This window comes from Taudactylus pleione, unplaced genomic scaffold, assembly GCF_031769625.1.
Source record: "Taudactylus pleione unplaced genomic scaffold, aTauple2 ptg000556l, whole genome shotgun sequence".
Lineage (NCBI taxonomy): Eukaryota > Metazoa > Chordata > Amphibia > Anura > Myobatrachidae > Taudactylus > Taudactylus pleione.
Genome location: NW_028284958.1, coordinates 21589728 through 22017535, shown reverse-complemented (window position 1 = coordinate 22017535; position 427808 = coordinate 21589728). Strand labels below are relative to the sequence as shown.

Sequence of the window (427808 nt, the reverse complement as noted above, 5' to 3'; positions counted from 1 at the left end):
ATTGAATTTTTCAAACAAAATTTATAAGATTAGGGAGTTCATTAACTGCAAAACAGATTATGTAATCTATCTGCTGCAGTGTGGTTGTGGACTCCCTTATATAGGCAGAACTACTAGGAATCTTAAACTGAGATTTGGAGAACACAGAAGAAATATAATAAATAAAGTGATGACACATAGTGTCTCTAGACACTTTGCATTACATCATAACAGTAGTGTAGAAAGTCTTATTATTACTGGGGTAGAACATATAAAACAGACATGTAGGGGAGGAGACAGATACAAAAAACTTTGCACACACGAAGTATATTGGATACATGAGTTCAATAGTTTATTCCCTGGAGGTCTAAATGAGACTTTAGATCTCAATGAGGTGCTTTGAATATACATGAGGATCAATTCTCAAATAAGAAAATGTGTGTATGTATATGTATATATACATGTATATGTGTAGGTGTTATATGTGTGTATATGTGTATATATGTGTATATGCATATGTGTGTGGGTTGTTTCCCTTTCCCCTCCAACCTTTTCAGCATCCCCTCATGAGTACTCAGGTTCCTTTGATTTGCCCCTCCCCCCCTTTTTTACCTCAGGTACGCTTGCGCGGTCACACACGTACATATAAAGATTTGTGCGGTTGTGGGTGCGCGTGTGTATGTAGGCGTGTGGGTGCAGATGCGTAGACACACACTTGGTATTGGATGTGGTTGTGCTCATTGCTTGTGCACACTCACATGCCTATATGCCTAGTTTTATATATGTACCACAGCATGCAGATATGGGTAGTGCTCGGGTGTATGCTTTTATATACATCATGATATAAGTGAGTGTCTTGGCTGACTTGTGTGACCTAAGGTGCCGGGATTTTGGCTAGGGACATTTACACTTACATGATATAGTATCATTTCATCTATGCTTGAATTAGTTGGTTTGCATTTGCTTATGGAGCAGTTTGCAGTTTTAACTATATCAAATCTGTGTACATTAGAAATATGTTGGAGACCTAGAGATGTTTTTATGTAGTTTGATATGCATCTGACCCAATAATACTGTATATGATGGAATAATAACAACAAAAACTTCTTATAAGATAGTACAGATTATTTGAGTCCATAGTTGCATTCACAATATTATTAAATAATTAATGAATGCAATTCATATAAGCCATCCTTCTTGTTTTTACATAATTCTTTCTTTTTCATATGTATAACTTTATATGCATGTTTTGTAAATATTTATATTTGTATATTGATTAAAAAAAATTCTTATATTTACTGATCTACTTATACACATATATTTTAATTTTGTTTTATATTATTTATTATATATATTTTTTATTATCTATATTTTTTATGACAATGACAATTTTTGTATTCTTAGTATATTGTATATTATATGCAAGAACGAGTATTAAATTAAATCAGTAGGTATGATGGAAAACTGTTTTAAATAGTTTTGCATAGAGACATCTCACTGCAATAGTTATAGCTATGTCAGTATCATCACTCAGTTGATTAATTAAATTATATGCAGGTGTCTGTAATTTGAATTTGGTATATAAAGGGTGAATGGACATCACTCTAGACACACCCCCTCTGAGGAAATCCCGATGGGAAGAAACGCGTCAGGGCTTTACATCAACGGCTACAACTACCATCTATGTGAGAGATTATATCATCTGTCGATCCTAACTTGTTTGGACACACAGTAACATTTCCAGCCTTGAGACAGCAGCGGGACAGCAGCATCCTCCCTTGAGCACGTCGGTGCTAGCTGCATCAGCTCCCTCCGATACAACATTGGAAGGGTAGCGCTTGCCGCACAATACAGACTGAGGCAGAGCCTGGAGAGCACACGCCGTCACGAGGTAAACGGAGTCCGGAATCCGCTACCAATCATCCATAGCTCATATAAGGTACTTTTCAGTCTGCGGTGGTATTTATCCCCAGACCCGCATCACGGTGAGGCATGAGCCGGATAAAGTGAGAGGCTTATGCTGGAAGGCTATTAGAATTTGATATCCCTAAATCCCCATTAGATACGGGACATTTGCACCCGAAAGGGTTTTCTGGTCTCAATTTGATCACCAAATAGGGGCTTATTGCAAAAACAGGATCAAACAGGTGAAATACGATGAACTATTGAGTCTAGAAAAAGAGACATTACATTTGGAATTTCTCTCACATACGATTAATGAACTAAAAGCAATTTGGGGTTAATATTATTGTTCCCCAAAAATCAGCAGACTGCTGCTTATTGATATAATGTGATTTGGTGTTTTTATAAATTGCGATTGTTTATCACAAGTGTCATTTTGTATATAATTGTTGTGTATGTGTTACATTGGCCAATGAGGTGTATATATTTATAGAATGTATATTAAATAATTTAATGGTTATTATTATATATTCATTTGAAGGTGTCTCACAGCGCTGTTATCTCCTTTTGTTTTCTCTATATATGGGTGGGAGGGCCCGAGGACAATTCCATCTTGAAATACCTTTAATTTCTGCCACTGCTGTGTGGCAATGTTTCATAGTTGTGCTTTAAACTGTGGTGTCTGTGCCACTGCGCCGCTGTTCTGACGCTTGGTAACCAACCAGTCAGCTCACTGCAACCTTTGGCCAATAATGGTGAAAACTATCATTTAAGCTGTGAGGTGGTCTAAATTGACTGTAATGTCATTGTCTGTCTGTCTGTCTATCTATCTAACATTATTTTCATATATAACATTTAGGTTAAAATAAACATACCTTACATTGTAAGATGTCATATCAGCAGATACAATTGATAACTGACATTTCTCTACAACATGGTGATCATTCTACCAAAGCTGAGTGACATCACAAAGGCTGTTTATGATGCATTTAGGTCACATGGTCGGCATACTGAAGTGAAAAATCACATTCTCCATGAATTTTGCCATTGCTATCTATCTATCTATCTATCTATCTATCTATCTATCTATCTATCTATCTATCTATTGATCATTTAATCATCTAGATCTACAAGGGCCTGTAGTTCCTCCTCAGTATTGAAGGGTGAGGGAATACTTTCCACAGGCAGATCCTTCATTTCCACTGTGTCCATGGTTGTATCAGTTTTTTGTTTGTTTGAGAAAAATTTCTTCAGCAATAGCTTTCGTCCAAAAAGACGTAGATCTTTTTCCCATGTAAATCTATTAAATGCCATGTTGGGAGAAAAGGATAATCCTTTACTGAGAATTCCAAATACACTGTAGTGAGGTGCCTGCAGGATAGATTGATGACTTTGAGGTTGGGTGTGTCCCCTAGTTCTTCTTGCGGGTTCTGGATGACTGTCTTTGGGGTATAGGAGAGTCCCATATTCTTGCCTCTCTTCCCCTTCTTGTTACTTCTCCTCGTCCTCCTCCTCTTGGGCGGTGTCCTCTTGCACTCCTGCTTTCTTCTAAAAAAGTGAGTGTGGTTCTTCTTGGTGGTGACAGAAGATCTTCTGTGCCTGAGGATTCTGTTTCGGAGGAACTGTAGCCCGAGGGCTGTTTCTGTTCTCTATTAGTGGTGTGTGATTTCCACTTGAAGATATTGCCCTGGGAGAAATCTTTTTTGTCCCTGATAAATTTATTGCGTTTTCTCTCTATGAGAGTTTCCTCATAGATGTGTAGTTATATTCACCATTACAACAATTTTTTTATTATGAATTCCTGACGATTAATCACATGATATACTGTCTAAGGCTTCATATTACTTATACATTTTTATTACTTTTCATTAATTTTTACTCATATTATTATTAGGGATGTGCAGGCTCGGATTGGTTCGAGTTTGCACGTTGAGTTCGGATTTTTCCCTCCAAAAAAACGGAACTCAGAAAGAGGCAAAACGTCATCTTACATGGACGAACATCATCATTCCTGGACAAAAGTCCAGGAATGATGATGTTCGTCCATGTAAGATGACGTTTTGCCTCCTTCTGAGTTCCGTTTTTTTGGAGGGAAAAATCCGAACTCAACGTGCAAACTCGAACCTATCCGAGCCTGCACATCCCTAATTATTATTACCATATATATCTATATGCTGCTCCAGAGATACACTAATGTATTTATTTATTTAGTTTTAATAACTATTCTGTAGTTGTTCAATGTAGATAAACTCCCGATTAGTTGGTCACTAAACTTAGTGACTGATTCTCTCCCAGCATTTTCTATTTGGCCAATTGGGAGAGTTTTTACTATGTCCAATCACTGGGTGTCTTTCTAATATACAGAAGGCACTGGCCCCCTGATTGGTAGATCCACTGGTTAAAGATCAGCTGTGTATGACTACCGGCATCTGACTGAGGAAGCAGCTGTGAAACGCGCGTTCTAGAGCCGGGCATTCCCGCTGTGTACAGGCGGGACTGCGTACAGCACCACACGCGTGGACTCCCCACATGGCAGATTTTGCTCACCTTATGCCGGCTCTATTTGGAGCAAGAAGGTACCTTTCTGTCTCTCTTTCTAGACGCACATAGTGACCGGTTTACCTGTGAGAGTAAACAGCTCTGCAACAACCATTGGGCAGACAGAGCGCTACTCACCATGTACATGTCATAGTGCTGCCCTAACTATCTTTCTTCCTATCACTGTATACGAATCTGTGCTTCTCACTACGCACCAGTACCATAGTGGCATGTGATTGGCAGCAGCACCATTTTCAATTTTATACTGTGTTATTTATCTACCTTTATTTTTATTTTCATATTTTTAATTTATTTTTATCTGGGCACTCTCATTAGAGTTCAGTCGGAATAGGCTCCAGCACTATTTACACCAGGCCCCTTTTCCTGACCGGGCCTGATAGCAGATGCTCATTATACTCATTCTCACCGTTGGGTGAGCTTAACTGCACGCTCACATGTCATGATACATGTCATGATACCCTAAAGATATGGGATGTTAGGCTCCCAACTCATTTTAATATCACTCTCCTTACTAGGACCATATCCCTCCAAGCATTAGCTAATTTGTTTCCCAATCTCCATATGTCTTACTGGATGCAATTAGGTATTCAGTCCCTAGCAGATCTTCTTTCCCCGTCCTCTATTTTACCATTTTCTGATTTATGTGCTAAATTTAAATTGGGCCCATCAGCTTGGTTCTATTACCTTCAACTTCATAATTGGATAGCTCAATTTAATACCGGCCCCTCCTTGCTCCAAACACCACCAGACCAAATTCTAAATAGACTATCTAGATCCTCTTCCCATGGGGCCATTTCCTTTTGGTACTTACTGTTGTCTCCTGCCGACCAGACAACCAAATCAGCTTCGATGGTAGCCCCCTCTGCGAGAATTAGCCCTCTGAACCCGTCTTCCACTTGAAATCTAAATGAACCTCCCTCGGGAGATTCAGATGTCTATTCTGTCTATTTGCTATATTTTGTAATATAATAATTGTTAGATCTTTATGGATGTCCTGTTCATACCTTATAATTTTCATTGTTATTGTGTTTTCTTTTACCCCCTATGCCCCTTTCTCTTATTTCTGTACCCCATTTTTTCTATTTTATTTTCAATAAAAATTTATTGATGGGAAAAAAAAGAAGAAGCTTACACAATACAGTCAGTAGGCATAGTAACAGTTATAGTTGATAACTAACAGTTCTATAGCAAGGCCTATTAAGCCTATTAAGGTTATAAATCACACACTATCTGCATTTCACCATTTTCTATTTATCTATCTATCTATCTATCTTTTAATTTAAAATAAGCTTACACTATACAGTCAGTAGGCATGTTAACAGCTATAGTTGATAACTAACAGTTCTATAGCAAGGCCTATTAAGCCTATTAAGGTTATAAATTACATACTATCTGCATTTCACCTTTTTCTATCTATCTATCTATCTATCTATCTATCTATCTAGCATTATTTTCATATACAGGTTGAGTCTCCCATATCCAAATATTCCGAAATACGGATTTTTTTTGGCATGACTGAGCTAATGATACCTTTGATTTTTATTGTATAACATTTAGGTTAAAATAAGCATACCTTACATTGTCATATCAGCAGATACAATTGATAACTGACATTTCTCTACAACATGGTGATCATTCTATCAAAGCTGAGTGACATCACAAAGGCTGTTTATGATGCATTTAGGTCACATGGTCGGCATACTGAAGTGAAAAATCACATTCTCCATGAATTTTGCCATTGCTATCTATCTATCTATCTATCTATCTATCTATCTATCTATCTATTGATCATTTAATTTAAAATAAGCTGACACTATACAGTCAGTAGGCATATTAACAGCTATAGTTGATAACTAACAGTTCTATAGCAAGGCACATGATGAGCCTATTAAGGTTAAAAATAACATAAAATCGGCATTTCACTCTTGTCTATCTCTATCTATCTATCTATCTATCTATCTATCTATCTAACATTATTTGCATATATAACATTTAGGATAAAATAAGCATACCTTACATTGTAAGATGTCATATTAGCAGATACAGGCCCTCATACAGAGCCAGACGCTCTGAGCAGAGCGCTCGCTCTGAATGAGGGCCGTCCTCCATAAAAATGGAGTGTCCTCCTGGACGCTCGTATAGCTTTGGGTCAACACCCACAGCCTATACAAGCGTGCAGGTTGATGGCCGCGATGGTCTTGACCATCGCGACCATCGCCACTGCTAGCCGGAGCCTGCGGTTGAGTTTCTCAACCGCAAGGCCCAGAGTGATTTTAGCTTTATCAGAGCCAAAATCACTCCCACTGACATCACTAGTGATGTCAGTGGGCCGGCTTCAGACGGTAGGCGTTCCCTTGGGAACGCCCCCGTCTGGGAGACACGCCCCCGGCACGCCCATCAATCAACATCGACAGCACGCCCCCTTTGATCAGACACAACGAGCGAAGGAAAGTCCTTCGCTCGTCGCGTCTCGCGCATGCGCACGACGGAGCTCCCTCCGTCGTGCGCATGCTCAGTGCACACCATCGACCCACTTGCGAGCGGACAGCCGCTCGCGAGTGGGTCTGAATCAGGCCCACAGTTTTTAACTCTGACAGTTCTCTACAACATGGTGATCATTCTACCAAAGCTGAGTGACATCACAAAGGCTGTTTATGATGAATTTAGGTCACATGGTCAGCATACTGAGGTGAAAAATCACATTCTCCATGTTTTTGTCATTGCTATCTATCTATCTATCTATCTATCTATCTATCTATCTATCTATCTATCTATCTATCTATCTTTTAATTTAAAATAAGCTTACACTATACAGTCAGTAGGCATGTTAACAGCTATAGTTGATAACTAACAGTTCTATATCAAGGCCTATTAAGCCTATTAAGGTTATAAATTACATAAAATCGGCATTTCACTCTTGTCTATCTATCTATCTATCTATCTATCTATCATTATTTGCATATATAACATTTAGGATAAAATAAGCATACCTAACAACTTTTTAAGATGTCATATTAGCAGATACAGTTGATAACTCTGACAGTTCTCTACAACATGGTGATCATTCTACCAAAGCTGAGTGAGATCACAAAGGATGTTTATGATGCATTTAGGTCACATGGTCAGCATACTGAGTTGAAAAATCACATTCTCCATGTTTTTGCCATATCTATCTATCTATCTATCTATCTATCTATCTATCTTTTAATTTAAAATAACTTACACTATACAGTCAGTAGGCATATTAACAGCTATAGTTGATAACTAACAGTTCTATAGCAAGGCCTATTAAGCCTATTAAGGTTTTAAATTACATTCTATCTGCATTTCACCTTTTTCTATCTATCTATCTATCTATCTATCTCTCGCTGCAACTTCAGTGTGTGTGGGTGCCCGCATTCTCCACCATATTGTGACACAGTCCGATTAGGGGTCCCTCTCCTGGGTAGAGGTCTCCTTCCTTACACACACACAGCAGCTGGGAAACAGTACGCCAGTCTGGATTCGAGAACAAGCTGGTCGGCGCCAGTCTTTTGTACAACGTCAGAAATAACATAAAGAAAACACAAACATAAATCCTAGCCCTGTCGGGGCTGTAACTTCACAAGGGGTTCCCTCACTACCAGAACCTGGCAGGGCCTAATGCCCTCACCAGCAACAAAGGCACAGCACAACACTCATGGATAGGTTTTCAAGTGTCTCTGAGCAAACTCCCTGTCTGCTCTCCCAGGTGAGACACTCAGCCCTAAACACACTAGGCTTATATTGGCCACTCTCAGGTGGGAATCCTAACAAGCCTGTTACCAGGCTGCGAGAACCAAAACCTGGAGTGGCCGTGGGTGGAGCCCTCCCTCTCCTCTCACCCACAACCCCCAGGTCCCAAACCGGCTTTTCAAAAAGCCGAGACTCAAGCCTGCTACACTGCAGACTTTCTCCTGGGGGTTTTAAAACACATAAGACAGGAATCTGGGACAAATGTACCTGCCACAGACCACTTTACCAGTGATCCTATCACATATCCCCCCCCCTTTGTTTCGACCTGTGGGGCGGAACAACTGAAGCCCCCAAACAATGAACGCGTGACAACGCGTCTGCATTGGCCAGCTGGCTTCCTGGCCTGTGTTCCACTGAAAATGTAAAAGTTTGTAACGCCAAGAACCATCTCGTAATTCTCGCATTACTGTCCTTATTTTCGGACATCCACTTCAAAGGGGCATGGTCAGTGATCAATTTAAACTTTCTACCGACCAAGTAGTACCTGAGAGCCTCTAACGCCCACTTTATGGCCAACGCCTCCTTCTCCATTGTGGCATAGTTTCTCTCATGTATATTCAACTTTCTGCTTAGATAGAAAATAGGGTGTTCCTTACCCTCCTTGTTCTGGGACAGGACCGCTCCTATACCTACTTCTGATGCATCGGTTTGTACTATGAATTCTCTGTCAAAATTAGGAGTCATCAGGACTGGTTGGGAACACAACGCTACTTTCAACTCCTGAAAAGCTTTTTCTGCCTCAGGACTCCATTCCACCATGACTTTTTGTTTGCCTTTGGTCAGGTCAGTCAGTGGGACTGCCATGGCGGCAAAGTTGGGTATAAACCTCCTGTAGTACCCCGTAATTCCCAAGAAGGCTCTCACCTGCTTCTTATTCAGAGGACGTGGCCAGTTTTGTATGGCATCAACCTTATTGAGCTGAGGCTTTATCAGGCCTCTGCCAATGGTGTATCCCAGATATTTTACTTCCTCCATGCCTAGACAACACTTTTTTGGGTTGGCTGTCAAACCTGCCTTATAGATGAAGTCCAACACTGCTTGTACCCTGGGTAAGTGAGACTGCCAATCAGGACTATGAACGACCACGTCATCCAGATAAGCAGCCGCATACCGTCTATGGGGCCTTAGAATCCTGTCCATCATTCTTTGGAAGGTAGCAGGTGCCCCATGTAGCCTGAAGGGCAACATCTTGTACTGAAACAAGCCCTCTGGCGCTGAAAAAGCTGTCTTTTGTTTGGCGCTCTCGGTTAACGGTACTTGCCAATACCCTTTGGTTAGGTCAAGAGTGGTTAAATACCTTGCCGTCCCTAGTCTCTCAATCAGTTCATCCACTCTTGGCATCAGGTAGGCATCGAATTTTGAAACACTGTTCAACTTTCGGAAGTCATTGCAGAAACGCACACTCCCATCGGGCTTTGGAATCAACACAATGGGACTTGACCATTCACTATGTGATTCTTCAATAACCCCTAACTCTAGCATATTTTTAATTTCTTTCGACACCGACTCTCTTTGTGCTTCTGGTAACCTATAGGGCTTTAGATTAACTTTAACCCCTGGGTCAGTGATTATGTCGTGTTTAATGACCGAGGTTTTCCCAGGTACGTCAGAGAACAGCACCCTATTTCTGATCAGAAACTCCTTGACCTCTTGTTGTTGAATTGCCGACAGAGCTTTTGCCACTGTCACTTCGGGAACTAAGGGCCCTGGATTTACTGGAGGGGCTCGGACGACCGACAGTACCGTTCTATCTTTCCAGGGCTTTAACAGATTTATATAGTATATCTGTTCCGGCTTTCTTTTCCCCGGCTGGTAAACTTTGTAATTGACCTGTCTCACTCTTTCTAAGATTTCAAAGGGCCCTTGCCATTTAGCCAAAAGTTTATTTTCCACAGTGGGAACCAACACTAACACTCTGTCCCCAGGAGCAAAGTTGCGTAACCGAGCATTGCGGTTGTATACCCTCTGCTGTGCCTGTTGAGCCTGTTCCAGATGCTCTCTCACTATCGGCACTACCGCAGCAATTCTCTCCTGCATTTGAGAAACATACTCAATCACCGTTTTGTAAGGACTAGACTGCCCCTCCCAGGTCTCTTTGGCAATGTCTAGTAACCCCCTTGGGTGTCTCCCATACAACAAGTCGAAGGGTGAAAACCCGTTGGAGGACTGGGGAACCTCTCTTATGGCCAACAATAAATACGGCAATAAGTAATCCCAATCCCTACCATCCTTGTCGACCACTTTCCTAATCATGTGTTTTAACGTCTTGTTAAACCTCTCGACCAGCCCATCAGTTTGGGGGTGATAAACCGAAGTTCTTAACTGTTCAATTTTGAACAGGCGGCATAACTCTTTCATGACATTTGACATAAACGGTGTACCCTGGTCAGTTAGTATCTCCTTAGGTATACCCAGCCTGCTAAAGACATGAACTAGCTCTCTGGCAATGGTCTTGGTTGACGTATTGCGCAACGGGATCGCTTCCGGGTATCTGGTAGTGTAATCCATTATGACCAGAATATACTGGTGTCCCCTGGCAGACTTCATTAAGGGTCCAACCAAATCCATCGCTATTCTTTCAAACGGCACCTCTATCATAGGCAATGGAACTAGTGGACCCTTAAAATGTGGCCTGGGAGCATAATACTGACACTCAGGGAAGGATGCGCAAAAGTCAGATACCTCTTTATGAAGCCCGGGCCAGAAAAACCTCTGCATTATTCGCTCAGTGGTTTTCTCTACCCCTAGATGGCCTGCCGTTATATGACCATGGGCCAGATCCAACACTGTTCTTCTGTAGGCTTTGGGAACTATTAGTTGTTCCACAACATCTTCCCCCTTCTTAGTCACCTGATATAACAAATCCTGACACATTGCCATGTGGGGATAGGACAAAGGACTATCAGGGTCTACGGGTTTACCATCAACTACTTTTACATTCTCCCTGGCTTTTACCAAAGTAGGGTCATTCAACTGCTCCACGGCAAAGACCTCTCTTCTGACCTCTAAATCAGGCAGACGATCAACTGGCCCAACAACACTTCCCACCTCAATGGGAGGCACATCAGTTGGCGGGCCACCGTCACGCTCCGCATTCTCTAGTTTGCCAATCAAAGTAGAAAAAGGGAATAACTCTGCCTCAGAAGAAATTCCCTCCTCCACTACATCAACAACCTTCTCAAATGGATCGGGGTTGTTCACTTCTGGAACAAAACTGCTTTCCCACAACTTCCAGAAGTGTGCAAAGTCTCTCCCCAATATTACATCGTACATCAGACCATGCACCAAACCCACAGAAACTATAGCAGAGCCACATGGTGTCTCGATGTTCACCTCGGCAGTAACATAATATCGAGTATCCCCATGTATGCAGGTCACACCAGCAGTTTTCCCCTTACGCCTCAAGGGGTTCACCAGCTCAGCTTTTATAAGTGTCACCAAACTACCAGAGTCTAACAGTGCCTCTACTCGGTTGCCATCTACAGTGAGTACACACATGTGCTTATCAGTCTCAGCCTGCCGGTCAGCCATACAGGCTGTCTGTGCAAAGAAAGACCCCCTGCGGTAGACATGAGCAGTAACACATTGCATAGGTTCAGTTGTAAGTGAACAATTAGCGGCAATATGGCCGAAGCCACCACAACGGAAACACTGAGTCATATTAATGTCTAGTCGTTTACGGGGCAAGAACCTTCCTGGCCTGGCAGGCCTGTCTCCAGGTTCTACACCCTCAGTCTTAGGTACATTCCACCGCCCAGCACCCTTCTCTCCTGGAACAGTCTTACCAGTGTCTGTGGGAGTTCGCCGGTGCGCCATCGGGGCTCGGTGGGGCATACTCCTCAGCTCCTCAGCCGCCACGTACCTCTCCACCAGCTCAACCAACTGGTCCGCGGTCTTAGGGTCTGTATGGCTCACCCACTTGCGCAGAGTCGCAGGTAACGATCGCAGGTACCGGTCCATCACGACCCTTTCCACGATCTGTGGTCCCGTCAGCGTCTCGGGCTGTAGCCATTTTGAGGACAGATGGACGAGGTCATGCATCTGCGAACGTGGAGGCTTGTCCATATGGAACTCCCAGCGGTGGACCCGTTGGGCACGAACAAAGGTGGTGACTCCCAAGCGAGTTAGGATCTCCTGTTTTAGTTTTTTATAGTCCTTGGCATCAGCCAGGCATAAGTCGAAATAGGCCTTTTGTGGCTCCCCAGACAAAAAAGGTGCCACCAGACTTGCCCACTGCTCCTTGGGCCAACTCTCCCTTTCGGCCGTTCTTTCAAATGCGGTGAGATAGGCCTCCACATCATCGCCCGAAGTCATCTTTTGGAGGAAGTGACTGGCTCGTACGGAGTGAGTGGTGGGAGGACCCGTATTAACATCTCTGGGCCGGGCGACCAGGTGCTGCACCACCTCTTTTATGGCCTGGCTGTTTTCCGCTAAGGCCTGGCGGGTTTCCTCGATGGCAACCTGTTGTTGCCTCTGGGCTGTCTCTAAGGCCAACAGTTGCACCCTGGTGGATTCCTGCAGAGCCCTGGTAGATTCCTGCTGAGCTGCTGTAGCTTGGAGCAAGGCCTTAATAATGTCCTCCATTTTGTCCAGGGGTGTAGGTTGGAAGCTGAACCTTGCCTCTCTGAGCATTGGCTGACGCCTCCTCTATGGGACTCCAAGGACATAGCGTTATTTCCACACTCACAAATTGGGTGTCTGTCCCTTTAATTTTTAAATGGAAAGTTTTCCTCTCGCTGCAACTTCAGTGTGTGTGGGTGCCCGCATTCTCCACCATATTGTGACACAGTCTGATTAGGGGTCCCTCTCCTGGGTAGAGGTCTCCTTCCTTACACACACACAGCAGCTGGGAAACAGTACGCCAGTCTGGATTCGAGTACAAGCTGGTCGGCGCCAGTCTTTTGTACAACGTCAGAAATAACATAAAGAAAACACAAACATAAATCCTAGCCCTGTCGGGGCTCTAACTTCACAAGTGGTTCCCTCACTACCAGAACGTGGCAGGGCCTAATGCCCTCACCAGCAACAAAGGCACAGCACAACACTCACGGATAGGTTTTCAAGTGTCTCTGAGCAAACTCCCTGTCTGCTCTCCCAGGTGAGACACTCAGCCCTAAATACACTAGGCTTATATTGGCCACTCTCAGGTGGGAACCCTAACAAGCCTGTTACCAGGCTGCGAGAACCAAAACCTGGAGTGGCCGTGGGTGGAGCCCTCCCTCTCCTCTCAACCACAACCCCCAGGTCCCAAACCGGCTTTTCAAAAAGCCGAGACTCAAGCCTGCTACACTGCAGACTTTCTCCTGACGGTTTTAAAACACATAAGACAGGAATCTGGGACAAATGTACCTGCCACAGACCACTTTACCAGTGATCCTATCACACTATCTATCTATCTTTTAATTTAAAATATGCTAATTTTCATATACAGGTTGAGTCTCCCATATCCAAATATTCCAAAATACGGATTTTTTTTGGCATGACTGAGATAATGAAACCTTTGATTTTTGATGTATAACATTTAGGTTAAAATAAGCATACCTTACATTGTCATATCAGCAGATACAATTGATAACTGACATTTCTCTACAACATGGTGATCATTCTATCAAAGCTGAGTGACATCACAAAGGCTGTTTATGATGCATTTAGGTCACATGGTCGGCATACTGAAGTGAAAAATCACATTCTCCATGAATTTTGCCATTGCTATCTATCTATCTATCTATCTATTGATCATTTAATTTAAAATAAGCTTACACTATACAGTCAGTAGGCATATTAACAGCTATAGTTGATAACTAACAGTTCTATAGCAAGGCACATGATGAGCCTATTAAGGTTAAAAATAACATAAAATCGGCATTTCACTCTTGTCTATCTATCTATCTATCTATCTATCTATCTATCTATCTATCTATCTATCTAACATTATTTGCATATATAACATTTAGGATAAAATAAGCATACCTTACATTGTAAGATGTCATATTAGTATTACAGTTTTAAACTCTGACAGTTCTCTACAACATGGTGATCATTCTACCAAAGCTGAGTGACATCACAAAGGCTGTTTATGATGCATTTAGGTCACATGGTCAGCATACTGAGGTGAAAAATCACATTCTCCATGTTTTTGTCATTGCTATCTATCTATCTATCTATCTATCTATCTATCTATCTTTTAATTTAAAATAAGCTAATTTTCATATACAGGTTCAGTATCCCATATCCAAATATTCCAAAATACGGATTTTTTTTGTCATGACTGAGATAATGAAACCTTTGATTTTTGATGTATAACATTTAGGTTAAAATAAACATACCTTACATTGTCATATCAGCAGATACAATTGATAACTGACATTTCTCTACAACATGGTGATCATTCTATCAAAGCTGAGTGACATCACAAAGGCTGTTTATGATGCATTTAGGTCACATGGTCGGCATACTGAAGTGAAAAATCACATTCTCCATGAATTTTGCCATTGCTATCTATCTATCTATCTATCTATCTATCTATCTATGTATTTATCTATCTATTGATCATTTAATTTAAAATAAGCTTACACTATACAGTGAGTAGGCATATTAACAGCTATAGTTGATAACTAACAGTTCTATAGCAAGGCACATGATGAGCCTATTAAGGTTAAAAATAACATAAAATCGGCATTTCACTCTTGTCTATCTATCTATCTATCTATCTATCTATCTATCTATCTATCTATCTATCTATCTATCAATCTATCTATCTATCTATCTATCTAACATTATTTGCATATATAACATTTAGGAGAAAATAAGCATACCTAACATTGTAAGATGTCATATTAGCAGATACTGTTTTTAACTCTGACATTTCTCTACAACATGGTGATCATTCTACCAAAGTTGAGTGACATCACAAAAGCTGTTTATGGTGCATTTAGGTCACATGGTCAGCATACTGAGGTGAAAAATCACATTCTCCATGTTTTTGCCATATCTATCTATCTATCTATCTATCTATCTATCTATCTATCTATCTATCTATCTTTTAGTTTAAAATAAGCTTACAGTCAGTAGGCATATTAACAGCTATAGTTGATAACTAACAGTTCTATAGCAAGGCCTATTAAGCCTATTAAGGTTATAAATTACATACTATCTGCATTTCACCTTTTTCTATCCATCTATCTATCTATCTATCTATCTATCTATCTATCTATCTATCTATCTAGCATTATTTTCATATACAGGTTGAGTCTCCCATATCCAAATATTCCGAAATACAGATTTTTTTTGGCATGACTGAGATAATGAAACCTTTGATTTTTATTGTATAACATTTAGGTTAAAATAAGCATACCTTACATTGTCATATCAGCAGATACAATTGATAACTGACATTTCTCTACAACATGGTGATCATTCTATCAAAGCTGAGTGACATCACAAAGGCTGTTTATGATGCATTTAGGTCACATGGTCAGCATACTGAAGTGAAAAATCACATTCTCCATGAATTTTGCCATTGCTATCTATCTATCTATCTATCTATCTATCTATCTATCTATCTATTGATCATTTAATTTAAAAAAGCTTACACTACACAGTCAGTAGGCATATTAACAGCTATAGTTGATAACTAACAGTTCTATAGCAAGGCACATGATGAGCCTATTAAGGTTAAAAATAACATAAAATCGGCATTTCACTCTTGTCTATCTATCTATCTATCTATCTATCTATCTATCTATCTATCTATCATTATTTGCATATATAACATTTAGGATAAAATAAGCATACCTAACAGTGGCGTAACTATGGAGGGTGCAGGGGGTGCGGTTGCTATGGGGCCCGGCGGCTTAAGGGGCCCGCCGGCCCAGCGATCGCACCCCCTGCACCCTCCATATGCCGGGCGCCCGCAGAGACTGTGTTACCAGCGGACGCCCGGCCCCTACTCAGACCCCCGGCGGCAGCCGGAGGACGGAGCTCACGCCGTCTTCCGGGTCCCGCAGTGCACTATGGGAGTGACGTCATGACGTCACTCCCATAGTGCCGAGGAGCGGGCGACGGGGCGGACGGCGGCTTCACAGGAGCGGGGATAAAGGTAAGTGTTTTTTTTTGTTTGTGTGTGTGCGCGCGCGGGGGGAGGGGAGGCAGCTACTGGGATCTCACTACTGGGGGCAGCTACTGGGATCTCACTACTGGGGGCAGCTACAGGGGGCTCATTACTGGGGGCAGCTACAGGGGGTCACTACTGAGGGCAGCTACTGGGATCTCACTACTGGGGGCAGCTACTGGGATCTCACTACTGGGGGCAGCTACTGGGATCTCACTACTGGGGGCAGCTACAGGGGGCTCACTACTCGGGGCAGCTACAGGGGGTCCCTACTGAGGGCAGCTACTGGGATCTCACTACTGGGGGCAGCTACTGGGATCTCACTACTGGGGGCAGCTACAGGGGGTCACTACTGGGGGCAGCTACTGGGATCTCACTACTGGGGGCAGGTACTGGGATCTCACTACTGGGGGCAGCTACAGGGGGCTCACTACTGGGGGCAGCTACAGGGGGTCACTACTGAGGGCAGCTACTGGGATCTCACTACTGAGGGCAGCTACTGGGATCTCACTACTGGGGGCAGCTACAGGGGGCTCACTACTGGGGGCAGCTACAGGGGGCTCACTACTGGGGGCAGCTACAGGGGGTCACTACTGGGGGCAGCTATTGGGATCTCACTACTGGCGGCAGCTACTGGGATCTCACTACTGGGGGCAGCTACAGGGGGCTCACTACTGGGGGCAGCTACAGGGGGTCACTACTGGGGGCAGCTACTGGGATCTCACTACTGGGGGCAGCTACAGGGGGCTCATGACTGGGGGCAGCTACAGGGGGCTCACTACTGGGGGCTTTACAGGGGGCTCACTACTGGGAGCAGCTACATGGGGCTCACTACTGGGGGCAATTACAAGGGGCTCACTACTGGGGGCATTACAGGGGGCTCACTACTGGGAGCAGCTACAAGGGGCTCACTACTGGGGGCAATTACAAGGGGTTCACTACTGGGGGCAATTACAAGCGGTTCACTACTGGGAGCACTACAGGAGGCTCATAACTGGGGGCAACTACAGGGGGCTCACTACTGGGGGCACTGCGTAACTGGTACCATTTCAGTGGGCATTGCATAAGGGGCACCATTACAGTGGACATTTAATGTTTTAGGGGAACTACTGTGGTTATTGTGTAAGACCTAAGTTAGGGGGGCCCCTTAAAAATGTTGCTATGGGGCCCAATAAGTTCTAGTTACGCCCCTGATACCTAACATTGTAAGATGTCATAATAGCAGATACAGTTGATAACTCTGACAGTTCTCTACAACATGGTGATCATTCTACCAAAGCTGAGTGACATCACAAAGGCTGTTTATGATGCATTTAGGTCACATGGTCAGCATACTGAGGTGAAAAATCACATTCTCCATGTTTTTGCCATTGCTATCTATCTATCTATCTATCTATCTATCTATCTATCTTTTAATTTAAAATAAGCTTACACTATACAGTCAGTAGGCATATTAACAGCTTAAGCTGATAACTAACAGTTCTATAGCAAGGCCTATTAAGCCTATTAAGGTTATAAATTACATGCTATCTGCAATTCACCTTTTTCTATCTATCTATCTATCTATCTATCTATCTAACATTATTTGCATATATAACATTTAGGATAAAATAAGCATACCTTACATTGTCAGATGTCATATTAGCAGATACAGTTTTTAAATCTGACAGTTCTCTACAACATTGTGATCATTCTACCAAAGCTGAGTGACATCACAAAGGATGTTTATGATGCATTTAGGTCACATGGTCGGCATACTGAGGTGAAAAATCACATTCTCCATGTTTTTGTCATTGCTATCTATCTATCTATCTATCTATCTATCTATCTATCTATCTATCTATCTTTTAATTGAAAATAAGCTAATTTTCATAAAGAGGTTGAGTATCCCATATCCAAATATTCCAAAATACGGATTTTTTTTGGCATGACTGAGCTAATTAAACCTTTGATTTTTGATGTATAACATTTAGGTTAAAATAAGCATACCTTACATTGTCATATCAGCAGATACAATTGATAACTGACATTTCTCTACAACATGGTGATCATTCTATCAAAGTTGAGTGACATCACAAAGGCTGTTTATGATGCATTTAGGTCACATGGTCTGCATACTGAAGTGAAAATTCACATTCTCCATGAATTTTGACATTGCTATCTATCTATCTATTTATTGATCATTTAATTTAAAATAAGCTTACACTATACAGTCAGTAGGCATATTAACAGCTATAGTTGATAACTAACAGTTCTATAGCAAGGCACATGATGAGCCTATTAAGGTTAAAAATAACATAAAATCGGCATTTCACTCTTGTCTATGTATCTATCTGTCTATCTATCTATCTAACATTATTTGCATATATAACATTTAGGATAAAATAAGCATACCTTACATTGTAAGATGTCATATTAGCAGATACAGTTTTTAACTCTGACATTTCTCTACAACATGGTGATCATTCTACCAAAGCTGAGTGACATCACAAAGGCTGTTTATGATTCATTTAGGTCACATGGTCAGCATACTGAGGTGAAAAATCACATTCTCCATGTTTTTGCCATATCTATCTATCTATCTATCTATCTATCTATCTATCTATCTATCTATCTATCTTTTAATTTAAAAAAAGCATACAGTCAGTAGGCATATTAACAGCTATAGTTGATAACTAACAGTTCTATAGCAAGGCCTATTAAGCCTATTAAGGTTATAAATTACATACTATCTGCATTTCACCTTTTTCTATCCATCTATCTATCTATCTATCTATCTATCTAGCATTATTTTCATATACAGGTTGAGTCTCCCATATCCAAATATTCCGAAATACGGATTTTTTTTGGCATGACTGAGATAATGAAACTTTGATTTTTATTGTATAACATTTAGGTTAAAATAAGCATACCTTACATTGTCATATCAGCAGATACAATTGATAACTGACATTTCTCTACAACATGGTGATCATTCTATCAAAGCTGAGTGACATCACAAAGGCTGTTTATGATGCATTTAGGTCACATGGTCGGCATACTGAAGTGAAAAATCACATTCTCCATGAATTTTGCCATTGCTATCTATCTACCTATCTATCTATCTATCTATCTATCTATCTATCTATCTATCTATCTATCTCTCTATTGATCATTTAATTTAAAATAAGCTTACACTACACAGTCAGTAGGCATATTAACATCTATAGTTGATAACTAACAGTTCTATAGTAAGGCACAGGATGAGCCTATTAAAGTTAAAAATAACATAAAATCGGCATTTCACTCTTGTCTATCTATCTATCTATCATTATTTGCATATATAACATTTAGGATAAAATAAGCATACCTAACATTGTAAGATGTCATATTAGCAGATACAGTTGATAACTCTGACAGTTCTCTACAACATGGTGATCATTCTACCAAAGCTGAGTGACATCACAAAGGCTGTTTATGATGCATTTAGGTCACATGGTCAGCATACTGAGGTGAAAAATCACATTCTCCATGTTTTTGCCATTGCTATCTATCTATCTGTCTATCTATCTATCTATCTATCTATCTATCTATCTATCTATCTATCTATCTATCTATCTATCTTTTAATTTAAAATAAGCTTACACTATACAGTCAGTAGGCATATTAACAGCTATAGCTGATAACTAACAGTTCTATAGCAAGGCCTATTAAGCCTATTAAGGTTATAAATTACATGCTATCTGCATTTCACCTTTTTCTATCTATCTATCTATCTATCTATCTATCTATCTAGCATTATTTTCATATACAGGTTGATTCTCCCATATCCAAATATTCCGAAATACGGATTTTTTTTGGCATGACTGAGCTAATGAAACCTTTGATTTTTATTGTATAACATTTAGGTTAAAATAAGCATACCTTACATTGTCATATAAGCAGATACAATTGATAACTGACATTTCTCTACAACATGGTGATCATTCTACCAAAGCTGAGTGACATCACAAAGGCTGTTTATGATACATTTAGGTCACATGGTCAGCATACTGAAGTGAAAAATCACATTCTCCATGAATTTTGCCATTGCTATCTATCTATCTATCTATCTATCTATCTATTGATCATTTAATTTAAAATAAGCTGACACTATACAGTCAGTAGGCATATTAACAGCTATAGTTGATAACTAACAGTTCTATAGCAAGGCACATGATGAGCCTATTAAGGTTAAAAATAACATAAAATCGGCATTTCACTCTTGTCTATCTATCTATCTATCTATCTATCTATCTATCTATCTATCTATCTATCTATCTGTCTATCTATCTATCTAACATTATTTGCATATATAACATTTAGGATAAAATAAGCATACCTTACATTGTAAGATGTCATATTAGCAGATACAGTTTTTAACTCTGACATTTCTCTACAACATGGTGATCATTCTACCAAAGCTGAGTGACATCACAAAGGCTGTTTATGATGCATTTAGGTCACATGGTCAGCATACTGAGGTGAAAAATCACATTCTCCATGTTTTTGCCATATCTATCTATCTATCTATCTATCTATCTATCTATCTATCTATCTATCTATCTATCTTTTAATTTAAAATAAGCTTACAGTCAGTAGGCATATTAACAGCTATAGTTGATAACTAACAGTTCTATAGCAAGGCCTATTAAGCCTATTAAGGTTATAAATTACATACTATCTGCATTTCACCTTTTTCTATCCATCTATCTATCTATCTATCTATCTATCTATCTATCTAGCATTATTTTCATATACAGCTTGTGTCTCCCATATCCAAATATTCCGAAATACTGATTTTTTTTGGCATGACTGAGATAATGAAACCTTTGATTTTTATTGTATAACATTTAGGTTAAAATAAGCATAGCTTACATTGTCATATCAGCAGATACAATTGATAACTGACATTTCTCTACAACATGGTGATCATTCTACCAAAGCTGAGTGACATCACAAAGGCTGTTTATGATGCATTTAGGTCACATGGTCAGCATACTGAGGTGAAAAATCACATTCTCCCTGTTTTTGTCATTGCTATTTATCTATCTATCTATCTATCTATCTATCTTTTAATTGAAAATAAGCTAATTTTCATAAAGAGGTTGAGTATCCCATATCCAAATATTCCAAAATACGGATTTTTTTTGGCATGACTGAGCTAATTAAACCTTTGATTTTTGATGTATAACATTTAGGTTAAAATAAGCATACCTTACATTGTCATATCAGCAGATACAATTGATAACTGACATTTCTCTACAACATGGTGATCATTCTATCAAAGTTGAGTGACATCACAAAGGCTGTTTATGATGCATTTAGGTCACATGGTCTGCATACTGAAGTGAAAAATCACATTCTCCATGAATTTTGACATTGCTATCTATTTATCTATTTATTGATCATTTAATTTAAAATAAGCTTACACTATACAGTCAGTAGGCATATTAACAGCTATAGTTGATAACTAACAGTTCTATAGCAAGGCACATGATGAGCCTATTAAGGTTAAAAATAACATAAAATCGGCATTTCACTCTTGTCTATGTATCTATCTGTCTATCTATCTAACATTATTTGCATATATAACATTTAGGATAAAATAAGCATACCTTACATTGTAAGATGTCATATTAGCAGATACAGTTTTTAACTCTGACATTTCTCTACAACATGGTGATCATTCTACCAAAGCTGAGTGACATCACAAAGGCTGTTTATGATTCATTTAGGTCACATGGTCAGCATACTGAGGTGAAAAATCACATTCTCCATGTTTTTGCCATATCTATCTATCTATCTATCTATCTATCTATCTATCTATCTATCTATCTATCTATCTATCTATCTTTTAATTTAAATAAAGCTTACAGTCAGTAGGCATATTAACAGCTATAGTTGATAACTAACAGTTCTATAGCAAGGCCTATTAAGCCTATTAAGGTTATAAATTACATACTATCTGCATTTCACTTTTTTCTATCCATCTATCTATCTATCTATCTATCTAGCATTATTTTCATATACAGGTTGAGTCTCCCATATCCAAATATTCCGAAATACGGATTTTTTTTGGCATGACTGAGATAATGAAACCTTTGATTTTTATTGTATAACATTTAGGTTAAAATAAGCATACCTTACATTGTCATATCAGCAGATACAATTGATAACTGACAGTTCTCTACAACATGGTGATCATTCTATCAAAGCTGAGTGACATCACAAAGGCTGTTTATGATGCATTTAGGTCACATGTTCGGCATACTGAAGTGAAAAATCACATTCTCCATGAATTTTGCCATTGCTATCTATCTACCTATCTATCTATCTATCTATCTATCTATCTATCTATCTATCTATTGATCATTTAATTTAAAATAAGCTTACACTACACAGTCAGTAGGCATATTAACATCTATAGTTGATAACTAACAGTTCTATAGCAAGGCACAGGATGAGCCTATTAAGGTTAAAAATAACATAAAATCGGCATTTCACTCTTGTCTATCTATCTATCTATCTATCTATCTATCTATCTATCTATCATTATTTGCATATATAACATTTAGGATAAAATAAGCATACCTAACATTGTAAGATGTCATATTAGCAGATACAGTTGATAACTCTGACAGTTCTCTACAACATGGTGATCATTCTACCAAAGCTGAGTGACATCACAAAGGCTGTTTATGATGCATTTAGGTAACATGGTCAGCATACTGAGGTGAAAAATCACATTCTCCATGTTTTTGCCATTGCTATCTATCTGTCTATCTATCTATCTATCTATCTATCTATCTATCTATCTATCTATCTATCTTTTAATTTAAAATAAGCTTACACTATACAGTCAGTAGGCATATTAACAGCTATAGCTGATAACTAACAGTTCTATAGCAAGGCCTATTAAGCCTATTAAGGTTATAAATTACATGCTATCTGCATTTCACCTTTTTCTATCTATCTATCTATCTATCTATCTATCTATCTATCTATCTATCTAGCATTATTTTCATATACAGGTTGAGTCTCCCATATCCAAATATTCCGAAATACGGATTTTTTTTGGCATGACTGAGCTAATGAAACCTTTGATTTTTATTGTATAACATTTAGGTTAAAATAAGCATACCTTACATTGTCATATCAGCAGATACAATTGATAACTGACATTTCTCTACAACATGGTGATCATTCTATCAAAGCTGAGTGACATCACAAAGGCTGTTTATGATGCATTTAGGTCACATGGTCAGCATACTGAAGTGAAAAATCACATTCTCCATGAATTTTGCCATTGCTATCTATCTATCTATCTATCTATCTATTGATCATTTAATTTAAAATAAGCTGACACTATACAGTCAGTAGGCATATTAATAGCTATAGTTGATAACTAACAGTTCTATAGCAAGGCACATGATGAGCCTATTAAGGTTAAAAATAACATAAAATCGGCATTTCACTCTTGTCTATCTATCTGTCTATCTATCTATCTATCTATCTATCTATCTATCTATCTATCTATCTATCTATCTATCTATCTATCTATCTATCTATCTATCTAACATTATTTGCATATATAACATTTAGGATAAAAGAAGCATACCTTACATTGTCAGATGTCATATTAACAGATACAGTTTTTAAATCTGACAGTTCTCTACAACATGGTGATCATTCTACCAAAGCTGAGTGACATCACAAAGGCTGTTTATGATGCATTTAGGTCACATGGTCAGCATACTGAGGTGAAAAATCACATTCTCCATGTTTTTGTCATTGCTATTTATCTATCTATCTATCTATCTATCTATCTATCTATCTTTTAATTGAAAATAAGCTAATTTTCATAAAGAGGTTGAGTATCCCATATCCAAATATTCCAAAATACGGATTTTTTTTGGCATGACTGAGCTAATGAAACCTTTGATTTTTGATGTATAACATTTAGGTTAAAATAAGCATACCTTACATTGTCATATCAGCAGATACAATTGATAACTGACATTTCTCTACAACATGGTGATCATTCTATCAAAGTTGAGTGACATCACAAAGGCTGTTTATGATGCATTTAGGTCACATGGTCTGCATACTGAAGTGAAAAATCACATTCTCCATGAATTTTGCCATTGCTATCTATCTATTTATTGATCATTTAATTTAAAATAAGCTTACACTATACAGTCAGTAGGCATATTAACAGCTATAGTTGATAACTAACAGTTCTATAGCAAGGCACATGATGAGCCTATTAAGGTTAAAAATAACATAAAATCGGCATTTCACTCTTGTCTATCTATCTATCTATCTATCTATCTATCTATCTATCTATCTATCTGTCTATCTATCTATCTAACATTATTTGCATATATAACATTTAGGATAAAATAAGCATACCTTACATTGTAAGATGTCATATTAGCAGATACAGTTTTTAACTCTTACATTTCTCTACAACATGGTGATCATTCTACCAAAGCTGAGTGACATCACAAAGGCTGTTTATGATGCATTTAGGTCACATGGTCAGCATACTGAGGTGAAAAATCACATTCTCCATGTTTTTGCCATATCTATCTATCTATCTATCTATCTATCTATCTATCTTTTAATTTAAAATAAGCTTACACTATACAGTCAGTAGGCATATTAACAGCTATAGCTGATAACTAACAGTTCTATAGCAAGGCCTATTAAGCCTATTAAGGTTATAAATTACATGCTACCTGCATTTCACCTTTTTCTATCTATCTATCTATCTATCTATCTATCTATCTATCTATCTATCTAGCATTATTTTCATATACAGCTTGAGTCTCCCATATCCAAATATTCCGAAATACGGATTTTTTTTGGCATGACTGAGATAATGAAACCTTTGATTTTTATTGTATAACATTTAGGTTAAAATAAGCATACCTTACATTGTCATATCAGCAGATACAATTGATAACTGACATTTCTCTACAACATGGTGATCATTCTATCAAAGCTGAGTGACATCACAAAGGCTGTTTATGATGCATTTAGGTCACATGGTCGGCAAACTGAAGTGAAAAATCACATTCTCCATGAATTTTGCCATTGCTATCTATCTATCTATCTATCTATCTATCTATCTATCTATCTACCTATCTATCTATCTATCTATCTATCTATTGATCATTTAATTTAAAATAAGCTTACACTACACAGTCAGTAGGCATATTAACATCTATAGTTGATAACTAACAGTTCTATAGCAAGGCACATGATGAGCCTATTAAGGTTAAAAATAACATAAAATCGGCATTTCACTCTTGTCTATCTATCTATCTATCTATCTATCTATCTATCTATCTATCATTATTTGCATATATAACATTTAGGATAAAATAAGCATACCTAACATTGTAAGATGTCATATTAGCAGATACAGTTGATAACTCTGACAGTTCTCTACAACATGGTGATCATTCTACCAAAGCTGAGTGACATCACAAAGGCTGTTTATGATGCATTTAGGTCACATGGTCAGCATACTGAGGTGAAAAATCACATTCTCCATGTTTTTGCCATTGCTATCTATCTATCTATCTATCTATCTATCTATCTTTTAATTTAAAATAAGCTTACACTATACAGTCAGTAGGCATATTAACAGCTATAGCTGATAACTAACAGTTCTATAGCAAGGCCTATTAAGCCTATTAAGGTTATAAATTACATGCTACCTGCATTTCACCTTTTTCTATCTATCTATCTATCTATCTATCTATCTATCTAGCATTATTTTCATATACAGGTTGAGTCTACCATATCCAAATATTCCGAAATACGGATTTTTTTTGGCATGACTGAGCGAATGAAACCTTTGATTTTTATTGTATAACATTTAGGTTAAAATACACATACCTTACATTGTCATATCAGCAGATACAATTGATAACTGACATTTCTCTACAACATGGTGATCATTCTATCAAAGCTGAGTGACATCACAAAGGCTGTTTATGATGCATTTAGGTCACATGGTCGGCATACTGAAGTGAAAAATCACATTCTCCATGAATTTTGCCATTGCTATCTATCTATCTATCTATTGATCATTTAATTTAAAATAAGCTGACACTATACAGTCAGTAGGCATATTAACAGCTATAGTTGATAACTAACAGTTCTATAGCAAGGCACATGATGAGCCTATTAAGGTTAAAAATAACATAAAATCGGCATTTCACTCTTGTCTATCTATCTATCTATCTATCTATCTATCTATCTATCTATCTATCTATCGATCTATCTATGTATCTATCTATCTATCTATCTATCTATCTATCTATCTATCTAATATTATTTGCATATATAACATTTAGGATAAAATAAGCATACCATACATTGTCAGATGTCATATTAGCAGATACAGTTTTTAAATCTGACAGTTCTCTACAACGTGGTGATCATTCTACCAAAGCTGAGTGACATCACAAAGGCTGTTTATGATGCATTTAGGACACATGGTCAGCATACTGAGGTGAAAAATCACATTCTCCATGTTTTTGTCATTGCTATTTATCTATCTATCTTTTAATTTAAAATAAGCTAATTTTCATAAAGAGGTTGAGTATCCCATATCCAAATATTCCAAAATACGGATTTTTTTTGGCTTGACTGAGATAATGAAACCTTTGATTTTTAATGTATAACATTTAGGTTAAAATAAGCATACCTTACAATGTCATATCAGCAGATACAATTGATAACTGACATTTCTCTACAACATGGTGATCATTCTATCAAAGCTGAGTGACATCACAAAGGCTGTTTATGATGCATTTAGGTCACATGGTCGGCATACTGAAGTGAAAAATCACATTCTCCATTATTTTTGCCATTGCTATCTATCTATCTATCTATCTATCTATCTATCTATCTATCTATCTATCTATTGATCATTTAATTTAAAATAAGCTTACACTATACAGTCAGTAGGCATATTAACAGCTATAGTTGATAACTAACATAACAGTTCTATAGCAAGGCACATGATGAGCCTATTAAGGTTAAAAATAACATAAAATCGGCATTTCACTCTTGTCTATTTATCTATCTATCTATCTATCTATCTATCTATCTATCTATCTATCTATCTATCTAACATTATTTGCATATATAACATTTAGGATAAAATAAGCATACCTTACATTGTAAGATGTCATATTAGTATTACAGTTTTAAACTCTGACAGTTCTCTACAACATGGTGATCATTCTACCAAAGCTGAGTGACATCACAAAGGCTGTTTATGATGCATTTAGGTCACATGGTCAGTATACTGAGGTGAAAAATCACATTCTCCATGTTTTTGTCATTGCTATCTATCTATCTATCTATCTATCTATCTTTTAATTTAAAATAAGCTAATTTTCATAAAGAGGTTGAGTCTCCCATATCCAAATATTCCAAAATACAGATTTTTTTTGTCATGACTAAGATAATGAAACCTTTGATTTTTGATGTATAACATTTAGGTTAAAATAAGCATATCTTACATTGTCATATCAGCAGATACAATTGATAACTGACATTTCTCTACAACATGGTGATCATTCTATCAAAGCTGAGTGAGATCACAAAGGCTGTTTATGATGCATTTAGGTCACATGGTCAGCATACTGAGGTGAAAAATCACATTCTCCATATTTTTGCCATATCTATCTATCTATCTATCTATCTATCTATCTATCTATCTATCTTTTAATTTAAAAAAAGCTTACAGTCAGTAGGCATATTAACAGCTATAGTTGATAACTAACAGTTCTATAGCAAGGCCTATTAAGCCTATTAAGGTTATAAATTACATACTATCTGCATTTCACCTTTTTCTATCCATCTATCTATCTATCTATCTATCTATCTATCTATCTATCTATCTATCTATCTAGCATTATTTTCATATACAGGTTGAGTCTCCCATATCCAAATATTCCGAAATACAGATTTTTTTTGGCATGACTGAGATAATGAAACCTTTGATTTTTATTGTATAACATTAAGGTTAAAATAAGCATACCTTACATTGTCATATCAGCAGATACAATTGATAACTGACAGTTCTCTACAACATGGTGATCATTCTATCAAAGTTGAGTGACATCACAAAGGCTGTTTATGATGCATTTAGGTCACATGGTCAGCATACTGAGGTGAAAAATCACATTCTCCATGTTTTTGCCATTGCTATCTATCTATCTATCTATCTATCTATCTATCTATCTATCTATCTATCTATCTATCTATCTTTTCATTTAAAATAAGCTTACACTATACAGTCAGTAGGCACATTAACAGCTATAGCTGATAACTAACAGTTCTAAAGCAAGGCCTATTAAGCCTATTAAGGTTATAAATTACATGCTATCTGCATTTCACCTTTTTCTATATATCTATCTATCTATCTATCTAGCATTATTTTCATATACAGGTTGAGTCTCCCATATCCAAATATTCCGAAATACGGATTTTTTTTGGCATGACTGAGCTAATGAAACCTTTGATTTTTATTGTATAACATTTAGGTTAAAATAAGCATACCTTACATTGTCATATCAGCAGATACAATTGATAACTGATATTTCTCTACAACATGGTGATCATCCTATCAAAGCTGAGTGACATCACAAAGGCTGTTTATGATGCATTTAGGTCACATGGTCAGCATACTGAAGTGAAAAATCACATTCTCCATGAATTTTGCCATTGCTATCTATCTATCTATCTATCTATCTATCTATCTATCTATCTATTGATCATTTAATTTAAAATAAGCTGACACTATACAGTCAGTAGGCATATTAACAGCTATAGTTGATAACTAACAGTTCTATAGCAAGGCACATGATGAGCCTATTAAGGTTAAAAATAACATAAAATCGGCATTTCACTCTTGTCTATGTATCTATCTGTCTATCTATCTATCTAACATTATTTGCATATATAACATTTAGGATAAAATAAGCATACCTTACATTGTAAGATGTCATATTAGCAGATACAGTTTTTAACTCTGACATTTCTCTACAACATGGTGATCATTCTACCAAAGCTGAGTGACATCACAAAGGCTGTTTATGATGCAATTAGGTCACATGGTCAGCATACTGAGGTGAAAAATCACATTCTCCATGTTTTTGCCATTGCTATCTATCTATCTATCTATCTATCTTTTAATTTAAAATAAGCTTACACTATACAGTCAGTAGGCATATTAACAGCTATAGTTGATAACTAACACTTCTATAGCAAGGCACATGATGAGCCTATTAAGGTTAAACACAACATAAAATCGTCATTTCACTCTTGTCTATTTATCTATCTATCTATCTATCTATCTATCTATCTATCTATCTATCTATCTATCTAACATTATTTGCATATATAACATTTAGGATAAAATAAGCATACCTAACATTGTAAGATGTCATATTAGCAGATACAGTTTTTAAGTCTGACAGTTCTCTACAACATGGTGATCATTCTACCAAAGCTGAGTGACATCACAAAGGCTGTTTATGATGCATTTAGGTCACATGGTCAGCATACTGAAGTGAAAAATCACATTCTCCATGAATTTTGCCATTGCTATCTATCTATCTATCTATCTATCTATCTATCTATCTATATATCTATTGATCATTTAATTTAAAATAAGCTGACACTATACAGTCAGTAGGCATATTAACAGCTATAGTTGATAACTAACAGTTCTATAGCAAGGCACATGATGAGCCTATTAAGGTTAAAAATAACATAAAATCGGCATTTCACTCTTGTCTATGTATCTATCTGTCTATCTATCTAACATTATTTGCATATATAACATTTAGGATAAAATAAGCATACCTTACATTGTAAGATGTCATATTAGCAGATACAGTTTTTAACTCTGACATTTCTCTACAACATGGTGATCATTCTACCAAAGCTGAGTGACATCACAAAGGCTGTTTATGATTCATTTAGGTCACATGGTCAGCATACTGAGGTGAAAAATCACATTCTCCATGTTTTTGCCATATCTATCTAATCTATCTATCTATCTATCTATCTATCTATCTATCTATCTATCTATCTTTTAATTTAAAAAAAGCTTACAGTCAGTAGGCATATTAACAGCTATAGTTGATAACTAACAGTTCTATAGCAAGGCCTATTAAGCCTATTAAGGTTATAAATTACATACTATCTGCATTTCACCTTTTTCTATCCATCTATCTATCTATCTATCTATCTATCTATCTATCTAGCTAGCATTATTTTCATATACAGGTTGAGTCTCCCATATCCAAATATTCCGAAATACGGATTATTTTTGGCATGACTGAGATAATGAAACCTTTGATTTTTATTGAATAACATTTAGGATAAAATAAGCATACCTTACATTGTCAGATGTCATATTAGCAGATACAGTTTTTAAATCTGACAGTTCTCTACAACATGGTGATCATTCTACCAAAGCTGAGTGACATCACAAAGGCTGTTTATGATGCATTTAGGTCACATGGTCGGCATACTGAGGTGAAAAATCACATTCTCCATGTTTTTGTCATTGCTATTTATCTATCTATCTATCTATCTTTTAATTGAAAATAAGCTAATTTTCATAAAGAGGTTGAGTATCCCATATCCAAATATTCCAAAATACGGATTTTTTTTGGCATGACTGAGCTAATGAAACTTTTGATTTTTGATGTATAACATTTAGGTTAAAATAAGCATACCTTACATTGTCATATCAGCAGATACAATTGATAACTGACATTTCTCTACAACATGGTGATCATTCTATCAAAGTTGAGTGACATCACAAAGGCTGTTTATGATGCATTTAGGTCACATGGTCTGCATACTGAAGTGAAAAATCACATTCTCCATGAATTTTGCCATTGCTATCTATCTATCTATTTATTGATCATTTAATTTAAAATAAGCTTACACTATACAGTCAGTAGGCATATTAACAGCTATAGTTGATAACTAACAGTTCTATAGCAAGGCACATGATGAGCCTATTAAGGTTAAAAATAACATAAAATCGGCATTTCACTCTTGTCTATCTATCTATCTATGTATCTATCTATGTATCTATCTATCTATCTATCTATCTAATATTATTTGCATATATAACATTTAGGATAAAATAAGCATACCATACATTGTCAGATGTCATATTAGCAGATACAGTTTTTAAATCTGACAGTTCTCTACAACATGGTGATCATTCTACCAAAGCTGAGTGACATCACAAAGGCTGTTTATGATGCATTTAGGACACATGGTCAGCATACTGAGGTGAAAAATCACATTCTCCATGTTTTTGTCATTGCTATTTATCTATCTATCTTTTAATTTAAAATAAGCTAATTTTCATAAAGAGGTTGAGTATCCCATATCCAAATATTCCAAAATACGGATTTTTTTTGGCATGACTGAGATAATGAAACCTTTGATTTTTAATGTATAACATTTAGGTTAAAATAAGCATACCTTACATTGTCATATCAGCAGATACAATTGATAACTGACATTTCTCTACAACATGGTGATCATTCTATCAAAGCTGAGTGACATCACAAAGGCTGTTCATGATGCATTTTGGTCACATGGTCGGCATACTGAAGTGAAAAATCACATTCTCCATTAATTTTGCCATTGCTATCTATCTATCTATCTATCTATCTATCTATCTATCTATCTATCTATCTATCTATCTATCTATTGATCATTTAATTTAAAATAAGCTTACACTATACAGTCAGTAGGCATATTAACAGCTATAGTTGATAACTAACATAACAGTTCTATAGCAAGGCACATGATGAGCCTATTAAGGTTAAAAATAACATAAAATCGGCATTTCACTCTTGTCTATCTATCTATCTATCTATCTATCTATCTATCTAACATTATTTGCATATATAACATTTAAGATAAAATAAGCATACCTTACATTGTAAGATGTCATATTAGTATTACAGTTTTAAACTCTGACAGTTCTCTACAACATGGTGATCATTCTACCAAAGCTGAGTGACATCACAAAGGCTGTTTATGATGCATTTAGGTCACATGGTCAGCATACTGAGGTGAAAAATCACATTCTCCATGTTTTTGTCATTGCTATCTATCTATCTATCTATCTATCTATCTATCTATCTATCTATCTATCTGTTAATTTAAAATAAGCTAATTTTCATATACAGGTTGAGTATCCCATATCCAAATATTCCAAAATACAGATTTTTTTTGGCATGACTGAGATAATGAAACCTTTGATTTTTATTGAATAACATTTAGGATAAAATAAGCATACCTTACATTGTCATATCAGCAGATACAATTGATAACTGACATTTCTCTACAACATGGTGATCATTCTATCAAAGCTGAGTGAGATCACAAAGGCTGTTTATGATGCATTTAGGTCACATGGTCGGCATACTGAAGTGAAAAATCACATTCTCCATGAATTTTGCCATTGCTATCTATCTATCTATTTATTGATAATTTCATTTAAAATAAGCTTACACTATACAGTCAGTAGGCATATTAACAGCTATAGTTGATAACTAACAGTTCTATAGCAAGGCACATGATGAGCCTATTAAGGTTAAAAATAACATAAAATCGGCATTTCACTCTTGTCTATCTATCTATCTATCTATCTATCTATCTATCTATCTATCTGTCTATCTATCTATCTAACATTATTTGCATATATAACATTTAGGATAAAATAAGCATACCTTACATTGTAAGATGTCATATTAGCAGATACAGTTTTTAACTCTGACATTTCTCTACAACATGGTGATCATTCTACCAAAGCTGAGTGACATCACAAAGGCTGTTTATGATTCATTTAGGTCACATGGTCAGCATACTGAGGTGAAAAATCACATTCTCCATGTTTTTGCCATATCTATCTATCTATCTATCTATCTATCTATTTATCTATCTATCTTTTAATTTAAAAAAAGCTTACAGTCAGTAGGCACATTAACAGCTATAGTTGATAACTAACAGTTCTATAGCAAGGCCTATTAAGCCTATTAAGGTTATAAATTACATACTATCTGCATTTCACCTTTTTCTATCCATCTATTTATCTATCTATCTATCTATCTATCTATCTATCTATCTAGCATTATTTTCATATACAGGTTGAGTCTCCCATATCCAAATATTCCGAAATACGGATTATTTTTGGCATGACTGAGATAATGAAACCTTTGATTTTTATTGAATAACATTTAGGATAAAATAAGCATACCTTACATTGTCATATCAGCAGATACAATTGATAACTGACATTTCTCTACAACATGGTGATCATTCTATCAAAGCTGAGTGAGATCACAAAGGCTGTTTATGATGCATTTAGGTCACATGGTCGGCATACTGAAGTGAAAAATCACATTCTCCATGAATTTTGCCATTGCTATCTATCTATCTATCTATCTATTGATCATTTAATTTAAAATAAGCTTACACTATACAGTCAGTAGGCATATTAACAGCTATAGTTGATAACTAACAGTTCTATAGCAAGGCACATGATGAGCCTATTAACGTTAAAAATAACATAAAATCGGCATTTCACTCTTGTCTATCTATCTATCTATCTATCTATCTATCTATCTATCTATCTGTCTATCTGTCTATCTATCTATCTAACATTATTTGCATATATAACATTTAGGATAAAATAAGCATACCTTACATTGTAAGATGTCATATTAGCAGATACAGTTTTTAACTCTGACATTTCTCTACAACATGGTGATCATTCTACCAAAGCTGAGTGACATCACAAAGGCTGTTTATGATTCATTTAGGTCACATGGTCAGCATACTGAGGTGAAAAATCACATTCTCCATGTTTTTGCCATATCTATCTATCTATCTATCTATCTATTTATCTATCTATCTTTTAATTTAAAAAAAGCTTACAGTCAGTAGGCACATTAACAGCTATAGTTGATAACTAACAGTTCTATAGCAAGGCCTATTAAGCCTATTAAGGTTATAAATTACATACTATCTGCATTTCACCTTTTTCTATCCATCTATTTATCTATCTATCTATCTATCTATCTATCTATCTATCTATCTATCTAGCATTATTTTCATATACAGGTTGAGTCTCCCATATCCAAATATTCCGAAATACGGATTATTTTTGGCATGACTGAGATAATGAAACCTTTGATTTTTATTGAATAACATTTAGGATAAAATAAGCATACCTTACATTGTCATATCAGCAGATACAATTGATAACTGACATTTCTCTACAACATGGTGATCATTCTATCAAAGCTGAGTGACATCACAAAGGCTGTTTATGATGCATTTAGGTCACATGGTCGGCATACTGAAGTGAAAAATCACATTCTCCATGAATTTTGCCATTGCTATCTATCTATCTATCTATCTATCTATCTATCTATCTATCTATCTATCTATCATGGTCTGCATACTGAAGTGAAAAATCACATTCTCCATGAATTTTGCCATTGCTATCTATCTATCTATTTATTGATCATTTAATTTAAAATAAGCTTACACTATACAGTCAGTAGGCATATTAACAGCTATAGTTGATAACTAACAGTTCTATAGCAAGGCACATGATGAGCCTATTAAGGTTAAAAATAACATAAAATCGGCATTTCACTCTTGTCTATCTATCTATCTATCTATCTATCTATCTATCTATCTATCTATCTATCTGTCTATCTATCTATCTATCTAACATTATTTGCATATATAACATTTAGGATAAAATAAGCATACCTTACATTGTAAGATGTCATATTAGCAGATACAGTTTTTAACTCTGATATTTCTCTACAACATGGTGATGATTCTACCAAAGCTGAGTGACATCACAAAGGCTGTTTATGATTCATTTAGGTCACATGGTCAGCATACTGAGGTGAAAAATCACATTCTCCATGTTTTTGCCATATCTATCTATCTATCTATCTATCTATCTATCTATCTATCTATCTATCTTTTAATTTAAAAAAAGCTTACAGTCAGTAGGCACATTAACAGCTATAGTTGATAACTAACAGTTCTATAGCAAGGCCTATTAAGCCTATTAAGGTTATAAATTACATACTATCTGCATTTCACCTTTTTCTATCCATCTATTTATCTATCTATCTATCTATCTATCTATCTATCTATCTATCTAGCATTATTTTCATATACAGGTTGAGTCTCCCATATCCAAATATTCCGAAATACGGATTATTTTTGGCATGACTGAGATAATGAAACCTTTGATTTTTATTGAATAACATTTAGGATAAAATAAGCATACCTTACATTGTCATATCAGCAGATACAATTGATAACTGACATTTCTCTACAACATGGTGATCATTCTATCAAAGCTGAGTGACATCACAAAGGCTGTTTATGATGCATTTAGGTCACATGGTCGGCATACTGAAGTGAAAAATCACATTCTCCATGAATTTTGCCATTGCTATCTATCTATCTATCTATCTATCTATCTATCTATTGATCATTTAATTTAAAATAAGCTGACACTATACAGTCAGTAGGCATATTAACAGCTATAGTTGATAACTAACAGTTCTATAGCAAGGCACATGATGAGCCTATTAAGGTTAAAAATAACATAAAATCGTCATTTCACTCTTGTCTATCTATCTATCTATCTATCTATCTATCTATCTATCTATCTATCTATCTATCTAACATTATTTGCATATATAACATTTAGGATAAAATAAGCATACCTTACATTGTAAGATGTCATATTAGCAGATACAGTTTTTAACTCTGACATTTCTCTACAACATGGTGATCATTCTACCAAAGCTGAGTGACATCACAAAGGCTGTTTATGATGCATTTAGGTCACATGGTCAGCATACTGAGGTGAAAAATCACATTCTCCATGTTTTTGCCATATCTATCTATCTATCTATCTATCTATCTATCTATCTATCTTTTAATTTAAAATAAGCTTATAGTCAGTAGGCATATTAACAGCTATAGTTGATAACTAACAGTTCTTTAGCAAGGCCTATGAAGCCTATTAAGGTTATAAATTACATACTATCTGCATTTCACCTTTTTCTATCCATCTATCTATCTATCTATCTATCTATCTATCTATCTAGCATTATTTTCATATACAGGTTGAGTCTCCCATATCCAAATATTCCAAAATACGGATTTTTTTTGGCATGACTGAGCTGATGAAACCTTTGATTTTTGATGTATAACATTTAGGTTAAAATAAGCATACCTTACATTGTCATATCAGCAGATACAATTGATAACTGACATTTCTCTACAACATGGTGATCATTCTATCAAAGCTGAGTGACATCACAAAGGCTGTTTATGATGCATTTAGGTCACATGGTCAGCATACTGAAGTGAAAAATCACATTCTCCATGAATTTTGCCATTGCTATCTATCTATCTATCTATCTATCTATCTATCTATCTATCTATCTATCTATCTATTGATCATTTAATTTAAAATAAGCTTACACTACACAGTCTGTAGGCATATTAACAGCTATAGTTGATAACTAACAGTTCTATAGCAAGGCACATGATGAGCCTATTAAGGTTAAAAATAACATAAAATCGTCATTTCACTCTTGTCTATCTCTATCTATCTATCTATCTATCTATCTATCTATCTAACATTATTTGCATAACATTTAGGATAAATAAGCATACCTTACATTGTAAGATGTCATATTAGCAGATACAGTTTTTAACTCTGACAGTTCTCTACAACATGGTGATCATTCTACCAAAGCTGAGTGACATCACAAACGCTGTTTATGATGCATTTAGGTGACATGGTCAGCATACTGAGGTGAAAAATCACATTCTCCATGTTTTTGTCATTGCTATCTATCTATCTATCTATCTATCTATCTATCTAGCATTATTTTCATATACAGGTTGAGTCTCCCATATCCAAATATTCCAAAATACGGATTTTTTTTGGCATGACTGAGATAATGAAACCTTTGATTTTTGATGTATAACATTTAGGTTAAAATAAGCATACCTTACATTGTCATATCAGCAGATACAATTGATAACTGACATTTCTCTACAACATGGTGATCATTCTATCAAAGCTGAGTGACATCACAAAGGCTGTTTATGATGCATTTAGGTCACATGGTCAGCATACTGAAGTGAAAAATCACATTCTCCATGAATTTTGCCATTGCTATCTATCTATCTATCTATCTATCTATCTATCTATTGATCATTTAATTTAAAATAAGCTTACACTATACAGTCAGTAGGCATATTAACAGCTATAGTTGATAACTAACAGTTCTATAGCAAGGCACATGATGAGCCTATTAACGTTAAAAATAACATAAAATCGGCATTTCACTCTTGTCTATCTATCTATCTATCTATCTATCTATCTATCATTATTTGCATATATAACATTTAGGATAAAATAAGCATACCTAACATTGAAAGATGTCATATTAGCAGATACAGTTGATAACTCTGACAGTTCTCTACAACATGGTGATCATTCTACCAAAGCTGAGTGACATCACAAAGGCTGTTTATGATGCATTTAGGTCACATGGTCAGCATACTGAGGTGAAAAATCACATTCTCCATGTTTTTGCCATATCTATCTATCTATCTATCTATCTATCTATCTATCTATCTATCTATCTATCTATCTTTTAATTTAAAAAAAGCTTACAGTCAGTAGGCATATTAACAGCTATAGTTGATAACTAACAGTTCTATAGCAAGGCCTATTAAGCCTATTAAGGTTATAAATTACATACTATCTGCATTTCACCTTTTTCTATCCATCTATCTATCTATCTATCTATCTATCTATCTATCTAGCATTATTTTCATATACAGGTTGAGTCTCCCATATCCAAATATTCCGAAATACAGATTTTTTTTGGCATGACTGAGATAATGAAACCTTTGATTTTTATTGTATAACATTAAGGTTAAAATAAGCATACCTTACATTGTCATATCAGCAGATACAATTGATAACTGACAGTTCTCTACAACATGGTGATCATTCTATCAAAGTTGAGTGACATCACAAAGGCTGTTTATGATGCATTTAGGTCACATGGTCAGCATACTGAGGTGAAAAATCACATTCTCCATGTTTTTGCCATTGCTATCTATCTATCTATCTATCTATCTATCTATCTATCTATCTATCTATCTATCTATCTTTTCATTTAAAATAAGCTTACACTATACAGTCAGTTGCCACATTAACAGCTATAGCTGATAACTAACAGTTCTAAAGCAAGGCCTATTAAGCCTATTAAGGTTATAAATTACATGCTATCTGCATTTCACCTTTTTCTATATATCTATCTATCTATCTATCTATCTATCTATCTAGCATTATTTTCATATACAGGTTGAGTCTCCCATATCCAAATATTCCGAAATACGGATTTTTTTTGGCATGACTGAGCTAATGAAACCTTTGATTTTTATTGTATAACATTTAGGTTAAAATAAGCATACCTTACATTGTCATATCAGCAGATACAATTGATAACTGATATTTCTCTACAACATGGTGATCATCCTATCAAAGCTGAGTGACATCACAAAGGCTGTTTATGATGCATTTAGGTCACATGGTCAGCATACTGAAGTGAAAAATCACATTCTCCATGAATTTTGCCATTGCTATCTATCTATCTATCTATCTATCTATCTATCTATCTATCTATTGATCATTTAATTTAAAATAAGCTGACACTATACAGTCAGTAGGCATATTAACAGCTATAGTTGATAACTAACAGTTCTATAGCAAGGCACATGATGAGCCTATTAAGGTTAAAAATAACATAAAATCGGCATTTCACTCTTGTCTATGTATCTATCTGTCTATCTATCTATCTAACATTATTTGCATATATAACATTTAGGATAAAATAAGCATACCTTACATTGTAAGATGTCATATTAGCAGATACAGTTTTTAACTCTGACATTTCTCTACAACATGGTGATCATTCTACCAAAGCTGAGTGACATCACAAAGGCTGTTTATGATGCAATTAGGTCACATGGTCAGCATACTGAGGTGAAAAATCACATTCTCCATGTTTTTGCCATTGCTATCTATCTATCTATCTATCTATCTATCTATCTATCTATCTATCTATCTATCTTTTAATTTAAAATAAGCTTACACTATACAGTCAGTAGGCATATTAACAGCTATAGTTGATAACTAACACTTCTATAGCAAGGCACATGATGAGCCTATTAAGGTTAAACACAACATAAAATCGTCATTTCACTCTTGTCTATTTATCTATCTATCTATCTATCTATCTATCTATCTATCTAACATTATTTGCATATATAACATTTAGGATAAAATAAGCATACCTAACATTGTAAGATGTCATATTAGCAGATACAGTTTTTAAGTCTGACAGTTCTCTACAACATGGTGATCATTCTACCAAAGCTGAGTGACATCACAAAGGCTGTTTATGATGCATTTAGGTCACATGGTCAGCATACTGAAGTGAAAAATCACATTCTCCATGAATTTTGCCATTGCTATCTATCTATCTATCTATCTATCTATCTATCTATCTATCTATCTATTGATCATTTAATTTAAAATAAGCTGACACTATACAGTCAGTAGGCATATTAACAGCTATAGTTGATAACTAACAGTTCTATAGCAAGGCACATGATGAGCCTATTAAGGTTAAAAATAACATAAAATCGGCATTTCACTCTTGTCTATCTATCTATCTATCTATCTATCTATCTATCTATCTATCTATCATTATTTGCATATATAACATTTAGGATAAAATAAGCATACCTAACATTGTAAGATGTCATATTAGCAGATACAGTTGATAACTCTGACAGTTCTCTACAACATGGTGATCATTCTACCAAAGCTGAGTGACATCACAAAGGCTGTTTATGATGCATTTAGGTCACATGGTCAGCATACTGAGGTGAAAAATCACATTCTCCATGTTTTTGCCATATCTATCTATCTATCTATCTATCTATCTATCTATCTATCTATCTATCTTTTAATTTAAAATAAGCTTACAGTCAGTAGGCATATTAACAGCTATAGTTGATAACTAACAGTTCTATAGCAAGGCCTATAAAGCCTATTAAGGTTATAAATTACATACTATCTGCATTTCACCTTTTTCTATCCATCTATCTATCTATCTATCTATCTATCTATCTATCTATCTATCTATCTAGCATTATTTTCATATACAGGTTGAGTCTCCCATATCCAAATATTCCAAAATACGGATTTTTTTTGGCATGACTGAGCTGATGAAACCTTTGATTTTTGATGTATAACATTTAGGTTAAAATAAGCATACCTTACATTGTCATATCAGCAGATACAATTGATAACTGACATTTCTCTACAACATGGTGATCATTCTATCAAAGCTGAGTGACATCACAAAGGCTGTTTATGATGCATTTAGGTCACATGGTCAGCATACTGAAGTGAAAAATCACATTCTCCATGAATTTTGCCATTGCTATCTATCTATCTATCTATCTATCTATCTATCTATCTATCTATCTATCTATCTATCTATTGATCATTTAATTTAAAATAAGCTTACACTACACAGTCTGTAGGCATATTAACAGCTATAGTTGATAACTAACAGTTCTATAGCAAGGCACATGATGAGCCTATTAAGGTTAAAAATAACATAAAATCGTCATTTCACTCTTGTCTATCTCTATCTATCTATCTATCTATCTATCTATCTATCTATCTATCTATCTATCTATCTATCTATCTATCTAACATTATTTGCATAACATTTAGGATAAATAAGCATACCTTACATTGTAAGATGTCATATTAGCAGATACAGTTTTTAACTCTGACAGTTCTCTACAACATGGTGATCATTCTACCAAAGCTGAGTGACATCACAAAGGCTGTTTATGATGCATTTAGGTCACATGGTCAGCATACTGAGGTGAAAAATCACATTCTCCATGTTTTTGCCATTGCTATCTATCTATCTATCTATCTATCTATCTATCTATCTATCTATCTATCTATCTATCTATCTAGCATTATTTTCATATACAGGTTGAGTCTCCCATATCCAAATATTCCAAAATACGGATTTTTTTTGGCATGACTGAGATAATGAAACCTTTGATTTTTGATGTATAACATTTAGGTTAAAATAAGCATACCTTACATTGTCATATCAGCAGATACAATTGATAACTGACATTTCTCTACAACATGGTGATCATTCTATCAAAGCTGAGTGACATCACAAAGGCTGTTTATGATGCATTTAGGTCACATGGTCAGCATACTGAAGTGAAAAATCACATTCTCCATGAATTTTGCCATTGCTATCTATCTATCTATCTATCTATCTATCTATCTATCTATTGATCATTTAATTTAAAATAAGCTTACACTATACAGTCAGTAGGCATATTAACAGCTATAGTTGATAACTAACAGTTCTATAGCAAGGCACATGATGAGCCTATTAACGTTAAAAATAACATAAAATCGGCATTTCACTCTTGTCTATCTATCTATCTATCTATCTATCTATCTATCTATCTATCTATCTGTCTATCTATCTATCTAACATTATTTGCATATATAACATTTAGGATAAAATAAGCATACCTTACATTGTAAGATGTCATATTAGCAGATACAGTTTTTAACTCTGACATTTCTCTACAACATGGTGATCATTCTACCAAAGCTGAGTGACATCACAAAGGCTGTTTATGATTCATTTAGGTCACATGGTCAGCATACTGAGGTGAAAAATCACATTCTCCATGTTTTTGCCATATCTATCTATCTATCTATCTATCTATCTATCTATCTATTTATCTATCTATCTTTTAATTTAAAAAAAGCTTACAGTCAGTAGGCACATTAACAGCTATAGTTGATAACTAACAGTTCTATAGCAAGGCCTATTAAGCCTATTAAGGTTATAAATTACATACTATCTGCATTTCACCTTTTTCTATCCATCTATTTATCTATCTATCTATCTATCTATCTATCTATCTATCTATCTATCTAGCATTATTTTCATATACAGGTTGAGTCTCCCATATCCAAATATTCCGAAATACGGATTATTTTTGGCATGACTGAGATAATGAAACCTTTGATTTTTATTGAATAACATTTAGGATAAAATAAGCATACCTTACATTGTCATATCAGCAGATACAATTGATAACTGACATTTCTCTACAACATGGTGATCATTCTATCAAAGCTGAGTGACATCACAAAGGCTGTTTATGATGCATTTAGGTCACATGGTCAGCATACTGAAGTGAAAAATCACATTCTCCATGATTTTTACCATTGCTATCTATCTATCTATCTATTGATCATTTAATTTAAAATAAGCTTACACTATACAGTCAGTAGGCATATTAACAGCTATAGTTGATAACTAACAGTTCTATAGCAAGGCACATGATGAGCCTATTAACGTTAAAAATAACATAAAATCGGCATTTCACTCTTGTCTATCTATCTATCTATCTATCTATCTATCTATCTGTCTATCTATCTATCTAACATTATTTGCATATATAACATTTAGGATAAAATAAGCATACCTTACATTGTAAGATGTCATATTAGCAGATACAGTTTTTAACTCTGACATTTCTCTACAACATGGTGATCATTCTACCAAAGCTGAGTGACATCACAAAGGCTGTTTATGATTCATTTAGGTCACATGGTCAGCATACTGAGGTGAAAAATCACATTCTCCATGTTTTTGCCATATCTATCTATCTATCTATCTATCTATCTATCTATCTATTTATCTATCTATCTTTTAATTTAAAAAAAGCTTACAGTCAGTAGGCACATTAACAGCTATAGTTGATAACTAACAGTTCTATAGCAAGGCCTATTAAGCCTATTAAGGTTATAAATTACATACTATCTGCATTTCACCTTTTTCTATCCATCTATTTATCTATCTATCTATCTATCTATCTATCTATCTATCTAGCATTATTTTCATATACAGGTTGAGTCTCCCATATCCAAATATTCCGAAATACGGATTATTTTTGGCATGACTGAGATAATGAAACCTTTGATTTTTATTGAATAACATTTAGGATAAAATAAGCATACCTTACATTGTCATATCAGCAGATACAATTGATAACTGACATTTCTCTACAACATGGTGATCATTCTATCAAAGCTGAGTGACATCACAAAGGCTGTTTATGATGCATTTAGGTCACATGGTCGGCATACTGAAGTGAAAAATCACATTCTCCATGAATTTTGCCATTGCTATCTATCTATCTATCTATCTATCTATCTATCTATCTATCTATCATGGTCTGCATACTGAAGTGAAAAATCACATTCTCCATGAATTTTGCCATTGCTATCTATCTATCTATTTATTGATCATTTAATTTAAAATAAGCTTACACTATACAGTCAGTAGGCATATTAACAGCTATAGTTGATAAGTAACAGTTCTATAGCAAGGCACATGATGAGCCTATTAAGGTTAAAAATAACATAAAATCGGCATTTCACTCTTGTCTATCTATCTATCTATCTATCTATCTATCTATCTATCTATCTATCTATCTGTCTATCTATCTATCTAACATTATTTGCATATATAACATTTAGGATAAAATAAGCATACCTTACATTGTAAGATGTCATATTAGCAGATACAGTTTTTAACTCTGATATTTCTCTACAACATGGTGATCATTCTACCAAAGCTGAGTGACATCACAAAGGCTGTTTATGATTCATTTAGGTCACATGGTCAGCATACTGAGGTGAAAAATCACATTCTCCATGTTTTTGCCATATCTATCTATCTATCTATCTATCTATCTATCTATCTATCTATCTTTTAATTTAAAAAAAGCTTACAGTCAGTAGGCACATTAACAGCTATAGTTGATAACTAACAGTTCTATAGCAAGGCCTATTAAGCCTATTAAGGTTATAAATTACATACTATCTGCATTTCACCTTTTTCTATCCATCTATTTATCTATCTATCTATCTATCTATCTATCTATCTATCTAGCATTATTTTCATATACAGGTTGAGTCTCCCATATCCAAATATTCTGAAATACGGATTATTTTTGGCATGACTGAGATAATGAAACCTTTGATTTTTATTGAATAACATTTAGGATAAAATAAGCATACCTTACATTGTCATATCAGCAGATACAATTGATAACTGACATTTCTCTACAACATGGTGATCATTCTATCAAAGCTGAGTGACATCACAAAGGCTGTTTATGATGCATTTAGGTCACATGGTCGGCATACTGAAGTGAAAAATCACATTCTCCATGAATTTTGCCATTGCTATCTATCTATCTATCTATCTATCTATCTATCTATCTATCTATCTATCTAGCATTATTTTCATATACAGGTTGAGTCTCCCATATCCAAATATTCCGAAATACGGATTTTTTTTGGCATGACTGAGCTAATGAAACCTTTGATTTTTATTGTATAACATTTAGGTTAAAATAAGCATACCTTACATTGTCATATCAGCAGATACAATTGATAACTGACATTTCTCTACAACATGGTGATCATTCTATCAAAGCTGAGTGACATCACAAAGGCTGTTTATGATGCATTTAGGTCACATGGTCGGCATACTGAAGTGAAAAATCACATTCTCCATGAATTTTGCCATTGCTATCTATCTATCTATCTATCTATCTATCTATCTATTGATCATTTAATTTAAAATAAGCTGACACTATACAGTCAGTAGGCATATTAACAGCTATAGTTGATAACTAACAGTTCTATAGCAAGGCACATGATGAGCCTATTAAGGTTAAAAATAACATAAAATCGGCATTTCACTCTTGTCTATCTATCTATCTATCTATCTATCTATCTATCTATCTATCTATCTATCTATCTATCTATCTAACATTATTTGCATATATAACATTTAGGATAAAATAAGCATACCTTACATTGTAAGATGTCATATTAGCAGATACAGTTTTTAACTCTGACATTTCTCTACAACATGGTGATCATTCTACCAAAGCTGAGTGACATCACAAAGGCTGTTTATGATGCATTTAGGTCACATGGTCAGCATACTGAGGTGAAAAATCACATTCTCCATGTTTTTGCCATATCTATCTATCTATCTATCTATCTATCTATCTATCTATCTTTTAATTTAAAATAAGCTTATAGTCAGTAGGCATATTAACAGCTATAGTTGATAACTAACAGTTCTTTAGCAAGGCCTATGAAGCCTATTAAGGTTATAAATTACATACTATCTGCATTTCACCTTTTTCTATCCATCTATCTATCTATCTATCTATCTATCTATCATTATTTTCATATACAGGTTGAGTCTCCCATATCCAAATATTCCAAAATACGGATTTTTTTTGGCATGACTGAGCTAATGAAACCTTTGATTTTTGATGTATAACATTTAGGTTAAAATAAGCATACCTTACATTGTCATATCAGCAGATACAATTGATAACTGACATTTCTCTACAACATGGTGATCATTCTATCAAAGCTGAGTGACATCACAAAGGCTGTTTATGATGCATTTAGGTCACATGGTCAGCATACTGAAGTGAAAAATCACATTCTCCATGAATTTTGCCATTGCTATCTATCTATCTATCTATCTATCTATCTATTGATCATTTAATTTAAAATAAGCTTACACTACACAGTCAGTAGGCATATTAACAGCTATAGTTGATAACTAACAGTTCTATAGCAAGGCACATGATGAACCTATTAAGGTTAAAAATAACATAAAATCGTCATTTCACTCTTGGCTATCTCTATCTGTCTATCTATCTATCTATCTATCTATCTATCTATCTATCTATCTAACATTATTTGCATAACATTTAGGATAAAATAAGCATACCTTACATTGTAAGATGTCATATTAGCAGATACAGTTTTTAACTCTGACAGTTCTCTACAACATGGTGATCATTCTACCAAAGCTTAGTGACATCACAAACGCTGTTTATGATGCATTTAGGTGACATGGTCAGCATACTGAGGTGAAAAATCACATTCTCCATGTTTTTGTCATTGCTATCTATCTATCTATCTATCTATCTATCTATCTATCTATCTAGCATTATTTTCATATACAGGTTGAGTCTCCCATATCCAAATATTCCAAAATACGGATTTTTTTTGGCATGACTGAGATAATGAAACCTTTGATTTTTGATGTATAACATTTAGGTTAAAATAAGCATACCTTACATTGCCATATCAGCAGATACAATTGATAACTGACATTTCTCTACAACATGGTGATCATTCTATCAAAGCTGATTGACATCACAAAGGCTGTTTATGATGCATTTAGGTCACATGGTCAGCATACTGAAGTGAAAAATCACATTCTCCATGAATTTTGCCATTGCTATCTATCTATCTATCTATCTATCTATCTATTGATCATTTAATTTAAAATAAGCTTACACTACACAGTCAGTAGGCATATTAACAGCTATAGTTGATAACTAACAGTTCTATAGCAAGGCACATGATGAGCCTATTAAGGTTAAAAATAACATAAAATCGGCATTTCACTCTTGTCTATCTATCTATCTATCTATCTATCTATCTATCTATCTATCATTATTTGCATATATAACATTTAGGATAAAATAAGCATACCTAACATTGTAAGATGTCATATTAGCAGATACAGTTGATAACTCTGACAGTTCTCTACAACATGGTGATCATTCTACCAAAGCTGAGTGACATCACAAAGGCTGTTTATGATGCATTTAGGTCACATGGTCAGCATACTGAGGTGAAAAATCACATTCTCCATGTTTTTGCCATATCTATCTATCTATCTATCTATCTATCTATCTATCTATCTATCTATCTTTTAATTTAAAATAAGCTTACAGTCAGTAGGCATATTAACAGCTATAGTTGATAACTAACAGTTCTATAGCAAGGCCTATAAAGCCTATTAAGGTTATAAATTACATACTATCTGCATTTCACCTTTTTCTATCCATCTATCTATCTATCTATCTATCTATCTATCTATCTAGCATTATTTTCATATACAGGTTGAGTCTCCCATATCCAAATATTCCAAAATACGGATTTTTTTTGGCATGACTGAGCTGATGAAACCTTTGATTTTTGATGTATAACATTTAGGTTAAAATAAGCATACCTTACATTGTCATATCAGCAGATACAATTGATAACTGACATTTCTCTACAACATGGTGATCATTCTATCAAAGCTGAGTGACATCACAAAGGCTGTTTATGATGCATTTAGGTCACATGGTCAGCATACTGAAGTGAAAAATCACATTCTCCATGAATTTTGCCATTGCTATCTATCTATCTATCTATCTATCTATCTATCTATCTATCTATCTATCTATTGATCATTTAATTTAAAATAAGCTTACACTACACAGTCTGTAGGCATATTAACAGCTATAGTTGATAACTAACAGTTCTATAGCAAGGCACATGATGAGCCTATTAAGGTTAAAAATAACATAAAATCGTCATTTCACTCTTGTCTATCTCTATCTATCTATCTATCTATCTATTTATCTATCTATCTATCTATCTATCTATCTAACATTATTTGCATAACATTTAGGATAAATAAGCATACCTTACATTGTAAGATGTCATATTAGCAGATACAGTTTTTAACTCTGACAGTTCTCTACAACATGGTGATCATTCTACCAAAGCTGAGTGACATCACAAACGCTGTTTATGATGCATTTAGGTGACATGGTCAGCATACTGAGGTGAAAAATCACATTCTCCATGTTTTTGTCATTGCTATCTATCTATCTATCTATCTATCTATCTATCTATCTATCTATCTATCTAGCATTATTTTCATATACAGGTTGAGTCTCCCATATCCAAATATTCCAAAATACGGATTTTTTTTGGCATGACTGAGATAATGAAACCTTTGATTTTTGATGTATAACATTTAGGTTAAAATAAGCATACCTTACATTGTCATATCAGCAGATACAATTGATAACTGACATTTCTCTACAACATGGTGATCATTCTATCAAAGCTGAGTGACATCACAAAGGCTGTTTATGATGCATTTAGGTCACATGGTCAGCATACTGAAGTGAAAAATCACATTCTCCATGAATTTTGCCATTGCTATCTATCTATCTATCTATCTATCTATCTATCTATCTATCTATCTATCTATTGATCATTTAATTTAAAATAAGCTTACACTATACAGTCAGTAGGCATATTAACAGCTATAGTTGATAACTAACAGTTCTATAGCAAGGCACATGATGAGCCTATTAACGTTAAAAATAACATAAAATCGGCATTTCACTCTTGTCTATCTATCTATCTATCTATCTATCTATCTATCTATCATTATTTGCATATATAACATTTAGGATAAAATAAGCATACCTAACATTGAAAGATGTCATATTAGCAGATACAGTTGATAACTCTGACAGTTCTCTACAACATGGTGATCATTCTACCAAAGCTGAGTGACATCACAAAGGCTGTTTATGATGCATTTAGGTCACATGGTCAGCATACTGAGGTGAAAAATCACATTCTCCATGTTTTTGCCATATCTATCTATCTATCTATCTATCTATCTATCTATCTATCTATCTATCTATCTATCTATCTTTTAATTTAAAATAAGCTTACAGTCAGTAGGCATATTAACAGCTATAGTTGATAACTAACAGTTCTATAGCAAGGCCTATAAAGCCTATTAAGGTTATAAATTACATACTATCTGCATTTCACCTTTTTCTATCCATCTATCTATCTATCTATCTATCTATCTATCTATCTATCTATCTATCTATCTAGCATTATTTTCATATACAGGTTGAGTCTCCCATATCCAAATATTCCAAAATACGGATTTTTTTTGGCATGACTGAGCTGATGAAACCTTTGATTTTTGATGTATAACATTTATGTTAAAATAAGCATACCTTACATTGTCATATCAGCAGATACAATTGATAACTGACATTTCTCTACAACATGGTGATCATTCTATCAAAGCTGAGTGACATCACAAAGGCTGTTTATGATGCATTTAGGTCACATGGTCAGCATACTGAAGTGAAAAATCACATTCTCCATGAATTTTGCCATTGCTATCTATCTATCTATCTATCTATCTATCTATCTATCTATCTATCTATCTATTGATCATTTAATTTAAAATAAGCTTACACTACACAGTCTGTAGGCATATTAACAGCTATAGTTGATAACTAACAGTTCTATAGCAAGGCACATGATGAGCCTATTAAGGTTAAAAATAACATAAAATCGTCATTTCACTCTTGTCTATCTCTATCTATCTATCTATCTATCTATCTATCTATCTATCTATCTATCTATCTAACATTATTTGCATAACATTTAGGATAAAATAAGCATACCTTACATTGTAAGATGTCATATTAGCAGATACAGTTTTTAACTCTGACAGTTCTCTACAACATGGTGATCATTCTACCAAAGCTGAGTGACATCACAAACGCTGTTTATGATGCATTTAGGTGACATGGTCAGCATACTGAGGTGAAAAATCACATTCTCCATGTTTTTGTCATTGCTATCTATCTATCTATCTATCTATCTATCTATCTATCTATCTATCTAGCATTATTTTCATATACAGGTTGAGTCTCCCATATCCAAATATTCCAAAATACGGATTTTTTTTGGCATGACTGAGATAATGAAACCTTTGATTTTTGATGTATAACATTTAGGTTAAAATAAGCATACCTTACATTGTCATATCAGCAGATACAATTGATAACTGACATTTCTCTACAACATGGTGATCATTCTATCAAAGCTGAGTGACATCACAAAGGCTGTTTATGATGCATTTAGGTCACATGGTCGGCATACTGAAGTGAAAAATCACATTCTCCATGAATTTTGCCATTGCTATCTATCTATCTATCTATCTATCTATCTATCTATCTATCTATCTATCTATCTAGCATTATTTTCATATACAGGTTGAGTCTCCCATATCCAAATATTCCGAAATACCGATTTTTTTTGGCATGACTGAGCTAATGAAACCTTTGATTTTTATTGTATAACATTTAGGTTAAAATAAGCATACCTTACATTGTCATATCAGCAGATACAATTGATAACTGACATTTCTCTACAACATGGTGATCATTCTATCAAAGCTGAGTGACATCACAAAGGCTGTTTATGATGCATTTAGGTCACATGGTCGGCATACTGAAGTGAAAAATCACATTCTCCATGAATTTTGCCATTGCTATCTATCTATCTATCTATCTATCTATCTATTGATCATTTAATTTAAAATAAGCTGACACTATACAGTCAGTAGGCATATTAACAGCTATAGTTGATAACTAACAGTTCTATAGCAAGGCACATGATGAGCCTATTAAGGTTAAAAATAACATAAAATCGGCATTTCACTCTTGTCTATCTATCTATCTATCTATCTATCTATCTATCTATCTATCTATCTATCTATCTATCTAACATTATTTGCATATATAACATTTAGGATAAAATAAGCATACCTTACATTGTAAGATGTCATATTAGCAGATACAGTTTTTAACTCTGACATTTCTCTACAACATGGTGATCATTCTACCAAAGCTGAGTGACATCACAAAGGCTGTTATGATGCATTTAGGTCACATGGTCAGCATACTGAGGTGAAAAATCACATTCTCCATGTTTTTGCCATATCTATCTATCTATCTATCTATCTATCTATCTATCTATCTATCTATCTATCTATCTATCTTTTAATTTAAAATAAGCTTATAGTCAGTAGGCATATTAACAGCTATAGTTGATAACTAACAGTTCTTTAGCAAGGCCTATAAAGCCTATTAAGGTTATAAATTACATACTATCTGCATTTCACCTTTTTCTATCCATCTATCTATCTATCTATCTATCTATCTATCATTATTTTCATATACAGGTTGAGTCTCCCATATCCAAATATTCCAAAATACGGATTTTTTTTGGCATGACTGAGCTAATGAAACCTTTGATTTTTGATGTATAACATTTAGGTTAAAATAAGCATACCTTACATTGTCATATCAGCAGATACAATTGATAACTGACATTTCTCTACAACATGGTGATCATTCTATCAAAGCTGAGTGACATCACAAAGGCTGTTTATGATGCATTTAGGTCACATGGTCAGCATACTGAAGTGAAAAATCACATTCTCCATGAATTTTGCCATTGCTATCTATCTATCTATCTATCTATCTATCTATCTATTGATCATTTAATTTAAAATAAGCTTACACTACACAGTCAGTAGGCATATTAACAGCTATAGTTGATAACTAACAGTTCTATAGCAAGGCACATGATGAGCCTATTAAGGTTAAAAATAACATAAAATCGTCATTTCACTCTTGTCTATCTCTATCTATCTATCTATCTATCTATCTATCTATCTATCTATCTATCTATCTATCTATCTAACATTATTTGCATAACATTTAGGATAAAATAAGCATACCTTACATTGTAAGATGTCATATTAGCAGATACAGTTTTTAACTCTGACAGTTCTCTACAACATGGTGATCATTCTACCAAAGCTGAGTGACATCACAAACGCTGTTTATGATGCATTTAGGTGACATGGTCAGCATACTGAGGTGAAAAATCACATTCTCCATGTTTTTGTCATTGCTATCTATCTATCTATCTATCTATCTATCTATCTATCTATCTATCTATCTATCTAGCATTATTTTCATATACAGGTTGAGTCTCCCATATCCAAATATTCCAAAATACGGATTTTTTTTGGCATGACTGAGATAATGAAACCTTTGATTTTTGATGTATAACATTTAGGTTAAAATAAGCATACCTTACATTGTCATATCAGCAGATACAATTGATAACTGACATTTCTCTACAACATGGTGATCATTCTATCAAAGCTGATTGACATCACAAAGGCTGTTTATGATGCATTTAGGTCACATGGTCAGCATACTGAAGTGAAAAATCACATTCTCCATGAATTTTGCCATTGCTATCTATCTATCTATCTATCTATCTATCTATCTATTGATCATTTAATTTAAAATAAGCTTACACTACACAGTCAGTAGGCATATTAACAGCTATAGTTGATAACTAACAGTTCTATAGCAAGGCACATGATGAGCCTATTAAGGTTAAAAATAACATAAAATCGGCATTTCACTCTTGTCTATCTATCTATCTATCTATCTATCTATCTATCTATCTATCTATCTATCATTATTTGCATATATAACATTTAGGATAAAATAAGCATACCTAACATTGTAAGATGTCATATTAGCAGATACAGTTGATAACTCTGACAGTTCTCTACAACATGGTGATCATTCTACCAAAGCTGAGTGACATCACAAAGGCTGTTTATGATGCATTTAGGTCACATGGTCAGCATACTGAGGTGAAAAATCACATTCTCCATGTTTTTGCCATATCTATCTATCTATCTATCTATCTATCTATCTATCTATCTTTTAATTTAAAATAAGCTTACAGTCAGTAGGCATATTAACAGCTATAGTTGATAACTAACAGTTCTATAGCAAGGCCTATAAAGCCTATTAAGGTTATAAATTACATACTATCTGCATTTCACCTTTTTCTATCCATCTATCTATCTATCTATCTATCTATCTAGCATTATTTTCATATACAGGTTGAGTCTCCCATATCCAAATATTCCAAAATACGGATTTTTTTTGGCATGACTGAGCTGATGAAACCTTTGATTTTTGATGTATAACATTTAGGTTAAAATAAGCATACCTTACATTGTCATATCAGCAGATACAATTGATAACTGACATTTCTCTACAACATGGTGATCATTCTATCAAAGCTGAGTGACATCACAAAGGCTGTTTATGATGCATTTAGGTCACATGGTCAGCATACTGAAGTGAAAAATCACATTCTCCATGAATTTTGCCATTGCTATCTATCTATCTATCTATCTATCTATTGATCATTTAATTTAAAATAAGCTTACACTACACAGTCTGTAGGCATATTAACAGCTATAGTTGATAACTAACAGTTCTATAGCAAGGCACATGATGAGCCTATTAAGGTTAAAAATAACATAAAATCGTCATTTCACTCTTGTCTATCTCTATCTATCTATCTATCTATCTATCTATCTATCTAACATTATTTGCATAACATTTAGGATAAATAAGCATACCTTACATTGTAAGATGTCATATTAGCAGATACAGTTTTTAACTCTGACAGTTCTCTACAACATGGTGATCATTCTATCAAAGCTGAGTGACATCACAAAGGCTGTTTATGATGCATTTAGGTCACATGGTCAGCATACTGAAGTGAAAAATCACATTCTCCATGAATTTTGCCATTGCTATCTATCTATCTATCTATCTATCTATCTATCTATCTATCTATCTATCTATCTATCTATCTATTGATCATTTAATTTAAAATAAGCTTACACTATACAGTCAGTAGGCATATTAACAGCTATAGTTGATAACTAACAGTTCTATAGCAAGGCACATGATGAGCCTATTAACGTTAAAAATAACATAAAATCGGCATTTCACTCTTGTCTATCTATCTATCTATCTATCTATCTATCTATCTATCTATCTATCTATCATTATTTGCATATATAACATTTAGGATAAAATAAGCATACCTAACATTGAAAGATGTCATATTAGCAGATACAGTTGATAACTCTGACAGTTCTCTACAACATGGTGATCATTCTACCAAAGCTGAGTGACATCACAAAGGCTGTTTATGATGCATTTAGGTCACATGGTCAGCATACTGAGGTGAAAAATCACATTCTCCATGTTTTTGCCATATCTATCTATCTATCTATCTATCTATCTATCTATCTATCTATCTATCTTTTAATTTAAAATAAGCTTACAGTCAGTAGGCATATTAACAGCTATAGTTGATAACTAACAGTTCTATAGCAAGGCCTATAAAGCCTATTAAGGTTATAAATTACATACTATCTGCATTTCACCTTTTTCTATCCATCTATCTATCTATCTATCTATCTATCTATCTATCTATCTAGCATTATTTTCATATACAGGTTGAGTCTCCCATATCCAAATATTCCAAAATACGGATTTTTTTTGGCATGACTGAGCTGATGAAACCTTTGATTTTTGATGTATAACATTTATGTTAAAATAAGCATACCTTACATTGTCATATCAGCAGATACAATTGATAACTGACATTTCTCTACAACATGGTGATCATTCTATCAAAGCTGAGTGACATCACAAAGGCTGTTTATGATGCATTTAGGTCACATGGTCAGCATACTGAAGTGAAAAATCACATTCTCCATGAATTTTGCCATTGCTATCTATCTATCTATCTATCTATCTATCTATCTATCTATCTATCTATTGATCATTTAATTTAAAATAAGCTTACACTACACAGTCTGTAGGCATATTAACAGCTATAGTTGATAACTAACAGTTCTATAGCAAGGCACATGATGAGCCTATTAAGGTTAAAAATAACATAAAATCGTCATTTCACTCTTGTCTATCTCTATCTATCTATCTATCTATCTATCTATCTATCTATCTATCTATCTATCTATCTAACATTATTTGCATAACATTTAGGATAAAATAAGCATACCTTACATTGTAAGATGTCATATTAGCAGATACAGTTTTTAACTCTGACAGTTCTCTACAACATGGTGATCATTCTACCAAAGCTGAGTGACATCACAAACGCTGTTTATGATGCATTTAGGTGACATGGTCAGCATACTGAGGTGAAAAATCACATTCTCCATGTTTTTGTCATTGCTATCTATCTATCTATCTATCTATCTATCTCTCTATCTATCTATCTATCTATCTATCTAGCATTATTTTCATATACAGGTTGAGTCTCCCATATCCAAATATTCCAAAATACGGATTTTTTTTGGCATGACTGAGATAATGAAACCTTTGATTTTTGATGTATAACATTTAGGTTAAAATAAGCATACCTTACATTGTCATATCAGCAGATACAATTGATAACTGACATTTCTCTACAACATGGTGATCATTCTATCAAAGCTGAGTGACATCACAAAGGCTGTTTATGATGCATTTAGGTCACATGGTCGGCATACTGAAGTGAAAAATCACATTCTCCATGAATTTTGCCATTGCTATCTATCTATCTATCTATCTATCTATCTATCTATCTATCTATCTATCTATCTATCTATCTATCTATCTATCTATCTAGCATTATTTTCATATACAGGTTGAGTCTCCCATATCCAAATATTCCGAAATACGGATTTTTTTTGGCATGACTGAGCTAATGAAACCTTTGATTTTTATTGTATAACATTTAGGTTAAAATAAGCATACCTTACATTGTCATATCAGCAGATACAATTGATAACTGACATTTCTCTACAACATGGTGATCATTCTATCAAAGCTGAGTGACATCACAAAGGCTGTTTATGATGCATTTAGGTCACATGGTCGGCATACTGAAGTGAAAAATCACGTTCTCCATGAATTTTGCCATTGCTATCTATCTATCTATCTATCTATCTATCTATCTATCTATCTATCTATCTATTGATCATTTAATTTAAAATAAGCTGACACTATACAGTCAGTAGGCATATTAACAGCTATAGTTGATAACTAACAGTTCTATAGCAAGGCACATGATGAGCCTATTAAGGTTAAAAATAACATAAAATCGGCATTTCACTCTTGTCTATCTATCTATCTATCTATCTATCTATCTATCTATCTATCTATCTATCTATCTATCTATCTATCTATCTAACATTATTTGCATATATAACATTTAGGATAAAATAAGCATACCTTACATTGTAAGATGTCATATTAGCAGATACAGTTTTTAACTCTGACATTTCTCTACAACATGGTGATCATTCTACCAAAGCTGAGTGACATCACAAAGGCTGTTTATGATGCATTTAGGTCACATGGTCAGCATACTGAGGTGAAAAATCACATTCTCCATGTTTTTGCCATATCTATCTATCTATCTATCTATCTATCTATCTATCTATCTTTTAATTTAAAATAAGCTTATAGTCAGTAGGCATATTAACAGCTATAGTTGATAACTAACAGTTCTTTAGCAAGGCCTATAAAGCCTATTAAGGTTATAAATTACATACTATCTGCATTTCACCTTTTTCTATCCATCTATCTATCTATCTATCTATCTATCATTATTTTCATATACAGGTTGAGTCTCCCATATCCAAATATTCCAAAATACGGATTTTTTTTGGCATGACTGAGCTAATGAAACCTTTGATTTTTGATGTATAACATTTAGGTTAAAATAAGCATACCTTACATTGTCATATCAGCAGATACAATTGATAACTGACATTTCTCTACAACATGGTGATCATTCTATCAAAGCTGAGTGACATCACAAAGGCTGTTTATGATGCATTTAGGTCACATGGTCAGCATACTGAAGTGAAAAATCACATTCTCCATGAATTTTGCCATTGCTATCTATCTATCTATCTATCTATCTATCTATCTATTGATCATTTAATTTAAAATAAGCTTACACTACACAGTCAGTAGGCATATTAACAGCTATAGTTGATAACTAACAGTTCTATAGCAAGGCACATGATGAGCCTATTAAGGTTAAAAATAACATAAAATCGTCATTTCACTCTTGTCTATATCTATCTATCTATCTATCTATCTATCTATCTATCTATCTATCTATCTAACATTATTTGCATAACATTTAGGATAAAATAAGCATACCTTACATTGTAAGATGTCATATTAGCAGATACAGTTTTTAACTCTGACAGTTCTCTACAACATGGTGATCATTCTACCAAAGCTGAGTGACATCACAAACGCTGTTTATGATGCATTTAGGTGACATGGTCAGCATACTGAGGTGAAAAATCACATTCTCCATGTTTTTGTCATTGCTATCTATCTATCTATCTATCTATCTATCTATCTATCTATCTATCTATCTAGCATTATTTTCATATACAGGTTGAGTCTCCCATATCCAAATATTCCAAAATACGGATTTTTTTTGGCATGACTGAGATAATGAAACCTTTGATTTTTGATGTATAACATTTAGGTTAAAATAAGCATACCTTACATTGTCATATCAGCAGATACAATTGATAACTGACATTTCTCTACAACATGGTGATCATTCTATCAAAGCTGATTGACATCACAAAGGCTGTTTATGATGCATTTAGGTCACATGGTCAGCATACTGAAGTGAAAAATCACATTCTCCATGAATTTTGCCATTGCTATCTATCTATCTATCTATCTATCTATCTATCTATCTATCTATCTATTGATCATTTAATTTAAAATAAGCTTACACTACACAGTCAGTAGGCATATTAACAGCTATAGTTGATAACTAACAGTTCTATAGCAAGGCACATGATGAGCCTATTAAGGTTAAAAATAACATAAAATCGGCATTTCACTCTTGTCTATCTATCTATCTATCTATCTATCTATCTATCTATCTATCTATCTATCTATCTATCATTATTTGCATATATAACATTTAGGATAAAATAAGCATACCTAACATTGTAAGATGTCATATTAGCAGATACAGTTGATAACTCTGACAGTTCTCTACAACATGGTGATCATTCTACCAAAGCTGAGTGACATCACAAAGGCTGTTTATGATGCATTTAGGTCACATGGTCAGCATACTGAGGTGAAAAATCACATTCTCCATGTTTTTGCCATATCTATCTATCTATCTATCTATCTATCTATCTATCTATCTATCTATCTATCTTTTAATTTAAAATAAGCTTACAGTCAGTAGGCATATTAACAGCTATAGTTGATAACTAACAGTTCTATAGCAAGGCCTATAAAGCCTATTAAGGTTATAAATTACATACTATCTGCATTTCACCTTTTTCTATCCATCTATCTATCTATCTATCTATCTATCTATCTATCTATCTAGCATTATTTTCATATACAGGTTGAGTCTCCCATATCCAAATATTCCAAAATACGGATTTTTTTTGGCATGACTGAGCTGATGAAACCTTTGATTTTTGATGTATAACATTTAGGTTAAAATAAGCATACCTTACATTGTCATATCAGCAGATACAATTGATAACTGACATTTCTCTACAACATGGTGATCATTCTATCAAAGCTGAGTGACATCACAAAGGCTGTTTATGATGCATTTAGGTCACATGGTCAGCATACTGAAGTGAAAAATCACATTCTCCATGAATTTTGCCATTGCTATCTATCTATCTATCTATCTATCTATCTATCTATCTATCTATCTATCTATCTATCTATTGATCATTTAATTTAAAATAAGCTTACACTACACAGTCTGTAGGCATATTAACAGCTATAGTTGATAACTAACAGTTCTATAGCAAGGCACATGATGAGCCTATTAAGGTTAAAATTTAAATAACATAAAATCGTCATTTCACTCTTGTCTATCTCTATCTATCTATCTATCTATCTATCTATCTATCTATCTATCTATCTATCTATCTAACATTATTTGCATAACATTTAGGATAAATAAGCATACCTTACATTGTAAGATGTCATATTAGCAGATACAGTTTTTAACTCTGACAGTTCTCTACAACATGGTGATCATTCTACCAAAGCTGAGTGACATCACAAACGCTGTTTATGATGCATTTAGGTGACATGGTCAGCATACTGAGGTGAAAAATCACATTCTCCATGTTTTTGTCATTGCTATCTATCTATCTATCTATCTATCTATCTATCTATCTATCTATCTAGCATTATTTTCATATACAGGTTGAGTCTCCCATATCCAAATATTCCAAAATACGGATTTTTTTTGGCATGACTGAGATAATGAAACCTTTGATTTTTGATGTATAACATTTAGGTTAAAATAAGCATACCTTACATTGTCATATCAGCAGATACAATTGATAACTGACATTTCTCTACAACATGGTGATCATTCTATCAAAGCTGAGTGACATCACAAAGGCTGTTTATGATGCATTTAGGTCACATGGTCAGCATACTGAAGTGAAAAATCACATTCTCCATGAATTTTGCCATTGCTATCTATCTATCTATCTATCTATCTATCTATCTATCTATCTATCTATTGATCATTTAATTTAAAATAAGCTTACACTATACAGTCAGTAGGCATATTAACAGCTATAGTTGATAACTAACAGTTCTATAGCAAGGCACATGATGAGCCTATTAACGTTAAAAATAACATAAAATCGGCATTTCACTCTTGTCTATCTATCTATCTATCTATCTATCTATCTATCTATCTATCTATCATTATTTGCATATATAACATTTAGGATAAAATAAGCATACCTAACATTGAAAGATGTCATATTAGCAGATACAGTTGATAACTCTGACAGTTCTCTACAACATGGTGATCATTCTACCAAAGCTGAGTGACATCACAAAGGCTGTTTATGATGCATTTAGGTAACATGGTCAGCATACTGAGGTGAAAAATCACATTCTCCATGTTTTTGCCATATCTATCTATCTATCTATCTATCTATCTATCTATCTATCTATCTATCTATCTATCTATCTTTTAATTTAAAATAAGCTTACAGTCAGTAGGCATATTAACAGCTATAGTTGATAACTCTGACAGTTCTATAGCAAGGCCTATAAAGCCTATTAAGGTTATAAATTACATACTATCTGCATTTCACCTTTTTCTATCCATCTATCTATCTATCTATCTATCTATCTATCTATCTATCTATCTATCTAGCATTATTTTCATATACAGGTTGAGTCTCCCATATCCAAATATTCCAAAATACGGATTTTTTTTGGCATGACTGAGCTGATGAAACCTTTGATTTTTGATGTATAACATTTAGGTTAAAATAAGCATACCTTACATTGTCATATCAGCAGATACAATTGATAACTGACATTTCTCTACAACATGGTGATCATTCTATCAAAGCTGAGTGACATCACAAAGGCTGTTTATGATGCATTTAGGTCACATGGTCAGCATACTGAAGTGAAAAATCACATTCTCCATGAATTTTACCATTGCTATCTATCTATCTATCTATCTATCTATCTATCTATCTATCTATCTATCTATTGATCATTTAATTTAAAATAAGCTTACACTACACAGTCTGTAGGCATATTAACAGCTATAGTTGATAACTAACAGTTCTATAGCAAGGCACATGATGAGCCTATTAAGGTTAAAAATAACATAAAATCGTCATTTCACTCTTGTCTATCTCTATCTATCTATCTATCTATCTATCTATCTATCTATCTATCTATCTATCTATCTATCTAACATTATTTGCATAACATTTAGGATAAAATAAGCATACCTTACATTGTAAGATGTCATATTAGCAGATACAGTTTTTAACTCTGACAGTTCTCTACAACATGGTGATCATTCTACCAAAGCTGAGTGACATCACAAACGCTGTTTATGATGCATTTAGGTGACATGGTCAGCATACTGAGGTGAAAAATCACATTCTCCATGTTTTTGTCATTGCTATCTATCTATCTATCTATCTATCTATCTATCTATCTATCTATCTATCTAGCATTATTTTCATATACAGGTTGAGTCTCCCATATCCAAATATTCCAAAATACGGATTTTTTTTGGCATGACTGAGATAATGAAACCTTTGATTTTTGATGTATAACATTTAGGTTAAAATAAGCATACCTTACATTGTCATATCAGCAGATACAATTGATAACTGACATTTCTCTACAACATGGTGATCATTCTATCAAAGCTGAGTGACATCACAAAGGCTGTTTATGATGCATTTAGGTCACATGGTCAGCATACTGAAGTGAAAAATCACATTCTCCTTGAATTTTGCCATTGCTATCTATCTATCTATCTATCTATCTATCTATCTATCTATCTATCTATTGATCATTTAATTTAAAATAAGCTTACACTACACAGTCAGTAGGCATATTAACAGCTAGAGTTGATAACTAACAGTTCTATAGCAAGGCACATGATGAGCCTATTAAGGTTAAAAATAACATAAAATCGGCATTTCACTCTTGTCTATCTATCTATCTATCTATCTATCTATCTATCTATCTATCTATCTATCTATCTATCTATCTATCTATCTATCTATCTATCTAACATTATTTGCATAACATTTAGGATAAAATAAGCATACCTTACATTGTAAGATGTCATATTAGCAGATACAGTTTTTAACTCTGACAGTTCTCTACAACATGGTGATCATTCTACCAAAGCTGAGTGACATCACAAACGCTGTTTATGATGCATTTAGGTGACATGGTCAGCATACTGAGGTGAAAAATCACATTCTCCATGTTTTTGTCATTGCTATCTATCTATCTATCTATCTATCTATCTATCTATCTATCTATCTATCTAGCATTATTTTCATATACAGGTTGAGTCTCCCATATCCAAATATTCCAAAATACGGATTTTTTTTGGCATGACTGAGATAATGAAACCTTTGATTTTTGATGTATAACATTTAGGTTAAAATAAGCATACCTTACATTGTCATATCAGCAGATACAATTGATAACTGACATTTCTCTACAACATGGTGATCATTCTATCAAAGCTGATTGACATCACAAAGGCTGTTTATGATGCATTTAGGTCACATGGTCAGCATACTGAAGTGAAAAATCACATTCTCCATGAATTTTGCCATTGCTATCTATCTATCTATCTATCTATCTATCTATCTATCTATCTATCTATCTATTGATCATTTAATTTAAAATAAGCTTACACTACACAGTCAGTAGGCATATTAACAGCTATAGTTGATAACTAACAGTTCTATAGCAAGGCACATGATGAGCCTATTAAGGTTAAAAATAACATAAAATCGGCATTTCACTCTTGTCTATCTATCTATCTATCTATCTATCTATCTATCTATCTATCTATCTATCTATCTATCTATCATTATTTGCATATATAACATTTAGGATAAAATAAGCATACCTAACATTGTAAGATGTCATATTAGCAGATACAGTTGATAACTCTGACAGTTCTCTACAACATGGTGATCATTCTACCAAAGCTGAGTGACATCACAAAGGCTGTTTATGATGCATTTAGGTCACATGGTCAGCATACTGAGGTGAAAAATCACATTCTCCATGTTTTTGCCATATCTATCTATCTATCTATCTATCTATCTATCTATCTATCTATCTATCTATCTATCTTTTAATTTAAAATAAGCTTACAGTCAGTAGGCATATTAACAGCTATAGTTGATAACTAACAGTTCTATAGCAAGGCCTATAAAGCCTATTAAGGTTATAAATTACATACTATCTGCATTTCACCTTTTTCTATCCATCTATCTATCTATCTATCTATCTATCTATCTATCTAGCATTATTTTCATATACAGGTTGAGTCTCCCATATCCAAATATTCCAAAATACGGATTTTTTTTGGCATGACTGAGCTGATGAAACCTTTGATTTTTGATGTATAACATTTAGGTTAAAATAAGCATACCTTACATTGTCATATCAGCAGATACAATTGATAACTGACATTTCTCTACAACATGGTGATCATTCTATCAAAGCTGAGTGACATCACAAAGGCTGTTTATGATGCATTTAGGTCACATGGTCAGCATACTGAAGTGAAAAATCACATTCTCCATGAATTTTGCCATTGCTATCTATCTATCTATCTATCTATCTATCTATCTATCTATCTATCTATCTATCTATCTATCTATTGATCATTTAATTTAAAATAAGCTTACACTACACAGTCTGTAGGCATATTAACAGCTATAGTTGATAACTAACAGTTCTATAGCAAGGCACATGATGAGCCTATTAAGGTTAAAAATAACATAAAATCGTCATTTCACTCTTGTCTATCTCTATCTATCTATCTATCTATCTATCTAACATTATTTGCATAACATTTAGGATAAATAAGCATACCTTACATTGTAAGATGTCATATTAGCAGATACAGTTTTTAACTCTGACAGTTCTCTACAACATGGTGATCATTCTACCAAAGCTGAGTGACATCACAAACGCTGTTTATGATGCATTTAGGTGACATGGTCAGCATACTGAGGTGAAAAATCACATTCTCCATGTTTTTGTCATTGCTATCTATCTATCTATCTATCTATCTATCTATCTATCTATCTATCTATCTATCTAGCATTATTTTCATATACAGGTTGAGTCTCCCATATCCAAATATTCCAAAATACGGATTTTTTTTGGCATGACTGAGATAATGAAACCTTTGATTTTTGATGTATAACATTTAGGTTAAAATAAGCATACCTTACATTGTCATATCAGCAGATACAATTGATAACTGACATTTCTCTACAACATGGTGATCATTCTATCAAAGCTGAGTGACATCACAAAGGCTGTTTATGATGCATTTAGGTCACATGGTCAGCATACTGAAGTGAAAAATCACATTCTCCATGAATTTTGCCATTGCTATCTATCTATCTATCTATCTATCTATCTATCTATCTATCTATCTATCTATCTATTGATCATTTAATTTAAAATAAGCTTACACTATACAGTCAGTAGGCATATTAACAGCTATAGTTGATAACTAACAGTTCTATAGCAAGGCACATGATGAGCCTATTAACGTTAAAAATAACATAAAATCGGCATTTCACTCTTGTCTATCTATCTATCTATCTATCTATCTATCTATCTATCTATCTATCATTATTTGCATATATAACATTTAGGATAAAATAAGCATACCTAACATTGAAAGATGTCATATTAGCAGATACAGTTGATAACTCTGACAGTTCTCTACAACATGGTGATCATTCTACCAAAGCTGAGTGACATCACAAAGGCTGTTTATGATGCATTTAGGTCACATGGTCAGCATACTGAGGTGAAAAATCACATTCTCCATGTTTTTGCCATATCTATCTATCTATCTATCTATCTATCTATCTATCTATCTATCTATCTATCTTTTAATTTAAAATAAGCTTACAGTCAGTAGGCATATTAACAGCTATAGTTGATAACTAACAGTTCTACAGCAAGGCCTATAAAGCCTATTAAGGTTATAAATTACATACTATCTGCATTTCACCTTTTTCTATCCATCTATCTATCTATCTATCTATCTATCTATCTATCTATCTAGCATTATTTTCATATACAGGTTGAGTCTCCCATATCCAAATATTCCAAAATACGGATTTTTTTTGGCATGACTGAGCTGATGAAACCTTTGATTTTTGATGTATAACATTTAGGTTAAAATAAGCATACCTTACATTGTCATATCAGCAGATACAATTGATAACTGACATTTCTCTACAACATGGTGATCATTCTATCAAAGCTGAGTGACATCACAAAGGCTGTTTATGATGCATTTAGGTCACATGGTCAGCATACTGAAGTGAAAAATCACATTCTCCATGAATTTTACCATTGCTATCTATCTATCTATCTATCTATCTATCTATCTATCTATCTATCTATTGATCATTTAATTTAAAATAAGCTTACACTACACAGTCTGTAGGCATATTAACAGCTATAGTTGATAACTAACAGTTCTATAGCAAGGCACATGATGAGCCTATTAAGGTTAAAAATAACATAAAATCGTCATTTCACTCTTGTCTATCTCTATCTATCTATCTATCTATCTATCTATCTATCTATCTATCTATCTATCTATCTAACATTATTTGCATAACATTTAGGATAAAATAAGCATACCTTACATTGTAAGATGTCATATTAGCAGATACAGTTTTTAACTCTGACAGTTCTCTACAACATGGTGATCATTCTACCAAAGCTGAGTGACATCACAAACGCTGTTTATGATGCATTTAGGTGACATGGTCAGCATACTGAGGTGAAAAATCACATTCTCCATGTTTTTGTCATTGCTATTTATCTATCTATCTATCTATCTATCTATCTATCTATCTATCTAGCATTATTTTCATATACAGGTTGAGTCTCCCATATCCAAATATTCCAAAATACGGATTTTTTTTGGCATGACTGAGATAATGAAACCTTTGATTTTTGATGTATAACATTTAGGTTAAAATAAGCATACCTTACATTGTCATATCAGCAGATACAATTGATAACTGACATTTCTCTACAACATGGTGATCATTCTATCAAAGCTGAGTGACATCACAAAGGCTGTTTATGATGCATTTAGGTCACATGGTCAGCATACTGAAGTGAAAAATCACATTCTCCTTGAATTTTGCCATTGCTATCTATCTATCTATCTATCTATCTATCTATCTATCTATCTATCTATCTATCTATTGATCATTTAATTTAAAATAAGCTTACACTACACAGTCAGTAGGCATATTAACAGCTATAGTTGATAACTAACAGTTCTATAGCAAGGCACATGATGAGCCTATTAAGGTTAAAAATAACATAAAATCGGCATTTCACTCTTGTCTATCTATCTATCTATCTATCTATCTATCTATCTATCTATCTATCATTATTTGCATATATAACATTTAGGATAAAATAAGCATACCTAACATTGTAAGATGTCATATTAGCAGATACAGTTGATAACTCTGACAGTTCTCTACAACATGGTGATCATTCTACCAAAGCTGAGTGACATCACAAAGGCTGTTTATGATGCATTTAGGTCACATGATCAGCATACTGAGGTGAAAAATCACATTCTCCATGTTTTTGCCATTGCTATCTATCTATCTATCTATCTATCTATCTATCTATCTATCTATCTATCTATCTTTTAATTTAAAATAAGCTTACACTATACAGTCAGTAGGTATATTAACAGCTATAGTTGATAACTAACAGTTCTATAGCAAGGCACATGATGAGCCTATTAAGGTTAAAAATAGGGATGTGCGCCGGACCATTTTTGCCAGATTTGGATTTGGTTCTAATTCGTCGTCCGGCTTTGGATTTGGATTTGCCAAACTGCGGTGACTGGCTTTGGATTTGGATTTGGATTTTTTGCCAAAATTGGCAAAAAAAGCTAAAATTACATAAATTGGGCTTTTTTTTCTTCCTAGAGTGTTATTTACCTCAATAACATTAATTTCCAGTCATTTACAGTCAATTTAGACCACCTCACAGCTTAAATTATTGTTTTCACCATTATTGGCCAAAGGTTGCAGTGAGCTGACTGGTGACCAAGCGTCAGAGCAGCAGCGCAGTGGCACAGACACCACAGTTTAAAGCACATCTATGAAACTATGCCACACAGCAGTGGCAGAAATGAAAGGTTGTGCTAGATGGAATTGTCCTTGGGCCCTCCCACCCACCCTTTATGTTGGATCTTAAAAAGGACATGCACACTTTTAACAAACGAAGCATTTCGGCGACAGGTACTGCCACTTTGTGGCTGAAGTGCTTGGTTTGTTTGGGCCCCCACAAAAAAATCTTCCAATCTACTAAAGGCAACAGGTCTACAGTGGCATGATGTCACCATCATTGCCATCCTCACCCTCATCAGTGTGTACATCATCCGATTCCTTACACAATATCAGTTCATCCCCGCTGGAATCTACCATTACAGAAGTATCTGTACTGTGACGTGATTGGTGGGAAAGGTTTTCCTCGTGAAATTTCCAGTTCATTTTAATGAACATCATTTTTTCTACATTTTGTGGAAGTAGCCTCCTTCGTCGTTCACTCACAAGGTTCCCGGCTGTACTGAAAACTCTCTCCGAGTACACACTGGAGGGTGGGCAGCTTAAATAATGCAAAGCCAGTTTATACAAGGGTCTCCAAATTGCCTTTTTTTTCTTCCAATATTCGAAGGGACTCTGTGACATGTCTACGTGTACGGTGTCCTGAAAATAATCCTCCACCATTCTTTGGATGGTAATCGTATTAGATGGAGTTGCGGTAGAGGTGTCACTGGTGTTGGGCAAATCTTTTAGACCCGACCAGATGTCAAAATGTTGACTTGACTTATCTGCATCACCACTGGGTCTTTTGGAAAAGGTGCATTTTTTTCTGGCTGCTGCTGGAGAAACCGAAGGAGGAGACGTCATCGTAGTGCCATGTGTCACTTCAGCTGCCAACTTGCTCACCAGGAGCGCTTTGGTTCTTTTAAGATCTGGGTCAGTTGTAAAGAAAGACACAGCATATGACTTGAACCTAGGATCAAGAATGGTTGCTAAAATATAATGATCAGATTTCAAGATCTTGGCCACCCGTGGATCCTGGCGAAGCGAACAAAGGACTTGATCTATCAGTCCAGCATACTTTGCGGAATCACTTTGTTTAATATCATCCTTAAATTTCTCCAGCTGCTTTTCCAAAAGCGAAATCAGGGGAATCACCTTACTCAAGCTAGCAGTGTCAGCACTCACTTCACAAGTGGCAACTTCAAATGGTTTGAGCACCTTGCACAAGACAGAAAGTACTCTCCACTGTGCTGGGGTAAGGTACATTTCCCCTCCTCTCCCAATGTCATGGCTTGTCGTATAGCTATGGATGGCTTTTAGCTGCTCCTCCATCCGCTGAAGCATATACAGGGTTGAGTTCCACCTCGTTACCACTTCTTGCTTCTGTTGATGGCAGGGCAAATTAAACTGCTCTTGCAGGTGCTGCAATCTCCTGCACGCTGTTGCTGAATGCCGAAAATGTCCCGAAATTTTTCGGGCCACAGACAGCATCTCCTGCACGCCCCTGTCGTTTTTTAAAAAACCCTGCACCACTAAGTTTATTGTGTGAGCAAAACAGGGGATGTGTTGGAATTCACCCAGCTGTAATGCTTTCACTATATTTGTAGCATTGTCAGAAATCACAAATCCTGAGGAGAGTCCAAGTGGGGTAAGCCATGTTTCTATGACATCTCTTAGTTTTTCTAAGAGGTTGTCAGTGGTATGCCTCTTATTGAATCCGGTGATGCACAGAGTTGCCTGCCTCTGAATGAGCTGGTGTTGTTTGTTAGATACTGCTGCTGCTGAAGGCGATTCACCCACCCAGTGGGCCGTCACAGTCATGTAATCTTTAGTTTGTCCACTACCGCTTGTCCACATATCTGTGGTTAAGTGGACAGTGGGTACAATAGCATTTTGCAGACCAATAATTAGGTTCTGTTTAACGTCCTGGTACAGCCGAGGAATGGCTTTTCGGGTAAAATGAAACCGAGATGGAATTTGGTACCGGGGACACATGACCTCAACTAGCTGTGTAAATCCCACTGCATTAATTGAGGATATTGGACGCAGATATATTAGCATAGCTGTCATGGCGTCAGTGATCCGCTGTGCGACAGGGTGAGAGCTGTCATACTTGCTTCCCCTTGCAAGAGATTCTTTAACAGTCAATTGTTTTTTTGGTATACTACTAGTAGTCTTCTTGGTCCACTTCTGGGATGAAGATCCACCAGCAGCAGCAGCAGCAGGCCTAGCGCTCAAAGATTCAGTTTCTTCTGAGGTGTCCTGGAAATTGGGGGAGTCACCGTGACTTAGCACTAACAAATTGGATGTTGTACTACCACTGATCATTCCTGAGGATATTGAGGAGGAAGGTGTTGTCGGCGGAGATTGCAGGTGCTGGGATTTAGTAGAGAGTAGGCATCTAGCTAATGCTGGACTGCTTGTTGCTATTTTTTTTGCAGTAGTTTCTGTTATCAAACACCTGTCATGAGCTCGTTGCAGATGACGTAATAGCGTAGAGGTTCCTAGATGTTTAACGTCCCTACCTCTACTAACTGTGGTCTCACAGAGGCTACAAATGGCTTGACAAACGTTGTCAGGGTTTGGGTAAAAGTAATTCCACACAAAAGATGTGGATTTGTTGGTTCTATGCTCAGGCATGGCAATGGCCTTCTTATCTTGGCCAAGAGCTGCTTCCACTGGTGCCTGACTTATACAAATAATATCCTCATCCTCAACATCCTCATTAGTGCCAGCGTCAGCTGCACATATATTCCTCTCATCCTCTTGCAATTCCACGGTGGCATCCTCAATTTCTATGTCCTCGGCAATACTGCTCATCCCCACAACTACAGATGGAAAAGAAACTGTGGAGGGCGGCTTCTCTGAAAGGTCAGGCTTACACATAGAAATGCCACTTGTGGACCCACTTAGACTCTCCTCAGGGATTTCTAACATTTGTGTTTCAAAAAACACAGTTTGTTCGACTGCCTTATTGGTTTTAAATTTTTTTACACTTCTATAGTCTGATTGAAAAGGTCTTTTATCATCACGAGAGGCACAAGATGCCTCACTGACAGCTGCAGAACCACCACTCAGAAATAAAGGGCAAAGCCTGAGTCTTTCCTTGCCGCTACGTGTGGTGAATGGTATGTTGCCAATTTTCTGTTTCTCTGCAATAGTAGTAGTCTTTAGAGGTTTTTTTTTTGTCTTTACCCCTGTAAAATCTACATTTTTTGATTTCAGGTTCCCTAAGGTTTGAAAGCCTCTACGCCCTTGAGCATCAGCTTTAGATAAAAGTGATGGACTTCCAGCCGCTGCAATGCTAGCATTTACATGTTGTTTCTGCTCTCCTCTCAGTTCATTCTCGTGATCCATATTACTTTATCACTATGAAGTGGAGTCACAGAGCTTGTATACACACAGTGGGCTATGCCCTTTCACGGAGCTTGTATAATAGACACAGTGGGCTATGCCCTGTCACGGAGCTTGTATAATACTCAGTGGGCTTATGCCCTGTCACGGAGCTTGTATAATACACTCAGTGGGCTATGCCCTGTCACGAAGCTTGTATAATAGACACAGTGGGCTATGCCCTGTCACGGAGCTTGTATAATACACTCAGTGGGCTATGCCCTGTCACAGAGCTTGTATAATAGACACAGTGGGCTATGCCCTGTCACGGAGCTTGTATAAAACTCAGTGGGCTTATGCCCTGTCACGGAGCTTGTATAATAGACTCAGTGGGCTATGCCCTGTCACGGAGCTTGTATAATAGACACAGTGGGCTATGCCCTGTCACGGAGCTTGTATAATACACTCAGTGGGCTATGCCCTGTCACGGAGCTTGTATAATAGACACAGTGGGCTATGCCCTGTCACGGAGCTTGTATAATACTCAGTGGGCTTATGCCCTGTCACGGAGCTTGTATAATAGACTCAGTGGGCTATGCCCTGTCACGGAGCTTGTATAATAGACACAGTGGGCTTATGCCCTGTCACAGAGCTTGTATAATAGACACAGTGGGCTTATGCCCTGTCACTGAGCTTGTATAATACTCAGTGGGCTTATGCCCTGTCACGGAGCTTGTATAATACACTCAGTGGGCTATGCCCTGTCACGAAGCTTGTATAATAGACACAGTGGGCTATGCCCTGTCACGGAGCTTGTATAATACACTCAGTGGGCTATGCCCTGTCACGGATCGTGTATAATAGACACAGTAGGCTATGCCCTGTCACGGAGCTTGTATAATACTCAGTGGGCTTATGCCCTGTCACGGAGCTTGTATAATAGACACAGTGGGCTATGCCCTGTCACAGAGCTTGTATAATACACTCAGTGGGCTATGCCCTGTCACGAAGCTTGTATAATACTCAGTGGGCTTATGCCCTGTCACGGAGCTTGTATAATAGACTCAGTGGGCTATGCCCTGTCACGGAGCTTGTATAATAGACACAGTGGGCTTATGCCCTGTCACAGAGCTTGTATAATAGACACAGTGGGCTTATGCCCTGTCACGGAGCTTGTATATTACTCAGTGGGCTTATGCCCTGTCACGGAGCTTGTATAATAGACACAGTGGGCTATGCCCTGTCACGGAGCTTGTATAATACACTCAGTGGGCTATGCCCTGTCACGGAGCTTGTATAATACTCAGTGGGCTTATGCCCTGTCACGTAGCTTGTATAATAGACACAGTGGGCTATGCCCTGTCACGGAGCTTGTATAATACACTCAGTGGGCTATGCCCTGTCACGAAGCTTGTATAATACTCAGTGGGCTTAAGCCCTGTCACGGAGCTTGTATAATAGACTCAGTGGGCAATGCCCTGTCACGGAGCTTGTATAATAGACACAGTGGGCTTATGCCCTGTCACAGAGCTTGTATAATACACTCAGTGGGCTATGCCCTGTCACGGAGCTTGTATAATACTCAGTGGGCTTATGCCCTGTCACGTAGCTTGTATAATAGACACAGTGGGCTATGCCCTGTCACGGAGCTTGTATAATACACTCAGTGGGCTATGCCCTGTCACGAAGCTTGTATAATACTCAGTGGGCTTAAGCCCTGTCACGGAGCTTGTATAATAGACTCAGTGGGCAATGCCCTGTCACGGAGCTTGTATAATAGACACAGTGGGCTTATGCCCTGTCACAGAGCTTGTATAATAGACACAGTGGGCTTATGCCCTGTCACGGAGCTTGTATAATACTCAGTGGGCTTATGCCCTGTCACGGAGCTTGTATAATAGACTCAGTGGGCTAAGCCCTGTCACGGAGCTTGTATAATAGACACAGTAGGCTATGCCCTGTCACGGAGCTTGTATAATACTCAGTGGGCTTATGCCCTGTCACGGAGCTTGTATAATAGACACAGTGGGCTATGCCCTGTCACGGAGCTTGTATAATACACTCAGTGGGCTATGCCCTGTCACGTAGCTTGTATAATACTCAGTGGGCTTATGCCCTGTCACGGAGCTTGTATAATAGACACAGTGGGCTATGCCCTGTCACGGAGCTTGTATAATACACTCAGTGGGCTATGCCCTGTCACGAAGCTTGTATAATACTCAGTGGGCTTATGCCCTGTCACGGAGCTTGTATAATAGACTCAGTGGGCTATGCCCTGTCACAGAGCTTGTATAATAGACACAGTGGGCTTATGCCCTGTCACAGAGCTTGTATAATAGACACAGTGGGCTTATGCCCTGTCACAGAGCTTGTATAATACTCAGTGGGCTTATGCCCTGTCACGGAGCTTGTATAATACACTCAGTGGGCTATGCCCTGTCACGGAGCTTGTATAATAGACACAGTAGGCTATGCCCTGTTACGGAGCTTATATAATACTCAGTGGGCTTATGCCCTGTCACGGAGCTTGTATAATACTCAGTGGGCTTATGCCCTGTCACGGAGCTTGTATAATACACTCAGTGGGCTATGCCCTGTCACGGAGCTTGTATAATAGACACAGTAGGCTATGCCCTGTCACGGAGCTTGTATAATACTCAGTGGGCTTATGCCCTGTCACGGAGCTTGTATAATAGACACAGTGGGCTATGCCCTGTCACGGAGCTTGTATAATACACTCAGTGGGCTATGCCCTGTCACGGAGCTTGTATAATAGACCCAGTGGGCTATGCCCTGTCACGGAGCTTGTATAATACTCAGTGGGCTTATGCCCTGTCACGGAGCTTGTATAATACACTCAGTGGGCTTATGCCCTGTCACGGAGCTTGTATAATAGACACAGTGGGCTATGTCCTGTCACAGAGCTTGTACAAAACACTCAGTGGGCTATGCCCTGTCACGGAGCTTGTATAATACACTCAGTGGGCTATGCCCTGTCAGTTGTCATGGAGCTTGTATAATACAGTGAGTAGTAGAGTACACATACACACAGTGGGCTTATTATGCCCAGTCACGGAGCACACACAAGGGCTTATGCCCAGTAAAGTCACAGAGCACTGCCTACTCTAATCTATCTAACACTAGAACAGACAGCGCACTAGCTAACTACCTAACTACGCGTCACGCGAGAAATGGTGCCGACTGCCGGGCGCCGCACATTTTTATAGAGGCCGAACGTCACTCGGCTCTCGCGAGAATCCGACGCTGGACGGGTGACGTTCGGCCTCGAGGTGGAATCCGAGTCAGGCGGGAACACCCGAACTTGCGTTCGGGTGGACTCGGATTCCACCTGTTCGGAGCGGTTCGGATTCCTCAGAATCCGAAACGCTCATCACTAGTTAAAAATAACATAAAATCGGCATTTCACTCTTGTCTATCTATCTATCTATCTATCTATCTATCTATCTATCTATCTATCTATCTATCTATCCATCTATCTATCTAACATTATTTGCATATATAACATTTAGGATAAAATAAGCATACCTTACATTGTCATATTAGCAGATACAGTTTTTAAATCTGACAGTTCTCTACAACATGGTGTTCATTCTATCAAAGCTGAGTGACATCACAAAGGCTGTTTATGATACATTTAGGTCACATGGTCAGCATACTGAAGTGAAAAATCACATTCTCCATGAATTTTGCCATTGCTATCTATCTATCTATCTATCTATCTATCTATCTATCTATCTATCTATTGATCATTTAATTTAAAATAAGCTTACACTATACAGTCAGTAGGCATATTAACAGTTATAGTTGATAACTGACAGTTCTATAGCAAGGCACATGATAAGCCTATTAAGGTCGTAAATCACATACTATCTGCATTTCACCATTTTCTATCTATCTATGTATCTAAGTATCTATCTATCTATCTATCTATCTATCTATCTATCTATCTATCTATCTATCTATCTATCGATTGATCTATCTATCTACAAAATGGAGATAAAAGTGATTGAACACTGATAGCAAAAAGATCAATTAGATTGTATTGACGTCAGTACTTTGTAGGCCCACCACATGCAGTGGTTACTGCCGACACCCTTCTTGGCAAACTTTCCACAATTTCCTGGACACCAGTAGACGGTATGTTTTGCCAGTCTGCCTTAAGTACAGAGACCAACTGTGACAATGAAGAAGGTCAAGTTGGCGTAGAATGCACCCGATGCTGCAATTCATCCCAGAGGTTCTCAATGGGGTTAAGATCTGGACTCTGAGCTGGCCAGTCCATCCGGGTTACCAAATTATCTGAAAAGCAATTCAGCGTAGCCCTGGAAACATGACAGGTGGCAGTGTCATCCTGATAAAACTATTTGTTGTTTCCATAGAACTGCAAGTGCATGGGCCTTCCTGCAAAGTATTCTTGTCGAAACCGCCACCTTAGGGTCCATTTGGAACTTGTGTGCAATGGTATGCATTTTGCTTGCACAGAGGTGTCCAATCACTTTCATCTACATAGTCTATCTATCTATCTATCTATCTATCTATCTATCTATCTATCTATCTATCTATCTATCTATCTATCTTTTAATTTAAAATAAGCTTACACTATACAGTCAGTAGCCATATAAACAGTTATAGTTGATAACCAGGGCCAGATTATAGGCAGGGCGACAGGGGCGGTCGTCTTGGGGCCCCCACACACTGTCCCCTGCCTCCGGCCACTACTTCTATTGAAAACCGGAGTACAGCATTTAGCTGTCTCCGATGCGGTACTCCTCGGCAGCTCAACTGTTTCCTTTCAGCAGCCGCCGAGGAGCTTCATTACAGTCACAGTCTCGTGAGATTAGGATGCAAAATCTCGCGAGATTGTGCCTGATCGGACCAGAGCCCAAGCAAGCAAGGAAGCTGCTACCCAGGGGCTAGGCTGCCTGCAGTGTGTGACAGCGTGAGGCAGAGCTGCTGAGTGGGACTCCAAGGTGTCATGTTACACTGCCTCTGCCATGGAGCAGAAGAGGAGAGAGCCTTTGTACAAGTAGGTAATTGTGTGTGTGTGTATACTGTATGCATGTAGGTAATTGTGTGTGTATACTGTATACTGTACGCATGTAGGTAATTGTGTGTGTGTGTGTGTGTGTGTGTACACTGTATCATGCTTGCCGACATTTGGCTGAGCTGTCGGGCTTACAGGGCTGGGGGCGTGACGCGGCCAAAGGGGGCGGGGCCCGGCACATGATGCAGCGTTGGAGGCGGAGCATGACAGCTCGATCGCGTCATCGTGGCTCCGCCCCCTCTTCACAATGCCTTGATTAATGGCATTGTGCAGCAGGGGCGGAGCCACGATGACGCGATTCAGTGCGAATCGCGTCACCGGCCCCACTGCTGCCGGGGTTTGTACCTAAAAGTGCAGGGAGGGTGCAGGCACATCGCCGCGGGCCGGGAGGATTGCCTGCCTTCCCGGGAGGTCGGGAGCGGCACCCGATTTTCGGGAGGCTACCGACCAAATCGGGAGGGTAGGCAAGTATGTACTGTATGCATGTAGGTAATTGTGTGTATGTGTGTATACTTGTAGGTAATTGTGTGTGTGTATACTGTCTGCATGTAGGTAATTGTGTGTGTGTGTATACTGTATGCATGTAGGTAAGTGTGTGTGTGTATACTGTATGCATGTAGGTAATTGTGTGTGTGTGTGTGTATACTGTCTGCATGTAGGTAATTGTGTGTGTATACTGTCTGCATGTAGGTAATTGTGTGTGTGTATACTGTATGCATGTAGGTAATTGTGTGTATACTGTATGCATGTAGGTAATTGTGTGTGTGTGTGTGTGTGTGTGTGTGTGTGTGTGTGTATACTGTCTGCATGTAGGTAATTGTGTGTGTGTGTGTATACTTATGCATGCAGGTAATTGTGTGTGTGTATACTGTATGCATGTAGGTAATTGTGTGTGTGTACTGTTTACTGTATGCATGTAGGTAATTGTGTGTGTATACTGTATGCATGTAGGTAATTGTGTGTGTGTATACTGTATGCATGTAGGTAATTGTGTGTGTGTATATTGTATTCATGTAGGTAATTGTGTGCGTGTGTGTATACTGTATACATGTAGGTAATTGTGTGTGTGTGTGTGTGTGTATACTGTATGCATGTAGGTAATTGTGTGTGTGTATACTGTATGCAAGTACTGTGTATATATATATATATATATATATATGTATATATAAATAAAATATATATGTATAAATAAAATATATGACTTATAGCAAACTATTGCTGTGCTTTCATTTGTTGGTTGTGGAGTGTTGCTGAGTGCCGTCCTTTGCGCGCGCGCGTGTGTGTGTATATATATATATATATGTGTGTATGTGTGTTTGTGTGTATATATATATATATATATACATATACACACACAAACACACATACACAGTACATTATGCTTATGCTTTTTGTTAACATCCGCAAAATATCGCTTCGATAAGTTTGTTGCCCAAGTTTGTTGCCCAGGGGCCCCCACAGACCTTGATCCGGCCATGTTGATAACTAACAGTTCTATAGCAATGCACATGATGAGCCTATTAAGGTTATAAATCACATACTATCTGCATTTCACCATTGTCTGTCTGTCTGTCTGTCTGTCTCTGTCTGTCTATCTATCTATCTATCTATCTATCTATCTATCTATCTATCTATCTATCTATCTATCTATCTATCTATCATTATTTTCATATATAACATTTAGGTTAAAATAAACATACCTTACATTGTAAGATGTCATATTAGCAGAAACTGTTGATAACTGACAGTTCTCTACAACATGGTGATCATTCTACCAAAGCTGAGTGACATCACAAAGGCTGTTTATGATGCATTTAGGTCACATTGTCAGCGTACTAAGGTGAAAAATCACATTCTCCATGAATTTTGCCATTGCTATCTATCTATCTATCTATCTATCTATCTATCTATCTACCTATCTAAAATTGGCCCTCATTCAGAGCCGTACGCTCTGAGCAGAGCGCACGCTCTGAATGAGGGCCGCCCTCCATAATTCTGGAGCGTCCTCCTGGACGCTCGTATAGCTGTGGGTCACCACCCACAGCCTATACGAGCGTGCAGTTTGATGGCCGCGATGGTTGTGACCATCGCGACCATCGAAACTGCGAGCTGGAGCCTGCGGTTGAGGTTTTCAACCGCAAGGCCCGGAGTGATTTTGGCTCTATCAGAGCCAAAATCACTCCCACTGACATCACTAGTGATGTCAGTGGGCCGGCTTCTGACGGTAGGCGTTCCCTTGGGAACGCCCCCGTCAGGGAGGCACGCCCCCGGCACGCCCACCAAAGGGGGCATGCTGTCAATCAACATCAACAGCACGCCCCCTTTGATCAGACACAACGAGCGAAGGACTTTCCTTCGCTCGTCGCGTCTGGCGCATGCGCACGACGGAGCTCCCTCCGTCGTGCGCATGCTCAGTGCAGACCATCGACCCACTTGCGAGCGGACAGCCGCTTGCGAGTGGGTCTGAATCAGGGCCATTATTTTCATATACAGGTTGAGTTTCCCATATCTAAATATTCCGAAATACTGAATTTTTTTGGCATGACTGAGATAATGAAACCTTTGATTGTTGATGAACATTTAGGTTAAAATAAGCATATCTTACATTGGGCTCTATTTACTGCAATCCGCATTTGTAATGCAGATTGTAGTGTGATATTACCGACTGAATTCGCATTGCGAATTCAGGCAATATCACAGGGATTTACTACAAATCCCTTGCAGGGACACAGCTTGCGAGAAAGCTCTGTTCCTGCGAATCCCTTCCGGAGCCGTATCACAGTGTTTTTGCAAAAAATACTGTGTCAAGTGCCCGGCGCATACGCCGACCGGCCGCTGCTGCTACCCCCGCCCCTGTCATCAAGCCCCGCCCCCATTGCTAAGCTCCGCCCCCAAGATCGCGCCCCCCCCGCGACCCCCCCTCTGTTAACTACACTTACCTGCAGTTATCGGCCCTCCGGTGATGTCCTCTGTCGCTCCGGTCAGCTGACATCCCATACTGCACTGGTACCCTGACCGGGCCCCAGTGCAGCATGGGAGACCAGCTGACCGGAGGGAGGACATCACCGGAGCCCAGAACTCCGGTCCCTGGACCCAGGTAAGTTTGTTTTTTTTTACTTTTTTTTTTAACTTTTTTATACAGTGAATCAGCATGTGGTCTGTTTAGACAACACAGCTGATTACTGGGACCAGGCTCTGCTCTGCACGTTAGAGTGGAGCAGGAGTCCAGTAACTGGGGGAGACCCTGGATAACGCCACCTCCATACTGCATGAATGGGATATGGTTGAAGTGAAAGCCAGTGCCCTCTAACAGCCTGGTCCGTCTAGGAGTGCTGTAGAAGGCATAACATTGCGTTTGTGCATACAGTTATGACCGCAATAGTGAGTGGTGGGTCAGCCCTCTTAGAGGGGCAACTAATTCACAGAAAAAAATGCAACATGAAGCAACATGGCAAAACCTAATTGTAACATTAAGCATCGAAAAGCAGAAATGACAAACTGAAGGGACCGCAGCCACCAATTAAAGCAACATGGAAATATCAATGGGACGCCTGCAGACAACCACTGTAGGGGCCGACCTGGACCAACCCCACCAGGCCCCCAACATTATGAAGGACCTGGAGAGGCGGGCCTGTCATATAACGCAGAGAAAAAACAATCAGCTAAAGTACACCTCAACACAGCAAGCGAGCGCCCCTGCGAATACAGATCCCAAAGAAAAGCCAGCATGACTCGCTGCAAGCTCTTACGTGCCTGAGCCACCAAAAATCCAGAAGCGCTCCCATTCCAGCCAACCCACTTGATAACAGTGCAAAGTTCTGGGGGCAATGTCCCTCAAAGCTAATTCCTCCATGCCAGCCTGATGATCTGCCAAACAGAAGGAGGACACGGGTCACCGGACAGATCGGCCTGAGGGGTAATTCCCTAAAAGCCGAAACCAGTGGAATCGCAACAATGCATCCGCAATCCCAATCTGTACATTCCGCACATACCTGGCAACAAAATGGACATTAAGCAGCAGGCAACACAGAACAGGTGAACAATCGGAAGAGAGGACGAACTCTGATGGGGAATCGCATGCACTACACCCAGGCTGTTGCACCAAAATTATACTAGCGTTTCTAAAACGGAGCTCCTAGAGTTCTAAAGCAACCACAATGGGGAACATCTCAAGCAACAGTATGTTCTTAGTGAACCCCTACGCAGCCCACTTCAACGGTCAAGGTGCAGCGCAACGCGAACCGTTGAGGTAAGCTCCAAAGCCAGTTGCACCAGCAGCGTCAGTAAGAAATTGCAGCCGAGTGTCACTGCAGAATGGGGCAAGCCAAATACTCACGCCGTTAAACTGGGAAAGGAACACATTCCAGATAAACGTACAATAATAATGGGGGCGGAGGACGCCTACAATAGGCCTGGACTGATGCAGGAATGTGCCGAAATGCTTAGAAAAGGCGCACGATACAGAACAGCCCATAGGCAAGCATTTGTCTATGTATAAACTGTCCGGCAGACGAAAGCCCATGAATCAAAAAAGATTCCGGGGCAGGGGCAATTGGTGGAAGGCCGATACAACATCAATCCTAGCCAACAAGGATCCAAACATTTGAACTTGGTCCAAAGGCTGGTCGACTGATACTGTACACGACACAATTCCTGTGGAATAGCGCCATCATCCAAGGAACCCTATGTGTAAGACAGATGCTGAATGAGCCTAAATTTTTCTGATTCTTTCTTGGGGACCATGCCCACAGGGGAAAGAACCAGTTCCACCAAAGGAGGAGTATGAAAAAGACCTGCCATCCTACCCAGCTCCACCTCCTTCATGACAGTCGCAAGCAGTACAGTCGCCAGTTCAAATGGCAGCACAGACGGTGCAATTGCCAGCATCACCGGAGCACAGCACCGAGGCCGCGGGTTCGATTCCCACCACAGCCCTAACTGTGCAGAGCTGCACATTCCCCCCATGCCCGCGTGGGCTTTCTCCTGGTACTCCGGTTTCCTCCCACACTCCAGAAATATACTTGTAGGTTAATTGGCTCCCAGCAAAATTAACCCTAGTATGTATCCTTTGTATCCTGTCACGAAGCCACCGCTGCAGCCCTCTAAGCACAGCCGTGTTATTGCAGTGCACTACTCCACCCATTGATGACACAGGTGAAACTAAACTATCAACTCTAGAGGAGCAAGACCGTCTGGACTGACGCAGAGAATGACGTCGGCAGTGATGTGAGCGTTTTCTGCCGCTATCACCCAAGCTATTGGCGTCAGAGGTAGAAGACGAGGAACACGCCTGCTTGTTACCCTTATGAGCCGGCAAAATGGACTCAACATCAGCTGAAACGTGACTTTCCACAGCAGTCTCGTCCAAATGGCCATCGGAGGGTCACCTGTGGTAAGAGCAGCAACACCAGCAGACAGAGGAGCTGCGAAAGACACAACAGGCGTGAGTTTAGCATGAACAGGGGAAGGGGGGGGACAGGGGCCTGGACACCCAGCACCGTATAGAAGCCGGACCATCAATGGGCATAGCTGAACCTACACCCTTATCCGATGCAGTCGCTGCAGCCTGCCTAGAAAGAGAAGACCTAAATCTGCTACCTGCACCCTCGTCTATCTGGGACAGAGGGGTGCCTGTCAGCAGTCCGTGGAGCCCTCTCACCTATGGTCATAGGAACAACCCATGACAGACTTGCAGCACAGCCTCTAACATTAGGGGGCACTAATGGGGCAGTCTGGGTCACTGGGGAGGCCTGCACACAGCACCTAGGGTGAGCAGATGCGCCCCCTCCATTATCAAAATGTCGGGAGCAACTTGTGGCAAAGCCACACCCCTTCTGTAGACCGTGATCGCGGGCGCGTGACCGCCCGCAGCCCAACCCTTCAGTAGAGTGCTCAGCGGTTTTCATATATAACATTTAGGTTACAATAAGCATACCTTAGATTGTTTGATGTCATATTAGCAGATACAGTTGATAACTGACATTTCTCTACAACATGGTGATCATTCTACCAAAGCTGAGTGACATCACAAAGGCTGTTTTTGAATCAGGGAAGTCACATGGTCAGCGTACTGTGGTGAAAAATAATGTTCTCTATGCATTTTTCAATTGTTTCCTTTTTATCTATCTATCTATCTATCTATCTATCTATCTATCATTTAGGTTAAAATTAGGGATGTGCAGGCTCGGTTCTACTCGGTTCCGTTCGGTTCTTTTTACCGGATCTTATTGGGTTTCAGCTGTCACGAGTTTTGGATAGCCAATAAGATTCGGTAAAAAGAACCGAACGGAACCGAGTAGAACCGAGCCTGCACATCCCTAGTTAAAATAAGCTTACACTATACCAGTGTTGGCTAACCTTGACACTCCAGCTGGTGATCATTGTACCAAAGTTGAGTGACATCACAAAGGCTGTTTATGATGTAGACAAGTCACATGGTCAGCATACTAAGAAAATTCATATTCTCCATGCATTTTGCCCTTGCTTTCCTTTTATTATCTATCTAACTTTTCTGAAAAGCAATCTAGCGTAGCCCTGGAAACATGACAGGTGGCATTGTCATTCTGATAAAAACATTTGTTTTTTTTCATAGCACTGCAAGTGCATGGGCCTTCCTACGAAGTGTTCTTGTCGAAATCGCCACATTAGGGTCAATTTGGAACTTGTGTGCAATGGTATTTTGCTTGCACGGGGATGTCCAATCACTTTTGTCTACATTGTCTGTCTGTCTATCTATCTATCTATCTATCTATCTATCTATCTATCTATCTATCTATCTATCTATCTATCTATCTATCTATCTATCTAACATTTTGGTTAGTAGGCGTATAAGGCATCAATAACTTTATTGCAATTAATAAACAATATAGCAACTTACAAACTATTTTTTTACTTGTTTTTGTTGAAGATATGACCCTGAACTTTTACTGAATTTGGGAGGCAAAGAAGGATGCTACAAACACTCAGCTCCAGCTCTATGATTATTAACCAATATTAGAGAGTGGCCAATGTAAGCTGAGCTGTGAAGACTCACAACCCCTATAATCCAGCATAGTATGAGCGTGTCTGCAGAGACAGACGCCCAAAGTACTCCTGCAGAGGTAGGCCATACTAGTGACCCCTCAAAGGGTATGTGCTCCACAACGGTTTCTTACACCTTACGTGACCACTGGTTATTAGTACCTTTTCACCCTACATTAAAATGTAATCATAGTGTTAGTATCAACACAAATACAAGAATGAAAAGGAAAAAGAGAAGGGAAGGGGGGAGGGACATACACTGGGGCTGATTCAGCTATGCGCTCGCAAGCGGGTCGATGTTTGCCCCCTGCGCATGTGCCGCCTCCGCCAGGTTCCATGAACCGCAGCCTGCCACCCAAACCAAAACACTAAACCGAATCCAAAAAAACAAAACACTTCACCCAAAAACGCAGCTATCCCTAACTCCGACAAATGCACCTCATCAGCGTGAAAAAAAATTCGCATTTTTCAATCGTAAAAGTGGGTGCCACACAACCAAACCACCACACCCAGAAAATGCAACCGGGTCGATGGTGGCCCAGAGCCGGCTCCGTCGTGCGCAAGCGCGAGACCTGGATAGCGACGGGCAAGCCGTCGCTCCGGGTCTCGTACCAAAGGGGGCGTGCTATCGATGTCGAATGACAGCACGCCCCCTTTGGTGGGCGGGCCGGGGGGGTGGCTGCCCAGACGGAGGCGTTCCCATGAGAACGCCTACCGTCTGGGGGCAGCCCCACTGACATCACAAGTGATGTCAGTGGGAGAGCTTTCAGCTCTGTTTGAGCCGAAAGCTCTCTGGAGCTTACGGCAACGAGGCCCTACCACAAGGGTCTCGTCGCAAGCCCGATGGTCGCGATGGTCTTGACCATCGCGACCATCTTCCTGGCCGCTCGCTATAGCTGTGGGTGGTCACCCACAGCTATGCGAGCGGCCAGCAGGCCGTTCTAAAAAAAAAAAAAGACCGGCCCTGATTCAGAGCAAGCGCTCTGTCAGAGCGACCGTCTCTAAATCAGGCCCTTGAACCGATAACTATATTAAAGTATATTCATATAAATTCTTTAGGAGGTTGTTAATATAATAACCACACTCTTTACATTAGCGGGGAGATGTATCAAGCCTTGGGGGTAGATGTACTAAAGCTTCTAGAAATTAGAAGTGGTGGTGTTGCCCATAGCAACCAATCACATTCTGTCTTTCATTTTCTAGGATGCAATAGAGAAACGATAGGTACAATCTAATTGAACAACTGTGTAACGCAGGAAACATCTCTGATATCTCCTGGTTACAAGTCTGCTCCGATAATTTCCGCAGTCCCCATACTTTAGAATGGGGATGTAGAAATGATGTAATTCATCAAGTTCTGGAAAAGTATTTTTTTCGGAACTTGATGGTGTTACTGTACGCCATTCTGATGTGCTGCGGGGAGGAAGCAGACACCAGGGGAGAGGATGCGCTGTGGGAAGGGAGCAGACACTGGGAGAGAGGATGCGTTGTGGGGAGGGAGCAGAAATCAGGGGAGAGAATGCGGGGAGGGAGACACCGGGGGACAGGATTCGCAGCAGGGAGGGAGCAGACACCGAGGCATTTCAAGCCTAGAGCCAGCTCAGCTTGACAGCGGGCAATGGTGGGACTGGGATGGCGTCTCTGCTTTTGCTGTCCAACCGTGATCGGAGCTCTCAGCTCAGCACTGATCAGCAGCTCAAACAGCCAGCAGCAGCGGGAGCGGGGAGCAGAGGCAGTGGCGGTCGCGAGCAGTAACAAAATTACAAAAATGGCCACTGGAGGAGGGCTGCTGGGCATGCCCAACCTCCGCAGCTCCTCCTCCTAGGGGCCTTTGTGGAGTTCAGCAAGCTGGGCCTGTATGCAGGGAGACACACAGGGAGATGGGGGTGCCAATGCTCTTGCTGGCACAGGGCACTAAAATGTCTAGTTACGGCTCTGTGGATGAGGATTGCAATGGACAGGGGATGATGGATCTTGCTGTGATCAGTACTGCTGGTTGATGGGTGCTGTGCTGGGCGAGGGGTGCTAGGTCAGAGACAGAACTAGCGATGGTGCTAAGGGGCACCACTCAAAATAAAACTGGTAAGGGCCAGCTCTGGATGCGGGGAAGGCGCAGACGCTGGGGGAGAGAGGATGTGGGGAGGTAGCAGACAACGGGGGAGAGAATGCGCTGCAGGGAGGAAGCGGACAATGGGGTAGAGAATGCGCTGCAGGGAGGGAGCAGATACTGGGGGAGAGAATGCACTGCAGGGAGGGAGCAGACACCGGGGGAAAGGATGCAGGGAGGGAGCAGACACTGGGGGAAAGGATGCGGGGAGGGAGGAGACACCGGAGGGGAGAGGATGCAGGGAGGGAGCAGACACCGGGGGAGACGATGCAGGGAGTCAGGGCAGGGGTGTTTTAAGAAAGGAGGGGGCCCGTGTGCAGACTCCGTGTGCGGGGCCCCTCCTCTCTCCAGCGGTGCGACAGGGTCTCCGGGAACATATCGCCCGCGCTGGTTTCCCGGAGACAGCAGTACTGCGCATGCACTATTCACCTTGCTGCACTACAGACAGGTAAGTATAAGACTAATGGGTGCAGGGTGTGCAGTCTGGGCCCCCTGGACCCAGAGGCCCATGTGCCCTACACACCCAGCTCCCATTATAGATACGACCCCGAGTCAGGAGAAATATCTTGCACTTGCGAAAAGCTGTCTCCACAAAAAGAGCAGCTTTTCGGAAGTGATAATTTAGTACAGGAGGCATGATGAATGACTCTGAAATTTGCTCTGAACTCGATGCGAGTTCAAAACAATTAATAACATAAACACAATTTTTTCTCATGATGAATAGGCCCCTTAGTACAGTGGTTCTCATACTTGGTGCTCAGGACCACTGCTTTAGCCAATCTACCCTTTGGAGAAAGATAAAGTGGAGACGTTGCCCAAAGTAAGCAATCATATACTGCGCTAGGTAAATGGCAGAAGTTGAATGTTTGCTTCTGGCAACTTTTCTGCTTTATCTCTCTCAGAGGCTCGGGATGCATGACGCATTACAATTTGCATGCGATGCATCCTGCCACTCATTGCATGCATGAAAAATGAGAACAACTCTCTCGGTAGGAAAACAACATATGAGTTACTGTGAGACCTATTTTTTGGGGAGTAAATGGATAGAAAGTCAGGACAGTGGGGAAGATGAAGGGAAAGGAGACGGCGTGGCTAGAACTGAAGAAAAAGAGAAAGGAGGGGGGAGAGGGGGAGAGAAGTAAAAAAAATTTGAAAGTTTTGAAAGGAGAAAGGAGGGGAAAGTTAAGGCAATGGGAAACTAGCACTGAAGGACAACCAGGGGCCCCATATCTTCTCAAAAGAGTTGGAGGAGTGTTTGAGAATACTGGTCATGTATTCCGTACGATGGACCAGCCAAACCCTATTAATAATTGAATGGAGGGTGGGGGGAGAGGGCTGCTTCCAGTCAGCTGACAAGTGGCCGCTGAGAGACAATTTATTTTGATGGTATGCGGCCTCAGGGATGGCCAGGGGTAACAGAAAATATTTAGGAAGGGATCGAAAGATGAAGAATTGAAGTAATCAAATTCCTAATATCCATCCACAAACCAGTTAGCTTTGGACAATTCCACCAAGTGTGGATAAACCTGCCCTCCAACACGCACCCACCAAGTACCATCTGTAGAGGATTTTGTATACATTCTATTTTATACTTATACAGATTGAGCTAGAAGCAGCCCTCTCTTTAATCTCAGCCCAATCCTCAGGGTCTATGGACTCGCCCAGGTCCTGCTCCCAAGCCAATTTGTGAGGCTAAAGAAAGCTCAGAGTATAATGTCTGAGACTGATGTAGACAGAGCAATTCAACATGTGTCAGGGGGCGGAGAGCAAGACGGTGTTTAACTGCGCCATGACAGTTTCGTATCTGTAGGTATTGAAAAAAGTTTTTAGAGGGGATATGCAATATAGATTGAATGTCAGAATACCACCTTTTAGCCAAGGGGAGAATATTCAGGCGACCGTGCCAAGGGGAAAATCCTAAATCCTTTAAACAGGGGAATGATTGGGATAGGAGGTGGAGAAAGGCCGAATGTTCAGACAGCTGAGTCCCATAGCGACAAGTTATGGGAGACAATGAGGTGGTCTCGGGAGCCAGAGGAAAGAAGCAGGAAAAAGCAGCCCCTGGGCCTAAGCATTAGGATGAACCCAGACTGTAGAAGAACCTGGGCTATTCCATAAGATGCATTGAACAAGCTGCATAGAGAGGTAATAATGTTTACAATTAGAAATACCCAGACCACCCCCCCCTCCCCGGGGTCGGTCTTTGGGGAAATTGGAGGCGCACCCGAGGTCATTTACCTGCCCACATACATTGTGAGGTATGGAATTGAAGAAATGGAGAGGAGCCTAGGGAGTATTTTCATTTTAATGGTATTAATTCGGCCTATCCAGGATATAAAGTGGTGGGACCATGAAGCAAGGTCTGACTTAATATGGGAGAGTAGTCTAATATGGGAAGTTAGTCTGAAAGGGCTGGTGGTAACGTCTGGTTATGAAAACATCCAGATACTTAATCTTCTGGAGACACCAATTAAATGGAAAAAGACGTTCCAATGGGGCTTTGTCATCTTGTGAAATATAAAAATCAAGGACTTCTGTCTTATCTGGATTAATCTTGTATCCAGAAAAGTGACCATAAAGTTCAAGTTCAGTCAGGGTGGGTGGGAGTGAGGTAAGCGGATCTGTGATGAACAATAATAGGTCATCCGCATATAAGGCCAGTTTATGTTCCGTGGATACAACACAAACCCCAGATATCTCTGATTTAGCCTGAATTCAACCAGCCATAGGTTCTATAATGATGGCGAAAATAAGTGGCGAGAGCGGGCATTACTGATGCGTACCATTAGAGATTCTAAATGGGTCAACAGTTTTGTATTCTGAATACAAAACATACCCAGCAATTTTCAAGTTATGGCCTTTGGGCAGAAGTTAAACATAATTAGTAAGGAGCCAGTCTAAAACTAGGTACACACTAAACAATTATTGGACTGATTTGCCAATATTTGGGCGTTCCGTCTGATTTATTGCATAGTGTGTAGGCAAAGCATGAGTGTTTCAATCTGCCGATATTCCTATGTATTCCCATGACTATGTCATCCTCCTTGTTGGGGCAGACAAATGCAAAATCAATGTGGTGTGGCAGAAAATCGGTAACTTCTAATAAAAATTTGCATCATGTGTAGCATAGATATTGGGGCTTTCAATTTGCTGAAAAATTGCCCTGTTTGTCGGCCTGATTAAAAAAAATCGGACAGTGTGTACCTAGCTTAAGATATCAGGTATACTACTTAGGGAAATATACACATTTGGCAGTAATGATAGGAGAAATAGGGCTCTATTTATTAACATTATTTTTACTAAAATAAAGTGAAAATGGGTGTTTTCACACCCTTTTCACATTATTTTAGTATCACCTAAAGTTACTACAGGGCAATTGGAGCAGAATTCATAAAATTCTACTCCAACCCCTAAGTATCACTTATTTTTAGTAAGCAGATCGCATTTCCCATGATTGTAATGGGAAATGTGATCTGGCCAAAGTTACTAAAAATAAATTGTGAAAAAAACATTGGGGAAAGCCCTGTGAGAATAACTCCACCTGGAGGTGGCGTTATCAAGGGTCTCCCCAGGCTACCGGACTCCTGCTTTGCTCTGACGGGGAGAGCAGAGCCCGGAGCCGGCCCCAGTGATCAGCTGTGTGGTCTAAACAGACCACACGCTGATACACTGCAAACCTGACAGGGTCCCAGTGCAGTATGGGATGTCAGCTGACCGGAGGACATGGAGGACATCACTGGAGCCCGTGTCATGCAGGTAAGTGTAATTAAGGGAGAGGGGCTCGTGGGGGGGAGGGTCTGCGATTGTGGGGGCGGGGCTTGGTAACGGGGCGGGGCACTTGTCATGGTATTTTTTGGCGAAAATACCGACACTAGTGTGCAGAGGGGATTCGTAGGGACAGAGCTTTCTCGCAAGCTCTGTCCCTGCAAGGGATTTGTAGTACATCCCTGTGATATTGCCTGAATTCGCAATGCGAATTCAGTCGGTAATATCACACTACAATCTGCATTACAAATGCGGATTGTAGTAAATAGAGCCCATAGTAAACAAAAATAATCTATATATTACTTCTATAAGGTTTTTTACTGTAAGACCTGTTTTGAGAGAATGTCTGACAGTAAAAATATGGTTGCAGTATCAAAATAATGGTCTTACCATGCAGATGTGCCAGTCGATGAGAAAAATTAGATTGGGACAATGGTTCGGGCGTTCGTGGCGGAGCGGCAAAGTTCCTATGTAAATATTGCTTCCATGACGTAGGTGCCCACTAAGAAGGGATTTTTTGAAATTCGACTCCTAAGGGGGTGAAAGGGGATAAAATGTTTCCTCCCCCTGTGCAATGTGCTGCCTGACTGTCTCATCGTGGCTGCAGCACAGGTCATATTCAAACACTTATGGAGCGTACACACGGTCAGATTTGTCAGACTTGTCAGATTTGTCAGATGAATGACTGAACGATTAAACGATTTGAAAGTTTTGAACGATTTGAACGATTTGAACGATTGAACGATTTTTGACTGCATTAAAATGAATGGAATCGTCCAAGTCTGACTGCAAACCCATCAGATGTCAGATATCGTTATCTGACAAACGGGAACGCGCATCGTTGATCGTCCGTCGTTCAGGCATGTCAGATATGAACGATTTTCCTTCAGATATGAACGACTGAACGATTTTTAAATCGTTATCGTCCATATCTGAAGGAAAAATCTGATCGTGTGTATGCACCATAACTGTCATCCCAACTGCTGCCAAACATCACTGGCAGTTGGTGTGGCTCCACTATTTGAATAGTGAGGGAAGGGTTGGGGGTAAAGATATTGATAGCAGGGTTAGGGGATAAGGGTACAGTATTGGGTGCAGGATTAGGGGGATAAGGACACCGTATTGAGTCCAGGGATAGGGGTATAAGATCACAGTATTGGGTGCAGGGTTAGGGGGGTAAGTATATAGTAGTGGGTTCATGGTTAGGGTGTAAGTGTACAGTATGGAGTGTAGTGTTATCACAGAGGTAAGAGAGGAAAATGTGTTACTACACAGGTGAGGGAGGGGAATGTCAAATGTGTTACTACAGGGTGAAGGAAGGGAATGTGTTACAACACAGGCGAGGGAGGGGAATTTGTTACTCCAGACGTGGGCAATGTGTTATTACTGGTGTGAGGGAGGCAGTGGCGGAACTAGCGGCGGTGCAGCTGGTGGCTTGCTCCGGGGCCCACTGTGGTGCAGGGGCCCATAGCTGCCGCTGCACCCGCCGCTAGTGTCCCCCAGGCCCCACAGGTGTAGTGCAGCACTACACAGTAACAAACACACAGCCACCAATTGCTGTTTGTTATAGCAGCCATTGAGAGTGAGACAGACTTTCATTGGCTGCTGCGTCCACGGAGGGGGCCGGCTCCCCCTGCAGCGGGTGATGGGAGAGACGCCATGACGTCTCTCCCATAGTGATGAAGAGCAGGTAGGGAGGACTGGACCGGTCGCGGCAGGAGCGGGGATTCAGGTAAATTGTGGGGTTTTTTTTGTGTGTGTAAGGGGGCATGGGAACTGACAATGGTACAGCATAGGGGGGGACGCTACTAGGGGCACTGTATAAGGGGGCGCTACTGGGGGCACTCTATGGGGGGTGGCCACTACTGTTGGCACTGTATAAGGGGGACTACTACTGGGGGCAATGCATAGGGGGACTACTACTGTGGGCAATGCATAGGGGGGATTACTACTGGGTGCAATGCATAGGGGGGACTACTACTGGAGGCAATGCATAGGTGGGACTATTACTGAGGGCAATGCATAGGGGGGACTACTACTGTGGGCAATGCATAGGGGGGTCTACTACTGGGGCCAGTGCATAGGGGGGACTACTACTTGAGGCAATGCATAGGTGGGACTACTACTGGGGGCAGGGCATAGGGGGATTACTATTGGGGGCACTGCATAGGGGTGACTACTACTGGGGGAAAAGCATATGGGGGACTACTACTGGGGGCACTGCATAGGGGGGGACTACTACTGGGGAAAATGCATAGGGGGCACTACTACTGGGGGCACTGCGTCGGGGGATACCACTTCTGGGTGCACTGTATAAGGGGCACTACATACAGGGAAAACTACTGGGGGGCACTGTATATGGAGCACTACTGGGGGCACTGCATAGGAGGTCCCAAAAGCATATTCTTGCACCTGGGCCCACCACTCTCTAGTTCCGCCACTGGAGGGAGGGGTTGCTTTTCTACACAGGCGAGGGAGTGGAATGTCAAATGTGTTATAACACGGGTGAGGGACGGAATTGTGTTACTACAGAGGTGAGTGAGGATAATGTTTTAATACAGACGTGAGGGAGTGGAATGTGTTAGCAGCACACAAGTGAGGGAAGTTGATGTCTTACTACAGCAGTGATGCAGTAGATGAAGGATAAATGTGTTACTGGAGAATTGAGATGGAAATGCAAACAATAAATATCTAAGGTCTACTTGGGTGAAAATGGATATATCTGCTAGTACTTTAATAAAAAGAAAAATAACTGGACTTTATATGACATGAAATACTCTGTAAAATAATCAAGGCACATTCCAACTAAACAACCGCACAAGGGCGCCACCCTATGTGGGCATGCTGATTCCCCACTGCCGATTACTCTCTGCCTGCTTACTGCTGTTAGCTGCTGCCATCTGCTGATTCCATGCTGCCTGCTGCTGATTCCAGACTCAGACCCATTACAAACAGCAGGTGGTGTGAGAAGTCATATGCAGTCCCTGCCCGTGCATAGTGTTAGTAAGTTATCCACCACTACACTACTGCGACACACACTAACGCAGCGGCAGGACGCAGTCACATGGTGCTGACTCCAGCTGGCGGTGCAGGATCTGCGGGTAAAGAGCGAATCGTGGGGGGAACTGCAGCAAGAACCACTTTGTCTTGGCTTGAAGGTGATTGAGTCTGGGGCTGAAATTTAAATTATTTTGAGCAGGTGAGGTGAGTGAAGACAGGTGATGGAATAAATATTATTGAGCAAGTTGAAGTCAGTGTCAGTCAGCAGTCAGTATGGTGGTGGTGTGATGGATAGGGATCACTCGGGCTGAGGGGGACTGAGCAGCACTGAAGTCTGTGTGCAGAGGTGCTGAGTGTGGAGGGGTCTGCCGCTGAAGGAGGGAGCGGCTGGCTGGAGTACAGTGAGCATTTGCTCCAAAGTATTATACATTATATATATATATTAGAGATGTGGTCGGCTACAGAACACAGTGACAGAATCACTGGATGTCTTAGTGCATTCAGGCCAAATACGATCCATAAATTCCCAGACAGATTCCGGACAGATGAGTCCTTTGCTTGTAAGAAGACAGATAGCAGCACAGCACCCCTGCGCAGCTACGCCAATGACAGTGACAGCCAGGTGTGGCTGACACGCACACAACAAAAATTGTTTATTATTTTGGGCAGCAGCCCCTCAACAGACAGGAGCACAGCACCCCTGCACACCTATGTGTCAGCCAGGTGTGGCTGACACGCACACAAAAAACTTTGACAAAAAAAAAAAAAGACAATATATTTTATTTTTTTTATGCTCCAGAATTTGGGCCTAGAGCAGCGATTGATCACGACTGGAGTCGGGCAGCACTAGGTTGCAACTTGCGTTACTGGCTGGATCTTGTGCGGTTAAGCCTAACGCACACACACACAGAAATATATTACATTAAAAGACACTTTTTTTTTTTAACAATATATATATATATTTTTTTTTTTTCCAGATGGACGCAGCACCAGCCCAGATGTATTCTGCACCAGCCCAAATGGACACAGCAGACAGCAGAGCACCAGCCCAGAATGGATGAGCACTGCAGCACCCCAGGATACAGCAGACAGCAGAGCACTCAGCAGCACCAGCCCGGAATGGATCAGCAGTGCACCAGCCCAGGACACAGCACCACTCTCCCAGCCCTACACCCCCCCACCCTCCCTGTGCAGTCTCCACAGCCGGAGTGAAATGGCGCCTGCCGCATGGTCCCTATATACTACATTGATCATAGAGACATAAGCTCGCGTTCTGACTCTATGGTTTTGCCTCGGTTTCGAGATCCGAGTCAGGATGGAAACTTCGAGCCTATATATACACACTAGCGAGTGCGACCCACGCCGGCTTCGCATGGGAGGAATTTTGAAATTACCACGATAGTTTTTTTTAACCGAGGTCTTATTAGATTGCTTTGTACATGGAATTAGTTGTTTCCCTCCTGACGTCAACACAAAAAGATTTAGATTTGCAAAAAGGGCCACGGAAAGTTGTCCATGAGAAAAACAGTCTACAATTAGGACAACTCCAGCCATGTTAGGTGTCTGTCCCTATGCTTTATTTATTGTCATGTCAAAGCAGACTCTTACCAGGAATTGGAATTGTTTGAAATTAAAGAATCGTATTTCACCTAAATGAAAGAGGAATGGTAAAAAAAAAAAAGGAAAAACTTAAATTTTGTATCGGTAAACAGATCTTACATCAATTTTTCTGGAGAAACCAGATAATATGTATCAATCGCTACATGGTATAAAATAAAATCCATCGTTGTGATATATCTTTAATGGTTTAGGCAGCATAATCCAAGAAAGCGCTCAGGCACTCATCATTGCTTGGCTCCATTTTGTCATACATTCGGGGAGTACATGCCGGTGTTTTGTTTGGGCTAATTCCGGGAACCACTGGAAGGATTTTGATGCAGTTTTCACTATTCTATAGAGCATTTGTTGAGGAAGATTTAGGTGTATGAAACATTGTAATTATTAACTTGCACAAGCTATCCTTTACGCTTGTAAATCCTTCGGGTTAATAGAAAAGCTGGGTACACACGTAAAGATTTTCTGTCCAACCATCCAACTAGTTGATTGGTTGGAATGAAAATCTGGTAACGTATGGGAGTAACTGATGATCAGAAATTTGCTCCTAAATGCCAGAAAACAGATGAAAATGAACATTTAAAAGTTTTTTAGATGTTTGATCTAAACAATTTGTTCAAACAACAGTTTTTGTCCATTTTCCGGCGTTTGGGAGCAAATTGCTGATTGTCATTTGCTTTCATACCTTACCAGATTTTCATTCCAACCAATCACCTAGTTGGATGGTTGGACAGAAAATCTTTACGTGTGTATGCAGCTAAAGAGTTTAATTTTTCCAGCTCTGTACATAGTTTCTTTACTTGCTGAGGCTCTTTCTGCTTCCCTTTATTCACTACAGCCACGTGGCAGCGTCTCCGGTTGCCACAGCAACCGCTAACGACACTAGGCTGACGTCACCGTGCCCGCGACTCCCGGCTTCCAGACGCCCCCCGCCCTCTGGTACCGGTGGTTTTGTCTTCTCTGCGGTGTTATAAGGTAACAACCCCACAGTGTGTTATCTTTCTACTTCCTTTTGGAATTTATGGGTCTATAGATTCCATACATCTGCTCTGTCCTGATGACGGGGTCCAACACGGCCCGGAAACGTTGACGACATTGTGCGAGGATTACGATGCATCTATAATTATTATATTCTATATATAAAATTATTGGCTGATTTAAAAAAACTCCTGTAGTGCCGTGCTTCTTGCTGGACATTGGTGCAGCGAGGTGTATTTATATCAATTTAGCAGTAGCACATATGTGGGTGCATATATAGAGTTATATGAGTGCCAGATTTTTTGAAATCAGATTTTTTTAAAGTCAAGACACAAATGTCTTGACTGACTCATCAAGGCCCAGCCCAAACCCTTGGACCTAGAAACATGTAATTCGGGAGTCTGTGGCTTCCATGACATACAGTAGGCACCCACTTTTCAAAATTCGTCTCCTCAGAGGGTGAAAAGGGCTAAAATGTTTCCTTCCCCTATACATTGCAATGACGAATCATGGATTCTTCATTATGATCTGGAATCTAAACAACAGTCCAGTGTATGGAAACATTTCCGCTTTTCCAAGTTTAACACAAAATTCAATCACACATCTCTGACGTAATCTCACAGACACGTCTTCCTCATCCGCCAGAGCCGGCCCTAGGCATGGGCATTCTAAGCAAATGCCTAGAGACGACTGGGGCATTCCAGGGCTCTGACACTGCCCCGCACCCCCTCTGCGACGCTGCCCCCCTTCACGCCGCTGTCTTCCTCTCCCCCTCCCCTCCCGTTGCTGCCACGATCGGAGCTCAGCTCAGCTACGATCGGGCAGTACAGCAGTCAGCCGGTCAGGTGACGCACTGACTGCCTGTGAGCCAGGTCACAATGAGCTTCTGCACAGAAGCTCATTCTGGCTATTGGCTACAGTAGGAAACAAGATGGCTGCGGGAGGGCATGCCTCGCATGCCCAGCCGCGGTCACTCCTCCCATGGGCCTTTACGGAGCAGAGCCGTGAGTGATCTCATGGCTCTGCTTCCAGATAAGTCGCCTGCCCGCCGCCCGCCACTGCAGTGCCCAACGCCCAGCCCTTGGACCAGGCGTCAGAGCAACAGCATTAGCTGCATCGAAAAGTAGGTAGGCACTGTGGGCAGAGAGAGGGGCAGAGCAGCTGTGTCATGTGTATATATCTATATATATTTTATAGATATATATACATAATATCTATAATATACTGTATATATATATATATGTCAAATGCAGAAGAGTGGCCGTGGACTTCAAGGAACTAACCACAGCACAAGGCTTAATGTTGGTAATATTATGCATTGTGCTGTGGTCATCTCCTTGAAGCCCATGGAGTGCTGTGCTTATGTAAGGGGGTCAGCTTTGGTTTCTGGATGTGCATCTATATATATATATATATATATATATATATATAAATGTGTGTGTGTGTGTATATATATATATATATTATATATATATATTATATATACAGCATATATATATATGTGTGTCAGGTACCACAGGTGTTTAGAACCAATGGCTCCCTCAAATATATATATATATATATATATATATATATATATATATATGTGTGTGTCAGGTACCACAGGTGTTTAGAACCAATGGCTCCCTCAAATATATATATCTATATATATATATATAAATATAATATATATATTTACATATACGACATAGGCGGCACTCCTCACATTTCACATAAATAAATGCTTGTATCAATGTTTCAGATGCTTTTTATTGCACCTTTCGTATCTATCTATCTATCTATCTATCTATCTATCTATCTATATCTATATATGCCACTGTGATATTTTTGGCGTCCACATATAAACACTTAGGCCCCCATTTATCAACGACGGTAATCACCAGCGCAATTTTTCGTTTAGTATCACTGTGATACAAACTAAAAATATACTGGTGTTTACCAATACTTAACCCTCCAGCGATGTCCCGTGAACTCCTCCTCCGCTGGGCTGCTGGCTAACGCTGCCAGTTTCAGAGTTCTGGTGTTATGCACATGTGCGATGCTCCGTCTGCGCATGTGCATAACATGGGGACCCGGCAGTGCCCAAAAGGCTTCGCCGAAGCCGTAAAGGCACCACTGGGTCTCATTGCAGGCAATGGGGAGCGCATTACACTCGCCGTCTAAAAGATAGCAAGAGCGATGCTTGACAAACAGTGCTAATCTTTGATTACCGCTGTTTGTTAAATCCAGAAAAGAAGGCATAATTCCTTTAACGATCGCTTCGTTGCTAAATGGGAGCCTTAGATTGGTGGTGGGATTATCTGCTAGGGGGCACCACTTAAAATTTTGCCTAGGGCACCAAATTGGCTAGGGCCGGCTCTGTCATCCGCCATGATGAAACATATGAAGATCTTCCACTCACTGTGACCAAACAAAGATGGCAGTCCAACCGAAGGTTCAGACACATCGATGTATGAGCGTCACAATAACCAGCATAGCGTTGCCACATCTACCTATGGGACAGAAAAACAGAGGCAGTCTCATTACTTTTCAATCAGCCCTCGTACATTTTTTTGTGGTCAAACTTTCTATGGATCCCCAATTTCCCGGAATCGGTATGAAATACCGCCGGCCGCATGGCCAGCGGTTCGATTCCCGGCAACACCTGGCCGACAAAAGCAGAGTTCCCGGCAGCAGAAGCCTGACAGCGCTGGAAATCCCGATCGTCCCTAAGGTAAGTATAAACTAACCTAACCCCCTAACCCTCCTTAGGGGTGCCTAACCCTAACCTCCCCCCTTCCCCGCTGCCTAAACCTAAGTCCCACGGGGGGGGTGCCTAACCCTAAGTCCCCCCGGGGGTGCCTAACCCTAACCCTCCCTCCCCCCTAGCCTAGCCCTAACTATCCCGGGGGGGTGCCTAACCCTAAGTCCCCCCCGGGTGCCCTAAACCTAACCCACCCCCCCGCGGCTGTCTGCTCGCGGCGCCCGGCATCCCTTTGATCGGGATGCCGGGCGCCGGCCTCCCGGTGCCGGGGAAATGTCAGGCGTCTACATGTAGACACCCGGCATTTCACCCTCGCCGGGATATGACAGTCGGGAAGCCAGCTGTCGGTATTAAGGCAGCCGGTTTCCCGATTGTATACCCAATTTCCCTTATATAAATCAAATGTTGTCAGCTTATTCCCCAGATGCTCATTAAGTGATATGCTTGGGTGTTGTTTTGTCTTAAATACAACTTTGCAGATTTGAAGTATTAATCCTAAAATTAAAAAGGCACTATATTAACAACCATAACTAAATGAAGCAAGTTATCTTTTGTTAAATAATTTTATGCTTAGTTTTACTTGCCCCCATCGAAAATTATGTCACTATCAGATGCTCCACTGCCATGCTAGCTAAAGTCGGTCATACACGGTGTGATATGCACCGTGCGATGCGTCGGGGGTTCCGACGTCCGACACATCGGGCGGTCCCCACACACGGTGCCATCGGGTGGCCGACCGCCCGATATCCCGGCTCACCCCTTCCCCACCCGCATATCGCTGCATGGGATCGCTCATCACATCCCTTGATCGACTAAACCTGTAGTAAGATTTGGCTGGGGAGTGATGTACGACCCCACGGGTGTGCGCTCTGTCCGATATGATGCCCATACACGGTGCAATATAGCAGCCATATCGTACCAATTTGTCATATCGGCTGATTTATCGCACCGTGTATGGGCCGCTTTAGTCAATGACCACATTATTCTGGGCATACTTAGTGGGGTAATTATCAAAACTGTGAGAGAGATAAAATTGTGAAAGACAAAGTACTAACCAATCAGCTCCCAATTTCCATTTTGCAGGCTGTGTTTATAAAATGATAGTTAGGAGCTGATTTATTGGTAATTACATTTTTACAATTTTATTTCTCTCCCAGCTTTGATAAATACCCCCTTAGGGTCAGATTCTGATGTACACAATGTTGATATACACAGTGGAGTGTTTTTATTTGCTTTTGGTCGTGTTTGAGCCTGCAGCTGCAATCCCGTACGCAGTTGCAATGGCTCTGGCGTCTTACTTCCGACAGCCATGCTACGCAATGGAGAGCTACTCGATAATCGACTGATTTGTAACCGATGCAGCATGTTTGTATGCAGCCACTGGGATTTGCAAAGCCGTCAGTGGGCATCTCAATACTAACCAAGGCAACGGGGACATTTGCATATTTTCACACAGCAGTTGTATACAAATCCGCAGCTGCAACAGCATTAGCATACATCTCTGACTCAGGACCTTAGAACACACAATTCTGTGACCGCAGCAATAGGTCTGTTGAATTGCAAAACAATTTAAAATCCTAGCAGAATACACACAGAGTTCAGTAGCTAGCATCATTTTAACTCATTCTTATACCAAGACAATTTGTCCTGCTACTTTGCAAAGATTCAGATGTAGTAAAATGATATAAAACATGGGGTGGGTGGTGATTACAGTATACTATAGTAATCCCACTTGAACTTCTCTAAATTTGCATCAAAGGAATAAAAGTTTTGAAAATCACATCTATCCCATAAAATTACTTCTGCATCTACTGTAAATAGCCATAACATATATAATGCTGTCAGGGTTTGGGGGGATTTTTTTATTTTAAAATAAGGAATATATAAAATGATTTTGCTCCCTGGGTGGCACCCTGGAGAACAGTAGCAAGAAAACACTCTCTGGAAACAGACGAATGAACATATGTTTCCTATGGGGGGATTTAGTTAGGAAATACCGACAATACCGACATCCGAATCCTGGCAAGGGACTTAAGATAGTCGTCGAAGTACCGACGCCTATCTTAATCCAGACGCCGGAACGCCGAAGGACGCCAGGCCGAACAAGGCAAGTCCGGGTCGCTCTTAACGTTAGCCTCGTGGGGCGGGGTTTAGGTTTAGGGAGCGTAGCAGGGTTAGGGTTAGGTTTTGGGGTGGAGGTTAGCGTTAGGCACCCCTAGGGGGGAGCTTTGGGTTAGGCACCCCCCCGGGAGGGTTAGGTTTAGGGTGCGTTAAGGGGAGGTTAGGGTTAGGCACTAAGGGGGGAGGTTAGGGTTAGGCACCACTAAGGGAGGGTTAAGGTTAGGGGGGGAGAGGGGTACGGATAGGGTACTCACCTGCCCTGTCGGTATCTTCCCCCTTCGGGCTGCCGGCATCGGGATATGAACCGCCGGGACTTCATACCAATTCCTCCTATGGATATATCTTACCACTGGTCCCTTTAAGACTCCAGTCTCATTAGTCTCATTTGACAACGCAATGGTGTCAAGCCTGTTAAACACAACTGATGTTTGAACATACTTGCCTAGGAACACTAGAAGAGAAAGAACAATGTGTTGTCATATAAATACTAAAATCAAGACGAGCAATCAAATATTGCAAATGAGCAGGATGCTACAGTCTTTGCAGTCTTCCTAAAAGGCATGTAATAAGGAGGTAGATAGATGGTACCTTGATGCAACACTGTGGAAGTAGTATTTGTCACTTGTGTACGATGAGAGCAGCAAGGACAGGTAACAGTGTCCTGAGCACCAGGAGGTGGCAGCACTGAGCCACAGTCTGCGCAGAATTTAGACACTGAGGAGAAACACAAGAGAGAAAAAGCCTCCATACTGAGACATTAATATCAGAACACACACATTCGTCATATATATCCGACTCACACATTCTCCAGAACCCTCTCCTCCGGAACCCTCCCCGGCAGTGGCGGCCATGCATGTGCAGCAGCCCCGGCAGCTCTCCGGGCGCATCGCAGGGACAGGCTCCTTTTGTATATATTTTGTGAAAAATAAACCTATGTGGAGCGGCAACCAATGGTGTATCTAAAATGGGTGCAGGGTGTGCAGTGCACACAGGTCCCTGGGTCCAAGGGGGCCCACAACACACACCCTGCACCCATATATAGTTTTACTTACCTCTCTGCAGTCTCCAGGGTGCTGTTCTGCAGCAAAAGTCATAGGGAAAATGGCGGAGGCCATTTTCCCGGTAACATGCGCATGGTTAGTAAAGATGTCCTCGGGAATAAGGTGCAGGCGCCATTTTCCTGGGGACCAGTAAACGCGCAGTAGATAATAATAATTGGAGTGACATTTTCTCATTTAGAGGCTAATGCAGAGTGAAAGACCAGTTTGAGTAGCGTAATATAGGTTAATTTGATCGATGCATGTACAGAAAACTGCCTCCATGCATGTGCAGATTAGCACTTATTAACACTTGTAAATAGAGATGCATGATGGGGATGTTCCAACGTAGTTCTCGTTCAGTACTTGAAAACAGATGCAGACTGGCACTGAGACGCATATACACTGGCACTGAGACGCATATTATACACCTGTAAAGGCTATAACATTTGCTGGTGCTAGAGACCTGGTTCAAATATAGAATGATGATGATGGTCACCAGCAATAGTACACTGCTTGTGATTGGCTGCTTGTTAATGCACTGCTGATGCTGACAGATACTATAGCTGCTTGTTAATGCACTGCTGATGCTGACAGATACTATCTTCATGTGCTCATTCATATATATATACTTATTGACTTTTGGAATCTTCCCATGATGAAGTAATTTGCAGCAAATTGTGTCATCAAGCCCCTGCCATGTCCACTTCACTAGGGAAGTAGTGGTATTCCAGATGGTTCCACTCTTTCCTGAGGGTCATATAGAACTCCCAACATTTTGGGAGTATCCCTGACTTTCCTGGAGAGTATTCAAGTAGAGAGGTTTTTGTAATTTTGTTATTATTATTATTATTATTATCCTTTATTTATATGGTGCCACAAGTATTCCACAGCGCCTTACATAGTACATAAACAAATAAGTGAACAAGAAACCAGAGACTTGCAGTACAATACAATGCAGAACAATGACACGGTTTGTACACATTGCTGCATTCATGATCATAACACTCAGAATAAACAGCAGGGCATCAGCAACCAAGTGTGAGGTGCCCTTGTGGGGAGTAAGGAGTAGATGAAAGTATAAGTAAGAAGAAGCACATTAGGGAAGAGGGCCCTGCTCGAGAGCGCTTACATTCTAAAGGGAGGGGCAGACAAAGAGGCCTGACACAGATGGGGTAGACAGTGAGAAAGCAGCATGTAGTAGCAGGTTAAGATGAGAGCTGGAAGGCCATGATGAAGTAGGGGGTCTTGAGAGCCTGTTTGCAGATTTGTAGAGAGGTAGAGAGTATACATGCCTACCCTCCCGGTTTTTGCGGGAGGCTCACGAATTTTCGAGTAACCCCCCGCACCGCCGGAATGGTAGGCATCTCTCCTTCCTAGTGAAGTGGGTAGAATTAGGAGAATTTCTGCGGCGATCGCGGGTGTCCGTGCAGGGGGCAGGGCTTAATAACGTGATTCACGTTATTAGGCTACATCCCCTATTTAAATTTAAGCCAATCGTGGGCATTTTACCATGAGGGGGCAGGGCTTAATGACGTGCTTTGTCAGGCCCCGCCCCCATCACCACCCACCTGCCTCTCCTCCCAGGGATTCTCCCGGGGAAGAGACAGCAAAGGTAGGGAACTATGGTAGAGAGTCTGATAGGGAGAAAGAGAGAGTTCCAGAGGTAGGGAGCAGCACAGGCAAAATCTAGGAGGCGGGAGTGGAGGGTAGAAATTGGTTGGCAAGAGAGACAGCATGCACTTGTTGAGCAAAGTGGGCAGGTGGGAGTGTGAAGGGAGATGAAGTCATAGATGTAAATTAGAGAGGATTGGGTGAGGGATTTGTAAGTGAGTATAAAGCCGCGTATCCACTTGCCGACATCATAATCGCTCATTAATCGTGCATAAATCAGGCAGTATAATGTCGGTAATGACCAGTGATGCATGCTACCTCTGGTCATTTCCAACATCAATCATCGTCTGATCATGACGATCAATCTGCCAATAACGATAGATTGGCCATGTTCAGGGATGAGGGAGGGTGCCTACACTGAACGACATATCATTCAGTGTAGACACTTCAAGGGATGAAGAACGACTGTACGATTACAATGCTGTAATCATACTGTCGTTATCCCATCGGCAAGTGGATACGCACCTTCAATTGGGTTCTGAAGGGGAGCCAGTGTAGGGCTTGAAGGAGAGGAGAGGCAGATGTATAATGTTTGGAGAGGAAGATGAGCCGAGCAGTAGCATTGAGGACAGATTGGAGTGGAGAGAGGTGGGAGTCAGAGAGGCCAGAGAGGAGGAGGTTACAGCAGTCCAATCTGGAGAAGACCAGTTAATGGATGAGGGTTTTAGTAGCATCCAGAGTGAGAAAGGGTCTGATCCTGGAAATATTTTTGAGATGGAAACGGCAGGACTGCGAGAGTTGCTGAATGTATGGTTTGAAGGAGGGGGAGGAGTCCAGAATAACTCCAAGATGGCGCACTTTGGGAATAGAGGAGATAGTTGTGCCGTCAATTGATAATTAAATTGTAGGAAGTGAGGTTATGTAGGAGGGTGGGAAGATGATTAGCTCAGTCTTAGATATGTTAAATTTAAGAATGCGCTGGGACATCTAGGAAGAGATAGCAGAGAGACACTTGGAGATACGAATGAGAGAGGGAGAGGTCAGGGGAGGAAAGGTAGATTTGAGTATCATCAACATGGAGATGATATTGGTGGTCAAAAAAGTTGATGAGTTCACTTAAAGAGAAATTCAAGAACAGAATGTTGGGGAATGCAGGTGCATGGAACAGCCAATGAGAAAGTTTTCTAAAATCCCAGGTCTAAAAATCTGGGTTGGATGCATTCACACTAGAGGCTACCTGGGTTGCACCCGGGAAAAACCCTGGTATAAAGCAGGGTCATAGACCCGGGACTTCGACCCGGGTCGTTTCTGTTCACACATAGCAAAAACCTGGGTTGATGCTCGTTCATGACCAAAAACCCAGTTTTTTTGCTGTATGTCTGAAAGGGGTATAACTGATGTTTTTGCTTTGCATTCTAAAATCAAGTCCTAATAACATCATGAGTGCAGCACCTGTATTTTGCTTTTACCAGTGACTGGACTCCATTATGAGATGAATTCCCCAGTCCTAAACCATGTGTTACATGTCATGTGACTTGCCATGTCTGCAATAGTTACCTGTAATACCCCTTTCAGACATAAACCCCGGCTTTAACCCAGCTCGGACCCTGGACAGGGTCTTGCGTCTAACAGTGGACGCTTCGAGATGATGTAATCTCCAAGCACTGCTGTGCCCACCAATCAAGTCCTTTTTAAGCATGAACCAGGTCATGCCTTTCAGACATAAGCCGGAGCACTGACATGGGTTGAAAGTCCCTGGTTGATTGCAGGGTCGCGAACCCAGGACTGTCAACCTGGGTCAGATCCTTTCAGACATAAGCAGGACCGAGGTCGCCGTGCCCTGGGTTTTTGCTTATGTCTGAAAAGGGCTAGATTTACTAAGGGACTGCTAATGTAAGCCACTGATTCTCGGTATATTGATCCCAGAACTTACTACAGCAAAAATATTAAATGCAAGACATGCCTGGTTATTATTGACATATTAAATTTTGGGATCAAAATCACTGCTTAGTAAATATATCCCCAAGTCAGTGTGTCTCAAAGCCAGTCCCTCTGGAACTCTGTCAATGCATATTTTTTTTATATAATTAGGCTTGCCATATCATCCCTTTGGGATTTGGGACACATGTGAATTACACAGGTTCTGTGGCTGATTAAACCCAGGTGAATTGGAGACTTGAAGTTAGCCAGCTACATATGTGTCCCAAATTAAAAGTATGATATGGCAAGCTATCTAAATCACAGGTGTGTTAATAATACCCCTTTTACACCAGAGCTAAAACCCGGATTTTTGAAGGGTTAACCCGGGCAGCTCCCTGGTGTAAGAGGGGAGAGAGTTGGATCGCCGGGTCGAGTGACCCGGCAATCCAACCCAGGTAACTAGCAGGGTTTAACATGGGCGTAGCCCGTGAAACCCTGCTGTGAGAACAGCGCACTTCGGGTCACGATGACCTGGAGTGTGCTGCTAGCCGGCCGATTGGTCCGGCTTCAGTGGCGCTTGGAGATTATGTCATCTCCAAGCGACCACTTTCACTCCGCAAAAGCCGGGTCTGTGCAGACCCGACTGCGGTGTGAGCGGCGCTGACTCGGGAATATCCCGAGTCGGCGCTGGCAAAATTCCGGGTCTGATCCGGATAGGAACTTTGTTCCAACTCTGGGTCAGACCCGGAATTTAGGTGGAAAAGGGGTATTATACTCCTTTCACACTACATGCAATAACCCAGGTAATTGCATGTGAGCATTGAGCAAACCAGGTTACTATGCAGTGTGATGGGCCTGGTTGAAATAAGCCTGGTCACGAGAAGGGTTGAATATGTGTTCAACCTGGCTCATGGTGCAGTGTGAACTGGTTACCCAGGTCGATGCGACCTGGGTCCCATTCACTGCATAGGAATATCTAATCTCCAAGTGCCTGCTCAGCACGTGATGGCGGTGTCGTCATTGACCTGGCATTAGTGGCGGGTTGGGCCGCCAGTCTGAAAGGGGTCTCAGCCGGGTCGCACCCGGGATGGACCTGTGAACAAAATCCCGGGTGCGACCTGGCATTCCAATGTGAAAGGGTTATCATTGACTCACACATTTTAAAAGATCAACAGGTGGTACTATTTGATTTAATTTAATTTGTAAATATTGAGGAAACCTTGAAAACATGAACTGTTTGGATTCCATAAGGACAGGATTTGAGAATCACTAAATTATCTTCAAGCTGTTGGTGGTTGTCATGTACATACTGTATTGTGAAGTGGTTCCGGCGCTTCCTGTGATCTAATGAAAATCTTTTCTTTTTGGTATTTTTCTCTAAAAAACATACGAAAAAAAAGAGAAAATATATAGTATAAAACCGTAACAATGTTTTATAAATCGTGAAAGGTTGATCTAAACTCACCCTTTAGAAGTAAGTTGTAGACGCTGAACCTAATTTTCACCGTAGTCCTGCGGTGATTGCAGAATGCAACGTTGGCCTTTAAGGTGAAGACTTCAATTCCTCCCACACGTAGTGTTGTAAATGGGGAAATAAATACAACAAGCCTTCATGGTACCACCTGATACCCCTGGAGGAGACACCACCTGATGTGAGGTGGGGAGCCCTCCTGATACTACTGATGGAGAGGAAAACCACCTGATGTGGAGGCTTTGAGGACTGACTTTGAGTTAAGATACTGTAAGACTGCCACTGTGGTAGGACTACAAATCACAAAATGATGGAAGTGGTAGCTGATGGTCTGACACAGAGCTCTCCAGTAGTGTATGGTTATGGTAGCTTCTCAGGTGCTGGGAAGAGGTGCCATGTATTGAGCGGCTGTGACGATACACTCCGGGTACATATTTACAGCCCTAAGTGGGGTGAATATATTGTGGAAGATGGAGGAGGTGTCCCTTCAGTGCTGGCGCCTGGAGCCAGGAGCCTCCATTGTCTCCCATAGTTCTGCCCCTGCTGGGAAGGGGTGTGATCATATAACTTTCCAGAGTAGCAATCAGTAAAACATTTGAACATGAGTGTGTACTATAAGAAGAGTTGTTAGTTCTGTTTTAGGGATACTAACAAATTCTGTCTGGATTGATTTACGCAATTAATAAGGATATAATCCTATAACTGTTTTACTACATTTAGAATAAAAGGTAACATGATGTGACTTTTATAGGCCAATCAAACTTCATGACATAAGGGTGTCCCAGTTTTCTATGTAAAAAAATTTTGCTTATTAAATATTAACCGCATAATCCTCAATATCAAGGTAAATCACGTGAAAATACGGATTTCCTAGATCCATAGAAATGGAGGTAAATGTGTCCTTTTCTAGTTTTTGAGTCTTCAACTCATTAATATTTTCTCTATGCAATTCAGTTTTAAGATGTTCCAGCTCCGTGTTATTTATGAGTATTATCAGGTTACACACTATGCTATATGGGGAGCTGCATTAGAAACTGGATTTTTTTTGGACTTCCGGTTCCGGCTTGGGCATGAGCGGACGCTGATTAGAGCGGCTCCGTATCCCCCCGACAGTCATCGCTATCAAGGCTATTCTTTAGCCTCACTGCAGCCGCGTATCGCCCTCCCCTACATCAGGTGCATCGCTGGGCACACGGAAGGGGGTCTATCATGCCACCCGCGCCGGGGAAAACACAAAAGCAACGCACAGACCGCCGCACGCTGGACGCTTACATGGCGCCGGCTGCTGTGGGCAACCCCTCTGCACTCCCAGGCTCTGGCGCTCCCCCGAACGGAGATCCTAGGGAGACAGAGCATACTAATGATCCCTCCACACAATCAATGGAGAGTCGCGACTATTCACCAGAGCAAACCTCCCTTTCACAAATCTCGAATGGCGCTGAGCGCCATGCTGCTGGTGACACTACTGTTCCCTATAATGCTCTGCTTCAGGCTGTGAGAGAAGCGATGGGCCCTTTGCTGCAAGCCCAGACTGCTGCCATCAAAGAAGAGATATCTCAGTTAACCCACAGAGTTCTTCAGACTGAACAGAGGCTGGGAGAGTTTTTTCACGATGTGGCTAACCTTAAAAAATCAGTGGGAGAAATGGAGAAGTCACGCCACCATCTCTGGAACAAAATGGATGATCTTGAAAACAGGTCGAGGAGGAATAATCTCCGTATAGTAGGCCTTCCGGAATCAGTTAAAGGACCTGGGTTGTACGATTTTGTTTCTAACACTCTCCCATCATTACTAAACATTCAAGATGCGTGTCAGGGATTAATCATAGAACGCGCACACAGAATAGGCCCCCAGCGCACAGATGAAGTGATGCGCCCACGTGTGGTCATATTCAGATGCCTTAATTACCTTCACAAGGAAGCCATATGGTCGGCATATCGGAAGCAGAGAAACCTGACCTGGGAAGTCAATAAGCTATTTATTTTCCAGGATTACTCTCCTGACTTATCAAGAGCGCAGAAGAATTTCTCTCCATTGTGTTCCAGATTGGCAAAAGACGGCAGGAAATTCGCCCTTATTTATCCAGCTCGCCTTCGCCTGTTTGATGGGTCGTCGTTTAAAGACTTTACGTCTGTGTCTGAGGCATAAGTCTTCTTGCAAGGAAAGAACAAAGAAAGAAGATCCTCCTCTCAGGATGATGGAGAATGACATTTTACACAGTCTTAATTTGATTCCCCTATTAAAGTGACTCCAGGAAAGCCTGGCTGTGGAATCTTGTTCTGGGTCCCCAGGGGCAGGTTGTATGGATTTACATAACTGTTTTTGACACGTGATTTGATTTACAATGTTATTTCCTTGATGCTACACTTTGGGCAATGGGATGGGAGGGTTCGTATGTGTTCTATAGTTTACTACTGCTCGAGCCTCATTCTGTTTAAGTTTGGCCCATGCTGTTGATGTTTTCCTATTTGGGCGAGGCAGGGGTGCTTCATTTGATATCTTTATTATGTCGCTGTCGGGTCCGGTTAGGAGCTTGAACGTCTATATTATGTTCAGATATAATCTTATCTCAATTTTAGGAGGTCTATGTCGCAGCTGGGGCTACTTCGCACCAGCTCCGACATCCCAAGATGTGATATTGCTATTTCTGCATAGTTTTGCTGTTTTCTTCATTATTTGGAATTCTATTTTTTGTTCCCCCTGTTTGTCTCTTTCCCTTTCCTCTTGTTCATCCCTAATTTTTTATGTTTATTTTGAAGCAAAGGAGAAAATATGTCATATTTTACTTTCTAAGGACCTATGGGCTCGGAGTGTAGGATAGGTTCCTGGAATGTTGGAGGCTTTAAGTCACCCCAGAAAAGGAAAAAATACTTCTTTATCTAAATAAATTGAAAGTCGACCTGGTCTTTATACAAGAATCCCATTAGGTTCCCTCGGAGATAGAAAAATTAAACACACTAAAGTGGAAGGTACTAGCCTCAGCTCCCTATAACTCCAAAGCTAGGGGGGTACTTATTCTTGTCAAACAACATTTGCAGATTCAATTAATATCCACGAAAAGTGATCCAGAGGGCAGGTTTCTTCTTTGTGAGATCCTGCTAGCTGGGAAAAAATATGTTCTTTGTAACGTTTATGCTCCAAATGCTTACTTGAAGTCTTTCATACAACAACTTACAGCCCTGCTTAGCCCTTTTCAGGGGGACTCCATGTTGGTGTGTGGAGACTTCAACTTGATTTCTTCGGGGGGTCTGGACTCTCTGGGTACTACTGGAAGAATACGCAAACCGCCAAAATTTGGGGTGCCCTCGTTTGCTTCTAGTCTCAATTTGATGGATGTGTGGAGAGTGTTCCATCCTTTAGAGAAATCTTACTCCTGCCTATCAGCGGCACACGGATCTCTCTCGAGGATCGACTATCTTCTGGCTTCAACCACTTTACTTCCCCAAATATTACAAACAGAAATGGAGTCGATTGCTATTTCAGATCACGCCCTGATATGGTTTGATATGAATTCAAATTGCGTTCAAGGTAGGAATTTTGTCTGGAAATTCCCATCATATCTAGCCCAATCCTTGAAGTTTAGAGAGAAATTGGAAGTGGCATGGGAAGACTATAAAAATAATAACTCAAAACATAGCGACACAGACCCATCTTTATTTTGGCAAGCTTCTAAATCAGTACTTAAAGGCTTTATCATTTCTTACTCTATTTCGCACAAAAAACAAATAGCCAAAGAATTTTTAGAGGCCCAAAAGTCCCTTACTAATGCTTATCAAATATACTCTTCTGCTCCTTCCCCTCAGCTTAAAAACGACTATTTGAGGGCTAGAACTCATTTTGAAGGCACTCTTGCCAAAATGGAAAGTAGATACTCCTTTAAAAAAAATTATAGATTCCATAGATTTGGGAACAAGTCAGGCAGGTTATTGACTAACCTACTTAATGGCAGTAGACCCCTCTCGCTGATCCACCCTCTCCGACTCCCCAATGGGTCTCTTACCTCGGGTGGGACTGAGGTGGTGGAGCTGATGAGGGCATTTTACGAAAAATTATATTCTGACACTTCGGTTTTTAACTCCCCGGATGAGGCCAATACATTTTGGGAGGGTCTCCCTATCCCACAGGTTTCCCCGACCTCTGTTGACCTTCTGACAGCCTCTATAACTGAATTGGAAGTGGAGAAAACTATCCAAGCTATGAAAAAAGGTAAAGCTCCGGGGCCTGATGGCTTATCGGCAGATTTTTATCACATTCTAAATAAAAGGATTTGCCCAGCTCTTACAAGAGTGTTTAACCATATTCTACATTTTGATCTTATGCCTACCCATTTTAATTCAGCTATTCTCAAAATACTACCAAAGCCAGATCGTGACCTAAGCGACACAGGCTCCTATAGACCCATATCGCTTTTAAACTTAGATTACAAAATCCTAACTAAGATAATCGCAGAGCGTTTGAAACAGATCCTGCCATTAGTGATTCACGAGGACCAAACTGGTTTCATAGCTGGCAGACACTCGGTGGTCAACATTCGCAGAGTTTTGTCAACTATTATGGCTGCAAATACCTCGAAGGATCTATTGGATAAGGCAATACTATCGCTGGACGCCGAGAAGGCCTTCGATATGGTCCTGTGGCCTCATCTATATGAAACTTTGAGGAGATTTGGTTTTGGAGACAAATTCATAGGAATACTTAAAACACTTTACACCAATCCTTGCTCTCAAATTGCTTTGGGTGGGTATGTGTCAAATCAGTTGCAGATTAAAAGAGGGACCCGTCAGGGTTGTCCACTCTCGCCATTGTTGTTCGCAGTTGCTCTTGAGCCACTCGCAATTGCATTGCGTAACTCTCCCTTGTTTAGAGGTGTATTGGTAGGTAACATTGACCTGAGGGTTGCCCTTTTCGCAGACGATATGCTGCTTTTTCTGTCCTCTCCGTCCATAACTCTTCCCATAATTATGTCCATAATTTCAGATTTTGGCATATTTTCAGGGTACAAAATAAATGTTTCCAAGTCAGAACTATTAGTTATCTCAGGGGACATGCATTCCATTTCGCAAGACCCCTCGCTCACTCAATTTAAAATAGCGTCGACTCATATTAAATATTTAGGAATACAGATTCCGGCAACACTTTCTAAATTATACTCTCTTAACTACTCTCCTATCATTCAAACAATAAGCAACATGTTAGATAGATGGATGTTATAGCCTCTCTCGTTATTGGGAAGGGTAGCTTTGGTGAAAACTGTTATTTTCCCAAAGCTCTCTTATGTTCTCCAGCTGCTTCCAATTAGGTTAACTAGACTAGACACTGCACTTCTCTCAAAATTGTTTAGCAGATTTATATGGTCCAATAAGAAGCCTAGGATAGCGTCTTATAAATTACGATCCTTGAGAACACAGGGCGGGCTAAACTTCCCGGATTTGACTCATTTTACTAACACTATTCATTTTAGGTATATTCTAGATTGGCTACTCAACCGTAGTATCTATACATCTTTCCCCATAGACTGTGCCCTTTTGTCTCCTTACTCTCCGGGAGCCTTGTTACATTCCTCCAGGAAAAGTATTCCCCTGAATATTCTACAAAATATAATGTTTCATGACACTTATTTGGCTTGGTGGGCGATTAATAAAGTCCTCAAACGAAACCCTAGACATTCAAATTATATCCCTTTTTGGGGAAACCCACAATTTAAACCAGCCATGGAAAATACGACCTTCCTTCGTCTGAGGAGTAAGGGAATACGTTCCACAGCGGATGTGTTTGACCCTGGGGGCAGTTTACTCACATTTTCGGACCTGAGAAGCAGGTTTGATATTCCTCAGTCCTATTTCTTTAGCTTTCTCCATATCAGACACTTCGTACAATCAATACCTCCCCCCTTTGAGGTCCTGGCAGGTCCAGACATCCTGATGACACTGATCAAGCTTGCGACCAAAAAGGCCTATAAGATTAGTAGTTTGTATAAAGAATTGATTACCGCTCTGTCTCCTAAAATATGGAGTAAATCGGTAAAAGCATGGAGCTCGGACCTGGCTGTTGTTGAATCTGAGAATGTTTTTCTTATTAAGCTTGACAACACATTAAAGATTTTAAATTCCTCCTCATTACAGGAAGTACATATTAAGGTTATTAACAGAGCATATATTGCTCCTCATCAGCGTTCATTTATGATCCCCTCCGAGTCTGGAGTCTGTAAGAAATGTTCTCATGCCAGAGCAACATTTATACACTGTTTCTGGGAATGCGGGGTGATAAAGAAATTTTGGAATAAGATTATCTCATATTTCAATGGATTATTTGGAGTAAAACTTACCCCTGATCCGGTAGCACTTTTATTTGTCAACTTTACCTCCTGGACCTCTGCGTCAGGTATTACAAGTTTGATCCCAATTCTCACTATTGCAGTAACAGTGGCAAAGAAGGTGATTTTAAGACATTGGATTTCTGGATCCAAACCTTCTGTCTCCGAGGTGAAACAAAATCTACTCCAATTAATGTATTTCGATCGCTACTCCTCTATTCCAGAAGTGGAGACTGGGATTCGCCGTTTCTATCGTAGATGGGGAGTTTTTGTAGATACACTAGACCCAGAAACACAAACTGATGTGTTTAAAGTTTTTGAAAACACTGAATGGTTCCTGCTTCGACGGCTGGACCTGAATGCTCCAACAGCTCCAAACTAAGAAACCCATGAAACCTGACTAGACTTGTTTTGAATATGATCAAAATCTCCCTTCCATGTTTTTGATTTTGTTCGTTCTCCTTACCCTCCCCTTCTCTCCCTTGTTGATGTCTCCCCTATACTTTATACTTCAATATATTTGTTTGTGATCTGCATGTTGGATTGTGATTGTATATGTAATACAAACAGCTGATTATTGTATTTGGATCTAACTAAGAAACGAATGCACAAGCTTATTTTTCTAACATGTATATCTGATATACCTGATATATGTTATTTCTATTTGAAAATCCAATAAACATATGTTGAAAAAAAAAAAAAAAAAAAAGAAACTGGATTTTTTGACTTGCAGTTTTATTAAAGCATACATTACATACAAATATCTTATATATAAAATTCATTGGTCTATTTGTCTGGTTATGCATTCAGACACCCCTACACCGATTGGGATGAAACCAACGCGAAGTGGTCCAGTTGGATCCTGGCCAGGTTTTGGGGGAGTTAGGGTCCCCGTTAGACCTCCCGTTGGTGTACGCTGGGCAGAACTTTGACCCGGGGAGCCTGTTCTGGGCCTTCCACTGGATGTATGTGGATGGCACCATATAATAAAACTTAATAACTTGAAGACACACCCCTGCACCAATTGGGATGAAACCAACGCAAGGTTGTCCAGTTGGATCCTGGCCAGGTTTTAAGGGGTTAGGGTACAGCTTCCCAGGTCAAGGCAGAACTTGACCTGGTGAGCCTGTTCTGAGCCTACCACTGGATGGATTTGGACGAAAACTTCCTAGAGTGGTAACATTGAATCCCAGAAAACATACTTGGGGGTTGAGGTCCTGGTCAGACCTCCTGTTGGTGTATGCTGGGCAGAACTTTGACCCGGGGAGCCTGTCTTGGCCTTCCATTGGATGGATTTGGATGAAAACTTTACAGAGGGGTGACAATTGGTCTGGTATACCTAATGGAGTGGTTGGGGACCCAGTAGGACCTCGCGGCGGAGTGTGCCGGGCAGAACTTTGACCCAGGTAGCCTGTTCTGGGCCTTCCACTGGATGGATTTGGACGATAACATAATAAAACCTAATAACTTGAAGATTTAAATGCTGGGTACTTCAGCTAGTTACATATAAAGAACACACACATTAGTTGCACAATATAGATATCATTAAAAGATAGGATCAGTGCAGAGATTGAAAAGTTTTTTCCCCTAATACATTTTATTAAGGGCATTAAGCAACATACAGGGTATAGCCACAGTTAGCCAAATAAGTTATTACGCTCCTACGTAGAGGAGCAAAAATGCAAACAGATAAAATTTGTTGTAACAGTACCAAATCTCTATCTATCTATCTATCTATCTATCTATATAAAATACAGCATTGGTCAAGGAAGGTTTAGGTGTAGGAACCATTCATCTGTGACAAAAAAGAGCCGAGCAGTGATGATTTTACTGAAGCAGGTTACAGAAAAAACTGTTGTGCTGTGTGAGTGACTGCTGCTGCAGGGCCGAGGGCTGCACTCTGATTGGCTCTCTGAAACAGTGAGAGCCAATCAAAGTTTGAAGGGGGCAGTGTTACATATAGGGCAGAAAGAGAGCAAGAGACAGCCTCCAACGAACCCATGAATGCCCTGATGCAGACACAATAGTCAGGAAGGAGGCAGGGGAGGCATACCTATCAGGAATTAAAAAAACAAACAACCATCAGAACACCATCAAATTATTTTAATTCAATGGTGGCAAACATCGGACCACCACCATCAAATGGTGAAAACACTACCATCGGAACGAAAACCTTGATGGATAGTAACCATTGGATTCCATTGTCCATCCCTACGTTGAACCTGCAGACTGACTCTGACCACCACTCCTCCAACGTGAAGGGCTCCCTCTCCAGCATGAAGTTCCCGCTCAGTCAAACACCCACAGTGAACAGGAGGCATTTCCCAAGGAAGTTAGCGCTGTGCTCAGACAGGGGCACCATGGCGAGGAAGCTCAAGAGGAAGACCAGGAAATACAGGGTACATTGCGCAAAGAGGACATTGCTCATCATCATATTCGCCAACCAGTGAGGAGTGCACATGGAGGCTGCAGAAATATGCACAGGTGCACCTGCTGATAATGCTTACGGTGGCTGCAATACAAATCTTTCGTCCATGATCCCCCTGCCTTTCCAGCACATCCCAGTGGATGGAGCCAGCTGCAGGGCAGCAGCAGAGGGATTGAAGTGACACTGGTGAGTTGCAGGGGGCAGGAGCGAGAAGCAGGGGGTTGTGGTGAAATGTAGAAGCCTGTGGTGACATGGTGTAGGCTGTTATGAGATGCAAGGGGATGTGGCAAGATGAAATTGCTTCCGTGCAAAGCCAGAGCAGATCGCTAGTCATGCATAAAAGAGACCAAAAGTGCCAAGAAAAAAGAGTGACACTACTCTCACGGCTATGCAAAAACTGATTGTCCAGGTAAGACCAAGATTCCTATAGGTTTTGAAAATTATAAAGGAACAGACAGGAGCTCCATTTCATAGATGTACCAGATTTTCTGATAAAGAGCATTCATAGATTGAGGGGGGGGGGGGGTTTGTGGATTCCTGGCCAGAAGACAGATGGCTGCACTCAAAACATGACGGGCAAGCTTATAGCATGTTTGGGGATATCTGGGAGGGGGAGAGGTGGAAAAAGTACTTGAAGTGGAATGGGATAGGTGACTCGGTAGAGAAATGAGAGCATGTACTTCAGACCAGACCCTCTGCACGACTGGGCATTCCCACCAAATATGACTAAAGGAGCAGGTCATCTGGCAGTTTCTCCAGCAGAAGAGGGTTGAAGAGGGATAAATTCTTTGCAGTCTGACAGGTACTAGGTGTAAAAAAGGAGACAAGGACAGGCGCTACCAAGGACGCTCTGAGAAAATGTGTACAATAAGGGAAATCACAATTAATCACTTATTTACTGCCGTCTAAAACAGGGTAGTCACCCAAAGAGTAAACCATGTAAACTATAGTGAAACGGCGCAAAGTGACTAATACTTTATTAGATAATAATAAATGATAATAATATAAAAGATCACTTACGGGTCTGGGATGTAAACTGATGAAGGAACTGTGTGAATATTCCAAAAAGGATTACCATTTAATGGTAAATCTAAAAAAAAAAGCAGGTAAAAATTGCACACATATAGATGATTCATATACATGAAATTACTTTTTAAAATCAATGAAAATTTGCAATATAAAACAGCGGTATTAAACCACATATATATGTGGATAAGAATGTTCTCCAGGATAATATAGTATAAATATATACTCCTCTACTATTTCTAGGACATGTCTCAAAAAAAGTCACATATGGGGCCTTATTCAGACCCGCTCGCGAGCGCTTTGCGCTCGCAAGCGGGTCAATGGTGGGCCAATGCGCACGCAACGCACGTGCGCAAGCCCCGTGGCGAGTGAGAAATCTGTCGTTGTCGATCAACAGCTCGCTCCATTTTGTAGGCGGGAAGGGGGGGTGGCTGTACAAACGGAGGCGTTCCCGAAGGAACGCCAGCCGTTTGTTGGTGGCCCTACTGACATCACTCGTAATGTCAGTAGAGGACTTCCTGCTCTATTAGAGCAGGAAGCCCACTTGGCATTGCGAGTGCTGAGACCCTACCACAAGGGTCTCCTTGCAATGCAGATGGTCGCAATAATCATGACCATCGACAGGCCGCTCACACAAGCTGTGGGAGGTCACCCACAGCTGTGCGAGTGGCCTGGAGGCAGGAATTTAAATAAAAAGGGACGCCCTGATTCAGAGCGAGCGCACGCAAATAGCATGCACCTCTGAATCAGGTCCATGGTCCGCAGGTATAATTACCGGTTTTAGTCACTCCGAAATGAGGAATGAAAGTTGTCACATGAGGGTGTTTAATATTCTGCAGCCTGTGCAGTCCCTTTAGAATGACAGATTATATCCCATTGTTCCCTGGGAACAGCTGAGCTGGACTTGGATTGTTCTGGTCTTTTTTAGAAGTAGATTGCAGTTTCCAATAGTGGCAAATAGAGATAGGAGGAGATTCCAGTGGTGATCAGCGCTAGTGAGGATAGGTAGGTAGGTTGACGCGTTTCTCTGTCTACAGACAGCTTTTTCAAAGGCAGACTGTAATCTGTGCATGTAGAGTCTTAAAGGTCTTGGAGGGAACACGGATAGGAAGAGCTTGAAATAAATAAAGAAGTCACCCCTACAAAACGGGGCTGCAACAATCGGATATGGGCATAAACCATCTTCCTGGGGCTGCATAAACTATCAGGTTTACATACATATCTGAATTAGGTCCAATGTTGGAAATCCTCAGAAGAGAAGAACAAATAGATCAAGCAAATGGTCAGGGCAGGCCGCTAAGGAGCAAAACGTTAAACCAACAAAATTTAGTGCTGGCAGCAAGAGAGATTAAGGGGTAAATGTACTAAGATTCGTGTTGGTCACGATTTGTCCCGTTTTTCAACTCAGATAGGATCGATCAAAAACTGACTTTTTTTCACTTTAAAAATCTGGAATTTAGCAAGTTCCCGGTTTTGACAGGATCATTTTGTTTGATGGTGTACAGTATTTGATCGATCCTGTCTGTGTTGAAGCCCCAAGTTCCCTGCCTGACTTTCTCTCCAGAACAAGCAGCCTGCACATATCAGTGAAATATGTGCAGGCTGCTAGTGTTTTTTTTTTTATATGTTAAGGGTTAATTTTTAGGAAAAATTTGATGTAGGGTCCCCCCAAAAAGCCTAACCAGCCCTGGACTGGTCAACCAGTCCTGGTTCCGAAAATTATGGGGGGACAAAACTTGTAGGGTTCCACCGTAATTTAGGAACCAGCACCTGGCTGCAGGGCCAGAGCTGGTTTTAAATATAGGGGGAAAAAATGCGTAGTGGTCCCTTTATATTTAAAACCAGCACTGGACCCAAACCGAACGGGGTGTAATGCCACAGCCAGGAGACCCTATTACCGGATCTCCATGACCAAAGCATTCTCACCCCAAGCCATTTAGGCCATGCCAGGGATCTCAGGGGAGGTGGGGACCCCCCAAAAAAGGGTCCCCCCCCCTCCCAAAACCCCAGGCTTGGTCTGAAGCCTGGGGCTCTTCTCCACACCCCTGGAGCAGTGGGTACGGGGGTAATAAAGTGTTAAATAGTATTAAACTATTGTATTTTTCAGTGAAACTACAGGTGCCAGCATGCCTGCCCTTTTGCACTTGTGGAACTACAAGTGCCAGCAGGCGGCCGGCACCCGTGCCGCCACTGTAAAATAAATAGTTAAAAAAAGGCAGAACACACACCGTATATAGTATACCTTTATTACACACCTACCTCACTCACACATACCTACTGCCAGATGTTCACGTCCACTTGTCCCATGTGGAATCCAATGGGTGTAGCTGAAATAAAGATCCTATACTCACCTCCATCCTCGCGCTGCTCTTTGTAGCATCCATGGGTCTTGGCAAAATAACAAACCAAAAAAAACGATTCCATACGGACAAGTATTGCTATGTGTGTTATCACACACAGCAATACTTCGCGAATGACAGCTGACGGGCCGCCTCGGGAATTCCCACGGGCTGCCAGCCAATCAGAGGCTGCTTTACATGTAGCGGCCGCTCTTTGGCTGGTTACACGTGGGTCCCAGCCAATGAGCAGCTGCTACATGTAAAGTGGCCTCTGATTGGCTGGCTTTTTCATTGTAAATATCCAAATGCAGCAGGAGGTGTAAGACATCCCCTGCTGCATTTGCGATCCCAGCACTGCGACCAAGGTCACAGGCTGGGATCACCATCGCGACCATCGGCGCCGGGCCGACGGCCAGCTGAGTAAGCCTCAGCTTATTGAGGCTGGCCAGCTTGCGAGGCCAGGAAACTGCGACGCAGTACCTGGCCCTGCCACTCCCGGAAAACAGGGCGTACTCGCCACCGTTTCCGGAAAACGAGGCCGACCCCACACCACCCCTTAAATGCCTCTGCCTGTCAATCTCACAGAAGAAGTTACTGTACGTGCGATTTGTGCTGGCAATTTCAGCTGCCTCATTCCACCACTTAATTCACCTAATAACAGGGAATGTAACTACTATTGCTAATCAATATTCAAGATGAGGTTTTTTTGCATTTCTGGATATACTGTTAAGTTACGATGCAGCTGTAGAGTGCTGGGAGGGGGTGTCATCATATAACTCTCCTACATAGCAATCAGTAAGACATTTGAACATGGGTGTGTACTATAAGAAGAATTGTTAGTTCTGTTTTAGGGATACTATACTGAAGGATAGAATATAGTAGAACAAGCCTTTAACTCCAACAAATTATGTCCTGATTGATTGAAGCAATTAGTAAGGATAGAATCCTCCAACTGTTTTGCTACATTTAGAATAAAATGCAACATGATGTGACTTTTATAGGCCAATCAAACTTCATGACATAAGGGTTTCCCAGTTTTCTATGTAAAAAAATATGCTTATAAAATATTAACCGCATAATCCTCAATATCAAGGTAAATCACGTGAAAATATGCATTTTCCTAGTTTCCATAGAAATGGAGGTAAATGTGTCCTTTTGTAGCTTTTGACTCTTCAACTCATTAATATTATCTCTCTGCAATTCAGATTTAAGACGTTCCAGCTCCGTGTTATTTATGAGTATTACCAGGTTACACACTATGCTATATGGGGAGCTGCATTAGAAACTGGATTTTTTTTGACATGCAGTTTTATTAAAGCATACATTACATACAAATATCTAATATATAAAAATAATTGGTCTGTTTGTCGGTCCGGTTATGCACATATTGTCCGCAGGTATAATTACCGGTTTTAGTCAGTCCGAAATGAGGGGTGAAAGTTGTCACATGAGGGTGTATAATACTCTGCAGCCTGTGTAGTTCCTTTAGATTAGAATGACAGATTATATCCCATTGTTCCCTGGGAACAGCTGAGCTGGACTTGGATTGTTCTGGTCTTTTCTAGAAGTAGATTGCAGTTTCCAATAGTGACAAATAGTGATAGGAGGAGATTCCAGTGGTGATCAGCGCTGGTGAGGATAGGTAGGTAGCTGACACGTTTCCCTATCTACAGACAGCTTTTACAAAGGCAGACTGTAATCTGTGCATGTAGAGTCTTAAAGGTCTTGGGGGGATCACGGATAGGAAGCGCTTGAAATAAAGAAAGAAGTCATCCCTACAAAATGGGGGAGGCAACAATCGGATATGGGCATAAACCATCAGGTTTACTTACATACATATCTGAATTAGTTCCTTTGTTGGAAATCCTCAGAACGACTAAGAGAAGAACAAATGGAATCAAGCAAATGGTCAGGGCAGGCCGCTAAGGAGCAAAATGTTAAACCAACAAGATTTAGTGCTGGCAGCAATAGAGACTAAGTAAATAAATGACAGTCAGTGAACTGGCAGACAAAGTAATCGAAATAAGGAAAATACAGACGCAAATGTTTATTTGGTAAATATGCCCCTAAAGCTGGGTACACACTGACAGATACATTGGCTGATCAATTGATCGGCCAATGTATCTGCTGTCCGTCGGGCAGTGTGTACCCGCGATATGGAGCTCACTGACATATCGCATTGGCTGTGCTGCACAGCCAATGGACAGATATGTCTGCAGACATATCTGTCCATCGGCAGGTGTGTACGGGCTGCAATGCCAGATGCCTATTGCTATGATCCAAGGGCCCCCCAGCCAGGGCCGGATTTTCCATTAGGCAACCTAGGCGCCCGCCTAGGGCCCATCAGGTCCCAAGGGGCCTGTGGCGGTGCCCCCAAAATCCAACCCTGGAGAGAACCTTCTGCACACACACAGGGATTATAGCAGTATAGCAACAGCATGGTCTGGGGCCCACCATTACTATGCAGGGGGCAGGAGGAGACAGAGTTGCAACCTTTCAGCTGGGATCCCGGGGAATGTTGTTATATGACCCAGCCAGGAGCTCTGATCCTTTACATCGGTTACCAGGGCTGACGAATCCTGACAATGGCCGCATGGAAATAGTTTATTTCCTGCCTGGAGGGGACCAGTGTCAGCACAGTTCCATTTCCTGCTCCTCACCTCCAATCAGATCCACCCCCGGCCATGATGTGCGCAGTGTGAGCTGCTGCAATCACAGTGAATGCAGCCATTCTCCTCTATCCCCATCCCCCTGCGGTGTAGCCAGCCCCCCTCCCCATAGGTGCTGATCTCGCAAGCCCCCTCCAACCAACCCTCCCCCTGCAGCCTGTGCTGCCGTAGCCACTAGCCAGGAGCACCCCCCCAGCAGTCACACATGGTGGAGTCATCCCCCTCCTGGACTGCAGCCCCTCCCCCACAGCCACACTGAGTGCAGCATCAGTCTCCTCCTCTATTGCAGCCCCCCCGCAGTGTAGCTAGCCCCCTCCAATCACCAACCCTTCCCCCAGCCTGCGCTGCTATAGCCAGTCCTTCCCCCCCCCCAGTCATGAAAACTCCTCCAGTGCAGGCTTGCAGCCCCCTCCCCCCCCTTCCGCAGTGTATAAAACCTCCCCTGACCTCTCCACCCACTCACCCCCGCTGTCAGTGTGTGTTGCAGCCAGCCTCCACCTCCCCCGTGATGACAGAACCACGGTCACTTCCATTCATCTGAATCACCATGGGGTCATTATGCAGCACAATGGTCTTCTGCCTATGGATTAAATCAGGGGCAGCAACATGACCCAGCATAGAGAGATAGCAGCCTGGTTAATGGAGCATACACACGGTCAGATTTGTCAGATCTGTCAGATGAATGATTGAACGATTTGAACGATCTGAACGATTTGATGAACGATTTGAACTATGAACGATTTTTGACTGCATTAAATTAATGGAATCATCCAAATATGACTGCAAACACATCAGATGTCAGATATCGTTATCTGACCATCGGGAACGCGCATCGTTCATCATTCAGACATGTCAGATTTTCCTTCAGATATGAATGACTGAACTATTTTTTAAATCGTTATCATTCAGATCTGAAGAAAAATCTGACCGTGTGTATGCACCATAAGTTTAACTGAAAATATTTTTTTTTATAGTGTTAAATAACATAGCCCTCTCTACCTGTTTTATATATATATACTCAGAGTCATAGTAGCAAGTGAAAGAAGTGTAGATTTATTCAATCATACGTGCTGCACATCGACGTTTCGGGGCCTCTTGCCCCTTCATCAGGATAACAAGAATATTCACGTATGATTGAATAAATCTACACTTCTTTCACCCGCTACTATGACTCTGAGTGCCGCCTCATGTGTACATATGCTATGGGGACCAGTGGCGTAACTATAAATTTTGCTCCCCCATGCCACAAAAAGTTTCAGGCGCCCCCTCCCCCCCCCCCTTCCCCCCCAAAAAGCAAACACACCCAAAGACGACGTTAAAGGTGTGTGTTTACATGATACAGTAACGTGCCTTACACATTATGACACACTAAGTAATGCCACTTATAACACAGTGTACCACACCGGAATGCCCCTTACAACACATTATGCCACACAGCAATGCCCCTTACACATGCCACACAATAATGCCACGTATAACACATAATGACATACAGTAATGCCCTTATAACAAATTTATGCGACGCTGTAATGCCCCTGTTTCACATTATGCCACACTGTAATGCCACATACAACACATTATGCCACACAGTAATGCCCCTAATAGCACATTGTGCACACAGTAATGCCAAATACACATTATGCCAAACAGTAATGCCCATTACATCCCACCCTGACAGATCTACTTCACCAACCCTCCTCTCTGCTCCTGCCAGTCTGTCACCTCAGCTCAAGACAGGTTGCACAGATTTTATGTCCGTGTAGAACCAGATTATTGGGAACATAGTTTATAACTTGTAAACTGCGTGTATCAAGTTAGTGCCCCTTATACAGTGCCCCCTATACTAGTGCCCCTTATGCAATGCCCCCCTGTAATAGTGCCACTTATGCAATGCCCCCTGTAATAGTGCCCATTATGCAGGGCCCCCTGTAGTTGTGCCCATTAAAGTAGTACCCCTGTAGTTGTGCCCCATATGCAATGCCCCCTATACTAGTGCCCCTTATGCAATGTCCCCCGTAATAGTGCCCTTTATGCAATGCCCCCTGTAGTAGCACCCATTATGCAGGGCCCCCTGTAGTTGTGCCCATTATGCAGGGCCCCCTGTAGTTGTGCCCATTATGCAGGGCCTTCTGTAGTTGTGCCCATTAAAGTAGTGCCCTCTGTAGTTGTGCCCCATATGCAATGCCCCCAATACTAGTGCTCCTTATGCAATGCCCCCTGTAATAGTGCCCATTATGCAATGCCCACTGTAGTAGTGCCAATTATGCAGGGCCCCCTGTAGTTGTGCCCATTAAAGTAGTGCCCCCTGTAGTTGTACCCCTTTTAGTAATGCCCCTTGTAGTTGTGCCCCTTCTAGTAGTGCCTCTTTTAGTAGTGCCCCCTGTAGTTGTGCCCCTTCTAGTAGTGCCCCCGTAGTTGTGCCCCATTTAGTAGTGCCCCACTGTAGTTGTGGCCTCCCCAAACCTCTCTCCCTTCCCCCCCTCCCTCACTTACCTGACTTTGCGCGCTGTCATCCGCGTTGTCTCTCCTGCTGCCACGCTGACTGGATCTAAATAGATCCAGCAGACGCGGCCGCACGGGTTCCCCAGGATGCGGGTAACGTCATGACGTCACCCGCGCACTGCATTACTGGGAACACTGGCCTCTGAAGTGAACTTTTGTCCAGGAATGATGATGTTAGTCCATATAAGATGACGTTTTGCCTCTTTCTGAGTTCCGTTTTTTTGGAGGGAAAAATCCGAACTCCACGTGCAAACTCGAACCTATCCGAGCCTGCACATCCCTAATATATATACTCTATATGTGTGTATATATACAGACTATGGCCCCCATTTATTAACGAGTTTTAATACCAAACCGAGTGATAAATTTCAAGTGTCCTGCACTTATTATTATTTATTATTATTGATCATGGTAATGTCTAAATCCCCTTCACGGAGAGGACCCTGACATCATCAGCCAGTGTCCAGTGTCATTCCCAGCGTCCAGCGTCATTCCCTACCATCCAAGTGGGCATAACCGAGCTCAAAAGCGCAGCGAGCATAGAGAGCCCGCGAACTTTCTTCTTTAGGTGGGGACAACTTTCGGTACTTGTGTACGTAAAGTACACAAGTGCCATTTAAAACATTCATTGGGTTCTCTCTGCAATGAGTCCGTAAAGTACACAAGTACCTTATGTATACAGGGGCGCTGAGAGGGAGGGGGAGCGGATACTATTTACCAGGGCCCGGGCTTCCTGAGGGGCCCGACTCCAGCGCCGCCCCCCCCTCCCTCACAGCAGCCCAGCACACAGCGTGGGCTGAGCTGCAGTGGAGACTGCTTGTGGTTGCTGAGCAGCAGCCACAGCAGTCTCCTATGCCTGTGGAGGGGGGGGAGCGATCACACTGATCGTGCCCCCCCTGGCTTTGAGCCGGGCTAAGGGGCTCAAAGCGCCCCCCTCCCCAATGGGCGGCGCTGCAAATGTGTTTTTGTTTTTGCTGGAGGGGCATGGTGAAGCCACCCGCGATTAGGCCATGCCCCCATCTTTACCTGAGCCCGGCAGGCATCTCTACGCCCCTGTATATATATATATATTCACCGGGCCACTAGTTACTGTGTAGGTGTTTATTTTCCTTTCTGTTCCCCCCCTTCTCCCATCTCCCTCTGTTCCCCCCCCCCCCCTTTCCTTCTGTCTCACCATGTTCTCTCCATTTTCTTCCTGTCTTCCTTTCCTCCCTTCTTGCCCTATCTTTCACCCTTTCCTCCCATCTCACCCTATTTTTACAGTGCAGGGTACAGTGCTGGTTGGATACAGAGAGGGTTGGATACAGTGCGGGTAGGATACAGTGCAGGTAGGGTACAGTGCGGGATATAGTGCGTGCGGGATACAGTATGGGTTGGATACAGTCAGTGGCGGGCTGGACCGGAGGGCAGGGTGCCATCTGTCCCCCTGGCTGGTACAATTCTAGTGTGTCAGGGCCGGCAGGCACTGGCAGGCAGGCAGAGGATGCGATGCTACGGCTCCCGTGCTGCTGCCCAGAGAGAGAGAGCCGCTGTCGACCGATGGGGAGCCAGATTTCCCTACCCAAAATTCCAAGAGGCTGGAGAATGATAAAGGGGGCGTGGCCTATCGGGGGAGTGGGAAGAGCCTAAAGAGGAGCTGAATAAGAATGATAAAATATATGTTTTATCACACCCATGGAGGAGAGAGGGCAGAGATGAGGAGTGCCTGCTTCCTGTCTTCTACACCCATACCAGGTAAGTGAAGGGTGTCACAGTGGCAAAAACTTTGTTTTGTTATTTAAAATATGTGTGTGCTGACTAAGGAGCTCATTCAGAGTCGGTCGTGAGCGCTGAGCGCTCACGACCGACTCGATGTTGCCCCACAGCGCATGCGCACGATGGAGCCGGCTCCGTCGTGCGCATGCGCGAGACCCGGCTAACGACGGGTGATCCGTCGTTAGGGGTCTCGTCGTAGACGGGGCGAGCTGTCGATGTTGAGTGACAGCTCGCCCTGTTTTCTGGGCGGGCTGGGGGCGTGCCTGGCCAAACAGAGGCGTTCCAGTAGGAACGCTTGCCGTTTGGGGGCAGCCCCACTGACATCATCAGTGATGTCAGTGGGAAGCTTCCTGCTCGATCAGAGCAGGAAGCTCCCTGGGGCTTAAGGTTGACGAGATCCTACCTTAGGGTCTCGTCGTAAGCCCCGATGGTCGCGATGGTCTTGACCATCGCGACCATCACCCTTGTCGGTCGTTAGAGCTGTGGGTGTTAACCCACAGCCTAACGACCGACATGGAGGCGGCCGTTCAGGACGCAAGCGGCCGCCCTGTTTCAGAACGACCACTTGCATCCTATGACCGCCTCTGAATGAGGCCCTAAGTGTGATTGTATGTGTGTGTGCTGACTAAGTGTGATTGTATGTGTGTGTGCTGACTAAGCAGCAGTACGCTCGCAAGCGGGTCGATGTTCCCCACTGTGCATGCGCACGACGGAGGGAGCTCCGTCGTGCGCATGCGCGAGACCCGGGGAGCGTCGGGCTCTCCATCGCTCCGGGTCTCGCACCAAAGGGGGTGTGCTGTCGATGTTGATTGACAGCACGCCCCCTTTGGTGGGCGTGCCGGGGGCGTGCCTGCCAGACGGAGGCGTTCCCATGGGAACGCCTACCGTCGGAAGCCGGCCCCACTGACATCACTAGTGAAAAACAAGCACCTTATAGTGTAATATATTCAATGTCATTGAAGTAAATAAAGGTAATTATGATATGTTCCATATAGGTTCAAAAATCTGGCATGTAGTAGTTTACTGTGGTACACCCCCAACTTTACTGTCATGCACGTTTTTAAAATTGCACTCGCCGGTAGAAAAGCAGGGCCACTTGCTCTGGTTTGCCCCCCAGAGTGAAAGTTGCCAGCCAGCCCCTGGATACAGTGCAGGCCGGATACAGTGCGGGTTGGATAAAGTGAGGGATACAGTATGGGTTGGATACAGTGCAGGCCGGATACAGTGCAGGTCGTATTCAGTGCGGTAACATCCTGATACTTACCTTTGGGATGCCGGCAGTCGGGATACTGGTGCCGGGATCCCGACCTGACGGGATTTTGGCGCCGGTATTCAGACTGTTTGCATCCCACACACAGGGATGCTGACTACATCCCATAGGCCTTACCTGAATCCACACTGGCCACAGCAATTGATGGGTCAGAAGTAACGTTATGCAATGTGTAGGTGTGTTCATTAGTTTCATACTATCATTGTATGTTTTGTATTTACCTCCCCCAATCTGACGTTGGTTTCTGCAACAAGTGTGTAACAAATGTCAACGATTGCAATGTGCACGCCCATGGCATTGTGTAAGAGAGGAAAAGAAGGAACAAAAAGAAAAGCATGCCCACCAACAAACCACCATTGAGCAAAAGGATGTATGTAGTGTGTAGAAACGTAATGATTATGAAATGATGTGTGAGTGACTCAAATATGTTCCATTTGTATCTTGTGCAGCTGCTGCAGTGATGGAGTGTTGGCTGACACCCAGAGGAGTAGCGTGTAGCCAGGGTGCCATGTGCGTGTTACGGCGCTCCCCCCCCCCCCTCAAGTGTTCCAGGGAGGAAGATATTGTGCAGCCCCCTGTAGTGGCGCCCATATGCAGTGTCCCCTGTACCCTAGGAGAAGACCCCCTTATGGATGCCTCCAGTAGTGCCCCCAGTAGTGATTCCCCCCTATGCAGTGCCCCTTATACAGTGCCGCCAGTAGTGGTCCCCCCTGTGCAGTGCCCCTTGTGCCCCCAGTAGTAAGTCCCTTATATAGTGCCCCTAGTAGTGGTACCCCCTATGCAGTGCCCCCAGTAGTGGTACCCCCTATGCAGTGCCCCATATAGTGCCCCCAGTAGCAGTCCCCCCCATGCATTGCCCCAAATAGTGGTAAATCTTATTCAGTGCCCATTAAATAGTGGCTCCAGTTGTAGTTCCCCCCTAAGCAGTACCCCCAGTACCAGTATTGCCCTTTATTTAGAGCCCCTAGTAGTGGTCCCCCGATGCAGTGCCCCCAGTGGTAGTCCCCTCCCCCTATGCAGTGCCCCCAGTGTTAGTCCCCTCCCCCCTATGCAGTGCACCTAGTAGTAGTCCCCTCCCCTTGTAGAGCCCCTAGTAGTAGTCCCCCCTTGTAGTGTCTCCAGTAGTAGTCCCCCCTTGTAGTGCCTCCAGTAGTAGTCCTCCCTTGTAGTGCCCCCAGTAGAAGTCCCCCCTTGTAGTGCCTCCAGTAGTAGTTCCCCCCTTGTAGTGCCCCCAGTAGCAGTCCCCCCAGTTGTAGTCCCCCCCTTGTAGTGCCCCTAGTAGTAGCCCCCCCCTTGTAGTGCCCCCAGTAGTAGTCCCCCCCTTGTAGTGCCCTCAGTAGCAGTCCCCCCAGTTGTAGTCTCCCCCTTGTAGTGCCCCTAGTAGTAGAGCAAATGGTAGAACAAAGAGAACCAATCTTTACATGCACATATTTAATATATGTGTGATACTCTAAAGTGAGTGTAGCATAATATCAAATCCATAGCATAATCAATGAAAAAATGACACGGCTGTAGTGTTCCTTAAGAATAAGGCTCACATATTAGTGGTTAATGGGGATGACAATAATAAATGGTAGTGCACATGGGGCCTGATTCAGAGCCACTCGTAAGCGGCAGCTCGTTCGCTCCGAGCGATGTTTGCCAAACAGCGCATGCTTTCGGATCGTTATACGCATGCGCGACTCAGTCAGTGTGGCCGAAATTCATGTGCTCGCAAAAGAGCGAATGCCTGATAATTTGAGTGACAGGATGAGGCGTATGTGGGTGGTAACAGGGGAAGGTGCTTGAAAACGGGGAGTGGAGATCCGAACGCAGGCGTGCTTAAAGGTCAAAACGGGCGTTTTATGGGTGTGCATATTTAAAACAGCAGCGTCATTGACCACGTTTTTTTTTTTTTTTTAGCCAGAACTGCTCGCAAAATTGTGGTAGCAAAAACCAACCACAAGAATAGCGAGCAGCTCATACCCTGTTCGATGTACTCGATTAATCTAATAAATAGCGGACATGACGTAGGATGCGAGCGGCCAGGGGGCGTTTTTATCAAATAAACGAGCGCATGTTTTGTTCGCTCGTTCAGACATGGAGGTGGCAACAGACCGCAAGGAGCGTACGGTTCATTTGAATAGCCACCCCCTTTTTCTGAACGAGCGAGCGCTAATTGCGAGCGGCTCTGAATGAGGGCCTTGATTTGTTGAAGAACAAAAAGCATTTCTATATGAGTGTAGTATTTGTAATTAAAAACACTAAGGGGTAAATTTACTAAGATGGGAGTTCTTTTAAGAAGTGATGTTGCCCAGAGCAACCAATCAGATTCCAGGTATTATCTAAGGTGCTAGATAAATGAGAAGTAGAATCTGATTGGTTGCTATGGGCAACATCACTTCTTAATAGAACTCCCATCTTAGGAAATTTACCCCTAAGAAGTTTATTTGTGTAAAGTTAAGCTTGTGTGGGGTAGTTGTACAGCACAATACTGTTGTAATGGGTATATGTCAGCATGACACCATAAAACCTCAGCGTTCATGTTAAAGAGTTAACATTAGTTGATCAGTAGGAATCAGTGATGTGTACTGACTGATGAGCCTAATTGAATCTATAGGCGTAATTACATTTTGGTTTGGCTGAAGTGTAAATATGCCTGCCGGAGATATGCCTGTGCTCTGCATATGGGAGCAATCATGCTATTTCTCCACATGGCATATACTGTATAGGGTAAGCTGTAGATATGGAGCTGACTGCATCTCAAGATGTGCTTTGCTCTGCATATAGGTGTAAATACAACACTTATTAATGTTTCTTTTTTTTTTTTAAGTGAATTACTTTGCTGTCCAATCTGCATCAGGCTCAACATCTGTGAGAAAAAAATATAATTCCAGATTATTAAAGCCCAGGATTGGTGCATGTAGTATGGTGGGATGGGTTGGTTACGCCATCCCAGCGCACACAATGCCAGCGGTCTGAATCCCTGAGCTAGTATGACGGTTTAAATCCCTGAGCATAGGCAAACGCAGGGGGGTTTCCGTCTGCCTGGATACCCCCCTCCCCAGCACACACCATGACCACAATAGAAATAGTAATATAACAAAATGTTACTAGTGCTGCATGTTCTTCTCAGTATCACAAATGAAATGATTAGCACCACTTGTGGATCTTTTAAAATAAATAAATGCACCTGTGCACCAACTAGAAGATGTGGAAAACATGCACTGTTAGGGGTGCACTGCTATAGACCATCAATAGGGTTAATTATTAATATTGTATTATAATACACTATCCAGTACATAAGGAGACCGATATGTACATATATGTCAAGGGCAGTGCTAAGTTATTCTGCTGCTCCCTCAGACTCCTGGGTTTGCTCCCATGCACAGGAACTGTGCCCACATCTGAAAAAAAACATTCTGCTCAGACAGGATGGACCTACTGCCGCAACTAATGGCTTACTGTGATCACTGGTCCTGTATATGCTTGAATTATGCAACACAATATACTTTGTATGATGCATATTAAAGCTGATAAGTGCTAATTGTGCCCTCTTTATGGACTGGCCACACTCACTCTAAGTCAAGCATTTGGAAACCCCCCTCTAAAAATCCTGCGTTTGCCACTGCTGAGCCTGCAGGTAACTAATTTAATCCTTCCCCTAACCTAACCCACCCCTCCACCACAGCCTAACCTTAACCCTCCCCTCCCGCAGACTGACCCTAACCATCCCCTCCCGCAGCCTAACTCTCCCCCAGTGCCTAACCCTAACCCCTAATGCTAAACCTAACCCTCATACTTACCCTCGGAATCGAAGCTGCCGGGATCCTGACCCGTCAGATTCCTGCGCCAGGATTGTGAGCACCAGCATGACGTGTGTCGGGATGCCAACTACATTCCTAGTAGGACAGCGATCGGATGATGTACAGTAGATTCAAATTCAAGCTGGCTAAGGATTAGTTCCCTCCAGGCCTGTCTCATGGCCCTTCAACTTTGAAAACCTCTTTTTCCATATACAGTATGTAATGAATGGCAAAAACCCAGGCCCTCTTCCCATAGTTGCCTACTCTGATGGAATATCTATGAGACTCCTGAAATTCCAGGAGCTCTCTAGATCATCCTCTCATATTCCTTCTACTTCTTAAGTAAAATAGGCAGTCCGAAAGCTTGATAATGCAATCCACAAATGACAGTGCTTTATAGCAGGAAGGCCCCGATGATGCAATTTGCAATGCTACCTGAATGTCCCCTCCTGGATGGGGCCTTTAATAAGTATGTATGCTCCTTCCCTATACATGCAAGGGAGCCAAGTATTTTATGCTATTTTCCCCAAAAAAGCACACTTACTTATACATTGTATTTTGCTTGAAAAAATCCGAAATGGTTTGTTGCTATGTTATGGTGATATGGTGTAGTCTTTCTGGTAAGGTAACCAGCGTGTTAAGTTTATTTTTGTTACAACACTTGCTCATAGTATCCATGGCAATGTTCAGAGTTGAACCAGTGACGTTTTGGGAAGTGGGCAGGAAGTGACTTATATCCGATGCAAGTTAAGTGCTAAGTTTCAGTGTTTGTGGCTGTATACCCTCCTTATCATTGCTACAACAGATGTGTGGTGGCGGACAGATCTATAATGCACTGGCATTTCTTCTAAACAGTAACTGCACTGTGTATCTTTGGGTCCCATTTGTGCTTTGTTAAATGGATAGCACACCACTGGAAGTAATAATTAAACATATGAGGGTTTACTCATTTGTATTGCCGACTTTTGAAACATTGCTATAGATACATGCCTGGCCCGATTCAGCTGTTAAGAGGGACATTGTCGGGAATACTGTAGATTTATTTTAGGGGGTGTGGCCACACCTCACTGGCTTTGGCCATTCCCTCTCAGTACCAAGGCCTATAGCCTCTCTCGGCGGCCCTGTGGGCTGGTGAAGCGATGAGTGGTATTTATAGTTAAAATGCCTGGGGTCAATGAAAATAGAGTATTGACTAGTGGCAGGTACAAGGGGGGGGGGCTGCAGCGCTGTCCAAAACTGCCAGAGGGGGTACCGTTTAAACAATAAAATTAAGTCTACCCGGCTCCAAAACTGCTGCTAAGGATCGTTAAACTAGGCTTGCCTACTCTCCCGATATCAAATATGAGGAAATGCGCTCTATACCCCTTATAGATGTATGAGTATATGGAAATGAATGTACTGCATCCAAAAATAACCCAAATAACTAAGAATATATATTTTTACTGAAAGAAAAGCATATATAAACATGAGAAAACAATTTTTTTTTCTCATGTTTATATATGCTTTTCTTTCAGTAAAAATATATATTCTTAGTTATTTGGGTTATTTTTGGATGCAGTACATTCATTTCCATATACTCATACATCTATAAGGGGTATAGAGCGCATTTCCTCATATTTGATTCTCTGTATGTTAGAAAGGACTAGACACCCTTTTTTCTAGTGCAGCCATACCTCTTATTTTTGCATTAGTCTAGTACGCAATAGATCTCCATTTACATTGTACTCTCCCGATATGGTCGGGAGCCTCCCGAATATCAGGTGCCGCTCTCGACTTCCCGGAAAGGCAGGCAAGCCTCCCGGCTGCCGCCTGGCCCTCGGAGTACTACTAGAAACCCCCACAGCGGCGGGGCCCGATGACGCGATCTGGTCATTGTGGCTCTGCCCCCTGCTTCACAATGCATTTATTTCCGGCATTGTGAAGAGGGGGCGGGGCCACGATGATGCGATTGTGCGGTCACGCCCCTGGCCCCCAAAACGGCATCACATCATAGCCCGGCCACGCCCCCTGGAAGGAGGGAGCTGAATGTCGGCATGTATGCGGTAAACTCACAGAGGATCAGCTGGGTCTCTTTGTGTATGACAGGTGTGCCGGAATAGCCCGCCTCCAGACTCCTGTGTCAGATAGCTCCCATTGGTCAAAACTAGTCATTGGGACCCAGATGAACCTTCCCCGGTGAGTTTAATGATCGATCCCCGGCAGCAGAGTTTGGAACAGAGGGCCTGATTCAGAGCCGCTCGTAAGCGTCCGCTCGTTCGTTCCGAGCGATGTTTGCCCAACTGCGCATGCATACGGATCGTAATACGCATGCGCGAACCAGTCAGTGCGGCCAAAAATCGTTTGTTCGCTAAAGAGCGAATGCCTGCTATTTTGAGTGACAGGAGGAGGAGTATGTGGGTGGTAACAGGGGAAGGTGCTTGAAAACGGGGAGTGGAGATCAGAACGCAGGCGTGCTTAAAGGTCAAAACGGGCGTTTTATGGGTGTGCATAATTAATACAGCAGCGTCATTGACCACGTCACTGGGTTATTTTATAGTCAGAACTGCTCGCAAGATTGTGGTAGGAAAAACCAACCACAAGAATAGCGAGCAGTTCATACGCTGGTCGATGTACTCGATTAATCTAATAAATAGCGGACATGACGTAGGATGCGAACGGCCAGGGGGCGTAGTTATCCAAAAAACGACCGCAAGATTTGTTCACTCGTTCAGACATGGAGGCGTGAACAGATCGCAAAGAGCAAACGGTTCATTTGAATAGCCACCCCCTTTTCCTGAACGACCGTCCGCAAATAGCGTCCGGCTCTGAATCAGGCCCAGAGTTAACTTTATTGTTTAAATGCCACCACCCTCTGGCAGCTTTGAACTGTGCAGCAGCTCCCACCTTGCAACCGCCACTGTGCAATATGACTAAAGACAATTGGAGATTAATGCAGAATTAGGTTTTAAGAGTAATTTACATTACATTTAACCTAATAATAAGTAGAATAATAATAATCTTTGCTGATGTAATGTTGCTTAATGTAACAACTTAAATTTTTAGTTATATAACTTTCCTTAACTATACAACTGGGGCCTTATTGATAGTTAGAAGCAACTGCAGCTAAAGGGTGCACATTTTCACCTCAACAACCATACTTCGATGCAATAGGTGCAAATACAAGTTTGTGGTAGTTGGTTTGCATGCAAGAGAAAATACTGCCAGTGTTTCCATGTAACACACAAACCCAAGTCAGCTTTTTGTTTGCACTAGAATTTAGAGTTTAATGATGATGTACCCTTGTCCAAGCCATAAGTCTGTCAACAAATTTTAAATTTGCCACCCCACTGTGAGGATCCGCGGCAATACCAGTTACTGACGATAGGACACAGTGCACCATCATCTCTGACAACTGCACACACTTTTTCTCTTAATGCAATCAGCTTTTCTGCTAAAAATCAGTTTAATCACTACCGAGATCTCAACTGTGTGCAGCCGCTATAAGGACCTCACTCCTACCAAGCTTTGTAACAGCTCTCTATGCGTTCATTGACTTCAGGTTTGTCCCCTCATTATTCTACTTTCTCCAACCCATCAACTTCTTTCTCACTTATGATTCTACCTTCTTTAACTCATCAACTTCAGCTTCATTCCTCAAGATTTTACCTTCTCCAAACTATATTTTCAGCTGTCCCTTAAGACCCGTCTTCACTGGACTATTCAGATTGACCTGATGTGTGTCTCTGATAGGTAATGCAGGCAAGTTTTTCTCTGCTCGGAATAACTCTGCCCCTTTGACATACTCTCTGTCACGGCACTAGGGGCTTGTTGATTGGGGATGGAGACAATTTTGCTAGCTGTATGAGCTGGAGTGTGGATGAAACTGGGTGATTAAATAATGCTGTTTCTCATGGAGAGATACTAGCAGCAGAAGACTGATGCTGGAGAATGGTTTATAGAGCAGATGATGGCTAGCAGTATTACCTGTGGCTGCAGCAGAATGTAGAATGTTCAGAGGTAGACTGCAATGAACTAGAACCGAGTGCCGGATGAACAATTGAGGCAGGCTGCCATGAAATATGCTGTGAAGCAATACTGGAACAGGTTTTCCAGACAGCACTGGAGCAGAATATTGTGAATCAACGCTAGATCAGGTTTTCTGGATATTGCTGGAGTAGAATGCTGTGAAGCAATACTGGAGCAGGTTTTCTGGGTAGCAATACTGGAGCTAAATGATGTGAAGCAATACCGCAGTAGGTTTTCTGGATAGCACTATAGCTTAATGCTGTGAAGGAATTCTGGAGCAGGTTTTCTGGATATTGCTGGAGTAGAATGCTGTGAAGCAATACTGGAGCAGGTTTTCTGGGTAGCAATACTGGAGCTAAATGATGTGAAGCAATACCGCAGTGGTTTTCTGGATAGCACTATAGCAGAATGCTGTGAAGCAATACTAGAGCATATATTGAACCAGGAGCAAGGGTACTGATTCTCAGAGAGAGAGAGATGAGCAATGAGTAATCAACAGTTCCTGTTTTAAATAGGGCACCTTTAGAACTGTTAGGCTAGATGAATCTTGTGGCCAGAGTTGTTGGAGACTGGTTTATCAAAGTGGATCCTGTAATAATGTCCAATATGGTGGCACCCATGATGCAGAACAGCAGGAACTGCACGTCTACAGATGAGTCCCACAGGTCTCAGAGATGCCACAGGTGGCCAGAGGTAATATAAATGACAGTGAGGTAACACCGCCAGACCTTCTAATGGTGAACCAGACCCTGATGTGTGACACTCCTCACTTAGAAGTCCCAAGTCAAATAATACATTACATATATTGCATTGTATTTGGTGCCCAACATCACTGTCATTTGATACAACTGACCAACAGCAGAAACTAAAATAACTCTTATACAAATCTATCCTAAACACTTGTTAGTTCAGTGTACTCTCAGTTTCTACGGGGTTATCTCCAGTGGCGGGCTGGGCCAGGGGGCAGGGTGCCATGTGCCCCCCGGGCCGCAGTGTCATGCGGGCTGTGGGCAGTCTGTGTCACTGTGACACAGACTGCCCCGCGTGTGTAGCGCTGACCGGACGGAGTTCGGTCAGCGCTACACAAGTGACAAATACACAGCCGCCGGCACCGGCAGCTGTGTGTTTGTTTTGATCAGCAGCCAATGAGAGTGTGTCAGACTCTCATTAGCTGCTGCTGCTCCCACTGCAGGAGCCACTCCATCTTCCAGCTCCCGCAGTGGGCAATGGGAGAGGCGTCATAACGTCATATGACGTCTCTCCCATAATGCAGAGCGGCCCGGGAAGGACAGACGGAGGAGCGGATGGCGACGGCGGGAGCGGGGATTCAGGTAAGTGTTTTTTGGTTTTTTTACTATGTGTGTCTACTGGGGGGGGGGGGCTGGCACTACAAGGGGAAGACCACTACTGGGGGTACCACAAGGGGGCAACCACTACTGGAGGCACTGCAAGGGGGTGACTACTACTAATGGAGGCAATACAAGGGGGGGGATACTACTACTGGGGGCACTACAAGGGGGGGACTACTGGGGGCACTACAAAGGGGGAACCACTACTGGGGGCACTACAAGAGGGAGGGACTACTACTGGGGGCACTACAAAGGGGGAACCACTACTGGGGGCACTACAAGAGGGAGACCACTACTGGGGGTACTACAAGGGGAAGACCACTACTGGGGGCACCACAAGAGGGCAACCACTACTGGAGGCACTGCAAGGGGGGGACTACTACTAATGGGGGCAATACAAGGGGGGGACTACTACTACTGGGGGCACTACAAGGGTGGGACTACTGGGGGCACTACAAAGGGGGAACCACTACTGGGGGCACTACAAGAGGGAGGGACTACTACTGGGGGCACTACAAAGGGGGAACCACTACTGGGGGCACTACAAGAGGGAGACCACTACTGGGGGTACTACAAGGTGGAGATCACTACTGGGGGCACTACAAGGGGGGGCACTACAAGGGGGGACCACTACTGGGGATTATAACTGGGGGCACTTCAAGGGGGGACTACAACTGGGGGGGACTACTACTACTACAAGGGAGGACTACTACTACTATGGGCACTACAAGAGGATGGGACAACTACTAGGGGCACTGCATAGGGGGTGGGGACTACTACTAGGGGCACTACATAGGGGGGAGGGGACTACCACCGGGGGCACTGCATCGAGGGACCACTGCTGGGGGCTCTATAAAAAGGGCAATACTGGGGGTACTGCATAGGGGGGAGACTACAACTGGGGCCACTATTTAAAGGGCACTGCATAAGGGTTACCACTATTGGGGGCACTGCATGGGGTGTGGACTGCTACTGGGGGCACTATATAAGAGCACTGCATAGGGGGTACCACTACTGGGGGCACTATATAAGGGGCTTACTACTGAGGGCACAAGGGGCACTGCACAGGGGGGACCACTACTGGGGGCACTGTATAAGGGGCACTGCACAGGGGGGACCAGTACTGGGGACACTACTGGAGGCCTGCATAAGGGGGTCCTCTCCTGGGGCACAGGGGAGCACTGCATATGGGCACCACGACGGGGCTGTCCCTAATCTTTATTTTTACTTTACATTAATCCCATATGGACCCGCCTCCTCCCTGGAACACTTGAGGGGAGGGCGCCGTAGCACGCACGTTCTTCGGGCACCCTGGCTACACGCTGCTCCTCTGTCAGGGCCGCCTGCATGCATTTGCCCCCCAGGCTAAAAGTTGCCAGCCAGCCCCTGGTTATCTCAATCCAAGGGAACCACTGCTTGGCACTCTGTGGTAACACAGACTGTGATGAGACTGCCATGCTACTGCCTTGGTCAGAGCCGGATTAAGGACCCACTTGAATTGCCTACATTCCTGTGGGATCAGCTACCTCCAAAGGAGAGGAAAACAAGACAGGTTCATTCTGCAGCTACAATAGAAGTTTGGAACTCCAGGTTTTCTGGGCTGCACAGCTCAAAGTGGAAATATGGATTTCCAGGTCGTCCAGAGCCAGCAGGAAAGGAAGAGTTTAAACTGATGCTGAATAGCGGCCAGCGAGTAGGCTCAAGTGACTAGTGCCAGGGACCAAGGGCTGTGTCGGGAGACCATGGCCGATTGTTGCTGCAGGCCACTGCAGTGGACTGACTGCTAAGCATGAAGAGTGCTGGGACCTTTTATGTTTATTTACTTATTTTCTGTATGTACCAGTGTTTCCAGGCCTAAGCCTGAGTATGCTGTCCTTCAGTGTCTGCTGTCAGTAAAAAGATACTGGGTCTGATTCAGACCCGGTCGCTAGCAAGTGATCGCTTGTTGCTGGCGATGTTTGCTAATGTGCGCCTGCGTGTACATCGCAGTGCGCATGCGCGAACTAGTACAAGCAATCGGGATGCGCTCGCTCGCCCTGCAAAGACAGTCCAGTGGAATGAGTGACAGGAGAGGCCGTTTGTAGGCGGTAACAGGGGCAGGCCACTGGAAACGAGGGAGTGGAGGTGTGAACGCAGGCGTGCCTGAGCATCTTAACGCCTTTTCAGAGGCGTGCATAATTAACAGGCAGCGTCATAGTACACGTCACCTGGTTGAAGTATACACTGAAGTGCTCGCAGTGCTTGCGGTAGGGTACAGTCAACCACAAGCGCTTCGGTCAGTTCCGATGGACCCCGATGTACCGATGGTTGCATACATTTCCTGGAGATGATGTGCGCAAGTGGGCGTCTTAAGACAGGCTGGTGGGCTTCTACATACACAAAGCGATCGCTTGCCAAGACATAGTGGGCGTGCTTATGCCTTGCCGTGCGATCGCCTGCCTTGACGTTACTTAGCTGAATTTGCATACGCTCAGAGCGTGTGTCCGCATCTTGCGAGCGGGTCTGAATCAGGGCCACTGTGTGTTCACCAGAATTCTGCCTACTGAGTCCTTAAAGTAAGTACCCGTTTTACAATATACAGTATATATACACACACATACAGAGCCGGCCCTAGGTATAGGCATTCTAAGCAAATGGCTAGGGCGACTGGAATGCCTTGGGGAATTCCAGGGCTCTGACTTTGCCCCTCTCCTGTTCAGTGATCACAAATACGCGCAATAGATCACTTTTGCGGAATGGGTGGTGGGTCCGCGGGGATGCGCTCTATCGCTGCCAATCCCCTGGCTCCTGCTTGTCTTTCTTGGATGTAACAACGCCCAGCACTACAGGGACAGGCAAAGCTTCCCCAGCACCCGGCAGGAGGGCAGGTCCGGCACCCGGCGGGAAGATGGCGCCCGGCCGAAGGGCAGGTTCAGCGGCACCCAGCAGGAGGACGGTTCTGGCACCCGGCAGTAGGACAGCCCCAGCACCCACTGGAGGGCAGGTCTGGCCCCCAGACAGGAGGACTTCCCCGGCACCCGGCGGGAGGGCAGGACGGCACCCGGCGGGAGGACGGCGCCCAACTGAAGGGCAGGTCTGGCACCCGGTGGGAAGGCAGATCCGGCTGGCAAGAGGAGAGCCTTGGCAGCACTTTCAAAACAGCAGTAAGGCATTAGCAATCACCTCCTCCTCTTATGATGTTTCAATAATGCAAGGTCTGCAAGTAGTTAGTGTTTATTTATACTAGTGTCTATCTGTTTACTCTGAGTGCTAGTGCTGGTTTATATACTGGGCTTTTCTGTCCTTAGATTCCATAATTGTCAACTTCTGTTCTTGTCCTATTTGTCTGGTTTGGTTTGACATTTAAATACCTCACAATTGTACCTCATACAGCAGTGATCACAACCACCTCATCCTATGCTGTTTCAATGAAGCAAGGTCTGCAAGTCGATAATGTGTTTGTAGGGGGTGGGATGGTCCAGCTGCTACTACTACTTTAAGCTGCCCTTCTATCTACCCTCATGTCCTCAGGGGGGGGGGAAGCGGGTACAGATTACCCGGGCCCGGGCTTTCTGAGGGGCCTGGCGGGGGCCCGGGTCCAGCGCCGCCCCCCCCTCACAGCAGCCCAGCACACAGCGTGATCGCACTGATCGCGCCCCATGGCTTTGCGCCGGGCTCAGAGTGCCCCCCCAGCGCACAGCGCAGCTACGCGGTGCTGCAAATCGTTTTTTTTCTATCGGCAAGGGGGCGTGGCCACACCTCCCGCTATTAGGCCACGCCCCCTATTACCGGGGCCCACCACGGCTCTTGGTGGGCCTGCACATCCTATCTACCCCCAGCACTGCATGCCCCTTACCACCTCTTTGCCCCCCCAGTATTGCCCAGCTGCTATCTACCCTTGCCCCCTCCCTACCCCAGTACTGTCTGCCCCTAACCCCCTCCTTGCCCCCCAGTACTGCACCAGCTGCCATCTACCCCCAACACTACCTGCTCCCATCCTCCTCCTTGCCCCAGCTGCTATCTAAAAGATAGCAAGAGCGATGCTTGACAAACATCTGTAATCTTTGATTACCACTGTTTGTTATATCCAGAAAATATGGCATAACCCCTTTAGTGAGTACTAAAGGGGTTATCCTTCGTTGATAAATGGGGGCCTTAGATTGGTGTTGGGATTATCTGCTAGGGGGCACCAGTCAAAATTTCGCCTAGGGCACCAAATTGGCTAGAGCCGGCTCTACACACATATATATAAAATAAGCGAGAACGTGTGTGTGTCTGCCTGCCTGTTTGTCCTTTATGCACGCCCAGAGTTTTGGACCTAGCTGCACCAAATTTGGCATGGTGGTGTAGTTTGCCCAGGATAGGGTTTTTATAGGGTTTTGGGGTATGTTTGAAGTCTTCCAGGGCCATGGAGGTCTACATGGTGCCCACCAAGTAGGCTATGGGTCTCTGATTTGAAATTTTTGTTTAAACAAGTTCACCCAGGATGTCTTCCAGTGCCTAACACTGCATTCATCTGAAGGTACAGGCTGATATGTACCAGTGGGGGGACAGGCAGAGCTCCAACTGAAGAGCAGTGAGTCGAGGGTAAACTGTCACACTGCACCTGCACTGACCGTTACTAATGTTCAACGATATAACGTTCATATTGTCCAGTGTATATGCAGTGAACGATTAACGATGCATGCTCCCGCCGGTCATCAATGATATCCCCAGTCGGCTGAACCATGCAGCTCAATATGGCTATATCGTTACCAATGCCATGTTGCCGAATGCAGCATGGCCCCGCTTCCCCCCCTCCCGCCGTCATTCGTCGTGGGCGACATCGGCAAGTGTATATACACTTATCGATGATGGCACCCCTGCCAGGCACGCCGCGTCCAATATCGCTCATCACACACATCGTTTAGTGTGTATGAGCCTTAAGTCAACCCGGTATTGGTTACAATACACTGATGCAATGTTCAATCAAGCTCTCATCTGCTTGTAGGACAAAATATAACAGATGGTAGGCAAGAGTCTGCATCAGCTAAGGCTTCCAAATCCTGACAGAAGTAACACTTCCAGTTTTAGTAAAGACATGTTACGTGAAACAAGCTGTAATGTTGCACAATTGCACAGATTTGTGACAGAAAATGAGCTCAGTCTGGTGTCAGATCAAAAAGTTGCATATAACAGAATTAGTTCTATGGTAACAAGAAAAACTGGAAGTATTGTCTTTCTAGATGCTCCAGGGGGAACAGGAAAACGTTCCTCCTAAATCTAATTTTGGACAAACTTTGTCGCCAAAAGCAGATTGCAATTGCAGTTGCCTCCTGAGGTATTGCAGCAACATTGCTTCTACAACATTGTTTATACCTCAGTGTTGATGAAACAGTGTCTAAATACTCTATATAAATGGCTAGTTACCGTATATACTCAAGTATACGCCGAGGTTTTCAGCACATTTTTTGTGTTGAAAAAGCACCCCCTCGGTGTATACTCGAGTCATGCCCACATGGTACGCAGCTGAGTAGCGTACCATGCGGGCCGCGGTGCAGACTGTGTCTCTGTGACACAGCTGCACCACGTGTGTAGCGCTGACCGGACGGAGTTTGGTCCAGCACTACACACTGCCAAACACACAGCCGCCAGAGCCGGCAGCTGTGTGTTTGTTGTAATCAGCAGCCAATGAGAGTCTGTCAGACTCTCATCGGCTGCTGCTGCTCCCACTGCGGGAACCATCTTCCGGCTCCCGCAGTGGGTAATGGGAGAGACGTCATGATGACGTCTCTTCCATAATGCAAAGCTGCCGGAGGAGCTGATTGCAGCGGCGGGACCAGGAGCGGGGTTTCAGGTAAGTGTTTTTTTATTTTTATTAGGACTACTGGGGGCACTATCAGGGGGAATTACTTCTGGGGGCACTACCAGGGGGGGATTACTTCTGGTGGCACTACCAGGGGGTGATTACTTCTGCGGGCACTACCAGGGGGGATTACTACTGGGGACACTACCAGGAGGAATTACTTCTGGGGACACTACCAGGGGGATTACTACTCGGGGCACTATAGGTTATAGGTGAGGATGTAAAAAATGAGAGCTGCAGATGGTCTTCATGGTTCATTCTTCAACCCGGGCAATGCCTGATTTCCCAGCTAGTATATACAGTATACTGTATATACAAACACATGTTTTTATATATAAACACACACACACAAACCCACCCATATAAACACACATACTGTATGCACATAAACACAGTGTGCTGCTGTGTGCTGGGAGCGGCTAGTGTTACAGACAGGGCCAGATTAACAATGGGGCGTAAGAAGTTAGAGCTCCAGGCCTCCTCATAAATATAGGCCCTTTATTAGCATGATGATGACCAGCTGCCTAGCTGGTCACACAGTCAGTCATAAATTATAAGTTAAAGTTGTTTTTTCTAGTTTTCTCACAAAATTATACATGCTTTCTATTTTTATGTATTTAGTGAGACAATGGGGCTGACAGTGTATGGGGTGTACACAAGCACTTGGCTCTTGTCACACCCACACAGGACTGGTTATAGCTCCTCCCATTCTCAGTATAGGCCCTTAAACATTTTCAGTCCTAGGTCCATGTGATCCTTAATCCAGCCCTAAAAATGGTGACCTTTCTAGCAAAGCTGAGCGACATCACAAAGGCTGTTTATTATGTAACAAGTCACATAGGGCTCTATTTACTACAATCCGCATTTTGAATGCAGATTGTAGTGTGATATTATCGACTGAATTTGCATTGCGAATTCAGGCAATATCACAGGGATTTACTACAAATCCCTTGCAGGGACAGAGCTTCCAATAAAGCTCTGTCCCTGCGAATCCCCTCTGCACACTTATCACGGTATTTTTGCAAAAATACTGAGTAGTGCTTCCTGTAGTCGTGCCCCCTCCCCACCCCAGTACTTACCTGACTCCGTGCGTCGTCCAGGCTGTCACTTTTGCCGACGTGCTGACTGGATCTAAATTGATCCAGCAGACGCCGACGCGCAGGTTCCCCAGGTCGCGGGTGACGTCATGACGTCACCTGCACACTGCATTACTGCATTACTGGGAGCGCTGGCCTCTGAAGTAATCAGAGGCTTCCTTAGCCTCTGATCACTTCAGAGGCCAGCGCTCACAGTTGCAGTGGCGAAGCTACGGCCCCCGGTGCCCCCAAGCCACCCGGCGCCTCCAAGCCTACGCGGGGGCTGCGGGGGCAGTAGCTACGCCACTGAATTATGGGAAATGCGATCTGCTTACTAAAAAATACGTGATAATTAGGGGTTGGAGTAGAATTTGACGAATTCTACTCCAATTGCCCTGTAGTAACATTAGGTGAAAACACCCTTTTTCACTTTATTTTAGCAAAAATAATGTTAATAAATAGAGCCCATAGTGAGAATACTCAGGTGAAATATCACCTCCTGGATGGTTTTGCAATTTTTATCTATTTATAATCTGTTTATTATTTAGGTTAAAATAAGATTAAATTACAGTGAATATATTAACAGCAGAGGCGTATTTATAGTGGGTGCAGGGTGTGCAGTGCACACGGGTCCCTGGGTCCAGGGGGGCCTGCACCGCACACCTTGCACCCATATTATACTTACCTCTCTGGAGTGCCACGTCGGTGTCAGTGCTGTAAAAATGCCTGGAAAATGGCCGTCATTTTATGCATTCGTAGTACAGGGAAAAAGACTGCCTCGCCCATTTTCCCCATGATCTGCGCATACGCTATAGACTGTGGGCACACTCTATCAGTGCGGACTGAGAGGAGGGGGCTCATGACGGAGACTGCACACGGGCCCCCTCCTCTCTTGAAACACCCCTGATTAACAGATACAGTTGATAAATGACAGCTCTATAGCAAGTCACACGATCAGCTTATTAAGGTTATAAATCACATCCTACCTGTATTTTACCATTGCTATCTATCTATCTATCTATCTATCTATCTATCTATCTATCTATCTATCAAGTCATATCAGCAGTTATAGTTGATAACTGACAGTTCTCTATAACATGGTGATCATTCTACCAAATCTATCTACCATTATTTAATATACAACATTTAGGTTAAATTAAGCATAGATTACATTGTAAGATGTCATATCAGCAGACACAGTTGATAACTGACATTTCTCTACAAAATGGTGATCATTCTACCAAAGCTGAGTGACATCACAAAGACTGTTTATGATGTAACAAGTCACATGATCAGCATACTGAGTTGAAAAATCACCTTCTGCATGCATTTGGCCATTGCTATCTAGTTATAATCTATATATATTTATTATGTAGGTTAAAGTACGCTTAACTACAAGGTCAGTAGACATATTAACAAATACAGTTAATAACTAACAGTTATACAGCACAGGGCCATAACTAAGGTGGTGCGACTAGTGCCATGGCACAGGGCACCATAGGGCAGGGGGCGCCGTTTGGGCATTTCAATTTTCCTGTTTATTATCATCCTCACTTTTATCTTTATCCTCTTTTTATCCCCAGCATCTCTTGGCCTCCCCTATCTCTTCCCTGGCCCTTCCCAATGGCCCTTTTTCAGGTGCACTATCTTATGTCCCTAATTAAAAAAATCGGGGGGGGGGGGGGGGGGCAATGCTCTCTCTGGCACAGGGCACCAAAAGGTCTAGTTACGGCTCTGATATAGCAAGTCACACGATCAGCCTATTGAGGTTATAATCACATCTTACCTGCATTTACCATATCTATCTATCTATCTATCTATCTATCTATCTATCTATCTATCTATCTAACTATCTAGGTTAAAATATGCTTACACGGTACAGTCAGTAGACATATTAACAAATACAGTTTATGACTAACAGTTGTATAGAAAGTCACATGATTAGACTATTGAGGTTATAAATCACATCCTACCTGTCATATCAGCAGATACAGTTGATAACTGACATTTCTCTCCAACATGGTGATCATTCTACCAAAGCTGAGTGACATCACAAAGGCTGTTAATTATGTAGCAAGTCACATGATCAGCATACTGAGGTGAAAAATCACCTCTTACATGCATTTGGCCATTGCTATCAAATTATCTGTCTGTCTGTTTATCTATCTATCTGTCTGTCTATCATTATTTTCATATATAACATTATAACATTTAGGTTAAAATAAACATTGTAAGATGTCATATCAGCAGGTACAGTTGATAACTGACAGTTTTCTACAAAATGGTCAGGGCCAGATTAACAATGGGGCAGATGATGCTACAGCTCCAGGCCTACAGATAAAAATTGGCCCATCATCAGCATAATGACCAGCTGCATTACACAGCAGCCATAAATGATTAATATTTTTCTCACAAAATTATACATTCTATTTTTATGGGAGATAGTGGGGCTTTGGTCACACCCACACAGCATTGGTTACAGCTCCTCCCCTCCTCAGTATAGGCCCTTGAACATTTTCAGCCCCAGACCCATGTGGCCCTTAAAGAGAAGGAAAAAGGATCGAACAGCTCTTATAATAATGGTAGTATTGATACCAATCTAACACTAAATAGCTCCAAATCTAGTGAAACAACACCTAAATGTTATACATATTTAACAAATAATACAATAGAAATGGTTCCCTGAATTAGAATCCAATACGGCTTGGTTCAAAATTCAAACATTTAATAATGCAAGGCCAGTGCTGGTTTTAAATATAGGGGAGAAAAAATTGCGCAGGGGTCCCCCTATATTTAAAACCAGCACCGGACCCAAACCGACCGGGGTGTAATGCCACAGCCAGGAGACCCTATTACTGGGTCTCCATGGCCAAAGCATTCTCACCCCAAGCCGGTCAGGCCAAGCCGGGGATCTCAGAGAGGTGGCCCCCCCCCAAAAGGGGTCCTCCCTCTCCCAGAACTCCAGGCTTGGTCTGAAACCCGGGGCTCTTCTCCGCACCCCTGGGCTGTGGGTCATTAGCCAATCAGCGGCTGCTTTACATGTAGCAGCCGCTCATTGGCTGGTTACATGTGGGTCTCAGCTGAGGAGCGGCCGCTGATTGGCTAGCAGCCCATGGGAAATAACAGATGATTACGGTCATCTGTCATTTCATGAGGTGCAAGTACAGTATATGCGAGAACATATACTTGCACCTGTTCGTATGGTTCATGTAAGTCGTTTTCTTATTTTGCCAAGAACGTGGATGCTAAGGAGAGTGGCGCCAGGATTGAGGTGAGTATGGAATCTTTTTTCCAGGTGAATTCATGGAATCTACATGGGAGAAGAGGACAGACAAGCTGGGCACAGGTAAGTATGTGTGAGTGGGTTAGGTGTATGGAATAAAGTTTTATTGGATACGGTGTGTGTATATTGTGGTTTTTTAACAATTTATTTTACAGTGGGGGTACAGGTGCTGGCCGCCTGCTGGCACTTGTAGTTCCACAAGTGCAAAAGGTATGCTGGCACCTGTAGTTCCACTGCAAAATACAATAGTTTTCTGCTATTTTACACTTTATTAGCCTCATACCCATAGCCCAGGGGTGCGGGGAAGAGCCCCGGGCTTCAGACCAAGCCTGGAGTTTTTCAGAGAGGGGTTTTTTGGGGGGGTCCCCACCTCCCCTGAAATCCCCAGCTTGGCCTGACCGGCTTGGGGTAAGAATGCTTTGGCCATGGAGACCCGATAATAGGGTCTATTGGCTGTGGCATTATAGCCTGGACAGTTTGGGTCCGGTGCTGGTTGTAAATATAGGGGGACCTCTACTCAATTTTTTTCAACATATATTTAAAACCAACATTGGCCCTGCAGCCAGGTGCTGGTTCCTAAATTACAGGGGAACCCGACTCATTTTGTTCCCCATAATGTTTGGAACCAGGACTGGCTATGGCTTTTGGGGGGCACCCTACATAATTTATTTTTTAAATAAACACAATGCGTTAACTACACATGCAGAAATATACACAAAACAAAATGATCTGTGTATATTTATGGCAAACTCGCAGCTCAGGAGTGTTTGAAACTTCAATTTCTCTGCAAGCTTTCTGTAATCTCACCCGAGATTGAAATCTCGAATCTTAGTAAATTTGCAAACTGCATCTTTCATGAAAAGTACTTCCGAGGTTTCCAGATGGTGAGAAGATTCGAGTTTGCGATCTCACCCGAGTTTTACGAGTGAGATTAAAGAACTCTTCCAAACTCACCCTAGTTTGCCTTTAGTAAATTTGTGAGATGAAAAACATGCCTAAACTCACCCGAGATTGTCATATCGACCAAACTCGAATCTTAGTATATTTTCCTCCTAGAGTGGCAACATTGCCATCACAGTCATCCCAATATAATGGTAAGGGGTCTCTTATTTTTCAAATAAATTCTAATTTAAATAATATTAATTTAAAGTACCCCATTCACCATTTCATTATATAATATTCTTATTTCCATCACTCTACTGTGCTTGTGGTTCAGCTACACTTCTATTCATTAATTCAGTTATGGAAATGTATCACTAAGTTAGGTTATTACAGCTGCTTCTATACTCACCCACATTGATTGTGGTATTACCTCGACCACATATAAGCTGAGCTTGACAGATGAGAAGTGCTACCTACTGGGATTCGGGAAAACTGCTTACCTACGATTCAGAACAGATTGGCCTGAACAAGTTTATTTTCTTATGAGCATTCTGCACAACCATAAATAGAATCATAATTTATTCATAAGGTGCCAGTCATTATCTGTAGTGCCGTCCAGATAGTGAGGTAACTTGTTGTGAGGCTTTATAAATGTCCATATATTACAGTAACTGAAAATACGTTCTTTGGTTTCATTAGGTGCCGTAATATCACTTGTGCACTGAGCAGTAAATGATCACATAAGAAACCTCACACTTAAGCTTGGTAAAATATGTGTTTGTTTTTAACTAAACATTTTGCTGAAACCTCAAATTATTTTACTCTGCTATGAGTGAAAATGTATACAATTGTAATAAAATAACGACTTGTCAGGACTTATGAATATGTTATCACAGTGGCAGCTGAGCAATATTCAGGGGCCACGGCGTAAGCAATCCAGAGTGATACGTTATCGTTACACTCTACCAAGCAGGAGCTGCGGTCCGGCACATGGGTGGAACTGGAAGCCTGGTTTAAACTTCTATTACTCTCCTATAACGAAAAATAAAATTATAGTTTTTTTTTTAAGGAAAATACTATTCATTTTCCTAAGTCCAACTAGTTGGGATATCTGGCGTTGCCTAGATTGAAGACTGGACCCTGAAGTACACCTGCAGGCTTTATTTGTTTACATTTTCCTCGCCTATAACCCCATTCCATTGATCCTGTAAAGGGGACCCCACTGTTTGCTAACATGCATGCAAACAAGGTAAACAGTGGCTTAACTACCGTGAGTGCAAGGGGTGCAGCTGGTATGTTAGCCAAACATCCTCTTTGGCCCGCCGCTTTCGCTGTACCCAGTCACGCACACAAGGTTGGATGGGGGACCCAGTCAGGGCTACCGAGGGAGGCCCGGGTGGCAGGGGTGTTTTATTTGGTGCCAGCCCGCAAGCTGATTACAGCTGGTGCATCAGCAGGCGGACATTGAGAGACAGTTCCGCCGGTCGCGAGGCAATCAGAACTCGCGAACTGGCAGCCAATCAGCCGTGGTGGCTCCTGATGGTGGCTGCCGGTCTGCAATCTCCGTTTGACTCATGACCGGTGCCAGAATCAAATTACACCGGCGCTGTCTGTCCATGTCTGCCACTGCACCAGCTGTAATTAGCTGGCAGCCCGGCCCCAAATCCACACCTACTGGCTGCTGATGGCACACAGGGGGAGGCTAGAGGCTGGTGAAGGGTAATGGGGAGGTGAGTTGCTGGGAGGGGGGTATCATGTGTAAGGAGCATTATTATGTGGCATAATGTTATAAGGGACATCACTGTGTGGCATAATGTGTAAGGAACACTACTATTGTGTGGAATAATGTGTTATAAGGTGCACTACTACTATGTGGCATAATCTGTAAAAGGCATGACTGTGTGGCGTAATGTAAAAGGATCACTAATCCTACAATGTGTATAAAGGGCACTACTGTGTGGTATAAACTGAATGGGCTCTGTGTGGCAAAACATGAATGGGCTTTTTTGTAGGGGCAAACGTGTTTTTTTTACCTCTGGGGGACCCTTTTAAGATCTTGTTATGTGGCCCCCAAAGTTCTAGTTACGGCCTTGTATGCAAACACAGAGGGCTGACTAATATATATGGTCACTTTAAAAAGGACTAACTCTGGATTTAATATGAACTTGCATGAGTCATAAAGTTTGACGCTTGGTCGGACTGTGAGGTTAAAAAGATAGCTTTCACACAGGTTTTTGGCAGACTGACAATTTTCACTTGAGCCAGCCCCGGACCCTGTGTAATTTAAGAGTATCCCCATTTATAGGGATTGTGTGACAGTGTGTGGCCCTGGCGAGGTTCAAACCTAGGCAAAAACCTGGTCAAACTACACCACCCTGCCAAATCTGGTGGAGCTATGTCCAAAACTCTGGCCATACGTAAAGGACAAACAGACACACTTTCTTGCTTATTCTCTATCTTTATTTTATAACTCAATTAATTTTTTGCCTTAGTTGGCGTGACAACTTGCCCGAGATAACCCCCTTCATATACAGGGCAAAGCGTACCAGGCCTGGTCTCTGGTAATCACACCCATTTTCTCCAGCAATGGGCTTTCTTCCATTATTAAATCAGCACCCACAGCACTTGTTTGCATAGTATTTCCTAAGATATGCTTATATGTGTCTTTTTTATGTAGGCCCTTTAAAATATGTAATAAAACATTTTGTATTTCCAATTATTTTATTCCGTCATCAGAGTAGTAAGTGACGTATAATGAATATTACAATTGCATCTCAATACTGCTTCATTCAACGAAGTACATACAAGTGATCTTTCTGGGGGTTCCTATCAGTTTGGTAATAGTGATCCCTTCACATGTAATTCTTCAGCTGTTTGAACCTCTGCATCTTTTCTCCCAGCACCCGGCTAAGAGTTTTAGCAGCTGTTCCCTTTTTTGTTTTCCAAGAAGAACATTCCTGAGACCTGGACAGGAAACAGCCCAGCATGGACCATGACCACTTGCCAAGAACAAGTACAGAAAGCGGCAGGTCTGTGTGCACAGGGAGACTTCCCCCACCTCCGAACTGTAATCTCAGCATGTTACAAAGACTGGATGCGTGTTCTGCAAACCACAGGGTTTCCCCATCACATTGCCAGTCTGTCAGAGAACAGTAACACAGACATCTCATTCAGAGCCGGGTCACCAAGCGAGGCTGATCAGCGTAAGCAGGGCACACAGTGCACTCTCCACAGAAAACACCATCCATGGAAAGGTAAGCTAATTCTAATCTATTACTATTAATCTATTCTTGTATAACAATATCTGTTTTTCAGGGTAAGGCATTCTGTTATGAACAATATATCCTTCCATTCTTTATTGCTAAATCATCATATGAATTGCTTTCGTCATAAAGTACATACCAGTTTGCTGTGCCAAAATGTACCCTCTTAAAACAAAACAAAAAGACAATAGCTTTATATATATATATATATTTGTATATATTTAGATTTATTTAGAACCCCCTTTTAATGTAAAGACTTGTTCAGTAAAAACTTTCTAAACTTGAAAGTGGCTGATTGCATACATAGGGCTCTATTTATTAACATTATTTTGACTAAAATAAAGTGAAAAAGGGTGTTTTCACACCTTTTCACATTATTTTAGTATCACCTATAGTTATTACAGGGCAATTGGAGTAGAATTCGTAAAATTCTACTCCCTCCCCTAAGTATCACTTATTTTTAGTAAAGCAGATCGCATTTCCCATAATTGTAATGGGAAATGTGATCCGACCAGAGTTACTAAAAATAAAATGTGAAAAAATATCGGGGGAAGCCCTGTGATAATAACGCCACCTGTAGGTGGCGTTATCCAGGGTCTCCCCCGGTTACCGGCCTCCTATTCTGCTCTAACGGGGAGAGCAGAGCCGGGAGTCGGCCCCAGTGATCAGCTGTGTGGTCTAAACAGACCGCAAGCTGATCACTGTAAAAAAAAAAATAGTAAAAAAAAAATTTACTTACCTGACCCCAGAGACCGGTGATCGGGCCTCCGGTGATGACTCCCCTCCGGTCAGCTGGTCTCCCATAGTGCACTGCTGCCCGGTCATCAGGTGATCGGGCCCCAGTGCAGTATGGGAGATCACCTGACCGGAGGAATGGAGAACATCACCAGAGGCCCGGAGCATGCAGGTAAGTGTAATTAAGGGAGAGGGGGGTCGCGGGGGGTGTTGCAGGGGGGTCCGTGATCAGGGTGGGGCTTAGCACCAGGGTGCGGGGCTTAGCGCCGGTGGGGTAGCAGTGGCGACAGGTCGGCGCATGCGCAGGCACTTAATCACGGTATTTTTTGCGAAAATACCGTGATAAGTGTGCGGAGGGGATTCGCAGGGACAGAGCTTTATCACAAGCTCTGTCCCTGTAAGGGATTTGTAGTAAATCCCTGTGATATTGCCTGAATTCGCAATGCGAATTCACTCGGTAATATCACACTACAATCTGCATTCAATATGCGGATTGTAGTAAATAGAGCCCTAAGTCACACATCCCAATTGTGTCTTGTTGGGATACAACACTATTTCTCTTAGTAAGAAAATCTCTTGTCCTTTTTTTTTTTTAAACTTGGACATCTTTTTGCATTTAAAAAAAAATAAAAAATGTTTATTATATAAAAAGGGGATGCAGTCGGGAGGCTGACGGTCTAAATGCTGACCGTCGGCATTCCAAACTGTCTAATCCCGGCTACTGTCTAATGACCGGCGTCGAAATCCCGACGCCTGTCATTAGACCTACGCCGGGAGCTCGTGTGGGGGGGGGAGGTTTAGGTTAGGGGCTCCCGGAGGGGACTTAGGGTTAGGCACCCCCTGGGAGGTTAGAGTTAGGCTAGGGGAAGGGGGGGTTAGGGTTAGGCACCCCCGGGGGAGGTTAGGGTTAGGCACCCCCGGGGAGAATTAGGGCTAGGCTGCGGGGAAGGGGGGGTTAGGCTTAGGCACTTGGGGGGGAGGTTAGGGTTAGGCACCCCTAAAGGAGGGTTAGGGTGGGAGGTTAGGTTAGTGAATATAAAAAAATACTTACCTGTCGGGATCTTCACTGCCGGGCTCCCGCTGCCAAAATTTGAACCGCCGGCCGCATGATCTTATGATCCCATAAGAAAGGCCCATATAAGCTCTCACAGGGGAGAATACAGTTCACACCAATGTGCTACTGCACATCACAGCGATGTCTTACTGCGCACATATCATCTATTACGGTAGAATATCGTCACTAATAAATCAGGTCATTGCTATGAACTGAATTCCTCTTTCAGAATTTATTGACATCAGATTTTATTTGGTAAACTGGTAGAGACATAGGGGCCCATTTACTATTTGCGGCATATTCCCCCAAAACACCAACACCGCAAATAATAGTATCCCTCGGATGTATTATGGAGGGACTGCAGCAGATATCTCCGATATCTGCTGCTGTCCCTCCATTTCAGACAGCAGCCGCAGCCCCCATAGCTTTCTATGAGGGATGCGATGCTGCCAGATTACCTTCGCATTCTGGAGCTTGGCACAGGCAGCTAACACCATCTAAAGATGGCGTTGTGCTGCTGTAGCCTATGGGTTACAGATCGTAAAAAATTACCGGGATGCGTGCATGCGCAGGAGTCCGGCACAGAAGTGAAGAGACCGTTGACACGGTCACATCACTACCAGCACATTGCAGGGACGGGCTCCTTTCAGAGCACCTGTCCCTGCGGGTGCTGTGCAATACATTTGGCCGATATTATCGAATACTGTAATGAGATCCTGGGCACAATTATCACTCCCAGATTGCATTATGTATGTGATCATTGATAAATGGGCCCCATAGTCTCACATATCATTACTTATAAGATGTGCATCGAGAGAGAGAACATAACTACAGTGGTGTACTTTTTTTCTGTATTTATGAACAGAGGGCCTGATTCAGAAAGGATTGCAACTGCGAATACGCACGCAATCGGCCGATTGTTACACACCACGTCGGCGAGATCATCGCGGCAATGGGCGCACTTTACGGCAGCCTGGATTCACTGAATTTTGCTCGCAGACCCATAGGAATTCCGTCTCAGAGCGGGCCGCGAAGGGTGCGAGGTACCGGTCCGTTGCCAGCGTTTTAACGCCGTTGCAACACCAACTCGCACCCTTCGCACATAATAGGATTGACCCCTCTGTGTCTCTTATCCGAGCAGAGATATGTACAGGCACAATCCTTTTGGCTTGCAAAAATGTACGGCTGACCCCTGGTTTTATAAACATAGTTGGCTATTGTCCCAGAAATATCTGCGAAACTCCTGGATTGGGGCGGTTTCCCTGACTCCTGGCAGAGCAAGAAATACTACAAGATGGACGCTTAACTGCGAGCATGGTGAATGGTGGCGTTCAATGATAATACAAATTGTGTAATCTTGCACCTAAGCAAACACTGAGTGGGAAGGGTCGTGATGACGGAATTAATGTCATAATTAACCTTGCCACAAGCCCACCCATACTCAAACAGGACTCTACAACTCCTGGAAGTAAAGGGACAAAACACACCCAAAATCTGCATTTCAAATGAAGTGTAGCTACATAAGATGTCTCCAATGTAAGATGATACTATGCAATCACTACCATCGTACTCTGTAAACCTATGAGCTCTGGCAGAAATCTATACGCACTTGTGTAAATGTAAGGTTTTTGTGCTGCGCTTTAGCTGTTCTGCACTTCGGAGGCAAGAATAATGGTGTTTTCTAAAGGGTTATGCTGGGTACACACTTGCCGATGTGTACCCGGACGATATGGGCATACATTGAGCGTTGTAATGAATGACGGAATGATCCCTCGTTCCGTCCTTCATTACCTGCAAGAGCATCGGATGCGATATCGCACGGACGACCAGATGACATCGCATGCGACCATGGGAGCGCACAGATAGTCCATACACACTATCCTATTAAATGCTGATCAGAACTATAGATCGTTCAATGGATCGCATAGTATGTACTCGGCTTTTAGTGGCTTTTGACTAGTGCCACTGCCTATGTACCATTCCCTGGGAAGAGACCTGTTGTGTGGGTCTAATTAAGTGAAAACTAAGCAGGCCCGCATATCTACACACTTTGGCAGACTAAGGGGCAGATTCAATTAGCCTCATGTTTATCACGGGCAGACAGCCTCAAGCTTTAACGCCCGGATCTATTAAATTACAAGCCTGATTCCTCCCGTGGTAAACTCATGGCTAGAATGCACTAACCCATAGATTCTGGGTTCAGTACCTGGGGCTATGGGTTAACACGCTCGCTGCGGCTCCCGTAAGGGCAGAGAGACCCACTTATCACATATTTATGTTTGCACCCCAGGAGAATGTAATCAGAAATCCGTGGTAAGCACCTTTGTCTAGGCATCTCCTCATCAAACGCTGTCAGGAAGATCCAAGTAAAAACAGTACAAGCACTTCTTGGAATACAGAGAACTGCTCTTACTGCTGGATGGAACAATCTTCAAGGCAGCACACACATGTAATTTGGGGGCACTGGGAGGACACAGTATTTCAACTCAAGCCCTCAGCACTTAGCAGTCAGAGATTAATTTGTGCTGGAATGTATAGGAACTAAGTTACAGCATTTCATTTCCTCTCACTTCTTTTTTTATGTCTAAGTTCCACTTCTTTTTTTTATCTAAAAATGCAGCACTGAGCCCACTAAGTCCAAGCAGTGACTGAGATCAAGATAACTGTGGAGAATGACACCCCTGTTGTTACCACAGGGCTGGATTCAGACTTGTACGCTATTGCAACTGCTGCTGCGATCCCGTAAGCAGCTGCTGTGCGAAAATAAGAGAATGTGGCAGCTGCCGGGATATGTATTGAGACGCTCACCGGGCGTATTTGCAAATATCAGTATCTGCATACAAAGACGCAGCATCGGTCGCTGATCAATCGATGTTAACAGTCTTGAGTAACTCTATGGTCGCGCAGAATGGCCGCAGAAGCTGAGACGCCACAGTCGCATTTCTTGAGTAAAGGGTCGCACATGCAGGATGTGACACGCCCCCAAAATGGCCGTGACGTGACTAAGTCTTTAGCTGACACTCCCAGTTACCACCTAAAAACGCTCCCTGATTGTCAATCACTATGGTAACCCCCTGTGCCTAACCCTAATCCCCCCTCTAAGTGCCTAAACCTAACCCCCCCTTTCCTACCCGCCGCCTAAACCTAAGTCCCCCGGGACGGTGCCTAACCTTCCCCCGGGGGTGCCTGACCCTAACCCTCCCTCCCCCTAGCCTAACCCTAACCTTCCAGGGGGTGCCTAACCCTAAGTCCGCCCCGGGAACCCTAAACCTAACCCTCCCCCCCCGCGGCTGTCCGCGCTCGGCATCACTTCGATCGGGATGCCGGGCGCCGGTCTCCCGGCGTAGGTTAGTTAACCCTCGCTGGGATTCTCTAGTCTAGATGCCGGCGGTCGGCATACCGCTCCAGGAGGGGGTGACTTCATAGGTGGGTGGTGCTGGGGCCGTGGTGGCTTGATCGTGGTCCCGTCCCCCGCTATACAGTGCCGATATTGCGGGTACTGTGGGGGGGGGGTGGGACTAGGTTGACTCAGTTCAGCTCAAATCGCGTCATCGCCCCCCCGGACTGCCCACTTTTGCTCAGTAAGTGGGCAGCCACGGGGTGGGGTGCTGAAAGGTGTTGGCCTGCTCCAGAAGACTTGCCTACTCTCCCATGCGGCTGGGAGCGACAACTGGTTTCCAGGAGCCTCCCAGTTCGGGAGATTAGGCAAGTACTATTGGTAGACAGATAGAGAATTATAGCTCATGCTCATGTGTGGTGCACATGTAAGGCTCTGTAATGTGGTGCATCATACACATAGAACACACACATACAGAGTAGAGGGGGGAGACCCGGGAGAGGGAGAGAGATTGACGTCGTGACTGGAGATGGGGGCCACATGTCTCTCTCTCTCTCACACACACACACACACACACACACCATCACGTGACCGGGCGCGCTCCCACACTGATACAAAGTACAAACACAAGATGGCGCGAGGCGGCGGGAGTGACTGACAGATCCGTGATCACCGGGTGAGCCCCGGGAGAGGTGAGACCTCGGTGCATGTTGGTAGCGGAGGGAGGGGTCGAGCCCGAGGACGGGAGGTGGGTAGCAGAGCGGCAGCGATAGGAGAAGGGATGCGAGATAACGGGCTGTGTGCGGCAACCTGTCACTGCGTGCGCCCTGTCTGCACGCTCCTCACACCCGGGGAGCCGCACTCTCGGGGCCGGTAGCCGGTCACCAGCACACGCGTTATGCGGGTGACGTATAACAATGTAAGATCGATGTGTGTGACAGGTGGGAGACCTGGCCGGGAAGTTACATCACCGGGGTCACCCTGCTCAGCAGCTGATGCTGGGGATGATGCTCTGCTGGACCCATGTATGAGAGGCAGGGGCCGTGCAGCACTGACATGTATGCCACTATCCTGCTAGATGGTTGCACAGTTTCGGTGTTTGTGTATGTATGTGATTAGCTAGTGTGTGTATGTGATTAGCTAGTGTGTGTATGTATGTGATTAGTGTGTATGGAACACCGTGTAGAAGTATATGCATATATTTACATCGCTCAGGTGTTTGAGCAGTAGTGGGTGACGCTGTCCCCGGTGATCTGGGCTCTTTTTTTTTCTCCAGCATCTAAAGATTTTGGTGATCGGTGATTTTAATTTTATATTTACGTTTTTGATCCCTCCAAGTCACGAGATATGTCTCATTATATTCCCATCCCAGTACTATTTTTCGTTAGCAAATAAGAGTCCACTTTTTATTATAATTAGACACTGTTCTACTTTGGTGTTGATAACTCAAGGCAATATACATTACATAACCATGTGATATGATTACTCCTGTAATATTAAAATGTAGTTTTATAGGAGCTCTCTCTCTCATTTATTAATGATCGCATTTGCAATGCGATCTGGGCAAGATACTAGCGCCCATGATTGCATTACAGTAAGCGATCATACCCACCGGGTGTAACAAAAAGCACCTGTATGGACAAGGGCTCCATGTCCCTGGGGGAGCTTTTTGGCGTCAAATGTGGGGACTGTATTCTGTAACTTTATAAATCTGACGGCATCGCATTACCAATAGAAACATATGGGGGTTGCAGGGCTGGCTGGAATGAAGGGACTGCAACAGATATTTGCTGCCATCCCTCCATAATACAAAGGGTGTTTTCGAGGAATATATATATATATATATATATATATATATATATATATATATATATTATTGCCATAGCACTCCTTTAATTTGGAACACATGAATTACACAGGTTCTGTGGCTGATTAAAATCAGGTGACATGGAGACGACTGGTGCATACACACGGGACGATCAATAACTATATTGTTGAACGATCTCTCGGGTGTGCTGGAAAAGTCAGCTACAGAATCTGTGTGTAATTAATGTGTGTCCTGAATTAAATGGATGATATGTATGTGCAGTAGTGTGATATTCAGTTTCCATGCTACCTTCTAAAAATTGAAACTTTATTTATGGAAACATTTCATGGAGCAAACAAATGTATTATTTCCAGAGGACCCAGGACTACTCCTTCAGTCTGTCAGGGAAGTGGGCTTACTGTTTTCTCAGCATATATTCCCTAGTCAATAAAAACTGACGGTACATATTATGTGTTCAGAGGGCATGAATGATGAAAACCTATGAAATCTGACTGTGCAGAGCAGTTAAGTGGAAACATTGTTTACACACATCCATTCGTGTCAGTATATCCTTTCAGCAAAAGCAACTTGTGGTTGACCTTTTAGCAGTTTCTCACAAGACGTTGCTGATAATCTACAACGTTTTCATATAAAGGGTTGAATTCAGTTAGGAGCGAAAAGTCGCGATCAGAGAAAAGTTTTCACCTCATTCGCCAGTTTTGATGCGATCTTTTTGCGTACTTTCTCAATGCGCGCTCTCGCTTTTCGCCCTATTCAATTGCAAAACACACAAACGCATATGTGCGAAAACTGCAAATGGCAAAACTAAGTACAGCATATTTTGGGGAAATCTGTGTGTAGCGTTCCCGCTAGGCTGTTTTAGCGGGGCGCTGCGCCCTGCCCTCCTTCTGGAGGGCAAAAAGCGCCCTGCCCTAACAGCCTGCGGGAGCCGTTCTCACCCGCGGGACGCAGTGTCCCGCAGGTGGACAAACATGTGGTGATCCGGTCACCGCCGGAGAATAGACGCCGGGCGCATGCGCCCGGCATCTATTCTCCCTTTCTGCAGCGCTTGGGGGCTGCCCGGCATGTCCGTAAGCGCCGGGCACGCCCCCAAGTATGACGAAAAGGGGACGCGTCTTATAGACACGCCCCTTTTCATAACCACACCCCCTTTTCAGGCGCGCGCACAAGATTGCCCTCTCTAGCTCCGGCGCCCTGCCTGCCACCGGAGCTAGAGGGAACACTAGGTGTGTACCCCATAAAAAGCCTAACTGACACTGGAAATCAATATAAGTGTGTTAATAGTCCTAAAAAAAAAAGTATTTTGGGTTCTTAAATTGAGACAAATGGCTGTTATATGCATGTTTGCATGAGTGTTGAGAAATGAGAGAAAATATTTATTTTGGAAAAAAATAATAGTTGTAGTTAAATTGGGGGTACATTAAAATGGGTGTTAGTATATTTTTGTGGCTATAAAGTGCAGTTTAAAAAAAAACAAAATACACCTGCTGCAGCCACCTGTAATCCTAAAAACCCCTGTCCCATCCATACAGCCCACCAAAATACCTGAACCAGTACTTTAAACCCACTTTCCTACACTTTTTAAATTTTCGCCCCAAAAATGACATGTCCTTTTTAGGGGGAATTAAGCTTATTTTAAACTTTTTTTTTTTTTTTTTTTTTGTGTGTGTGTCTAATTAGACATTAGGGAGTGGGGGTTGTCCAAAGGGTTCCTATCCGAATCCCCACATTTTAAGGCAAAAATAGGGAGTCTGCACATTTGTTCACGTGCCTCTTAGGTGGTGAAAACCTTTCGCCGGTTTCTGCCTATGAAGTTGCGAAAACTCCGGGAATCGAGTAGCGCGATACGCTTGTATGTGCGAAAAGATTGCATCGGCGAGCGCTTTTCGCCAAACGCAACTTTTCGTACCTAATTGAATTCAGCCCAAAGTCAAGAAAATATATATAACGATCAGCCATCATTTTAAAACCACCTAATATTCCCGCTCATGCCACCAAAGCAGCAGAGACCCGTCAAGGCATGGACTCAGTGTCCTGTGGTATCTGGCACCAAGACGTTAGCAGTAGATACCGTAAGTCCTGTAAATTGCGAAGTGGGGCCTACAAGGTTTGGGCTTGTTTTTCCAGCACAACCCACAGATGCTAGATTGGCTTGAGATCTGGGCAAAGTAGATGCAAAGTTAGCACCTTGAACTCTGTCATGTTCCTTAAACGATTCCTGACCAATTTTTGTAGTGTTGCAGGACACATTATCCTGCTGAAAGAGGCCATCAGGAATACTGTTGGCATGAAGGGGTTTACTTGGTCTGCAACAATGTTTAGTAGTTTTTGTCAAACTGACAAAATGAATGCCAGGACCCAAGGTTGCCCAGCAGAACATTGCCCAGAGCATCACACTGCCTATGCAGGCTGCCTTTTTCCTATAGTGTATCCTGGTGCCATCTCTTTCCCAGGTAAACAGCGCACATGCAAACCAGCTATCCAAATGATGTTAAAGAAAACGTGTCAACAGACGAGGCCACCTTCTTCCATTGCTACATGGTCTAATTATGACAGGTGCCATTGTAATGAGATCATGTTATTCACTTCAGCTGTCAGTTGTGTTAATGTTATGGCTGATAGGTGTGTATATGTTAAAATCTGATGATCAACTTAATTAGTGTTGTTTTTTTTTTTTAATTAAATCACCCAATGGTGCATACACATGGTCAGATTTCTTATCAGATATTAACGATTGTAAAAATCATTCATATTTTTGACATGTAGGGCATGCATCGACCAGTGATGCGCATTCCCGCATGTCAGATAACGATATCTGACATCAACTGTGTTTTTACACACTTTTGGACAATTTCATTCATTTTAATACTGTCAGAAAACGTTCATCGTTCATGAAATCGTTCATCGTTGATCTAGCAAGTCTGACCGTGTGTATGCACCATAACACTTTTGTTTAACACTCTCTATTAAAATTCCCAAAGTTTACCTTTGTTTCAGTTTTGAAACAGGTTGATCAGTAAGTGAATCATTTATTTTTTAAGTAGGCTTGGTGCCATTTATGTACCAAATCTAAAACCTCTATATAACTACATTTTAAACCAGAACTATATTCTTAATCTGAGAAATTATGATTGGTCATTTCTGTGATTTAATTTGGAAATTGTTAATTTAAAAAAAAAAAAAAAAAGTGCTTTATATTCTGATGGGTCTAAATTCTACTCTGGCATGGTGATACTCTAATATGTATACTTTAGTTTAATTCCTCTAAACACTATAACATACTAGTTTTTCTTGCTTTACAAACTTTGAGTAATATTTCATAACACAACAGAATCAACTATAAATATTACACCATTTTATGTAAGTACTGAGAATATTTCTGGGCAATTGCTTTGTGTTTTCTCCTAGTGTCACTCCCTCTATCTAGAGCCCCTGGGGCTGCTACGTGCAGCTATCACTCCTCAGGGTTTTGTCTGTTTATTGATAGAGAACCTGGGAAAATATGGCTGGATAGAGTTCTGGTTTCGGAGGGGGAAGGCGAGGCCACATTAGGAAAACATTTTCCTAGGTGGTAGCGCAGCTTTACTAAAGGACCATGTGCTCTAGGTCCAAAATGACACTCAAAAAGAGCTTCCCTCTAGTTCTCAGCTATCTAAAGCAATGGTTCCCAAGCTGGGTGCTGCAGGACACAACAGGTTCGTGGTCTCGGACCAAAGCATATATTTTTATGGTCCATGAGATAGGCAAAACCAGTGGTGATGGCTGCAAAATCATAAAATAGGTGGACGAACAGAAACGCAACCTTGTCCACCACCACATAAGTGAGCCGAAGGATGACACACAGGCATGATTTAATAAATGTAATAATTTTTGCTGAACTTCTCATTAAGAAACTTTTGGCCTAGGGTTCCGTAAAAAAATTCTGAACACTAATTGTTATCCGCTACTGTGAGTAAAAAGTCGCACCATCTACCACACATCGGTCACACAGTCGGACATTAGAGCAGCCCTATGGGTTTGGTAACCTTACTGTTGTCCGTGGTTGCCCAGAATGTTTGACGGAACATGGCCATCGGTGCCATGTTGCTGACCACAACACACAAGCGTCTGACTAGCCACGACCGGCGAAATTGTCTCTCTGCCATCGCTGGCGGTGACCATCGGGCCACATGCGCAGTGCAACTTGAACACATGCGCAGTACAAAGTCCTGTGCATCGGCACTGTCCACCTCTGAATCAGACCCATAGTGTAGAAAAAAAGAGTGCAAAAAGTAAATGTAGACACTACCTACAATCAGAGGCTCCTCTCACCTTTATGAGCGCGTCTCATTAAATTGCAGTAGTGCAAGTAGTACACCTGCAATGAGACTTGTAAAATTGGATATGGAAGGAACACAATATTATTTTAGGCTTGTACTGATGTCTTGTACTTGATACTTTTGAGCTGCATGGTTCTCCCATGTGATGCAAGTGGGAATGTGGCTCCACTATTGTCAAAGAGAGAACTTCTATATGGTGTAATTCAGGAGCCAGTAGGACATTTGAAGATGCATATCCTTGGGATATACAAGATCTGCTTGATAATTGTATAGGTGTGTACCCAGCTTAACACTGAGTTTTGCTAAATGATAATGTAATGTTCCCTAGAATTAAACATTTTCTTTTCTAAAACAGCCGTCTCCTGTATATTTCAGGTTAGAGTTGCCATTAAGGATCTGTAGAAGCCGAACATGTTAAAATTCCTAGATCTATGACACAGGATGTTGGTACATGCAAGCTGCATACAGATGTGTACTTATACATCTTTGCAGTCGCGCTAAAAAGCCCCTCAGCTTCTTTTTTTTGTCAAAAATGCGTACAGGTTACAATGTGATGCAACTTGGACGCACCAACAGACTGATTAATTTGATATGTGACACTTGTATATTTGTGTGCGACTGTGTAAAGAAAGAAAAAAAATGCCCTCCCCCTCCTAAAGCACAACTAGCCCCAGGCTTTTCAGAGCCAGTGCTGGCTGTCAAAATACAGAGGACAAACGACATAGAGGTCCCCTGTATTTAGCACAACCAGCACTGGGCTAAGCTGAACTGGTCTAGGTTTTGGAAATTCAGGGGACAAAATTAGTAGGGGTACATTTAACCGTATTTATTCTGCTGAATTCCTTAATCCTCCTTAGCAGCAGCAGTTTATGCGTACAAAGAATGGTCTTGGTTTCTGATGGCAGGTACCCCCTATTTGCTGAATTTGGGGCAGAGTAGATAAAACTTGGTCAATAATATTAAATGCAAAACATGCCTGGCATTCATATTACTGCTGTTTTAAATCCTGTGGATTTTTTTTTTTAATCTTCCTTCTGTTTTAATGGCCTATTAATAGTAAGATATGAGCTATGGAAACCCCTCCCACTGTAGACCTGTTACGTTTCCACTAGCACAAATGTTGGATTATGATATTTGCGTTACACAGTGTCTACCACTACCTTCTGAAGTCTAATGGAGCGTACACACGGTCAGATTTGTCAGATTTGTCAGATGAACGACTGAACGATTAAACGATTTGAACGATTTGGACGATTTGACCAAAGTTTTGAACGATTGAACGATTTTTGACTGCATTAAAATGAATGGAATCGTCCAAGTCTGACTGCAAACCCATCAGATGTCAGATATCGTTATCTGACAAACGGGAACGCGCATCGTTGATCGTCCATCGTTCAGGCATGTCAGATATGAACGATTTTCCTTCAGATATGAACGACTGAACGATTTTTAAATCGTTATCGTCCATATCTGAAGAAAAAATCTGATCGTGTGTATGCACCATAAGTTGAAACAATTCACATATCTGACACATTGGCCAGAAATATGACGAACAATGCGATGAAGTGAAGGTGCCACACCTGTTACTTTTGTAGCAGTTGCCCATATAACTGAAGTATTCTTTTGATGGGTGGTAATCTCTCTCCACTTTGTCTCCAAGCTTTGATAAATCTCCCCCTAAGTTTGGTTTCTTTTTTTAGTGTAGGAAATTGGAAATCTAAGAAGTTCTCCTTCTAACCTATTAAGAACTATATTGTATGCCAGCCCGAGCATAATTGCAAGAGAATCTAAATGAACTGGCCCTACCGTAATGGATGTACCAACCTTACCCCAGAAGCTCAGAATCTTAGCCCAAGCCATGGTACAGTAACCCCCGAAGATCAATGTCGAGACAGCTGTTATACACATTCTATGCAACCTAAAATGTGTATAATACATGTAATGGATGAATCTAAATCAGTGATTTTCAACCTTTTTCAACTCTCAGCACACCAAACATGATTTTAAAATTGCCAAGGCACACCATCAGTCACCCACTGAAAAAAGAACACACACTGTCCCCCGTGGAAAAAATACACACATACAGGCCACCACAGGAAAATAAACTAGACATTGGCCCCCACAAGGATAAAAAACACATTGCATGCCACAGAAAGACATCGGCCCCCACAGAAAACTAAAAATCTCAAATTTCTTCAGATATTTGCAGCTCAGACATGCATTAGCGACCCAATTCCCTGAAGCTCCCCCAAATATTCAGGATTCCCCTGTTAAAAAATTAATGTCTATAAGCGGATCTCGTCGTTTTGTTTCTTTTATGCTTATTCCTTTGTAATGCAAGCTCATCACCACAATGATACGCTAGCTCTCAGAGCTAAATGGGAGGTTAATTTGGGTGTAATACAGGAGGAATCATGGCAGGATGCACTGGGATGTCCACGATTAGCTACCACCTCAATTCGCTTCCAACAAATCCAGTTATTTCTGTTGCATCGAGTTTATTTAACCCCCTGATTGCCTGTTCAAGTTTGGGGGGGCGTTCAGATTCTAATTGCCCTAAATGTAGTGCCCCTTTGGCCACCTTTTTGGCATTTGCTCTGGGAATGCCCTAGAATTATGTAATTCTGGGAAAAAATACGCAGAGTAATCTCCTCTACAGGAGTCCCACGGGCTGTTCTTACTCCTGTTTGCACACTTGGAATTATAGATGAACACTTGCTTGATAGACACACTCGTCAGTATGTACTGAATGTTTGTATGCTGGCCAAAGTTTGTATTGCCTGCTCTTGAATGGCATCCACAGAGCTGGAATATTAAGATTGGTTATCCCTAATCTCCACCACAAATGCGCATGAGAAATATATTTATTTGGCTAGAAAGGCTGAATCTAAATTTGACCGCATATGGGCCAAATGGCTTAACTCTGCCTATGCTCAGACCTCACATGAGCTGCAATCTGTCAATAATTCTACATCTAGGTCTCCTATGTAGCAGCCCTTGGGGGGGAAATAACGATACACAACCACTTGTTAGTAAATGCATTTCTTTATTTGAACCTGTTTTTCTTTACATATTTATAATGAAGTGTTATCAATGTATATTATTACTATTGTTATATATAATGATTATATGCTAGCCTTTGTCCATTGTAATATGACATCAACTGATGTTATCCATATATCTTTTTATTTTCTTTCCTATGGTTTTGTTTTTTTTTCACTTTTACGGTTTGATTTATTTTTTTCTCTGAAAATCAAAAATATTTAATAAAAAAAAAAATAACTCAAATTATTGCCTCAGCTCCCCAGAAAACTTACCTGACCTGATGGTAGCAGAGATAGGAATAGGAACTCTCAGTCACCCAGCCGTCAGTGGTATGTAGCCTGATTTCACATACTGGCCCTGCAGACTGTAGAACAGTAAGGGTGGGTGGAATGGAGATGCTTCGCGCGTGACCTATGATGTCACGCCGCTGTGTCTCCTAGGTCACGGCCGGGGCAGTGTCTCTGAGCTATCTGGTTCCTGGAAGAGCCTAGTGCTGCCCGGGCTCACAGTTAAACTGCCTGTGGTTGCGCAATGGCAGACTTCTCTGGCGGCACACTTAATGACTGCTTGCGGCACACTAGTTAAAAAATAGCGGTTAAGAAACGCTGATCTAAATGGTATTGTCTGATTCCATTTTGATATAACAAGGATTATTTTTATTGCCTTTTTCATTCCCCTGGATGTTTTCACCCACTGTATCCTCCCAGCCCCCAGCAGAATTATCTCTTACAATGATATGATGTTGTGCCCATATCTGTGCTTCTGGGAGTTGAGTATGAGGGAGGAAATGAGTTGCTTCAGTGAGATTTATAAGTCGTTATTGGTCTTCTCAAATATATTTTGGCCCTGGCTTTATTTTAAGCACTTAATTATGTTTTTCATCAAAATGTTAATTATGAAGAATACTGTGGACTTAAACATTTTAATTATTTAAAGCTGCACACAAGCACAAAATAGAGGCCTTCAATGCTATTGCAGGGTTCTTTGGAGATGTGGTCAGCCGCATTGTAATGGGTACTAGAATTGCAGTGGTAATACAGAGGTGTCCTCGTACATCTAGCCTCAATACGCCACACAGTGCGACTTGCCTGGTGTGCGTGAGCCACCAGGTTCCGTGGCACTCTGCTAGCGTTGGGCGCATGTTTTTTTTACAGAAAATGTGTACAAGTTGCAATGTGATGCAACTAGGACACACCAACAGACTAATTAATTTGATGTAACACTTGTATATCTGTGTGCACCTGAGTCTGTATATGATCCACAACGGAACTTGGAATTAAAAAAATCTGCGTCTGCTAAATTGTAGCATTTCATATACAGATTCATATACAGATTCAGGGACTCTGTTGCACCCAGATATAGAAGTGTTGCATGTCAAATTAATCAGCACAGTTTCCTGGTGTGTCCTAGTCACATAACATTGACTTGTATGCATTTTTGGATAGAAAAAGAATCCCGGCACTAGCAGAGTCTCATAGGATCTGGCGTGCCGAGCGGGGCTTTTTAGTGCGACTGCAGCAAAGATGTGTAAGGACATATCTGTAGGTGTAGAAATTGGACAGAGCTAAACCAGGCTCATTAGGCTTAATCTTGGAGAACAATTTGCCTATAGAAAGGACAAAACTATCTTGTCTACAATGTTACTACCGAGACACTGACCTGATGAGACAGGTACAATAATTACATTTTGCAGAATATTTTTGTTTGTAACTTTATTTTTATTCTATAATGATCCCCAGTAAGTGATGCCTAAATAACATAAGGCCATCTCACATTGTGGAGGCTATTTCACCAGTGTTGTAGATGTAATGTGTGGGACTGTGGCAAAAAGAATGAGCTTATCCCAGTTAATGTGCAGACCAGAGAATTTACTGTTGTAATTTATAGGTGGTCTGCAGAGTGGAATCAGTATGTCCTAAATACAACGTGATCAAAGTATAAGGATTCTATTTTCCTGCCAACTCGGTAGACCCCAGGATTAGTCCAACGTTTTAAGAATAATTGCCTGCGAGCTAAAGTCACCAAGGCCTAATAAAGAGGGCACCCCTGCTGCTTGGCCCACAGAAAGGGAGGGGGGGATTGTTGCAGTGGCAATATGTATAACAATAATACCATCTAATAAAAGTGTAAGCAACCCGAAATGTGGCAAATACAGCCCAGAAATATTGGCCCTCCACTGCATCATAAACCTTAGTGGCTTAATGCCATGTTCACCTGGGTACAAAGCACACATCTGAGGAGCTATGACAGGCTGTTCAGCATATTGGTTATAAGATTATCCGACACACCATTTAAATGTTAATTAAAAGTGTTTTGGATTTATTTTCCTGAAATATCAGTGTCAATTACTTCTTCACACTTGGATGAAACTGGGACCTTCGCTAGTCCAAATACTGTCTTGGGAACATGTAAACCTATACAATGACTTAAAATACAGATTGAGTCTCCTATATGTAAAATGCGTGGGACCAGGGGTATTTTGGATATGATTTTTCCGTATTTTGGAATATTTGCATACAATAATTAAATATCTTGGGAATGGGACCCAAATCTAAACACAGAATGCATTTATGTATTTATATACACCTTATACACAAGTTTTCACTATCTCAGTCATGCTAAAAACTCTGTATTTCGGAATATTCCGTATTTCAGAATATTTGAGACTCAACGTGTTTGAATATGTGTAGAAAACTCAGTCTCTCCCTTAGACCTCTTTATAATACCAATACTAGAAGCATCTTTCTTGATGAGGAAGACAAGAAACTTACTATTTGTGTCACCATTTAATTATATAAATAAAAATTAAATAAAATGAAATGATTAAATAAAAATGTGCTTTTCTTCTGATAGAGAAGCTTATTTTGCATGAGAGTGGCTCTCCTTATAGATCGGTCTCTGAGGATGTGTTTCTAGATCTCCTAATTGTTCTCTGTTGGTCTTGCTTCAAAGTCGTTTTTTAAATTTTTTTTTATTTAATCCACCTTCAGATAAGATTTAATTTGCTTCCTAAGGGTGCGATTTTAATTAAAAATTTTTTTAAGGCTCTCTAATTAATGGGCGCCCAATGTTGCAATTCAATTGTTCCTTGGCGCTGATTAATTATCGCGCTTGTCACACCTAATTAGACCAGGTTTAGCCATGTAAAACAGCTAAACCCGTATAAAGTCATTGTAAGGGCAACAAAAACATAGTTGTGTCGACCAAAACCAGGGCTTATCCCACATTTCTGCTCTCCTCCTCTGGAGGGGGCGAGCAGAAATGCCCAAACGGAGCAACAATTAAATTGCTCTGTCGGGCGCTCGGCTGTGACAGCTGCCGGCTCTAAAATATGAATCGCCCTCCCTAAAAGACTTAACAGGGGACATGTGTGCCCCTCTGACAGAAGCCTTGCAGGTGTTTCACACTACCTGTTCTCAAGTCAGAAGGATGTACGTACTTCCTTCACACCCACACATATATTTACTCAAAAGGTCCAGCCTTTCTAACCAAGTATCAAAGACCAGATTGTGATGCACTGAACAGGGGCTAAGTGTCACCATATTGGAGAAGTCTTGAACTATTTGTCTGGACCAATCGGAGGAGAATATACTTGGAGTTTATTGGTGAAGACTCCTGAACCAAATCATTGTTACCTTCAAACCCTCACTTGCCTCCAGTACAGCGAATGTAGGAAAATATTCTTAAAGCCTGGAAAATACCCCGGATAAAATTTACTTTAGTTTTTTTATTGCAAAAACACAAACTGAGCTCTTGAGTTTTTAAGAAAGCGTTAACAATCACACTAAGGTGACTGTAATATAACACACATGCATACCATACATGTACATTACTGATCTAATATTAGCTAACCTAGCGGTATCTGCTTCAGGCTCGATCCATGCTAGCGAGGCTCCTTTCCCATAACTGGTAAGAAGTCAGCAGTCCCGCTTCCCTGTCATACCATATTTTGCAGGAATACAGTTCTACAGGGATTCAGGTGAAAGGAAAAATAATTGCAGGTCCTTTTATTTTGCTGCAGTTGAGTTGAAGCTGGGACCCCTTATCAGTGCTGACGACCAGCTTCATCCAAGTCTCCCTCTGTTCTCCTCACACAGCATTTTAACTGGTCTCTAGTACCACTCCTTAAGATCAGCACTCATTTTGTAGCTCTCCAATTGAAAAACCTCTCTCTGGACTAGATCAAGCCTTCACCTACTGTAGTTACCTAATGCTGCCCAAGTATGTTTTAGACCCCCGCCAGTAGTGACTCAATGCTGTGTGGACCTACAAGGTCATACAGTGAATTTCCTGACAATAGTTTAATTGCTGAAGATGAGATTAATATTAGCATTGTTTCCTGTATATAACAGTTGTATTGCTGCTCTGCAAATTATTGCTCTCTCGCTTAGTGGCACTTCCCATAGTCTGTCTGCTGTTCTAGCTACATGCTGAGGTTAGTACACTACTGGGAACAGGCTTCCTTTTTTCTTGATTTTTAGCAAAGGTCAGCTATGACTCTTCCGAACATACCCAATCACTGCATAATCATTCTAAAGTCCAGGAATGGGGGAATATATCCTAGTTTTAATAAACTGAGGGGTAACCTTATTTGAAAGAGGAGAGTCCCCTTTTTGTATAGTATGTGGCCCCTTTGTTTTAATCGTCTGGTAATCACCAGACCATATCAGTCTGCAATGCAGAAATAATAGTAGAGCCAGCAGATAGGGAAGGGCACTAAATGTACACAATCTTGCCCATCTTAGCATACTCTTGCACCCTCATATGAAAGGGAGTAGTCCCCCCTTGCAAACAGTGTGCCAGCTTGGTACTGTAGTTATTGTCTGGCGATCAGCAGCCAACAAAACCCTCTACTACAAAAATGGAGGAAATCCAGAGATGGCAGCGATCTATTGTCCAGTTCTCCCCCATACTGGCATCAATAAACACGGGTTTGATGCAGTATGTTGTCTGTCTTTCTAAATGGTATGCTTTACAGGTCTACCATATTTATTCCTATACACTTTTTATATTTTTCATTCAAACACACAAAATTATAATGCTTTTTTTTTTTTTTTTTAAAGTACCAATTTATTCTGAAAACTTGTGTAGGATCCAACATTTTGCTGTTTTAAAAGGGTGAATTAATGCCAACGCAAAATAGACAAAGTATTTATTGGTGGTGGTATAAAAAAAAGACACATTTGCTATTGGTTCTTTTTATTACCATTTTAAATAAAAAAAAAAATCCTTTATTTTTTATTGAGTAGATTGAATTTATCATGTGAGGAGACTTAAGGAGCCTAATGCTATTTTCTGGAAATTAAAGGTCTGATGATAAGAACTAGGTATAACTTGTGTAGTTACTGCATATATTTACTGATATTATAATATGTTAGAATGGGACCATTCCAAAACATGCCAAAATAGGCTCAGCAATGAAGGGGTTTTGCATGCGCAGTACATGTCTCTCTGTAAACCAGAGGGACACACAGGGAAGTATTTCTGACCAAGGTACCAACTTTGTGCCAAACAGGGTGCATTAGTGGTAGGCTAGAATTGTCTCCTTGGTTCATCATGCTAAGATTATTATATTCATTACCTCTGAGATAAATTTAGGATTAGCATTATAAGGATCTTCCCTAGTGTATCTATAATATGATAAATGTGGCCCACCCAATTACTTTTAAGTGTTAAGATTTGGCTGCTATATTGTACAGTGTATGGGCATGACATCGGCCAGTGCGTGCACCCGTGTGTTCGTACATCGCACCCCCAGATCAGAGTGAGAAATATTAATCAGAGCGAGTCATTTTAGCCAGTAACATGTCTGCATGCGATGAAAAGTAGATTTGAGCAACAAATTGGACTTGTGAGCAAGCGGGGAACAAAATGGTGTCTTTCAACATCCCTTTCCCTGTGATGAGTTAAAGGGGAGAGTGCCAAGCTGCTGGTTACTACTATGTTTGTCTCTTTAAAACATGCATGGATGTTGTCAGTGCCCCTTCTCTGTACTTTCCATTTGCATACAGTGGGAAATCTCAGGGTTCTACTCCTCCATGTTTGAATAGGCAAGCAGTAGCAGTATTATGGAGAGCAGCGTTGTACTGCTGAAGGCCTCTGATACCCCAACTGATAAGGTGCAGAGCAAAACCCAGTTATACATACTGCAGGTTTTCTACTGTGAACTCCACCCAATACTAAAGCATTTTAAGATTTTGGTGGAGTTTCTTTATAAGGGCTGTGCCTTTCTTCACTGAATACCGCCTATCATTCGCGAGGTCCACAGTTATCAGTTCTTCCTTCCCACACAGCACTTACTGTGTGTACAGTACGGCTTCTTGCAAAGCTGCGGACTGTTGGGCATCTTCTCCATTGTCCCCATCCATCGCAGTGTAAGTGCCCGCTCGGGCTCCCATTGTCCACGGGACAACATTCAGGATTCTATTCTAGATGAGAGCTGGCTTTAGATTGCGCTTTGTATGCTGTGCTGTAATATCTCTTCCACAACACACCTAACACTTGTATGTCACAGTGGGAGCAAGTGGCGATATTAGACCAATGGAAAAACTTATCACACTCAGGGGAGATGTCTCTACAGATTAATGAAAAGTTAATAAACATTTTCAAGGCTACAATAGCTGTGACCATAGTGTGAAGGGTCTGAAAGAGGTACAAGAATCTGAGCCGACCCTAGGCATAGGTATTATAGGCAAATGCCTAGGGCCATCCCATGCCTGGGGCCAGTGGTGGATTGGGCCAGCAGGACTGCAGCGGCCGCTACTGCAATTGGAGCCCAGCTCTGATTGGGCAGTGTTCAGAATCTGCTTGTGCGCAAAAACTCATTCTGTTCTCAAAGTAAAATGGCTGCGGGAGGATTGTTGCACAAGCCCAGCCGCAATTGCTCCTCCCATGGGCCTTTGCGGAGCTTGTGAGTCACACATTCATGGCTCTGCCTCCAGAAGGCTTCACTCCACACACCAAGGAGCTGGGAAAAGCAGGGGCGGCCGCAGCTGCCTGTACTTACCATTCCCGTGCCTTGCGACGATTATGCAAGCCAGCTGTACTGAGAGTGAGGAGTGCTGTGATCTGTGCTGTGCTGGGAGAGAGGTGCTGGTATGTGAGGGGTGATGTGCTCCTGGGAGAGGGGTGTTGGGAAGAGAGCCTGGGGTGCTGTGAGGGGAGAATGTGCCCTATAGAATGCATTATATAAGTGCCTTTCCACTAAAACCCTTCCCTTTTTTTCTTTAGTTATAGCAGTGTGCTGTGAGTGGAGAGCTTGAGGTGCTGTGCTTTGAGGTGGGCAGTATGTGAGGTGGGCAGTGATGGGGGAAATAGTGGTGCTGCAGTGAGTGCTGTGAGGAGGGCAATAACTAGGTCAGTGTGTGTGCTGTGTGTAAAACATATACACACACACACACGGTAAAATAAGTATTGAACACACAAACATTTTTCTCGATAAATATATTTGTAATAGGGCTATTGTAATGAAATTTTCACCAAATGTCAGCAACAACCCATGCAGTCCACACATGCAAAGAAATCAAACCATAGATGTCCATAAATTAAGTTATGTGTAATACTGACACAGGGAAAAAGTATTGAACACGTGAAGAAGAAAGGGAGGTGCAAAAAGGCATGGAAAGCCAAGACACCATCTGAAATCAATCAGTAATTAGAAAGCAATCCTGCCCCTTGTCAGTGAAAATTAATATAAGCTGGTTCAGTCCCAACTGATGGCCTATAAAAAGGTGTCTCATTACCAAGGTGAAACATCTCATGATGGGTAAAAGCAAAGAGCTCTCAAGACCTTCGCAACCTTATCGTTGCAAAGTATACTGATGGCATTGGTTACAGAAGGATTTATAAACTTCTGAATGGTCAAGTGAGCACTGTTGGGGCCATAATCCGGAACTGGAAAGAACATCATTCATCATAAACCGGCCACGACCAGGTGCTCCTCGCAAGATTTCTGACAGAGGAGTGAAAAGACTTATCAGAAGAGTTGTCCAAGAGCCAAGGACCACTTGTGGAGAGCTTCAGAAAGACCTGGAATTAACAGGTACAATTGTTTCCAAGAAAACCAATAAGTAATGCACTCAACAGCCATGGCCTGTATGCACGCTTACCCTTACCACGCAAGACTCATTGCTGAAGAAAGAGTATGTTGAAGCTCGATTAAAGTTTGCAGCACAACATTTGGAGAAGCCTGTGAAATACTGGGAGAATATAGTCTGGTCAGATGAGACCACAATTGAACTCACCATAATACACAATATGTTTGGAGGAGAAATGGCAATGCACATCACCCCAAAAACACCATACCAACAGTGAAGTTTGGAGGTGGGAAAATCTTTGTGTGGGGCTATTTTTCAGCATACGGTACTAGCATACTTCATAATTGAAGGGAGGATGAATGGAAAAATGTACTGAGGACATTCTTGATAAAAAATCTGTGCCATCTACCAGGATGCTGAAGATGAAACTAGGGTGGACATTTCAGCAAGACAATGATCCCAAACACAGAGCCAAGGACACTCTCAATAAGTTACCAGAGAGAGAAAATAAAGCTGCTAGAATGGCCCAGCTAATCACCTGACTTGAATCCAATTGAAAATCTATGGAAAGAACTAAAGATCAGAGTTCGTATAAGGGTACCTTCAAGATTTGAAGACTGTGGAAGAATGGGCCAAAATCGCACCTGAGCAATGCATGCGACTAGTTTCTCCATACAGGAGGCGTCTTGAAGCTGTAATTACCAACAAAGGCTTTTGTACGAAGTATTAAATAAATTTCAGTAAGCGTGTTCAATACTTTTTTCCCTGTGTCATTTCACATTATTACACACAACTTAATTTATGGACATCTATAGTTTGATTTCCTTGCATGTGTGGATTGCATGGGTTGTTGCTGACATTTGGTGAAAAGTTCATTACAATAACCCCATTACAAATATATTTACTGAGAAAAATGTTGATGTTTTCAATACTTATTTTACCCGCTGTGTGTATGTGTGTATATGTGTATATATATATATATATATTACACACACACACACAATACTGAGAGGCATAAATCCTTTTTAATGCTTTAAAAGGCAAAAACATCTTCATCACCATCCAGTGGAGAAAAATTTAGACTCCTAGTACATGTTGGTATAATGCCAGTCAGGTAGCAGCATTGCTGACAAGATACATCCTCCAACAATTTGACATGATGTCCAAATCAAATATTAGCACTCCAGCCAATAAGTTGATAAACAATCCTTCATTAAAAATCAATCTAAAGATACTCATTCGACCTCGGTAGTATTGGGCCTTTAGAGACCTGTAGCATAACTGCACAGCATCTCCACCTGCAATATCCAGAGTTCTTGAAATTTTCCATATCGACTGACCTTCTTGTCTTAAAGTAATGATGGACTGTCGTTTCTCTTTACTGAGTTGAGTGGTTGGTGCCATAATATGGATTATAACAGTAGTCAAATAGTGGTGTCCACTGTGTACTAACCCTACCTCTGCACAACACAACTGATGGTCTGAAACACATTAAGAAGGCAAGTAATTCCACAGATTGACTCCTGACAAGGCACACCTGTTCATTCAAAACCATTCCAGGAGACTACCTCATGAACATGATTGAGAGAATACCAAGAGTGTGCAAAGCTGTCATCCAAGCAAACTGGGGCTACTTTGAGGAATCTAAAATATAACACATACTTTGATTTGTTTAACACTTTTTTTTGTTTACAACATAATTCCATATATGTTCTTTCATAGTTTTGATTGCTTCAGTATTAATCTATGTTGAAAATAATTAAAATAAACAAAAACCATATATATATATATATATATGTATATAGACGTGTGTGTGTATATATATATATATATATATATATATATATATATATATATATATATATATATATATGTGTATGTATGTATGTATATATGTATTACAGTGCAAAGAGTCCCACATTTTGGGAGGGGCACCAGCCAGGATTTTGCCTATGCCATCAAATTGGTCAGGATTGGCTCTGACAAGAATTGTACACAACGCTGCATTTTTAGACTAGTTTACGTAGCGACAACATACAGTTCATGGTCTCTTATGCAGACTGAATAATAACTTCAAGATTGTATCTTGTTTGTGCCTTCCCTTGTTTTTATTGACGTAAAGGGTTCCTGTCTGAAAGTACTTTGTATAGTGCAGTTCATTGTGATGTCTGGTATTGTTACTATGCTTTGCTGGACATAAACAGAAGGTTTAGGAAGACAGTAACTTGTTCGTGTTTGGGAACCATGTCTGTCTGGGATGCCTTAGTTTTTGTGTAATTGTGCGTGAGACACTGGGGACAAAACTCAATCTGCCCTCATTTCTCCACAGAGATTAGGCAACATACAGCAAGTACTGCTTGAGAATATTGGGGATTTAACTGAGATTGTTTATTGTTAATAACTGTGCATTACCAGTAAGGAATGTATAACATTTATAATCCTTTTGCAATGTTAATGCTGACTATTACCCATGGATCTTTTCAGTGTTAGGTGATTGTTTCCACCAATCACTTCACATTTAATATGTTGCTTTTTGCTACAAGGGATTTATACCAAGTCCCATTTAAATCGAGAAAATGGTTATTTGAGTAGCCATATGACGTTTGATACCATTAATAAGTAATGGCCTTTTATAACAGGGCTTGACCAATCCCAGGGGCCAGATCGCCATGGCTACCAGATTTAGCAGTGAGGGAGGAAGCAGATCCTCATCAGCCCCCGCGTAAATTCGTGCCTATAGTATTGCGGCGTTCATTTCATGGACAGGAGTGCATGTGCTGAGTGTGATCTGCGGTGACTGCTGTGCCTGTGTCCGTCCTGGTCTGCGCTGACTCCTCCTGTCCGTCTCATCCTGCGCTGGCTCCTCCTGTCCTGCTCTGATACCTGCTGTCTGTCGCAGTGTACGCTGATCCTCCTGTATGTCCCGGCTGTCTACTGTCACCTATCTGGCTGCATAGCGCTCCCCGGTAAAGGGGTCTATGCGTGGCCAGGGATTGCAAAGCAGCTTCAGAGGGACAGTGGTGTGACCAGGAGGGGAGGGGGGTTCTGTTGTACTTTCTGGCACCATTGTTTTATATGAAATGTCCGTTATTACTGGAGGGTGGGGGGTGGAGCAGGGGAGCTGTGCAGAGCAGTGAGGGGGCCTCCATGTTACTATATCCATTCAACTGCGGCTATTTTGTGGACTAGTATAGTGTGTATAACAGTTGCATAACACACAGTGCTCCTCAATCACGCCTATCATTTTTTTTTTTTGGGGGGGACAGTCATCTGGCTCCTACACTTTCATCCTGGCTCCTAGATTTTAGAAAAATTTGTCAAGCCCTGCCTTATAATAATCTGTAGTTTCATATCTGGATGAGAAGGAGTATTTCTTAAGGCGCACATCCACATCGTAATCGTGCAATCGCTCGTTAATCGGGCACAAATCGGGCATGCAAATGTTGGAAACAACCAGCGATGCACGCTCCCGCTGGTTGTTTCCAACATCAGTCATTGCCCGAACATGCTGGTCAATCTGCTGATAACGACAGATTGGCCATGTTCGGGGATGATGGAGGGTGCCTACACTGAACGACTAATCGTTCAGTGTAGGCACTGCAGGGGATGGGGAACGACTGTACGATTACGGTGTTGGAATAGTACTATCTTTCACTAGTTGCCTAGTGGATGTGCGGCTTGACTTCTTTATCAAATGCTACTTTTTGGTTTTGTTTGTCTGTTAAGGAATAATAATAAGTATAACCAAAACTTTCCCCTCCTTTTCGTTAATGTGATGTCACATTAGGCATAAATTGGATTAGTCTTGAATTTTGTAAAAGTAGATTGTCATACATTTATGGTTTGAGGGGGGTTTGCATATAAACTGGTATAGTACAAATTCTTTTTACTGCCCTGTTTTAAAACTGATGCATTTTGCCAGTGTAAAATTGGGCAGGGAGTGGCGCCCCACTAAAACAGCCTAGGGGGAACACTAGTATAGTACACATGGAGATATTTTTCATCTTAAATTCAGGTTATGATCAATTCCTCCTTTACTTCTCCTTTGTCTGAAGCATGATCATCTACCCCCCTTATGTGGGATGCAGTATTCTCAAGTCTATGTAATGAGAGATGACATTTCAGCCAGACAAAAAAAAGGTGAATTAAAAGTCCCAGAAAGTGCCCATAATAACTTGGTTGTTTTATACAGTTTTCTCATTTTCATACTCCATTTGTATTATACATTCTAGCTACATTTTGTAATAGTCTGTTTATTTTGTTGTAGTTATGTTTCTACTTCTGCTTAAAATGATTCTCATTCATAATCCAGTTGTTTTATAGTAATGTGTGTATAAATGCTTTACTGTGTGAGTTGTTGGAGCTTGTTTTGTAAAGGTCATGTCCCTCTCACTTACTAAACTTCACCCTCATTTAATGTGCTGGATCTCTGTGTTCTTCTATATCCACACGTGTCCTTTTGTGAGAGCTGGATTCTCAGTAATTCTGGTTCCATTGTTCAGGTAGGTTGTATTATGGAGCACTGTCATCAAACTGATTTCTAGTCTGTTTAAAGGGTGTCATCTGTTTTGCATGAATTCATTTTTTTTTTTCTTTCAACACAGAAGTTTCCATTGCTGATTCACAGTAGATATCAATACAGGGTAGAGCTGTTTAGTTATCACACTCTAACTTTTTTGCCCCCAATGCTTAGTCACCATTCACTGCGTTATTGTTATCGGGTTGACTACGCGATCCCGCTGCACACAATGCTGGCGGTCAGAATCCCGGCGGTGGAAATATTGATGCATGCAGATTTAACTCTAACCCACCTTTTCTGCACCCTAACCCTCCCGCTAGTGGCAAACCCTAACCATTATACGTACCGTCTGGATCGCAACCACTGGGATTGTGTCTCCTGTCGAGCTTCCGGCGCCGTCATTACGTGTGCCGGGATCCCTTTTTATCTAGTGATAGTGTTGTGTATTATGTAGGTAGCCTGAGCCATTGTCTGAATGGTGGAAGAGATCTTATTACCAATCACGGCCATTAATGGCTCTTAAAGCAGCACATTGGGACTTGACTCTCACCAATACCAAATTAGTAAAACAGAAATAAAACATAAAAAACTTTATTTATCTCTGCATTATATAGACTGACCAGTGCCTGAAACCGCTGAACTCGTGCAGTAACCTACAATTACAGGCCACTCCCACACATGAAGGTTTTAATTTATAAAACATTGTCCTATTTGACATAAACAAAAAAACTTCATCTGTGGGAGTGGCCTGTAATTGTAGGTTACTGCACGAGTTAGAACATAGGTATAATGTTTTTATTGAATATGATAGACTTGGAAGTCGGACAGTCATAGATTTACCATTTCCCATGCCGTAAATGCAGAAAATATGTTCCTTTTTTTATATTTTGTGGCTTCGTATTCAACAGTATCTGTTCACTGACAGGCTGCTTCCTGCCTCCCTATTTTCAACTTCTTGAGTCAGATAACAAAACATTTAGAATGTGAGGAATTACAGACATTTAAAACCTCAAAGTACATCTATATTTATACTAATACAAAGTTCTTATTTCTGTTTGTTCCAAGTTGGAGCAAAAGCTACTGAACCGATTTTCATGAAAACTGCATAATTGTGTAGTGGAAACTCCTAGAAATAAGTAGCACTTTGTTTCATCTCGATCTCTCAAATTAAAGCTGAGCAATAGCAAAAACAACATTTATTGACATCAATGCAAGAGATAGGTGTGGCACCATGCTCGTGGCAGGTAAGGGGGTAAGGAGAGAGGTGCTTTGTGCCCACGTTCACCTAAATAGGATAAGCTACAAAGCAGTCTGTGCAGAGGGCACACAGTGACATTACTGTGAGTTGTGTGTGATGGAGCTGCTGCCACCTGTCTGTATAGCGCTGCTTGTCATGTGGGCCACTCCCGCTACAGGGCCCCTATGCAAAGCAATAAAACTAGAACATGGGCGACAACTAGTATTTTCTAAAAGAATAGAAACAAAAACACGAAGACCTTTGTTACTACATGAACACTAGATCAACTACAACAGTGTATTACTGGGTTTCTATGCATTCAGTATACATTACAAGGCCTGCGGTATTATGATTTATATTTTGTGCCCATGCTTTCTATGTACATGAAGAGGGTTGTATAAATGTCACAACTATGGGGTCAATCCAATTAGGTTCGAATTGCGAGTAGCAAGTTTTTCATGAAACTCGAGGACTTTACCCAATGCGCGCATCCGAGAATTCTCCAATCCAATTAAAAATGCCTATTCGCTGTACTCGCAACGGAGGTTTGTGAATTGACTGGCAAATGTGATGTGAGAAAAGCACATGAAAAAGTAGGGAGACCATCCTGGACCCCACAAAATTAATAATTTTGTTAGCAGGATCGTATAGACATTAGGAAAGTACTGAAGGTTTTTAAATGGTGTGAAATGGGTGATTTGTGGGAGGGGGGGGGGTTAATGCAAAAAAATAAAGATGAACAAAACTTTATTTTTTTAGTTTAATCTCAAACAAATTAACGAAAAATGCAAAAAAAAGTAGGGAAACAAGATTTGGGGTACTTTGAGGGCACATTGAAAAATGTTAAAGAATTATTTACAAAATAATAATTTTTCAAATTAAAATATTTGGTGTTTTCACAAGGCATATTTTTCTCCTCCCAGACAGTTGCTGGAATATCGACATTGCAGAGATTTTCGGTTGCAAGTTTTCCTTAGATCACTTGGTGATCTATCATCCTCTTACTGATGTGTGGGCACTATTTGAATATTACCAGAGAATCAGAGGGTGACAGGGTTGTAAAAAAATATTATTGATTATCAGTGCAGTGGCTCCCAAAGCAATTTTGCACGCTGGATTAATGTTAATCCACCTACATTAAAGTTGTTTCAAGAGAAACTTTTCCATGTGTTTAATATTGATTGGATAGACGCCACTCTGGAAAAGGAAACCCGTGTATCCAAATTTTTTGAGACCTGACATCTATATATCTCAACCTTGTTAGGTGATTTTCAAAAACATATTCATGCGTCACTTAAAAAGTAAAATTGCCAGAACATGGGATAGTGCGCCTGGCACACCCCTCACAATGAATAATGTATTTAAATCTTTATATATAATTTATTAAGGTGCCCCAAAATACTCTAGACTTTTATTTGCTAGAACACACATTAGCTATTGTTTTTCAATCATTTATAAAAGTTGCAAATATCAACCATTTGGCACCATGTAACTGCCTTCAATAATTTGCTTATGACCGTTAACAGCCTTCTACACTGTCCTGATATCTTATTTGCCACTTATTTGGAGATCAGGATGATTTTCCCACTGTCTCATTCACTTCACATTGGTCACGCAATGCAGAATTAACGCACAACACTGCAGAAGTACCCGTGACTTTCTGGTTCTAATTTGAATTGTGTGGGAATCGGGAACACACAATTCAGTTAGAACCAGAAAGTCCCTAATGTAACGCGGGATTTCTATGGAGCTTGCAGCTAATAGAATTTGGCCCTAGCACTTGTTGTTTCAATAAGGCAGGTTATAGTTAAAGCACATTAAAGTGGTGCAGATGTGTTTATATTTAAAGGGTGTTGAAATGCACATGATCCGAAACAGTGTGTTTCTTCCTAAATAGATAAAGTGCTTTGGGGAGGAACTGATTATGTTTTATTAAAAGAAACCAAACAAAAGGTTTAATGCCAACCATGGGATTTGTTTCTAGTAGGAGGATGGGGCTTTGCTTTTAAAAGTTTATAATATTAAAGACAAATGTTTTTGATTGCGTCCTGCTGGTTGATTGCTTTGTTAGTGCTAATTAGGTGTAAGATCTGCTGACAAGTGCTGCCAGTTGGGTTACCCTATGATCAGGGGCCTGTGTTCAGTCTCCGTCCGGGGCCCCTTCCTCTCTACCCGGCGGCTGGCAGTACACTGAGAGCAGCAGTAGACTCTGGGCACTAGCATGGCAGCCATTTTCCAAGTGATTCCCCTACTGCGCATGCTCAAAACGCTGGCAATATGGCTGCAGAGGCCATTTTCCAGGCGATTTCTACAGCAATGCTGACGTGGGACTCCGGAGTAGTGATTATTAAATAAATGGGTGCAGGGTGTGTGGTCCCCTGGACCCAGGGGCCCGTGTGCACCACACACCCTGCACCTATTATAGATACGTCCCTGCCTATGATTGTTTGGAAAGGTTAGTGTAGTGAGATGGCAGTAATGACCCTGCTTCAGAGAAAGTAAGTCCATAGTAAAATTGAATTGTATCGTTTGTTTTTTTGTTTTGTTTTTTGTAAAGCTGATTTACTAAAGGGGCCCATCCACCTGAGCTGCGACGCCCCATCACACCAACCTAATCCACGTATCTGCTTCCAAAACCTCTGATCCACAATATTGATGGTCAGTGTTAGCAGAACGTGGAAATTCAACATGTTAAAAATCATTGACTTGACGATTCCGACCATTTTTGGAGGGGAATCGAGATTTTGCAACATGTTGAATATCCCCGATCCCGCGGCCCCAATGTCTGCAGAACGGGGCATTGCGGCAATCTCAGATGTATGGGCCGCCTAAGTTGTTGTTTATCTTTGCGCAATAAGGTATAAGATCTTTCTTAACATAACCATTAGACATTTAAACTTTTAATCCTATAACCCAGTGGGTTACTACAATTGGACCATTTTGGGTGGTAGCTTATGGCAAGAATGCCCATACCTTCTCCTCTTCACATTCAGTGAAACAAAGGATGACCTTGACAAGAAATATAGTGAGGTGCGCTGAGTGGTTTTCCTATTTATTGAAAATATCTTGGGTAGATTTTGTTGTTAAAAAATACTAGTTGCATGAGGCATGGTTTGTATATGGAAGTCATCTAAAGGGTATAGAGGAGCAAAGAGCACTATCTTCTACAAGATGGAAGGAGTGCTAAAACTTTGGGCTCTCCCAGAATATACCGGCGCGTGTGTGTGTATATACTGTGTGTGTATGTATCTATGTATGTGTATATGTGTGTGTATATATAGTATCCAAAATGTAGCGGCACTCACGGGACTTGTTTAAAGCAAGAAATTATAAACTGCTAGTAGCAGGCTTGAATTCCAACGTTTCAGATATTTAATCTTTTTTCAAGGATATAGCACGTGTGTATATGTGTGTGTGTGTGTGTGTGTGTGTGTGTATATATATATATATATATATATATATATATATATATATATATATATATATATATATATATATATATATATATATATATATATATATATTAGGGGTGAGCGGGTTCGGTTTTACTCGGTTTTACCCGGATCTTTTTATTGGCTGTCGCCGAACATGTGTTTTGGATAGCGAATGAAATCGAGCCAAAGTGGCGATAAGAACCGAGTAAAACCGAACCCGCTCACCCCTAAAATATATATATATATATATATATATATATATATATATATAGGTGAATATTGAATATCCTCAGAATATTGAATATCCTCATTTTAGATTTCTGGCACAGCTAAACTTATTCTCTAAAACCATCTTCCTTAGAGGAATATTCAGTTTGGTGTGATGTTAGGTTATGAAGGTAAATTGAGTGATATTTTGGTTTCAATGTGCCATCCTTACAAATGTTCCCATGCCGTTTTTATGGCACATGGCCAGCAATGCTCCAAATTAAACTGCCCCTTTAAAGTCAATTACAGAGAACACTGGCAGTCACTGATGTAGCAGTATTATAATTATTATCCTTCCTGTTCAGGGTTTGATTCCAGTACGCACAAGAAATGGTTGTGAGAGATGCAGAAAAACACTGGAAGGATGAGAAAGTGGCTGGTTGTAGCAATCTACTTTGACAGGCTGTCATTTTTTCCACTACAACAGTTGCAACATAGCAGTAAATTCATTGGCAAGCTGCATTAAGTGTAAAGTAGGTAACATTTCCAGTGGCCTTATTATTATTAATAATATTTATATAGCACCAGCATATTCCGATTGCACTTTTCAACTGGGAACAAGCCGTAATAAAAGAAGATTGGGTAATGACAAACATAGAGGTAAGAGGGCCAGGCTCGCAGGCTTACAATCTATGGAGACTCGTCTTACGCAGAAAACTGGGACTCTCCATGCTCCTTCTCCTATTGGAGAGTTCAATACCAAAGACTTATTCAAACATCAATGGAGACAAGTACAAAGCCTTGCAGGCACCTTTTGGGACAGGTGGAACATAGAGCATATCTCTATATTGCAGCCAAGGAACCAGAGGCAAGTTGCCAAACCTAACTTAAAACCTGGTGACATTGTGCTCGCCAGAGACTGCCAATCACAAAGTAATGAGTGGCCCTTAAGTCTGGTCACCTAAACATTCCCAAGCAAAGATGGGAAGGTCCATAAGGTCGAGGTCCAGATCTGCAAACAAGGAGAGACTAAGCTGTTTCTCAGACCAGTATCTGAACTGATCCTGTGGTCACCACAATTTAAGTCTTCAAAGGATATCAGTTGATTCCAGACTGGGAGTGTCATGCCATCAGCACACTAGTGTATCTATAGTGGGTGCAAGGTGTGCACCCATATACAGGCATCCTTTAAGTAGCTCTAACAGCAAGGCAGTAAGATGAGGGTGCTTTACAGTATTTATTATTACCACCAGTTATTTATAAAGCGCACACATTCGGCAGTGCTTTACAGAGAACATTTGGCCGTTTGCGTCAGTCCCTGCCCCAGCGGAGCATACAATCTATATTCCCTACTACATGTACATGTGCACACACACACACTAGGGTTCATTTTTGCTGGGAGCCCATTAACTTACCAATATATTTCTACTTCAGGGTCCATAGGATATCCACAGGATACTTTGGGGTATAGGTGATGACGTCAGGCATCGGGCACCATAGAGTTAAGTTTTCAGCCTCCCAGGATGCACTAGGGTCCCCCTCCTATATCCCGCCCCCGAGCCAAGGCATCCCAGTTTCGGAGTCGGATGCACCTGTTTAGAGGGGGGCTAAGGATAGCCCCTGAAGTGTTCTACAAGGCAGCTGTGGCTGCACATCTGGAGGTACAGCATTGAGTCATTCTTGACGTCCATGCTGTCTTCCCTACACCCCCGACGGTACCAGAATGCCGGTACTGATCTGGGGATGCTAGTAGGCATCTGGGGTCACAGCTAGCGGTGACCCCAGATGTTTGGGACCATGGCCGGATTTAAGGGGGACAGCAGGTAAGCAGCGGGGTCCCGCGGTGGGTCCCCGCTGGAACATGGTCCGGAGTCCCCAGGCAGGGGGCTCCATGGGGGATTGGCTGCAGCCAGGCCGGCTATGGCCATTTGTTGGGTAGCCAGAGCTATGGAGCGCTGGGCTGATAGTTTGGAGGCGTCTTTGGATTCCGACTGTTGGGCTTAACAGACCGAGTTGATAGGCAATCTCCGGGATTTGGCCACTTAAATTAATGAAGCGGCTGTAGATATCAGTACCCTGACTTCTCGGATTTCTTCGGCAGCTGTGGCGGCTCGTCGCACCTTATGGTTGCGATCTTGGATGGCGGACGCTGATTCCAAAAAGGGCTTGGAAGCTTTGCCTTTTAATGGAGAAGTCCTATTTGGTCCGGATCTGGACAAAATTGTAGCCACGCTGGCGGCAGCCAAATCGGCATGTCTCCCGTCTGCTGCAGTTCCTTCCAGTTCAGGTACGTCTTCCTTTCGGCCTTACAGGGCCCAGGGTAGGCCTAAAGCACAGTCCTTTCCCCGACAGGCTGGCCCCAAGAAATCAGCCAAGCCCCGGAAGCAGGCCTGGAGTACCAGACGTCCGGCCCCTAAGTCCGATGACAAACCTGCGGCCTGACGGTCCGGTCCTCCCTTTGGGGGATCCCAAAGTGGGAGGCCGCCTGCTACGGTTCGCCCAGTGTTGGTCGGTAACCACGACAGACAGTTGGGTTCACGAGGTGGTTTCTCACGGGTATGCCCTCTCCTTTCGGCACAGACCCCCATCCCGATTCTTCACCACGGGTCTTCCATCAGACCGGGACAAAGCCACGGAACTACGGAAGGTTTTGCACACTATGCTCCAGGCTGGAGTTATAGTGACTATTTCTTTCTCCCCGAGGTGCCTGGGTTTCTATTCCAATTTGTTTTTGGTGCAGAAACCCAATGGGTCGTACCGTCCGATCCTCAACCTCAAAGCACTCAACAAGTCCTTGCGGGTGTCGAGGTTTCGGATGGAGACCCTACGGTCCATCATTCTGGCGCTGGAACCTGGGGATTAAATGGTGTCATTGGACATACAGGACTCTTACCTGCATGTCCCTATTCTTTCGCGCCATCAACAGTTCCGGGCGTTACCCTTTGGCCTGGTGACAGCACCACGTGTGTTCACCAAGGTTATGGTGGTCATGGCGGCGTCCCTGCGGCTGCAGGGAGTCCGCATGTTGCCGTACCTAGACGACCTTCTGTTGGTAGCAGGATCTCCGGAGCTCCTTCTACACCATTTGGATCTAACGATTGCAGTACTGCAACGGCATGGCTGGTTGATAAACTGGCAAAAGTCCACCCTGATCCAGTCTCAGAGGATTCTGCACCTCGGAGCCTTGTTGGACTCCAGTCAGCAGAGGATCTTTGTGACGGGGGAAAAGATCTCTGCCTTGCAGTTGAGGGTGCACAGTTGTCTGCAGAGTCGCCGGATGTCTCTTCACTCGGCAATGAGGTTACTGGGCTCCATGGTGTCTGTATTCGACATGGTGGAATATGCCCAGTTTCACTCCAGACCTCTGCAGCAATTGATCCTGTCCAAATGGAATGGACTGCCTCGGAGTCTCAAATCCCAGAAGATGGTGCTCACTCCGGAGGTTCGCCTGTCCCTTGCCTGGTGGTTGCAGACGACCCATCTCAACAAGGGTCGTCCGTTTTGGGTGGCGAACTGGGTCCTATTGACAACGGACGCCAGTCTTCGGGGCTGGGGAGCGGTCTCGGGTCCACACTTGTTCCAGGGCAGATGGACTGGCGGAAAAGGAGCTTCCGATAAACATCTTGGAACTCTGCACCGTTTTCAATGCTCTCCAGCAGGCCCATCGGGTTCTCCAGGGTCATCCCGTGCAGGTCCAGTCGGACAACGCCACCACCGTGGCCTACATAAATCGGCAAGGAGGAACCCGAAGTCGGGCGGCACTCGTAGAGGTGTCCCGCATCCTGATCTGGGCGGAACGCAATCTCCCGGCCATATCAGCGGTATTCATCCCGGGAGTCCTCAACTGGGAGGCCGACTTTCTCAGTCGCCAGGACGTTCATCCGGGGGAATGGTCTCTGCACCAGGACGTCTTTCAACTTCTGGTGGACAGGTATGGTCTTCCAGAGATCGACCTCATGGCGTCATGGCACAACAACAAGTTGCCGGTGTACGGGTCTCGCACAAGAGACGAAAAGGTGTCTCTGGTGGATGCTCTGTCCGTCCAGTGGTTTGCCTATCTCTTTCCTCCGTTTTCCCTTCTTCCACGGGTAACCCGGATATTCAAACAGGAAGAAGGGACGCTCCTGTTGATGGCTCTCGCGTGGCCCAGACGGCACTGGTTCTCAGACCTTCAGGGTCTGTCCGTGGGCAGTCCTCTGCGGTTGCCGCTACGACCGGACCTACTGTCACAGGGTCCTTGTCTTCACCCGGACCTGACTCGGCTGTCTTTGACGGCGTGGCTGTTGAGACGGCCATGTTAAGGTCCAGGGGGTTTTCCAGCTCTGTAGTGCGAACCATGCTAAGTGCTCGGAAACCGTCTTCCGCGAGAATATACCATCGTGTGTGGCATGCGTTCTTCCAGTGGTGTCGACCGAGAGGTTATGCACCTCGGGAATTTTGTCTGTCTAGAGTGCTAGCCTTCCTACAGGCGGGACTAGACCATTGGCTTCGCCTTGCGTCTCTGAAGGTGCAGGTGTCTGCCCTGTCTGTCTGGTTCCATCGTAGGATTGCTACAATCCCTGATGTGTGCACCTTTATGCAAGGTGTTCTTCGAATTCAGCCGCCATTTGTTCCACCGGTGGCGCCTTGGGATTTAGCTGTGGTCCTGAGGGCTCTCCAGGGACCGCCGTTTGAACCACTGGGCTCAGTGGATCTTAAATGGCTGACAGCTAAAACAATTTTCCTTCTGGCCATCGCTTCGGCCAGACGTGTTTCTGATTTAGGGGCTCTCTTGTAGATCCCCTTTCTTGATTTTTCATGGGAACAGGGCGGTGCTGCGCACTCGTCCTGATTTTCTTCCCAAAGTTGTTTCCCGTTTTCATATCAACGAGGAAATCGTTGTGCCGGCTTTTAACTCACCTGACCTGTCAGTGGGTGAGGCCACTTTGGACGTTTTGCAGGCCTTAAGGATTTATATTGACCGCACTTCTTCGTTTAGGAAGTCTGATGCCTTGTTTGTCCTCCTATGGCTTCCGTAAAAAGGGTTGGCCTGCTTCAAAGCAAACTTTGGCGGCTTGGATCCGTATGGCGATTTCAGAAGCTTATCTTCATGAAGGCCTGCTGGTTCCATCCTCTGTGAGGGCTCATTCCACTAGGTCTGTGGGTCCTTCGTGGGCAGCTTGACGTGGTGCCTCTGCAGTCCAGATCTGCAAGGCTGCCACGTGGTCCTCTGTCCATACCTTTGTGAGGTATTACGCATTTGACACCTTTGCCTCTCAGGATACTTCCTTCGGGCAGCGGATTCTCCATTCAGCACAGGAGCGTCCCCACCCGTGAAGGACACTGCTTTGGGACATCCCCCAAGGTATCCTGTGGATACCCTATGGACCCTGAAGTAGAAAATATGAGATATGGTAAGAACTTACCTTTGTTATCTCTATTTTTACGAAGTCCATAGGGTTCCACAGGACTCCCACCCTGTCGCACCTGTGCTGCAGATGGGCTTTGCTCTGGTCACGGGTTTTTCCGTTTCCCTCTGGTGAGAATGTGATTCTTGTGTGTGTCCAGATCTTTTTTCTCTCTCTTCCTTCTCCTCCTCCGGCCTAAGGCTTGGTACGTAACTGAGATGCCTTGGCTCGGGGGCGGGGTATAGGAGGGGGACCCTAGTGCATCCTGGGAGGCTGAAAGCTTAACTCTATGGTGCCCGATGCCTGACGTCATCACCGATACCCCAAGGTATCCTGTGGAACCCTATGGACTTCGTAGAAATAGAGATAACAAAGGTAAGTTCTTACCATATCTCATATTTTTTGGAGTGTGGGAGGAAACCAGATCACCCGGAGGAAACCCACACAAGCGCAGAAAGAATATACAAACTCCACACAGGTAGGGAATTGTAAGAGAATTGTCTTTTAATAAATGGAGGAGGACATCCACTTTAAATATTGATTTAACTTTTGTTCCAATAACTAAAAATGAGAAAATAGTAAATTGGCTTTATGCTTCCATGTATTTAATGCTAGTAGAAACACATTAAATGTGTTTAATATGTATTTCAATGTTTATTTTCACTAGCAGTTTGGAGCTCACTGTAGGCTTCACCAGTTATATAGAAACTGGATTGGGGCGCAGTAACCAAGCTAGCAATAAAGGTAGTGGGTATGCCAATAAAAGTGCTGGTAAAACACATATTTGGTACAGGCCAATATACAGTATTTTATGTATTTTAATGGCTTTAGAGAGGTAGCATTGCAGTTTTTTTTTTTTTTAATCCGAGTTAATAAATATAATGTTTCATTCCTATTGTCTGCCAGAACAGCTTTGCAGATGCTCTTAATCCACCCGTCTAGTAATTTGTGGAACATCGTTGTTGGAATGTGTGGACCAGATGGGGGAAATCCATGTCACATTCTGTGTAACCTCAGCAGCACCTACTTAATGAAAAGCTCATCTGTCATTTAAGTGAGCTAATCCGGAAGCTTCTTCTGTTCATAGATGTATAGTGTATTAAGTAGTATTCATTCCTTGTTTTACTTTTTTTCCATATATAGTTGGTTATCCATATGCATACAAACTTTGTACAGGCCTGATAATGTCAGCGTAATGATATGATTTGCGTTACATTCGACTTCGTACTTCCTGTCCGCTGTTCTTTGAAGAAGGTACATTGAAAGCAGATGAACCCAAGACACAGAAAAGTCCCATTTAAGGCACTACTGACGTGGCTAGTCTCCTACATCTGTCGGAGGTGCTGCATCTGTAATGACAGTGTGCTCTGTGCGTTCCACAGCGAGTTTCTAGGCCGTAGTTATCCCTGTGCTGTCTGTATGCATGCTTTTTCATTTATAGGCTGTAAACATCAAACCAGTCTTAAGCAAGAGGTAAACAATGCTCTGGGCTCATTAGTAACCAGAGCCTTGGCAGGGTGCTAGGATTCCTGAAAGCACTGTCACCTGTTATTTATTTGTTACTGCCTTTTATTGCTAGCAGGCCTTTGATGTTTTAAGGAAGGGAAATTTTAGACACCTCATGCTCTGTTCTTCAGATATATTTTCTTCTTTCAGCAGGGGTAAATATAGTTTTCTATTGAAACACCAGTAAACAAATATGGGGAGAATTCAATTCAGCTTTAGCTTTTTAAGCTCCCAGGATGAGTGCCTGGAGCTATTCAATTGTTCGCGCTTTGTAAACACACTTAAGTTTGGAGATACAGTTTACTGCGGCCAACTGCATTTTCCAACTTAAGTGCTGGGTCCTATGCTGTTACCGCACACAGTAACACTTGTGAATGTAAGCTCTTGCGAGCAGGGCCCTCTACCCTCTTGTGCTTCTCCTTACTTTATTTTCATCTACTTCTTACTCACCACTAGGACACCTAACACTTGGTGCTTATGCTCTGTTGCTTAATTGGGTGTTATGGCCACCAATGTATAAATGTATATTATCCATGTCCTTGTCCTTCATTGTATTGTATTTTACTGTAAGTCCCTTTTTTGTGTATGGACCTTGTAAGGGGCTACGGAACACTTGTGGCGCCATATAAATAAACGATAATAATAACACAACGACTAACCCCTCAAAATGTCTTGATACTGTACAATGGAGAAGTTTTAGTTTTGTCAGACAAATGAATCAGAAGTCGTTGGCATATTTCTGAAAAATTACACCCCCCGGAGACTTAATCACTTTTTTAGGCAATAAACAGACATGCTAGTTAGCAGGAATGAATGTTGCAACTTCGTTTCATTTTTACCAGAATAAATAGAACAAGGTGCTGAGGTGTAATTAAGGAGAATGGTGAACACTTCCCCTTTTCTCAGCGTATGACCTCTATAACACAATGCAGCAGTATTAAAGACTATGAAGTAGCAGCACTAATGGCACTATGCCAGAGGTTCCCAATCGCAGTCCTCAAGGTACCCCAACAGTTCAGGTTTTAGAGATATCCATGGTTGAGAACAGGTGGTTAAATCAAATTGACTGAGGTACTAATTAAGCATGGATATCCTTAAAAGGTGTGCATCCACTACGCGACCTTACCGAGCGATTGCACGGATACGACATCGTAATCGTGCAATCGCTCAGTAATCGGCCGCAAATCGGGCATTTAAATGTCAATAAAAGCCCTGCGATGCATGTGCCCACTGGTCGTTTTAGACATCTATCATCGCCCGTACATGCTGGTCAACCTGACGATCACGTCAGGTTCAGCATTTACGGGGATGATGGATGTGCCTACACTGAACGACTGAACGTTCAGGGTAGGCACATCACAGACTGTGAAACGACAGCACGATTAGAATGTCGTAATCGTGTTCTTGTTTCTTCATCTATTAGTGGATACGCACCATTAGGATGTCTTGAGGTCCGAGTCTGGGAACCTCTGCACTATGCAGTTGTTCATAAGAGGGGTGTGCAATAAGTTTCTGGAAGTATTTCTTCTTCGGGGTCCATAGGGTTCCACAGGGATACCATGGGGATATTCTGGTTGGAAGACCAGGCACAAAGCAGTTAAAGCTTTGGCTCCCAGAATGCACTGGGTCCCCCTCCATATATACCCCGCCCGTAGCCATAGGACTTCAGTTTGTTCGTTTGGTGCGGCAGGATCAGAAGCACCTTTGTAATGGGGCTGCTCAGGCAGTCCTTAGCCATTTATTTTATGATTTATTTTATGTTTTTTTTTGAGTTTTCCAGTAGCTGACTTTTTCGGTGTGCAGGGCTGCTTATATACGGTTCTGTGCCCTGAAATTCACAAGAAATTTAGTCAGAGATTACAGTTCACAACCAGACAGTCAGATTGTGTCTATGTATCTGTGCACTGCACATCCGGAAACTTAATTCACACCCCTCGTGCGTATGGTCCATATGAAGAAAACTTATTGCACACCCCCGTGTGCAAGGTTCATATGCAGAAAAAAAACACACTGAAGATTACTCCTTCATTGTGCAAAACAATTTACAGCGCCTTTACCAGTTACTTTTTGCAGATTCCAATGCAATGTTTTTTTTTTTTTTTTTTTATTCTATTGACTTCCCACTTTTTTTTTTTACCAATGTGATACTGTGCTCCCCTTTCTAAGTCTTCCTGTCCAGACCCCTCTCTCTTGCTGCCGCCCCTCTAGTTACACCTCTGGCCTTTCCAGTATTTCATATTCTTAACTCCTGGTATAGACGTGGCCCGGAGATGGGATAAGCTGTTTTGACACCCAAACTTATATTGCCAAAATGCCTCTGCTATGCATACCTCCTGTGACATCCACATCTTTTACTATTTATGAGTTAGTGAATCTAGTCCACATACTAAACTCCGCAGTGATCAGTACAAACTGGACCGAAGCCATGAGCCACGCAATGTGCTAGCAGTAGGTAGAGCACCAGGGTTCAGCCGGTAATAAGTATGCTGTGCAGATTTCTTTCTCTGATGTATGATTTAGGGGGCAAATCGCTTATATGCCATATTGGGATGCAATACTTACGGTAGCCTAACATCACTCTATGGGGGAGCGAGGTAAAATGAATGATGATGGAGTTGCTGCCATTACAAGTGTTTCCACTCCAATATTACGGCACATCACATTCAATTGAATTTGTATACTAGGCACCAACAGGCAATGGGCTTTGCATTACAATCTAAACCCATTGCCTGTTGGTGCCTAGTATGCAATCTAAACCCATTGCCTGTTGGTGCCTAGTAAGCAATCTAAACCCATTGCCTGTTGGTGCCTAGTATGCAATCTAAACCCATTGCCTGTTGGTGCCTAGTATGCAATCTAAACCCATTGCCTGTTGGTGCCTAGTATGCAATCTAAACCCATTGCCTGTTGGTGCCTAGTATGCAATCTAAACCCATTGCCCGTTGGTGCCTAGTATGCAATCTAAACCCATTGCCCGTTGGTGCCTAGTATGCAATCCAAACCCATTGCTTGTTGGTAGTGCGCACTACAAAGCCCATATCCTGGTGCATCAGTGGGCAATGCAGAGCCTGTTCCCCAGCAGGAGTACTTGGTGGGGTAGAGAGCAGGTCTGGTTTTCCCTCCTTTCTGCTGGTGGAATTTTAGTGCAGAATAGAAAACTGAATGTATCCGATATAGCAGATTAGGATGATGGAATTAAGGGAACTTCTATGCGCTGATCTTCACTGCTAATGTTTATTGTAGGCGAGCAAATGGAGCTGCTATCTTCCCATATCCTTTTATACTACATACCCATTCATCGCTTTCACACATGAAGCTAGATTCCTTATATGCGGAGTTTAAAAATAAATGCTAGCTGGTTTTTTTTGTCAATTCACTTAGGACCTCATTCAGAGTCGGTCGTTGCGGCCGCACGGTCGTACGCCACCGATGTTCGCTATACTGCACATGCGTAAAGTTTGCAATGCGCGTGCGCAAACTAGCCGCTACGATCAGAAATTTCTCTCTCCTAGAACACAGCCAGGTCGGTAGTTTGAGTGACAGAATGAGGCGTTTGTGGGTGGTAACAGGGGAAGGTGTTTGAAAACGGGGGAGTGGAGATCCGAACGCAGGCGTGCCTAATTATGCGAACAGCGTTTTATGGGAGTGCATACGGTTTTATGGGAGTGCATAATTAACAAAGTAGCGTCATGGCACATGTGACATGGGAGGTTTTTACACTGACATGATCGTAGTGCTTAAGAGAGGGTATGGTCAACCTTAAGCTCTACGGCCAGTTCCGGTGGTCTCGATTAATCCTTATATGACCGGAGATGACTTGCAATGCGTACGAGAAGGGGGTGTATTTTTTAGAATTCTGACCGCTTCCTCCCCTTGGTCGGCCAGCTACCGATCGACTCTGAATGAGGTCCTTAGTGTGGTGGTTTTATTTATTTATTTTTTTTAGTGGCTCAAAATTCTTGTATCTAGATCAACTTTAGTGAATTGGTTTGTATGTTTATTTGCATTGCAATTGATTGTGTGGCAACGATTACCTCTCCTGGGAGTAAAGAATGGTGTGTATGTGTATAGATATGAGGGTGGTTCAATAAGTAAGGTAACAAGACCTCTCACGTGTGTAATGTTCTTTCATTCGAATTTCCCACCAGACCAGAGTAGGCAGACCACTGATTCCCCTACAGCCATTAGACTGCGCCTCATATCAGTCATACTGTCCCAACATCAGTTGTAAGATAGCAGGACTGGCAGAAACATGGTCACACATTGAGGTGTGTATTGTGTTCAGATTTCTGCATCTAAACGGCACACCAGCAGCTGAAAGTCATCGCCAACTTGCCGAGGTGTACAGTGATTGTCATGTCACTGAACCAGGTTTGGTGCACTGCCTTTGATAACGACCACACTGATTTGCTGAGGTACTGGACCATCCTCCCTACAGCCCTGACCTGGCACCGAGTGGTTTCCATCTCTTTGGACCATTGTAGAAGCACCTGGGTGGAAGGCGATTCGCAACCGACTGTAAAGTTCAACAAGCAGTCATGTCCTGGCTTCAGGCGCTTACCACTGATTTCTTCTATGCCGGGATAGATGCCTTGGTGTACCATTCGAACAAATGCTTAGACAAATATGGGGGGACTATGTGGTAAAATAATCTGTACTGAGGCTACATTACAGGTTGAGTCTCCCATATCCAAATATTCCAAAATACGGAATATATTTAGCATGACTGAGATAGTGAAAACGTTGATTTTTGATGGCTCAATGTACGCAAACTTTGTTTAAGGCACAAAATTATTAAAAATAAAGTATATGACCTAATAGGCTGTGTGTATAAGGTGTATATGACACGTAAATGCATTTCATGTATGTACACAAACTTTGTTTGAGCCACAAAATTATTGAACATATTGTATAAAATTACCTTCAGGCTGTGTGTATACGGTGTATATAGAACATAAATGCATTCTGTGTTTAGATTTGGGCCCTATTCCTAAGACATTTCAATATGGTAAGCAATTATTCCAAAATACAGAATATTCCGATATCCAAAATACCCCTGGTCCCAAGCATTTTGGATATGGGAGACTCAACCTGTATTGATTATATGTATACAGTATGTATGAGATGAATACATTTACGCAATGAGAGGTCTTGTTACCATATTTATTGAACCACCCTCGTATAATTTTATGCTCTCCAACATTGATGGAGCATAATAAAACTGCAATTTACTATATACGTGCAAACCGCAAATATTATCTAAAGTGTAGAATTTACTCTCTTAAAATAATGTTAAGCCAAAAAAATGTGTGTATTTGCATTCTGGGCTAGATGCTACACGTTTTTTTTTTATTTGTTAATGCTGTTGTTGGCCAGATCCCATTCCAAAAGTGTTAACATAACATATCAGTATCTAGACTGGCTCTTCTGTCTGGGAGATTCTGGATTCTGGTACCCTAACTGTACATAAGTGTAAATCATTTGCAGGAATTATCAGATCAATGAGTAATTACTGTTATATTTAAAAATGGCTAAATGGCACTGTGGTGGAGCTCCTGTGTAAAATGTGTCATTAAATGTTCAATTCTGTGTTTCTAGTTGTTTTGCCCCAACACGGAAGATGATGGAGGACAAAGGACCCCGTGTTGCCGACTACTTTGTGGTTGCAGGACTAACTGATTCATCAAAGCCACTTGAGGAGGAAATACACTTTAATGATGCCTGTCATAAGATAGCTAAACCAAAGGAACCAATCACAGATATTGCAGTGATCATTAAATCCCTGGGGGAAGAGGTGCCTCAGGGATATGTATGTATGGACACTACACCAACGGGACTATTGGCCGACCTTAATAATGGGAGCATCCGAGGACCTCAGATATATTTGTGCTACAGGAGAGGAAGAGACAAGCCGCCTCTAACCGATCTGGGGTGAGTCCACCTAATGATGAATCTAGTATATCTCTCCCATCCTGGTTCTTTTGCATTATTTACAGTTGAAATAACAGGTTATTGTAAAAACTCGATCTGGGCGGGCAAACTCTGTATGTAATTGAAGGATATGAAAAGTCCTCCTTTATCCCGACATGACTCATCTGTTTAAACCTGTATTCTTTGTGATTATAAACTTATCTACATTGCTTGGACTTCCAGTTTTGAAGTGTTAATGCTAAGTCTCTGTTTTTACTTTGTGAATGAATACATACCATGGCTGATCTGTGTGCCAAATCCTTCACTGATTCTTTTGTAAAAACTCTGGGAAAATTGTGCATTGGGTTGAACATCTGTTGTATCTTAATGTCTTTGGCATATGCTCTGTGTTGGTCTTCAGGAATGTAGTCAATCTCTTGTTATGGAATAGTATATCTTCTGTTTACAGTGGCTGTGCCATTTCAGATCTCCATCAACACTTTGCTTCCAACCAACATACAAAGTAAATATAAATTACCAGCTTGCACATGAGTCATGTAATGACTCCAATTCTGTTAAGTCTTCCTATAGATGAGCATTAATAATTTAAAGTAGTTAATGCAAATTCTTGCAAACACAATTTCTGATGTGTTTGCTTGTCGTCAGTTCCTATGTACTGAATAAGGAACCACAGCAACAGATTTTATTATACAAAAAAATTGTACACTCCCTTTGAGTAAATTATTTCCAGCACCGTAGAGGAAAAGAAGATTCAATATGTTGGAGCACTTTATGGACAAAACAATTCTCTCTAAAATGTATGATCTTTATTAGAATCCATTTTAAATGTATAAATTCATTACTGCTAGGTATATCTTTAAAAACCAGCAAAATAAAGTACCTTTCCATAATAAAGATGTTAGATACAGTTGTTACTATTATTGTAGGTAAAGAGATGATCAGGGGCGCCGAGAGGGGGTGGGGGGGGGTGTTACTATATGCCCGGGCTTGCTAGAGGGGCCCTGCACCCGCAGCAGTCTCCTAGCCTGTGGGGGGTAGCAATCACACTGATCACTCCCCCCTTTGGCTTTGCGCCGGGCTGAGGGGCTCACAGCGCCCCCCTCCCCAGCGGGGTTTTTTGTTAAGCTCAAGGGGGCATGGCCTCCCGCGATTAGGCCACTCTCTGCACCTGGGCCCGGCCGGGCTCACTACGTCCCTGGAGATGATTATTCCATGTGTTTGCTGCATAATGGTGTCAATCCAATTAGGTGCGAGTTGCTATTTTCTATTCGTATTCGCACCGCATTCATTTTACAATCCATTTAGCAACTCGCACTGAATCAGTCAGACTGAATTCGCATCTTTCCAGTCACACCTCCCTGAGGGTGGGAGATGGGAAGGAAAATCGTTATTTTAAGGTTAAAATGTTGGGACACTGTGCTGGACCCCTTGGACAGCCCCTCTAATGACTAATTAGGCATTTGAAATTTCTCCGATTCCATAGGAGACACTAAAGGCTTCAAGACAGTGAGGTAAGTGGGAGCTGGCACTTTAAATTTAAAGCTCCGGAGTCCAGCTCCTTCCTCCCAGCGGCTTCAGCGCTTTTCTCAATGTGTGCTGGCGGCCATTACAGGGAGGGACACTGACTGCTGCATTAAGCAAAGCTGCTGCAGGAAACTGTTGGCCTGACCTAGACTGTAAGTGAACAGTGGGGTTTAGGCTGGTCAGGAGATAGTAACTACTTTTACTTATCAGTGGTTACTTCCTTCTATGCCTAGCGTTTTTTAGCACTGCTAGGAGCGCTATTAGGGCAATTGTGGCTCTCTCCTGCCTCTCTGTATCTCAGTTTCTACCTTTGACCTTTTTCACTACACTTTACTTTTGTTTGTGTGGGGTCTATATGTATCGTGACTGGAAGGGGCTCTAAGGCATCTCAAAAGTGTGCTGAAAAGTTTACACAGGGGCAGTCATCTAACTTCCTATTGTGTGACAATTGTGATCCTGAACAACAATATTCAGGGATGTCAGATCCGCCGTCTTGGACGGCGCATGTTGCATCTGTTATGTCCCATCTCTCTGCTGAGCTGGAGGCTTCTCGGAAACAGAGAGAGGCTTCCAGGTCAGCTGCTCTAGAGGAACCAGCATGGGTTCGGTCCTCAGCTAAATCTATGGATGGGATCACAAAAGCCATGGCTCTTTCCCGAACCACGACAATGGGATACTCTCCACAGGTCTAAAAAAAAAGACTGTTACCCTCAGTCCTCCAATCGGACGACTCTGAGGAGGAAGATATGCCCGTTTTAGAGGAGGGCGAAAATGCTCCAGATTCGCCTGAAGAGCTCCAGGAGGAGCCTGAGCCGGTGTCCGATGGGATAGAGGCATTAATTACTGCAATACGCCAGTTATTGCAGATAAAGGAGGAGGACAAGGGTTCCGCACGACAGTCTTGCTTTTTAAAGAAACCAAGACAAGCTGTTGCATTTCCAATTTCAGAAGAGCTGGATTCTCATATGATTTCAGCTTGGGAACATCTGGATTAAAAAATATAAATGTCCCGGTGGTGGTTATCCTTTTCCTGCTGTTAGCAGAAAATTTTATGAGACTCCTTCTACAGTAGATCCGTCGGTGTCGCGTCTGTCTAAGAAGACTGCGCTACCACGTCTTTGAAGGAGACATCGGACAGAAAATTGGCGAATACTCTCAAGTCCACTTATACAGCTGCAGGTGTGTCTCTGCGTCCTGCGATTGTAAGCTGCTGGACTAAAAAAGCAATTGAGCATTGGGCAAGAGATCAACTGCCGGTGGAGGAGCTTATTCCGTTAGCAGATCATATAGGTGAAGCTGCGGCTTACTTGGAGAGGCGTCCAAAGAAGTTTGCAATAACTCCTCCAGGACTTCAGCTCTGGCGATTTCTGCATGCAGGGCTCTGTGGCTTAAACAATGGCAGGCGGATGCAGAATCAAAGAAAGCTGTGGAAGCACTTCCATTCACGGGAAGTGTATTATTTGCGGAACAAGATAAATGGATTTCTCAGGCTACTTGGGAGTAAATCCACTTCTCTAACATCCACGGCTCCACCCCCTAGAAGATCTTACTCTGGACCCTCATTTCGGTTCTTTCGTGCTCTGGGACGTTCCTGTGGTCGCTTCAGAGGACTACCATCAAATTCCCGTGGTTCCAGAGCCGCAACAACATCTACTCAACAGAAGGTTGTCAACTACCAAGCCTAGTGCATGACTTGCTTACCTCTCACCTGGGGGACCCCAGAGTGGGAGCCCGTTTTAGAGACTTCTGAGAAGTCTGGATGGAATCTTCTACGGACATTGCTTTGCATATGTGGATTGCATGGGTTGTTGCTGACATTTGGTGAAAATTTCATTACAATAGCCTCATTACAAATATATTTACTGAGAAAAATGTGTGTATGTATGTGTGTGTGTGTATATGTGTGTGTGTATGTATGTATGTATGTATATATATATATATATATATATATATATATATATATAATCTATATCTCAATCTTTATCTCTGTTGTGTACTGTACACTGACGGGAAATAATAGGTGGCACTCCACGGCTTTGTTAAAGTGGTATATTCAGTACATGACTTGGTCTGTCATGTACTGAATACAGTATACCACTTTCACAAAGCCTTGGAGTGCCCCCTAAAAAAATATATATAAAAATTTCAACAATTTAGCCACAACAAAAAGGCAACATATTGGAGTCAATCCAATTAGGTGCGAATTGTGTTTTTTTTTCCCTGAAACTCTGACTTCGCATCGAAGCGCGATCCCGAGAATTCTCCAATCCAATTAAAAATGCCTATTTGCAACGGAGGAGTGCGAATTGACTGCCAAATGAGGTTCAGAGAAGTGCATGAAAAAGTGGGGAGACTATCCTGAACCCCCCCAAAACGGATAATGTTATTGGTGTCAAATGGCTGATTTGTGGGGATTTTTAAAATGCAAGAAAATTATTAAAAAAAAAACAAGATTTTTTTTGTTTAACCTCAAACTAATTAACCGAAAAAAAAAAAAAATAGTAGTATAAGGGTGATTTTGGGGTACTTTTGAGGGTATTTTGGAAAAAAAATTATAAAAAAACAATTTTGGGGTACCTAAACTAATGAAAAACAGGATTTTTGTACTTGCCAATAAATCCCTTTCTCCGATTCCATAGGGAACACTGGAGGCTTCAAGACAATGGGGGTATAGACGTGTGCTAAGTGGGAGCTGGCACTTTTATTTTAGAAGTGTGACTAGCTTCTCCCCCTCTATACCCCCCTACAAGCCAGTCTTAGGAAACTGTGCTCGAGGAGAGCTGGAAAAAAACAAACTGAAGAGGAGGAGGCAAAACAAGTAACACAACAAGAGACATCTAACAATCATAACCTAAAATGACCACAACCATGGCAGGAAGGAACAGTGCAGGGTGGGCGTCCAGTGTCTCCTATGGAATCTGAGAAAGGGATTTATCGGTAAGTACCGAAATTCTGTTTTCTCCTTCATCCATTAGGGGATACTAGAGGCTTCAAGACAGTGGGGATGTCCCAGAGCTCCCATCACGGACGGGAGAGCGCTGAGAACCCTGCAAAACAGGCCGGCCATACTGCGCTGCAGAGGCCGCAAATGTGTCAAATCTATAAAAACGGATAAAGGTATGCCAGCCAGAACAAGTGGCCACCTGGCAAAGTAACTCCATGGAAACCCTGCGAGCAGCCGCCCACGAGGAACCCAATACAAAACAAATAGAGCGTCTGTTTTACGTATGGCTGCAGTCCTCTCCACATAGATCCGAAGAGCCCTAACGACATCCAAGGATCTTGAAGAAGGTGAATCCTGTGGAAGAACCGGTACCACAATAGGTTGATGTGGAAAGCCAAAACCACCTTTGGAAGGAAATCCATTCTTGTACGGAGTTCTGCATGAAATACCAAGTATGGAGGATGACAGGATAGAGCTCCCAGTTCCGACACCCTCCTGGCTGAGGCAAGCATGAGAAGAAGTGTTACCTTCCACAAAAGGTATTTTAACTCCACAGACTCCAAAGGTTCGAACAGAGAAGACTGTAAGAAGGAAAGGACGAGATCCAAATCCTATGGAGCTGTAGGAGTAACAAAGGGTAGTTGTAACCGTATAACACAGGGGTTCCCAACCACGGTCCTCAAGGCACACCAACAGTCCAGGCAGTTGATGATTTTGTCTGGATGCCATGAGGGCGACCTGCGGAAGACTCCACCGTTGGACAAGCTGTTGAAAAACCGGAGGATGTAGCGCCCATTCCCCTGGATGCACGTCCTGCTGGCTGAGGTAGTCTGCCTCCCAATTTTCGAAGCCCGGAATGAAGATTGCTGAAATTACCACCGCAAACTTTTCCACCCAGATTATAATTCGGTTTCCTTCTTTCATAGCCACCCGACTTCTGGTGCCGCCTTGTCTGTTTATGTATGCTACTGTCGTGGCGTCCGACTGGACTCTGACTGCTCTGCCCCTGCTGTCTGAAGAGCGTAGAGCACTGCCCTTAATTCCAAAATGTTTATCGGTAGACTTGCTTCCTGTAATGTCCAGTGGCCTTAGAAGTGGTGTTCCCGAATCACTGCCCCCCAGCCTCTCAGACTCGCGTCTGTGGTGAGAGTCCAGTCCCACACTACGAATCTCTTTCCCTCCATTAAGTGTGCCGAGTTCAACCACCAGAGAAGGGATATCAGAGTTCTGGGACTTATCTGCCGTCAAATTCTATGTTTCTATGTTAAGAACCACTTGGCCCATCTAGTCTGTCCCTTTTCATGTGTCCTTTAGGAAACTTCAACCCTATATACTCCTTACGTCTCTCTTAAGGATATTCTTATGCCTATCCCAAGCATGTTTTAAATTGTTCCACCGTTTTAGCTTCAACCACCTCTGATGGGAGGCTATTCCACTTATACACTACCCTTTCTGTGAAGTAATTTTCCTCAAATTTCCTCGGAGCCTACCTCCCTCCAGTTTCAGTGCTTCTCCTCGTGTTCTTGTACATCTCTTCCTTTGAAGAATGCTTCCCTCCTGTCCCTTGTTAGAAACTTTCAAATACATGAAGGGTTTTATCATGTCCCCCCTTTCCCTTCTCTGTTCCAAACTATACATATTAAGATCTTTTAGCCTTTCTGGGTAAGTTCTGTGCTGTAGGCCATGCACCATTTTAGTTGCCCTTCTTTGTACCGTCTCTAATTTGTACCTTACACATTGGTGAAGGAAAAGATGGGATCCTGTCCATTGTGAGAGGAGGTCTATCTGAAACGTCCTGGAGTGAAAACGTCTGTAAGGAATGGCCTCGAATGCCGCAACCATCTTCCCCAGAAGTCTAATGCAGACATGCACCGATATCTGACTATGTCGAAGGACCGTCCTCACCATCTCCTGAATGGATGTTGCCTTATCCTGAGGGAGGAACATTCGCTGGCATAATGTGTCCATTATCATTCCCATCTTTGATTCCTTTGCATGTGTGGATTACATGCGTTGTTGCTGACATTTGGTGAAAATTTCATTACAATAGCTCCATTTCAAATATATTTACTGAGAAAAATGTTGTGTTCAAACTTACAATAAACAGAAATGTTGTATATTTTAGCAGGAGTATCAATTATAATTAATGTGGCTGTTTATCATTTGATTTACGTTGCTCGCAATGGTATATGACTGTATAATAACTGCCCAGTTAGTATGTTTGCAAGATACTGTAGCACCACAATTAAACTTTCAAGGGCCAATGACACGATCTCTCACAGGGTGAATATGGAGATATACTATCTCTTACATGAATCTAGATACTAGTGAGATTCTAGTTAGTCACATGCAGAATTTGTAATGAACTATCTTGCTATCATATCCCCAAAGGCTACACCTAACTGTCTCTTAATCCATTGACAATCTTATTAAACAGTAGTAACTGATGTGTGTCTGTCCTGCATAGATCACTAAACACACAACTGTAATGTAGAAGCACATGTCACTGTGTGAGTCTCTGCGCAAGGATCAATAGCTGTGGTGCTTACAGAGTTCTGTGGGCATGCTTATTAGTACATTATACAGTGCATCCGGAAAGTATTCACAACGCTTCACTTTTTCCACATTTTATATTACAGCCTTATTCCAAAATGGAATAAATTCATTTTTGTCCTCAAAATTCTACACACAATACCCCATAATGACAACGTGTGTAAAGTTTTTTTGCAAATTTAATAAAAAAAAACACTAAGAAATCACATGTAGATAAGTATTCACAGCCTTTGCTCAATACTTTTGTTGATGCACCTTTGGCAGCAATTACAGCCTCACGTCTTTATGAATATGATGCCAACAGCTTGGCACACCTATCTTTGGGCAGTTTCGCCCTTTCCTCTTTGCAGCACCTCTCAAGCTCCATCAGGTTGGATGGGCAGCGTCGGTGCACAGACATTTTCAGATCTCTCCAGAGATGTTCAATCGGAGTCAAGTCTGGGCTCTGTCTGAGCCACTCAAGGACATTCACAGAGTTGTCCTGAAGCCACTCCTTTGATATCTTGGCTGTGTGCTTAGGGTCGTTGTCCTGCTGAAAGATGAACCGTCGCCCCAGTCTGAGGTCAAGAGCGCTCTGGAGCAGGTTTTCATCCAGGATGTCTCTGTACATTGCTGCATTCATCTTTCCCTCTATCCTGACTAGTCTCCCAGTTCCTACCGCTGAAAAACATCGCCACTGCATGATGCTGCCACCACCATGCTTCACTGTAGGGATGGTATTGGCCTGGTGATGAGCGGTGCCTGGTTTCCTCCAAACATAACCCCTGGCATTCACGCCAAAGAGTTCAATCTTTGTCTCTCATGGTCTAAGAGTCCTTCAGGTGCACTTTGGCAAATTCCAGGTGGACTGCCATGTGCTTTTTACTAAGGAGTAGCTTCCGTCTGGCCACTCTACCATACAGACCTGATTGGTTGATTGCTGCAGAGATGGTTGTCCTTCTCTAAGGTTCTCCTCTCTCCACAGAGGAATGCTGTAGCTCTGACAGAGTGACCATTGGGTTCTTGGTCACCTCCCTGACTAGGGCCCTTCTCCCCCGATCGTTCAGTTTAGTCGGCCGGCCAACACTAGGAAGAGTCCTGGTGGTTCCGAATTTCTTCCATTTATGGATGATGGAGGCCACTGTGCTCATTGAGACCTTCAAACCAGCAGATTTTTTCTGTACCCTTCCCCAGATATGTGCCTCGAGACAATCCTGTCTCGGAGGTCTACAGACAATTCCTTGGACTTCATGCTTGGTTTGTGCACTGACATGCACTGCCAAGTGTGGGACCTTATATAGACAGGTGTCTGCCTTTCGAAATCATGTCCAATCAACTGAATTTACCACAGGTGTACTCAAATTAAGCTGTAGGAACCTCTCAAGCATGATCAGTGGAAACAGGATGCACCTGGAGCTAAATTTTGAGCTTCACGGCAAAGGGCGTGAATACTTATGTACATGTGATTTCTCAGTGTTTTTTTTTTTTTTTTTTCTAAAATTTGCAAAGATCTCAAAAAAACTTTTTACACGTTGTCATTATGGGGTATTGTGTGTAGAATTTTGAGGACAAACAGCCTTATTCCAAAATGGAATAAATAAATTTAACACAGCAAAATGTGGAAAACGTGAAGCGTTGTGAAAACTTTCCGGATGCACTGTATACTGTGCTGCATGGAGACTTTGAGAGGTTTCCTAATAAACTTCTAATGCTTTATTTAAAGTGATGTCAACATAAACGGATGTAATCTAGGTGTTTTCGTGATGATGGTACTTTTGTTCTTTATAAATTAGATCATTATGCTTACCCTCTGCTCACGGGAGATGTCTCAAAACTAGAAGTGCACCTAAGCTGTAGGTGCACTGTGCCAAATTGTAAACCTTACATTGAAGTCTAACCTGTTCCCACTTCACTATTGCCCCCTTACTTTAAAATAAACCTTCCTGTTTTTCTCCTAAGTACTACTTTGCTTGCTTAGTGGCATCTGCGGTATAAATGAAGAATTAGTCAGCACATTGGTACAGTGGTTTTGTCTGTTTATTTTCATATCTCTTTTGTGTGTGGGAATATTTTTATTACGTAGCTCAGTGCGCCTAGAAATGTCCATCTTTTGCCAAAGTGCAACTTGGAGGCGCAAATTTTGTCCCATAAAATGATTAGTGTAAAACATGAACACCGGCAGCGCTGAGCCGATGCAAAATGCAAATTGTCTGGCGGAATGGTAATGGCTGGAGGCGCCTCTGCCCAAAAAGTAACGCCCTTGCCTTTGACCTCATTTCCACAACCCCACACTGCAAAGAAAATCTCATTTGTTTGCACTTCTCTGCAACGCTATCTGCATTGCCCTCTGTCCACCCAACTCCTCAGCTTAGCTTGTGCCAAGTTCTGCTCCTCTTTAAACATTTGCACATATGCGGAAATGTAGGTGCAGTTTGATGAGATCACTCTAAATTTCAACACTGTTTTTACATTTTGACATTTTTTCATTTCACATCTTGCCTACATGTCTAGTGCAGTTCCTGCTAACTATTCGTACTGTTTTTTTTTTTTTCCTTTAGAGTGCTATACGAGTGGAAAGAGAGATTAAAACAGGGATGCCAGATAATCCAAACTACACCTTACGGACGTCCTGCCATTATAAGCAGTAGCACCTCCTCACAAAAAGCATACATTACCTACCGAAGAGCCTCAGAAAACATGACCCAGAATACCTTGGCTGTCACTGATGTTTGCATAATCATCCCAAGCAAGGGAGAGACCCCTCCACACACCTTCTGCAAGGTGGAAAAGAATCTCAATAGCAGCATGGTACGCCCATCCAACATGTCATTACCAGGGATGCATCTATGGGAAAATACCTAAAGGCTTTTTATTTTTAGTTTGGAGAGGAGTCTAACAATAAAATGGTCTTAAGCTTAAACATATTTATGTCTCATTAGATAGTCTGTTCAGTCCTTAAATTTTCCTGTTTTGTTTTTTTTTCCCCCCAGTGGGGATCTGCGGTGTACCTCTGTTACAAAAAGTCAGTAGTCAAAACCAACGCAGTATCTTACAAAGCTGGTAAGTAAGATATATGTTAGTCTGTATCGTTTATACACTCTCATGTCTATGGGCAGACCGATGTTTGAAAACCATGCAAATTCTATGGGCGTAACCTATAAATTGTTTTTCAAATCAGTCGCAGATGACATTAAATATTAAACATTTGCTTACTGGGAATTCAATGATGACCAAGCACTTGTGAACCAACCATCTATAAAATATCAGATCATTGAACCCCTATGATAATTAGGAGATCTCAGTCTGCACATCCCTAGAATGGGCCTTTCATTGCCATGAAGAAGGAGTTTGTTGGGCACAAAGCATAGAACAATAGTAATAGTAACTGGGCTCTGAAATAAATGTGCAATGTAAAAAGATAGTGTGTTGTATGTAGTAAAATATATACATTTTAATAGATAAAACATGAATATTCATTGAACAGCGCAGATGGAAAGTTTTTGTCTGTCTGTCTATCTCTATATCTTGTCTCCTGAACAGCTTAGTGCCCGGTGTATTCCTCTGTATACAATGTAGTAGAATATAGTTTTTGGTGCCCCCGACAGAGCAATTCAATTGTTCGGGCACGATAGGCACCGCCGTTGCTGTGTTTTACACAGCTAAACCCGCTCTTATAGGGCACGATAATTGAATTACAACACTGGACACCCATTAATTAACGCCACCCACAAAACGATTGAGTCTCTCTCTCCCTCCCCCCCCCCCCCCCCGAATGGAGGGAAAAAAGGCAGATAGATTATTAGATGTAATAATACAGCAGGACAGAATTAAACTCCTCACTACTAATTAGAATGTGTGCAGTCATACAATCTATTATATTGATGCAGTCAGCATCTCTTCCTCATCTGTATATAGAACACTGTATTCCCATTGATTTTTGGGAAATGTAACTCTCCTGGCTGATAAACAGCTAAGTTCCTTGTACCAAACCCTTCCACCCGTTATATAACTGGTGACCTTGCACTCACTAGGGGTCAGACGTTCTAAACCTACATCAATAGAGTAATGTTAAAAACATTAGCTTCCAACCAGTGTTCTCCCCAGAATTTTTTTCCAGCCGGGTGGCATCCAAAAGTAGCCGGGTGGGGGCCTTCGCAATTATGCGTGCGTCGAGAAAAGGGGTATCTCCCTTACCAATCCAGGGCGACAGGTCTCAGGCTGCTCCCCCACTGGCTCTCAGTCAAAAGTGCCCATTATACAGTGCCCCCTGTAGTTTTCCCCTTTATGCATTGTCCCCTGTAGTTTAACTTTGCCCTTATGCATTGCCCCCTGGCTGAAGTAGTGCCCCTATGTAGTGCCCCCAGACTGGTCCCTTATGTAGTGCCCCCAGGCTTAAATAGTGCCCTTATGCAGTGCCCCCAAGCTGGCCCCTTATGCAGTGCCCCCAGGTTTAATAGTGTCCCTTATGCAGTGGCCACAGGCTGGCCCATTATGCAGTGCCCCCAGGCTTAAATAGTGTCCCTTATGCAGTGTCCCAGGCTGGCCCCTTATGCAGTGCCCCCAGGCTTAAATAGTGTCCCTTATGCAGTGCCCCCAGGCTTAAATAGTGTCCCTTATGCAGTGCCCCCAAGCTGGTCCCTTATGCAGTGCCCCCAGGTTTAATAGTGTCCCTTATGCAGTGCCCCCAGACTTAAATAGTGCCCCAACACTGGTCCTGGCCCCAGACCAGCAAACCCAGCACTTACCTTTATTTGCTGGCCGCTCCCGCTGCCTCGCGCTGACTGGATCTAACTAGATCCAGCAGGCGCGCAGGACAGGCTCCTCACGTCGCGGGTGATGTCACCCGCGCAGTGCATCACTGGGAACGCTGGCCTCTGAAGCGATCGGAAGTTTCTTTAACCTCCGGTCACTTCAGAGGCCAGCGTTCCACAGCGGGCGTCAGCGGGGAAAAGGGCCGGGCGACAGGCTGTTTTTGCAGGGCAATGCGCCCGCATAAAACAACCTGGGGAGAACACTGCAACTGTATTAAATGCAGACAAAACTCTCTTAAAACTTTGCAGTTACAACTAATTTCTCTTTGCACATGGTTATTTTTACTGTTATTGAACCCTATGGCAATTGCTCCTGCAATATGCCTGTGCCAGTTTGGCTAAGTTGCTGAGGGCACAAGTAAATGCGTAAAAATCACTGTAAATGGTTGCTTATTTCATCTGGAATAGGGCGGGTTAAAACTCATCTGTGCAGCATCTGTGCTTCAATATCCTAGACATTGTGTGATATAGTTCTGCCTTACAAGCCTTTGTTTTCGCTATGAGTCTCTGCCAATAGTGTATTTGGTTGATAATCATAAAAGAATTTTGGAAGCTCAAAGTACCAATTATACTGTTAGCTCAGTAGCTGTTGAAGCCTTAACTATCCTTAGATAATTCCATATCGTTACTCTAATTGGAGTAATCAGCTATTGGATGCTTTAAGTGTCCTCTTATTAGCGATGATTGCTTCTGAAACAATTGTCAGATGTTAGATTGCAAATTCAGACAGGCTTCTTTGTGACTCTTTATAAATTATAGAATTCTCCATGTATTTGTTTATTTTTCTGAAAACTGCTTGAAGATTGTATTTTTATCTTTGTTTTTTCTATGTACCAGCAGGGTTTATACTTGTCTTTCCCTATATCTGCCCTAATATACAGCATGCTGCTTGTGCAGTTTTCAAGTTATCTTTAAGCTGGCCACACATCTAAAGATTATCTGTCCAACCAGCCAGCTTGTTGATTGGTTGGAATGAAAATCTGGTAACGTATGGGTGTAAATGATGATCAGCAATTTGCTCCTAAATGTCAGAAAACAGATGAAAATGGTCGTCGGAGAAGTTTGTTAAATTTTGATCTAAACAATTTCTTAAAACAGTTTTTGTCCATTTTTCCGGCGTTTGGGAGCAAATTGATGATTGTCATTTGCTTTCATACCTTACCAGATTTTCATTCCAACCAATCAACTGGTTGGCTGGTTGGACAGATAATCTTTAGATGTGTGGCCAGCTTTTGTCTAGTAATTTGTTGAGTAGGTAGTTGGAGCTCACAGTGGTTCCTGCTTGTGTTGATTGCTTTAGGTTTTAGCTGTTACTTTCTTGGTAAGGGTTTTGTAGCTCTTCTCAATTCCATTGCGTTCATTCTAGCTCATCTGTTCTGTCTGCAGTTTTACCTGTCATAAGCCCAATTCTAAGTGAGTCTCCGGAGTCCTGAAGAGCTTACAGATCTTATTTCTGTATGTCTAATTCCTGAAAGGTGTAAGCTGTGCTGCTCCTATATCTCAGCTGCAGCTAGAAAATCAATAGACAACTCATCAGGGGCTAATTATCTTGCACTACTTAAGTAGAACCACCTGCACCCATTAGTCTTGTTGTTCTACCACAAATAGCAGCTCAGCAACTCACCATATGGTTCAGACACTTTGGATTCCTGGATTTCTTTGGATATTTTAAAGCTAGATACCTACTGGAGTGATGTCGTTATGATTTGACCAAATCGTAACGACATATCGTGCAGTGTGTATGCGCACTCCCGCGGTGACTTGCGACGTTGTCAGGTTTGATGTGCTTCATATTAATGAAGGACGGAATGAGTGGTGGTTCCGTCGTAACATTGCTCTAATGTGTACCCGAGGTACGATATGTCGGCCTGGTACACAACGTCCAGTGTGTACCTAGCTTTAAGTGTCCTTTGGAACAGATTATGAATTGCGCTCAGTTGGCTCTGCCAAGTGCCGATATGTGTCCCAGACTAACTGCAGTTTGCCCTTCATCTGATGTTTTCATGAAACCGCTATGATTATACCTTTTCAACCTTAAATTTGTCCCAGAAGTCAGATCACTCAATTATTTTGTGTTGCATGACTGCACACTGTGCCTTTGTGTTTTCGGTTTGCTACTTAGCCTCGTTATTTCAAGAGGTTTTTATTTCTTTTAACATCTTGACACATAAGGGGCGATTTCAGTTGTTTTTTGGGTGGCGATAATTAATGGGTGCCCAAAAGCATCGGGTTGTTTAAACTAATGGGCACGACGTGAAAAGTGCAGTTTGGTCGCCAAAAAGCTGGACTTTTCACACATCAGGAGGCTGCAAGCAGAAATATGCGCACCCACTTCATTCAAGCCCGATCACTGAAACCATTGAATTGCTCTGTCGGGCGCCCATTACTTAGAGCTTCCATAAAAATAATTGAATTCTCTCCTATAAAGATTGCAGGAAATGTCCTGCAATTAAGTGTGCGCATGTCGCAAATATGGTTGCCCCAAGATTGCTTATTTTTGTATGCAGCACTATATGGGCATAATTGGGGTGATTTGATGTTCAGTTGCTGGTGTTTCCATGCCGTTGCAGCGGCACATCACGGGCATTGCCTTCAATTTAATTGGCTGCTTACAGATGAAAGAAGTTGCTGTCAAATTTGAATGTATTAAATATTGAATTGGAACAGGCTGTTTCGCAGGGGTGTGAAGTTTGGCAGAGAATTGTCGGTTTCTATTGTCGCTTTACCATTCTGCACTGCATTTTTTTAAATTCACTTTTTTTTTTTTATTTGGTGAACAATTTTTTTTGTTCCCTGAAGTTTGTAATGTTTGCACGGAATTGATTTTCATGCTTCTGTGTTACACATTAACACAGACTGTATTGGCCAGCAAAGAAAACAGCATTTACTGTGTTTGTCTGCCTCAGATGAGTGTGCTCTACTGATTAAAGGGGTGTTCCCAGCCACAGATTTATATGGCTTACTGATGGTGTCATTTGTGGGCTACTTCCATAGTGTATTTGTCAGTTCTCCGTAGTCTACCATTGGCTTTTCTGAGTGACAGCCAGCTGCCCCAGCCAATAATTAAAGCTGGAGGTGGGTCCAGCGAGCTTCGATGGACCACTCTACTACTCGGTCGGGGATGCGACAGTGGCTTACGGACTTTCCATCACTTAGCTGCCCTATATTACGTAAAAATTTAATTTCTTCTTGTAGTTTACTTCAATACAATATCAAGACATGTTCTTAAATGTATTTCATAGAGCATATAATTCACCCCATAGGCAATACCTGGCAGGCATGTCTGCTTCCCATGAGTGTCGTCGTTGCCGTGCTCCAGAAGCAGATCTTTGTCACTGTTTTTGGGCATGTCCTTTGATAAGACTATTCTGGCTCCAAGTTAGACATTTCTCAATGGAACACTTCGTGAATTATCTACTGTTTACTACGGAATGGGAGATTTTTGGGATTATCCCGGAAAGCCAGAGGGTCTCCAGAGGTTGTAGAAAGCTATTGCTGGCAATTAGTGCAGCAGCCCGCAAGTCTATTCTGCAAGCATGGATCCTTCCTCCCCCGCCTTCTTTAAATTTGTTTAAGGGGAATATACACCATATTTTTCAAATGGACTGCTTAGAGATGACCTTAGACAAAGAAAAATTGGTATCCAAGTCCTGGGAATGTTTTATATTTCAGCAGGTTTTCAGGGTCGAATTAGATATTCCCTTAAAAATACAGAACGGTACGAAACCAGACTACTGTTGGGTGATCCTCCCATAATTCTGGATAGTTAATCCCTTGATACCTCATTATTCGATTTGGGTCTTTGGCTCCTCCCGTCTCCAACAAGGGCCCTATTTGGATGTGAAGTTAAAGCTGTTATTGTATTTGATATATACCTACAAGTGGATCTGGGCATAATAGCCATATAGATGACTACATTCATGTACATTATTGTATATGATTAGGAACATGTATATGTTTTTCCATTTTGCTCTTGTATACTTGACATATCATGCTCGATGTTTGGAAGTTGATGTGATTGGAAAAAAAAGTGTATTTGGTTTTCAAGGTACTGCCTAACCGGAATTTGGTGAAACCCATGGAGTTTTCTAATAATGATTTAAGAAAACTGAGGCCACATATTTTATTATGGCTTGTCACACAAAATGATGGAGAATAACTTTAAGGGCCTGTCGCAATTAATAGTTTTCTAAAAGGGGCATATTTGTGTATATTATATGTAACTGGGATTTGGTTTACTGAGGCTTTATTTCATTTATAAAAGGTTCATATTGTCATTGTAATGAACAGTTATTTTTGTGTTTGTTTAGGTTTAATATGCAGGTATCCTGAGGAAGACTACGAGTCCTTTCCTTTGCCAGAATCTGTGCCGCTCTTCTGCCTGCCCATGGGGGCAACAATTGAATGCTGGCCATCCAACAGTAATTATCCGCTCCCCGTTTTTTCTACCTTTGTTTTAACTGGAGCGTCTGCCGAAAAGGTACATGACATTAATACTTGTTAAGTACAATTGCACAACACTTTGCTCTAGGGAATCATTTAAAATACAGAAGAAAGTGAGAAGTCCTGTTTCAATGGTTTTAACCTAGTGTGATTTTAGATTTATTGGCTTGTATACATTGTTTTATCTTTTTGCTTATTTCTGTGCTTATCAGCTGCAGCTCAACTGGGCTCCATGCATTGGATGCAAATGTATCCAGACAGCAGATTTGTGTCCTTAACTACTCGGTCTAAAATATATAAACGCTTGAACGTCACACTCGTATGCGCCTATTGTGCATCTAATTCCAAAGGCATTAGTATGGAGTCATTCACCTCATTGCTTTTATAAGCAAGGCTTTCCACTAGATATTGGACCATGACTGTAGGTATTTGCATATTCAGCTGCTACAGTATTATACCCCTTGTATACCAAGCCGGATCAGACCCCTTTTAGACCGCAGCACCGACCCGTTCATACCGGAGCCGCGTCTGCAGTGACCCGGCTCTTCTGATGTTGCAGTGGACACTTGGAAATGATGTAATCTCCAAACACTGAAGCCGGCCAATCTGGTAGCATGCGGCACGACCCTGGTCATCGTGACCTGGCTCGGGCCATTTAAACTGAAGGGTGACATGGGAACGACTTGTACCCAACCCTGCAAACTTACCCGAGTTGGATTCCTGGGTCACTGGACCTGGGTGGATTCGTTTACACTGACAAAAATCCCGAGTTGATGCGCGTTCCTGTGCAACAAGCCTGGATTTTCATGTCTGTGCTAAAGGGCTATGTGTGAGATTGGGCACTGATGCTAGGCTTGCAGTTTGATTTTCCATTTCATCCCAAAGTTGTTCAGTGGGGTTGAGGTCAAAGATACTTTTGCCATGCAGTGTGTATCAGGGTGCTGAAATTTACCTAATTCTCCTGCTCCTATAAAGACATGACTGAGAAATATGGTAGGTAGCTACTAACTGTGGCCCTGACAGAGCGCTCGCTCTGAATCAGGGCCGTCTTTCCTGATTTTAGAGCGGCCTCCTGGCCGCTCGCATAGCTGTGGGTGACCACCCACAGCTATAGCGAGCGGTCAAAAAGATTGTTGCGATGGTCAAGACCATCGCGACCATCGGGCTTGCGACGAGACCCTTGTGGTAGGGTCTCGTCTGCCGCAAGCCCTGGAGTGCTTTTGGCTCTATCAGAGCCGAAAGCACTCCCACTGACATCACTTGTGATGTCAGTGGGGCCGGCCCCAGACGGTAGGCATTCCCATGGGAACGCCTCCGTCTGGCCAGCCACACCCCTGGCACGCCCACCAAAGGGGGCGTGCTGTCACTCACCATCGACAGCACGCCCCCTTTGTAGCGAGATCTAGAGATCTATAGCGATGGCTTGCCCGTCGCTATCCGGGTCTCGCGCATGCACACAACGGAGCCGGATCCGTCGTGCGCATGCGCACTGGCCCAACATCGAGCGGGTCTGAATCAGGCCCTGAGATCATTGTGCATAAAAGAAGCTTTGTGAGAGGACTTGTAGAAACCAGTAAAGTAGTCCTCTACAGGTCACTGCCCCTTTAGTTTCAAAATGAGAAATTGTTATTATCACTGCTAGGATTTTTTTACATATTGGGCTCTATCCAATTGGGAGCTAATCCCTCACAGCGAGAGTAAGTGCAGCTATATGCCGCACCTACTTTAACGCCATAGGGCCTGATTCAGAGATGTACGCTAACCCGATGGTTAGCGCACATCTACGATGGTGGGGGGACTGTGCATGCGCAGGAGGTGTGCTGCAGAGGGCAAGTCCTCTGACTGCGAGTCCACTCGCAATGTCTCCCAGCCGCAGCCTGATTGACAGCCTGCGGCGTTTGGGAGGCGGAGCGGAGGCATTCCCTGGTAGTGTTCACGAAAACGACGACGGGAGGGACGAGACCAGAGTCTGCGTGAGTGCACGCAGACTTCCTGGCCTCGCAAGCTGCCAGGACCCGGCCAGGCTGCGGGAAGCTTTAGCTCCCTCAGCCTGGACGAAGGAACATCAGTAATGATAACGACCGATGGTCACGATTGTTCCAGTGGCGGTTGCATCGCTGGGATCACGCAAATGCAGCAAGGAGGTGTGACACACCTCCTTCTGCATTTGCATTTTAAATGGACGGAATTCCGTCCATCTCTGAATCGGGCCCATAGTGCTTTGAGCAAAAATGTGAGATCTGGCTGTGGGGGGCACGAATTGTATGCGGTTACATCGGTAACTCGCCCCCTTCGTTCCTAATTAGATTGAGGCCTTTGTGTGTTTGTCTGTAGAACTCTCACCATACATCTGATCTTCCGAGGGCCTGAGTTGATACTCTGCCCCTTCATCTTGTACTTGAATATGCTGTATCTAATGAATATCTTAGCTGTACATTCATAATGTTACCATCTGGGGTACTGCTTTCTTAGTCAGGTAGCAGCTCTGGTTCATTACATAGTCAGGACTCTTTAACTATCCAGATTTTCTACTCTATCCATTTGTATTTTAATCCCTACTCCAAATTTTTTCTCATACTAATTGTACACTAGAAGTGTTTGTTTCCGTTAATTGTCGATTTTATATATTTGCGAAATAACATATATTCTGTGTTTTTATTGGAAGATATAGGACACAACCCAGATATAATGGTTGAAATAGTAAACATACCTTCATTTAATCATGCTTATTGTGACATGGCTACTAACCTTTGAGTTATAAAGTGTTTATTCTTTTAGGTGTATGGAGCAGCGATACAGTTCTATGAGCCCTATGCTGCAGAGCATCTGACTGAAAAACAGAGAGCGCCATTAGGATTAGTATCCAACACGGATCCCTCTAAAACCATTCATGTCAGCAAATGCATCTGCCTCCTCTCTCACTGGCCTTTCTTTGACGCTTTCAAGAAATTCCTCACTTTCCTCTACCGATATTCCATCTCCGGACCTCATGTACTCCCAATAGAGAAGTAAGTTATCTGTGTGAGAGGCATTAAATAATTCATTGACATTGTCTTGTTTTGTCTGTTCGCTTGAGTACACACTGTTCCTACAGACACATCTGAGCAGCCCAGCTTCCAGTGTCAAATTATTACTTACTGCAGGCACATTGCATAATATCTTTGCTGTCTTATTAGAGTGATCCTTTATATATTTACTTTACGGACTCTGGCAGACAAATGGCTGCCATTCGTTCTTTCCGTAGGTGAAAGATAACTCTCTAGGTTTTCTTTATTTGGTTTATTGCTGCTGATGGCTGTACACTGTTTATATTTTTGATGCTGGTAAATGTCCTCTTAACCACTAACTTTTATTTCACCCTTTTCTTCTCTCGACCAGACATGTCTCCCACTTTATGCACAAAGTTCCATTCCCCTCTCCACAGAGGCCACGTATATTAGTACAGGTAAATCTTCCCTTATGTCGCAACATAGTCCCATAAACACTTCTACCCATTTTGCTTTTGTGCTTTTTAGATTATAGCTATTTACTTCTTGACATTAGCATATGTATACAGAGAGGTGACTATAAATGTTATGTTTATTACATGTGATTGTGTTAAGCGTATAGAACTAAGAATGTTGACAATTAATTGTGAATAGGAATGTGAAATTAAAAGACATTATTCAGTATTGCTCTCTTTCTCTATCCTCCTATAGGGGACATGAGACCCTGCATTAAAGAGCTTCCTTTCACTTCCTTTCAGCATGTTAGCACTTCAATTTCATATCTTGTGCTCCTCCCTCTTATTTATCCCCATTCGGCAGGGCCCCCTTTTTTTTTTTTTTTTTTTTTAAGGCAAGGGTGTTTATTGTTGGGCTGTCTGGATTCCGAGGAGATGCTACAGCCCCGCTTCCAATATCTGAGGTCTCCCAGAGTACTATTGTCACTGTGGGTAGAAAAACCATGTGCAGCTTTTGTTAGAACTTTTTGGCTTGTCAGATTGCAGAGCCCTGTTTCCTCTCGTGATGCCTGGTGAGATGGAGGTGGGCCCCACAGTTTGGCCATTAGGGGGTCTTCCTCCAGGATGGTAGCTGCTGGGCTTCGGGGGAGGGACATGCATCATTACTTGTACATTTTCCATGACCGATTTGAGTTGAAATCCAAAGTAGGTACTGCTCTCCTCTGTCACCAGTTCTAGGGAATACTTCTAGCTGGCGTGGGATTGCATTGACAGTTGTGTGTTATATTTATATATCATAAACACTGCAGCCTGACGGCAGACGGAGGGTTGCACATGCGCAGTACACCTCCTGCGCATGCACAGTCCTCCCACCATCGGAGATGTGCGCTAACCATCGGGTTAGCATACATCTCTCTGAATCAGGCCCTCTGTCATCTGGAGGTCTTCTCCATTCTGGACTATCAGACCTCCATGTGCAGTGGAGCAGGATGCCAGTGATCTCCCGCCATCTAATGAGAGAATATCTGGGGCTCTCTCTGTGAGGCCCCAGCTACTCCAGTAGTACTTGTGACTGGAGGAGGTAGCTAGTATGCAGTCAGTAAGAAGCTGGTCCTCTGATGTTAGTAGCAGCAAAGCTGATCGAACGGCACGCTCCACGCTGCTGGAGAAATATGACAGTCACTGGCTATTGGCGTATACAGTGAAGCAGCTGGTGGGAAACCCTTAACGCATTTCTCTTTATCCCGTGGAAAGTTTCTTTAGAAGGAACCAATGTTCCTGGTGATATAGGCAGGTTCCCACCACATGGTCGATAAAAAAAAAGAGAAAAAACAGAGGAGTCTTAATGGGATCCTGACAACCAAAGACAATAGCATGAAGAGCATGAAGCTGGCTTAGGAGCCTACCTACACCCTAAAGCACTAGACCTGTAAGAACAAAAAATATTATTAGACAGTCCTGAACTCCATCTAGGCAAAAGGTAATAGGTAGGATACTATAAAAATAATAACAATCCAGATGTATTAGTAAGAGTTCCAAAATTTTACATATGTCATTTAAGTATCACTTAATTATAAAAGAAATACATTTTTACCAGGCATTTTTAAATTTAAATATGCTGTTAAAGTGGCATGTTTAATATTATAATACAGGTAAAATGCTTTAAGTAGTATTGCGAGCATGTCAGGATACTGGTGCTGCCATTGTGGTCTTCATATAGTCACTGTTGACATGACCACATCCCACGTTCCCAAGGTCCAGTTTGCTCTAGGACGATAGAGAAAATTGGATTATTATTCCTATGTTAAATTATTTTGCCTGAATCCATTGGGGGCTCTAGTTCTCATGTTTATTTTCAGAGCTGAAGTATGTGCTCCCTCTTTTATTAATTTATTTTTTTACTTTTTATTTTGTCTGTGATTGATGGTTAGAAGAACAACTAAGTTCCCTGCAGGATAGGGATGTATAAATGGTAGAAGCATAAAATACTTGAAAATATAGTAAGTTACAATGTCCTAAAAAGCAGGCTCTGTACCCCAGGTTCCAGTATTCTAATATTCAATAGAAAGGGTTTTAATAGAAGTATTAAAAATATTGTTACTTTACTGCAGCTCTGTTATAAAGTAAAGTATTACCACTCCACTACAGTCAGCTGAAGCTCCTATGTAGCTAACAAAACCACAGGATAGTTCAATGCAGCCAGTTTGAAAAGTTGTCACTCGTAATCATGCACCCCGAGGCCGCTGCCACCATGCACTGTCTATAATCACCGCGATCACCAGGCACCCATCCTGGCCATGTGCTTGGGGGCGATGCAGCAGTAACTTCAGCAGGCGATCCAATCCTGATCAGCCACAGCCTCGGTCGGCCCCTAGGAGGTGTGGCTGTGTGAGTGTGGCGGGAGGGGGGGCGGGGGGGGGGCTGGCTAACTATGTTCAGACACCCCTCACACAGACCCTGACCCTGCACATCCCTTCTAATATGGTAAGCATGGGGGACATATGTAACTTAAGTATAAACACTACTGGTATTCCATGTTTATTATTCAGCTTGCTACCGTACTACACTTTTCGATATAGAAGGATAGTGGCTTTGTTTGATTTTAGCATACTGCTTAGTATGGGATCTAGAATAAAAGATAGTTGGTAATTGTTGGTTTTCACCGATATCCTACATGATGATACAGAGATGGAAATACATTAGGGAGAGTTATACGCATCTGGAGATGTGACCACCCCTATGTGTACGCCTGGTTTGCAACTAGGTGTCATCATCAGTGCTCACTTGCACTTACCCTATACTAGGTGCAAAAGATACGCCTGTTCACAAGTGTATTTACACAACCATCCAGCTCTGCATAGCCCACCATTGTGTTGACACGCTGTTACAACCCAGTTGCGCTTCTTCAGTCATAGTGTAGATGTGGTTGAAATGCGTACAACTCTCATTGCATGACCCGTACTTGCACAGTGTGAAAACATGCATGATACGATCTGCTAAAATTTGTCCTTTCAGCTCCGCATTAGTCCTTTCTTGAGAAGCACTGTTACATCATTTATTAAAGAAGGGAATGCCAGGAGCAGTATGTATGCAGTATAGGATGATTGGGATGTGGTGTTGTTAGATGAAAAGCATCTTAACCAAAAACCCCAAGTCCAAAGTGTTCTAGGCAATAAATCTCATAGCTTTATTATAGAAAGTCTAAACACATGTCTGGATTCACAGATTTTAGTTCACTGTGTAAGGTCTCAATAAATACATGACCGTCCATGCACATGGATGAGGTATAAAAACAGGTGCCAGACCATGAATGAGTAGGAATCTCTATGTTATGCCGGAGGCTGATTAGTCGTCGGATGAAATACCGACACCGAAAGCTCCACATCCCGACTGGGGCTGGAAAGTACCCTAACCCTCACTTAGTGGTGCCTAACCCAAACCTCACCCTAGTGGTGCCTAACCCCCCCCTCCTCACACCCTAAACCTCCCTGGGGTGCCTAACCCTAACCTCCACCCTGTGGTGCCTAACCCTAGTCCCCCCCCTTTCCCTAGCCTGACCCTAATCTCCCCTTGGGGGTCCCAAATCCTCAAAACCCCCGCGCGGCTAACATCTAACATACCCTGCTTACCTTCATTTGGCTTGTCTGCTGTTGGGATCTCAGCTTCAGGCTAAAGATAGGAGTCAGGATTTGGACGCCTATCTTTAATCCCAAATTGGGCTTTCCGCGTTGGGATTCTGGCAGCCGGCATTCCGGACTCCGGTAAATTAACTACATGCCGAATGAGTAGTGATATTGCATACATAGCCCCGTCATCAGTTTCAATGGCATTCGTGAACAACTTTCTCTCCTAACATCGTTGCTTTACAGGATTCTGCTTTCTCATCCTGTTACTTTGAATGTAGGGAGTTCTGCAGAAAAATACAATGTTGGGCGCGTAATAAAGAAAAGTTTTATTATATATTTTTGTTAGGCTGACCGAAGTCTATAGTTATCGCGATCAACGTAGTTAGAGCTGCAAATTATTTTTATTATAACAGTATAGGTAAAGGGAATATAGGTGCCTCATTAGTGTAACTATACTATGCCGTGGATGGGTTTAACAATTGATTCAATTCAATCTTGAAAGCTGCATAATGTTTTGTATCCGCTGTACTGCTTGATGAGGTAATGATATTATTAATAATAAACAGTCCTCATTATGTTGCTTGGCCTTTATATTTCCTTTTATCATGTAAATCCAGCCCTTTTGCTCTGCTGAGTAAACACAATTTACTGTCTTTCCGAATAGCTGTCCCCGCACGACACCCTGATCTTGAGCCAGCCTGTGTCCTCTCCACTTCCACTCAGGCAAGTACACTTTATTCTACATGAAACAGGGGCCTTACTGTGTGCAGGGAGCCTTGCTGAGCTCTCACAGGCCTACAGGTGCACTAATGTGATTCCAGCTCTCTCTGGATTAGCATTGCATAACAATACACCGCTACACTAATTTAACCTGATGGTTGCTGTCATGTGACGGGCATGTTTTGTAAGCCTCCCAGCACAGTTGGCGTTTGGTTACTTTAGCAACCTCTCCCCCCGCAGTGCTTTCTCCTCACTACGTCTCAAAGGATTCAGCAGCCACCACTAACCAGCCAAGGATTTTAAACTAAAGTTCAATCGTGCATCGAGGGAAAATTGAAAGAACGTGATGTGTTGGTTTTTTGTATCGACTGCATCCTCCTCTGTTGCATAATAACTGCAACATTTACATGTAATTACTGGAAGAATTAATTAGTGATTTGAATAATTATCTTTTTTTTTTTTTTTCCTGTTCGCTTGTTGTCCCTGGCAGGGTCCCACGACCTTCACAAGCAAACTACAAACAGCAGTGTATCTCCTATTTAATTAATCAGTAAGCTGCTTTGACCTCTACTGATTTGGTCCCAAGTTCCAATACATCTGTAATTCCTAGTAAATTGTTTATTTACCACAGTAATGACACATGGTGCTTCCTGAAATTAATGCTCGGGATTATTTTATAACTGTAATGTGTATGTTTCTGTGTATTCTTTAACATTCAAACTAGAAGTAATATGCCATGCAAGCTCATGTCTTATTTATTATAGTCCTATTTTTAATGTTGAGGTTTGTATTTAAAACTGAACAGGGTGTTTTTGTTAATTTTTATATTTACTCCTTGCGGCCTGCTCCGAGCCCGAATTTGCATAATTGTGCTCAGAGCCCTATGGGGCTCGAGCACTTTTATCCGAATTTGGGCTGCTGTCAAGTGCGGCCATTGTCGCGATGACTCGCACCCGCGAGTACATAGCGTTTAATTGGATTAAGCCCATATTATAGTTTGGCCTAAGTTTCCCCTGAAATGAACCATACACAAAGAATATTAACAAAATGCTTCATTAGGGCCCTTCATGTGTAGAAAATGAAGTCCTATAGCAGAGCCTTTTCAGATTGTCAGGGGGAAGTAGAGACCACCAAAATCTGTAGAGTGCTGCATCTATTGTCACGGGAAGTGGGGACCACCAAAATCTGTAGCGTTCTGCATCTAGCCCAAGAATCACCAGTTGGACATTTGCTATTTCTGCCATCCCAGATTACACATGTTGTGCTTAGTTCCAACCATACACCCGCACAACTCTGCTTTTTAAAAATAAAGCAAGTAATAAGTATAAAACATTGGGGCATATGTAATTCTGTAAGACTTTCATTACATTTGTACATTATGGTATATTGATGTTGTATTGAATGGTGATTGTTTTAAATAAAACTCTTGTATCAAGCAGTGGAGGGAAATTTTCCACGTTGCTGCAGAATTTGGGTCCTGAGAATGCCGTTACTCTGCTGGTTTTTGCCGTCACCGAACACAAGATCCTCATCCATTCCTTACGGCCCTCTGTTCTAACCAGTGTAACCGAAGCCTTGGTCTCTGTAAGTAACATTTGTTTCAAGGTGAATCTTCTCTTTCCTCCAGTCGTTGATAATATCTTCAGTCACCCCTTGATTGTGTAACACTTCACTCATTGTCATGGAGAACAGCAATGAAACTGGAACCCTGGTTAGAATATTTAGAAGTTCTGTGTAGCAGTGTCCACTGCCTTGTAGCTTCAGCTGGAACTACCAGAGGAACAATCTACTGTCTGAGGGCCTGATTAAGAGTGGGGAGTCGAGTGAGAAATGCCAAGTAACAGTGTACCTGGACAAGCCAGGTTCCAATGCAAGGGGTGCAAATACAGGGATGCAGTCAGGAAGCAGACGGTCTAAATGCCGACCGCCGGCTTCCCGACTGTCAAATCCCGGCAGAGTACTAATGACGAACCAAGTTAAGCCGGGCGCAGACAGCCGCGGGGGGAGGGGGGGCCGTGGTGGTGGGGAGAGGTAAGGTTTCAGGGCTCCCGGGGGACTTAGGGTTAGGCGCCCCCCCTGGGAGGGTTAGGTTTAGGCTAGGAAAAGGGGTGGGGGGGTGGTGTAAGGTTAGGCTAGGCATAACGGGAGGTTAGGGCTGGCACCCCCGGGGGGATGAGAGAGGGTGCTGGCACTGAACGATATAATCAGGTTGTGCAGGTTCGGGGATGAGAGAGGGTGCCGGCACTGAACGATATCGTCAGGTTGTGCAGGTTCGGGGATGAGAGAGGGTGCCGGCACTGAACAATATAGTCAGGTTGTGCAGGTTCGGGGATGAGAGAGGGTGCCTGCACTGAACTATATCGTCAGGTTGTGCAGGTTCGGGGATGGGAGAGGGTGCCGGCACTGAACGATATCGTCAGGTTGTGCAGGTTCGGGAATGGGAGAGGGTGCCGGCACTGAATGATATTGTCAGGTTGTGCAGGTTCGGGGATGAGAGAGGGTGCCGGCACTGAACGATATAGTCAGGTTGTGCAGGTTCGGGGATGAGAGAGGGTGCCGGCACTGAATGATATAGTCAGGTTGTGCAGGTTCGGGGATGAGAGAGGGTGCCGGCACTGAACGATATAGTCAGGTTGTGCAGGTTCGGGGATGAGAGAGGGTGCCGGCACTGAATGATATAGTCAGGTTGTGCAGGTTCGGGGATGAAAGAGGGTGCCGGCACTGAACGATATCGTTAACGACATTGAGCACACCACTGCCGGGGACACACTAAACAATATCGCTCAATGAGCGAATCGTTTAGTGGATACACAGCCTTACTCTATTCCCAAATCTGAAGGTCTCTGGTGATTGCAGTGGGATATTGTGAGACAAATGGATGAGACTACTACTCTGCCAGGGGAGGCATTGGAATTTTCGATATGTTATTTCACATTTCTACTGTGATGACTTGAAGATCTTTATATTGCTTGCCAAATAGATGCACTTTACTATGGCTTTAATTGTTCTTTTTAAGTCTACACTACATTTGATAGAATTAGTTGTAATACCTTACACTTTGTAGACCTCATTTAGAGTAAGACATAAGTTCTATTGTGGGCTACACAAATCCACTTTGTGTCACTGCTCCCATACAGTGAAAACAGACCTATGAGTTTCATGCACCTTTCACTTGTGGCCTCTACGCCTGGAAAGGATTCAGAGGACACGTAAGAGCAAGGTTTTAAAATAGGTAAAAACACAAGTCTATAAGATAACCCTGGAGATGCAGTCTACATAGAGGACTTTGAGGTGGCGTATAATAAAAGCCATGGTGTAATTATACTTCTGTTCCTGTCCCCCTAAAATGAACAACTAGCACCAATGTTATGACTTCTACAAGGGGTCCCCATGCTCGCTGTCCCCTGCTTTAGTGGTAACCAGACTGGTTACTTATCTGTGGGATGTAGTCATAATACCGGCTGTCATGATGCCGACGCTCAGAATACCGCTGCGCCGGAATTCCCGATACCGGCATCCTGATGGTAAGTAGTGGGATTAGGGAGAGGGTTAGGCATTAGGGGGGAGGTTAAGTTTAGGCACTGGGGGAGGAGGGTTAGGCAGCGGGGAAGGAGGAGGAGGGTTAGGATACTTACCGACAGGTGTCATCCTAACCCTGTCGGGATTCCAGCGTCTTGATTCTCACCGCTGGGATTTCGAGCACCGACATCCTGTACCTAACCCCTTATCTGTATGTGGCTGCCTATTGATGTGCAACTCAGAATTTACTATTTGTGGCTGTAATTTTACACTTCTTTTCAGATCACTACGATGTGTGGCCTATTGTAAATATATGGCCACTCTGTTCATATTACCGGGTGGGTGCTGCATACACTGTTGTACTGGAAAGCTGGTTTATGTGCTGTGCAGTACAAAACCTTTAATACAGATTTTTTTCTTCTGTTGTTTCTCATGTATATCTGCTTTTTTTTGGTCTGCCTTTCATAATTACCAATGTTTGAATTTTAACATCCTTGTTCTAGCACCTTATGCCAGCAAAACTCGAGTGTCCTTACATTGGGCAGCTCCCGATCCCCCAAGTATTTCTCATACAGTCTGCATGACAGTGTTTGCAGCAGATTGAGGTGCTTCATAGACTCATTTGCATCACATTAACAGGCTGCTCTCAGGCTCTCATTTCTGGACCTAATCCAAACGCAGCTTTTTGGAGCCAGCCTGTAAAGTTTGAGTGAATAAAACATATGGTAGAGAAGCTTATCGCTGCTTTGCCATTCTACTTCTTATGCAGAAGAGCCCATGTAAATCAGAGACAGTTTCACTAAGCCCGAGTAACAGCCATTGCTTAAAACTTGTAACTGTGAAAATGTTAATGTGGCTGGAAGCACTGACTCTTCACCTAAAATGTGTGGCGTCTCCGGATACTTGTATATGACTGTTATGTTTCTTGGTGGTCTGACTACCTTTTTATTTTAATCCAGTTATCTTTGTTTTGAGTTCAGCTATTTGGCCATACCCAGTAGTAGTGTTTGCAATAATGCACATCCTATGTTGGGAACAGACCTTTGAATTGCTGATTTTTTATTTTTCTTTCTTTTTCTAAACTTTTTGGAATATAGTTAAATTACTTTCTGATGTTCTAACATGCAGTGATGTTTTGTGTAAGACCATAGGTCTGTCTGACCATATACCCTCAGACTATAGAGTGTTGTCCCTGTGGTCGTAATATGCATAAAGTATATTTGTTTATCTTCTTTGACACTTGACAGTAACCACACAATATTCTCCCTCTATCATTTTCCCATAGATGATTTTCCCTTTCCATTGGCCGTGCCCGTATATTCCTCTCTGCCCTTTGGCCTTGGCGGACGTGCTGAGTGCCCCATGTCCTTTCATTGTGGGGATTGATTCTCGCTATTTTGATCTGTACGAGCCCCCTCCGGATGTGAGTTGTGTTGACCTAGATACCAACACCATCTCTCAGTAAGTTTTCCTTGATTAGGACTTGTTCTGTTACAACGAATGAGATTGTCCATGTTCTCCAACATTCATTACTCCTCTGAATGGAGCGAACTAAGGTTCTCTTTTAGAGAGTGACGCTTGATGTGAATTACGGACTCAATGAGAAATTTTTTTATTTAGTAATGCAGATTATTCTGAATGCATTAAATTAATGGGTTTTTGACTGCTGTATGTCCTTTTACAATACATAAATGCTGTCATGATTTGTATAAACTTCTGTAAATAATAGCTTTATAAACAGTGAGATCTGAGCTTATCATTTCAGTGTTTTAGAAAAATGTGTGTATTATAATTTTATTTACTGTGCCCCCTACTTTAGATATTACAAGTCTCCTCCTCTACCTTGGTATCATGGTCTTTTATATGGTCCCAAAACAAAAAGCACAAACTGCATTTGCTTCAATGTATTAATGTATAATGCTTCTGATCTAAGCACTATGCGGTAAATGTAATAACTTACGCGATGCAGGCATTGGGGAGTTTCCAGCATGCCAGCTCAAATGTTTTAAAGTGGCAATCATTTAAAAGGCAAAGCCAGGTTGGTTTTAGCTTTTAAATGATTGCCACTTTAAAATATTGGGCAAACTCACCAAAGCTTGCATCATGCAGGCCATTACATTAATCCTAATATGTTTTTCACTGCAAGCAAATGCATAACAAATTAGGCAAATAGTTGGCACTCATGTTAAAGAAGCATAAGGGCAAAAAGTAAAAAATATGGATAAGTGAATAAAATGGAAACAATGTTCTTTTTAAGTTCATCGTTTTTGTTTTGGTTTTTGTAACCTGGGTAGCTGTTTTATTTTTTTTATCCTCTCTGAGTCCAATGGGGAATACTGGATATTCTGGGGATAGAGGGCCTGATTCAGACCCGCTCGCGAGCGCTAAGAGAGAAGAGAGAACCTCCATGTCCAAATCTTCAGCCACCTCCCCTAATTGTTAGGAGAGCTCCTCAGTCAGATTACTCATGATGAATTGCAGCAGGAGTCCGCTGCTTCCATGGTGGTGTTGTGGAGGCCAACTCCTTCATACTATCTAAAAGAGATGAGACCCTGACTGTGTCATCTACTGTCTTCATTAGACATATTGGCCAACTCGCTCATCTGGTGATCTAGCAGAAGGGTCCGAAGTTCTTAGGTAGGGAAGAAGGCTTCCACAGAGGGATGGAGGAGGGAAGGATCCCACTCTGTTCTTGGGGGGGAAAGGCAAATAGCTATAAAGGCTTCACATTGAACAGGCCAAACACCTCATACAAGCAGGTTCTACAAGATTAAGGGAACGCCCTGTCGGTGAGTGTGGCTACTCGACCTCTACCTCCTTGTGGTGTGTGAAATAGCCCAGATTTGCAGCCAGAGTGTCACTCAGAACTGTTACAATATTTTACTGGTGTTCACTTACAGTTGCAGTAAGAAAATGATAGTGGACTGTAAATCAGACACAAGATTAAAGTGACGCAAACTATAGACTGTGAAACAGATACAAAGTCTTGAAAAACCTGCAATGCAGAATCTGCTGGCTGCTGCTCTGTCTGCCTTTTGGCATACTTGCCTTAATTAGGGAAGCCATGCCAGGGAGGAGATGCTGCATGGCACGCCCCTCAAGAACCATCCGTAAGTTGGCCACCTTCCAAAATGTGCATACCACCATGCCGGTGATGTGACCACATCAGCAAGCTCTCTCCTATAGTAATTCCTTAGGTATAGAATTAAACGCACATTTCATGGGCTAAAGTGTCATAAGCCTAAAGACTGCAATAGTACTAATATCTCAGTTGTCAACATACTGATATATTAAGGTGAACTGTTGTGGCTGTTTATGTGCTTTTGTATATATGTGCAGATTTGCACTTTTTAGTGAATTTTATATGATGATGGTAATGTTTCCATATACTGTCATCTGCTTATAATTTTATTACTAACCACAAGGTTATCTTGCCATGTTTTGATTGATATATTCAATAGTACACTGTATATATAGGATACCTTGAGGTATAGGTGATGACATCAGGCATCGGGCACCATAGAGTTAAGTTTTCAGCCTCCCAGGACGCCCTAGGGTCCCCCTCCTATACCCCGCCCCCGAGCCAAGGCATCTCAGTTTCGTTTGGTGCCCGGCCGGAGTCGGATGCACCTGCTAGAGGGGGGCTTAGAAGAGCCCCTGAAGTTTTCTTCATTGCAGCTGTGGCTGCACATCTGGAAGTACAGCATGGACAGTCAATACTGACGTCCATGCTGTCTTCCCTACACCCCGCCGGTACCAGAACGCCGGTACCGATTCGGGGATGCTGGTAAGCATCTGGGGTCACAGCTAGCGGTGACCCCAGATGTTTTGGGCCGTGGCCGGATCTAAGGGGATACAACAGGGTAAGCAGCAGGGGTCCCGCGGTGGGACCCTGCTGAACATGGTCCAAAGTCCCCAGGCAGGGGGCTCCCTGGGGACTGGCTGCAGTGTGGAGCCAGGTATTAACCTGCGCTTCCACTACCCCCCTGGGACAGCGGACCGCGGTAGTGCTGCGGCATCCCAGGGGTTAAATGCATGCCAGGGGAGCGCGCCTTCCCTGTCTCACAGCCGGCGCCTCCCCCGCTGCACACAGCCCTGTGGCAGCGCTCCTCCCCCAGGCCAGCCTCCTCTATGCTCCTCGGTGGCCATCTTCAGTAACGCATGGTGAACGCTGCTGGAAGCCTAAGATCGGAGGCATCGTGGTCTGGGTCCCCCCGCATACCTCTCCTCCGCTTGGTCAGGTCTGTGTATGTAGCGCTGTGTCCTACCAGACTCTGTGTCTGTGTAGTTTAGTATCAGGGCTGATAGTGCAGGATTTATTTTTCTGTGCATTGTATGTGACTGTGCTAGCGCTGCTGCCTGTACTTTTAATCTCTTACTGTCAGCCTTATCACTGTCCCTGTTCTTTCTGCTAAAGCCCTTGCGGTGCTTGCAGGGTGGTCTCTCGCTATACTAAAAAGTATTGGTGAGAGGGGTCACATACTTACCATCATGTCTGAGAGTGTCTTTCCTCTCCAGCTTCAGTGTACTACGTGTAAAGTACCTATAGCAGAGGGGGAGGGTAGCGCGGAGGGGCTATGCCGGCTGTGTTATTTATTAATGCGGCCAATTACTGTCACAGCACCGGTACAGGAGCCACCCTGGGCTTGTTTCGCCAAAGCGCTTACAACCCTGGTGGGCCAGTTAGCTCCGCAGCCTGCGTTCTCACAGATGGGATTGTCCCAGCAATCAGTGGTGTCGTCACCCATGCAGGGTTCCCGAGGCAATTGATGGTACCCCACAGTCTCCCTATTTCCCCTCCCCAGGTCTCTCAGGAGCCTGCGTGGGTTAATTCCCTGACAAGTTCTGTACAGCACTTGTCGGATGTGTTACAAGGGGAGTCTGTGTTGCGGCCGGTGGCGTCTGTCTGCTCCTTATGAGGATGACGACGTGCCGTCTGATGATGGGGAGATTCTGGATCTTTCAGACCAGGAACCTCTCCGTACTAAGGAGGCGGACGTTAGGTCCAAGGTGTATATTCCTGGACTTATTCGGGCAGTCCGCACAGCTTTGGTGATTGAGGACGAAGATCCTCCGGTGTCCAAATATAAATATGCCTTTTTTAAGGATATTAAGGGTGACGCCACAGTGTTTCCTCTTTCGGGTCATCTGGTGGACCATTTAGAGGAGGCGTGGAAACAGCCTGGCAAACGTTACCAGCCGCAGAGGCGTTTGGCGGTGGTTATCCGTTCGCAGATAATTATTTTTCTAAGTGGGAATCCCCTCCACAGGTGGATTCTCATGTGACACGCCTAGTCCGTAGTGCCACATTACCCATGCCATCCATGTCTTCCCTAAAGGATGCTACGGACCGCAAGGTGGAGATCTGCCTAAAGTCCGTTTATACCCTTGCGGGGGGGGCTGGCTATGGCCATTTTTTGGGTTGCCAGAGCTATGGAGCGCTGGGCTGACACTTTGGAGGCGTCCTTCGATTCCGACTGTTCAGCTGAACAGACGGAGTTGATCGGCAATCTCCGGGATTCGGCCACTTATATCAACGAAGCGGCCTTGGATATCAGTACCCTGGCGTCTCGGATTTCTTCGGCAGCTGTAGCTGCTCGTCGCACCTTATGGTTGCGATCTTGGAAGGCGGACACTGATTCCAAAAAGGGCTTGGAAGCGTTGCCTTTTAATGGAGAAGTTCTATTTGGTCCGGACCTGGACAAAATTGTAGCCACACTGGCGGCAGCCAAATCGGCATGTCTCCCGTCTGCTGCAGTTCCTTCCGGTTCAGTTACATCGTCCTTTCGGCCTTATAGGGCCTGGGGTAGGCCTAAAGCACAGTCCTTTCCCCAACAGGCTGGCCCCAAAAAATCGGCCAAGCCCCGGAAGCAGGCCTGGAGTACCAGACGTCCGGCCCCTAAGCCAGATGACAAGCCTGCGGCCTGACGGTCCGGGCCTCCCTTTGGGGGATCCCAAAGTGGGAGGCCGCCTGCTGCAGTTCGCCCGGTGTTGGTCAGTCACCACGACAGACACTTGGGTTCTCGAGGTGGTTTCTCACGGGTATGCCCTCTCCTTCCGGCACAGATCCCCGTCTCGATTCTTCACCACGGGTCTGCCATCAGACCGGAACAAAGCCTTGGAACTGCGGAAGGTCTTGCACACTATGCTCCAGGCTGGAGTTATAGTGCCTGTTCCATTCTCCCAGAGGGGCCAGGGTTTCTATTCCAATCTCTGTTTGGTGCAGAAACCCAATGGGTCATATCGTCCGATACTCAACCTCAAAGCTCTCAAGTCTTTGCGGGTGCTGAAGTTTTGGATGGAGACCCTACGGTCCATCATTCTGGCGCTGGAACCTGGGGACTACATGGTGTCGTTGGACATACAGGACGCTTACCTGCATGTCCCTATTCTTTTACACCATCAACAGTTCCTCAGGATTGCAATCCGCAACGACCACTTTCAGTTCCGGGCGTTGCCAGGCCAAAAGGTGACAGCACCACGTGTTTTCACCAAGGTGATGGCGGTCATGGCGGCTTCCCTGCGGCTGCAGGGAGTCCGCATGTTACAGTACTTGGACGACCTTCTCTTGGTGGCAGGATCTCCAGAGCTCCTTCTACGCCACTTGGACCTGACCATTGCGGTACTGCAACGGCACGGCTGGTTAATAAACTGGCAGAAGTCCATCCTGATCCAGTCTCAGCGGATTCTGCACCTCGGAGCCTTATTGGACTCCGGACAGCAAAGGATCTTTGTGACGGGGGAAAAGATCTCTGCCTTGCAGTTGAGGGTGCGCAGTTGTCTGCAGAGCCGCCGGGTGTCTCTGCACTCGGCGATGAGGTTACTGGGCTCCATGGTGTCGGTATTCGACATGGTGGAATATGCTCAGTTTCACGCCAGACCTCTGCAGCACCTGATCCTGTCCAAATGGAATGGACTGCCTCAGAGTCTAAAATCCCAGACGATGGTGCTCACTCCGGAGGTTCTCCTGTCCCTTGCCTGGTGGTTGCAAACGACCCATCTCAACAAGGGTCGTCCGTTCTGGGTGGCGAATTGGGTCCTGTTGACAACGGACGCCAGTCTTCGGGGCTGGGTAGCAGTCTCGGGTCCACACTTGTTCCAGGGCAGGTGGACAGAAACAGAGCTTCCAATAAACATTCTGGAACTCCGCGCGGTGTTCAATGCTCTCCAGCAGGCACATCAGGTTCTCCAAGGTCACCCAGTGCAGGTCCAGTCGGACAACGCTACCACCGTGGCCTACATAAATCGGCAGGGAGGAACCCGAAGTCGGGCGGCTCTCGTAGAGGTGTCCCGAATCCTGGTATGGGCGGAGCGCAATCTCCCGGCCATATCAGCAGTATTCATCCCGGGAGTGCTAAACTGGGAGGCGGACTTTCTCTGTCGCCAGGACGTTCATCCGGGGGAATGGTCCCTGCACCCGGACGTTTTTCAACTGCTGGTGGACAGGTGGGGTCTTCCAGAGATCGACCTCATGGCGTCCCGTCACAACAACAAGTTGCCGGTGTACGGTCTCGCACAAGAGACAAAAAGGCGTCTCTGGTGGATGCTCTGTCCGTCCGGTGGACGTTCCGGTTCGCTTATCTGTTTCCTCCGTTTTCCCTTCCGCAGGTAATCCGGAAATTCAAACAGGAAGGAGGGACGCTTCTGTTGATAGCTCCCGCATGGCCCAGACGGCACTGGTTCTCAGACCTTCAGGGTCTGTCCGTGGACAGTCCTCTGTGGTTGCCGCTACGACCGGACCTTCTGTCACAGGGTCCCTGTCTTCACCCGGACCTGACTCGGCTGTCTTTGACGGCGTGGCTGTTGAGACGGCCATGTTAAGGTCCAGGGGGTTTTCCAGCTCTGTAGTGCGAACCATGCTAAGTGCTCGGAAACCGTCTTCCGCGAGAATATACCATCGTGTGTGGCATGCGTTCTTCCAGTGGTGTCGACCGAGAGGTTATGCACCTCGGGAATTTTGTCTGTCTAGAGTGCTAGCCTTCCTACAAGCGACTGGACCATGGGCTTCGCCTTGCTTCTTTGAAGGTGCAGGTTTCTGCCCTGTCTGTCTGGTTCCATCGTAGGATTGCTACAATCCCTGATGTGCGCACCTTTATGCAAGGTGTTCTGCGAATTCAGCCACCTTTTGTTCCACCTGTGGCGCCTTGGGACTTGGCTGTGGTCCTGAGGGCTCTCCAGGGACCGCCGTTTGAACCTCTGGGCTCAGTGGATCTTAAATGGCTAACAGCTAAGACTGTTTTCCTTCTGGCCATAGCTTCGGCCAGACGTGTTTCTGATTTAGGGGCTCTCTTGTAGACCCCCTTTCTTGATTTTTCATGGGAACAGGGCAGTGCTGCGCACTCGTCCTGAATTTCTTCCCAAAGTTGTTTCCCGGTTTCATATTAATGAAGAAATTGTTGTGCCGGCTTTTAACTCACCTGGCCTTTCAGTGGGTGAGGCCACTTTGGATGTTGTGCGGGCCTTAAGAACTTATGTTGACCGCACTTCATTTAGGAAGTCGGACGCCTTGTTTGTCCTCTATGGCTTCCTTAAAAAAGGGTTGGCCTGCTTCAAAGCAAACTTTGGCAGCTTGGATCCGTATGGCGATTTCAGAAGCTTATCTTCATGAAGGCCTGCCGGTTCCACCTTCTGTGAGGGCTCATTCCACTAGGTCTGTGGGTCCTTCGTGGGCAGCTCGACGTGGTGCTTCTGCAGTCCAGATCTGCAAGGCGGCCACGTGGTCTTCTGTCCATACCTTTGTGGGGTATTACGCATTTGACACCTTTGCCTCTCAGGATGCTTCCTTCGGGCGGCGGATTCTCCTTTCAGCACAGGAGCGTCCCCACCCTTAAAGGATACTGCTTTGGGACATCCCTAAGGTATCCTGTGGATACCCTATGGACCCTGAAGTAGAAAATATGAGATATGGTAAGAACTTACCTTTGTTATCTCTATTTCTACGAAGTCCATAGGGTTCCACAGGACTCCCGCCCTGTCGCACCTGTGCTGCAGATGGGCTTTGCTCTGGTCACCGGTTTTTCGGTCTCCCTCTGGTGAGAATGTGATTCTTGTGTGTGTCCAGATCTTTTTTCTCTCTCTTCCTTCTCCTCCTCCGGCCTATGGCTTGGTACGTAACTGAGATGCCTTGGCTCGGGGGCGGGGTATAGGAGGGGGACCCTAGTGCATCCTGGGAGGCTGAAAAGCTTAACTCTATGGTGCCCGATGCCTGATACCTATACCCCAAGGTATCCTGTGGAACCCTATGGACTTCGTAGAAATAGAGATAACAAAGGTAAGTTCTTACCATATCTCATATTTTTTTGCTTTGTTAGCATCAGTTATGTTATATTTTTATGTAACACTTCAATCAACTAAAAACTAACCGTTATGAATCTACTTGTGCGGTATTCAATTGTTGCGCCCCTTTACGCGCCCGACAGGAGCTATTCTACTGTTGCTCCAGTCGGGCGCGATCATCTGCCAGCGCACCATTGCGGCTCACAGCTCACAGCCGCGGGGGGGGGGGGGGGGGGGTGCCAGCCGAAATTGGCAAAAAGTAACCTGTTTGGGCGCCCAAACAGCACTTTTCGTGATTGCGCCCAGCACTTTGGTCGGGGGTAGCCATGTTACGCGGCTAAACCTGACCACTTTGGGCACGTTCAGCGCGAAAAACAGCAACGATTGAATAGTGCCCTGCGATCTCCCGTCACTTTAGGCGGGAGATCGGGCGCGCTATAACAATTGAATACCGCCCCTTGTAACTTTCAAAAAGTACTAAATCATAATAGGTTTTTGATTATATTAATGACACACATTCATATTACATTTTGGGATAAGAAATGCACTTCTATTAGCATGGTTTCAATTGGCTTTCACCTCCTTTATTGTTCTCAGGGTATGAATTAATTTTCCTGTATGTAATTGATGTTGCAGATCGGAGTGCAAAAGGAACGTCAGCTGGAAGATCCTGCCTAAAAAAGCCTGCAAGAATCTCCTCAATACACTCAGCAATTTGTATCAGCAACTGGCAGAGTGTAAGTACATTATATAAGATGCATGGTCTGATTGTTCTATACTGTGACTATATTTAAACTTTTGGGCATGCTCATTCATTGTTTTAATTTACTGTTAAAATAATAAATTTTGATAACTAAGCAAACAACATTTTTAATTGGATAGCAACTACTCGTTTATATATAGATGTATATTCAGTCTTGTCTTGATGCATTTAACTAATCCTGCTATCCTTTTTTTAGTCTGAGTTTCTTTGAAGAAGCAGAAATGTAACTCTTAATGTAATATTATATGCCTATAGTGTGCCACAGTCTTGCAATGCTTTCATTGCCCTGTCAAGTTGCCCTTTTCCCTACAGGCAGCGTATTGTTTTTCGATACACCAGCGTTAATCGCTTAACAACTTAACAGACTATTTTAGTGGCATAACCGGTCAGAAATTGTCGTGTCAGCAGGAGAGTCCGGGGAGATGGAGGAGATCCGTTCTGCACATGTGTAGAACGGATTTCCACTGTTAAAAACACAGCGGGGCAGTGCGGTCTCACCATGTCAGCTGAAGCACAGTTTGCTGCATTCGCATCCCATACGACCACGTCAGTTAAGTGGTTCAAGAGCATCACCAGTCTGCAGCAGGCTTCAGGCGAGCCCCTGGATCTGGCAATACTCTAGAACTCCAGATAAGCACTACACTGGCCACGCCGCTGTGCTGCTGTCTTGACAAATAAAGGATACCCAACTAAATACTGATAGGACAGTAACATAAGTACACAGGGATTTTCACCATAAGTGTTGTTTTCACTGCATAACTTCCCTTGTACTGCAAATATTTGACCTCTGTTTATTGTGTTGAATTCAGCATTAAATTTCCTTTCATTTCATATATAAATCATTGCACTGCATGAAGTGTAACAGTTTTTATAAGCATTCGAAGTTGAAAAACATTAAAATTTCAATCCGCAATTTTGGCCACCACTGTATGCTGTATTAATACTTAGACCAGAGGTTCCCAAACACAGTCCTCAAGGCTCCCCAACAGCTCAGGTTTTAGAGATATCCATGGTTGAGGACAGGTGGTTCAATCAAACTGACTGAGATAAAGCATGGTCATCTTTAAAACCTGGACTGTTAGGGTGCTTTGAGGACCGCATTTGGGAATCTATGACTTAGATTATAGAAATCCACTTGAAACTAAAAATGCAGAAGCTCTCCTGTTTAATGTCCTGATCGTCGTACCCGTGCTACCCTTGTGCCTGCTGTGTTTTTAAACACTTTTTTTTTTTTCTTTACAATATATCTGAACTGTTGCTCTCAAATATACATTTCAGTGCTAGTTCTTCCACTTAGATATATTCAATGACTTGGTACAAGCCACTTTTCCTTTGACTTTAGTGTTCATGTGCACTGGCAATAAGTCTGTTTTTCCTCTTAGTACAGCAACGACCCAGAGATGATGCCCTGCTAGAACTGGCTATGAATGACACTGACTTCAATTCAGGAAAGAAAACGCATCAGCTGGATATGGAGATTCAAGAAGCTTTTTTATGTTTCATGGCATCAATTCTGAAAGGATACAGAACCTATCTTCGTCCAATCACACAGGCCCCTTCCGAGACGGCCACAGATGCCAGCTCTCTGTTTGAGCTACAGGGTAAACAATACATGTCTCATATATGTGCAGCCATGTCCATGTTTTCGTGCTGAACTTGGTGAAGAAAATGTGGGCTTCGGTGTGTCTGTTGAATGATGTAAAATTATAATCACTTGGATTGCATGGGAAATATAATGGTAATCTATTGCCTTTTAAGGTTTTTTAAAAAGCCGCGATCGTTCACACCACAAGTTCTACAATATGATGACCAAAACCCAAATGTTTATCCGCTTCATTGAAGAATGCTCGTTTGTCAGTGACAAGGATGCCAGCTTAGCCTTCTTTGATGACTGTGTTGAGAAGGTATGTACTGCCACACTTCTGATTTTGATGTCAGTTCTGTGCATGCAAAGCGGTTTGACACTAGCCTCTATGTAGGTCATGTAAAGGGTCACCTGTCACCTCGGATAAGCTATAATACTGGTTCTCCCCATTGCATACAGCGTGTAGCATGGTGCAGATGTAGCGGGGCCAGAGATCTTTTTTTTGCTTTTACCCTACAAGCCACATAAACTCCAAAACTTATCTTTCTGAGAGCAGGGTACTTTGTCTGTAGTGTAATGTAGCATGGGGTTCATAGTACTTATTCCATGGCAGCCTGTTCTTCTTTATATGCTGACTGCTACAGGGGGGCATTTTCTGACACTTTGTTGCTCTGCTCTCTCATTAACAAGCTATTCTCAGAAAGGAATTATGCAGAAAAGGGCATTAAGGTAAGTGTATCACAGTTTGTTAATTTGGGTTGGTAGCATCACTCGGGGCTGAATTTACTATTGAAGTGCAGTATGGCCCTTTCATATATTATTAGGCCAGTCATCAACCTGTGTGTGCGGCAGTGATAGAATTTCTTTTTTATACCTTTATAATTACCTGTATTCTTGCTTTAGCTTCTCCTGAAATGCTATCTCTATTCAACCAAGTCCTAATAATGAAGTAAAGCTGGCTGAGCGTGCAGCACATTAACGTGGACAAGTTGTTTTTTTTTTTAATTATTGTGCAATATAAATTTATTTAAGAAATATTCTGTCATATTTGATATCTCAATGAGAGGCTACATTTGGGTATTCAGATCTGAATGTGATCATGGGTATAATTGAGAGACAAGGGAAGATGTATAAAGATAACCAGATAGTAGATGGATGACTATGTGATTTGCTGACCAGTGACCAATGGGGACCAGAGTCTTTTTTTATTTTTTTTGTGACCTTGTGTAATATGGACTCATTGCTTGTGGATAGTATATTGTATGAAGCAGATGAAACTACAGTGATAAGTGTACAAAGTGTTCACGTTCTGTTGGTTAGGAGACTATATAAAACTCATCTTGGTGGGCAGCAGCGAGCCCATGCTTTGCTGGTGGTCCTGGATAGATAGCTATAGGTGTAAAGCCGCATATCCACATGCCAATTAAGCAGAGTGATCGATTACAACATCGTAATCGTTCAATCGCTCATTAATCGTGCATAAATTGGTCAGTATAATGTTGGAAACAACCAGCGATGTGCGCTGCCGCTGGTCATTTCCGACATCAGTCATCTTCGGAACATGACTATCAATCTGCCGATAAAGACAGATTGACCATGTTCAGGGATGAGGGAGGGTGCCTGTACTGAACGACATATCGCTCAGTGTAGGCACTATACAGGATGAGGAACGACTGTATGATTACAATGTTGTAATCGTACTGTCGTTACCCCATCGGCAAGTGGATACGCACCTTAATGCTATACATTATTATATGCCCCACATACTGAAGAGTACCTATATTTTTCAGTTATTGATTGATTTATTTTAGAATATACTAAATCTCTATTACATATTAAATAACATTCACTCCATGACCACAATCTGTAGATTTTATTGAGGTATGCTGTTTCCACACACTGCTGTCTAAGTAAGATTAATCCATTGTGTTGTATTGCCAGAAAACTGGGTCACCTTCTGTCCATTCAACAGGAATTAATGCAGATTATATAATGCACAGAGCTAAAAATGCTGTATTGCAGCAAAGAATATAGAAGTTTTTAACAGTAAAATGAAATGTTGCAGTATTTTGTAGATGTTTCCATAGTAATTGTATAGGGCAGCTGAGCAAATGTATCTCCTAATGTTCCCTTTCTATGACTTCGGCCACAATGTTAGTATCTTATGAAGCATCACAGTTCTTTCTCTGCTGCTGAACATGCTTAATCAGTCAGAGAGATCTATGCCAGAAATGTAGCTTTACATCTTGGATGACCTTCTTGGAAATAAGTACATTACAGGAATACATTTCAGTTGACAAGATGTTGCTGTACCTCTCTTTCTGCTACAGAGACATGTAATGCTATTGGAAGCTGCATGGTTAAAACTACTTGTTGTGACTAGATGTAAAAAACACTACCAGTAAAAACACAGATTTAATTGCCGTGGGCTAGGGGGTCCTCAGATTCTCCATACGTGTTATGTACTTGGGATCCATTATCTGGAGTGCTTGGAGCTTTGTGGGTTCTGCGTACCTTTTTTTTTTTTTTTTCCCCCATCCATTGTCCTAAAATTTACTAGACCCATGTCGGTCCTAACACTGCCTCTAACATTCCTCTGCATTAAATTAGGCTACTCATTGGACCTATAGGGAAAATAAGCTTCACAATCATATCTGTGTGTATGGTAATATTACTGAATGTCAGCAGTCATTTAAAAAAAAAATCCATTGATTTCATGGTTTTTAGGAACTTTGTAGAATACTCCTTTCTGGACATGAGACACGTACTACCAAAATATATAATATGTATTAATCAGGTGTCAGTGCTTTGGTTAAAAAAATAATAAAATTAACTGAAATAAGCCTTTTTTTTTTTTTTTTAAACAATTTTTATTGATAGGTTTGCAAATAACATAAATAGTACACATCTGGGTTGTATACAATCATACAATATAGAATGGTTAACAGTTATAAAACACTTGAACATCACAAATATATCCAATCGTAACATCATCAGAGTCAATATATTTAACAATATCTTAGAAGATTCCAAAATGAACATACAATCCAACCCTCAAAACAATCTAAAATTCAAAAGGGAGGAGTGCTATTACTAAGAACCTCCAGGTTATACCAAGAAGTGAACTGAAAACATTTCCTCAAATTTTCTTTCATTACTGGGGATAAATTGTGTATGTATGGGAGCCATGTGTCAAAGAACCGTTTGACCTGCTTTTCTTTATGCAATGATGCCTCAGACCAGTCCATAGAAAATAAAAAAGAAATTCTAGGGTGTAATAGTGTTATAGATATGGGATCTGATGAGATCCATTGAGATAAAATTGTCTTTTTAGTGGCTGCTGCCAATTTTGCAAGTAACACACGATTACCTTTGGAGGGGCCATGAACAGTATCCTGGGGGTGAATATCCCAAAAAGCCCAAGTTTTGGTGACATCAAACTTAATCTTAAGTGTATTATTGATATAATTTTGAAGATTCATCCACAATGCTTGCACCTGAGGGCAGGCCCATAGACAGTGTATAATATTAGCCTCTGGGGTTCCACACTTATAGCAGTTGGAAGTGGAAGACTCACCGATGAGGAACTTCAATTTTGGTGTAAAATATGCCCTGTGTAGTATTTTCTGATGCATTTCAGTATATGAAATTGAAATTAATTGTTTATTTAGTTTGACATAAGAAGCTAATATGGTTTTCAATGAAAGCTCAGGGAAATCAATGTTCCATTTTAATAATCCCACATTACCGGAATCTATATTAAGTCGCGAACGAGAGTTCGCATATATCTGTGAGATAGAATAGAGGTTCTCAGGTCTACAGCGCACCATGCTATCCAATCCGCATTCCATGTCCCTCTCACCTAACCCATGCAATATTGATTGTACATAACTTAAGGCTTGTAAAAATGGAAATAAAGGGATTGTAATAGATGGGTGTAAGTCTTGTAATTGAGAACGCATTAGTGGATTCATAGTATCTGCATTTAAAAATTGATAAACATATTTAAGGCCCCTATCATGCCATATCTTAAATATCAGCGATGTTCTATGAGGACAAAAGGCTGGATTGCCCCAGAGAGGTAAAAATAAAGATGCATATCTAGATATCTTCAATTTAGAACGGACCAATCTCCATGCCATACAAGTAGTATAAAGTAATAAATTATCTTTAACTTCTGTTGGTAGAGATCGTGGAGGTGTATGTAAAAGAGATATTAGATTCCAATCTGGAATAAAAGCTTGTTCCATAGATCTTATGGTATAATTGTTAGCCCCTCCTATCCAATCAATGGCGATTCTATAATTAGCCGCTAGGGCATAGGATTGGAGACATGGCAAATTGACACCACCTAAATCAGTCGTCTGTTGTAATTTGAATAGTGATATTCTGGGACGTTTATCTGCCCATATGAATTTTGTTAGGGCTTTGTTTAGCAGTTTCAGGTCGTTCTTTGATGGTATAAGAGGAAGCATTTGGAGAACATAGAGTAGCCTTGGGAAACTAATCATTTTATATAGGTGACACCTACCAATATAGGACAAAGGGAGATATCTCCATTTCGTAAAATCTGAAAAAATCTTTTGTAGTAATGGTGTGTAATTTGCAACATATAAGTGGGAGGGGTGTGTAGTAATCTTGATTCCAAGATAAGTAATGCAATCAGCAGCCCATCTGAAAGGGAAAGAATCCCCCCAACCCAATTTTGCGTCGGGAAAAAATGCCAGTGCTTCAGTTTTAGTGTAATTGATTTTAAACCCAGCTACTGATTCAAAGGTATGAAATAAAGAGACCAGAAAAGGCATAGCCACTTTTGGGTTTGCAAAGTACAGCAGAAGATCGTCAGCAAATGCTGAAAATTTTATTTCTATCTGACCAAATTTAATACCCTGCCAATCTAGTCTCTTTAATGAAATGTCGAAGGAGGGGGTCGAGGGCCAAATTAAATAAAAGCGGGGATAATGGGCAGCCTTGTCTTGTACCACGAGATAAATAGATAGAACGTGTGTTTAATGAGTTAATAGTCAAAAAGGCAGTTGAATTTTGGTATAGACTGTTAAAGACATGTAAGAAAGCAGGGCCAAAATTTTGGTAATTAAATATTCTAATAAGATGAGACCAAGACACTCTATCAAATGCTTTGTCCGCATCACAGCTAATCACTATATTCCCCCTTTCTTTCAGCTGGTGTGTTTTGATCATGGTAGCCAACAATGTGCGGATGTTATGAACAGAGTGACGGGTTTTTATAAAACCTGTTTGTGCCGGGTGAAGTATTTTGGACAAAATAGGTTGGAGACGTATAGCTAATATTTTTGTGAAAATTTTGAAATCTTGGTTTAATAGAGAGATGGGTCTATAGGATGACACCTGAGTAGGATCTTTGTTTGGTTTTGGCAGCATGATAATTCGAGCTGTGTTAAAACCTGAAGGAGCTGAATTACCTGCAAGAATGGAATTATATAGTGTTGAAAGGTGTGGTACAATGTGTGAGGAGAGAATTTTATAGTAGGCTGCTGAGAATCCATCTGGACCTGGTGTTTTGCCTGTTGGCAATGATTTAATTACTGATTCTATTTCTAAGTCTGTTATAGGAGATAAGATAGCCTCTCTATCGTCATTATTGAGTTTATGAAGACCCGCTTGTCTCAAAAATTCAATTCCCTGTGTAGGTTAATCAGGGGGTGCTTGGTATAAAGAATCAAAAAAGGTAAGAAAGGTGTCATTAATCATTTCTGGATTAGTGCTAAGTGACCCAGTAGATGTTTTTATAGAGGAAATATGTTTGCGGTTAGTAGAGGACCTTATTAGATTTGCCAACAATTTACCTGGCCGATTACCCCATCGGAAGTATCTATTTTTCTGATAAGTCAGATTCTTTTGGGCTTGCTCCGTACAAAGAGTATCATATAAGGCCTTAGCTTCCCTGTAGGATTGTCTATTTACCTCAGAGGGATCATTCAATAAATCAGAGTAGGTAGACGTTACAGTAGCATTAGCTTGTTGGAATCTTTGTTGTAATTTTTTCTTTTTAAAAGATACGTAAGCTAATAAATGTCCTCTTAAAACTGGTTTGGACGCCTGCCAGAGAAGATTAATATTCTGATTATGAGCAACATTATCTGTTAAATAATTTTGAAAATGATGAACTAGTTGTTGTTGAAAGTCTTCCGAAGAGGCCAAATAATCCGGGAACCGCCAATTAAAAGAAGAAAAACGTGGAACCTCCAACTTAATAGTAAACCATATGGGTGCATGGTCTGAAATTAATATGTCAGCTAAGGCAGCATTTTCAACCCTATGACATAAGATCCCTGGTATCAACCAATAGTCAAGCCGAGAGGAGGAGTTATGTGGGTGCGAGAAAAAGGAATATTCTCTAGAATCTGGATTTAAATGTCTCCATGGATCAATTAGTTGGAAAGACTCTATAAGCAATGATAAAGTAGACGGCATTCCACGTCTACCTCCGGTCTGTCTAGGCCCACCTGAAACATCCAATGAGGAATCAAATGCTACATTAAAGTCACCTCCTAAAATCAAGGAACCTTCTAGCCAACCTTGTAAAGCTGCATAGATGTCTGAGAAAAAGGAAGCATTAGGGCCTGGAGGGGCGTATATACATGCAAAGGTGAAAATCTCGTTTTCAACATTCACCTTCAAAAAGAGAAACCTTCCCTCTGGGTCTATCCACTCCTCTAATATATTATAATTAATAGAATTACCAAACAAAATAAGCACACCCCGTGTTTTCGTAGTGAAGGACGCACTTTTGTACTCTTGTATCCAATTATCCTTCAAAGTATTAGGGTCATCTAATTTCCAGTGCGTTTCTTGTAAAAAAAACCACGTCTGGACGAAATGTCTTAAGATGACGTAGTATCTTTTTCCTTTTAACAGGTGAGTTTAACCCCTCTACATTCCAAGATAAGAATTTAATGGATCTTTTGGTTAGGACATTAGGATTGTCAGTTAGTGGCATAGTAGACATCAACCAACCCCCATTTTGGGAAACCTGAAAAAGGAAACTTCTCTATCCGGTTCCCTTACCCTGTCCCAGCGAGCAGAGAAGGGGGCAATCACGGGGAATCCCTGATAATGACCGATAACCTGAACAATCAAAGCAAACCCAGTGTGGACATAGATAACACAAATACACGTAAAAAACAACCTATCAAAATTTTTACATATTTGAAAAACCCAGTTTGGTAGCCCCTGAGGGCATCCCAACTTAAACCAGTAATCAAAAAGATTAGAAGAGCACAACCCTAAGGGTCGGAATACATATGAATGAAAAACATGCATATTTAGCAAAAATACGTAACAAAAATACACCACAGCTAAATGTAGCAGTAATAATGACATAATATATAAAGATAACATATAGAAAAGGCAATAGGGATATGTCAAACAGACAATAATGTAATACTTATCAACTCTCCCAATGTTCAGTCATTATCGTCCAGGGTAGAATGAGGAGAGACAGATCCCAGGGACTGAAGAAAATTCTGTGCTGACTTTGGGGAGTCGAAGTAATGTGGCTTTCCAGCGTGAAAGATTCTCAATTTAGCTGGATACAAGAGCGCAAAACGGACGCCTTTAGTAAACAGTTCCTTGCAAACTGTGGAAAATTCTCTTCTCTTTGTGGAAACCTGAAAAGAAAAATCTTGAAACAATAGCAATTTGAAGTCGTCGTAGTAAACGCCTGTAGATTTGCGGTAAGCCTCCAATATTTTAACTTTGTCAAGATAGTTCAGAAGCTTGAAAATGACAGGTCTCGGACGTTGTTGAGTATTCTGACGATCCGGACCAATGCGATGCGCCCGTTCCACCAAGATGGATGAGGAGGTAGATGATATACCCAGTGTTTCAGGAAGCCATGTAGATACTAGGTGAAGAAGATCTTTTGGTTTCACTGATTCAGGGAGACCTATAAGACGTAAATTGTTTCTTCTGTTACGGTTTTCCATATCTTCAAGTTTGTCATGAAGAGCCGCCACAGTGGAATCATGTGATTGGAGAAGAGACTTTGCCTCATGTAATTCGTCTTCCAATGTAGAGATGCGATCCTCCGCCTCTGTCAGCCGTTGGGAATGTTGTGTGAGTTGCGCAGTTGCAGCTGTAATTGCCTCTGTTAGTGGTGCTAATTTTATATCAAGTAAGGGCGAAATGATGTCTGATATTTCTTTAGCTTTTTGTGCAGATTGGGAACTGTATTTATCGGTGTCAAATAGAGCATCAATTGAGTCATCCCTTTTAGAAGACATTGGAGAAGAAGAAGCATCAGATGCTGAGGCTTTGTCCTTATTGCGCCCAGTTTGCGAGCCTCTAGGACCTCTGGGGGTTTTTGCCACATATTTTTCCATTGTAGACACCAAGTGTGGAGAGATTCTTGTGAGTAGAAAAGGGCAACCGATACTGGCGTGTCTGTTGATTAAAGTGGCGCTCCTTGTTAGGATATATGTAGAATAATACAAGGCGTTGTCTGTAGAAGAGGAACTATGGGCAGGAAGTCAAAATAGGCGCCGTCTATTTCCACTGGCCGCATTGAGCACTCTGTCAATATATGAGAAACAGCCGCCAGAAATTACAATAAAATGGCCGCAGCGCAATATGCCACAAGGCCGTGATCCGGGGGTATAGAGAGCAGGGAACCGGCGTTGATGTAAGCGCCTTGCCTGAGCTTATCCCTGGTTACTGTCCAGTAAGATTTATTTATTTCTTGGGTCAACAGTGAACAGGGAGCTTCTCTTAAAAAGGGGGCTGCTACGTTTGGCCCGCCCACCGGAAATCTTTGATGATGTATTCTGAGGCACTGTTTCTTTAAATCTTGATCTTACATCATGCTGACACAAGAGGGAGCTAGACCCTCATGTATGGAGTGAGCAAAGTTGTAGGGTGCAATATGATGTAATAACACTACAGGTGCAATGCGAGAGTAATACAGACCCCTCCTGCAGATTCACCTTCCTTCGGCAGAGAAATAGAAGAGTCACCCAGAGGTCCTCATGTAACACAGCAGTGGCAGCAAGTTAATGGAATAGCGCCAAGCACAGAGCAGCCAGTGACCACTTCACCACGGAAGCCCAGCTAGTAGGTAGGAGAGAGGCCACAGAGCATGTATATGCTAAAAAGAGTGGGCAGCCTCCAGCACTCAGCGCTTGCAGGGTAGAGGATAGGGTTTAAAATGGTGTCCTCCTGAGGTTTGCGACTCCGATCACGGGCCTTTCCAGAGGTCTCCTGTTGGTACAGGCTGCCTATCCCACCTCTCCAGCCAGACAGCGAGGGTCCCGTTAGGGTATGGTAGTTGTGGCAGCGTCCGGCGGTGATCGGCGATTAGCGCAGCAAACTCGGGCCCGGCGCCAAAATCGAGGCCGCGGCTTCTGGAGGCGGAGTAGGCCGCAAAGGCCCCAGAGGTGTAGCTCTGTCCTGGGTGTCAGCCAGGAGGTCAGTGTGGCCCCGTGTGGGTAAGATTGTGAAGAGGACCCTCTATAACCACAGGAGTCGGCGGGAACGGGTGATTTTGCAGGGTAATTTAGGGAGCTGCAGCAAAGCACGTCTTCCCTGCTTGCCAGTCAGGCCACGCCCCCAATAAGCCTTTTTTTATTAATGAAAACTGATTCATAGATGTACTCGTGTATTGGGTCCTGCCAGTGATCCATATGTACTAAACGTGTTTGTAGACCTAATACCACCTTTATGTAATGTTTACGTTAAAGTAGTTCAGAGTTTTTCGCCAATGCTTAAGTATCCCAGGATATTTTACTCAGTGATAGCTTTATAGGTTTTCTATAAAACAACTCTAGTAAGGACATTTACAGCAGTATTACATTGTCTCATCCCCATTTACTCGGGATTACTCTACACAGTTTGTTTTTGTGAGACTGTTGTCCTCCTATATTTGTTTTACTTATATTTTTAATATGAAGTTTATTGTCATTTTGTCTGAATATTGTACTGGGGAGCGCTAGAACCTCCTAAATCGTATGCTGCCCTTACAGCTTTTTTACGTCTGAATTTCTTTCTTCAAATTGTTTTTGGCCGACTGGAGCTTGTCTACTGTTCATTGGCTGTAAGTGCTAGTTTCTGCATCTTTATTGATTTTCCCAGTGGGATGTTCTCTAAATTGGCAAGACATTACCAGAAGACATTTTAATATGAAAATGTTAAAGTGGAAATTATTTTTACTTTCTTTTCATATAAGATTTTTACCTGCATAAAAAAGAGCTTAATTCCTGGAATAACATGATTATTTATTGGTTGCATTATGTCCTAAAAATTTATATTTTATTAAGACTACACTTCAAGGGACACATTGGCAGGCCCTCTAACCCTCAACAGTTAATCTCAGTAACAAGTTAAAGCAAAACATACCCTATAGCAGTGGCACCCTGGGGTGCCTCGGGACACTTGCAGGGGTGCTTTGGGTTCGTGGCCCAGCACCAAATCAAATTATTTCTGGTCAATGTAATGTAAATATAACACATTTTTGGCTAAGGGGTGCTGTGAAAACTGCTGGTACTCTAGGGTACCGTCATTCAAAAAAGTTTGGGAACCAATGCCCTATAGAGATCATTTCTCTTTGCCAGATGGGGGTATATTTTGTTGATATTCATGTCGACACAGGTGAAATCTCAATATGATTAGAATGTTGACAAAACGTTCCTGGTGGTCTAGTGGTGACTTCCCTGGTACGGGGGGCTGCAAGCAATAATGTGCAAGTTTGAGGTGGGCCAATTACAGTGCAGTTGCCAAAGTTTCTATGCTATTCCAACGGGAACTTCGCCCCTTTGCTAATTGGATCGACCCCAAACAATGTGTGGTAAGAGTTTTGTACAGTATGTTTTTCAAAAGGGAGGGAGCAGAGGAAATGCTGCTGTTCTTAGTGTAGCCATCTGGGAGGAAATGAGATTTGTGCGTCTATGATATACATTTTCACATACCGTAAATTGCTGGGTTGTTGCTTATGGATGGTGAGGTACTGTATATCATTATCCTATAAGTAGTCATTCCTTCATGAAGGGCCTCATTATTTTGTTTGTGCACCACGTGATGATGATGATCTTGTTCTGCCAAGTGAGGCTCCTTCATCAGCATCCATTACTCCTCTTCTATTGTAATGAAAGTGTTATGGATTCAGAAAGTGTGCTCGCATGTACTATAATCTTATGTTTGTTACATGTACTGGGCTTGTTCTTTTAAGTGCCATTTTGCTGTGTTAAATATACTCCTAGTCCTCTTTCCATCTTATATGTTGTTCAGGAATTGTGCTTCATGAATGCAATGCCTATGCCTACATGTACACAGGCATTATTCAATGAGAACAATCAGGGGGGAATTGAAATAGCCCTGATAAATGAGTGGGGGAGAAAAAGGGAGGTGGTCTCAGGCTTTATCACCCGAGGCTATTCAATTAGGCTCCCTTTTTCTCTCCGTGATTCACAGATTCGGGTGTTAAGTGGCTACCCCCCCCGATAACAGCACATTTATCAGGGATTCATTTTGAGGTCTCATGAGACCCAAAAAGAAGTCCCCATTGAGTTGGCTTATTAAATAGCTCCCGGGGGACCAATTAGCGCGTGGAAATTTCTTGCAGCTAATTGTATTCCACCCTCAGGGGTATATTTTACTAAAGTTAGAGTTTTTAGAAATGGAGATGTTGCCCATAGCAACCAATCAGATTCTACTTCACATTTATCTAGCACTATCTAGAAAATAATAGCTAGAATCTTATTGGTTGCTATGGGCAACATCTCAACTTCTAAAAACTCTCACTTTAGTCAATATACCCCTAAGTCTTACTGTAGAAGCTGTTAAGTTCTTAGGAAAACTGAGGGTTACAGTACACTTTTGGTCATCTCTGTGCTAAAGGTTTGGTTCTGTGTATGAGAGAGCTAGATTAGACCCGAAATGCCTAATAAAGTTGGTCACTGCAGCATTGGCAAATAACATTTAACATTGCAGCAAATGGTCCCATATTTAGCCTAGAAAAAAAAATCTGATAATATTACTGAGGTTGGTAGAAGATTTGGGCACACGTGTGCCTTCGTCCTCTAGCTGGCTCCAGTGAAGCCAGAAGTGATCCGGCAGCTTGGCCCACGCACAGAAGAGATCCTTTTGCTCAAACCAAACAACTAGACGTGTGGCCAGCATAATGTTATCTTCATCAGATCGTATAAAGGGCCTGATTCAGACCCACTCGCGAGCGGCTGTCCGCTCGCAAGTGGGTCGATGTTATGGACTGAGCATGCGCACGACGGAGGGAGCTCCGTCGTGCGCATGCGCCAGACGCGACGAGCGAAGGAAAGTCCTTCGCTCGTTGTGTCCGATCAAAGGGGGCGTGCTGTCAATGTTGATTGACAGCACGCCCCCTTTGGTGGGCGTGCCGGGGGCGTGCCTCCCTGACGGGGGCGTTCCCACGGGAACGCCTCCCGTCAGAAGCCGGCCCACTGACATCACTAGTGATGTCAGTGGGAGTGATTTTGGCTCTGATAGAGCCAAAATCACTCCGGAGCTTGCGGTTGAAAACCTCAACCGCAGGCTCCGACTCGCAATTTCGATGGTCGCGATGGTCTCGACCATCGCGGCCATCACAATGCACGCTCGTATAGCCTGTGGGTGATGACCCACAGCTATACGAGCGTCCAGGAGGACGCTCCATGAAAATGGAGCCCGGCCCTCATTCAGAGCGTGCGCTCTGCTCAGAGCGTACGGCTCTGAATGAGGGCCAAAGTTGCATGTCGTCAGACATTGACAGTGCACATGGCATGTGTTATAACTTCATACATGTTTTTTACTGGTTTTGCCTTCAGGTTGACGTGGATAAGTCAGGAGAGATGCGTCTCATTGAGCTGGATGAGTCGCACAGGAGTGAGCACACAGTGTTCATTACACCGCCTGAAATTCCTCACCTACCGAATGGGGAGGAGCACCCAAAGAAATACAGGTAAGTAGCAAATACAGACAGAGATATGCCGATGCTCTAACCACTTAACTGGCTAATATCTTTTCCAATAAACACTCAGAAATTGTCAGGTTTTTTATGATTGAATTAGGTCAAGAACATCTATTTGTAACTTATCCAACACAATTTTATTAAAAAAAAAAACAGATAACCTTAATATCAATTTTTAACATTGATATATCAGACTAACGATGATCGGACCATCACGACTTTGTATTACCTCAGTGGCTGCTCCTCTGAGCTGCCACCAGGAATAAGCTGGGGAGATTGAGGGCTGCAGAACGGAGGTCCTGTTGTGCTGTACGATCAGTAGTGATTGGCACCATGGCAGACACTGGTGAAGGGTGCAGGGATGCTGAGGGGCCGGGAAGTCCCTCTGCCATTGGCGGCCGCCTAGTGTGCGTTTCTGACTGGTGGCATTTTGTGACCATGTCAGGTAATGCTTAGCCTGGCGTGGTCGCAAACATTGCAGCCATGCCAGGCCAGTGGTACATACTTTATGTTCATAGGATTTCAGTGATGTATAGATATAGGAGGTAATTTGTGAACATTGTAGAATGTAAACGTCACCCTCTTTTAAGATGCACCTGTATATGCACATTTGCTCATTTTCACTAAGTTTATTAACAATTTAATAACCCGTCGGTGCACCCATGGTTTATATTTATGCACGCAAGGCTTTGCCAACTGAGGTCTACCGTTGGTGGCGCAAAAGACTGTTTCCTTCGATGAGAAGAGATGACTTACATGAGTTTATCAGGACATTCCTTGGTATACTCTGAGATCAAATGTAAATGTCAGACTTGATGGCCATAGTGAACCCTTAGATTTATGGAGATCTGTTGTGAACTGCATGGTAGGGATGGTTTGCAATGGAAGTAGTGGACAATATTGTGTAGACTGAGAACAGGACTTGAGAGAATTGGGAGAGTAATCGTGAGATGTGTGAGAAGAGGCGATAAATCGGTGCAGAGATGTAAGTGGTACTGGATTTATCAAATGTATAGTAACAAATACTCAGGAGTATCTCAAACAAATTAGGACTAGAATTAATGTTATAAGATGACTGTTGTATAGTGGGTGTAACTGAGGTTTGGCTGGATGAAAGTCATAACTGGGTGATGAATTTGGAAGGATCCCACAGGGATCGGTATTAGGCCCTCCTTTGTGGATGTTCTAGAATGTAATCTGTTTAGATCTGTTTATGGCACTATGCCATGCAGGATGGTAACTTGCTACTGAAAGATGTAAGCAAAATAGCAAATTGGACCACATGGTAAATTAAGGGTTATGCACCCAGGCCATGGTAGGAACTATACTACTTACCCATTAAATGAAGATGTAAAAGATGTGGAAAGTCTAGTCGGCAGCAAGCCATGTAGCAGCAATCATTGCCAGACAGTTGCCACAAAAGCAAATGAAAACCTGCTATCTATAAAAGGGTGACAATTGAATGGAAGTAATGCATGTTATTTGCCTTGCGCAAGTCACTAAATAGACCACATATGGAATCCTGTTTTGGGTACCACACTGTTAGAAGGACATAGAATAAGGGACAGGCAACTCCATTAATAAAGGGAATGGAAGGGATAAATTAAAGACCTTTTCGAAAACTTTTTTTTTTTTTCTGGCAACAAATGTTCCTCATGTTGTTTTTGTCCCTTAGTTACAATGGCTTTCCTGTTCTCACTTTGGATCTTTTTGATACTCCGGATGGCCTCTTGAAAATCCACAAACTTTCTACTAAAGTCACAGCTTCCGGCAGTCCTTCTCCAATGTTTAGGAGAACAAAACAGGTGTGTATGGCTTGTTCTTCAAGCTCGTAACCTACTCCCTGATTTGTAAGGCTCTCAGAGGGTTAAAAATGAAGTCTTTATCACCTGCAACACTTTTCATTAGTATCTAGCACGCTGGGAGCACAGTATGTTGTGATTTGTAGCGAGTTTATCCACAAAAGTCAAACCAACATTTTGGGTGGTCTTGCTTTCTTGCTTGGATGATAAATCTGCTGTCTCGACCTTCTGCAGGAGATCAGGTCAGCTCATAAAATAGCCAAGCAGTATTCGTCCATCCCGCAGCTGTGGTCCAGATGTTTGCTGAGGCACTGCTACGGCCTATGGTTTATCTGCCTCCCTGCCTATGTGAAAGTCTGTCACTCCAAAGTGAGGGCTCTGCGTACTGCGTATGATGTGCTGCGGAAGATGCATGTCAAGAGAATTGACTCTCCTGATGAGGTAATCCTGATGAATTCGGTGGTACACAGTGACCTGTCAAAAGTCCTCCCACAATTTACAGTCATGTGGAGGAAATCTGTCTGTCTGTTGCCAAAATTAACTCTTCATGTTTTTGACCATGATAGTTACTTGTTCGTTTTACATGCACACTTTCTATAGATTACTTTCAAATATAATGGAGTCTCACTATGTGACTGACTGTACGGTGTATATACTAGGTCTGCTACCGTGTTCTCATGCAGCTGTGTGGCCAGTACGGACAGCCTGTTCTTGCAGTTAAAGTCTTATTTGAAATGAAGAAAGCTGGAGTACAACCCAATGCAATCACCTATGGGTACTATAACAAGGTAATTGGGGCCCCTGACAATTTCATGTATACCCCTAACCTTGAAGTGGAATTTTGTTTTCTTATCTTGCTATAGCAGCCCGCTGCTCCTCTGTTCCAATATGTTACCGTCTGGTTTATATATTATTATTATTATTATTATATAACCTTTTCACTGTCAAGCTACATTCCACTCAAAATGAAATGTTTAGTTCTAAGGGGAAATTAGGTAAAATAGGCTAAACGTGAAAATATTTCCCTATGTTCCGATTCATTGTGTTCAATTAATGCCTCTGGGTGGAGAATGGGGGGAGGGTTTCCATCAAAGCCCCTTTTATAGAACTTCTCATATGATGTAAGGTCTTCCATGACCTTACTCAGTTTGGCAGAAGGCCTACACAGGAGAGAGGACCTCCTGCTTGGTTATGGTAGAGGCATCGATTGAGAGAGTGCAGTTCAGTAAGTTATTATTTAAACTTAAATTACTTAATTCCCGCCAAATTATTTAGTTTAGGTGAATTTATCACTTAATCTGCATGTTAGCTACTTTTGCCTTTTACTTCCTGTGCAGGCTGTTCTGGAAAGTGTGTGGCCCTCCGGGAACCGAGGGGGCTATTTCCTGTGGATAAAGGTCAGGAATGTGCTTCACGGAGTAGCCCAGTTCAAAAGAGCCTTGAAAAAGCAGCAGTCATTAGCCCCACATGCTACACCTTCAGGTAAATACACACACAATCACTTTATAGCATGGCAGCGTGTCTCTTGTAATGTACAAATAAAACTGTTAAATAGTCCTTTTTTTTACGATTTGCATAATTATTAGTACCAGTTATTTATACACATGTACACGCGCACACATACATATGTTGTTATTTTTGTCACAATACAATAGTGACTTTAATATTACATTTTGTTCTTTTTTTTTTTTTTTTTTTTTATATATATATTTATCTTTTTATTATTTTTCTTCCATTACATTTTTTATGTAAAAAATGATGTATATAGGGCTGATTCTGAGGTGGGAGTGAAGCAAAAAAGAAGTAACTGTTCACCTTGGTAAAACCATGTAGCTCTGCAGGTAGTAGGAAAGATTTAAAATGTGCAGAGATTTAGATTTGGGGAGAGGGTGTCCAAACTCAGATCTAAATTGCAGTACAAAAATAAAGCTGTCCAGCATTTACAGGCTAATTGCAAAAGCAGCCAGTATCTACTCTGCATGCAAAAAAACTATATATAGTATACCCCAAACCCCCCCCCCCCCCCCTTGCAACATGTTTTGTCCAGGTGCAGAGTTACTTGCTCTTTTTTGCTTTACTACTAATTTAGAATGATAATCCACATAGCGTGGGTGTGTAATTCTTGTCTTTCTCATGCTGTTACAATAAGATGGCAGTGACCTGGATGCAGTCAGCCATGGTAGTTTGGACAGTTCTATTGACCTGAATCCCACGGAGCATCCACCATTCAGCACCGATGTGACCAGCGCAGACCCTGCTGATGACAGATCTAGCACTGGTGTGTAGTTTGTTGATGAATACTGATAGATGGGTTACGTCCTGCCTAAACATTTTGATAAGTTTATTATTAACTTTGTTCTTTTAGGTGGTCAGTCCGATCTAGGTTACAGTTCCCTATCCAAAGAAGAAGTTCGTAGAGGAGCTGTGCATGATATACAGGAGGAGCAGGAAGACTCCAGAGGGAGTGACTCCAGCTCATGTATGTACTCCCAAATATTTACACTACTCGGTCAGAATTCCCAAATAAATGAAGTTTAATTTTATTAAATTACTTTTATTTAATCACATAACAAAGAAAAAACTACAAACCCACCCTGATACACAGTAAAGGGGAGAGATATTGTCTATTATCTTTTTTTTATTATTATTTGTTCTAACTTCATTTTATATTACATTATACATTGTTTTCTATGGTGCGTCTGTGCTATGCTTTAATATTGGAATTGATGTGTTTTATCAGTCTTCTTGCCTGACGTAAAATAAATATTCCCTGAATGTAAAAAAAATACAAACACAGACCTGTATTTAGCAACAAGTGATGTTCTTGTTGTCACTTGTTACTGTCATGTGTTTGAAAAATGACAGGAGCTGATTGGTTGGAGCACCATTTAAGATGAGTTAATTCTGGGCCACAGGAGCTGATTCAGAGCCGCTCGCACGATATGTATGCAAATTGCGTAGGCAGTGCTATCGCACAGCAATGCATTAGCACGCCCAGTATTTCTTAGAGAACTGTCACATAGTGTATGCAGACACCCACCAGCCTTTCTTAAGATGCCCACTTGTGTACGTCATGTCCAGGAAGTGTATGCAACCATCGGTACATCTGATGCAATCGCATCGCTTGAGGTTGACCATACCTGTCGCAAGCACTGCGAGCACTTCAGTGTAAAAACCAGCCAGGTGACGTGTACTATGATGCTGTCTTTTAATTATGCACACCTCTAAAACGCCGTTGAGATGCTCAGGCACGCCTGCGTTTGCAACTCCACTCCCCCGTTTTTAATGTCCAGCTGCTGTTACCACCTACAAATGGCTTCCCCTGTCACTCACTCTGCTGGGCTGTCTATGTGCAGCGAGCGAACGCATTGTGAACTTTCACAAAGGCACACGCGTACTGTGATGCATGCGCACGATGCATACACACTGCATGCCATCGGCAGCAGCAAGAGTATGCATTTTAGCTAGCGGGTCTGAATGGGCTCCACAGTGCCTTATTTTGCTTATTTGATAATATTGTCTCTTCTAACTACTTTACATTCAGTGTCCGAGTCAGAGAGTTCAAAGGACAGCCGAGATGGCCTCACCCAGTTGCTCAGTCCCACTTCTCAAACTGAAAAGACCACATCTACTATAGTTCGTAATGAGATCAAAACGGACAGCTTGGCTGACACAGTCGCTGATGGTGAGTAGACATTGCAGTATAAAGCTGGGTACACATTAGGCCGACCTATCTAACAATTGGTAAGTGTGTACACAGTTACCAATCGTTCTGCCGATGATCAGCAGGTCACCCGTACACACCACCAGATTAAATGATATATCTGCAGGATATATCTTAATCTGCTGTGCTGCACAGCAGATCGGATATGTCTGTGATCGAAAGTGGTTCACAGGCATATACGCTGTACACGCCGGCAGATGCACTATAGATATATCGCCTGTTCAATGGAACGGGTGCTATATAAGTGTGTACCATACTTTACATTCACTCCCAAAGAGGTCTGGACACCCTAAAGCCATTACTGAGTTCCTATTTCTCATATCACAGTGTGACTATAATGATGATCTCGTGTTATTGTATTGATTGGGACTGTATATTTAGCATGAAACTAGTAGTATCAATATACAAGCTATTTCTATAATATAAAATTATCAATATTATGTAAAGTGATAAGCACATTATTTGCCCATAGTGATACCTGTAAATGCTAAAAAGGAAACTGGTCTCTGAGGACTTGGTTGTATTGTTCTGATTCACTACAGTCTTCTGTTCTATTTAACGCCAGTACCCAATAAGATGCAAAACTGTGCTCTGTTTGTGGCAATCCGGTGTTAATTGGCGTTTTCTTCCACTGAGTTCAAGCAATTCTTTACAGATATAGATATTTCTCTTTTATCCACAGGGGAAACAGGCTGTACACTGGGTATAGGTGGTGAGCTGGAGTCTGGACACCAGGCAGTTGGCTCCCTCTCCCCTAATCCCCGCCCCCAGCTTCTGGCTACAGTTTTCTTTTGGTGCCTGCAACGAGCGGGCAATGGTTTAGTTTGGTCATTTTAGTTTATTTTCTTTTATTGAGTAGGCATTGACGACGCTCTCACCGATGATCGTCGGCAGCTGCAGCACTGGCGACTGGGTCAGTGACCTCGGCCGGGGTTCCACAGCACAGAACAAGGGAGCTGGTATCAGGGTACCGCACACATCGCGGCTGTCACCGTCTGGGAGGAATACCACCGGTGGTGCTGGCAGTGGGGGCCCAGGTTATCTCCCCACTAGACCACCAGAGCACTCAGGCAACAGGGCACTACATTGTGGCGGCCATTACCCTGTGGTCCATGCCAGAAGGGGGAGGCAGGCATTTCCTGTTGGCCCCTCCCCCGCCCATGGCCGCATTCCTTCTCTGCAGGCATTCCGTCACAGGACTTACTACTCCTCTCTCTCCTCTCCAGAGAGAAGCACGGGCTCCTGCTCTCCCTGTATACCTCACTCTTGGTGGTCAGGTTATACATACAGCTACTTTCTTCCCTGTTGGGGTTGGATTGTTGAGCACTTTCTGCCCATATATTCTTTAGATTGAATGTTCTGTGTGCAAGTAGTTAAGTGTATAGTGCATCCGGAAAGTTATTCACAGCGCTTCATTTTTTCCACATTTTGTTATGTTACAGCCTTATTCCAAAATGGAATATATTCATTTTTGTCCTCAAAATTCTACACACAATACCCCATAATGACAACGTGTAAAAAGTTTTGTTTTTTTTAGATTTTTGCATATTTAATGAAAAAAAAACCTAAGAAATTACATGTACATAAGTATTCACAGCCTTTGCTCAATACTTTGTTGATGCATCTTTGGCAGCAATTACAGCCTCAAGTCTTTTTGAATATGATGCCACAAACTTGGCACACCTATCTTTGGCCAGTTTCGCCCATTCTTCTTTGCAGCACCTCTCAAGCTCCATCAGGTTGGATGGGAAGCGTCGGTGCACAGACAATATCAGATCTCTCCAGAGATGTTCAATTGGATTCAAGTCTGAGCTCTGGCTGGGCCACTCAAGGACATTCACAGAGTTGTCCTGAAGCCCCTCCTTTGATATCTTAGCTTTGTGCTTAGGGTCGTTGGCCTGCTGAAAGATGAACAGTCGCCCCAGTCTGAGGTCAAGAGCGCTCTGGAGCAGGTTTTCATCCAGGATGTGTCTGTGCATTGTTGCATTCATCTTTCCCTCTATCATGACTAGTCTCCCAGTTCCTGCCGCTGAAAAACATGCTGCTACCACCACCATGCATCACTGTAGGGATGGTATTGGACTGGTGATGAGCGGTGCCTGGTTTCCTCCAAACATAACGCTTGGCATTCACACCAAAGAGTTCAATCTTTGTCTTATCAGACCAGAGAATGTTGTTTCTCATGATCTGAGAGTCCTTCAGGTGCATTTTGGCAAACTCCAGGCGGGCTGCCATGTGCTTTTTACTAAGGAGTGGCTTCTGTCTGGCCACTATACCATACAGTCCTGATTGGTGGATTGCTGCAGAGATGGTTGTCCTTCTGGAAGGTTCTCCTCTCTCCACAAAGGAATGCTGTAGCTCTGAAAGAGTGCCCATCGCGTCCTTGCTCACCTCCCTGGCTAGGGCCCTTCTCCCACTATCGCTCAGTTTAGACGGCCGGCCAACTGTAGGAAGAGTCCTGGTGGATCCAAACTACTTCCATTTACGGATGATGGAGGCCACTGTGCTCATTGGGGCCTTCAAAGTAGCAGATTTTTTTTCTGTACCCTTCCCCAGATTTGTACCTCGAGACAATCCTGTCTCGGTGGTCTACAACCAATTCCTTGGACTTCATGTTTGGTTTGTGCTCTGACAAGCACTGTCAAGTGTGGGACCTTATATAGACAGGTGTATGACTTTCAAAAATCATGTCCAATCAACTGAATTTGCCACAGGTAGACTCCAATTAAGATGTAGGAACATCTCAAGGATGATCAGTGGAACAGGATGCACCTGAGCTCAATTTTGAGCTTCATGGCAAAGGCTGTGAATGTACATGTGATTTCTTAGTTTTTTTTTTATTCCATTTTGGAATAAGGCTGTAACATTAACAAAGTGTGGAAAAAGTGAAGCGCTGTGAATACTTTCCGGATGCACTGTATATGAGTATTTTCTCTACACCAGGGGTTCTCAAACTCTGTCCTCAGGACCCCACACAGGTCATGTTTTGCAGATAACCTAGCAGGTGCACAGGTGTATTGATTACTCACTGACACATTTTAAAAGATCCACAGGTGGAGCTAATTATTTCATCTGTCATTCTGTGAGGAGGCATGGAAAACGTGCACTGTTTGGGGTCCTGAGGACCAAGTTTGAGAACCTGTGCTCTACACTGTCTCCTTATTTCTGAATTATGTGCTAGTTTGTATTCTGTTCTTTGTTGTATTTCTTCTATCTTGTATAGATACTACTGTTCAATTGTCACACTGGGGTGATCACCAATTTGTCTATTAGCATTCACACTTTCATATCACTTTACTACACAGCCCTACTTATTTGTATATTTGTGGCGTTTTAACATTCATTGCACTACCCATTACTTAGACTTTTGTTCGGTAACTGTTTGTATGGGGACATCCTTGGATTCTTATTAACATGTTTTCCAAGGGCAAAGCACCCAGGGAGGTGGGCGCTTCTGTCTTGCGTAACTGTAGGGCCTGTGCTGAAGTGCTTTTTTATCATGTTTCTGACCACAATGGTCTCTGTGTCTGGTGAGTCGCAACTACGCAGCGGGGGCTCCCTTTAGCCACAGCTTCCAATCAGGAACCACCATGGGCTTCTACGCTTTCATAGGTAATGTTGCAGTTAGTTAATCAGCTTGCAACACCCAGGCCATCTCCCCCTGCTAGTCTAGCTTCAGACACGGGCCAGGTCGCCAGCGTTCTACTTGCTCAGGGTGATTCACAGCCGCCTGCCACTGAACCACTGTGGTTCCAGTCATTCTCTCAATCTGTGCAGGGTTGGCTCAATTGTCGGCATCTCTCCAACTGATGCTTGACACTGACCACCCATTCAAGTGCAAGCCTGCCAGGGACAGCTCTATGCCCTAGTATAGTTATGACTCTGAGATTTCCTTGGATCACTAGTATAATATCTTCATTACTTTGGATGTTGAGATCTCCTCTGTCCTGGAGGACTAGTGGATATTAAGTCCCTGATCAAGGCAGTTAAGTCTGCACTTTCAATCAAGGACTCTGACCAGACATCTAAGCCAGATGCCACGGTATTTAGATGTCAGAAGAAAGCCTTTTTCTGTGCAACTTGAGGACCTACTAGCAGAGGCATGGGCTCACCCTAACGAGCGCTTCCAGGTATATAAGAACATTGCTGCTTTTTATCCGTTACCAGCTGCAGATAGGACCAAATTTCCGGTAGATGTTAATTTCACCCGGCTAGTCAAATCTACTTCCCTTCCTATCCCGAACATGGCCTCCCTTAAAGGTCTGACAGATAGGAAACTGGAAAACATCCTTAAGGCAATTTACTCTAGTATGGGAGCTATTGCACGACCCAGCCCCTGCATTTGCTTGGGTGGCTAAGGCCATCGGCTGATTGGCGGATTCCCTTGAAGAGGCTCTCCATTCTGGTGTCTACTCTGAAACATATCAGGGAATCAGGCTCCTATCTTTTCAAGGCGGCCATTCTAGCAGTTGGTGGATCTTCCTGCTCATGTACATCTTCCTTCCATGCAATGATTTTGCTGGTCCTTTGCAAATTGAAGTGCGGCTCGTGGCTCCGGAATGGCTGCACAGAGCTTGATATGTGGATCTTCTGGTCCTCTCCATCAACGCTCCACTGAGTTTTCCTTTCTGGCTGGAACTCATGTCTCAGAACACTTGCTTCCATCTGGATCTGGCTCGTCTCCACTCTTGAGACATTCGTCCCGAGAGCTAAGGGATTCTCATGGTCGGTCATTTGTACCATGCTTAAATCCCGGCAGAGGAAGATTTCCGGGTATTATCAATGGGTTTAGAAAACTTATTTTAACTGGTGTTCGGCTCAAGATTTCAACCCCAGATCCTTTCGTCTGTCACATATCCTGTCTTTCCTAGAGGCGGATCTGGATTTGCGCCACCACCTTTCCTCTTTAAAAGTTCAGGTCTACTCTCAACCAATTTCGGTCCTCTTCCAGTGGCAGATTGCGTTGTTGTCAGATATAATTACTACAGGGTGTGCAAACTCTGTTTGTTCCACCGGTTGCTCCATGGAACTTATCTTTGGTCCTCCAGCCATCTCACTTTGAGCCTTTGGACACTGTAGATATCCCATGGCTAACTTGGTAGACTGTCTTCCTCCTAGCCATCACATCGGCCCTTCGATGTCTTGTCGCTTGCCTTTTCTTTTTTACTCGGACCGGGCTGTCATTTTGCATGGTTAGCTTACCTCCCCAAGGTAGTATCCTGGTTTCACATTAACCAGGAGATTGTGGCTGCCTCGTTCCAAGTTCCAGACTCTTCTCTGGAGCAGGCTTCCGTGGATGTAGTGAAGGCCCTCCAGATTTATGTGGGCAGGACGCAAGACTTCCGTAAGTCGGACTCCCTCTTTGTTCTGTATGACTTTCACAGACAGGACTGGGTGTGATATGTATTCAATTCCCGACAGCAGCTGCCCGACAAAGGAAGAAATACCAATCGTCCTAAAGGTAAGTATTTACTAACTTAACCCCCCTAACCCTCCTTAGGGGTGCCTAACCCTAACTTCCCCCACCTGTGCCTAACTCCCCCCTCTAAGTGCCTAAACCTAACCCCCCCTTCCCTGCTACCTAAGGCCCCCAAGGAGGGGGGGGGGGTGCCTAACCCTAACCTCCCGGGAGGGTACCTAACCATAAGTCCCCCCCGGAAGCCCTAACCCCCCCTTTTGGCATCCGCTCGATCGGGATGCTGCACGCCGGTCTCCAGACGTCGGGCAAATGACAGGCGTCTAGATTTAGACGCCTGTCATTCGTCCCTAGTCGGGATAAAGCAGTCTGGAAGCCGGCGGTCGGCATTTACACCGTCTGGTTCCAGACTACTTCCCACAGGACTGGCCGGCTGCATAGCTGGCTTTGGCGAGGTGGCTCCGTTTGACTCCGCCAGGCTTATGCTGCGGCAGACCTACCTGCCTCTGCCATGGTGCAAGCTCATTCCACCCAGTCAGTGGGAACTTTTTGGGAAGCTAGTCACGTGGCCTCTGCAGAGCAGTTTTGTAAAGCAGCCACGTGGTCCTCTACCCATACCTTTATCAAGTTCTATTCTATTGACGCCTTTGCCTCCGCAGATGCAGCGTTTTGGGCAAAGGGTTCTCAGCATGGCTAAGGAGCGCCCCATCCCTTAGGGAGACATCTTTGGGAACTTCCCAGGGTACTGCCTGCATCCCCTTTGGATGAAAGAGAAAAGGAGATTTATGTTCTTACTTGTTAAAAAATTTTCTTGGAATCCATAGGGGACACAGGGCGCCCTCCATGACACCCCTGACTTGCGGGGGTATTGCACTGTTAACAATTCCCCTTTTCACCTCCACTGTGTGTTTGAACTGAGTGTGTGCTAGTCTTCCTTCTCCTTCCTCTTTCTCTTTGCCTTGGGCTCTTTCACTTAACTGGAGGCTGAGGGCGAGGTATAGAGGAGAGGGGACCCTGGGCTGCTGGGAGAAGAAATATAACCAGTTGGTGCCCAGACTCCAGCTCACCATCTATTCCCAGTGTACACCCTGTGTCCCCTATGGAATTCAAGAAAAGGATTTAACAGGTACATTAAGAATATAAATCTCCTTATTTGTATGTGTTTAACGGTATCTGGTCTAAAGAACTACAGTATAAAGGTCGACAATGTATAGATAGACACCAGATGTTAGACAGTCAAGAGATCGACCTGTAAGAAGGCCAACGGGTACAAATGGTCGACATGTTTTTGTTAGGGTTAGGCACTTACCCCGACGGTTAGCGTTAGGCACTTACCCCGACAGTTACGGTTAGGCACCAGGACGGAGGGTTAGGGACTTACTGGAGGGTTAAGGTCAGGCACCTACCCCGATGGATAGGGTTAGGCACCAGGAGTGAGGGTTAGGGTGAAGATTAGGGTTTAAATAAAAAAGTGTCGACCATTTTCGTGTCGATCTTTTGGCCATGTCGACCATTTGTACCTGTCAACCTTCTTACACTGAGACCTTTAGTGTGTCTACCTTTTTGTCCCTGTCGACCTCTTGACTGTCCAACACAGTGATTTTCATCCTTTTCAACTCGAGGCACACTACACAAGATTTTAAAATTGCCAAGGCACACTATCCAGCGATGCAGCATGCGTGACCAATGAAAAAACATAAACATTAGCTCCCACATAAAAAAATACACACTACATTGGCCTCCACAGGATAAAACACACTACATTGGCCTCCACAGGATAAAACACACTACATTGGCCTCCACAGAAATAAAACACAGTACAGTACAAGTGCGCTGAGCTGACCTCCGCACCACACTAGTGTGCCGTGGCACAGTGGTTGAAAAACGTTGGTCTAACATCTGGTGTCTATCTAGACATTTGTCTACCATTTCTACTTCAGGGTCCATAGGGGGTCCACAGGGTTGACCTTGGGGTATAGCTGGATCTGGATCCATGGGCACCACGCAGTTAAAGCTTTGCTGCTCCCAGGATGCACTTGGGTCCGTCCTCCTCTATACCCCGCCCCGGCCACAGGCACCTCAGTTTTAGTTGGTGCCCGGCCGGAGTCGGGTCACCCTGCGCAGTGGGGCTGCATAAGCAGCCCCTAAGCTTTATTCTTTATTTTTTTTTTATTTTTTTTTAAAAAACAGAAGAAGATTTTATTATTTTATTTTTACTGTCTTCAGAGCGGAAGCATCAGACTGTCCATCTGGACGTCTACGCTGCCGCTCCAACAGCCCCGCAGGCGCTGCGACGCCGGTACTGATCTGGGGATCGCAGCGGGACCCCGGAGTCAGTACTAGCGTGGCTCCGGGACCTCCCAAGGACTGCTGCCGGACTGAAGGGTCCAGGTAAGCCGCGTGCAGCGCTGCACGCGGGGAAAATGCAGTCTTCATGCCGCCGGTCTCTGGGGACAGACCGGCGGCGCTAGTAGCGGCGGCGGGCTCCCCCTCTTCAGGCATACCCCGCGTGTCCGCTGGCCCCCGGGGTGTAAGTACCGGCGGGGAACCGGCTTCCCCGGGGGTTTAGTACTAGCAGGGGAGGCAGCCTTCCCTGCTTCAGCGCTCAGCCCAGCGCGCCTTCTCTCATGTGTGCTGGCGTCGCTGGGCTGTTCTCACTCGGCCACTCCTCCTCCGAGCTCTCCGGCGGCCATCTTCCTCAGGCAGCATAGCAGAGCTCCCAGGCAGGCTTCCAGTGGACCAGTCCCCCTGCGTACCTCTCCCCCTGCAAAGGACAGTGTTAGCAGCGCTATAGCCCTCCCAGACACTGAATCTGGGAGGTTGATTGTAGCGGAAGGTGCAGTGAGTATAACTTCTCTGCATGGTATGTGACTTTTTGCTAGTGCTGCTGTCTGTGCTTATTTTCTACTTACTGTCAGCTTTTTACCTATCCCTTTCCTTCTCCTACGGCCCGCAGGTGCGTGGGGGAGGGGTGTTCTTTCTGTGTACCTCACTTATATAAATCTACGTATTTGTGAGGTCCGTCACATACTGCGGTGTGCTCCTCAGTACCAGATTGTGGGCTGTTTGGGTTGCATACTTGGGAGTGCGTGGGTGTTATACGCCTTACCTCATTTCAGTGAGACACTTTTTTTGCAAAAAAGTTTGTGTCATGTCTGATGAGGGGAATGAGCGCTCCGAGGCTCCTGTGTTGTTTTCCTGCCGACGCTGTTCGGCAGGGGTTGACGGGGCGGATTTGTCTCAGGACGGTCTGTGCGGGCGGTGCCAGTTGGTACCTGGACCCTCTAAACCCCCGGTGGCGCAGGATCCTCCGTGGGCAATGTTTACGCAAGTGCTGGCGTCAATCGCGGACCGACTTGCGGTCCCGACTGCGGCCCCTGCTAGGGCGTTGCCCCAGCCTACCATGCCCCGTTCCCCGGGTGTGACTCGTCTGGTGCAGTCTCCTCCCGGGTCTCAGACTGTGGGTCCTTATGCGGGTTTGCCGGTATACGTGCAAACCCCCACGGTGCCGCAGCAGTCGATGGTACCTTTTCAGGGGTATCTTCAGGCAGTACCCCCGCCTTGAGTGGACGTCCTCTCCAGCTCTGTTCAGAGTCTGGCAGCTTCGTCATCGGCTTTTCAACATATGTTGCACAGTGATTTGCCCCCACGGGCGTCCAAGCGTTCCGTTCCAGCTTCACTGGTGGCTCAGTTCACGGACACGGACGTGTCTTCGGATGACGGGGAGATCCATGAAGACTCTGACTCGGATGCCGGGGCCCAGGAGATGGAGGCTAAGTCTTCCATTAATGTGCCGGCATTGGTTAGGGCGGTGCGGGCCATCCTTCACATTGAGGAGGATGTGCCCGCCCCCAGGTCAAAATACCCAAATTTTAAAAAGGCCAAGGTAGCTTCGACGGTTTTTCCCCTGTCCGATCAATTGACGGATCATATGGCAGGGGCCTGGCAGTTGCCCAGCAAGAGGTTCCAACCGCAGAAGCGGTTGGCTTCGAACTATCCGTTTCCGGAGGCTCATTGCAGGAAGTGGGAAACTCCTCCAGCGGTGGATTCCCACGTTACCCGCTTAATTAAAAGCGCTACGCTGCCTTTGCCGTCGATCTCCTCCCTGAAGGATCCCACGGACAGGAAGGTGGAGACTTGTTTGAAGTCTATCTACTCTCTCTCGGGGGCGGTGGCCCGTCCGTCCATGGCCATCTCTTGGGTGGCTAAGGCCATTGAGAGCTGGGCCAATGCTTTGGAGGATACCTTTCCGGAAGATGCTCCGGAGATCCAGAGAGCGTTGATAGGTCAAATGAGGGATGCTTCTTCCTACATTGGGGAAGCATCGTTAGACGCAAGCCTGCTAACCTCTCGGGTGTCGGCTGCAGCTGTGTCGGCGCGTCGGTCCTTGTGGCTGAGGTCTTGGAGAGCTGACGCTGACTCCAAAAAGGGACTGGAGGCCTTACCTTTTAATGGGGAGTTGCTTTTTGGTCCAGACTTGGACAAAATTGTGGACACTCTGGCTAAGTCTAAATCAGCCTTCCTCCCTTCGGCTTCTGCTCCTACCAAGGTACGGAGCTCTGCTTTTCGGTCCTTTCGGGTTCAGGGCAAGGCAAAAGGTCAGTCCTTCCCGAGGCAGTCGACGACCAAGGCCGCTTCTAAGCCCAAGAAGCAGCCCTGGAGTGCCAGGCGCCCTTCTTCCAAGCAGGAAGATAAACCTTCTGCCTGATGGGACGGGCCTCCCTCTGGGGGACCCCAGAGTGGGAGGCCGACTTCTTCTATTTGCCCAGTGCTGGCACAATACCACCACGGATGCCTGGGTTAGAGAAGTGGTCTCCCAGGGGTACGCCCTGTCTTTTCGGCACAGGCCGCCCCACCAGTTTTTCTGCACGAGTCCTTCTCAGGATACGACCAAGCCTTTACAGATTCAGGAAGCTATAGAGTCCTTGCTGACAGCAGGGGTCATTGTTCCCGTTCCTCAATTACAACGAGGGACGGGGTTCTATTCTTCTCTGTTTCTGGTGCGGAAACCCAATGGTTCTCATCGCCCTATCCTCAACTTGAAGTCTCTGAACAAATTCCTCAGAGTTCCCAAGTTCAGGATGGAAACGTTACGTTCCATCATTCTGGCGATGGAACCGGGGGATTACATGGTGTCCCTGGATATCCAGGACGCCTACCTCCATGTTCCGATAGCACCTTCGCACCAGCGGTATCTGAGGTTCGCTATCCTTCAACACCATTACCAGTTCCGGGCGCTACCCTTTGGTCTCTCCACGGCACCGAGGGTGTTCACAAAGATTATGGCGGTCATGGCCGCACATCTTCGGAACCAGAATGTACGGCTACTACCGTATCTGGACGACCTCCTGTTGCTGGCAAGTTCCCCGGAGGTACTGCTTCATCATCTCCACTTGACGGTCGCTTGCCTGCAAGCGCACGGGTGGCTGATAAATTGGAAAAAGTCCTCCCTGATTCCATCTCAGCGGATGGTTCATTTGGGAGCCCTGCTGGATTCTCGGCAGCTAAGGATCTTCCTGACCCCGGAGAAGGTCTCCTCCCTGCAGCTGAGGATACACAGTTGCCTGAGCAGTTGCCGCCTGTCGGTCCATTCGGCTATGAGGGTTTTGGGCTCCATGGTGTCAACATTCGACATGGTGGAATTTGCCCAGTTCCATTCCCGGCCTCTGCAGGGGCTGATTCTATCGGAATGGAACGGGTTACCTCACCGGATCCGCTCTCAGTTGCTGGTGTTGTCCCCGGAGGTTCGGCAGTCTTTGGCTTGGTGGCTTCAGACAGCTCATCTGGTCGAGGGGCGTCCCTTTTGGATCCCGGACTGGGTCCTGCTCACGACGGATGCCAGTCTTCGGGGTTGGGGGGCAGTGACCGGCTCGTTGTCACTTCAGGGTCGTTGGTCTGCGGAAGAAGCTCTTCTTCCCATCAACATTCTGGAACTGCGGGCGGTTTATCGGGCCCTGCAGTCGTCCGGTCCCGCTCTTTACGGACGGGCGGTTCAGGTGCAGTCCGACAACGCCACCATGGTGGCGTATATCAACCACCAAGGAGGAACTCGAAGTCGGGCAGCAATGTCGGAGGTGTCTCGCATCCTTGCTTGGGCGGAGTGTCACATTCCAGCGATCTCGGCAGTCTTCATTCCCGGAGTCCTCAATTGGGAGGCGGACTTCCTCAGCCGTCACGACGTGCATCCCGGGGAATGGTCGCTTCACCCAGAGGTGTTTCAGCTACTCGTGGACAGGTGGGGGCTGCCGGAGCTGGACTTGATGGCCTCCCGTCACAATCACGAGTTGCCCGTTTACGGGTCAAGGACAAGAGACGCAGGCGCCAGTCTGGTAGACGCGCTGTCGGTGAAATGGACGTTTCACCTGGCGTATCTGTTTCCTCCGATAGCCTTACTTCCTCGGGTTCTGCGGAATTTCATGCAGGACGGCGGCACGCTCGTGCTGGTTGCTCCGGCGTGGCCCAGACGTCCTTGGTACTCCGATCTGAGGTGTCTCTCCATCGACGCTCCGTACCTTCTTCCTCAGCGTCGGGACCTGTTGTCTCAAGGGCCCTGCCTTTACCCGGATCTGGGTCGGCTGTCTTTGACGGCGTGGCTCTTGAGACAGCCGTCTTGAGGTCTAGGGGTTTCTCCAGTTCAGTCATTGGTACCATGCTTAGGGCACGCAAGCCTGCCTCCGCACGGATTTACCACAGGGTGTGGCGCACTTACTTTCAGTGGTGTGAATCCAGAAACTATGATCCTCAGGTGTTCCGGGTTTCCAGAATCTTGGAGTTCCTTCAATCAGGTTTGGACCTCGGCTTACGCCTGGCCTCTCTGAAGGTTCATGTGTCTGCATTGTCCGTGTGGTTTCAGCGTCGGATTGCTACACTACCAGATGTTCACACCTTTTTCCAGGGTGTTCTCAGGATACAGCCTCCCTTCGTGCCTCCTGTGGCTCCTTGGGACTTGGCGGTGGTGCTACGGGTCTTGCAGGGTCATCCTTTTGAGCCTCTTGAGGTGGTGGACCTCAAGTGGCTGACGTTCAAGACTGTTTTTCTCCTAGCAATTGCTTCTGCCAGGAGGGTGTCAGAGTTGGGGGCGCTTTCCTGTCGCCCTCCTTTTTCTGATTTTTCATCCGGACAGAGCGGTGCTCCGCACTCGTCCTGAGTTTTTGCCCAAAGTGGTCTCGAAGTTCCACATTAATCAGGAACTTGTTGTGCCAGCTTTTCAGTCGCCTGATCTTTCAGCTGGTGAGGCTTCCTTAGATGTAGTCCGGGCACTTAGAATCTATGTGGATCGGACTGCTTCGGTTAGGAAGTCGGATTCTTTGTTTGTCCTCTTCGGTTTTCACAAGAGGGGTTGGCCTGCCAACAAGCAAACGTTAGCCCGTTGGCTTCGTTCCGTTATTTGTGAGGCTTATGCACAGGAGGGTTTACCTGTGCCAGCCTCTGTTAAGGCTCATTCCACTCGTTCTGTGGGTCCCTCTTGGGCTGCTAGACGTGGCGCCTCCGCTGTTCAGCTGTGTAAGGCGGCCACTTGGTCTTCAATTCAAACGTTTTTGAGGTTCTATGCGTTTGACACCTTCGCCTCTCAGGATGCATCCTTCGGACGCCGGGTACTCCTTTCAGCACAGGAGCGTCCCCGCCCTTAGTTGAACTGCTTTGGGACATCCCCAAGGTCAACCCTGTGGACCCCCTATGGACCCTGAAGTAGAAAACAAGAGATATGGTAAGAACTTACCTTTGTTATCTCTGTTTCTACGAAGTCCATAGGGTCCACAGGGCGCCCGCCCTGACGCACCTGGCTTCAAATGGGCTGTGTGGCTGGTCACCGGTTTTCCGTCTCCCATTTCTGTGAGTATGGTTTCTTGTGTGTTCCAGTCTTCCTTCTCTCTGTTTAGTCTCCTCCTCCGGCCTTAGCTGCTTACCAACTGAGGTGCCTGTGGCCGGGGCGGGGTATAGAGGAGGACGGACCCAAGTGCATCCTGGGAGCAGCAAAGCTTTAACTGCGTGGTGCCCATGGATCCAGATCCAGCTATACCCCAAGGTCAACCCTGTGGACCCTGTGGACTTCGTAGAAACAGAGATAACAAAGGTAAGTTCTTACCATATCTCTTGTTTTTTACTGTAGATCTTTCAATCCACACCCATATATAACAACAGCACATTCTCTGTGACCCTGAATAGATAGATTTTAAAAAATGTACCTGTTTTTCAGGTAGTGCCGCAGACCTGCTGTTTGCACATTCCTTTGAAGATAGCAGGGAGATTCAGATCTACCAAAGCTGGAGTTTGCGGAAAAGGCACAGAAGTGCCATGGAGCCAGGGTTGCAAAATCAACTAGAATGGGAAACCAGGAGTAGACACTACAGCCAAGAAAATCTTGCAGGCTTACTAATCAGCAGGACTTCCCAGGAAGCAAAAGCAGATAAAATACTTAATAATTTGGGTGCAGATGCAAAAATACTCAGTGGCGCTTTCCAAAAAAGTGTTACTCGGCCAAAGTCCTTGGACATCAAAAGAAACTCTCCCAGTAAGGATACCGCCATGTTGATGAAGGAGTGGAGTGATGAAGAATCTCCAATAGGGGAAGAGGGGTACACAGACAAAGCAGAATCACCAGTGATTTTTGATCTTGAAGATCTGGACAATGACACTGTTGAAAGTAAGCCAGTAAAAACTAGCGACCTAAAAGAAGAGTTGCGAGAGAGAACCATGAGCACAAGCTCTTCAACACCAATGTTTGTGGCAAAGTCCGTTGAGAAAACAGATGTAACTGTTGGATTAGATCCTCTTTCAATGCTAGCAGCAGAGACTGAGCAGGAAGAAGTTGTTGAGGAGGTGGAAGAGAAAAACCTGTTGACACCATCTGCTAAAAGGGACCTTGCAGAGGAGATAGAAATGTACATGAATAATGTTAGCAGCCCGCTGTCCAGTAGAGCTCCAAGCATGGACTTGCAGAGAAACACTACTGATCAATACAAAACCTCTAAAACTGTAACGCTCTTCAGGCGCTCAAGTCTTCCTTCAACTCCCCCACAAGTACCTAGATTACCAAAGTCAAAAACGTACCACTCAAAGCGTGGAGAGAGAAACCGGGGCAGACTCTGGTCCTCTCCAGTAGACTCTGTAGGAAGTGCACAAACCGAAAACCACCCAGAGTCTGCCCTTACTTTGGTGTCTCCAACATCCTTTAACTTTGATACACTCCTGACACCCAAGCTTGATGTATTAAAGAGCAGCATGTTCTCTGCTGGAAAAGGAGTTGCTGAGAAGGCCACAAAGTGGTACTCAAAGATAACCAACTATGGTCCATTAAAGGTGAGACCTTTCATTGATCTGTGTAAAATGCAATTTTTTTTTAAAGACTCAACACATTTATATTGCATTTCAATATTCAAAAGTACAAGATATATTGCTGAGGAGCTTAAAAGATCCAATATCCATTCAGCCACGCATTGGTTGAATAGTAACCACTTTTTGGGCCACATCTCATGACTCAGAGACTGGCCCCTAATGAATCGGCTGGCTCCTATTTCATGGATATAGCATATGCCCACAAAATGTCTGACTTCGCCGTATGTAGGTGACGAGTGCACTTACAAAAATATAACGTTGTAATGGGATGTAGTCAGCATCCCGCCGTGCGGGATGCCAACAGCCGAAATAACGGCGCCAAAATCCCGACAGCGTAATCATGATCGCCGGTATCCCAAAGTAATTATCGGGCGTTAGGGGAAGGGTTAGGTTTAGGCACTAGAGGGGGAGGTTAGGTTTAGGCATCGGGTAGGGGTAAGAGTTAGTCTTACCTTATTTCCATATGGGTGTCGGGATTGCGACTGTTGGGATGCCGCTGTCTGTATTCTGACCAGCGGCATCCCGACAGCCAGGATCTCATACCCAACCCCGTTTTAATATGTTGAATCTCCTGTAGGATCAGAATTCTGACCGGGCGAGCCTGTCTTCAGGAGGTGCCGGAGATGCAGAATCCATCTCTATAAATGAAGATGACTTTGAAGGCATCAGCTCTCCACATGACAATGATTTATCCACCGGCAACAGCTCAGTGGGAGTAAGCAGAACCAGTCTGGAGAGCAACACTTCTCAAGAGGGTACCTCAAAACAACTTTACAACAGTGGTGAGGATAATATGCCAGCCATCAAGAATGGGAAATTGACTGGGTGGGAATTTGTTAAAATAGCCTTCCTGACCAATGTCCTATTTTGATTCACAGGCTCCCCATCCAGGGTCTCTTTAAACTACAAATCTGATGTGCTTTCTTCTTGCAATTCCAGCAGTAGCAGTGTCTTCCAGAACTATGCTATGGAGGTGAGATGCTGTGTGTTTTTTTCTATCTACGTTTTTTAGTTCTTTATTAGAACTATGGTACAGCTTTTGCACATGAGTGCTTTTCTAATGTATGTTTTGTCAGAGCTGCAGTCATCATTTTGTGAATGCACTATAACCAGAGCTGCAAGTTGTGGTAAGGGAACCCAGTGATGAAATGGCCTGACTACAAATGTTCATAGTGAACTCTGGAAGGGCCAGTAACAAGGCCTAGGTCACGATCTATCCAGCAGCAGTTCAGTGCAAACAACCACAACATTTTAGTTTCTGAAATAAAAAGGCTTTGTCCAGCGCAAACCTGACATTGTACTGCAGCTGTGCTAAAATATTATTTATGTTGCGCTTTTGCCAATGGGGCTCAAAGAGTTTTGCCGATAGTATGAATATAATACAGAGGTTTAGATTTGCATAAAATGATAGAAAGCATGAATATAAGAAAAAGGTGTGGCAGCCATTTTGGGGCATCCGTTCCAAAGATTACCCACAAAGAATTCAGGTGAGGCAGCCATTTTAGGCGCACGACACAGGATTACACTGCGCAGAATAGGCAATAACTGGAATTGATGACACATAATGGTGGAGATAAAAAAATACTGGGTGAGATCCTTGGTGATAAACTGTTCACTATTACTTTCACAATCCATTAAACTGCTGTAGATTCTTCCACATTTTAGCGCCCATTAAAATGGGTTACTGTGACATAACCTGAGCATGTTGGACATATTTAGTTTATATATATATATATATATATATATATATATATATATATATATTCCAATTCTTCAGCTCAGTAACTCAAAGTTTTAGCTACATACTGTGAAATGGGGGTTTGCTCTCCTTCTACCAAACAATTTCCATATATTGATAGATGTGCTTGTTCGTCAGGTCCTAATCTCCAGTTGCTCGCGATGCCTGACCTGTGATTGCCTTGTACATGATGAGGAGATTATGGCAGGTTGGACAGCAGATGACTCCAATCTCAACACCACGTGCCCCTTCTGTGGAAACCCCTTCCTACCGTTCCTAAACATTGAAATCCGAGATTTGCGTCGCCCTGGTCGGTGAGGAACATTAACTCTAACTCTGTTTGTTCTATAAATCACTGCACCTATTTTTAATTGACACAAGAACTTCTTTCTATTACCTATGCAATTAATAAAATTGTATAAAAATAATACGCAGGATTTATTTCTCATGTTTTATAGCATTTTGCAAGCTGTTATTTTTCTTTGTATTTTCTAGGGTCACACACATACTAAGACCTGGTGATATTATCTGCCAATGTATCTGATGTAAACCATACTGACCATACATCTTTACGTGTATGGGCTTCCACTGACTTTCACTGTCCGAACATAAAATATATCTGGATTTTAATTGTTCCTGAATGAAAATGCTGTGTGGCCAAACTGATCGTGCATGTGGCTGAATGCGGAGCTTTTAATGTGCATAACCAGCTTTTGACATATTCTTCAAAGATGTCATTATTCTAATCTCTCTGCCAGATACTTCCTGAAGGGTAGTCCATCAGCAGAAAGCATGCCACAACCTACGGTTTCCTCTCAGAGGCCCAAGTCTGCAGTTATAACGCCTGCCTTTTCGTTCACACCATCTAGGCAAGTACACATTTGGGGCTTTTACTGCTGTCATTGTAGATACATGTCAGCACCAGCACTGACATTTGCAATATTGTCTCCTGTAGGCACAGGCTGTCATTACCATTTATTAACATTTGTTTTTAATTTCTCCTTCAACCACCAGGGGACACACGAGCTCAAGACACTGGGGTATAAACTGGTGAATGAGTGGAGCTGGCACTTTAAATTTATAAGTGTGAGTGACTCCTCCCCTCTATCCCCCAGAAGCCGCAGTTTTCGAATTGTGCCCGAGGGAGCCGGTCACTTTGGGCTGGGCTCCACCCATATTTAGTCTCATTACTTTTATTTTCTCTTTAGTTCCCTCCTTGAGGACAGGCTGACAGCTGCATCTGTCAGCCTGCTACATGGACGCATCAGGGGACCCGCTACTACTATTATAGAGTGAGTGTCTGGGTCCCAGGCACCCTGACACTGCTCAGGGAAGGGACATGCCACAACCTAATATAGAGGTTGTGTCCATGTTACCCTGCCCACTGCAGACCTGATGCTAGCAGCTGGTAAGTATGACTCTTCCCCTGATTAGCAGGGGACTGAAATTAACTAGTTGCGGTTCTCAGCGTCGGCTATAGCGGCTCGCAGAGCTCTATGGCTGCTGTCCTGGCAAGCGGATGCGGACTCCAAAATAGCTGTGGAAGGCTTTCCTTTTACTGGGGATATCCTTTTTAGACCTGAATTGGACAAATGGATCTCCCAGGCTACAGGTAGTAAGTCTACTTTTTTGCCCTCCACTACTCCTTGTCGCCCTTCGGCTGGTCCTTCCTTTCGGGAACGCTCATGCGGTGCTTCCTCGGCTAACCGCGGAGGTAAGGGCAGAGGTCGACAGTCTGATACAACCCACCGTCCGGATCCAAAGCCGGTTGACAAGCCTTCCGCAGGACGGGCCCCAGGCCCACCTCTTGCTTCTCGGACGGGAGCCCCTTAATGTTAGGGACGCCAGTATAGAGGAGCCTTGACGATTGGCCTGGCGCTTATTCATATATTTGCAAATGTGTGTAACTAATACCTCTAAATCTCTATTATCATGTAGGATTTAAGTATTGTTTTTGCTGCAGTGTGCTGGGAGGCAAATCTCTTTTTTTCCACCTCAGAGACTCCAAGGTGGGGGCTCGCCTATTGCGATTCAGGCATGTTTGGTTTCAGACCAGTCCATCAGTTTGGATCTACAATTTGGTGTGTCTGGGGTACAAGAGAGAATTTGCAGAGCCACCTCAACATCAGTTTTTCACCACAGGTCTGCCAGTCTCCCAACAGAAGCAGAAGGTGCTTTTGCAAGCAATCCAGAAGCTTGTGGACTCTGCGGTTCTGATACCTGTTCCGGCCCATCAGCGTTGTCTGGGTTTCTACTCCAACCTCTTTGTAGTTCTGAAACCAGACGGCTCTGTAAGGCCTATTTTGAATCTGAAATCGTTAAATCTTTATCTGGCGGTTTACCGATTCTAGATGGAGTCCCTTCACTTAATGACTGCGGGTCTGGAACAGGGGGAGTTCCTAGCATTTTTCAATTCTCTTCTGGAAGCGGTTTCTCTGCTGGACGGTCAACCGGTCCTTGCCCAATCAGACAACGCAACAGCCGTCACATACATAAATCGCCAGGGCAGGACTCGCAGTCGCATGGCCATGCACGAGGTAACTCGCATTCTTTGATGGAGAGAGATACATGTGGTGTCGATCTTAACGGGGTTCATTCCGGGAGTAGACAATTGAGAGGCCGACTATCTCAGTCGTCAGGACATCCATCCCGATCAATGGGCTCTTCACCTGGACGTTTTCAGTCAACTAGTACGGAGATTGGGTATGCCAGAAGTAGATCTCATGGCTTCCAGACACAACCATCAGGTACCCAGTTATTGTTCCAGGACTCGAGAATGCAGCGGCGATCAACGCTCTCGCAGTTCCTTGAAGTTACAGCCTTGTGTACCTCTTGCCCCCCCTCCCCTCCCTTTTCCTCTTCTCAAACGGATCAAGAAGACAGCAACAACCGGCATCTTAGTGGCTCCGAACTGGCCTCGGAGAGCTGTTGCCTCTTCGACCAGATCTTCTGCTTCAAGGTCCCTGCTTTTACCTGGATTTGCAGCGGCTGCGTTTAGCGGTGTGGCTGTTGACTCCGCTATCTTAAGAGGCAGTAGAGTTCCAGCCTCGGTAGTCCTTACTATGCTACGGGCTCCTAAACCGATCACATCGGCTCAGCATGTATCTGGCGCGCGTATGTCGCCTGGTGTGAAGACCGGAGATTTCACACTTCTGCCTTCTGGATTTCCCACCTCCTTCTTTTCCTCTGGTCGGATTTTGACGTGGGTTTGCGCCTTAGTCCTTTTGAAGGTCCAGGTTTCTACTTTGTCTTTATTCAGCGCCTTTATCCTGCAGGTTGAGACCTTTTTTCAAGGCGTTCTCCATATTCAGCGTCCGTTTATCCCGCCTACAGCTCCATGGGACCTTTACCTTCATGCTGACTTTTCTCCAATCTTCTGTGTTTGAACCCTTGGAAGATGTGGATCTTTGTCTTCTCACTTGGAAGACTGTTCTCGCTTTGGCTTCTGCTAGGAGGGTTTGTGAATTAGGAGCTCTTGTGTCGACCTCCTTAATTCATTTTTCACGATGATCATGCGGAACTCTGCACTAAGGCATCCTTTTTCCCAAAGGTGGTTTCTTTCTTTCACATCAATCAGCCGATTATGGTTCCGTTGTTGTCGGATACTTCTAATTTTTCACTCACCTTGGATGATGTTCGGGCTCACGGGATTTGTTTGGGCCATACTGCTGCCATACGGAAGTCGGATGCCTTGTTTGTTCTTTGATGCATCCAAGCGGGGTTGGCCTGCTTCTAAGCAGACTTTGGCACGATGGATTCGTCTAGTCATTCGACAGGCCTACATTTCAGGGGGGTGGCTTTCGCTGGTCTCCATTTCTGCCCATTCCACTCACTCCGTGGGTGCTTCCTTGGCTGCTCTTCGGGGCGCTTATACTTCACAGTGTTGCCTTGCGGCCACTTGGTCCTTGTTCATACCTTTTGTTCGATTTAATCTGTTTGATACCTTTGCAGCCTCTGAATCTAGTTATGGTCGCAAGGTTTTGCAGGTATCTCAGAGCTCTCCTACCATGGGAGAACACTTTGGGACGTCCCCAGTGTCTTTAAGCTCCTATGTCACCTGGTGGATGAAGGAGAAAATAGGATTTTGGTACTTACCAGTAAAATCCCTTTCTCCGATACCACAGGGGGACACTGGACGCCCTCCCAGCACTGCTTTACCTGCCAGTGTGTTCTGTTTTATTTCACATGTTGAATGTTTGCTTGTTATGAATGTTTCTATTCGGCTTGCCGCCTGTTTGACTACTTTCCTCAGTTGTATCTTCTGATTCTGTTTCCGTCTTCTCGGGCTCCAATTCTCTAACTGGGGCTTCTGGGGGACAGAGGGGAAGGAGTCACTCATAAATTTAAAGTGCCAGCTCCACTCATCCACCCTTCTATACCCAGTGTTTTAAGCTCCAGTGTCCCCTGTGGAATCGGAGAAAGGGATTTTACTGGTAAGTACCAAAATATGATTTTAAAAGGCAACAAACAGTATATATTTATAAACCACAAATTTTACCATCTGTGTGCCATTTATTTTCTATTAGGAGAAATTAGTATAAATATTGGCCCCCTTTTTTGTTTCTTACCTACTTGACCACTTGCAGGCCACATGCTATATTAAAGTGGTGTAGCAGTGGCTGCTTAAATCTGCACTTCCATTGTTAAAGAGCAGGCATAAGATATTGTCTGCAGTTGTTTCCACTTGTCCTGGCCGCCGATGACAGTCATGCATTCCGGAGGAGTACTAGGAACCCTTGCATCAGTTCCTTGCACCATAATCACTGGATAGAGTTCAAAGTTAACACTATGTTCTGCTTCCACCTTTGAAGAGAATGTTCTGAGACTTCACAAGGAATCTTCTCATAGCAAATCTTCCCTGGGCAGTGTAGGAGATCCCTGTATTAGGGATGCTGCTTTGTTAGCACATTTAGGTCCATGTAAACTTTTATCTGATAGAAGCAGCTAATGTTAGATTATACAGAATCATTTAACGCTGGCAAAATTGCAAGACTCCTTAAACTAACCAGGATCTCCCCAAGTTAAAATAAGAATAAAATTAAAAAATATATACGTACAACGTCCGTTTACAGCCCTGTAACCTCTTACAAGTTAAAATAAACATAATCCATATGGCCATACTATGGAGATCTTGGTGTATACATTGCCAGGTAAATTAATGGACTTTCATTAACTCCATAAAGCAGAATTCTGAAAGACTTTCTTTTTTTATATACAAAAAAAAACAAAATAAAAACATTGCGGCATAAAAGTCACTTTGGTAAACCTAAAGCAAAATTGCCAGATGAAATTTATACACTGCAAACCTGAAAATGATTTTGATCATGAAGAAGGTGGAATCTCTGGTTTCCAATTGTTAATCATAGTTACCATTGCTTTTCCAGCTGTCACCTTTGCAATATCTACAGGTAATTATTATGTCTTACAGCAATACACAATCTGAAGACTCTCGTGTCAGGATCATACAGATACCAACGGGAAGAAAGATTAAAGATCTCAATGAATCAACCTCTCCGAGTCTCCCAGTAGTGAGAAGCATTAGTACGTTCAGCCCTTTGGATGAGAAGCCATCTTGCAACCTGAGCCATGTTTCGACTGGCAGTCTACCTACTAACTTTCAGACATCCACTGTATGTGACCCAGTAATTACTCATTAACATTCACATGTCACATTAATGTCTGGGGAAATGATTAAAAGGGTACTTGCTAAGCAAAGGAACATTAATATTCATTTATGAAAGTGCAAGATGCCCTTGTCTGATGTCATCTGTCTATTCTTGCGCAAATGCACTCATTTTTATAGGGACACAGAGATTATCCTTGTAATCTGTGTGGTGGCTGGTGCAGTAGGTTTGCCTTTTCTGATGGGAAAAGCTGGGCAGCTCAGAGTGTACTGTGCTGTATAAATTCATATTTAAAAATACCATTTTACTGTGCAGTACTAGATCTATACTAGAGTTTAAAAACGCAATACGTGCATGGTAACTGGTGCTCTCCCCAAAAGGATCATGCTTTCTTATTTCCCTACAAAAGACCTTAAAGGTGTTCTGAAGCTGCAGATAGTCAGTCATATGCTACAGATAACATCCAGGTGCACTATTTTATGGGAAAGTACTAACCCCAATGTAATAAAAGCAGTACACTATTGTTACCCCTTTCAGCTTCAGTGCTAAGGACTAGAGTGACTTGTCCTCAGCATGTTCATCAGAAGTGCAAAGGATGAGTCGGATTACAGACTCATGAGTACCCTCATTTGAAAGAGGGAGTCTCCTCTTTCAAATGATCTGGCTTCTGAGAAGCTATTTTCTTATTGTCTTGTATGACTCCAAAGAATAACCCCTACACCATAGAAATCTTTTAGTAATGGCATGAGGTCCTGGGTTAAATAAACTCAAGTGTAACCTTATTTGAAAAAAGAGTAGTTCCCTCTAAAATGATATGGCCCCTTTAGTTATTTTTGAGGTGATATCTGTTCACCACACAATACTGTATGTCTCTGCAGTAATAAACTAGTAGAGCCAGGAGGAAGCAGTCGGGAAGCCGATGGACGGAATCCCGACTTTCGGCTTCCCGACTGTCTAACCTCAGCCAAGGGCTAAATGACAGGTGTCGAAATCAAGGACGCCTGCCATTTTGCCTACGCCGGGAGCCCGACACCCGGCTTACCGATCAAAGGGGGGGGAGGATTGGTCCTGGAGGGTGGAGTTAATGATTACACTTGTGATTCTGTGAGGAGACCTGAAAAACATGCACTGTTGGTAGCTATCCAGGAGCATGGTTGGCTACCACTGCTTTAGCCTAATTTCCTTAACACACTAAGGGGGTCATTCAGACCCGCTCGTGAGCGGCAGTACGCTCGCAAGTGGGTCGATGTTCCCCCACTGCGCATGCGCACGACGGAGGGAGCTCCGTCGCGCGCATGTGCGAGACCCGGCGAGCGACGGGCTCTCCATCGCTCCGGGTCTCACACCAAAGGGGGCGTGCTGTCTATGTTGATTGACAGCACGCCCCCTTTGGTGGGCGCGCCGGGGGCGTGGCTGCCAGACGGAGGTGTTCCCATGGGAACGCCTACCGTCTGAAGTCGGCCCCACTGACATCACTAGTGATGTCAGTTGGAGTGATTTTGGCTCTGATAGAGCCAAAATCACTCCAGGTCTTGCGGCAGCGAGACCCTACAGCAGGGTCTCCGTCGCAAGCCCGATGGTCGCGATGGTCTTGACCATCGCGACCATCATCATGAACGCTCGCATAAGCTGTGGATGGTAACCCACAGCTATGCGAGCGTCCATGAGGATGCTCCTAAAACAGGTAGGAGGGCCCTGATTCAGAGCAAGCGCTCTGGTCAGAGCGTTCAGCTCTGAATCAGGCCCTAAGGTTGTTCAGCCAATGAACCAGTATGCTTTTGGACTGTGAGAGGCAATTTGAGTACCCAAAGTTAAACCATGTAAACACAGTAGAACATACAAACTCCAAACTAATAGGGAACTAGTCTGAATTGCACTCATGACCTCAGTGCTGTGAGGCAGCAAAGCTGACCACTGTGCCACCTCAATCCACTTATCCTTCAGTACCATCTATAGCATTGTGCCACTTTGCTCTAAAAGTCTTTGCCCCCCAAAATGTCTTATAATACATATTTGTGATTAAATGTTACATATTTTAATGTGTACATTATGTTTAGATGTATGTGCTTTATTTGCTTATTGACCCCGCTAATGAGTACTTATTGCTAGTTTCTAAATGTTTTTAATCTTCACTTAGCCATATAGGTAATTCTGTAACCAGTTCTTTGCTAACTACAAATGACTGTATACTTCATGCTGTTTACTTGTGGATGGCTTATGCCCTTTTCCCCCTAACATTGATACTTGCTATTACAATCAGGACTCGCTGGACTGGAGGCTATCACACCCTGAGCCAATCACTGTCCCTTATCTTAGCCCCCTTGTCGTCTGGAAAGAACTGGAAAGCTTACTTGAGAATGAGGGTGACCCGTCCATTACGGTTCCTGGTTTTGTGGACCATCATCCCATAGTTTTCTGGAATTTGGTGTGGTACTTTAGGAGACTGGATCTTCCAAGCAATCTTCCTGGATTAATCTTGTCCTCAGAACATTGCAACAAGAATTCAAAGGTAGATGCAATCCTGGATCTTAACATCCCTGCTATGTGTATAGGCTATGTGATGTGTGCTTTATGACTATTGCAAAGGGCATTTTCCAATATCTAAAGTATATTGTACACAATTAGCAGGCCCCAGAACTCTGGCATGTAGTAACACTCAGTTCTAGACCCTAGGCAAAAATGCAAGTTAAGGAGATGTTTAACCACTTGCCCGTCATGGTCGCGTGGGATGCGACTGCAGCCAGCTTGGCTTTAGCTGACACTGGTGCATTCCGTGTGACCGTGTTGTCCCACTTCGTCCCCCATCTGTTGTTATGGAGTAAATCCATGCTGCACGTGTTCAGGCATTGTGACGGCCCTCATCACTCCTGATATCACGCCCCAGAATGCTGTCTGCAAACTAGAAGTGTTGGGAGGGAAACCTAGTTCCCCCCCGAGCACAAATATACAGATCTCTCATGTTCAGAGATGAGCTGCAGCAGTGGGGCCGGATCATCAGTCCCCTCTGACCCAAGCTCCGTTGTGCTCTGCGTCAGGTGTGAGGGAAGGGTAATGGCACAGCCACAGGGTGGAGGGGGATAATATTTTGCCATTTAGCGGTAGGGGGATGGGTGAGAAAAAAGTTATGAATCTTGGGAAGGGGGGGCTATTATACACAAAACAATACATGGGTATTAAGAGTTGGGGGCCTATGGGTGAGGGGAATGTGCTAATGGGGAGGGGGGTATTGCCACTAGGGACTTGTTGCTGCTGGGGGATCTAGACACTGGGGGAGTAACTTTACCATGGGGACCTATGGACATGGGGGGGGGGGGGAGAGGTTTTGCGACATCCCTGGGCATATATCTTTTTGTCTTTCAGTTTAATCTTAACAATTTTTTTAAATATTTGTAATTACCCAATTAAGGGCTTAAAATTACTACTGCCTAATGTTCTGCAGATCCCTCGGAGCTTGATGTCAGAGGATAGCAAGCATGTACTTATACAAGTCTTATGGGACAACCTGAAACTTCACCAGGATCCACGGCAGCCGCTGTATATTCTGTGGAACATTTTAAGTAAGTTTTTCTGCTCTATTTATTATTTTAATGAATTGGTTAGCTCTGGATTTAAGTTTTCATGGCTTTTAATCTTGTCTTATCTACAGGTCAAAACTGCACTGTAGTTTATGAGAGTGAGTTCCAAGTGTTAGATGGGCTTTTTGGTGGACCCTTTAGTTTTGCATGGCTATTATGTTCCCTGATAAGTAATGTGATGTTGCTGTAATTGTCCTTGTGAGATGATCAGATCCTCCATGTATACAGCGTCTCATATTGTGATATAACACTGCCAAAACTTTCCTAATCTATGCCATAGCCATGTGTTGGCAAAAAATATAAAATGTGAAATACAACAATATATCCATTTTCACAAGTGTTAAGCTGGGTACACACCTGAAAGATATATCTGCAGATGATGGTTGTTCATACATACTGAACAACCATCATCTGTCTTCTGGCCGCAGGTCCCACTGGCCAGGGGGACATGTTTCAATACTATCCGGGAGGACAGCTGCTTTTCAGAACAGCTGTCCCAGCATTGGAGCAAGTATATTGTTCCAGTATAATGTATCCCCTGCTGCGAGTTGGATACTTTAAGTGTCCATCATAGCGAGATGAATAATTAATAATCGGGGGCCATACGACCCCCGATGATGAATAGGCCCCAAGGCTTCATAGATCTCTTCCATAATCTAGAACTTTACACAAGATGGCAAATTGTGTAAGGAACAGTACCTTTTGTGTAGTAAAGCATGGCAAAAGCAGACTTAAGCTGTGTATACACCTAACAGATATAACTGCAGATCGAGTGATCGGCAAATATATATTTGCAGAAGATGGTTGTTCATACACAGTGAACAACCATCATATGTCATCTGGCCAAGGGGCGTGTTGCACCCCTCCTCCACACGGCCTCTGCTGCCAGTGTATGGGCGGTCGGCTGACTGCCCGTATACACAGCACGATGCCCCAAATTATCTGCAGATATATTGGGCATCAGCTGTGCATCACCGCCAATGCTACATGTCTGTGAACTATGTTGTTCAGACATATCGCTGGTACACAAACGCACACAAAATATATTGGCCGATCAATTGATCGGCCAATATATCTGCCAGTGTGTACCCAGCATTACAGACACACACATCTGGCAGGTATCTGAGTTTGGAGCACGACCTCTGTATAACAAGTGTATTCAAGTGTGTAGTACACTGCCAACTATCAACCAAATCCTGCAGGTTTTCCATATTTACTAACATGACCTCTGTTAAATTGAGTCGTTTGATCCTGCATCTTGTCATACCAGAGGGCTGTAATGTGGGATCTGGTTCTCTCCTGTATATGCATTTATTTGTGGTTATTTTTGAGTTCATGTCTGTTAAATATAATCAAATGTGCAACTTTTTTTTTTCTTTCTTATCCAGAACACTTGACTTACATCATTGTGACCAAATAAATTGATCTGAAGATCTGAATTATGATCTGGCTGGAGACATTAGGCACGATTCAATTCAAAGCAAATTGGATAGTGCTGGGAAGGAGCTCCCGGAACTATTCAATTCAGCGTGCTGAATAGGTCTCGCGCCTTAAACATGTTTAGCCAAGAGAACAGACATTCTACGACTTAAGTGCCTGGCGTGATGCTGTTTCCTCCACGCTAAGGGCAGAGAACACAATCGTGCCAGTAGTTTGTCGGATTTCTGCTCGCAACCCAGGAGGGATGCGAGAAGAAATCCTTAGTCAGGCTTAACAGCGCGCTGAGTTGAATGGCTCCAGAAGCTCATGTTAAATTGAATCGTGCTCATTGTGAGATAAGGAGTTGGCCGAGGTTACATCTCCCAGACAAATTACTTTCTTAAAGCAGAGATCCATCTTTCTGCCGCCACCATTGAACAATCAGATCAGTGAGCAGGCTGTGCTTACACGTATGTGCTGAACTGGGCTGATCTGGTTTTTCTCATTCATCCAATGTGGGAGACATTGCTCACCATGGGTTGCTAGAGGGGACTGAAAGGAGCCAGCAATTAATACAAACTACTACTTTAAAACAAGCTGTTCCCCTCTGCAACCTCTGGTATTCAGTGTTCTTTAAGTGCCCATGGGAGCTGGGCTTCCTTGCTGGGGCTGCAGTGCAACCCCTTCTACTTTAAGCCGGGTACACACTAGACGATGTGTGTACCCAGCGACGGCAGATGCAACGGCACGATATATCGGGCGGTCCATACACACTACATGATCTGGTGCATGACCGCCCGATATATATCATTCCCAAGCTGCATCCAAAAACATGGTTTTGGCCACCTGGATCTTGAGATCTGCCTGCAGATGCGATGAACAATGCTCGAGAGCATACACACTGCCCGATTATGGACGATTTGATCTGATTCGCCTCAAAACAACAAATCGTCTACTGTGTACACAGCTTCAGTTTTCACTTTGTTTTATTTGTCATTTTTCTCTCTTCCTTTTGGAGGGAGTCCATGCCCTCCGACTGCATTTTATTGTCCAATAGGAGCCTTGATTGCTCAGTGTGTATATCATCAGCTTATGCTATACAAAGCCTGGGTCCAAGTCTCGCTAGGTTAAACTTCTATTACTGGATGTGCATGCAGTTTTTGGGACTCCCTGACATCTCATTCTCCTGTCTGGTTCTGTTCTCTGTCTCTTTGGATTGGTCTTAGTGGTATGCAGGCGGCCCATTTCTTTCCTTTTTGGCTCGTCGTTCTTGAGGCAGTATTCTGAGCTTGTTCAGTAAACTGTTTGCTTGTCATTCCACTGGCGATTAGGTTTGGGGTGCTGAACCCATGGTGGCTTCTAGCTTCTCATATTGGTTGCCTCTTTTTTGGAGCTTTTTTCAGTCATGGGACTGCACAGTTTACCTACGTGTTCTATGAAGTGGCTGATAGTTTTGTTAATTGCTCCTGTTGCTTCACTGACTAAGTTTTACTGGGCTCTAGACCGTATTTCTTCTATGGTGGGTTCGAGCACCTTGTCTGTGAGTTTTGTTAGTCCGGTTCCTCTTTCCCAGGTTTGTAGGTGTCTCTTGGTGGTAGTTCGAGCTTTGTGGATGTTCCATTCATACTTAGTCTATGCATAATTATGGATAGGCCTTTGGTGTCTGGTGCCCACATGTTCCTTGATGTGTGGGATCCCTGCTGCTCTAACAAGGGTTGGTTTCCGCTTCTATTAGGCTCACTCTATGCAAACGGAGTTGTTGGGTTTTTTTTTTTGTTGAGAGCAGCTGTGGCGGACTGGTACTTTGTCTACACGTTCACCTTCTTGCTAGTTTTGGCTGGATGGTTTCTGTGTTCTGACTGTTTGAGCATACCTCCCCGCAGGGGTTACATTTGATCAGCCCATGGTGAGCAGTGTCCCCCAGATTGGATACATGAGAAAATGGGATTTTTTTTGTACTAACCCATCTGGGGGACACTGCTTTTTCACCTATACGCTAATCCTTGCTTTTTCCGATGGTTTTGTTATTTACATTCTATTCTTGAACCTTGGTTTTGTGCTTCTTTTTAAAGTTGTACTGAAGATCAGGGATTGCAGAGGGGAGGAGCTTCGGCCTTAAAGTAATAGTTTGTATTAAGTGCCAGCTCCTTTTCGGTCCCTCCAGCAGCCCATGGTGAGCAGTAACTCCCAGATGGATTCAGAGACGAGGTAAATACAAAAATCCAATTTTTTTTCAGGCATCACATTTGAATCGCCAAATCGCAGTGCAAAACAAATCCTCTTTAATGTCCCAAACAAACTGTGACATTGCACATTGCAGTGGGAGTAGAGCCTGTTTTTTTTTTTTTTTATAGTGCCCAATATTGAAGGTGGACATAGGGCTTTGGGCTCAAATGTAATTTTTAACATTGTACCTAGCAGTTGATAGCATCTCTATTGAGAGACTGCATCTGCTGTCCCCTGGGGAGGAAGACATAGGAGCAATGCACTGGTGACTAGGAGTGAACTAGATAAGAACAAGAGGGAGGAGGGTTAGGAAGCCATTCCACCTTTGTTCTCCTCAAGGGTTGTTTTTCCGGACAGACTAAAGAGGTTGGAGTTTTATACCAATTTCTTCCTATTGCAGAAACCCGAACTTAATGTCCTTAAAGCCCCAACTCAGTGGACAGATAAAAGATGGTGTGTCTATAATAAACAACATGATGCAAGTGTATGGTGTCTATGGATATCACAGCCCTGTGTGGTCCACAACTGACATTATCAATTTAGGCTACTTTTTCTTCAGTCTGATTACAGCTCCGCAAGTGTTCAGAGTTCATTGCTGTAACGGCTGCTCAAAGCAAGTTTCCCTGTCCATGCTTCAGTTTCCCTGTCCATGCTTCAGTTTCCCTGTCCATGCTTCAGTTTCCCTGTCCATGCTTCAGTTTCCCTGTCCATGCTTCAGTTTCCTTGTCCATTGAAACAGCCCAGACACTGGAATATCACAAGGTGTATGTCAATTACTGGAAGTCTATTGTCCCAGCATATGTTCTTCCTGAGGCTTCTGTATGAATTCCATTAGCTGCAGCAATTAGTACAAAAAAACGCAGTCACGCTGCCTAAAAAGACGTACTCGCTTCTGCATTAGCGTCCACTTTTGAGTCAGGTCCTGTGCCTCGGCACTGGCATAACTAAATCATTTGAGGGCACCAACAAGCTCTCTTGCCATCTAAGTAGGCCTGTGAGATTATGCAATGGTTGGAATGAAACGTTCTGGCACCATTGCAGTTTTGATTCTGAGCTTTGGGAATTGCCCCATCACCCAGACATCTACCTTCAGCTGGTAGATGGGTGGGGCCAGCCAGATGTCGTCATGATGTCTATGTGAAACCACAAGATCAAAAATTTGATGTCCGATCCAGGGATTTAAAGGCCTTTCTCTTACAGACGCCATGCCAGTTCCTTCAGACTTTCGTCTTGTTTACTTGTTCCCTCTTGCAGCAATTCACCTGAGAGTTTTACAATAAATAAAGTGGAAAGGAAAGACGTTCCAATCGTCCTGTAGCTCCAGACACACCATGGACGGTGTGGTAAATGGAGGATCCAAAATGGTAGGGTCTGCCTTGGCAGCATTCACCAAAGCTTGACCAAAAGCTAACCGGGAATTGCCTGAGCACTGTCTGTTTTCATCCAAGAACCTGCCTGATTCATTCCTTCTCGGGCCATTCTAGAAATATTAATGTAAACAATGGGCGTCCATGTCTGGTACAGATAGGGATCAGGAGATGCTGATGGCCATCACTCATGCCTGCCCTTTTAAATGAAGCTAAAGAGTAAAAGTCCTTCTGACTTTCAGCCTTGTTTAGCTACGAATAGCCAGGGCAGTGATCACTATTAATCATAATATCTGGTAAATGTTGATATTTTTAAATAAAAATATGTGACTTAGGGAAGTTTCAGTTTGCAGTACTCAGGGAATTTATCAGACTGAACAGATGAATATACAAATTGTTCCATGGTGTAGTATGCTCAACACAGCTTGTCTTTAATAGTCAGTATATGTTTATAACATGTTCTGTTCATGGGCTGATGGTGCCTTTCATATTGCAGCCCAGGAGCACCCGCTGGCCATTGCACAGAATAAGGAAGAGGAGACGTATGATAAGGAATTTCTCCAAAGTCTCGTCAGGAGCATCAAGAACAACAATGTGTACGGTCCTATGAGCCAGATTCTTCAGTCTCTACAGCACAATCCAAAGAACACACGACAAAGGTACAGTAGTTACCATTAAGAGCTACTTCTCTTGCCCAGCCATGTTCTCAATGGGCAGAGGTCCTAATGGGGTCTACTTATATAATGCACCTACTAGAGACCCTGCAAACTATACATGCCCCAAATAATATTTGCTATCAGTTTAAAATTGCTGTTGACCTATTTTGATAAGGTTCTGCACAATTTGTTTTAGCAGTTTCCATAAATAATAACTAACTCTCTATCTGTATGAATACAGCACAAGGTTTCACCCTTCCCTTTCTCTTGTAGGAGTTTGTACAGAGAAATTCTGTTCCTGTCTCTTGTAGCCCTGGGGAGAGAGAACATTGATATAGGTGAGGATTATGTGTTGTCTGCTTGATTATTTCCCTTCTATGGACCGTATTCAATTGCCGGCGAAAAGCTGAGATCAGCGCAGAGATTTCGCCAGGCGAGAACTTATCCCCGTATTCAATTCCAAAGACTTTTTGCTGGTGCGAAAAGTCTGCACTTTGTAATCAGCGGGAAAGATTCCCCTCTGAAAGGAGGCGGAAAAAAGTGCAGAATTCGGGATTTGTGGTGCAAAGTTGCGGGAACACCCCTGCAGCCTTGGGACAGTCCCCCAAAGGTAAACTGTGTCAAAAAAAGTAAAAAAAAAATACATTACAACACCTCAAAAAAGTACTTTTATTTTGGGGGCGAAAAAAACAAAGTTTGGCAACCAACTTAGAAACTAGCGAAATCGACTCCAGGGGTCCCCCAATTTTTTTTATTGCAGGTGTTTGCTGAAGGTGCGTTTTTTACGTTGTTTAAAAACACACTTTACCAATTTTTAACCATGCTTGCACTCATTTTCATGTACCCAAAATTTGCTGCGACTAGTTATTTTTACACTAAAAACTGCTAAATGCTATTCTTCACCACTTGTACAAAGACGCTAAATAGCAGCAATTGAGAGCATTTAAGCACCCCAAATACATCCAGCAGGGCTATTAGGGGGTATCCATAGTGATTCCCCCATGTCAGTGCATCTTTTGGGGGGTGTCAGGGTATTTTCTCCAAATCTGACAGGACTTTTCACCAATTTGAGTTTCGCTGGGACGCGTTCTCGCGTCCTTTGCAATTGAATAGGGCGAAAAGCAGTGACGAGCGCGATACTTTTCCGGAGGCAAAACTAGCAATTGAATACGGCTCTGTTTGTTTGAAACCCATAGGCTACATGGCACAGAACACATGGGGCCTGATTTTGAGTTGCACGTAATGGTCACAATTCAGGCTGCTTCCAGAGATCAGGAATCCCTTTCAAACACCTGCCTGGATGCAACTATGTGACCGCAGCCGTCCTCCATATCAACCGCATTTGCATCAGCCCCATCCTTGATGCAGGAGATGCGATTGGAATCAGACGGATCGCTGCATGCGCGCTCACCGCTGAATAGCATTCAGGTTCTTCCATCTGACACACAGCGATGCCCATCCAGTCCTATGTGAGAAGCGACTGAATCAATCGCATGCGCAGTTGGCTAAAAATAATGAGAAATCTCTGCAATGGGAATAGCCTGCACCTCAGAATCCGGCCCATGACGATCTTCATATAAATCTGCCTGTGTAATTTGAATGGTAAAATGACTGCCGTGGTTGGACACAAAACTAACGTGTTTATTCAATGACCATAATCTGGTAGTGTGTGCTGTCACCTGCTTACCACAGCAAATGGGCTCCATAGGAAGCCTTCAGCCCTAGAGCCAAATGATCTGATCTGTTCACGTGTGGCCAATTTGGAAATATATCTCCATCTTTGCTTGGGCCATAATTGTCTACTGTCCCGGAAATATCCGATAGACTCCCAAATCTTCACCATCGCCTGCTCCCGGCTGCTTTAACAGCACATATCGCAGCATCGGGAAGTGGAGCCACACAATGACCCTCCCACCCGGGCCAGTATAAATGTCGGGGACCAATGTCGACAAGCATAGATTTGGGTTAACGGCCCAATCTGCCTACCATAGTCATTTAGATTTCAGCAGACTGGAATATATATAATATATATATATATATATATATATATATATATATATATATATTATATATATATATTATATATATACACACACACACACACACACACACACGATACACAGAGGCGGCACTCTGGAGACTTCTCAAGAAATATAACAGCTCTCTTTATTGCTGATACATCGACGTTTCGGGACAATACATCCCTTCCTCAGGATGTAAAAGACAATCTGTATATCTATATCTTGCAACATAACAATACTTTCACTGCTGTCTTACAGATGTGTTTGACCAGGAATACAAAACGGCTTATGACCGCCTCACCCCTGAGCAGGTGAAATGCACTCAGATCTGTGACCGTCCTCCAAGCATCGGCGTCACAGAATGCAGGAAGACTTTCCGGCAGCCATTTCTCTGAGAGCACTCTGATCCGCCATCAGTTCTCTGAAACGAGCCAGATCTCAGGACACGGCCCATGTATGAGATCAGCGTTGTGAACAAGCAATATGGAAGATTTGCACACAAGCAACAAAAAAAAAAAAAAGAACTGTGTGGGAAACGGATTATGAGAGAAACAAGGCGGCCTACTGTGTACATAACCCACATCTTCTCAGTGCTGAAAGTTCAGGTCTTTTATATACACACAAAATATATGAGAGAGACTTGAGGTATATACATCATTCCGAGTGTTGTAGTTTACACAGAATATTTATATTTAATGTTCTAAAAAAAGAAATTATGTAAAATAGGTTTAACAATGCATAGGAAGTCCTGATTTCATTTTATTTTTTATGAAGAGAGTACTGAGCGATGAACATGTTTTATGGGCAATATGTTACTGTGCCTCATAATGTAGGCAGTGTGTTATTTTTATCTATCATCTCTTAATTTATTATACGTCCGGAGTGCCGTATTATTTTGTAGTTGAACAAAACTCATCAGAGTTCTGAGTAAAAAGAAGTTTTATCAATTCAGGAGTCAGCAGCTGCTGTGGGTGATTGGATTTGTAGTTCAGATGTAGTGCTAAAGGTCGCCTACATTTCCCTTTGCTTTTCCTTCTATTTTAATGAAACCCTTCCTGCGTTGGAGCAGCAATAAATACACTAATCCCACGCCCTGAGCAGGATTACAGATGTAAATGATGCATTAAATTTAGCTATGATGGGCGAACCTTCCACCGGAGCTAATTAGGGTAATGCAACACAAAATGATGACACTTTTTTGGGGGGTTATTTTCAAAATCTGTACATCAAACAAATTCTTTAAAGTCCGTGGTTTCATTGCATGTACACTATTTTATCAAGTTAGGTCTAGGCTGTGTGACAGGAGAACCACTGAATGTGATTACTGTATCTGGCATACAAGATTGAGGGACATGGCCACGCTAATACAGTGCGTCTGTTATACATGCTTGTTTTTGCTTGCGTGTCCCATAACGGTGCGAGCAATAAACGAGCAGGTTTTTTCTTCTATAGTGACCCATTATGTGTGTAGCTGCACACCACGCGCTCCTAATTGAACCTGCTTTTTATGTGCTTTGTGTACCCATAAAGTATAGCTCTGCAGATCCAGTATTAAGAGCGTATGGATATGAACTGAAGTCATGTGACTGATCCCTATAAAGTGCATATATACCCTGCTGTACAGACACACACATTCATTGGCTGGGATACATTTCATTGATACTGTTACTTTCCATAGGGCTGTCTCTTCAGTCATGCCAGAAACTGTGACCGTGGACAATTCTAAACTGTTAAGGATCCACGGTTCGGTTTTCATATACTACCCTCAGGTGGCTTGTTTACATACTCTGATTTACGTCTTATTGCTGATAAATCCTTTATCCCAATGCACTTAGACAATGCCGTTACATTCCCAATAACAACGCTACAGATTATAAAGTGTTCGCTATGCACTATAAATACAGTTCTGTAGTAACTTTACATAATGCTTAGTTCTGAAACTCATGTTGTCCATGCAATAAAGCTCCCTTGTGCTGTGAAAGGGATCAGTACATAGCTGGTGGTAGTGCACATTTTCACTTTTATGCTGTAAACTAACCATTGTCGTCTTTCCTTATACTGGAGGAAGTCCAAGGAAAGACTCCGCAAAGGGTTCATTCTTCCTGTCTCCTTATCTCTTTAAGGACAGACCATTCCACTGTTCCCTCTGCAGTGTAATGATACTCTTCAGATCTCTGTATATTCTGTAGATTTTGTAATAATTGCAGAAAATAATTTACTGAGAGAATATGGATTTTAAGATCAAATTTTCTTTTATTTGTATAGTAAATTGCTAGTTTATATTGGTCATACATTTCTGTTGCAGAAATTGAAGGGCAAGCTTGCAGCATCGTGCAATGTATAGACCAGGAATGGGCAGCGTTCAGTGTTCTGTACAGTGGGCCTGATTAAGAGATGGACTCCATATCGATGCCGGATGCAGAGGAGCCATTGTTTAGCCATTGAGCATGCGACACAACTGCACTGCGCACGTGTCGATTGTTTAGTAACCCCCGGACGCAGTGAAGATTTATTCGCAAAGTAACTGTTTGGGGGAGGTAACGGGAAGAGGTGTCGCCACCTTTTTCTGGGCGTGTCCTAGTCGACCACTGACCCCGGTGTCTCTAGTTGAGATGGACATTCTGAGTCACCATAGGGTTGATCAGAAGTTCGATGTTGCATGCAAGTGACGTAACGAGTCTCTGTACACAAGACAGCGGCTGAGTCATTACCATATATTTTTTCAAGTCCACTGCGTCCTAAATCACAGTTGTAAATGACAATGCGTCCACTTCTGAATCAGGCCCAGTATGATATTGCTCAGCGGAAGCTGTAATGCCGATTGTTGCCAATCCCTGCTATGCTGTACACCTAGGAATTCTGTTACTGTGTGTTGCTGCTGTCAAATCTATGAATCCCGTCTGGTTTATAGTTGCTTAGGCACTGCCAGAAAAGGCTTGTTTACTGGAAGATACAGTAAAATATGAATTCTGTTTACTGGTGACATGCAAGATCTGTTAATGGCTCTTACCATGTGACCCTGTGTTCTATTGCTTTTTATTTAATTAAATGTTTTTTTTTTTAAATTGGAACATGACGTTTTATTTTATTTTATTCCATATCTATTTTACTGACTAGTAACTACAATTGTCTTTGTAAATATTTTGCATGTAAAGCTATACTGTATAGTTATGGAAAGTATAAAATTGGACATGTCGATGCATAGGATTTTTTTTGTGCTATCGGCATCACTTATATATTGTGTATAACCTTCTAAAAGCACAATTAATGAAATTTAATTTCCAATATGCATTGCCTTTAATAAGCGGCTCAGTTAACGTACCTTGGACCTCGAGAAACCTGTCTATCTAAATATCACACGTCACTATCACTGAGTGTGGATGGAGCCAATCAGCCGTTCCTGCACCTTTCGCAATAGTGGGTTTAACAATGTAAAGGAATTGTTGTTTTTTTTTTTTTTTTTTTTTATGGTTCATTGTAAAAATAGCCCAAGAAGGTAATAATATAATCCTTCATTTATTTTTAGGTGCATCTGGTAGGGACAGTGGGACCCTGCGGTAGGGTCTCGCTGCCGCAAGCCCTGGAGTGATTTTGGCTCTATCAGAGCCAAAATCACTCCCACTGACATCACTACTAATGTCAGTGGGGCCGGCTTCAGACGGTAGGCGTTCCCATGGGAACGCCTCCGTCTGGCAGCTACGCCCCCAGCATGCCCACCAAAGGGGGCGTGCTGTCAATCAACATCGACCGCACGCCCCCTTTGGTGCAAGACCCGGAGCGACGGCTACCCCGTCGCTAGCCGGGTCTCGCGCATGCGCACAACGGAGCTCCCTCCGTCATGTGCAGTAGGGCACCATCGACTCGCTTGCGAGCGTTCTGCATCAGGCCCAGTGTGTACTCTAAAACCACTGGAATACTGAGTAGCTGTATTTAGTATAAAGAAGTGGCTTGGAGTGCAGTCAGTCAAAAAAAAAAGGAAAATAACACTTGTTCTAAAACAGAACAGAGAGGGGAATTTGGTGCCTTTATACAGACTTGCATCACATCTACGTTCTCAGTGATTTGTGAGGGGCAGCTGTTGTGATGAACGGGAGCAGTACTGCATTTATATAGAAAGCAGAAATAAATCCCTTATTTACTGTAAATAGATCATGAAGATTAAAAAAAAGAAAAACTCTGCTGTAACACATTGTGGCAATTTATAGATTAAAGTAAATTTAGGATATGAAAGACTTTCACAGAAGGACGGCAGCCTGCGTGGAAAGGTCTCTGGGTGCACAAAACAAGGAAAGCCTAATGCATTCAATACTTTTCTCTACAACATGTCCCAAAAACATATTCACCCTAACTAGACATATGGAGATGCCTACACTGCCCTCAGTGACCATATTTACACCCATCATTAATACACGATCATTGAAAACTTCAAGAAAAAAAAATAGTAGATATAGATCAGACTTTTGTTTTATTTCAGTTCACTTAATATGTTTATTAATATAAACTGCAGTTCCCATATTGCTTGGCAGAAATCCCTAATGGTGGAATTATAATGTTAGACAACAGCATGTAGGAGATGTGTGCATAGAGGAAGTGTGTTCTAGGTCTCCAGTCTTTTTCTAGTTCGGTACACTGCTGGTTACTAGGTATAGTGTCTGTGCACCACATACGTTACCAGTGGACGCTCTATGATCGGAGGGAGATAGTGATTATCTGAGTCTTATGCATAGTGTGGGGCTCTGGGTAGTCCTATATAGATATGGGGCACACAATTATCCTGTCCTCCAGCATCACACTGACTATTACAAACACAAAGTACAACGTGAACATGGTGAACCCCAGAAACTTGTTCATCTTCCACTTGCAGGCAGCAATAGAGAATATGACAAAGAGAAGCATGAGGAAAAGGAGGACGATGGCGCAGAACAGGCCATTACTGCTGACCGCCACAGGGCTGAAACCATTAAACACTGAGAACAGGAACCAGGGAACTGGTAATCTGTAAATAAAGAAAATAATTGTAGTGGGTTCAGAGCACAATAGAGCCTGAGACATGGATATGTAGGTGTATCGCAGACTGTTATGTATTTCACTGAATGATCAGGCAATTACTAGGACACGTCACACCTCTGGCAAACACCTAAGAGGGGCTGGTCATAAACTATAATAGTTTTTAGAAAATAGCAAATTGCACCATTAGGAGTGTGACCTGGATACTGAGAGGGCCTGGGAGCCAGTAATGGGAGAGGAAAATGACACCAGCAGCAGTATTAGTGGAGAGAGGAGATTACAATGGGTGGGAGACGAAGGTGTGATTGAGGCTTTGGTGGTATCAGGGGTGGGAAATGCTGGATTATGGAGATGTTACGGAGGTGGAAGCAGCTAGATTGATGGATGGATGCCCTAAATTTAGGGATTGAAGGAGAGTGTAGTTTAAGATGACACCAAGAACCTGGGAGACAAAACTCTAAGCTTTGTCGTGGTATTAGAAATTATTCTGCATTGTTAGGTTGCAGGTTATTTGGGAACTTATCATTCAAGCCTGCCCATGGTAAAGAAAATGATCCCAAAACATGAACGTATTGCAATGACTGGTTATAGTGTCGTACAAAACGCTCAGCGCAGAAATTCTGGATACTCACCCTACAGTGATGTCAAAGATGTTGCTCCCTACAGAACTAGAGACAGCCATATCTCCCAATCCTTTCCTCGCCACAATTACACTGGTGATGAGATCTGGTATAGATGTGCCAGCAGCCAGTATGGTCAGACCCATTATCTCTTCAGAAATGCCTATTGTTTCTCCCACCTGGCAGAAACAAAGCACAGACTTTAGCTTGGTTAAATGCTATTTAAAGTAAATTATCTTCATTAATTTTTCTAGAAATGCCCTATAAACTATACAAGTGTTACACGGATCCCTGTTTCTCTGCTAATTTATCAATGTGAGTGTAAACTGGAAATGTCACCCAAAGATGCTAATGAAACAGTGCCCCTTAGTGGCCAGTTTATCATGCACACATTATGAAACCATGTCTGGATCAATTTGAACATAACTTCTCTTGTATATGGTGCTGCTTTAATTTTATTCAACAAAAAGCTCAAAGGTGCATTATTATTATTTTTAAATATGTACCTACACCATATAATAAAATGGGTTACCAACTTTGTGCAACTCTCTTCTGTATGTCTTGTTCCCTAGACTGTAGAGCCGGAGGACTCCACCCATCCTATCCTCTTCAATAAAATTGAAAAGAGCTTTTATTCCCCTCTATTGAATAGGTATAGGACTGAGTCCTTTGCAGAAGTGGTTCTGCTCATAAAAGGAGTCCCAGAGAGGAGGTGTTTTCATTTGCTACACTGGGCAGTACAGCAAGGCTGAACACAAATTCTGTAGAGATTTTATGTGAGACTTATATCTTCCACACTCCATCCACCAAAGCAACAGTAGTTCTTGTGGAGACTCATTGGATTTCTATTCCTGATTAGCAGAGTGATACCCCTTTTCCACTAAAATCCCAGATCTGTCCTGGGATCTTTTTACCTGGCATTTTGCTGGATCATACCCGGCTTAGACCCCGTTTCCACTGCATTCCCTCCCGGGTTTTTCCGGGTCGTCTCTGTTTCCATTGAACTCTGATAAGCCAAGCAAACCTGTGGATGTCATTAAAAATGGCCTTTATTCAGGCCATTTCTACTTCAGGGTCCATAGGGGGTCCACAGGGTTGACCTTGGGGTATAGGTTGGGAAACAAATCCGGGCACCACGCAGTTAAAGCTTTTAGCTCCCAGGATGCACTTGGGTCCACTCTCCCTATAACCCCGCCCCCCAGCCAGAGGTACCTCAGTTTAAGTTGGTGCCCGGCCGGAGTCAGGTCACCGTTACTGCAGGGGGGCTGCTTAGCAGCCCCTATGCTTAAAATTTATTTTAAAAGAGTTTTATTATTCTTTTTTACTACTCTTCAGAGCGGCAGCATCAGACTGTCCAATGGACGTCTAAGCTGCCGCTCCTACACCCCGCTGGGCTGCGACGCCAGTACAGATCTGGGGATCGCAGCGGGACCCCAGAGTCTGTACTAACCGGGCTCTGGAGGATTCCCTGGGCTGCTGCCGGATCGACGGGGACAGGTAAGTCGCGTGGTCACCGCTTGCGGTGACCCACGTGGTCATGCAGCCTTATGCCTCCGGTCTCTGGGGACAGACCGGAGGCGCTAGCGGTGACGGCGGGCTCCCCCTCCATGGAGGCATACCCCGCGTGTCCACTAGCCCACCAGGGATTATAGCGGCAGCGGGAGCCGGCATCCCGGGGGGTTAATTTGCTATCCAGGGGAGGAAGCCTTCCCTGTCTAGCGGCTCCTCCCCTCAGCTCAGCGCGCCTTTCAATACTACAGTCTGGCGTCGCTGAGCTGCTTCCTCCGCGGGCCACGCTTCTTCTGAGGTCTCCAGCCGCCATTATCTCTCGGTGGTTCTGCAGAACTCCTAGGATGACAATGTGCCCAGTCCCCCTGCGTACCTGGCCATTTTGGGTGAGTGTACACAGCGCTATAGCCTTCCCAGACACTGAATCTGGGCAGTTGAATGTAGCGACATTGTGCAGTATATTATATGTCATGCAAATGTATGTATATATATTTTTCTACATTGTATGTGACTTATGCTAGTGCTGACTCTCTGTATTTTATTCTCTCACCTGTCAGTGTATATCTATCCCTTTTCTTTATCTGCCCTAATACAGGTGTACCTGGGGTGGTTCTGAGACCGCACATATATATACTTGTTAATATTTGTGAGGTTTGTCACATACTGTTGCGTGCTGCACGTTGCCATATTTTAGATGGAACTGTGAGTTGCATACGCTGATAATGGGTCCCTGCAGCTAATCTTAGCGTCAGTCAGGACCGGTATGGCGCTGCTTAATATTTCCGTCAAGATAGTCAAATATATCTGACCAGGAGATCGCACACGATACTGCACCCATTATTGCTATCCTGCAAGTCATAGCCTGCAGGTAGTAGTGCGGAGGATTTTAACTCAGAAAGGTTTATGTATGCGGCGCCATCTGGTGCCGGGCCCCTTGCACGACCCCCTTAAAGGGCGGTTTATTATTCAGGATCCTCTCCTTTGAGGATCGCCGGGCGGGCCCCATTGTCGTCACTCGCTTGGAGTTACTTCACCATACTGCCCTTTTCAACTCGGGGTATCTCACAATTTCTTGCAATTTACCCCTGTGTCACAGACTATCGCTCCCTGTCGGGGTTTTTCACAGTACATGAATTACCTCCGATACCACATCGGTCTGTCGTTCCCCTTGCAGGGATTACCACAACGGCCACCCTGGTGGATGTCGTTTTCTACGAAATGCTAAATGGCGTGATATACGCCCTGTGGTTACTTCCCAGTGGCTCTGCCGTGAACTGGATGGTGTTTTCGTGTCTTTCCCTCTCACATGGGTGGAGCCGATTTCAAGTATTATTATCCCTGCTTTGGGGCTGGCAGCCAGGTTCATTCTGGATATAGAGAATGTTGATCCTGCACCTGTATCATACATTTCCCGTTTCTGCCCAGCGGGTGGATCTCATGGCGGGAGTGTGGCTGTCACCGGATACGAGGAGTCACAAAGGCCTCCTGTTTCCCATTCCCTGAGGGTCCTCACAAGTAATGGAAATCCCCTTCTGGGGTGGATTTGTATGTTATTCGTCGGGTTACAGGCATTAATCCGCCTCCCATCCCGGCCTGGACGGATTTTACGGATCCGTAGGTGGTAACTTTGCCTGAAATCAATGTACTCGTTTTCAGGGCCTGTTGCCCGTCCTACCATGGCCATCGCATGGTGATGCTTTTGTAACGTTTTTCCCCTCCAACACGTCTGGGGTTCAAATATCTTTTGCCATTCACATAAAATATGCAGTGGTCATATGTGGGATTACCTACATTGGATGCCGGTCTTCTAACTTTCAGGGTTTCGGCTGCGACTGTATCCGCCGCAATACCCTACGGCTGCGTTATGGGAAATCAGAGGTGCAGACTCCTTCCATGGGGAAGATCTTGTTTGGTCCTGACCTTGACAAGATTGTTGCATCATTGGCAGTATCACTAATGGAGAGATACCGTCTTTAGCTACTCCCACTACATTCGGACTAACTCTGTTAAGTCTTTTTTTGTTTTCAGGGTCAGCCTAAAGGCCTGTTTTTTTCCTAGGCTGTCGGCCTCCACGGGGGCCACCATATCCAGTACCGAGCAGTCCTGGACTTCCGGGCGACCCTACTTCTACGCCTGAGGATAAACCTTCGGCCTGACGGGACAGGTCTACATCTGGGTGATTCCAGAGTGAGGTACTGATTCTCAACGGCCTCTCATTGCTCAGGCGGCCTCCTCACAGGCATTGTTACACGGGCCCTTCTTCAGACCCGATCAGGGCCTTACAATCCCAGAAAGCTATACAGTCTTTGCGGTAAGCAGAGCTATTTCGGCCAGCCTCACTATCTCAGCGAGGGACTGGTTGTTCTACTTTCTTTCTGGGGCAGTGACCGACTGGTCCTCATTTGCCTATACTCTGTCTCAAATCCCTGAATCAGATTCCAAGGGTACCTGGACTCAGGTGGAATCCTCCATGCTCCATCATCCGACATTTGGAACCTGGGGATTTTATGGTATATCTGAGTGTTCAGGATACGTACCTACGGGTACATACAGAGCCCGCTCATCAGCATGGGTTCAGGTTTGCTGTGCCACAGCAACACTTGTAAGTTTCGGGCTCTGCCTTTTGGGACTGTCCTCAATTCCACCGGGGTTTACCAGTTTTATGGATTTTCTGACAGTTCACCTGTTCAGTGTATCCGAATGCTTCTTTCTCTGGACAGCCTCCTGATTTTAGCGGGGTCACCAAGGTACTTTACCGCCAGGTCAGGATAACCGTGGCTTCTTCTCGACACAGATAATTAGTCAACGGAGAAAAAGTCCTCCCTGCATCCCTCACAGGGTTTTCTTCATCTGGGAGCACTGCTGGATTCTCAGAATCTGAGAATTTTTGTGGCACAAGACAAGATCTCCACTCTTCAACTTGGAGTGTGCGGATGTCTACGCAGTCGACATATGTCATTACTCTTTGTGATGCGCGGTCTACCAGAGTGTCAACCTTTTGGTAGGGTGGAATGTGCTCAGTTCCATTCCAGGCCTTGCCATAATTGACTCCTCTCCAGATGGATCGAGTTTTTTCCATCGAATCGCTGTTCGAACAATGATGCTTTCTCCAGAGGCGAGTCGGTCTCTGTCCGGGTGGCTATGGCCATCTCGTCCAGGGTATTCTTTGCTACAGACTGTGTCTGGTCTGTATTAGTTTTGGGGCAGTTGGACGTCTGTCGCTTCCGCCCTGCCACTTAACTTGTTGGTACTTTAGGCTGTCTTGGGCCTTCACTCTGGCCTAACCCATATGTCACGGTAAACCTGAATAGGTTCAGTCCGACAGTGTCACAACAGTGGCTTCCATCTAGGCAACACTGGTAGTTGGGTGGGAATGACCGGAATGTCATACATTCTGACATGGTCCAAGGGTCTTCTCCTGGCCAATTCTGCAGTGTTCATTCCCGGAGCTCTCCATTGGGAAGCGGGCTTCCTCAGCCGTCACGACGTGCATCCCGGGGACTAGTCTCTTCTCCAAGAGAGGTTTCAACTCCTGGTGGGCAGAGGGGGCTTTCCTGAGGTGATTGATCCTCATGGCCTTCTGACTCTATCACACATTACCGGTGTTACAGTCCAGCTCTAGGAGTACTGAAGCTACCTTCAGTGACTCTTTGTCAGTGAAGTGGTCCTTCCACTTTGTGTACCTGTGTCCTCCGGTCTCCCTTCTTCCTCGAGGTCTTCGGAAGTTTAATTTGAGACGGAGGGGCTTTCCTTCTGGGGGCTCCAGTTCGTCCCAGACATCACTGGTACTAAGATTTTCGGAGTCTCCTCATCGATGCTCCGTTCCTACTGCTTCACTATCTGGACCTGTTGTCTCAGGGTTTTTCCCTGGACCTGGATCGTTTGTCTTTGACTGCGCCCCTACTGTGGTACTAGGGCTTCCCTGGCTCTGTCTTCATTGAGATGTTTAGAGCAGATAGGCCAGACTTTGCTGGGATCTGCCACGGACTGTGGCATACATAATTCTTATGGTATCATACCTGTCGATACGATCCTCCGGTGTCCAGGACTTCCAGATATTCTGGCATTCCTTCCAGCTGGCTTGGGTTTCACCCTCGGCCTGGCTTTCCTGACAATGCGGATCTCTACACTGTCGGTATGGTTAAGATATAGAATTGCTCCACTCTGGTATCCAGTTCATCCTTTGGAGTGTTTTCTGGATTATGCCTCCATTTGTCCTCCCTAGGGACTCCTTGGGAGTTAGTAGTGGTTCTTTGTTCCCTCCGGGGACAGTCAATGGAACTGCTGGTTGTGATAGCCATTACATGGTCTATTGTTTCAGCTCTCTCTCTCAGGGTGTTTATATCAACCAGGAGAGTGTCTGAATTGGGAGCGTTCTCATGTGGCTCCTTCTTCTGGAAGGCATCATGTCAGGGTGTGAGTTGCTCTCGCCCTGTGTTTCTTCTTAGAGTTGTTTTTAGGTTCCATATTATTCTGGAACTTATGGTACGGCCATTCAGTCCCCAGTCCTCTCGGCTGGTGTGGTCTCATTGACTGTGGTCCGGCCTCTTTGGCCTTATGTGATCCGTTCAAGTTCCTTATGGAAATCGGACTCCTTATCGGTGGTCTGCGGTTTCTGGTTTTCACAGGAACGGATGGCCGGCCTATAATGAAATGTTGGCTGGATGGCCTTGTATGTCTTCCTCAGGGGCCTACCCATGGGTGGGCATTTCTGTCGTTGAGGCTTGTTTTTTCTTGGGCCAGGTAACCTTTGCCTCTCAGGATGCTTCCTTTTTGGCGACGGATTCTCCTCTCAGCACAGGAGCGTCCCCACCCTTGGTTGAACTGCTTTGGGACATCCCCAAGGTCAACCCTGTGGACCCCCTATGGACCCTGAAGTAGAAAATAAGAGAGATCGTAAGAACTTACCTTTGTTATCTCTGTTTCTACGAAGTCCATAGGGTCCACAGGGTGCCCGCCCTGACGCACCTGGCTTCATATGGGCTGTGTTACTGGTCACCGGTTTCCTGTCTCCTTTTCTGTGAGTATGGTTCTTGAGTGTTCCAGTTTTCTCTCTCTTTTTCTCTCCTCCTCCGGCCTTTGGCTACTTACAAACTGAGGTGCCTCTGGCTGGGGGGCGGGGTTATAGGGAGAGTGGACCCAAGTGCATCCTGGGAGCTAAAAAGCTTTAACTGTGTGGTGGCCGGATTTGGTTCCCAACCTATACCCCAAGGTCAACCCTGTGGACCCTATGGACTTCGTAGAAACAGAGATAACAAAGGTAAGTTCTTACCATATCTCTTGTTTTTTAATGACATCCACATTTAATGACCTCATTATTTAATTATTATTTATTTTATTTGCCATTAAATAAATAATAATAATGAACTAATAAAATTAATAATAAAGGAGGTAATTAAAAATGTAACTAAATAAATAATTAATTGTTTAATGATGTTCTTTATTCAGGCATCCCTGCGTAATTACAGTAGCAGCCAGCACCCTGGAAGGACCAATCAGTGCCTTTTGCAATTACCTGGGTCAATAAACTCAGGTAAGAGCTGTTTCCACTGTAGTGTTACCGGGTTTTACCTGCTAAAAACCCTGCTCGATACCTGGGAAGAAATCCTGTCAGTCAAATAATTGTAGTGGGTTCAGAGCACAATAGAGCCTGAGACATGGATATGTAGGTGTATCGCAGACTGTTATGTATTTCACTGAATGATCAGGCAATTACTAGGACACGTCACACCTCTGGCAAACACCTAAGAGGGGCTGGTCATAAACTATAATAGTTTTTAGAACATAACAAATTGCACCATTAGGAGTGTGACCTGGATACTGAGAGGGATTGGGAGCCAGTAACGGGAGAGGAAAATTACACCAGCTACAGTATTAGTGGAGAGAGGAGATTACAATGGGTAGGAGACACTGGATTATTTCCTTGGAGCAGTTTTCACCCGGGTAGACACGGCAATTGTCTGGGTTTTTTAGGCAGTAGAAAAGGGGAATAAGTCACAAAAAGTTTAAATCCACCCGTCCCCCACCGTGGCTAAGACACCCGGCTTACCTTTGTACGGTATGCCGGGTGTCTGGGATTTTATAGTGGAGCTAATGATAGGCGTCGGGATTTCAACGCCTATCTTTAGTCCCCTGTCGGGTTTGCAGTGTCGGGATATCGGTGGGCGGGATAGCGCCCGCCAGTAACCAGACTGCATCCCTGTACAGCAGGATAACAGAAAATAGCTCCTTAGTGGGGGCACTCTTATCTACTAACAAATATAGAGTAATAAAGGTATGTATAAAACTTTAACTTTTATTATATAAATGCACCTAAAGAAGAAATCTGAAGTTATCAGTCTTCCTACAAAATATGAATAATCTGTCAATAATTTGCACAGTATTAAGGATAGATATACCCTCATTTGACTATGAGTCTATTTGTGCCAGGAATTGAAATAGAATAATTTCTGTATAACAGTGGGTTTGAACAATGAAACACAAAAGTTGTCAAAAAAACCAACTAGTATACTACAGACCTTCTCTTCATGACCCAAAACTGAAGAGGGCTGGTAGACTCCAGAGTATGTTTAAAATCCTCACGTTGAAATGGGATTGTAACGCCGGAGGCTGTTTAGCCGCCGGTGCAAATCCTGACACTGTGAGCCCGACAGATGGAAATCCCGACAGCGTGAGGTAAGTACCCTCACCTCTCTTCCCCCCCCCCCCCAACCCTCCTTTAGGGGTGCCTAACTAACCTCCCCCTAGGGGTCCCTAAACGTACCCCTCCCTGGGGGGTGCCTAACCCCCCCCCCCTTCCCCTAGCCTAACCCTCCCAGGGTGGTGCCTAACCCTAAACCCCCCTCCCACAGCTAACAGGACGGGCGTTCCGTACTCGCCTCATTCGGGCCCTTGTCCTGGATTCCGCCTTCGGGATTATGACGTGTCGGTATCTCGACGCCTGTCATTAATCCCTAGCCGCCATTCAGCCGTCAGGATTGTGACCACTACATACCCTCACGTTAAGATTAGAATTTGTTAGTTGGATCTGCTATTAAGGTGTTGACCTTCCCTGGCCGCAAGTACACGAAAAATATGCAATTTTTCGGTTTTAGCTTTTATCCCTTTTATTAAATTAAATATGAAAGGTTTTGCAATCTGTAATACTGTATATTGTGACTTTCTTTTTCACAGTACACTCCATTTAATAACATTGTCTTTGTGCTCTTAATTGATTCATAAATTAATTCCAGGGGAGGGATTTTATCGTGTAGTGGAAGCCATACACGTATCTGTCAACAAAACAGAACAATTTTCCAAAACTCAGTTCTAGAAGGATATTGTGGAACAATTAAAACTTGCTTCAAAGTACTACCTATGGATGATAATCTTCCAGGTTCATTGAATATTTCCCAAAGGAAAATTTGATAAAGGAAAAAAATTGCAAACCAATGGTTCTCTCCAGTCCCACACAGGAGATACTTTTATAGAAGACAACAGATAAGAGATGTATGCCACTTTGGCTCAGTCTGTAAAGTAATCCATATACTTGAATGTAACATGGACTAATCATTCTACTTAAAGAAGTTAATGTGGGTAGCAGAAGGAACCTGCCAGTGGCGCAGTGGTTGAAGGAACAGTCGGGGCTCCAGCAGAATAAGAGGCTCAATTCAAGACAACATCCAGGCTGAGATACTTTCTTTCAACATTCTTTTAGAAAAATATATTGGTAATTGAACTGAAGTTGGTACTCCACAGGATATGTGACCTGGGACAACTGCCCCATACTTTGCTTGAATTTGTGGATCTATCCATCCACCTCAAATATGGATAGAATAGCCAAAAGTTCATGAAAGGAAATTTAGAATTTGTTGTGGGAAAACCTAGGTCATTGTCCAGGAAAATAGTTCTGAATGTTGTAGCTCAGTATTAAGGGACTAAGTGGGTGAATAACCAGAAAAAGGCCAAGCATGGGCAGCAACAAATAGACAAGGTCAAAACAAACTGCGTTCATGTCGGCAAAGTCTAAATCCAATAGCGAGAAGTCAGGAACTCTAACCGAGGAGAAAGGTGTGCAAGGAAAATATTGTCCAGACAAGAAGAGGGATAAATGGACATGTTTATATAGGTTCCCATGTGATGTCACCTGTGTGCATGGGTACACAATTGTGCATGATTCACATAAGAACATGTGTGCCTAGCTCTGTGTAAATTGAACACATGCTCAAGATACTGTAGGATGTCTGTTGTGGAATCAGTATGATTTACCGCGGGCCGGCCCAGATCGTCCCCAGGTAAGTATTCTCTAACCTATTCTACCCCTAACCCTCCCTAAGGGGGTGCCTAACCCTAATCCCCCTCTAAGTTCCTAAACCCCCCTTCCCCGCCGCCTAAACCTAAGTCCCCTGGGGGGGTGCCTAATTCTAACCCCACCTTCCCCTAGCCTAAACCTAACCTCCCGGGGGGTGCCTAACCCTAAGTCCACCCCGGGAACCCTAAACATAACCCTCCCCTCCCCCGGATTATACAGTCGGGAACCCGGAAGTCGGGAATCCGTCCATTGGCTTCCCGCCTGTTGTGCATGGTCCCAGGAGCAGCGAGTAAATGGCCGGCATGTAATAGCATGGGACTGCATGATACATGTAGCAATTCACTTGTTTCAAATGCAATCTGTTATTTCCCATTCTATCTATTGAGAGCTCTGCTGGCACTGCAGCTGCTGGGTGTACTGCCCTGTCATACATATACTGTATACAGAGGATTAGGGTGGAACCATGGCGCTCGGAGAAAGTGCATGTCATAGTGCCACCCTCCCTGTATTGAACTGTGCCAGTGGGGTATGGCCAGCATGCGGGGGAATATGGAAGTGAAGAGAAAAACAGCAAACAGTGGCAGTATCACCAGTAGCGGCTCTAGGCATGGGCAAGCCGGGCCGTCGCCCTGAGCGCTATTGTATCCGGCAGGCGCCAGCCTCCCGCCGTTATTGGGATAATGTTACTTGCGGAGGAGGGAAGGGGCAGCAACACAGGACGGCGCTGGGCACAGCAAAGCCTGGCGCCGGCCCTGAGTATCACGCAAGATGATCACAAAGGAGGGAGGGGAGACAATCTGGGCAGTTTTAGAGAACATGAAATGTAGAAACTGATCTCAGATCCGTAACTTATTTAGGACATAGAGCAAACAAACCGAGATAAAACGAACAGGCGGCCGTCACACTGTGCACCATGATCCAGAACACTGGATGGCGCTCTCTGTCCATTTTGGCGCCTGGAGCTCATGCTCTACTGGAACCACCCTCGCTACACCCCTGCATATATATGATTTATAATATGACAGGTACATAATGATCTATGAAAAGACATTATTAGGAGAGCACAGCTTTATCATTTACTGTGCATATCTCTGCTATTGGGCTATGAGTCGTACACTGTAATGAGGGATATTCTCAGCACTAGCAATAAGGGTTTTATTCTTGTGAAACATCAGAATTATAATATTTTATTATTCCACTATATTGAGTATCTAATGTTTCAAACACCTCTTAGATTGTCAGCTCATCTTTACTCTCTGTTTCATGTCAGTGTTTGGGTTATGATTCCCAAAATGTACAGTATGGTGCTGCATAATATGTCAGGTCTTTATTGCATTATAAATAAAGGAGAATAATAATCTTATTTTCAGATTATCATATTTTCCCACTTTGTACAGTATAAAGAACAACAAATTTGATTCTCTAACACTGTTCTTTTTCACATTTATAGCATTTTCCTGTCAAAATGAACTTTTAAAAAAGTTCTAAGTAAAATAAAACAACATTTTTTAAATAAAAAATACATTACCACATCAATCACTTTCAATAATATTTATCAATGTCGTCACATGAAATATTAAATGCACTCCATTATAAATTTGAAAGTCTGATTCCCTGTCCTCACCTGATGTGCCCACCATACCATGAGGTAGGAGAATATGGCCCTCACCTGATGTGCCCACCATACCATGAGGTAGGAGAAAATGGCCCTCACCTGATGTGCCCACCATACCATGAGGTAGGAGAAAATGGTGCTTACCTGATGTACCCACCATACCATGAAGTAGAAGAAAATGGCCCTCACCTGATGTGCCCACCATACCATGAGGTAGGAGAAAAAGGCGCTCACCTGATGTGCCCACCATACCATGGAGGTAGGAGAAAATGACCCTCACCTGATGTGCCCACCATACCATGAGGTAGGAGAAAATGGCCCTCACCTGATGTGCCCACCATACCATGAGGTAGGAGAAAATGGCCCTCACCTGATGTGCCCACCATACCATGAGGTAGGAGAAAATGGCGATCCACATTATAGAGCCCAAAAATGTCAGGACAAAGAATCTTCTTGATTTCTGCAATCAAATGAAGAAATTACACATTCTTAGTTTCTCTATAGCTGGAACTAAACCAGTTACTCTGCCAGTATCCCCTAATTCAGCACCACGGTTACATATATCTCTCTGTTTACATACTTTACCACAAATCAAAATCATTTCCAAGACACATTCATGGTAGGCAGGTGATTAATACATGCTCACAGAGAACATTACTCCCACTGGTCAATATAATCATAGTATTCTATTAGTCACAATACTTATATACTGTAGAATAGTATTAAGTAACCTGACTAATGTAGATGATTATAATATAATGCTAGTACACTTACATAAGACACTAAGCTCCCAACATGATCTGACCACGCTAGAGGATCATAATATATTGCTACACCATAAAACTACACATACTGTAAGACACTACACCACCCAACATAGCCTCACCACCATAGATGTCCATAATATAATATTGTTATATTATATACTGATATAAGACACTACGAGGGGTATTCAATATGAAACGTTAACTTCACTGTCGAAGTTAACATTTCACATCGGAGTTTTTACCTGCATTAAAGTATCGGGCGCGCTCCCGCTTATACCCGTATTCAATATAAAATTAACGAAAACGGGAAACTTCGAAGTTGGATTTGCATAAAGTTATGAATTTTTCCTTTAAAAAATTGTAAGACCCCCCTAAAGTTGTAAAAACATGGGGGATCACTATGGGTACCCCCGTTTTAGCCTTTAATTGAAAGTCGGGGATTTAAATAGCCGCAGCAGGTGTTTTTTTCCCGACATTGAAGAAGTGATGCAGAAGAGCACTTAGGTGATTTTTTTTCATTTTTTTTAAGTGGTCCCATCAAATTTGGGGTACATGAAAATGGGTACTAGCATATTTTGATGTCCCTAAAGTAAGTTTTAAAAATTCTGCATTTGTGCACCTGCCGCTATAAATCTATTCTAGAAAACACCTGCCGCATACTTGCAGAATAGCCCTGAAGCTATTTCCCTATTGTTATACAATTTTTTCCCATTTTTTTTTTTCACCCCAATTTTTAAATTAATTTTTTGGGATGTCCCTATTTTTTTTTAAACTTTTTTTGACACAGTTCTTTTTTTAATGTCATTCCCAGGGGTGCAGGCTATTTTTATTAAAGCCTGCACCCCTAAACCCCAATTCTGCACTTTTTTTCGACACCTATTCAATGGTGAAAAGTTATCCCCATTTTTTATCAAAGACTTTTCAAAATTGTGATAAGTCTTTGAAACTGAATACGGTGTAAAAGTCAAAAGTGCGATATTAACGCAAAAACGATGTTATCGCTCCCATATTGAATACCCCTGTACATGTCCCAACATGAGCTGACCACCCTTGATTATCATAATATAATGCTAATATACTTACACTGACATAAGAAGCTAAGCTCCCAAAATGATCTGGCCACGCTAGAGGATCATAATATATTGCTACACCATAAAACTACACATAAGACCCGGCATGACCTGACCACCATAGATAATCATTATTTAATACTATTAATTTGTGTACTGATATAAGAGACTATGCCTTCCAACATAACCTCACCAATGTAGAAGATCATTGTATAATACTACTGCATAAGACACATAGATGTACTAAGCCTTGCAGATAGATAAAGTACCAACCAATCAGCTCCTAACTCATTTTTTCAAACTCTGTGAAATGACAGGAGCTGATTGGATGGTACTTTCTCTCTCCACATTCTCTCTGTCCAAGGCTTAGTACATCTCCATATTGTCTGCCCAACATGACATAGCCATTAGACATAATCCAATTCTATCCCACCTCCATCTGTATTCTTAGAGGGGTATTCAATATGAAACATAAACGTAGCCATCTATGCATGTCAAAGTTTTTGCCGCACATCGGAGCTTTTGCCGGCGAAAAAGTATTGCGCGCGCCCCCGCTTATACCTGTATTCAATATGAAATCGTCAAAAACGGCAACCGGCAAAAGTGAAATCAGCGAAAAATTTGCTGATTTTTGGGAAAAATCACCCTAACACCCTCAAAAATATGGTCTGACATGGGGGATCACTCTGGATACTCCCGATTAGCTCTGCTGAAGGTTTTTGGGGTCTTTAAATGGGCTCGATAGCTGTTATTTTGGGGATTTTGGAAGGTGGTGAAGAATAGTATTTTGAAGGGTTTTTTTGCAGAAAATAAGTAATCCCAGCAAATTTGGGGTACTTGAAAACGGGGGTGAGCACATTTAAAAGTTGCTAAAGTGAAGTATTAAAAAACGTGAAAAATCCACCTGCCGCAAACACCTGCAATGAAAAACACCTGGGGCATACTTGGGGACCCCCCTAGATTGTAGTTCGCTAATTTTTAACTTTGTACCCCCCAATTTTTTTTTCGTCCCCAAAATGAAAGTGCTTCTTTTGGGGTCTTCTGAGGAATTTTTTGAAATTTTATTGACACAGTTTACCTTTGGGGGACTGTCTGAAGGTTGCAGGGTGGTTTCCGAAATGTTGCACCCCAAAACCCCAATTCTGCACTTTTTTTCGCCACCCATTCCTTGGTGATACTTTTTTGCAGGGTCGAATGCAATATACTTTTCGCACCGGCGAAGAGTTTTCAAATTGAATACGGTGTAAAAGTAAAATCGGCGAAAATGACGTCATCCAAGCGAAAACATCGCAGAAACTGAGTTTTCGCTCCATATTGAATACTCCTATTAAAATGGAAACTTGGCATGGGGCAGTTTATACTGTTCTTGTTTTCTCACCTATACTGAATATGACCTGATTATAATATAATTATATTACCCTCTATATAGACATAGGATGTTGCATCTACTGGACATATACATAATACCATTCTATTATACAGCATACAGACATAGAACATATGATATTCTCAACATATTGTTATCACAATACATTTCTACTATCTAAACAGACATAAAATAACTCAGCTACCTGAAAAGAGCTAATAAAATACAGACGTAGGACTTGCATCTATCCAACTTCATCTGACTACTGGACATGGTCATAATATTGTTCTTATAAGTTTCAAATACTTATCATTACTAACGTATACAGTACATCTTAATTTACAAGACAATGACCTCCAGCAATATGAGAAGCCAGGGATAATGTACACTTGTTACACATACATACTTTAGAGTGGGATGGATTTTAGTAGAACATTCCCCCCATTTCATGATGTCTTACCGGACTCCTAACATCGGGCACTGTCAGCCACAGAGGGAATACAATGGGCAGAAGCAGCAGGTATGTTATTTGCTTCCTCTTGGTATCTGGCCACTCCAAAGACAGAGGTTCATCTGGCTCCTCTTCATCTTCCTCATCATCGCTGTCATCATCACTGTCATCGTCACTGTCATCACTACCATCTCCGCTGCTGTCAGATCCCCCTCCTCCATCACCTGCATCCGCCGGGCCTTTCTGTGGAGCCAAAGCATGGCAACATTTCAGCTCCTCTTACATAAGGTATACTGCCACCGATGGGATTACCATGCATAACTGAGAGGTTGGTAATCACATTCAGTTCAAAGAGCAAAGACAATGGAGTATGGGAAGAAGACCCAGGTACATACCATGTCCATGTAAAGTTGTCTGGCTTCACTAAGCTCTATGTGTAAGGAGGAGCAGTTAGAGAATTGGGGAGATGTATCAAAACTTTCTAAAGAGTGGAGAAGTTTGCCCATATGAGCGAATACAACTTCTAGTTACCATTTTATAGAATGTACTTGATAAATGCTAGCTAGCAGCTCATTGGTTGTTATGGGCAACTGCTCCACTTGTCCTCTTCTCCACTCATCCACTCTTTAGAAGGTTTGATACATTTCCCCCTAAACCACTTGTCAGGATTAATCCTACCCTATCCCAAGCTGAGTGTCTCTGATAAGGGCTGGCCCCCTGCAGTCACACTTTATGGGCTTTCCTGATTAGTATTACATTTCAATTAGGGCTGGTTTTAGGCCAGAGGAACTAAGGAAATGGTGATCAGTCACAAGTTGTTTAAGGCTCCAAATACCATATTATTATACAATAGGTCACCTCCAACATCATGAGAGAGATATGGCAACATGCCAGGATCTGTCTGGATTATTTGAGCTGATGCTAATTAAAAATGCCCCTAAACTGAGAGTCTGCTTGTGCTACAACTGTGGGTACTGGAGAAGACTGGTCCTGCCATAAGTCTACCATAGAGATCTATTATATTATTGAGAGCTACAGAGAGCTTTATGACTTGAGACTCTAAGGGTTGGGGGCAATCCAATTATCCTGGATCTGCGGCTGCCCACATAACGGACAATTAAGGAAGAGCAACATTTACTGTACACAGGGCCTGATTCAGAGCCGAACGCTCTGACCAGAGCGCTCGCTCTGAATCAGGGCCCTCCTCCATGAAAATGGAGCGGCCTCTTGGACGCTCGCATAGCTGTGGGTGACCACCCACAGCTATAGCGAGCAAATATGATGACGGTCGCGATGGTCAAGACCATCGCGACCATCGGGCTTGCGACGGAGACCCTGCGGTAGGGTCTCGCTGCTGCAAGCCCTGGAGTGATTTTGGCTCTATCAGAGCCAAAATCACTCCCACTGACATCACTAGTGATGTCAGTGGGGCCGGCTTCAGACGGTAGTCCATGGGAACGCCTCCGTCTGGCAGCCACGCCCCCGGCATGCCCACCAAAGGGGGCGTGCTGTCAATCAACATCGACAGCACGCCCCCTTTGGTGCGAGACCTGGAGCGACGGCTATCCCGTGGTGTGATGAGCGCGTGCAGCGCTGTCATTAGGCAGAGGCTGGGGCTGGTGTGAATGGGGACCAGCGTCTGGTTAAACGCCGCTGCTGCCGTTCAAGTGCCCGGATTGGGGCGGATGTAGATGCAGGTGGGTTCAAGATGGGTAGGTGTCTGGGGCTCTCCAACGCGTTTCGGCACAGGTGCCTTCTTCAATGCACGCGCTCATCACACCACTGCACGCAGCACAGGTTTCACCTGCACTGCATCCACGGACGTGAGCCACTGAAACAGTGCACGTCCCCCACCGCAGCATCATACTGGACTTTGAGAAGAACTGATCCCACACCGACAGACCTGGGCACCTACCGGTAGGTCAGCACCCATTCTCCTCACCAGTGCGGGACGCTGCAAAGTGGGAGCACCCCTGATCACCTCCAACAGGGCATCCCAGTTCAGAAGTCTGTCGACAATAGGTCTAGCAGGGAAGCATGCAGTAGTCAGGACCGCATGTCAAGGAGCCCCCTGAAAGGGTTGACCCTAATCCCCACACTGTGGATACGCCCTGTCACCCCAAATCACTAACAACTTGGAAGTGTGTGCTGCCACGAACCATCTAAGAGACATTTAGCCTCCAGGAGCACTGTGCCTCCTACTGAGCAACTACCACCCTCTATGTGCACACACAGATACAAATAAACGTATTTATTTCTTCCACCACCCATCCAGCCTCCAGTATTTCTGTTCTACAACAACACATCCACCACAACACACAGCCATCTGCTCCCCCCAACCTCCCCCTGTTTTTTTCCCTCCTCCCTCTCCCAACCAATACACACACACAACCAAGGAGCGCACGTACCCTCCAATCTTAGAAGGCTATTAGTCCTGATAAATGTGTTAGCTTGTGCCGAACATTGAGTATTTGTAAGTCTCTAGATAAGGGATGGGGAACCTTTTTTCTGCCGAAGGCCATTTTGATATATATAACATTATTTGCAGGCCTGGTTCAGGCCATGCCCCCTCTGCGTGATGTCACATGGGGGCGGGGCCACAATCACCAGTGATTACAGCTCCCGCAGCATCCTGAGGATGCTCCGGGGAGCTGTAAGGGCAGCGGTGTGACCGTCTGAAGCATCCTAAGGACGCTCCAGACGGCCCTGCTGCATAGATTCTGGCTGCAGTGTGCCATTCTAGGCATCCTGCTAGCCAAATGAGGCTAGCAGAAAAAAGCTCAGAGGGCCAGACCAAATCATTTCGAGAGCCTTTAAGGCCCCCAGGCAGGAGGTTCCCCATCCCGGCTCTAGATAGTTCTATGCAGAAAAGTAATATTTATACATGTAAGAAAAGAATATCTACTTTATTCTGTTGTCAATAAAGAGATCTGGAGCTGGGTGTTCAATGTGATTTGTGTGCATTCAGAAGTATTTATAGTTGGTGCAAAACGGACCAATATAATTTTTTCCCAAATATCTCCAGGCATAAGCTGACAAATTCTGACTGAAAGAAGTTTATCTATACAGCAATTAATCTCAGGTATGGCCGGAATTATGGCCACATTGGCCTGTGGCTGAAAATCATCAAGTGTCAATTGTGAGAAGTGGAGGAGGTGTGGCCAGTGCTGTGTGGGTGTGGCCAGTGCCGTGTGGGCGTGTACACCCTATACAATATCAGCCCCAATGTCTCCCTAAATATATAAAAGTAGAAAAATTGCATCAGTTTGTGAGGTAAATAGAAATAAGATTTTAATACTTATGATTTATGGCCGACCATGTGGTCTGCTGAGTGGCTGGTCTTAATCATGCTATCATTATGATGGGCCTATTTTTATGTGGGGGCCTGGAACTGGAGCTCTATCTGCCTCTTTGTTAATCTGACCCTGACCTCAGGTTATGGAGGATATTTATGAAAACAGATTTATATGTCAGAAATGGAAGCTAAAATGTTTTTACATCTTAAGACAATATTAAATTATATTAGACATATATTCCTGCAACTTTGCTTAATGCAATGCTTTAACATTCTGGTTTATGTCTATGCTTTTTAATAATGTCTGGACTGCCCGGACTGTATACTGAATGTAAGGCAGGTAGCACAGAAATAGAAAATAAACCAACTTGCGTCATGACATAAATATATGACTAAAAAGCGCAGAATCCAGATAGACGGACTGTATTTAGTAAAAGTTGCAGAATTGCATGTACAATCTAATACATGAGGATTACATGAAAGTGGAAAACCTATTTCAAAATATTTCTCATTCATACTATAAACATTTACACCTGGCAGACCCTCATGTTCTTTCCTTACACACTAAATTCCTGCACGAAGCTCACCTTCAAAGCTCTCCTCACTTGAGGAGCGTACACACTAGACGATATGCACCCTGAGCGATATCGTCTAGTGTGTCCCCGGCAGGCTGTGCTCAATGTCGTTCATGGCATTGAGCACACCCGCTGAACGATATCATTAACGATATCGTTCAGCGCTGGGCTCTCTCCCCCATTCCCCAACATGCAGCAATCTGACGACATCGTCAGGTTGGCCTGCATGTTTACTCGATGAACGATAATGACGAACGACCCGCAGGAACACGCGTCGTCGTTATCGTTCATCGTTTTGATGTTAAAAATGGACGATAAAGTGGACGACTGAACGATAACGAAATCGTTATCGTTCAGTCGTCCACTTTAATCGCCCAGTGTGTTCGCACCATAAGAGTTGTTGAACTCAGATGTTATTGAGCAGGAATTGGCCTAGTTTATTTCCTCGCTTCATAATAATAAATCACATGGCCTAGATGGGTATCGCGCCTAATTCTAAAAGATGTTGAGTCCTCAGCTGGTGTTGTTCCTTACTGCTTACTTCCTAACTCTCCATACTAATCATCCTCCATACCCTTTGTTTAATGATGCCCGCATAATTTTTCTCCTAAAATCTAAGTCAAGTGTAGCCCTAAATTATTTCATCTCTATAAGCCGACTGCTTTATGACATATTGCTACAGTTTATGGGGTTTTTTTTTCTGCTTGTCTTTTTTATATTGTTGCCATTGTGTTTCATGTTCCCTCCATCTGTACACTGATTGTGGTGGTTTGTGGTTATTTCTGTTGCTCCAATAAAAGAAACCGTTAACAAAATAAAAAATAAATAAACAATTGTAAATTGTTTTGTCAAAGTCTAAGTTATTTGATGGATTAACAACAGTGGATGAAATTCCCACAAAATTAATAAAAATTCAGAATAGTTCTATAGAATAAAGGTGAGAATTTCTCACCTTTAATTTGCACTCCAGTTTTGGTTGCCAATCCACAAAAAAGAACTGCAAAGATTTCAGAGACAGTTAAGAGATTAGATATCAATAATGAGTGTAGACTTCAGCTACCAGGGCAGGCTGTCAGGGGGCGATCACCTGGCATTTAGGGTGATTCCGCCTTACACTCCTTACTGTGTTGTGACTTGGATTGGACTATCCTCCTCTGAAACACCCATAAAACACATTGGGGGAGATGTATCACAGCTTAGAGAGAGATAAAGCAGCAACTAATCAGCGTCTGTCATTTTATAGGCTGTGTTTAAAAAATGAAAGCTAGAAGTGTTTGAAAAATGAAAGCTAGAAGTTGATTGGTTGGTACTTTATCTCTCTCCAAGATTCAATACATCTCCCCCATTGTCATTGTTTTTAGTGTTTCTCTATGATCTGCCCTCTCGTTTTCCCAGTGGTGTGTTGGGGGCAGCCAGATTAAGCATAAGGAGGAGATATAACATGATAAACAAAGAACAATTGGCTGGCCTTAAGGCTCAGACCTGTGGGCTGTTAATGTATGTCCAGACCTAAAGCAATTAATAACTGTTAGAAAATATTTATATATTTTATATACATAACATCCAAATGTAGGGCACTATAGACAGATAAAGCATCTTCATGAGATAAGTATAGCAGATGAGATACTTATGATGCATAAATATTTCTATGCCTATAGCACAAGTATAATCATATTTAGAGATATTGGCAGAAAAACAAATACATCCCTGTTATTCTTTGGACTGTAGATATAAGAAAGAGGTGGGTGCGCATTCTGCTGCCGGAAACGCTAGCTGCCTTGATGAGAAGCCTATGGCTGAGGGGGGCCGCTGCTATTTAACACAGTAGATCAAAGTAGAATTTACATTTACATTACCAGAGCCTGTAGACAATCTTTGGTGCCGATGGTTTGTGTACATCTCTGATGTTTCTGGTCACCACCCGTTTTAGAGTCATGCCGAGCCCAGGGTCTGCGTTACATGGACACAGACTTCCTGGACTAAGCTCTCCAGTTGCGTTGGCCAGGCTGAATAATGCTGGGTACACACTTAGCAATGTGTACTCATACGATATGTCGGCCCGACGGGCCGATATATCATACCGCGGGGACACATTGAGAGATGTAATGAAAGACGGAATAATCCCTCGTTCCAACCTTTATTACCTGCAGCACTTGGGATATGTTACTTTGTCACTCAGTCGAGAGGAAACATTAGACCACTTTTCATCCCCTTAAGAGGTCGAATTTTTAAAAATCACTGCTTAGTGTGTGCCTACGTTATAGAAGGCCAAATTACATGTTCCTAGGTCCAGGGGTTTGGACTGGGCAATGATGAGTCAATGAGTCAGGACATTTGTTGTTATATACACTATGGGCCTGATTCAGCAGTGTATGCAACAAGTGCACTGCTGATCGCAGATTCCCGATTATTGGGACTCCATTCTGCGAGTGTGCAGAATGGATCCTGCGTAGTCCCTTAAATGCCTCTGCGATCCCATAATAGCAAGGATCGCAATTGCAAAGCTGCCTGCGTGCATACATCATATATCTATAGCCTGTCCCCGTTGTGTAGTTTATCTTCGCAAAAAGTTATGCAGCACACAGCACGCAATCACAACCGAGTCTATCTTGTCCACACGTAGGGTTATGGTGGTGTGGAAAATGCGGAACCGGTTACTCATTATTCCAAACGCATTTTCCACAATGCGCCGTGCCCGGGATAGACGGTAGTTGTAGATCCTCTTCTCTCTAGTCAGGCCCCTCTGTGCAAATGGCTTCATCACATGTTCATGTAATACAAAAGCCTCATCTGCGATGAAAACGTAACTTAGGCCGTGCTTTATCTCGTCCAGTGACGGCAAGCTGAGGGTTTTGTTGGTGAGTCTCTGGTAGAATGCTGTCTGTTTGAAGGACCCACCATCCGAAGCATGGGCCATTCTTGCCAACATCCACAAACAAAAATTCGTAGTTTGCATTCACCACTGCCATGAGAACGATGCTGAAGAAGCCATTATAGTTGTAGTAATATGATCCGCTGCTGCCAGGTGGGTTGATGCGTATATGTTTTCCATTGATGGCTCCTCCGCAGTTAGGGAAATTCCAACTCTTCAGCGATGGTCTTCCACTCATCCACGGTGTTTGGAATCTAGAAAAATAGTAAAAAAAAAGAGGTTAAAACATGACCATAATATTTTTTCTCCATTTTTTCCTATATAGACTCCCACCCAAGACCCTGAATTGTCAACAACTCTGGACATCAGTCTGATCGGGGACAGCAAGGTGGATACTTCATCCCCATACCCACTGACCATTGAACCCCCCCAACATCTTCCGCATCTCCCCAAAGGAAAAAAAACGCCAGGGGAGAAAGCAGCAGCATCAGCAACCCACCGAGCCAGAGGACATATTCCTGCAGCAGGCGGAACGAATCCTCCACAGAAAACCTGACCACATTGATGACTTTACGCTACATATAAATAGCGCAATGCGCAAAATTAATGGCCAAACACAGAAGGAGTTCTAGATACTAGTCTATGAGCTGCTGACTAGGGCTCTAATCTCAAATCTGCATATATCAACATATATATATAACAGACCCTCTTATGTGCTCACCTGCCCCAACCGCCTCTGTGAGGACCCCCCCAGCCCAGTTGTAGGCTACTCACCCACCAAGTACCCCATCCACAAGCCAGGCAATTTACAGTGCCATGCTGGAGGCAGAAGATGATTTGCCAGATTTTTATATGATGTAATGTCTTTTTTTTTTATTATTGTTGCCTGTACTACCACCATATTGTATCACTCCCAATAGGTACTGTATGGTGTACGGTGGTGATGACGCTGATTGGATAAGGTCACTACACAAATGGCGCAAGTACAGATTGATGGAAGCCGGGGCCACAATCTGTACTTGTGCCATGTGTATATTGGCCTGTTCAATCTGGCATCTGACCCAGCGTATACCATACAGCAGCCTACCTATTGGGACTGATAAAATTTGGTGATAATGCTGTTTTCTACATTTTATATGCATAGTTTAAAATTTATATATAAAAAAAACACCAAAAAATTTGATATATTACTGTGCAGTGTTGTTGGCACAGTGTTGTTAATTCAGCCTTATTGGCTGACAATATTGTTATTTAAAGAGTTAAAAAATAGGGATAAAAAGTTTTTCTTTCACAAGAAACAAATGTAGTGTGTTTTTTCTTCTTCTTACCTTGCAATACTGGTACTGCAGCACTTTAACACTTTAACGGTCTCCGGGATGATGACGCCCAAGGACTGAGGGGAGATGAGGCTCCAAAACTTCAGGTCTTCCAGTGACCTTCCTGTAGGCAGCTACCTCAGGGCAGCCACCAGCCTCTCTTCAGCAGGGTTTGCCCTCCGTAGCCTTGTGTCCTGCCTCTGGATGAGGGGGGGTCACCATACTCAGCTTAACTCCTGGAAGGTGTCGTCATCCATGCGCAGGTAGTTGCGGTAGTCGTTCGGGTTGTTCTCCTTGATCTCCATCAGCAGGGACATGTGAGAGCGAGTATCCCTTTGCAGCAGCCACTCCTTGGACCAGCATGCTCCTAACTTATGCATGATAGATCGTGAGATCGTGTATCAAATTGGCGGCTTTTTACACCAAATCGTGTGCAGGATTGCCGGGGAGAGTTCAAGGGAAATCGTACACGATGTCGGATCGTGAGCACATCGCCAAGTGTGTAGGCACCTTTAAGGCTGGGCACCCCTCGAGGATGGTTAGGGTTAGGCATCCCTCAGGAGGGTTAGGTTTAGGGTGCGGGGAGGGCCTTTTAGGCACCCCCGGGTGGACTTACGGTTAGGCACCACCCCAGGAGTTTTAGAGTTAGGCACCACCAAGGGAGGGTTAAGGGGGAAGGGGAGGGGAGGGTTAGCCTATTTATCTGCCCGTCGGGATTCTACGGCTCCGGGCTTCCATCGTCGGCATTTCCCCCAGGCGGCTATACAGCCTCCGGGATTTCATACCCAACCCCTCTACACATACTAACAAGTCTGCAATTCATATAACCAGTGAGTATATATGTAATGTGTCCATGACATGCTATACCTGAGTGTCATCATTGTCCCCTTCTTCATTCTCTGCATCCTGGGAGGGCTCAGACCCTGTGGCAGGAGTCACCTGTACGTTCACTGTGTTGGTAACATCACCTTCATCCTTCTCATCTGAAGAGGAAAATAGAGAAGAGCTAAACCATCATTCTGGTGCTTTAACTAATTAAATGTAGATACAGCTTTCTTCTATATAGTGTCTCTTTAATGCAAACATCATACTGCAAGCCATCTGTAACATCAGTCCGTGTCCCTGCATCCCCTTTTAAAACCTGGTCCAGTCACTCAGTCAGTCCCAGTAATAAAAATGATCAGTTCTACTGCTATTCTCTATCAGTTTTCTCACATGGGGTCAGACATTGCCACGTATTGCGACTGGTAGTACTGTAGGTCCTGTACTAATAATGCAAGCAAAGCAGGGAAGATAAGGGAATGTGGGAAGCCAGTGCTGGAAAAGCGAATGATATTGTGTGGAGATTTTGTGTTCTAGAACCTACATGTCTCCTTTATTACACCATTAGACATTACCGTGCACCTGTCACCCAAAGTGGAGGCATCCATTTTGTGTCTATCCATTTGCTGTGAACAAGTAACATCACTGAAAATGCAGCTTAACAATTTACTTGGAACTAGTGACATCTCATTGATGTCACTGTGTTTTAGCGGTATACTTGCCAACCCTTACGCATTCAGCAGAGGAGCCTCCCAAATTAAGGTGGGAGCTCCCGCTACCCCGCAAAGTAAACAATCCCCCAGTTTCTCCACTGCCCAGCAGGGGTTAAAGTGGGCAGGAAAGGGGTGGAACTGAGTTCTGTCACCTCTAATGGTAGATGGAACTAGTTCCACCTCCACCAAGTCCCTGCACAGAAGTCCCACAGACTGTCTGCCTAGGGAGGCTCAATTTCTTCAGAGGTCTCTTATTTTAGACAAACCAGCATATAGGTAAGAAAAGACTCAAGCGAAGGCAATACATAGGAGTCGCAAGAAAACATTGGGCAGGCACAGAAGAAAAATAACACTGATGATATAGAACTTTTTTTTTTTTCTTTTTAAGTGATCTAACATTGTAGTCTCAGCTGATGGCAGGAGTGCTAAAATGCTAAAAAAGCATCTAAAATGTATTTCACACTGTCATAGCCCCCAAAGCCTAGCATGGCATCAAAAGTAGGCAAGTATGTTTAGCAGTTTGACAGTTTGATTATAGTTGCTGCATTCTCCCGATTATTGGACAAGCCCAACAAAATGGTTGCCAGCACTGTGTATGTAGATCAGGGCCGTATCTATAATGGGTGCAGGGTGTGCAGGGAACACGGGCCCCTGGGTCCAGGGGGGCCCAGCACCGCACACCCTGCACCCATAATATTACTTACCTCTCCAGAGTCCCACGTCATTTGCGCGTGTGCAGTACAGGGAAAATGGACACAGCGGCCATTTCCTGGTGCCCTGTGCATACAATATAAACTCTGGGCACACTCTAGTGCCCAGAGTCTATAACTCCGGCGCTGGCCGCGCACAGCTCAGTGCGCTGCCGGCCGCCGGGACGAGAGGAGGGGGCCCGTGTCAGAGACTGTACACAGGCCCCCTCCTCTCTAGAAACGCCCCTGATGTAGATGATAACAAAATTTAATAGCAAGAGCTCATTAGATACTGCCCCAACTATTTACAAAGGCTACTTATTTGTAAGTACTAAAGCGTGTCCATTCACAGAGTCTATTAAAGCCTTTTGATCACATAATAAATAATAAGAAAAACCCTTATGGAATATCTCCGACTACAGAAGATGACCTGGTTCCATAGCTAGTATAGTACAGAGGAGGAGAACAATATACAAATACCCACATATATGTTAGTTATAGCCTTCAAGTGGTAAACTAGGACGGAATGGGATTGTATTGCCAGCGGTTCAAATCCCAACAGCGGCTGGCCGAAGGTAGAAATCCCCCCAGGGTGCCCTAAACCTAACCCTCCCCCACCACAGCTAAGAGGACGGGCGCCCGTACTTACCTCATTCAGGCCCCCGTCGTTCTGCATTCCGGCATCGGGATTATGACAGGCGACGGTATCTTGATGCCTGTCATAAATCTCTAGCCGGCATTCCGGTGCGGGTCACATAACTACATCCCTCTAGGACAAGAGGTTGCTACCTTCTTAGACGTATTCTTTGTAGTTTAATATGGAATAATTAGCAATAATAAATTCACATGAAATAAAAAGAGTTGCAAAGAAACAAGCAAAAATGTATTCTATTATCCACTATGTTACGTGGTCTCATGGTCAGCTCAAAGCCCCGTATCAGCAGATATGTTATAAATTATAATTAGGCTTGCCATATTATCCCTTTAGATCAGGACACATATGAATTACACAGATTCTGGGGCTGGCTGACTTCAATTCTCCATTTCACCTGGTTTTAATCAGCCACAGAACCTGTGTAATTCACATGTGTCCGAAGTAAAGGGATGATATGGCAAGCCTAGTTAATCATCACAGTGTGCCTAATTGCTGGACCAGGCCACTAGAGTGTGTTCCACCATTTGTATGCTCCATATGTCTTCATGTTCCCTGAAGCAGCCTTTATTATTTTCACCTCTGGGAGGAGCAGACCGTGGTACAGGACACAGAGAACCAGACTCCTGCACTTAGACTGTGAACCTCTGGCGGGTGCATCTAATACTGCTGCTTTAAAGTTTTGGGAGATATCTACAACCATTCGTCTTTTCTGTACCTTGTCCTGCTCAGCTGCTTGTGAGACATCTCCCTTGTAGCCTATACAGGGACAGTACATATGGTATAAACCCTCATCAGTCCAGTGTCAGATAGATGAACAATGTCAGTGTCCTCTTTGCTCACCTTTGGTTTTCTGTCCTTTTTTGACCTCTGTGTCTACCTTGGCCTTGGCCATGTTGTTCATGATTTCAGCCTTGTCCTTAAATTTTGCTGCAAAGGAGAAAAGTAACTTACTGTTCACTCGTACAGTACACCCAAAGGCGTTCTCACTGTGTAATAATATTCTATGCACTTTTACAGTTCTCATACAAACAACACTTCCACACTCATTCTGTACAAATGTGTATTGTAGAGAGGCAACTGCAGGGGGCAATGTCTGACATGTCACTTCCAAAATATTGCTTGGGGTGCAGGATATTTAGGTATATAAATTGGTGCAGCAGCTGCTGCAGTACTACTTATGACCAACAGATGGCAATATGACACATAACTTACTGTTACAGTATGTTACAGTATGGATGGTTGATTTCAAGAAATTGTTAAGGTAGAATATCCCATTGGAATGACTTGCTTGCCTCTGTTGTACACACACATATTGCACATATAACACACAAAGCCAACATAAACATATATATGGGCTACTTAGATAAGGGTGATGGAGGGTGGGGAAAGCTGTGAAGCAGGTTGTAGGAAGTGTCACATTAAAGGCAGACTACGCCTAGGTTGTGTAATTTTGCAACTATTGAGACAGACAGTGTATTACTATCTACATCGATTCTAGATCCTTCACACTAACCAGTCCAATCTGTTTATTAAAAGAAAAACTACCTGTATTTGTTGTCAGAATGAGATAGCATGCAGGGTCTGCTACCGAGTCTTCCTCACATGTGCCTACTTGCTATATTATGAATAGAAGCCAAGGGTGCTTGAAAACCCACAATGTATAAACTTACAGGAGCTCTTTCAGCCACATTCCATAAACTTGAATACAGTAGTTGTTAAACTGTAGGAAGCACAGTCATATGCTTGGCAAAAACACCAGGTACTATCGCCATGATTAAAGGACTTGTACGGTACATATCCACCAGACAGATATTTTGCATAAACATTATGTTTTTAGACATCAGAACCAACTCATTTGTCCAAAATGTAAATGAAACAACGTAAACAGCTACAATATCTCTAAACTGTTCTCCCAAACTTTACAGCAGCAGTATTCTTTAAAAATAAGTAAGGTTGATTAACAACAATCAATTTGAAAATATAATCTAAAATGCACAGATTAAATCATTTCACATTTGAAATTAAGAAAATCCTCAAAAAAAGAAGGTATTGCCCTTTTATAGTACTAACACACATTTCAATAAACAAGTCTACTTTAATGTGGGGTATAACATAGTTGCTTATAGACATTTGTCACTTAGCTCTGTTTCTTGGTAAATAGAACTACTTATAGGCCCTCATCTCCTTCCAGTCATTCATTCCCCTCCATCTCTTTCCCGCCATCCCCTGCCCCTCATTTCCCCCATCAGTGCTCTTGACTTTGCCACCTCCTTTACCACCAAATTTGAGTGCATCTGACATGGCATTTCTTGCCATCAGACTCCTCCTCCCTTTTCCCCTTCCTCTCCACCAAGATTGCCAATTTTGTCCTGTTTCTCCTCTTTTCCGGTATTGAAGTTTGTACCCTTCCCTCCACCTGCTCCCTTGACCCCATTACAGCTCCTCAGGTCCCTCCCTCCTGATACCTGCTCCCATACCAACCACCTGATGAACGTATCCCTCTCCTCTGGAAACTTCCCATCATTCTTCAAATTCTCAGAAATCTTTATGAAACCCTCTTTTGATTCCTCCTTCCCTCCCCTCTAATTACTGGCACATCTCTCCCCCCTACATCTTAAGCTGGTAGTGTACAACTGCCTCACCTGCAACTTCCTCCTTGACCTATTCCGCAGCTTTCAGTCTCTTCATGCCACCAAAACGGTATCACCATGATTAATTTTGACTTCTTCACAGCCAAACCCAAAGGCAACTTCTCTATTATCATACTCCTCGACCTCAATGTAGCATTCAATACCATTGACCACTCTCTACTGTACTTCTGCAAAACCTCCAATCCTTTGGGCTCCATGACTCAGTTCTGTCCTGGTTAACCTACTAATTGTCCAACCAATCCTTCTCTGTCTGTACAATCAGCTTTATATCTCTTTCGATTCCTCTTCCCATTGGGGTCTCTCAAGGCTCTGACCTGGGCCTCCTTTTCTCCCCCCTCTACACTTCCCCCCCATGAAAGCCCTAGTTCCTTAGATCTCCATTCCTACCTCTATGCCAATGATACCCTAATTTGCCTCTCTTCCCATGATCTCTCCTTTCTCAGGTCCACTCCCATGTCACCTCCTGTCTGTCAGCTGTCTTTTCTTGGATGTCACAATGCTTCCTTAAACTGAATATATCCAAAAGACAAAGATATCTTCTTACCCCCAGCTAAAGTTTTCTCCTGTCCCCTCTCTGTTGATAACATTTTCATCTCCTCTGTTCACAATGTCCATTATCTGAGTGTCAACCTTGACTCTGCTCTTTCCTACTCCTTCCATACCTAGGAGCTCATTCAGACCTGATCGCAAGATGCGGCCACTAGCAAAAAGGGGCCGGCTATTTAAATGAAGCGATCGCACTGCGTCGCGTAAGGACGCTCTCTATGTCTTAGCGAACTACATCAAAGAGCGCTTGCAAATGGATAAAGACGCCCCCTTGCCACTCGCAACACACGTCATCTCTGGGAATTGTAGGATTAATCGGTAACATCAAGAGCCATCGGAGCTACTTGCAGCCCTTGGGGTTGCCTTTCCCCACCGCAAGCACTGCGATCAGTGCAGTCTGAAATACATGCAGGTGACGTGTACAATGACACTACTTTGCTAATTATGCACGCCCTTTAAACAGCGTTTTGGCAACCTGACACGCCTGCGTCCGCAACACCACTCCCCCATTTACAAGCACCTTCCCTTGTCACCACCCACAAACGGCACTATCTGTCACTCAAAGTAGTGACCTGATAGAGGCTTACGAGCAATCAAAATCAGATCGCAAAGACTGGCTTGCGCATGCAGAAAATCGCTCATAGCGAGCGAGCGCAACTTAACGACCGGGTCTGAACCAGGTCCCTAGTACCTCTCCCAATCCTGCAATTTCAACCTCTGTAATATTTCAAAAAATCATCCTTTACTTACCCTGAAAACAAATAAAACTCTTATTCATCTGTCTCATCACTGCAACTATAGAAATCTACTCATATTGCTCAGCTCCTCCAACTATAAGGAGATCAAGGTGCATAGATAGATACTGTTCATTTAGTTAGGATAGTAGAGTGAGGAAAAGAATACAGCAAGCCAGATCCACACTAAATGGCCTCCTGGCCGCTCGCATAGCTGTGGGTGACCACCCACAGCTATAGCGAGCGGCCAGGAAGATGGTCGCGATGGTCAAGACCTTCGCAACCATCGGGCTTGCGACGAGACCCTTGTGGTAGGGTCTCGTTGCCGCAAGCCCCAGAGAGATTTCAGCTCTAACAGAGCCGAAATCTCTCCCACTGACATCACTCGTGATGTCAGTAGGGCCGCCCCCAAACAGAGGCGTTCACATGGGAACGCCTCCGTTTGGGCAGCCACTCCCCCGCCCTCCACCAAAGGAGGCGAGCTGTCACTCAACATCGACAGCTCGCCCCCTTTGTTGCGAGACCAGGAGCGACGGAGTGCCCGTCGCTATCCGGGTCTCGCGCATGCGCACTACGGAGACGGCTCCGTCGTGCACATGCGCCCTGGCCCACCATCGACCCGGTTGTGAGCGTACATCGCTTGCGACCGGGTCTGAATCAGGCCCTGAATTGATAATCTACACGCGAATCGACACTGAATTCGCCCAAAACAGGAGCAACAAAAAATTCATACAAACATACCTGGATCCACACCAAATTACCTAGATCCACATTAAAGGCCTGATTCAGATTTGGGAATAGAGGGTCTGATTCAGAGACGGACGCTGATGTGATAGCAACTGAGTTTTCATACGCAGCGCAGCTGTGAAAATATGCAAATGTCAGCAAAGATCACCTGAGCATTAAGACGCCCACTGCTGCCTTCTCATCTGCGTGCGACTACGCATACCTACATAAACATTGGCAACATCGAAGCACATCGGTGGCCATCTTACCCTTGAGGAAAGTCTGACCTGCCGCAAGCCATGGGAGCTCTTCTGACACACAGAGCTGCGTATGTAATCGCAGTGGCTAATTTCCGCACAACCATGTAACGGCGTTTAAATGGACAGGCACGCCTGCGTTTTTGTGACCACTCCTCAATAAAACCCCCAAACGCTGGCAGTCTGTCACTCACATAGCAATGTATTCTGCTGTGCATGATCGCAATGCGATCGTAGCGCACGTGCAGTGCGGTGTATATGCATGTGCAATGGAAAACAATCGCTCGATCTGCTTGAAAATTGCATTATTGTCCGTCTCTGAATCAGTCCCGGAGTACGGTAAGATACTGTAGAGCAAGTAACTGTGCATCCGAACACACCATGTTGCAATGCAACGGGTGCAAATACATACATTTTGGGCCCGATTCAGCACGGATCGCACAGCTGCGTTCGAAAGCAACCCGCTAACAGCAGCAGCCGGTTTGCGCACACACTGCGATGCATATGCATGCGCAGTTTGCAAACATTGACCGGCTGTGTGCGAACACAGCCGTGCGATCCTTGCTGAATCAGGCCGTTTATATGCGTGCAGGGTAAATTCTCTCTGCACATTTTAAATCTACCCCACCTGCAGTGCAGCATAGTTTTACAGTTACTTGCACTTTCTTACTCTATTCCAGATGTTCCCAAACTTAGGGTCTCATTCAGACCCAGTCGCAAGCGCTGAGCGCTCGCAACCGGGTCGATGTTAAGGCCCCGCGCACGCGCAGCGGCCGCACTGTGCGTGCGCAAGCTCCAGAGCGACAGAGAAACTCTCTCGCTCCAGAGCTCAGTACAAAAGGGGCGGCTGTCGATGTTGATCGACAGCTCGCCCCGTTTTGTAGGTGGGGCAGGGGGATGGCTACACAAACGGAGGCGTTCTTAATGAAACGCTTACCATTTTGTGGGCGGCTGCACTGACATCAGCAGTGATGTCAGTGGGGAGCTTCCTGCTCGATCAGAGCAGGAAGCTCCCTGGGGCATGCGGCTCCGTCGTGCGCATGCGCTGTGGGCCACCATCGACCCGGTTTCGAGCGCTCAGCGCTTGCGACCGGGTCTGAATCAGGCCCTAAGGCCCTCATCCAGAGGCACTCGCAAGAATTTTTAAGTGCGGCCTCCTGGTCGCTAGCTAAGCTGTGGGTTACCACCAACAGCGTTAGCAACCGACCAGGTTGATGGTCGCGATGGTCAAGACCATCAAGACCATCAGGGCTTGCGACGAGACCCTAAGGTTGGGTCTTGGCAGCCCGCATATCACAGCCCGCATATCCCCCTCATCACAGCCCTCATATCCCCCTCATCACTGCCCTAATATCCCCCTCATCACAGCCCTCATATCCCCCCATCACAGCCCTCATATCCCCCTCATCACTGCCTTCATATGCCCCTCATCACTGCCCTCATATGCCCCTCATCACTGCCCTCATATGCCCCTCATCACAGCCCTCAGGGCCGGCTCCAGGTATGTTCGGTCGCACTGGGGCACTGGTGTCTGGCAGTAGTGCAAAATGTAAGCACAGGGGAAGGGCGCAGTGTGGGAAGGGGCGGGGGGAACACCGAGACACCTAGCGCCATACCTAACAGCCCTCATATCCCCCCCTGGATCGGTGACATGTACTCCCCACGGCCCCACTCTGCTCCCGTACACCGCGAAACATCACCAGCTTCTCACCCGTCTCCCACCACCACACACTTTATAGCCTGCATGGCTGCGCAGCGTCACGGCTCCCGGGATCGGAGAGAGGTGAAAGGGGATTATATGTACTCTATAAAAAATAAGCTGTGCAGGCTGACCATGGCGCCTCTGCTGGCTGACCCTCTACGCGTCTGCGTAGTCAGCATAACGGGTGGGCCAGCTGTGGTGACAGACACTTGTTCTGACATCAGAACGAAAGCCCTTGAGCGGGGATTGCCAGTACACACTAGAAGAACAAGTTAATGAAGGATGGAACGAACGCTGATCCATCCTTCATTAGCATACCACAGGCTGCTAGCGTTATCGCTAGGTTCAATGTGCAGCACATCCAACCTAACAACCATCGTTAGCCACCGCGGTTCCATGAGCGATGTAGGCGATTTTTCATTACAAAGCGGAAAATCGGCCCAACATCGCTCCAGTGTATAGCCAAGCTTTAGACGCTGTACAGCGGGTAACCACACCCATAAATTATAACAATTATATTTCTATGAATGTTGAAAAAAAAAAAAATGTTGTTATGAATGATGAGTACATACAATTTTAATCTAGGGGAGAAATGGACAATGGTATGTCTTAAACTGGCCACACATCTAAAGATTATCTGTCCAACCAGCCAACTAGTTGATTGGTTGGAATGAAAATTTGGTAAAGTATGGGAGTAAATGATGATTAGCAACTTACTCCTAAATGCCAGAAAACAGATGAAAATGTTCGTCAGACAAGTTTGTTAAATGTTTGATGATTTTGATCTAAGCAATTTGTTCAAACAACAGATTTTGTCCATTTTCCGCACGTTTGGTTTGAATGAAATTCTGGTAAGGTATGAAAGCAAATGACAATCAGCAATTTGCTCCCAATCAACTAGTTGGCTGGTTGGACAGATAATCTTTAGATGTGTGGCCAGCTTTAGTCTGGCAAAGTATGCCAGAACTACCACAGCTGGAGAGTCATGAGATCTAATGTTAGTGCTGCACAGCCGATGCCCAATATATCGGCAGATATATTGGGGCATCGTGCTGTGCGTATGGGCGGTCAGCTGTGCGTATGGGACCTGCGGCCAGATGTCATATGATGGTTTTTCACGTGTATGAACAACCATCTTCTGCAAATATATCTGCAGATCACTCGATCTGCAGTTACAGTCAGGTGCATAAATATTGGGACATTGACAGAATTTTCATATTTTGGCCTCTATTCACCACCACAATTGCTTTCAAATTAAACAAACAAGATGTGCTTTAACTGCGGACTTTGAGGGTAATGACATCCAAATCAGGTGAACAGTGTAGGACGGTTTCTATATGTGCCTCCCACTTTTTAAGGGGCCAAAAGTAATGGGACTAGCAACTCAAAAGCTATTTCATGGACAGGTGTGGGCTATTCCCTCATTATTTCATTATCAATTAAGCAGGTAAAAGGTCTGGAGTTGATTCTAGGTGTGACATTTGCATTTGGAATCAGTTGCTGTCACTATCAGTGAAGCAAGCCATCATTAGGCTGAAAAATCAAAACAAACCCATCAGAGAGATAGCAAAAACATTAGGTGTGGCCCAATCAACTGTTTGGAACATTCTTAAAAAGAAAGAACACACCGGAGAGCTCAGCAACACCAAAAGACCCGGAAGACCACGGAAAACAACTGTGGTGGATGACAGAAGAATTATTTCCCTGGTGAAGCAAAACCCCTTCACAACAGTTGGCCAAATCAAGAACACTCTCCAGGAGGTAGGTGTATATGTGTCAAAGTCAATAATCAAGAGAAGACTTCACAAGAGTGAATATAGATGGTTCACCACAAGATGTAAATCATTGGTGAGCTACAAAAACAGGAAGACCAGATTAGAGTTTGCCAAACAACATCTAAAAAAGCCATTACAGTTCTGGAACAACATCCTATGGACAGATGAGACAAAGATCAACTTGTACCAGAGTGATGGGAAGAGAAGAGTATGGAGAAGGAAAGGAACTGCTCATGATCCAAAACATACCACCTCATCAATGAAGCATGGTGGTGGTAGTGTCATAGCGTGGGCATGTATGGCTGCCAATGGAACTGGTTCCCTTGTATTTATTGATGATGCGACTGCTGACAAAAGCAGCAGAATGAATTCTGAAGTCTTTTGGGCAATATTATATGCTCATATTCAGTCAAATGCTTCAGAACTCATTGGACAGCGCTTCACAGTGCAGATGGACAATGACCCGAAGCATACTGCAAAAGCAACCAAAGAGTTTTTTATGGCTAAAAAGTGGAATGTTATGCAATGGCCAAGTCAATCCCCTGACCTGAATCAGATTGAGCATGCATTTCACTTGATGAAGACAAAACTGAAGGGAAAATGCCCCAAGTACAAGCAGGAACTGAAGACATTTGCAGTAGAGGCCTGGCAGAGCATCACCAGGGATGAAACCCAACGTCTGGTTTCAACCCTGGTGGGTCTATGCGTTCCAGACTTCAGGCTGTAATTGCCTGCAAAGGATTTGCAACAAAGTATTAAAAAGTGAAAGTTAGATTTAGGATTGTTTAGTTTGTCCCATTACTTTTGGCCCCTTAAAAAGTGGGAGGCACATATAGAAACCGTTGTAATTCCTACACCATTCACCTGATTTGGATGTAATTACCCTCAAATTAAAACTGAAAGTCTGCAGTTAAAGCACATCTTGTTTGTTTCATTTCAAAGCCATTGTGGTGGTGAGTAGAGGCCAAAATATGAAAATTATGTCAATGTCCCAATATTTATGCACCTGACTGTATATCTGATAGGTGTGTACATAGCTTAAGCCTGGTTTTGCCATGCTTTACTACACAAAAGGTACTGTTCATTACACAATTTACTATCTTGTGTAAAGTTCTAGATTATGGAAGAGATGTATCAAGCCTTGGGGGCCTATTCATCATCGGTGACTGTATGGCCCCCGATTATTAATTATTCATCTTGCTGTGAGGGAGACTTAAGTATCCAACTCGCAGCGGGGGAAACATTACCCTGGAGCAATATCATTGCTCCGGTGCAGGGACAGCTGAAAAGCAGCTGTCCCCCTGGTTAGTATCGCAGCTACAGAAGTGGGGTCGGCGTGGCTACACATGCCTGATCCGAGGTCACGCATGCGCAAAGCAGCCCGGGAGGTAGTGAGGAGGATGCGGAGGGATCCGCTTGGATTCAGCTTCGCATCCCTGGGACTCCTTCCCATAGGAAGGAGCAGGGATCTGAGAACAAGCACCGTCTGAAGATGGCACTTGTTCTCAAAAGCAAACTCCAAAAACTTTGTTTTCGGAGTTTGCTGAATATCAGGTGGCCTAAATATGCGGAAACTAGTGTCTCCGATTGGTTACCGGGCCATTTATCGATGATGAATAGGCCCCTTGGAGAGAGATAAAGAGAAGAAGTTGACCAAAGCAACCAATCAGCTTCTGTCATTTATCTAGCACAGTCTATGAAATGACAGTTTAGAAGATGATTGTTTGCTTTGGGCAGTTACTCTACTTTGGGTTCTATTTACTAAGCCTTGGAGAGAGATAAAGTGAACAGAGATAAAGAGGGGTATTCAATATGAAAGGTTAACTTCCCTGGCAAAGTTAACGTTTCATATCAGAGTTTTTTTCTGCGTAAAGGTATGGTGTGCGCTCCCGCTTATCCCCGTATTCAATATCAAATTAACGAAAACGGGAAACTCCGAAGTTGGATTTGCATAAAGTTACGAATTTTTCCTTAAAATAATTGTAAGACCCCCCTAAAGTTGTAAAAACATGGGGGAACACTATGGGTACCCCCGTTTTAGCCTTTAATTGAAAGTCGGGGATTTAAATAGCCGCAGCAGGTGTTTTTTTCCGACATTGAAGAAGTGATGCAGAAGAGCACTTAGGTTATTTTTTTTATTTTTTTAAGTGGTCCCATCAAATTTGGGGTACATGAAAATGGGTACTAGCATATTTTGGTGTCCCTAAAGTAATTTTTTTTAAATTCTGCATTTGTGCCCCTGCCGCTATAATTCTATTCTATAAAACATCTGCCGCATACATGCAGAATAGCCCTGAACCTATTTCCCTATTGTTTAACAATTTTTTCCCAATTTTTTTTTTTTGCACCCCAATTTTTAAATTCATTTTTTGGGGTGTCCGTATTTTTTTTTTTACTTTTTTTGACACAGTTATTTTTTAAATGTCAATCTCAGGGGTGCAGGCTTTTTTTTTTTTTAAGCCTGCACCCCTAAACCCCAATTCTGCACTTTTTTTCGACACCTATTGAATGGTGAAAAGTTATCACCGTTTTTTATCAAAGACTTTTCAAAACTGCGATAAGTCTTTGAAATTGAATACGGTGTAAAACTAAAACAAGTGATATTAACGCAAAAACGTTAAAAAGTGCGATATTAACGCAAAAAACAATGTTATCGCACCCATATTGAATACCCCTAAAAGTATCAACCAATCAGCTCCTAACTATCATCTTTCAAACACAGCCTGTGACATGACAGTTAGGAGCTGATTGGCTGGTACCTTATCTCCGTCGACTTTATCTCCATCCAAGGCTTATTAAATAGACCCCTTTATCTCTCTCCAAGGCTTGATACATCTTCCCTTATGTATGAAGATATTGTCTAAGCCTCAAAATCTTATTGTAACATCTTTAATATGAAGAGGTTCTTTTTGTTATGCAATGAAATCTCTTTCTTCAATGTTTTATTACAATGTGTATAATGTCATTAGACAAAAATAAATCCCTGTATCCTTTCATGCTGCTATGTATGGGCGCTTACACCGACTATCTGTATCTGCAGCCATAAAGAAATGGGTGATAACATATAAGTAGCAGGATAGAAGCTGGATGCCACGTGGGTTTCTGGATCGTTTGTCTCAGGATTAAATAGATGAAGCTCAGGGTTACTGGCTGCAGTCCAGGTTTGACGAGATTCTCGGTAATCTGGGCACTAATACACCTAACAAGAGGGACACTCAAGAGAGCTCAGTGGATACAATCCCAAGGTCATAAGACCAGAGGGTCTTAAATAACCAGGTAGATGCAACAGCTTTGCTAGATCATAGTTTATCATGTGGCGCAGATAGAATGCAAAACTCATTTCTCAGTGGATGAACTCATTTCCTGGAGTGGCCATGAAGGAACTCTGGGCCTGATTCAGAGCCGGACGCTCTTTAAGAGCGCTCGCTCCAAATCAGGGCGTTTTTTTTTTTTGTTGCGGCCTCCTGGCTGCTCGCTAAGCTGTGGGTGACCACCCACAGCTTTTGCGGGAGGCCAGGTGATGGTCGCGATGGTCACAACCATTGGGGCTTGCGATGAGACCCTTGTGGTAAGGTCTTGTCCGTCGCAAGCCCCAGAGAGCTTCCTGCTCTAACAGAGCAGGAAGCTCTCCACTGACATCACTGGTGATGTCAGTGGTGCCTGCCACAAATGGCAGGCGTTCATTCGGGAAATTCCAATGCCCGCCCAGTTGTGATGTCAGGGGATACACATCAAGCACGCAATCGGTAAGTCTGTATAGCTTACCTAATTGGTCGTTGTGTCGGCCGATCCGACCGTTGGCATATCCGTTGGTACTATCTGTACCCAGCTTAATGGTGAAAGGTTAGTAACCACAGTCTAGTTAATAACCATGAAGGTTTTTCTATGAGGAATGGAGGTAATTAATGGGTTAATGGTAAGATGAAGGAACAGATGCCTTTTAATTAGACTGAGGGAGCTGTTGAAAATTAATGAATTGGTGATGTGGGGTCTAACTATTAATGGGAATGATGAAGTTAATGATTATAAAGTGGTTAATGATACCGGTTGGGCTTGTTATGATGACACTGATTGTGTTAATGATTTTGAGGAGGGGTTATTTAATGATTACATGGGTTTGTATTACAATGTAGGTACTAAATTGCTCTTTATATTGTATTCTGGTCACTAGGTTGCTCTGTAGAATATGGAGGTCATTTATGCTCTATGTATTATATGGTGGTCACTGATGCTCTCTGTATGATTTGGCAGTCACTGATGATCTCTGTACTGTATGTGCTCAGTATTATATGGTGGTCATTGATGCTCTGCATTATACATCGGTCACTTATGCTGTCTGTTTTATATGTGGTCACTAATGCTGTGTATTACAGGCAGCAATACTTACCTTTGAGTCATGAGACAGGGCAGACCGCAAAAATAAGTGCAGCAGACACTTAATTAATGGGTCTTGCCCTTACTTAGAAACATTACAATGTAGACATCTATATTCAAGAAAAGCTAAGGGTAAGTTGAGTCTTTGCCCCAAGTGACAAAAAGCCTAGCTTCACTCCTGCTGCTGACTCAGGGCCTGATTCAGAGATGGACGCTCTGAACGAATGCTCGCTCTGAATCAGGGTGTTTTTTTTTTGTTGTTGTTTGGCCTCCTGACCGCTCGCATAGCTGTGGGTGACCACCCACAGCTATTGCGAGCGGCCAGATTGATGGTCGCGATGGTAAAGACCATCGCGACAATCGGGCTTGCGACGAGACCCTTGTGGTACGGTCTCTTGGCCACAAGCCCCAGAGAGCTTCTGACTCTAATAGAGCCAGAAGCTCTCTCACTGATATCACTGGTGATGTCAGTGGGGCCGCCCACAAATGGCAGGCGTTCGCTTGAGAAGCCACTCCCCAGCCACGCCTACCCCCGGCCACGCCTACCAAACGATGTTTACCCACGCCTACCTGTGGGTAAACATCGACCCGGTTGCGAGCGCTCAGCGCTTGCGACCAGGTCTGAATCAGGCCCTCAGTTCCGTCTGCTAGCTAGTGCATTGACAGACTTAGCATCTTTGTAGACTCTGCCCCCTACCTACACTCAGAGCCATATTTTGAATTCACAGTGCAGCAAATACAGCTGTCCCTGGACTGTTAAATCAGTGAGTAGTGAAGATATTTGTGCTGCTGGCACTTCAGTAATGGTCCTCTTTCTTGTGTTTGTCCCCCAGGCCAAAAGTCGCCAGCCCTCCCTTGGCCCTGCACCATCGGATTCCGAGCATCAGGATGTGCCAGGCTTCCAAACGAACTGCCGTCCTGTTTTTGCATTGCCTTACCGCCGCCGAGTGCAGCACTGCCTAGTTTGAGGTTAGTAAATTATAGTTTCTCTAAATCCCTGGACTGTTATTCTTTGAGAGGAATCTTCAGGTACCAACAGTCTGATTATAACTTTATAATGTATGTGTCCTATTATATAATCACTGTTTTTACTACAGTATGTGATATGGGCCATATCACATGGTGAAAATAATGGATATATAATAGACAGTATACGTTCAGGAAACCGGCGGACACAATGCCAACCGCCAGGTTCCCGACTACTTAATCTCGACGAGGGTTAAATGACAGGCGTCTAAATCTAGACGCCTGTCATTTTACCGACGCCGGGAGGCCGGCGCCCGGCATCCCAATTGAAGGCAGCCGCGGGGGGGGGGTTTAGGTTTAGGGCTCCCGGGGGGGACTTAGGGTTAGGCACCTGCCGGGAGGTTAGGGTCAGGCTAGGGGAAGGGGGGGTTAGGGTTAGGCACTGCCGGGGGGAGGTTAGGGTTAGGCACCCCCCGGGGGACTTAGGTTTAGGCGGCGGGGAAGGGGGGGTTAGGTTTAGGCACTTATAGGGGGGATTAGGGTTAGGCAAAGGGGGGGGGTTAGGGTTAGGCACCCTAAAGGAGGGTTAGGGATAGGGGGTAGAATTAGGTTAGTTTATAGTTTTATACTTACCTTTAGGACAATCAGGATTTCCTCCTCTATCGGGCTACCGCTGCCGGCGGTGAATCATACCAAATGCATAATAAACACATTTATAGGACACATAAAATATAATGTTATAGTCAGACTGCCGCCACGAGCAGATTCCTCTCAAAGAATAACAGTTCACAACAAGGGATAGCAGGCAATAATCCAATCGATTTATGATGGTGGCTTTTATTATTTCTTAAGTAAACATTAAACAAAAATCCTGGGTACTGTTCTTTTAACTGTGACATTGCCGACATCTTTATATTGTGGCTGTGCACTTATTTCACACTGCCGCGATTATTAACAGTCAGTACTACGACAGATATTTTTATTTTTAATGAAAATATCTCCGCTATGTACGACGGAGAACGCACAGGAACAGCGGTAGCGCTAACAGTCGTGCCTGCGAATTACATCTATGGCATCTTGGGGGAGACATTTGTGAAGACTCCTCCGAGGATTCTGACATTGCACATGCACACAGGGTCAGTTTCAGGAGCTCGCCGGTCACGCCCACTTTAGCATAATTCAGTAATGGGGGGGGGCACTGTACCATCGGCATGCTCTGGGTGCCATGGCTCCACACTACACCTCTGGTCAGTGGGTGTTCCTGGGAAGTAACAGGGGGCGGCTAAGCAAGCGCGGAGAAACTGCACCTGTCATAGGGATGGTGCTAGTTTCGATGGTGCACCTAAAGAAGCACAGAGACGGATTTGCACTGTCACAAGATGCTACAAGTGGGCGTCTCAGTATGGAGAAAATCGGGCACAGCATTAGCATAAGACACAGATACGGCTGCAGCAAAAGATGCAACTGCCCCGCGCACGTGTCTAACTCATATTTCAGGCCCATCCTCTCCATTTGCTTCCTTGTCCTTGTGAGTGTCTCTCCCTACTACCTGTCTCCTTGTCCTCTAGCAGAGGTTTCCTGTGTACAAGATGTGCCTATAACTTAGTTGCTTATCTATTATCTCAACTGTTATGGAATTTGCCTGATGCTGTTTCTTTTGTCCTTTTACTTATTTGTACTTCTTCTGTTTATATTTTGCTGATTTGATGGCGCTGCGGAGTCTGTGGCACGATATAGATAAGCTGGAAGGCTGATGGTGGTGGTGCACTAGGAGACACCCACCAATGAGTAAAAAGCTGCTGTATGAATGACTCCAGCCATGTAAGTCCCATGTTACAATATTATGGCAGAGGAAATAAATTACTTAAGTGAAGAAACAATTTAAATACTTTAATACCCAGATATTGGCATAATGGTATAAAAAAACCCAATGTGATTTAAAGAGTGATTGGAATACCAATATAGGGGCTTACTCAGAGCTGCCCACAAATCAACTAGAGATGTAGCTGCACTGCCTACTAGTAAATAAATGCTGATTTTCTCCTGCATCTATGTGGCCATACATGTCCTATCTATCAGCTGGTGAGAGCAGCCGTTATCGCTATCAGTGTGCATTTGCAACGGTTTAGGTATGGGATGCAGGTCCTCAGGGTCACGGATCGCAGAATCCAGATACCGGCACCCCAACTGGGTTACAATCCCAACACAACCATGTAAGTATACTAACCCTACCCCTACCTTTAAAACATTTTCTTTACACTGGGGACATGCCCAGTGCTCCATGAACTGCAGGGCATCTATTTACCGCTTGCTCTGCTAAGCAAAGCATCAAGTGAGAGGAGGCCTCCCAACTGTCCCACCACCACCGTGGGACAGCGTCCGAAAAGCAGGACTGTCTTACCAATATAGCAGTTTACCAATACTCGCTCAGTTTCATAAATATCGACATTGCGTAAATCTCTGAATCAGGCCCTGCAATACTGTAAATGGACAGCAGCTTACTTTGGTTATGTTTAGAAGGCAATCTTCACCCTTTTTGAACCAAAGCTCACATGGACAAATCAACCAATTAGCTGTAGGGACAAAGATCAGAAGGCTGGCGTGGAATAGTTGCAGGATATCCACCATAGTTTTATGCCTAAAGATGGTATGCAATAGTAGTAACCATTGGTAGTATACCATTCAATGGTTTGAGCCAGACTGAATGTCTCTATGGTTATGAACCATCGGTTTCCGATGGCCATCTCTAGTCAATCATCTAATTAACCAATCACTAGCTCCCAGGATACCACAGGTGAAGCTCACTATCATCTTGTGTAATAAAAAATGTAAAAAAAAATCTGTGCAAAGCTCTGTGTTATTATAGCAATCAGTGACAGGTTAATGATCCAGAATGATTCACCAAGACTCATAATTATCCATTATCAAGATACCTTCATCCCGCACCTTTAAACCTGAACTTTGACATAATGATTTATGGCCTTTCCACAAATCCAGACTTGGTGGGAGCTATCATTTGTGCTTTGCTGATGTAAATTTTTATTACTGACAGGCAACAATAGAGCTATATCATTCTGAAATACGAATGGTAAACCACTTATTAGGTGTTACAATATAATACGTCTTAGAAATTGTTTTACGCAGCACCAAAAAAAGCCATAAAATGCCTCTTTAGGGGCATATTTATTATTATTATTTGTGGTCTGCCCCCATAAATTAAGATTCCTTTATGCCGCAATTCACAGCAATAAGGAATCTTTATTTGCCAGGGTGTACCATTGGCGAGTCGACGGGACAGGTACTCCGATGTGAGCCTGTCCCGGTGATCAGTGAGAAGTAGTATTATCACATTGCGATCACATTACTTCTTGCTTTGCCCCGTCAGCTGCACTACTGATAGTGGAATCCTTTGAATCCCTTTCCATATAAAAACTGCGAAAGGCAGCCAGTAGGTTACTATAAGCTAACACCATCTTCGCATTCCGGAACTTGGTAAATTTGGCAGCATAGCGGCCCCCATAACATTTCAGCTGAACATTGTAGTAAAATAGGCAATTAATTTGGATTACAGCCACATGCTCCTATGTTTTGCTTTTAAATAAAGCATATTTATTGATTTTGCTTTTAGAAAAAACATTTTTTTTTTAGAAAACATACATACAAAAAGAAACATGAAATTAACTTGTTGGAAGACATTGAATAGAATTACATTATACGTGTCAAATTAGTAGGAGCATTACAAGAAATGACAGGAAAGAAAAACAGTGGCTGCATTTAAGGACTGCAATGATAAACAAAGAAGACAGAAAAAAAGTAGATAGAAAAACAGGAGTAATTTAAGGACATTATAGGACTTTATTATCTGCAGGCACAGCAGAGCTATATGGGGAGTCCAACCAAGGGCCCCAGACACTCTCAAGTTCAACGGGGTATTGCGACTTGTATATATAAATTTCATGTGGGCGACAGCATTATTCACCAGTATAACCCAGTCACCAAAGATGGGACCCTGTGGGGCCATCCAAGCCCTTGCAATGCACACCTTCGCCAACGTTAAGGTGATAAGCACATATCGTTTGAGAGACTTAAGTTGATGGTCATCTAGGATACCCAAAAGGCACACCGTGGGATACATAAGGGGAAGAGATCGCCCAGGTTACTCTATCCCAAAAATCAGAAACCTGTGTGCAGAACCAGAGGAGATGCCAAAATGTACACTCCAATAAAGATCATTTGGGACAGGTAGAGGAATTTCTCCCCCCAAACTTACATAATTGGACTGGAGTAGGATAAGACAGAGGCTGATTCATTATGGATCGCAGCTGCGATTACGCACGCAATCTCACTGCAAAAATATGCTAATGTCTGCGATCACTATGCCTCCGCAGCACAACACAAGGGCGACCACATTCCCTTACTCACATCCGTAATACTTTGCAATTCTGCAAAATCATCAGTAACCTCGAGTACCATCGGAGCCTCACACACACTTTCAGACCTGTCCTCAGAAATTGGTAACCTCATCGCACGCAGTGAAGGCCCAAGCTGCATATGGCAATGCAGTGCCTAAGTTATGCACGCCCCTGTAAAAGCGTTCAAACGCACTGGCACACCTGCGTTTCGCTGACCACCCCCCGACACCACCCCCAAACAGTCACTTCCTGTCAATCACTCTGCGATGGGTCTGCGTGGTCACTGCGATCGCAGAGAGACCTTCGCGGCACTGCGATGCATACGCATAAAACAACAATTGCCCGTCTGCATGCGTAATCGCAGTTGTGATCGGTAATGAATCAGCTGCCCCATAGTGGCCTTTCGGGAACTACCTAGCACCAACCCCCAATCATCATGACTTAAGTGGCCCATATCCGCCTCCCATTGGTCCCGGAGCACAGACAAAGGGTCAGAATGTAGGGAATTTAATAGAAACAAGTATAAGAAAGAAACCAGTTGCTGAGGGCCAAAAGGTACTTATAAATATCTTTATGGGAGACTCCAACAAAGCTGGTGCACTCTCAAGAAACTAGGCTTGTAAAGCATGTTATAGCTGTCAATAACGGAAAAAAGTACTTCTAGTGTGATACTCCACAGTTGCCATTTTAGAAAAGCCAGTGTCATTTTAAAATAAAGTTAATTTAAAAAAAAAAAGGAGTTGGAGGAGCGGCAGTTGGAGCTGTGGAGAGAGGAGAGCTGAGGGGCCATTGCACAGTGATAAGCAGCTGAAGTAATAAGCAGCATAGACACAGGCAGAAAATAAAAATAGAGTGGCTGGAACTTGTAGTGCCACATAGGCCCGTATTCAATTTGAGGCAAAAAGCCGTTTTCGCGTGTTTTTGGCTGAAACCTTTCGCCGATTATGTCATTTTCGCCTGTTTTGACTTTCCTCCGTATTCAATTTGGAAGACTTTTCACCTAGGCGGAAAGTCAATGCAATGTAATAGGCGGAAAAGTTTCGCCTATGAATAGCAGGCGTGAAAAAAGTGCAGAATTGGGTATTTGGGGTGCAATGTTGCGGGAACTCCCATGTAGCCTTCAGACAGTCCCCCAATGGTAATCTGTGTCCAAAATTTTTTTTTAAAAAAAGACTTAAGAACACCCCAAAAAAATCACTTTGAATTTGGGGGGAAAAAAAAAAAAAAGGTGGGGGACAAAGTTAAAAACTAGCGAACTTGACTCTGGGGGGGTCCCCAAGTATGCCACAAGTGTTTTTTTTCATTGTAGGGCCTTGCGCAGGTGGATTTTTCAAGTTTTTTTAAACTTAACTTTAGCTACTTTAAAATATGCTGGCTCCCATTTTCAAGTACCCCAAATTTGCTGGGATAAGTTATTTTCTGCAAAAAAAACTCTTGAATACTATTCTGCACCACTTATACAAAAAATGCTATTTAGCAGCTATTGAGCCCATTTAAAAACACCAAATACTTTCAACAAGCCAAATCGGGGGGTACTATAGCTAACCCCCATGTCAGAGCATCTTTTGGGGGGTGTCAGGTTGATTTCCCCAAATCTGACATGACATTCTGCATGTTTAAGTTTCGCCGGGTCCCGTTTTCACCTACTTTCAAATCGAATACGGTGATACGCGGGTACGCGAGCGATACTTTTCCGCCTGCAAAACAGGCGAAGTAGGCGAAAAGTCCGGGAGGTGAAAAAGTATTCTGGGTCCGCTCAAAATGAATATGGGCCATAGTAAGAAAAGCTGAGAGTACTGTCCACATGTTTGCTATGGCTACCTTTTGAAGAGAAAGTCGCATCCTGATTTAGGTCCTTAGATTTGGTGAGAGGAACTGTTACAACTGTCTATTTTGCATAAAGTAGCTGAGGTCTCCTGCCTATAACAACCGCCCTTATTCCCTTAGAGAACAACACTCACCGGTACTGAGATGCCTCCAGGTCTTAAACTCAGAGCAGTAAAGATTTATACAAAAAGACAGATGATCACATGATATGACTGGAGCAGTGGATAAACCTTTGTAGTGCAATGATATTGAATGGAACAATGGTATGAAAACTATCTCAATAGGTGTAGCAACAAATGTCGTCCATAGATAATACTGGCGTAAACACCATCACAGCAGATGTAATAACAATTGACTGTAGCAGATGATAATGAACCACAAAGTCACTATTCAAAAGTAAGTAATGAGATACTTAGCAGTAGTTGTATATGCATGATGCAGGAGACCAGAGACCAAACCGGCTATGCACACATTATAAAGAAATCCAACTGCACTGAGGAAAGTAGGTTGAGCTATCTCCTATACAAGAAGCTATAACCATCAAAGCCTTCCTTGTCTTTTATCAGGAAGCGGAGTCAATCAAACCCAGCCCTCACAGTAACAATGACCAGCAGCAGCTGCGCTGCAGCACATTCTACACAAGTTGTTCCGGCTGCAATCCATCAGCCAAGACAGAACTAATTAGCTGACCACGTCCCCCATTGCTAGGGGCCGGTCGGGACCATAATCCATAGAGGGCAGCATGACATGGCTACCCAGATGCCTGGCAACAGCTGGGACCCGCCATGGCTCCTAACAGGAACCCATTATTACAATCAACTTCTATGGGTGACAGAGACACTGCTCCTACTTTAAATATCAGCGCTGCAACATTGCTGTTTGACCTTCAGTTGTAAATATGCTTTAAGGGCCCCAACGTGTGCACAAGGAGTTACCCGTAACCTGGGTTATAAATTATATGTCATCTGTATTAGGTTATTAGGACATTCTACTAATTTGTAAAGGACATTGTTAATTTAGTATAGGACTAGTCAATTCGAAAAACAGTAATAGTTTGTTATTGCAATTTATGTGATTTATTGTACCAAACCAACTATTCTATAACAGTGAACCATTCCATTAATATTGGGTTAATAGAAATAAATCCAGATAGCATTTGTATACATTTTGTTTTCCATTGTCTGTGTCTGGTTGGGGGAACCCTTGCCTCTCTGCAGGGAGTGGACTGAGTTAGGAATTGCCGCCAGCTTACAAATGCACCACAGCATCTGTATTTTTAACAAAGGGGTATTAACATAGAATTTGACGGTAGATAAGAACCATCTAGTCTGTCCCTTTTCATTTATCATTTTGTCAACTTCAACCCTATTTGCTCCTTAGATGTCTCTTAAGGATATTCTTATGCTTATCCCAAGTGTGTTTAAATTGTTCGACCACCTCTGACGGGAGGCTATTGCAATTATCCACTACGCTTTCTGTGAAGTAATGTTTCCTCAAATTTCCTCTAAGCCCTCCTCCCTCCAGTCTCAGTGCATGTCCTCCTGTTCTTGTACGTCTCTTCCTTTGAAGAATGCTTCCCTCCTGTACCTTGTTTTTAAAACCCTTGATGTATTTGATAGTTTCTATCATGTCCCCCCTTCCCTTTTCTGCTCCAAACTATACATATTAAGATATTTTAGTCTTTCCGCATAAATTCTGTGCTGTAGGCAATACACCATTTTAGTTGTCCTTCTTTGTACCTTCTCTATTACACCAGGCAATGCAAATTCTAAGCTTAAGTAAGAAAAGGATTTTAAAGTGCCATCCTCATGTAATTGCCCTATGGAAACACTCCCTATTGTCTCTATGTAGGTCACATGTTGCTATGTTACTACAAGTTGAGTCTCCCATATCCAAATATTCCGAAATATGGAATAATCCAAAATGCAGGATTATTTTGGCATGACTGAGATAATGAAACCTTTGATTTTTGATGATTCAATGTACACAAACTTTGTCTAAGGCACCAAATTATTAAAAATATTGTATAAAATTACCTTCAGGCTGTGTGTATAAGCTGTATATGAAACATAAATTAATTTCATTTCTGTACACAAACTTTGCCTGAGCCACAAAATTAATGAAAATATTGTATAAAATTACCTGCAGGCTGTGTGTATAAGGTGCATATAACACATAAATGCATTCTGTGTGTATATTGGGGTCCCATTCCCAAGATATTTCATTATGATATGTAAATATACCAAAATACAGAATATTCCGTTATCCAAAATACCCCTGGTCCCAAGCATTTTGGATATGGGAGACTCAACCTGTATTTACAACCCAACAGAGGGTGTCAGATTCTGTAGCACAAACAATGATGGTGAATGACTCAATTAAATCTATTGAACATATTATCATATTGTCTATAGTGTAGGATGCATTGGTATTGATAGGCACCAACATCCAGGACCGCCGACAGCCACGCCAAGCAGTGTGGCCTAATAGCGGGAGGCGTGGCCACGCCCCCTTAGAAAAAAAGAAAGAAAAAAAATCAGCCCAGGGCACAGCCAATAGGGGGCACGATCAGTGTGATCGCTCCCCCCATAGGCATAGGAGACTGCTCCGGCTGCTGCTTTAGCAGTCACGAGCAGTCTCCCAGTGCAGCCCGGCACACAGAAGCGTGTGCTGGGCTGCTGTGACGTAAGAGGGAGGGGGAGCTATGCCGAACCCGGGCCCCCGCCGGGCCCCTCCAGCAAGCCCGGGACCGGGTAATTAGTACCTGCCCCCCCCCCCTCTCGGCGCCCCTGCAGACATCAAATAACAAACACAGTGCACTGGGTCAAAATTTTAATTTATTAATAGCAACTTTATTGATATAGTCAAGCTGCTTTGTGATTCCCAAACCAGGGTAGCTATGATAGACATCTAGGGGTACATTTGCTAAAGGTCGATTTCAATCTAAATCGATCAACATCGATGTTGTGTTTCAGAGGCAAAATCACACATTTACTAAACAGACACATTTTTTATATCAATTAAGCGTTAGTAAATGTGTGATTTAGGGGTCTGTGCATCATCATTTTCACCTTCTTTTGTAGAAATTAAGCATTGGGGCTATTCGTTATAAAGGCAACACAGGAGATATCACTGCTATCTCCTGCTTACCTTTAAGCACATGCAGTTTATGCAGACCAGCACATGTAGTAAGTGTATATATATATGTTCGATTAGGAGGAGGTGTATATTTTGCAATACAACAGATATAATGAAGCAGACACATGTGCACAAATAGCTGCCCCTCAAACTCCTCAGTAAATCAGTGTCACTTAGTTTAAATACAAATTGAAAGAACAAATATCAAACAGTCCAGGTCAGATGTGCTTATATCAATCATTAAGATTCCCCACATGAATTTCCGAGAGTAGTCACTTCAAGATAGCCTTCTCATCAGAGTGTAAACCTGAAAGAATTATAAACAATGTATTCATAGTGTAGCAAGTTTGTTAGACCTTTCAGGTTATAATGGAGCTTTAGTCCAGACTTAAATACCGTATACGTTGGTCTACAATATTAAGTAGACAAATAGGCACTTTGTAAGTGAGGGTTAATCACCAATCAATAAACAGCACTCTTATAGGGCACCTCAGGTCCTTATAATTCCACCGTCGCTCCAAATATATATGTACAGGTTGAGTCTCCCATATCCAAAATGCTTGGGACCAGGGGTATTTTGGATATCGGAATATTCCGTATTTTGGAATATTTTCATACCATATTCAAATATCTTGGGAATGGGACCCAAATCTAAACACAGAATGCATTTATGTTCTATATACGGAATGGGTATGAAACGTATGGGTTCGATTCCCGGCAGCGGCAGCCCGACAAAAGCAGAGTTAGAAGCAGCGGAAGCCCGACAGTGCTGGAAACCCGATCGTGGATAGGTGAGTATATACTAACCTAACCCCCCTAACCCTAACCCTCCTTAGGGGTGCCTAACCCTAAATTCCCCCCCAAGTGCCTAACCCTAATCCCCCCTCTAAGTGCCTAACCCTAACCACTCCCTTCCCCGCTGCCTAAACCTAAGTCCCCCGGGGGGGTGCCTAACCCTAAGTCCCCCCCGGGGGTGCCTAACCCTAACCCTCCCTCCCCCTAGCCTAACCCTAACCCTCCCGGGGGGGTGCCTAACCCTAAGTCCCCCCCAGGAGCCCTAAACCTAACCCTCCCCCCCCCGCGGCTGTCCGCTCGCGGCGCCCGGCATCACTACGAACGGGATGCCGGGCACCGGTCTCCCGGCATCAGGGAAATGCGGGCGTCTACCTCTAGACGCCCGGCATTTCACCCTTGCCGGGACATGACAGTCGGGAAGCCGGCTGCCGGTATTTAGGCAGTCGGCTTCCCGATTGCTTCCCCTATATACATCTTATACACACAGCCTGCAGGTCATTTTATATAATATTTTTAATATTTTTGTGCATCAAAAAAAGTTTGTGTACATACATGAAATTCATTTATGTTTCATATACACCCTATACACACAGCCTGAAAGTTATTTTATACCGTATTTTAATAATTTTGTGCTTTAAACAAAGTTTGTGTACATTGAACCATCAGTAAGCGAAGGTTTCACTTTCTCAGTCATGCCAAAAAAATATTCCGTATTTCAGAATATTCTGTATTTCGGAATATTTGGATATGGGAGACTCAAGCTGTAATAGATAGAACAAGTCTCCAATAGTGTAAAACTATATTTATTAAGATGACAGACACAAATGTAAAACATTAAGTGCAATGGACTATCACCGAGTAAAATGGTCTACAAGATGAAATAGTAGACAAATATTGCATTAGATGAAGGTGTCAGCCAGGCATCCCCAGGAACTACCATCCATTTACCAGGTATGGTCCAACTGCATCCCACAATAGATAACCTCCTTGCCAACGCATTCAATACATACAGTGTGAATCTTCCTCAAGGCATATGGAGGTAATGAAAACATGTCCCATATATATACTGACCCGAGGTGCCCTATAAGAGTGCTCATTGTTGATTGGTGAATAAACCTCACTTACAAAGTGCCTATTTGTGTACTTAATATTGTAGACGACCGTACATGGTAATTAAGTCTGGACTAAAGCTCCTTTATAACCTGAAAGGTCTAACAAACTTTGCTACACTATGAATATATTGTTTATAATTCTTTCAGATTACACTCTGATGAGAAGGCTATCTTGAAGTGACTACTCAAGGAAATTCAAGTGGGGAATCTTAGTGATGGATATAAGTGCCTCCTGGACTGTTTGGTGTTTATTTTGTGCCTATTATAGAGTAGTTGCAAGTACAAAATAATGATGATGAATTGTAGTGAACCAGAGCAATTTATGTCCATTATAATTCCAACCAATCCATCAACATCTGTGCTGTTATTTGCTTTGTTTGTTGGCGCTGTAAATACACATAGCAACCTATATACATGATTTAATTACAAATAAGGGAATGAAGCAGGAGAATACTTTTAAATTTAACAATGTAAACATATATGTTTCATACTGGTGCTGTTTCTTTTATGATAAATGGATAATAAACTCTAATTTATGACTGCAAAAAAATATGAGGACCCACACTATACGCCACTTTTTTACACGAATGTACCTGTTTTTTTGCTAAGCTCATTTCAAGATGTCCTCTTCCTTGTGTTTGGCAACACCTGCAATTGGGAGTTGTGGTCATATTTGAGGATTTGTAGATGCACCCCTAAACAACCCACAATTCCTCCCATTCCTGGTATGTCATCCTTCAAGGTGCTGCAAACCTGACTTCAACACTCATGTAATCATTTTCACCAGTACTTCCACTTCCTAAAGTTATATAGCATGATCTATAATTGTTTAGCAGTCCCCACATTACAACCCCATTGCGGTCAAATTGGAGGTTAACATGGGAGTGCTCCCTGACCTCAGTATTTAGGCCAAAATTAGACAAAATATAACCAGAAACTGTTTGGTATTCATGGCCAAGAAACGTAATATATAGTGTGGGCTGGTCTGTAGCTTCCTGATAATTGGTAGATAAGGGTTTAAATTAGAGATGTGCACAGAACCCCATACTTTGTTTTTGGTTCTTTATAATCGTTGAGGGTGGTTTTGCTAGAACCAAAACACAAGTGTTTTGGTTCGGTTTTGGATTTCTTTAAAAAAATGATAACAGCTAAAATCCTGTAAATTGGACCCATTTTTTTTCCTATAGTATTATTATCATCAGTAACAACATTCATTACTAGTAAATTCTGACCACCTCACAACACCTGAAATCACAAGGGAGGAACTAAAATACAATACAAAATACGCAAGATCCAGTTGTTAGGTCTTCTCACAAAGTTTGGAGCTCAGATCTAAGTCAGAACTCGGTTTTCTTCGGAACCCAAAAGTGATCCGAGCCAGGACTCATATCTGGTTTAAATAGCCATCTTGTCTGCACCTCTGTGCTGGTTATATTGCCTATCTTGCTGACCAGGCTGAATCTGTAATATTCTGCTCCTATTACTTGTTTCTGACCCAGACTGTTTTTGGATATTGTTGATCTCTGTTCTCCTGAACTTGGTTTATTTCCTGGATAACCATTTATTTTCTGCCTGCTCTGTACTCGAACCATCACAATCTCCATTCAGGTAAAAAGTGTTCAAGGGACTATCTCAATCTGCCCATTCATGTTCTGTCCAAACCCATTAAAGGAGTTAAAAAAACATCTGCTAGATCCAGAAGTCTGAGAGGGTCTAGCAGATGTTTTTTGCAAAAAAGCAGCAGATGTTTTATCTTTTCATCAGCCCTATAATTGTGCAGTTGATTTAGTACCTGGAGCAAAGCTGCCCAAAGGAAAAAATCTCCTTGACCGAAAATCATTGGAAGAGTACAATGAAGAAATCCCTAAGAAAGCTTCATTAGACCCTCAAGTTCACCACTTGGAACTGTTTTTTTTTCTCTGTGAGAAACAAATATAGAGCCCTGCGGCCATGCATTATTACAGGGGGTTAAATAAAATCACAATAAATAACATTACCCACTGTCATTAATTCTTTTTGACCAGCTGAATAGAGCATCTGTATTCAGTAAGCTTGATCTGTGAGGTGCATATAACCTGATAAACGTCCGAGAGGGCAATGAGTTCAAGACCTCTTTTAGCACCCACTGTGGTCACTACAAGTATTTAATAATGCCCTTTGGTCTTAGTAATGCTAAAGCTGTTTTTCAAGACATGATCATTGACATTTTGAGAGACTTTTTAGGAAAATGTGTTGTTGTATATCTTGAGGACATTCTCATTTATTCCACATCACCGCATCAACATCAACAGCCCAAGTCAATCAAGTTCCAGGCAAACCAGATGACCCGTTTCAACATCACATATAGACCTGGATTGAAGAACCTCAAAGCAGATACTCTTTTCAGAAGCATGCAGATCAATCCGTTCTCACCCTCATTATCTTGCCTGATAAAATTGTCCTTGGTCTCATTAGGTATATGTCACTATAAACATTCAGGCCCTGATTCAGAGCCGGACGCTCTGACAGAGCGCTCGCTCTGAATCAGGGCCGTCCTTCTGATTTTTAAGAGCGGCCTCAGCTATAGCGAGCGGCCAGGAAGATGGTCTCGATGGTCAAGACCATCGCGACCATCGGGCTTGCGACGAGACCCTTGTGGTAGGGTCTCGTTGCCGCAAGCCCTGGAGTGCTATTGGCTCTATCAGAGCCAAAAGCACTCCCACCGACATCACTTGTGATGTCAGTGGGGCCGGCCCCAGACGTTAGGCGTTCCCATGGGAACGCCTCCATCTGGCCAGCCACGCCCCCGGAACGCCCGCCAAAGGGGGCGTGCTGTCACTCACCATCGACAGCACGCCCCCTTTGTAGCGAGACCCATAGCGACGGCTTGCCCGTCGCTATCCGGGTCTCGCGCATGCGCACGACGGAGCCGGGTCCGTCGTGTGCATGCGCACTGGGCCAACATCGATCCGCTTGCAAGCGGGTCTGAATCAGGCCCTCAGTCCGAAGTAAAGCTCCTGTACAAACTCCTTCAGGGTGGCTCTTTTTCCACACAAATATTAAGGCGTATTAAGTGAGGCCCACAATTGTAAGACTTCCAGGGGTCTCTAGAACTATCAGTATCTTATACCAATCTGTTTGTGGTGCGTCTGTTAGACAAGACACCATAGGTTTTGTAGTGCACTGTTCAACCTGTGCTTGCAGTAAAAGTTCCAGAATTTAGCCTTTAAGACCACTTATGAAGTTACCCAATCCCACAAAAGCCATATTCCCTATGGATTTTATTGTGGATTTACCTGTTGAATGGATTTTATATTGCTTGGGTTATTGTTGATAGATTCAGTAAAATGGTGCACTTTATTTCTGGTTTTCACTGTGCTTGTAGCTTCCTGCTCATTAGTAGATCATGGTTTAAATAGTCATCTTGTGCGCCCCTCTGTGCTAGTTGCATCGTCGGCGTACGTGTCACATGGCTGAATTAAACAGCAGCACTCACAATACTTGCGGTAGGGTATGGTCAACCGCAAGTGCTACGCATGGGTCCGATGTCAACCGATGTTACCGATTGTTTAAGACACTTCCTGGAGAGGACGTATGTTACTAAGGGAAAGTGAGCGTCTTGTGTCAGACTGGTGGGTGTCTAAATACATACCGCGGTCGCACGGCAAAACATAGTGGGCGTGCTAATGTCTTGCTGTGCGATTGCAGGATTTGCATACTTTGGATGCGGACAGCTGCTTGCGAATGCAGCCTTGCGAACGGGTATGAATCAGGCCCTAGGATCCTGACCTAATTCCTTTGCTTGCTGCCAGCTCTGACCTTTATCTTGTCCCTGAATTTTGCTTGTTTTTCTGTGAGCAATCCGTTTGTTTCTACTGCTTGCTACACTTCAATGTTTTCTTGACTGCCTGCTCGCTCAACGGGTTGTGTCTCCTAAATCCCTGGAGTAATAAGGTTTTACTGCTTTTAACGTAAGTCCTGGGGCATTTGAGTAATGGTATGTGTGTAAAGCATAAGAGGAAATGCGGCGGCTAAAAGCTGAACATATCTAAGTTCTTATCACCTCCCTGCAGGTATTGCTATAACAATATGGTCCTCTCCTTAACTTCCTCACACCTCTGTTGGAAACAATGTTCTTAGGGAGTACCAAGGACCATTCTCCGACATATGGAGGGAGTGCCCCAAATTAGCACCTCTCTGGTCTGAAGTCAGAGGCCTGATATAATCCATTGCAGGAGTATCAGTTCCCATCTCCCTCTAATTTTTCTTACACCTTGTACAAACTCAATAGCACTCTACGAAATAAGAAGCTCAAGAAACTAATCAGACATGTTTGCAGTGCTACTACATGCTATAATGCTGCCTTTTGGTTAAATCCAAACTCTCATGTGGAATATTTTGCTCCATAAAGCTTCCCGTTATTTTATTTACAGTATGTTCAACCATATATTCTCCACTCGTGTCTGACAATTCCATCTGACGCTAGTGAAGTTTAGCCCATTACTATTGGTAATATCTCACCCAAATTAATTATGCTGCCAACACATCCTGACCTGCACCTCCTGGCTCCCAGCCCACCTCTGGTACTTTAAATTGCTCCTAGCTCATGGTCGCACTCAGAGGCGTCACTAGGGTTGGTGTCACCCGGTACTGTAATGCATGGTGACACCCCCCCCCCACAAAAAAAAAATCGGGACCATGGAGCGCAGCTCCAGGAACTCTTCCCCCTTACCAGTCCAGCAGTCACACTGTGCTCCTCACGGAATGCCAGGCGCACCCGGCAGGCGTGCCGATGCCACGCCCGATATTCTGGGTAGCAATGCTTAAAGTGGTCCTAGAGATGTGGTGGAACGACCCCCCCCTCCCCCCGGCGATTTATCAATAAAAGGACAGCGTGCGCCTAAGGCATGTAGCGCAAAAAGGGGCGTGATCTTGAAAGAAAGGGACATGGCCGTACAATACTATCCCTAATTCAAATTACGCCACACAGTAGCACAATCTTATCCACATTACACCGCACATAGTGCTAGAGATTCACATTACACCATAAAGTAGTGTCCCTTATTTATGTTCTGACACACAGGAGTGCCCATTTCACACAATGACCACGTTATTGACACTTATACACAATGCCCACAGTAGTAGTGCCCCTTATTCAATGCCCCCAGTAATAGTGTCCATTATGCAGTTTCCCCTTTAGTAATACCCCTTTATGCAATGCCCCCTGTAGTTGTGCCCAATATGCAGTGCTTCCTGTATTAGAACCCATTATGCAATGCCTCCTATATTAAAGCCCATTATGCAATGCTTCCTGTATTAGAGCCCCTGATGCTGTGCCCCCAGTAGCTCCCCTTATGCAGTGCCCCCTATAGTGCCCTTATACAGTACCCCAGTAGTGCCCTTATACAGTACCCCCAGTAGCACCCCTTATACAGTGCCCCCTATAGTGCCCTTATACAGTACCCCAGTAGCACCCCTTATACAGTGCCCCCTATAGTGCCCTTATACAGTACCCCAGTAGTGCCCTTACACAGTACCCCCAGTAGCACCCCTTATACAGTGCCCCCAGACAGTAGTGCCCCATATGCTGTGCCTTCCATAATGCCCTTATACTGTGCCCCCTATACAGTACCCCCAGTAGTGCCCCCAGAACACCCCCAGTAATGCCCCTTATGCTGTGCCCCCTCCCCTGTGCAATACTTACTTACCTATCTTCAGGATGTCCACTCCAGGCTGGCTTCCACCAGGAGGGTTCCGGGCGCGCACCTCCTTCTTCCTCATGCCGCGCGAGTGATGACGTCACCGCGGCCGGCGTCCAGAGCCACACACAGGCACATAGAAATGCTCTGTGCCTGTCTGTGGCTCTGGACGCCGGCCGCGGAGAGAGAACTAAGTCACTCCCGGCGGCGGCGGCAGAGTGCAGGACCTCGGAGGAAGGGGGTGTGCTGGCAGCAGGTGCGGCCCGCGGGTCTGTATGCTGCTGTTTTTGGTGTTACCCCCTTGAAGGGTGACACCCGATGCGGGCCGCACCCCCCGCACCCCCCTTCTGACGCCAGTGGTCGCACTGCCCACTAAAAACATGCGCAGGAAAAAGAGTGACAGTCATCATCATCTGGACTTATACCAGGCATTGCTTATTGCAGAGGAGCTCATTCAGACCCGCTCGCTAGATGCGTTTGCTCACACCCAGCATATGCAAATCCAGCGCACGCCCAGCAAGGCAGGCGATCACACGGCAAGGCATTAGCATGCCTCCTATGTCTTGTCGTGCGTTCACTTTGTGTATGCAGACACCCACCAGCCAGTTATTAGACGCCCACTTGCGCACGTCATCTCCAGGAAGTGCACAAAACCTTTGGTACATCAAGCACCAACGGATGCGATCGCAGCGCTTGAGGTTGACTATACCCTGCCGCAAGCACTGCGATCACTTCAGTGTGAAATTCAACCAGGTGATGTGTACAATGACGCTGCCTGTTAATTATGTACGCCTCTGAAACGGCGTTGGGACGCTCAGGCACACCTGCGTTCGCATCTCCGCTCCCCCGTTTCTAGTGCCCTGCCCCTGTTACTACAAATGGCCTCTCCTGTCACTCATTCAGATGGGCTGTCTATGCTGGGTGAGTGAATGCTTCCAGATCTTTTGCAGTGGTTCGCGCATGCGCACTGCGATGCATGCGTACAATGTGAACCATCGGCAGCTATGAGCGAACGCTTCTTAGCGAGCGGGTCTGAATCAGCTCCAGAGCTCCATCACAAAGATGCGTACATATAACTCAGAATCACACCGCAACTCTGCATGCCCACTGCATGCCCATTTCCACATTAGTGTACATGCCTAGTTGCCGTACACTGACTCCCATATACCTGTAAGTGGAGATCTGTGCAATTTGCGTACAGATAAGAATACCTCCATACATAGGCATATATGCTTATGTTGGCTAAAAACTACTAGGACGCATGTGCCACTAAACCCACTATGAGTGCAATCACTCTCCTCAGAATAATCCTCGATTTCAGCAAGATGCCCACAGCAAACGTCCCGTTGCTGCCAAGTTACACCCACTTAGTTACAAGATCCATGTGACTCTGACTCATCTATAATTGCTCTAGTTGCTTATGAGGTATGAATACGAGTTGCCAGCGCTCAGGATCACGGGGATCAAAATCCCATCACCGGCATCCCAACAGGCTTAGGATACCCACACCTGTTGGTAGGTAGACTAATCCTCCCCGGTGCCTGCACCTAACCTTCCCCCCTATTGTCTAAAGCTAATCTCCCCTTCCCCATACCCTAAACCTATCCCTTCCACTAGTGCCTAACCCTAACCCTTCCCCTAGTGCCTAACCCTTACCCTCCCCATAACCCCGCTACTTCCCTTTGTGATGCCAGCAGCTGGGATGCCGGCGTCGGGATTCTGACAGGTGTCGGGATTCCGGTGCCAGTATTCTAAGCCCGGCAACCCCTGTGCCGGTATACTGAATGTATCCCGCATATGAAGCTCCTGACTCATGTGCCGTTTGCTAAAATTGTGGGAAACGGAAGCAGACGGCATTCCATGCAACTCAGAATAAGGCCCTCTGTGTATATCGTGTATCTGCTCAATGAAGAGAGAAGAGTAAAGGCCATATACAAGAAGTATAACACTATAGAGTACTTAATTGATAGACTAAATACCTTAATTAATCCAACAGTATTAAGCATAGTCAGAGTAATATAATATCTGTGTATATGTCAACCAGTTAATTAAGTCATAAGACAATCCTATCATAGTGAGAGTTGTATCAGCAATACATTATTCCCCCTTATTCTCTATTCCTCATAGCAAAGTATTGCTAGCAAAATGTAAAACCATATTCGGACACTGTATTTTATTGTATGTTATTATTGATATGCTTAGTTATGTTATATCAACAATGTACTGTATTTTAATGCCTTTCTATATTTTTTTTCTATCTGCATAAATGTATCACTGGTGACCATCTGGTTCTCACTTCCCTTCTATAACCCGGCACACTAACATAATAGCAATTTATCTACTTAGCTTCAATCTCTTTTAAACTATACTTGAATGCCAAGGAGATAATCCATTTACAGCAACTAGGCCATGGCAGGACAAGAGACACTGATACACTCAGTACATGTGGTCATTTCTGCAATTTGATGCATAGTGAAGCAATATGCAAGGTCATTTTAAAAGATAATTTCTTACATCAGACTTCATATGTATATACATCACTTTTTAGGTGATTTTGCATTGAGTCAGAACCTGGGGCACAGGGGGCTTGGGGTGCAAAGTGCCCTGGCCTCACTTAGGGACCTGTGGCCCCAGATGAGCCCTGATTATAAGCGGTGGTAAAGCAACAGGTGTTGTTATTGCAGAGTTGTTAGGCAAACAAACTATAGCTCAAACTATGAACAGCCCAATTACTTAACCAATGGTGTTGGTTTATTGTTAGATATAGCAGGTACAGCCGTACTCACTGTTACATGGACACTGGTAATGGAGCAGGGCAAGGTTCTATACAGCTCACCAGCCAGCAAGTGTATGCTGCAAATGGGTAGCGGTGCAGAATGCTATTATAGTGTTATATGCAGGTATTAACAGTTTCTCTCATATCTGCTAAACATGTCACTTTTCTCAAGATGGCCCCTACACATGCTCAGTAGAGATCATGGCGGATATCTTGGGACAGGGCATGAAGCCACACACAGCCACACGTCCTCCCAGCATCTTTGTTGAGATATGGAGGCAGAGCCAGCTGGGCCTATGACAGCAGATGTGCTACTGTGCAGTGGTGAGAATAGAAAAGCCACTGGCAGCATAGCTGAGTACAGGGGAAGGGCCAGGCCCTGGAGGTAGGCCAGGCCCTGCAACAAATTCACCTACTGTAGCTACGCCCTTGCGTCTTAAATGTATCCTCCTCATGGGACTTCCATTCCATTTGGCGCCGGCCGGGAGACTTGCCCACTCTTCTGGGGGGCCGGGAGCGACACACGATTTTCAGGAGAGTAGCCAAGTATGTCCTATATGCCTAACTAACTCATGTAATTCATGTCAATCACCCCCATGATAGGACTTGGTGAATTATATTGTGGCTAATTCTGTGCTGGGAGCCATGCAAAAAATAGAGCAAGTCACTGTGCAGCTTTGTAACTGTTTTCATTGCAGGTAGTGCAGATTGAATATGTAGAGAGCGATTTAGATTTGGGAGGGGCGCGTCAAACTGCGATCTAAATTGCATTGTAAAAATAAATATTGGTGGGCTACATGCAAAAGCAGCCAGTATTCACCCTGCATGCAAAAACAATAAATGTGCCTGCACCCCTTGCAGTGCAACATGGTTGGTTCCACATACAAAGTTACTTGCTGTTTTTTGCTTTGTTCGCACCTCAGAATAAGGCCCATAGTGTTAACCCCATTGTGTCAATTTGTTGCTATGATTCTATGACATACAGTACTTGCCCACTCTCCCGATTGTCACGGAGACTCCCTGAAATAGTAGCAATACTTCTGCCAACCTAAAGTGTATGGCAATCTCCATGATTGCACCTTACCCCTATTATGAAGCTGTTTTATATAAAAAACAGAGATATATACATTCAAATGGGATCATCAGTATAATTTCCCTGCATTGGTTATAAGGCACAATGATCCCTATGGCTACATGTATTTTCTAAAAAAAATATCAGTGTCTTTTCATTAACAAGTAGATCTTACTAACGGCTTTGCGGCTCATTTACATTTGGATGTAAATCAATTTCATGGCACGCCTCTCAGATGTAACAGTACACGTTCACTTTAAGGCGCGTTCATAGGTGTTGGTTGTCCATATGCCATGTCCTCCACCTCTGTGAGGCCTGGCTGAGTTTACAGGTAATTTCCACCTTGGCTTATTGTCTTAAACATGCTCTCTTTAGAATTCCGCTTCATAACTGAAGGCAGGGCCAGATTAAAATAGGAAGGATGGAGTTCCAGCTCCCGGCCCCCACATAAACATAGGCCCATTTTATGGTAGTATGATGATGACCAGATGCCTTGTAAGTATTAAATTTGTATTTCTAGTTCTCACAAAATGATTCAATTTTTATGTACAGTATTTAGGGGTCTATATATCAAGCAGTGAAAAGTGTGGAGAAGTGAACCAGTGTAGAAGTTGCCCATAGCAACCATTCAGCTTTGAAGTAGCATTTATCAAGAACAGTCTATAAAATAATAGGTAGGAGCTGATTGGTTGCTATGGGCAACTTCTCCACACTTTTCACCGCTTGATAAATAGACTCCTTAGAGAGGGGTGTAGTAGGTATTACCGACAGCGGCAGCTCGGAAAGGGTGAAAATCCAGATCGTCAAAAGGTAAGTATCGCTAGCCTAATTCTACCCCCTAATCCTAACCCTCCCTTAGGGATGCCTAACCCTAACCTCCCCCCCAAGTGCCTATCCCTAAACCCCCCCTAAGTGCCTAAACCTAACCCCCCCTTTCCCGCTGCCTATACCTAAGTCTCCCGGTGAGGTGCCTAACCCTAACCTCCCCCTGGGGGTGCCTAACCCTAACCCTCCCTTCCCCTAGCCTAAACCTAACCCTCCCGGGGGGGTGCCTAGCCCTAAGTCCCTCCTGGAGCCCGAAAACCTAACCCTCCCCCCCAGTGGCTGTCCGCGCCCAGCGACTCGCTTACCTTCGTTCGGTATGCCCGGCGTCGGTCTTACGGGGTATGGATAATGACAGGCGTCGAGTTCTCCACGCCTGTCATTAGTACCACGCCGGGATTAGAGAGTCGGGAAGCCGGACGTCGGTATTTAGACCGCCGACTTGCTGTCTACATCCCTTAGAGAGAGACAGTGGAGCTGACAGTGTAGGGGGTGTACACACCCTCTGGCCACACCCATACAGCAATGGCCAATGCTCCTCCTCTTCTTAGTATAGGCCCTTGAACATTTTTAGCCTCAGGTTTATGTAGCCCTTAATTCTGCCCTAATTAACATGTTTTTACTAGGGCTCTTTGATATCCACAATTACACTTGTTAATCAAACTCATGCAGTCATTTGGGACATGAATAGCAGGAAAATTATATGTGTCATGACTCCATGGATTAAAGCTCCATCAAGCTGAAGCCCTGGCTCTGTGCACTGTGTGTCACGCTATGCAAACCAGAAAATAAAAGCAAGGGATTTGACCAGAGGAAAGTAGAAGCACAGCATCAGCGGGAACATGGCACCCCTCTAATACAAGTGTATGCAACCTTCTATGGCTCTATAGCCGTATCTACTAGGTTCCCTGTTCACTGGCTGTCAAGGCAAACTGAGAACTGTAGTTCCAAAACAGCTGGAGAGCCACAGATTGCCGCAATATCTTAAATGACAAGTACAATGGTTGTGCTGTAACATTCACCTACTGTATCCCTGTACCAAAATCACAGGACAGCCAATGCTAGTTGTACAGATGATATAATCCTCAGGTCATGAACTGAAGAGAATCCACTATAACTAACAGTCATAGCCAACACCAGTCCATTAGTTCCAGTAAGTCCATCCGTATGTGTTCATTGGACGTGCTCTTACCTTCCCCCAGGGGGTCCAGGGTGTGGATCATAAGCTGGAAGATGGTGCTGCGAATGGTGCTGTTGTGCAGAGAGGCCGAGCTTCCGCCTCTGGTAAGGAATGGCTTCAGCTGGACAGAGGTGGAACAAATATTATTTTATATTAACCATGAGTCATTATATATACATGCAACATCACTGGGTGGTGGGGGGGGTGGTCATCAGATTTATCATCAGGGAAAGACCCAAACAATTTTCCATTGCAGGAGATTTCTTTAATCATCAAATCTAGTTAAGCACCCTGAAACCAAACTGCGCAAACAGAAGTAGACTAGCAATGCGCAAACACAAAACCCATGTACTCTCTCATCTCCCAACCTCACAGATCCGTCGTTACAGAATGTTTGATGGGGGAAACACAGATGAAGGCATATGCAGTGATGGGTTGTCCTAGAGTATGCTTTTAAATGGCTCTTTGTTACCTGAACATGACCAGCGGTAGACATTATTTATTTTTGCCATTACCCTACTAGTGCCAGTGAGTCCAGGCTCTGCTGGAGTGAAAGGATCAGCCACGCAGGCAGAAAGGTGCAGCAGATGGCTGTAATGCACACATTAACACAACACACTTCATAGATGATGACAAGCATAACTATTAGTCGTTAACCCTTTAACTGGCAACATCGCATGTGACACGACCGGAGCAATGCTGCCCTGTTGCTTCCCCTGGCTTTTGCAGAGGAGATCCGTTCTGCACAAATGAGGAACGTATGTACTCTGACTCCCCTACCTGGAAGTGATGTGGCTTTCTGTGACCACCGGCATCACCTCCGGAGTAACGCACCAGAATGCAGCGGGAACAGTACTCCGGGGCACAGTGCTTGCACCAGTGGGGGTGGGGGAGGAGTAATATAGAGAAATATTATGCTGGAGGGGGTGCAAAGAAAAAGGGTCTTTTTACAGGGGGGAGGGTTGGTTTAGAAAACAGAATTTTTTTTTACTACTAAAGGGGGTTTGGGGGTATTATTATTATTAAGATTTATGACCACTGGGGGGGGTCTATCTATTACCAATAGGTTGTGGGAAGTTATTTTATAAAGGGGACCTATGGATAAGGGGGGGTGCAAAACACCCATTAGATATATTTTTTTTAAATAAACTATTTAAATATATAAAAAAATATTTTTAAACCGTTTAAATAATATAAAAAAAAACAATTTGAACGGTTTTGTGGGGAAAAAACATCAGTTAAATGGTTAAAAAGTATAAACCATTTATAATGAAGGTGATTATTTGCAATAGTACAGTACATCACACACACAGTAAGAGAGTTAATTGGATTTGTACATTAGAGCAGCATGTATTAGACTCCTTATATCACCTACCTTTAATCTGTTGTTGTCTTCTGGTGGCTTTGACTCATCCCCTGCAACTGACCCATTGCTTTTCTGTATATAGACATAACGCCATCAGTCAGGACTTCACAAGACACCCAACCATCAGCAACAATAATGCTAAATAAGCAGTGCAGGATAATGCAGGCATTTGGTATGGGAGCTCTACCAGTCTTGTCAATAGATTTATGCCAACAAATGTGTGTTCATCCCCAATGTATCAGCCGTAAAATGATTACACTCATATTACAGGGTATGGAGACCGAAGGGAAACCCTAGTCACATTGCTGAGGGCAGCCACTTCATCTCACACATTTCAGTCTCTTGCCAGCCAGGTGATACTTGATTAATTAGTTTGCTTTGGACAGAAAATACTAGGGCACACTGCCCAGGATGTGTACTCCTCTTGTGGCACAGAAATGATTAGTAACTGTACAAAAATGTAAACTACAATATAGAATATTTACTGATCACAGTGTTAGTCACAGACAAAATTTATTAGGGAGATGTATTAAGCTCTGGAATGTGATAAATTGAAATGTGCCACTCAGCTCCTAACTGTCATGTTACAGGCTGTGTTTGAAATATGACAGTTAGGAGTTTATTGGTTGGTAGTTTATCACTCTGCAATTTATCACTTTCCAGACCTTAGTACTTTTGCTCCCATGTGCTTAATTCATCTGATACATAAGCCTGAAAGCACACGTTCAGCAGACATCCATATGTACTATTGATAACTGTTAAGTCACAATTCTCTTGTATATATGACGTGTACAAACGGTAATGTGGGTTACCTTTGTATGTACTACTGTATTCATTGCCAAGCAAGTCTCTAAGCTATTTCTACGCTATCCTAAGCCGTCATGGGATGTAAGTATGTACACTTGCTACACCTGATGCTAATGCTATTGGTTTGCTGGTTATACCCAGGTGCCCTTTTCTAGGCTGTTTTTTTAAGTGCATCCATTAAGATACTTTTATGGTAATTTACAGCACCGTTGGACATGGAAGGTCAATGCACTCTGCCAATGTCCACTCTCTAAATTCGATTATTATTTTTTTTAAAGCACTGCATTTTGCAGTCTATCTTATGCGTTGAATAAGTAATGAGAATATGGTGACATTGTAGCTTCTTTACTTCTATATGTCACCCTCTATTAATTTAATGTTTTAAATATATTTGCTTTTGCACCAATATATAATATGCATTCCCATATAAACACCATTTGAATGTTGTAATTAGACAAACTCTCAGGTGCACAACTCCAAATTATTGATAATATATAAATGCAATAAAATTTTGCAATCAATAGATGTTTTTAGCATAATCTTGGCCAATGTTATGGGCCTACCCACCATATCCAGGTAACCTCCTAACATACTAGGATTCAAATACAGAGCGCAGGACACCCCCAAACTGGCCCAGCTAAGCTGCCCCAGGGCACCGCCATAGTTAGAAAAGTGCAGTGTAAAAGAGATAGTTAAGAGCAGCCACAGCTGCATATAAAGAATGAAAATAAAAAAGTGAAGTACATGTATAATAAACAAACAGTGAAGGGTTAAAATGTGTTATAAAAGAAAAATGTGTTATAATGCGGTGCCCTGATACAGATCAACCAAAGCAATCCAGGGGGACCCACGCCCCAAAAATGAACCAAAGTTGCACTACAGTATATGACTTGTAGCTACTACAAGCCATATAATGTAGTGCAACTTTGATTCAGGGCACCGCATTATAACACATTTTTATTTTCCTGTGATCCTGTTTCCTGCGTTCCTGTGATCCTGCATCGCAGGATCGGTGAAATTCAACATTTCACAGATATGCCAATCACGATCAAAAAATCATTGTGATTGGCACATCTGTGAAACTTAACATGTAGAATTTCACAGGATCACGGAACATCGATGGTCGCAGGTCAGCATTTCCGACCGGCGGATCAGCATTTCCGATTTGATAGCAGGATCGCAAGATCGGACGCCTGATGCATGGGGGCTTTAACTCTAAAATCAAGCATTTGTAAACCCCCACTAAATACCCTGCATTTGCCCCTGCCTTCCACATTTCCTTGGCCTTATCTGTATTGACCAGACCACTTTTCATAAAATTAACATTGTTTGCCCACTAGGGTGCATAATGCAGACTGCATCTATTATAGCACAGCCCTGAAGACCAAATGTACACATGAAAGCTGGCTAGTTTTATAAAGTCATTGATATTTACAAACCTTAGAAGTGTCTTCCAACGCCATCACTTTAACAAGCCGCTTCCTTTTAGAGAGCTGTGTCTTCATCAACGCCTCCACCTGAACATTGAATTTCATAAAGATGACATAAAGCACATAGGCGCTGAGGAGCAACATGCTCTCCCACCACAGAATAACGTTATCAAGGAAAAAGATAATTAGCATGATCAAATCCAGGATATAAAAGGAGACATCTCTGAACAGAGGCCACCAGGTAAGGTGGAGGATCTCCCTGGAGAAAAGGGCACAAGTACCAATTACAAACAAGATGTTAAAAACGGCAGAGCCCACAATCGTCCCAATTCCTACATTGCTGTGAGAAATGAACACCCCAATGAGGGAGGTGAAAAGTTCAGGTGCTGATCCGCCAGCTGCCATAAATGTGGCACCAGCCACGTCTTCGGAGATCTGAAGCTTTTCTGTGATTACCCCCAAAGCCGGGACAAAGAATTCATCACAGACAATGGCCAAGGCCACAAATACGTACATCATGCCAAAGATGTGAAGCACTACCCAGCCCTTCCTGCGCTGCTCTATGCTGAATAGGTCCACTGGGTACTCTCCTTTGACATGAGGCAAAAGGGGTCTGATGGGTTTGCTGGTTGTGGTTGCAAGAGTGGTTGTGATTGTTGGTTTAATGGTGGGCGTTATGGGATCTGGGTCCACGAAAATACAGTGTCTGATTTTGGTCCTTTCTGTTACATTATCTGTAGGGTGAAGTGAGTTAGAGGTAGTGGTGCTGGTAGTGGAGGTCTGGTTTATCAGTTCTCTGACAGATACTTTTATGGTCATCTCTGTTTCTGCATCCCTCACCAAACTAGGATCCTCCAGATTAGTCTCTGTCCAATGTTCTGGATTCATCCTCTCATCAACTGACAGCTGATAAAGAGAGCAAAGGAACATCACACACACTATAAACAAAATCCGGTTCAGCTGAAGCCTTTTTCTCCTATGTAGATGCATTGTAGTAGTGTAGCCTGGCTAAAAGACCAGGAGCCAGAAAAAGTTTGACTTCCGTCCACACAATACTTTATTTCCTAGGGAGAGATTTCTGATCTTGTCCTATGCTTGTCTTTCATCTTTGAATTGACTCACTGTGATATTTGCTAAATTTGTACAGTAGGTTCCTGTTGTGCATCGTACGGAATCCTAATCAGAGCAAACATAAGAGGTCCATTAGTGAATTCAAACATAAACACAGAATCATTATTCAGATCATAAAGCAAATGGCCTGGTCAGGTCATACCCTATCCTAGAGAGTGCAGACCATTTCTAAACACATTCCACCAACTAACACCTAGGAGGGAAAGTAATAGGGTGCAAGTTTAGTAGTGGTGCGATCCGGTATGTTTCTGCCGCATTTCAAGTTGCAATGGAATACGACTACAGCCAAACGCGTCAGAATTACCACACAACCGTCCCCACCACGACACAACATACATGTTTCTAATGTTAAATTTACAACTCTCCAAATGTAATAGTAGTCGCGTTGGAAACTTGCCAGCATAACTCACAAAACAATCGATGGGCCTCAGGGCAGCGAGATAGTTGCTGATGCAGTTCCCATGCTCTGTCCAATCAGCTAGGCTCTATTCACTCTTATGGAGAGTGTCCTCAATTGACCTTTCATTAGTGGTGGGGGTCCCCAGAGGGACAAGCATCATCACATGTAGGTGTTTTTTTTATTTTTTTGCCAAGTACCCTGGATGCCTACATGGAATGAAGAGGACCTTTCCCATTGGATTAAAGGGTCTATTCATTATGTTAATTATCAGGGTCCAAGCCGCAAGTGCTGGAGCAATTCATCATTGCTTCGGTGCGGAGACAGCTGTTTCCCCGAATGGCTTTACTGCTCCTTTCGGAGCAGTGAAACTTAGCACTGCCGAGTCAACTCGGCATGCTAATGCGCCTGCATGACCTAAAGATCACACAGGCGCACAAAGCCCCAACGTCCAGTGGAAGGAGCTGGACAGGGACTCCTTCCCATAGCAAACACTATCAGATGTTGGCGAATGTTTCCACATCAAGCTCCGAAAATATTGTATTTCCAGACCTTGATGAATTATATATGTGTACGGGGACAGTGGACCACATCGGAAGTGAAAGGTAAGCTGGAGATATGCCGGCCGACGGAAGCCCGAGCCGGGACTAAAGTTAGTTGTTGAAATCCCGACGCCCATCTTTATCCCTACGCCGAAATCCTGACAGCCGGCATCCCGAACGAAGGTAAGCGGGGCTTGTTAGGTCTTAGCCGCAGGGGAGGGAGGGTTAGGTTTAGGAACCGTCAGGGGGAGATTAGGGTTAGGCATCCCCCAGGGATGGTTAGGCTACTGGGAGGGTGGGTTAGGGTTACGCACCACCTGGGGAGGGAGGGGGGGAGGTTAAGGTTAGGCACACCCCCGGGAAGGTTATTTTTAGGGTACGGCAAGGGAGGGTTAGGGACCACCGGGGGAAGGTTAGTATTAAGGGAGGGTAGAGGGGTAAGGATAGCATATTTACCACCCCTGTCGGGATCTTCATCCATCGGGATGCTGCTGTCGGGATTTGAACCAGCGGCTATTCATACCCGTCCCCTCTGGCATTACCTTTTTGATGAATGGCCCCAAAACTTAATTTCTACAAAAGAGGGTGAAAATTAAGTGATAATGTATAGACCCCTGAGTAATGAATTGGTAAACGAGAGGTACGGGGGAGTGTTTCTTTTTGTTTTAATAAAATACTTATAAATTCTGTGTATGTCCTGTTTTTATTTTAATATTTAATATTTTTTACAGGCGAACTACAAGTGGCAGTGATCCTTTGATGCCCGGTCATGCTGGCACTTGTTCTCCAAGTACTATCTTGCCCTGGTAGCAGGTGGCTACAGGTGTCAGCGATCCCTTGATGTTCACTCATGCTGTTACTTGTGGTTCTCCAAGTACTATCATGCACTGGCAGCCTTGCTGGGACCAGTAGACCACCTGTAAAAAAACAATATTATTTATACTATTAACCATTATCCCGGTACCCAAAGCCCTTGGGGTCGGAAGAAGAGAATTAGTGCTATTGGCACTAGGGGCTCGATTCAGACCCGCTTGCTAGATGTGTTCACACGCTAGATGCGTATGCAAATTTTGGCAAGGCAAGAGATCGTATGTTAAAGCATTAGCACGCCCACTATGTCTTGGCGTGCGATCGCTCTGTGTATGCAGACGCCCACCAGTCTGTCTTAAGACGCCCACTTGCGTACGTCATCTCCAGGATGTGTATGCAACCATCGGTACATCGAATACCATCGGAAGCAAACGCAGCGCTTGTGGTTGACTATACCCTACCGCAAGCACTGCAAGCTGTTCAGTCTGAAATACAACCAAGTGACGTGTACTATGACGCTGCCAGTTAATTACGCACACCTCTGAAACGGCGTTACGACGATCAGGCACGCATGCGCAAAAACCGTCTGGCTGCATGCGAACGCTTCCTAGCGAGCGCATCTGAATCGGGCCCTAGGGCCGGTTGTACCCATGAAAGTAGGGGCTGCACATTTTTTTGTGGGCCTCGCTTCTCTGGTGTTAACTGGCCTAGAGTTGGTGTAATCATAGTGTGGGAACCCCTCACTGTGGGACTACCCTCCATGGCTCCGCTAGCCTTGGTTGGTCAAGCATAGTGCTGGTAATGGAAAATTTGGGGGGAGCCCACACTCTTTGTCCCCCCGAACCCCAGACTTTCAATACCAGACTAGGCAGAAGCGTTAGTGCGAAGAGGGAGCACCCTGTGTGTGTGGGTTTTTTTTATTATTATTAGCGGGTTTGCCAAGTCAGTCTGAAACTGGCACCTTATGCAAACTCTCTAGAAACTCACTGTGGGTTCCAGAGAGTTTACTCTATCTGGAAACTTCCAAACTATTACATTTGCCACCTTTTTACTCAACAGACTCCACCGCCAAATACACCCACACACAAACATTTAGAACGTCTTGAGAATTGCCAAGGCAAGTCTTTACTTTGCTTCATCTCCATGGATCCAGGATCATTGAACATGTCTTTCCCAATCCTATCTCACTATCAGCCATTGGGGCCGATTCTGATTGGCTGTAGTTACGGGCACCCACAGGAGTCTTATCTACTTATCTACCTTATGCTACCGCGAGTATCCATTGGACTAATGCGTGGGTTCGGGCATGTGCAAGCGGAAACCCGTGTGGCTCATTAATTTTACGCTGGCTGCCGCAGCCATCATCAATAATATCTGCTAGGTGTAAGAGAAACGTGTGAAATAAGCTTCCCTTCCCGTACACATGACTCAGAATCACACAGAGCTTTTGATACATGCCCACAACCAGGGCCGTAGGGAGTGCGGCATGGCCAATGCTGTTATACAGGGCGAGATGACCTGTGGGCGGAACACGCCATGCTCATACGCTGCCACAATCACTATTGCCGGGCACTCATTGCGATGCATGCTACCACTGGCCTAACTACCGTAGGTACGACTGCTATGGGGTACGAGTCTCCTCTGAGGCCCAGCCCTCCCCCTTGCACCTATGGTCTGCATTAGAGGAGGGGGTTCATTAGACAGGGGTCTCCATTAGGAGTGGGGGGTAATTAGACAAGGGCCTGCCTTAGGGAGGGTGTGGTACGATTTGTTGACAGTGATAATGTCGACAGTCATCAGAACGATATGAGAATGTCAACATGGATAAACAATTGACATGCAGCATGTCGACATTCATCAAAAGTACCCGGAATGATATGTCAACATGATCAACTGTCTATAAACCATTCCTGATGGTCTAGTGGTCTCTTACCTTCTCCCAGCGGCTTCAGAGTGGCTGCCGTGTGCCGGCGGTCATGTGAATTCTGAGAAACTGCTGATTTTTGTAAATATTTCCCCTCTATCTCAAACCCTAACCCTCCCCCTAGAGCCTAACCCTAACCTCCCCCGAAGCCTAACCTTAATCGTTAGCATCCTCAGAATGTCGACATTTCACATTGGTACATGGTCACTGTTGAGCATGTGACCATGTTGACATTCCAAGAATGTCGGCATGGTGATGACGACAGTCCGACCAGGTCATCATTTGAATGTTGGCGTTGTAGTGTCGACATTTCAATATCGACATGGTAACTGGCAACTATGTCACCGGATACCCATAGGGATTGGGGGTCATTAGACAATTATGGGTGGGATTCATTAGCCATGCATGGTCGGTACAATACAATTTTTAAATGGGTTAGGTCTAGACTAGAGAGCTCTAATGGACCTGTGACGTCACACCCACGTGACCCGGCATCAAAGGGGGAGGGGCGGGGATGCTAACGGGGGACCAAAAGTGTCCCCTCGCGGGCTTGCTGCACTTCGGGCACGGTGGCTCGCTACGCTCGCCACAAATATTTATCCCCCCTTTATGCCCATGTGGATGGTAACACAGGAGCTGTCCAGCCTCCAGCAGCGGTCACGTGGTTGATACATCACAGAGGTCCTTTCTCCACATAGGATCTAGCATCAACCTTTTTAAATGGTCTGTACCAACAGGGCTGTAAGGAGGGCTGTGTGGTGGATCCCACCATGCTCACCAGCCACTAATCTCTGCCAATTGCTGAAGAGATGTTTTGTCCAATTGTCACAAACCATGTTGACAGGGCAGGAAGGGGTTGTGACTTCTGTTGTCAGGGGAAATGTCCGAACTCCGGAGCTGGCTGTGCGTGTGCTAGGTGATAAGGAGGTTGTGGTGGGCGCCCGGCTGCTGAGGAATCGTAATCGCGAAGGTAATGCTAGCATGTCAAGGGGTGGATGCCGATGTCCTAATGAAAGTATAGGAGAATGGAAATAAAAAGCAGCTGGACAGGAGGTATGTCATGATGTTTCCCACATTGCCGACGACATTGTCTCGTGTGAGGAACCATGGGAGTCAGACTGTGAAGCCCACCCATAGCCAGGCCGCCGCCAGTACTTGCAGGGACACAACAGAGCAGCTGTCACTGCAATGTCACGGAATAGATGCTGTACAGAACCGCACGGTATCTACACCTGGGGGCAGCCCAGCAACTCCGGGATTGCTGGGCACACCCCCCAAAGTGATGAAAATGGGGGAGTGACGGGAGGCCACTTCCTTCTCCCCAAGGCCAGCATAATATCCATAATTGAAGAATGCCGGTGCTCAGTGTCACAACCCTGTCTAGTTGTCACCTTTTTGCCTTGAGACTTACCCCGTCAGCTGTCCCATGGATCTGTGTTTGTAGTTCTCCTGGGAGATCTGCTCTGACTTCTCTATGCATTCCTGTCACAGTAATTACTGCACCTGGTCTCTCCTGTCTGTGAGCACTGCTAGCCCTGATTGGAGTCGCAGGTGTGGTTCTGATTCTCAGAGCTGCAGAGATGAATTCTCCCTCTGCATGTTGTGCCTTCCACCACTCAGAATGCTACTGCCAGACCACCTGTCCATATCCACCAATTGCTGCCAGACCCAGGGTATATGTTTCCTTCCCTGATAGCATTCTGGGCTGAACATCTCGTCTTCCCGTGGTATATGGTTCATGCTGTTTCTGCATTTCAAGTGTATCCCTGAAACCTGCTACAGCAACCCCCGATGCTTCCAGAAAACCTGCTACAGTAATACCTGGCATCCAGTCATCCTGTTACAGCAATAGATGGCCTGTGCTCTGCTGCTAGTCCTACTCCTGGTTGGTCCCTGGCACTCTGTAAACCTGCATCGTGTCACCCTGCCTTGCTTCCTGCTGTGGATCAACTCCTGCTCCTTTTACCTACCTACTCCCTCCCTGAACCTAAAATTCCCAAACCTACCCATTCCTTCCTGAAACCTGTTATTCCCAATTATCCAATCCAGCCTGCACCTGAGTTCCAACCTTGTCACAGCATTTCCGGATCACCCTGTTTAACCCTCGTCTCAGCATTACCTGATTTCCCTTCAGCCATTGTCACGTTATTCCAGTACCACAGTCAAGTTCCAAGCTCATCAGTTCTATCCACGTAGCCACCCAGCTACCAGCGTCTACCCACGGCTATCCAGCCACTCCACATAGCCACCCAGCTACCAGTGTCTACCCACGGCTATCCAGCCGCTCCATGTAGCTACCCAGCTACCAGCATCTACCCACGGCTATCCAGCCGCTCCACGTAGCCACCCAGCTACCAGCATCTACCCACGGCTAACCGGCCGCTCCACATAGCCACCCAGATACCAGCGTCCACCCACGGCTATCCTGCCGCTCCACGCAGCTACCCAGATACCAGCGTTTACCCACGGCTATCCAGCCGCTCCACGTAGTCACCCAGCTACCAACGTCTACCCACGGCTTCCCAAGCCACAACAAGTAGCTTCCACGCTACCATCCGTCTGCAAGCCCATCTACTAGTAACCCGACCAGCTCAGTCAGCCTACCTGCCAGTCCCAGTCCGGTCCCTCCAAGTTCCTTCTGGTCACATTCCAACGTCTCAAGTTTCCAGTTCCAGTCACTCTTCACCAAAGGCAGTTCTCACTGCTACCCACTTCTTATAATAAAAGAGCTATTCATCTACATCATCTGTGTTTCCAGTCATGCCGGCCTCCATTGAAACCCGATCACCACCTGAGACAGGTAACTCGCAGACACCAATTGTGACACTCAGTAGCAGGTACTACAGAGTGGTGGGCCCAGGTGCAAGAATATGCTTTGGACCCCCCTATGCAGTGCCCCTAGTAGTGCCTCTTATACAGTTCCCCCAGAAGTGGTCCCCCCCAGGGGCATCTTAAGAGAGGAGGGGGCCCGTTTATATTCCCCGTGCCGGGCCCCCTCCTCTCTCCTCGGCGGTCGGCAGCCGACTGACGTGGCTGGCCAGCCACCGCAGAGTCAGTAGACTCTGGGCACTAGAGTGTGCCCAGAGTCTACTGCGCATGCGCAGAATACCGGAAAGATGGCCACGGCAGCCATTTTCCAGCACTGACACCCGATGCGGGACCACGGACAGGTGAGTATTAGATAATATGGGTGCGGGGCCTCTCTGGACCCGGGGGCCCGTGTGCACCGCACATCCTGCACCCATTATACATACGTCCCCTGGTCCCCCTTAAGCAGTGCCCCCAGTAGTAGTCCCCACCTATGCAGTGCACCCAGAAGTCGCTCCTATGCAATGTCCCCAGTAGTAGTCCCCCCCCCCTATACAGTGCCCCCAGTAGTAGTCCCCCCCCTATACAGTGCCCCCAGTAGTAGTCCCCCCTATGCAGTGCCCCCAGTAGTAGTCCCCCCTATGCAGTGCCCCCAGTAGTAATCCCCCTATACAGTGCCCCAGCAGTAGTCCCCCCCTATGCAGTGCCCCCAGTAGTAATCCCCCCCTATGCATTGCCCCAGTAGTAGTCCCCCATATCCAGTGCCCCCAGTAGTGGTCCCCCCTATACAGAGCACCTAGTAGCGGCCACCACCCATACAGTGCCCCCTGTAGCGCCCCTCTATGCTGTGCCAGTTCCCATGCCCCCTTACACACACACAAAAACAAAACACAACTTACCTGAATCCTCGCTCCTGCCGCTGTCCGCTCCTCCTGGCCCGCTCTTCTGCACTATGGGAGAGACATCATGACGTCTCTCCCATCACCCGCTGTGTGTTTGTTACTCCGTAGTGCTGACCACTCTCACTGTGGGCTGCACTACACTTGTGGGGCCCAGGGGACACTAGCGGCTGGTGCAGTGGCGACTATGGGCCCCTGCACCACAGCGAGCCCCAGTGCAAACCACCAGCTGCACCGCCACTGATCTTTCTGACACAGGGCACCAAAATGTCTAGCTACGGTGCTGCTCATGCCACTCCCACAAGTCATGGTGGTTATATGCAACCACATGGTCATCTCTCAGATCCCGTCCCGAAACACCCTATTTAACAGAAACGCAGATCCGGGTAAGTCGCGTCTGACATACACAAAGCTACGTTAATGTGCCTCTGCACATGCCCTGTATGTAAAAACTCACCATTTGCATCTGTGAAGAGAGATCTGTCAGACTCACAATTCCAGAGCCACATTTTCATTACGCCACTCACATCTGCTGTTTCTAGGACTTTTTGATCCCATCTCAAGTCATTCATTCCCATAATGCACACTTCACTACCATCTATACCAAGCACATGTTTAGAATGGACAGGCACTTCAACAAAATTGCCCCATTTGTCTGATGACAGGAGACCAAATTCAGCATATCACTCCCGAAGCAGAAACCGATACTCCCATTTATTTATATCTGTACTCAGACACTAATAGACTTGTGCTACTACATAATATCAGTACTGTAACATATTCTATAACCTGTGCATTCTCTTCTTTATTGTTCCCTATATCAGTGATTCCCCTTCCGTGTGGCTGGATTTAGGTTCTAGACAAGTACTTACAGCAGGCTTGTCTACCCTCCCGATTTGGCCGGGAGCCTCCCGATTTTCGGGTGCTGCTCCCGGCCCTCCGGAAAGGCAGACAAGCCTCCCAGAAGCCGGCATCCCTCCCTAGCCTCGACAGAGTTAATATCAAAATCCCTGCAGAGGGGGGGGGGCCCGGTGACGCGATTCGCGCTGAATTGCATCATCCTAACCCCGCCCCCTGCTTCACAATGGCAAAAATAACGGCATTGTAAAGAGGGGCGGGGCTACGATCACGCAATAATTTGGCTCCACCCCCAAATGTGATGTCATGGCCGGGCACGCCCCCCGCTGTTAGCCGACAATCAGCTCGCTCCCGGACGGAGGGAACTGATTGTCGGCAAGCATGACTTACAGCAGGTATGATAGGCAGGGGCGTCGCGTCTTATGAGGGGATGAGGCCCGTGTGCAGTATCCGAGCGTTACCCCTCCTCCCCTCGTGCTAGTGTATGCTCAGTGCAGACTCTGGTACTGTGCCTTAGTCTTATGTGCATGCACATATCCCAGGAGCTGGTGCCGTATTCTTCAGAGGCAGCCACAGCAGTTGTAGAAAGTTAATTTATTGAATGGGTGCCTGGTATGCAGCATGGACCCCCCTGGACCAAGGTTTCCGTGTGAAAAGCTCATGCGTATGTGATCACTTACTTTTATACATCGAATAGCAGCTATAAGAAATAATTATTGGGTGAAATATCCAGTAACACAGGTTAACAAAAATGTTGTCACAGAGAACATCAGCTAGTATAATATATGTATTTTCTATGTGGATTTAAAAAATTGTCTTAGTTGTCTTAGAAAAAAAGAGAATAGGTTGCGCTTATCACACAGTACCGCACTCAAGGGATAAACAATCTATTTTAATAATAAAAAAGTTCACATAACAATGAATAAAAATATACACATGTATTTAAAACATCACATATCATTATAATGACTGTAAAATACCACTGGCAAACACATGGAGAGTATATGAGGGATGATATATATGCATATACACATCTGAAATTGCTATAATAGTGTGGAACGTATCCAATATGGAGATGAATGCAATATAGGGTATAGGGCCGTATTCAATTAGGTGCGAAAAGCTATGCGAAAACTTTCCTCCATATTCAATTCCAGAGACTATTCTCCGGTGCAAAAACTTAATGCATTGGAACCTGCGAAAAAGTTTCGCCTAGGAATAGGTGTCGAAAAAAAGTGCAGAATTGGGGTTTTGGGGTGCAAACCTCGGAAAACCCCCTGCAACCTTGGGACAGTCCCCCAAAGGTAAACTGCGTTAAAAAAAAAAAAGTTTAAAAAATACTTTCACCCCAAATAAGTACTTTCATTTTGGGGTTGAAAAAGACCAAAGTTGGGGGACAAACTTAAAAAACTAGCGAAATAGGCTCCAGGGAAACCCCCAAGTATGCCCCAGGTGTTTTTTAAGCTTGCAGGTGGTTGCGGTAGGTGGATTTTTAAAGTTTTTTAAAACTTCACTTTAGCAACTTTAAAATATGCTAGCACCCGTTTTCCTGTACCCCAAATTTGCTGGGACTACTTATTTAAAAAAAAAAAAAAAAAAACTGCTAAATGCTATTCTTCATCACTTATGCAAAGAAGCTAAATAGAAGCTATTGAGATCATTTTCCCCCGTCGGGATTTAGACCGGCGGCATCCTGACCGCCGGTCTGCTAACTACATTCCCTCTGTGGGCCTAATTCAGATTTGGACGCAAACATAACTGCAAAATGCATCTGGAAAGAGAACAGGCGGAGTGATTAATATTGTGTCTCTTGTAAACATAGAACTCCGTCGACATCTCACGTTCCAGGAAGCATCTGAGAAATATCCGGTATTAGCTGGACACCCAATGGCATTCCTCTTAGCCCAACATTATACCAGCTTAGTTATTAGATGTTTCTCCCCGAACGATTGGGATAACTCGCTTGACAAGTTGCTTCAGCAACAGCCTTCCAGCAGAGGGGCAAATTCTCTAGTCTAGACTCCAGGTTCCCCTGGACCATGCTAAAGCTCAAAGTAGCCTTATGGTTTTGTCTTCTCAAATCCCAGGTTTACAAATTGAAGATTTACTTAAAGCCCACCTAAGATCGTGTAAGTCATTATCCTCTGTATTGTACACAGAGATGTTCCTCAACATACTCCACAGAACATACCTCTCTGACTGACCTTTCCACTTCGCATTTGTGTTTTAAATGTAGCGCACCTCAGGCGAACCTACGGCACTGCCTTTGGGAGTGTTCCATGATCCGCCAGTTCTGGTTACATATTTGTATCTACTCTGTGGAACACCTAACTAATTATTTACTCCTAACACCCGAGTGGGCATTTTCCGGAATCTTTTCACAGAACCTATGTGTAACTAGAGGATGTAAGAAACTATTGCTGACAGTGAGTGCAACAGCATGTAAAGCCATTCTACAAATCTGGTTGCATACCGACCGCCCCTCAGTAGGCCTTTTCAAAGCCAAGCTCTTTTATCTCTTTAGAATGGAATGAGTGGAAACCACACTGGAAAGAGAGGCAAAAGTAGAAAAATTCTTTGAAGTATGGGAGAGCTATATAGCGACGCTCTCTGCAGCCATTAAATCCCCAATTCATAGTTCATTTTCATAATACAACACGGTATATGCTCGGTATGGTAACTAATGATCCTCAAATTGTTACATGCTTTCCCTTTTTCTATAAAATAAATAAAAAGAACATCTAAATTTGTGCAGAGGTGGGGGATGTCCCGGGATGTAAAAATTTATTCATGAGGGGGCAACATTTATTATTTTATTATGTGGGCCCCATTTATAGAGCTAGAAAATTATAAATGTTGCCGCCTTCATAAATATATCCAATTAACAATTAATTAATATTGCCCCTTTGATATTTTTTTAATAATCAATATTGTTCTCTTAAGATTGCCATCCTTAAAAGTGTATTGGGAGTCCTCATCTATTGATTGGCCAAATAAATGCAGTGTTTTTGTGGCGTGTTTTTTTTTTGGGTGGTTTATATACCAGTAATGGCCATTTGTAGACCATCCGGCATTGCCAGCAGAATGGGCCATTTGTAAATCATCCGGCATTGCCAGCTTCTTTTAATCCTTCTTCCACTGCTGGGGATGGATGACCACTTGAAAACATCACCAAACCAACCATTAGTAAATGTCACAAAAAAATTTAAAAACACACAAAAGAGTTATATGTAATAGACAAAGTCCTAATTCTGTAAGCTAAAAATGAGGTTAAATCAAGCTATAGACAAGAAACTGAAATGTGAATGTAATGAAAGGGGTGGTTGGAAGATTACACTTTGTATGGTGCACTTCTAGTGGCTGATTTTGAGTTGCAGTCAATGTGGCTGTAGTTGCGGTTTGAGGGCTGAAAATGTATAAGGGCCTATACTGTAAAGGACCTGTACTGGGAACTGATTGGATCCTTCCTAGAAGAATTGCGGAAAGAAGTCCATAGGCTTCTATAGACGTTACCCACCGGGTCCAAGCTCCAAAATGTATTGTATTCCCGAGCTTAGTAAATATGAGAAATGTGGTCAAACCCCTGAAAACGGCATTTGAGGGTATGACCGCATTTCTGCCCATAGTACATCCAACCCTAAATACATAAATAATGCATAATTTTGTGAGAAAACTAGAAATACAGTTTTAATACTTACTATGCAGCTGGTCATCATCATGATGATGGGTCTATTTTTACGTCGAGGCCTGGAGCTGGCGCTCCATCCGCCCCATTGTTATTCCGGCCTTGCTTATGCTAATGCGAGAATCCATAGGGCTAATGCAGGGGTTTGTGCGCCTGCTAGCGGAAATCAATATGCCAGCCGCCACAATGGTCATAATTATTATCAGCACTTGCACCATCCCCAGGGGCGCCAAGAGGGGGGGGGGGGAGCGGGTACAAATTACCCGGGCTTGCTGCAGGGGCCAGGGTCCGGCACCGCTCCCCCTCCCCATAGGCAGCCGGAGCAGTCTCCTATGCCTATGGGGGGAGCAATCACGCTGATCGCGCCCCCCCATTGGCTGTGCGCCGGGCTAAGGAGCACACAGCGCCCCCCTCCCCAGCGTGCAGCGCCACTTTGCGACACTGAAATAAATAATTGTTTTTTTTCTAAGGGGGCGTGGCCACGCCGCCTCGATTAGGCCACGCCCCCTGTCACCTGGGCTGGCGCGACTCTCTTCGGCCTTGACTATCCCCGTGTAAGATGCAGGAGATCTATCTGGAACAGGCTTCCTCTCCCTGTACACACGACTCAGAATCACATGGAGCTTTGGATACACACCCAGGACACTCCCATAAGTCAGGGAGGATCCTTGCGCTCGCATTGTTGCTGTCCAGTTGCCATCCCGGGAAACACAATTACATAGAAGGCTAATGGGTCTGAGCTCCACACTACTCAGAATAGGACAGAGATAGGTAACAATGTGTAAATCCACATCTGCACATTCGCTGTATGCAAAAACTCACCATTTGTGTCCATGCAGAGAGATTTGAATCAGCCCCTAGTTTGCAAAGGTGTCTCTAGATACCAGGAATTAGGCATTAAGGTGTCTTGGGTGGAGCATGTAGGCAGACTGGTGACATGCCAAGGTGATTTGCCAAGGTGATTTGCAGTGCATTAGATAAATGAGGTCCTCAGTAATGTGTATTCAAAAAATATTGAATTATATTACAATTGTTTACTTAGTTTGTCTTTTCAGCTGAAACACCTATCCACACCATTCACATCAAGCACTTTCGGAACATAATTTATTTTCAAATCACATTTTTAGAGGGCAATTCAATTGTTTTCACCGTCGGCTGGTAGTGACGGGCGCCCAACAGAGCAATTCAATTGTTGCTCTGTTAGAGAGAGAACAGCCACCAGCCACAGCATTTCTTGTCGCCCTCTTCTGAGGAGGCCAGCAGAAATGTGCGATAAATCCTGGTTTTCCCATAGTTTGTACGCCCTAACCTGGACTTTAAACACGTTTAGCCATTTTACGCAGCTAGACCTGGTCTAATTACCCGCAAAGAGCATGATAATTAATAGGCGGCCAAAACAATTGAATTGCAACATTGGGCGCCCATTAATTACCGCAAGTTACAAAAACCCAATTGACTAGCTCCCTTAGAGGTTAGGAATTGTTCCTCTACCATCTTCCTGACAGCTCATATTACATAATATTAAGGGGAGCAGTGCGGGTAACCCGACCTATTTTTCCCTTGGTTTATTTGAAAAAGATTATAAACATGTAATAAATATAGTCTGTAGCACACCTAACAAGGCTGGATGCTTTTTATTCAAGACAATAACTTGAGGTGTGTGATGGATATGGCAGCGCACATGGAATGCATATAACAATACAATGCATTATTCTACTATAACACATCTAAAGTATTATAGCTGTCCTTTTTGGTTCCAATGTAAAACACGTATAAATGTCTGCATGCTCTGACTCTTTTTATTCTCACCCTGGTCCTGAGTGGGACACATCTGCGGCCACTGGGCCTGATTCAGAGCCGAACGCTCTGACCAGAGCGCTCGCTCTGAATCAGGGCCCTCCTCCATGAAAATGGAGCGTCCTCCTGGACGCTCGAATAGCTGTAGGTGACCACCCACAGCTTATATGAGCGTCCATGATGATGGTTGCGATGGTCAAGACCATCGCGACCATCGGGCTTGCGACGGAGACCCTGCGGTAGGGTCTCGTTGCCACAAGCCCTGGAGTGATTTTGGCTCTATCAAAGCCAAAATCACTCCCACTGACATCAATAGTGATGTCAGTGGGGCCGGCTTCAGACGGTAGGCGTTCCCATGGGAAATGCCTCCGTCTGGCAGCCACGCCCCTGGCACGCCCACCAAAGGGGGCGTGCTGTCACTCAACATCGACAGCACGCCCCCTTTGGTGCGAGACCCGGAGCGACGGAGAGCCCGTCGCTATCCGGGTCTCACGCATGCGCACGACGGAGCTCCCTCCGTCGTGCGCATGCGCAGTGGGGCAACATCGACCCGCTTGCGAGCGTCCTGCACTTGCGAGCAGGTCTGAATGACCCCCACTGTTCCGTACGGCCGTGGCAGCCTGCTTACTAGTTTATGCTAATGCAAGAATTCGCCTTTGTATACTAAAAACTGTTGAGGCTGCATTTGGAAGCCTATCCCGCCCACTGTCCTTACAATAGTATTAGTATCCGGATCAACCTGTATACATTAGCAAAGTCTGTGTGCATATGCCTGATCTGGCACATGTGCAGAAGAAGATTGCTTTCTTTTTTATTTATTTATCTATTACCAGTTACTTATATAGCGCACACATTTTCCGCAGAGCTTTACAGAGAATATTTTGCCACTCACATCAGTCCCTGCCCCAGTGGAGCTTACAATATACAGTCAGGTGCATAAATATTGGGACATTGACAGAATTTTCATATTTTGGCCTCTATTCACCACCACAATGGCTTTGAAATGAAACAAACAAGATGTGCTTCAACTGCAGACTTTATGATTTAATTTGAGGGTAATTACATCCAAATCAGGCGAACGGTGTAGGAATTACAATGGTTTCTATATGTGCCTCCCACTTTTTAAAGGGCCAAAAGTAATGGGACAAACAAAACAATCCTAAATCTAACTTTCACTTTTTAATACTTTGTTTCAAATCCTTTGCAGGCAATTACAGCCTGAAGTCTGGAAAGCATAGACATCACCAGACGCTGGGTTTCATCCCTGGTGATGCTCTGCCAGGCCTCTACTGCAAATGTCTTCAGTTCTTGCTTGTTCTTGGGGCATTTTCCCTTCAGTTTTGTCTTCATCAAGTGAAATGCATGCTCAATCGGATTCAGGTCAGGGGATTGACTTGGCCATTGCATAACATTCCACTTTTTAGCCTTAAAAAACTCTTTGGTTGCTTTTGCAGTATGCTTCTGGTCATTGTCCATCTGCACTGTGAAGCGCCGTCCAATGAGTTCTGAAGCATTTGACTGAATATGAGCATATAATATTGCCCGAAACACTTCAGAATTCATTCTGCTGCTTTTGTCAGCAGTCACATCATCAATAAATACAAGGGAACCAGTTCCATTGGCAGCCATACATGCCCACGCCATGACACTACCACCACCATGCTTCACTGATGAGGTGGTATGTTTTGGATCATGAGCAGTTCCTTTCCTTCTCCATACTCTTCTCGTCCCATCACTCTGGTACAAGTTGATCTTTGTCTCATCTGTCCATAGGATGTTATTCCAGAACTGTAATGGCTTTTTTAGATGTTGTTTGGCAAACTCTAATCTGGTCTTCCTGTTTTTGTGGCTCACCAATGGTTTACATCTTGTGATGAACCCTCTATATTCATGTCACAATTGGTGTCTGCGAGTTACCTGTCTCAGGTGGTGATCGGGTTTCAACGGAGGCCGGCATGACTGGAATCACAGATAATGTAGATAGCTCTATTTATAAGACTTGTGTAGCAGTGAAAACTGCCTTTGATGATAAATGACAGGAACTGGAGGGACCAGACTGGGACCGGCAGGAAGACTTGTTGAATTGAACTGATGAACTAAGAACTTGACTCTGGACTGGAACAACGTGGACTGAACTGATGAGCTTGGAACTTGACTCTGGACTGGAACAACGTGGATAGAACTGATGAGCTTGGAACTTGACTCTGGACTGGAACAACGTGACAATGGCTGAAGGAAAGTCAGGTAATGCTGAGATGAGGGCTAAACAGGGTAATCTGGAAATGCTGTGACAAGGTTGGAACTCAGGTGCAGGCTGGATAGGATAATTGGGAATAACAGGTTTCAGGAAGGAATGGGTAGGTTTGGGAATTTTAGGTTCAGGGAGGGAGTAGGTAGGTAAAAGGGGCAGGAGTTGATCCACAGCAGGAAGCAAGGCAGGGTGACACGATGCAGGTTTACAGAGTGCCAGGGACCAACCAGGAGTAGGACTGGCAGCAGAGCACAGGCCAGGTATTGCTGTAACAGGACGTCTGGATGCCAGGTATTACTGTAGCAGGTTTTCGGGATGCACCAAGGGGTTGCTGTCAGCAGGCTTACTGGATTGCCAGGTTTGGCAGTAACAGGTTTTCTGGAAGCACCGGGGGTTTCTGCCAGCAGATTTACTGGATTGCCAGGTACAGCTGAAACAGGTTTTCTGGATAGCGCCAGGGATTGCTGTAGCAGGTTTCAGGGATATACTTGAATGCAGGAACAGCATGACCCATACACCACGGGAAGACGAGATGTTCAGGCCCAGAATGCTATCAGGAGAGGATATATATACCATGGGTCTGGCAGCAATTGGTGGATACGGACAGGTGGTCTGGTAGTAGCATTCTGAGTGGTGGAAGGCACAACATGCAGAGGGAGTATTCATCTCTGCAGCTCTGAGAATCAGAACCACACCTGTGATTCCAATCATGGCTAGCAGTGCTCACAGACAGAGGAGAGGCCAGGTGCAATAATCAGAGCAAATCCTCCAGGCAAATTACACACACAGATCCATGGGGGAGCTGACAGGGGTAAGTCCCAAGGCAAAAAGTTGACAACTAGACAGGGTCGTGACAATTCACTCTTATGAAGTCTTCTCTTGATTGTTGACTTTGACACATATACACCTACCTCCTGGAGAGTGTTCTTGATTTGGCCAACTGTTGTGAAGGGGTTTTTGTTCACCAGGGAAATAATTCTTGTGTCATCCACCACAGTTGTTTTCCGTGGTCTTCCGGGTCTTTTGGTGTTGCTGAGCTCTCCGGTGTGTTCTTTCTTTTTAAGAATGTTCCAAACAGTTGATTTGGCCACACCTAATGTTTTTGCTATCTCTCTGATGGGTTTGTTTTAATTTTTCAGCCTAATGATGGCTTGCTTCACTGATAGTGACAGCTGTTTGGATCTCATATTGAGAGTCGACAGCAACTGATTCCAAATGCAAATGTCACACCTAGAATCAACTCCAGACCTTTTACCTGCTTAATTGATAATGAAATAATGAGGGTATAGCTTTGTCCATGAAATAGCTTTTGAGTTGATAGTCCCATTACTTCTAGCCCCTTAAAAAGTGGGAGGCACATATAGAAACCGTTGTAATTCCTACACCGTTCACCTGATTTGGATTTAATTACCCTCAAATTAAATCTGAAAGTCTGCAGTTAAAGCACATATTGTTTGTTTCATTTCAAAGCCATTGTGGTGGTGAATAGAGGCCAAAATATGAAAATTCTGTGAATGTCCCAATATTTATGCACCTGACTGTATGTTACCTATCACATGCTCACACACATACACACTAGGGTTAATTTTTGTTGGGAGCCAATTAACCTACCAGTATATTTTTGGCGTGTGGGAGGAAAACCGGAGTACCCAGAGGAAACCCACGCAAGCACAGGGAGAATATATAAACTCCACACAGGTAGGGCCATGGTGGGAATCGAACCCATAACCTCAGTTCTGAGGCAGTAATGCTAACCATTACACCATCTGTGTTTGACACATGCGTAGATCAGCGTGTGTTGCGTTTTGCGTGCCTCTCACAATCAGCCCCTAAAAGAGCACCTTACTAATTATCCTGATTATTGCAGCACTAATTCAGCAGCCAGAATATTATTATTGTCTTCCCTTGCATGCAGCCACTCACATGCCTCTCACATGCTACTTGTTAGGGCTTTCCATCACACACAGCCTTTCTTACAAGCTTCTCTGTCCTTTCTAGAATTCCCATCAGTGGTGGATTACGGTTACCTTGGATGCTAAGCAGCCTCTTAGAATCACAAGCTGTAGAGTGAAAAATAATTTTTTTTATGGTGAATACATATTTTAGAATATAAATCCAGTTACAGTTTGCCAAATCCTTTCTTATTTTACAGACTATGGGGTCTATTCTTCATCATCACTTCATTTCTACAAAAGTAGGTGAAAATTAAGATTTTTACCAATTTTTGTGGAAATTAAGTGCCAGGGTAATTCATCATTCTTGTAACGCAGGAGATATCACCGATATCTCCTGGTTACAATTGTCCCCCGATAATTTCCACAGCCCCCATACTATATTATGGGGATGTGGAAATTATGAAATTCATCAAGTTCTGAAAAAGTATTTTTTTTGTAACTTGACAGTTATACTGTATGCCACTCTGAGATGGCGTACAGCAGTGATTCCCAACCTCGGTCCTCAAGGCACACTAACAGTCCTGGTTTTAGTGATATCCATGGTTGAGCACAGATGGATAAATCAAAATAACTGAGATACTAATTAAATCACCTGTGCACAATTATTGCTATTCTTAAAACCTGGACTGTTAGTGTTCCTTGAGGACTGTGGTTGGAAACCCCTGGCGTACAGTGGCCCTGATTCAGAGCCGGACGCTCTGACAGAGCGCTCGCTCTGAATCAGGGCCGTCCCTCTGAATTTAAGAGCGGCCTCCTGGCCGCTTGCATAGCTGTGGGTAACCACCCAAAGCTATAGCGAGCGGCCTAAATGATGGTCGCGATGGTCACGACCATCTCGACCATCGGGCTTGCGACGAGACCCTTGTGGTAGGGTCTCGTGGCCGCAAGCCCCAGAGAGCTTCTGGCTCTAATAGAGCCGGATGCTCTCTCACTGACATCACTGGTGATGTCAGTGGGGCCGCCCACAAACGGCAGGCGTTCGCTTGGGAACGCCTCCGTCTGTGAAGCCACCCCCCGGCCACGCCTACCAAACTGGGCGAGCTGTCAATCACCATCGACAGCTCGTCCCCTTTGGTGCGAGACCCGGAGCGATAGAGCACCCCTCGCTAGCCGGGTCTTGCGCATGCGCACGCCGGAGCCGGCTCCGTCATGCGCATGCCTGGTGGGTAAACATCGACCTGGTTGCGAGCGCTGAGCGCTTGCGACCGGGTCTGAATGAGGCCCTAAGTTCCGTCTGCTAGCTAGTGCATTGACAGACTGTGCATCTTTGCAGACTCTGGGCCTGATTCAGAGCCGGTCGCTCTGACAGAGCACTCGCTCTGAATCAGGGCCGGGCTTTTTTTTTTTTTGGTGCGGCCTCTTGGCCGCTCGCATAGCTGTGGGTGATCACCGGGCTTGCGACGAGACCCTTGCGGTAGGGTCTCATTGCCGCAAGCCCTGGAGTGCTTTTGGCTCTATCAGAGCCAAAAGCACTCCCACTGACATCACTTGTGATGTCAGTGGGGCCGGCCCCAGACGGTAGACGTTCCCATGGGAACGCCTCCGTCTGGGCAGCCACGCCCCCGGCACGCCCACCAAAGGGGGCGTGCTGTCACACACCATCGACAGCACGCCCCCTTTGGTACGAGACCCATAACGACGGCTTGGCCGTCGTTATTCGGTTAGCGCGCATGCGCACGACAGAGCCGCCACCGTCGTGCGCATGCGCACTTGGCCAACATCGACCCTCTTGCGAGCGCTCAGCGCTCGTGAGCGGGTCTGAATTAGGCCCAGTATCCGATATAGCAGAGGGATTGTCACGCCTGAGTTTAGTAGTTGGTCGGAACAGGCGTGGGAGGCTGAAGAGGAGTAATATGAACTGTAGAGGATGATGTGCCTGAAGGCAAGGAGAGTAAAGTAAATGTCTTTATTGAACAACAGGTCAGAATGGGAACTGGATATATAATACTGAAGAGATGGGCAGAATCGGATTGGAACAGATGATACTGGATTGAGAGCTGGATCGGTTTAAAACAGATATTGATGAATTGAAGAACTTGATCTGTTTGAGACCAATGTTGATGAATTGCAGTGCTGGATCGGTTTGGGACTGATGATGATGAGCACAATGAATTACAGTACTGGATCGGTTTAGGACCGAATGACGATGAATTGCAGTACTGGGTCAGTTTGAAACAGATGTTGGAAGTATCGGATTGGACTGATGGCAGGAGGCTTCGGCTGGAACCGATATGGGTTAATGTTAACAAGTCTCTTAGGGGTATTCAATATGGAGCGAAAACTCAGTTTGTGTGTTTTGTCTTTTTTTAACTATTTATTTTACAGTAAAATTACAGGTGCTGCATGTCTGCTGGCACTTGTAGTTCCACAAGTGCAAAATGGCAGGCATGCTGGCACTTGTAGTTCCACTGTAAAGTACAATAGTGTGACATTATTCGGCCCCCCTATTACCCCCATACCCCCCATTCCAGGGGTATGGGATGAGCCCCAGGCTTCAGCGTAAGCCTGTGGTGCTCGGGAGAGGGGGGACCCTTTTTTGGGGGGGCCCCGACTCCCCCGAGATCACCGGCTTGCGCTGACCAACTTGGGCTGTAATGCTTTGGACCTGGAGCCTCGGTGATTGGGTCTCCGGGCTGTGGCATTACACCCCGGTCGGTTGGGTCTGGTGCTGTTCTTAAATATAGGGGGTACCCCACGTCTTTTTTGCCCCCTATATTTAAAACCAGCACTAGTCCCTGCAGCCTGGTGTTGGTTTCTAAAATACGGTGGAACCCTATACATTTTGTTCCCTGTATTTTTAGAAACCACCACTGGCTGGCAAGCCTGGGGCTGGTTTGGCATTTGGGGGGGACCTTATGTCATTTTTTTTGTAAATTTTTGCTACTTTTTTTTACAGGTTCAACAAAAACGGGAATTTTCGGGAAATATTCTAGGGACCCCCCTAAAGATGTGTAGACATGGGGGATCACTATGGGTACCCACATTTTTAATTACTGAAGGAAGTCAGGGTTTCTAATAGCCGCGGCAAGTGCATAAATGCGACTTTGAAGAAAATAATGCAGAAGAGCATTTAGAATTTTTTTGGGGGGGAAAAATAACTATGCCCAGCAAATTTTTATCTCCTGAAGCAAGTTGGGGTTTCTAGTAGCCGCGGAAGGGAAAAAGACCTGGCAAAACTATTTAAAAACCCAACTTTATTTTGCAGGCAAAAACAGGGGTACCCATAGTGATCCCCCATGTCTGGACATCTTTAGGGGGGTCCCAGGCATATTTCCCGAAAATTCCCATTTTTATTCCTTAATGGGGTCAAGGGTCATTTTTAAAAAAACGGATAATTTTTCAAATCACTACAGCAAGTGAAAAAAAAGTGCAGAATTGGTGTTTGGGGGTGCAGGCTTATAAAAAAATAGCTTGTACTTTTGGGAATGTCCCCTTAAAACTAAAATGTTCAAAAAAAATTGTTTAAAAAAAAAAAAATCAGGACACCCTAAAAAAAAATAAAAAAAAAAATTGTTGTGAAAATATATAAAAAAAGGAAAAAAAACTGCCAAACTAACAAAATTAATTCTGGTGGGGTCCCCAAGTATGTGGCAGGTGTTTTTTTCATTGAGCAAACTAGCGGCAGGGGCATTTTTGCTGAATTTTTAAAAAATAACTTTAGGGACTTAAAAATATGCTAGTACCCATTATCATGTACCCCAAATTTGATGGGACCACTTTTAAAAACGAAAAAAAAAAGCTAAATTCTCTTCTGCATCACTTCTTCAAAGTCGGGAAAAAAACACCTGCCGCGGCTATTTAAAAACCCCGACTTTCTTCTGCAGGCAAAAACGGGGGTACCCATAGTGAACCCCGAGGTCCTACAATTATTTCCAAAAAATTCCCATTTGTTTTCGCCAATCCAAGTATCGCCGGGTCCCCTTTTTCGTCGATTTCATATTGAATACGAGGATAAGCGGGGGGCGCGCGCGATACTTTTTTGCCGGCAAAAGCGCCGATGTGCGGCGAAATTTTCGACGGCGAGGTTAACATTTCATATTGAATACCCCTCTCTGTGTTAAATCCAGACTGGAATGTTAGATGGAATAGGAGACTTGATAACCAGACTTGGAACTGGAATATAACGGATTGGGAGTGGGGGGTGGGATTCAGCATCAGACGGAATTGCAAAATTGCATGTAGGCAGCTTTGCAATTCCATCCTTGCTAATATGCAAGTGCAGCTGGAGTTGTAGGACACCCCCTGCTGCATTTGCGATCCCAGCACTGCGACAGAGGTCGCAGGCTGGGATCACCATCGCGACCATCGGTGGTTGATGGTCGCGATGTTGGACGGTGCTGGGTCGCTGGCCAGCTGTAAGCCTCAGCTTACTCAGTCTGGCCGGCTTGCGATAATTGTGAATCTACGCTCAGCATTGCACTTGTGTGCAATGCTGAATCAGCCCCTGGAACCATTCGCCCCGTTTTTTGTGCGAGACCCGCAGCGATGGAGCGCCCGTCGCTGGCCGGGTCTCGTGCATGCGCACGCCTGAGCTGGCTCAGGCGTGCGCATGCGCAATGAGGGATCATCGACCCGCTTGCGAGTGTTGTGCGCTCGCGAGCGGGTCTGAATCAGGCCCTGAGTGTAGGAAGAGCGTCAGGTGACAGAGTCCAACATGGCTGGGCCCATACTGTGGTTTAGGAGGGAACTCTGGCATGCAGCTTGTGTGCCATCATGCTGGGAAGACACGCTGTGAGCAAGGGTCTGTGGAGAGAGCAGCACAGACAGACCTCAGCACCAGCTGGGAGTGATGTGCAGCGCGAGCGGACTTCTGTGCTATCCGGGAGTGATGCACAGCACGAGCTGACCTCAGTGCTACCCTGGACAGACACCAGAGAGGTAAGAAAGTGTTTTTTAAGGGCCGGAGCCTGCTGTGTCCTCTTACCTTACTGAAGCTGCCTCCCGGCTACCCGAGCTCTCCTCCAGTGAACGGGAGCAGAGGGCACAGCAGCGCCGGCCGGGGACTGACACTGTGGGGCTGCTGTTTCACAGGGTCAACTTACTTGCGGTGGGGGTCGGCCACGGAATAGCGGAGGAGAGCGAGCAGACGAGCACACAGGGAAAAAGTGGGGGCTGCGCATATTCAAGCCAGGCTGCGAAGAGACAGTGAAGCAGGAAAAATGTCCTCGTATTCCGAAAAGCTGTCTCCGCAAAAGGAACAGCTTTTCGGAAGTGATAATTAAGTATAGGATGCATGATGAATGCCTCGAATACTTGCAGAGAGTTCAATCCTTAATTAACACAGGGGATATTTTTCCCTTAATGAATAGACCCCCTATGACAGACTTGGAGCTCACTAGTGGTTTTCATGCATACAGGAAGGGAGGGATGGTCCAAGCCTGGTCCTTGACAGTTTTTAGTGTATGGCACACTTATCATGCTCAACCCTGATCAAACATTGTCCTGCTCATATTGCCACATGGTGTATGTAGACACTTGGGAAGGGGGTGGGGAGAATGTATCAATTGTTTGAGAAGTTGCCCAAAGCAGCCAATCAGCTGCTACCTGACATTTATGTAGCACAATCTTTGAAATGACAGGAGCTGACTGGTTGCTTTGGGAACTACTTAATTTTATCTCTCTCCAAGGCACAGGGTACATACATCACCCTCTGGATCAGCTAAGAGCAGCCATATAATGGGATATCAACTAGTCCTACTAGAAAGGGAACAATTCTGCAGCATGCACTGTGCTCTGCCACAAAGCATAAGTCAGGGTAAAGGCTGTTATTAAGATTCTGAAAATAACAAAAAACACATTTTATATATTGTACATTGTATATATAAAATAAGACCAAAGAAAATGAGCACCAAAGTCCTCTAGGGCTTTGTAGTTGAGAATCACGGACACACAAATGGGTTCAAGTGACCTATTCCAGTTTGCACTTCCTCGTCTTAAGCTGGCCTAACATCTAAAGTGGCCATACACCTACACGATCAGCATACGATCAGATTCATCATACGATTTCCCTATGACTCCCCGGAGTTCCCTGGCAGTCCCTGCAGCATGTTTGTTGTTTTTCTTAGCTCAGGATCTGTCATAAGATCGATCCTGTGTCTCACAGGCTCATTAGGGAAACAGTCATTGAAATTACTTGAATTTACACACGATGGATCACATGAACAAAACAAACGGCACGATCTGCGCACGATACGATGGACAAGATGTGCTGCACATCTGATCATAAGATACGATTATAGGAGCTGCGGGAGCGAACATTGGATCGTATCTTACTAAAATTATACACGATTTTCACAAGATCCATCTTATGACTCATCGAAAATCGTGCAATCGGCCCGAAATCATGTAGGTGTATGTGGGCCTTAACGATCATCTATCCAACCAGCCAACTAGTTGATTGGTTGGAATGAAAATCTGGTAAAGGATGGGAGTGAATGATGATCAGCAAGTTGCTCCTAAATGCCAGAAAACAGATGAAAATGGTCGTCAGACAAGTTTGTTAAGTGTTTGATCTAAACAATTTGTTCAAACAACAGTTTTTGTCCATTTTCCGGCATTTGGGAGCAAATTGCTAATTGTCATTTGCTTTCATACCTTACCAGATTTTCATTCCAACCAATCAACTAGTTGGCTGGTTGGATGTAAGTTGGTCTAGTGTGTGGCCAGCTTGAGGCTACAGCCATCATCACAGATTATACCGTGTTGTGTTCTGCTTGTGTAAAACAGATGAATTCGCACCTAATTGGATTGACCCCTAAAAGTGATCACAGTGGTGTAAAAGGGGTATCCCTTTTACACCAGAGCAAAAACCTGGGTTTTTGATGGGTCTACCCGGGTCGCAGCTCAGTGTTAAAGGGTCCCTGAAAAATAACCCGGGTCAAGTGACCCAGCATTCCAACCCAAGTAGCTACCAGGGTTGGACCTGGGTAATGGTGCAGTGTAAACGGTGTGACCCGGGTTATCCGACCTGGGTCATGCTTAAAATGGTGGTTGTGGAGCAGTCACCTCCCACTTTTTATGACCTCACAGGTTTAGAAGGGCAGACCTGGGAGTAACCCAGATCGAAGGTGCAGTGTAAATGGGGTGTGACCTGGGTCTGACCTGGGTTGGAACCATGCCCAAAAATCCATGTTGGACCTGGGTTTTTGGTGGAACAGAGGTATTATATTTTATACTTTCTAGTATATTCTCACACACACAACCCTCCCTTCCAACAACAGGACTATAGTGCATATAACACTATTGATATAGTAGCAGCCTCCCATCTGAGGCCAAGGCCAGGGCCAGGGCCTGCTGCAAATTCGGGTCCACTATTCTTCCATGTTATTATCCTCCAAGGATGTCTACTCAGCGATACTACCTGACATTTCCTCTCCCATCTCTCGCCATGAGACGAGCATTCTGCTTACAATAAGGTCCATTAATAAGTACTTTCAGACCTGCAATACTTATGGCAGACGACTATCAAATTTCCAGTTGCAGGTCCATTTCACAGCCAATCAAAACACCAACCGTAAAAATAACAATCGTAGCATCAATCTGTAAATGCTGTATAAAATAAGTGTGGTGAAAAAACTTCTCTTTTACTCCTTAGGGGCCTATTCGTCATCACTAAGTTTTAACAAAAGCAGGTGAAAATGCACATTTATCGGGCCATTTATCAAGAGGGAAAAGCAGGAGATATCTCCTGCTTACCTTCCTCTTGCGGAATGATCCGCTGTCTCTATACACTAGTATGGGGACAGTATTCATCCAGCTCCAAAAATATAATATTTTTAGAGCTTGACTGCGGGAGCATTCACCATCTTCAGAGTTTGAAGTGGGGCGGTACACCTGTCAAACCGTAACGCAGGTGTCCTAAGGCGAGCTCAGGGAGGACAGAAACCTCCCGTGGAGCAGAAGGGCACCTCCACCCCTGTCCGGTTCCTTCTGCCAGACACAATGCGTGACCTGTAGGGTCCCGTCACTGCCCCGACTGGGGTTCTCATCACTTCTGTCACTTTTTAAGGTTTTTATTGGTTAAAGTGGGGCCTATAAAAACTATTTTACTAGTGCAGAATGCATCTCATATAGATATGTGGCTGGTTCTCCATGACTTGGTGGTGCTGAATTCAAGTCTGTGTTATTAAACTCCTGCACTATTACATAAGACCCCTAGGGGTAAATTTACTAGAGTTAGAGATTTTGGAAGTGGAGATATTGCCCATAGCAACCAATCAGATTCTAGCTATTATCTTCTAGAAGGTGCTAGTTAAATATTAAGTAGAATCTGATTGGTTGCTATGGGCAACATCTCCGCTTCTATAAACTCTAACTTTAGTAAATATACCCCCTAGAGTCCCTCTATGGAGGGTTTTCTACCTATAACAACCACCTGCTGTTCCCTTAGTGTTAGACGCACACACCGGTACTTAGACATCCACCAGGTCTTGTATATCCGGACAATAGAGGTTTAGGCAACAGACAGGAGATCACCAGGTAATAACTGGATTAGTAGTATATAAGCAACAGTAATGTGACAAAGACACAGTTAACTGAAGTACTGACAACAACCACTAGTTTTGTCCAGTATACTGGAACAGGTAGTAGCAAGGGTATAATATGCAAACAGGGGTTATGGACATCATATTGAGCAGAGGTTCTCAAACTCGGTCCTCAGGACCCCACACTGTTTACTTTTTCCAGGTTACCCAGCAGGTGCACAGGTGTATTAATTATTCACGACACATTTCAAAAGTTCCACAGGTGGAGCAAATTATTTCACTTGTGATTCTGTGAGGAGACTTGGAAAACATGCACTGTTTGGGGTTCTGACGACCGAGTTTGAGAACCTGTGATATAGAGTAATGCAGGGGTAGCCAACCTTGGTCTTCGAGAGCTACCAACAGTGCATTTTTTCCAGGTTTCTGCACATAATCACAAGTGAAATAATTAGCTCCACCTGTGGATCTTTTCAAATGTGTCAGTGAGTAATGAATACACCTGTGCACCAGCTAGATGGTCTGGAAAACGTGAACTGTTAGTAGCTCTCGAGGACAGAGGTTGGCTACCCCTGGAGTAATGCAATTCTAGAAGTGCAACACAGTACTTAACCACAGGTGTAATGTAAGTAATAGTACACACAGATCTGCACCACAGTTCTTAATGCAGTAGCAATGGTTAAACACAATGGCTCATGCTACACCTAGTAGATATTCACAGCTAGGAAGATGAATACAGCCACTTATTATTGCAGCTGAATAGCACAGCAACCCAATATAGAAAAGCAGTGGTATTTAAACAGTGATAACAGCAAGGCACAGGTCACACATCAGGATACTGGAGTATATAGCAGCAGAAGCAATGCACAATAGTGAAACACTTAAGCTGGCCACACATCTAAAGATTATCTGTCCAAACAGCCAACTAGTTAATTGGTTGGAATGAAAATCTGAAGGTATGAAAGCAAATGACAATCAGCAATTTGCTCCCAAATGCCGGAAAATGGACAAAAACTGTTGTTTGAATAAATTGTTTAGCTCAAACATATAACAAACTTGTCTGAACGACCATTGTTTTCTGGCATTTAGGAGCAAATTGCTGATCATTTACTCCCATACATTACCAGATTTTCATTCCAACCAATCAACTAGTTGGCTGGTTGGACAGATAATCTTTAGATGTGTGGCCAGCTTTAGCTGAGTAAATCATTCAGACGGATAGCTAGGATATCAGGAACAGAAACCATGAACAGGGACCGAATGACAAGGTTCCAAGAAGAACTCTCACCGGCATGGAAGTGTGGAACTGACTGTCTTTTAACAGCACTGAAAACCAATCAGAACTCTAATTAAATATATGAATTGCAGCTGCTGGGCTACACATAGCAGTAACAAAGCCAGGACCAGAAGGCACTGTGACTGCAATGACTCCTAGTAGCCTAGCAACCACTGGGACCATTAGATAATGTAGCTTGCATGGCCCTGCATCCAGGTTGCCTAGCAATGACCAGGACCAGGGATGGAGGACAGCCGAGATGGTGGCTCGTAACAGTCTGTCAATGAATACACTGAAGTGCCAAAAGTTATCGGATAGCTTTATGTAAAGGTAATAGAAGGTGGCTTCACCATACTGTGACATCTTGGAAATGCCCAGACCTGCATCAGTTGTAATCTGACATTTTGAGAGTCAGTTTGAACACTGGCTAGGCCTCTAATGGCAAGGTGACGTGAATTATCTGAGTTTGGATGGGACATGATAGTAGGTGCCCGAAGGATGGGACATTTAATTTCTGAAGTTCTACGGTGTCATATGTGTACAGTGAATACCTCATGGAAGGCGTTACCACACAGCGTGGACAGCACAGTGGCCATCCACAGATGCTTAATGATCGTGACCAGCAGCATCTGGCAGGAATTGTCCGTAGTATGAGACAAGCGACACTGGCTCAAATCACATCCACATTCAATGCAGGAGGTACCAGACGCATATGCTGCAGGTCAGTGCTGCGTTCATTAGCTTCCATGGGATATGGGAGCAGTAGAGCCACCAGAGTGCACCTGTTAACAATACAACACCAGACACAGGGGGTCACTAATTGGACACTGGAGTACTGGCAACATGTGGCGTGGTCAGACGAGTTATGGTTACAGATGTTTTCGGGCTGATGGTAGGGTTGGATGTGGCGCAGACCCCCATGAGGCCAGGGACCCCAGTTTTTAACAAGGCACCGTGCAGGCTGGCGCTGGTTCCATAATAGTGTGGGTTTGTTCAAGTGGCATGGATTGGCTCTACCTAAACATGTCATTGACCAGTAACCGCTACATTACATTGCTTGATGACCATTTGCAGCCAGTCACGGACTTCATGTACCCACAAAACGATGGAATATTCCAGCAGGATAATGCCCTGTGTCATCGGTCCCAAGTTGTACAGAACTGATTCAAGGAGCATTCTGGAGAGTTCAGATGAATGGTGTTTCCACCACATTTGCCATTCATGAACCCAATTGAGCATTTATGTGGTGGAGAGGTCCATCCGCATCCAAGATCCTGCACCTACAAATATCAATGAGATGTGGGAAGCTATCCAGATGGCATGGGTCAACATCTCTCCAGAGTTCTTCCGTTCACTTGTGGAATCGATGCTGCACTTTGACGGCTAGTGGGAGCAATATACTATACTAGGCACCTATCCCATGACTTCTGGCACTTAAGTGTAGGATGTACATACGGGTTGGGTATGGGGGACCAGCAGTCGGAATGCCGGCTGTCAAAAGACCGAAAGAAGCATCCTGATGCTCAGAATCCCGACAGGGGCTGAGTAAGTATTCTAACACTGCCCCCATCACCCCCTAACCCTCTCTTCGCGCATCCTAATCCTAACCCTCCCCCTTAGTGCTTAATCCTAACCCTCCCCTTAGTGCCTGTGCCTAACCCAGACCCCCCCCTTGGGGTGCAAAATACTAAAGCTGGCCACACACTAGACCAACTTACATCCAACCATCCAACTAGTTGATTGGTTGGAATGAAAATCTGGTAAGGGATGAAAGCAAATGGCAATCAGCAATTTGCCACCAAACCGCCGGAAAATGGACTAAAAACTGTTGTTTGAACAAATTGTTTTGATCAAACATTTAACAAACTTGTCTGACGACCATTTTCATCAGTTTTCTGGCATTTAGGTGCAAATTGCTGATCATCAGTTACTCCCATACGTTGCCAGATTTTCAGTCCATCCAATCAACTAGTTGGCTGGTTGGATGAAAGTTGGTCTAGTGTGTGGCCAGCTTTACTCCCCCTGTCCATAGTCTAAAGCTGGCCACACATCTAAAGATTATCTGTCCAACCAGCCAACTAATTGATTGGTTGGAATGAAAATCTGGTAAGGGATGAAAGCAAATGACAATCAGCAATTTGCTCCCAAATGCCGGAAAATGAATAAAAACTGTTGTTTGAACAAATTGTTTAAATGAAACATTTAACAAACTTGTCTGACGACCATTTTCATCTGTTTTCTGGCATTTAGGTGCAAATTGCTGATCATCATGTACTCCCATATGTTACCAGATTTTCATTCCAACCAATCAACTAGTTGGCTGGTTGGACAGATAATCGGCGCAGGGTCCGGCGATGTAAAAATGACTGGAAAATGGCCGCCGCTGCCATTTTCCCGTTGCATGCGCAGTAGAGGGAAAATGGCTGTCACGTGGTGACCTGCGCATAATCTATAGACTCTGGGCACACTCTAGTGCCCAGAGTCTATAACTCCGGCACTGGCAGCACACAGCTCAGTGCGCTGCCGGCAGCTGGACAGAGAGGAGGGGGCCCGTGTCAGAGACTGCACACGGGCCCCCTCCTCTCTAGAAACGCCCCTATGTCTAACCATGGGAAGGTGATTTTTGGCAACACTGTGGCTGTTGTACCTGCTTATGTGAATTATGTGCTCTGGGCCTGATACAGAGTAGTACACAAACCCGATATTTTGGATACTACTCCAATTTTAGAAGATCGCCGTACGCGCAGAATCTGACGGTTACTCTGATGGCCGATGGTTTCGAAAGTGATGCAGCAGCGGATCACACGAGCATGCAGGAGGCGTCTATTTATACCAGGCGCCTCCTGCTGCATTAGCATATGTTAGCGTCCAAGGATGCAGCTGCGATGCTATGTGCAATAAAATAAGATATAATATACCAGTTGTTACCCAGTTTAGCATTCTACACTCTACAAGGCAATTTGGCATGTCCCATAAATGAGCACAATTGAGCGTGTTCATGTTTAAATACACTACAGTAAAGCTGGCCACACATCTAAAGATTATCTGTCCAACCAGCTAACTAGTTGATTGGTTGGAATGAAAATCTGGTAACGTATGGGATTAACTGATGCCTACCCTCCAACATGACCCGATGTGTGGCCAGCTTTAGGGTGTTGAGATGCTAGTTAACCAGACCTCTAGGACTGTGCATGTGCTTAGACATAGAATAACATCTTAAATGTGATTTTCATAGGTGTATGTTTTGCACCTACACAAAGCTCTGGATCTTATAAGTCAGTGGTCTCCAACCTTTATGATGCTGTGACATTACTGTGTGACACATCAAACCTGTGATAACCTTTTTCGGAACTCACTGATACGCCTTTTCCATCTAAATTCTGGGTATGACCCGGAGTTGGAACAAAGTTCCTATCCGGATCAGACCCGGAATTTTGCCGGCACCGACTCGGGATATTCCCGAGTCAGCGCCGCTCACACCGCAGTCGGGTCTGCATAGACCCGGCTTTTGCGGAGTGAAAGTGGTCGCTTGGAGATGACGTCATCTCCAAGCGCCACTGAAGCCGGACCAATCGGCCGGCTAGCAGCGCACTCCAGGTCATCGTGACCCGGAGTGCGCTGTTCTCACAGCAGGGTTTCACGGGCTACGCCCGTGTTAAACCCTGCTAGTTACCTGGGTTGGATTGCCGGGTCACTCGACCCGGCGATCCAACTCTCTCCCCTTTTACACCAGGGAGCTGCCCGGGTTAACCCTTCAAAAACCCGGGTTTTAGCTCCGGTGTAAAAGGGGTATAATGGTCTAATAGTGTGACAGCGACACACAAAACTAAAATCACATATAACACAAACATGAAAAAAAAATAACAGAAATTGTTGAATCTTTTCAGTGATAATATACTTTACATATCATCCACATTGCTATCACACCGAAACAAGGTGAGCCTATTACAGCGACACTCCACTGAGTCCTAACATATTGGGAAGGAATTACTTAATGAACTTTGTACAGATTTGGAGTGTGAGGGCTTTGTCATAAACCCATTATTGTTCTCCTGATTGCGGATATATTGGGTAGAAAAATATCATACATTTTGTGTCCATAGGTGGTCAAAACAAAGCTAATTTTAAAAACACAGTGATATTAATAAACGTAATATTCATTCTGTAAATTTAAAAATGTATCCAAATTAAGAGCATCTGACAATAAATGAAGGCTTCTCATCTGGAAATAACTTACACTATTATGTTCGTCCTTTACATGACCCCGTACCTATATCTGTGACAAATATATATATATATATATATATATAGCCTCCGCAGTGACTGTGCTAAGTGTGTCACAGCTGTCACTGAGGAGGCACTTTTCAAACTCACTATATATATATATATATATATATATATATATATATATATATATATAAGTAGGTGGGATAATTACTGACCTAGCGAAATAGAATTACTCACCTGTGCATGATTAAAGAAACAAAACATAACCTGTTGTGGCTATTTGAGGACTGCAATTGACTTGAGAAGCTCTGATCTGGAGGATATAACCGCCCACTGATATTATGTTATGTCTACAAAAGCAGTTTAACGTGCAATTAAAATTCACATTTAAGCTTTCTCACAGTGTAAGATTTAGTAAATACCTGAACAGAGCAGTGAGCAGGCAATTTGGGGGAAGCATTCGTCCCGTTAGTCTTCAGGGCACATAACGCCCAGTGAGGAGAGGTGTATTAGGGAGAAGGCAACATAAGTGTCCCCATCTCCTGCAAAGCTGCACCAGCTGAAGTCTGTTGAGGGTCAGGTATGAAGGACACACTGCCAGAACAGTGTCCAATCCACACTAATACCTGCAGCATTAAGGAGATTATACAGCAACACTGTACTTTCCTCACTTCCAGGACAGAAGCTGCAGTATGTGGGAGGACTGGAGAGGAATGATTTACTTTGTAAATGGTTTTGTGTGTTTCAAGTTTGAGGACGTTTTATCAAAATTACATAATTACTTCCATTTAGAATCTTAAGCTGGGTACACACCTAACAGATATATCTGCAGATGATGGCTGTTCATACACACTGAACAACCATTAAATGTCTTCTGGCCGCAGGTCCTGCCGGCTGGGGGGCGTGTTGCGCCCCCCTCCCCGCTGCCTCTGCTGCAAGTGTACGGGTGGTTTTCTAACCGTCCGTACATACAGCATGATGCCTCAATATATCTGCAGATATATTGGGCATCAGCTGTGCAGCACAGCCGACGCGATATGTCTCTGAACTACATAGCCGACGGGCACACAATATACTAGTTGATCAATTGATCTACGAATGCCAATACAGACGCGCTTTTAGTCACTATGCTAATAAGGCATTTTTGATGTGCACTATGGGTCTAATTCAGCAGAGGACGGAAATTGCAAAGCCGCACACAAGTCCTGCTAAACACACGTCCTAATATACAAATGCAACAGGAGGACACCTCCTTGCTGCATCTGCGATCTAAACTCTGTGACCGAGGTCGCAGTCTAGAAAATACTTACCTACTTTTTTTCACTCTTTTCCAGGAGCAGCCAGAGAGGACCAGCTGCTCTCAGCTTCGGGGGGCGGGGCCAGACTATAGATGCCATTAGGCCCCAACCCCTTTACAGGAACCCCCTTTGCGATTCGCGGGTCCGCGAGGGGACGGGGATAAATAAAGCGATTGGTGCCATTTAGCCCCGCCCCCTCCATACGGACCCGCAAATTTCGCAGAAAATCTCTCCATCCTGCCCACTTCACTAGGAAGTGGGCGGGATGTGGGAGATCTGCCTACTATTCCGGAGGTGTGGGGGGTTACCCGAAAAATATGGAGCTTCCCGCCACTCCTGTGAGAGTAGGCAAGTATGGTCTAGGATCACCATTGCCATAGGCAAACGCAGGGGGGGTTTCCATCTGCCTGGAAACCCCCCTCCCCAGCCCACAATAGAAATAGTAATGTAATAGAATTTTACTAGTGCTGAATGTTCTTCTCAGTATCACAAATTAAATCATTAGTACCACCTGTGGATGTTTTAACATGTATCAGTCAGTAATAAATAACCTGTGCACCAACTAGGACAGTGTTGGCTAACCTTGACACTCCAGCTGTTGTGGAACTATATATCCCAGCATGCCCTGCCACAGTTTTAGCATGCCCTAATAGCAAAACTGTAGCAGTGCATGCAGGGTTATGTAGTTCCATAACAGCTGGAGTGTCAAGGTTAGCCAACACTGAACTAGGAGATCTGGAAAGCATTCAGTTAAGCTGGGCATACACGACCAGATAAAATGTCTGTCAGACCAACAGACATTTTATCTGGCAGCCTGCCAGCCGCAGATGTCAGCGGCATACACTGTGAGATTTCTCACAGTGTATTTGGCCAACATCTGCTCTCTGCCCCTGAGGGGAGGAGACATTTCCCTGTTCCTTCCATGGGAAGGAACACAGGAAATGTCGGTCTGTCGGCCGCGGCAGGGCATATACTGCCCGATGCGGCCGACAGGTTACCCCCTAAATATCGCATCAGACAGGCATGCTGGACAATCCGGTATGCCAGACGGAGCAATATTTAACCCTCGGTTGGCCGCACACACACTACAATTATCGGGGCGATCTGCGGATATCGGGCGGATCGCCCCGATGATTATAGCGTGTATGGCCAGCTTTAGGGATGTGCTGCTATAGAGCCCAATATGTACATATATGTCCAGGGCAGTGCTAGGTTCTTCTGCTGCTCTCCCAGACTTGCTCTAATACTCTAGAATTATGCCCACATCTAAAATAAAAACATTCAGCTCAGGCAGGATGGCCCTACTGCCACATGTAATGACTTAAGCTGCATACACACACAACGATTTTTTTAATGAACGATTTTAGTAAACGATTTTTTCCCTTGAAAAAATTTACTAAAATCGTTTACTAAAGTTGTTCATTTACTAAATGTCATGAACGATTTTTATGAACTACAAACGATTTTTGCATATTCCCTTAATGAAAATCGTTGAGTTGACAAGTCTGACTGAACTACAAACTACAAACGACAAACTACAAACGTGAACGCGCATGAACGAAAATCGTTCATCGTTTGACTCATAAAGTGAACGATTTTTGCAAACAATTATCTTTAAACGATATCGTTTAACGATAATCATTAAAAAAATCGTTGTGCGTGTATGCAGCTTTACTGTGATCGCTGGTCCTGTATATGCTGGAATTACGACACACAATATACTTTGTATGACACATATTAAAGCTGGTTAAGTGCTAATTCTACCCTCTTCATGGACTGGCCACACTCACTCTAAAATCAAGCATTTGGAAACCCTTCTCGAGAAATCCTGCATTTGCCACTGATTGCAACCATCAGGACCAATGGTCACAATGATTGCTCCTGTGTCCTGGCAGCCTGCGAGACCAAGAAGTCTGTGTCCATGGACGCAGACCCTGGCCTTGCCACTCCTGGAAAACAGGTGCGGCACATCCCTGTTTCCGGGAATGCAGGCCATCCCCACCCCCACACCGCCCAACAAATGATGCTGCCTGTCAATCAGGCAGATGCATAGCGGCACCTGTATGCGATCTCGCAGGACCCGTTCTGCACATGCGCAGATTTCCGATAATCGGGAATCTGCATTAGTTTGTGTAACTGTGGGGGTCATTCAGACCCGCTCGCGAGCGCAGGACGCTCGCAAGCGGGTCGAAATTCCCCCACTGCGCATGCGCACGATGGAGGGAGCTCCGTCGTGCGCATGCGCGAGACCTGGCAAGCGACGGGCTCTCCATCGCTCCGGGTCTCGCACCAAAGATGGCGTGCTGTCGATGTTGATTGACAGCACGCCCCCTTTGGTGGGCGTGCCTGCCAGACAGAGGCGTTCCCATGGGAACGTCTACCGTCTGAAGCCGGCCCCACTGACATCACTAGTGATGTCAGTGGGAGTGATTTTGGCTCTGATAGAGCCAAAATCACTCCAGGGCTTGTGGCAGGGAGACCCTACTGCAGGGTCTCCGTCGCAAGCCCGATGGTCACGATTGTCAAGACCATCGCGGCGCCATCATCATGGACGCTCGCATATGCTGTGGGTGGTCACCCACAGCTATGCGAGCGGCCAGGAGGCCGCTCCATTTTCATGGAGGAGGGCACTGATTCAGAGCGAGCGCTCGGGTCAGAGCGTTTGGCTCTGAATCAGGCCCTGTGTCCTCTGCTGAATCAGCCCCTATGTTCGTTAGCTTTGACACATGTTCTGTTCATTCTGTGTTTTTTTTGCTTGACTGTGGGACGTCCTGCTTACAATAAATATACACTTTTTAACGTAAGCAATGTGTGTACTGTATTCATTGTAGTAGTGTAAGCATCTTATCTGCATTTATTGGCATTTATGATTGAAAAATGCAATGTTCTGATTTTCTGCAGTTTACACTTTTTGTTTGGGATCTGGAAACTAACATGCCGTTTATGCGGGGCCCTTCTGCACTGGTTTACCATTGTAGGTGCTGAAAGCACGCATCTATTCAAGTTGCTTATTGGACCCCCCACGTCCCCCAGGTGTGCATCCATTCTAGGAGTGCCTGACTGTGAGGACCTCCTCCTTTCACACAAGGTCATGAACACAGCTTTGGGGAAGGATAGTGTGGCTCAGCCAGCCAAGGCACGGACCGATAAGAAACTATTGGTTCATGGGGTTACATACGCTTGTTCGACAAACATAATGTCAAGCAGATTGGCAGGGGATGTAGTCATAATGTCAACATTTATGATAAAATTTAACATGTCGGCATCTGCAGAATTTGGACATGTTAATGTCGACATGTGAAATGTTGACATGTTGCACGGAACGGCAGTGGAGGGTTAGCCAGTAGGCGGTGGTTTAATTTAATGGAGGGGAGGTTAGGGCATACTTGCCTTCTGTCCCAAGAGTCGTAGGAGGCTCCCGAGTTTTCGGGTAACCCCCCACACCCTCAAAAAAGTAGGCAGATCTCCCACATCCTGCCCATTTCCTAGTGAAGTGGGCAGAATGGAGAAATTTCGGAGATACTTGCGAGTCCATAGTGATGGGGCAGGGCTAAATGTTGCGAATCGCGTCATTTATCCCCACCCCTCCTCAGGCCTAATGATGGCTATAGTCTGGCCCCGCCCCCAAAGATGAGAGCAGCAGCTCCTCCCCGGCTGCTCCCGGAAAGACTTCCAGAGAAGTCGGTAAGTATGGGTTAGGATTAGGTATTAGGGGGAGGGTTAGGGGTTAAGGTTAGCCATACTTACCACTGGAAGCGCCGCAGGATCCAAAGGAAGCCATCGGATCGAAGCCGTCAGACACGCCATACCAGGTAAGTCACCACTAGAACTACAGGGAAGTCTTGTCGACATTCTAATCATGTCAACATTTTATCAGTGTCGACGTGCTGCATGTCAACATCACGACCATGTCGACATTATGAATATCGACATGATGAACGTCAACAAAAAGTATCACACCTGACTGGTAGCACTATGCCAGCGTCAGTATACTGACAAAGTTAACGTAGCTTAGAGCATGCTAATGGTGACAGCAGTACAACTGTAAACATGCTGGTAAGGCAGATTGGTCACAGTAATACCCCTTTTACACCAGAGCAAAAACCTGGGTTTTTGCTGGGTCTACCCGGGTCGCAGCTCAGTGTAAAAGGGTCCCTGAAAAATAACCTGGGTCAAGTGACCCTGCAATCCAACCCAGGTAGCTACCAGGGTTGGACGCAGGATGGACCCAGGTAATGGTGCAGTGTAAATGGTGCAACCCGGGTTATCTGACCTTGGTCATGCCTAAAATGAGCTGATTGATGGTTGTGGAGCATTCACCTCCCACTTTTTATGACCTCACAGGTTTAGCAGGGCAGACCTGAGTTCAGTGTGAACAGGGCTGACCTGGGAGTAACCCAGATCAAAGGTGCAGTGTAAATGGGTCTGACCTGGGTCTGACCAGGGTTAGAACCATGTCCAAAAACCCAGGTCGGACCTGGGTTTTTGGTGGAAAAGAGGTATTATACTGCCAACACTGTTACAGTGCTTTAAGCTGCATTGTAGCTTTGTTGATAGGCACCAGTGTGCTGGCGCTAATATATCTCCTGCATGTGGACATTATGATTATGGATATACAGAATGCATACCGAACCATGCAGTCACTTTTCCCTGCTCAAATCCAACTCTGTAGCCACACCTCGATCTCAAGGCCTAATTCAGCAAGGATTGCTATTGCGATTACGCACGCAGATGGGCGATTGTTGCTTACCGCGCAAGCATATGCATCGCAGTGCGCCTGCGCGAAGGCTCCACTTCGACGTTACTGCAATCGCAGAGACCACACAGACCCATCGCAGAGTGATTGACAGGAAGTGAGCGTTTGGGGGTGGTGACAGGGGGGGTTCGGGGAAACGCAGGCGAGTCAGTGCATTTGAACACCGTGACAAGGGCATGCACAAATTAGCCACTGCGATGCCATATGCAGCTCGAGCTCTTACTGCGTACTGATTAAGGTCAGACCTGTTGTAATTGTGTGATTGCAAATTCTGATTAAGGTCAGACCTGTTGTAATTGTGTGATTGCAAATTCTGATTAAGGTCAGACCTGTTGTAATTGTGTGATTGCAAATTCTGATTAAGGTCAGACCTGTTGTAATTGTGTGATTGCAAATTCTGATTAAGGTCAGACCTGTTTTAATTGTGTGATTGCAGTGATTAGCATATTTTCGCAGTGGTTCTGCGTGCATAATCGCAGCTGCGATCGCAATAGCGATCTGTAAAGAACCAGGCCCTCAGTGCAGAGGTGTTCCCAAAGCAATGTGTTGTTTAATATGTCAGCGATTTATAAATAATGATTGGATAATAATAATTATTACAAGTAGAAGTGTGACTTGAAATTAAAACAATCCTTGTGTCACTTTGCTCTCATGGCTCATTTAAGACATAAATGAACTACAAAGTAATTTAATGTACAAGAAAAATGCATAAGTTGTAATTAGTGAAGGGGCTGGAAAAGTAGTTGTAGGAGGTACAGTAGGATGTTGAATATACGTTTTTCTCACAAATAGTTGTCTAAAACCCTCTTCACAGCCAGATACACACAAGAAGTGAAGATCCAGCCATGTACACACAAAATGGTTAAACAAGTAATATTTAATAACAATTTAAATCCTCTAATTCTAGAAATCCTCTTTGTGATTTTCACTTATACCGCTTTTATACCGAAACTCCGGGTCTGAACCGCAGGTTGGAACAGGGCTCCAATCCGGATCAGACCCAGAATTTCCCTGGCGCCGACACAGAATATTCCCGAGTCGGCGCTGTTCACACCGCCGTTTTTTAAATCTACACTTTAGAGACTTCAAAATATGCTAGTACCCATTTTCATGAACCCCAAATTTGATCTCAGTACTTATTTTTTTTAAAACAAAAAAAATAGCTTTCTATAATTTTTCAGCACGATGCATATAACAGTCAATTCTGACACTTTAAGAACACAAAACACTTTTATTAGGGCTATTAGGACACTTCTATATTGATTTCTAATGTTAGTGCAGCTTTTTCAGGGGTACAGACTGAATTCCCCCTGGAATTCAGTCTGTACCCGGGAGCGCGCAGGGAAAAAGTATTGCCTAAAACCAGGCGAAGGCTGCGAAAATATTGCGTGTTGGCTTTTTGCGGCTAATTGAATTCGGCCCTAAATGCATACATGCCCACCCTCCCGGTTTTCGCGGGATGCTCCCGATTTTTTGGGTAACCCCCCGCACCTCCGGAAGGGTAAGCATTTCTCCCGCGTTCTACCCACTTCCTAGTGAAGTGAGAAGAATGAGTAGAATTCCCGCGGCGATTGCGGGTCTCCATGTAAGGGGCAGGGCTTAATGACGTGATTCTACATGAATCACGTCATTTGGCCCCACCCTCTATAAAAATTCTAGCCAATCGCGTCAATTTTACCGCAAGAGGGCGGGGCTTATTGACACACATCATCATGCCCTGCCCCCATTGCCACCCTCCTGCTTCTCTTACCCAGGCTTCTCCCACGAAGAGATATTAAAAGGTAGGCAAGTATGCCTAAATACCACATGGTGCCTCCAACTGTTGTACATGAGAGCCCCCGATCTCAATAACAGAAAAATAACTCAAAGGTGCAAAAGAGCTTGATATCTTAATTTAAATAAGGTTATATGAAGCAACTTCCAGCTGCTAATTTTGGAGTTGATTCTCCCCCCTCCACAAAAAAATTGATCAAAGTCTATATTTTATGTTTACAAGGACAAGAGCTGAGTTGCAAACTTCTGTTACATCACCTAAACAGTCACAAACCTGTGTCTGGCGAATTGTGTAGGGACCTGCAGGAGGTTAGGTCACCGGTGGGTCTGTAGTGTCCGTCTTTGTCTGCAGCATAATACTCTTTTTTTCCCGCGTCACTAACAGTAATGGCACCTGTGGGGGAGAAGTTGGAGGTAGGACTGGCCCCAGGTATACTAACACCTTGTGAAGGAAATTTTAGAGCGCCCCCCCCATCCTCAATCCAACTATATCCATAATTAATACTTTCTGAACCCCAAAAATAGTTCCTAGTTTTTAATTGAATAAATTAATGCACAGACGAAAAACAAAGTCCCCCACAAAAAAAAGACACACACATTGGCCCTGAAAGGAAATTACATATACATTGGCCCCCAAAGAATGCTGACCTGATCTGAAATGAAGACAGACTCTGTCAGACTTATAATGGAAGGAAGATGTTAACAACGTGTTGCAGAACTAAGGGTCTCATTCAGACCCGCTCGTGAGCGCAGGACACTCGCAAGTGGGTCGATGTTACCCAAATGCGCATGCGCACGACGGAGGGAGCTCCATCGTGCGCATGCGCGAGACCCGGACAGCGACAGACAAGCTGTCTCTCTCTCGGAGAAGCGATCGCTCGCCAAGGCATAAGCACACCCACTTTGGCTGTGCGAGCCCGCTCTGTGTATGCAGACACCCACTAGCGTATGTAGAGATGCCCACTAGCGCATGTCATCTCCAGGAAGTGTATTAAAACATTGGTACATCGAGCACCATCGGAAGCGATCGCAGTCCTTGTGGTTGCCTTACCCTGCCGCAAGCACTGCGAGGACTTCAGAGTAAAAAACAGGCATGTGACGTGTACTATGACGCTGCCTGTTAATTATGCACGCCTTAAAAACGGCGTTGAAACACCCAGGCACGCCTGCGTTCGCACCTCCACACCCCCATTATTAGTGTCCTGCCCCTGTTACCACCACCAAACGGCCTCTTCTGTCACTCATTTCACTGGGCTGTCTTTGCTGGGCGAACGAACGGCCTACGATCGAACAGAGTAGTTTGCGCACGCGCAGAATGAAGCATGTGCATGCGCGTTCGCAAACCATTGGTTCGCTTGCGAGTGCACAGCGCTAGTGAGCGGGTCTGAATGAGGTCCACTGCTCGACATCGGTTATTAGAGGATGAGATTTACGTTCTTGACCGAGAGATCAGATAATGGAAGGAAGGCGTTTGTGTATGTTTTCTAATCGTTTTATCTGTGAAACGCTGAAATGATCATACAATAAATCAGGCCGATCACCCGATCATTCGCAAATCGGACCAATAATTGTATAGTGTGTAGGTAGCTATACTTGCCAACTCTCCCTGATTGTCAGGGAGACACCCGGACATAGTATTAATCTCCCTGACTCACTGAATAGTCTAGGGGGTATATTTTCTAAAGTGTGGGTTTTTAGAAGTGGAGTTATTGCCCATAGCAAACAATCAGATTCTAATCATTTATCTATCACCTACTAGAAGATAATAGCTAGAATCTGATTGGTTGCTATGGGCAACATCTCCACTTATAAAATCCCACACTTTAGCAATTTACCTCTAGCAATCCCATTAAGAAGCTGTTATATATATAAAAAGAGATATATCCATTCAAATGGGATCATTAGTATAATTCTCTGCAATGGTTATAAGGCACAATGGGGGAGTTGTATTATAACGGCACTTATCGTGCCGATATAATGCTTCCTGCTTGCCTCTTTACCAAGGTGAAGCAGAAAGCTTTAAAGATGAGGTGTATTAACATTTCATCGGCCGGAATGGGGGAGCGAAACCCCCCTCCGGAGATTCCCGCTAGAGACCACAGTGCATCAACCTAGTGCTGATGCGCTGTGTCTCACTCTCGGACAGTTACACTGAGCATGCGCGGGATCTCGCAAGCATCACGAGATCCCCTGTGCAGCTCCGTAGCCGGCAACCGCAGGGACAGCACTGTCCTTGCTGTGGGGATAGGGCATCGCCAGCTGCAGCGGGTGGAACGGTCAAGCGAACTGACCGTTCATGCATAGCCCTGCCCATCTGCGCTTCTATCTTGTAGATAGCAGCGCCAATAATGACAGGGGACGCATAGCAACCCTGTCAATTACCGCCCAGCCCCCAATTAATACATGGGGGAGAAGCGGTATCGGTGCAGATAACGCGCGCTGATGCCGCTTTGGCAGTTAATACATCTGCCCCAATGATCCCTATAGGTACATGCATTTTCAAATAAGGTTTCTCGTGCCACTTATATGAACCCCTTGTTTTCATCAAAAGGTAGATCTTAATAACTGCATTGGGGCTCATTTACATTAGTATGTAAATCAATTCTATGACAGGCCTCTCAGATGTAGCAGTACAGGTCTACTTTGCTGCCGCACTCAGAGGTAGTGCTTTCACTATCTCCCGGAATGCTTTTTCAAAATTAGTCAAGTATGTTAAGGCCCCCATACATCAGCAATTGATTGCAGCAATTGTGCAATCTGCAATCAATTGTGTATAAAAATATTTCCCTTTTTCAATCGATTGCAGATTGCAGAATTGCCACAATCGATTGAAAAAGGCAAAGATTTTTATACACAATCGACTGCAAATTGCACGATTACTGCAATCAATTGCTGATGTATGGGGGCCTTTACAACCAAGTTAATAACATGATGGAAATTATGGCACAAGGGCCACCTAGTCAGTATCACAGGAGGTGCTCTGTATTCCCTGTCAGCAGAAAAGCCTCCCTGGAAATGATATTACAATGCTGGCAACTATTTCTGTTATACTTTGATATCTGTCTATTAATGTATCTAACAAAAGTGAAGGCAGGAAGTCGTTGGGCTACAAACACAGAACTCCATAATCCATATGCTGTGCAGCAGCCAGCTGTGCCTGCGTGTTACGGAACCTTGTAGTGCGGCGCTTGTTTAGCAGGGATGCATTTGCCGATGCACAGCTGCCAGTAGTAGGCTTATCCAATGATTCTGGCAGTGGCTGCCGGCTGGGCAACCTGTAATATTTTATAGGAGTGGGAGTGATAGGTGAAACGGTGCGTGGAGCAATGCCATGATGTGTCTATCAGGTTTACTCACCAGCTACAAGTTCCAGGATGTCCACAGTAGCCAGAGGCTGGCAGGGTGTGCTGGGATTCGTAGTCCTACAGCCTGCTTATTTAGTGAGCAGAAAGTTCAGTACACTACTGTGTGTGTGTATGTATATATAATTATATATATATATATATATATATATATATATATATATAATTTTTTTTTTGCTAACTGAATACACAATAGGCAGCCTGTGGGACTACGAATCTATCTATCTATCCCATCCTCAGTAGGTCTCTGCACAGGTCAGCCACTAAGTGTCTAAATTGATATTAACCTTTTCTCTATTATTATTTAGCAACAAAATGAGATGTATAGAAGCAGAGACTGTCATGTGTGAGATTATATAGCATTTATTTGGGAGCCTGTGCTGATAACTCTTGGCATTCTTGTTGTACAGCTGCATGTGAATGAATTACTTAAACTGACATTGAGGTTTGGAAAGTTGTTTATTATAACTGGTGCTATTATTATTAGGCTATTATTGAATTGCTATTTTTGTATGTTGCAGGCTCCCTTCCTACTTTGTTTGGTAGCCTAATCCGTCACAATGCCCACCGTGGTGGTGATGGATGTGTCCCTGTCTATGACGAGGCCGGTCCCCATGGAGGGGACAGAGGAGTTTCAGCGCAAGCACCTGGCAGCACATGGCCTCACAATGCTCTTTGAACATATGGCTACCAACTACAAGCTGGAGTTCACTGCGTTGGTGGTATTCTCTTCTTTGTGGGAATTAATGGTGCCTTTCACCAGAGACTACAACACACTTCAGGTAGAAGATGAGACATAACAGGGGCTGTGGTGTGTGAACACATGAGTAACAAAATGTTTAATTTTGTTTTATATTTATGTGCACAGTATATGTCTATGCATAGGTCTCCTTTATACACCATACATTTCTATTTGGAAGCAAATAAACAGCAATGTTCCAGGGGTGTTTCTTGTAAATCCAAATAAGAAACTGTTTCAGAGCAAGTTTTTTTTTTTTTAAATAATTTCAGAATAATGCTGATGTGTAAATGTGACCTTTTTTGTACAACACAATTAGCTACGAAAATATGGTAAGGATGTGGGTATAATACAACATGACATTTTTGGCAAGACTACCTGAGAGATGCATCTGCACACAAGTGGGATTGAATACAGACAGCGTTAACTAGGTGGGAGGAGACTCAAGGAAACCGTATTATTGGTCGATATCCCTTTTAATGTTCCATATAGTCTTACGACTGCTCCACCTGGACATACAACAATAATTATTTAGGGTAGGTAGCATGTAGATACTGTAACCTTTTCAGTAAAAGCAAGCTCTTGGTTGGTGAAAACCATCTGTATTGGTTAGTAAATGTATGCAGACTGGAGCACAATTTCAAATCTAGCTGATTTAGTTTGTGTCATCCTCCTTGGCTGAGAAAGTGTCAGCTTGTACTGAGTGACCTTCAGTTCTCTTCTTGATGAGATTTGTTCTTAACTTTATAGCCATGGATTGTGGATGCTTTGGTGGCTTTAAATTCCTTGTCCTCATCCCCCCTGGAAATTAAGTACCAGGTGGTTATCTTTCCTGCATGTTTCAAGGTATTGTAACATACATTTCCTGGCACCCATCAGAATTGTTTTTTTTTTAATTTTAGATTCTAGGGATGACAAGTTTTCTCTGTTTCATAACGATTACCCTATCTGACTGACCCTTTGATTTTATAATGTTCTGCTTGTGATCACTGACTCTTAAATACAATTTTCCTACCTTTGGATGATTATGATCTGGACCTTGGCTGATCAGGACCTTGACAGAAGGAAAGATAAAGTTTTGAGAAAACTAAGCTGTCTTGGGCTAAGAGGAGATTACTACCATCACCTTGATAATTAGGGCTATGGAAAGAAGTACAGTAAATACCCCAGAGGAAAATCGCCTCTTTTATCAAAGGCTGCTACTCCTGTTGTAACATCTATGGAATTAATTTGAAAAGAACTGGGTATTCTCATTTGTTTTGTGCTAAATAGGCAATGTCTGGCTGAGTGTTTTTCTGTACAAGATAGCTGCCATTATATTCAGTTTCCTTTAGATAATCTATTTTTGTCTGCTCAAGAAGATCTTTTAGTTTCAGATGCATACAGTTACTGGCCCAGTCATTGTTTGTTGAGGTATAAGATGGTAATTCAGCCATTTATTGCCTTTTAGACCTTCCAGACTGCTAGCAAGTCTCTGTGGTAGGGATTTCATGTGCCTGTAAATCAGAGCTCTCCAATGTATGGTCACAACATCTGTAGCTCTGATGCCCTATGTATGATATGACAAAGTTATCCCTTCCGAGAGATTCTTCTCTTTCCTCCACCATGTCATACACATGTTATCTTTAGTGACCGTTTCATGGCTCAGACTAGAAACAGTTTGAATCTGGTTTAGGCTTTGCAAATGGCTGCTTCCAGATGTCTGGTGCAAAATAAGACCTTCTGGATTGGTGAAGGGCTGTAATTTGACCAACTAGACCTTACATTCCTTATTGACTTTTTCTTACAGCTTCTGTATTTTCCTTAGCGTTAGGGCAGGAAAGGTCTATTTGAGGAAGAATCCAACATACGGTAATCCTTGATTGTGAGGGAGCCAGATCTGGCCTGATTTCTTCTGGCTTATGAACCAGCCCAGCTATGACAATGTTGAACCCACTGTATGCAGTGTAACATCTCCCGCTGACAGACTAAATGGTGGTAGATAAGTGGGGAGTGAGATAGTGGAGCTTCTTGTATATAATATTCATCAATTGTTGATTTAAAAAAAAAAAAAAGTTATTTTCTTTGTACAAGTATATAAGCCTGTGTTTTCTTACTGCACATATATGTTACCGTTTCTTCTCCTGTCACTCAGGAAGCTCTAAGTAACATGGACGATTATGACAAAACCTTTCTAGAGTCAGCGCTTCAAGGAGTGGCCAGTGTGGTCCAACAGGAATGGGGAGCCTCTGTTCCTTGCCAGGTAAATATGGCTAGTCTGTTACTATCCTGAGAAGAGACCGGATCATCCTCTTGTTAGTAAGGAAGGCTTATTTTTAATAAGTGGAATAGTCCTCACCATTTTGGAATTGGCTGTTTTTGTGTGTTGAATCATTTATAATAGTCTATGTATTTATTAGATGCTAGTTCCTAAGAGAGATAAATATTTCTTAATCAATTGATAGACTGCGGTCTCAGAATAAATGGTCCAGCTCTTGTATTAGCAGCCTCCACTCTATGTAGGACACCGCTATATCGGAATGAGGTTACTTCCTGTGTTTCAGGCACCAAAAACTGTTTGGCGAATATTGGGGTACTATGCTACAGGGTTACATGCTATTTTAATTTACAGCATTTCATGTATAACAAATCAATAACAAAATTAATTTCCTGCTCCTCTATTTGAAATCCTACTCGGCTGGGGTACTCCAGATTATATTAGACCTCCACAAAAGAGGTCTACCATGCAGAGCCAACATAATGCCACTGCTTTAGTATGCCAATGCAATAACAATAAGTTCCAGCTTCAATAATTCTATGTAATGTTATTACATCTGCAGCATGAAGTGGTGAGGCAGGACCTAATATTAGCCTCCACCTCGGCGATTGGATCCTCCTTTTGTGTGGGTTTAATTTCATTAATAGCCCTCCCAGTCCGAAGAGAGGGATTACTATTATTCAAGTATGACATTTGTGTAATTGATTTGTTAATGTGTTACACTGAGGACTATAGGAACGGTGGGTGTAATGCCTGCTGCAAGGAGTTTGGACACTAAGGGCCGTATTCGATTAGAGTCGAAAACGTTCGGTAGCGACAAATAAAAGTCGAAATCGGATGTTTTTCACCCAAAAAAACCACGAAAAGTTTTCTCCATCTCAGACCAGGAGAAAAAAAATTGCTAAATTCCTATTTATGTGTGAAAATCTAGGGATTTCTTTCAAAACCCTTTGGACACATTCTCCCCCCCCCCCCCCCTCCAATGTGATAAATTACCACAAATGTTTTTTTGGTAAGTTGCGTATGTTGTCAAAAAAGGTCAGCCCAAATTTTGGGTGACAAAAAAAATGCTGAAAATGGTTTTAACTTATTGGGTCTGATATTCGAGGTGTGGTATGCATGCGTCAAGTGTTTTAAGCATTGCATGTTGGCGCCGCAGGTAGTTTTATAACGGTTTTTAAAATTGTGTTTTTACGACACAAAAATATACTTGCACCCATTTTAACTTGCCCCCAATTTACGTGAAACAGTAATTTTCTAGAAAAAAAAATAGCTTTCTATCATTTTCAACGATTTATTTTTTTTTTTTCATCCAAAATGTATGCTGTTGTTTTTCGCCAAAGTACGCAACTTACGAAAACTTGTTTTGGGTAATTTATCATTAGGGTGTCCAAAGGGTTCTGAAAGAAATCCCCACATTTTTAGGAAAAAATAGGGATTTTGCATTTTTTTTCTCCTGGTCTGAGATGGAGAAAACTTTTCGTCTGTGTCAGTCTATCCTATTATCGCGGGTGCGATAATATCGGTGAAAAAAAATCAGCCGATATTATCGCCGCTAATTGAATCCGCCCCTAAGTAAGGAGAGAGTGCTCTGTGCTTATAATCCTTTTAGGCACCCAGGGAGCTCTTCTTTATTGAGCACCTCTGTTATACCTTGCATTGTACCCAGGCTCAGTAAAGGGCAGACAGGGTACCCCTCTGAGTGAAGCATTGGAGAGCCCATTGGTGTTGGGTCTGTACTATCTTCCTGGTTCCAGTGGCATTCCGGGGAGCCACTGATGGTTCAGTATTCTATTTAAACTCCCTTCCCCTTGCCCGTTACTTCAGTCTGTCCTGTTCGCCTTCCAGGGTAAATATTCGTTCTCCTCTTGGTATCTAATTCTGTTGCTGAATTGACTGATCCTGTGACCATACAGGAATATGTCACTTGCAGCTCGCTTTACACCAGTTCCTGGGGGTGGAATATTCTTTTCTCTATGGCTTCTGCACCATTTGTAGCTCGCACATTTACCAGTGCACACTCCTGTTTAGCTCTCAGGCTACACATTTGTGCGAGTTTTGAACACAGAGGGCTTGATTCAGAGATGGACACTGCTGATTTCGCTCTTGTAACTGTTGCCGGAATCGCGGCTGTGTTAATACGCACACGCTATTTTCTGCCTTCACCTGGTGGTGTAGCCTGCGTCTGAATGAGCTAGGACTGAGACGGCCGCCTTCGGCGTCTCTGCGCGCTGTAACACCGCTGGTGATCCTTGACGCGCCACTATCACGTGTACCAACGACACTTGCACCAGCCCTATGGCAGGTGCAGTTTCTCCGTCTGAACATGGCCTCTGTGCCAGCGGCTGTACCTCTCAGAACGCAGCCACTTTCAGTGATATGCCCGAGACAGTCCCATAACATGTCCATGAGACTGACATTTCGCACATATGCAGTTGCAAATATTCGCTCAACTACGTGAACATCTTCATTGCGTTGGATTCAGGCCCATAGTGAGGGATGTATTTTGTTGTGTCTACTACAGAGTTCTATTATCCTGTATCATGCAGGAGGTTCCTTCCTTAACACACATCACTTTTCCTGCTGCTTTTTGCTTAAGTAGGGACCATGGGGAATTCTTTATTAAGTCCAAGCTATAGTTATCTTAGCTGGGAACTGACAGGCCCTCCTCCGCATTGGCTCCTTTACCTTTAGGTTGGGTACAAACTAGAACGATATCTTCACGATTTGTCATATTGGAACGCACCTGCAGGTCTCCTACAAGATCTTCTGGTTGGCTGTGCTGCACAGCCAATCAGACGATATCATATGCGGGGCTGTGCAGTTTAACAAAGAATGGCACAAGGTCTTATCGGAAGAGGTGTCCCGGCAGGTAAGTGTACCTGCATATCGGTGATCACAAATACCCAGTATGCAGACGAAAGAGCACGGGATGTATCATTATTTTTTTGAGAAAATTGATACATCCTACCCTTGGTGTCCAACCTCCTGAATCTAGCAGGACCTGTTCCTTTGTTCCTCAGTTAACTACATGAAACAAGGATTTAACAGTAAGTACAAAAATCCAATAAAAAAAAAAAAAAAGAACAATATGGACAATTGTCTTTTTATTGAATGTTTGGAACATGGCAAACCATGGATTAAGTGTTTCCATTACTAAAAAGGATATTTTCTTAAATATTTGTTCCTCTGTTTGGATTTATGATCTTACTACTATTTTTTTTGTTACTTCTGTACAATATGTGGCACAGTACAGTAGTCATTACCCAATCTTTTTCTGATCAGGTTGTACTGGTTACGGATGGATGCCTAGGCATTGGAAAAGGTTCCTTGCACCACTCTCTGTCAACGATGAACCAGCGCAGTGAGAGCAACCGGTTTCCACTGCCGTTCCCTTTCCCCTCCAAACTTTACATCATGTGTATGGCAAATCTGGAAGAGGTGAGTTCACACCACAGTAGGCTGCTTGTGCGTGATAAACTGCAAGGCAATGCTAGGGAACTACATGTAGGAAAATTAATAAAGCGCATGCATATAAAAAAAAGCAGGGTTTACTTTTTTTTTTATTTCCTTACTTTTTTGCAAAGTGTGTCTAATAACACTGTTATATGCCCTCAGCTGCAGAACTCCAATTCTTTGGACTCTTTGGAAAGGCTCATTGACCTGAATAATGGGGAAGGCCAAATATTTACAATTGATGGACCTTTGTGCCTGAAGAACGTGCAGTCTATGTTTGGGTAAGCAAGCCTGGCTGTCAAAGAAGCTAATATGTCAAAGTTAATGTACTGTTGGAGATGGCCAGGCTTGCAAGAGATTATTTCAGAGGATTATGATCCTATCATGTGGCTGTTACTGGATTTATAGCTTTAGAAATTCCGCTTTCTAAATTATGTTTTGGGCTCAATCAGCTTAACAACATTTCCATATCATGCAGAAAACTAATTGACGTGGCCTACACACCGTTCCACGCCGTGCTCAAGTGTGGGAACCTCTCCTCCGATGTCCAGGTGTTCCCCAGGCCTGAACCGTTTGTCGTAGATGAAGAGATAGACCCGATTCCTAAATTTATTAACACCGGTAACTAGCTTAACGTGGGGATAGGGGCTCGTTAGAAGTATTATAACAATAATAATAATGATTTATGTTGCAATTTAAAACGGTAATCTTATGTCACTTGCTGAAGACACTGCAAACACTGTTTCACTGATTGGCTTTACTTTCCAATATATAGGTGACAGAATATACATGTGTTGGACAGTGGCTGAACCACTGTCAGGATTGAGTACTCGCCATGCAAAAAGAACAATGTAAAAATCATGTAAAGTTTACATAAACGCCGCTTGGCCAGTTATTTTGAATGTTACCACTGTCAGTGCTGGAGGTACTGTCGCTTTACTACATTATTAGATATACAGTCAGGTGCATAAATATTGGGACATTGACAGAATTTTCATATTTTGGCCTCTATTCACCACCACAATGGCTTTGAAATGAAACAAACAAGATGTGCTCTAACTGCAGACTTTCAGATTTAATTTGAGGGTGATTACATCCAAATCAGGTGAATGGTGTAGGAATTACAACGGTTTCTATTTGTGCCTCCCACTTTTTAAGGGGCCAAAAGTAATGGGACAAACTAAACAATCCTAAATCTAATGGTGCATACACACGATCAGATTTTTTCTTCAGATATGGACGATAACGATTTAAAAATCGTTCAGTCGTTCATATCTGAAGGAAAATCGTTCATATCTGACATGCCTGAACGATGGACGATCAACGATGCGCGTTCCCGTTTGTCAGATAACGATATCTGACATCTGATGGGTTTGCAGTCAGACTTGGACGATTCCATTCATTTTAATGCAGTCAAAAATCGTTCAATCGTTCAAATCGTTCAAAACTTTGGTCAAATCGTTCAAATCGTTTAGTCGTTCAGTCGTTCATCTGACAAATCTGACAAGTCTGACAAATCTGACCGTGTGTACGCTCCATTACTTTCACTTTTTAATACTTTGTTGCAAATCCTTTGCAGGCAATTACAGCCTGAAGTCTGGAACGCATAGACATCACCAGACGCTGGGTTTCATCCCTGGTGATGCTCTGCCAGGCCTCTACTGCAAATGTCTTCAGTTCCTGCTTGTTCTTGGGGCATTTTCCCTTCAGGTTTGTCTTCATCAAGTGAAATGCATGCTCAATCAGATTCAGGTCAGGGGATTGACTTGGCCATTGCATAACATTCCACTTTTTAGCCTTAAAAAACTCTTTGGTTGCTTTTGCAGTATGCTTTGGGTCATTGTCCATCTGCACTGTGAAGCGCCGTCCAATGAGTTCTGAAGCATTTGACTGAATGTGAGCATATAATATTGCCCGAAACACTTCAATTCATTCTGCTGCTTTTGTCAGCAGTCACATCATCAATAAATACAAGGGAACCAGTTCCATTGGCAGCCATACATGCCCACGCCATGACACTACCACCACCATGCTTCACTGATGAGGTGGTATGTTTTGGATCATGAGCAGTTCCTTTCCTTCTCCATACTCTTTCCTTCCAATCACTCTGGTACAAGTTGATCTTTGTTTCATCTGTCCATAGGATGTTATTCCAGAACTGTAATGGCTTTTTTAGATATTCTTTGACAAACTCTAATCTGGTCTTCCTGTTTTTGTGGCTCACCAATGGTTTACATCTTGTGGTGAAACCTCTATATTCACTCTTGTGAAGTCTTCTCTTGATTGTTGACTTTGACAAATATACATCTACCTCCTGGAGAGTGTTCTTGATTTGGCCAACTGTTGTGAAGGGATTTTTCTTCACCAGGGAAATAATTCTTCTGTCATCCACCACAGTTATTTTCCGTGGTCCTCCGGGTCTTTTGGTGTTGCTGAGCTCTCCGGTGCGTTCTTTCTTTTTAAGAATGTTCCAAACAGTTGATTTGGCCACACCTAATGTTTTTGCTATCTCTCTGATGGGTTTGTTTTGATTTCTCAGCCTAATGGTGGCTTGCTTCACGGATAGTGACAGCTCTTTGGATCTCATATTGAGAGTCGACAGCAACTGATTCCAAATGCAAATGTCACACCTAGAATCAACTCCAGACCTTTTACCTGCTTAATTGATAATGAAATAACGAGGGACTAGCCCACACCTGTCCATGAAATAGCTTTTGAGTTGATAGTCCCATTACTTTTGGCCCCTTAAAAAGTGGGAGGCACATATAGAAACCGTTGTAATTCCTACACCGTTCACCTGATTTGGATGTAATTACCCTCAAATTAAATCTGAAAGTCTGCAGTTAAAGCACATCTTGTTTGTTTCATTTCACAGCCATTGTGGTGGTGAATAGAGGCCAAATATGAAAATTCTGTCAATGTCCCAATATTTATGCACCTGACTGTATGCGAGAGGAATACTGAAATGACATGTTGAGGTTTTTGTGCTCATCAAGACAGGAGGGCCCCACTTTTTTACACTTATTTACAGATGTGTCCTCACTTGTCTCTGTGGCAGCTGTGTCACACAGCCCCTTTTGATGGGCCTGATCCTGTGAGACTCTGCGGGCATCTTTTGTTTGTCTCTCTACTTCAGGGTCCATAGGGGGTCCACAGGGTTGACCTTGGGGATGTCCCAAAGCAGTTCTGGATCCAGGGGCATCACGCAGTTAAAGCTTTTTTCTGCTCCCAGGATGCACTGGGTCCATCCTCCTCTATACCCCACCCCCGAGCCACAGGCACCTCAGTTTTAGTTGGTGCCTGGACGGAGTCGGGTCACCCTTAGCGCAGGGGGGCTGATTAGCAGTCCCTAAGCTTATTTTATTTTGTGAATTTTATAGTTTTATTTTACTTTTAAGACACTTCAGAGCGGCAGCGTCGGACTGTCCATTGGACTTCCAAGCTGCCGCTCCTGCACCCCGCTTGCAACGCGACGCCAGTACAGATCTGGGGATCGCAGCGGGACCCCAGAGTCTGTACTAGCCAGGTTCTGGGTAATCCCACGACTGATGCCGGAGCGCCGGGGATAAGGTAAGAGGTATATGCAGTTGGCTGCCTCCAGTCTCTGGGGACGGACCGGAGGCGCTAGTAGTGGAGGCGGGCCCCCCTCTCCGTAGTAATACCCTGCGGGACCACTAGACCACCAGGGAATAAGTTGCCGGCAGCGGGAACCGGCGTTCTGGGGGTTAAATGTTAGCCAGGGGAGGCAGCCCTGCCTGTCTAGCGGCTCCTCCCCTCAGCTCAGCATGCCTTTCCGCTCGAGTCTGGCGACGCTGAGCTGCATTCCTCCTTCGGCCACTCCTCCTCTGAGGTCTCCGGCGGCCATCTTCACTAGCAGCATCACAGGTCTCTCAGGCAGCGTGCGGACCGGTCCCCCTGTGTACTTCTCCCCTGCTAGGACAGCGCACACAACACTGTAGCCCTCCCAGGCACTGAATCTGGGCTGGTTGATTGTAGTGACAAGGTGCAGTGAGTATTACTTTCTGAATTGTTTGTGACTTTTGCTAGTGTTGACTGTCTATGCTTTATTTCTACTTACTGTCAGACTATACCTATCCCTTTCCTTCTCCTATGGCCCTTGCAGGTGTGTGGGGGAAGGGCTTTTCTCGGACCTCACTTATATAAATTAATGTATTTGTGAGGTCGGTCACATACAGTTGCGTGCTACACAGTACCATATATGTGGACCTGTGTGCTGCATGCTTGTGGGTGCGCCAGGAGTAAATCACTGAACTTCCCTATTGATGTTGATATATATCTGTGTATGTGTTTGTGTGTGTGTGTGTGTGTGTATGTGTATATATATATATATATATATATATATATATGTGTATGTATGTATGTAATATATATATATATATATATATATATATATATATATATATATAATGTATGTATGTATATATATATATATATATATATATATATATATATATATATATTATTTTATCATAGAGAAAAACAGAGTGGGAGCGCTATCCCTGAGAACCTTAATAATAAGGTATAATATTATCAACTAAATCAGTGTTGAATTAACACAATAAAAATTTAAATGAGCTGGTAATTAATGGACAATTCCATGAGCAAATCAATAAAAAACTTTATATAAGAAGAGAAGTATAAAAACCAAAAAATTTAAAATAAATTAAAAAACACAGAAAAATAAATTAAAATGAAAGATAAAATCCAAATGAGAATAAATACACATAAATTACAGTAATGATAATAATAAACATCAATTGGCTTAGAACCATCTAATTGATGGTGTAGCAAATTTATGTAACAGTAGCTTGCTGAATTTGGCTTAGGAAATAAACCTGTAACCCAAGTTGGAACATCTCCCTTTGGCTTAAACTAAAATGCCAAACACTTTTAATAAGCTGCAACAATGTTGCCAGTCAATGTCAATAGAGCTGAAATTTTAAGTTCTCCTATAAGCAATGTGCTTTGATAGCTGTATTAGGCAAGTTGTAGTAGTAGCCACCGGTAATGAAGGGGGTTTGTAGAAAACAGGTGTACACCTAATGCACATATATTGAAACCGGCATTTGTGACTAAATCCCTATATAACACCGCTGTTGTAGTCCCGATTAAGGCTTGTAAATAGGAGTCCCGATTTAGAATAGCGGGACAGTACGTATACAATTTCCTTGCAAGCGGACACCTGGAGCCAATGATTAATTAGGCCGCCGTGGAAAATAATATGGTACCTCAGTGTCCAGTTAGCGGGTTCTACAGCCTCCGGCCATCCGGATGTATCCTATCCGAGTGCACTCGTGGCCGCCTAATTGGTGTCTGTCGGCGCTCTTTAGCTAGTCAGTGGGACAGTAGTAACTGCAGTGTGTGTCCGGAAACCCCTAGTCCGGCTCCAGTCAGGCTGCGGTGTAGATGAAATTAGCCCACGTGTGGTTCAGCTGTGCAGAGTCAGCAAACGGGGGTTGTAAGCTTGACGCGTTTCTTGGTACTTGCCGTTTCATGTCTGACAAGAAAGTTGAGCGCTCCGCGGCTCCTACTCTGTTCTCCCGCAGACGCCTCGTCGCAGGTGTTAACCAGGAGGATTTATCACAGGATGGGCTGTGTGTAAGGTGCCAGCAGTTACCTGGTCCCTCTAACCCCCCCAATTTCGGGACAGGACCCTCCTTGGGCATTTTTTCCTCAGGTGCTAGCTTCCATCGCGGACTGTCTGGCGGTCCCGACTGACCTCCCCCTTAGGGGATTTCGCCAACCAGCCATCCCCCCTTCAGGGTCTTCCTCAGGCGGGTCAACCACCATGGGTGGATGTGTTCTCCAGTTCAGTCCAGAGTTTGGGTGCCTCATCTTCAGCCTATCAAACTATGCTACGAAGTGACAGGCTTCAGAAGGCGTCTAAACGCCCTGTTTTGTCAACCTTGTCTGCACAAGTATCAGACTCTGAGGCGTCCTCGGATGATGGGGAATTGCCTGAGGACTCTGACTCAGATTCCCCTGTCCGGGAGGTGGAAACGAAATCTTCCATTAATGTGCCGGCATTGGTAAGGGCAGTGCGGTCTATTCTTGATAAATAGGATGACGCACCGGCCCCTAAATCCAAGTATACAAATTTCAAACAGGCAAAAGTGACTTCTGCTGTTTTTCCCCTATCTGACTAGCTGACTGATCATATGGCGGAGGCCTGGCAGTCACCTAGTAAGAGGTTCCAGCCGCAGAAACGTTTAGCATCTAGTTATCCGTTTCCTGCAGGTCATTGCAAAAAGTGGGAAACCCCGCCTGCGGTGCATTCTCATGTCACTCGCTTAATCAAGAGTGCTACCTTGCCTATGCCGTCCATTTCATCCCTAAAGGTTCCCACAGACAGGAAAGTGGAGACCTGTTTAAAATCAATCTATTCTCTCTCAGGGGCGGTGGCCCGTCCTTCCATGGCCATCTCTTGGGTGGCTAAAGCCATTGATAGCTGGGCCAATGTACTGGAGGATACTTTTCCTGAAGATGCTCCTGAAATGCAGAGAGCTTTAGTGGGATAGATGAGGATGCCGCTTCCTATATTAGAGAAGCGTCTTTAGATGCCAGTCTTCTGACTTCCAGAGTATCGGCAGCAGCGGTGTCTGCTAGCCGGTCGTTGTGGCTGCGTTCTTGGAGAGCGGATGCGGATTCCAAGAAAGGCCTGGAGGCCTTACCCTTAATGGGGAAATTTATTTGGCCCGGACCTGGACAAATTTGAAGATACCCTGGCTAAGTCTTAGTCAGCTTTTCTACCTTTGGCAGCTGCGCCTTCTAAGGCTAGGACCTCTGCATTTTGGTCCTTTCGTTCTCAGGGAAAGTCCAAGGGATAGTCCTTCCCGAAGCAGTCGGCGACCAAGGCCGCCCCTAAACCTAAGAAGCAAGCGTGGAGTGCTAGACGCCCTACTTCCAAGCCAGAGGATAAACCTTCTGCCTGATGGGACAGGCCTCCCTCTGGGGGATCCCAGAGTGGGAGGTCGACTTCTTCAATTCGCCCAGTGCTGGTACAACACCACCACGGAAACCTGGATTCGAGAAGTGGTCTCTCAGGGGTACGCCCTCTCCTTTCGTCTCAGGCCTCCCCAACAGTAGTTCTGCACAAGTCCTTTTCAGGAGGAGACCAAGGCCTTGCAGATTCAGAAGGCAATAGTGTCCTTGCTGAAAGCAGGGATTCATTGTTCCTGTTCCGCCTTCTCAACGCGGGACGGGTTACTATTCTACTCTTTTTCTGGTGCAGAAACCCAACAGGTCTCATCGGTCTATCCTCAATTTAAAGTCGCTGAACAAGTTCCTCAGAGTGCCCAAATTCAGGATGGAAACTTTGCGTTCCATCATTCTGGCTCTGGAACCTGGGGATTACCTGGTCTCCCTGGACATCCAGGATGCCTACCTTCATGTTCCTATAGCTCCTTCACACCAACGGTATCTGAGGTTTGCTAAATGACAACACCATTACCAGTTTCAGGTTCTGCCCTTTTGGCCTCTCCACGGCTCCAAGGGTATTCACTAAAATTATGGCGGTCATGACCGCCCATCTACGGAGCCAGGGTATACGGCTTCTGCCATTTCTGGACAACCTCCTGTTGCTGGTAAGCTCTCCAGAGGTACTTCTACAACATCTACACCTGACGATCGCTTGTCTTCAAAAAGTCCTACCTGATTCCATCACAACGGATGGTTAATTTGGGAGCCCTGCTGGATTCTCATCAGCAAAGGATCTTTGACTCCGGAAAAGGTTTCCTCCTTACAACTGCGGGTGTGCAGTTGTCTGATGAGTTGCTGAGTGTCTGTTCACTCGGCAATGAGGGTTCTGGGGTCCATGGTGTCGGTATTCGACATGGTGGAGTATGCCCAGTTTCATTCCAGGGCCCTGCAGGGGCTGATTCTATCCAAATGGAACGGGTTACCACACCGGATCAGGAGTCTGATGCTGGTGTTGTCTCCGGAGGTGCGCCTGTCGCTTGCTTGGTGGCTTCAGACATCTCATCTCACCAAGGTTCGCCCCTTTAGGATCCCGGACTGGGTTCTGCTTACGACAGATGCCAGTCTCCGGGGTTGAGGTGCAGTGACGGGTCTACATTCACTTCAGGGCCGTTGGATGGCGGAAGAAGCGGTTCTTCCCATCAACATTCTGGAACTTCGGGCCATGTACAGGGCCTTCCAGTTGTCTAGTCACACTCTCGTTCAGTCCGACAACGCCACCAAGGTGGCGTACATTAACCATCAAGGGGGTCTCTTAGTCGAGCTGCGATGTCAGAGGTGTCACGCATATTGTCTTGGGCGGAGTGCCACCTTTCGGCCATCTCGGCAGTCTTCATTCCAGGAGTCCTCAATTGGGAGGTGGACTTCCTCAGCCGTCACGACGTGCATCCCGGGGAATGGTCGCTTCACCCAGAGGTATCTCAACGGCTCGTGGACAGGTGGGGACTGCCGGAGGTGGACCTCATGGCCTCCCGTCACAATCGCAAGCTGCCTGTGTACAGGTCCAGGACAAGAGACGCCAGCGCAAGCCTAATAGATGCGCTGTCAGTGAAATGGACATTTCAGCTGGCGTATCTATTCCCTCCGATATCCCTGCTGCCTCAGGTCCTTCGGAAATTCAAACAGGACGGCGGCACACTTCTGCTGGTGGCTCTGGCTTGGCCCAGATGTCCTTGGTACTCCGATCTTCAGAGCCTCTCCATCGATGCTCCGTTCCCTCTGCCTCTACGTCGGGGCCCTGCCTTTACTCGGATCTGGGTGGCTCTTAAGGTCCCGGGGTTTTTCCAGCTGTCTGCAGCATGATGCTACAGGCGCGCAAGCCTGCTTCCGCCAGGATTTACCACAGAGTGTGGCATACTTATATTCGGTGGTGTGAGTCCAGAAACTACGATCCTCAGGTGTTTCGTGTTTTTAGGGTTTTGGTGTTCCTTCAGTCTGGTTTGGACCTAGGTTTACACCTACAGTAGCTTCTTTGAAAGTTCATGTGTCTGCACTATCTGTGTGGTTCCAACGTAGGATAGCTACTCTGCCGGATATCCATACCTTTTTCCAGGGTGTTCTCGGGATTCAGCCTCGCTCCTTGGGATCTGGCGGTGGTGCTTCGGGCCCTGCAGGGTCCTCCATTTGAACCTCTTGAGTCTGTGGAACTCAAATGGTTGACGGTTAAGACTGTTTGTTTTTCTCCGGGCGATTGCTTCGGCCAGAAGGGTATCAGAATTGGGGGCGCTCTCTTGTCATCCTCCTTTTCTGATTTTTCACCAGGACAGGGTGGTGCTTCGCACTCGCCCGGATTTTCTTCCTAAAGTGGTTTCTAAGTTCCACATTGATCAGGAAATTGTTGTCGGCATTTCAGTCACCTGATCTCTCGACTGGTGAGGCTTCCTTAGATGTGGTCCATGCTCTCAAAGTTTATGTGGACCGGACTAGTTCGGTCATTCGGAAGTCTGATTCCTTGTTCATCCTCTTTGGTTTTCACAAGAGGGGTTGGCTTGCCAGCAAACAAACTTTGGCCCGTTGGCTTCGTTTGGTTATTTGTGAGGCTTATACACAGGAGGTTTTGCCTGTTCCGGCCTCTGTTAAGGCTCCTTCTACTCGGTGTGTGGGTCCCTTGTGGGCTGCTAGCTGTGGCGCCTCGGCTGTTCAGCTGTGTAAGGCAGCCACATGGTCTTCCATCCAGACCTTTCTGAGGTTCTATGCTTTTGACACCTTCGCCTCTCAGGATGCATCCTTCGGGCGCCGGATTATCCTTTCAGCACAGGAGCGGCCCCGCCCTTAATTGAACTGCTTTGGGACATCCCCAAGGTCAACCCTGTGGACCCCCTATGAACCCTGAAGTAGAAAACAAGAGATATGATATGATAAGAACTTACCTTTGTTATCTCTGTTTCTACAAAGTCCACAGGGCGTCCGCCCTGACGCACCTGGCTTCATATGGGCTATATGGCTGGTCACCGGTTTTCCGTCTCCCTTTCTGTGAGTATGGTTCTTGTGTGTTCCAGTCTTCCTTCTCTCTGTTTTTTCCTCCTCCAGCCTTGGCTACTTACCAACTGAGGTGCCTGTGGCTCGGGGGCGGGGTATAGAGGAGGATGGATCCAGTGCATCCTGGGAGCTAAAGCTTTAACTGAGTGGTGCTCGTGGATCCAGATCCAGCTATACCTCAAGGTCAGCCCTGTGGACCTTATGGACTTCGTAGAAAACAGGTGTTTTCCACTCCAAGTTCTGTTTACAGTCTCCGACGCACACAGATGTACAAGTGACGCATACTAAATCAGGACGCACCAGTAGACTGTGCTGATAAATCACATTGCTTTGTTACGCATTTTCGCCCCTGAGCCCCCCCCCCAAAAAAAAAAAAAAAAAAAACTGAAGAAACGCCCAACGCTAGCAGAGTTGCACGGGGCCCATTGGCGTTGGAACAAAGGGAGGGGAGAAGGGGGTGTTATTGGAGCGGCGGACGGCCAGGGGCTGTGCTTTATAGCAATAGGTTGCTCGGCCCCTGCACTACATGGAGTGGGCGGAGGTGTAATATGCGGTTTTTAAGTTAAAGGATAGCACACTACACCTCCTCCATGCAGTGCAGGGGCCGTGCAGCCTATTGCTGTAAAGCACAGCCCCTAAGCATCCGCAGCCGCCACAAGTAAGTTGGAGGGAGGGAGGGTGTGAGTGGGGTGTGGCGCCAGAAATTATATTCTATATTGCCCTACCCCCATAAAATCGTTCTGACTCTGATGGCTCACTCACGCCAGGCATATCGCGCTGCATGGCATATTGAGGCTAGATGTAGGAGCACACATCTGTAAATCTGGTGTTCATTTTATGATGCTACGGATATAAGCAGGAGCACTTGTCATATAGCATCTTATACATACTATATAGTTGAAGACAAGCTATGTCTTTCAGAACTGGAAGTTGTGGGGTTTATTGACATTGCTGACATCTCCAGTCCTCCAGTGCTGTCCCGTCATCTGGTTCTACCCATCGCACTCAACAAAGGTGAGCATGGGGGGGGGGTAGCGTTTGGTAGCCAGAGTTGTGTGTCTGACATAATGACATAATGACATAATGGACATAATGACCACTATTGGTCTCTTGTCTTTACAGAGGGAGATGATATTGGGGCTGGTCTCACCGATGACATAGAGGATGAGAATTCTGCCAGTCAGATTGCAGGCAAAATCCCAAATTTCTGTGTCCTGCTCCATGGTAGCCTGAAGGTGGAGGGTATGGTGGCCTTAGTACAGCTTGGGTATGTAAATCAGTTTACCATAATAACTGAATGTTGTCTGGCGCCGGACCTAGAAAGTGGCGCACGTGCCCGAAAAGGGGACGTGGTCATGAGAAAATGGGGCGTGTCTTTAAGACGCGCCCCCTCTTGGGGACGGCCCGGCAGGTCTCTTAAGCGCCGGGCACACCCCTAAGTTCTTCTGTCTCTGTGAATAGATGCCGGGCGCATGCGGTGATGCTTCACCGCTATTTTTCCCACCCGCGGGACACAGGCCCGTGGTTGGAGACGATACCCGGTTGGTTGTTTTAGCGGAGCACCGCCAAAAGGGCAGGGCGTTGAAATTGGGCAAGGCATGGCTAAAACAGACTAGTGGGTACACTAGTAAATGTCTATTTCTTTCTTCTACTGTAGACCAGACTGGCATGGCATTCTGTATTCTCAAGCGGACAGCAAGAAGAAATCTAATTTGATGATGTCTTTGTTTGAACCTGGTGTTGAGCCATTACCCTGGTTGGGGAAAACCTCTCAGCTCGGTCCCATATCAGGTATAATATGGGAAAAGAAAACAAACTGTAACTTCAGTCTTTAGAATCGCCCTAGCACCCATTCTCGCTGTAGAGTAAAGGCCTCACTACCTGCCCATCTCCCTCTATCCCAATCCTGCTGTGGAGAGGTCCCTGCTTGACCACCCTACTGCCAGTGCCTCCTGGCCACCAGTCATGTCGTGTCTGGACTCCAGAGTTCAGACACACAGACAATCACATCATGGGAATTTCTAAACGCTGATTGGTGGATGGCTGGAGCTATTGAGGGAGAAAGTGCGTTATTTGGTCTTGGGGGTTGTAGTTCTGGGATATATTAATTGAAGAGGAAGGGGGCTTGTTAGGTCTGGGGGGAGGAATTCTGTGCCATGATATTAATTGAAGGAGAATTGGGGGTTGTTCTGGTATATATTATTTTCACTGGAGATTACGGTCTGACCCTTATGTATCAACTTGCGAAAAGCGAAGCTTACAGAGCTTGGCCCCACTGGTTTACACCATCCTCATATAGCGTAAACTGCGTTATGCCCATGGAGACATATTTGCAGGAGAGGGTTCTCCCGATTCATCTTCTGCAGCCTCTGGCCGTCTACGGTTAGTTCCCCCGGAGGAGTCTTTTCGCAAATGTGTAAGACTCCTCCAAAATGCTGGGGATGTAATGTGCAGGGACAGCGGTTATTGCTACCGTTGACCCTGTGTATTGCACTTAGTACATAGCGGGGATATTTTTATTAAAAATGAAAATATCTATTGCAATACAGACCGAAAATAATCTTACAATTTCTGTGAACTTTGGGTGGTGGCCCTTCACAATGTTGCTATAAGGCCCATACAGTTCTAGCTACGCCCCTGTTAAAGTCTAACTCTAGCAGTGGTGCACAGAGGCAACTACTATTTCTGGATGTCTCTTGATTGTCACTGACAGCAGGCAATTGGGTCTGAGAGCCAGGATCATGTTGATATTTAAACCATTTCCTCTAATAACACCACTGAACCATTAGTTTACTCGCTGTTTAGTATGTGAAATATGCAAAAGGTTAAGCATGGCTCTCTAATGTACTTCCTATATCTTTTTCTCTAGATGCCAAGGAAAACCCATATGGGGAAGAAGATAATAAGAGCCCGTTCCCGTTGCAGCCCAAGTCCAAGAGAAGCTATGCCCAGAATGTGACCGTGTGGATTAAAACTAGCGGGCTGCAGGTAACGCTCAGGATATCGTGTTGTCATTCAAATGCACATACATACCCAGTAGTGTGTTTCTTAGAAAGAAAGAAATTGGAAACCTTTCAGATGCAACTAATCCAAGCACAATTTGGGGAAAACCAGCCTTCAATTTGGTACAGGGATATACAAACTGTGTTCTTGACTACTTAATATTATAATATATGAACCTATTTTTCTCAAACTTGAATGAGTCATGGGCCACCATTTTTAAACTGCATTTAAAGAGATGGCTAATTGGGGCTCATCTTTTTGAAATTGACAGCCTTTGCAATTTGTTCCAGTGCTGTGTCCTGTTTACTAGCTTTTAGGCGCTCATATGGTCTCCTTAGTGACTTATAAAAACCTTTTATAATTTACAGTAGGGATACATTATTCCACATACGGTGATAGCTGTTACATTAGCTGGCGTAATATCATCACTACAGGTGTGGATCAGACCCCCACAATACAGACATGTGAAATGTTGACATTCTGCACAGCCCGGTCAGGCTAGAGGAGGAGAGTTAGGGTTAGGTATTAGGAGGAGGGTTAGAGGAATAGCGAGTAAGATGTTCTCCACACTAGTACATTAGTGGGATATCCTCCTCTCTGATCTCTTCCGATAACAGTCCTCCTGCCCCACAAAAACTTACCAGTATTTGGAAAGCTGCAGATTTGTGGTGGTTCCTTATTGGTTGATTGCCATATGGTCATCTAGTTAGAAATCTCTTCCTTTAGCCACTGTTTTAGGCATTGCTGGCTTCTAGGAAGTCAAAATGGAAGGCCTTAATAAAAGAAAATTTGGAGGGCACTGCTGCATTTGGGACATAACACAGCTAAGCTCTTGGATAGGGCAATTATATTTCTATTTAATATTTAAGCATAAATACTGGTTGGGACAAGCGAATTTAGCAATAAATGAGCATATTTCTAAAACTGGTCGTTCTTCATCTCCTGTTTTATCTGTGAGTAGCTTTATACACCCTCTATGTTCCAGAGCACCCTTTTGTTATGTTTACTCATGTGCTATACTGTATGTGCCTTTGTGGCCCAAGTTTTAAAGTGGGCAAGGCCAGACCAACATGTAACTATCAGATCATCAATATGTTCACAACATCAGAGTATTTCAGTAGACATCTGTTGGTCCCAGGTTTTGGGGATGGTAGTAAAAGTGGGTTTGCAGACAGGTCTGCGAGTGACGAAGAGATATGAGGCAAGCTGTAAGTGACACATTCAGCCCTAGATAGTTTAAGGAGGTGTGTCCCCCAACAACAACAGTTATATGAACTTCTTCCCAATGCTTGCTGAATGTATCAAACACTCCTCCCTATACAATTCATACACTCATCTGTTTGTTTTGCTTTCTTCTGCTGTAGACGGATGTGCAGAAGATTTTGAGGAATTCCAGGAAACTCCCGGAGAAAACGCAGACGTTCTACAAAGTAAGACAACGGATAATATGTTCGTGTTTGATTCTTTGTAGAACAGGATGTTAGATTGTTTGCCTGGTAATATTCTGTCATATTGTGAAAACATTGTCCGAAGGGGAACCCGAAGGCAGCAAACCAACTGAAGGAAATTAACTCTGCTGTTCCCGTACGTCCTGCAGCCACCTATTACCTGCTGTCATTAATGTTCATTTCTGCTTTGCAAAACAGACTGAAGAAGGTATGCTGGGACTTGTTGTTCCACCATAGCTTTTGAGCTATAGGTTGCTTATTCGTGTGCAGGGGCGTAAGGAGGGTGGTTCCAGTGGAGCGCAAGCTCCAGGAGGCGCTGTGTATCTGGCAGCTGTCTAAGCTGACAGTCTGCCGGGTGCCAGCATTGAACTGTGAACACTGGCCTCTGAAGTGATCGGAGGCTAAGGAAGCCTCCGATCACTTCAGAGGCCAGCGTTCCCAGTGATGCAGGACGCGGGTGACGTGATGACGTCACCCGCGCACTGAGGAGCCTGCACGGCCTGCTGGATCTAGTTAGATCCAGTCAGGGCGGCAGCGGCAACGACGGCCGCGGTGGATCAGGTAAGTACTGGGGGGGAGGGGGCAGAACTACATGGGCACCAGTACAGGGGCCATTGCATATGGGCACTACTCCAGGGGGCACAGCATGGGGGGGTCGCTACTTTAAGGGGCACTGCATATGGGCACCACTACAGGGGGCTGTCCCTAACTATTTTTACTTGAGGGGGCCAGCCGCCATAGCACGCACATGCTCCGGGCGCCCTGGCTACGCGCTACTCCTGTTCGTGTGCCTGTGCAGTTGGTCATTAGAACCGTCCTCAGCTCTGCGATGTAAGAGTCTGGCCTCGCACATGAAATATGCGGCATTCCTCTCTGTTGTTTTATCTCCCCCAGGAATTGAACCGTCTTAGGAAGGCAGCCCTTGCATTCGGGTTCCTGGACTTACTAAAAGGAGTGTCCGATATGTTGGAAAGGGAATGTACTCTACTGCCAGACACCGCACACCCTGAAGCTGCCTTCCAGCTCTCTCATGCAGCAGCTCAGCTGAAACTTGCCAGCAATGGGAGTTCTGAACATGCTGCGTACGACCAGAACATTATGCCTCTGCAAACCGACTTTTCTGGGCGTGGCTCTGACAGGATGTAATGGCATCTCTTTGGGCACTCCCTTGGAGAGTTAGCGCCACACTGCAACTTTAGCTGGCGTGACTAGTGTGCTTTGATACTTGAAACTTTTTACCTAGCTGCAGGTATGAAAGACCGAACTCCAGGTTTTCCAAACTTTTTACCATAATAAGTGTGCTGGGCATTTTGCTCAGATTTATCAACCCATTGGAATGGACTGTGACATGGATAAGGAGTACAGAAGAGATCTGCTGATAAAGTATATTTTGCTAATCAAATGTTCGGAAAATCCAAGTCCAAATGTGCATATGACAGGGAAACCACGTGAGATGCAGAAATAACTATACTTTCCCCTTGTCAAAATTGACATGTATTTTACATTTTCTTTATAGCAAAGTCTACAGAATGTTTCTATTGCGTTAAGCTCAGAACTGATCACTTTCTTGTTAATGGGGCTTTCCCCTGAGTCGTACACATTTATAAGTTATAAATGCTTGGATACTACATTGCGCAATATTGTGAGCACTCTGCAATTGAAAAAGTGGCATAACTTTAAAACCTATTATACCAATGATTGACAAACATAGTGAAATACGGCTGTAGAGATGCAATTACTGTACTTCCTGCTTTTTCATAGCGTGTAGGTACGGTGGAACAGGTACTTCAGTGGCCAGAAGGTGCAAGTTACGAAAGGCTAGACTTCCTGCTCAGAATATTGGTCCATTATAGCCCTGATAACTCAGTCAATGATTACATCATTTGTTTGTTACCTAAACACTAATTAAGGCATATATTGCTATAAGCAGGTGAAAGGGCAAAAGTGTCATAAACAGCACAACATTTTGTAACAAAATACAACCTTTTACATTGTAGTGGTAGATGGGGCAAGGCTTAGTAGTGCAATGTCTAGTCACACATTCAATGACAAAAATGCTGAGAATTTAAAAAAAAACAAAAAAAAAAAAACACAATTATCGATTTATTTTAATATCATGCGGGATTTTTTTTTTTTTTACTAAAATGGGTCAACTCTGTTCTACTTTTTTATTACAGGTATGCTCTATTGTTGTATATATGATCATCAGTACAATTTCCTTTTGATATTTTTCCACATAATAAACTTCGTAAAAGAACATCTGTTATTTTACAGATTAGTTTATAAAATGCAAATGTTTACATCTGTCATATCATTAGACTAGTTCAAATTGCATAAACCTAAACTAGTCTCTGCGATGGAACAAATTATTTTTGTTACTCCCTGTTAAATATGTTTCTCTTAATCCCCCTGTGGGACACACTGTACAGCCACTGTTTCAGAAGCAGGCACAAGCTTAAACGTTGAAAGGTAAGAAAGAAGCGCTGACCTAAGAGAGCATACAAGCAATAATAAGATATAAAACATATAAATTTAATAAAAGTATATATATAAAAAAAAATCTCTGTTGGAGATATAAACACTGTGAATGCACAGCTAAAATGTTCAATAATATGCACCAGTGACGTAAGCACAATATCAATACATAGCACTATATAGCCACATTCACTTATACCATAGAACCCTTTCCTGCAGGTGCAAAGGTGACCGTCTTGAAGCCCACAGTCCAGCATAGATCTTATATATGGTCAAACACATTTTTGGAGAAAGAAGGACTTTGTGGGTGCTGATGAATCCCTCAGCAGGAATTTTGGATGCTAATATCATGAAAAGGGGCTAGTCTCTACAGGAAAGGCTGACTTCTGAGGAAACCTCCTTTCCCATACGGCTGAGAAACGCGTCAAGACACACCCTCCTTTGCATGTACCAGTGACATCTTGGGAGGAAGATGGGCTCAAACCCTCCAGCTCTGCCGTCCAGATCCCTGGGACTCCCCCCATCACGTGACGATCTATCACGTGTCCGGACATCAGCTGTCCCACTGTCAGCATACATTCGCCAGTGTGGCGCCACACACCTAGGATCTTCTGATTCAGTTACGGTGAGAATTACCACACGAGGACACGGAGATGGGGAGGAGGTCTGGGGCAGTGGTGTGAGCAGCCTACAGAGACACGTTCGGTCGTCCAGTCCCCCACCGTGAGCACAGCGCTGTGCCACGTGAGTACTCAGTCCTGAGTTATCAGAGAGCCGTGCACGGCCAGAGACTATTAGTCAGCACTGTGGATGGCTGCTGTTTTGGGGCACTACATGACCCAATTTTACCCAATAAGTGACTTGTCAATCTGCTGAGCACTAACAGAATTTGTTCACACTGGTGTTATCATTGTTTTTATCAAGGCACAGAGACTATCCCCTTTTCGCAATATTAGCATCCAAAATTCCTGCTGAGGGATTCATCAGCACGCACAAGGTCCTCCTTTCTCCAAAAATGTGTTTGACCATATATAAGATCTATGCTGGACTGTGCTTCAAGATAGTCACCTTTGAACCTGCAGGAAAGGGCTCTATGGTATATTAAGTGAATGTGGCTATATAGTGCTATGTATTGATATTGTGCTTACATCACTGGTGCATATTATTGAACATTTTAGCTGTGCATTCACAGTGTATATATCTCCAACAGAGAATTTTTATATAAAATTGATATGTTTTATATCTTATTGTTTGTATGGTCTCTTAGGTCAGCGCTTCTTTCTTAGGTTTCTATTTTTTATGTTTTGATGAGGTTCAACCCCTCACATTTCAAGCAGCTGCAGACCAGTGAGTCTACTCAACAGAGTGATATTAGATATTGACCATATGAGGATTATTAGTAGCACTAGCGCTTATTAGTAGTGTAGAAGCTTAAACATGTTTGTAGGCTAACTTCTCCCTCTCTAAGCACTTAGGTTTCAACTTAAAGTCCACAGGAGATAGAAAAAAACACACTGAACAAGAACAATCAAACAAAAAAACAGTGTAAAACAGACAGGGAGGGAATGTAGCATCCCCAGTTGGATCAAGAGAAACTGATTTAACGGCGAGTACCAATAATCCTATTTTCGTTCTCATCCAACCTGGAGGACACTGGACAACCATCGGGGCATTCTGAGGGTACACGCCTCTGTGGCTGCACACAAACCTTACTTTCACAAAACTAGCTTCTCTGGCTACAAAATTATAACATTTCTAGAACTTAGTGAAAGTATGGATTGAAGACTAGGTGGCTGCTTGCATAACCGCTCCACAGAGGCGCCCATTGATCTGGTAGAATGGGCAAACAATCAGGAATCGGAGGCCCCCACTGAAATGTATACTTGTTAGATGGTCGCCGTTATCCATCTGGTCACTGACTGCTTGGTTGCTGGCCAACTTCACTTGTGTGCATAATAGAGCACCAAGAGGCTTTCCGTTTTGAAGAATATAGAAGAACTATCCATACAGCTCGGTAGGGCTCGGACAATGTCAAGATGACCCAGAGAGTCTCCACTGCCAGAAGTCGTGTTGTGGCTGAGAGCTGGAATCGCATTGTTGCAAAACGACCTTTAGTTGAAAATAAGGTCTGGTGCACAGAACCGCCATGTCTCAATGAAATCTAATGAATGGGAGCTGTCAAGAAAGCACCGCTTGCTCCTAGATCCATTTGACAGAAAAAACTGATGGTAAGAAGGAAAATCCAGGTTAATAAATACAGCTCCACCAAATCCAGAGTTATAAAAATAGGATTTTGGTACTTACCGATAAATCCCTTTCTCCGATTCCACAGGGGACACTGGAGTTCAAGACAGTGGGGTATAGACGGTGGTAGAGCAGAGCCTGGCACTTTAAATAATCTGGAAGTGTGACTGGCTCCTCCCCCTCTATGCCCCATCAGCCCCAGTTTAAGAACTGAGCCCGAGAGGAGACGGAGGACAACAGAAAAATTAGGAAAAGGAAAAGACCACAGAACGGAACAAGACCGACTGAAGGAGAACAAAGGAACCCATTGCAGGGAAACCATGCAGTCACACAACCATAGAAGGAACCAAACAAAACAGCAAGTACGCAGCGCTGGACGGGCATCCAGTGTCCCCTGTGGAATCGGAGAAAGGGATTTATCGGTAAGTACCAAAATCCTATTTTCTCCTTCATCCACTAGGGGACACTGGAGTTCAAGACAGTGGGGACGTCCCAAAGCCAACCTCCTGGGTGGGAAGCGCGGAGAACTTGCTGACCCCTTGGCCAAACCAAAACAGGGACCGCAAAGAACCATAGGCCCAGCGGAAGCTGAGGATTAAGTGTCATAGAGCACAGGAGACAAACACCACTCCTTGCTAAACAGACATAGAAACTTCCATAACGTACAGGTTAAGTCAAAAGGAACAGAACGGCTGGCGAGAGAACAAAGACAGTTGAGAAACGTCAGAACCAGTTATCTCAACTGAAATAGACCAAACCGGACCGTTGGCAGCCGAGAGCCCCAACAAGAATCCATAGAAGGGCCGTAAACAAGAACAAACTCGAGAAACCGTACTAGAGGCTATACAGGAAGCTGCAACAGGTGCAGACAGCAGAATCCCAGCACAGCTGGACATAAATCGTATATACAGAAGTATAACAATATCAATATACAGAGCTAAACTTGTCCACAGACTCCAAACAGAGTATGCAGGGAGTCAAAAGACTAGACCGAACAGTCGCCCTGAACCCTCCTTGAGGTCCAACTACAACAAAGTTGTTAACCAGCGGAAGGGTTAGGCCATAGAAGTCTCCAAAGAGTGGAGATCCCACTGGGCCTGAGACTGAGTCGAAATAGAGATTATTGAGACTACAAGACCCTTCAGAGGGTCAGACAGCAGTACATCCCATACTGAAAACAGGGATAAAACAGCAACTGAAACGTTGCCGCTAAAAAGAAAACAACTTCCAACATGATGGAAGTGCCTAGTCAGTACCAACTGCTGGCCCGAACCCTACCAGTAAAAGAGCACGAATGCAACAGTCAGCCAGGGAGAGCTACCAATATAGGGAAGCATCCAGTCAGCAAGGCTAGAGCACTAGGACAACCATGAAAGTACCCGTCAGGTACCTGTCAGTGTGATCAAATATCAACAGATATAGAACAGAAAGCCCAACCAGGCCCCCTGCGTGGAACATAGTGACTGTTACACATCTATGTAAAGATGTGCACTAGCCCATAGGTGCGCTTCGGTCCATAACCCCAACAGATTCTAGTAGATAGTGTCACTAATCCAATGTTGTAACGATGCACCCACACACCAGGAAAACTCTAAAGTGTAGAGCCAACTGATTAAAAGAGTGGATGGCTGCTAGGACAGCAGCTAGGGTGCATTAGGGAGAATAACACTATGTATGTCAGGTTGCATGAAAAATGAGCCTCTTCCTAGGCATCAGTGAGGTATGCTCTTACCTTTGAGCGACCAGAATTCCTCTGGACGGTATGTAGAATGTCACTGACCTTTACCAACACACAGCAACCTGCCACGTTAGGAATAGAGAGTAGCTTCAGTGGGCCAAGACCAATGCTCTACAGCACGGACATCCATCTGGAGATGTGCAGCATAAAATACTGTGGAAACTAGCAAAATGTTAGTGGAGACAAGAAAGTCGTAGAACAGGACTCTATACTTGAGCCTGTTCCATAAGGGATGTGTATCTGTATAGTCGTGTTAGACCATACATATACCCCTAAAACGGTCCGCTA

At 43.5% G+C, this 427808-nt stretch overlaps 3 protein-coding genes across 9 annotated transcripts; 2 read left to right on the top strand and 1 right to left on the bottom strand.

Moving 5' to 3' along the window:
• The first annotated feature begins 148492 nt into the window (after positions 1-148492).
• DENND4A (DENN domain containing 4A) lies at positions 148493-287249 on the top strand. 2 transcript variants are annotated; one of them, XM_088452750.1, is made up of 34 exons: positions 148493-148550; positions 192802-193134; positions 202693-202942; positions 203125-203194; positions 209256-209425; positions 212167-212396; positions 212767-212833; positions 217121-217179; positions 218616-218760; positions 221981-222156; positions 230608-230708; positions 232117-232335; positions 232493-232638; positions 233010-233048; positions 245132-245265; positions 246950-247079; positions 247311-247517; positions 247736-247864; positions 248414-248558; positions 249226-249354; positions 249442-249555; positions 250621-250761; positions 264414-265516; positions 266130-266334; positions 266431-266525; positions 267429-267604; positions 268049-268159; positions 272719-272920; positions 275175-275423; positions 276354-276471; positions 276561-276587; positions 281998-282160; positions 282431-282495; positions 284437-287249. In XM_088452750.1, the coding sequence occupies exons 1-34, from the start codon at positions 148543-148545 to the stop codon at positions 284571-284573; spliced, it is 5793 nt and encodes a 1930-aa protein (XP_088308876.1). In that variant the 5' UTR covers positions 148493-148542; the 3' UTR covers positions 284574-287249. The 2 variants fall into 2 exon arrangements, with proteins under 2 accessions (XP_088308876.1, XP_088308877.1); XM_088452751.1 differs by lacking the exons at positions 233010-233048; positions 276561-276587.
• Positions 287250-288498: 1249 nt separating this feature from the next.
• Positions 288499-389543, bottom strand: SLC24A1 (solute carrier family 24 member 1). 5 transcript variants are annotated; one of them, XM_088452881.1, is made up of 11 exons: positions 389419-389543; positions 355966-357132; positions 353729-353791; positions 352366-352474; positions 316651-316737; positions 313799-313914; positions 309696-309740; positions 304883-305116; positions 301590-301679; positions 289818-289984; positions 288499-289174 (listed from the first exon to the last, which is right to left on the bottom strand). In XM_088452881.1, the coding sequence occupies exons 2-11, from the start codon at positions 356944-356946 to the stop codon at positions 288925-288927; spliced, it is 2142 nt and encodes a 713-aa protein (XP_088309007.1). In that variant the 5' UTR covers positions 356947-357132; positions 389419-389543; the 3' UTR covers positions 288499-288924. The 5 variants fall into 5 exon arrangements, with proteins under 5 accessions (XP_088309007.1, XP_088309009.1, XP_088309008.1 ...); XM_088452883.1 differs by lacking the exon at positions 389419-389543 and adding an exon at positions 389234-389312; XM_088452882.1 differs by lacking the exon at positions 389419-389543 and adding an exon at positions 362172-362243.
• A 10411-nt stretch (positions 389544-399954) lies between these two features.
• On the top strand, positions 399955-423320 carry INTS14 (integrator complex subunit 14). Of its 2 annotated transcripts, none has more exons than XM_088452878.1 (12): positions 399955-400137; positions 400707-400967; positions 403059-403166; positions 406467-406622; positions 406800-406918; positions 407116-407258; positions 417534-417626; positions 417735-417879; positions 418270-418403; positions 419482-419600; positions 420980-421045; positions 421958-423320. In XM_088452878.1, exons 2-12 carry the CDS (start codon positions 400746-400748, stop codon positions 422207-422209), a joined length of 1557 nt encoding a protein of 518 aa, XP_088309004.1. In that variant the 5' UTR covers positions 399955-400137; positions 400707-400745; the 3' UTR covers positions 422210-423320. The 2 variants fall into 2 exon arrangements, with proteins under 2 accessions (XP_088309004.1, XP_088309005.1); XM_088452879.1 differs by lacking the exon at positions 399955-400137 and adding an exon at positions 400410-400440.
• Positions 423321-427808: the final 4488 nt, after the last annotated feature.

Excerpts from the sequence above, each read along its gene's own strand:
- DENND4A (XM_088452750.1), top strand. Across the intron at positions 267,605-268,048 it reads GATTTGCGTCGCCCTGGTCG|ATACTTCCTGAAGGGTAGTC; the intron begins GTGAGGAACATT and ends TCTCTCTGCCAG. Across the intron at positions 275,424-276,353 it reads ATTGCAACAAGAATTCAAAG|ATCCCTCGGAGCTTGATGTC; the intron begins GTAGATGCAATC and ends AATGTTCTGCAG.
- SLC24A1 (XM_088452881.1), bottom strand. The coding sequence starts at position 356,946 with ATGCATCTACATAGGAGAAAAAGGCTTCAGCTGAACCGGATTTTGTTT. Across the intron at positions 316,738-352,365 it reads CCTGGACCCCCTGGGGGAAG|CAAAATTTAAGGACAAGGCT; the intron begins GTAAGAGCACGT and ends TCTCCTTTGCAG. Across the intron at positions 301,680-304,882 it reads TGCCCGATGTTAGGAGTCCG|AAATCAAGAAGATTCTTTGT; the intron begins GTAAGACATCAT and ends ATTTGATTGCAG.
- INTS14 (XM_088452878.1), top strand. The coding sequence starts at position 400,746 with ATGCCCACCGTGGTGGTGATGGATGTGTCCCTGTCTATGACGAGGCCG. Across the intron at positions 406,623-406,799 it reads GTATGGCAAATCTGGAAGAG|CTGCAGAACTCCAATTCTTT; the intron begins GTGAGTTCACAC and ends ATATGCCCTCAG. Across the intron at positions 418,404-419,481 it reads TCAGCTCGGTCCCATATCAG|ATGCCAAGGAAAACCCATAT; the intron begins GTATAATATGGG and ends CTTTTTCTCTAG.